The following is a 487,587-nucleotide window of genomic DNA, read 5'->3' on the forward strand; positions in this document are numbered from 1 at the left end:
TCAATCTTTTGACACTTTCATTCATATCTCTTGACCTGTAAGCCTCGTCGATGGATATAATATTATGTGTCTAAACATCCTACGTCAGTATTTCGAGAAAAATGGAGGATTTTATACAAATTACTCTTTCGATAAGATCCCGAGTCTCTCTGAGGAGTTGGTCTTCGATAGTCTTTCCAATCTTGTCGAACTTGAACAGAATCTTCTCCATGTCCTTGATCTGTTTGAGCTTTTTTCGTGGTTGTTGCGGATGCTGTTGCTCAGTTAATGTAGGAGGACTTAGAGAAGAGAAATCGGCTACAGTAAAATCTGTGGGTTTTCGCGATTGGTTTCCTTGTTGACTTCTGGGGGGGATAGGCTCTGTAGGAGGCCGACTGATGTCGAACCAAATTTCATTCTCTGAAAGGTTTGAAATCATATCATGCAATGCTTCCGATTGTTGTTGGTAGACGCGATGGAGCTGCTCAAAGGTTTTGGCATATTTAACCATTTTCCGAACTAGCTTTCTATCTTGAAATTTGTCATCCTCTAAGACCCCCCGATTCTTTATAAACCATTGTTAGCAACTCTTCGGTCCGGTTATTTTTAAAATAAACTTGTTGATCTCCAACTCACCAATCCTGACAAGATCCGCCTGCATTTACGGATGATCTCGTTCCAATTTGTATCTAACAACTTTACCTCCGACATCACGTAGGCCATTGGCGTTTGATGCACCTCGGGTTGTTTTGCTGGCCCAAAACGAAACGTTTCTAAGCGTCCAACCCCTTGTGAGTCTTGATAACACACCATCCGAAGATTTATCAAGGCCATTTCGAATTCCCCAGATCTTTAAAAGAGTGTTAATTGCAAACTAAATATAGAAGAACAGAGATTTCTGAGCCACTTACCCCGGAAAGTGGATTTTATCACCAGCAAATGAGAACTCTCTCTTGAGTGGTTTTATTGTTTTTGAACCCGACTCTGCGCTGGAAGTGTTCTCATCATCATAATCTAAATACCACCAACGTTAAAAATTCTCGCAATCTATCGGGGTCTTGATCAAACAAGGATCTCGTGCCTTATTCTAGTGTTGCGATTTCTGGACTTACCTGCCTTAGTGGGTTCCTGCACGAAGTAGCCCAAAGTAACGTCTAAAAGCACCCGCCCTTCACCATTGGTGTTTAGAAAATTATCCATTGAAGAATAGTAAGGAGTGACTCACCGCAAGGTGTAGGTACATCCTTGGAACATCTTAAACACTGGCAGTTATGTCTTCTGAAAACAGTCTCGTAATCGATGGTCGAACCAGATTTTAGATGATCAAAGATCTTAGGAAAATTGCCAAATCCATTAAAATCAAAACTTTTTGAAAGCACTAATTTTTGATCGTGTTCAAGGTCTGGACCGTATCTAACAGAAATTAATCAGAATGCGATATCAGCGAGTACGTGATAACATTTGGTGAAATATACGAGAACAGTCTTGAGCGAATATGTCTCTGTTCCCCAATGTTAGGAAAAAAGCTCCAAGAGATTTATGGTTAAAAACATACATCAAATGGCGGGAATCTATCAAGATGTTCCTCTAAAACATCCCTAACACCTTTGTTGTGTATCCAAGTGGTCTTCTCCTTTGCTTCAAACCCCTCGAAGCCTATCTCGACAAGAGTTCGACCCATAGTATGAGAGTCCATCCCTCATGGACTATTTAAGGGTTTGTTGAAACAGTAGGTGCAGAAGCTCTTTTCGTTGAAATTTTAAGTTTAAAATGGTACTTTGGGGGGGTGAATTCCCTTTGAAATACACCAGGACAATTACGCCTCTTTAAAAGACAGCTCGGATCTTCCCGGACATACCTAGTGGACTACTAAGGAGCTTCCATCGTCATGCGAAAGATCCAGTTATCGAACCATCCAATACTAGGGCGGTAAAGGCAACTTTGAATTCCTGCATGCGCTTCTCCCTCTTCTAACTTCATAACATGCTTTGCTCATCCAATTCTGCACATGTGTTGATACGTGATTCGGAAACAGGGACAAATAGGGATGCATGGGCCAAACGGACTGGTAGCGTGTGATAGGAGTAAAACATATTCCTACGTTAATCTTCAATACAGACAGGGATCGCCCCACTGGGATATCTTCTATGTAATATTTCGATGGCAGTGAGCGCTCGGGCATAGGGATTTTTGATGCCATATCTCCAATTAATTATCCAGATACCCGTCGAGGCACTTTGAAGCCCTGCGTCCCTTACTATTGTCAACCTTATCTCAAAATCAAGCACTGAGTGTAATCGACACGTGTGTGCGAATGTAACACGCGCAGCGTCCCCTCACGGTTTTACTTGACTAAAGCCAAGGAAATGCATCTCTATATACCATTCCTTGTTTGACTAGTTAGTCCAATACGCGATCGAACTCCCTGAATTATTATCTACATAGAGTCAGTATATTAATAGTGTTGTTTCCTGGTCATTTTGGTCAAACTCTCGCGTGACTTGCCGATTTTTCCTACTTCAATATTTTTTTCCGAGGTTTATCTAAACGTCGGGTAAGTGTAGTATTGGAAGAAGACTTACTTCGAAGTGAGACAAATCTCACACAAACCCGAAAATAAAACTCATGTATGTATGTAGGTGCTTTTCGAATAACCTGAATACTCTTGGAGTACACATGACAGCTCTTGGCCTTGTATGTACTACTGGCATCAAAAAGCATCATATATGTACTCTATTTACTTACTTGGTTTCCGCAACCTTTGGCTACATGTATCTGCGCTCAATTAACTGCCCCAATAATCTTGCAGATTTCTCTTCACTTTAGAGATCTTCCAGCTGATATGAAACAGATCTTCGATTCTAGCGAGCCCATCAAAATTAGCGATGATACAGAAAATTCGTGTGTTCGCTTTTACTCTCACGAAAAGTATGTAATGACAACAACTATCTGGCAATCCCTCCAGAAATCTCTACAGCGCCAAGATACAGGGTATCCGATATGTCTACTTTAGAGATTTTATAGGGCGGAGACAAATGTGTAACAGCCGACATAACATATTGCCAGCGGTAGGTGTCGATGTCCAAGTAGATCAATTTCCTTCTAAAGTAAACAATGCGTTTCAAGGTATTCGTTGGCCAAATATTATACGACTATGCCCGAACCGCAAGACATCATCGAAGGGGTTGGTTTTTGATGAGTTTTAAAATTTTGTGACTTGCTGCACTCTGGAGGAGGAATGATGAAGTGCGCGCGCCGAGAGTAGAGACATGTACCTACATGTAGAGTACATGTACCTACTCTACACATCCTCTAACTAGATCTGGCCTCGTTGTCCCAGACAAATGTAGCGCCACAAACCTTAACCTGATCGGCAATCACACATTCTCTTATGCCACGTTATTGAGAAAACTCACTATGTAAGGTAGCACAGAGCGTGAAACCTGGGGTTCCTTGATATCGAGTTCGGGACGGATATCGAGCCTATCCTGACGTTAGCGAGCATTGTGACTTGTAGAGACCATACCTTAGACATAGAGTACAATACTGTATGTAGAGTACATGTATAGATAGCTTACATGCTAGAGTAGAGTACCCTAGAGTACACATGATACGTGTAGGTACATCCTTCATTCATCGTTAAAGTTACATGTACGACTATCGCAAATTAAATTATGTTATTACTTTGGTTGTCTAGCAGATTGGGCTTCACCAGTACCTACATACATACATGTATGCAATCAAAAATACTGTACTGACATGGGAAGAGATGTTCTTATAGTCAGTCTAGAAGCAAACATCCTATCAAATTAGGAACGGAAAGATTCTCACGAATTAGGGTTGTAGATGTCTCAGCTTGCTCGATGAGGTGCCGCTTCGTGCATGGAAGAAAACCATATCTTGGCACTTGTCTACGTTCCCAGACTGCCACGACTTCTATCCCATGGAGCTGAAAAATCACAAGTTAAAAGAAGAGTGCAGTGCGGGGATATTACAAGGCGAAACAAGATTTAGCCTCGCTAAAACAGCCGACCCTGGCGCCCTGCTCCCCCCTCTTCAAATCCTAGTTATAGGATACTTGGTACTGATATATAGGTAGTTAAATATTTAAATCTCCAAGGACAAACGACATATATATCCTCAGGCACAGGTGAGGCTTATCTCATGTTTTAATCAGCCAAAATGCCTATTGATAGGACCCGGGTAATAGTAAGTCGAGCATATGGAGTAGGTAAGATAAAGTATATATTTGGCGGGTACTTGGTACGTAGGCCGACGCGACCTCATAAACGAGTGATAGATTGTGAGACCAATCCACCCACATAATAGAACTTAGGAAGAAAACCAATCTAGGTAGAAAAATCGGGCAGCATATCTTTCTAATGACTGGTTTATTCCCGGTTTCTGCGCAAATCCATGCAAGCGAATTAGAACCATGCAGGTACTTTTATAAGATGGGATTGAAAGTGGAGGACAACATATCAGAGGGTGTTAGATCTAGAATCTACCAGGAGAAGTCGAATATAATCAATGGACTCAAGGCAACCGATCAATAAAAACATCACACATTGTTACCGCCCGGAACCGGTCAGCGTTCAGTTTTGCTATCAAGGCCGATCAAACCCTTATAACTGGCCCGAGACGCATGTTAGAGTCTATCTGAAATTAAAGGAGGCGTATTATTTGTGCTCAATCATGATCATGAGTGACATTGTTTTCTCGGCCACCAGTCGTAAGCATCATTGCAATTAATATCTCCTATAATATAAAAGGCCATGACGGAATAATTTCGCAAATGACGGGTACTGATTGGCCAAAAACTTGCTGAAAGAAAGAATAAGTAAAGGAACTACGCCCCAGAGTTCGCTGAAGGGCAAGTTTCAATGGAGGTAGTAAATCCTCAAAAAGGAAAGTGGGAAGGCCCGAAGCTAGCACTAGCTACATGTAGTCAGCCTAGGTTGATTCAGTGTGCGTCCGGCAAAAACAAACATTACTCCCAGCATACTCTCTACTACAAATTAAATGAAGGGAAGGAACGTAAACTATATGATCTATAAATCTATAATCAAATTCTTTTCGAAATTATAAAGTTATGATCCATCATTGTTGCCAGTAACGTATTGTACTGCGTCAGACCTATGCCTAGGTAATCAAAACCAAATTAGTTCACAATTGAACCAAATTCGTTCACAGCAAAATTTTCGGCCCATTTCCCAAGCTGACACGGTACCAGGTTAAAAATGTTATATCTAGGTCGTCAATCACTCTTCGCGGTGGTAACACCGGGCCAATCCTAGTTAACTACATGTATATGCCTACGATAAACACGTGCACCAAATTACCCCACATATACTCCAGTTTCTTGATGACTGAACGCCATATTCTACTAGTCCACCAAAAACTCCGACTGACTTCAGTCTTTTTCACGTGCGTTGTACGAGACCGGACCCTTTGCGGCTCTTCGGCTCTCGGTGAACCCTTCGTGTTGCCCTGGCACGTGCAGTCAACAACAACCCAGAGTCCTGAAGTAAGAAGCACATGCAAATATTAAACCAAAGCAGCTCAGCCCTCGCAACGCACCCGTCACCTTCCCCACATTCCACAGCTTAAGTTTAGTATACGTATATATTCTCTTCACCCCCCTCCTCCCCCTCTCCCTTCATTTGTTGCTCCACAAACTCCACAAACAGGGAGAATCTCAAAATATGGTCACAGCTACTCCCACAACCTTCACCCGCGATGAGGTCGCAAGTAACAACACCGTCGACTCGCTCTTTATTATAATAGACTCGAAGGTCTACGACCTGACCTCCTTCGCGGACGCCCATCCCGGTGGTGCACATGTGCTTCTTCAAGTAGCTGGGAAAGATGCTACCGCTGAGTTCTTCCAGATGCATCGTCATGAGGTGCTCTTGAAATATGAGAAGTTATGCGTGGGTACTATTGCTGGGGAAACACCGCAGGTCTTAACCATGGGGCCGGGAGACTTGTCGCCTGTTCCTTATTCGGAACCTCAGGTATGTATTATGGTGGCCTTCCAGGGAACTTTCTTCTAGGGTTATCGCTAACTAGGACTCCAGTGGCTTGTGCCGGAATTCAGTAGTCCATACTACAAAGAGAGTCACCGCAAGCTTCGCAAAGCAGCCCGAATCTTTGTAGATGAGCATCTTCGGCCTGAAGCTCTTCGTATCGAAGAAGCCGGCGAGAGGCCCAGCAAAGAAATCATCAGATTGATGTGGTAAGGACACGCAAGATCTAGGTTCCATTCCATCAAGTCTAATAACAGTACTTAGGGAGAATGGAATGAATCCTATGCGTCTTGGGCCAGGAAAGCACCTTAAAGGCCACACTCTGATGGGCGGCATAGTCGCTCCAGAAGAGTTTGATTACTTTCACGAACTAGTCCTCACCCAGGAGCTCTCGAAAACTCATGGCCGTGCCTGTAACGACGGTTTCCTCGGCGGTATGGTTATCGGTCTTCCGCCTGTTCTTAACTTCTGTAACGACCCTGCTCTCCGCGAGAGAGTTGCTCGGGAATGTTTTTCGGGCGAGAAAGCTATTTGTTTAGCTATCTCTGAAGCTTTCGCTGGCTCGGATGTGGCTGGTATCAGAACCACGGCTGTAAAGTCGGATTGTGGAAAGTTCTATATCGTAAATGGAACCAAGAAATGGATTACGAATGGTGTTTGGGCGGATTACTTCACCACTGCTGTCAAAACCGAGAAGGGCTATAGTGTCTTACTCATCGAAAGAGGTGAGGGCGTCGAAACCGAGGTATGTTATCCATCATGACTACAAAAATTATGAAATGAAGCATTCAACTAAAATACACATCAGCAAATCAAAACATCATATTCCTCAGCCGCCGGAACTGCATTCATCACGTTTGATAATGTCCGTGTCCCGGTGAACCACCTGCTAGGGAAGGAACATCAAGGCTTCCCCGTCATAATGTCCAACTTCAACCACGAACGCTGGGTCATGTGCTGCGCCGTCATCCGCAGTTGCCGTGTTGTTGTAGAAGAATGTCTAAAATGGACAAATCAACGCACAGTTTTCAACAAACGCCTCATCGATCAGGCTGTCATCCGTAATAAGTAGGCAACGCCATCTTTCCCTCATGTTGTACTCAGCACTAACATTCCCTAGACTAGCAAAAATGATAGCTCTCGTTGAGTCCTCTCAATCATGGCTCGAGTCCCTCACTTTCCAAATGTGTAATATGAGCTACGCTCAACAATCCGTCTCCCTCGCCGGCCCCATTGCACTACTCAAAACATTTGCAACAAGAGCAGCACACGAGATTGCCGACGAGAGTGTACAAATCTTTGGAGGCAGAGGCATCACTAAAAGTGGTATGGGCAGAGTTATCGAGTCATTCAATAGAACCTACAAATTCGACGCGATATTGGGAGGGTCGGAGGAGATCTTGGGTGATCTGGCGGTCAGGCAGGCGATGAGGAAGTTTCCGAAGGCTATGCTTTGAGTTCTCAGCGGGGCTGGCTGGGTTTCGTAATTGTACTGTAGTTCTCATTTTTTTATATATATCCGGTTTGGGCTTTATTCAAATTTATACATCACACATAAGTACCTCTCCATCGTCATCATCATCATCATGATCATCATTATCCTAGTATGGTACCTAAGTTGCTTAACATCGTGGAGTAAAGACATACATGTGAATGACGTCTTCCTCTCACACCCTTCCTACAAGTCCATTCAATCCCGGAACACTCTAGCAAGGTCTCCTATGTAGTTAGTTATCCCCAATCAAGAAAAAACTTGACCAGCGACTCAAATCATTTCTTACGGTTCAACTAGTACAGTAGCACTCCATGCATGCATGGATCCAGAGCTCAAGCCCTACCAAAAAGCAAAACCGTGACCCAAGCTCCCCAATCCGGTACGTGGCAAAACCGACATATAGTGATCGACACTTGCTCTTGCTACTAGGTACAAACTAGAAGTTCCCTACTCCACACTCATACTATATGAAATCTACGCTATAAAAGAATAAGATGAGGTAGCTCGGGAAGTGGTGTAAGAACATCAAAGAGATATATAGGTAAACATATGGCAGCAATTATTTATATCCTTCGGTTCAGTGATTTTGAGATTGTGAATGAGCTTTTCTATAGGAGGAAAGATATTTTTTAAGCCAACTTTAGCCCGACAGAGCCTACCCTCAATAATTTGAAAATGGTAATGCAAAGTGATAATACATACATCATCAGTATACATGCGCTCTTTTTTCCTTACTCAAACCATCTATCTATTTCCTACTTCTCGCCGCAATTGCAAACTGTTGAATCCTCCTTATTAATATTAAGGAGTCCATCGCTTTCTGAACAGTTACATATGTATAGTTCGAAGATACATCCACCCTGAAAGTACATCTATATATCGTTCTGTGCTGCTTGCGATCCCAATATGCGTTTCTGCATGCCCGAGTGATATATTATGATCTTTGCCGTTCTCTCGGGGGTACATGTCATTATAGAAACTTCTGTCAATGAAAAAAAAAAAAAAAAAAAAAAAAAATATTATACGCCTCTGTTACTAGGGAAAATTATATAATCAATCTTATCTCACGTTTCTACTACTTTTGAACCCTTAGAACTCATCAGGCCGGGGACGAGAGCAGCTAGCAGCAGTCTAATAAAATGTCTGATCAACTAATCATATTGATGTAAGCACACTACACCACTTGCCAACCCAACAATCATTCAGAAAGCTGATCATGACCCTATAATAAAGGTTTTCAAGTAAAAGGAAGATTTTAAACAACCACAACTCGTTAATTAAAAGCTCTGTGTGTTGAAAATAAATAGTAGTGAAGAATAAATAATAATAAATGCGGAAGACTGTGACTTTCTTATTGACTTGCTTAACTATAATACAGGGGGCATTTCAAGCCTATATTTATACAACAATATTGTGCCTAGAACAGTCCATATATGACTTCATATTGACATATATACTAATACTCATATGAGTATTAGGACTTTGCTCCTGGGCTCGGAACACAATTCCAACACTGTGTGAAAGATTAGACCGAGTGATATGTTATGATCGTCTGTACTCAACCCGCGACAAATGTATATCGCTTTCTCAAAAGGCACAATCTGAGAGTAACGCGTACTGGATGGCTTAACTAAAAAATATTTCACTGTATATTATTCAGGAACATTTCCCCCTGTTATTAAAAGAGAAAATGAGGTATTGAGGACACGATCAGTGAAGGGACAAAAGAAATTCGTCGCGGGGGTCATGGTCCAATCCGATCATGATCATACAAATCTGCAGATTCACCACCTCTAGACAGCCTCATTGTATATATATATACACACTATCGGTCTAGATCTAGATCTATAGACCTTACTTGATCACTTCTAGAATTCCAATAAGTCTGACATAGATTAGACATAACAAGCTCCTCTAGCTATAGACACAACCACCTACCACATCACCTAAGCACTACTGCGCAACCCCAATGTCTTCTCCACGAACCTTGCGTCTCATCTCCTCAACTCTAGACCAAGCCGCCAAAGTCCCATCGTCGACTAGTATTCAGACAGCCCGCCCCAAATATCTCCAAGTTTGCCACAAAAGCCGTGCTCCATCCGGTGGCAAACCGCATTTACACTGCGGCCTCACCATGCCCGTGCCCTCAACTATAAATTCTGTGCATAGCCTTGAAGAAGGTGCAACGGTGGGCCACCAAGACACGGGTCGGGAAGATCAAAACACGTCCCCAAGTTAAAGCATGGACCTCATACGGGGAGATATCGGGGAGGCCGGGTACGGGTGCTGATGGCCCAAGATCTCCTTAACGGTAGAGGCTTTTGACTATCCGGGTACATGACATATCAAGACATCGATCATGTTTTAGAGGCTATAGTGGCGGGTATCGCGGTTATGGGTAGATATGGGTTTCAGAAGTGGTGAATAGGGGGAATGCTCTGATCGACTTGACCCTGAGTGGCAGCCGGAGGACCCGGGTTCCGAAGTTGCGTGATATTGAGATTTGTTGGAGTGATTAAAGCGCTATATACATCACATTACGCGCGTATGTTGGCTATTGTTGAACGGAATTTTTTTACGGACGTAGACTATAACTCTGGAACTGTGCGTTATAAGTAATTGCTGCAGACATGGAAAAAACGATTTTACGAGTGATAAATTATGATTTTAATAGAGCCACTCGACAATCGACTACCTATTGATCACTCACTTTGCGAAACGGTTTCCTAGCCCGTGGATAATTCAAATAATTGGTATTGCTTCCCCACTTCCACTTACATCGCCCCCAGGCCATGGGAATCGGATATCAAACTAGGAATTCAATATCCTAGTTAACTAACAAGAGCAAAAAAGAAAAAAACCAAACCCAAACCAGATACCCACCTTTCAAACCAGACCAGGTGATAATATAAATATAGAACTCCTTCCAGATTCCCAATCCCTAGTTGAGTGTGCCAGAAACAAAAGTAAATGATAGCAAAGTAGAGGTCAAGAAAGATAATGAAATTGAATGAAGGTGTATGAATCAAGTCCATGATAACAGTACGTAAAGAAAAGAGAGAAAATAGATAGCGCCTGACCCAACCAAACCCAGCCAAAACCAAAAAACCAGTGACAAAAGAAAAGAGCCGAAAGCAGTGACACCAAACCGTAAGTAACTGTAATTATATACCAGTGAATGTAAATAAGGATTGAAAAATATTGAGAGAATAAACGAATCAGAAAGAGAGATATTCTCTACTCCAATCCAAGCCACTTCAACGCCTTACTTCCGTTCTTCACCCTCTTTCGGAAGTTAGCCCTCTTCCCGTCATAGTTCTCCTCTTCATCTGTCTCTTCCTCAAGATAATAGCTAGTATCCTGCCTGCTGAGTTGTTGCGAGTCCGGCGACGGAGTCTTGATCCTAGTGAGGCCGGGCGTAGGGGGAGTATCTGCGTCTTGATTCCTTCCATGGCACCCAGTCATCTTCTCCCTGGCCTTTAGCGCAGTGTGAATTGCCTCAACAACATCAATAAACACAGCACTAGAAGTGGTCGTAAAAGGTGGGATGAGCATATCTGCGCCTGAGATAAGACTTTGCTTCGGTATATGAGGGCGCTTTCCCGTTGGCGTTGGCTTCCTCGGGACTTTGAGCGAACCATTGGGTGTGGTTGGGGTTCCCGGGCCGAGAGAGTAAGAAATTGTGGTAGCGTTTACCGAAGTCCTGATTCTGATACCGACTTTCGGGGATTTGGAGGATTTCATAGGTTTAGACGAGATCTGGGTGACTCCGTCGGCGACACATGCGACTTTGAGGAGATTTATTTCAGGTCCAAGAACACGCTTAAGTTCTAGAATAGCAGGGGAGCCGGTGTAGAAGTCGAATTCGATAACAAGGATTCGAATTTGGGGGTTGTGTGAAATGTAGTGTTCCAACTCCGGCAGCAAAAATTTACCCTTCACAACAAGGCTGTCCTTTGTGGACTTATGCTGGGCTCGTACCTTTGTGAGTGACGATGAGAGAAGGTATTTCAATCCAATCTTATTCCCGTAGTTCCACGAGGATCCCTTCTTACGTGTAATTTCTTCAATCTGCTCCACAAAACGTTTTCGAAGCTCAATCCCCTTCTTAGACTCTGTAAGATCACCGTCTTCTTCAACCCCGACGGCAACGATAAGATCAAGGCCAGAATAAGCAGACTCGTTATCCCGGGAACTCAGAACTGGACGCCAAATCTGCTCAATCTCTTCATCACCAGTGAGCCAACGTAGGTCCTCTTCATCCTCCTCATCCTCGTCCTCGGAGGTTGAAAGCTTGTCCTTATTGCTCACCGAAGGGGAAGGAGGTGGTGGGAAGTGATGCCTCATTATAGCACGCAGTTCATTTTGGATTTCCACTGGTGATTTCTCGGCGCTTGAAATGACAGTTGGGAGACTTGCTAGCGGAGGGTCCTGGTGTCCGTTTGCAAGCAATGACGAGCGCACCGAATATGGAGTCGTGTTTGTAGCGGTCGAACCACCTGACATTGAGGATTGGAATGATTCCCTTCCACGGGCATTTCCCAATTGACCGGATAATGCTGTCATGGGCGAGAGATAACGCTTCTGGGTCTCATTGTTGCGCTTAATCAAGAGCATCTGCGGGTTTGCTCGAAAAACCCCAGGGGTTTGGGGCGTGAAGGAGACGGCGAAGTCTCCAAGAACCTTTTCAAGGAACTGATCGCCATTCTCTTTTTTACCCTCCGGCGAGGGAAAATAGATTACTAGGTTTTCGTTGATAGGTGGGAACAGCGGGTCTACAGGATCTCTAGAAAGCTCTGGAAGCACATCGAAGCCACCGCTGAGGTATCTTGGTGAGGGGAGGATTGTAGCACCGCTGATATCAGCTGTTGAGCTGGGTGTGGGAGAAGAAGGACGTGCTGAATCACGGGACCCCGGTCTCTTCAAGTCTGGGGGTGATTGAAAGTCATCATCCGAGAACGCTGGGAATTGAGATACTTTAGGATTTGATGCGAGGGCCTTTGCGCTTGAAGGAGGGGTTGGAATCTCCATAGAGTACATGGACTCAATCGGTGGAAGGGTATAGTTCTCATCCCTATCCTTTCTCCTTGATCCCTTTGCCCTTAAGGATTCGGTCAGGGACTCGGATCGCTTCCTGATCGATTCGCTGTTTGCAAAGTTGCCCAAATGAAATTCTGCCCTAACAGTTGGCGGTGAAGGCGGCGGTGAGAGACCAGATGCATGAGTGGCAGCAGTATTACTCCTGCTCCGTACACGGACTGCCACTGAAGCCTTGCAAATCTCAATCCCGGCCTCTATTTCCTCAGGCGTCGGACTCCTCGGACCGGAACTAACAACCCTCGGCCTCGACATCTCGCGTGATCTTCCCATTTTTGAATTTTTGGGAGTAGCAACGGTTTCTAGTTGTTGGGGATACAATTCCCTTTCGAAATTATCCCGTTGTGCTGGTTTGACATGTTGCTCTTCAGGATCCCCATTAGAATATCCCTGCTGGTGCTCGAGCTCCTGTTCCTGCAGGCCCTGCACACCACCCTGCATGATGTCTTCAAACACCCACTCAGCCTCTCTGCTAGCATTTTCGATGTTTCCGTTTTCCTCCGACATGAGCGCGTCGCGCAGGGTCTTCAAGCACGCTGCCTGAGCGCCCGCAAACCCACCATTGAGAAAGACCATCCTGTCCCCACCATTACTGCTTTCCGCCAAGAAGGACCTTGCCTTCTCTAACCTCTCAATATGTGCATGGTGGAGTGAAAGGATATATGATCGTACGGCTGGATCTAACGGCGGTAGCCGCTCTTCCGGGTCATTTTTTTCCCGAATGGGCGGCGCTGGGGGAAGTGTAATTGGAGGCAGACATAGGATATTTGATGAGAATGGAAGCAATCGTAGCTGTTCTGAGATTGTGGGTTGGTGGCCTTCGAGGGTGACGATGAATCCCTCCTCATGATCTTGTTGTGAATCGTATTGCATTTTGTAATTTGTCGTAGATAATATTAAGGTTGTGAGACTAGTATTGCTGTAGTATGTAACACTTGCAGCTGTAAGATACAAGTCAGCTCAGTAACAATGCACAGCATGCGAGTATAGCAACAACAGAACGTACCATGAACTAGTAGTTATAGTTGAGTGGGGAAATTATAAAAAGTTGTTATAAGGCTGAGAATTACTGATGAAGATGAAACCAGCTGCGCAGGTAAGGAAAATCTTCCAGTACGGCGTAGTAATTAAGGGCAGGAAGATGAGCGTCTATTAGTAGTAGTAGCTGTGTGTGCGTATGTGGGGGCGGTTGTTCTATTATTGTAATAATGCAGCGGTGATATGGAACAGCAAAAGAAAAACGAATGTGGTGGTTTTAACAACGTGAGTCGGATTTGAGAGAGAGATCTGAGAGGTGGGCAGGAGGAGAGGATGGTTTGTTTATGAGTAGTAGAATAATCGGGGTCAGATCGTCATGACTTGGGTCTTAGTTTCTAATGATGGATGGGGATTGAGAGAACAGAGAACAAGGAAGTTTTGAATACAAGGTGAGGGAGGCATGAGGTGGTGCAGGTGCAGGTACCACCGATGCCTTCTGATAGGCATCATGCTACACACAACGGGCAGCGGCAGCTACTCGAGTTACAGGGCAGGGTACGAGGGGGTGGTAGAGTAACTACATGTAGACCAAACCAAATTCCCGACCGTCCCTCTTCAGCTTCATCCTTTCTCTAGCTCTGCCCCCTTCCATGTTTAGGGTTTTCTTGCTGGCGTCTATTCGCAATTAACATGTACACGGCACACACCTATAAGTGGTACCTCCAGGTTACTCTCCACTATTAACTACATGTAAATCTACATGTAGTTAAGTCCTCTAACTCGAAAGCAAAATAAATTATAAATAGAGCGTATTTGCCAACCGTCAATTTCAAGAATTTACAAATTGTGGGGCTCCGAAATGGCAACCGGGGCTGTTAATTTTGAATTTCGGTGGGGCGGCGTGCTGTGAGATATACCAGGAGGATCACAAGTACCCAGTTTTGTTACTACCGAAGCTAGTATCATGGGTATGAATTTTCAGTTCCAACAGCGTACTTCACAGGTAGCGTGATGGGTTGTCTGGTTTTCGTGGTTTATTCTGTCATACCGTTAACCAGATCGATTTTGGCCACTGCGGGGAACTGTCAATTTTGCCTCCCGAAACTGTCAAGTTTGAAGTGTCAATAGTTGAAATTGACGGTTGGCAAATACGCTCTAATACAACGCGATTTAAGATGATATAATTGCCGTAATCAGAATCACCTGTCGCTTCTCTAGCTAGTCTCTCACTGGAGAATGGTGTTTCAAAGGGCACTAAATCAAAGGCAAAGTTGACTCGGATGGGAATAGGAATGTTAATACGGGCGCTTGTGTATCTACTCTACTCTAGAGTACATACATGTAATTATAATACATGTATCTACTTTGCAGGATGCTACATACATGTAGGTTACACAGTGCACCTACTCTACATGTCCCTAGACCGACAGAGTAGACTCCATCGGAGGAAAGCCGATTGCCGATCTCTAGTATACCTTGATCAACTTCCTCCACCTCCACCTCCTCCACCACTACATACTATCACTACGTACAGATCCATGGAATAAGGTCCGAACTTCACAGGGCCCTCTTCTTAGCGTTGAGCTACTTCTCCTTCGGAGGTCTCAAATACTTTACTCCTAGAGGCTTATCCTCTACTGTTTAGAGGACCGTGAGTGTCAAGAAATCGGCCAAAAGGTTTGAACCGCTCTGACATTTTGATATCTCCTCTCCCCCCTCACTCTTGAAGGCGAAGACCAGTCGAGCCAGCTGTCCAGCCAACCAGGCACTTGGACCGAACAAATATTTGAGGTCTGAGCAGAGGAAAGGAAGAAAATAAGCGAGGACGACTGCAGAAAGATGTGTGCATCATTCCCCTGCACTCCCATCTAGCAGCAGACTTTCTTGATGGATCAACCTCAGCCTCAACCTCGAGTATGTACTCTGCATAGGCACTGCTCCCTCCTCACCTCTCTCACCCCACCTTCCCGAAACATCAGTGAAACTTCACATATCAACTCTGAGTTGATCAAGAACACGAATTGTGTGTTCAATAATGTAGGTAAGCATACCCGAGCTAGCCAAAACACTAATCATCATCATTCAACCAACAAACGCCAGTGTTGGGTGTAACCCAGTCGTACTTCCTCGCACCCTCCTAGTACTACAAGGTCTGGGGTATCTATGAGGGCATAGATGGCATCGCAAGCCATCTATACTTAGCTAATCTCTATCGTGATCCCTGCAAGATACTCCCAATATCATACGCCATAGAAGAGAGTTCACGATGCGTGATGGCAGCTAGTTGGATCGTACTCACCCAGAGAAGTCCTCTAAACAACGCCTATTCAAGCCCATTCCGCCCCCTGTGAAGGCTTAGCCTGGAATTTATCCTCAGATAGACAACGAGTACAAACAAAATGCACCAACCAGCCAGCCAAGCAAAGTCCAGCATCGGAGATACGTGTTCGTACTAGTCCTCCCCTTCCAGGATTCTCCTACCAAGCAATTACTCGAAAAATGAACCTGGGCCACTGGCATCCTACTAATAAACTCTCCATACTCGGTTTGTTTCTAGGGCAGCTAGGAACATACCGTTATCGTGTGCGTATCTAGGTAGCCCTACCCATCTTCATCGCTCCCGTCCACAACCCCAGAAACATAAAACGCCACTTCGCGTGGCAATTAAAGGGCACCCATCCTCAACCAATAATATGTAGAGCCGTACGCAGCCAACCGAAAAAACAAAACAAAATGTCGCCATGGCTATGGCCGCCTCCACAAAACGCTGTCATCTGAAACAAAACTAGACCAAATTTCCGTCTGAGACCGTGTCTTTCATTTATTCGGTTCTAATATGTACTCTTTCGTTTTCTCCAAATTCGTCATCGGCTGAGTCTCCCGAATCCTTGCAAGAAATTTCACCCCCGAAGTGGCTCCATTCCGAGCCGATCACGAGTACTATTGCGCTCTCTGTCGCTTTCCACTTCTTAAGGACCCCAGGATACACAAGAGGGGAACGGCGGTGTTCTGCTCCACATGGGGATACACAACCCGCAACCTCTCGGCTGATCCTCGCCGAATGCCATCTGTAAATCGAGAACCAGAACCAATAAGCACGTGTTCTGGAAACTTTCCATCAAAGAAACATAAAAATTTGTCAAAAGGAAAAATGGTTTAGGAATACGGTGTTACTATCGTACGTTTTGTTAATCGCTCATGTCTCCTATCTACAAGTACCCCTCAATTTATGCCTTGGCATCATTTACACAGGTAACTACATGTACTAAACGATCTATGCGACGTGCTACAGAGCAGATATATTACTCCGTACCAGTTTACGGCCTCTATATCAGGATCGCTGTAAGGATCCCGTATGAGTGCATCGCATTTAGTTTCAAGTTTTTCCGACGTGGTTGCTAAAATAGGTACATACACCAGTTCCTGGTTTAAGGGGTCGCTGCTGAGCGGGTAATATTTTTAGCCGAGACGTTTGCGAGCGTATGGCACTACCCCTCTATGCCTCGGATTGTCTTCAAAAAACGATTAATTCAGTATTTTGCAACACGGTTAATAGAGGTGGAGGGTGGAGTTTAAGGTTGCGGACCGAGTGATGGCTTATGAAATGGCTTTCTGGCTGACCGATCCCCCTCCGCATCTGTATCAACCACCGGCTCGACGGCCGGCGCTCCAATAGGAGAGCCTCCAGATTTCATCATTTACTATCGCTTCCTAATTAGAGGGAATTATGGCCCTAGGCATGGGACTATTTGGTGTGAAGGGCCTAGTCCACGTGCCGTTACCACAGTAAACGAGCCTTTGCTTAAACTAATAATGGGATTTACAAATAAGCAAATAAGCACGTAACTATGGGCAGATGGCAATACATACATACATACATGTATGGAGATGAGGAAAGATCTGGTTAACTAAACTAACCAACCAACGGGAGTGGCTCGCTAGGTAAGTAGCTGGCTAGGTTATTTCCATCTACTCAATCCGTTAGGGAACCCTTAGTACTCCACTCCACTCACTCTTCTCTGCTCTGCTCTACACCCCTCGACCTACCCTTCCTTATGGTAGACCTACCCTATAATATACTTATCTTATATCCAGGCCGGGCCGCATCGCACATGATATATCGGATAACCCATATAATATCATAACACAAAACTCCCAAGAATCTAGATGCACACTGCTTATACATATACATATGATAATCTAATCATAACTACATCACCTGCCGCACGTACTCTATTGTACATTTTGAGTAATCAAGTAGATCTCAAAGGTACCCACATAGGTCCAGGAGGCAGGGCCCTGACGCTGCTTCTAGAAAGCAAAAAGAAGAAAAAACGTGGTCGTGGCAAGAACAAGCTCCCGAAAAACACCAACACATCTTGGTGGGAGTGAGGGAGCGGGCAATGCTGATGATGTCGTCCAAAGGAATCAGACCCGGGTCCGGATAAGCGCAAATAATAATAATCAACCCGTGTGTCTGGAGCCAATACCTGAAGGTCAAGATTGGCGAAACAAAGGCTGGGACTGGCTGAGACCCTTGTGTCGGATTGTGTAAGGCCTTAGTCGTCCAGGTCCAGAGCATATGCCCATGCGGATGTAACTATAGTACGCAACTGGAGTACATACATGTACCTACATACTGCATATGCATGTGGACTAGGTACAATGTTCATACGCTATGGTTGCGCTTGGGCTTGGGCATGCACCGGAGATCAGGGTTGGCCGGCGTACAGCATTTATACGTACTTCCAATTATCATACCAACCGGTCAAGAACCTCTCTGGATGTCTCATTTCTAGAGAAATAACAAATATTTTCCAAAAAGTCAAATGGGTGGTAAATAAGATCATCTTGGCAGTGCTATCATAGCATTACATATGGATGCTCAAATACGGGTTTCAAGCCGTATTTGGAGGAGGAGGAAATCCGAATTCTAACGCGTGCTGCAATCTAAGGGATGCGGCGGGTAAACACCGCTTTCTTTTCTTCACTCCATTTACTTGTACGCAGCTGGAAAAAGCATGGTGCTCCATCTAACCAGTCAAAACTATGAAATCTGGTACGATACGATCGATCGAGCAAGTTGTTCTGGCATTTCCCAGAGACAGCCTGAAGAATGGTTCTTCTTCCTTTTTCCCCCTTCGAGTCAACATCATAAACTACGAGACGGTCAGACCAAATTGTATAGGTACTCTACGTATGTGTGCAAAGGTCGAGGTGTGGTTCGTTTCCGGCGACCTGGCTTTGGTTGCTCTGGAGGTTTAGTTTGTTGCTCCATGAATCGAATATTTCTGTCCCTGTCTCTGTTTCTTTTTTTATGTGGAGACTCTGGGGTGCCGTTTTCTTGTTCGGTTTTCCTTTTTCCTCTTTTTTTTTTTTTTTTTTTAATTTTTTTAGCCTTGCCTTGCCTTGCCTTGCGTTACGTTGCCTTGTTTTGTTTCTGCTTATGTGAGGCGTGTGTCGCAGTGAGCGAGTTTTCATCCTGACCTCAAGACATCTTTGCATCGCAGCAGTGCAGTGCAATGCAGTACAATTAATGATCTACTCTACGTACTCGTTTAGCATCAAAAAGAACCAAAAAATGTAGTTGCTCAAGGATACTTTGTATGGAATGTCGGTAATCTCTCATAGGTATGTCCGGATCATCCCTGTCTCCATCACTTGCGTTTTCTGGTTCGTGGTAAACGAGTATAAACTAACTACATGTACCTACATGTACTTTGTAACCATGTCCCTTAGAGTAGTATGTACTCGCGGCAGACAAGAAGAACCTGAACATCGTTTTTCTGGTAGCAACCACTTTGACCCCTGCTAGCGCGTTTTTATGTTCAGGTTCTTGTTATCTGTCGCGAGTAGCTCCCCCCGTCCCCCTTCTTCTCCTTCTCGGCCGCAACAACCACAACACCAGAGTAGTACGTACCAAGGACTTCCACTGCCCAAATCTCGGAATCTGTCGCCATCGATCCCACGTCCCAGCCCCATCGACCCATCCATGGCAAGCTCCGGCGATCTGCAGAGAGCGGTGTGTGTCTGTGCACGGAGAAAACGTTGGCGGCACATCCCGAAGCAGGCAGCGCAGGGGAAGGGAGAGGGGTCGGAGGGGGAGCTGGACTGGGGAAAACGGAACGAGCGTAGGTACTCTAAATGTAGTCTATCTACAAGTTGTTCAAGTCTGCTAGACTCCTCGGCGACCACACCTCCCTCCCTCCCTACCTCCATCCCTCCTGGGGCCGCTATCAATCCCATCAGACCGGTCATGGTCAAGAGTAGGTAATTTCAGCTACTCTAGCTGTCGTATGTACCTGCATATATTCCGTCCCAGCACCACGGGTAATGCTTGGCGCTGGGTGGGTGGGGGTACGGAGATGGTGATGGTGATGGTGATGCATTGAGTATTCGGTACTTACATAGGTACCAAGTACTCTAGATGGTGGATGGTATTCATATTAGACCTTTGAATCCACCCTTTGCACATCCCACCCCCACGTTTCGCAAGATGTACGTTCGGCGACTTGGGAGGGGACCTTTGTTAGTTTGGTACTTGACATGGAGTCAGGGACGACCCCGGGGCCAAGAGTACTTATATACTTAAAGTAGCGGGCCGCGGTGAGCAGAGGACATCACGCGCATGGCATGGGGGAAGCAAAGGATTCGATTGGCTACAAGACATATACAGATGACAGATGGAATACCTAGGGTTGGGTCTTGGTAGTCCGTCAACTACATGGAACTCTACATATGTAGCTATACTGCATGAGACGTGGTTTTGGCATTCTGGGCTGCGGTGAGGCCCGGATGGCAACATGACATGAAGGATGAGAGGCTGCTCCCGGAGACTAGACTGGAGGGCTAGGGGGAGACCCGGTTGTCGGCATGCATTGAGGACTTAATTCTTTGTATGGAGAATACCACGTACCACTCTCGGATCCGGCCATGGTCCACCGGCTACGCACCCGTCCACCCGCCCAGCCGGCTGCCTATCTGTCTGTCTGGTGATGCGGTACTATACAGCATTGTGGATAGATGAAGAATCCTGGATAGAGTAAATTCTTGCTTACAAGCGCCTCCTATATACGATACGGCTGCAGCCAGATCCAGCGCAGCGCTGTTTATGGATATACAAAATTGCCCCATCAAACCCAGATGGGTATATGGCAACTACCGGCGCGGCGCGGGTATGTACAGGCTGCACAGCTCCCTGAAGCGGGTGTGGGCTGGTGCTGGTTCTCGTAGACGGGTTCTAGAGGGTGGTCATGGGGTGTCACTCGGTTTTGGTCTGGGTGGGATTGCATGATGCGGAACATGGCTGGATCTTGTCATACAGATTTCTGAAAGGACCTTTTTAGGCTCTGTGGATTAAAAGTACGTGGAGATCGTACCGATATACGTGCATATTCATGTGAGGTTTTGATAATCGACGATGGCGTCCCGGTCCCAGCGACGGATGAGAAATGTGATTCCTTGTATATACTCTGCTCTATATACTTACATACATAGTAAGTCAGAGTTCCGGTGGCTCGTATCTTGAAACCGCCGGCTGAGTATCTTTCACGCATACCCCACATACATTCACGGTTCCAGGCCAAGGGATTCTCCCCCGTTCTTTGTATCACTGAGAGACCTACCGTTTGTAGTGTCGATTAGATCTGCGGCTTTATGTAGGTCTCATACATCCCACCGTAGCCGGGGTTTGTGTCGCAGTTGGCGTCGGGACCGGCACCGGGTAGGTTGCGGTACGGGTAGGTTGGTCACAACCCATCACTCGCACGTACCGGTAATCTACGAGGCTCGGCCGAGATCTGCGGCAGAGATCTGTGGTGCCGGTGCCGGTGCCGCAGATCTAGATATCACTTCTCCCGCTGGAATTGACTACGTACTTTAATTCATTATACGCACACTATGTTCCAGCACCACTAAAATATGCCAACTCGATTCCTCTGGCCGTTCACATCATATATATGAGCAGTCCCGGCCCCAGAGACCTCGCGATCACCTACGGGGGGCTGGCACTCTCGTAACAGCGGTTTTGGCGCTGGGTCACCCGCTATGTGTATAGTACGGTAATCGTACACACTCATGAGCGTAGCCGGGTACCTACTGTTAGTTATCTTAACGGCGAGAGCTTCGGTCGAGACAAGCCGCGGGGTCATCAGTCTGGTAGCTCGACTACCGCCGTCGCCGATACTGTGGATGAGAGGTGTCTATGCAGCTTGGTCCTTGGGTGAAGATCTAGAGTCCATGTTTGCGGACAATGCCTTATGCTTAAAAGAGGAATGGGGGTGTTCCTAGCTATGTTTTGTTCAAGCTACTGCCCGGGTTGTACTCCGCTTCGATACGCATATAGGGAGTCAGTGAGTGGAGCCGTCGAAATCCCTGGCTCGCTATGTCTTTGTTCTGCTGGTCGACATGGTTGAAGGTGCTGTTTGAATCTGGCTATGTGGTATACCTATATACAGGCTAAAACAATACTTCGCCACTCCAAGACTAGCATTCGAAAAGGAGCAGAACCAACTTAAAAGAGCAAAATCATCATTACGGAAGCCACAGCTCCCTCCACCCCGATATCAGTGGTGGATATGGTTCTCAATCCCTGCCTTTTATACGGATTTCCTACAGGGGATAGAAATGATACCGTCCGCCGAGCGAGTAGAGGTTTCATCTATACTGCCGGGGTACGTACGTGCATCTGCATGGTTGATTGATATTGTGTTTCTCGTGTTGGAGTAATATGTTAATAGTATCATTGACTGCTAGAATATACAGAGTCACATCACGATACAGAGATGAAGAATGGGCGATTGATGTATGGGTGTCTGTGCTAAACAAAACTATAGTTCAGGGCGTTTACACACTCAAACCTGCAAAGAGACCATATTCAGGGATATTGTGAGTAGTAGAAAGCTGAACCCCGTAATATCCGGTACGTACACAGTACTGCCTAGCTATGATATGTCCCCAAATCTGCTAACCGCAATGCTCCCGATATATACCTGAACGCTGAGTGCAAAAAGCTGAAGGGTTGCATAATTTTAGAGTGTGAGTTATATGACAGTAATTATAACCTGAGTGGAACACTAGCTAGCAATTCACCTGGCATTCGACATTCGATTCACTCTCTCGATCTCATCTATGCTAAGCCTATCGCAACTTGGCAATTTGTTAACTATATCTGCCATTTTCCCTTACTGCAACAGCGGCCAATTTTACCCTGGGCATGGTCTTCCTCCCACTATAAATCCAGCTCAAACTCCACCTCTCTCTTCTTCTTTTACAAATTACGCTTGCATGCTTTCGTGTCTTGCTCTGGCAAGGAGGAGAAGCTTTCTTAGTTGTCCTGTTTTCTAGTGTAAAAACAGCTGTAAGTTTAGCTGTGTGGCCCTCTGTTCACGAACACGGCTTTATTCTCCGTTTCCCCCCTTTTAAATCTTTGAAACGGGAACCGCGAAGCTACGGTTTCTGTAATCTTTGGTGGGTTAGGGTTTCTTTTAGATCCGTAGTTTTTTTTCTATATACTTGTAGCTACTTATAGCTTTTCTTTCCTTTGTATATAGTTTTATTCGTTTATTCTTTTGTATTTAGTTCATTTGTTTTTCTATATAATTGATTTCCCTTTTGCCAATGAACTACATGTATTTTCTTTCATGTGAATATCCCACTTGCCAGCTCTCTACTACCGGGGTATTGTCATAACCTCCGGGTTGCATACAATTAAATCAATCAATCAATCAATCTACTACCGGGGTAAATGCATCAATTGACACATTACCCACACAAACGAATGAAGTAAATTCATCAATTAATTCATTTACGGTCGAGACCTTTTGTAAATGAATCAATTGATGCATTTAATGCATTTACTCCTGTAGGTTTTTTGGAACACATTTCCAGATGCCTTTGACTGATACCTTTCCTGGCACGTTTCATATCACCTTTTCTTGACACCTTCCCTGACACCTTTCCTGATGTCTTTACTGATGCTTCCCCTTCATAGATGATATGTATATAGGATTAATAAGGTTTAAAACTGTACAAATACATGTATGATATGGTCAATGTGGTGGGATGTCAAACAGCTAACAAGAGACCATAGGTTCGATTCCTTTTGTAGCCACAGACTATAAAATTAAATATATGTACTTATATTTTATGCCACTTGTCCCCCTTTTATCTATTTACTGATTCCCTTCACGGTTCGTTTACTGGTTCGTTTGTTTGTTCATTTACCGATTCGTTTACTCGTTCGTTTCAAGGTTCATTAACCGATGTATTGTTGATGCATTTATTAATGCATTCACTATTACACTGGCAGCACTGATTCGTTTCTATAGGCTACATGTAGTAGAGGCTGCAGGGCATGTTGGGCGCCAAGACATGTAGTAAAGAACCCCGGGGAGGGGTGGTGACAGGCCCTTTTTTTTGGCACCCTCATCATATAACGAATTAGCACATTTGAGTTAAAATTGGTCCTCTCGTGGCCCAGCTATCGCCGAATATGAATCATTTCCTAATTCTACCATGTAAATGTAATATTCGTTGGCCTCGATCAAGTGTAAGCCGCCTCATAAACTACACTGCTACTGCTGTTGGAGAGAAATCAGTCAGGTATGTAGTTCTAGGCGTGTCAAAAGTTTGAGGCGTTGCCATTAAAGTCCAAATTAACAACGACGACGAAAACCTAAATTAAAACAGCCAAGTGTTTCCATTATAACAGCGTTATCGACCCTCAAGCTGCGCTCTTGCGACTATGAATATTTTCTCTATCATATCTATGTCGAACTATCTGTTAACAAGCATACCCGAACGCACTTGGCAAAGGGGACTTAAATAGGTTCATAGATTATCACTCGGGTTTGGATTACAGCGTCCCGAAGACGCCCTCATCCGCCAAGCTAGTGCCATCATGATAAAAGCCCGAACACAAATTCCACACAACTTACTGTACCTACATCTACCAATCTCTACCTTTAGCTTCGAGTCATGCGGCCCGCCATGACAGCGGCGCGAGTGATACTCTATGACAAAAAGCCAGGCCGCGCGCGGCTCTCGGTTATGCCGCCCTGGCAGTGCGTTGCCTCGGGTGCTCTACGTGGGGTGCGGAACCTCAAACACTGGTTGACTCAATTGATCAACCTCCCATGCCCGCAAGCCTCGGTCTTTCCAGCACCCAGCACTCAGCGCCATTCCCACCCAGCCTGCCCACACTATGGGCCCAGAGCGGACCAAAGTGAAAAAAAAAAAAGCGGCGAATACCGCATCTTAAGACACAAAGGCTGGTGATCGAGTCCCACAGAACCAATCCCCCCAACAGCGAGTTTCCTGTTATGTGATCTGTCGCCCACCAACTGCCGGCCGGCTGGTTGGCTGACATGATCCACGCGTTACAGATTTATGACGTCCGCACACATTCGGGCCCACAGCTAGCTAGCTGCTACTCTAGTCATGCTCTATATAATACCTACGTATGCCCTATCTGGGCCCGGTCCCAGCCTCGCCTCACTATATTGCAAACAATCGGTGAGGGGAGGGGAATGGCTCCCGACCTACCTCGAGTGTTCACTGCCCGCAGACACATGCACATACGGGAATGGGTGGCCGATGGAGGGAGGGAGGTTCTTTATAATATCGCGCACGCAGAAAGTCACGATACCGATCCCGGAGAATTAGCCGCATTCGCCATGCTCTAATCTCGGTGTACGTCTGGCTGGTCCCGATTAGGCCGGCCGCGGCCCCCACGGCATGTCAGACGGACAGCCTCGATGCGGAGTTGGGAGGGTAATAACTAATTGATATGATTGTAGATCAGGGCTTGATGGAAAGTGGGGGGGTTTCTGGACAGGGGTTCAACGACATTGGGCGGGTTGTGTCATTGGATATCACTCGGATGCAGGACCGTTGAGGTGCAGTTGCTGTTGAGCTCGGTGCTAAGCGCCGGAAATTACGAATTACGCAGCAAGAATGGCGGAGGTATTATGCCTAAAGTATGTTATCAGAGGATCTTTTTAATATCAGATGGCTCTTATGACGACTCCACGAGGTGTTGAGTATTTGCTAATTGGTCTAGGCATACCGGCGTTTCCATCTCACGTTCGGACAGCTAACGTAGAAAGGTAATCTACGCTACAAGAGGTTTTCTCATCATTTTTTCGCCAAAAAAATACATTTCCAAGTTAGGGAACCGTCCGAGTGAGAAACGGGAATGGCTGGTTCCGTTCTAGTTCTAGTCGAGCTTTCAAGAGTAACATCCAACAATAAGCTGCAATGTTGCTATGTGGTCTGGTTTTCTACTTAACTCTACAGAACTTGGTCATGTGATCCGCGAGGCTACTGGAGGGGAGCAAAGTTGGATTCCTTTAGAAGAAAAATAGGCACTAATTATAGTCCTATATTGAATTATCATGTAAGCTCCCCAGTTTCTGTGGCAATTTTTACGGGGTCAATTTTTCAGCTTCCTTCCTATTGTATACTGATATCCTAGCGCCAATAACAGTATTTTCGGAGTTGTTGAGGTTTGGTTGTCTTCTATAATAGGGAGCTCCGAAAACTACCTAGACACGGCTGTACCTACATTCACTTAGGCGTAAACACCTAAAGACTGTACCCGTCCTTTAAAGCGCCACAAGTTTGACATTTCTTGTAGGGGAAAAGAAGCCAAAAATATGCCTGATACTAACCAATTATTGACCGTTATCTGATCTAAATCAATCTCCTAATCGCCAACCTAGGCTTGACCGATTAGTTTATTATGGGAAAATGCCAACATTTAATAGACTGTTTAGGAATAGAGCTAGAAGAACGGGATACTAATACTGACGGACATCGATCCATTCTCCTTGCGGTGAACGCAGGTACGTGTTTTGTGACATCTGTTAGGTCGGTCTAGGATACTGGAATGTATGATCACATTCGACCAGTTATTATATTATGCTTACGTAAACCCGAGACAAGCTAGGAGACCCCCGTGAGCTTGATCAAGCATGCCCGTCCTATAGACACTACCTGGTTTACACACTCTCAAACAAAAACCTCTTGCACAATGCGCACTACTTAGGGAGGGAGTCCCGAGGATGACCGTGTACCGAGGAACACCCGAATTCCCGGATGTTAGAGCTCGAAACCTGGATGTAGGTATTCTGGTACATACCCGATGATATGATACTGGTGTGTAGTTACATGTAGTAAGCCTGTGTGTCTCTAGCTCTTCGTATAAATTGAAATCTCAGCTAGCTGCCTGCATGTTCCCTGAAGCCGACCTCGACAGGTATCAAAGGTTTCTTAAAAAGATCTAAGGTAAGAATAGCCTCGAGAAGAAAGGTCTAACTCCCCAGAAGGAAAAGCGGGCATGCATATATCTAATCCTGGAACCCAGGTCGGATATATACGTGAAATCAAGTTAGTTCGTTGAGAATAGTCTAAAGGGGCTTTCGTCGTTCTCTAAACTACGCGGTAATTATGAAACAATGCTATTGTGGTGGAATAATTGCCTAAATAATGTTAGGTATGGATCATGGATTCTGACTCGCATCCGGTGCCTACGTAATATTCCATTGTATTATAAATGAGCGTAATTGAGCTAACAATGAGAAAATAGATAAAAACTTTCAGAATCATTCTGTCAAGATTCTCTCTCTGGCACAATCTGTGAGGACTGTGAGGACTGCGTATTTGGTCAATGGGTTCAGTGCGCATGCCAATCGCAATCTGATCACTAACCCTTCGAGTCAATCATTTTTTATTTAAGGGTTTAATTTGCTATCCATTGAATATATTCTCTGGGAGAAAAGCCCCGTCCAACATTTCTATATTCTGACGTGTTTTGATAGGAAAAAGGAAGAAGAGTCGTCGACAGCATGTGCAGCATAGCATGGGTGCACAAAATCCATAAATATCATTAGCAGGAACCCACAACTGCCAAGCGAAGTCAGCAGACAACTACCGGAAACTTAACCCCGCTATTCTAAAGGCATTGCTTCCCGAGCCCGCTACATTGGGTGGTACTCTAATCAGACGGGGGACGGTGTTAAAACCAAGTTTCGCATTTTGGACTTGGAATGGTTTGAAGCCTGAAACCAGATATTTATCAAAGCGTATGACCTGATGACGGACAGACCGTCTGGTAATGTGTTTTACGCAGATCTCCGAATGAAAAGGATCGCCGTCTAGTGCATAAGGACTGACAACATGCATATCATGCTCATAATAGTTCCATCTATACCACATCAATATATAGACATGACTTGATAATCAGCTGTTCAACTGGGGCGAGCAACCTTGATATTATATGGTAATCCTCTCATCCCCCACTGACCATATCAACCCCCACTGACGAGCGCAAGGTAAACTCGAGCTTAGAGGGCTACTGTCAAATCGCACACGGATCCGCTGCCGGTAGACATAACTGGTTTAACCGGCCATACGTCCAGAAGTTCGGATCGTATCGTACACGTCAATTTGCAGCTGCATCTGGGTAGCGTAGCCGCTCAGTATGCGATCTCATTTTCGCTTTCTTTATATTCGATCTTCGGGAGGAAATTTCTTTTCTGAAATTTTCTTTTTACAACGACATATATGCCAAAGATGACAGGTCCAGCCGATTGAGGATCAATAACTACATGAAGGGTACATATAGTTGGTGCCAACATATGGAGATAATGAAACCTCTCCTCCCCCACTGTTTATAAACAGAGCTATTTCCATTATATATTGGAAATTTTATGATTGGCATTGTTTTAGGTTAGCTCGTTTGTTGGTTACTACTTGGCTAGCTTGATATCAAATCAAGCTTTCCATTGTTCGCCCGACGGGCCGGCAGGCAAGCATCAATTCGCAATTTGTGCACTTCGGTTGGTTGATAAAATATACCATGTCGTATTGGACTAGGCTCCAAGTCACGAGCTAGTTCATGCCTAGATTGGGCATAATTATATAACCCAATAATCCTATTACGGTCCTTTCTTTTGTGTTATTACGCACTCCGTCGGGGAGGTGCTGGTCCCACCTCATATCAATTCGCGATAGATTAGAACCCTACGATACAGTAAGATGGAGATGTTACTCGATGGCGGGGAAGAAATTTGGGGAATTCGGGAGGCAGCAGCTAGTAAGAAGGCGGGAACCCATGCGCGTATGACGCCTAAAGCAAGTTGATTGAGAGTCTATTTATCTTCTCCAACATTCCATATGACTAGCTGCGGCAATTCTAGTGAGCTCTTGTTCGTTGCGCCGGCGAAATGTGTGGTGCCATTGACGCTTGGTAAACTGTGCTGGTACGACTAGAACCATGACAAAGAACCAAGGTGGACAGTGATGGTTTCTCGTTTCTTGGTCTGAAGTGGTAATTTGCTACGATACGATGCCGGCGACTTTGATGTTTGGATAATAAATGGTTGTATCTCATGAGGATAGTTATAGTTATGGAAGGTAGTGGACTCATGAACGTCATTGTACATAGATATCTTCCACAATACCTTCCTTTCTGCGGAGACTCGTCCGCAATCTATGCCTGGCCCACGTTTTTCCATTTCCGACATACGAGTACTCTTTTCAGCTCCCCAGGTAATGGAATAATGGGGGTGTGTCGATCATGATGAGAAACTCTGGAATAACACTGTCGTATCATATCAGACTATGACTGCAGAAGCAGTATTGGGAACATGAATGCAAGGTCTCGACATGTCCAGAGAAAAACTGCTTCCCAGCGGCACTGTTATCTCTAATCCCTTTCGGTAATAACTTTAACCTCAACCCACCGCAAAAACCTGCGCCCTGTAAGCCCTTTTAACATGGTCTCACTTTCCCGATATCGTTATGGATTTCGGGAAACCTAAGAAATCTTCTACCAAAATTCGGGAGTTGATCCAAAGGGTAAGGTTGGGAGAATCCTCCAGACCAGTGTGTATTTTGAGGTATTTCCTGGTCCATTCACCGATGGCCGTGCATCTGGTACACTTGAGCAATACCTTGCAGACAGCGCGTTTAAGATCCATTCATACATGGTTATCCAGGAACATCGCCTGTCAAAAACATCCTGACTTAGCCTGCTGCCGATAAATCCCTAGTGTTAATACCCCAATAAAATATCCCTTGTAAATGGCCTTGACCGAGGCAGATTCCGAATATCCTTTCGTGTAGATATGTACGTATTGGGGAGGAGTGGGAGCAGGGATGATAGCTCAAACCGCGCGGGGCAAAAAAAAATCAGACCACAAATTTCAATAAACTGCACAAATCCAGAGCACCGGGCAAAAGAAATTTGGCTAAGGGGGGGTAAGAACGGAAAAAAGTCACGCCATAATCAGGTGGCCCTTTTTTTCTCTCTTTCCCTCAGATATGAAGGCTGGTACATATTAGATTCCATCCGGGGCACAGTGCACCTATACCAGATGCAGGGTCAGACCATAGCAATATCTTGATTTCTAAGATCTTCATTGGTGTTCTCTCGCGCCGGCACTCTGGATCCATAAAGACGACGGTGACAAAGGATGGTTCTGGTAGGGCTGCTGCGGGACGCTATGCGTCTACTCTATCTCGGTGTTCAAGTTTGCCGTACACAAGGGACGGATGAGATGTCAGTTAGAGTAGATGTGGATTAAACTGTAGTCATCCGTGGTTGTCACAACTGGGAAGTTATGTGTGGAACTTCTAGAGCCCGTTCCTTGAGGTTGGAAATATTGCTGGACGTGCTCTAGTGGGTCGTTTTTTGAGGGGACTTTGTTGCCTCGACGCCATACATTCACAGCTGAGGTTGTGTTTCTGCTTGTACAGCTGTCAAAAATCATCCGTTCGAATCCGGCTTCATTCAGCCTTCCCACCCCTCTGGTTTACTTTGCTTGTTCGTTTCCCGAGAACTCGTATCATAAACTCCTAATTCTGGTATTACGCATCGGCCGAGATTTTCCCCAGTCCATTACAAAGAATCAGTGTGTCTCTGAATGCGCGCTCGGGATCACGTCGCAAGCCTCTTTGAGAACGCCACCTGAGATCGATAAGCGTAAACGCAGTAGCGGTCAATGGAGGCGTTTGATTGTGGGAGAGATTTGTTAGATCAGTATCCAAAAACGCATGCAGAGTTTCTCACATCTCACGAGCCTCTGAGTGCTCCATGCATCAGGATCCTTCGGCATCAAAAGAGTTTGCAGCTAACCCCTTTCCTCTTGCAGGTGGATTTCGTGGCTGCTTGTCTGGCTGCCATTGAGTGAGTCGCACCATTTACCTCCGAGCCTCGAGACAAACATGAAGAAAGATAAAAGAAAGGAATAGCGAAAGAGAACGGGATTGGGATAGGAAAAGGCAAGGAAAAAAGGAAAGGAAAAAAAGAAAGGAAAAAAAAAAAAAAACTAAATAAAAAAAAACTCTCCCAGCTTCCGGGAAAACGGGCTTCCATTCCATCTCCGGGTTTCGCAATCTACCGAATCTCATAGATTTTCTTCCTTATTATTCTCCTCCTTCCACATCATCATACTTTTCATTTTTACCCACCCATCCCACTTTTTGCGGCAATCCTAAAAAATAAAAAATATATAAGAAGTTAGTGCGACAACCTGTACTCTACAAAAGTAGGTCAGGCAACTTGAGCCCATCAGCTCATTGCGCCTGTTGTAGAGCTAGAGGCCAAAAATTCAGGGTAATCAGGCGGCGCTAGCAGGAAAGCGGTGTGATCGGGTAACGTACATTGGGTGATTTCCCTCTCTAGTTTCCATATATACTACTTCAACTGCGTCCTTCCCACCCACCCCGCATATCATTGTGCACGCGGAGACCCGGTTACAATCTCCATTACAGACAGCTCTACCTATCCAAAGTTGTTATCGTTCTCAGCAGTTATCTATACAAACGGTTTCTAGCAGCTACGAACATCGCAAAACAGCACGGAAAATGACTGTCATGGAGGGTACCGACCGTCAGGAGATCGTCATAATAGGTGAGAAAAATTTCCTCTTAATTTCCCAATGTTGCTAAATTCTGGTTACATAGGCGGTGGCATTATTGGTTGTACGACAGCATATTACCTGACAAGACATCCTGCCTACGATCCATCAAAGCATTCAATCACGGTAATCGAGGCTACAAGAATAGCTGGTGGAGCATCTGGAAAGGCTGGAGGTCTTCTTGCAGTATGGGCATATCCAAACAATATTGTTCCCCTGAGCTTTAAGCTACATCAAGATTTGGCACAGGAACATGGTGGTGAAGAGAATTGGGGTTACAGAAAAGTGTCGTGCGGAAATCTGGAAGCAACGGGCCGAGGGAGGACTGAGTTGGAACGATTAGGTGGACAAACTGGAATGTCGTTGGGAAAGAGGAGCGGGGAGAAGGGGAGGAAGGTCACCAATGGAGGAAGGAGTGCGCTTCCCAAAGACCTAGACTGGATACTACCAGATCTTATTAAGGGATATGAAAAGATGGGAGGAAGTAAGGAAACAGCACAAGTGCACCCTTATCAGTTCACGATGGCTATGATTCATCTTGCGGAAGAACGAGGCGTCAAGGTCATAATCGGATCTGTTAAAGACATTAACTATGCTGAAGCCAGTCCATCGCCCACCCCAATTACTCCTCCATCAGAAGCCAATAGTTATTTATCGTGTCCACCATCCCCAGCGCTCTCGTCGGTATCTTTGGGTTCTTTTTCGTCAGGCCGTAGTACTCGTCGAAAGGTAAAATCAGTGACATATGAGGATCGTGAGACGAAAGAAATACATACAATTCCGTCTACAACAACCATTCTTGCAGCAGGACCATGGACTTCAAAACTTTATCCTTCTGCGCCGATATCTGGGTTACGAGCGCACAGTGTTACCATTACCCCGGCCTCACCTGTTTCGGCTTATGCTTTGTTCACCGAGATAACTATTCCTCCTACGCCACCATCTCCATCATACCGGTATCATTCATCACGGAATATACAGGCGGCACCGGTATCTCCAGAGATATATTCACGCCCAAATAATGAAATTTATGTTTGTGGCGAAGGGGATATGGAAGTGGAGGTTCCCGAGACGACCGCAGACGTGGAAGTTGATGAGGATCGATGTGATGACCTGATAGCTCAGGTCAGCTCTATATCGGACCATATTCGACTTGGACGGGTAACGAGAAAACAAGCTTGCTACCTACCAATTCTAAGTGTGGGTGGCCATGGAGGACCTTTGATCGGCGAAACGGGAACTGAAGGCCTCATGATGGCTACGGGCCATAGTTGCTGGGGTATTAACAATGCACCGGCCACTGGGAAGTTGATAAGTGAAATGGTTTTCGACGGAAAGGCCATTAGCGCAGATATCGGCCAACTGGATCCACGAAGGATACTGTGAGTTCGGTAAAAGAGAAAGAAGGGGTGTGCAAACCAATCGACACCCCACTCCACTCCGCTGTGCGCAAACATTATTTCAGTTTCTCTTATTACTTGTCTTCTTGGATTGTCGTAATTGAGCAAACCGACAACCAAACATGGAAGTTTCACTCGTGGATTTTTTCGGTAAGCAATCAGACGCGGAAGAGAGGCGTTCCCGGCTTCTGCATCTATACCATCTGAAAAAGCCGCGGCTCAAACGTCTCTCTGTCTACATCAAGGTGCTTAGTTTTTTTATTTAATTTCTCATACTACCCTGAACAAAAATTTCCTTTGTCGATGGAGTGGTGTGTATTGGGGATAGCATTATTAGCTAGGGTTCTCTATGCGTTTTCCCCACCTTTTTTTTATTTTAGCGATTTTCTTTTTCATTTAGTACACTGCTTTCCATCTGATTCTCGTTACGCGCATGGTTTACGGAGCAGGCTGGGTTATCTTTTTATTTTTCCTTATTTCGCTTACTACTTACTATCTTACCTCTATAACATTGACACGATTCACATCACTTCCATCTGTTAAATTTTTCATCAGGCCACTCCACCTTGGCTGGCCAGGAATGGTTTCTTCTTCTAGCTTGATATCTAGTTCTGCTTTTTTCTTGTTTCGTTTTCTGGGATAGGGAACGGACGGTGGTGCCTTTTCTGGGTTTTATGGCTATTGGTATTGGTTGGTACACTGTCAACAATTACATATGTAACTGTTTGCGGGCGCGAAATGACACGATGAATGGAACTATTCATGTAAATTATATAACCAATCACGTGCCGAGAAGTTTACAAACAGGGAAGTCCTAGTGATTTGGAAGTTGTGAATTGCGATCTCTCCGAACTGTGAAAACAAAAAGGGGTATTGAGCTTTGGCTCTTGAAATATTTGTTGGGGTCTCGTTGCAACGCAACATGATTGGTATCCAAGTCAGGATTGTGATTGATCATACACATCCGTTGATAAATGATCCAAGGCGGACCCAAATTTAAATGTAGCCTAATATCTACATTACTACACTTTGAATTCAGTTAAACCCTTACAATATATTCTTGGACCATAGACGTGTCTCTGTAGTTAATAATTAGTTGATGGTATATCAACATTGCTAATTCACCACTCCAAGGTGCATACCTTGCTGACATTCCACATCCCACAGGCCTAACCTTCTATCACCAGTGTATACCAATTACCTTTATTCAAAAGAAGCATCAAATATAGAGAATTGACGTATTCAGTAACATTAAGAACGTAAAAAGTATTGTAATGCCATAAATCCAGCGCTAAATCATTGTCTGGTCAGAATAAGGAGATTGGTTGTTAAAGTAGGTGCTGGACGATTATCAATTGATTGTCTTGGCGTTGTTTGGGTCGAGTGATAAGATGTGATTGAAGTGGGTGTCCAACCCTGGACTGTGCTGGGTGGACTAGTTGTAAGTTCCTTGGGATTGTAAATCGCACAAGTCCTATCAAAGATGCTGTATCAGTAACAGCTTATGTACTTGTAGGCTTATTTAATAGGCCACGCGAATCACATGTAATACAAGGGTTGTAGGGCTTTTATATAAATACTCAGCCAGAACATCCACATCATGCCGTTGCTGTTCCGAACTCATGCATGGTCTAATAGAGAGATGTCTTGAAATGAGCACTAGTCGAAGATATAGGGGCATATAGAGGTGTGGTAGACACTGACAGCTGAGTTTGACACCTAACCCTGGTGCCAAGCCGGCTCTTACTGAATTGTCTTGGAACAACTCACCATGTACTGTGCTGTAGTATTCGGAAAATATGTGATTTGGAAATATATAAAGAGTAATGTACACGAAGAAACAACCCCAAGTCCGCAAGCACTACTCGTCATGAACGTATTGCAAAGAATTAAGAGAATATACTTTCCTTAAAAACACCCAAACGAACCCAATCAACTCTAAACCATGACGAACCCACCCAAACCGTCCAATCCCCCCCTTATCCCTCCAACCTCTACAATCCCCTCTTCCCGCCCAAGCTCGTAACTGTTTATACTTCCGTCAACATAAACCATCATCAACCTCCATCTTTTTCTTCCCCATACACCCAGACCTCCACCTCTTCCCCTTCGTCTCTCTTGTACGGGGCTCACTGCAACTCCCAGTAACGCTACTGGTGGGCGTCTTTCGCTTCCGCGTTCATTCACTTCATCTTCACGGGGAAGAATAGTATCTAGACGCATACCGAATACGTCCCCGACACGGGTTAGTCGGAAGATTGCAGCACGTCCTTTCTGGGAGGCAGCGATGACAAGGGAAAGGTCAGGAATGCAATGAACCATATTGAGGCGATCGATTATATCACCAAGATATTGTACAGCCGGGAGTTGGTTTTGCTGATGAAGCGGAAAAAAGCAGACTACATTTGGTGTGAGGTATGGGGTAAGTGTAAGGAGTTGGCAATTCCGTTCTGTTGTTGAGAAGATGAAAGAGACCGGAGGCTAGGTTGGTTATTAGATTGCATGTTCCGTATTAGAATAAAAAAAGGTTCAGCACAAACCTGCGCAGGCTTCTCCTCCCCTTCGTCCTCATCTGCGTCATCATACTCATCATCTCTATCTCCATCGTGTGCTTTTCGTCTTTTTCCATTATCATGAGCTCTGCCAGTCTCACACGATTTGTCGCCTTCTCCTTCACTATCCTGGACAAACTCAACAACGCGCACAGGCCCAATTGTATCTAGAATATTATCGCGCTGTTCGCCATCGCCTTCAAGACCGGACCCAACATCTGTAGTGCCAACGACGGAAGCAGGAACAGAATGGTAAGTCGCTGCGGTTTCCTCCTGAGAGTCAGTTGCGGACGTAGATGCACTAGTATCGGTCTCGCTCCCTTCCTCAGTTAAAAGTTCAACCTGTCCTCCTCCAGGAACTATGAAAACCTGAACTTCATGGCTGTCTACATCCTCGCTACTTTGGTGTGACCCTTCATCCTCCTCCTCCTCCAAATAGTCATCATCATCATCAGAGCGTTCATCGGGCATAAGCATGCGAGAAGTGCTCTGATGGGCGGTGTGTGGTGATATGTCCCATGCACGAGCTTCATGGAAGCGTGGGTTCGTCGGCGGATCATAATAGTCTGTTGGGAGTGTCTGGATACCATGGATAGTATTCTTCTGGGGTTCTCGACCAACCTGCGAGGGAACAGATTTTCCAAGGGCTTCGTAGATGTTTGAGACTGGTTTAAAGGTTTGAGGCTTTAGGAACAGCACGGACCAGCCCATACTAGGAGAAAAAAAGGCAGTTTAGTGCGTGTACCTCGTAAACGAAGGAGCAAAGGGTATGATATATTGGCAAGCAGGTGTCCTTCAAGAGTATGGAATCTTACGAATGAAACCCCATTTGACACTTCTCTACAGCCCGCTCCGTGGTCACATCCCACAATATAACAGTCCCATCGATAGACGTCCCCACTAACCAACGCCCGCTTGGGTCGCCCAAGAATGAGATGTTTGGAATGTTATGACCGTGACCAATGAGTGTCTTAACAGTTCTATCCTTCAATGGGGACCTTTTCCTACGCCTGCGTTTACAGCATGCACATATAGAATCATCCTCCGATACATCACTATCATCCGGGGATCGAGACTCTACTCGTCTCCTCCGGCGACGTTTCCGATCTCCATTGTGCGACCTTCCGCAGTCTTCATCCCCGAGTACTGATTCCTCTTCTCCTTCCATATATTCGTCCTCATCGTCCCTTTCTCCTTCCTCGAGATTCCGGCCAATTGCCAATTCAAATACTGAGATTTGATGTGTGTTCGCGCTCACTGCTAAGAGTCGCCTCTCCTTGTGCAACGCAACGCCCCATGCACTCTGGCCGACACTCAACCGGAACGCGATCCTTCGTAGGTCGCGAGTATACCACGCACAGACATCTCCATCGTCATGAGCACTGACTAGAACCTCTTCAAAACCGAGCTCGCCAACGGTGAGAGAGTTGATGGCGTGTGGGTCTTGGGGGTCGATGAACCCCGCGGCAGTCGGCGAGGCCGCGGAGGTGAGGGTTGTGTAGGGTGTTGTCGTCGGAATGGTCTGATATGGATATTTTGGTGCATAAACACGGATTGTGGAACGCACTGCTATGAAAAGATAGTTATGGCGTTTGGATGCTGCAACCTAAATATGGGCGGGAAAATATTTCTTAGTTATAAAATTTGGTGAAGTTTGGGAGGGGAGGGAATTTACCACATTGTTGCGCCAGTAAGAAACGTCATCGAGCTCACTTTTTGTGGCGCCATGGTCAGTTTATCACACAATTGCTTATGTATGGGCGAGATTGGAATGCTTACATCTATGGAACGGATACATCATGTTAGTACCTGTGCTTTCTCTTGCAGAAATCTGGGAATTCGTGAATACAAAGTGGAAAGAGAGAGGCAGAAATACCTTCTGTTCCCCAAGAAACGAAACGTCGACCGGCTTGTATGGTTGTAAATTCTTATTTGCCATGATTTATTTGCTCCGCGGCCGGCAGAATCGCATAACAGATAACAGAATGTACCTTCTCTGGGGGAACCGGTTTATCCAGGAGCGAGTAGAGAAAGCTCCGAGACAAGCAAGACACACAGGGACAGAGTAGATAAAGATGCAGGTGCGATTATAATATAAGTACAAAGCGATCCTCCCGGATGGTTATGGGGTTAGCAGGAGTGGAGAAGACTAGGCGGATAGATATTTGGGTAGAGGGAAAGAGGAGTGAGCACAGGCAGACAGAGAGGTAGGGCCAAGCAGGGAGATAGGCTTCACAATGAGAAACCCTGTAAAAAAAAGTGAGGACCAACAGCTTTCTAGATCGAGATACAGGGAAGGTGAGGGGAGCTAGTGAGGTAGAGTAATGCTGGTTGATGATGGTGGGGGAATAACACATCAAATGCGTTCAAGTGGTTATAGCATTAATAAGGTTTAGGGTTCAATTTAGCCTCACAAGAGAACGGCGATAATTGCGAGAACGGAAAGTGATATCAATTGGCGATTGGGGAGAAGAGGTGGTCAGGTGCCCTTTCCGCATCAGACAATGTCCAATACGGCAGAACGGGTAACTAGGGGTGAAATCTGAGCTCGCAACGGCTCCCGTTTGTAGCTACTGATCTATGATGGTATGTGCATAATGTCCTAAGTTGTAGGTAGAAAATATATGCGGTTGTCCGTCTGTGTAATTCAATAAAGTGGAGACGTTGCTCAGAGTTAGAATTAGGTTGCTACATGGCATACATGCCCATGTACTTGTATCTAACTACTTATTCTGCTGTTTCATGTGCCTCTTGTATCAGTTCAGTGGCGCCCACCAGTTGCTATCTTCGCCATTTATGTAATAGATTAATGCTAGGGTACATATACATGCGTGCGTGGAAGATTCACTCATAAAAACAGACTCGCGGTAATCCGATTTGCTGCGTCTACATATATCGTTACGGTCTTCGATTCACGAACCAAGATCGAAGTCAATGAAGTCGGTACATGTAGTTTCGAGCCAAGTTTTTACATCGCCACATGCACATATGTACCTACATGATTTCGATATTACATGTAGTATTTACATACTGCAAAAGTACCTATGGTAGTTCCACTTCCACGGCGGCCGGGTTCCGCTGGAGATAACTACTGCAGTACGTCGTCTAGGTACGAAATTTAGAGGGTTTCTCTCCTCCGAACGTTGGAAGCTTTGTAAGGATGGAATTTTGCTAGGGTGGGATTATGACTCTGTATGTACTAAGGCGTTAATTCAGTAAAAGGTCGTGGGGGCAGGCATTGCAACGGGGCGATTTTTCACGACCTTTTACTGAACGCCTAAGAACATGTACCTACATATATTGGCCAGTCTCGATGCCACACACGGCTACATACAGAAGCTGGTTACCCGGAGGGTTTCTCAACGACTGACGTCGCCCTGCATATGGCATTGCAATTGAGTGCTAACACACTTTAGAGCTAATTAGCCGCTCTCAGCGCAACACTAGTACTCCAGGCAAACTTCGACATCCGCACGTAATATGTTGAAGCAGGTATCTAAACGTATATTCGTATGGCTATTCAGATAGTAACCATCACATGGGTCGGTTTTGTTAATAGGCCCTTATGGCTAATTAATCATACGTAGCTAGGTCTAGCTAGTAGTTTCGATATAATCACGCATCATGCAATTGCGTAAGGCGCCAGTGCGCCTCCGTCATGAGAATTGACAACCGTGGATAATTAATTCCAATCGGATCATGAGTTATTCCTGATTACAGACCTGACGGTATGACATTCAACCAAGAGTATGCCAGTTAGACTGCGTGTTGCTACCTAGCTAGATACAGTATCTGTCGCATCTCTCTTCTAATTTTTGGTTATTTGATTATTTAGTCTTTGTATCCCGATCCCGGTACAGTACCTTCATCTTAGTTCAGCTTTCACAGCTGATATAAAATTCGTCTTCAGCTACATCGCGCCCTGTATGGAGAACGGCTGGTAATTAAGATTTCCGTAGGTTTGCATGTAGAGTACATATGTATATGTGCGCATGAAGAGCCGGTGTCCTGCAGCACATGTAGAGTAGTCTACTGTAGGCATGCAGAGTACCTATGTAACTAGTACCTACGTACACTAGAGTGCGTCCTCTCCACGTTTTCTAGCAGGTAAGCACTGGATTAGAAGTCATGGCCGCATATACTTAATTGTAATCGATTATTAATCTAGGCAGCATGCACCCTGCAGAATTTTATGGATAAGCATGTAGAGTACCTATCAAATCTTTCATTTTGTCATGCAGCAGCTATACATAAATCCCGACCCAAGCATTTTGGGTCACAGAATTTCTGAAACCAAACGCTCCTAAGGGGAACCAAGCGATTAATATTGAACCCCGGAAACGTGGACTGGAAGAACATTTGGTCCTGATTGGAGTTCTCGATAGTCAGCCACGAATTGAGAACAATGAATGTTGAGGCTGATTTATGCACTTCTCTCTCGCTGTGCAAAAAACAAACCTTATCACATGCTTCCTGCTAGTATGTACCACACTCTTCAATAATCAAAAAGGTCTTCTTTTGTAAGTGTCAAATCTTCTTTCAGACTCGCTAATATAATCCCAACACTTTAGCCATTCATCCATACCATCCTCTATATGCCCTTCCAATCCCAGAACATCTCAACGCACAAAGCACTAATGCCACCGCCATATTTGACCCCGTGAAAATACAGACACACTCATATCTGCAGATCGGACCAATCTATTAGTATCGTGATCGGCTGTCGTTTGGTCGGAAGGATGGATTAATGTTATCGGCGCGGTAAACGACATACTGGAGTATCATTGCGATAGTAGCTAGTAGTATATTAAAATCAAAGTTTCATCCGTGAACTGTGATATGGTGGGTATATGTATCAGCACAAAGTTGATAGCTGGACAACATCAATGGCTTGAAAGGAATGTGAATGGAATTTGTTACCGGGTCCTAAATGTTTGCAGGTATGCTTAATTTCCCTTACATGAGGCATCATTCGATTTGTTCCGCGGGAGTAAAAGCGTCATTGTACTAGGAAATTATTTGGAAAGAAACCGAGAGGGAATTGTGGATCGATGATCGAAACTTGCAGTCTATAAAAGTTAGTACCCCGCGAACTGCGGATAACGTTCCAATTAGTGGGGGGTTCAAGATCCAGGGGCGAAAGCTCAGTTACCGATATCAATTTCATGAACTAGCCCCCAATGACTTATAGACACCCAAATATGTTCTCGATCGATCGACCCAGTGTCATCGTATTAATTGAATTCCTCTATTTTCATTACGGTCTGCATCCGCAATTCTTGCCACAAAATCTCGGCCCGTGAAATTCTTCAGTTTCATCGTGGGCCTAAAAAGCTATATACTGGCGAGGGTACACATTTTTTCAGCTGGAAGATGGATATATGCTTCAGTTGGTAGGTAGGAGAGAAACCTTCGGAGGGCTAGCTAGGTTCAAGTCTAAAAACAGCACGAATATATCTTCGTTTGCATACATGCACGTATACCATGCATAATATCGTTTTATAATTTGTTCTGTGTATGTACTTATCATCAAAAAGAATCACTCGACTAGTTGATCCAATTTACATTTAGGTGCCTCTTAATTGACCCCGTCTAAACTTGACGGAATTGGGTTGTGGATCTGAATTGTGACAATTGTAGGATAGACTTTACATGGCCGGAGTCCATGCATGAATATTATGTATTATCTAGCTAAGCTACAAGATTGAAAGGTTGTTCAGTAGGTTAGTACTGAGTACATTGTCGTATATATAGGCAGGCTAGGCCAGGCCACTTATATAGTATTCTCTAATCTACAATCTCCAGACGGGGATTCTATCTTGTTATGTAGCTGTACTTACTCCATTTGTGAAGGCATCCGTTTAGAGTATGGTACCTACATGTAGGTGATATGCACGCCAAGACAGCCCAGAAAAGCATTAAAACCACAAGCTTTTGGTAGCCCCACACGTGTGGTCTTTCAATGCTTCAATGACGGACCAGCTTCAGCAACCACAGCAGCCTGACGCAAGGCCGGAAACTCGCGTCTGGCTCATCAGCTCTGCGTTTGGCTCCCTTGGCTATGCGGTTGCCCAGGAGGCACTGAAACTAGGCGACTACGTTGTTGCTGGGTGTAAGCGTGAGGAGATTGAACTCGAGCGACGCACCAGTACAGCTCAAAACGACGGGTCCAGGGAAGATTCTGAGGATGAAAGTCGCAGTATACAGTATTTGAAGAGGATTGGGGGCGACTCGTGCATTATTGTGGAATTGGATACCCGGTACTTCCAAGTTATCCGCCTTTAGACTGACCTTCCTCGTTTCTTATCATCGGGACCTTAGGAACATATCATTATGCCAATCTGCCCTTGCTGAAGCGATCAATGTATGGGGTCGCATCGATGTGATCCTCAACTGCGACTCTAAAAGTGACGGCCCTCTATGATACCGCATACCATAGAGGTGCTAGCTAACATAATGATATCCGGATTTTCTACGCAGCTTACGCAGGCACTCTAGAAGAGCTTAACCCTACGCACATCCTCGACCAGTTTGAGTCCAACTTTTTCGGCCCGATTAATATGATGAAATCGGCATTGCCATTCCTGAGGAAACAACGTGGCGGACACATCGTGAATGTTACCGGATTGACTGGTCACATGGGGACTCCTGGATTGTCGGCTAGATGTGCCAGTGATCATGCATTAGAGGGGTTTACTGATGTCAGCTGTGCACCTTTTTTCTCACCCTTAGTATTTATCGGCTCTAATAAGTTGGTAATAGGCGTTGGCGTATGAGATTGCGCCCTTCAACATCAAAGTCAGCATAGTGCAACCGCCATTAGAAGTGAAGTAAGTACTCTTCCAGAGTGTTTAATACTCCTGCACGCCTCAATTAACCTCAATATTAGTGTTCTTCTATCACCTCTCCACCTACAACCTTCATCACAGCAAGCATACAATGACCCAACACACCCCTTCAGGAATATGGCCAATATTCTCTCCTTACCCCCACCCCCAGAACATATAATGTCGGAAACAGTATCGATAATTTTGCATATTGCGGCGCTGGAGAACCCACCGGGTAGGATTGTGGTTGGGAATGAGGGTATAGAACAGGTAAAGGACAGAGTAAAGACAGTATCGGAAGAACTAGAAGAATTTTTAGAGGCGAGTTTGGGGGCGGATATACCTAAGGAGTGATATACCATCGGATTAGAGCGGTAGACACTTATGAATATTATCGCGTTTGAATTACGGGGTCATTTGGGGAGGAAGTCTGGAGCTATGAAGGTGGTTCTTATTATATATCTTTGATGCTGCATAGCCTCAACTCAACCTCGAGGTTGCGGAGGTGCCAGGGTACGCAACTGGAATACTTTCAGCTGCAGAGTAGAAAATTAGCGGAGACTATGTACATGTATTTGCACTTCTAGTGTAGCTGCTAGCTGGCCTATCGCTGATGGGAAGTCGGATTTCAAATTCTTATCTCAATCTGAATTCTTTTTTTCCGTACACAGTTTCTTTGTAAATAGTACTAAGTTCAAGACGCGATATCAGTACTTGTACGTCCTTGTACTTGTGTATGTATGTTGCCGTTATTCAAATCCTTGCGTCAGCAGATTATGCATCAATCTGCACCAAACGGGCCGCTGCCGTTCTATTTTGGCGAATTGTCACCGTATCTGAGCACGGACCACGCCGCTTTGAAGCGGAGATTTATCCTTCTGGAATCCGAGCACTCGTGACCTTGAAAGTGGCTTCGCCTGCGCCTAATTGCACCAAAAGGATCACCAGCTAGACTCTTTTTATCCCCGGAACTGGGCTAAATGATCACGAGTGATGTTTCATGTCAAGAGCCACCAAGCTGGCTGCCAAGACCACCTGTATCAGAGACATTCTATTGGACCAAGAGCTACCACGAGGTACAAGTTCTGGTTCTTTGGAGTTGTCCTTTTCTTATCACGATACGTAATTGCTCGGGTCCGGAGTCGAAGTTGGCCTTTGTACCTCGCTCTTATATTACGCCAGTCTTGCTTTTTTGAACAGTGTATTTACTCCGACCTCAATCGGCCCCCTTTCTAACCCACAAACAACCCCTTTCTTGTCTAAGGATACAAGTCTCTTTAATTAAAAAATGCCGTCGATGACTGTGAGTACCGGGGAACCGGAATTGATTTCGGGTCAACAAACGTCAATGGGTTGTGTAGTTCACAGGTTTGATAGCATGTGTATCGGGAGGTTCGGTGCAGGGATTGTGGAGGACATCATCAAGTTCGTTATCCCCCAGATCAATAGTCGTACATCTTCCAGTAAGCTTACCAATTGGAATAGACCAGGAGTAATAGACAATCGACAGGTTGTTGTGTGTTCTGCGATGAAGATTGGGGGTGGCGCGGACAGAAACATGACTCGCCAGTACGGATACACTGAATCTATGTAGTCTATGACCAGGAGCTAACCATACACTGATCCAGGTTAAAATCCGCGGTCGAAGCTTCGTTAACTCACCAGTCCGAAGAGTACTTAGCACTATTTGAGACTATCGAAGAAGACCATATCCGGATGGCCAGCGAATTGATAAACTCGGTGGAGAGGTTAGAACATCTCAAGGAAGAGATCATAGACGAATGTAACCTGGTTACAAGATTGATAGGGGCTTCGCAGGTTGGGGACCAGGATCTTAGCTCTCTGAAAGTCTAATTGACGCCTATTATTACTGCAGATACTTGGCCAGATGAATCCTAGGGCAAAGGATATGATCCTTGGCGTCAGGGACCGATTAAGCTGCATATTGATGACCTCGATTCTGCAAGACCGAGTTAGTAGAGCCGTACAGGGTTTCGTGGAAACCTAGGCTGATTCAAGTGATATAGGGCATTTACTGCGAGTACATCAACCCGGAGGGGATTGTCAACAGTTCATACCCCGGGAAAAACGTACTAGATCAGAAGCTTTGTGATTTTGTTAGCGAGGAATTAACAAAGCAAGTACAAGAATGCGAGCATAAAACCATTGTGGTTACTGGTCAGTTTTCTCAAGATTTACACGCATGGGAATGAATAGTTGTCTGATGAAACCAGGGTACTTTGGTAATATACAAGGCGTATCCGCTGGAAGGGACTATGGCGACCTTGCTGCAGCAATGTTGGCAGTTGGATTAGGGGCAAATGAATTGAAAATATGGAAAGAGGTGGACGGGATTTTCACAGCCGATCCAAAAATATGCTCGACTGCTCAATTGATACCTGTCGTAACGTCAGACGAAGCCGCAGAGATGTTGCAGTATGGGATACAGGTTGACCACTTTCCTTGTGAATTAATCAAGTCCCAAGTATAGGAAAACTAAAAAAGAGGCAATGCTAGATGATACACCCATTTGCGATGGAATTGGTTGCTAAGGCCAGCATTCCAATCAACTTCAGGAATATTCACAACCTAAAGGGCAATGGAACTGTCGTTTCCGACGATGTCGCTGCCAGTTTTGGGAATCAGCTTCAAAAAGGTTTCCCAAAAGCACCGACAGCTATCACCATCAAGACCGGCATTGCTGTACTTAGCATCAACTCAAAGAAAAGGCACATATCATGTGGATTTTTCGCCGCTGTGTTCTCAACTTTGAACAAACACGGCCTCATGGTAGACCTTATTTCCACCTCAGAAACACATGTCTCGGTGGCTCTGGGTCCAAAGTTTACCGAAGACCGTTTGAGGGAGGCAATCAAAGAGCTCAAGCAACACGGTAGTGTCGAATTAACCAGGCACCTTGCGATTGTCTCCTTAATTGGCAGACAGATGAAGCGTCTCGTTGGCGTTGCTAGTTGCATGTTTTCCACGTTGGCAAAGGAGGGTGTGAATGTTGAGATGATTTCACAGGGTAAGTGAAATGATTGATTTGCTTTTTCCAATGATCTGAAAAAAAAGATTAACGTGTTCCCTCGTAATAGGAGCAAGCGAAATCAATATTTCCTGCGTGATCAAGTTGGAAGACGCTGTTCGTGCGATGAGCGTCTTACATACTAAGTTATTCTTGCATAAGATGGATTTCGGGCCAAGTGCAAGTCAGAAAAGCGCTATCAACTACGATTCTTAGTCATTTGTGATTGGCAATTGGTTTGGGTGTTTTATTGGGTAGTTTTTAATCGTGGCTATATCTTGCCTTTAACTAAGTAGTTGTTTAGTAATTGCCTCTGTTTTGTAACAGCTAGCTGTCATTTAGAGTAGTTCGGCGTACATAATTATATTAAACTATACATGCGCCTGATGCGAGGATGGCCGGTTGAGGGATGGTAATGATTTATTTACCAACTTTAGATAAGAAGCACAATACTACATGTACATGTATTAGTAGCTTAGGCTCTGTTCGGACGGACGTCAATACCATGGTATCCCCGAATAGGAAGGTGTGTAAGTCAGTGTAGTATTTGAGTGTTCGGATAGCCCAAATTATTGGTTTTGATACCATGGTTTTAACAAATACCTCTGGAGGTATTTATTTCCCGTTGTCTCGTATCGTCATGCCTCTACTCTACCCAACACTTTTGTCTTTGGTTTTATCCCAGAGAATGATACCAGGCAACCGAATTTACCACAGTATTGAATACCACGTCCGCAGTACTCGGGCGTTCATTAAATGGTCGGATATCGTTGCAACCAAATCCCTACCCATTTGATGAACGCATGAGTAGAAATATTGAAGTCGACTCTAGATTTTACTCTAATTTCGCAATATATAGGCGGATATTTCTACCATGTCTCTGTATGTATATGATGGGACAATACAAATACAAGATATGGGCTGGTTAGCATGATCGAGAAGCGTAACATGAGGGGATTATCCAATCATTAAAAACCACTCTACAGCTTAAACACCTCCACATTACCGCCCTTCCTCCTCAGAACCGACCCAACCATACCGCCCACGGGGCCCTGCTCCTCCCTCCCGTCCCTAAAACCCTTCGGCCCCGCAATCCAGCCAATAAACCCCTCAGGCCCGGACACAAACACCCTCGCCCCACCCCCTACCGCCGCCTCCACATCCCTTACCCCAATCCCCCCCTCCCCATCCACAAACACCCTCACCACCAGCCGCCCCACCCCCTCCGGATCCACCCGCCCCGCCAGCCGCGCAACCTCATCCGCCATCGCCCCACCCGTCTCCTCACGCCGCCGCACAGCCCACAGTATCTCCGCCCTCCCTTTGCCCTTCCCGCCCTCACCACCAAGCAGACTCGACGCAACCTGCAGCGCAGGCGCAATCCCGGTGCCCCCAGCAAAGAAAACGATCTTCCGCTCGCCGCTCAGGTCGCTGGGCGTGTAGACATAGTCCACCTGCGGCCCGCGCAGCTCGACCGCGGCGCCCTCGGGGAGGCTGTACAGGTAGCGCGACATCTCGCCGCCGGGCTCCCGCTTGATGAGGAGTCTGATGGTGCCGTCGTCCTTCTCGGGTGGTGGTGGCAGCGGGGTGTAGGGGCGCGCGATTTGCAGCTGGGGCTGCTTTATCTGCAGGGAGAGGATTCCGGTTGTGAATGGGAGCGGTGGGGACGGGGAGGTGGGCGTGAGGGTGAAGATGCTGGTGGGGGTGGGGCCGGCGGAGATGGGGGTCTTGGTGGTGAGGGTGTAGGGGGTGAAGGTGTGGGGGTTGAGCGTGGAGGTGGGGGTGCGGGTGGTGGTGTAGGTGTAGGTGCCGGCGGCGAGGGTGGTGAGGGTTGCGGCGGCGGCAGCGAGGGCGAGGTTTTTGCTGCGGCGGGGCGGCGGTGGTGGTGTGGTGCTGTAGGGGGATGCTTGGAGTGGGCGGAGGCGCAGAGGGCGGGTGTGGCGGAGGGTGTGGCGGAGGGTGCGTGGGAGGAGAAGGGACATTGCGTAGGTTCGAAACGCTGGAATGACAGGAGGGGTTGAGCGGATCTAGATGGCTGTTTTGTGGATTTTCGTCAGATATCGACCAGGCATGGGAATTAAATTAAAGCATTGAGGCTCAACACTTCTGGCCGGGATCTCGCGCTTGGCGACGCTGTGTAACCATGGGGGTTAGCTCTGTCTTGAGCCTCAACGCTCAAGTGCAAAGTGCAAGCTTGGTGCCAATATACTGCTATTACGTGGATTATCTCTACACCCGCACCTAAATACAGCCTACTACCAACTGATATAATACTCAAACACAATGCGCTTCAAAACAGACATCTCGAACATCACGACCTTCACAAGTCAGTCAAATACTCCAATCAATATATATGCTTGCTTAGCTACCGACTTGGCTAGCTCTAGATCTCTACTGACACTCAATTCCAGAGCTCGTATCATGCCTGAACTCGACATCCAAAGTCGCATGGCTCAAGCTTGACGAAGAGCAGGTCCACTTCACGCTGATGGAAGAAGCCACAGTCAAAGTCTTTGCGTACGCCCCTCCACCCCCCCCCCCCCCCCAACCTCCAAAATTAAAAGCCATCCGCTAACTACCCCCCCCCCCCCCCCCGCAGAACAATCTCCAAAGTATCTCTCCCCCTCCCCCCATTCCTCCTTCCCCAATAACCACAAACCACTAACCCCAGCAGGAAACCCTCTTCAGCACCTACCGCATCGCCTCCGCCTCCTCCAACACCATCAACCTCGAAGTGCCCCTCCCCATCCTCCTGCGCGCCCTCCGCTCCTGCGCCTCCTCCCCCGCCGCCACCCTGCGCCTGACCAAGCGCGCCGCCGACAACGTGCCCATCCTCTGCATCACCGTCAGCACCTCGTCGTCGTCGTCCACGCTCGTCACGCAGGAGATCCCCGTGCGCGTGCTGGCGCCGGCGGCCGTCGCGGGGCTGGGCGAGCCGGAGGTGCCGCCGCCGCAGGTGAGCGTTGTGCTGCCGGGGCTGGCGGCGGTGCGCGGCGTGGTGGAGAGGATGAATAGGTTGGATGTGAGGAGGGTGCGGTTGGAGGCGAGGCGGGTGGGCGCGGAGAGGGAGTTCCGGATGGGCGTGGAGGGGGAGGAGGTGAAGGTGGAGAGTGTGTGGAGGGGGCTGGGGACGGGGTTGGGGGTGGAGGAGGAGGAGGAGGAGGAGATGGAGGAGGGGGAGGGGTGGGCGGGGGTCACGGTGAATGGGAGGGAGTGGGCGAAGGTGTTGAAGTGTGTGGGGTTGGCGAAGAGTGTGGTTGCTTGTGAGTCTCTTTCGTTTTTTTTTTGAGTGTTTTTTTTTTTTTTGAGTTTGTTGCTGGTGGGATGTGGGCTGATGGTGAAAGTCTTTGTGAATGACTTTGCACTCGTCGTGTATGTCTACCTCACCGAGAACGAGAGCGACGCCGTGATCACGGTACGTACCCCCCCATTCGTGATCCCCAACTCCTACTTCTGCCATGACAGCACTGATAGGCCGCGGCAGTACTACATGAGCTCCCTCAGCGACTAAGCATTTTCATGTAGCATTATCACCAGTAGTAGTAGTAGTAGTAGTAGTAGTAGTAGTAGTAGTAGTAGTAGTAGTAGTAGTAGTAGTAGTAGTAATAACCAACCCAAAAGGAATAGTCTGGAACCCGTGACAGTAATGGTAATAACTAACTTGACCAGCAATATATACAGCAGCAATTAAAAAACAGTAACAACCCCAAAACGGCAGCGCAGCAGGACCCACTCATCCCACCGCGGCCAATGATAGACGTGGCACGTAGAGGTAAATAAAGCAGGTGAGACATTAATTATTGTCGTGGGCTATCAGTTACGTACGCCTGCCTAATTAAGGATACTACGAAGCATCTGGGTTGTTGGCCAGGCTAGCGTATGCAATAGTACATGTACTCTAGTACATGTAGTGTAGTCTTGGGTGTACTCTAGTCGGCTGGTTCACATGTGCAGATGTCTCACCCTCGGCTGGGAAACGGCGCTAGTATTGTAAATACTCATATTCTGGGTGTGGTTGTGGGTGGGGGTTCATAGAGTGTCACTCGGTTGGTATTGGTTTTGTGCGTGGTATATATGGCAGGATGGGAGAGGGAGGGGGAGGGGGAGGGGAAGGGGGGGGGTGTGTAGGGTGGGTGTTGGTATGGAATTTTTGTATGGATTTTTTTGATATTGGTATGGATACTTATATGGATATATTTATCTATTTACAGCCTCCACGCACCGTCCCCACCGGACCACCACACCACCATAAAAACAGAAAAGAAAAAAAAAAAAGAAAAGGCCCAACAACTACTCTATAACCACCAGCCCAATCCCAAGCCCAACTAAGCCCACCCCTCCTCCTCCTCCTCCCACTCCCCCACCCCCACCTCCCTCCCAAAAAAGTCCCTCTCCCCCCACCCCCCACCCACCTCCCCGCCCCCCGCGCCAGCCCCAACCCCCATCTCCCTCGGATACCGCCTCACGCAATAAAACCTCGCCAGCGCGCGCACCGCCATCTCCACCGGCATACTCTCCTCGACCTCGCCATCCACATCCCCGCCCGCCAGCCAGTCATCCCGCAGCTCCGGCCGGCAGTGCAAATAGATGTTGGTGATGACGCGCATATTGCTCTGCCGCCACTTGCGCCCGCAGTAGGGCACCTGGCCCTTGAACAGCTTGAGCGTGTACAGGCGCAGCAGCGGATGCGCGCACTTGAGCGGCTTGCGCAGGATGGCGGAGGACTTGTACTGCACGAGGGAGAGGTTGCGGTGCGACTTGTGCTTGACGGTTTTCTGCAGCGTGCGCAGGAGCGTGATGGAGGTGAAGAAGGGCCGCCAGGCGAAGAGGTTCGTGGGGTCGGGCGCGGTGGTGGGCGGCGGGGGCAGCGGCGAGTGCGGGAATTTGGGGATGGGTGGGGGGCAGGCGGAGTCCGGGGAGGAGTCGGGGGTGCGCAGGGTGGGTGGGTGGGTGGCGGGCGGGGGCGTGGGGGAGGTGGAGTGCAGGTTGCAGAGCGTCCAGTAGGACTTTTCGGGGCGGTCGGTGCGTGTGGTGACCATGACGACGGTGTCGTGCTGGTTGAAGAGCTTGAGCACGAGGGGGAGGTAGTTGGAGTCCAGCAGCAGCTGCGTTAGGTACTCGAACTTCAGCACATCTGTTGTCACCGTCAGTCTCCGTATTGCTTCATGGGTGCTCACTCGGCTCGTTTCTTGTACTTACGGGAGACTCGAAACCATTTCAGCAGCCCCAGCAGGATGGCACTAACAGCCTTGCTCGTGATCTCGCGCATGCGCTGCGCGTCGCGCCGCTTCTCCTCGGCCTCCTTCTCCTCCTCCCACAGCTTGTGGTTGGCGTTGAGGTCTGGCTGGCCGTCCTCGCCGGCGGGTTTGGCGTTGGGGTTGGTGCTCGAGAACTTGTTTTGCTCCTGCGTGTTGCGGCCAAAGATGTTCCAGGAGCCCTTGATGCTGGCGCCAAAGTCCATTTTTTCATCTGGCGGGTATTGTCAGCGCTGGTGGATAACGGGGAGAATTAAAACGAAATGGAACAAACCTCTTCCGTTCTCCTGGTCCGCGAACGATATCTGTTGGCCCTGAGGCGGCAGCGACGGAGGCGGAGCCTGAAGTGGCGGGGCGGTGACGGAGGCCAATATGACTTTCAGCATCACAATCACTAGTGACTGCAGCTGCGGCAATGCTACTTTCTGTGCCTCCAGTTAGTCCTCAACACACAGAAACCGGACAAAAAAAAAGGAAAAAATCCCACTTACAAACAGCTCCTCCACCGCATCCAACCTCTTCTCCTCCCACCTCTTCTCCCTCCCTCCCTCCTCCTCATCCACCTTCACCCCCTTCTTCTCATCCAGATCCACATCCCAGCCCCTCTCATACCGCTCATACGCCTCCTTCTCATTCCACAGCTGCCGCATTGCCAGCGTGCTCCTCACGCGGCCCGCAAACAGCTCCCCGGCCTCCTTGATACTCGCCGGCACGCCCAGCTCGCACTCCTCCTTCCACCAGCAGCCGCCCGTGCCCCCGTCGCCATCGCCCGCAGGGTACAGGAACGGGAAATTATTGTTCGTCTGGTAGTTCTGCTTCTTCCCGCCCTTTCCGCCTCCCGGGGACGGCGGCGGCGACGGCGCAGGCGTCGCAATGTGCACCGCCTTCTCCAGGATCGAACCTGCGGTGGCCAGCGCATCCACACCCGTCGGCTCGGAGCGCGGCGGCGTGGCGGCGACAGTAGGCAGGAATGACGCGGAGCTCGATGACAGGTCGAAGGGGAATGCGCAGCGCGGGGGGTCGTAGACGGGGTATTTTGCGATGATGTCGTTGCGGAAGCTCTGGTAGTCGAGCGGGGAAGCGGTGATCTCCTTCTTGTCGATTTCGGGGGAGAGGCCTGCGGCGACGCGGGCGAAGCGCTTGACGGCCGGGAGGTGGTGCTCGGACGAGCCGAAGGTGAGGAGGAGGGTCTTCCAGGTGAGGCTGAGCAGCGCGTGCAGCGGGAAGGTGGTGGTGTCGTCGTCGGTCCAGCGGAGGCGGGAGAGCGTCACTGCGAGGAAGCCGAGGAGGCTCCCGGGGACGGGCAGGTCGGTGCATTCGCTGCGGAGACTCTCCTGCTCGGCGTCTTCGCCGGGATGCACGCCCGGCGCCGTGTCACGCCGCCTTGTAACCTCTATGAGGAAGTACAGCACGCTCAGGGCCACCCTGAGCTCCTTCCCGGCCTGCTCCCTCGCCGCCAGCTCCGCCTCGTCGAGCTTCCCCGTCGCAACAACCTTCTCCACAAACCCCCACTCCCGGCCGACACTCCCGCGGACGCAATTAAACACCCTCTCGACGACGCCCGCCGCCCTCACGAGCGTTACATTCTTCTTGATCCGCCACAGCTGCTCCTCTTCCCCGCCACGGATCTCTCCGAAGCAGCCCTGGACCACATAGAACAGCCCCTCCAGTCCCACGAGCCGCTGCTCCGCGTCCGCGCTCTCCAGCAGGTCTGCACACCGCGCAATGAACCGCCGGCGCTTGACGTCCTTGCTGGTGTTCCATTTCGGCGGCGTCTTGGGGGGGGCGCTCTGGTGCGGCGGCTGCGAGAGCGTGGCGTACGTGCGCTCGAAGGTGTCGCGCGAGGAGAGGACCAGCGCGGTCGTGTCGGCGCTGTACGAGAACCACTCGGAGAGCTCGGCGGGCAGGCTGTCGGACGTGTCGTAGACGAAGGTGTAGTCGGGCTGCTTGAACTTGCCGGCGTCGACGACGACGCGGCGGAGCTGCTGGAGGCTGAGGGAGTCGGTGGGGTCTGGCTGTTGTTGTTGCTGCTGCTGCTGCTGTTGGGATGGCTGCGGGGGGGTGTCGCGCAGTTTGCTGGTGTCGAGGGAGAGGCGGGAGGTGAGGTCGGAGCTGCCGGGGTTGGGGGGGAGGGAGTTCATGGCGTAGGGTGGTGGGGGTTGTTGGGAGGTTGTGGCCACGGGTTTCATGGGGGGGGGGGGGGGGAGTGTAGGTGTAGCTGCAGATATGTAGATGGTCTGTCTGTGTCCGTGACTATCTCGAGTCCAGATGCAGAGCCGTTACTCCGTTATCAGGCAGGTATTGCAGATAGATGTCTGAGTGTTGACAGCTCTATAGATGGAGCAGAGAGGACGGACTCGGGCCAGAGCTAGCTCCAGATGACATGCGTGTGTGTGGGGTGAAGAAGACAGATTGAGAGCGAGTGAGTGGGTGAGACAGATTACGAGAGCACGGATAAGGGATACATGTAGTCATGAAGGGTTATCATCAGCACTGTATCCATAGCTGAAGAGAATAGCGATGTCAGACCAGCTGGTTATATATCGTCATGATCACGGCGAGAGAACTCTTCCTCGATCATCAGTAATTCAGTCATCTACATACATATTTTCCCCTTCGCCGCGCCTGTTACCCTCACGGACACCCTACCCTGGCTGGCTGCTGGCACTAGTTACAGGCTACTCTACAGGGCTCAACGGTTATCTCAATCAATCAACCAATCAATCAATCAATCAACCAACCAGTCCTCGATCACGGCCGGGTGCTCATTCTCGAACAAGCCCGCACACGCAACGCAACATGTCTTGCTGAGAGAAAAGTTGCGAGCCCCGTTACCCTCCCTGCTCGGGGTGGGGGTATATGGTAGCACAGACCATGCATCAGCCCTGCTGCCCGATGGTGACACAGGCACTGGCTATCACGGAAGTTAAGAGAGCGGATACTTTACTCTGGCTGCGACTCTACTTACATGTAAGTACTCGACATGTTACCCTACACACCTCGCTACAAGACTCGCTCGACCGCACAAGGCTCGGCGTCTGGGTTTTTTTCCACTTCCCGCCACACCGACCACTCACCACAATCACGATCATCTGATAAGCACCTCACCATGCACCGCCTCCGCCCCTTCGCCCGCCCCTTCGCCCGCCCCTTTGCCCGCCCCTTCGCCCGCCCCCTCCACACCACCCCACACCCCGCTGCCGCCCGCATATCCATCCCCACCACCACCACCACCACCACAGCCCCCACACCCACCCTCCAACAAAAGCTCCACTCCCCCCTCCCCATCACGCCCACCTGCCCACCCCCCACCTGCCCCTGCACCCCCACCCCCGACCTCCCCCCCGACCTCCCCATCGACACCGCCACCCCCCTCGCCGGCGCCCTCCCCCGCTACCACCGCCACCTCCTCATCTCCACCGCCCGCGCCCACTGGGCCCCCAAGATCGAACACGACCCCGCCCCCAACCTCGCCGCCGACCTCAAATCCGTCGCCGCAGCCCACAGCCTCCGCGACCCCTTCGCGCCAACACTCGTCACAAACTCGTCCTTCGCGAAAGACCCGACCGCCGGCGACGACGCAGACTCGGCATGGGTGCTGCCGGGGAACATCTACATCCCGCGCATCCCGCGCACCACGGACGCCGTCAAGGCGCTGCTGAAACAGTATCTGCTCCCTGGCGGCGATCCCGCTGCTGCTGCTGCGGCGGTGGCGGCGGCGGCGGCGTTCGAGGGCGCGCGGGTGGTGGATGAAGTGCTCGTGCTGATCTGCTCGCACATGTCGCGGGACGCGCGGTGCGGGATCCTTGCGCCGGCGCTGATGGCGCAGTTCCTTTCGGTGCTCCAGGCGCGAGGGCTGGCGGGGCGGGTGAGGGTGGGGTATACGAGCCATTTGAGCGGGCACAAGTGGGCGGGGAACGTTGTTGTTTACCTTCCGCCCGGGGAGGTGGCGGGGAGGGGGGGCCTGGGGGTGTGGTACGGGAGGGTGGGGACGGGGGAGGTGGAGGGGATTGTGGATGAGACGGTGGTGGGGGGGCGGGTGGTGGGGGAGTTGTGCAGAGGGGTTGTGGGCGGGGAGGTGGAGGGGGAGCGGGTTTGATGGGATAGAGGGCTTGAGGGGGAGTATAGATATTCCGTGAGGGTGTAGATGTTAGACGTCCATAGAAACTGGTGCAATGCCGTAGACTGTAGATTGCAGTTGAGGCTTTATAGAATCCATACCACTGAAGCCCAAGTATATTATGTAGAAAACTACCCCATTGATCATTGATCATTAACCCAAGATCAACTATAATACCCCCACACTCTCGCACCCACACACAAACATCACAGTCCATCACTCGCCCATCCACAGCTTCTGAGCCCCACCCCAATTAACACCGAGTAGAATATACGACCTCTACGCAGAACTAGCAAGCAAAACTCTACATGATAGTTGGACGAAGCTAACACTTTATGGTAACGAATGTCTCTAAGCATCTCTATGAGCTTTATGGTTGGAGTGATTACAGGACCGACATCACCAACTCAAGCTCCGCCCATAACAGGCAGGAACGATCTTTTCACAGCGAAAGGCGGGGATCAAAACATCAAACTAAGCACACGTACTCCAGTACCAAAGGCCACGCATTCATTGTCGCGCAACCTACAACTAACTACAGGTACACAAACACTCCCCAATCATAAGACTCATGGCCCATAAAACTCCGGATATAACCCCTCCTCCGCCCCCTCCCCCCACCTTCTATTAACCAAAAAATACGCTACACTACTTCCGCTTCTTCCCGCCCTTCGCCTTCTCGGCCCCTGTTGCGCCCCCCGAGCTAGAGGCCACAGCAACAGGCTCGGTCTCAGCCTTCAGGATCTCCTCGTCGAGCTTCTCCTTCGTCTTGTCGTCCACCTCGACGATCTCGTCGCCGCCCTGGCCAAACTCGTTGACGCGGCGGTAGTCGACGCGGTAGATCCAGGCCTGGTAGAGCGCGATGAAGTAGATGACGTCGTCGCGGAGGGTGGCGAGGCGGTGCAGTGTCGGCATTTTGATGGTGAAGGCGAAGAGGTCGTCGATGAACCTGTTTGGGGTGGTTAGCTTTTTCTTTTTTTTTTGGTTTAGAGTAGGGGACGAACGTGTTGAGGAGCTTGTAGACCATGGTCTTGCGCGGCATGTGTGCGACGCTCTTGAGGCGGTAGTTGATGTACAAGCTAGGCACCATCATGAGGAAGCCGTATGCGTAGACACTGCCCACGAGCGTCGTGATGATGAAGCTGTACCAGCTCTTGTGCGTATCGTACATAAGCGAGTACGCCGCATAAGCGGCCAGAAGCGGTACAGCGACCCAGTAGAGGTACTTGAACGCCTCCTCGTCGTACTCCTTCGTCTCCTTCTCGAGCGACGACAGTTTGTGCTTGTCCTCGAAGCGGATGCGGTATGGTATGATGGAGTCGACGGCCTGGATCTTGACGTCGACCATGCGCGTAATCTTCCACGCCTCGAGCACGATGCCCATGCCTTGGCCGAAGAGGATCATCCAGGAGGTGCCCTCGGAGTTGTCGAGCAGGTAGAGGAAGATGACGATCTGCATAAACACGTTGGCGAGGATTGTGCGCACGCTGATGCCGACGTTGTCTTTTTTGTTGCGCCAGTGGGAGATGTCGCTCTTGAAGGCGAGCATCTCGAAGACGGTGTGGAGGAGGGAAACGATGGCGGTGGTGCCGAGAAGGTAGATGTTGGTCTCGATGAGCACTCGCTTGAATTCCTCAAGCTCGGCACCAGTGTTGGCGCCGCCACCAAGGCCTGGCTGTGAAGCTTGTTGCTTGAAAGAGGCATCGAGGGAGGAGTAAATCTGGAATTTCCAGAAGGGTGTGGGGGCCAAGTTGATGTGCATTGGGAGAGATCTGAAAAATCATAATTAGTAAATAAGAAACAGCAAGATGCAAAACAAGGTACCTACTTGACGGTGCTGTTGATCTCAACCATGTGTTCTTTCAACAACCAAAAGTCGTTGATGTAGAAGATCGGATAATACCATCCATTTCTCCCAGTTTCGTCCCTGGCGCCAGTCGCTTCAAGAACCACATGCTGTCTCAATGGTGGCGGAAGCGTGTTATAACTCAAAACACCACCGTTGCTCACAACATCCAGTGTCAAGTTGGAGTGCCAGTAACTAGCAATGCTAGGACCAGCCTCGGGGACGGGAGGAAGCTCTTCGTCGGCTTCCTCCTCGTCATCGCCACGACCAATCAATTTCTTCGTCTTGACCACCTTCTTTTTCGGCGCATATCTAGTCAACAATTTAACAATTCGGAATGCCTTTGACGGGTCATATGCGGCATCGTAAGGGTCTGCGGCTGCGCCGGAACGAGAGACAAAGATATGCGCGAATAGCGAGCCATTGTTTTGGACCTGCTCGGAGAATGGGACATCGACGGTGACGCTTCGGGTATCTTGCGGATCATTGAGATGCCATTGCTTTTCGTTAAAAACGAGGGAGTTTTCCATTATGGGATCGGTGAAGGGTGGCAATGCGAGATGTTCATTGACGTAGATAGATACATCCATCGGCGCATCCGTTGGCCAAAGCGAGAAAGCTTTCTCGGGGACGTAGAGGTAGCTTGGATCATTCCGACCGACCGTATTCGCACCACCTTGATCGAACGTAGACGGAGGCGCGGTATTGACCTTTGCAGTTTGCTGGGGGGCGAAGTACTCTAATCACATTAGATACCAGTTATTAATGTAGAGATGGTGGAACCTACTGAACGCGCTCTGGACAGCTACAAATATGAGAATACCGTTGAGGGCAGATTTGAGTGTAGACTAGTAGGAGGCGCAAGTTAGAGTTGAAGCTCGTAATTTTGAGGGGAATGGGGATACTGACTTGAAAGCCGCCTTCTGCCTGGTCGCCAGCAGCTGCTGCTGCTTGTGGGGGAGCCATGTTTCCGATTAAAGTGATTGAGGTTTGGTGAAGACTTTTGCTTCTCGGGTCGGGACTCCGAGCATTAAGAGCTGGTTGCGGCTCTTTTTCATTGAGACGACGTCGCCGGATGGCAAATCTTGGCTTGGCTGATCCCAGATGTACGCAGAAATGATACATAATACACGCAGAAATGTTATCATTAGATTAGAAATAAATTAATTATAAATCTAACACTTCAGCTTCGAATCGATTATAGAATCTCCTAGATACTTCTATCCTTGGGGGTATTTAAATGCCAAGAATACTACCAAACTCTGAGCTATGCTTGGAGTGCGACGAGTGATCGTCTATGACTAAAATTAAAATTATTCGATCTCTAGCTAGCTTATATATATCATAGATATACTACACTAATGGCCGTAACTAGCTACATTTCACTTACAATATAGTTATACTCATTATGCAGAAGCCCTTCAAGTTTGAACATAATTCCAGTCCCTCATTGGGATCCAGCACACGGTTATAGGCCTCTTTCAACGCACCCCCAAAGAACCCGCCACTAGATGTACACAGGGCCTAGGGATAGTACTCGGACTTTATGGCCAATTATATAATTACCAAATCTTTGTACCTCAAGTGAATACACACAAGAAATCAACACCATAGACTAGCGGTTCTAACCTTGACGTTTGTCTGGCTTATCCAAATAGCGGCCAAAATTACACTCGACTAGCTTGGTAGATTCTGTTTGCCACAGATTTACAGTTTTTCCCGACCTGGTTTCCAGCAGGGGCGCCTCAGCAGCACACTCTTTCTAGTACCCTAGTTCTCGAGCCCATTTTTTTGAGCTGGTAATACGGCTCGTTCACCGCGGCTTTCCCCTTCTACTTTTTTAGGGACGGAGCCGGCCGGTGAAGCTACGGTTGGAGTTATGTATGGTGGGTTAGGGTTTATTCTTTTTGCAGGTAGTCTTTTTTCTTTATTTTTTGTATAGAGATGTAAATAGTTTCTTGTTCGATTTTATATATAGACAATAAATATTTTAGTCAAACTAACAAATACTAGTCTGAGCGCTGACTTAAAACTATCTCCAAAGATTGAAAATCAACATTTAGAACGGAGGCCGCGGGGGAACGACTCCCAACCCGGCCGACCATATCTTTGAAATAGAACATTACATACTCGATATATATGTCATTGTAGGATTTGTTCTATCGTCTGTAGTGGCTTATCAGTTTTGGTACGGGAGAGACAAGGATATAAAAAGGAACTTCTGTTGACTGCTTGACACAAACCGAGTGATAACTCATGACGTTAATTCATGACAACATGATATGGAACAGGAATGTCGTGATCAGCTTTGACCCTTCTTTCTTCTTTAAGAAACGCCTAAAGTTATGGTAGGTAGAGTAATAATTGCAACTTGAGGAGCGCTCTCGGATATTGTTGCTTAAGTAGCCACGATTCTGCCCACACATGCATATGAACCAGTTGGATAATCATATTGAGCAGGCTCATTATTATCTCAGGACCGGAACTCACAAGCAAATATTGGCTTCTATATCTATATTACACACATTGCACTTTATTTGCCTACACAGAATTTCTCAAACACAACACCCAGCACCTCTTCTACATCACCAGCGCCCTCGCCCCTCCCCGTAATTTTTGCCAGTGCCTCTGCAGCCATCCTCAATTCCTCTGCCGCAACAACCACATCCGTCTCTTCCTCAAGCTCCGCACTTGTATGAGCCAGGAATGAATCTAAAGACTCAATACACTCTTCCACCAGCAGACGCTGGCGCTCTGTTGCACCTATCGACTCATGCCAGTCATCTGACGAGGCCAAAGATGACGAGATTGGAGAAGTCATTTCCTTAAAGATGGCAATAAGGCCATTTAGGAATTCCTGGATCCCAGCTCCTGCTTCAGCGGTGCAGGAGATACCGAATACCCTACCGGGCGGTAAGCCAGGTATGGAAGTTGCAATTTTATCAAGGGCTTCATGGGGTAATGTGGCCCCGGGGAGGAGATCCATCTTATTGACGACGACAATGATCTCCTTGCCCGCTGCCTCGCGGACCACATCGCACACCTCCGGAGATATCTTGATCTGCGGGCCATCAGCGGTCTCTTCAACTGAGAGGACTACCACTACTAGGTCGCCCTCCATGACACGTTTCTTGGCTCTCTTAATGCCCTCCTTCTCGATCTCACCTACGCCCTCCGCCACATCGCCCACCCGTAGGCCCGCCGTGTCGCCCAGCACGACCATGAACCCGCCCAGGTCTACAGACAGGTCGACCACGTCCCTGGTGGTGCCCGCCTCTCCAGAGACAATGACCGCCTCCCTCCCCACAACCCGATTTAATAAGGAGCTCTTGCCCGCATTCGGCGCACCCACGAGCGCCAGACTGATGCCACTCCTGAGCATCTCTCCCTTCATCGCGTTGGCTACATGCCCCTTCAGCACACTCCGCAACCTCTCAACCGCCACAACGACATTCCTCAACAGCTCACTGGAGCTGGTCTCGAACTGCTGATCCTCCGAGAAGTCAATCAGCGCCTCCAACTCGCCCCTCGCAGCAATCAACGCAGCCCGCCATCCTTCATACCGCTGCGATAGCGCCGACGTTGAAGACCTCACAGACTGGATGCGCTGCTGCTCCGTCGCAGCAGAGAGTATGTCCCCCAGCGCCTCAATCTGCGGAAGCGTCAACCTCTCGTTCGCGAACGCCCTCCTCGTAAATTCGCCCGGCTCTGCATACACAATCCTATGTCTCGAGCGCGCCTGAGGAATTGCACCGAGAACAGCGCGGACGATCGCCGGCCCGCCGTGGAGGTGCAGCTCGAGTGTGTCTTCGCCCGTGACGGAGCGAGGGCCGGGGAAGTAGAGGACAATGCTCCCAGGGTCGAGGATCTCATTTGTATGGGGTTTGTAGAGGGTGCGCAGGGTTGCGCGGCGGGGTTTGGGGGGCAATGTGGAGGGGCAGAGCGAGGCGAAGATCTGCGGTCTCAGCGTCGTAATCGTGCGAGGTCGCAGGGTGGGAGGGGACGTACATCCATGCAGGCGGGCCCGGAAATCCGAACTACCGCGATTGCAGACTTTCCGGCCGCCGTGGAGAGCGCGAAGATGGTGCTGGGCGAGTCGTGGTGAGGGGCTGCTTCGTGAAGCGGTTTGGAGGGCCGCAAGGAGCTGGATGATCGTGTGCTTCTTCTGGAGGGTGCCAGAGGCCGTTGGGGGAGAAATCGCAGGGTGCCATGCCCGGTGGAACGCCTGCAGGCTGTCGCGCGCAGGGCATAAAGGGCTGGGCGCATACTCACGGACGATGATCCAGCTCGAGAGTATTGGGCGCCTTTGTTGAATAATCTTCAGTCGGGGGAGAGAGCTGTGGAATGGTTGAATTTTGGTGATCCGAGCTCGAGTAGGAAGGTTTGGTATTGGCCAAGACTTCTGGACTTGTGTTTTAGGGCCGAGTTCACGGTCCCAACTATTTGGAAATCCGCCAGGTGAAGGTGATGACTGATCATGCTTAAACCTTTTTACTGATATCCGCCCGCTTCATCTCATCTCATCTCATTTCCCGAGATCTGCATACCGCAAATCTTGGTCAATTGGGGCATATGATTGACCAGATCTTTCCATTGATAAAACTTGCTGTTACAAGCAGATGTGTCCATGATCCAATAATTATAAGACGGCAGTCGGGCCTGTCTAAATATGCGTTATACCTTGCTTGATACAGAGCTGGCCTTTGATAAACATGATACGTCGAATAGGTAGCAAGCAATCTTCCGAGAAAGCTAAATAAGTATCCAACCTGTAGGAACACTATATATATTATAGGTTACGATATAGGTAAAATTGGTGTAGAAAAGAGGGAACAATCTAGAAGTACCTAAACCTCTAGCTTTCTCAATCATACTCATTCAGTAGTCAGGCTCATTATTTACCAAAATGAGTACTAACGGTGGTGTATTGATTTGCCCGCTGCGAGTAAAACTGGACATGGGCATACATTAAAAAGTACATTATTACCAATTGTTTAGTCAAAGGTCGATATATCTGCCTACATACTTTTCACGGGCATCAAGAAGACCACAAGCGCGGTAAGCCTCAATCAAATAAACCTTCGAGCCCAGCGCGGCCGGAATACATACCTAGGTCCAGATGACATCAGACCACACAAACTATCTTCCTTCTTCTTCTTGACCTTTTGATTTTTTGATTTTTTCAGGTTTTAGAAATATTCTTTACCAAATGACGAAATACTTACACCACCGATCTTATTCTGAAACCTACGGTCCAGTACACTCCCACCCAGTACCCAGCCCCAAGGCATATCTGTTAATACGCATGCACGTACAGCCAATGGTTCCGAGTCTATCCACGCGAGCTACGATTAACCTGTTTATCTAAGGATCTATAGCTAGGAACAGCCTTGGAGAATGCATCACAGCCTACGTGCAAGGGATCCAAAAACGGCGTGCCATCAGGTGGAGAAACAAAAACCAACTACATACTTGTGCTTCGAAGTACTCTATTTCACACTACCGTTGGCATGACTAGTCTAGAGCATATGTAGTGTAAGTACCTACATACTGTAGGCAATTGCTTGTTTCTTTTGTTTTTTCACCATGTCCCGCATACGTCTAGAGACGAACAACGGAGCGAGTGACACAGAGAAACTGCGTGTGGAAAAATCTTCCGAGGATAGTTAGAAGAGGTGATTTTTTAGCGTAGTGGGCTGGTTTGAACTTTCTGCTGCACAAATGGCTACTTATCTGCAGCTGTTGTCACAGTTGCTGTGGCTCATGATCACGAGTGAGTTATCATGATGACCGTTGACGCTACCGCCATTTTGGCTGTCAATTGGCAGACCTGCTTTCATTTAGCTTGGCTATTTATTTTGATAATGCGTGAACATATTCTTTCACGGGAATCAACTTCTTATCCACCAGCTTATGTCTTAGAAGGACTTCAACAACGCGCGTGCATCACAAGCGAACCCGGCTCCGGCAAAACGCCCACAACCTGACTCAAGATGTGCACCCGCTACATAGGTAGTGCTTCAATGTGACGAGACCCGTTCCTGCATCTTGTTAAACGTCGAACGTTTCAAGAACCCCTAAGACACGTGGTGCAGGGATGGTTTTCGCGGGATTTAGGCTCTTTCTATGATGGGTGGGCGATCTGAGAGCTTGCGTTTTGGATAACTACATGTAATCAAGCGGAGCGGCTCGCTTGGTAGCTAGGGGGATACGACTGTAGGATGAACGAGCGGGTGAGCACATATGACTGAACATGTTGCCTGGATTGCTTGTTTCGCAGGTTTTTTCTTTGGCTTTTGTTTACTGCCACAATTTCAGAAACTAGGATGGGATTCAGACACCATAGGGACCTGTCCCAACAACCTGAACGGGCGTTGTGAATTCTTGGTTCTTGGATCCAGCGTGTTTGAGATGGATTTCCCTCTATATGTGTACTAGCCAGTATTTCTTTGACCGGAGCAACACAAGGTACTTTCGCGCGGCCTTCTTCTTTAGAGATTCGGGAATCGCGCTACATACCTTTCTTAATTAGCGGGCTATCATCCCCAGAGTTATCTGGATTGTATAAATATCTCTTGCTAATTAACACTAGATTCTCGTATCGTTCGAAAATATCCACGATCTTAGTGCTTAAGCTTATGTGCATGCAATCACAATATAGAGTGGAGTATATATCGCGAACTCGACTTACGGCACCGGGCGGATTATGGATGTATATTGCAGATTCCCTGTTCCTTGGCCGCGGAAGACTGGAATACACAAACTTCTTCTGGTGCCTCGTGGTAAGTCATGGTACCTTCCATAATTCTCCCTTAATATGCATATGCTACACTAGTGACGCCAATCTTGTCGTATTCTAGTTCTTATTCTGTCTCTGACTTTGGGGTCTTAGGGTAGTTACATGTTATCAGGCTGTTTAGTCGAACCAGAAGACGGGTCTCCCTTAATAAGTGTAGAGAGGTATGTAGTTGTGGAAGAGAAACCGACTAACGCAAGATTTTACATAACGATAGAAATATGGTGCCCCCAGTCTTAAAGGTAACATGATGAAGAAGAGTTTGTCTTTCCATATTTTTAATATCAATCGTGGTTGAAAAGTTATTCGAGACTTGGCGTTTTTCTCATGTTACCTTTAAGACTGGGGGAACCATACTGTAACCAGTTTTTCAGGTGCCCGAGGTGCCCGGTTTTGTTTTTCTCGTTATTATCGTTGCTTCTTCGGGTTGGGGGTGAAAACTGCTGTCTCCTTTACTTACTTAGTGCTAGGAGTTTATTTCCTCGCTTCCGCCGACCCGCCCTTCATGCGGACCCTTCCCGCGAAACCTAATCTCCAAGTGGAAACCGCGTTGAATCTTTATTTGGGCTCGGGAAAAAGCTGCACCGATGGTCCATCATCACATGTGCTAGATCCTGATACTCCACTAAGACTTCATGTGCGTAAGTGTGCTTGGACGTTAGTTCGGCGATCGTAAGGTTAGCCTGGAAGATAGCATACGAAGACTTTATACTCGCAGCAGGTAAAAAGTACCCGAAAATGCACGTCCTAATCTGCAATTTCCATTGGAGTAGAAGTCAAAAATACACCAAAAACTTGCAGCTGCATATTCGGGTACTTCATGCTTGTCGCGAGTACATATATATATATATAGGAATATTCTTATCCATACGGGGATAATGGCTTGATATATCGTTAATTGGCGTTGGAGTTAAATATTGGTTATTGTGGTATGGACTTGATAACCCTTCAACACCATTAATTCCTGTTACTTTGAATCTTTTATAAGTTCTACTCTAGCTAGGATTCCCAGTTTCTAGATGGGTTTTGTCGTCATTTATTGTTGCCAGGAGTCCGACCGAAGGGATGGGGTTACATAGCTGACACGCCTTGGCAGGGCAATATCGGACCCCTTTCGCCAAGAGAATAGCAACGGTTAAACTTTCAACTCATCCTCCTCTTCTTTTTTCTGATAATCCACCGGCCTCCTCATGGATTTTTGTTTCGCCGTAGATGCGCCACTGTACTTACTTACGTACTGGTCGTAGGAATGTAAGTGGGGTTGCAGAATGTAGTCATCGAAATGGCTGGATGGCTGGTATGCTGCCGGTACTCTACATGTACCCAAAGTACAGTTACGTGCATACTGCAAAGACAACCCAGGCTTTATTATAACACCATAAACAATTGTCGTTTATTAGTTTACTATATCCATCTGCTTACATGTATTTTCTGATCCTATCTACTCTAGCACTTGCATGCACATAGCCCTCTGCCCGCAGAGAGAGCCCCTGCTCCTAATAAACAGTAGTCAATCTACACACCAGCTCCTTAATATAAGGCTCATATAGGTCGATAGTACCGCCACCAACCTCCCCCTGGCCTCGCCTGGGACCCAAGTGATGCCTTTGCAGTTTTGGTCGAGGTTCCCGCTTGTCAGTGCGACAATAACGCATGCAAGGTGTATGCAGTCCTGTTTCCGGCTGGCGGTCATCCAAAATCTTGGAGGCGACACTTGCTAGTAAAACCTAGTGCGTTCCCGCCGCAACTTACTCTACTTGTATATACCAACCTTTCTTCTTGACTTTTTTGTTTTGCAATTTTTTCGTTGCGTTCCTTCGTCAGTTTTGGGGTGCTTTTTCCGGCTCTTCAGCTGCTGTTGGTTGGTTAGGCCGCTGTGCGGTGGTTGGGAATTGATAGCAACAAATACAGTTCCTCTCCTTTGCTATTAGTACTCTATTCTTTCTATTGCCTGTCTTTTTTGTTTCCTGCTAGGGCAAAAAACGAAACTCAGTTGGACCACAATAACACGCCAAAAAAGCGACCACGGACCATCAGCAATATATCAACCTAGCGGGAGAGAAAAAAAGATTGCGTTCATGTTCTCGTCTGCTCAGGACCCCTAAAGACAGAGTCTTTACCCTTTTATTCTTACAAAATTCCTTTATATTTCACATCTTCCTTATTGTTATTTTTATTTTGGTCAAAATGGATTCAAGAGCCGACAAAGGACCTCCACCGGATGGCCCGATGCCGGGCGGCCCAAATATTGCCAGCTTGCAGGTGCGGATTATAATATTGGTGTTGACGGGGATCAACATTGTTTCTGCGGCCGCGATGGCGATGAGGATATTATTGGACGCCAGGAATGCATGCAGCCGGAGAAGGATGAGGTGCAGCGGTGATTCAGCAGAGATGGGGCGGATAAGGGTGCACAGGTCGAATACGATAGACCAAAGGGCTAGTGGGAATCGGAGTGAGTCATCGAAGACAAAGCTCGTGGGAGGAGGACAGGATGGGAGTTCGGAGGCATGGTGGAAAATGATTCCGGCATTCGATGTGTTCCCGCTGGTGCTGGCAACGACAATAGTTATCCAGGGAACCATGTTTGCGGTGGTAGAGGGGGAAGGGTTGAAGATGAGTCCGTTTCAAGGGAACTGCAGGTATCTTTCGGAGGTTGCTTGGGTTGGTGAGTTGCTTTCTTTCTCTTGATTAATTGGGATCAATTTTATGGTATTTTGATCATTGGCTGATGCGATTGAAGCCCTATGGATAACGCCTTACATCATCTTATCGTTTACCATTGAAACCGCTATCCGTGCTCTCTCCCAGCCCCGCTTCCAGCCTCGCTCGGGGAAATCTATCATATACTGCGTTTTATCTGCGCTCCTTCTCACGATACTGACATGGATACCTTCCCGGGTGATGCCTGAGGATTCTGCTCAAGACTTCTGCGATGGAGAACTGATGGCATTCGTTGACCAGTTTTCTGCAGGCGGGTTGGGTATCATGGTTGCGCTTTTGCCCATTGCAGTGTTTATGGGCGGGGTGGTGCTCATGCACTTGAGCAAAGATATTGCAATTGATAGAGAAGAGAAGATGGCTTCCAGCAGAACGGTTTATTTTATGCTGATCAACGTTTTGCAATGGGTATGATATGACAATTGTTAGGTGGAAATGAGATATTTGGGCTAATGATAGATAAACCAGATTATGATGGTACCAAACTATGTTTTGACTGCTCAGGACAGCCCCGAGTATTCCACATCTGCACTAGCAACCGTTATAGCCAATATTGGAGGAATAATCTCCTGCGGTCTTTACATCTATTTAAGGACCAGAAACATGCCCGCTGAGCTCGACGACGAACCAACACCGACAATAAGGCCACTAGAGAGGGCCCCTAGTCGACACCCAACAGCTTTAGAAAAAGAGTTGAGTATTGTAGTCAGCGAGCCCCACGACAACCGCGATGACCGCTCCATGAGTAGCCGCCCCGCACTTGCCTCGATCATCAGCGAATACTACGACATGCATACCATCTCTGAGATCCCACGTAGCCCCACCATAAGTACGCACTCAGAGCGGGAAACAACATCCATACTCCGGATGCCACCCAGCCCCACTAGCCAGTACTCCAAGGACCGCCGCTCCTCCCGCGCACCCTCTATATTCTCCCAGTACACCACGCACAGCTTTCGACGGCTCGGAGATGAAATCAACCACATGATAGCCGGGCTCCGAAACCAAACCACCCCATCCGCCGAGAACACCTCAGTGACACCTCCTCCACCAGCAAGCACCAGAAAACAGTCAACAACCTACACCATCTTCCCGCCCAACCCCGACCGCCCACCCACCGCCGCGTCTAGCACCGCATCGGTATCAAAGCTGCCAGTACCACGTACGCTGCTGCGGGCACCAACTAGACCCTCGCGAGCAGCGGTCCCGACGATAAATCTCGACCGGCGGCAGTCGAACTTCAAGCAAGAGCGGGCGCAGTCGTCGCAGTCGTCGTCGCATTCGGGGTCACTAAGGATACCCCCAAAAGCGAGAGTGGGGGCGCCGTTCGAGGTGGCGATACCACCGAGACCTGATAATGGCGATGCGGAGTCGTTTATGGAAATCTTGATATGGAAGAAGGAGACTGGCGCGGATCCGGACAATCGTGTGTAAAACTGGTTTAGACTTGGAATATATATTAATTCTTTTTCTTCCTCTTCTTTTTTTCTTCTTTTTTATTCTTTTTTTTCTTTCTGGGTTGTGGGCTGGGTGGTTTGTTATTATTAATTCTTTTCTTCTCTCTCTCTCTCTCTCTCTCTCTGTTATTGTCGGTCGAGGTGGCCTGGCCGCGCCTGCGGCTTTATCGGGATCGTCGGATTCTTCCCTGTCTGGAGATGTTGACGGACATCGATATATCGCTCTCTTTACTCCACCATACCGTGCACCGGCTCCTTCATATTTCCGCACCCCGCTCTCCGATTCGCTTCATACCTGTATCTATTATCCAAAGCCACCGGCAACCACTTTTTTCTTTCATTTCACTTTACATAGGGTTTTCTTCTTTCCCCGCCTCGCACTGGTGTTTCTCTCCAAGAACCTCAGGGCTAGATTTTTGCGTTACTGTATATAGTCATATTTATAGAATTCCTGCCATTTCGGGATTGGGCCCTGCTTGTTGAAATTGTTACTGCGCGTCATGCATTGGTGGCATTGTGGGTCCGAGTATATTCCGAACGCCCGAGCAGAGTACAGAGGGTGTCTATACGACGGGTATTGGCGCATATATATATATTTTTGGCGCTACTATTAAGGTACCCCCCAGCAAAGCATCTAAAGGTATGTGGTGTTGGATCATAGAAGATCACTCGGACGAGGAGTCTTCATGTGTGGGCCGTACGTACGTTCTCAGTTTTTGAGAGTATATATGGGATTCTTGTTAGATTAAAAGGAAAGATCGAGTTATAGGTATCTCTGTTCATGGAATGTGTTGAAAATTTGGTCAGCAGGGAAATGACCGAGTGATAGCGTGTGACGCGTGCGGGATGAAACTTTCGCCAGCGATTGATGAATGTGCAGATGCTGGTGGTACTTGTAGTCAAAGAGGGTAGATTGAGACGTTTTGATTTGCGTATATCAATATTGCCTAAAATAGATTGTAACAATGTACAAAAGAAAAGATATTTATTGAAAAGAAATTCCTCCATGGATCTAGGCTCTATATATACTTGCACCCTTACACTCTTAGTACCAATTCAACCAACTAAATAAACTGTTGGTATCTCCAAGATATAACTATCTTTATTTGTTTTTCCAACGCCTTGCACGGTTCACTATTCCCATCGTTCTCCAGATTCTTTCTCTATCCGCTCTGAGAGGAGCTTTGCAACATTCCAATGACTACCATCATTTGCACGTCTTAGGGCTATCAAGGCCTCCCCCGCACCGGCGCCGCTATCCAACAAGAGCTTTACCATGTCCAAATAGCCTGCAGTAGATGCGTATGCCAGGGCTGTGTAGCCCCGATACATCCCATTCACATTGGTACCGTTGTCCAGCAAGAGCTTTAACATATCCAAATGCCCGCTGGCAGCCGCCAAACCCAGAGCTGTGGAGCCCCCAAGACGATTAAATCACTTCGACGTATCTGCGCCATTGTCCGACAATAGCTTTATAATGTCTAGATGACCGCCTTCAGCTGCGTAGGTTAGGCTTCCCCGACCGGCTAGAGAAATTGCGTTCACGTCAGCACCGCTGGCCAAAAATAGCTTTACAACGTCCACGTGACCGCCTTTAGCTGCGTAGCTCAGGCTTCCCCGATCGTAGTAATCACTTGCGTTTACACGAGCACCGCGGGCCAACAGTGCCTGTACAACGTCCAGATGGCCGCCTTCAGCTGCGTAGCTCAGGCTTCCCCGACCGTACAGATCACTTGCGTCCACAAAAGCACCGCGGTCCAACGATAGCTTCACAATCTCCACATGCCCGCCTTTAGCTGCGTAGCTCAGGCTTCTCCGGCGGTGTTGATCCCTTGCGTTCACATCAGCACCGCGGTCCAACAGGAGTTGTGCCACATCGAAGTCGCCGTTCTCAGCTGCCAGTTGCAAAGGCGTTCTACCACGATCATCCACTTGCTGATTGATGTCTGTTCTTCTTATAACTATTTCCAAAATATCAAGGTGTCTTGACCTGATAACACCAGGATATAGTTTCGCCCACGGAAAGGTAGTCTTATAGGGTATATCATGCAGCAGAAGCGTGTCGACCACCTCTACGCACCTGGCCTCGAAGGTTAAATAAAGAACTTCTTCCTCGTCTAGACCCTCTATAATACGGCCATTTCGTAACAATACACCGGCCGCTTCGAATTGTTTATTTTCCATCGCTAGTCGTAATGATTCTCTGATCTCAGAATCACTTATCGGCCCAGAATCCAGGAGCCTTTTAATGGCAAGACAATAACCATTTACTGCAGCTTGTGTGAGCAGAGAAGAGACTGATTTCTCCGCCGAATCCGAGAAAAATTGGCCGACGCATTTTTTCTGCGGTTCTTTCCCACCACTTAGATCTAAATCCACTCCAAGTAGCCGAAATTCCTTTTTCAAATTATCAACCTGGCAGTTGTACCCATCCAACCATGGTGTTTTTAAAGCGCAAGCCGCGGTCAATCGATCCTTTGGGGCCGCAACGAGGAGGGCTTTTAAAAAAGATATCCCTTCTTTATCTTTACACATGTTTGATGCTTCCAGGAGATCTACTGGAAACTCTGCATGGCCGGAGCAATATTTCCTCAGGAGTTCGTCGTCAAGTAATCTTATTACCGGGACCCATGTTGAAGAGGTAACGTAGCCAGCGCTCAACTCAGAGTCAGAGTAGGGATCGAGGTCAGATTCTGGTTCTGTATCGGTCGCGCGGCGGCAAAACGGCGCCTTACAAGTCGCGATCTCATGCAATAAAATTCCCAGCGACCACATATCCAAAGCATAAGCCAGATATCGAGCCTTTCCCTTGGAAAAATATCCTAGTAATTCAGGGGCCATATATCCATATGTTCCAACTTGAGATCGTATAGAGGAAGAGTTCTTTTCTCGTTTTGAAACCCCAAAATCAGAAATTTTGACCCAAATAGGGTCAAGACAAACCACAAGGATGTTCTAAAAGAGTGATAGATTTGTTATTCAGGGCGCTTAACGATATATAGTCGTAATCAATGCGAAAAGGTACAGGAGCTTTTACCTGTGGCTTTAAGTCGCGATGATAGATCTTTAGAGAGTGGAGAATTGCAAGCCCCTCTAGGATTTGTTTGGCAATATCTTTCACCTCTAATAAGGGTTTGGGGCCGCCTTCGGCAATATATTTGCTCAAGTCTCCCCCCTCGACATATTCCATCGAGAGAAATATATGTTCGTGGTTTTCATACCAGCCTATAAATGCCACAAAAAGGTGCGGATACTTTTTCTGTTAGTTTTATATCATATATTGGAGGATTGAAGGATTGAAGCTCGAATACTCACTGCTTCTAGTTTGACTAAAGCTAGAATCTCCTGTGAGTGGCATGGATCTATCAGTGGGTTTCGAGCTAGGATTTTAACAGCTCTCAGCTCTCCTGCCCCTTCTTTTTCTTGGAGCCAGACAGATCCACTAGCCCCTACACCGATCCTTTGCTTCTTTTTCCACACCCATTCCGAACTCCCTATTTTGTGTACCACCTTACGGTCATCTTGATGCGTAGTTTCCAACTTGTGTTCTTCGAAAGCCTTGATCAACTCTTCCGGGATTTTTCGGACTAACCGCGCAGGAGAGGCCATACTGTATATACAGCGAGCGGCACACTGCACAGGTGAATGTTTAACGCGGTGTCGCGGGTATCCGTTTGGTCTCACGATTAAGGTTGTGAACGGATACTTGCTGTGGAAATCACGATGAGGTATAAGTGGAGCAGAGCCTTGCTTTCCCCGCCTTTCGAGTATACATAGTAGAGTCAAGTGCATGTGCACGTACTCTACTCTAGGCAGAGTGTTCTACCTACGCACATGTATACACACCTACGCACATGTATACACGTGGTGAAACGGTCTGATTGGGCATGAATGGTGATTGGCCAGCCATGACTGAAGCCAATGAATGAACCTAGCTCCTCTCACTTAAGTATCAAGGTTCGCAATTTTTAGCATTGTATGGGTCTTGGTAGCTGGTTTATGTTTGCATGGACATTGCCGTATACCGATTTGTAACACCGGGGGATGCAGTGCCTCATCTCGGACCGAGTAATTGTTGGTGGTCATAGTATATAGTACTTGTCTCAATCCATGGCTGCTGCTCTGGATATTCATGTCTCGATCCTTCTCGATGAGCTGATGAGGTCGGGGTTAACCGTGAATATACCACTGCATGCCCTGAAGCGCCCTGAAGCTTACTTCAGGGTTAAGCGGGCACAAGACTCCAGGCATTGCTTAGTACATAACTACTTTAGTCATCATCGTGCTCGCTCATTCAAGGGTAGCTGCGTCTAAGCCAAAGGTGGGTTCGCGATTGGGTTTGGCATCTTACCCGTAGAGATCTTCCACCCTCCGTCCTATCAGTCATTGACCTTAATTTAGCTCCTATCCATGAGTTTTGTCAAGATGTGATTGTATAATATCGACTCTGTACTAGTTCATGGTAGAATTTACGAATTTACACACCAAATTGAGTATTGCAAAATTGATAAATTAGAACCGCGGAGCTAGCCGCAAAGCTGCAAGGCGAGAAAGGAGGGTTTGACAGCCGCGTAGCGGCTTGAGAGCCCGACTTCGAGCACTTGCAGAGTAAGCATTATTTTACTACATACATGTAGAGTCGACTGTATGCTTCAGGGCATTGCTTTATATAAGCGTAGCGCAGCTCCAGTATGGTACTGTGTTTCTGCGACCTATCCCGCGGCCGGTTGTCCCAATGAGTCATAGCCGCAACATGCTTCGAGTGATATTCCATGAATGTTTCCACATTCAAAACGGCACTAGCCCGAATCGAACGCACCGACCTCGACAATGAATGTCATACCCACCAAACCCGCACACCAAACCCACCAAACCAAAAAAAATTATTCAGAGCCAATAAACGAAGTCGGCCTTTGCTCCGATCCGTATATGCATACGCCCACCACAGCTTCGCACCCGCTATATATGCACCAGGCTCTCGACTATTCTCCGCTCTACTGTAGAGGAATCCAGTAGTCTGCGGCGAGAATATATACTCACATGCCTGACGGTACAAACCGCAGCTAGTGTTGGACACGAGCCGGATCAAGACGAACCTGGCCTGGAGCTCGATCGAGCTGGCTTGGATTGTGAGAATAAAGGCCCCCTGCAGGCGTTCGAACCCAGGTAGTTTAAGTAGGCTAGCTCGGGCTTGCATTATCATAGTTCAAAAATAGTCATCTCGATTGAGTTCTCATTCCTAAGGGCCCATTCTACATAGGGGTCTATCTTGATCGTATATCTCATTTGCCATTATGGTCTTGATATCAGCGCGGTCCAGAATCGGGCTTTTCCAATCGTGGGTCGAGCGCGTAGTAGGGGCGAGTGGGCGAGTTAAGAATATTCAACTGCCGTGGCCATATATGCCCGGATATAGTTGCAAGATAGCGGAATAAATAGCCAGTGGGACCTTCTAGTCACCCTGGAGGTTGGGGTAGTTTTTTGGATTACCGGGATGAATGGGATGGGGTAGTTCTTTTCATATCACTACAATCATGTCTATATCTACACCTCTATCTACACCCCCCCCCATCTCTACCCCCTACTTCCCCACCACAAAATTCACCACCCTCCCCCCTCCCGCCACCACACTCTTCACCACCCTCTTCCCCGCAACCCACCGTCCCCCCTCCCTAGTCTCCAAAAACCTCTCCAAAACATACTCCGCCGCCCCCTCCCCCGCCATCCTCGCCGCCTCCACCTCCATCACAAGCCTCACCTTCCCATCCACCTGCACCGCACACCTCACCCTCTCCTCCAGCACCCCATCCAACGCCGCAGCATCAACGACCGGCCACCCCCGCCGCAACACCGGCGCCGCCCCCGGCCGCAGCACCGCCCAGCACTCGCTCGCAAACGCCGGCGTGACGGGCGCCATCATGTGCAGCAGCACTTCGAGCGCCTTATACCGCACGCCCACACCAACCTCCCCGCCGGGCTTCAGCGCGTGTAGGGTATTCGTCAGCTTCGTCAGCGTACTGATGACCGTATTCAGCGCATACGTCTCTGCGAACGACGCCGTCACCTCCCGCAGCGCGCTCTGCACCTCCCTCCACAGCCGCTTCTCCGCCGCCATCTCTGCCACCACCGCCGCATCCGGATCACCCGGCACCCCGTCAGTAGCAGTAGCGCAGACGAGCCCCCACACGCGCCCAAACCACCGCTGGATGCCCACAATCCTGTGCTCGTCCCACTCCAGCACGTCCTCGACGGCCGCCTGGAAGAGCACATGCGCCCTCGTTGCGTCCGCGCCGTACCGCGCGATGGTGGCGGCGGGGTCGACGCCGTTGTGCTTGCTCTTCGACATCTTCTCGTAGGTTACGAGGGGCGACAGGTTGTCAGTGCCGGCGATGGTGCCGTCGGCGGCCAGGTCTGACGGCGTGAGGAATTTGCCCGTGGACGGGTGCGTGTAGGTGCGGCCGTGGACCATGCCCTGCGTGATGAGCTTGCGGAAGGGTTCGGCGGCGTTGGCGGCGCCGCCGCCGGTGGGCCAGTGGCCGGAGGCGTGCAGGAACTTGGCGATGAAGCGGGAGTAGAGGAGGTGCAGGATTGCGTGTTCGACGCCGCCGATGTAGAGGTCGACGGGGAGGAGGGAGGTGGATTCCTTAGAGAACAGTCTGCGGCGGGGGGGTTAGTAGGTGGGGTATGGGTGAGAGGGGGTGAGGGGGGGGTACTCTTTCTCGTTATGCGGGTCCACAAAGCGCATGTAATACCAGCTACTATCCACAAACGTATCCATCGTATCCGTATCCCTCTTCGCCTCCCCGCCACAGCTGGGACAACTAGTATTCACCCACTCCTCCACCGCCGCCAACGGACTCCCGCCCCTCCCCTTGACATCCACGCCCTCCGGCAGCCGCACGGGTAGGTCCTCCTCCCGCACTGGCACAACCCCGCACGCACCACAATGCACCATCGGGATCGGCGTCCCCCAGTACCGCTGCCGACTCACCAGCCAATCCCTCAGCCGCCACTGCGTCTTCTCATTCGCCCACTGCTCCCCTAACTTCTCCACAATGGCCTTCTGCGCCTCGTCCGAGGCCATACCAGCAAACTCACCGCAGTCCCCCGACAGGACGCCGTGCGCCGTAAACACCACCGCAGGCGCAGCAGCGCCCGCCGGCGGGAGGATAACAGTCTTGACCCCTTCCCCTGGACAATTCTGCGCCCAGAACGCCGCATCGCGGACATCGTGGCCGGGCACACCCATGACCGCGCCCTCGCCATACCCCTCAAGGACATACTCGGCCGCAAACACTGGCAGCGGCGGCGCCTGCGGGAGGAGCGGGTTCGTTGCCGTTACGCCGGGGAGGCGGAACCCATGCTTTGCTTTCCCGTCCGGCGAGGCGGCCTTGCTCTCCTCGGCGGCCTTCACGAACTGCGCCAGCGCCGCGTTGCCCGCGGCGAGGCGCTGCACGAGCGGGTGCGAGGTGGAGAGTGCCAGGTATTGCGCGCCGTGCAGCGTGTCCGCCCTCGTGGTAAACACCTGCACCGTCTCTGTCTGCGCTGCGCCGTCGACCGTGACCGGGAAGCGGATCTCTGCGCCGCGGCTGCGGCCGATCCAATTCTTCTGCTGCGCGCGGACCCTTTCTGGCCACAGATCCTTGAGGATCTCGAGGTCGTCCAGCAGCGCGTCTTGGTAGGCGGTGATCTTGAGGAACCACTGCTTCAGCAGCTTCTGCTCGACGAGGGCGCCGGAGCGCCACGAGTGGCCGCTGGCAGAGACTTGTTCGTTGGCCAGCACGGTCTGGTCGACGGGGTCCCAGTTGACGAGCGACTCGGCGCGGTAGGCGAGGCCTGCGGCGTGCAGCTTTAGGAAGAGGCGCTGCGTGTGCGTGTAGTAGTCTGGGCTGCACGTCGTGAGTTCCTACCACAATCACCGCCGTCAGCCCACCCACTCGTGAAGGGGGAAGGGGAGAAGGGGGGGGGGGGGGGGGAAAGGTAGGCATACATACTCTCCCCCAATCAAACGCCACGCCCATGCCCTCAAACTGCGTCTTCATGGCCGCAATGTTCTGCTCCGTCCAGCGGCGGGCGTCGACGCCGCGCTCGATGGCCGCGTTCTCGGCGGGCAGGCCGAAGGCGTCCCAGCCCATGGGGTGCAGCACGTGGCGGCCGCGCATGCGGTGGAAGCGCGAGAGCGTGTCGGAGATGGTGTAGACGCGCAGGTGGCCCATGTGCAGCGTGCCCGAGGGGTATGGGAACATGGAGAGGATGTAGAAGCTTTGCTTGTCCGAGGTGGTGGGGGGAGGTGGGGGAGGGTGCTGCAGGTGGGAGCGCCATTTGGCGTCGAGGGCGGGGAAGTCGAGTTTTGGTGTGTTGGCCCGGGTGGTGTTGGGGCGGTGGAGGAGCGGGGGGAGGGCTGTAAGTGTAGGAAGGCGGGCTCGGGGGTGTTGCAGGCAGCGCAGCGCTGGGCGCGGGGCCGCGAGGAGACTGAAGGGGAGGCGGCCGCCCATCTGTACTCTTTCTCTCTCAGTCCTGTATCGCAATTGCGCACTCGACAGACGTGGGCGGGCGTATCTCCACCGTTCTTCAGTGCCGGTGGTGCAATTGCAGTTGCGGTTCAAGTGTGTCTGTCTGTCTGTCTGTCTGTGTGTCTGTCTGTCTGTCTGTGGGTTAGGTGATCCGCATGCAGCACACCCCGCTGTCTTGGCGCTGCGGCTCTGCACCGGGCGAGTGACGGTCTGTGATGCCCCAGTCTCCAGTCTTCAGTCTACAAAGCACAACGCAGATAGGGGCATATCGATCTGATTGCAGTTGGATCTCCCCCTCTCTTCTCGTCCCAACATCCCCAGCATCCCATCCCATCCTGTGCACTGGTTAGGCGCGCGGCACACATCCCATCCCACCAGCCAACCAGCCAACCAGGCAGTGACAGTGACAGTGACAGTGACAGTGACAGTGACAGCTGGGTAATTGCGCAATTCCAGACTCCCTCCCTCGATCAGCCATGACCTGGGGTGTGAGGGTGTGTGCCTGCGCCTGTGCCTGTGCCTGTGCCTGTGCCTGTGAGTGCGAGATTTGTGATGCGAGATTTGTGATGCGAGATTTGTGTGATCTGAGATAGGGCAACACGCACGGGAAATGGGAAAAACTCGCTTATCGTGGTGCGACCGACCCGACCGGTGGCCTGCCAAGGACGATCTCCCTCTCGCCTTCAGGCACCGACCGAGCGACCTCTGACAAGGCCAGGCCAGGCAAGACAAGAATAGAGCATCTACATTCCCCGGGGACCGAAGCTATATACATAGAGTCTACCTAACCCCCCCCCCCTTTCAATTCGCCATGCCGCGCCTCCCCCCCCACCTCCTCCACCGCGCCCGCGCCCACAACCCCCTCCTCCCGCTCCTCCTCCCCGAGTGCCGCGACCCCGCCTCCGCCCTCTCCGAGCTCCGCTGGCTGCGCGCCCACGCCCACGCCACCGCCCAGCCCCTGCGCCCGCTGTGCGAGCGCCGCCGCCGCGGTGAGCCCCTCCAGTACATCCTCGGCACGCAGCCGTTCGGCGCCCTCGAGATCCTGTGTCGGCGGGGGGTGCTCATCCCACGGTCTGCCTCTTCCCCCCCAATTCCCCCCCCCCCCCCTCTCACTACCTTAGGCCTCTGTTGACACAGCACATGCAGACAAGAGACAGAAGACCTGATCCACCGCCTCGCCGCCCGCCTGACCCACACCCACACCCACACCCACACCCACACCCCCCCCGCGCACCGCCCCCTCCGCATCCTCGACCTCTGCACCGGCACCGGCTGCATCCCCCTCCTCCTCCACTCCCTCCTCCCCTCCTCCTCCATCCTAGCAATCGACATCTCCCCGGTCGCCGTGGCCCTGTCCCGCCGCAACCTCGCCCACAACATCGCCCTCGGCGCGCTCCCGCCCGCCGCCGCACACAGTGTTGCGTTCCGGGTCGGCGACGTGCTGGATGTGCCGGGTCTGCTGGGGGCTGTGAGGGCGCATTTCGGCGGGGAGGAGGGGGAGGGGAGGGGGGTGGTGGACGTGGTGGTCGCTAACCCGCCGTATGTTTCGGCGCGGGGGTTCGATGTGGAGACGGCGCGGTCGGTGAGGAGGTATGAGCCGCGGCTTGCGCTGGTGCCGCGGGGTGGTGAGTGGGAGGGGGATGGGGGTGGGGATGGGTTTTATCCGGTTGTGGGGAGGGTGGCGGGGGAGTTGGGGGCGGGGGTGGTGGCGGTGGAGGTGGGGGGGTGGGCGCAGGCGGGGAGGGTGAGGGGTGTCTGGGAGGGGGAGGGGGAGGGGTGGGAGGTGGAGGTGTGGGCGGATTATGCGGAGAGGGGACGGGGCGTGGTGGCGTGGAGAGGGGAGTGGGGGGGTGGGTGGGAGGCGGAGGTGCAGAGTGGGGAGGTGGAGAGGATGAATTGAGGTTTGTTTTGTGAGTGATATATGTGATTGTGAGTGATTGAGTGAGTGAGTGACTTGTACCTACAGCTGCGGACGTGAAGTGAATTGTGCACAAAGACCTTTGAGTGACATGCCTGACTAGACTGGGATATGACCGAAGAACAAGCAAGCAGAGTAAGCTGGAAATAGAACGGAAAAAGAAAAGAAAAGAAAAAGTATCATTCCGATCCCACTACTGTACACCCATCCAAGCATAAGAACTACATGTAGCTAGCTACCCCCTCCCCCGCCCTGCCACCACCTGCATAAAAGCTTGTTACTTCCCCATAGCTCCCACAATCATTGGCCCCCCACATCCCCCCCCCCCCCAAACCACCTCCCCCATCCCAAACACCCACACTACCTCCCCACCCTCACATCCCCCTCCCCCTCCTCATCACTATCGTCCCTAAACCCCTCCTCCAGCGCGCCCGCCTCCGCGCCATCGTCCGGCAGCATCACGCGCCCGCCGCTGCGGCCCGCGAACAGCGTCTGCAGCGGGATGCTCTGCAGGATGGGCCGCAGCGCGATGCGGTACGCGATGAAGAGGATGGTCGCGCAGGTTAGTGTGAGCAGCGAGGTCTGTTTTGTGTTAGTGGGCGGACAGTGGGGAGGGGGGAGGGGAGGGGGGAGGGGAGGGGGGGGGGGGGGGGTACGGTGATGAAGTTGGCGACGGTGCCGGCCATCTTGTTTATTTAGGTGGGCTGGGCGGTGGGGGTGTGGTAATTTAAGATCACGGTGCGGTAGCCTGGGAGTGAGTGAGTGTTTGGGTCTTGGGATTGTTTGTTTGTTTGTGTTCTTCACAGAGCAGAGTAGATTAGAGCTTCGGTGAGCTCGAAACAGGTAGGTAAGTAAGGTCGTCCGGCAGGTAGAGTAGATAGAATAGCACGTAAAGTCACATCATGCACCACCCTAACCTAAACTCAAACCCACGCGTCCCCCAGCTGAAACCTGAGACATGTGGCGATACCCTTGTGACGGACGGACAAGCCTGCCTTACAAAGCATCCAAGAAGATCCATATGCTACTCTAGTCGCTAAGCGCCCTGGGCCCAGGTAGTCCACAGTAGGGAAGGTAGGTAGAGTAGGTAGAGTAAAGAAAGGCACATGGAGGTAGGTGCATACCGTTACTTCTCGAGAAATCCACTATCCCCGCTTCGTTAAATCTTAATTCCGGGCGAGGAAAAGTGTGCATCTGCACGAGTCCGCGAAGTTTGATGCTTGGTCCGGACTTGCCACATACTAAATACGGGGATAGTGGATTATTCGAGAACTAACGGTGCTCTAGAGTACGGTGGTCTGTACTCAACACTCTCTCTAAGCGAGCGAGCGCGACCTTTCAATAGCTAGCTAGCTGCTTCTGGCGCAGATTAGGGGGGGGTAGTAGGGTGCTCTGCTCTCGGATCTATCGTTGTATTTTTAGGTCATGACTTTGATGTTCTTGTGTAGGTACGTCCGCACGGAAGGGGGTGTGAAAGATTTTTTTTTTTAACACCTTCATCTTGTGCCCGTCCAATCAGGCAGGCAGGCAGGCAAGTAAGTGTAATAAGTAGGCAGTCTTTTGTTGCTCGGTGGGTTGTGGTTGTGGTGCCTGCGGCAACGGATTTGCAGTCGAGACTGAAGACTGGTAGTGGATACATCCACATGTCCACTGGCCCCCCCCCCTACAGCAGCCAGCCAGCCAGCCAGCCAGTGAGGAGATCTACCTAGCTAGAGGATATCGAGAAACTTACGCTCGCTCATCAAAACCCGTTCGAGAAACGTTAGATACCTACCAGCTTGTTTTTGTATCGCCATCCAGCTAGCCAGCCGCCTATAGCCGCGTGCACCAATCACGACCACACCGACCGCTACCACCGCCGACCGACCGCTGACCGCTAGCGACTTTCTTTAATCGGAGGGGCTGTTTTTGTGGACAAGGTGGGGAGGTCTCAGGGGAAAAGGAAAAAAAAAAAAAAAAAGAACGGAAACCGAGAAATCAAGGTCAAAAACAAAGATCACACAGAGGGACGGTTCGAAATAAAGTGCTTGCAGGAGGGGCAACAAGCTGCTGCTAGCTGCTTACTCTAGCTACTGCCAATACTGACAGACAGCCCTGAGGCTTGGAAAACCCCATTAACGAACAAGGGTCCTCAACTCAACTCGGGTCAGGGAGGGGGCTTTTTTTGATTCTATCTGGTCTTGTCACCCACACAACGTGCAACCCCCAACATCACCACCCACAACCACCTCTTTCACCTACAACAACCACAACACTCCTTCATCCCCCCCCCCCCCCCCCCCGCGCCACTTACCCATCAACACAAACCCACGCACAAAGGTAAACAAAAAAAAAAAAAAAAACTCCGCTCAGGGCGCGGATGTTAGACCACCAACGATCACCACCTCGATCCCACAGCGCGACAGCACCATCGCCATCCCCGGAGTTTTCCCAAACACCGACGCCCCCGACCCATGTCCAACAACTCCCATGCCGCTCCCCGCTCGTCGGGAGGCGGGAAGTCATCCATCTTCTCGCGGAGTAAGCTTCCAAAGGTAGCAACCTTCTCCAGCTCCTCAAAGGGCGGAGACCCATACCCCCCCATAGATCCGGACAGCTTAAAGAGCTCATCACGGGGAAGCAAGGGACCTCATCATTCGCGCCTGAGCTCAAAGGGCGACAACAACATGCGGGAGAGCCACCACTACACCGGCGAGCCGTCGCCCACGCACACGAACGGCTACTCGGCCGGCAATGTTTCCTCGATCTCGTACGATAGTGTGTCGGCGGATCTCAAAAGGCAGCCCATACCGATTGATCATAGTTTGAGGCCGGTGTCAAGGGGCGATGAACAGGTAACCCCCCATGCGCTGGGTAAGTTTGGCGATTTTCATCAGTACCCACAGGTTCACCCGTCGGTCGAACAGCAGCAGCAGCAGCAGCAGCAGCAGCAGTACTCGCATGGTTCAGGGCAGAGGCCGCAGCCATCTCATTACGAGTCATCGTCGTCCACGGCTACGCTCAACTCACAGCACCATCAACACCAGCAGGGATATGTAGCTTACAACGGCAGTTATCAGCCGCCGAGCCCTTATTCGAATTCAACGTTTTCCTCTCGCCCCCAGGATCCTCACAGTCAACACCAGCACCAGCACCAGCCGCAGCAGCAGCAGCAGCACCACCACTACCAGCAGCCGCAGCAACAGCAACAACAGTACTACGGTTCAAACGCGTCGGAATCTACGTATTCGCGCCCAGGTTCCGACCAGGCTTCAATATATTCCTCAATCTCATCGGCGACCCGGAATTCTATTGTGTCCATCGCTCCGAGCGTAGTCGACCATCTTATCCCGTCTCCGATGAACTTTAGCTCTGCGGATGGATTTGCACTGGAGCGCCCCCGAGACGATCGGGAGGTGGAGCGGATGTTTCAAGAACTGATGGAGAAGAGAGGCTTTTCAGGACTTCCGAAAGAGGCGCAACGCGGAATTATGGCTTATCCGACAAGTAAAAAGTGGATTTTGATCCACCAGGATAAACTTGCAGACTTCCAGGCGGATCAGAAGAGGAGGGCGGCGGCGCAGGCACAAGAGAGAGATCCGGACGAGGGCGGTCCGGAGTGGTATGTGAAGAAGATTCTGGACGGCACGATCAGCGCGAAGCAGCTCGGGAGTTTGAGTGTGTCTCTTCGGACACAACCTATTAGGTACGCCACCCGCCGGGATTTCGTTTTTATTTTGGTAGAGAGTGGCTAATGTTGCGGTGCTCCCAGTTGGGTCAAGAAATTCATTGAGGCCCAGGGACAGGTCGCTCTCACGACTGTTCTCCGGAGCATAAATAATCACACTGGAAAGAACGCCGCCGGATCCGATGCTATTCTCGATCGAGAATATGACATTGTGAAATGTTTAAAGGCGATTATGAACAGCATGTATGGCGCCGAGGACGCATTTAAGCACCACCACTGTGTTTCTGCGCTCACGGCGTCTCTCACCTCGCCCCGAGTGACAACCCGAAAGCTTGTCTCGGAGGTTTTAACCTTCTTGTGTCATTGGGAACGACCAATCGGTCACACCAGTGTCATTGCTGCGCTGGACCAGCTGAAAACCTACCAAGGAGAACATGGCAGGTTCGACTCCTGGCTCAGGATCGTCGAGGTTACTATCGACGGCCGAGGAAAGCTCGGGAGTCTTGTGGGTGCTAGTGAAGAGGTTCGGTCTGGAGGTATTGGAATGGAAAGTTTGCTCATGGAATATGCGCTCGCGACACTATTCTTGATCAATATCATTGCCACCGGCTGTGATGATCTCCATGCTCGTATTCACATCAGGGCACAGCTGAAGGCATGCGGGTTCCAGAGGATCTCGACAAAGATGCAAGGGTTCCAGTACGAACTCATCGACAAGCAGATCCAGAAGTACGAAGATGACGCCGCAACGGACTACGACGAGCTTATGGAAAGGGATGGAGGTAGTATGACAGATAGCATAGAGGGGGATCCAAAGGATCTCAACGACCCAGCTGCCATCGTAGATGCTATCATGACCAAGGTTCAGGGTTCTCAAGCGCAGGACTACTTTCTGTCTTCGCTGCAACATCTATTACTCATGCGGGACAACAACCATGAGGACCGACTGCGCATGTTCCAGCTTGTTGATTCTATATTAGGTTATGTCGTTATGGACCGGCGCCTGCCGGATATGGAATTGAAAGCGAGTCTGAACTTTTCGGTTCAGGCGCTTATGGACAAGCTGCATACAGATGCAGAGGCCCGCCATGCGCTAGAGCAGGCATCCGAGTATCGGCAGATTGCAGAGAACGCGATTGCCGAGCGAGATGCCATGAAGGAGCAGATTGCCATGGGCGCGGATGGACTAATTGCAAAACTACAGCAGCAGTTGGAGGAACAGACGCAGGTAATTGAGATTGGTAGACGGCAAATCATGGGGCTTACCGGAGAGCTGGAGGAGATCAAGCTCGCTCATGCTATGCAGATGCAAAAGAGTGAGCTGGAAACCAGAGAGCTGTATCTCATGCTCCGAGACTCCCAGGATGTAGCAGATGCCGCACACGCGGAGAAGGTCAAAAAGGCGAAGAAGGAAGGAAAGCCTATTCCAGAAGAGCTGAGCGTTGCCCAGATGAAGGGTATCATGGATAGGGAGAAGCTTATGATGAGGCTCGAGACGCAATTGGAGCGCAAGAAGACTGAGTTCAAGCTCGAGGGTAAGGTCTGGCAACAAGAAGTAGCGCCGAGTGATAGGTTGAGGGAGCTCCGGGAACGTATGGACGCCGTTCAACGAGAGGCCAGACAACTAGAACAGGAGCACTTTGAGGAGGCGAAAAAACAACGAATCGCCTCTGATAACTTCGGAGGTATTAATAGCGATGGCGTTTACCACACACCACTCGGGAGGAGGACTTCGTCAGCGCCTAATCTTGCCGAGAGGGAGAGAATGTTGAGAAAGGATGTTGAGCGGGAAGATGGAATTACGGAGGAGAGCGAGGGTGAGGAGAAGGAAGGAACCATTGGAGTTGCAAGAGCAGGAAGAGCAGGAATCATCACCCTTGGGAAGAGAGGAAAGAGACCTATGAGAGGAGGAAGACCTAAGATGCCGGCCGACCAGGCTACTAGATTGTTGGGCGAACTTAAGACTAGGGTTCGTAGGGATTCCGAAAGCGGTAACGACGGGGAGGGTGAATATGAAGACCCGGATGAGGATCCGGTTGCTGGAGAGGATGGGGTCTCCACCGGACGCTCGCGCTCTAGCACCGAGTCCGATTCTCCGAAGACGCCTGTGGACCTTGGCACTGCTGCAACGGGTGAGGAAGCCAAACTTGATGGACCTGCGGCGCCTGTTGTACTTATCCCAGGATTTGACACGAGGGCTCCTCCCCCGCCCCCACCGCCGCCAGGTATGCCAGGAGCCTTCCCCCTTATGGATGGGTTCAAGAACATTGCTCCTCCGCCCCCTCCGCCACCTCCGGGCATGGCTGGATTACCTGGGTTCAAGACCGACTCTCCCGCAGCACATCCGCCACCTTTTGGTATGCCAGGTTTCGGTACTAGTGCCCCACCACCCCCAGCACCTCCTATGCCAGGTTTCGGTACTAATGCTCCCCCTCCTCCGCCGCCGCCCCCGGGCACGGCTGGATTTACTAATGGTGCCCCCCCCCCTCCACCTCCTCCACTGCCAGGCTTCTCAGTTGGTGGGCCTCCACCCCCTCCACCCCCACCACCAGGTCCTGGGGGGTTCAAGATAGGAGGACCCCCACCACCACCCGGAATGCCTGGCATGCCTCCGCCGCCGCCTACGCCCATGGGTATGCTCTATGGCGGAGCAGCTGGTGCGCTGTTCACCGGTATGAGGCCGAAAAAGAAGCTGAAGCCCATGCATTGGGAGAAGCTGGATGGCGTGGAGTACACCATTTGGGCGAGCCGATTCGATAAGGACGCAATGTACGACGAGCTGAGCAAGAAGGGTATCTTGGAGGAAATGGAGCGCCTGTTTGCGTTTAAGGAGGCCAAGATATTGAAGAAATCCGCTGGTGCGGCCGAGAAGAAGAAGGAGTTCCTGGACTCGTCGATCGTCAAGGCTTTCCAGATTTCTCTGTCCAAATATGCCAATATTCCTGTTGACCAGCTTGTCAAAAAGATCCTGTCTTGCGACAAGGATATGCTTGATAACTCGGCAATCATGGACTTCTTGCTGAAGGACGAGCTTTGCATTATCTCTGATAACCTGTCGAAGAACTTGACGCCTTACAGCATCGACTGGACAGAACCAGATGCTGAGAAGCAGAAGCGAGAAGCTGATCCCAACGAGCTACGTAGAGAAGATCATATCTTCTTGGAGACGGCCTACAATTTGCACCACTACTGGAAGGGTAGGATAAGAGCCTTGGCGTTGACAAGAAGCTTGGATCCGGACTACACAGAGTTGCAAGGCAAGCTGCACCAGATCGTCAAGGTTGCAGACAAGGTCCGGGGCTCGAAGGCGTTCCACGGGGTGCTCAATGTAAGTTACTCTTTTTACTAAGTTTAAGGTTTGGCGCTAGTACTAATCCGTGTTTACTAGGTTATTTTGACGATGGGTAATTTCATGAACGATACCAATAAGCAAGCTTCTGGTTTCAAGCTTGGAACACTCTCCCGATTGGTTAATCTGAAGGATGATAAGAACCAAAGGTCTCTCATGGACTATATCGAGATGTCGATCCGTAACAAGTTCCCTGAATGGCAATCTTTCATGGATGACTTGCACGAATGTATCGCGCTAGAGAAAGGTTTGTATACAGTTGTTGAACCCCCGTATGTGCAAGTAAAAGAAGCCGTGACTGACGAAGCTGTGTAATAATAGCCGATGTGGATAACTTGATGCAGCAAGCAAAGAGGTTCATCGACAATATCCATAACATCCAGGCCTCTGTCGACGCCGGAAATCTCAGTGATCCGAAGAAATTCCATCCTCAGGATCGTGTCTTGCAGGTCGTATTACCGCTCTTGCCCGAGGCGAGAAAGAAGGCGGGATATCTTAAGGATCACTTGGATGCCATGACGAAGACGTACAATGACCTTCTTACGTATTATGGCGAGGACCCGGCGGATGAACAGTCGAGGAAGAGGTTCTTCAAAATGATTGCGGACTTCTTGAAGAATTACAGGGTAAGTTTTTGCCCTTTTCGCGGGAGATTTTGAGCGGGGTATTGATTCTGTGCTAGGCGTCAAACAACAAGAATTTGGAACTTGAGGACGATGAGAAACGACGAGAGAGGAGGATTAAAAACCAGCCCACGGTGCCGGGGGTCGGCATATGTCAACTTCCTCCCAACAAATCTGGTGCTATGGATGCGCTGCTTGAGAAGCTTAAGAAAGCCGGTCCAGCGGTTCGACAAAGACGCCGTGATCAGTACAAGGGCCGCAACGGCCGAACAGCGTCAGGTACACGAACAGTGTCTAGCCAGAGTATCCCTGGGGAACCTACATCTGGTGGAGAATCAGCATCACCTGAGATGCCCCTTACACCGATGACACTCCCAGTTATTGAGGCGACAGAGGAAGAAAACTCCTTAACATCCAGGTCGCAGGAGATATTAATGCGGTTACGTGAAGAGAACAGTGGTGATGGTGCAGCCAGTGGAACAGCTGGAAGTCTTCGTGTGCGAAGAAGAAGGGCCAGCGGAGACGATGTAAGAAGGGAGAGGAGGAGAAGACAAGGGAGCAACGTGTCGGCATCTGGCACAGATGCTGCTCTGGAGGGAGAGGATACAGAGAATCAGGATGAAATGATCGCAAAGGCGAAGTTAGCGTTGATGAACATGCGAAGAGGATCAGAGGCGGATGTAGAGGAGGATGCTGCGGCTGGAATGCCAACACCCACAACGATTGTATCGCCGCCGTCACCAAAGCTAGAAAAGGCAGAGCCAGTCGTTGCGGCACCTGAGTAGTGTACTTTTTTGGTCAAGGGTTTTGTGGTTTGGTTTTCCTTTCTGTTTCCCCCCGCTGGGGTTTATTTCTTTATCAGCCCTCGCCTCAAAGTGGGGGTAATTAATGGGTTTCTCGTTCTCTACGGGTCTGTGGTTTCTTTATGTTTTTTTTTCTGTGGGGGTTTCCTAAAGTTGTTTTTATTATCCCTATTCTTTCTGGTTCTTTGTATATGGAAATTTTTCTTTCCGTTTTGCCTGCCCGATATCTTCCTTCTTTACTGGCATGGCATAGCCTGACACCGGCCGAACATTTTACCCACTTTCCTTTGTCTAATATCTTTTTCGTACTGGACTCTCTATACTTTGTCGGAATGTTCTGGGATGGTCGGTTTAGTCTGGTCCCGGCCTATACATAGTTCTTGTGTCACTTCTGTAATGACATATTTGTTTAGTTCCCATTACGGACACAGTACATATGCGCTCCTTCACTCCCTTCCCCCCCCCCCCCCCCCAAGCTCGGGTTTTATTTTTCCTTATTGTTCAATATCCTCTTTTTAGTCTGTTAATTTCCTTACTGCCAGGTGGATGGATGGGTTGGTTGGTTGGTGGGTCGGTGGGGTGGGTGGGGTTGTTTGGTAGCTTTTCTTCTTATTTCTTACCTATTCTTCTTCTGTGGATTACGCTGTATTTTAAGGGCCTACCATAGGAGGGTGATTTTTTTCTATTCCTTATCTAAGTCTATATAATTGTTTAGTTTACTGTTAGCTGTCGATACCAAAATTGAATGCAGTATGTAAAGAGTAAGGGGGGGTGCGTAGACTTTAGTTACGTATACGTTTCGGGCAAGTAAGGAAATGGTTTCGTTGGGCGAGTGATCTGCTGTGACTCGGTGGGAAGTTAACTAATCCGTTATTGGCCATCCTTCATCAGGCGTCACTCGAACCTTTGGCGAAACGAGTGATAGCAGATGAAGGTAGTTTGGGCTAGGAGGTATCTAATACCTGCAGGTAGCCTAGAGGGCTCTAGGTTTAAATTCTATCTTTCCCTTTCTTTCTTTCTTTTAATCACGATACGTAAGTTTGCCGCCGCGAGCTCTGTGAAAAAAAAAAAAATGCCCCTGCCCAGGAGCTTGTGTCTTGGCGCTAGCCAACCCGTCAAGTATTACTTCCAGCGAGTAGAGATTGTGTGGGCGAGTTTGTCTAGGGGTAGACGGCTCGTCATGGAGGAACACTGAGTATTTGAATCCCGTGACCATTAGTAGGTCATAGGTTTAATCCTGGGGTTGATTGATTGATGGATTGATGGATTGATCGCTGTAAAAAATACTCTACAGTACTATTTGTATTTCTCATATCATACTTCATGTACTCTTCGCTTAAAGATCTGATGAACCCCTCTGTCAATACATAATACTCCATCTTAGTACTGAGAAGGGTTCCACATACTCCAAAATGAGGCCTTATTTTGCTATTCAGTTGAACAAGGTATTAGTTCAAACAAAAAGTGTGAACTGCCGACTTGAGCGGTTTCGGAGTGCTACCTTAGACCATCTTTTTTGATAAGCCAATGGAAAGTTTGAAGGTTTTTCTCCACCGGGAGAGGAGTCTTTAGATAAAAGGGAATGTTTCGTGTCCCTCAATCTTGCCCTACTAAGTAACTCCTTCGAGCCTACTCTTTGCACATATACTCACGCATTGATTAAGTCGTGAAAATCATTGGTAGCAACGATCTCACAAAGTTTCTCGGGATTTAGTTAACGCGCGAGTAGATGTCTTAATTTGAGTTCTTTCAGAATGTTTTAAAAAAAAAAGAACTGAGACTATACCATGTATGCTAAACGAAAGATTCAGTCTGATCCTAGGTTCATGACACCATATCGCCCCAGTTTCTGCATACTACGTATGCATATAATTAAGAGTCATCAAATTCGTAATATTTGAACCATTCGAACCAATTTGGAGATTAGATAATATGTGGTGATTGAATTTCATAAGACAAAATGAACTGTTTGCTTGCCCAGACCTGTAGCGGTGATAGTATCATAGCTTTGTCTGTGATAAGGTTCACTAAGCAGATATAACGTTGTTCACTCTTATAAAGTCGACGGGGGGAGATGTCTCGTGCCTCGAGGCTCCCAGCCACTCCGAAGGAACCCCATAGCCCACAAGACGTATACGCCTAGGTTCAGTATAACCTCGCCTCGAGCGGGCTGGAGGTCCTTGAAAGTAGTCAGAACACTTGAGACAAGCATAAACGCTGCCTCGAATCGGTTCCCAACTCAGGCACGGGTGATCTTGATGTATTCGTAGTGTTGTTACAAGCTGCTACCCATCTAATTGTTAGGCGACGCTTTAATAGTCATATTCAGGGTCAAAGACAGAGGGAACATCGAGAAAATTCTAGGCATATACGTGTCTAACTCGGCACAGCTCGAATAAGAGGCTAGGCCCCCATCGAAGTAGATACAACTAGACACATCCCTCCTCCTTGCCTCGTGGTGCCTCGAGTTGCCTTGTGGATCATACCGCCGATTCGCCTTCACTGTACATTAATTGATATTTCGGTAGTTAGAACTTGGAACGTATAGATGATATCGATGAGCTCAAGGCTCCCCTGTGTATTTACTACCCTTGCATTATCTCAGCAGCAATGCGTTGTTTCTGCTGCTACATACATCCAGGATGATGATCATCCCAGTAAGAGTGATCAAGGACTCCGCAATGGCTCCAATAACCAGTGGAGTTAATTGGGGTAATGAATCTCGAGCGAAATCGTAAGTCCGACAGCTTGGAATTCTGTTGGCATGTTACCTAGGAATATTGTGAAGGCTATACTCCTCAGCTCGAAACGTAGGTATGTCCCAATCACCGATGAAGGGATAGGGCCTATTATACAGCTTTAGACTACATACATCGTGATGGGATCCTGAAATGTAGATGTAGTCTGAGATGATAACGTGTTGTTTTGAGCTAAGCTTCGAAGTACGTAACTCGAGTGAGATATTATGAAGTGGCCCAAAAATAAGGCCAGGTTACTAGCTGCATATATAGCGTAGTGTCAACCTCAATGTCTCAACTTAAACGCTCTGCCCCTGGTTTACGACATAGAGTTCATGTATGCATGCCTTAGTACATACAGGTAACATGGGACTTACTCCGGAGTCGGGACGGGCAATAAAGCTGCAGGCAGGGGCTCGATTTGGTATGGCCCCCCACTACACCCAGAGGTCGCTATATTTACCATCAAAAGTTATTTTCAGGCTCTTGCCTTCTTTGAGTACATGTATGCACTTGTAACTTGTTAGACCAGTACACATTTCCTACCTGAGTGTATCCTGATAGCGCACAGAGAACAGTACTACGTTAAGTATATTTTTGCCTTGATCTTCACGAGTATTTATCTTTCTTTTATTTTATTTTCTTTAAGCAAGCGATCATCATGATCAGATATAATTCACATCCGAGTTATTCCTCAGAAATTGAGGGGTTATGATTGCTTGCAATTGTAACCTGACATTTCGGGTCGTGAAAAGGTATCTACACAGAAATTGCTCACTGGGTATAGAGATAAGTAGACTACGATATCCGTCTATCAGTGTCATCACAACTAGACGAAAGGCAATCTGACGCTTCATTGCTCGTAATGTTAACAGTCCCCTGCTTGGCAAACGGCTAGCTCCCGAAGCCGCATGGATCCTTGGCAAACATAAACTGCACAGGCACACGGAACAGTCTAGCTAAGATTGTAGCAAGGTGTATCCTGCATATCAAGATTTACAGAACTGTTGTCATCGGAGTTTGATGGTGGGGATAGGCAATTACGGAGCTTGTTGCTCTTGTTCCTACTAATCAGACTCTAGCCTTACGATTCCGAAGTCCCCGAACACGCCTCCTTCGATAATTGTTCTTCATAGAGGAAATTTATCCAAGTTAGAGCTACCAGTGTAGCTAATAATTGATTCAATTATCGCAGGATACACTTAGAGCCCGAGTGTTTTTTGATTATGGCGCATTGCACTTTACGTGTTGCATGTTCGGTAGGAACGTCAACGCCGCCGCAAACCCGAAAACCCCCTTCCAATGGTGATTCCAAAGCAACGAACAGTCAATTTCAAGTCCAATTGCTATTTATGAGTGACTTGTCATGATCCTGAGCGATTTCTCGGCATATTTCGGTATCGTTGTCGTCACTGTGGGGAAGATCCCCTGGATCCCGCGCCCACATCGGGCGTAGCTTGCCGGAACGGAACAACCACGATTGCGATACCTGATTCCGAGGCTGCCGACGAAGCTAAAACCACAACCATCGGAACAACTGAGTGAAAGGGCAACTTTCAGTGCAATTTTCTTGAGCCGCGCTACTTGCCTAACTCCCCGACAACATCGTGAGGTCGACACGCGCGCTGGTGCTAGTGAATTGAAGATAGAAGAAGTAGCTCAATATGTTAGCTAATGTTATTGTTAACGTGCGACGGAAGACTTCCCAAAACTGTGTTAATTTTGAAGATGATAGGTAACTGGTTCTTTACAAGAGTATGGCGCGAGATGCTGAGACGATTGGTGTATCCACTATGTGAGGACATTTCTTTGCTGACGCTACAAGATGTGCCACCTTTGGGCTTCTCAAAGAGAGGTTCCGGTTTGTGCGCATCAATTGGTCGGTTTTCTCAAGCTCCTCACACCATACATTCGTGTATGGTGTCACTGAATTGGAGAGGGAAAGGACAGATAGTAAATTCAAGGCAAACTCCAAAGAGGGCATCGCCTTGTAGAAGTCCCAGACATTCCTTTAGTGGGGCGAGAGAGGGGATTGCCGCCAGATGTTTGTCTCCCGACGTGTACCCGGGAGTTTGTCCATCTTGTTCCGCTGGTAAGGGTTTCGTTGCGCCATTGCTGAACGGATAGCCGGTAAGGGTGCTGCAACTACTTCCGCCAACCCGTGCCAAGGTGTCAGGGCTGATGCACCTTATCGATAAAAAATGCGGGGGAGCCAGGGTGCAGTTTCACACCAGAGAGCTCACGAGCGCTAGACCATCTTGAGCTGACCCGACGTATCCCCGAGAGATATTTGCCGTACTGGCGTAGGTGGTGGGTTACGCTAGTTGAGGGGTCTTGCTAGTGATGATGACCTTAGAATTGCTTACAGAATTATTCTTGTAAGACGGTGTGAATAGCGGGAACGCACTTCTCCGTAGGATATAGCTGGTGTTTGTATGATATCGACAGGGTTTCTTTGGTAAAGTATTTAAAGTGCCCACAAGCCTGGATTCTTTTGAAATCACCATCAGCATCACTCATCACTTTCACACACTCATCTCATCAGCTCATCGATTCAATTTAGAATCGATCCTACTACGCATCAGATCATCCAGTCTTGAACAACCTGCCGGTCGTTCCCCGTTTCTATTACCGGTACGCATGCATTGCTTCTTCTGCCTATATTCCCATCGCTGAAAATCAGCATATAGCCGAACAGCTCCCCCGCTTCTTCATATAACTGTACTGACATTCCTCTCGCAACTCTCATAGCTACACACAGCTTCAAGTAGTCAACTACATCTAAATCTTTCAACATGGTATTTGCTGCTCCTCTACGCTCTTCATCCTCTCTTTTGAGACGACAATTCCTCCGTCCTTCAGTCCTTTCAGCGACAACCGCTAGAAAAACAGCTTTTGGAGCTATCTCTGGAGCTCGTACGCTAACAGCAACCTTCAATCCACAGGTCAAAGTTCTCGCAGTTCTCTACGACGTAAGTCATTCACCAAATTTTGTGTTCTGGTTCAGAAACTGATTGTAGCGCAGGGTGGTCAACACGCCAAGGACGTCCCTGAGCTTCTCGGAGCCAGTGAGAACGAGCTCGGTTTGAGGAAATGGCTTGAGGACCAGGGTCACACTCTCATTACCACTTCCGACAAGGAGGGTCCCAACTCTGTCTTCGAGCGTGAATTGGTCGATGCTGAGATCATCATCACAACTCCGTGAGTTTCCTTTATATGGCTAAGTTTGAGGTGAATAGGAACTGATATCTTTTGTAGTTTCCATCCTGGATACTTGACCGCCGACCGTCTTGCTAAGGCCAAGAACCTCAAGCTTGCCGTCACCGCCGGTATCGGGTCTGACCACGTCGACCTCAATGTTGCCAACAAGACCAACGGCGGTATCACCGTCGCTGAGGTTACTGGATCTAACGTTGTCTCCGTTGCTGAGCACGTTGTCATGACCATCCTCGCTCTTGTCCGCAACTTTGTTCCTGCACACGAGCAGATCCAGGCCGGTGAATGGGATGTTGCCGCTGTCGCCAAGGACGAGTATGACCTTGAGGACAAGGTTGTCGGAACTGTCGGTGTTGGCAGAATTGGAGAGCGTGTCTTGAGACGTCTTCAAGGATTTGAGTGCAAGGAGCTCTTGTACTACGATTACCAGGTTTGTATTTCTCGCTGATGTATAAAAACCTAGCTGACAATTTGGTAGCCTCTGTCTCCTGAGCTCGAGAAGGCTCTTGGTGCCCGCCGTGTAAACACCCTTGAGGAGCTCGTTGCCCAGTGCGACGTTGTCACCATCAACTGCCCTCTCCACGAGAGCACCAAGGGTCTCTTCAACAAGGAGCTCATCTCCAAGATGAAGAAGGGCTCATGGCTCGTTAACACCGCCCGTGGTGCTATCGTCGTCAAGGAGGACGTCGCTGATGCCCTCACCAGCGGACACCTCCGCGGATACGGTGGTGACGTTTGGTTCCCTCAGCCCGCCCCTAAGGACCACCCCCTGCGCTACGCCAAGAACCCCTTCGGTGGCGGAAACGCTATGGTTCCCCACATGTCTGGTACCTCCATCGATGCTCAGAAGAGATACGCTGCTGGTACCAAGGCCATCATCCAGAGCTACCTTTCTGGAAAGCACGACTACCGCCCCGAGGACTTGATCGTCTACAATGGTGACTACGCTACCAGGTCTTACGGACTGAGGGAGAAGAAATAAATCTTCGGTCTGTATCAGGGAGCATGAAATTATATCATTGATGTTTGTGTTCTGTTTCATATTGTTGATTTTTGTATGAAAGCTCAAGCCGGTGTTTTATTTTGTTTATGTTATGCTGGATTTGATGGGATTTATATGGGAAATTTTATGGATGTATATTAAGGTTGAATTGAGCTAAGCTAAAATCTGATAAAAAAATTTAACCGGGAATGAATCATAACCAATCACTCGAGTGGGCTTTGGGCCGCGAAATAAACAGTGAATAATTGGACCCATGCAAACGAACGTAATTCGGTTACAACTCACCACTTTCTAATCTGAAAGTGCAAAAAATCGCACTGAGTCAAGTTGCAGTTGCGAGTAATTAGCCGGTTCAGGTGATATAAACTTTTTGACAGACCCAGAAATCGGAGTCTTCCTTTTCATATTGGCACATACCAAGGGCAACGCTAACGAGGCTTTGGAGATTCAAGACAACGCTTTGTGAATTCATTTCTGTAAAACGGAAATCCGCATCCCCAAGTTAAGGTATCCTAGCCTTTCAATGACGAGTGATAGTATATGACGCAAACGGACGACGTAGTAACATGGCGCTAATAGTTCACGGTTAATCTTTCTGTAAGCTCGACGTGGTCATTGTAGATATAGACGTAAGTTACAGACGCGGCAGAACGTGTGGAAGTGCGGACCTCTCTGTATATGCAGTAATATATGTTTCGATTGGTAGACCGATTGATGAGATACTGTCTTGTGATAGTGGGTGGTATCGGGCCTGTCAATACCGTCGGGGAAGGTTGTATTATATAGAACTAAGAGCTCCTAATATATCTTCCCATGGTGTAACTAATTTGGCTAAATATTATTCCATTAGTAAATAGGAGCCTCCGAGACCTCCAGGAAATGAAAATACTCGCTCCATTATAAGGAAGCTAACTGAGCAACGCATTGCTAGTCATAGTAGTCCTCCGTACTATACTGGGGCAACCTTACCATGGCCAGGTTGAATTATGGGTTGCGTGGGCCTGGCTATCAAATTCTGAGTCTGGCCCATCCTGTGGAGCCAGATTCGGGCGAGGGTTGTATCCTGCCCATAAATTTAATTGAGTAAAAAGCGGACAATGCACTTGTCATTTGACATTCACCGCTCCGTCCCATCTATGCTGAGCCTATCGCAGCTTAGCAGTCTGTCTTATCTATGATAAGGCTATCGCAACTTGGCATTTATGTCTACCCTTTGCGCATACCCTAACGTACTCTAAGAGTGGCCAATTTACTCTTGGCAAAATCTTCCTCCAGCTATATATACAGCTCAAAGTTCGCCTCTTTCTCTCTCTCCTTTAGAAATTATGCTTGCATGCTTTCGTTCTTGCGCTGGCAAACGAGGGAAGTTTTCTTCTCCTCTTTTGCCGGCGTAAGAACAGCTGCAGCTTCAAACTCGTGGCCCTCTGTCCACCCAGTTCTCCTTTGAACTGGGAACATGGCCCTCTTACCGGTTTCCCCGTTTAAAACTTTTTTTAAACGGGAACCGCGAAGCTACGGTTGCAGCATTCTTTGGTGGGTTAGGGTTTCTTTTTTGTAGGTTTTTCTTTTTTTTCTTTCTTCCATTTTGTATATAGATCATTTGTTTTTCTTGTATGTAATTAATATCGTTTATATATAATTAATTCTCTTTATCTATTTATTATTTCAATCAACATGTATAATGTGCATGTTTTCTCTCGTAATATTAGGTTGTAAAAGAGTTCGTGAATCGTTGTTTGCGGAGAACGTACGGGCCCTCATCTGCATGACCTGGCGCCCTCACAATAAAATAGAGTCCAACTACATATGAATCTCTTAAGCTTGGCTCATAAATAACAAGATCGACGACTTACGCGGATTAAGTAGGCTCGGAAGTCTAATCTGAGCTAATCAGCTTGCCTTGCCTGTGCTTAGGTATAAGAGATTAACGATGGGCATTATAGGATAGAAATCAATTTCAAACCTCAGATTTCTTACATTCCAGACAGCATAGCTACACACCCTTGAGGCGGGGCAAATTAATGTCCCCGGAGGCACCCGTATTCACCCAAAATAACAAAAAAAAGCACAGTATCTCCTTGGGATCATGGGTACTTAAGGCACCTCATACCCTTCCCCATTCCCAAGAACCCCCGATAACGCCCAATATGTGTGAGCAATACGCACACCGACTGCACTGCTCTCTAACGTTAACGTCTAGCATCCTGAATTGATACTTAAGAAGACTGATGCTCGAACGCCAAGAGAACACCAACCCTAACCCTTCACATGAAAGATGAAAAGCAATCATTTCCATCACGGATTCAAATAGGACAAGTAAGTATGGTTCCCCCAGCCTTAAAGGTAACATGAGAAAAATGCCAAGTCTCTGATAACTTTTCAACCACGATTGATATTAAAAATCCGTAATGATAGAACTCTTCTTCATCACGGTATCCAGCCTTCTATCATTACGGATTTTTTAATAACAATCGTGGTTGAAAAGTTATCAGACTTGGCATTTTTCTCATGTTACCTTTAAGGCTGGGGGAACCATACATGCAGTTTGGCTCCCACTTGAAACTACGTACTTTATCTCCAACAGAGATACTTGTACCGCCATAAACCAGATCCTCGTATATAAAAAGAACACCTAACTACTGCAATAACAGCTATTCACTACCCGCGGGCCGCGGCTGCGTCTATACTAAAACACCCCAATCTCTCCTCCTCCAACTCACCTTAATAGCGGTCCGGGCCGGGTGTTTAGCCTAACATCAGCGAATCTTACTTTGCATACTATACTATCCACGGTATCCTTAATCGCAAGCAAGCACGTATTCTAAAGAGAACGGGCCATCTATAGACCTTTAGTCCTCCATCTTTTTCGATGCGGGCCATCGGTCTGCCCCCCATGATAATCCATCACCTAGCTTAATTAAGCTTAGTAGCTAATAGTAGGTACTTGCAATAGATATATAATTCATTCATTCATTCATACCAGTCGATCATATCATGCTATATAATGTACCCCAAAAGCCAATAAACAAACCACCCAGCCATTCACCCACCCCCCCCCCCCCCACCCATCCCACCGACCCCCAACGCACCCCTCCCAAAAAAAGCCACAACCAGAAAGAGAAAAAGAAGATATAAAAAAAGATAAAAGAGAAGAGAATAAAAATAAGAAACGATAAGCTACTCTACTACTAGTACTCTACTACTACTACACGCACTAATTTGCGGTTGTCGTCGGCGCCGCCTGAACATCAGGCCTAATCACCTCTCTGCTCAACAGCGCCCTCAACTCAGGACTAATGACCACTCCCGGCCCCTCATTCTTCACCTCCTTCCCCTTACCCGCCACCTGCGCCCCGCTCCCACTCCCACTGGCTCCAGCCGAACTAGACGCCCCCGCACCGCCAATCGTCCTCCTCCTCACGGCCGTCCCCGGCGCCGGCACCACCCCCGCCTTTCTATCCACGGCCTCCACCGTCCTCTGAAACCTCCTAAACAGGCTCTCCGCCCTCGCCCTCACTATATCCAACTCAATCGTGCCACTCAACTCATTCACATACTTCAGCACCTCATCAAAGTGCATCAAATGCTCCATAATCACCCCCCGATGCTTCTGCAGCACCGCCAGCGCCACAAACAGATGGAACTGGCTGCTCAGATAGCTCGTCCACAGCGTCTCCCACAGCCGCAGCACGTCGTCCCACGCAAACTCGCGCTTGTACCACACGAGCAGCATGCGGAAGAAGAAGAAGAAGTTCGTCGAGTCGGCGCTCTGCAGATGTGCGTACAGCGGCGGGTCCATGAGCTGCACGAGGTGGTCGAGGGTTACGAGCTGCGCGCGCATGCCACTTTGGTCGCGCAGGAAGTTGCGCTCCATGCGGGTCATGAAGCCGACGAAGGCCCAGAAGGCGGCGGCGTCGTCTTGTAGGACGGCGTAGATGGGCGCGAGGAGGTCCGACATGCCTTGCACGTAGCCGAGGGTGGTGTTGTACTCGTTGTAGGTGAGTAGCATGTCTTTCATCTGCTCCATGTGCACGTTTGTGCCGACCTCTGCGAAGGGCGAGTCGGGGTCTGGGTGCGGGATGTCTTCGCCGGCAAAGATGGGGGCGTTGCGGTCGGTGCGGTGAACGTCTTTTTCTACGGCTGTTGTTAGTGCCAATGATCCCGGGGACGGAAATGATAAAGGGGGAGGAAAGGGGTTACCAATACGATTCTTCTGGTCGCGCCAGTACTCGTCGCCGTTACGGCGGTCAATATCGTCCCACCACTTACCTTTGAGCCGAACGTACTCGTCGCGCTTGCTATTCATGATCGCGATCCTCTCGTCCCGCGTGCTGTCCCACGGATACACATCCAGCAGCCACAGCCAGATCTCCTTCCTGGCCGCGCCAGGCTCAATCCCGCCATGGAAGATGCGCTCCTTAACCTCCATCTCCGTGACCATGAGTCTCCCCGTGCTGTCCAGCCAGCGGTTCCACTCCTGCAGCGTGACCGGCTTCGAGTCCTGCCCCGACTCAATATCGAGGATCTCAAACTCGCCGACGGCCGAGTCCTCGAGCTCCGTGACGTCGCGGTTCGTCCACACAACCCGTCCCTGGTCGCGCTCGCTCTGCTCCGCAATGCCCATGGCCCACCTTGCGAGGTACAGCCGCGCAGAGTCAAACTCATCCTGCAGATTGACGACATCCGGGTTCTTCAGCAGCCTCTTCACCGCCGGCGGCACCGCCCCACTCTCCAGAATCTCCTCCGCCGTCCGCCGCGTGAACCTCGTTACCCTGGTAAACCTTTCCAAGAAGCTCCACCTTGCCTCCTTCCACACCTTCGTCAGCGGGTCCATCCCCGCACCGCCGCTGCTGCTGCCCCCCTCATTCGCACGATCCACCCCAATCGTGCCAATCGGCTTATGGATGAAGCTCGTCAGGTCCTCCTTACTCGGATCCACCAGATACACGCTCCTCTCCACCTCGCTGCGCTCCACCCTCACAAACCGCCTCAGCCACCGCAGCACCTCGTCGCCACCCCAGAACAGCCCGCCCTCCTCCCCAAACGGGTCAAAGTTCGCCTTTGCGCGCTTCTTGCTCTGCGCGATGGTGCTCGCACATTCACTGTCATGGAAGAACAGCGCAGGAAACGAGTCCCCGCCGCGCGTGTTCACCACCACGCTGCCCCACCACCACCCCAGGTTCGGCGGCCGGATGAGCAGGCTGTAGATCTGCGACACGGGCACGGCGAAGGCGTAGTTGGAGAGGGATGTGCCGGTGGGCGGCGGCGGGACCAGGTACGAGGTGCGCGGCGGGGACTCGTCGCCGATGAGGTCGACTTTGACGTATGTGTCGTAGGCGTCGCCGAGCGCGGACTCGGGCAGCCAGGTTAGAAGCAGGGATGAGGGGGTGGATTCGGGGCTGGTCTCGGAGTGGAGGGAGGGGGGCGGCTTTTGTTGCAGGAGGGCTATGAAGCCGGGGATGTTGTCGCGCTGGGAGGGGGTGGGGTGAACGTAGACCTGGGATGGTTAGCATAGCTCTAGCTAGATAGTAGTAGTAGTGATAGTAGATAGTGGACGAGGTGGTTATAGTGGTTGTAGATATGGCTGACTGACCTTTGACTTGCTATACAGAAGCTTCACACCCCTGCCCGAGCTCGTATGCGTGATCGTGCTATAATCCTCCTCATCATTATCGCTCAGGTCGTAGTAGCTCCCGCTGGGGCTCGCGGGCGGCGTGTATTCAGGCATCTTCTTCTTACTGGAACTCATACTGTCCTTTCCTTGTGGATATGGGGAAGGAAAGGGGGGGAGGAAGGGATGAAGTGGGTTTCGTGTTGAGTATGGAGGGGTGATGGCCGCCTTCGCTGGTGAAGGTAGTCAAGGTGGTGGTGGTGGTGGTGGTGGTGGTGGTGGTGGTGGGTGGCGGTACTTAGATCATCGGGTGTGGGATGACGACGCAGCGTGGCACGTGAACGTGGCTGGGCGGGGTGTTGAGGTGCGAGCTGCGTTGCTTGCAGGGATGCGCGTCAAGTGTGGGGATCTGGAGTCGGGGTGCAGATTTTCTATGGGGGCATCTTCACATTGACGGGTTTCATAATCGCGATACGTACTCCGCTCTGCGGAGTGGGGCGGAGGGGTAATGATAATAGATAGCTATGAGTATTATTTCGGCACTAGGACTTGCACTTGGGGGTAAGCCCGGTACTTCCTATTCCGTAAAATAATAGCCAGCCCGTAAGCTTACGGCTACTAGTATTTACTGTCACTGCTATCATTACCGCTTGATCTCGGCCGCCGATAAGACCGATAACGGGAGGTACCTGCGCCCTATATAGTCGCTCACATATATCCGGCCTTACTACTCTACTTACAGGTACATGTAGGTACCGTCCCCAACCCAGCACCTACACCCTACATCAACTAGGATCTCCCCCATCATGGGTACACCAGACAAGGCGACCCCCAGCACCACCATACCTGCCGCATCCCTCAAACGCGGGGTCCACTGCAAAACACCCCTCCAAGCACGTCCTTAATCTCATCGTCATCAATTGAGCATACACGTTCTAATGCACAGATGTTTATTCGTAAATACACCAACCAACGGCCCATTGTTATTAGAACACCGTATCGATCCCCCCCTCCCCAAAGATGAAAAGTTACAGATATGAAGGAGAATAAGAAAAAATGAAAAGAGAAAGAAGAAAAAAAAAGAACACAGCAATACAATAAGTCGCTCGAAGATGCAAACTTTTCCTCATAACCATCGTGGAGCCCTATCATGAATAGAACGCAAAAACAAACAAGAAGTAAGAAGTAACAAAGAAGAAAGAAAGTAAGAAAAGAAGAAAAGTAAAAAGAGCAAAAATTCATCAATCAATATGCATATTTAAAAGAAAAATCTATAGTAGTGGCAGTAGTAAAAGAAGTAGTAGTAATAATCGTGAACAGAAGTAAAGAAGAGAAGAGAGGTATGAGATCACGACTCAACCTAATATCCTCCGCCCCTCTGTCCCCTCAGAAACCCAGAACCACTAGGCATCCCTACCCTACCACCGCTACCTCCCTGCGGCGGCCTCCTCAAGTTGCCACCGCTCCCGCTGCTGCCACCGCCATAATACCCAGGCACCCCCGGTGCACCGTTGTACGACTCGGTGTCCTCCCATGGCATACCTCCACCCTGTCTCCTCGGTGGCGGCGCGCCCCCGCCAAACATATGCTCACCCGGCATCTGTACACTCTGTGGCGCCGGCGGCGGCGTGAACTGTCCCTGCGGCGGAGGGCTCGCCGTCCTACCACCCCACAACCTCTCCTTGATCCTCTGCTGGGCACTCGTCAACGCTTTTCCGGCCCCACCGGGTCCGTCCTGCACCGGCGTTGACGACTTCCTCTCATCGGGGAACAAACTCGGCTGCTGTGGGTGTCTCTGCGGGCCGCCGGGAGGCTGCTGCTGGAACCGTTGCGGCTGCGGGTTGTCCCAGATGTCGGAAAGGGACGCGTTGACACCCTGCCGATTGTGGCCGGGAGGCGGCATCTTGTTGGTCTGACGGAGGGATTGTGCGGGCGGGGGGCCACCGCCGAGCCAGTCGGGGATGGGCCTGTCGTTCTCCTGGTAGTAGGTGCGAAGGCAGCGGGCAAGGTGGGAATCATCCTCCGTGTCGCCGTCATCGGTGTCGCCGCGGATGGACTGGTAGCGGGACTTTGTCGCGGTGAGGATACCGGAGAAGTAATTAGCCATTGCTGTTGAAGGCCTAGCTAGGTTGTTTGTTGTTGGTGTTTATTTAGGGGGTTGTGAGGGAGGGTGGGTGGAGGTATGTATGTATGTGTACCTTCCCGTGCGTGCTGCTGTTGCTTTCTATGGGAGGCGAGGAGGGGGCACTAGCTTTGTCTCTCCTCTTCTCTTTATGTTGTCTTTTTTATTCTCGGTCCTCGCGGCTGATAAGATGTATGTATGTAGGTACAGTACGAGATCGATCTATTACGGGAGACGGGGATATTATTTTATTGCACGTCTCGCGGTACGTACTCCTGTGTAAACAGAAGCTGAGAAGAGAGAAAGCGAGCGGGAAGAGAGCTCCGATGGCTGGATGGAAGATGGATTGGATTGGATGGATGTGATGGATGGAGGGAGGGAGGGAGGGATTGAATTGGATGGGTGGATCGATGCGTGAGTTCTGGCCTTGCTTATGCTGCAGCCACGGCGTCTGTTTATTTTTGGCTAAACTTTGCGGGGTCACGTGATGCCCAGGCAAGGGCGCTGTTTATGCATAACAAAGGGAACGAAACGAGAGGATGGATGAGTAGTCGTCACGGAAAATCACTCGGCACATCACTCGGGGCGGTTTGGGATTGGGCTCTGCTGGATGGGCTAGAAACCGGGGTAGATTTGACACCCTTTGACCTGTCAAAACCGATCTTGATGAGCTCGAGGCGGGGGGTTTCTATGCTATTTCTGGTAAGTTCTGGTGGAGCCAATCATGCCATTGCGAGAGGAATAGAGTTGGGTAATATAACATGCAAATACAATATAGCTGGGTCAAATGGAAGCTTTACCCCGATATATTCTGTTAGAAAGGTATATAAATTGTACCTAGATACCAATCATTCAAAGGAGCTAGCAATATCTTTCGAGATCTTTCTGCCTTACAGAACTCTTCCGCATCGTAAGGCAAGTGCCAATTTTCCTTTCCACCTTTAGAAGCTTAGCTAAGCTGATCTTTTAGCGATTGAAACCGGCATACCCACAACGCTCAAGAACTAAAGTAAATGTAGTATTCTTACTACTCTCTAGCGCGAATACAGACATACCGGCCCCAGACGGGAATCTGACGATACTGCCGTATATACCAAACAGCTATATAGCCCACACAGAAGGTATCAATCCCCAACAACCACTGGCTATAAATATCAGATCAAAAATCTTGGCCACCACAGAAATCCCCGCTGCTATTCTCCAGACTGTCCAATCTAAGGTTGAGGCCTAGCTAGCCTAGTGAAAAATACTTGGGCTCACGCAGTACCCTAGGCAATGAGCGGAGGATACTAAGCTTTCTCGCGTTCCTGCGTAAAACGCCTCCAAGAAAATCATCAACGTCGGCTCAATTAAAACCCCGAGATCCAACTGCAGAGATAGAGCTAAATTCAGAGCACGATTAGGCTTATAGGACCCGGGCCCGAGTATTCCGCCCCCAGTGAGTCCTAGAAGTACGCACCCGGCCGCGCGGCACGGGTTGCTTCCGCCTGCAACCCAAGCCCGCGCACCGGCGGCCGGATCCGCGGACACCAGGCGACATACGCGCCTCCAAGCCGAGGAGCTAACGGGCCGAGGGAGTAGACTTACTTTAGTGCGGGGGTTGTCCGGATTATTAACGGACAATCCAGTCAGGACTAAGCTGAGAATTCCATTCACTACATGTACCTGCGGCGCGGCGCTTATAGAGCTAAGGTCTCTTGCTCAAGCTGGCCTAAAGTACGGGTAGAACCTACCTGGACGGTGAAGTTGCTAAGAGTACTGTTATCAGCTTTAAAAGGCACAGTTTTGTGGAGTCAATATATACATGTATACATTGACAGTAGAGATGATCTTCTCTCGCCACATGAAGGGATACCGCACAAGGCCGCCGGCCAGTCATCTTGGTAATGATCAATAAGGCCGTTTCTACAAAACAAAAAAAAGGGTTTCCAAACCTCCCCAGAACAAGCTTTACCGACTGGCCGACCTCGCGCGATTATACCGCTGATCTGTGGATCAGTATAAACCCCACAAATCCACACAGATAGATAACCAGGCCGGCTTCCGACATATCCAAATCACAACAACCCAACTCCTATAGAAGAGGGACGCATGCACTTCGAAGGCTAGTCTCAGACCCTCTTATAAGCCTTAACCTTAACCTGTACCACGAAATGGGCAAACCTGGGCCCAAAAAACACTTCGAACCGGCCGTTTGTGTTCCTAAAGCCAGACCTACATCCGTAAACCCAGACGAACCAGATATATATGCTAATGACGATAACTACCGTACCGCCACATGCATGGCCAATCACTCGGCCGTCGTTCATAACCCGTCACTCGCAAGCTAGGGAAAATATATCTAGAGCCCATCCATGCCGGTTTCTGTTTTATGTACATCTGGGAAGCTTCGATTGTAGAGGAGTTTAGAGGACTTGGGGGTCGGTGGGCGGAGTTGGAGGAGCCGGCCCACCAGTCTGAGGACCTGTGGTTTGGATCAGCGCCGGATCGGGCCTGTTGCAGGCTTTGGTATGGTCTATATGCGGAATCCACACTACAACGGTCGGAAACCGCGATTTAGGTGGGTCTGGGTATATTGCGATGGTGTATCGGCGATTTGAGTATAATCCGGAGTCGTTTATGGTCAGTGCTGGGGGGTTTGGTGCGTCATGGTTGGTCACTCGGCCGTGATAACTAACTATTCTACAATTAAAAGAAAGGATGGATGATGATGATTCTTTATTTAATGCTAGCTAGTTACATGCTTGCTCCTTTTCATAGATTACACCCGTTATAGACTATTAAGTTAGTCGTCGTCGTCGGGTCAGAACACGCCCTACTCCACGACCGTCCACCCCCCATACTCCACCACCTCCGGCGCCTCCTCCAAATACACCAACGCCGCCAGCCCCTTCGCCAACACCCTCCACGCCTTCCTACTTCTCCAACACATCCATGGCCCCCCCTCCACCCACGGCACAACCCTACACCTCCCCTCAGCACACCCCTGCATCCCCGCCGCCCCCCGATCCGCACTCACCGCCCCCACCACCACATCCTGCACATACTCCGCGCCCCGCGGCCTCCCCCCCGCAACCCACTCCCACTCCTTCCCCTCCACCCTCCCCACCCTCAACCCACCCTTCACCGCCGCCCCCTCCCCCTCCATAAACACCCATAGCACCCCCTGCCCTCCCCCCGCATACGCCAGCGCCAGCCCCAGATTCTCAGTCGTATACACGCCCCTCCCCAGATCCGTCGGCTCGACCGCCGCAGGCCCAAACGCCCCCACCGCTACATCCACATCTCGCCGCGTGGTGCCTCTAAACTGACAGCAATACCCGCGCAGCCCCACGCGCTCCAGGAACGCCTCGACGAGTCTTGCGGTCTCCGGGAAGTTGCGGCCGGGGGTGAGGCGCGTGGCCCAGATCTTGCGCGGCGGGAGGAGGGGGTCGGGGTGTTTGTGCGGGTAGAGCCACGGGAGGGGCATGCGGATGTCCCACGCCCGGACGCGCTCGGGCATGGGTGTTGCGGGCGTGTGCAAGCGGGTGAGGAAGGTGGGGAAGGGTAGGCCCAGGGGGATGTCCAGGCGCGGGGGGAGGGTGGAGGGGATGGGGAGGGAGAAGAGGGTTAGGAATTCGGTGATGGAGGGGCGACCGAGGAGGGTGGTTTGCAGGAAGAGGGGGCGGGCGTTGTTGAGGCCGTGGGCGGTCATGTCGGCGGGGGAGTCGGGGTCGGGGAGGGGACCCATTGTGAGAGGGTGTTTCTTTTTTGATGTAGCTAGATGTGTGCGGGTATAGTGCGGTCTATCTGGTGATAGTGGTCGATGTGGGGCGGGTGTTGTGGAGTTGAGATAGTGGGGATGGAGAGAGGTGAGTGGTCGAGTGACGTCCTGTGAATGCCGTAAACAGCAACTCGCAAAGCATAACCCTGTCGGGCTGGCAGCACGCGGGTATCATTATTACGATGTGCACCGAACGCCGTGGCTCGCTGGCGAAGTGTGTCTCAAAGAGGTTTAGTGGAGAAGACATAACTCTTAGATGTGCCTGTCATGATGAGATAAATCGACATTTAATAGTTTGGTCAAATACTGATAGAATCCTAAATCTCAACCCCGGGGTCCATTATTATCGTAAAAGCGCCAGGATCGAGTATATAATTCCCCCAAATTTCCCTGGATCACTCGATCCCGAGAGATACGATAAACATCATCCCATTCGAATCATCACAACTAAAAAAACATGACCTAACCCTGGAAACAACCCTAGCCCTGACAGCTTTGGTGCGAAATGCTGCTTCGAGGAGGAGTTAGTATTAATACCTACGAGCATTATAGTAACTCTAGCTAGACTGCAGTACTTTGCTTGATTCGTAAAAGCTACATTTAGACCAGTACTATGTATCCTGGCTCGTATCTAACTAGAAACCCTCTCGTTTTGGATGTCCTGGCTACATATTGTTCTACACGGAACTTTGGAGCCGACCTATCGAGTAAAGAGTGGTCAAAATGCGGTAGATAACGTGATATTTGGGACCTTTTTTTTAAAAGATTTTGTTCAAGTCAAGATATGGATACTAATGGCTTAAATATGTAGCCGAGTCTGCTGCTGCTGAGTATTAGACATCAAGACACGTACCGTGGGTTGTGGCCTTTTTAAAGCCCTAGAACGAATATTTCTGCCGTCTTGTGATAAATCATCCCCGAGCTAATCGTCCATTAATCTTTCAACTCCCTTATTACCGTAAGGTATCAATACTCTATGCCAGAATCATTCCAGCATTGGTCCATCATCCAAGAATATCCACGAGCTTCAATATCAATCTAGACCCCTAAAGCCACTGCTTACTGGAGTCAATATACACCCAACTCTACCCAGTTTCGTGATAACCACCATCTCCTATGGCGTTTTCCGTCTTTACCAACCGACTTTCTTCGCAAGAGATTGATCTCCGTAATTCAAGTACATATATTCCGGTGCAGATGCCAAAAGAAGGAAACGGGGTGTCTCTTTTCTCGGGGGGATTGGAAGACATACCTGTTATGGTATGACTATCATTACGTACATATATCGCCAACTGTTCCAGACCCTAGAAGATTCCGGTACAAGTTATTACAGACGTCCAGGTCTGTGACAATCGGCGTCGATCCTCCACCTACGGGATTCCTTCCCCCAAAAGAAAACGGGGTGAAATGACTACCATAGAACCACGGAATTTAGTGCAGAATACGGAATTGAACCGGTATTACGAGAAGAATACTACATCAATACTGCATTACTAGCGCGTTAACGGGAATAACGTTGTGAATCTATATTTCTCTAGCCGTTAGTCCAAGTCGAAAGTCGAAAGGTAAATATCAACATGGCAGATATGCTCTCCTGAATGCCGTAATGTTCGTTCTCGTTAAATCTGTTGATGTCTCTAGTACTGGGGCAGGCAATAAGAACCCGAAAGTTCAAGCTGCAATTATTAGGGGCTTAAATTGACCTACATGTACTAAGTATGTGTCTAGTAGCTCAATGATAGGACGGATACATGTATGTATATATGACTAGCGCTAAACTGAGCACAGCTTCCAAATGCAGTTGCATTTCGCGACGGCCTTAGCAGGGATAGGGTAATAGCGGCTCAGAGAACTGAAGTAAATCCTTCAGTTGATCCCTAGTTCCAATCTCCAAGAGAAAAAGAAATTCCTACAGCCAAGAGCCGGTCCTGAACGCATTGGGCTTCCTTGAAAAAGAAAGCATCCCACAGATGTAGACCGAGAAATACTTAAGGACTAAATCTTTAGCATCGAGTATATATCAGAAAGTGATACGTCAACTACAGCTATATAGGGGTAGAATGCATGACTTTCCCCTCCAATTTAGAAATTGGAATATGAGTCAACTGTAAGGCCTCTTGGCCCCCTGTAGTCAAGCTTTTGGGCTCCATGCTCGCCTATTTCTTCGCTCAGGACCCTGCATATACATATTGATCGAGTGACAGCCCATGAACTCGCTCGGCATACGATGCTTTCTGCCGCCAAGAAGAACCATAGGTCGGTTGAGGGGGAGAGGGAGACTGTCCGCGAGGCAGTGAAAAAGTGGCGTAACTATCGTGATATGAAGATTTCTTAGAATCGGCTCGCTGTGATCATGAGGGAAGGTGTTTGTACAGTCTTTTGAAAGTAATATGGCTTACAAGCGGGCAATTGCTAATTACCCGAGAGAGGGCGCTTTTGCCGCAATGTCCACTGCTACGTGGAGGAAACGTTTCGTGATGGTGGGGGAGGATGTTGATGAGGGGAGTGTTGGTCGATGTGTATTCAATTGATCAAGCTGGTTGATATGGTTGATCTGAGTGGATCCAGCTGCAGGAGGTTGTTCAATAGGACGTACGTTAGGAGCTTCAACCCGTTCCTAGGAGAGTTCAAGTGTTGAACCACACGTGACGTTAAAAAGGGAGCGAGCGAGTGATACGCTGTGCATGTTTCCAATCAGCCGTTCAAACCTTCATTGATGTCTTTCCCAAAAGCAAAGTTTACAATACCACTCACTTTTCTTACAATCGGTGCCCTTTGCCTACATTGTCTCCATAACACAAAGCGTTGACTCGATGCGTTTGCATACATGCATACATTTACGTAACTGCCAGAGGTAAATCAAGCTTAAAGGGCCGATTCGATATTCAGTTCTACTTTAACGCCCGAACTGGGTTTTTTTTTAAGTCTTATTTTAGGCTTAAATAAGCATGATATTTGCCTTTTTTGACGATTTTTTCTTATTTCTTTTTAAAGTCCTTATTAGACTATGGTTTCGATAATCTTAAAATAATTTAAGGCTTAACGGGCTTGATCAGTCTTATTTAAGGTATTTTTGAAAAATAAGGCTGAATAATGTTTATTCGTGAGATCAGCATGATAGCCTGATAGGTATACTTTTACACTTATTCGCCATAGTGAATTTCGGAAATGAAGTTTTTATTAATACTGAATTTAATATGTACATTGATTTAAGACAATCTATTTATCTCCCCGCCTACACCCCCTACCTGCCTACCTGCCTACCTGCCTACCTACCTATTGACCTAGTTCACTCAATTGGGTGCTCGACTAGGTGCTCGATTAGGTGTTCGATTAGGTGCTTGATTAGGTGCTCTATTTGATGCTCGATTTGCTGCTCTATTTGATGCTCTATTTAGTGCTCTATTCGGTGCTCGATTTGGTGCTTGGTTCGGCGCTGCTGCTGCTAGATTCGCTGATTAGCCTATGTTTTTGATGATTAGGAGATTGGGGGGGGGGGGGGGGGTGGTGCTAGGAGAGTAGAGGGGACGGAGGTGATAGAGAGGTAGAGGGGCCGAGGGTACGTATTAAAGAACAGATGGAAGAACACGGTTTAATATTTGCTAAGTGCCCAACCCTAACCCAGCTAAACCTGACGAATTTCCATAATGCTTATTTATTTGGTAATCATAATACTATTAAAGGTCTTAAAAGAGCCTTATTTGGTGGTAATATTAAGCAAATATCATGCTTTTACCCAAAACACGCTTATTTTTTGCTTTTTTGAGATATATGCCTTATTTAATTAAAGCTTTTCTACGTCTTAGAGCTCAAAATAAGGCTTATAAAAAAACCATATCGGGCGTTAATGTAGCTAGGCTATGCTCAAGACGTAAAAACTATAGAAAGGCACTTACAAGGCCGGTTTAGTTTATCGACAATATAGTTTCGATCGTGGTGACGAAGTGAAATACAGATATTCCCATGGTTTCCCAATGCCCATCCTCTCAACTCTCTTTTTTGAAGTTTCTCTTTCCCCCGCAAAAAAAATCAATGCTTTCATCGTCCCTTAAATGGCCCATTCAAGCGAGTTATAGTATCTATAAATAGAATAGTCAGGTATCTCTGTCATCACGAAAGTTCTATTGGCTGGTTACCTGTAGTTACCCCCCTTCTCTATAGTCCGGTGGGCTACAGCTGTCGATAGACAAGGAACTGATTCCACCAGGATCCGGGATCGAGTGTATTAAGGGAGACGACAGGCATGTTTTTCCAAATCATCAAACCACGAGTTCTGTCATGATATATAATAGCCCCTCCGACCATTAAGGTTATAAACCTTCATACTTTCCATCAATAGTTCTTCCGAAACTAACACTTCACGCGAGCAAGGAGGGGCCCAGCATGCCGCGCAGTGGCAGGCGGCCCGACTGCGTGCGAGGAATTGATATTTATTTCGAACCACTAAACAGAGCTGCGCTGTGAGTTTTCTGGATCTTTATATACTTTCCTTTATAAATTTAGATATCAGCGGTCCCTCGAACTGATGTTTAATTTTATATGCGGCCGGAGGCCGCTCCTCACTAGTATGTATATACATGTAACCTTAGGCCCAGGCTGGTCCTAGATCCTGAAAATAAGTATATATATAAAGCGGTGAAAGGTACGTACGACAATCTGCAATTTTCAAACACATGAGACTTGAGTGGTGCCGTAAAAAATTTCTTCTTTCCTAAAAATGTAACCCCTCCCTTAAACCCACTAGATGCCTTGGAAGTGTTCAAGATATTTAACTTTGGTTGGTGTTCTTCCGGGCCGAACGGCTAGCACGGCTATTCCGGGTAGGTGCAATTTTGAAGTTCCTTTCGCCCATTTGATAGGCAGTTACTGTAGGTGATTATTTTCATCTGATAAACCCTATCACTCATGATCTACCATTTAAGGTTGATTTCTAGCGAGAACGGGAACGGGAGCGGGCACGGGCACGGGAACTCGGCATGCAGCTTAGTGGCTTGGAAGGTGGTTGATGACGCGTTTCGTCTGAAAGGTATTCTTAGCCTTTACTTTTCCTCTCCTCTCTTCTCCTTATCCTTTTCATCTACTTCATCATCACCATGAATAGCCAACCTCCAGCGACCAGCATTTCAACATACCCATCAACCTCCAACGAATATTTCATCAAACCGGTGGTATCAACAGTCTTGGCTCTACAAATTCGGTGCATCGTAATCAGGAATAAAATTTCTGCTAATCCTTTATTCAGTCATCGACGTTTCAAACGACACATGTGTAGATCTTTCCGCTGCTTTTCCGCCTATTTGATACTAATATAAATTCTCCCCAAGAACTGTGTCATCGTCTTTTGTTCTGACTACTAGGGCCAAGGAACTGCAATGGGGTATCATCTCAAGGATTCCTGAATTGATTCACCGGCTGGATACTTAATTCGTTAAAACAGGTAGATGGAAAGCCTTTGAGCCCACATACCTGTTCGAGACTCGCCATCCTCCTATCAATAATTTCGAATAAACTTTGAGGAGCACAAAACAACAGTATAGTTAAGGTTTTTTTCCTGATGGCTCCCAATGGGCTTCGGTTTACTTATAATACCGGGACCCTGCATGATTCTATCGTGGGGCTCACCGATATTTGTGGGGGTGTCTCAACTCAACAAATCTGTCTTGCTTAAATTCCGTCGCAGTACAGGCTCAACGTGTTACCATGTATCGGTGAAGGTTAGATTAGTGCCAACTGCGCTACCAGGGGGTCATGACTCATGGGATAATTTCACGCCAGTGCACACTTACAAGGAAGATAGATTGTCTTGGATCCTGGACCCATGTCATGGAAGGCTTAATCCGCCATACACGGCCAAATGAGGTTCTTCATGAATGATCACTCTTCCATTCCCTGAAGTTCAACCTCGCCGAGGATTCAAGTTTTTAAGATCACTCCAACAGTTCGACATCAGATTGACAACTGTGTATGATGATCTAGGGCAATCCCCGAGTCGATACACGACTCCAAGGGAGGCGTTGCATCCCCCGGGCCCTATGAGATCATGATATCTCTTGATGAGAACTTGGCAGTAGTACATACTAGGTTTTCCTAGAACCACTACACAAATTTAAGTGCAAATGTGGCTTGAGAGGCTTTCGGGGATTGACCTTTCGGAAATTTGATATTTCAGGCCCTGCAGACTATTATTTAAGTGCCGCTCTACGTGGTTAATGTCTTAGTCACAGAAGTCAACCTCTAAGCTTGAATTCATCTTAAGCGTTGTGTATGAAACAACAGAGATAAGTCGCAGTAAGTAGAAAAAAAAAAAAGTCTATGTACTCATTATATGTAGCTTATGTTGCAAATTACAAAAGAACGAAGTTAACCATGATAGATAGGAAACAAATACTATTCGAGCCGAAACAAAAGAAACAATACAAAATAGACAAAAGATGCGTCCCCATTAAACAAGTCCCAGTCCCGAGCGCGTTAAGTTACCACTTATTTAGAAAACAACGGCGGCACCCGCTATCAAGGCCGCGGCACCGGCGCCAGCAAGATTGATCACGTTGTTGGGCGCGAAGTTTGCGGTCCCTGATGCACTTGCAGACTCAGTTGCAGTGGCTTTTGAAAAACAAATCTGTCAGTACTTATTAGATTTATTACATATCATGATAACATACCATCATCATCAGAATCTGAGCTACCACCTCTCCTGCGTGCAGGAGTAGGTGTACGGCGTTCAAGTTCACCAAACTTTTGGTCGTAGCCACGACGCTCGACGTAGTCGCCGAGGATTGGTGTCGCGAGAAGGGCGACGAGGAGGAGGAAGAAGGTAGTCATGGTGAAGGAGTGCATTTTTAGGGTTATGGGGTTATGAATCTTCGTTGACTGATTGAGAATTGGAGTGGAAGACCAAGAAATCGTATTTGGTGATGAATAGAGAAGTGTTGAAGGCTTGATGTCCAAGAATTTAACGGGCGAGGGGATCCAGTTTATATGGTGTGGTGCAACAAAATATGGCCAATAGCTGCATTCAATCGAATTAAGCCTAACGTCCGCGGAGGAGGGGAAGTACTTTGAGGCTTGGAACCCTATCATAGGGCTGCGCTCTGGACAAGGCGCATACACCATCCTAGGGGAGGTTGGTAAGGAGATATCCCTGCTCATACCGGGCTCAAGCTCCGCACTAGCCACATATTTATCCATCATACAAGGGACAATTGGCCTGCAGCTAATTTCAAGCTTATTCTGCATCATGTTTCTGAGGTCACTCTACCATCACACCATAGAGTTAGCGAGTCGCTTCAAGAAATTACTGATGCCTCAGAATACGAGTCTGGATACGAACAGGTTTTTACTTTTTCCTTGTTACTAAACTTAAGCTTAACTACATCTAGTTCGACATAGGAACATCAACACAGCCATTTCGGGGGAGCAGATCATGTTTGTAGTCTAGGTTTCTTTCTTGGGTAAGTTAATCTTCTCCATAAATCGACGGTATTATTACTGTATGCAGTTATCTCTTGGCATTTTCTCGTGTCACCAGCCTATTACAAATCGATGCCAGGGCATGTGATTCACAAGCGCTTGGGGGCCATGTTCTGTGTGGCGAAGTTGATGCTAACCTAACAGAATGTGGCTCTGCAGTGAGAATAAGCTTTCAGGAATGTATTTATACTGCAGGCCAAGTCACTACATACCAAGGAAATTACACGTTAGGGCTAGGTGTCAGTGGAGACGACCCCGGATGTGAATGCAATATTGCTTTTCAGCCGAATCACTAAATATATCATCGGCTGTACAAATACCGGATGAGTAATTGCGCAGCAATACTCGTTGGTTGGGCTTGCGCTTATTGGTAATACCTATTCGAGAATTTCGCGGCAGAACTCTCAGATCGATTTGGTAGGGCTGATCTTAGGTCTAGGCATACAGAGTTCAAGGATTGAGGCCGTTAGGTATCCTAGATCAGATATTACTCAGAATGGAATAACTCATCAAAATCGGTTTTTGATTAACTTTCGGTAAACCGCAAGACTTACATGGAAGAATACGTTGGACCTAATTGTCTTGTGGTTGGAGAATTGCTGAATTTTTATTAGCTAATATTTTCAGTCACCAGAGTGATAGTCCATGACGCGAGCGAATAGTCCCTGAGAAAATGTTGATTAGCCCGCATATCATATTAGCTTTTAGAATTCGGTTTATAGTCTCGAGAAACACATCAGATATAGAAAGATAGGTATACTTTCAGTCAACCGAATTTACATCCAACTCCGCAATATCCAATGGGTTCCGTCCTGAAGTCTTGGCTCTTACTAGTCCTTACGGTACAAAAGGATTCGCCTTGTGCGTTGTGGGAGGAGGGTTAGAGAATATTCAGTGATCACTCGAAGAAATTCAGTTGTAGGCTTTGATAATCCAGCGGTCCAATACACCTGTACACATAAGAGACATAGAGCTACCAGAAGCTAATGGACGGCCATAAACATAACAGCGAACAATTCCCAACGGCAATCGCAATCCAGATATATAGCAAATAGACAAAGACTTCAATTATTTGAAAGAAGAAGAAATAAATTTCCTAGGGATCATTGCAACGCCCAGCTGGATTTGTCTTATATTACATGCAGGGCTATAATGGGGTTTGAAACCAATACAAAGAGCTGCAAAGCGGATTCCCCCAGAGCTCCTGCGCAAGATCAATCGGATCCAGCGCCTCCTGTGGCTAAAAGATCATCGGTGAAGAAGGTTAACCGGCGATTCTATTAGAAAATGTCTCATGTTGAATGCAGACATCATGAGTTGATGAGCGTAGTCATCTTTGAAATTTAACACCTACTGCTTTTGAGTTATCTGCATCCACCCGAAACCCCACTCTAACAAGAACCTTTAAAGTGTCGTTTGGGATTTGGCGCGTTACTTTCAGGGGTGCGCAAAGGTACCTGCGTGAATTATTTATCGACTGACGCGGGCTAACCTTTCCTTCAATATCGAGCAAGTCAGGTGGAATGCTCGAATTATGTTACCGTGGCTACATATTTACATATCCTATAACATTAACGGAAATATTCGCCATCTTATAAGGCCTACTTTTTGGGTCTTTCTGGGGTAGGACATCGATGATGGTCATCTTCTATAGGTATTCATTATATGAAACTGTCACTTGATCAGCTACATGACGAGATCTCTTCAACAGCCAAGTTTTTTTTATAGATATTTGAGACCCACACGCATGCATTCCCGCCGGAGTGTGCCGAGAGCGAACCCTTGTTTTATGTTCAGTCACTTAGTATTCGGATGAACCACACTCAATATGCATCGATTTGGACCTGTGTCGTTGCTTTCGGAAATCTTGTGCATGTCATTTATGTCAGACTTGAGTACAAACATGAACCGAAGAAGTGCGATTTGAAACCAGAGTATGACGTGTTTACTGATCACGATCTCTCCACCTACTAGGCTCCGTGTGCGACTTTTCATGTCAGGGCCCACTGCTAGCATAGCTACATGTCCTGTATACATTTACCGCATACGAAGACAACGAACATCGAAAAACATAAGGCACCAATCGTCAATCCCACACCTGTCCGATCGTGTAGCTTTTACAAATCGGCTTTATCTTCTATATCACTGGTTAAGAAGTAGCCAAGACGATTACCGATAGCAAACATTATTAACTCATCTGCCCTGCATGAACGGTTTCTGACCCCTTCAATGACGAACTAGGCTATTTTCAAAGGCTTGTTGTAGATATAGTATAACCGCGAGTAATCTATCAAAACTGGACACGTTGTTAACATCCTAACACTAACTGAAACTAATATAAAAGATTCTCGCGAGTTACGAGCAACAAGGCGTGCGCAATTATGTGGTTATTTCGTTCCGTAACTTACAAAAAGGAACAAAATCAAAGCAGGCTTCCATGGCTACATGTAAGTTTAACGTATAACCTAACAAAGAATTTTGCAAGTCGTCAAATAGAAAAATTTATGCGCTACTTCCTTGGAAGTACTGACGTGTCGATCCACTATAGTTATCCGTAAAGGCCCAGTGGTATGGAAGAAAACCCAGTTTTCATCTGATGACCTCTCTTTATTCATCCAGCCATTCAGGGCATTGTCTTGGCCATGTACCCAAGATCCGGAAGAAGCATGTACCAGGTACATACTGCAGTTCAGGTAACCCTGAATATCGTTGGCCAATAGCTGAACATGGTCGATGTTCGATAATTATGTGGGGAAATGCAGCTACAATGCTTCGGATACAACGAGGCCTCGAGAGATACAATGAAATGGATGCTTACTTACGTGTCGAATCAAACTATCTCCTGGACCCGGGGAGTCAGAAAGCCACCGATGGAATATGATGAGTATCCCATTTGAAATATTCCAATAGAACAAAAGGAGAGAAAGTGTGGGTACTATTGTCTTGCACTTGGACATTTCCCATAGGTCTAATGCAGTTACTTAAACATCCTTTATTATTATTGGCGGAAAAATGTAGTGTTCCCCGAGAAAACCACTGATGACTAAATCAAATACCAGAAACATAACTTTACAAAACAAGGATACATAAGGTACATGAAATAGTACGCCTTGAAAGGCGGTTTAAGTAGAAGTTTCTGCAGTTGTTCCATACTTGCTTTACCTAACTCAGGAGGTGTTACACAACATCTCATGCCAGGGGCTACAACACACTGTGAGCCTTCAGACTCTAAACAACCGTACCACTTGGAGTTTCCTCTGCCTTTCAGTGGTGCATACATGTACTCTAGTATGGACCTAAAAAAAACTTCAAAAATCTGCGACACTTTGAGCCGCCCATATATCACGTGATACTCCACTAATCTCTACACAAATAGGTAGAACCTATTGCAACCAGGCACTGGTGATGAACCCGTGGGAAAAGGATCGAATTACAATCATGACTACTGATAAAGACTCGCTGTTATCTTATCGAATCAAGCACCAGAGAATCTCCATGTGCACATCCCGATTCAAGGCCAGCAGCAGCCTTGATGTACGCATATGTATCCATCCTTTTCAGATATTAGCATGGGCCATGTCTCTACGCACATATCCTTCCGTGTGGGTAATACGGATCGTACGATCGAAATCGTTCTGCAGAATCTCCATCCATCGACAGTCTGTCTCAATTGAAGCCGGTTCACCTTGTGTTCCCGTCCCGTTTTTTTTTCTCGGGAAAGATTTATAGAATAACTTGTCAACACTTTTCGCGATTATGCCGCACTGTGGGCTAACCAATGTGACTCTGAACATTGCAACAACTTGACTTACAAAGAGATGAGTTTGCAGCATGTGGGGAGATCCATCAACTTTGGGTATCCACAAATAATTTGCAGATTTATGTTTCATTTTTCTTGCAGGAATACAGCTCCCATGATCAAAGAGTAAAGTCATCGGCATATTATATATAACTCTTAAGTCTGGGGTTTTAGGATATGCATCATGAAACCTCACTCGATTTCATGACCGTTGTCGTTTACCCAAATTCAGCTAGCGCTTGTGTCAATTCTCACCGCACCTTGACTTGGCTTATGCTTCAGTGCTTAAAAAAACTGTTAAGTAAGTAAAGCCTAATTTATTCGCCCGATAATTAGATGGTTTCCTCGATTATCGAAGCTAACCTCTAAATTACACGTAGAATGTAGTTTCATGTACATAGATACATATGTAAGTAAGTACAATTAAGCTAGTTGGTCTCTGATATGATATAATTCACATGTGAAACTTTAGATGTACCCTTGCTAATTATTGAGGTGCAAACCAAGTAATCAGGGTTTAACAATCCTACCGGCACGGCTCCTCGGTAATCGAATCCAATAAGGAACCAACTAAATATTAGGAACCCACACGGCAACGCGGAAGATTTATCGGCGATGCTCCTATTCACAAAGGCTTCGATTCCGAGAATACAGCCTGCTAGCTCGGCACTCGGTCTGCTTTAGTATCTAGCTTCGAGGTGAGTGCGTTGAAACTAAATAACTCTATCCAATATTAAACGTCTTGAAAAACTTTAATCGATCGTGGAATCCTCGTTGCGTTAATTCGAACCGGTAGGGATATATATCCTAAGCTTGACCATCACAGTGATATACATGGATTGAACATCAAAAACTGAGTTTTAGTTCTATTTTTCACGGGGGGGGAGGATCCAGCTCCGATTAGAGAGGAGAGACACTCTGCAAATTGATTTCTTAACCTGTAACCTGCATATTGCAGTCCCACTGCATATCAACAAGCCTTCTTTTTCTTCAATTTTCCCGCAAAACTGTACCTACTTTTGGTAGAATATGGTACAAACTACGCAACTATTCTATCTCGAGCGACTCCATCACCTATTTCTCGCAAATTAAAAGCAACACCGTCTACCGTCGCCCCCTCACCATAATCATGACATCGCCATTTCGGCGATTAGCTAGAGGAGCAAGCGGCTTGCTTCTTAGGAGTCAGTTGCATATATTGGTCATTAACCTCCTACCCACATAACTTTACCTTTCTACTCTAAAATAAAATTGAAACGCACAATGCACATGCACGAGAAAGTTCCCTCCCTTGACAGGCGTTGGAAAGAAATATCCAGGTTACCGCAACCGACTTCTCCGGTACCGGATGGGTTTATCCGACAAAACAGGCAAAAAAGACGATAAACGAACAGCTTGCCTTATCGACCCCCCAATATTGTTAATATGCAAGACGGTTTCTCGCTTGGGAAGCCCACGTTACTTGTGCTGCGGGATATTATGCACGTTGAGTAGAGTAAATGATTTTCTCCACATGCACATAGAAATGATCTCCCTGCTGGCCCTGTTTCTGTTTTTTGTTCTGCGCATTGGCCACCAGATATATTTCGATCATATGTTTTCCTACTTATGTGGGCCTGATTAAGATCAACATACTCTACTCAGTCGTGATTCACATCACCGCATATAACTACTTAAACGTCTTTCTTTCTCATAAAGTATTGTATTGATGATCGTGACCGTGATCATGAAAAGCTATATATGTGGTTATCTATTGGGGGGGTAGCCTAGTATACCCTTTCTATAGTACAAGTGAAATAATTCTAAAGCCAACGAAGAAAGATCCCGCCCCGAACAAATGAAAGTATGGAAGCATACGTGTTAGTAACAAGTATCGGTCGATTAACGCCAAGCCCCTAATGCCTATACCCCCAAATCCTACCATATTCCTCTAATAATATAATTGAAAAAAGTCCCAAATAAGAAAACTAAAGAAAAACGTTTCCCAAATACATGTCTATCAAGTTCATTATCTCAAAGGATTAGCTAGCTCTTCCTTTGGTGTTGAAAGGGGTGTGGGTGGAAGTTCGATGTTATCAAACTTCTCGTCGCTTTCCCTGCCGGCCGCCAAACTCTTCCTCGGGATAACAGGACCCCCGGTCAGCTCGGCTACAACGCTGCCCCACATCCTCCTGACGAATCTCTCGCTGTCATGTTTAATCAGCCAATCCTCCCGAGGCATCCTGATGCTCTCAGGATTTAAATGGACGGTTTTGTAATCGCACTTGTGCCATTTGTCCCGGAGATCCTCGCCAGTCTTTTGTGCAGATTTCACACGCTCATATCTAAGTCGTTCATAAGCACGAAGAGCTCTGGGAATCTTCTCAGATGCGGGAATATTGGAGTCTTGATGCGATAGGGAGAGACATGTAGCAAGCACAGAGCCATCCTCGATTGCTTGAGAACAGCCCTGTACTGAGGTCGGAAGGAAAGGATGTGCTGCGTCCCCGAGGAGACAAGTATGACCAGTGGGAGAAACCCATGTTGGTAGAGGATCTCTGCACACAAGTTTCCAGTCCATACATGAAGGCGATTTTGATACCTGTAATTATGTATTAGAGAGATCCAATGATTGAAAGCTAAAGACTTAGTGGGGGTGTTATATTTACAATTGCGCGACATTTTGGGTCCCAGTCCTTTATGCGGTTGAGAACATCCTCTACTTTTCCTTTGCTTGACCAAGACTCTTCGAGATTCGAATCATCCTGTAAAATTTTGTTAGTGCTGTACTTCTCAAAAAAAATACCTGGAATACACTACTTACTTTTCTTGTGCAAACCCAGGAAATTTCCTTTCCGCCTTTGCAGCTCGCTACTAGCAAATGCATATCGTCCCCTAACCATCCGGTGTGTGTATCTCCATTCTCCACGAACTCTTTAGTCAAAGGATCTGTCGTGACACCGTTCTCCTCTGCATTGAACCAAGCTCTCCAGACAGAATATCCGCTACTCCTCGGTTTATCTTCGTATCCAAGAATCAGTTTTCTTGCCCTACTTCGAACTCCATCGGCACCAACTACAACATCGCCCTTGAAGATCTCGCCGGACTCGGTTTCAATCCAGGCTTTGCCGCTGGCTGCATCTTCTTTATATCCAGTGACTTTCTGTCCCATGTTAAACTCGACGCCGAGCGACTTGGCGTACTCGTAGAACACCTTGTGAATGTCTGCTCGATGTCCGTTGTACATCGGTCTCTCACGGTTTGGAGGCATGGCTGCCTGGAAAAATATTTGTTGGCCATCTTTGTTCTGGATCTTGAAACCGGAATGGCGCATGCATACAGGGCGCAGCTTCTCCTCTACGAGTGCTGGGTCCCATCGTGACATGATTCGGCCTGCATTTGTACCTTTAAGATAGAGAATAAGATGTTAGCATATATCTTTCTTTTGGAGGTGGTGAAAAGGTTGTTGCAAGGTTGGTGAATATATAGTAGTAACAACCAATTCCAAACTTTTTGTTTTTGTTTAATTCATTAATCGTAACAAATTCCAAACTGATAATACTCACTAATTGAAATAATATCACCCAGCTGTTCAAATGTTGGAGTTTTCTCGACTATGATAGCAGTGTGGCCTTTAAGTGTGCATTCGATTGCAGCTGTAAGACCCCCAAAGCCAGCACCGACTATGATAATTCGGATTCCAGTTTTGGGATATTGCGCTATAGGAGATGCCATTGTTTTTTGACGCTGTGAGGGTTTCTTGAAATGTGTGATATTGCTGGTTTGACAGTGCACTGGAGCTGGGATTGTTCTTATAAGAAATTTGGGAAATGGGTGGGTTGGAAAAAAAGAATTGTAGTACTAAGGACGCTCTAGCTGTCGAATAGTACGTCTGGATAATTGTTGTGTTCAAATAAGAAAAGCATCGGGGGAAGTGAAAATCTTATATACACGTTTGCTAGCCGTGTGAGGTTCAATGGGGGACATTAAAAGTAGTAATTGGTGCTGTAATGAAAGAGTATGTTAGTGGTTCTGAGAGTTTTGGGGGGGGGGGGGGGGTGGTGGGTATTCAATTCCAGTATTCTAGTTGCCACGTGAAATCAGACATAAGCCATAAGCCATAAGCCATAACCCCCCACCCTCTTCATTCTCCGCTGCTCCCTGAGTACTTTCGACAGTACTGGTTCTATTGATTAATTGATTAACTTGTTCGTTTAGGGTATGGTGGTGTAGGAATATCTATAGCGGCCATTGATTGATGATCCTTCCATACAAATGGGAAACAGCGTATACAGAATGGAACAGATATCGCTGTCAGCCCGGGGGTCGGATGGAGAGGGGAGGGGGGAGGGGGCAGGGGGGTGAAGATGGGCACGTACCATACCTACATGTATCCACCATACCCAGACAATAAAGTAGTTAGCTACTAAGCTAACCTTGCTACTCAGAGAAAAAGATATATGGGCATGCTGCACGGCGCCTTTGCCCATGCACTCAACTGACGGAACGATTTAGTTAGCCTCCCTCCTGCATGGCACGCGAGCAGCAACAGATACCATACCCTGGTTCCGGGCCGTTTTACTCACTGATTCACATGAGGGAAGGGGGTCGACTCGGGGAATTCTTTTTTGTGGTAGGCGGTTAGTTATATCAAATGGGTTATAGCGCCCCACTGAGGAAAGTGGCATGGCAATCGTGGTTACAATACGGATGGATTGCGTGTATGTACAGTATGTACCTACGGTGCGCAGCGCGAGGCCGAGGTAGCATTTATGTAACCTGCCCTCCTGCCTTACCTGTATGCAATTGCAAGTGGAGACAGGTTATGTGTACTCTACCTCTAGAGTATGTATGTATTGCAATCCCATCGGTGCAATATAGAGTATGTATACATGTATATACAGGCTGCAGCAATGTAGCTAAGGTGCTCCAATATGGGCCATGGGGTGTTGAGCGAGAGGAGATACAAACCCGGTAAGAAAATGAGAAAGAAAAAAAAAATCCGAAAAGTCAGCACAAATCACCTACCCGGAGATTCCTCGTTCTGCAAGCACATATGTATGATGGAGATGATGTTGGCCATTGGAAGGGCACAATCGAAGCAGAGCTGCAAGCAATGCAGTGCACGTCCACACACACCTACCCACATTCGTAAGCTATATCTAACTCGCCCATAACCGTTGGATGCATGGTCTCGACCTGGCAAGTCCCAGGGCCGAAACTTCGACATTTTCGACTTGAGGAGGAGAGACCCTGTTACACTAGAATCAGATAAGTAGACATCCAGAAACCGAAACAACCAAGATAAAATTGTCGCGGGATTCCCAATACACTCTCCCCGACGCAGCCTCATGTGGTTAGCTAAAGGCTCTATTACAGCTATGATCCCTGCAATAGCAATTTCTTTAGATCCAAAAATTGATTTTTTTCCGCAGCTCCATGGCTGCCCTTCGTTCTTTCCCTCCCTCCCCGGAGCTCCCGAGTGCAGGTGGAAACTTGAATGAAGCCAACTCAAGGAACATAAAACAAAAAGAAATAGATTGTTTTGATATCTGGCCCGAGTCGAGACGTCGTCGTTCGGCCATTGTGTGGAATCAAGGCGGTGACTAGGCCAGCTACGTAGGATAACCGCGACAGTCCCTTACTATCTCGGACTATGCACAATATCTAATGGGTATCTACCTACTCCAGATTTTGTACGGTACACTACGCCTCGGGCTCGAACCGGACCTTTTTCTTTTTCTTTCTCGCTCTTCTTGAATTGAGTAACAAGCTGCTGTATTCTAGGCAATCAAACCGCAGCGCCAGTCGCTCGCTAGTTTCCGATATGTCTGGTCCTAAAGAACATTGACACGTCGTGTCGGATCAGCGAACCCACCATTCATGAGCTCGTTACCTGAAATGATTATGGAACACCGACTTCAATCATTACTACATTACTATCAGAAGAACTTTTTAGCTACCTATTACATACATGTTTCATTCTATTAAAGCATTCAAACCTCGAGAGATCACTAGTTTTTTTTTTTTTTTTTGATCAGTATTCAAGTCACGGGTCCCTTACCCCCCAACTTCCCCCCCTCTCTGCCTCCCGCGCTGTCGCTATACTGGTTGGTTTGCGAGTCGCGACAGCTCCGCGCGGGGAATCACAGAGCTTCGCTATTTAAAGTTGATGGTCAAGCCACGCACACACGTGGTCAAGTGTGAATTGCTACTCCGTTTATTACGGGATGAATGCTTTCAGAGGAGTGCAACGCTCGAGCTCCTTCGAAGTGCTCGGACTGATACGTTACTCCCTTGTGAGCATGCTCAGATGTTCCCGGCGCGATACAAGGGAACTCTAGTACACATGTGTCTACGTACTACGATGGTATATTGAGCAAAATAAAATAAAAAAACGAAAAATCGTGTTTAGGGCTCCGGCAGAGGCGCAATAAATCAATGCACTGTCTGTGTTACGTAACAAGGAACTGGGAGAAAAAAACAATTAAGATAGGCACTGGTTTGAAGACCTTCCATACAGCATCAGCCCGAGTCATAATAGAAATGACTGTTTTGAGAGTCAACCAATTGAACAGCCAGGCGATCTCGCTCTGATGGTGGGAGGGACCTGCGCTACAGCTACTACATACAATATCAGATGCCTCTCTCATCGAACCACTAACATCCCACTGGTTAATTTGATTTGAGTAGGTACTTCTTTAGCGGGCATTGAGATTCAAGCTGCGTCATAGCTCCGCTCCTAGCAAATACTCTCTACTATGCAGCTAGGTGAATTTTTCTGCTCGCTTTCTATGCGCAGTCTGGATTGAAACACTGAGCATGAGAATGGTTTGTTAAACCCTGGCTGGAAATTGCGTGTAGTGTTCGAATGTTCATTTCCATAGTGCTCTGTTTATTAAACAGTACTATACTGTGGATAACTTCCAGAATAAGTAAAGAACATGGGGTACGGGGTAGTTCGAGTATGCTTCCCTCCCCACTTCCACCCCACCCCACCACACACCACAGTCTTTTTAACCGTTGCCAAGAGGATGAGCATCCGGGGTTGATTAACGAGAGGATACAGGTGAAACTCGAGCTTGGTCAGAATCTTATAACAACGCCTACCGAGAGTATTGATATATGCAGTGTGATGCGTGAAGTAAACTCGGTATACCGGCACCTTGTGCGTACGCATTCCACCGGGTGAATAGAATGGCGTGGAGATATAGAACTCGGGTTTGATCTGGTCTGTGCGCGGCCATAAATCAGATTTTTGAGAGTTTTTTTGTAATCGCGGATTGTAAATTGCTAGTACTATGTATACTATACTTATGCAGAGAGGTGGGTTCTTTGCAATTGTTAGGTTATAAATGAGTAGACCCCTAGGAGAAGTAGCTTGCTAGGATCGGAAGCGACGATGGTCATTTTAAGGAACGTTTAAAACGGAGGGTCCCGGAAACAACCCTTTAATAGGTCCGTATCAGAAGGTTTTTTAGTTGGAGAATCTGTGACAATAATGGTCCCACACGTAGTTAGTTTGGCCGGGCCTGAGATCCAACAATTTGGCAAGGATTGGTGATTCTAAAGTACTCTCTACTATACTGTTATGAATTGTCAAGAGTGATATGTGACTGAACTGGACAGATTAGTTGCCCAGACAACCCAGACAAATTTTAAAATTTCTAGCGATGTGCACGATTCATGTCCCAATTTAAGATAACAAAAAAATTGCCCTCCAGAAAGGGCTGCATAGCGTTGCTAACTGAGCCCTTAACTCCCAGGGACGAGGAGATAGGTTTGCTTTCCGAGATAACTGCTACCAGGGGTGTTGTATGTAAGCCTTGATCTTGGTCTGATTCAACGGCGAGTCACTTAGAGCACGGTCCCGACGACAGCCTCTTTCGGATGGGATAAACCCGGATTTGTGATGCATGTGCTGTCTCGTCCTTCCTTCTAGATGGTGCCAAGATGACTTTAGTTGCGCGCACACATTCCTTCCACGATCTTGCCGATGCATGCCTAGAAAATGTATGTAGGAGCATATCAGAAACTCAACACATTCCGCCTCGGATGACCGCCGTCGCCTGGATATTTCGTATAATTAAACTTACCTGTCACATCGTATAGGTGCTCAAAATTCGATTTATCGACGTAGAGCTGCCCGAGTATCTTTTTAATTTTCCAGCACCCGGTGAGAACTCCCGATATCCCGCTAGATGTCCAGTAACGCAAGTAGATCATTATGACCACCTTTCCGGGTTTGCCCTGAAGGAATAACCGTTACCGGGTTATGCCTGACAGTGATGTTGTACATATCTGTGCCCCTTGAAACATGTAGAGTGCATCCTACAGGCAACCCTCGATTAGAAACCATTGAACGTGAGAGTGAAACATTTCTAGAAGGTTTCAAGAGTACGCATAGAATGGCATGTAAAACATAACATCACGTCCCTAACCTATGATGTAGTTAATACTATAGTTGACGGAAATTATATGATGGATATATCGGCCATAAGTGCACATCGACGATTCCAAATGCTGTGGTTGTATGATCGCTCGACAACCGGGCCATTTTGAGCTGAGGACCCTGGCTTGGCCCGTGCCCTTGCATAGTGTACCAACATTTTGTGAGGAGATGGATATCGATATCGCCCAGATTCCCTTCGCTTTTTTCTTTTTTCCCGGCCTGCCGAGGAATGGGTAGAAAGATAGGGCTTATCTGTTAGAGTAAAGTCTGACGGTCAAATGGAAACCCGGATAGGATACTCTCCCGCTGCCCTGCATTTCCAGGGGCTCGACGTCCTGTATGTAGGTACTCTCGGGGATAGAGGGTCGGTTTTAGAGCCAGTTATGTAGTTGGCGCGATTTCAAACGTCAGCCACAGTGGTACAAGTGAAAGTGGAGGTCTATGTTAGTGGCTAGGCCGCGGTATACATCATAGAGTAAGTCAGGACGGTCTCCAGTGTCTTTGGCCGTATCCCGCCCGGGTTTATCTCTCAAACCGACCCGGTCCCTTCACTCATAGCCTTCGGCGAAGGTTTCTACCGATGTAGCGAAAGGGTATATCCCTGTTTCTCAACAGCCCTGACCGAAATCATCCCTCCGGAATCTTTTCCGTACTTCGGCCAAGCCCCGGAAGCAGCTGCGGTGTTGGGCCTGCATTACGGCATTGGTGGAGAGGTAGGGAAACAGCCTGTGAACATGGCTGTATTACAGCGCTGTTGGTGGGGGACCCTGAGTTATTTTACCAGGGCGGAGGGCTGATCGGCAGCGGGACGGTACGGTTGTTGACCTTGGAATCACGCCTGATCACTCGCGCAGTGGGACATCTCCGCGCATCGCTGTTGCGATTGTCACGATTGTTGTAATAGAATGCGTCTAGATACATCTGCGCTGGCCTAGGACTTCGGTTCCTGCTAACACGTACTATTTCGGGGAGTGGAAGTAGTATCTGTTTGTAAATTGCACACAGTTCCAGTAGAATTGTACTTGCGTGTACGTAAAGTAACCCCCGAGCCTTACGAGAAAGACTTTGTGTGCGAAACCAGGCACAGAACATCATGACCACGGCCACGACGTGTTTTATTTTCTCGTACCTGAAAAGAGGGGGTCGTGACGTTATTTGTTAGCTTTACTTTTTTGTTACGTTTTTTTTTTTCTTTTCCCGGACGAAGAGATCTGGTGTAGCGTAACCTAGCAGGAGTAATCTAGCTAGGTGCTTTTTTCTTTTCTGCCCTTTTTCATTTTCTATGGTACCACAAGACCCATCTAAAAAAGCAGATGAGGAACTTCTTTATGCAACCTCGCTGACGATAATGATGATGATGATGGTGATGATGTCCTTGTTTCAACATCCGTATGTACAATGTCATCTGTGGCTTCCATAATTATTTCTTTTTCACTGAGGTTGAACCTAGCATAAATGTGGTTACGTAATCAACCATGTCACTGCCATGCCCTCATGAGATGTAGAGCACGAACACAATGGTCGATACTTTTTATAATTACTTACACATTTTTCTGGCCGTGACTACTATGAATCATTCAACGTACCTGCACGGAGAGCGGGAGAAAAATTGAATCTTCTCTCAGCCGCTACATACTCTATTCCAAACTATATCACAAAATGTGTAGAGTACCTACATGTACTTGATAGCATACATGACATGTAAAACGTCCAAGCTACGTGGAACCCAGAATTTGGGATAATCTATTTCTGCATTTTCTTTTTCCAACAACATCTCTGGGACCTTACCAGAGAAGTAGCTCCTCCCCCTAGATTCTCATTTTTTTTTCCCTGCATACAGCACTTTGAGCTGAATGGAAAAAAATAGATGGAAAAAAAAATACATAGTATAACTGAAACAGGGTGTATTCCAAATGTGGATATGAATGGGCAGAAAAGAGAGAAGGGTTGCAGCGCAGGATATCTGATGGATCTACACGGCGGCAATCTGGCAGCGTGGGCAGGCGGCCAATAAATCGTGCAGGTTTGGATTCGGGCTGGTCTGGTTGTGTTGTGAATTTGCGAGGGGGCAAGGCTATGTGGTCTGTGGAGGAGCAGGGTCAGGGCGGGAGGAGGGGGAGGGGAAGACAATGACGAGTGATGGGGTGTGATCTGGGAATAAAGGTGATTGGAGGCGCGCAGGGATGGAGATGGCTGGGATGCATGGGGATGCGATATAAATACAATTAAATGGGGCTAGAGCTGCCTATTTAGAGTGGGACTTGCACTCCCGATTCTAATGAAGACTATAGCTTGATAGTCTGTCTGGTGAGTCGATTTGTTGTTCTACATCGCCAAAGGGTGTTAGTTGGGGATAAATGTGTAGAATTGCGGGACTAGGTCATTATCGCAAGATAAACCTTCGCTAACGAACTACATGTAGTTACTCAGTCAAGGGTACCTGTATTGTGTGCTTTACTACAAGGGTTTTTTTGTTTACTCAGCGGTATGTCGAAACGATGTGTTTTCGTTCTATCGAATACAATTCGGCCAACGTATCAATGTGCAAGGGCCACCAGTCGGTTGAGGAATGTTTAAGCATCCCGTCAATGCCGTGCACACGTACGGCCAGACGGGCATATAGAATAACACTGATCTTCAACAACAAGGACAGCGTATACAAGTGTAAGTACTACATACTACAAGCATAAATTTTTTGCATGTATATACAAGCATAAATAATTATCCACTTTTTCAAGCACAAGCACATATCATACAAGGTTTCCTTGACTCTCCCAACCCATGAACGGTGAAGAAACAAACCGAGTGATCATCAATGATCGTCTCCCCCGCGCGTTGATCATGGCGGTAAATGCGCAAAACAATCAAGCAAATTAGCGACGACGTTAACATGAAACGGTCGAATCAGCGCCCCTAGTCCATTATACCTTCTCCGGTGGCGCTTGCCACCGGGGAGAGATATATAGGTCTCTCATAAGTGGTCATATGAATCCTTATCAGAGCGCTATATAGACATATGTCACTAATATTTGTACTCTATCTGGGCGCTTGGCACATGAGTGATACTATAGTGGCACACCGGCATTGGTAATGATTGGAGATGCTAGGGCGAGAATCTTATAGAAATGGGACTTATAGAGTCACTAGAACTTTGTCAGTCTCGGACGCGAATCTGGCAAAACAGAGTATAGTAGATGTAGTTCAAAGAATCATACCACAGTTGACATTCAACGTATACAGGGCTTCGATCAAATTCTAATTGCAAACCTAAAATCATATTAATCCCTAGATTTTAGCGTTAACGGAGCTAGTACCGTAGCCAGGCTGTAGATCGGAAATTTAAATGTATATTAGTGCTGTATTAGTAGGACTTTAATTACGAAACAGCACACTCTAAATAAATGTACGTGTAGCACTTTTGAGGACACCGTGGAGGGTCGCGGGCCGTCTACTACATGTATACTATTCACTCAGTGGACCGAAAGACCATCATCACGCGTTCTTAAACCTCATTCAATAAGAAGGCAAGATAGATCGCCTAGCGTGACGTTTCTCGGAAGATCAAATTTCATTAAACGACCATCTTCCTTACACTCCTTAATCTGGAGAGACCCTCGCTTGTATCACTGAGTTAAGAGGCTAGATCTTTTTCTTGGGGGGCATCATAATCATACGTGAGTTTGGCGAACCTCAATATCGAAATCCGAAATACTAATCAGACTTCATTGGCGGGCCAAAGTTCAGAGTTTCAGCCCTTAGCCACTATTTTCAAATACAGGACAACCTGCCACTCTTTATATCACTTCGGGTTGCAGCTTTCCAGAACCGCCGAGACCGACGAGATAGACCGAGGGTTAGGGTTACCGCTCGCCCTCCCTTGCTACCCAGGTACTCACGATCGAGAACTCAGGAACCAAAAGGCTTACTTTAGGGTGCCGAGACCCGCAAATATAAATGGCGCAAGCGCCATGTCTTTCATTCGGGACAATTATTCCGAATTTTCCGAAGCCTAGGGGGGGCTAGATGAGTCTGATGGGTGATACTTCATGCTCACCGATGGGAGGCAGGCTGCCTTTTTTTTTTTTTTTACCTCCCCATCTCATCGCATCGTAGCTACCCGTTGCCTAACAAACCTCTCTAGAATCGGTTGTATTGTAGGCACTGTGTGGAGAGGCCTGCGAGTAACCGAATACTTAGGCTAAAGTGTAGGGTGGTTTGCTCGCAAGCTGGTTGTTCCTGAATGCTCATTCCTCCGAAGCTCTACCGACCCGCGGGGTATGCGATGACCCCGCATTAGGCAGTGAAGCTATAAAAATACAGTCCATTTACTTGAAGTTGTCGCGATAGTCGTCAATAGCATTTCTTACAATTGAGGGTTTATATTTTATACAACAGAAGCTACAGAACCGAACATAAGTCAGACAATATGGTCAAGATTGTAGCTTTCGAATCACGGGATGTTCGGTTCCCAGTATGTTTTGCCTTCCCAACTAGGATGAGAATATGATATAAGATACTGATGAGATGGAAATAGACATCACTCGATAAAACCGGATCAGATGCCATGAACGATGCTGGAGACTACTCTGCAGCATACTGTATCCTAAAAACCGATGGTCCTTTCGAAGGCCACGGTATGGTGCGTTATTTACCCTTTAAAGCTAAAATTAGCTATATAGCTAACATTTATTGTAAAAGACCTTCACTATCGGCCGCGGAAACGACGTAGTTTGCTCTGCGATCCACCACGTCGCTCAGCGCCTCGTCGGCCACGACTTGTCGGCGCTCACTGCTAACATGGGTCGCACATGGCGTCATCTGGTTGCCGACTCGCAATTGCGATGGATTGGCCCCGAGAAGGGAGTTATCCACCTGGCTCTCGGAGCTGTGGTTAATGCGTTGTGGGATCTGTGGGCTAAGACGGAGGATAAGCCGTTGTGGAAGCTGGTGGCCGATTTCACACCCGAGGAGTTTGTGAGGTGTATTGATTTCAGATATATTACGGATGCAATCACACCGGAGGAGGCAGTGAAGATGTTGACAGAGACACTGGAAGGCAAAGATAGGAGAATTGAAGAGGCGAGTGTGGATAGAGCCGTGCCCGCCTATACTACCAGTGCTGGTAAGTGCTATTTCCGCCTTGTATGTTCCCAAGGGAGTTGAGATCTAACGATCGTGTGTGGGTGAAATATAGGCTGGCTAGGCTACGGCGAAGACAAAATGCGTAGCCTCCTTCAAGAAACTCTCGAACAGGGCTACAAGCACTTCAAGATCAAAGTTGGTGGCTCCGTCGAGGAAGATCGCCGGCGCCTCCGCATTGCCCGTGACATCATTGGCTACGACAGCGGAAACATCCTCATGGTGGATGCAAACCAGGTCTGGTCGGTGCCAGAGGCAATTGAGTACATGAAGCAGCTCGCCGAGTTTCGTCCCTGGTTCATTGAGGAGCCAACTTCACCCGATGACATTCTTGGGCACGCAGCGATCCGCAAGGCCTTGAAACCTTTGGGCGTTGGCGTTGCGACAGGAGAGATGTGCCAGAACCGGGTCATATTTAAGCAGTTGCTGCAGGCACAGGCGATCGATGTATGTCAGATTGATGCATGCAGGATGGGCGGTGTGAATGAGGTGTTGGCAGTGCTGTTGATGGCGAAGAAGTAAGCAATCTACTCCCCTTGCCTCCTTGAGATAAGAAGGGTAAACTAACATAACTGAAGGTTCGGCGTACCAATTGTACCCCACTCCGGTGGTGTCGGGTTACCAGAGTACACCCAGCATCTGTCAACGATTGACTACGTGTGCGTATCAGGCAAGCTGTCACTGCTGGAGTATGTTGACCATCTACATGAGCACTTCTTGCACCCGTCTGTCATCAAGGACGGATACTACACTACACCTAAGGACCCAGGTTATTCGGTGGAGATGAAGAAGGAAAGTATGGAGGAGTTTGGATTCCCCAACGGGACATTCTGGAAGAGTGCGCAAGCAAAGGGTATCTTGAACCATTTGGATGGCGTCAAGATCTAAATCAGAATGTTATTGTAGTTGTAGTAGGGTTAGGGTATGGGTTTTGGGCGAATAATTTCACTTGGGTTCAATGATAGTTTTGAGTTTTTTTGATACAATGTTTTTGGTTGTTAAAATGCTTATAAACACCACAACATCAGCCCATTGAGAATAAAAATATTTATATAGGATCAGTGTCAGTAGTCGCTAGCTAATCCGAATCACTGTCACTGCCGCCATCCTGATCCTTCATCTCATCTTTACCAACATCACCGCCTTCTGCAGCGGCTTTTAGTGCCAACTTCTTAATTCTTTCCCTAGCCTTTTTCTTTGCCTTCTTCTCCCTATTCTTCCTGCTCTTGTCCTCCCTCTCCAATCTCGCCCTCTCCTCGGGCGGAAATCCTGCGAACTTCTTCGTCGCATCGATCTTCCGCTGTCGCTCCTCTTCCGTAGCCTTGATCTTCTGCTGCGCCTTCCTTATCGCGATCCGCGACTTCTTACTAGGCTTCCCGTGCTTCCCATCCGCCCTCGGTTCTGGCGGCTGCGCGCGCATCGTAATAGTTATAACCTTATGCGGGACTTTACAAGCTGGCTATCATTTCCCGCTCGCGCATTAGTAGACCGCCCACAACCACCACATGTCTCAGAAACATACCCAAACAGCCTTCGCGCCGACCCGCACCTCGTCGGCCTCAACAATCATACCACCAGCCAGCAGCACTTGCCGCCGCAGCGCCATGTCGGCTTCACTGAGAACATAGTGCGCGACGGGGCGCTTCTGTGAGTGAGCGAGCGCCTCCCAGAGGTCTTCTTCGCAAGGGGGGGTGGCCTCTTTGAGGGTTACGGTCTGGCGCGGGCCTGAGAAGAGACTGAATTCGAGGTCTGCGTCGGCGGGGTCGTCGGCGGGGTTGGCGGATGGGAGGGGCGCGACGGTGACGAAGTCGAGGTCGAGGTCGAGGGTGTGCGTGTCGGAGGTGGTGGGGGAGTCGGCGGCTGGAGTGAAGTCGTCGAAGAGCTCCGCGCGGCGGACGCTGAGGCCAATTCGTTAGTAGGAGTGCGCACGGGGTGGGCGGGAGTGGGGGCGCTTGGAGAGAGGGGTGGGCAGCAGTACCGTTTAGTTTCTGGGAGGTCAAACATTGCGCGCAGTGCTGTCGATGGCTGGAAGGAGACCGGGGGTGAGGTGCAAGTGTCTTGGGTTGTCTTGGCGCATGAAGTGTCACTCGAGTTTTCGGTGGTCTGGTTGAGGTCTGGACTGTTATGTATAATAGTGAGAGTTATTACTGCAGAAGTTCCAGGGAGCTCCACGGAGGAAGAAGAAGGATGCCTTCTCCCCACCTCCTCGCTCAACCCCGGATGCCCGCAAGGGGGATCTCACCCCGCGCATACGTTACGGCTCGGGGTGGCAGATCTGGGGACAGGCTGGTCGGGCCCGGGATAGATGCGTGCATATGGTGGGAGAAAATTAAGGCTGGAGAAAAGGGGACATAAGTATATAGGTTATGCGCTCTAGTGGGGTGGTGGTGCAATTGCATATCCACCTACTCTAGTTAGTGACCGGTGTGGTAGGTAGGCACTCCTTAAGCTTATTATATTAATTACCGTATGTGCTCTACCAAAGAAACCCAATTCCGCTCCGCTGCACTGCAGCAGGGGAAATAACATGCAGAATATGTACGCTACCTTTCCATGGCTTCAAACTGTTCCAACGTTAGTACTTTTCTTAGATCGATTGCATACATACGAAACATATGCATAATTCACCCTTGCTGCATGCAGCGGATGTGTGTGTATCGAGTAGAGCGCTCTTGGTATATACAAGTATGTATTGCTGATAGCCTGGCCTACATGCGAAATGTACCTGGGGTGGCATAAATTATTCTGATGTTGGTACTGTGCCTAATGAAGTATTGTCAGTTAGTACCTACATAAGTCTCTATCACCATTTGGTACCAGTATACTACTACACCCAGCTGAACTCACCTCGTATACCCCACTGATGTACTTCAATCGCTCTAGAGCGGGCACAGTAGTATTCGGCGACCACTGCTAGAGGCTTTAGCGGAGAGAGAAAAAATGATAGATGAGATGGAGGTAGTTCGATTGGCCACGGAGCTAGATGTCTAGAGTAGGCTACATGTAGGTACACATATGTAGAGTAGAGTACATGCTTCTCTAGTCTTCTTGAATAGATTTAGCTACATAAACATGAAGTCACATCTTCCACATCTCCGGTTACTCTAGCGTCTTTCTCGGATCCAGTTATGCAGACCCCATATCAACTTATTTTGTGTCAAAAACCTGGTTTCCCCCACTCTCTAGCTCACCAATCAAACGCCGCCTCTGCCTCTTCTCGAGAACAGAATGGGTGCATAAAAGCTGTGGAGGTTATTACATGTAGTATACATGTATGTTATGCAAGCGTCTACTCTCGACCAAGAAAGCGTTGACACCGTTGAGATAAACCCGTACCTACCTATAGTGATGAATCATAGAACAAGGCAAAACCTATGCATCCATCGCATAGAAAATTATAACAGCAAGGCAGAAAAAGGCAAAGAAAGCTAAATAACTTGTGTGTGCATCTAACTATCTCCAGAGTAGATATTCCGACCTACATATACATCCGCAACCACACCCATACAGAAAGATAATTCTGCACGCGAGGCTACGTGTTGAAAGTATGTAGGTCTCAGTCTCAGTCTCGGTTTCGGTCAGGTCTCAGTCAATCTAGCACCCCACGTGTTGCGGAAAAAGCAAAGTGGGAAATCCGTCGCTCTGGATGCGGAAAGTGAGAGAAGTCAATTGATCAACAGATGTCAAGGAACCAACCCCCACACGACGGTGAGATTAGGAAATGAAATGTATATCGCCGAAGGAGTACTACATGATGTGATGTGACCCCCAAATATGTTGGATTTTTTGTGTACTTCTATGTATGCAGTTTTTCACCCATAACACAATCGCAAAGCAAGGAGAGAAATAGATATAATGCAATCAACAAAAGGAAAAAACGATAATAAAACCCGCAAGAGAAAGGAAAAAAAAAAGATCCCAAAATCGCTCAAAGGTTGCTCCTGAAACCATATGTAGATAGGAAAGAAAAACCCCAATGAATAAGAAAATAAATAAAACACCCTTAATAAACACCTCCGTATTAACTATAACCAATATGCAAAAAAAAAAAAAAAAAAAAAAAAGGTACAAGTTCAAAATTCTATATCGCCCAAATCAAGTATTCTTCGGAAAAACTCTTCTCGTTCCTCCCTGCTTCCCCAAATCTCCCATCTCCAACCTAGGGGACCCAAACTGCAGCTGCTGCACCCCCGGCTGCACCTCAACTAACTCTCCCGGAATAACAAAGGGCTCATCTCCCAGCCCCATCTCACCGCTGACGCTGCCGCCCGTCAACCTGCGTTTTCGCGCGCTCACTTTTCGGACCTCGCCGATCATCCCGTCAACCCACGCTTGGTCCTGTGGGGAAATAACAGTGTTCTTGCCCTTCGGCCCAGCCAGACCCAACGGTTTGGGTGGTGGTGCCTCCGTTGAGCTGCCAGCTTCGGACGGGTCAAACGCTGACTCGCTAAATGACAAGCGGGACGCAGATCGCCGGAGAGCGCCGTGTGAAGATCCTGGTCGACTCACTGGCGGTGGTGCGCCCTGCCGACTGGGCGGTCGGATTGCTCCTTGCCCCCTGCTTGGTGGTCGAACTGCGGATTGCCCTCTGCTGGGCGGCCGGATTCCGCTGGGCGGTGACATGCCGTTTTGGGGACTAAATGCACACTGTCTTTGGTATGCTAGGGGCTGGAATGGCGTCAAAGTTGGGCGGTCCTTGGTTCCGTCATGACCACCTCGCATGGTAGGCGGGCTATTGACAGTTGCTGGTTGGACGAGAGATGAACTTCGTTCCCGTCCTCGAACACCCAATGATGACCCTGGACGGTTGTTGCCCATTGATGAACTCGGACGATTGCCTAATGATGAACCAGGGCGATTGCCCAATGACGAGCCGGGCCTGACACCCAGTGCCGAGTTTGAGCGGGATCTAAGACCCACCGCTGAAACGGAACGGGAGCGGCCTCCTGGCGGTGAGCCCGACCTGCTTTGGCCTGGAGCGGGACTGTTGCTTCGCAGGGATGATCTGGATCTGGCTGCGTGCAGTGAGTGATGCTGTGCACCACCGCCGAGGTCTTGAATCTCAATGCCACCTCCGGAAACAGTTCGTCTCTTTGATCCGTGGTGTGCGGCGTACTCTTTGAGATACTCAGCCAGGTCGGCCCATCCGCCACCAACACGGACCATAACCCTCTCGCCTCTCTCTCCTACAAGACGAATGTAAAGCTTGATAGGTGCCTGACCGTTATCACGGTGGAGATGGTAAAGTTCGATACCAGCTGAAGCATTAGACACGTGCCTTCTACCACCACGAGGGGCAAATCCGGTAGCATCAGAGACCACGGAGCTGCCGGCGACAGATTTTGGTGCTGGTATACTAGAAGGAGGGAGCTCAAACGGCCTCAAAGGACCTGATCGTTTCGACGCCTCTGTAAGCTTCTGGAGGTTCGAAGCCGTAAGACGAATCGGGGATTTAAGTGAGGTCAAAATATCATTGACCTTATCGTCCAGACTTGGTTGTGGGAACTCCAATTTTGGGGTCATGGTAAACGACTGAGAACCATCTTCATCATCTTGCGGGTTCTTCTGGTACAATTTCCTGCTCCTTTCTGGTGTGACAGTATCAATCTTCGCTGGCCGAGGAATTTGTCTCTTCTGAACGTTTAGCCTTGGCACGCCAATATCCGTAGGAGGAGATGAGTTGCGGTCGGGGGTGAGTTCGTTTGACCGTGCCCATCGCTGCTCGCTAATGACGGATCCCTCATCGTCACTGTCAATCTCCTTGTGTGGACGACGAATGGCCTTAAGTGCAGGCCCTGTCTTTGTTGGAGTTTTTGTCGGAGACCTGGATCCCGTCCTCACTGTGGAACCCGGGGAGATGTAGTGTCCAGTCGAAGAAAGAGATCTTGGCTTTGCCATGTCAAGTGGGGCCTTTCTGATCAGCTTTTGTGATCTTTCGACCTTTATAGGAGCCTTTGGTTCGGGGGTGGTGCTCCGCTTGGCAAACTTATCTGTGTCAATATAATTCTGTAAATCAGAACTCAGGTTACATACCCTATTTTGCGTAGAAGCTTCCCGGTTTCCAAGCCCCAAATCCAAACTGATAGGCCCCACCTTGAATTTGTCGTTGAAGGAGCGTCTTCTAGCGCTTGGGCTATCTTGCACACTCAGTCCTCCTTTCAACATCAGATCGCCTGATTTCCCTGACTTCTTTGAAGGTGTACCAAATGCATGAGTGTCTGACGGAAAACTTCCATCACGGGGCGAGTAAGGCGTCTGGACTTCCGTAATACTATCCAGTCCACCTAACGTCCCTGGCCGCCTCTTGGGCTTTGGTGTAGACGTTGCAACAGGCGCCACTTCAAAATCTGAGATGTCTTCTGCATCGTCATCCTCCGTAGGATAGCCGTTCGCGTCGATTCTCAGATTGGAGGGGGAAGATCCGCCGGCGTACGAACCTGATGGGCTGTCATCTTCGAAAACGGGAGAGTTTGCTACATTATCCCATGTCCCATTGGCAGTTTTGGGTGTGCCTGTATCTTCAAAATCGGACCTATCCCCAGGTGTTGAGGGAGCTATAAGGATACAAGGCAGGCCGTCAAAAGAACTATCCGATAGTTCTTGATCGGAGCTTTGCCTAGTCTGAGGAAGTTCATATTCTCCCGAATCATCTTAGAAAAGTCAGTATACTGCCAACAAGAGGATAAAAAACACTTACCATTGCCATTGAGTGCTTTTTGTAAAGAGAGGTGAGCGGCTAGGTTCTCGACTGCTACCAGATCTTCCTCCAGATCCGAGTATGACTCAGAGATATTTCCCTGTGATTTTGACATATCCGGGGAGATTTCTGGGCTTGTTGATTCTTGTGACCATGGTGTAGGTGGGACTTCCTTATTCGTTTCGGGAGTTTTGTATTTTGTCTGGTGCAGAACAGATGATGATCGTGAAGATATAGGTGTTAAGGTTATAGATGGAGGAACAGATGGCTGGTTTTTCCGTGCTTCCGCATATGCCATATTCTCACTCCCAAGACTCCCGGAGTCCTCATCGGACTCTTTGAAAGGAAGTTTAGTGAGCGAAAGATCTTGGTAATCCTCGGTAATATCATCTCCCGAGAGGAAATCTCTCTCTGAGTTGGGATTACGGTGGTTCGAGAACTGTGCCTGCCTCTGCCTTTCTTCCTCCTCCCTCAACCGCTCCGCCTCAAGCCTATCATTTTCAATTCGCTGCTCCATTGCAAGTCTTTCTGCTTCTTGGGCCGCGAATCGCTCCTGCTCCCGCTTCACCAAAGCCAAGTCTTCTAATCTTTGCCGCTCATCTTCAGCAAGACGTCTTTGGAGATCCATCTCTTCGAAAGTGAGGCCCGATTCATTTTCGGCATGTGCAAAACGCTTCTTTTCTATTTCTTCCTCGTGGGCCCATCTCCTCTCTTGAGCGGCGATCTGCCGGTGGATCTTCTCTTCCTCTTGCGTGGCCTGCTTGTATGCTGCTTCCTCGTTAATCTCCCAACGCCGTTCTTGCTCAAGGGCTTGGAGACGCTCTCGTTCTAGTTCTGCGGCGAGCTTTTTATCCTGCATCTCCTCCTCAGCCTTGAATCTTGCTTCAAACTCGGAAATCATTTTCCTCTGTTCTTTCTCGTCAATGGCTTGTTGTCTCTGGTATTCAGCTTCTGCCTCAAGGGCTACCCGTTTGATCTTAGAAATCAGCTGAAATTGCATTTCATCATCAGAGTCCATTGAATCGTTGAAAGTAGCAAGTTGTCGACGTATATTTTCGTCTTCCTTCTCCCTCTTCCTTTCTGCTTCAGCAATGGCCTCCCGAGCTTCCATCTGTAACTGGGCGTTGAGCTGGCGTTCCGTTTCTGCTTCTGCTTCAATTATTGCCTGCTGCTCAGCCATTTGTCGTTGAATCTGTTCATTGATCCTTCGCTCCTCCTCCTCTATGCGCTCCATATCTTTCTGTTCCTGCTCTCTGACCATTCTTTGAATTTCTTCGTCGCCTATAGCACGCTGCAATTGTCTCTCGAGTTCGGCTTGGATTTCAGTCTCTACTTCAGCCTCAGCAGCCAGACGGACGTCATCTAGGTCTGCGACTCGTTTGTTCTCGGATCTCTGAGCTTCGGCGATTATCTGTGCTTCTGATTTAGCTAATTTATTCTGCTTAGTTTCGGCGGCAAGTCTTACCTGCTCTTCCTGTTGACGCTCAGCCTCCTCAGCAGCTGCGATAGCGGCAATTTGTTCAGATTCGAGCTCAAGACGGGATGCTTCCAGAGCAGCGAGACGTTGAATCTCAGCTTCCTGTTCGACCTTCAATCGATCAAGCTCCAAAGTTATGAGTCGCTCGTTCTCGGCTTCCTGTTCAATGGCCCTGAGACGGTCAACTTCAAGCTTTACCATACGTTGATGTTCTTCCTCCTCTCGCTCAGCACGTTCGGCTTCGATCTTTGCTAGTCGCTCGAGTTCAATTTTGCGCTGATGCGCAACATCTTCCTCGGCAAGTCTGACTGCATCAGCGTGAAACTCGGCGTTCCGTCGAGCTTCTTCCTCAATAGCCTTGCGACGTTCATCTTCAAGTTTGAACACGCGTTGACGTTCTTCTTCCTCCCGTGCAGCGTTTTCGGCCTCGATAACGGCAAGGAGTTCAAGTTCGGCCTGACGTTGGCGCGCAGCTTCTTCTTCGGCAAGTCTTATTGCTTCGGCTTGAAGTGCAGCGTTGATCCGAGCCTCTTCTTGTATGGCCCTCCGGCGGTCATCTTCGAGGGTACGCTCTGCTTCTTGCATCAGGGCGTGGGCAGATGCTTCCTCTGCACGTCTAGCCTCCTCTACGGCTTCAGCTTCTAGGACAGCAAGACGTTGGATCTCAGTTTGTCGCTCCTCTTCAGCAATATGTGCAGCTTCAATCTCGGTGAGGCGCTCGAGCTCTTCTTGGCGCTGTTTTTCTGCTTCCTCTTCAGCCTTGAGGCGGGCAGATTCCTCTTCAAGGACCCGTAGACGCTCAGCCTTTTCCTCAGCTTCAGCCTCTAACCTTGCAATCTCAAGGGCTGCAGCTCTTTCCTCTTCTTGACGTTGACGTTCTGCTTCCTCTTCAGCCCTGATGCGCTCGGCCTCAATCGCAGCGAGTCTCTCAACCTCTGCTTGTCTCTCTCGCTCGGCTTCCTCCTCGGCGAGTCCTGCCTCGAGCCTGGCAGCTTCTTCGGCGGCAAGTTGCTCAATCTCCGCCTGTCGTCGCTGCTCTTCTTCGGCTGCCAGACGGGCCATTGCAACGGCCGCAACTCTCTGAACTTCTATTTGACGTTTTGCCTCTAATTCCTCCTTAGCGAGTCTCAGACGCTCTGCTGCGACATCGGCCTCGGCTTGACGTTTTCGCTCCTCTTCCTCGAAGTGGAGTCTTTGGCGCTCTTCTTCGGCAGCGAATCTTTCGGCCTCTACCTGTCGTTCGCGCTCCTCCTCCTCGAAGATTAGTCGTAGGCGTTCATCTTCGGCTTCTTCCTCTCCCTTGATACGGGTAGCTTCAATGGCGGCGAGTCTTTCGTCTTCTTCTTCAATGAGTCGTAGACGTTCAGCCTCAGCTTCCTCTTCAGCTTCAAGACAAGCAGCCTCAATGGAAGCGAGTCTTTCACGTTCCTCTTCCTCTTGAATCATTTTAAAGTGTTCGGCTTCTTCCTTGGCCTCGATACGTGCCGCTTCAAGAGCAGCAAGTCTCTCAGCTTCGGCTTCCTCTTGAATCATTCTAAAGCATTCGGCTTCTTCCTCGGCTTCGATACGTGCCGCTTCAGCAGCAGCTAGCCTCTCAGCTTCGGCTTGCTCTTCAGCTTCGACGTGAGCAGCTTCTTCAGCGGCCAGTCTGTCACGTTCTTTTTCTTCTGCAATCAATCGCAGGATCTTGGCTTCAGCGTCCTTCTCAGCCTGTAGTCGTGCAGCTTCTTCCACGGCAGCGAGTCTTTCAGACTCAGCTTGCCGTTCCAGCGCTGCCTCCTCTTCAGCGAGTCTTTGACGCTCAGCTTCGGCTTCGGCTTCAGCTGCGAGTCTATCCATCTCCGCGCGGCGTTCACGTTCTGCCTCTTCTTCGGCTTTAACTCGCATAGCTTCGGCGACAGCAAGCCTTTCAACCTCTGCTATACGTTCCTGCTCAAGTAGCGCTTGCTTTTCGGCTTCAAACAGTCTGCTTCGTTCCTCCTCTTCTTCCGCCATTTGTTGACGAGCTTGTTCTGCAATGATCGATGCCTCCTGAGCGAGGAGTCTCTGGTGCTCTGCATCGGTAGCGAGATTAACTGCCTCAAGTGCAGATACCCGTTCAATCGACGCCCGTCTTAGACGCTCTTCCTCCTCTTCCTCTTCAATCTTAAGACGGAGTTCTTCCTGTGCCAATCGCTCCTGTTCTTCTTCCCGTGCCTTCCTTTCCCGCGCTTCCTCTTCTATCATTCGCTTGCGCTCGGCTTCCGCAACCTTTTTCCTTTCCTCCACTTCTCTGGCCGCCCGCTCTACTTCTCTGAGTCGTTCTGCCTCCGCTAGCTTCATCTTGACCGCATTTATCTTCTCGGTGCGTTCCCTCTCTGCCTCTTCCAGCTTTGACAATCGTTCGGTTTCTGCGTTGACCGCCTCGATCATTTCCCGCTCTTCCTCCTCCTTCTTTCGCGCCTCCTCCTTCTTGGCCTGCTCCTCCTTCTTTGCGCGACTTTTCTTACTTTCTGCCTTTGGAGATTTGAAGAATGAGCGTGCAGCGGCAAGGATATTGACTTTGGGCTTGGGAGTGGTCTTTTTGACCTCCTTTGCCTCCTCCTGTGTATTCTCGGCTTCCGCGCGTTTTGGTGTTTCAGGAGACGGTGGTTCGCGGCGGGCAGTTGCTGCAAAAACTTGTGCTGTTGGCGGAAGTTTCGGGACCGGCATACACGGCATTGAGGGCTGTCTCCGGAGGAGTGGCGGGCCGTGTTGGAATGCGGCCATGAGAGCTGGTGTAGTCATTGGGGTATGGAAGGGAGTTGAAGATTGGCGCCGGAGTGGCGGTTGGTCTCCGAACATGAGAGATGCTGGGAACTGGATTGTAGGAGTTGCGGATCCTCGGCGCGAAGAGGAGGCCTCTGAATCCGGTTGTGGGGGGAATGGAACCCTCGGCGTCGGCATAGGTGTGTGGAATTGTGTGGGTGTTATGGAGCCATCAGAGTCTGAGGTTGTTGCCTGGTTTAGTGCGGTGATAATTCCAGGTGTGGGCATGGGAGTGTAGTAGTCTGTTGCTGTGGAGCCCTTTCGGAGCTGATCGTGATCCTGCATAATGCCCGGTGTGGGCATGGGTGTGTGGAAGGCTGTTGATGCCTCGGGTTGGGCGTTGTTTCCGAGTGATAGCTCGTGGTCTAGCGCTGGGAATGCATCGATAGAGCTACTTCCACCCCCATCTATCCGAAGGCCTCTCCTTGATCTCTCAAACACGTCGGCATGACGCACATCTTCCGCCTCACTATCAGAATTATCCCTAGAGAACAATCTATCCTTCTCTACGCCCTCGAGTCTCATTAATAACTCATCCATCTCTCTGGGCTCATAGTCGTTCTCGTCACCACTTGCGTCCTCATCGTAATTATCTCCGACAAGTTCGATATTCTCTGTGACATCCTCATTTGCCTCCATTGCTTCCCGGAGACCTCGCTCTGTCTCTTCGGCACGCTCCATGACGCTCTCTGCCACGCACTCGGCGCCCCTTGCTTCCTCCGCGTACCTCTCCTGCTCTTCAACGAGTCTATTTCTTTCCATCTCTCGTAACAGCTCTTCCCTCTTTGTTTCCCTCTGTCGCAGCTCTTCCAGCCTTAACTTCCCGGCAATGACAACCCGTTCACCGTCCATCTCCCACGCACCCACCCGTTCCTCAACGTCCTCTAACTCCGTGATCCACAGGTCCGGCAAAACGTCTTCGCGGCCCTCCAGTGCATCCAGCATAGTATCCATCAGTCTGCCGGCTGTCGCGACCTTTGCTGTAATAGTTTCCTGCATTAGTCCGAATGTCGATTCTTCCAGCCCGCGCCACTCGTCATCGGATGTGTCCTGAGAAGGCGCTATGCTAGGGTGGTTGATCGCCGCGTATCCAGCGTCGAGCGAGTCTTTTGCGATCTGGAGCCATCGCAGGAAAACAGGTACAAGTCGGAGGACCGCAAGTCGGACCGCCCAGACGGAGAGCAATTTTGTGAGGCGATGTAGAGGCGGGAGGAGTTGTAATGTTATGGCTGTGATGATGGCCGAGGAATCGGTAAGTGGGTTGGATATTCCGGTGCGATATGCTGACGCGATGGGTTAATTAATTAGATCAAGAGCGATATATGAGGGTTTACAGGGGTAATTTACCAAGGACTTTGCTCTTGAGGGCTTCAACGTCAAGCTCTTCGATCTCGGATTTGATTTGTTCAATCCTTTCGAGATACTGCTCGATCGTAGTTTTTTTCAGCGAGCCGCAGTACTCGCTCTCGTCAATTTCCTCCTCATCCTCCTCGTCCGTGGACTCTCCGTCGTACTCGTCATAAAGTGGCCTGTTACCCTTTGAGGGTGTCACAGCTGTACCCGCCCGTTGCTTCTGCAGATTCAACTGATATGGCGTGGGCGGTTTTGAGTTCCTCTTTTTTATCAACAGGTTCCTCGCTTCCTCCTCTTCCGAATCCTCGCCTTCCTCATCCTCCTCCGCAATGGATCCCATCTCGGTTCCGACACTTATTATACTGACTTTCCTTCGTTTCTTGGGCCGCGGCGGTAGATATCCATCGCCGGCGTCCCGACCCTTTGATCGTCTCCATTGCACATTCCAGCCCTCGACCTCGCGCAGCCATTCCCCGACTCTCACGATACCCTCCGCGGCGCGAATACTCCATTCTTTTTCTGCGGGTGTGAAGCCGAATTCTGGGTCATTTGAGAGCCGAGCGATCGTGGCCGGGGTTAGGCGAGATAGCAGCGGGTCGTTGGCGAGGAGGCTTTGTATCCGTGTCTGCCGGGATGTGCGGGTCGGCGATCCGGCGGGACTAGAGATGTTGCTACGGGCCGGCGATGTTAGGGTTGACCGAGGGGGGCGGTAGTAGTGGCTTTGGATAGGGAGAGTTTGAAGGATTGGGGTTTCTGGGGGCGACATAAGGGTTTGTGAAGTGAGTGGAGAGGGGTTGGAGGGGCGAAAGAGAGACGTCATTATGGAGGTAAGTGATAGTGAAACCGATAGTGATAGTGATAGGGACGAGCTGTGCACAGGTAGGGAATTGTTATCTCTCTCGGAGGTGACGGACGTTACGATGAAGACTGGTCTGGTCTGGGGGGAGAAGATTCAGATTATTGTAGAGTACACGGGCCTCTCAAGGAATGCTCAGTAGCACAATTCGTATTGTATAACTTGATTGAAAGACTGATTGGGCTGGACTGACTGACTGACTGAATGCTTGATGATGTATGTCTGTCTGTCTGCCTGTCCGCCTGCCTGTATGTATGTCCGTGATATCTGCCAGTGTATATGCAGCGGCTCGAACAAGGCAATAAAAATAAAATAAAAAACTATCGCAAATAGATAAATGAAAGAAAAAAAGACAGCCCTCCTTACTCCTGAAATAACACACGAACTTAACAAGTCAAGCAAGCAGGAAAGAAAGAAAGAAAGAGAGAGAGAAAGGAAGCCTACAACCCTCCCTCCCCCCCCACAAGCAAGCACAAGGGCAATTAGTTCGCGTGTCCGCCAGCGTGTGGGCTACCCGGTTCCCTCGATGACGACTGGCCGATCACTGGGCGAATCAGAGGAAATATGCGCGTTGTGGGTGTAGGTGTAGGGATCCTTAGTTGTGCTGATGGTTTTTGGGAAAGGACTGCATCATCATCGTACATGGCGGCTACAGCTGTGGGAGGAGGTGCGAGTTGAGATGTATATAAAGAACGAAACAGAGGCAGATGAGACGAACGAGAGACAGAGGGACACGACCGACGAGTCAAGGGAAATCGGGAGAGAATCGTTTATCCCAGCTTACCCGTCCGTATCCGGAGCGAGGCCGTGTAGATCGCTCATTTATTTCGCGCCCACAACCACCACCACCAGAAGCTCTACCTACGACTCGATCTCTCTACCAGTGCTCTGCGCCGAGAGAGAGCTAGTAGGCGCACTAGTAAGTGTAATGTAAATGTCATATCGGTATGGTGGTATGTAGGGGGAATTAAACAACCGTTTCTGCCTGTCGTGTCCCCGTATCCAATCTGCCAGCAATTGTTTCCCCCACCCTCCTCCGCCCACTTGATGAGCTGGAGCTGAGACCCCCCTCTCAGCTTCCACCATTCGTTGGCCACGGCTCACGACAGCGCGTTGTCATTGACAGGGGTTGCTTACCAGGGGTGCGGTGTGGTGTCTTGGTGGTCTTGGCCGATATGAGGTCTGGATCTAGACAAAAAAAACCCATCCCAAATTTAGGCGAACGAGAAGGTCCTCGCTAATATGGAGGTTCAGGCGATGGGGGATAAAGGTCATTTAGTTCATATGGGAACTCGGTGTACCAGGGCCGGGAGCTTCGTCTCCAAATCTCCGGCATTTGTTTGTTTTTGGGGGCGCACAGACTGATTGAATTGACTGATTGACCTGATGTGCTCGAGTTGGGGGGTTTCAGCCGAGAGCTCACGTGTGTGCGCTGGGATGCTCGAGTGAGGTTTCGTGATTGTAGTGAATGAGGCTGGGATTGTATAAATAACAAGACTGGTGGTAGAGTATCAAAAGTGTAGGCAGTATTTTTGAGATACGAGGCTGTGTGGCACGAAGGCGCAAAAATCTGGTTGAATGAGATGAGACATTTGGTCTAGCCTAGTTTTTGTATTCTAGAAGATGCCATATCGATCGTTGGCCTCATCCCGCGCTCTTAAAGCGAATGTACTCGTCATAGAGATATTCTTATGCAAGGCAACACCACAGAATTCCTTGAGCGTACATACATATCCCAAGCTAGCGGGATTCGCATAAATTCCGATAGGTTATAAATCGATAGCCGGTTTAGATCATTGCGCTGTGTGAAGATCATGGGGTGATCTGATATTTGGTAAACTTTGAAACAGTATCTTCACTAAAAACTGGTGCATCATTGTCTAGCACCGAACTTTGGTTTCATAGGTAGTAAAATCAAGATTAGAAGCCCCGGTTTGCGAGCTCTAGTCTGATTGGATTCATCCTTGATTATAAAATCTTCACAACGCCAACGTTTCTGTGCCAGTAATACGTCATCGCAATTGCGCAATGAGCATCAGAGGGCTTTCTGAGTAAGGCTGTTCGAGACTAAATCGGTCTGGCCAATAATAAACGATCAGTCCGAAAGAAAAAAAAATGGCCTATGAATTGAATTCCTTCAAGTTTCTGGATAAGGTTAGTATAGCTCTATTATCCAAACTGGTAGTTCCTGTGTGCTGAAGTAGGGTTGTCGTTCGGCGCTGTAACGCCATCTTTTATACGGTGAGTACCACGTCACTCAGTGCTAAGCCTTTGCTGAATATTGCCATGAACAGATAGTTGTCGGTCTAAATTTAAAACGGACCCGTTCAAAGCAGTGCTTAACCTCGTACGGCACACGAAAGAAATATAAAAGAGCGGCTATGGTCCACCGGCAAACATATATAAACCAGGAAGATGAACATCAAGTGCTATTGAGTTAGTTCCAGACCGTATGGGAGGATTGACACTTGAGGCATATTCCTCAACGGGCGAAACATTCCAGGAAGATCTTTCTATTGTGGATACTAAGAATTAAAGTCCTAATACCCGTCACCCAGTGTATAACCTCCGAGCTCCGATTGATCAGTCACTATCCATTTAGTATTGTTCTATTGAAATTTGAAACATAATCAGTATATTTTTGAAAGATTAGTACACTCTGTTGTGTATGTAACACTCGTCAGGGCCCAATATTATGCAAAGAGGTATAAATATACTCCCTGCCTAAAGGTATATTTCCCAATAGTGTTTTGTTTTAATTTGCTCTATTGCTTCTTTTCTTTCTTTGTTAATTCATCAGGAAGGGGAATTTCATGAGTTGATTTCCCTAAGCCATTTATAATTCTGGTGCTGGTGTCTAGTTAGTTGCGTCGAGAACGCCGAGACGATAGTCGATACTTGGTTGAGATATCCAAAGCTTCGAAGGAAGCACAGGGAGCCTGTTCCGCGAGGAATCTGATAGAATATCCAACAATCGCTACATTAATAGTGTAGGGAGTGCACTGACTACCCCATCCAGAAAGACTGCCTACGGCTGAGGCTAGACAGCAGCACTTTAGCTGAGCCTATCTATTGCCCGCACCGTAGATATATAGAGTTGTTCTCCGGTACATGGTAGCTACCCTTGAATTTTTAACGAATTGGCGAATATATCCTTATAGTTGATACTGCAACGAGAAGCCATTATCGTGCCTTTGTATTTGTTTCTACATCAGGGTAGTGCGTGCGAGTGTAGCCAGCTAGCTATCGAGAGCTCTAGACCTTTCCAACAAAGACTGCCCGGAGGGAGGGTCTCAGGAACCATATCTGAGGTCTAAATTATGAGGTGAATGGAGTATTGGAAGTCCTAAAGGTGGCCAAGTCCAGTTCACCGCCATCGACTTTGGACCGGCTTAAAAAATCATATCCTCTGGTAATATTTCGGAGAGGGAAAGTAATATACCTACCAGCAGAGAAAAGGCGCTTCCAGGAACCTTCTATATATACCTCAACTATTATAGGTACTAATTGGTAGTAAGCCTGGTCAAGTCAAACTGAACATCTGAATTAGTCCATGCGGATAGCTCGTTCATAACTTTTACCCTTGAGGACCATGGATGGACTCTTCCCTTTAAAGCTGTAATAGGTTTCATATCCGTGGTTTTAAAGACCATACAAGAAAAGTATCCTTGGCTAACTGGCTATTCTGTGTAGTTGTTATGGCCTATCCAGCAGTTTGGTTGGACGAGAAACTTCAGTTCCCCACCGCATGGAAAGTGAGCCGTCTTAGATACTCCACGGGCACAATATGAGCGGTGCGTGCCCCACCATCTCGAACGAACATATTTCACCCGGCAATGTTAGCAGAGCCAAAAGTACATGCACCCGCCCCGCTCCTTGGCGCAGTAGCGTGTGCTGCTCCGAGGCTGCATCTACCGGTTAACCGCCTAATGTCGTTCCTAAAAGGTCTCGAGAACAGGACAGTGTATGCGTTGACTTCATTTATTTGAGGCCATTGATACTGGGGATAAGAATTTTGATGATAGCGGCGGTTTTGACGGAGACGATGACTGCGCTGATGCGGACGGAGAAGAGGGCGATGAGGGGGGAAAAGATGGTGGTTGTGGTAGTGACGGTGTTGGGGGAACGGGGTGGCGGGGTAGCGGGGCAGCAGTGGTGGTGGTAGTGGTGGTGGTGGTAGTGGGAACAGGTGACGCTATAAATACCACCACAAGCTACCCAACCTTTCATCATGATGAGACAAGACAACTACACCAGGGCCAGATCTCGCCAGCCCTAAGATGTCCTGCCTAATCAGGTATTTTCTGTCTCTTACGCCCCGCCCTGTTACCCAGACGATGCAAACTTGCGCTCCGGCTGTGTTGAAGGGGGGCTCCCTTTCTATTGACTCCTACTTCACACTACCACTTGGTTTCGATATTGGAGATACCGGCGTTATGGCGTACGTTGGCACCTTCTGCCAAGTTTAACGTCTTCTTTTCAGCTCTTTATCAACACAGAATAAAGTCAAGCCCGGCATCAGCACAGACCGAGCTCATGGTACCGCGAGAGAGATGGTAGGCCCATCCTCAGCCCCCGACCCTACTCCTACTACTAGGTAGGCCTAGAAGATCGAGAGCTGGCTCTTCTGAGCCTTTCGCCATCTTGGTTACTTTTCGGCGAAACTGTCAGTGTCTTTAGGGCTCAATTATTCCGTTAACATCTGGAGGCAGTCGCTGGATTATAGTGTGTTGGTGGGATTGACGGCCTGCATGGTGACCATCTCGCCGTCTCCGGATTTTCCCCGCCCCCGTCACAATGCATTATGTTTCGCTAGACGCGCCCAAAGGTTGTATAGTCGCGAGCTCAAGCCGGCTTAACTAGCATTGAAACCATACTCGACCAGGATGCGACACTCTTTGTTTCAAAGACACCGCCTATCACTAAATAGAGCATGGCCCACAGGTTGAGCCAAGTCAATGTTTTAGCAGGCCAAACCCCCAAGTCGAGTCAATATTCGGAATGAATACTGGAGTACTGCGGAGCATGAACACCAAATAAAACTTTACTTGGATACTAACCGGGGGGATTCCAGGTCATTCGCTGATGGAGAAGCTTCAAAACTAGAAAGTTCGATGGGGCAGCTTAGTAAATATTCGATCTAGCGCAGTGCTAGAGATTGAGATGATTCGTGCTGCACCAGAATGCAAATATCAAGAGTCCAAGATTTTAGAAAAGCCTAAAGCTCTCCGAGCTGACTGGCGTCGGCATCCGGGCACAGTGAACATACTCGGGTCCTTGTTAGACAACAGGCGACCTATAAGTCAAATTTTCAGGCCGTTGATACTGTCCTGAGTAAGTTAAAAGAGAGTTATAACGGTGGTGATATATATGGGCTGAGCCGGTCTTTTTTTCCGTGGGGGCCGGAAGTGTGGATTTACTAACAACTTGACTCAAGAAATTCACCACTAACCACAGGCTTCAGTTTATTATGTCTTGTTAGCCACCACGAAAAAGGGTCGCGTCGATAGCTTAAGCCTTAAAAGATAGAGATGTCCTCTGGGACAAGACGTGCTGGGCTGAGATAGGAGTAAACATGGTTCCGTCCGGCCTAGTGTGGTACACGAGCGTTCTCAACCCTAACCAATCAACCGCTGACCATAGCCAAAAACTAAGCAACCACTCACCGTATCCCTAACCCTAACCAACCAGAGAAGAAGATTAAAAGCCTCCATTAAACGCTCGAGATTTCAAACAAAATAGTACATCTAACCATACTCTTGTTAAGAGGACAAACACCTAACATACACAGACTAGTTACGATTACCTTCGTGTATGAAGAAGTATTTACCACGATTACCTTCGTGTATGAAGAAGTATTTACCTAGAATTAGGCTCTCTCCCTCATACAACAATCACATCGGCGGAAAGCTCGAGCATGACAAGTCGAGCAAGGAAATAGGCTTTAGTAAGCCCAACTCACGATATACAAAGCTGCTCTAGGCTCAACTGGACGGAGCGGATTCGACCACATTTCGGTCAAATAATAAGCCTAAAGAGCTAAACATCGTTTTTTTTCCTTCAGGACCGAATAAGGATAGAAGGATGGGTTTTAGGCTGGACTGAGTGCACTACGGAAATTAACTCGATACGATTGACTAGACAAGAGATGTTCTAATTCACTACCAGTCTCGGGCCGCTGAGCGGAGAGTCACTGGGTAGAGGGCGTATTCTGAGCTGGTCGTCAGCGCCCTATTCGTCAGTATTGATACCTAGGACGCTAGATCTTTACACCAACGTTCATCACTGGCACGAAAAATTAGCCGCTGGGGTGGAATTCACCAGTTCCCCCAGTAGACAAAGTTAACGACAGGGACACTTTTTTAAACTAATTTGGTAAGTTAATTTATCTATCATGAGAGATGAAAAGGGCGCACACTCGGCCTTCATACAGAATTATCTCTTTCTTTTGTCGTTGCCATCATGCTTTGGCCTTTCCTTCTCTTTCCCGCGCTAGTCGTTGACACCATCCCATTGATCAATGGGTCGTCCCAGTCAAAAGCTGCGACGATTAGGGCGCATTAGAGAGTATTTACTAAGTGTCAAATTCGACAATTTACCCTTTAAAAATGACGGTTGCGGGAGGCAAAATTGACAGTTCCCCTCAGTGACCTAATTAACCACACAAGGAAGGTATGATAGGAGAAACTTTGTAGATAAATAATTCTTCACGCTTCCTGTAAAATACGCTGGCAGGATGTGAACTGCACGCACAACTACCCACGGTATAGTAAACGTCCCTAGGCGTATCCTACATCCCCACCCTAGCAAACCGGCAAGAATTAACGGTTCCGGCAACCACTTTTTAATGTGGCGAAGTGTAAATTGTTGGTTTTGACACTTGGTAAATCTCTCTATTGACCAGTAGGCTAGAACAGTGTAACCTGATGTCCGCTACTTGGCTGGAAATGATATTTATGACGCCAAGGCCAGATATGTGGAACCTAACCCTGTCGGGCGCACTCGGATTCGATCCCTCAAGCCCTCAGGCCAAATCAAAATCGGCTCTCGAATCTAAACTCGAGCGCGAGGAACAGAATCCTATCGATCACAACCTATTACGCATACTACGGACCACAACTCTCTGATTCACAATTTGAATCTAGGAGACGATTGCAATAAAGGGTTTGAGTGCTGCTAGCTACAATTCGGCATGACGGTTTAATTTTATCCCTTAGGCGGCCAGTCCGGATCGAAATCGTGACCGAACCAGATATAGTAGCTATGCTCTGCTGAGCGTAGTTTCTGTTTTTTTTTTTTCTCCGCGAGTTTCTTATCACACGCTAGAGAGCTCCGCCTGCTCCACTTGAGACAAGTAGAGAATGAACGGTAACTGCCGTTCAACTGAGCACACATTGCCATATCTGGTTCGGTCACGATTTCCATCTGGACTGACCATGACCGCCTAGGGAACAATAACTGTACTCTTGAGCACTGGAAACACTACACGCGCACTCTATCATGACGGACAAGGCGGTAGTCGAGATGGGTTTGGTGCATATGAAAGAGGACTAATCGCAAGTTGTCACAAAAATACCTGACCTGACGGTCCAGCTTGTTCAAAGCTTCAATGGGGCCTGAAGCGTCATGCTATTCATCTTAGGGAAAGCTTCCAGATAACCTGATAGCATCAATTGGTGCGCTTGAACGGGACGTATAATCCCCAAGGAAGTCTGTGGTTCAAGATATCACTTATTTTCCTTATCTGTTTCTATTCCCTTGTATTTCCACCTCTTTACTACATGTATATCGATCCTGTTGCGTGGATCGCTCGTGTCACTGAGGTTATTAATAAATCTAGTTAGAACTTACATGTAATTATACTTTAAGTTTACCTACCCACTGTCAGTTATAAAACGAAATCAACCGCTAGATGCAGCCCCCCAAGTGCGACATCTCTGCAGCTAGAAGCGGGCGTGCCCTGTTCATGGCACCCTATGTGTAGCAAGTGATGACTTTGGCAATCCCCTCAAGTCTGTGCGTGTACGTTCGTTCTCGCTTTCTACGAGCCCTGTACGGTCCTAAATGCCAGCATCCCGAGCCGGCCTAGTCCCGCTATCTTATCGCGCCTCCTTGGCCGGTACTAGCCAAGACTGCAAAATAGCAGGTTTGCACAATCATTGACACCTTGTTACGAGTTGCACAAAGCCAGGGTTAGGTGTGTCTCTAGGGTTAGGGTTACCGTCGATCAATAAATCCAAACAAGCACGATAGAATGCTAGTCTGCCTTTCTCCGGTCTGAGGCGGTCAGTATCGCAGAGATCGGGGGCCGCGGCGCCGTGTTGACTGTTCCGCTGCCACCAACTAATCATTGCCGTAGCCTCAGCTAGTAAGTACCACTTGCCAGATTGCCTGTGTTTGCATGCACGGCCAGCTGGTTGTGTGTGTAGCTGCATGTAGTATGGGGTTGTAGATGGATAGATGCCTTCCTTCCTTGCCTGGAGACACACCACACCCAGCTGCTGCTGTACTCAGTTCCTTCCCGTTGAAGGCCCGGGTTTGTCTCGTTGCACAGCGCTTGTGAACGCCCCCCCAAAGCGGCTAGGCCAGCCCCTTGCTGTTTCGCGTGCCCTTTCCCTTGAGCAGCTTTAAACTCGCCGACGTCAGTAGCGAGCGAGCGAGAGAGAGCACACAGCACACAGCACACAGTCACTCACCCCCGAATACACACCTCACATTATATAGAACACAAACACCCTCAACCCACCCCCCCCACACCCCCCCCACACCCCCCCACACACCCCCCCCCCCAATGGCGCACACCTACTCCGCAGCGCCCACCCGCGACTCCCTCGAGCTCGCCTCCCTCGCCTCCTCCTCCCCCGCCGACACCTCCCCGCGCTCCTCCACCTCCTCGCGCTCCGGCGCCGCCTCCTCCCGCCGCCTCTCAGCCTCATCCACAAACCCAAACTCCCCCACCGCCGAGCACCGCCCCCGCAACTTCCGCACGTACAGCGTCTCCTCCGCATTCGACTTCAACGCGCACCTCGTCCCCCTCACCACCTCCTCCTCCTCCGACGCCCGCGGCCTCGCCTCCACGTCCGCCGCTGCGCCGGGAACACTCGAGAAGCAGAAGACGCTGTCGTATCTGAATGGTCTATCATTGCTTATTGGCCTCCAGATCGGATCGGGCATCTTCTCGTCGCCCAGCCAGGTCAACAACCACGTACCCTCCCCAGGCGTCGCGCTCATCGTGTGGGCGGTGGCCGGCGTGCTGGCGTGGACGGGCGCCGCGAGCTATGCCGAGCTCGGCGGCGCGATCCCGCTGAACGGCGGAAGCGGGGTGTACTTGCGGCATTGCTTTGGCGAGCTGGCGGGGTTCCTGTACAGCTGGACGGCGGTGATAGTGCTCAAGCCCGGCAGCGCGGCGATCATTGCGATCATCTCGGGGGAGTATTTCAACAGTGTTGTGTTTGGACTACTGCCTGGAGGCGGGGGAGGGGAGGAGGGCGGGGAGAGGGGCCAGCCGAGTGAGGTGGCGAATAAGGTCACGGCGGGGGTGCTGCTGCTGCTGGTGACGGCGCTGAATATGTTTTCGACGCGGCTGACGACGAGGATCTCGGACTCGCTGCTGTTTCTGAAGGTGGGCAGTTTGTTGGCGATTACGGTCATTGGCATTGTGGTGGCGGCGACGGGGCTGAATGGCGATGGGAAGGGCGCGAGTCGGGAGTGGAGGGAGATGGGCTGGTTTGAGAGCCGGGAGAGCGCCGGGGGTGCGGGGGGTGCGGAGGGCGCGGGGGACACGGCGGTGGGCGGGTTGGGCGAGTATGCGATTGCGCTGTATGCCGGGCTGTGGGCGTTTGATGGCTGGGATAACGTGAGTTTTTCTTCGGGGGGGGGGGGGGGAAATGATATGAGGTGTGGTGGGGTGTTAACAGGGTGCCAATGATCACAGGTCAACTTTGTCACCGGCGAGATGAAGAACGCAAAGCGCGACCTCCCCCGCGTCATCCACAGCGCAATGCCCATCGTCATCACCTCCTACCTGCTCGCAAACGTTGCCTACTACCTCGTTCTCCCCGGCTCCACAATCAGTCAATCCAACACCATCGCCGTCGTACGTCCCCCTCCCCCTTCCCCCCTTCTTCACACCATCTAACACCGCATAGGCATTCGGCACCAAAGTCTTCGGCCCCATCGGCGGCCTCATCTTCGCCCTCGCCGTCTCCCTCTCCTGCTTCGGCGCCCTCAACGCCACCACCTTCACCTCCGGCCGCCTCGTCTACGCCGCCGGCAAAGAGGGCTACCTCCCCCCCATCTTCGGCACCCTCGGCCTCCGCCCCCCACCCACCGACATCCCGCGCCCCACACGCCTCCCCCCCTCCTCCTCCTCCACCCCGTCCCTCTGGTCACGCACGCTCTCGCGCATCCGCCCCCGCTCCAACTCCTCCGCCTCGTCGCACCCCCCGCCGTGGAGTAAAACGCCCATATACGCAATGCTGCTCAACGCCGCTATCACGGGCGTGTACATCGCTGCGGGCGAGTTCGGGACGCTGCTGACGTTTTATGGTGTCGCCGGGTACACGTTTTATTTCTTGACGGTGCTGGGGCTGGTGGTGTTGCGGGTGAAGGAGCCCGGGTTGGAGAGGAGTTATAGGACGTGGGTGAGTACGCCGATTGTGTTTTGCTGTGTTAGTTTGTTTTTGGTGAGTCGCAGTGTGTTTGGGAGGCCGCTGCAGACGCTGGTGGTGTGTGCGTTTGTGGCGGCGGGGGTGCCGGTGTATTGGTGGAGGGTGGGTGGCGGGATGGGGGCGGTGATGGGGGGGTGGTGGAAGGGACGGGGGTGGTGGGGGAGGGGACGGGGGTAGGGGTAGTGCGGTTTTATTGGGGGGCTGTTGGGATTTTTCTTTTTTTCTATTCTTTTATGGTTTTTCATATCGTTTTCCTGTGTTTATTATTTCCTTCCCCGCCCCCTACCCCCTCATCCATCATATCCACCCCGACCAGGAAACCCAACCGGCCAGGGCACCTCAACCCTTCCCTCCAACCTTCCCTTCAATTCAAAATTCAAGCTTCACGTAACACTCATGCACGAACACCGCAGAGAACCGTGGAGAAGCGTAGTAGTTAGTTAGTTAGTCCAGCCCTTCTTATCTCATCTTGTCTTTTCCGGCCTTGTCTTGTCACGTTAGAAACGCACGCAACGAAAAAAACTGTATGTTGGTGGTTTTAGTAGCAGTTAGTTAGTAGGTAGTTGGGGGGGGTGGTTGTAGAGTAGAGCTGATAATGATAGAATTGATGGCATTTTTTGTGGTTTTTGGTCTCGTGCGCCCGGGGGGGGGGGGGGGGGGTGCGTTTCCAGGCCAAAATATACATATCACCTGTTTTGGCCGGTACATACTAATAAATAACTTATCTGAGTGTGTGTGTATGTCTGGGTTGAGGTGAGTGAACCATGTTTTTAGGGTTGCTTAATTTACAGCACCTCGCCCGTTTAAAAAAATGAAGATAGAGGAGACTAGAAACTAGAGACAAAACCTAGATACTACAGCCCTTCAGAGTGCCGACACCTTGTCTTGCAGTTTCGACCTTCGTATCCTCGATGTAGAGTTTGATGGGGGCAGGTTTATGGCGCAGGTGTGGTGTCGCGTCATGGGGTATCACTCGACCATTTCCCGCGACGGTGTAAAAATTAAAAAGGTTTTTTTTTTTCTTTTGTTTGTTTAATTCATTAATCTTGAAAAAAGGTTTTTCTTGTATGTGTGCGGAAGACTTTTTGCTTGGGTTTTCTTTTCCTTTCTTTTAACTTTTGACGTGCCGTACTCTCGATCCCGTCATGCACACAGCTGTGAGCGGGAGGTTGGAGCTCTTTGGTTTTTTAAATTCTGTGCTTGCTTGTGTTTGAAAATCTGGGTGCTAAGGATTGACTGAACTGTGGGTGTGGCCTGGGCGGTTTTTTAATGGGGGTGTGTGTGTGCTGCTTAAGTGGAAGAGCTTGATGGGTGGAGGTGGCTATGGTGTAGGACTGTATCTTACCGTCTATATCAACAACCGTCGTCCATCCTTTCAACACTACATCCTTTCAACACCACATTCTTTCAACACCACAACCACAACCACAACCACAACCACAACCCTCCCCCCTCCATCTGCCGCAATACACTACACAACTACATGTATATAACAAAAGGAACGTAACCCCCCCCCCCCTCTCCCCACCTCCCCCTCCTCCTCCCCCCCCTCCCCTCCGCCCCTACAACCACAAGCACACCGTCCGCCGACCCCACGCTTGCCACCACAGCGGAACCGAACGGACGGGCCGGCTCGGCCCTCCGACCTCATCCTCGTGCACGTGGTGCCCATCTGCTCCAGCGGCCTGCTGGGTCCTCGTCTGGCTAGCAATGGGATCTGGTTTTTCCCCGCCACCCCTCGTCTGTTGGGATTGGTGTGGTGGGGGAGGTGGGAAAGGGGGGGGGGGGTGTGATGAGTGAGTGAGCGAGTGTTAATGATTTGGGGGTGGGGATAGGATCGTGGTATTGCGGTGGGCGCTGGTTTGGGCGTGGGTGTGGAGGCGGTGGAGGGTCGGGGGTGGTAGATGGCGATACTGCTGGCCGGCTGGATGGGTTGGATGGGTGGTGGGTTTTCTTTCATGGGTGTGAATGGTGGGTTGGTGGGTGGAGGCCTATAAATTCTTTCCTGCTCCCCTTCTCTCCCCGCTCCGCAACAATATCTAAGCTAAGGAAGGCGGCCTAGAGACTTCGCACGAAAGCCCAAGGGTGCAGCCACACCCACGAGGAACACCGAAGTTCTGTCTAGCTATGTAGCTTGGTGGCCGCATACTACTTGCAGTCAACAGCTATGGTAGATGGGTGTACCTACCTTCCTGCAGGTGTGCTTGAACTGCTAGATACTGCTAGTTGGGAGCTTCTCTGGGTTCTTTCCGTACCTACAAAATCACCTTGATACCTGCTGGGAGCTGCATGGGTTGTTGCTTAGAGCTGTCTTGTTTCTGTGTATAACATGGACATGGGAATGATCGGAGCACATCTGTGTAGCTACGTTACTGAGGGGGTGCATGCAGCTGCTGGTTAACCACCTATTTTGCTCTTTCGTGGGGTTTGCTGCGCTGGTGGGCGAGGCTTGCTTGGGGGAGAGATGGCAAGCTGGGTAGGCCGGAAAGTGGGTGGAATGCTGTGCGGTTAGGGATGGGTTCTCGTTGTTACTTAACTGGCTAGGCTGGGGCAAGGAATCGCTGGGGCGTGGTGATTTTGCCGTAACCGCTCCAATTACGGCGTTGTGGTATGTACGTCTGGGTGTGTGCCTTTGCTTACGAGGAAGATTCTACAGATAAAGGTCGAGATTGCAATGTCTGGCCCCTCCAACGTACTACATACACGCAGTTCTCTCCCACCGGCCGCAACAAACCATGCATGACGTCTTGAAATATAGAAATAACCCTTCACAACAAACTCATCCACCACAGAAATAAAATCATGTCCAAAGAAATCTTTCCAAACAGAGCCAACTCCACAGAAATACAAGCCGATCCTCTACCCCTCGAGTGAGTCATGAACCATCACTCGCCCCGCCGAAGTCCGAAGTCCCAATCCCGCCGCCCCGAATATATCCATGTCGAACGAGTGAGTTGTAGGTGGTCTCGTCTGCTTGGAGAATACCTTTTTAATGCAATTAGTGACAGATCTACGTGATATTTCTCGGAGCGAGTGTAATGTGCAGAGGGCCATCCATCTTCGTGTACTCACGTTATTTTTGCTCCTCGGGCTTCTCCAAGGCACCATTCTCTAAAAGGAGTTTTACGATGCCGTGATCTTCCTCACTCTTGGCTGCCTGCAAAGCGTTTCCGTAGTACCCTCCCTGGGCGTTGACGTCGGCACCATGCTCAATAAGAAGCTGCACATTCTTTTCGTTACCCCTATAAGCTGCTGCCTGCAAAGCGTTTCCGTACTTCCCTCCCTGGGCGTTGACATTGGCACCAAGTTTAATAAGAAGCTGCACGTTCTTTTCGTTACCCCTATAAGCTGCTGCCTGCAAAGCGTTTCCGTACTCCCCTCCCTGGGCGTTGACATCGGCACCACGTTCAATAAGAAGCTGCACGGTCTTTTCGTTACCCCTATGAGCTGCTGCCTGCAAAGCGTTTCCGTAGTGCCCTCCCTGGGCGTTGACATCGGCACCACGTTCAATAAGAAGCTGCACGGTCTTTTCGTTACCCCTATGAGCTGCTGCCTGCAAAGCGTTTCCGTAGTGCCCTCCCTGGGCGTTGACATCGGCACCACGTTCAATAAGAAGCTGCACGGTCTTTTCGTTGCCATGATAAGCTGCTGCCTGCAAAGCGTTTCCGTAGTGCCCTCCCTGGGCGTTGACATCGGCACCACGTTCAATAAGAAGCTGCACGTTCTTTTCGTTGCCATGATAAGCTGCTGCCTGCAAAGCGTTTCCGTAGGGCCCTCCCTGGGCGTTGACATCGGCACCACGTTCAATAAGAAGCTGCACGTTCTTTTCGTTGCCATGATAAGCTGCTACCTGCAAAGCGTTTCCGTAGTGCCCTCCCTGGGCGTTGACATTGGCACCATGTTCAATAAGAAGCTGCACGTTCTTTTTGTTACCCCTATAAGCTGCTGCCTGCAAAGCGTTTCCGTAGAGTCCTCCCTGGGCGTTGACGTCGGCACCTATCTCAATGAGCATCTTCACCAGTCCCTCGTGTTCCTTTCCCGCTGCTGATATCAACGCCTTATCGTAATCATTTGATACTGTCAAGCTCGAGTATAAATCAAGCCTTCTCATCTCTCGCATTATCTCCACCTTAAGCTTATCCGCCCTACTTGAAGTCTCGAGGTATAGCGGCTTCGTACTATCAGTAGAGTCTTTGACTCGCTCTGGTGGCGATTTTGCGGGGTCAGATTCCCCTATCTCAGCTGCAGCTATTTCTTCCTCTTCTTCTGAAATCTCGTTCTCGGCATCAAGGATATTGTCCGCACTTCCCTGAGATGGATCCGAGTCGAATTCTAGTTCGACCTCGTTCAAATCATCCTCCATTTCCTCTTCATCTGACCTTGAGGCTTGAGCTCCTAAAGATTCTCCATGGTCATCTGTTTCATCGAGCCTTTTTGGGAGCGTAAATAATGCCAATTGCTGCATATGACGTGCTAGGTGGCTCTTCAAACGTTTAGAATTATACTTCTCCCCGCACAACGGGCAAATTTGTTCCTGATCTATAGCTCTTTCGCATCTCTCAGCCATGGTAGGTATTTGTTCCTCAGTAAACAATGTGTGATGGCTCTGTCTAAGGTGGTCTTCGAAGAGTGTTTTATTGGTCAAAGCTTTGCGGCAGGTGTTGCAGAACCATTCTCTTCTATGTACTTCAACTTCATGGTTGTACCAATCGTGTCGAGTATCAAATATTTGATCGGGTTTAATGCAATTTTCGAATGTACAAACATAAGGTCGAAGATCCCGATATACATGTTTTCTCAATTTCGAATCTTAGCATGAGGCACAACGTGCACGTTGAAGGTTTTATGATCTTACATCCAAGGAATCTCACTGCTCACACTGATTATGGAGCAACAATATGGACATTCGAAAGGTTTGCCGTCAAGAGTTTCTGCGGCATCGGGAGGAAGAGGTACATGGATGGTACTCCCTGTCGCTGCTATGGATGGTGCATATGAGGTCTGCGATAGGCTATCATCGAGGTCGATTACTTCGATCTTCTGATTTGATGGGCTCTGGACATATGTTGAAATAGTTGTCAGTGTGTTTACTGTTTTGGCAATGGTACTGGGGCCTTTCTCAATCTGAGAATGACCTTCCAATAAGTTTTCATGGTCATTTTTTGTCATTTTCAATTCTTCCCCTCCGGCACTAGCCTCATTATTCTGGCCGTGTTGAATGACTGGAAAATTCACTGGCCGTGGAACGTTGATATTCTGAGATAATTTATCATGATGCTCTTTATGGTACCTAAAGAGTTGTCGACGCTTAGTATTCGCTTTTCCAAGGCGATCTCGCAGAAAATCCCGCACTCTGGGATATTTTTCACCAGCGTGTCGGATATCGAAAAACTCAAAATGTGAGATTTTGATAGATTCACACTTCTTAAGTCTGTCGCGCGGGGCTGGATTGCGTATGGTTATAGATAACTTGTACAAACAAGTGATAACGTGACAGATTTGGCCGAACTGTTCTTGGAGTTCGGTAAGTTCGATGGTCGGATTCGGTTGCTCTTCGGGATCCCCTGTGGGGTCATCCTGGAGTGAATATAAAGAAGAGCCTGGAGAAAGCGATTGATCGTCGAAGGGTTTTCTCTCATAAGAAACAATTGAGATGACTAAATGTTTGTTAGTATAATTTATCATAAATATAAGATCTCGTCGAAATGTAGGATCTGGAATCATACCCTCATTCAAAGCGTCGTCAAGGTCTCCCAGCAGGTCTCTTACCATTTTATGAACACGAGACGCTTCTCTTAGTTTATGGTCAAGGGAGACCCTTCCTTTCTGATGTGCTCCAGAATTTCCAGCCCAAACCCTAAAGCGCCCAAGTTCTTCTTCAAGGGCTGTTGCAGATAGCTGACTCAAAAAGTCGCAGTCGGGCTCCTGCAAGAGATCAAAGAGCTGGTTGAATGAGTTTACGCACACATCATATAAGGAAGCAATAAACGGAGGGCCAGTGTTGGATGTCATATTGAAGCGCTCTGTTTTATTGCGGTAGAGGTTTGGGAAACCCAAAATATGTAATTTTCTGTTCTAGGTCAATGCGCGCATCCCGAAATAATAACTATTGGTACAGGTTTAGGGTTTCGAAGCTGTCTGACTACCCCGCTTCGGAATGACCCGGACAACAAGCGTTATCCAAAAATCTATACAGAAGTTACGTCTTCAACCATGGTTACAGGAATTGAGGTTACGGGCATTGCGCTAGCAATATTCCCGCTCGTCATTGAAGGTCTCAAATCTTATTCCAATGGCGCCAGAACGATCAAGGATGTGTTGCGCCCTCAAATGGCCCTGAAGTCTCTGATAAGAGAGCTCGGAATGGAGCAATGCAAATTTGAGAACACTCTCACATCTCTTCTCGAAGGCATCGTCTCAGAGTCAGACCAGCTGTCTTTAATGAATGATCCGGGGGGTGAGCTCTGGTACACGGAAGACTTGCAAAACACGCTGGAGTCTAGACTTCGTACGACTAAGGCGGTACAAGTCTATGTAGACTCCATGAATGATCTTCTTTTTGTACTTAAAACCTTGGAGGATAAGTTTGTGCTTGGAAGTGAAGTATGTCCTTTACACTGCATTACAATTTCATTTATCTTGTTCATAAATTGTTTGTATGCTGATATCAAGTGTGATAGTGTGAATCCGATGCCAAAAGGGCTCTAAAAAGAAAGTGGAAGAATATTCGACTTGTTCTTTCGAAAGAAGAGTACAAAGAACAATTGAATCAAATTTCCAAAATTAACTCCGACCTTCAGACCCTTACTGGACAAACCAACTCTACCAACACTGCCATTGTCCAAACGACTGCATCTTTAAAGAACTACAAGCGTATACGTAATTATGCGATGAGCCTTGACAAGGTCCTCAAAGAAAAGCTCCAGCCTTTAAAACCGTTTTGTCAATGCTCAACCCCTCACAATGCGAGCCTGCAATTGGAAATGAGAAACGCGACATTTCGACAGAAGGGATTTGGAAAAAACATATCCATACGATTCCACGTCGTGATATCTTTTGAAAGAGCGGTCGGTGCAGGAATACCTCCGCTTAGTTCCTGGCGGGATATAGGGCTCGAACCTGTAGATACTAGAGAGGAGGGAAAATCCTTGGAGGACGAACAGACAGGAAATACTGATAGCTTTAGGTTTGGTGGGGCTGGAGATGTGGATTTGCACTCACATTTGATGCCCTCTCCTCCAGAGGTGGTTGTAAAGGAGAATACGAGACGTAAAATATCCTCCTTTATATCGAATATAGCTAAGAGCGGAGTAACCGGTTTTCTCCGAGAGGACAATACGTTGAGCAAAATATCCAGGTGAGATGAACCCAAAGTCTGGTCAAGATATATTTGCTAAAATATCTCAGCCTTGCTGAACCACACAACCACAACCCTATGCAACGCACCTCTGTAGAAGATCCATGGCCACTCAGGCCATCTTCGCAGGTACCAAGGCGTGAGAGCAGGCCCACCACGCCCAAAAATGTTTCCTTCACTGAGTCATCGACTCCTCAAGTACCTGTGGCGTCCGGAAAACCTACCAACCGAATTGAACATATGTGCTTGATCATGCAGCAAGAAGAAAGTGGCCAGTCTTGTCTTGGCGTCCTTGCCGACAAGAGCAGACAGTATCTTGTCTGGCCGCTTATACCATCTTCGTCACCTGAATCGACGGAGTTCAAATCTCTTGGTAGCCTTCTCGCTCAACGCCAAATGCCGAGAGTGAGAGATAGGTTAATCCTGGGAGTACAACTTGCTTCAACTGTTTTGCAATTGCACAAAACCGGATGGTTGAGCGAGAACTGGAATAACGAGGACATATACTTTCACGGGAGTACCTCTGAAGGGCAAGTACCAGATTTTAAAAGGCCTTTTGTTCGGCAATCGCCCGGCTTGAGTTTACCGGAAACACAAGAGACTAAAAGGTCTACCCTTATACCGCACGACCAGAGCCTCTTTTCCTTGGGCATTATTCTCGTGGAACTTTGGTACGCTCGTCCTTTAGAGGAGCTTCGAAAGGAGGAGGATGAGTCGGAGTCCAGAGACGATACAAATTTCAAGACTGCAAAGCGATTAGCTAGCCAAATATCGTCGGATGCTGATGCAAAATATGGTGATGCCGTCAGACGGTGTATTAAAGGCCTGGATCACAGGTCTGAAAGCTTGGACGTGGATGATTTCAAAAGCGAAGTGCACATGAAAGTGGTCGCCCCATTGGTAGAGAGTTTGGAGTATTTTTGCGACAAGGATATAAGTCAAATATTTCCAGAAAGGAGGAAGTTTTCGGTATCAAGATCTGCCTAGCTATGTAGCGGTTAGTTGGGTCTCCATTCACAGATAGTTATGATCTGGATAAAATAATCTGACTGGTACAGGAATCTATAGAATTTATTTAAGTTCAATTTCTTTAGCTGGAGTTCCAGTTTGCAAACCTTCGGGTATTTTCTTGTTGGGATTGTCGGTTTCATGACTGAATCTATTGCAGTGCTCTATTTGTCTGAAGATACTATATGAGGAATGATACAATAACACCAATAAATTGGTGAGAATGTTCGATTCATATCTTTATCTCCGAGCCTCCGCATATACTTTGAAAGTACTACGCGTATACGTCTCTGATAGCGAAGTCGGTCTCTCGCATCATGTACTATTAGATGAGTTGGCGGTAGGAATTTCTTTCTATGGAATCCTTGAATTCCTCGCACCACTTTATGATTTACGGGTACATTTATACCATTTATCTCATTACAAAGTATGCACACAATCAACACATTCATAGACTACTTGTAGGGCATGAAGTCTTTTGTATGTAATACAGTAACATGCAGCTTCGGGGTTATGAACGCTATCGCCAATTCAATTCTTGCGACATATTATAAGACGGCTCTAGCTCTGTAAATACATGTATATTATGTCCTCTACTACACTTGATATACTCCCCCGCCCAACCGCCCACAGACACATACACACATACACATACCGAGCTCTTATTCCCTATACGATTCGCCATGAAATACTTCCTTGCCACATCCATCCTCTCTTTCTGCATATTCCCCCACCTCACCACCGCCGTTAAACCTACACTCTGTGGAGGCATTGAATATGACACAACAAAAGTACGTCTCCAAGCTACCATATATACTTATAGTTCTCCACACCTACCTTCCTCATCTATACCTACCAAGTAACTAACCAAGGAACTTCCCTTCCTCCGCCAGTACGTCTGCATCAACGACCGGAAGCTATGCCCCACGGATGCTCCTGACCCCTGCGGACATGCATGTTTCAACGTCATGGGAGGGAAAGGACGCTACTTCTGCGATCCCCAGGGCTCAATTCTACGGGAGATGATAGCCGTACCCATATCCACATCAACTGTAACCAGCGAAACACCCCCGGTTACTGTCACTGTTACCATCTCTGTTAATAGGCGTGCCTCTACAACACCCAACCCTGAGGCAGCGCACGTGGGGGTTTAATTGTCCTGGAAAGGAGAGGGGTTACTTATAATTATGCGTGTCGCTGGGTAGATCTGCACGATATTTCTCATATTGGAGTGTACGTGGTCGTGGGTTCGGTCTGTATGTAGGCAAGCTTGTTTTTGTCTTTGGGTTTAGTGCATTCATGTAATTATGATCTTAATAATCGAGATTGGATATTGATCTTGAGATTGGATATCAAGTTTAAATGAAAACCCGATAAATTAGCCTGTAGGTTATAGCTAGCAATAGTATATGTCTAGTTGGGGCTTTTATAAACCCAGATATCTCGCGCTCCAAATTCTATCTAACCGCGGTCCTTCATGCCTTATCCATTGTAATCATTGCCATCTATAGCTCTCTAACTAGTCTGTCAATATATTCAAAGTATGTGGATGTACTTAGCGTAACCATTCAATAGTTCATGGTATTTGGATATGCAATTAATGAATTAAACAAAAAAAAAAAATGGTATTTGGATCACCACCCATCACTCGGTCGATACCTCCGCCCATGAACTTGACACGTACGCAGCTGGTCGGTGGAAATGTACATCTATTAACACAGTCCCACAAGAATCATCTCCTCTCTATCACCCTATAGATCCATTCTCCGCACTGAAACGAAGGCCTAGCACTTTGCTAGCTAGCCAGACCACATGTGCCAGTTACAGGCTCCCTAAACCGATCCGTACCTTCAAAAAAACACATATACTACTCCCCGTAGAACAACAACCCGCGAGCACGTGGAATTCAATCCTCCCACTATTTCCACAGACAGAAAATGCACCGTTTAGTTCTTAAGGCCGCATATAAATAAGTCTTGATACACCCACAGTCTTCCAGGACCATCTCTACAATCCCCCATGCAAGACGTATATATAGTTACCGCCCCAAATCAAGCACACCACAACGTCCATCGCCCTCTTCAGAAAACGCACCCCGCCGCGGCCGCCGCGGCCGCCGCCGCCGTCTTATCACGGGCAAATATAGGAAGCCGGCAACCGACAACCACAAACCCCGGGCGGTGCGGGACTCTGTTTATGGTGTGTGTATGTTTGTTAATGCTGGAAGGCCTACGTGGAGAGTGGGCTTATATATATCCTCAGTAACTATATTACGGTTCTACGTTTTGAGTACATGGGGCATACGTGAGGTGTTCGTTGTGGATGTATATATACATAGGTACTATATATTGCTATAGGTGCTACTTCCTTAGTTACGGAAAGAATTTGCGTTTAAGCATGGCCGGGTTGAGGATTAATTGGTGTAGTCCATATTTTGAACTACTCATAATGAATGTATATGGACTAGCCAGCCTGAAGTTCGAATGGAAGTTATCAAGAACACAACACGGTTTGACGGCCAGACGTCCAATGCATATGAGGAGCCTGTCTGATGAAGATACAACCCTGGATTGGGCCTCGGGGCTAGGCCCTAGATTCTCTTTTACTGCATGAGTATCCGGTCAACTAGTTGGCCCGCTACTGCAATACGGGGATGTACCAGCGAACCGCAGTGTCTCCCACTCAGGCTCAAGCAATTATAGACCGCACCTATATCTTCATGGCTTGTATACTAATTGAGCTCTTTCCCCTTCCAGCCTATATATAAACACCCGAACCGCTCTATTTACATGTACCCACATGATATAATATCTCCATGACTTCCGGGCGGCTTTTGCGGTCAAGTCAAACCGGAACTTGCGCATCAGCGTAGACCAAGGCAGGTTTTCTAGGCCTGTTATTCAGTGCCGTTGTTGTAGCAGGCCTTTTTCGGGATGGACTAATATCATGGCGGACATGCATAGTATTATATTAGCACTACAAGACCGAAGCGGGCCGTCATTTCGGTATTTGAGCTCGAGACTACATGTAGCCACCGGTACGCGAGTAGGTCGGGGCCGCTTAGGCCTAGCTAACTAGCTACATGTACTTATATACCGCGCGATGCTCCTCCGCCGGGCTCGCACCCCGGCTTTATAAACACAGTACCGGTGATCTCTACCGCACCGCACCCATCTTCCCCGCATCTCTATGCAACATATAATCGCATGCGATTCTCCGGCCGGACGAGCGCATCATTCCCCAACGTACGTACCAGTACGTAAAAGGTTTTATTTTACTTCGGACGCCTTCGAATCCCTTCCCGGAGCCCGGCGCAACCGTCCGGGAGCTCCATGGTGGTCCTATGTGGCGAAAGTGGGGTGTGTCCCAGCTGTGCGGTGTGCTGCATAAGCGTTTTAGCACCCGCTTCCACAAGCCACGCCACGCATCTTTGCACCAGAGAGATCGTGTTTCTCGATCCACAAGGTGCGCCCGACGAGTGATGCGCCGTGACTGCGGGTCGGTTTCAGGTGACTAATCCGAATCGCGAGCTCGGGCCACACTCAGGCCACTGCTCGTGGTATGTAAGGTACACATTTTATGTAATGTACAACTCCAGTCCCAGTAAATAGTAATTTCTACGCAGGCAGGCTCGCCTTCGAGCTCAGTGAAACAGCTGATCCGGGAGCCAAGAGATAGCTGACATCGTGAGTGGAGATTCAAGACATAGACAAGTGCCGTGTTCTAGCTACGCACAAGTCTAGCTCGCTACTCTACCCCCGCCTCTTGGCTAGCTGGCCCATACTGCGCCCCATAACAGCCCAGTTCTAGCTAATATCAGTGCATTTGCTTTTCCCGCCGTCGTTCGAATCACACGATGTCACTCGAACCTCGGTATCCATTAACCCGACACTACTAACAGTACTGGGTTACAGAAATATCAATCTCACGGGGCGCACAATCAAGCAAGCGCCCGTTTTATTTCCATGTCTATACCCTATTCTCGAAACCGTTCCAGTTGTTGGGGGGATGGGGGGGTTGCATTGCGTTGCGTACATGTACATGTAGTTACTTCTTTATATGCACGGAACGTCCCGACGTACTCGCGGCTGAAAGAACAAGAATAAAGGACGAACGTGATTGAGCATAGTAAGCTACTGGTGCGGAATAACTCCTCCTCGAACGCACGCGCCATGCTCGAGCCCAACATACATACACCCTACAAACGCACAGCCACGCAGCCCAATTCCAAAACAACCAAACAACCCCCTCGAGTGACAAGCCATGACGAATCCGCATTATCCGCCACCCTCCCCCCCAGGTCTAGAGTCCAGATGGACCCTTCCGCTGATTCAGGTATTATTGCCGCACACCTCGCCTCTCTCCTACCCTCCCTTCTCTCTTGTGTAACCCTAACCCTATCCATAAGTAGAGTAAAGGTAACAACTAGCCTGGCGGAAAAGATATATTCCGCGCCAGTATCACCAACTGGGTACTCCATGGCCTGCAGCAGCAGCAGTCGCTAATATTCCTCAAACGGGGTTTTTTCTCTCTCTTGCTTTCTCGGTTGACTTAAAATTAGGGTGGGGGATCCTCCCTCCAGCCCCGCCACCGCAGGTCAAAAAAAAAAAAGGGATCCCCAGTATGTAGCTAAGCACTGAATTGAGGATGGATGGATGGATGGATGGATGGATGGATGGATGCCCATGGGGCGAGGGGGAGATGACAAGAAGACCAAGCATTCCAATCCATCCGTCAGGTAGTCCGATCAGTTCAAGCGGAAAAGTAAGTGGCTACCTACATCCTAAGCGGGTACCCCTCATTTTCCTTATTCCTGACAGCCTCTAGAGTAGATACAGTACGGTACTCTAAAGTTAGTTTTCTTTTTCCTGTTTCCTGTTTTCCGGGAATGCCCTTTTTTCTCTTTTCTTTTTTTTGCAGTCTCAACGGCTTACATCCAGAGATGTAGCCGACGAGCCATATTTTTTTCGTCCTTTGCTATAGGGGCCTGGGGGGTTTATTCCTACTTGTTCCGATACTCCCCTATACGAATGTGCAAAAGAAGGCGAAGACGAGAGAAAAAAAAAGGACACCCTGGTGCAATATTTGTGTCTGTAAGTTATGTACTCCCCCAGGCACCCAGACAGACAGATAGACAGATAGATAGACAAGACTGAGAGACAGAGACAGGCACACGACACATTATTGATGCACAGGCCCTTTAGCGGGCCCCAACTTTGATCCCAGTAAGTGCTCACCGCATAGGTACGGCGTGGTGGTCCGCAGAGAGTATGTAGAGTATCTAGAGTAGGTAGCCCAAACAAACCCGGCGAAGAAAATTAATGGGGAACGTTTGGCTCGTCCACCACCCCCCCAAGCCCCCAAGGTATGGAGGTATGGATGTAGTTGATATGCGGAGTGTGGAGTAAACTAGGGACTCCGCTAGTATCTGGCGAAATACGAACGCGTATATACGGGGTGCATAAGAAAAAGGCTAGGTCACCGTCGTATGCAGCAAACTCAAACGGAACGTCCTGTTAGCACCCCCACCACCACTACCACCGCTGGGCCCCCCTACGTCGTCTTGGGGGAAATAAATCACGCATTTTTTTGAAACAAAAAGATCAAGACGAGAAAAAGAAGGGAGTGCAGTGTGGGATCAACCGGTATGGGGGGTGTTCGTGTATGTAGAGAGAAAGCTCGGGGACATACCGTCGATAAGAGTTGTTTTTTGTTTAATTTCAAAAAGTTCATTTCCACGATCGCAAGGTTCACGATAACGATTCAGTACATATAGAGAGAGATATGGGCGAGCAGACCCCCCTCCCCCCTCCATCGGTATTCGGTGCCTTATATAAACAATCTGGTGGGCCGGTATCTAAAGCTTAGGTATGTAGCTACGTATGTACCGCAGTCCTCTAGGTAAAGTAGAGGCTGTATGTCGACGAGAAGAGGGAGTGATGTTCATACTCCTGTAACTGTCACTTACTCGAAACAACTGATCCATGGCGGAAGAAATCGGACGTAACTGGTTTAATCCCTGGTGCGTGCAGCGAAAAATCACCTCGATGATATACCTCAAGGGTTCAACCAGTCCGAGTAAATATGCTGGCCCTACATACACGCACGCGGCTAGAGTTGAGTGTGCCCGTTGATGTATGTGCAGTGTTCCGCAAAAAGTGTTCTTCTTGGCCGATCAAGCGAGATACCTGAAACCTGGTTTACAATCGTGGTGCAAAGTAAATTTTGGGATAGAAGAGCTGCACAAGGAAAGATAGTCGCACCGGGCCCTCGTGTTATTTGCTACCGAGTGGTTAAAGAGATTTACGCCTCGCCATCTCTTCCTCTTCCAGGCGCCGCTTCGGAAGTCTTTTTGTTTTTTTCCCCTTTTTTCCGTGTTCTTTATTTCGTCTGCTTCACGATGAAGCTCAAAGATTTTTTCTTACTTGGGGCTCGCGTTCCAACAGCTTGTTGGTGTAACAGGTAAGCTAGCAAGGTGGTTGCCAAGAATGTGTTAGTTTCCCCTCATAAGGAAGGTTTCATAATTTGCAGCCCAGTGATGATCCCGGGAGAGTCTTTAAGCGGGTCAGTGAAGCGGATTAGGATTCGGATTATTCATGGCCAGCCCCCGGCCCCTCGCAGGTGGTGGGTGAGCAATAGGTGGTACCTTATTGGGGCGTTCGCACGATCGGAGAAACCGGGCGTTGATGGTGGGGAGTGCCGAAGTTTAGCAGACATCCGGCCTTTTGTCCGTTCGACCGTAGCCGGACAAACGGCGGGTGCCATTTAATGCTGCTGTGCGACTCGTGAGACTTGAAATGAACTGTTTTGATGGAGTAGAGAATGGAAGACTGAAGGACGAAAGGCAGTTGCGCAGAGTAGGTACAGATACCTATGAATACCTATCGGTATAGTTATACCTTTTGTTTGTCTGTTGTCGGGTGTTTGAATTCTATCTCTGAGCAGCGTTACCAACCAGGTCCCTGTTTATATCATGCCGGTCACTAATATTATGATGGTGATGCTGTGTTGTTGCTGCTGCTACTGCCTGTTGAGGCTGATGGGTAGTGCCGGATCAATCGGTGCACTGGTAAAGTAGGTACATGGTTGTTAACTAGGTTCTCAATTCAACCCCGAGATCTTTGGTCACGAGAGAGAAAGAAAAGAGCCTTTTTATTTCCGCCGTTGAGACCTACCAAACGCACCACCACGTACCCACGTCCAGGCCTCGCCGGCCTCCCAACATTCTTTCCAAGACCTCACGATGATTGGGAATCTGTGCTAATTACCACTCTCCCCCAGTCATTTATCCATTTCCATTTCCCTTTTTTTTTATTTTTTTTTTCCCTTGCTCACGAGCATTTTGATTTGTGGGGGCTTGCAGTTTGCCAACTTGGCGTTCTCGGTAAAGCAAGTCGTTAAAAGTCATTAGAAGCGATTTAAGTTGCCCCTTTGAAGTTTTGCGGGGCGGAAACGCAGGCCAAGGAAGGAGAGAGGAGGGCACGCGATCTGTCCTGCCATGTCTCTTTTTTCCTTTCCTTTCTTCCTTGCTATCTAAATTCGATGATGATGGATGAGATAAAAGAGAGGTTTTCTGCCAATCACATGCATGCGCCTAAGACTGGAACCTCTCTGCCCCAAATAAATCAACCTACTTCATTATTACCCTCATCCGTCCCATCCACATCGATTTCCCTTAAAACAGAACCCTTGCTTTCACATACCTGCCCTGTCTACCTCAGAGCTATGTATATGTGAAGTACTCGGGGCAGGCAATAAGAACCTGAAAATGCAAGCTGCAAGCCGCAAATCAGAGGTCGTTACCATAAAAAGTCATTTTCAGGTTCTTCTTGCCTGCCCCGAGTATCTACATGTACGCACCGTTCAGTAAGCTGAATTCGAGGTTGGGATTGTCATGGTGGGATAACCTGTTGTGGATACCTACCTACCTGGTGTAAGTAGGTGGAGACGTCGCAGAGCTCTCCGCCGAGAACTTTGATCGGCGGTGTAGCTGATTAATCCGGTGTCCTTTGCATCCCCCTCCTGTTCCTCCTCCTGTCTTTTGCCCCACAAAAGCCGTTTTGTGTGTGCCGTTTCTGGGGAATCCTGCTAGGCAATGGTGGTGAAACAAAGCATGAAGCTAGGTAGAATATATATGCCAGTGGCAGTAGTGGATTAATTGGGCGAAAGAAAAGTAATGGGCTTTAAAATCTATGCGAATTCTAAAGTAGTTCGAGGTTTAAGGGGACAGTCTCCAGGGCTCACGATGGAAGTTTTCCCTTAACGGTGGTTGGGCGGAAATGGAGGAGCTCATGTGGACTGGGCTGGCTGTCGAAGACGGAGCTAGGTTGATGGTGGTGGTGGATGGGAAATGCCTCGTGTAGTTTAGTTAGTCCTCTTTGGTGCGTACATCACGGATACGTAAGAGTGCTAGTTTTACCATTTATGTGCATGAAAATGTGCCATGAACCACCACCATGGCCACCACCACTACCAGAAGTCTTAGTATTTAGTTGCCTATAATTGTTCCGCTCGGCCGTCCCCCGTCGTCTGATGTATACATACCCGCCCTTCCCCAGATTTCCCTTTCGCCCCACCTGCCTGCTCATTCATGTTCTTTGTTCTTGTCTCTGCTTTTGGTTGTTGAGAACTTATTGAGAGTGGTAATTGATTAATTGATTGATTGATTGATTGCTTGGAAGGAGTTCTTCTATCGCCGCTGCTATTGCTACCTACTACTATCGCTACTGCTGCTTCTGTACTACTATACTACTACATCGTTATCTCGCCGTTCATAAAAGTCTTCAGCCATGGCTGTCACTGAATCCGCAACAACGACTACTGCAACGGAGGACTCATCAGCGGTCCCTGACTCTATCACATCTTCCAACCCCACAACTGGTCAAAAGAGATCTTCAACGGCTGCCGGAAACTCCTCAGGTACAAATTTTCGTCCCGTAAAACGAAGAGCATCGAAAGCCTGCCAATGCTGCCGGGCACGCAAAGTTAGATGCAATGTCGTGGAGCATGGAGCTCCCTGCACTAACTGTAGGCTGGACGAGGTCGAGTGTATCATTACTGAAAGCAAACGGAGAAAGTGAGTCACATTTACATTCATTCGACCCATTGTGTAGTACTGATGAATGATTGTTGCTGTAGGAAGTTATGGGGGACAAAGGTCGATTCTGTAGGGTCCGCATCAGATACCGCCTCTGCTCCCAAAACCGCACCGGCTGTCGCCACTGCTGCTCTTAGATCACCAAGCATCTCACATCACCCTGAACAACCGCATCACCACCATTCACCTTCAGCCATGTCTGTGGATGGTGGTTCAGATAGAGAAGGACATGTTCCTCATATGATTTGTATGCCCAAACTCCTCTACCATTGCCTATCAATAATGTAGTCACATTACAACATCATTCTTACAAGTCTATAAAGATCAAGCTCAGAGTATGCGAATGAGTATCACTGGCCAGGAACGTGAGCGCCGGGCGTCATATGCATCCTCTCACGGCTCTGTGCCATCGCTCACAAATTCCCTCTCTACACAAACCTCCATGACCTCAACCGGACCACACCGCGTCTTGCGTCCTCCCGGGGCCGTACCGCCATTCATAAAGCCCACCCCAACGAGAATACCCCCAGAGGACTTGGAGTACCTGACGAAGAAGGGGGCTCTGACATTGCCGGCGGAGCCGTTGAGGAGTGAGTTGTTGAAGAGCCATTTCGACTTTGTGCATCCGTACATGCCATTGTTGAATCGGAGGGAGTTTTTAGATATTGTAACTTCAGAAGATGGGAGTAAGGGGAAGGTCAGCTTGTTACTTTTTCAGGCAGTAATGTTTACTGGTAGTGCAGTATGTTCCTCCCAACCACTCCTCATCCCGATTAGTAGAGTTGAATTAGCAAGCTAAGTATGAGTCATAAAGTTCGTGGATATGGACAGTCTCAGAGTTGCCGGATTTACTACCCGAAAAGCTGCCCGTAAGGCTTTCTTCACAAAAGTCAGGGTACGTCAAAAATATAAAGCCAAAAAAGAAATTTCCCTCTCCTAACCGAGTAACTAACTCACAACTGAAACAGGCACTATATGATTTTGATCACGAGCAAGATCGCATGTCCCTTGTGCAAACTCTCCTTCTTATGACCTATTGGTACGAAACCCCAGACGACCAAAAAGACACTTGGCATTGGATGGGTGTCGCCATCTCGCTCTGTCACACCATTGGCCTCCACCGAAACCCCGAAAATTCGAATATGGACCCGAAGCGTAAGAAGCTATGGAAGCGGATTTGGTGGAGCTGTTTCATGCGGGACCGCTTGGTTGCGTTAGGGATGAGGAGGCCTACTCGGATAAAGTGCGAGGACTGTGATGTACCAATGCTCACACTTGATGATTTCTCGATCGACATGGCATTAGAGGGGGAGGAAGGTGAGGACTCAGTATTTTGGAGTTATGAGCAGAGGGAACAGAGGGAGAAGGAGGCGAGAAGGCAGAGAGAGTTGGCGATTATGTGCATTGAGAAAGCAAAGCTCTGTGTATGCATCAGTCAGGTCTTGTCGGCACAATATTCGGTGCTCAACACCAACCAAGGCAGCCTTGCAGCAGACGGAAGCACACGAACAACCATGATGTTGCTACCTAAAAAGCTAGATCCGGAATGCTGTCAAGTTGCTCGATGCGATAGCGAGTTGGCAAAGTGGATTCGGGAGCTACCGGAGGAGGCACGTTACTCACCAAATAGGGCCAACGACAACATGGATGACGTCCTCACCCTACATAGAAATTTGTTGCATATGGTGTACTGGTATGTTTTCTTCTTTCTTGATATTAATGATGTAGATCGCGGGGGAATATCGGCTGACATTGATCGTGTAGCACAACTGTAAGCGCTTTGCATCGGCCTCAGGTGCTCCCGTCTGCGCCCGCTCCCTGGCCGGCAAAGAACAATGCCGCCGAGTTACAAGAAGTTTCACGAAGGAAGGTGAGGCAAGCAGCATCAGAGATCACTCGTATGGCTGAGGAATTGATTGAGCTTGATCTTGTTAAATACTTGCCGACTACTGGGTATGTCCTACTTAAAGTGAATTATGATTTTAATTGTCGCTAATAAATAACAGAGTCACGGTCATGCTTCCTGCCGTGATTATTCACCTGCTAGATATCAAATCCTCGAATGCTCTCACCCGCGAACTTTCTCTCGAGGGCTTTGGACTCTGCATGCAAGTGATGCAAGGTCTCCGCCAATCTTACTCGGCTGCCGATTACGCTACTCACTTCCTCGAAGCCGCCATTAAGAAAGCCGATATTCAAGTTCACGGTCACCGCAAATTCGGTCACCGCAGACGCGCCCGCCATAGGAATGTTACACAACTTGGAACATCACCGGGAATATCTGGTGCGGCGGCCATCTCAATTCCCGCGTCTGCACCGCCAAGTAATGCAGCATTGACACCTCCACCAGACTTAGAAAGCCTGACGGCGATGGATATGGGTAAGGGGCTGGACGAGAATGAATTGCAGTTCAAGTTAGAGAGTTTTTTGCAGGCCCCCCCTTCGCCTTCACATGATGCTCCACTGCCCAGCGCTTTCAATGTTGGATCGAATGGGAACAGCACTCTCCAGGCACCTGTACCTGCTGGGGCAGAAGACCTCTTGTTCTCAGATTCGACGCCGCACCTGTCTATGCCTGCCGATGGCGGGGAGGGAACTAATGATTTGGATGCGCTCTTGAACATGAGAGAACAGGGTGATCCGTTCTTGGGGCACTACGATGATGCGGGGCTGTCGGGAATGAGCAGTAAGAATGCAACTGGTGGAAGAGCATTTGATTTGATGGGAGAGTCAAGTAGTTGGCTAGAGGAGGACATGTCAAAATTGCTAGATGGGGTCGATTTCGATATCGACGATGTTATTCAGGTGTTGGAAACGGAAATTAATTAAAGTTCTGGGACAAAAAGGGGGATTTCTTATTTCTTCTTGGGAGCTATTAATGCGGGAATAATATAATGGTTTTCATTCTGGGTCTTTTTGGAAAGGAGTTGTGGTGTTTTCTTCTTCCCTTTGTCTTTTGTGGACCTTTGGAGCTTTCTGGCTGGAATGACAGTTTTTTCTTTTTTCTTTATTCTTCTTTACTTTCAAAGTTACTTACTCTTCTGCGTGGGAGGATCAAATTGTTTTTTTTGTACGATATCAAACATGACGATGTAGATGCATATAATAGAAATGACTAAAAAGTTTAATTTTTCAGAGACTTCTGCTTTTCGAAGAATTTTTGCGCTGGCCTTTGCTGAAAAGCTAACCAAACCTGGCCGGGTTAGTGATCAAACCCGATAAATCACGTCGGCGACAACGCTCAGTCCGTCGTAACCCCTTAACTATGGTCTCGTTCCGTCAACCTACGGAAGCTTTCCCCCGTATAATTATCGTTCCAAAAACTCGAGGTTTTGGAGTTGTACAGCCAAGATACCGAGGCTGTTGCTGGGGGAGGCAGAGCGTCAATTTAGGTTTCAAAAAGACTGTACCATGGGTATATAAAAACTGAGTGCGATTATACCGGGAGACTCCCCGGAATGTAAAGAGGTATATGTATTTCCTACAAACGTACATGTAGGCACCAATTGTTACACAAATAGATATAGATATATACCTTTCGCCCAGCAGTTTGTTCCGGTGCAATAGGTATTGATGTCCAGGACATGAGATTAATTTCATTTCAGATTGGTGATTCCAATACACATCAGTGGGTTCCGTTTTGTTTCTACAATGAGGAATTATCCGTAGGTATGTACAATATATATGCACAACGGGGATTAATTTCGTGTGCATAACATTTATGTGACCGTTTTTTTTCTTCAAGTTGAGGCTTTTTTTTGCGTGCAGTTGCAATGAAAACGGAACTTGTCATGTGTCATGTACCAAAAAGATGGCCATTAGATCTACATGAGCTCTGCTAGGAGTTTGGCACCTACAACCCACCCTATTCAGTTAGGTACTGCAGGTAAAGATAGTTTGATGATGAAATCCCTGTGATTTCTGCTATGTGCTTCATTCTCGGTATGTGGGGCAGCCAAGAAAGTGAGAAAAATGTGGCGATTGGTAAAGTGCTGGCGCATGGCGGACTGCAGCTGTCTTCATCGATATCTAGCTATGTAGGTACTTGTGCCCACCTATCTGTGAAGGTAGGTCTGTAGAGTATCAATGATAAGGAGATCTCTATTGGTCGAGTTGCATACACTACGATCCAGTGCCAAGCTAGGATCATTGGCTCAGTTGTGCGCGATCGTGAGTGGTCTGTGCTCAGAGCGGAGTCGTAATTCCATATGGTCCTTTCATAAGAAACTAACTTAATTAAGTTCTTGATGGGCGCCGTGCCAGGTTGTGGGGATGCAGCCGGGAGGTTCAGGTTTTTCACATGCCCTGCTAATAGCGGCACATCCCGTGCCGCGGGGAACCCTTGATTTGTACTCTACTCCAGAGTCTGGAGTTGAGCTTAGCGTTTCGGATTTCATCCGTTCTATCAAAGCTGGTACTGGATGTTCAAATTTAGGTAGTTTTCTGTTAAACCAGAGAGCAATAGGAAACCTATCCGGGGCTCATACTGAGTGAGGCTGGGGATTTTGCGGGGAAGAGACACTTCTAACGTAGTTAAGTTAGCTAAGCAGTCTCGATAGATACATGTAGGTTTATGTTATGGCGCTATATACTCAACGTTATAAGCTTAACAGAAGCTGTAACTTACTCTACAATTGATAGTAGCCTGTTTATGGAGGTTTGTTCATTCGCCAGGCCATCCTTCGCCCGGGGTACTGGGAAGAATGGCCATGTGTAACACTGTTAACTTCCACGTGTATCAGCGGCCGCCGGAAAAACTAGCCCTTCAAATGAAAAGGATTTTGGTTATTTGCAATCTGCAACAACAGATTAGGAAGTGAGCTGATGACTACATGTAGCAAGATACTAGGGTAGATCTATCCCCATCCGCGGTTCGCATGTGCGATGGGATAGCAGGTGTCTGTAAAGACCTTGCCGTTTGATAAACGGCATTTTGATAATCACCTGCTGCCTGGTCCTGGCCCCGGTCCAGTAAGGTACGGGCCTCGACTATCGATATATCATCAACTCCAGGAAGTCGTGCACCACCATCTCCTATCGTTGATGTCAGTGGATGTAATAAACATTGTACAAATTGCTTTAGGCACATACATATGCTTGGTATGTGATCGGTATCCTCGTTTGTATGCTGTAGCCAACTGTAGATTTTGACCCATGTCTGATATTGTCGTTAGAGTATGATAGTCGCATGCATGAACCGAGGTTAGGGTTAGGGTTTTTTTTTACATGAGTGCAAATATTTGAAGTGCCTGTACAGCTGTGGAAAGATGCTCTCCTTATTCAGTAATCCCACAAACCATCCCGAGGCTTGATTTATATGTAACCGGTTGGTCGTAAGCCATTGATACGATGATGACAGGGTGCCCTATATATAGCTATGCACCTACACCTGGAGGAGAGTTATGGTTTCACGAGATCGGACCTGCAGCTTCGTCGATACCTGTCAAATCTCCCATCGGCTGAGCCAGCCATAACTAGATCACAAACATGTGCTTGAGGGTGGAAAGTCCAGTTTTGAGATCCCATGTGATAAAAAATATCAAGCTTTAGCTTTGCACGTGCCAGAACCCAGATCATAGTCAGATGAATCTGTGCTATCCGGGTATCATATCTGATGAGCATGAAAAGCTCCCTTTCAGTCCCAGAGTCTGTAGACGTGTCGTATATCTGGTGGTAGAGCTAGAGTAGATGCCATGTTACGTACGTAGGCTAAAGCATGCAAAGTTTTCAAGAGAAGGCTCTGAACGAAGGCGCAGTAACCGCGGGTTCATTAGCATTGCATCGTCATCTGCAGATTTACCCTCATTCCGAGACACAACATATGTAAAAAGCTGCTCGTTATAAATACGGTTCTGGATTGCTAGCTACAAGGGCCAGAATTTAGGTTGATCCTGTAGAGTACGTGCGGTGCGGTGTTATGTGATTTCAGTGCACAGGTACGTCGGGAGTTGAAGGCCATGTGGCATGGCTACCCACATTAACTGGTCCAGGCTACATGTAGTTAATGTCTAACCGCTGAATCAGACTACGTGGGTTGTGGATTAAGTACGTAAATACCTCCTAGTGACAGCCATCTGGTCACGCGCCATTCCTCTGCAATGCGTAAAAGCCCATTTGCATTCAAAACAAGCTAGTCAAATGAATTCTCAGATGCCTTTATATATGTGATCGATTTGGCACGGCACAGCCTACCACGAAATATATGTTATTATGTCTTCACTAGATATCACTCGCAGTCTCGCGCGCCAGAAGACCATCCCAGAATAAATCGAAGTTGATAAGCTTTCTTACTACAATTGATTGAATATAAAGAATTTAAACTTATATATCCAAGAATTAATAAATTACGAGGATGTCATACCTGTACTAATACATACATCGAAGACCAGAAGCCCCCAGACATGACCATGGCTTAGCCTGGCATATCTGTCATACAAGTTCTAGCTAAAGTCGTCTTCATATTCTCAAAAACCATACAATCAACACTCATCTACATATTCACAACCGATTTTGATCAAAATAGGACATTCATTAGTATGTAACTGGGAGATCACAGGTAATTTTAGAATAAGTCATTCTCACTTAAGCTAAACAGTGCCAATAGCACTCCCTGTTATATATTTCTAAACTAAGAGATAAATTATTACCAATATTAATAGAATAACTTATAGTACTCGCCACTTGATTGATAATCACCATCTACATTCCCAGGCTGTACTATCTATCTAGCCTGAAGCACTCTCCCGCAAACTTACATCTGCTCAAACGTCACCTTCCAGCATCACCTTAATCCCCATCATCTCCGGCACTATCAACAAGTGATTATCGGCCCTATAGCTTTTTGGCCAATATTAACTCCCGGACCCCTTGTACAGGATATCTGTTTAATTCTAATACTCCCCTTGTATTAGCTTCAATTGAGGTCTGCACTTATATTGATTTAGTTGACATAAAGACGAGTTTACTCATGATCTTTGGTACTAGATCACTTTGTATATCTTTACAGAATCTTCAGCGATTAAGTTGGTGAAGGTGCGGCAAATCATACTAGGGTAGGATAACCATAGAGGCGGTTTTAGTTAGATATTTAGCTTTAGTATGAATGGAAAGACAGAATTGATTGAATGTTCAATTAAGAATTAATCATGTCTTTTTATCCAAGTTTAAGGTACTAGTATACTACTTAACAGTATTTTGCGAAGTTTATCGCGAATGAGGTATTATTGCCTCTAGATCAGCTTAGCTGATCAACATGATGCTTTATAATTATGAATATCAACATATCAACACCACAAATTGGATACGTACACGTGTATACCTCATTCAATGCCTGGTTTTGGAGAACAAAATTTGAGAGAGGATGTCTCGGGCTTCAGTTACTTATCATGGCCTTACCAAGAACAATTGATATATTTGTCCATACATACTTACATGTAGTAACAACGTCAGGTCGTGGTCAGTGACATTAACATTTGGTTTATGCACCAATTTTACGCCCGGCTTCCCGAGCTTCCTCTATATAGTCTTTATTGTTGTTATAATGTCGAATATCCTGATCATGACAAAATCTATCAGATGATATTTCCCTGCACTTCACTCCAACTGAAAGCCACATGAAAATAACAAATGTAGTGGCGTAACGTAGAACAACTGCAGATCTGTACCGGATCTCTGGCGCCAATAATACACTGGGCCTCAGCAAATGAAAAAGATTGGATACATGTATGCAAGAATGATGCATGAGTGCGAAAATTGATCAGCGCGAAAAGCGAGTGCGAATGGCGAGCGCGAAAAATGTTTGTATTAGTCTGATGCCGAACTCCTTGCTACATGCGTCTGATCTAAGTGTAACAGAACTCTAAACCTCTATAGAATTTCCGTCCTCTCGGTACCTCTGTTGACCTTGTGCTCTGCATATCGGCAGGTCACACAGAATACGAGTAGTTGAAATACACATATGAATCACCAACTATCACTCGACGTACCACTTTATCCATGTAACATTTTGATTGAATTTTTTTTTTTTTTTTGTTTAATTCATACATTTTGATTGATTGATTGATCACATCTTCATTACATGTAATTTTATGCAATCCGGAGGTTATGACAATATCTGACAAATCCAAAAAACACAGAACAAAAAACAAAACAAGACAAAGTAAAGAAATAACCGAAACTGAGATGCGTAGCAAACTATTCCTTTCTTTTAACCCATTCTTTCCTTCTCCTTATGCAATTTGTCCTCTATTCTTCCCTTAAGTTGCCCCACCCCATTTCCAATTCCCTTGGTTCGCTTTGTATGTCGCTGTTCCCCCTCTCCAACCGGTGTTTTATCCATGTAACACATGTAAAATGAATATCGGGATCGAAAATCTAATCATCAAGATTCATTTATTCCATCCCTATATCTACTAAAAAGAAATACAAAACCCCAATTACTCCCTCATAAGCCCACATCACATCCATATCATCCATCCCATCCGTCCTATCCATAACCCAACTCACTCCACCATAATGCCTATTTACAACGCATCAAACCTCAACAACGTTCTTGTGAAACTATTCTCATTTCCGCTGGCGGGAACCACTGCTCCACCATTAACGTTCACCATACTGACCGCTGCGACTGTGTTAAGGTTGAGTAAACTGAACTTGCTGCTTGACTCGATATTGACAATGGCCGCCTGGCAAGTTTGTGGGGTTATACACTCCTGTGCATAGTTCTCGAAGAAGGAATATAGTCCAGCACCATAGACGACAATATCAGACGATGAGACAACACGCAGAGCCCAGGACTTGCGGCAGGAGGCTGTGGTGCATGAGGCGTATGTGGGGTCGTTCCATGCGCTATTGATGGGGAAAGGGACGGTAGCGTCAGGGTTGGATTGAAAGTATGGGGTTTCGGTCTGAATCATGGCCATGAACACGTTTTTTGTATTCTGGAGTTGATACTGGTAAAGAACATTGTGTTCGGCGGCAGTTCCGTACCTGTTCATGATATCAGTATATATTCACTACTAGTGCTCGCTATCCGCAGGGTGGAAGGGTAGATGAACTTACATCCACACCGGGCCATTAGTACTCTCGCTCAAGATACCTCTCCCGTTATAGATCGTAATTTGTCCAAAGTCGGGCCCGTCCAAAGCATGGTCGCTTGTCCATGCCCACACATTCTCGGCATATAAACTCGCAGTCTTGCCAATATGCAACAGCATGAATGCGCCAAAGCACGCAGAGTTTGGTGTACTGATAGTCGTGCTCGGATTCTTCGCGCACTGTGCTGCCTCCAGCTGTGTTCCTGCAGATCCACCAACACGGAAATGCACATCCCAGATACCATTGACACCCTGTTGGCCAGATGGATCTCTCGAGTTCCACTCCATAAGTACGGCCCCTGGCTGTGCACCTCGGGTCTCAAACAGCAATTCTGAAATCTCAACGTACCCACTATCACCAGCATTACCGACTTTGAAGACTGGCGTGGGATTTCCAACTTGCTTGAACGCGCTGCCGTCTGCCATAATGACACTCCATGCCTCGCCGACGATTTTTGTGTTTACGGGAACGGTGACGGTGTTAGAGACACGGTATACGCCATGCGGGAAAAATATGATTTTTCCAGTGCCGGCATAGGTGTTGAGAACTGTCTGGATTGCTGTTGTGTCGTCGGTGGTACCATCTCCTTTTGCGCCGTTGGATTTGACAGAGATAAAGTTTGATACGGCTTGGTCCTGGTACTGGGGACGAGAACGCTCGAAGATACTGCTGGCACCTGATGTAAGAATGGAAGAAGGTTTAGAGAAGCCACGTGTGAGAGTGCCTTGTACAAAAGAGCCCCCGGTGTTGGTGGTGCTATAGTCCTTCCCTTGACCCCAGAAGTCAATGGTCATTGTTCCACCAGTAAGGATCGTGGCCCCGGTGGTAGGGTTTGCAACCGCTTTGGGGACATTGACGAGCTGAACGTTATCGAGGAGGACTGTTGCACCTGTAGCAGGTGATGAAGAGGAGGACTTTACAGTGTACACGCCCACTGGAGTATCCGAAATCTTCGAATCCAAAAGAATGACCGAGCCCACGCCTTGCGCCGAAGCGCCTCCTGCACTGACGTCGATTCCGACACCACAGTTTGCAATTGTGACACTCTTGAAAGTCCAGGCCCAGTTCCAGTTCATATAGATCGCCGTCTGGCAATTGTTGAATTTGAGATTCCTGGTCATAAACTGCTGGTTCCCAAAAAATGCTCCATATCGTCCTCCGTTGAAAGTCAAATCACTCATAAATCCACCACTGCCGTTATCCATAAAAATACCTTGATGTAAGTTTCCGGCAGCCGTACTCATCTCAAAGGTCAAATTGATCAGTGATGTCGCCTGCGCAACCTGCCAATGCATCCCGGTTCCTGCACTCGCTGGCATCGCACGAGTGTCAATGATGAAGTTACGTACGGAGCGGAAGAAGTTGTTTTGATTGGTGTACCAGTTGGATCCGTCACTCTCATAGGGATCAGAGTCAATCAGACCCATTCCAGAGAAGCTGGCAGCACCCTTGATAGTGGGAATATTGTTGGGGTCACCAACGAGCTGCGAATAGTACATGGCGACGATAGGCTTGGTGATGAGATAGGTTCCGGCGGGGAAGTACACAACTGCTGGTGTAACTGTAGATGAATCGCAACCACGGCCGCAGCGGCCGCCGTCTTGGATGGCGGCGTTGATCGCCGTAGTATCATCAGTGACTCCGTCGCCTTTACAGATGTGTCAGTAAGATATAGGATGGGAAAAAGGTGGCGACACTGACCAACTGCGCCATAGTCTTTGACGTTACGGTAAAGCTTATAAGCAGAAGGGTTGGTGTTGAAGGCTGCTGTGCCTTGTTTGGTGATTGCCTCGTACCAGAACTGGGTTGCGCGTGGTTTGATACTGGGCTCTTCATGGCGGGGGGGAAGGACTGCTCCTGAGAGGACGAGTGACACGATGCATGAGAGGGTAAGAATGATTGCCCGCTAGAAAGACAATTATTGATTAGTATATGATGATAGATCAGTAAACAGTACTGGCTTATACTTACAATTGAGCCTATGCCGGAAGAGGCCACCATTGTCGATCGATCGAGGGAGTACTATATCCCAAATACTTGTACAAGTACTATCTGAATCCAATAATAGTAATAGTAGGGAGAAATAAAGAATTACTCTTATTCTGCGCACAACAACAAATGATAAAGGAAAGTATAGAGAGTGAGTATGTTTGTTGCTATGATCAAGCAGGAATGTAGATGAAGAATCCGAGAGGTTGGTGGGAGAAACTGGTGGAGCTATATAGTACTGCACTGGAATGACAGAGATGATTTAAGGACCCTGATCAAAGAGGTGGTGGGTGTGGTATACAGCAATCATTTGTTTGACCATGGTCATGAAGAAAAAATACCAAGCCCCTGCATAGAATAACTTTGTGGCTTAAACTAATAGCAGCCTGCCAGCCTGCGCGGACAACATTCACTAGTATCACCTAGGATCAGGGCTTTGGGTGTAACAAAGAAATTCAGCAGGACCTCTCCCCTTTCGTTGTGCTAGCCAGGGGACCAGGATTGTTGACATTTCTGTTGACAGCCAGGCCAGTCAGTCGGTCGTCTTCATTTCATGTTCAGGTTCCTGGCCCATGCAGGGGATCCCGGAATGCATAGCACCTACCAGCGATCAGTGAAACCTCCTTCTTCTTTCTTCTGCAGCTCCCCCAGTAATGTAGTACTACTCACTCGCTTCGTTCTCCCGTGAAAGCCGTTGACATCGATCGCCAGTCAGAAGAGAAGATAATCCCCGCATAGTAGATGGACGGTACTTGAGTGGTACTGTGTGATCATGGGTAAGAGGGAAGTCATCAACTGCCTGATCATGAAAAGTTCTAGTCGACATTTTTGTGCCTCTAGCTGGGTATTTACAAACAGTACATACATGTGGTTAGGAACATCCGTATCTAGTAACACTTCCTACTAGGATTCGATACAAGGCCAACTCCCCTAACCCCCTCCACTAAGGTCCTTCAACATCGCTTATTAATCACTACCACCCTTAATAACAACACCACACACAATCACTCGTTTCACCTAATCTGTGACTCGGCCCATGGAAATCACCGGTCCTGATTTTTGCGCCGGATCCTTCGGGCGGTTATACCCCCCTTTATCTCCCCATAATGCCCTAAAGAAGAGAAAAAGGTTCCAAAACACTGGTTATGGCAAGACCATAGTGCATTATTTCTTTAGGGTTATGTCAGAATCACGAGCGCGAACTTACCACAAGAACAACCCTCCAAACTCTTATGAGAGAACCCTGTCTAAGTAAGTGGTGATGGTGGTGCGGAGTTTGGGACAAATGTAGGGTTTTTCCCCGCACGCCGATCCTTTCCGTTACTTTATGCACACCCCGCAGCTGGATAGTAGTTCACAACCACCACCGCTCTATATTATAAAGGTACTCATAATTGATAATAGTGATATAATATAATAAAGCTTTGTGAGCATGTGTCCACTGGACCATAGCCTGACCAGTGAATCTTGAAGCTCTGTATCCTACGGTCCGGGTCTCATCTCATCTCATGATGACTTTCTGCACTTGCTCGGAGAAAACCTTGTATCGGTTGAGTTTATACCCCCTCTACCGAACGCCAAGAAATATTTAGTCAATATCATACTTGTTTTCAGGTGGTTAGCGTTTCGGTTTCAATCCTTGTGATTATTTACAGTTGGCTCTAGATCTTGTCTGCTTTGGAGGCGAGAGTGAATGACCATCAATGTGATGTTTGATAGGTTCGTAATGATATTTGTTTATTACGACCCGAGTGGTAAGCTCTGATGCCACGACACAGTGAAGCTTAAAGGAAACATATCGCATAGATACTTATATGGTAAATTATAAACCTTAGCCTAAGGCCAGATATTTGTGGGCAACCGATGACACACCTCCTGAGCGTATCATTCGCGACTCAGTGCATGATTTCACCAGGAAATTCGCTAGATCCTCACATAATCTTCCAGGCTTCATCAGATCAAACAAAGACTCAACATCCGATGTTAGTGGTCGGTCGTTGCTACCTACCGCGCCAAGCCAAGCCACTAAAGTTGGTACCAAAAAGCAAGTACATACATCAATACCAAGGTTGTACTACATCCATTCCGAACAACAGCTTACAATTTACAACTACATGCATATAGTAAACAAGTCAATTCCACAGATGGCGAAAAGCCCCTTGGTGTCTCGTGGCCGTGATGTAATTGAACCTAGCTATTTCGGGGCAATCATAAGACGGCTTATTGTAAACCATGACATGCCTGCCCAAAGTCACGTTTGACGAAACACTGCAGAGCTCCAATACCTACCTAAACTACATGTAAATATTACGCAAACCTAGACCTAAATGTAACTGTACACCTTGTACCTATTAAATGCCTCTCATATATTACCCCCTCTTTTCTCTCAACGTCCCTCCTCTGTGTGACGTTACAATGAACCCCCCCAACTCCCCTGTCAAATTGTGAATCGGTCAGGCTACCCGTAAAGTTTATCTCCATCTACTTCATGTGTATCTGCATGTATCTACCCCTGCAGCAGGCTTATCGGTGTATTCTCGGGTTAACCTTTATACTACTTTTGTTTCATCGTACAAGCAATGGTGTACTGCATTTAAGATCACAAATTTCACATGCCACAAATTTTATTGTTCCCAGGGAAAATCCCTCGTCCCTGAAGATATTACCCCACCAGTTCAACCAGCAGCACAGGGTCACGGCCCGTAGCGATCATGATCATCATCATGATCATCTTCTACTCCGGCTCAGTATCATGACTGTTCTTTCTTCGTGGAAGTGCAAAATTGCAGAACTATACTGGAGACTTTTCATACTGGCCTAGATCACGTTGGCTCAAAGATCTAGACGCAGGATCGATTATTACATGTACTAGTCACAACGCTGTCCTCGGTGATTTATGAGAATCAGGACTAGTTTGACCATGGAGGTTATAAGGTATATCGAGCGGGGTAAGGTGGGCCATGGGGCGAGAATAATAAGATCGGCTTTATTCATATAGAAGGCTTAGATATTCGCTTGTAGGACCCCGTGCCAGGTGATGTACATATATGTTGGTGTTTACTTTTCCGGGAAACTGTAATGTTGTCCCGCTACTCTATGCAGGGTAGGTGAGGGAAGACAGGGTAGGAAATCATGGCCATACGGTACGTACAGGTACGTAGGACAGGACATAGATGGAATAAAAAGTCTTGTTTCGTTGGAAATGATCGCTGTACTGAATTGTGCTTCCGAACAATCCGCCCTATCTGTGCGTGCCATACCTAGTACCTGCCCTATTCGTTCCGATGGTTATATCCCATGGGCCCACGCGTAGGTCTCGTACCATACAGGCCTTGTAATGTACTTCCCAATATTAGCACGCCACTATACTATTTCATAGAGCTGCAGTTGAATAACAAGGTACTGAGTTACCTAGCTATAGAGCTACAAGAATATACCCCCGAATTAACCCCGATATTGATCTGTGGTACCTACATGTACCTACCCTACCTGCTGTAATATATACACAAGCTGCTTATACAAGCTGCTTATACAGGATACAATTTTCGTACCCAATATATACCTTATCTTTAAATCCCTCTAGCTCTTCAAACCTCCTTCCATCTGAACTCCGGAGTCCGGCATCAATTCAAGACCTACTTCTAAGTACCTCAATCTCGGCCGAAAAATTTCTCTACCAAAAGATTCTTCCCTTCCTTCCTCCTTCCTTTCTTTCGTTCGTTCTGCAACGGAGCAGAGCCCGTCAATTCCAACCCGTGTGAAAATACATGTGCAAATCAGCTTCAAGAGCCAGTAAGCATAAGTTCCGGACGACATATTGATATATATATCGCTATTTAGGTAGGTAGAAATATTCACTCAAAAAAGGGGTTATCGTGTTAACTCCCAACCCCACGCGCATAGGATGAATTTAATTCGATGAAGCTACATATTCAAGTGGCGCCAGTTAGCTATAGTCGCAGAAAATCATAAATCTCAAAATCCCTAGATTGAGCTCTAGCTGGCGCCCGCTGACTTTTTAATGTCCTCCCATATATCCACTACCCAATCCCTAACCTTTCTCTGCAACATAATTATAATTATAAAGCGAGCGCATGAGTATACATAAGGTAATATATTGCCACATGCACCCACCGAGTGTCATCACGTTGATAGGTAGATGTTGTCAATTAACTCCCACTTTCATGGAGCTACCATCTAACCGCCTCCAAAGTGGCGGAATACCCCCAAACTATAACGTTAATTTAAGGACTCTCCCGACCCACCAGTCGTTTCGTTTCCAGCCCTACCCTGCAGGTACCCAACCCTGTTGACCCCTACCGAAATAATGACCGCAAGCGCTTTGACAGTACCCGCAAAACAAAGATACGCCACCTCAACTCGCGGACCAAGGATCTCCCCTCCATCCAGATATTCTCTTTGTACTCTAGCTTTGACAACAAGGACACATCTCCACCATAACCTCGACACCTACATGTAGACATTGTTCTTTGGACCTAGAACCCAATAGGTTGGATTAGGTTTTAGTTTGTAGTTTCAACACTACATGTAGTCAGCTATATACAGGGTACACTTGCTGAAAGAGAGTTAAATTATAAATCTGCCGATAGTAGCGCAATAACTTCCAAGTATATAGACAATGTCAAAACTCGTAAAATCTTTATCTTCAGGATTAATTACGTTTGGTGTGATTGGGGTTAGGGTTGATAGAATAAAACTTGAATACTTCCATGAATATGCGAGGAATATAGATCTATCTTATGAGTAGGGTATTTAAGTTTAGAAGTATCCAAAAGACAGTTTCATAAGTCCACCATCACTCGTGCCCATTATCATCCGCATATATAAACACCGTCACCTAAAACAACAACAAAGACAGGGCCAGGTAAAATAGCACCGTTTGCGAATGGAAATATAAAACAAAAATACAAAAGCGAACGAAAATAGGAAAGCCAGCCGTGGCACCCAGCTAGGGCGAGCACAAAAAGAAACAAAATACCAACCCAGTCACCGCAGTATAGCCACGAATTACCCTTTTTTACAAACCACCAAACCACAATCCCCGGCCCCAAATTACTGCTGTCCTGGAATAACTTCAACATACCGGTTTTTGCCTCTGGCCTTCCTACCCACTCCCGGTGTACTCTTTCTACTAACATTTGCTCCTGGTGGTCCTAATAAATCATCCATTGCATCTCCGCCTCTTACACTCATTGATGTCGCCGGCCTACTAGGCGGCCCCGCACCAGGTGGCTTCCCACCGGGCGGCCCGCCTGGTGGCCCTCCCGTTAATGCTCCCCTTGGCGATCCCCCCATTGGCGATCCCCCCATTGGCGGTCCTCCAATTGGTGGTCCTCCTGTTAATGGGGGCGATGAAAGAGATGGCGATGCTTGCCCAGCACTCATCGCAGGACTTTGGGTTCTTCCAAATGGAGCTGGCGGTGCAGACAAGGTGGTGGGCGTAGTTGGTGCAGTAGTAGGAGTAGGTGAAATTGGCGTCATCGCTGGAGTTGGTACTTGTGGAGACAAAGGTGGTGCAGCGGAGCCAGGCCTAGATGGCATACCAGTGCTACCTGGCGTTGATGTTCTTTTTGGAGGTGGTGCGGGTTTCGCAGCAGTAGGGGTCTGCTCCCCAGCCTTTTTGTTGACCCAGCGTTTCAAGTCTGGATCATAGACGAAGGAAGACTCGTCGCCAAGCTTAGCTTTAATTGGGCCCTGCGTATTCTGTTCCTTTTTACCACCAAACCAGCCAGTGAGCCAACCTTTCTTTGCGCTAGAGTCTAGAAACGGGGTCAGTGTCTGAGTCTCTGGTCTTTAATGCGAGCAATTGACTTACCAGCAGCCTGTTTCTTCTCCTCCTCGGCCTTTTTCTTCGCTTCCTCTTGCTTCATCTTCTCTGCTTGTTTCAACAGCTCGTCGTCATCGTCATCATCCATAAAACTTTTCTTCTTTGGCTTCGGTTTATCATGACTCTCATCGTCGTCAGTCTTTACAGGTTCAAATGGAACAAAACCGTCACTCGGAGGCTCGTAACCGCCGCTAGATAAAGGTTCATATCCTCCACCAGATGGCGGATTATATCCGCCACTCGACGGCGGCTCATAACCTCCATAGGAAGGCGTTTCTGGTGCGGCAGGTGAATCATAGCTCGCTGTGGGGGCTGTGGGGGTTTGTCCATCGAACGAGCTCGTGCGGTTATAAGTACTAGAGTTCCCGTAATCAGTTGTTGAATGGGAGGTTTCTTGTGGACTATCGTAGGGATTATTCTGTTGTAGGTTCGGCTGCGAGTATCCGCCCGATCCGTAGGGATTTCCACTAGGCACACTTGGTTCATAAGCCCCGCCATATCCCTCCCCATAACCCCCATACCCGCCTGAATTTCCATTCGACGAGCTAGGCCCATATCCAGTGCCAGGCGAGTCAGTCGACGATTTATACTGATGATTGGACATCGGAGTATAAGAATTGCTTGGGTTATCAAAGGAACCCCTAGATTGGGGAGCATATTTACTTCCGGCGCCACTTGTAGGCGCAGTGGGCTGGTACGGTTGCTGCTGCTGGAATCCATTTGTGGGAGCTGGTGGGCTCGCGCCGTAGTTTGGTGTGGGGTTGTACCCTCCATAAAGATCTGCACTAGATTGAACCCTACTAATTACTGGACTCTCACTTGAGATCCTCCCAAAGGGACCTGCAGTAGGATCAGTCCCGGATGGTTCCGCCCCATTACCATCTCCATCCTTCTCGCCGTTGACAAACGTGTGGAAGTGTTCCCATATAGATGTGGCGACAACCTCAGAGTTCAGCTTCGGAAGCCATTTTCCAGCGCCAGTTGTAGTACTCCCAGGTGTATTATCCTTAGGTGCAATTGATAATCTTGTTTTCATGTCTTCAAACCTGGCTATAAAACCTGCGTTAAAATATGGAGATGGCTTGCCCCAGCCTCTCATGGCAGCCTCGATGGCGTCAACGTATTTCTGCGCCTCGCTCTTGTTCCCATTTTCAGCACGGACCATAGCTCGTTGAAGTTTATATGGTAGTAGGTGGGGGAATGCAGGGTGCGGTGTAGCCGTAAGTGCCAGGGCTAGCTCGTAAACTTCGCTGAGCATAACAGCATCAACATCATTCGGTGTAAAATTTGCCGGATCAACACCTAATAATGAAAAATGAGATACTGGATCGTCATGTCCTCCAAAAATCGCCCCAACGCCTCCCATAGCTCCTTGGCGAGCAAATATGTAGCTATTACCACGAGATTAGTAATAGTTAAAGTAATCCAAATCAAGATGGAACGTTACCAAATATGACCAGCTTCAATTCTACCATAGGAAACGAGTAATCTCCCAAGTGCCAATATCGCCTCTGAATCTCCGGGGCTCCGGTTGTTCAATACCAACCCCAGAGTCTCCCTCCATCGGTCCAACTTATCCTCAACATCATCCGCTCCATTGGGCACACCGCCATACATAGGTACACCTATTCTAGTGCTAGCACTGACAAGTTCATCTACGCTCTCAGCCCAATTTCCAGCAAAAATCTCATATAGCACCGCTAAACTCTCCACCCCTTCGCCGAGAGTCTTGACCTCATGCTTAACAAATTCCTGTACCACTTGTTTCCATAGATCTTTTCCAACTGTACCGGCGATCAGAAGAGCATGTGACCAAAGCCGCTTATCTGCTGCGTGCCAGACAGCGGCTGTTCGATCGCCTTTGAGAAGATTGGTTTTAATACTCCGGACTGCCTCAGGATCGACTCGATCTGCACTTGGACCTTGCGTATTTGCTGAAATATCACCGACCATTGTAAAAGATCCGTATCCAACGTTGGCATCGCTTTCTCCCTCGGCGAGGACTTCGGGCGTGAGAACTACTCTGACAGCTTTCTCTACCTCGGAATTCCCTTCCAGGACACCGTCATACTCGAGTAGCAATCTTACAACTTTCCACAACAAGATTTTTTCTTCCGCGCGTTTCCCTTGCCCCCCCAATTCCGATTCCAAGGCTTCGATTTTACTTGTCATCCATGGCAGCATTTCCTTTTTCTTTCCTTTATTTTTGCTTCCACTCCAGGCAGGCCCCGGAAATTTGCCTTCTATTTCTTTGAGTGGAAGAATATCCTTGATATTTTTGACTTTGACTTCTCCAGGTGAACACTTAATCATCGGTTGCAGTCCATCAGATGAGTATCGTTGGGCACGTCGAGGAAACATCACGGCTACATTTCCGCCGAATCCCCAGCAAAATAACGGAGCACCTTGCCATCGCTTTAGCATGTCGCGTCCAGTCTCATCTGTTGGAGCCATGAAGTTGACTTCCAAGGATTGCGCTCGCTGGTGCAAATTAAGTGAAGAGTGAGAGTGTGTACTGGTGTGTGCGAACGCTGAGCTTGGTCGTTCATATGGCTCTCTGGATCGTTGTGCAGTTTTATGACTCCTCCCAAAAGCCATTCCTGGGGATTGTGTTTGAGCTCTTGGTGGAGGAGAAAATGCATCTACGGGAGAGCCGGCGATATATCTTGGCGATCCCGATGGAGGCGAGAAAGTACTTGAGCGCGAAGCCTGCCCGGGAGTAGGCGTCCCAGGGCCCCTCGGTGGGGCATAACGACTGTTAGGTGCCGTGGGCACAGAGACAGGACCTGTACTATTTTCCGCAGCGTTTGGCGCGTCTTCTACTATTTCCTCTTCTTCTCGTGGTATATCCATTGTAGTCGATAACGAGATAGACCTTGCTGTCCCTGGTCTTGATGAATGCATCACGTGATGGTCGCTCGGGAAGCGTCGTAGCGCGGGGAGTTGCGCATCATCGTGTCCAGGCGGTTGAGGGATGGAGGTCTGTAGAGGAACTGTAACCTGCTGACGAACTGAGGGCTGAAGAGAATGTGCGGCGGATGTGGCCTGTGGAGGTCCTGCAGGTCTGGGGGGGTATTTGGAAAGGGCAGCTGGCGGCGCACTCGGGGAAGCATATGGAACATTCGCACTCGGGCCAGCAACTGGCACTGGTGGAGGTTGATATCCTTGTGCTGCGGGGGCAGATGCTGGAGGTGCAACATACCCACCTGCCGCCCTTGGGGCAGGGGAGTACCTGCTGTTGACAGCATTGGCCGGTTGTGCTTGTACTTGTTGTGGTGATGGCATAGCTGGATGTGCAAATTGCTTTTGAGGACTCTGAGAATAAAAGCCCTGTGTACTACCTGACCTCTGGGGTCCAGTGAGTGGTACAAATCCCTCCGCACTCCTCGGCAGCATCTGAGTTGAAGAATATCCCATTGCTGATGTCGCTCTAGACTTTGGAGGTAGAGGAAGTTCTTCAAAGAATTGTTGCGGTTGAGGCTTTGGCTTCGGTGGTCCGGCAGCAGTGGCCGGGGAGAATGCACTTCCCATGCTAGTACTTCTTGAGGGCGGTGGAAACCCCTCAGGGCCTGAAGCAGCTTGTCCAAAATTAGATCTTTTCCTGATAACCTGGGGGATTACATCCATGGGGAGATCATAAGGGCTTTGATATCCCTCCTTCTTATTAACGAAACTTTGCGCTTTTGGAGGTTCGGGCACTTTTGGAGGCTGTCCAAAAGAGTTATACGGGCTAGAAGCCGAATATCCTTGCGTAGTAGAGGTGGGTACTGGCGGATGTGGTGAGTACGGATTTGGAAGGGCCTGCTGAGATTGCGGCACCTGTGGTTGCCATCCCGCCATTCCATAGACCTTTTGAGCGGGTGGTTGAGGTATCTGGGGAGCATATCTTCCAGCCGTAGTTGAAGGTACAGGACTTGGGGTTTGCGCCAATGCAGGATTTCCTGTTGATAAACTGGAGAAGCCTTGTAGTGACCCATCTGCATGGTGCACTGACGCCATTTCCTTTTCATCATCAGAATCGGGGAGGAAGCCCTCGTCGTCACTGGGCAGGAATCCTTCTTCGTCATCTAAGACATCCCCCGCCAATGCTGCTTTCCACCTAGCTACAAGGTCATCATCCTCATCCTCATCTTGCCCAGCTGGTGGCGGTTGGGAAGTAACTGGTTGAGGGTTTTGCCCAATTTTGCCAAAGAAATCATCTTCGAATTCTTCTGCAGTTGTGGCAAGAGTACTGAATAGCGAATCATTCTTAGGTTCCATATCATCGGCGCTCAGAACTTCACTGTTGACTGTAGCCATGCTTGCTGCTATGCCCGTCGCAGAGTGATAGGGGTGAGTAACGGCACCCACAACCTGTTCAGTTGATTTCCTCTGCAATCCCAGAGCAGGATCTTGTTCGACATCGCTATCTTCTTTAGTCACCTCGAAAATCTCATCCACTTTGACTTCTTCATCAAAAAACTGGGTTCCCCCTGTTTCCTTTCCGAATCATGATCAATCAACGGCATTCCCTCCTCAAAACGAGCTTCTTCATTCTGCACATTTTCAGTGGCCTCTAGAGCGGGGCCGCCAATTCCAGCAGCATCCAGCACTTGTCCCATCATTGCCGCAACGTTATCATTATCATCCATCATTTCACCCCGAGAAATATTATTAAAAAAACCGTCTTCTGCTGATTCCTCGGGCGCACCAAAAAACCCGCCGTGTTCAGCACTAGGTGAATCAAACATACCCCTATCCCCATCACCGGTGGCTACTTCAGAAGCCATCATATTGAATAGTGCCTTCTCGTTTTCATAGTGCGCCGTCGTTGAATTCTCGTCGTGTGGAGGTACCGGTGGAAAAGTAGATGATCTAGATGGCGCCTCCGCTACCAGTTGTTCGAAGGGATCGGGGCCAGTTATATGTGCCTGTAGCTCCGACATGTTGTCAAACTCCCAGTTTATATTCGTTGTGTCATCCGGACCTCCGGGGATTAGCGAAAGTGGTGTCGAATCGGTTTCCATAGCCTTTCCCTCTTCTATAGTGCTCGTTAGTGCCGGGGGATTAGATACTGTCAAAGCTCCCTCAGGCGTTATGGCTGCCGAAGGAGAGGAGCTGTGTTCTGACATCTCTGTCATTGAAAATCCTGCTACCTGAGCTGGGGATTCCAATTGAGGCGAAGATGGAGGATTATTCGCCTGCTTCTGAGTGGCTGTATCTATTTGAGTGGCGGCGACTATAGATGGGTCCAATTGGGCATTTTCTATGAGTGCCGAGTGAAGTAAGTCACGTGCACTTTCAAACAAGAAATTATGGAATTGTTTCAGATGGCGTACCCAGGCGGCCACGGCTATTGGGTAATTTCATCTCTAGCATACCATCGTCCTCATCTCCTTCTCCGACATTGTCGCCTTCATCCTCATCTCCCTCCGGCAAGCTGTTGCTATCATACAATTTTCCGCCCAGTCCAGAGCCATGGGTAACATCTACCTTTGATGCATTCCGAGAAATATTAGGGGTATGATTTGCGGAATGTAATATACTATGTTTCTGGTGTTCATGGCCACAACCAGAGTCAATATCCTCAATGTGACAAGCTTCTGGGGCAAACGAAGCCGTAGAAGAGATTCTCGGTAGCGCCGCAATGTTTCCCTCTTCTACTACTGACCCGGAAACCAGCGAATCCCCCAGAGACGGCGGAGGAAGCAAGCTAGCGGATACAGTAGTATCAGCAGAGACAAGTTGTGATTGAGGTGGTGATTCCGGTGAGTCGGCCATTATGAAATCACCGTCTTTAATATCAAGCCGGGGCCTGATTTGCAGGTGCGGGGAGAAAAGGCCTGCGTGGTTCAGTCAAGGGTTACTGGGGAAGATAATTTAGGGTGCTGGAAGCTGTAGATTGAGAGCACAGATAGAGAGAAGAGGCCAGATCAACGAAAAATTATTTGGCAGAGGAAGTGTGAGACGGGAAAAGAGGGGAATTCACTTCAGACAACAAAGGCTAAGAGATCTAGAGGGGTCCCTTTCTTCCTTGATAACATGAAATGATGTCGTCCAAGTTGGTGAACGAGGTGTTGGTTGGAAGCCGGAAGGTCCAGCAAGCGACTAACACTAAGGCCACGGAGGCGAAGGGGGCTTGTACCGGGTGCATACATGTACTTACCTGTGAGTGGTGGCTGGTGATGATGATGCTGTGGCTTTTCTGTGCCTCGGGTTAGGGTTGTTGTTACACCCGAATCTCACCACATCATCCTTATTGGGAATTCCATTAAATTAACGGCCAGGTAAGCCCTTTCATGCGGTCGCAAGTAATTTGCGCTGAACGCTACGTGACACCTGAGCAGATTATCATCGATCATAGCACATCACTCGACATTTTGTTTCCTATGTAGAATCTGATCGCGTCGACCAAAGCAACGCCATCTTTGAGCTATCCCTAGGTCTTTTTTTGTTTTTGTTTTTGTTTAATTAGCTATCCCTAGGTCCAAAACTACGAAATATGGAATTTATTTCACTAAGTCACAAATGAAGGGCATAATTTTATGCTTAAAAAAAATAGAGAAAAAAAGGAGAAGATTTGAATCACACTGCCCTAAGTCCGCTCTGATCATTTCTGTAGGGTTGGTTCGAGCTAGACCTTGATATCTTAGATAGGTACAAGTCAGCTTCTACCTAGAGAATTTTAAAGCTTGGTTAGGTGCAAACCTTGTCAAAATAAACCCTCCATACGTTTCTCCCACTCTAACAGCAATTTAACAATTCCATTTCGGTTAATCGTCATATTGGTTGCAATTGTTAATGAATATGATTCATTTGTTCTGGCCTGATCGAGTGGTGTTCTACCTCTCGAATCCTTAGAATCAGGGTCGGCTCCGTGTTCAAGGAGATAGGTAACAATAGATTCGTCATACAAGATGTTGCATCCTTCCATTGTTTCTGAGCCATAACGCTCTACGCCGTAGTGAAGAGGTGTTAGGCCATTGTAATTACAAGTCAAGATGTTGGCGCCATGATCCAGAAGAAGCGTAATTGTTGATAGATTCTTCACTCTAGATCTCACAGCACGGATGAGCGGTGTATCGCCAGTATCTGTCTGACTATTGACGTCGACGTCTGCTCCATTTGCTAACAGAATACTGACAGCCTCTGTGCAAGCGGTTGCCGCTGCATAATGGAGGGCTGTCGCCCCTTCACTATCAACTGCTGCGACATCGGCACCGTTCTGCAGAAGAATTTCCAAAAGGCTAGTGCTTCCATCCATGCCTGATGAGATAGCAGCGATGTGTAATGCAGTTTTATCATCACGAGCGCGAGCATTTATATTGGCACCATGGTCCAAGAATTGCCGCACTATTGACTCGCCTCGTTCTGGATATACCGCCTCCAATTCCCCCCACTTAGCAGGCTCCACATGAAACCATGCTCTCTGATCAAAACGATCTAAATACCGACGCTCGAATCGGTCGTATAAATAACTTCGGCGCCCATCATAATAATGCATCACAGCTGAATGAAGTGGTGTGTGCCCCAAAAAATCTACAGTGTTAACATCGGCGCCATGATCGAGAAGCATTGTGACTATTTTATCTCTTCTGCGATACGCTGTATAGTTAAGTGGGGTGTCCTCGTCCTCGTATTGTTTCTGCTCGATATCGGCACCCTTCTCGAGATAGATGCTGTAAAAATTCACCATATTCAATAAACTCCCGAAAAGCAAGGCACAAGATTCAAAAAGTTTATGTGAATTACGTAAAAATCCAATCACGAGAACACTCCGGGTACTGCTTGTCATATGGACCAATATCCCAATGGATAGTAGAATGAAGCGCATTTTCAGGCATTGGGAATCCATTGTCCAGTAAATACCCGAGAAGTTGCTCGTCACGGGTTTCAATCATTCCTGCCTATTTGAGCTCCTCCTGGGTCGGTATGCGCGCACCTTTCTCGACCAAAGTCTTGATAATTCCAAAATGGTGGTACCTCACAGCATAGCAAAGAAGAGATGTCGTGCAGTCGGCGATAGAGTCGAGCCATCTGGGTCGGGCTACTGGAAGATTTATGGGTAAGCCTTCCATATTAATATCGGCGTCAATTTGGTTCTTTAATATGTATTCGACCAATTTGTATTTACTCTGCATTGCTGCTTCAAAGAGCACCGAGTGCCCATTCTTTGGGGATAGGGCAATCTTATGTAGACATGGCCCTAGGAGAAGTGCTAAATGTCGATTGCACCGGAGGAATGAATTAAGACCCGCTGGGTCAAGATATCCTGCAATCTCATAAAGAACCTCGTTGGGGACATCGAGCAGTTCTGTCAGTGGCATTTTTGATCGTGCGTACGTGTGCGTGCGTGCGTGAGCGTTTTTGTCTTATTTTCTAGTAGAGGTTGGAGACTTGAAGGTGAAGTTATACGTTAAGAGCTTCTTTGGGAAGACGTAACAGATCGAAGATATGGGTAGAACATAGGATAAAGTAAATCCCTCTTTCTGGAGGTGCGAATCCCTATTTAAATGGATTTCCAGCCATGCCATCTATGCATGTCGAGTCGTGACGTTAGTGAGTCAGAAATGCTGGGGTACATGCACATGTAATTAAGACTATTCGGGAAATGGAATGTACCTACATGCTAAGCCCTAGGCCTTGTTAATGCCAACTTAGATATAAGTATACCGCCCATATATTAGTCTATGGTTCAATATTGAGATCCCAAATGGGAAATGTTATAGGATCTGTCCTTAAGATACACGTATTTACTTCCATGCATCATGTACGAGCGACTTAAATCACCGGTATTCATTATTTCCTTCAAATCTCGTGAATATATATAATATATACGTATAGATCTAAATCTCTTCAAATGTCGAGAGCATCCACTCCATGAACCCAGTACAACGGCCGGATGATCGGTCTCCTTCGGTGCATATAGTTGTAAAACTGGAGTCGGTACATGTACATATCTCAACTATTTTTAGAATTATGGCTGATCAGAGCTGATTAGTGCAATATATTATCCCTGTATTCTGGCACATACATGTAGTCTCGTGCGGGATTACTGCTATTCTACATGTCTAGGAGTACATGGATCTTGGAGGCTGGGATTTGGTTTTAGGGCTAGAAGTTTTGAGTTCTCCTAATTGGGTAATTGATCAACTCGAGAACCCATAAACTACATGTACTACGTGTACATGATGTAGCTACTCTATGTTGTAGGAACATGTAATTAAGCTACATGTAAGTATAAGTCAGTGTACTTCGAGAGGTAGAATTACATATTGTAGAAACCAGGGTGTAAAAACAGGGTTTAAGTGGCTGACTCGGCCAATAGGACTCTTCCCATACTTCTACAATAATTTTACCACACCCTTTGTAGGCCGTACGATACATACATGTTTGTAAATTTACTGCCAAGATCTATATCGTACCTACATAATATTATATTAGGCAGTTCGATAAAAAGGAGTTAGAACCCCCCCCCCCCCCCCAAACATCCCGATCTAAATCTGGTGCGATGCTCATTGCGCATCAATCCCGGGTTCTATCATCCTGGGAATGTGGGGTTTTTCCTGCCGGGGTACGTAGTGTGTACTTTAAATCTATTGAATAAAAGACCATTAGGCTCTATATGTAGGTACATGTATCTAGCTATATACATACATGTAGCTAACCATCCCATCATGCATTTCAGGCTACAAGTATATAACCCAGTTTCAGGCTGAAGAATTGGTATGTAACTGTTAGGTGTACATATTTCATACCGGCGGAAGGTGGTTAAAGTGGATATCTTTAATCAGATTTACAGCACGCAATTTCCCCGCAATTTTGACATGGAAATCCGTCTATATATGAAGCCTATTTCATCCGCCGCCTCGTCGCGACATGTTCGGTGTAGTACTTAGGCATCATCTTTCTGCGTATATATACGCGCGTTCGAAGTACTGATGCGGACGTTTATCAGGAACAGAGGGTTTTTAATTACTCTTACCACAATTATACTACGTATGTTACAATCTGTCACTCTTACATCTAGACTTGTTTTCTATAGGTGCACGTGCCTGCATACATGTGCTAATACATGGAGAATTACCTACAGGTATCTCACACGCCTTCCGGAACCCTATCATCCCCGGTTTTAATCCAGATCCTACAATCCAGAGAGTCGGAAAAGACTACTTCCTCGCAATTTCAACTTTTGAGTTCTTCCCGGGAGTTCCCATATACCATTCCATTGATTTGTGAAATATCCCCACCCGACAGCTAATTACTCCACCGGAGCAGTAGCTGACTATATATTCCGCGTGTAGAGTCAATTGGAAAATCATTGGTCATGCGTTGAACCGGCCTTCGCAATTGAATCTAAGAGGTACTGCCCCTAGTGGTGGTATCTTCGCACCCACTTTGAGGTATCACGAGCAGACAAGAACGTATTATATGATCACGACACTGTTTGATATTATCAGTCCACCAGATGTACGTTATCGAGGGTTCGCTTTTTTATTTCCCTACTCTCTCGATATCTTGCATTAAGGCCGAGCTTAATATGACTATGCGTGAAGAATGTAACACATACCCCTCGAAGTTTCTACGTCACGACTAAAAACATTTGGGATGAAACATCCTGGAGCGATCCAACTTATGTCGACCAGTAAGCATTTCTTACCCGCGCGCCCTGACCATAATGTATTTCCTAAACACCCAGCACCAACTAACAAACGTCTCAGATGGGGATTTGACCCTGACCTCTTCTTCGATACTGACGGCCGCACCTATCTCACCACTACCCTAGGTTCCCAATTCGCCGACCCCGACTCCGGTTACTTCGCAATCTGGATCTCTGAGATTGATATTAAAACCGGCAACGCGCTTAGCGAAGCCAGGCTCTTCCATGTCAGTGACTTGCCGCTGAATACGCCGAGGCTTGCGGAGGGGAGCCATTTGTTCAAGCAAGAAGGCTGGTATTATTTGCTAACAGCGGAGGCGGGTACCGAGGCGGGTCATAGGGCTATGATTTCCCGCGCAAGAAGCCTGAACGGGCCTTGGGAGGCAAATCCGCAGAATCCAATATTGTACAATGGTATGTGGTCCTTAATCATATTTATAATTCACTGTAAGTTAAACAGGCGTCCTCAGGGCACAATATGTCAAATCCGATTCTAGCCACTGGCCATGCCGATTTCGTTAGCACCCCCACCGGCGATTGGTACGCTGTCTTCCTAGGAACTCGTCCCCAAAATCCTGCCAACAGCACTGGCAAGAATCAGCTAGGCCGGGAGACGTTTATGGCCTCTATGAAGTGGGTAGATGGGTGGCCGGTGATTAATAATGGAAAAGATATCACGTTTGAGATGCCAGGATTGTACGATCTTGAGAGACCGAAGAAGTGGAGAGATGATTTCGGTGGAAAGTTGGGAGATAAGGGTTATTACACTCCGAGAACACCCTATAAAAAGTTTTATAGCCTGGATGAGAGACCGGGATGGCTTAGAATCAAAGGTGAGAAAAGAAAAGTATACAAAAGCGCTTTTAATTGTCAGAGATTGATTTGGTAACTTTAGGGAATCCATATACGCTGAGTGATAGGGAGACTCCGGCTACTCTGATGCGAAAACAGGTAGACTTGGGAACCGTTTGGAGTACTGAGGTACGTTACGAAAAACCTTCACCTACGATGCCAGTATTAATATATATATATACATGTTTATGTGTATGGGCGCAACTTATTAACGAACCTCCAGCTTGACTTTAAGCCTACCAATCCCCGCCATGAGGCAGGCGTCACAATATTTCTTTCTATTCATTACCACAATGAGATAGCCATCACACTCCACCCCGAGACTAAAAAGCGAGTTATTGCAGCAAAGACCCGCACGGGGGTAGATGCATCACTAAATACAACGTACGCAGAGATCCCAGAAACTGGGACAGTGAAGCTATATATCAAGGCAGAACCGTCCAAATACTCACTTGGATATGCCACGGGTAATGGACAGCCAACATATATCGCAGAAGTAGAAAACCAATGGTTACAGGCGTATTTGCCGGGGTGGCAGGTATTCACAGGGTCATTTTTCGGCGTGTATTCGACAGCTGGGTTAGGGTTGCCGATGCTTGTGCCTGCGGTATGATTTTTCCCCTTTAATTGCATAATTAAGTTAGCTAAGCTTAGAGGCATTGTCTTAGGACTTTAATTATGTCGAGACAGAATTGCTCTGAGGATCAGGACTTCGAAAATATAGTTACACCATACTTTTGTGGATGAATCTTAATGGGCTGAAAATCCCTTGCGTGCGTTGATTAATATTAGAACAAAAATTGATTACTAAACCCTCTGAAACCAAATGGGCAAATACACATAAAACCGAGTACCACTCGATCCAAGTGGAGTGATAGTACGTGATGCCGCGAGACATCTGCATGAAACAAGTAGATAAACCGTTTAAGCGCTAAGCGCAAGGATGGCTCTTTTCTTCGGCTCCTCGCAAAAGAGACTTTGATTGGCTAGGAGAAGTGCCGCGTATAACAAGGTGCTGTTTGCTGTTCAAATATAGTGCATACTGCACCAGAGCACGTACCAATCAATGCAATCGACCACCCCTAGCTAGTCTCCTGTAGAAATACACCACTGCTTCTGCTGTCTTGTTTGTTGTCGGTAACCAGCATGCAGCAAGCATCTCGCGTACCTTTCTTTTCTTTTTATCGTCTTCCTCTTGTTCTTCTGCTTTCTTTCCTGAAAAATCTGGACTCCAGTCTTTATGGTGCATGCAGAGACCCGGGAAATAGGCGGGAAAAGAAGGGTGCTCTACCTACGGTACGGGGAGCCGTCTGTATCTGGTATCACCACATCTTTGCATCTCAGCGCCAGGTTTCAAAATTAATCCCCCCCACCCATTCACAATATCATGGTATGTACCGTAGAGTACATGTATGTGCATGTACCCAATGTCCGCTACTCTACTCGTACTCTAGAGTACTCACCTACATATTGTGATATGTGCTCAATCATGCCTAGGTACATCTCTACTTCACTCTACCTAATCATCAACTGGATCCAACCCCGAATGTAGCCAGCACCAGTACCCCGAAGAATTTTCTAGTTCGATCTCATAATGGTTCCGACAGACAGAGAGACAGCAGATAGATTAGCTAGGCCCGTACCGTTCCCTTGAAATGTACCATGGGACAACCAAGGAGCCTACCACGCTGACTGCACCATGCATCTCGGGGCGTTGTTACTCGCAAAAGAACCATGGCACGGAAGCCTAGATTAAGCTACGGTTGATTTTACCGGGTTTACCCAAAACAACCTTACCTTCTTCCCTCCTCGGGAGATAAATCGTACGGGGCCGGGGCCGGGGGCCGATCGTTTACTTCTATCTACCGTTGCGGAGGGAGTGTGTGGTAGAGAGATCTCTAGCCAGTAGGATGCGGAGATGGATGTACCGCTCTATTGACGTTTAGTGGGGAAACGGGTAGATACTGTGCTCAACATAGGTGGGTTAGAATAGACGTGGCCGGTTGACTTGACCGCTGGAACTTACGCTGTTATCGTCTCGACTTCGATCTTGATAACCAGGAAGGAACCATTAGTCCTGCAATCCTAACATTCACGCAATTTCAGTCGAGAAACAAGGCTTTCGGTAAGTTTCAACGGCACTCCACCAGTGGTCTTACCTCACTCACCGACACCACCAATGTAACGTACCTACGGTAAATACACCTTTACGATTACTTGCAGTCTGAATGCGATGCAGGCGCACGGGCCAAAGAGTTATGATCATGAAAAGTCTCTGGTTATCTGAATAAAGATCTAAAAACAAAAGCCCGATGATTCCGTTAATCAAAAGTTAGTTTCGCAGTCGGCCATTTAGTTGATTAATAGTACGAATCCGACGCGATATAAACAATTTTAGCAAGTCCATTAATCAAGGCATTTAAGATAGCATTCTTATTAAGATACGTACGTTTACACATATTTGACCCATGCCTTTAATTACTATTAGGGAATACATGTACGTACAGCTACACCTCGCTATAAGAAACGCCAAGGTGCAGCCAATTTCGTTTCTTATAGCAAAAATACCCCTAATATTTCTTATAGCAAGTAAGATTTTGGTGTAGAGTCGTTAGCGTGTACCCTATGCGCTGTTTTTTACAGCAAGGTCTTTCTTATAGTAAGGTTTCTTATAGCAAGGTATAGCTGTACATATGTACATACATATGCCCTCTTATCCTGTGATGGTAACCGTACGTGTCTTGAAGACCATTTTGTTTGTGGGTTCACATTTGTTTCCAATTTAAACATGTATTTCCAGCAGAGGATGATGATCTAGACGCCTTCACGAGAGTATGGTGCTTTCCTTGATCGCGAGAAGCAGTCGACGAAATCAAGAAACTCAAGACAGCAGAAGCTTTTATTTGATACAGAGAATTACATCTATCCCTTGGACGGATGAAAGTGGTCAAATTCGCGACCTGGACCGTGCACCATTTAGTAAGGGAATTGCCTTGCTTTTTACGGTTTATAACAACAGAGCCAATCAAGAATGAGCAACATTTACCACAGAAAGCTAGTGATAGCTGAAAGAGGTAGGTCGCGAATTTGACCACTTTCATCCGTCCAAGGGATATGCTTTGTTTGGTGATATCCTTCATATATTCTGTCCTCATTTTTGACGTTATCAGTTGTTGCACCATACCCCCGTGAGCACCATACCCCAGTGAAGACGTCTAACCGGTTAAACGAATGGTTGTATTTCCATTATCTAAAATGATTTATAGAAATGGTTCACTGCATTAGTCTTTGGGGGCCGCATTATGGAAAAAGTGAAAGAAAAATTGTTTGGGGGCCGGGTCGATTACGGTGAAGCCAATCAACCAAGGTGCCAAGTACATGATAGTATTGCAATAGGTACTCACCTAAAGTTCTCATAGTGTTGTACATACTGTGAGCGACCGGTAGGACACATATCGGAGCGAGGATCTTCGGTGTGGATTCGACTTGGAGTGGTTGCGAAATCCTTGTCGTGTTACAAAGCTTTGGGTCGAGCTTAAGGCGGACTACGACTGATTGCATGAGCAGAGTAAAGGCGAACCACCTTCAATTGGCCAAATCGGGTACATAACACTAGCAGTTGGCCACCTCGCCAGGGCGAAGTGTGAGCTTGAATGTGATCAAATTTTGGGAAGGGCGGTTGGATGTGGTGAGTCCGGTTTTTACAGTACCGATGCCAGTGCCAGTGAGCTGAAAGTATGTGTAATTTAATGGAGTTTGCTTTCATATAAACTTCCAGAATTATATTGCATAGCTATTGCTACCTAGTGTAGTGGTTTAAATGTCTTACATATGTCGAAGTGCTTGATCTGGACGATCGACAGCTGTTTGACCTGGAAGTAACTCTGCAACGATTTCCGACCATTTAGGATTCGCTGTAAATGTGATGAAAAGTGAAGGTCTTCCGAAGTGTCTTACGATAGCCATTGAATCCTGGTATAATTATTGCATATAACGATCACCACCGCTATAGCTGCTAGGAAGTATTATTCTCCGTCCGGTTTGTTCTGGATTGAAGTCTTCTTGAAGCATAGCATCGGCCAGGCCATTATACAAATCGGATCGTAGTCTTGATTGATTCAAACGTATCCAATTTAGTTTGTTCTGATCACATACAGCCCATGCGTCAACCAAATATTGCTGAAAAAGGTTTTGAGATTGAAATAGTGTTAAAGGCTCGGTTGAATGTGAATGAATATGATAGCTTTGTAATAAGTTAGTAATGATTTCTATGATAATATATTAAACATACCGATAAAATTCACGTTGACCTAAACGCAATACTTTCCGATTATTCAATCGATCTCGAAGTTGTAAACTCCAATGCCAACCGGTATCCCCATTTGGAAAAAGCAATACGTAATGCAATGGCATATACGCAGCATGGTTAGGATTGATGATACTGAACATTTGATTTGGCAATGGATTTCTATGTGCCAATACGATATCACGGAATCCAGCTTCTTCATATTCATCAAAAATTATTACCGCCACCTCGTTACTTGTAGGAAAGTTGTTTCGTCGTTTGTCTGCTCCTGTTTCAACTATCAATTGAAGACGTGGATTAAGTATAATGCGTGCATTCCCATCTTGTGTTGAAGCATTATCCAATCTTTCTTTTGCTGTTTTATAAAATTCAATAAACGGATTTATTGAATTTAACTCCATGGTGAGACGTTGAAGTACCATAATATCTAAAGTTGGATGTGTTGCATGTTGTACTTGTGCTGAATATTCTGGATCGTAGAAATATAGTTGGGCGAAGGAAGGAGTTGCTCCGATTGTCTAACGGGGACTATGGGCGTAGGGACTATGAAGCCAAGGAATACAACCGAGGCGAAGACGTGGACGTAGGAAGTTCGTGGACTATGGACTATGGGGCCGAAGGGTACACCTAAGGCAAGAACGGAGACTGTGGACTATGGACTATGGATGGTTGTACCTGGTCTAGTATACCGGGTAAACCCTATGACGTAGCGCGAACCAAATAGTATTCGTGACTGTAAAGTACAGAGGTTGCATAAAGAGAAAAGAGAAAGAAAGAGAAACAAGAAATCACGAGACAACGCCCCCCTTATATATCCATACCCTATCCCAATGCTGACTCATACCCTCGCGTAACAGAAACAAATAGAACATAATAGAAACCCACTTCACTAAACCCAACCACACTGCATAATCCTTCTCCCTTGTACCCAGACAACTCACATAGCCAATCCGTCTAGCTGCCGTTACAGACCACTCCCCCCTCTACGGCCTACCTCCTGGTAGGCTTAGGCTTCCGTGGATATCGTTCGTGAAATCGTTTGACAATATCAGGCGAGTGTTCGACATCCGACAATGGCTGCCACGAAGCTTCGTCATAACCGGCATACTTAACCAAGTATTCAAATCTTCCTCGACGATCCCTGGAATCCAAAATATTCTCGACTTCCCACTCCTCCTGTCCTTCAACTTCGACCGGTGGTGGTGGTAACTGTTGTTGTCCTGGTAGGGGATCAATGGCTTCCGGCGACAGTAACGAAACATGAAATACAGGGTGGACCTTCATAGAACGAGGAAGTTCTAATTCATAGGCATAGGGATTGACAATTCGTTTAATAACATATGGCCCAATACGCTTCCAATCGAGTTTCTTCGAGGGTCGTTTGGTAAGGACATGGCGGGTGGATAGGAAAACCTTATCTCCCACACGATAGTGAGGAGCGGGAGCCCGACTGGTATTGGCCGACTCTTCTTGAATCCTTTGCGCTCGGAACAACTCATCTCGTAGAAAATCTAATACCTCCTTCATCTCCCGTGCGATACCATTAGCCTGATCCTCTGCTGTCGTCCTACCATGTTCCAAAGGACCGAACGTCATTCTTGGATTTCGTCCTGAATTGGCAAAGAAAGGAGATATCTTTGTTGTTTCTGAAGTGTGATTGTTGGTCGCAAATTCAGCCATTGGTAACCATCGAGTCCAGTCATCTTGTTGATAGGAAACATAACTCCGAAGGTACTGTTCCATCACGGCATTAATCCTTTCCGTCTGCCCATCCGTCTGAGGGTGGAACGCAGTAGAAAACTTTGGTGATATTTCCAGACGGTCGCAAAGAGACCTCCAGAATTCCGCAACGAATTGTGTCCCTCGATCGGATACCATAGTGTCGGGTAACCCATGTAATTTCCAAACATTGTCAATATACAGTCTCGCTACTTCCCTTGAATCCGCCTCCTTTGTTGTTGGTATTAGGTGTCGCATCTTAGTTAACCTATCCACCACGACCAAGATTGCATTGTATCCATCGCTCTCTGGGAGGTCGGTAACAAAATCCATTGACACATCTGTCCATGGTCCATCGGGTATTGGCATAGGTCGAAGTACCCCATAAGGTGCATTGCGTGGTGCCTTGCTCCGGGCACACACACTGCAATTCCTAACGTACTGGTCGACATATTTTCGCATCTGTGGCCAGTAGTACTCTCGATTCAGGAGTTCCAAAGTCTTCGCTCTACCTGGATGGCCTGCCGATGGTTTGTCATGATGTTCCTTTAGGAGTCTTAGCCGAAGGTCGTCGACATCCGGTACATAGAGTGCGCCACGGTAAAGTAGCCGACCGTTATTATCTTCCGTACATTCGGCAAGCGAGATCTTATTCGAGTGACGGACGCCGTTCCGAAGCATCGCGAGTACTTTGTTCGGGAAACTGTCAACTTGGTAAGCATTTAAAAACAACTCTTCTACAGTGGACATTCCTTCAGCGGATTCATTTGAAAAAGAACCCGCGAACAAACTTAGCTTTGCATCTAAATTTTTTCGCTTCAACACCACTTGACTCTGATGGGTCAACCGCTCATCCCCTTCTTTAGGCAGGTCACGCGACCTCCTAGTCAATGCATCTGGTTTCGCCCCTTGTTTTCCTGGTCTAAATTGAATGACGAAATCGAAACGTGAAAGAAATTCCGACCAACGGGCTTGTCGACGGTTTAATAACTTTGTTGACATGAAATATTCAAGGTTCCGATGGTCGCTCAGAACTTCAATTGGGAATTGTGCCCCCTCTAAATGATGTCGCCATTCCTCAAAACATCGTACGATCGCCAGGAGTTCTTTGTCATAGATCTCATAGTTACATTCCGCAGGGGAATGTTTCTTAGAGAAGAAAGCGACTGGATGTAGAATTCCTTCGTTGTCACGTTGGGACAGGATTCCAGCAGAAACATAGTCGGATGCATCGGTTTCTACCACGATTTTCCGATCCGGATCAAAATGCATTAGTATGGGTGCCGTTATGAACATCTTCTTCAATATCTGGAATGCCTCCTCCCTCTCATCCGTCCATTCAAATTTAATATTTTTCTTGGTCAAAGCCGTAAGCGGAGCAACAATCCTTGAATATCCTAAAATAAACCGTCGATAGAAATTCGCAAATCCCAAAAATACTTGAACATCATGAAGGTTCCTTGGTGTAGACCACTCCAAAACATCGACAACTTTCTTCGGATCCATTCGATTCCCATCCGGGGTGAGAATCAAACCAAGATACTTTGTTTCTTGAACCATAAACTCACACTTCTCAGGTTTAAGATGGACATGATTCTCATCAAGTACCTTCAAAACCTTTTGAATGTGTTCCTTGTGTTCCGGTAGAGTTTCGGAATAAATCAGGATATCGTCCAAATACGCCGTTACAAATTGGTCGAGGTAGGGGCGTAGAATATCATTAATCCAATGTTGAAAGGTGGCGGGGGCGTTGGCTAATCCAAACGGCATTACTGTATACTCGAAATGTCCATATCGAGTTCTAAATGCCGTTTTCCATTCGTCTCCCTCCGCTACCCTGATCTGATTGTATCCCCAACGTAGATCCAACTTGGTATAGTACTGTGCCTTCGAAAGTTTAGCCAAAGTTTCCTTTAACAGTGGTAACGGGTACCGATTTTTGACTGTGATCGCATTGAGACCTCGGTAATCCACACATAGCCGGAGAGTCCCATCACTTTTCTTTACGAATAGTATAGGTGCTCCTGCCGGTGATTCACTAGCTCTGATAAATCCCTTTGGTAGATTTTCATCGAGGTATTCCCGTAGCGCTTTTAATTCAATCTGGGACAGGCCGTATATTGGTCCATATGGAGGTCGTTTACCTTCCTCCAATACGATCTCAATATCATGGGACTGTCGATGTGGCGGCAGGACAGAAGCATCATATTCTTGGAACATGTGGAGACGATGGTGGAACTCCTTTGGTACTAGTTGCTTGACGTTGACGGTGGATTTCTCAACTGCTGAAACGACAATAGTATGATGTTCTGGTAGAGGGATCGATATTCCATGGACAGTGACTGCAGTTTCATTGAGTGAACAGTATTTAATACAGTCCCGAGAATCAAAAACAAGTAGATTATCCTTTGGCCGAATGGTGACATCGTGCCGTCGCATCCACGGTATTCCCATCACGATCGGATAATGTCCCAACTTTGTAACGAAACATGAAGCAATTTCTCGGTGGCCATGAATATCTAGTGAAACATCGACAATGTGGGTAATTTCTCCTGACTGGATAGGTCTTCCATCCATAACATCTACCTGGCGAGGTTTCCTAAGAGGGGTCATTGCAAGATTATTGTAACGTACGAAAGATTCATCGATAAAAGCATATCCTGATGCTCCAGTATCAATGAGAGCGTAGGTGGGAATGAAGGAGTCGGAATTCTGAGAGACCGAACAGGTAACAACAAGAGAGTCTTCGGACATCTTATCCTCAGACACAGCAGCAGCAGGGAGAACAGAAACAGATGGCGGGGCTGGCCCCTTTGGTTTGCCATTTTTTACCAAAGGGGCTGACCTTTTAGCGCCGGCTTTGGGGACACATTTTCAATTGGCCTTTCTCGCCAATTACTAATGGTACGGGGATCCTGAGAGCGAGGGGACAGATAGCGAGACTTGGAGACATGGCGAGGTTTAACTGTAGCGGCAGAGACGGAGATACGAGAACGAAGACCGGCAATAGTGGCATTGGCTTGGGCTTCCCAGGCTTTTGCAGCAGAGATGATGTGAAGAATTTCGTCTTCAGCATCGGCGAGGTTCTCGTCGGCAATGGCGAGACTTTCCTGGTGTAGGGCGAGACGATACCGAAGTTCTTCTTCTTCGGCCTTTGATTCTTCGAGCTCGCCCTTGAGAGCAACGATAACTTCATCGCGGCCCTGGATAGTCTCGGTAAAGTCTTCCTGGCATTCGGACAAGGTTTGCAATAGATCGGCAGCCTTTTCGTCAGCTGCTTCGAGTTCCTTGGTGAGATCGATAATGACCTCTTCTTGAGCCGTGTTGATAACGGGTTCGGGGATTTCGGAAGGCTTGGTGAAAGCCTCCAAACATTCAGCAATGAGATTATGGGCCTCGGTAAGTTCATCACCGAAGTCTATATCCGCTGGGAGAGGACCATATATGGTCAAAAATTCTGAAAGACGCTGCAACAACGTATCTTGAGTGATGTCGGACATGGTCGCGACCAGAGCTAAGCGAGGCGGTGTTGTATTGGTTGGCTGTAGAGGATGCAACCTAAGTCTAACGGGGACTATGGGCGTAGGGACTATGAAGCCAAGGAATACAACCGAGGCGAAGACGTGGACGTAGGAAGTTCGTGGACTATGGACTATGGGGCCGAAGGGTACACCTAAGGCAAGAACGGAGACTGTGGACTATGGACTATGGATGGTTGTACCTGGTCTAGTATACCGGGTAAACCCTATGACGTAGCGCGAACCAAATAGTATTCGTGACTGTAAAGTACAGAGGTTGCATAAAGAGAAAAGAGAAAGAAAGAGAAACAAGAAATCACGAGACAACGCCCCCCTTATATATCCATACCCTATCCCAATGCTGACTCATACCCTCGCGTAACAGAAACAAATAGAACATAATAGAAACCCACTTCACTAAACCCAACCACACTGCATAATCCTTCTCCCTTGTACCCAGACAACTCACATAGCCAATCCGTCTAGCTGCCGTTACAGATTGCTGGTATCAATGGTCCCTGAAGATGATATAATTCAACATGAATTTGGAAGCAACTTATACAACCGCCATTTGCGCCAACTCTTGTATCCGTATTGTATTTGACTGAGGTAAACGTAAGTGCTGAATTATATTCCCGTATATGTTTCCGGAAGTTTCTTGGGACAGTTTCTAAAGATTCCAACAGGTACTTCAGATAATCAGAAGGGGGTTTAAGAATTTCAAGTACAACGTCTCCCTTCTTGCAACAATTCTCAAAGATTGGTGTTTGAATTGAGCTCCCGGTGCAGCTTGAACGTTCATTTAGCCAATGCAAAGCTTTGCATGATTGGCAAACAATTGTCATACGCCCAAGTATTAATAGTGACCATTTTGTTCGGGAAGATAGAAATGCCATTGGAGAGGGGGCTACAACTGGTAAAACCAGACGGAGCTGGATTACTGTTAGAAACCATCCGAAAAAATATTCAATAACCAAAATCGTAATACCTCTATATTATTTTCTTCCTCCATTAATCTTGTAGTTCTACGTGCTGTTCTTCGTTCTCTCTCTAGTTGCTATACAATTTGTTAGAGCAAAATATAACTGTCACCCGGAAAGATTCAACACTACATACCAAACATGTACGACATGATTTACGTGGTTCTCCTTGATTATCCTGATCGTAATCTTCAAGAGGTTTCTTCCGTTTGTATTTACGGCATGTTATGGAATTCATTGTTGTTTTTTGTAACGGCAGCTATACGTTTCGGTTATGTGAAGTGTCAGAGTATGTAAAGGAAGGATTGTCCAGTGTGTGTGGGATTTGTTAAAGCGAGTTTCTATTATGTTCTTTCTGTTTCTGTTACGCGAGAAGATGAGTCATTGTGGGTTGAGGTCTGGATATATAAAGGGGTGTTGTCTCGGCTTTCTTCTGCTTTCTTTTCTTTCCTTTCCCCTTTACGCAACCTCTGTATTTATTCTACGAATACTATTCTTTGTTCGCACTACGTCATTGGGCTCCAACCGGTTTATCATACCAGGTAGAGTCACCCCATAGTCCATAGTCAAAGTATATCTTTACGTCTACGTCCACGTCTACGTCACTACCTAGGTTGTATTCCTTGGCACCACAGTCTATCGCCTACAGTCCCTGTGATATTTTTCGTTGATCAGAATTGTTTTAAAAGATGGTGGGATGGGGGGAGGTAGTACCTATTTTAATTGAATAGGCCCGGCTGTTGACTGGGTGTTGACCGGCCTGGATATTGATCCGGATGTTGACCGGCCTGGGTGGGGCGTATTGGTTGCCACACAGAGGTCAGGGTTAGGGTTATGGGCCGGCGTGTCAGCGGGGAACCGCACCAAAGATACATGTACCAAAGTACCCCTTAAAGTGTATTCCAGTAGGTACACTATAGAAGATAGTAGATAGCACATTTATTTATTAAGATATAATTTAATTATTAAGATATAATTTAATACTCCTACATTTTGTTTTGACTGGGCATTGGCCGCTGTTGGTTTTGATTGACTGGGCATTGGCCACTGTTGGTTGACCACGGGCGATTTGGTGGGGCGGATTGGTTGCCACGCAGATATCAGGGTCAGGGTTCAACCGAGCGCGAAACTGCTCTATCGTAGTACATATTAGATTGGGGTGCTTCTTTATAATCTCACGATATTGTGTGTTGTTTCGAATTCCTTATCTCGGCAAAATTAGATAGCACGTTTTATAGCGATAACATGTCAGCTCTCTAGATCTCCTTCGGGATTGATAAACAATTTCTCAACTCACGATATCGAATTTAATATGGCCATCTCTAGGATTGCTCATTTCTTAGGCTATAGGAAATGAAATATTTTTCACCTCGAAAAAATTGGATCACTGGGCAAACCAGACCGCCATGTCTGAACAAATAACTCACCTACCGGCAGCTCCGCGGCCGGTGCAAATTACTGCAGGCCTAGCTAGCTACATATACAGACACAGGTACATAGGAGCTAGAGTGCCTCTCTACTCTAGAAGAAGTTGGAACATTCTTACTTAAGATTGCTTCGTGATCATATCTTCCGGTCATTACCCCCCCAGCCCTCCTGCAGGTAAATACTCTAGACTCTAGGTTCTTACCGATGAGGGCTACAGGGTGCATCGTAGGGTACATACATACAATTATACATACAGACCGAGATGCTGAACGTGTCAAGTGCCCGGGCCAGGTACTATAGTACTCTAGAAGCTACGCGGTATATGTAACTAAAACCCAAAAACCACTACTCTGGGAGTCGTTGACAGTACGAACTAGTACAAAATAACTCCTGCCCCTGCATTAAGCGGGTAAATAGGATAAACCGGCTTTTACGCCGGTCATATCTATGTTTGATGGGAGAAAACTACATTTTGCTATCGGTCAATAATCACGATCTTCGTTAATTAAACTGTTCCAGAAAACGGAAGTTACGGCCAGCAGGGATCATATATTGAACTTGTACAGTTATTTATCTATAAGGGTTTAGGATAGACTTTTAATTCCTCAAGTATATATGTACCTATGTACATATGTGTTACATGGCCTCGGCGCTGAATAGTTCTGAAAAGGTTCGATACCGATACCCTAGTTTTCCGATAGTGTGCTGGCAACTGACGGTTATCGATCGGTCTGGTTCGCTATTAATATAATATTTCCAGAGGCGGCCAGGGGCAGGAGATCCCGAAAGTGAAAAAAACTTGGTGATCATGCAGGGTTATTCTATACACCAATAAGAAGCGGTATAGCCATAGTGAAGATCAATTAAAATATCTTGATATGTGTGCAAATATTGTGTGGAAATGTTTATTATGAACTACATGTAAGTGTACGTGATCCTGCGCATGTAGCTGGTTGCCTAGCCTTTGATTAACCTAAGGCTGGGTAACCCTATTGCGGATCTGATAAGATTAACGTATAACGTACTAACACATGTATGGCTCGAGAATCCAAGTCCCCTATTGTACCTACTAGCGATGCCGAAAATTCTATGGGTCATGTGACTCGCTCTTCTGCTTACTCCGAGAGCTTTGCACCAAATAAGAGTCACATGACCCATAGAATTGTCGGCATCGCTAGTACATACATGTACGTAAGTACAGTTTCCGGTAGAATTATTGCGAAAGTGGGTTCCCCGTGACCCGATAGTCCTATTGGCCCTTAAAAGATTTTTGCTACGAGCACAGACCAACAAAATCCACTCTTTTAGCTCTGACTTTCGCAATAATTCTACCGGAAACTGTACATACACTATAGCTATCTGTAACGGCTACATTAGTCTCGTTCCCAGACTGCTTTGTTGTCGCGCTGCGTACAGACAGCAGAATCAAAGACTACGGCTACATATACAAGTATATACGTATACAGTCGCCATACCGTACCCTCTGGCATGCTCTCTCGAGCACACCGAGGGCCGGGTAGCCATCAAACACAAAAGATCACTCGTTTGCATGCAGGGATAATGGGTTTCACAATCCCAGTTCGGCTGGCTCCTCCTGCATCGCTTGCGTGCGGATGTTTATTTATGGATATCTCACTGGGGGAAAGCACAAGCGACGATCAGGAGCATAGGCCCGGATCAGAAGATCATCTGAAGATGCGGCTTAAAAACTCTGCAGCTCATGTTTTCTGCTGATATATCAGTGGTTCGAGAGGGCTGAGACCGCGTAAAGAAACACGTCAAAAGACACCATGGTCTTGATGACATTGTGGAGATATGGGATACCACTCACTATCTGGAGGCGCCCAGCTAGCTAGTTGGGGGTCCGCTATGCCATCAAGAGAACCAGTCTCCGCCTTACTCAAGGCCCTTTCACTTTAAAGCTTTGAATTCTTGATTTTCAAACTACATATATGTATGATGAGTTCGTGTAGAGTAGATGCGTGCCCTACCACTCTAGAGGATTTGGGAACCACGAGGGTATGTACTATGCATGTCTTTCCTTCCTTCTTTCCTTCCTTCTTTCCATCACATGCAATGTTATCAAGGCATTTGTCAATGCCATCCCTAAAATTTTTTTTTTTTTGCCTTAAACATCACTCCCGAACCTGTGCTGATCCCGCCCATTATAGAGTGCATAGGCGAGTGTGCAGGCAGACTTAATTGAAAGTCGACTGACCGTCCGATTGGCCATAGGGTTAGGGTTGCCTCATTTGCGTTATTCAAGACTACATACTCTACTCGTAATTTCATAGCGTTTGTGAACATAGCTGGGTCTGCATACACCAAAATCTGGAGCCTCATGCAGGATTTTGCGGGTATGCAACCCAGTTGTGTTCACAAACGCTATGAAATTACGAGTACATATATCTAGGATCTGTGGATATCACAAGTTACGATATTGTATTTTGGAAAGTTGAGCCGCGGAGAAGTCACACGAGCCGCGATAAGCTTCAACACCCAGATGCCTGATAGACAGAATGCGCCTCGCAGTATATGCCTGCCCAGTATGGTACGTACGGTAAGGAAAGTTTAATTAATGTCCTGATCATGATCATGTCATTAATTCGACCCATGATGTCGTAAGTACTCAAATCATGGTTATCAATTATATGTATCTTAGCTAGTGCATACATGGTACGTATACTACATGTATGTATGTGGCCATCCTCTTACTCCTAACGACATACTGGGCCTGACTTCTTCTTCCTCTTCTTTAACCCATCTGCGCCCAGGCAGATAGTGTTCTTTCCGGTGATTGATATCTGTCTCATATCCTCATTACTTACTTGAGTAGTGAATTACATACAAGAGGCCACCGACGTTAACGTCAACACCAATTCTCGGGGAATCGGTAGATGTGGTATACGTATACGTAGGTTGATCAATAGCCCCACGACTGCGTGAAGGCTCTACATACTCATTTATCCCTATCGCCGATCAATCATCATCAATCAGCACATGGAATCAAAAAAACAAAAACAAAAAAACATGGCATCTAGCGAAGAAAGGAGGCACAAGAAATCTTAACGCCGAAAAAGGAGGCATAAAAGTGCGCGGAGAGAGGATCCCTGGCCATGCTGCGCGAGGTTTATTCGCCATATATGCATATCATGAGGCAGATTCCCATTCTCCCTCCACCACGGGTACGGGATTTTACTCTATCTCTTTGTACGCATGGATCACCAAACCAAAATGCACGCGTGAGATCTGTGGCTCAGGGAGGAGGAGGGTGGAGTGGGTCATGGCACATACATATGTACCCCGCAGGTGTCAGGGAGTTCCTGCTTCGGTTTCAGAGCAATGTGTCACAGCCAACGAGGGAAAGAAAGACATCAAGGTTCAGAAGAATACAAAGTTCCCAGGTAAGATTTATCAGGTGAAAGTGCACACGATTACCTTTCACCACTTGCCACATACAGGCGGCGGGGCCAATGGATATACATATGTACCTATCCCCTACTAGTCTTTGTTTTTCGTTTCTGAGCACGTATCCATTCTCCAGAATAGGTATGTTGATGGGAGGAAGTCTCTCTTGACAGGGAATAGTATTTATATCTAGCTACATGTATGTAGGCATCAGCTCTATTCTCCGCTTTCGTTTCTGATCACAAGTCCCCACATGCCATATCCCCCTACTAGTGGGGAACCTGGACAGAGAAATCATCAGTTAATTCTCGGCATACGGTTTGCAGAAACTAAAACAATGGCAGGGGCCCAAATAAAAGAAAACTCTAAAATTCTTCACGGACGGATGCAAAATATGGTTGCGTCTTTGACATACCCTGGAGATCGATATATGAGGTTGTTGTGGCTTGGTCACAATGTGGTCTGTGCGTCCTCATTCTGATAAGATGAACAAAGCAAACATATTTACTTACTTACACGCATCTCATGAAGAATTCAAGATAGCTATAATACATATATCTGTCATAGTGATGAAATAATTCCCCGCCGATCATGAGGCATGGATAGTATCATATTCTCCTTACATATCATATAGGATTACAAGCTCAAGGCATAGAAAACTGGTACTCCCTACACATACGAACCAAGATTAATTATCATCTCTTCATACTGCAGATTCCTCCTATGGTTATCCATCCAAAGTCAATAGCGGTACTCCACTTTATCTCATCACTGTCCGTCAGGAACAGGCCCCAGAGGTAGCTATTGGACCTCTACGTACGAACACCACACAGATACCTCTCTCCTCTACCGGCAGCGGGACCAGAGCCTATTTGATAACCTACCCCGAAAACGAACACCTACACTAGCTGTAAGACTCCATCCTCGAATCGCAAGGTATTCATTCGAAAGGTCCACCATCCAAAGTAGGGTTACGGCGCGGTTCCCGCGGTTAAAAAACTCCTCACGGGTATCATCCTACGCTACCACACCGTATGTATGCATATGCAAGCGCACCGGCATGGGGCATTAGACGAGTCGAATGAACTTTTGTGGAGGATGGTCAATCTCCCGGAGTATTAATCAGATACTCCTTTTTCTTTCTTTTTTGGGCCAGAAAGCGATGCATGAAAGTGGTTTCGCATATCCTCAGGTATTGTAGGAGCGTTGAGATAGATGGAATCGACAGTGCTTTTTCTCTCACGACGGCCCCATGTCCCGGCCGACAACGTCCATCTATCCTCCAAACGGAAAAAAAGTGGCAGTAAGAGAGGGAAGTATAAATAAAAATAAACAACTGAGCCGCTAAATGAAAGATGCACGTCTGTGGCCTGCCCCACTTGATTCGGGCACCCAGGCAGAGTAGTCGGTATCCCGGCGTTGCAAATGACAACCTGCCACGAAACCCGGCAGACAACTGCCTAGCTAAGGTGCAGTAATAATCCTAGGAAATTTTTTATGTTTCACTTTTGCTGGTGCCTTTTTGCCTCCAAACCCCAAGACCCCGGGTTTGGAATGCTATGTATGTATGTAGGGCATGTACCTACTCTACTCTACAGTAGGTATCTGATACTTTGCCCGGCCCTACTCACAACGACTAGGCATGTATTTTTTTTCCTGGGGAAATATCAATTCAGGTAGCCAAGACGCACCATGGAAGAGAAAAAACCGGGTTCTCTGAATCAGGTTATGCGGCATGGTGATGGGATCCCGATCACGTTATCGGAAGGGGGAGTAAACTTGCATGCATACGGGAGGGAGGGAGGGAGGGAGGGAGGGAGGAGTTGACGTTGATTGACACCGCCATTAGAGATCAGGTGTATTCTCCCTGAGCCCAGGGGATCGAGTGTGGCCTGGGGATCAACAACTCTGAACAATCTTCTGAGAAGTACAAGTAAATAGTTGCTAGATATTTAAGCACGCACATAACTATATGTACTAACTATTGCCACACACGCGCGCGAGTGCACACACACCTCTAGATGGGGAAAAAAGGGAAGAAGAAAAGAAAAAAAGAAGAAGAAGGTTGTTTCATTGAGATTCTGTTCCTTCGGATAAATTTCAGGAACTGTTGTCTGAACTGGCTGGTTCTGTAGCGGGTACATGTAAGCACGTTTTCTTGGCACGCGCTGCAGAGAAATTCGGTTAGCGTTACCTACGCTTACGGCGGCATTTTTACAAATAATTTGCATCTGTGCGACAGCGCCCCTAAATATTGGAAACTAACCTAGGTCTTCTTTCTATTCGGCGGCATGGCATGGCAGTTTGTGTGAAGATACAATTCCGGAATGGCTGGTTGGTTTTCGTCTATCCTACATTTTATCGAAGGCATCATACTTTTTTTTTTAGACCGAAAAAGCATTGAAAAAATACCAAAACCAGTCTCCTCTTCGGACCGGATCCACGGCAGAAGATATCGAAACATTCTCATTGGCCACCAACAACGACATGGCGCATCTAAATACCTTTTCAGAAAGGTATATCCAAGTGGTTTATTAGTCAAGTTAGACATTTTTCTCCATGTAGCCCGTCCAACCTCGTGATGGCTACACTGCTAAAATTTAGGGTGGTGGTGGACATGTATGAAATTCAAAATTCTGATATCCGCGCCCGGGAAAGGAAGTCTAGACCAGCAATGGTGGGGGAGGGATGAATGGGTTAGCGGCCTATCGTATCAATGATAGAATTAGGTGGTTACTCGGAGGCGGCAGGCAACAAGAGTAAATGGCTTGCAGGTTGACAGATCTTGCATCCTCGGTTTAGCGAGGGAGATTCGTTCAATTGTGCAGCTGTACAGGGAGAGAGAGCATGAACGACTGAGCCAATTCAATCGGCTTTTTTAAGTGGATATAGCCCATTGGCCATGGAACCTAGGGGATATTGGAGCTTGGCCGTGAGGTGAGGTACGCGTCCGGCCGAACAGGGAGGGAAAATACTGTGATGGGCACAATTGTTCCTGCCTATGGTTCAACATACCTGTTGGGTATGTACCGCTGCCTATGTATTCCATACATCTGAATACCCATCTACCTACATACACTGTAGAATAGTACTGATTCAGAGGAGAACAGAATGAATGCGGATGCTGCTGCCTACCTGACCCTGCGTATACTTCCTCTTTCCTCATTTAGGATATGCGTGTGCAAATGTAGGTACATACATGTATGTATGTACTCTAGAGTAGGTATGTGTGAGTACAAGTATGTCTGTATGTATGTATGTGGGTAGGTTCTCTGCTTAACTCAAGTTCTTATGTGTAGGTAGAGTACTGACACTCTAGTTACTCTAGAGTATTCTATGTACCTACATAACTACATGTACCTACTCTAGATACTCTACCAGTGTGCATCTTGTACTCTATGTCCCCATACGGTACCGTAGCTCAGCACGTACAAGGGTTCAGACCAGACATCCAATAATCACCAGCTAAGCATGAAAACGGTTCGTTACTCTACCATATTCATAACCACCCCTGCGGGCGCGTGCCTGGAGTACATACTGGGGGGTCTAATTTTTGTGGAGTCCCGGCGAATTAGTACCAGAAGAAGTTAGGTGATACAGCGGAAGTTAGATTGTAGGCAAATTCCGCCCCTGCGTGATGGGTTGCGAGCTAGAGTACTAATGGCTGATGATCACTAAAAAAAAACGATCGTCTACCCAGGGTGCACGGGCTTGTATTGTACATACGCCTTTAGACAAAATCACCAACTGACTGGCCCGCCTGCCTCGATCTTGGAACCACCGTACTTACTCTACGGTACACCATGGTAATTGAGCTATTAGCAAAAAGCGCGGTTTTTGCCGTACTGAACGATAGTCTGTTACAATTGCTTGCCTACTTAAATGGATTCCTGCTCCCTCCTCGGACGCTCCAACAAGCTCTAGATCTCCTCTGGTCTGATACCATTATCATTACTCCCCCCTCACTCGTTTTTTCAAGCTTCTACTTCTACCTGCAGCTCGTTACCTAGGATTGGAATAGAGAATTCTCCGAAAACATTGAATCAAATCACCAATATCTATCGTATCAGCCTTGACCCTTAGTTGATCTGAGCGTTTATTTTTCTTCTTTCTCAATTATATTTATTTTTATTTTTATCTTATCTGGTGGTCGGAGAGCTTTAAGGAAAGGATCTTCAATAGTCAGACCAGCTAGCTATTCATTCAACTACTCCCTGCCAATACCAATGGAGAAATCGGTTCAGCAAGACGTACCACTACCTCCTACGATACCATCTTCGGTTGTTGTAAGATCACAATCGCCGCCGGCATCGATCCATCATTCCATCGTCTCCGACTCTTCCGACTCAGATGATAGTAGATACACACTCAGTAAGGAAGAGATTGAGCGCTTGGGACGTGTTAGGCCGGAATGCTTCAAATCGGCTTGGTCAGAGATAGGATTCGTCCTATCAATCTGCATGAGCCAAATATTGACTGTAAGTTTTTCTCCCTTGTTTCTTTTCCCTATTTTTTTTTTTTTTTTTTTTTTTTACGCTGGGGCGCCAAACACATGCCATTGTAATTATGATATGTCCGGGATATATTCGTAAATACCCCATTAACCGACGGACGGAAGAGGGAGATATATCTCGCGCACAGCCCACCTATTATAATAGTAACCACCCTCAATGCGCAGGCCATCATTGGCTAACCTAGTCCCGCGCACCCATACAGGAATACTTCGTCTCTGGATTCAACCTCCTCGTGCCCTCAGTAGTGGAAGCCTTCAAAATTCCCGCAACCTCAGCAACCTGGCCGGCATCCGCCTTTTCACTAGTAATATCATGTTTCCTACTACCCTTCGGCAGGCTGTCGGATATGTACGGCGGGAAGATCATGTTTGTGCTGGGCGTGGGCTGGCTAGTTGTGTGGAGCGTAGTCGCGGGGGTGGCAAAGAATGAGTTGATGTTGGATCTGGCAAGAGCGCTGGCGGGGCTGGGGCCTGCGGCGTTTCTGCCGAGTAGCGTTATGCTGATGGGATGTGTTTATCGGCCGGGGCCTAGGAAGAATTTGGTATGTGCCTTTTCGTTTTGAGTTTTTTTGAGAGTCATGATCATTGTGCATCAGCTTGGTTGGAGTCATCCTTGAAGACGACGTGGACTCATTGGGAGAACCCAATATGTAAGACATTGTACTAATTCGAAACGCAAATATAGGTATTTTCCTTCTACGGCGCCTGCGCACCACTCGGATTCTTCTTTGGGATCTTCTTTGCCGGCATCTCTGCTCAATATTCTTTATGGCGCAGCTACTTCTTCATCGGGGCCCTATTCGCCGCAATCTCCTTTGTGCTCGCCTGGGTTTCCGTCCCCTCCGATAAGGAAGAGCGCAGCACCTTAAACATCAAGATGGACTGGCCCGGAACTATCCTCATCGTGTCGGGCCTCATCCTCGTCGTCTACGCCATCACCGACTCCTCGCGCGCTCCCCATGGTTGGAGATCACCAAACATCTGGGTCACCTTTGCAGCCGGAGTCTGCATGCTCCTCGGCGCCGTGTACGTTGAGGGTTGGGTTTCTCAACAGCCGCTCCTGCCGAGCGATATCTGGCAAGTGCCCATGTTCCCGGCCGTTGTGGCTGCAATGTTTATGCAGTATGGCGGTCTGGGAATCTTTCTCCTCTACTCCACATTCTAGTAAGCCAACTCTCCCCCGCCTCTCTTTCCACTCCCCCCCCCCCCATACTATAGCCTAGCGATGCAAAAAAAGAAAATTAAAGACTAACCACTACACCCTGCAGCGTGGACGGAGTCATGGGCGCTGGTCCCCTTCAAATCGTCGCCTGGTTCACCCCCCTCTTCGTTGGTGGCATGATCATTGCTACAGTCGGTGGCTTTGTCCTCCACATCATCTCCGGAACCATATTAATGATCACTGCCGGTGTCGCCTGGGTAATCGCGCCTCTCCTATTCGCCATTATGCCCGACGGTGCTAGCTACTGGGCTTTCGTCTTCCCCGCCATGATCATGGCGACCGTTGGTATCGATATCAGCTTCAACATCACAAACATCTTCATCACTACTGGTTTGCCGAAGCGACAGCAGGGCCTTGCTGGTGCCATGTACGTTACCACTCCCCTAACCCTATACAACCCTAACCCTGAGCGAAAAAAAATAACTAACGAGAATTGAAATATTATAGAATCAACTCGAATATGCATCTGAGTATCGCCTTTTTTCTCGGTTTTGCAGAGATCATCTCGGCGAAAACGCATCATCAGGGAATCAGAATCAGTTACAAGGCGGTGTTCTGGTTTGAGATTGCGCTGGCGCTTGTCGCGTTGATAATCATGGTGATGTGGGTTAGGGTTAGTAAGGCGAAATGTGATTTGACAGCGGATGAAAAGGAGATGGAGAGGGAGAGGAGCAGGTCGAGGGGATCTGAAAATTAGTTCTTTTTTTAATGTTAATAAGTTATGGGGACGAGTTAATGATAATGTTGTAGGCGGGAGTGGAGGAGGGGGTTAGGGTTAAAATAGGTTGGTCTTCAGAGGGTTTTATTCGGGGGGCATCGGGCTGGCGTTTATTATTGGTTGGAGTTTTTATTCGTTTTTTTTTCTTTCCTTTTCTTTGCCTTCGCTTCTCTTGTAATTAATATTTTGGGGAAAAGGTGTTGGGGAGAGAGAGAGAAACAAACAAAAAAACGTTATGGAAAAAAGAATTTAAAATCATAAATAAAGATATCGTCTCATCTCACTATCTCATCTGGACCGCATCTTGATACTAATGCAATTGGTACCAGATTAGGGAGCGGGCGTCCAAAGTGAAGGCACATGTACCTGATTGGAGTAGAGTACAACTGATCTGACCCGATGCTTTCTCTCTCTCTCTTTTTTTTCTGGCACTTTTTCTTTGTTCCTTGGCCGCGGCCGTGCAGTATGTAAGTACCCTTATCATAACGTGACAAGTGGTACAGGTAGGTATGTATAGCACCTCTGTTTTATACATACATGCCGGTACATGTCAGCTCTCAGTTCAGATGTAGGTTCCATATGTAGAGCACTGTATTAGATGTAGTCAACAGCTATACATGCCGTATCCATGGGCCAATTATACGGACACAAACTCATCAAGGCTCACCGATGAGGGCTTTGAAGACTTCGGTTTGGTTCTGAAGTATACCGATACCATGAACAACTATAATTCTGCGCGGTTCAGCAAGTAGCATTAGCCTATTATTGTCGACCGGGGCTCGAGCACGTACCATGGAAACTAAAATCAGGCATATCTAGAGTACCACTCGATGCGTCAAATATGATTACTTGGTGAGCTTACACGCAGTGATAGGTTTAAAAGACACATTGCCGCTCGAGTTCCAAACCAGCCAAACCCACCAATAACCTTCTATGTAACCATAGCGGACTCCATATGAACAGCCGACTACAACGGTGCCTCCAACCAGTAAGGAGCCAAGATACCATAATGGACTCCATATGAACAGCCGACTGCAACGGTGCCTTTAGCCAGTAAGAAGCCAAGGTTCCTCGATTTCACCTCCCGCTTCACTTGGGCGTCTATCTACCTCTGGCAGCTGGAGTAGAAGGGCAGGGGTCGAATCTTTGATCCAGGCATGTGCTGAAAAACGTAGTTTTTGTTTTTTCTCTCGCCAATTACTCGGGCCAATAAGACATTAGGGCTTGGCCTCTTGCCGTTCGAAACCATGCACCCTTCGTGCGTCTGCGTCTGGGGGGCCGTCGCACCTCGGGTCTTAAATGGGGGCCGGGGGTGTGGATGTTTAAGACACGAACAACGTTGCAACAACGCATGGCTTGTCTATCAAATTTTTTTTTTTTTTTTTTTTTTTTTTTGCCTTTTTGCCTTTTTGTACTTCAAGGGTTGGTTCTGGAATTCCAAAGTGGAGATGCGGTCTGTGCTTTTTGCCCGGATACATGGATGGATGGTGAGGAGGAATTGATGGGGGATGGGCATGGCCGGACGGATGCCTTCTTTCTTGGCATGCCGATCGATCGAGTGATGGCGGAAGATTCTGTCACATGTAGGCCAAGTGTCTCCCGGGGAGTCACTCGTAGGGATAGTATTGGCAACCCTAACCCTAGATGAGTATGAGTATGAGTATGAGTACAACGAGTCTAGAATGCCCTCCTCGTATTTTGATGGGCGTATATAACAGTTGACCTTTGAAATTGCAATCAAAGGCGTCCATATCCATATGGCCGGCCATCTCTGGAAAAGGCTTCAGAAGTTATATCCCTTCGTTCGTCAGAGCAAAAACGGAGACATATTAGGCGCACGACGGCGTGGTGATGTTCAGAAAATCTAGCTATCTACAGACTGTGGAGACACCAGAAAAAGGAAAGTATAGGAGGGGTCACAGAAGGCGACTTTACAGCAAAAGGTTCACGGAATAAGGGTTAGGTTTATTACCGAGTAAAAGTTGCCTACTAGCTCAGAGTCGTGAAAACACACGAAGGGATATATATGCTCGTCTGGGTTACTCTTTTAACCATTCCCTTTAATTTGCAGATCGGCCTCGGAAATTATATAACGGCCATACCAAATCTTTGAACTTCCTCATTTTGGCCTTTCTGTTTGGTTCCTAATCATGATCAACAAGCAATAGATATGGCATCCCCGATCTTAATTAGAGGTGTGTTGGCAATTTAAAGCCGATCGCTTATATATATAATTTTATCTCTAAAAAACACATAAAAAAAAACCAATATCAATCATGGAATGGTCGTGGAGACGTTACAAGAGATTACAATTGCAATAATATTTTATTGGCTGTTTTGTATGTGAAAGCGCGAAGGTTGAATAGTTTTGTACTTCCCATTTTTATTAATTTATTACCCATGATAGGCTTGCGGTGAAACACCGAAAAGAACTCTTTTGGCGACTTTCTTAATATTGCACTACAAGCTTCTATCCTCGGGTGAGATTTAGATAAATGAGAAATATAACACATAGCTAGATGTAAAGCTTAAGTACAGTACTGAAAAAGGGAAGTGTTATAGGTACTGTAGCAATACGGAATTGTGCAAAACTTCTGGATTGAATCGGAATCGTCACTACTATACTGTACAATATATACCGTATTATAGTGATGGGCACAAGACAAAAAGTCTCGAGCCTTTGTCCCGAGATACGAGACAAAACAAAACATAGAGAAAATGAGAGAAGGCAAAACAGGACAAAACAGAAAAAGCCTAGTCTCGAGACTTTTCGAAATATACGAGTGATTGTCTGTGACCTTAGTTTTGCTTGTTTTCCCCGCCAAAAATATCATGGTGTAAAAAAAAAATCCCATGCGGAAAAAATCCTGTTTTATAAAAAGTTCTCCGTGTGTAAGAAAACATCAACCTGATGACCTAACCCCTAACCCTAAGTCTCGAGACTTTTCACGATACATGGCCCAAGTATTGTCAATTCCGAGACCTCTCTCTGTAATCCACAAGAAAAGACGAAACATCCACAAGTATCGCCTTGTTTTGTATTGTGCCCATCACTACCGTATTAGCAATACCTCAGTTTCGTGGTATTCTGCCAGATAAGATGCTACTAGATATATATACCCTCTTTTTAGTACTGTATTACTGTAGTAGAATATACATTGTAGGAGTTTTTTGAGTGATTTTGTTTTTATATGTGTATCAATAGTCTGCGTACTGACTGGGGAAAACATATATGTTTACAATTCCGGCATTGTATTACATGTAATATAGTACTACAGTACCAAAAAAGCGGGTGGATCCAGTACCATATCTGGCAAAATACCGTAGGGTTACGGTATTGTTACGGTATTGCTACGGTATAATAGTTAGGATTCCGATTTAATTCGGAAGTTTTGCACAATTCTGTATTGGTACAGTACCTATTACAGCCTCTTTTTTCGTACTGTACTTACATGTAGTCACTTTGCGTCGTTCGTTGGTTTCACTATCGGAGAATGTAAAACACTCATATATAATCATTTCCCTTTAGCAATTCGCGCTCGTTTTGGCAGCCTTAATCCAAATAAGATCGTGATATTCTAGATAAAGGCACAAAAATATATCCGTTTCGCCGGTAAAACACCATTGTAATCTATCTTACATGTAATATGTACCTATTAGTAGCGTACTAATACCGAGCGTGCGTGACAGAGGATCTGCACTCCGGGATAGGTCTCTGGAACGCGTCGCGCGTTAAACTCCAGTTGCCAAATTTTATTTCTACCTTATCAACACGTGATTGCATTGATTGCACAATTCCGTTAAAGAAAGAGAGCCTCCAGACATTCTCATGATGCCACTGCAATTGCAACTTGAAGGAGTCGGGCCAGTCTTTGTTGGTGTGGGTTTGGGTGTGGCTGAAGCACTTCCATTTTGGGGCTAAAGTGCAAGGTTGGGACGGGAGGAGACACGCGCCAGGCCAGGGAAACAACTTCGCGTCCGGGCCAATGTCAACGATTCTATTCTGGAGGTAGCACAGACGACCAACGACCAACGACCAACGACCAACGACCAACGACCAACGACCAACGACCAACGACCAACGACCAACGACCAACGACCAACACTCAACACAGCACGACGACTTTCTCTACGTAGCTAACTCTACGACATAGATGTGCAAGCCTCATAGGTCTGCAGCGCACATCTCTACAGCACACAACTAAACCGCTACCCAGACACCCGCCCATCTCTGGCCAGTATGGATATCTGGTCTGGCTCGATCTCAGTCGAGTCCTCCTCGGCCTCAGCAAACATCGTGCCCCTTGAAGGTAGCCAATACACACAATCCAATACCCTCTAACCTACAAACACCAGATACTAACAACCCCCCAGATCTCCGCCTCTCCACGCCCTCCTCCACCACCACCCCCTCCTCCGTCCTCTCCCACCTCACCAGCAGCCTCTCCTCCGCCCGCCTCTCCGCCCTCTCCATCATCGACCCCACCCGCATCCCGCTCTACCTCGCCGCCGGCCCCTCCCTCGAGCTCACAACAACCTCCCCCGCAACCGCCTCCTACTTCCGCAAACTCTTCCTCTCCACCCTCCCCACAGACGACACCCTCCGCACCACAACCCAATCCCGCGCCGCCCTCCTCGTCCGCATTACTAACGATACCCCCGCTGCCCCGGGCTCCTGGAAACTAACAGAACTTGTAATCTACGCCGCCATCACACACCTGCCCCCCCAACAACCACTCCTAACAACCACAACAGCAGACCTAACACCCCCCAACTCCTCCCCGCCCGCCGACGCCACCGCCGCCGCACCAACAGTCCTTGTAACCGTCCACGCCCTCCCGCTCTCGTCGCACCATGCCTTCTTGATATACATGGCTGTGGTGAAGCCGCACGCCGAACCGCTCTTTATCGCCCCGAACCCGCAGGAGATACTAAACCCGTCGATCTCACAGTCCGCGAAGAAGCGCGGCGCGGCAGTGCTCGATGCCGCCGCGGACCCGCGGAAGCGCGCGAAGAGGAGTGTGCAGCCGCAGCCACCGCAGCCGCCGCCGCTGACGCTGCTGGGCGGCGCCGCGCTGAACCACCGGAAGATGAGTGTGGGTGGGGGTGCGGCGGGGGCGGGGGCGGGCGCGGGCGCGGGGGTGATGGTGAAGAGGGAGAGGACGCCGTCGCCGGCGCCGTCGCTGTCGGTGAATCGGTCGTTTGGCAGTGGTGGTGGGAGCGGGGGCGGGAGGGGGCTGAAGAGGAGTGAGTCGTCGGCGACGATGCGGTCGGCGGTGGGGGCGGTGGCGAGGAAGGAGGTGTATGGTGAGGTTGAGACGCGGAACCGTGCGGAGCTGGCGAAGGTTGTGGTGGCGGGGATGAGGGCGTGTGGGTTGAAGGACTATCGCGGTGGCAGGGGGAGGTCGATTGTGGGCGTGGAGGACGACGAGGAGGGCGAGAGGGAGAGGGAGAGGGAGAGGGAGAAGGAGGAGTATAAGCAGGTCTATTATCATACGGTCAAGGCGGCTGCGTTTGCGTTGGTAGGTTTTTTATCTTTATCCGCTGTTTTAGTTTTGTTTGGTGCGTGGGGGGCTAATTGGTCTGTGTGTGTGTAGAGGAACGTCATCGCCGCTGGCACCGTGGGCCAGGACAGGATGAGGGACGTGGTGGATAGGCTCCTGGCGGTCTTCTGTGAACCCAGGACTGGACAGCTGATGTTGGAGGCGGCGGCTGCGCAGGCGGCGGACGAGTAGCGTGCTGCGCTGCGCTGGGTTCGGTTATTTCGGTTTCTTCTTTTGTGTTTTTATAAAAATGACTTTTGGTAGTGGGCGTTTTTTCTTTTTTTCTTTTTGACGACTTCTTCTTTTTTGACTTGGCTTGATTGGATGAGGGGATGGGGGGTTAATTGGTGGCTGTAGATACATAGGATACCAGGGTGCTTTTGCGTATGTGTGCGTTGGAATAATAGCTGGCTTGCAATTGGAAAAGAGTGGAGTGAAGATAGTGGAATGGGGGTGGTTTGGTAATGTGCATGGATTATCACTCGTGTGGATGTACCATTCAGCAACTTGATAAACTTGGGGTATTACATTGCCCTTTAACTACTAGTTACTGTACTGTTGGGCGTTTTGTGTTCTTCGTCAGTGCTAGTGACGGTATGTCAGGCTTGCGTAAGATAAGAGGTGTTTACGTCGGTGATATGAGAACTACCCCAATCGGTCGTGGGATCCATATATTGGGTTAGTAGGAACATATATATAGATAGGACAGATATTTAATCGCAAAACGGCGGCCATGAGCCGGGTCTGCTATGTCGTTAGTAGCGGTGATCTAGATTTGATGTGGGGGCTTGGTCATGGGATATCACTCGGTGTTGGTACTAATGGGTAATGGCGGTTTTTTTTTTTTTTGTTTAAGTCATTAAGGGCGGTTTGGCCGGGCGCGTGTGCTGGTAGCGATGGGGCGGGGTGTGGTGAGGGCTGGTAATATTGGGTGTGATTACGTACATGCATGGGGCGGATTTGACCGATCTAGAAGGAATTTATAGCTAGGAAATGGAGGGCAGGATCAATGGGTGGTGTTGATTATGTGAATACTAGATAGTTGTGTATGGATGTGTGGATGTGTAGTGGTGTGTTAACACATGTGGAAATGGGCATTAGAGACATGCGGCAAGGTATGTAGTCTCTCTAGCTAGTAATTAGAGTACTATCTCCATGCCGCTAATGGGGCGAGAAAGACAGTGGTGGATCAAACCGCTGGGGATGTAAGGTAAGATATATGTGGGCCTGCTAGCTGGTAAATAACCCCAACTAACCCTAACTAATATTATCCCCCCAACCCCCACTCCGAAAGGTCAACTTTCTCCCGTCGATTAATTGGTTTCCTTCCTGTTTGCGCCCTTGCAGTCTTCATCCTCACAATATCCATGGCTCCGGTTGGCCTATTGTGTACCTGCGGTATATATTGCCTTAACGTTATCCCTTATACTTGGAGTTTATCAGACTCTATGGGGACTCCGCCGGGCGGTCTCGTGCCTTGAAAAGAGTATAGCAGAAAAACTGCGCGCGATCCAGCGAAGTTGGTTTCCCAAACCAGGTTCCTTTTTTGCTCTGGCTTTTGGCTGATGTGGTATAAGAGAAGGTTTCTTATTTTGGCAGCTGTACATCAAAATACTCGTACACATCCAGCCTGGTGATTGCTTGCTCTTGGTTGCGGGCATCTTGATTTTGTGGTATTGTAGACGCTCAATGTAGTCGCGCATTAAGTCCCGGACGCTAGGAACATTGATTAGGAAGCAATAGCGGCGGGGCCTCTGAACGAACTTCTAGTTGATTCTAAAGCTCTACGCCCTGTCCCTGGACAGATAGATACCGCTTGCGCTTAAATGCTGGTTATGTGGCGATCACTGTGTAAGATTTGTTCTGATACCGGATATTGCAATTACCGATCTTGGGAGGCTTCGAGGATTATTTCATGTATATAGTAATGATCAATGCTTCCCAATGACGATGGGTAAGACATATATCAGCGGGTGACACTCGAGGACCCCCGGAAAATAATAACTCCAATGAATATAAAGTACTTGGGTAGTTAATTATCTGTGTATGGCGTGCATGAACTGAAGCCTTTAACTTGATCACTTACAGGTACGTACCCTAACCTGGACCGCCCATCCGCCTTGGCCTGAAACTGAAGGCGGGCTCAATCGTGCTTCAATAGTTCTCTTGCATGTGTTCATTCTACCATGTCCAACGGCTTATGGCGCCCTAAACTAGCAGATCGGTTGAAGAAGGTACGTTTTGTGGTTTTGGGTCGTCTGCCAAGACAGTTAGCATATCTGGAATGGAGACTCTTCCTGGTGCCATCTTCCTTCGAGATAGATTTCTATACGATGATAGTAATTCGCTTTTGGATTCGGGAGAATAGCTATAGCCAGAGTATGTGTATTGGCCATGGATCTTGGTGTGGTGCGGGGGATAGAACATAGTTTGCTCATAAAAGGTTTAGACACGAGTATGTCTTGGCACTATGGCTCCGAGTGATTGGTCATGATTATAAGAAGGATGTTCACTAGAGCCACAAACCCGAGAAACGGACGGGTGGCTATCCCCACGTAGTATATATACGAGGAGTCGGGAGTGTGCGGATGACAGCGGGAGAGTTTAACTTGCTTTCGCTTGTGGGTGTGTAATGAGTACTTACTAACTGGTTCTGATACTGCGCGTGCATGCAATGTCGGACAGAGCAGTGGCGCCACGGCTGCACAGCGCTATCGATAAATCACCACGGTGCATCTGCTCATACATTCTAGCTTGGCACCGGGCGAGGCCGCGTGTTAGATACGTCGTCCGGATGGGGGTGTAAGGTTTGAGAGGTGTGTAGGTGTATCACATGGGGATCCTATGAATAATACCGCTCATCATACGCCTTGCATGCACGTGGCCTTTCGCTGTCTATCTTCACAGGTTATCACGCGGAGTATAGCATCTTACAACTCGTGTACGTAGGAGGCGAGAGTTGCGGGCCACGTCAACTATGTCGATAGCAGGTATAATCGTTATATATGAGGTGAAATCTGATTTGACAAAAGAATCTGATAACGCTCAACCCATCTATAAACCCCCCAACGACCAGTGGAGTCTGTGAGTGTAACGCGTGCTGTCGCAGTACTTGCATTGGTGATTGAATTCATGCTCATATATGTCTTCACGCAGGTTGTGCACATTGGCTATGGTGTGAAATTGCTAATTCATACTCGGCATATCTATCCGACCTTGAATGTGTAACTAGGGAATGGTAAATGATTAAGGACCGAATGTTATATAAATGAACGTAGAACATAAGATATGGAACCATGCTTTTTAAAGGATATATGTACCCCGGGATGAAGAATGAAGTAAATTAAAGGAATCTGAATATAAGAAAAGGATATGTGGATAACATAGTGAGAAACCCCATCAAACAGAAAAAGCCAGCTGGAACACAAGAAATCGGTAATACGGCAACAACAAAAATGGACTTGGGCGCTTACAGACAAACTTAACGCAACAAGGAGAGAAAATTTGCGTCTATGGCTTGCTTAAGAAGGGGGGTCACCGTATTATGGTTATTCTGTGCTGCTAAGTCTAAAGGAGTGCGGCCAGTACTTGTCTCAGCAAGTGGGTCAGCGCCCTTCTCGAGCAGCAGGCGGGCCACCGCTTCGTGACCGTTTTGTGCCGCCAAATGTAGGGGAGTCCATGATTCAACATCAAGAGCAGAGACATCCGCGCCCTTCTCGAGCAACAGGCGGGCCACCGCTTCGTGCCCATCTTGTGCCGCTATATGTAGGGGAGACCATGAGTACCCTTTCGTAAGAGCAGAGACATCCGCGCCCTTCTCGAGCAACAGGCGGGCCACCGCTTCGTGACCGTTTTGTGCCGCCAAATGTAGGGGAGTCCATGATTCAACAACAAGAGCAGAGACACCCGCGCCCTTCTCGAGCAGCAGGCGGGCCACCGCTTCGTGACCGTTTTGTGCCGCCAAATGTAGGGGAGTCCATGATTCAACATCAAGAGCAGAGACATCCGCGCCCTTCTCGAGCAACAGGCGGGCCACCGCTTCGTGCCCATCTTGTGCCGCTATATGTAGGGGAGTCCATGAGTACCCTTTCGTAAGAGCAGAGACATCCGCGCCCTTCTCGAGCAGCAGGCGGGCCACCGCTTCGTGACCGCTTTGCGCCGCCAGATGTAGGGGAGTCCATGATTTAACATTAAGAGCAGAGACATCCGCGCCCTTCTCGAGCAGCAGGCGGGCCACCGCTTCGTGACCGTTGTATGCCGCTACATGTAGGGGAGTCCATGATTCAACATCAAGAGCAGAGACACCCGCGCCCTTCTCGAGCAGCAGGCGGGCCACCGCTTCGTGCCCATTTTGTGCCGCTACATGTAGGGGAGTCCATGAGTCTTCTTTCCCAAGAGCAGAGACATCCGCACCCTCCTCCAGCAGCAGGCGGGCCACCGCTTCGTGCCCATTTTGTGCCGCTATATGTAGAGGGGTGTCTGAGCAACAACTACACTGAATACATAAGTCTACACCATTCCCAATCAGAGGAAGGATCTCTAGCTCTGAGAAATATTTGCGGTGCAGCAGCTGGCATAACCTTTGTATATTGTCTTCCCCCGCGCTGTTATGAGTGTTTCCAGGGGATCGCTCTGTACCTTTTTCCTCCAGGTCCTGGGAAATGTTCAAATAGCGACGAGACTCCGACGATCTATCTAAAATACCTAGATATTTCTCCGCTCCCATGGTAATAGTAGATATCATGGTGCTGTCGATATATTGGGAGCGGGGTGGAGAGGAAATGAGGGTGTGGTTTTCTTCGTGCTGGCTTTCAATGATCGAATTGACAGGAAAAACCAATTCGGGCCCGGGAGGGATGCTCTCCACATCAACCATCTCGGTATCTTCACTATTGATATAAAGAGGGTTGATGTATGTGCCTAGTGGAGACTGCATATCATGATTGAGTGAATTTACAGGCTGATAATGCGTGAGGTAAGGGCGAGGCGTCTCTGGATTTTGCTCCATTGGTGTACTATCGTTATCGATTCTTGGGGTTCCATATGATTCGCTGGGCGTCCCAGGATCAGGATTCCGGGGAGTCCAATATTGAACGTAGTCCGGAGTAGCTTAAGATACTACAGTCAGAGAAACTCTATTCTCGGGAGATTTGAAGTTTTACTTACCTGCCGAGGGGGAATCGCCTGGTTGATATCCGGGAGCGTGCCGCTGCAGTTTCTCCATAGTTATTGGCAACTTGTTGAATGTAAACTTAGTCTGTTTTCTCTCAGACATGAGTCTTTCATTTTGTTTTTTTAGCATTGCAATCGCATCCTTCCTCTTAAGGTTTTTGTTGAGTCCCCAATGTTTTATTTTTCTATCGAACTGTCTCTTGCTGATGAGTTCATGATCGAATGTTAGCTATGCGCGTATTACAATATATTGCTGGTCGATCGCACGCGCAGTACTAGTATATATCTATATTCTGGGGCCGGCCATATTGTTGTGCGCCTGGAAATTGTACTTACTTTGCATAGAAACCATGGTTTTGCGCCATGATTTTCCTTATCTCTGGAAGCTTGAGATTTTCCTGGAGGTATAATTTCTGGAATTCTGGACGTTGAGCTTCCCACTCGGCTACTGTGTGCTCACAGAGTTTAAAATCCTTCTCCCAATCCGTACGCGTACGTGCCGGGCGGGGGGGTGGTTCCATCGGGTGATCGGTGGCTTTATTTAGCGAGGCTGTGGGGGTAGAAATTGGGTATATTTATTATAATGTAAGGTGAGAGTACTAGTGTGTTGTACTACGAAGGTTGAACCGCAAGGTGATAATGAGGGAGGAATATCAAGATCGACTAGATAGAGGGCACACGTTGAGGTTTAAGTACCAATTTTTCGGAGTCGAGATGATATTAACAAAATCACTAGTAGTACCAGTGAGCTCATCCAGCTAATCGGTAGCTTCTGATACATAGCCTCACATTATTATGCACGGTGCTTTTGATATGACCCAATCAACACGGTCTACAAAAGCACCCCGCAGCAAGGCTCGGATGTGCCAACACAAGAAACGACCAATCCGTCAAAAGCACCTTGCAGGTATTGGTAACCGACACATAGGTCAAAAGCACGTTACACAGAGATATCTGAGATTCATTCAAGAACCAACTAATCCGTCAAAAGCACCTTGCAGGTATTGGTTTTAAGATACAACCGACTAATAAGTCAAAAGCACCTTACACAGAGAGTCGAGAGTCGAGATTTATTTAAGAACCGGCCAATCAGTCAAAAGCACCGTGCTGCAAAATTATTTATATATACTCCATTTTCTTGCCCCTTCTCACCCTATTCTCGATATATTTTCTCTAATTTCTTCTACGTTCATAGCTGCAGACGGCCTATCCCCGCTATATCCTGCCCAGTACTGCAGTCCCGCCACATTTTCTACAAATAAAAACATTCAACATACGAAATGGAAGCCATTCCTAAAAACGCTGCACGAAACTTCTGCTGTAACTGCAAGAGCTTACAAGAAGATACATGCGGCCCCTCTAACACCCCAAAAGATCTCATTCAAAAGGATGATTCGATTAAAAGACTACCCGAGTCTACACATCCAACATTTTCGTCATTCAACACATCTACACCTATTCTTTCTCGGTCCTCTTCAACGACCAAAGAAGAAAACCAACCTGTTACTAACGATACGGCACAAGATAATACCATAAATTGTCAGTTATATTACAGTTCCACTTTTAGTTCGCGACTGCATTACTAACTCCCGGACCCCTACTGTGATGGCCTTAGCCTTCGAAGGTTATAACCAGGATACTTCGTTGGCTACTTTAGAGGCAGGGCCAGCTTCCACAGGTGATAGTCGATTCCGACGCATTTCACCGGAAATACAACGATTTATTCTCTTCATTCTTATGGGAATCATGTTCATCCCCTTTTCATTCGTTGTTCGGGCCTGGGGAAATCTTGACACGAGTCAGACCGTCGGGGTCCTCCAGGTATCTGTGGTTTTCTTTGTGGAGTTGGCCAAGCTGTTTCCTTGGATCTGAGGTGTGTAAGCGTTTTTTCTTGTTATTTCACGGCATCTAATGTATCATGCATCGTTAGTATAAGGAGTACTGGGTTGTGATTAGCTTGGGCGGGATTATTGATATACAAAACATACATGTATCTCATGTCGTTGGATAGATTTTCTTTTTCATTTTGTCTTCTATCTTCCTCTCACTTTCTCTACACATTCTTTTCATTTGTAAAAATAATAAAAATTGTTGTAATACCCTTTGGAAAAAGATTTTATTTGAAGCGTTTTAATTTGCCTACTACTGGGTCGTTAGAAATTCAAGTTAGGGCTCATGATCAACTATGGTAGTTTCTCTGTACTGGTTTGCTGGAATTGTTTCAATGAGTGTAATCTGAATCTCTAAAGACCGAGGCCCCTGTATACTATATTATGGATATATGCATATGCATGTACCGCCGATCTTACAAGAACTAGAAAGGATTGACCCCGGGCCTAGTAAATACCTCCAAGAAGATGGTAGTTGCTAATATATAAGGCCGGCCCCTAGAAATGATTGAATGTGTTGCATGAATCAAAAACGTTCCCGACTACAAGCTTTTCCAGCCTGGATATTATAACATGCAGCAGGCCTAGGGTTTTCAGATTCATGAACCTCGAATTATATATCCTATTGTATGCTCCGCCCTGTAGAGAAACAGTTATCTGGTGGGCATTCTCTTTACTGAACTCAATACCCGCAACGTCACGTCCTCAGATGGTAAACAGTTCTTCGGAGTCAGTAGAAAAATTGGGGGAAATGTAGTCATATGTATCCAAGTATAATCTGCGTGGATATTGTACGCGCTGAATGGGACTGAACTGCCTCGCCTTCTAGAGGCGTTTGAACGGACGGTCAGGAAGCGCAGCTCAAACTTGTTCTCCTCGGCACGCTTGAAGGCCTGGAGCATTACTCCGATCAAGGTCTGAAACCGTTCAGTAAATGCCTTTCATAGCTGCCGGCCTTCCTCGATCGAACAGTAAATGCCTCCAATGGCTGCATTACTTGATTCTTTTAGAATCACGGAGACCAATCAAGTCATTATAGTGCTGTTCTTACATGTAGTTAGCTATCTGTGTGAAGATGATGCGCCATGCACATAGGGAAGTTATGGGATCCGGAGGTAGGTGTGTAAATGTTGACTTTTAAAGAATCAACTACATGTAATTAGTTGGTAGAAACTGAAAATATGTAGCTGGTGGTCGATGGTTCGGCTGGTTCTAAGTTTGACTTATGTCTAGTTCATTAATGCTATTTGGAAACCCTTCCTTACTTTAAGATAGCTCTTCTGGATTTAAGATTTAACCACGTACCCATAACTACATGTAGAATTGTAGATGAGGGTTTGGTATAAACCCTACATGGTACGTATTTGGTCTAGTGTGGCCGATCCAAATAACTTCCCAATCAAAACTGGCAACTTGAGGGTCGGCATCTGTCATCTATCAAAGGGTACGTCAAGCCGATCCATCTACAATAGTATCCTTGAGTTCCTAGAAATTATTTAGGAGACATGTATGTTAAACCTGACCCTGCCTTTCTTGAATGTAATCGTTAGTCTTTTGTCAGTTTAAGGTTTCCCGAGAGAGAGGGGTCGATCGAGATTAAGGTTAAATACATGTAGCCAATCAGAAATTCGGTTTAATCTACTAGTCCCAGGCTTGTTCCCGAATCCTACATAAAGTACATGTATGTACATGATAGAGTACCACTTGAAGTACAAGTGCTTTACAGCAGGTTTCATAATACTATGCCTAGGCGATTTTCTCACTCACAGTATGATTCTCGAAAGATAGCCTCTAGCTCCAGGCAATTGATCATAAGGTTACCTTTCTGGACAATCACTTGAAAATCTTAAACTCGGATTTCCTAAGCAGGATATCGTTTTAAGGTTTGAAGAATCGCACTGTATATGTGTAGAGTAAATTATAAAAGTTAGTGTCGAGCCTAGTATATATTATGAAACCTGCTTTTCCAGAACTCCGTTACAACACCAAAATTCCGTTTAAAAAGTGGCTTGCCAAACACTCATCACTTTTTGCTAACGGGATTTTGGGGAAAGCCGTTGCTTAGTGGAGTTTTGGCCCTTTAACCTTGTTGCCAAACGCGCCCTCAGAACTTTAAACCTAACCCTAGTATCGTCCTAGGTATCCGTGTTATGCGTCTAGTCTCGTACTCATGTCTACAGCCAGCTCGCTGCTCTCCGTAAGATGTGGAGTAGCTAGATACGCTCGAATTATAACTTTGTAATTCAAATACTTAATCAAAAAGACGAAATCGGCCTGCGAAGAGCGGAGAGAAGTAAAACGATGACTGTCAGTCTAGTCTCCAATCAGACTCTGTGAGAAAATGAACAATATCGGCGTTTAGTACATCATACCTTCCTAATACGGTTAGTGAGCATTTTGGCAATCGATGTGCAGAGGTCTTGTGAGATTCCAAAAATCATGAAGCTCCAGTTGTAAACACAACAAACACGTCCTCTTCGGAGTTTGCCCCTCTTCCCGTGTTACATACAGCACTTTTATCCATCACCATCCTCTCCTTAACTCCTACGGTAGCTCTATCGGTCAGCTTTCTCAGCTTTGCCCTACCTTGATCAAGCAGCCTTATTTTGTTCCATCGTCAGAAGCTCGGTTGCGGCCTGTGAGCTCAACATCTGAGCTTTTGAAATGACCGACTACAGCGCTCTCCGGGCGCAGACTATTGGGTCCACACAGGAAGAGGAAGCTGTCACTGTTAATACTAGAGCTTTGGTGCGTATCTATCCATGTATACTACATGTATTTGCTGCTCCGAAAACTGACAGTCAGATATAGATCGATAAAGTTTTAGCTAGATATTCAAGCGAAAATACAACGTATGTTACTCACCTAAAGCTGTTCTCGGCATGCTGTAGCTAACAGATATGCTTGGACAGTCTTCGAGAGCTACTCCAGAATGCCGCTGATGCAAATGCCACCTCCGTAGAAGTCCGTTATGATAGTGTCAATAGCTCATTGCAACCAAGCCATCAAGAACTTGACATCCAAGATCTCACTAAACAGAAAATGCGGCGGATGCTGGTAAAGAACAACGGTCACTCATTTAGGGAAGAAGATTGGCAACGTTTGAAAAGAATAGCAGAAGGAAATCCAGATGAAACAAAGATCGGAGCTTTCGGGGTGGGATTTTATAGTGTATTTGCCGACTGCGAGGAACCTTTCGTATCTTCTGGAAACGAAACCATGATATTTTACTGGAAAGAGAATACCCTCGTTACCCGCCGACACAAGTTGAAAGAAAGTGATCCATATACTACCTTCCTACTGGAGTACAGAGAGCCTACAGAGTTACCTGACTTGAAAGAGCTTTGTAAATTTTTCGCAACATCTCTTACATTTGTCAAACTCAACGAAATATCATTATACGTCAATGATCGGTGCCTGTTGCAATTAAAGAAGAAAACATCACCGTCGGAACCTTTGGCGATTCCCAGTTCCATAAATCCAGTTACGACTGAACGGCTTATGAAGATCGCAGCGGTAGAAACCGAGCGGCTGCAGATTGATGCAAAGTATATGAATATCACTCACCATCGGGCACCTATGGTTGATATCGCAAACGGTCTGCGTTCCATCTTTTCTCGATTTAGCGCAGCAGCTCAACCACCTAGCACATCTAAGGAAACGAGCTCCTCAAATTTAACAGAATATACACAAGCAACTATATTCTTGCGAATAGCGACCGCGACTGTGACAACCTCAGTCAGTACAGCGTTCGCTCGAGAACTCGAGAGGGCCACTAAAAAGCCTCCCCCCAAAACCACGAAAATTGCCATGCTTTCCATGTCAAAAGACGAGCTGGATGCTTCTGAGCATAAAGCGGAAATCTTTTCAAACGTCCTCCCAAGTAAAAGTGGAAAAATATTCATTGGGTTTCCCACACACCAGACCACAAGTATCAGCGCTCATATATCGGCACCTTCGGTAATTCCTACAGTCGAGCGGGAAAATATCGATTTAAATGCAAGAGTAGTCAAAGAATGGAATATTGAGATGCTGCGGATATCCGGTATCCTTTCGAGAATTATTTTTACCGATGAGATGTTGATGCTTGGCCAGAGGGCAGCCGGTCTAAAGCCGGAGAATCTGGTGAATCTCTACGATCATGCGATACACATCATGCGGCAGTTCACATTTGCCCAATCAACACCGTCTTCAGCTGTGGGGAGGTATATTGAGTCGGAATTTTGGAATTGCTCGAAGAAAGATTCCATTGAGCTTTTATCAACGAAAGGGGTTTTGTCAAGCGATAGAGTTCGAGTGGCGAGTGACGTTAACTTTTTGGAAGGAATGCCTTTGTTGCCAGAGAAGCTTGAAAAGGAAGCGTCAGTTCTTGTGGCACAACTGAAGGAAATGGGGATGTTGACGGAGATTACCATCAGCGATATCCGCCGGGAGCTCGGTGATAAGGCACTAAGTGGTGAGCAGTTGGGGTTCTTTCTAAAGTGGTTAGCAGGAAAGCGTCTCAAGGATGAGCTAGATGTTGTGGGAGTCAAAAGCTTGTTAGAAGTAGCTGTTGCGACCACAGCGGTTGCAGACTCCGAAGGCGAAAGTTTCGGGATCCCTATATCCCTCGGCGCCATCAAATTCTACATCAATGCCCAAAAACTCTCTGCCGATATCCCCGTGCCACCAGACTGTCTCCCATTCAATGTTACAAAAAACTTGACGAAGCCACAGTTAGACGCTCTTGGATGGGAAGAATTGGGAGTTACATATTGGCTGCAGTATATCTGCGTTAAAACCTCAGCACTACCTGTTGAACAAAATATACAACTTTCCGCAAAGTTTGCTCAAACTGTTCTAGCAATCATTTCGAAAGGGTGGGAGCAATTACCTCCCAATAGTAAAGAAAATATCGTCATCCTCCTCAAAGACAAAACTTGCATTCCAACCCGACAGGGTATGAAAGTTCCTCGAGAAGCCTATTTCAATACCGTCAAGTTATTTTCAGATCTACCACTGGTGGAGAGTATGCACGGCGTTAGGGACAAACTTCTTGTGGCATTGGGGGTTCGAAAAACGGTGGATCTTAAGCTCGTATTTGAGAGGTTGATGAATGGGTCGCAAGCTGGTGTTGTCAAATGGAGCCACGTCGATCTCATAAGGTACCTTACCAGTGTGAGAGAAGACATACCTAGGGAGGATATCACAAAGCTCAAAAATACAGCTATTTGTAAGGCTGAAGGTGTTGGCTCGACGGGTCTATACAAAGTTTCAGAACTCTACGAGCCCAACGATGGCTTAAGGAAGTTACAGTTGCCGATTTTACAATGGCCTGGAATCTGGAGAGAAGGAAGCCATGAAGCGAAGTTCTTGTCAAGCTTGGGTTTGAAGCGGTATCCAGGTGTACAGGAAGTTCTACAGATTGCGGGAAACAAGGAAGACGCAGCGTTGAGGGAGGCAGCCTTGTCTTATTTTATTATCAACTACCACCTGAATTCATATCATACTTTCAACACCGCCGGAGTCACCATTCCGTTTTTACCACTCAATGATAGTAAAGGAGAGAAAGGGCCCCGTCTTGTTACTCCATGGCAGTGCTTCTCGAATCCCAAGGCTGCAATCATGGGATTTGATGTCTTGAGGCAAGACCTTCAACAGCACGGATCTAAATTCGGTGTGAAACCGGATCCCGATATGAAAGATTGTGTGGATGCTCTCATCAACTCTCCGCCATCCACAACTCGTGCTGCACGAGAAAAGTTTGGATACTTTTCGACTAGATTGGCCGATATCATGCCGCATCTAGTAGAAAGATTAAGCCAAGCAAGAATCATTCCTGTACCCTTGAAAGATCGCGAGAGGATACCATCTTCGGATCTAAAGATCAAATTTATCACCCCAAGGACATGCTTTCTGGGTGGAGTAGGAAGTCAGTATTTTGAAATATTTGATTTCGTGGATTTTGGACAAGAGGCCAACTCATTTCTGTTGAAATGTGGGAGTAAACACGAACCTACCGTTGCGGAAGTAGCCTATATGATGGTTCGCGAACCACAAAGATTATACGGAGTATTCAATAGCTCTGATAAGTATCTCAGTGTACTGAGAAGCATCGCAGAGAGTTGGACGCACCTGAAAAAAGATAAAATACTCGTCAGGGAGATGAGGAGGAGCCCCTTTTTGGGGTCTTTTAGATGGCGTTCATACACGAACGAGAAATCTGACCAGATCGATTCAGCGTCTATAGACGAGGATGATTCTGGTGGTATCAGGGAATTTGTGCTTGCAAGGGTAGACGAAGTCTTGATTTCCGATGATTACGTCTTGTTTCTTCTGTTCAGGGGGGAGATCTTGGCCGCTCCTCAGGAAGATGCTTTAGAAGGGTTTTATCAGGTTCGTCAAACATCTCTCGTTTATCTTGATCTGTTACTAATATATTCTAGTCGCTGGGGGTGCAACGACTTTCGAGCAAAGTCTCAACTGACTGGAACATTGGTCACGTGAAGCCCATGCCTGAAAAGACAGAAAAATTGAGAAAGCTGGTTCTTGAAAGATCGAGGTTGTTTTTGCACAATAATACCGAAGAGGTGTTGCATGATGCGCGATGGCTCGAAAACAATTTGAGAGTGGAAATAGTGGAATCCATTAGATTGAGAAGAACCTTGAGAAATGAAGGGTCCAAGAATTTGACCCACCAGAATACTAAAACTGCTACAGTCACAATGGATACAAGGACAAAATGGTGGGTACTGTATTTGACGCCAAAGTTCGAGTATTACGATGTCTCACAGGCACTTGTGACTTTGATCCTCAGAAAGCCAAGGCCACATTCAAGCTTGCTACTGGATAGTTTGCTCCACAATGGTAAGCTCTCTGTCGAAATTGATGTGTATACAAGGCTGACTCGTTTTTCTAAAGACTTGATGACCCTAAAATCAAGAGGTTATAATGTTGACCGTATCTTGCGGGCAAAAGCCGCCGAGGCAAGAATGGCAGAAGAGCAGCGGTTGAAGCAAGCCGAGATTGAAAGGAAAGCGATTGAGGAACAAGAGAAGCGGTATCAACAATCACAAATGCAGCTACAACAGGGAGAAATTGCAAGGCAAATAGAGCAGAAGAAGGCCGAGGAAGAGAAATTGAATATGCCTGGAGCATTTGGTGAATCTCCACAGAGTAAAGCTCTTAATCCTCCGGCACACCATCATCATCATGTTCCAGAGAAGCCCAAGAATAATTTCTTTGGAAGGCTTAGCAAGCACCTGGGATTCGAGGCGAATAATGGGCAAATGGAACAAATGCAAAACTTATTAAATAATAATAGCCCACAGCAAACAGCGAAGTCTCCGGGACAACTTGAGCCAGCTCCAATTCTGGGCGAGAGCAAGCCCGATATTGGAAAAGCTACGGAGCCGCACAGGATCCAGGCCAACCTCCAGAGAGCTATCGGGGCTAGCAGGGGACATAACTCTGATAGTGTTTTCAGTCCTCCACAAACATTCGAGGTCAAAGAAGCTCCGAGTTATTGTGATAACCAGTATGAATATCTACTCAGTTTTTTCTTCTTTTTTTTTTATTATCGCGCGTGCTAATATTGACAACTATCATGTAGTTCGGGTCAAGATATCCTCTATTTTGCAGAGACACCAAATGGGATCAAAGTTTTCGTTGACCGTAAAATTGCGGACAAAGCCGCCTTTGCTCAAAAATACGTCAAGGAGATGAATGAGTTCTCAAACGTGTTAAAGGATCTTTCTGGAATTTTCGGGCTATCCATTACTACACTACATATCTTTTATGACGAAGTTGGTGAGTTCTAAACTCAACCCCTGACTCAAAAACGGTTTACTGACATACAACGTTTAGGAAACACCATTGCCTTCAACACTAACGGCTCACTGTTTTGCAACCTAAGGTATTACTTCTATGCTATCATAAAACATTCAGCTACATTTTCTAACTTGATTCTTAGATTCTATCTACAACTTCATGCTAAAGATGTTACAATGGGGGATTCATCTCAAGCACTTATCTACTGGTTCGTTGTGCTTTGTCACGAGTTGGCGCATAACCTTGTCCAAGTTCACGATGAGAAACATTCTTTTTACACGTGTGTGCCCTGCCCGCCTCTATTTTTTAAGAGTTTTCTAATAATTGTTCAATAGTGAGACATTTGTCCAAGAGTACTTTGTAAAAATCATGACCAAGCTGAAGAGCATTCCTGGTGCCAAACCATGGGACATCAACATTTGATCATAGAGGACGTACAATAGACATAGAGTCAGACTTCTCCCCTCTCTCTCGGCCCTACTTGTACCTTGATTGGTACCTGAAGATGAGCGGGACCGCTTTTCTTTTCTTGTCTTTGTTTTCATATTTTTTTTTGACGGGGTATCTTGCATGGTGTTTTCAAACTTCCATGAGGCGTTCCTTTCTCATTGCGTTTCTGTGGGTTTCAACATATACATCTATTTACGTATAGATTCATTTGCAAATTTGGTTGGGAATTTCTTTCGGTGCATGAATGTAGTTTCATCATATATTATCACAGGCCGGATCTAAGGGATGTTTTTTTTTTCTTCTCTATTGCTTTTTTCTAGATGTTACGTGAAGATTTGAATGTAGTAATTACATGCACTAGGTACTTGAGACGCTGTTTTTTAATGAGCTTCATGATACAGTATATCCTCTACTTCATTCTCGGTGCCTGATCAAGCCTATCGGAAAGCTTGTGATCTATCCATAAGTTAACATCTAGAACGGTAGCGGGTGTAGTACTAAGATCCTGTGCCGAGTCTATGTGCCTTATACCCAGAACCTAAGCCTGAAAATCAATGCTACGTACAAGGCTGGTGTATAAATCACGGATCAGGAACCATTACCAGGGCTGGTCTCGTACACCTCTCCACGAAAGCTTGGTGCGAGGATAGACACTGTTTAGACAATTTCCGCTGTAGCCGGTACAGACAGTCCAACATAGAACTCAAATAATCTCAACCTTTCATATGTATGTAGAAGTGCTCGTCGGAAATGATATAAAAGCCATTTCATCAATAACGAGTTCCAGAAAAATGACCTTGATGAACAGGCCCGGTCCAGAAAGGCTTTAAATGAATTCCTAAATTCACTGCAGGTGTGCAGTGCGAGGAATCGAAGTTTACATGTACATGCATGAATAAATATATAGACACTAGAACTTTGGAAGAGAAACTATGATATTACGTTCTGGATGCTATTCACATTCACTGGATCGAGGCAAGTAAAGATAAGCTGAATTTGAAGGAAAACGATTCTTGTTATTTCCTTCAACAAAAACGGATGGACGGACGGCCAAAAGCGTCCACTAACTAAAACAAAAAAAATGAAACAAGAAATTAGAAAAGAAACGAAAGATACTCCACCACTCACACAAACGCAGCCTTTGCGTTACCTGCACACACAGACACAGAGAGAGACACCCGGCGACAGCAGAAGCAGCAGAGGAGCCGAGAGACATACAGCTCTCTAGATGGGCTGGACATAAATGTACCAATGCCCATCCTCTACCCACCCCACCGGGCACCTCATCACCATCCCGCTGTTAATCTGACGGCACCTCTCAGCGCGAACAAGGCCTACCAGGGTAGCCCTGTTCACCTTCTTGCGGCTGACGCCATCCTGGCGCAGAAGCACTTCGCGAAGGTAATCGAGGTGAAGGCCACCCTGGACATGCTCGAACTCGAGGGACCCCACGGTCCAGACGTTCCATTCGGCGGAGGCCGCGGGAGGCGGGATGCTGCGCCCTTGGCGGAGCTGCTTGGTTTCCGGCCGCTTGGCAATGTGCTCTTCGCAGATGAGATGCCAGGTGTTGCCGTTCTCGGCTTTGCGGATGGTTTGTAAGGTGGTGAAGATGGAGGCGGTGGGGATGGAGGCGGCGGGCATGGGTGCCATCGGTGCCATTGGTGCAACGGGGGCGGGTCCGGGGGCGGGAAGACCAGCAGGGATAGCGGATCTAGCTTCTGGTGCACCGGCACTATATATGGAGTTAGAGACTGGAATGGCAACCATGGGAGACGATAAAGAGGTCGCTAGAAAAGGACAGATATTATCAAGGACCAAGGAAGAAACGTACTTCTGAGCTACACCTCTGCGGCGGGCGGCCTGGCTGGAACCATTGCTTCCATGCACATTGCTGTCCGGGAAGGTTAGACCTCCTCCTCTAACGTGGGCTCTGCAGATCAGGGTGTCAGCTCTATATTTCAAGCAGGGAGATATATCTTCTCCTAGACATGTGGGAGATGTTTAAACTTACCCTTGCGCCTGGTTCCAAATACGGGCCATGTCCTCGGCATTAGAATGTCCCCTAACAGCTCTTCCAGCTAGCTCGAATCTATAACAATGTTAGTTATTCGACAGGCTCAGATAATACTGGCCCGGAGGTTAAGAGAACTTACGCTTGATTGTTATGGCCTCTTTGGGCAGCAGTTGCACTGGTACTAGCAGTGTTATTGTTATTTCCAGCGCGAGTCGGGCTGCAAGAGGAATCATCAGTTGGGCTCAAATAATAATGGAGATATATATATCCTGGGGGCTGGGGAGAACATACTCTTGGTTCCAAATACGGGAATGGCCATCGGCAACACTGCTAGCAGCTCTTCCAGCAGGGTCAAAACTGTAGAAATGTTAGTCAAGCAGCCAATACTGGGAGACCTATGACCCTGAAGGCCAAGAAAAAACTTACTTAAAAGTACTATAACCACCGGCACGAACAGGAGCCTCGGGAGCAATGTTTCCATCGGCACGAACACCCATGGGAGCCTCGGGGGCAATGTTTCCACCTCGAGTCATGCTACAGAAGTGTTAGTTAATGGGGCTCCAGATGATGTTATACTAGGAGATGTTTCATGGAGGGAGTGAAAAACTTACAGTGCATCGCTCCACTGGCCATGAGCAAATCTTTGGCGTTCGGCGGAACTGTTGTAGCCGTTAGTGCGGGATTTTAACAGAGAACCACTGGGAAGATAAGGCCTTACATAGCTTCTTGGGCTTGGGTACGACGACCGACAGCACTGGCAGTAGAGTGTGAGTTGAGTTTTTTTCTTCTTTTTTTTTTTTTTTTTTTTTTTTTCAAGATATCGCTGGCCTAGGCTAGGCACGAAGGAAGGGGAAAAACATACAACATTTCTTCAGGACCACTATCAGTCTTGAAGTATCTTTCGTCTTGACTAAAAAAAACCAAAAATACATTAGTTGGCTGAGTCTCCAAAAATATTTTCTGGGATATTTTTTTTTTGCTTGAAGCCAGCAAGGGAGAGATAGAGGGAGGAAGGGAAGACCTACTCGACATCACCGCCATTATCTGCTGTGTGAGGGCGGACATTTGTTGGGCTGGTGGTTCGAAGCAAAATTTGTAAGTTGAACTTCTTCAAATAACAGTGGATAGATGGCTACGAAAAAAGGTGAGTAGAAATTGAATGCGAAACTTACAGATCTTCGTCTTCCTGCACGAAGGGATTATTACTGCCGGTAGGCTGTCTGTTATCATCGTCGTCGTTCCCGTCCATCTTGGGAAAGTAGCTGAAGTTCTTGTCAGTTCCAGACGTTAATAGGAAAGAAAGTATCTACGGTAACAAGAAAAACCATACCTTAAGAATAGTTTGATTGCTTTTCGTCTGTATAACAGTAGGTGTGTGAATCGTCGACGTTGTGGTGTTGTACAATGAAGAAGAAAAATGTATGAAGAAGTGGAAGATGGAGGAAAGGAAAAAAAAAAAAAAAAAGGTGAAAGAGTCGTGCGGTGGTAGGTGATCTTATCACCCAACGTCTGCAATTTCAATGCGGTGCGCCAACTTCTAAAGCACTCGTGCCCTCTTGCTTCTTCTGGTGGTCCCCGATTAAAAGCCCGGAAATGGTCGACGTCGGTGAATGGAACAAGAGCCCAGAAAAATCGGAGCAGCGCTCGGAGCGGACGCTGCGATGCGCTTTCTATAGATGCAACGGCGCTCCTTCTTGTTTTGCTTCTGACTTTTTTTACACGGCTTTTTGAATGGGAGGGAGTCTTTAAGATATGGGGGAATGGGTGGTATCGATATATCTTGTATCTGAGGAGGGGGTTGGGGGGGGGGGTAGGGGTGTGACCTCTGTACGGTGTATACAGCGTTGGGCTCTGTGTTCGTTTTTTCTCTCTTGCTCCTTCTCTTGACACTCGTGACCCTTCTTCTTCTTGATCTCTCCCTCTCATCCTTCTTCCTCCCCCTCGAGTCCACTCGTCCCTCGAATCTTCCAGTCTCGTCGCAGCACAAAAGACACATATACTTCACCTACTCACCTTCTCTTACCCCGCGCCCTCCTCTCACATGTCTTGTCTCCCCTTCTTCGTCTTACATACCACGATACACCACATTTCGTTCACCACGTGCACATCAGTCTACAAGCTCTCCCTCCCCGAGGAAACTGCTCCCTTCGCACCTCGCTGGCCCAGCTTAGCCACCAACAGTGATAAGATTGCAATTGAGCCACAACAGAAAGTATCTACAGAGCCATCCACCACGCCACACAATGCACAAACCCACTTTTCACGTCTTGTCTTCTCGTTGCACCGCTGCGATCATGGGCCATCACTCGATGAGGTTGCAAATAATAGGCTTGAGACAAGGATCAGTGAAGGTTGGTTACACACGGTTACGTCAGGAGGAGCTAGGCCACTTTTAGTTTTTAAATATTTAGATTTAGTGTTTTTGTTTACGCTCCCGCCCGCGGCCCGCTCTTCTGTTCTTTTCGGCAGTAGAATTAAGTGCATGCGCCGCCGAGCCTTTCCCGCCAGACAGACTCGTCGTTAACTGTACGCGATGGTGAAGGGGGGCCGGAAGAGGGCCCGCGATGCATGCTGTGGGGCGCTGTGGTATTTCCTTAATTCTCTGCCACGAGGTATCTGTGGTGGTGGGGGATGGGGGTACGGAGCTGGGCTGGGGGTTTGCGCCGCGTAAAGAACGGCTTGGAGTCGGCGCTGGGCGTGGGCGTGGGCGCCGCAGGGGTAGATGTGCAATTGTTTCTTTTCACTGGGAGGAGCTGCAGGTACGAGCTGAGAATGGGCGAGGAAGGCGTTGCCACCATAGAGCTACATCACAAGTACATGGGGAAAAGCTTTCGGCTCCCTGCTGCCGTAGAGAATGAACAAACTGCTACATTTTCTCTGATCGAGTGAGATTCCATAATATAACGCCACTTTCCCGCGGGGGGGGGGGGGGGGGGGGCTAGCAACATCGGGCATACTATCATACTCAAACCTAGCCTTATAATACCTGCGTTCTACACACTAATTCTCTTCTTCGCTTCAGACGAGATATACACCCAGCCCGGCCGGGTGTGCTGCTGATTCAATCAGGACACAGCACTGAACTGCTGCTGCACTGGCGAAGGCGAGGGGAAGGCTGGGGGGTTGTTCCGGCTTCTACGCACGCCGCACCCGGCCGGATAGCTAACCTACATGTAACTAATATGGGTGGGTGGTAGACGCATGTACTGTGGTGCAGTTATATAGACGGACGGCCCGGATTTGTGTGGGTAGTAGTTACATGTGGTCTCTAGTATATAGCTACATATAAGATGTAGCTTTCGTTCTTAAGCTTGTCTACATGTATTTCTTTCTTCTTACTTTCTTTTTCATCATCATCAAACCAGCACACTCACATTCGAGCTAGCTTTCTATTTACGAACCGACGTACACCCATGCACGTCATCTAACTGTACCCAAATCCTGTTTCGCTAGTACAAAATGTGAACTTCGGCTCTGGATCTGGCGGCAACTTTGGCATACTATGTATTACTACCTGAGACTTAGACATCTCAATTCGGCTGGGTCTTTATATCCTGCGGCCACCAGGAGGGGCGGAGAATGGTGGTGGCTACCTAGTGTTCTCCACGACACCGTTCGAGACGTACGTGACCAAGGCCCAGTCTTGTCAAATGAGGAGTGCCGGTCTCGTCTCGAGTCGTCTTAGCTTGCCCCGTCCCGAGAAAATCGAGTGAGTAGTTGTGATCAAGCCAAGGCCGTAACGTTAACAAGAAGCTTTGATTTGTATAGTAATGTCTTTATGTCTTCTGTTGAGATCTTACCTATATGTACTTCCTGATTTAGCTGCCCAAATTCTGCGTACCCGATAAACGTGTAGCAAACAGTTGAAGTTTATGTGTTGCCCGGGAGCGGCCGGCCCGCATGGTGCATGCAGGATCGATCAGGGGAGAAGTATACCATCTTGTCCCTAACAGCTATGTCACTAGTATATCCTGGTAGATTTCAAGCCGGGCTAGTCGAGGCCGGAAGTATTTGGTATCGAGCTCTTCGAGATAAGAGTCTCGAGACGTCTCGTCTCATGGGGAACACTAGTGCTGCTTTTTTACTAAGCTGCTAGACGTACGGAGATCGATCGTTAGTGCCGTGCCCGCCAGCGCTATAGATGGTGTCTGTACACAGAGCCGTTGCTCCCAGTGCGTGCAGCTAACTCTAGAAATAGATACCTATTCCCCCCGATTCGTCACTTTCACGAGTAATCTTTTTTGCTACGCACTTGATTCAATCTAGCTCTGGAATCGCTATTGTGAATATCACTCTGTACCGCCGATCTCGAGTGACAATCCATGAACCGCGCGCTGTGTAACAATTTCCTTTCCTTGCTCCTGCGGCAACCAATGATCATATGCCCCCCTATCTCACTCAAGACCCCACATCCCCACTCTATTGTTCCTGCATTTTTCTATATATACTGATCTACGCTACCTATTTAGCTACTACTAGTTATGTTGAAAAAACTATACACCTCCCGACGTACGCACCCTTTGCGCTGAATGCAAAATAATAAACTCCTGGTATAGCCACCACCCACGCAAGAAAATAAAAAACAAAAAACCGAAAACAGGACAAAAACCGAAGCCTGGCTTGTAACCCAACTAGCTGTCTATGTTGAAAAAGACGACCTCCCTATAACTATCCAAGACAAGACACAAAAAGCCCACCATGCAAGAAAAGAAAACCTAACAAAAAAAAAAAAAGAAAACTCAACCCACAAAAGCCCTCAACGCGCTCTCCGCCTTCACCACCATCTCCTCCCACTCCTCCCCCGGCACACTCAACGCCGTGATCGCCCCCCCCGCCCCAACCCTCCACACATCGCACCCCGCCTCCACCTCCTCATCCACCCTCACCGCACTCCGAATCACCACGCTCCAATCCCCCGCCCCACACACACTCCAGTACCCCACAACGCCACTATACAGCCCCCGCTCCCCGCCCTCAATGCCGCGCAGCAACTGCACGCTCCGCCGCTTCGGCGCCCCCGTCATGCTCCCCGGCGGCAGCGACGCCGCCAACACATCGAAGCCCGTGCGCCCGCCCTCCAGCCGGCCCTCAATCACCGAGACCAGCTGGTACACGTGCGCGTACTCCTCGACATGCATCAGCTTTGTCACGGCCACGCTGTCGCCCGCATGGCGGTGCAGGTCGTGCCGGATCAGGTCCACAATCATCAGGTTCTCGGCCGTCTCCTTGGGCGAGCGCAGGACGCGCTCGGCGGCCGCGCGCGTCGTGGCGGCGGACTTGCGCACGGTGCCCTTGATGGGGCGCAGCTGGCAGGCGTGGCTGCGGCTCCACGAGAGGAAGCGCTCGGGGGAGGAGGAGAGCAGCGTTGCGCCGGACAGCCGCAGGTAGGCGCCGTAGGGGGCCGGGTTGCGCGCCCGCAGCCTGGTGTACAGCGTCCAGGGGTGGGGCGCGGGGCGCGGGTGCAGGACCTTGGTGCTGGACGTCAGGCAGAGCTCGTAGGAGTTTCCGGCGGCGAGGTGGTCCTGCGCGGCGGCGATGGCGGCGAGGTAGCACGGCTGCGAGGGCCGGATGACGGTGGGGAAGTGCGTGGTGGGCGTGGGCGCGGGCGTGGGCGCGGCGGCGGCGGCGGCGGCGGCGAGTGTGAGGCGCTGCGCGGTGGCCGCCAGCCAGTCGTCGTCGCGGGGGAGCAGCGTCTGGACGTAGGCGCGCCCCGTGTCGGCGTCGAGCACGATGCTCCGCTGCGCGAACGCCAGGCTCACGTCGGGGACTCTGGGCCTCTCGTCGCCGCGGGCCACGGGCATGTCCAGCGAGGCCACGCCGGCCTCGTAGCTGAAGTAGCCCACGAGCCCGCCCCAGAAGGGCGACTCTGCGCACCCGCCCGTGGCGGTGCGGGCGTGCATGTATTTGGCCAGGAAGCGCCAGATGCAGCCCTCGTAGTCGGCCAGCGGCACCTCGGTGCGCGCGCTGGACCCGACGCGCGACAGCACGGCAGCCGCGTCGCCGACGCTGTAGGTAATCACTCTCGTCACGCCCGGCGCCAGCACAGCAAAGATGCACCACCGCCCCGGCGCCGCCGCCGAGTCCAGCACGACAAACTCGTCGGCGCTCTGCACGCCCAGCAGCTCCGCGACCCTCGTCGCCTGCAGCCCCCGCGCGGCCACAGCCCGCGTCGCCACCCGCCGCCCGACCCTCTCCCCCTTCTCCACAACCAGCGCCCGCGCACCGCTCGCCCGCTCCCACTCCGCCTGCCGCGCTGCCAGCCCCCGCTCAGCAGCTGCGCCGCCGCCGCCCCCCCCCAACCCCGGACGCAGCCCCACGCTCCGCCGCCCGCGCGCGCAGTTCCACGCGCGCGCCAGCGCCCACCAGTTGGCCACCACCTCCGCGCCGCCGCCCGCCGTGCAAATGCTCTCGGGGTGGTACTGGACGCCCCAGAACGGCCTTTCGCGGTGGCGCACCGCCATCAGCACCTGGCCGTTCTCGGCGTCGTGCGCCCAGGCCAGCGCTTCGAGCGGGGCGCCGTGGTCCGGCGGCGGCGGCGGCGGCAGCACGGCATGCAGGCTGTGGTAGCGCACGGCGCGCACGCTGCCGACGCCGGCAAAGAGGTCCGTGGCGGTGTGGGTGACGGGCGAGACGAGGCCGTGCTTGGGGGTTGCGAGGCGCCGGACGGCGGCGCCGAAGGCGAGGCAGAGGCTTTGGTGGCCGAGGCAGACGCCGAGGATGGGCAGGGTGTGCTGGCCGGGGAGGTGCCAGAGGGAGGAGGCGACGCCGATGTCGGTGGGCTTTGCGGGGTGGCCGGGGCCCGGCCCGACGACGACGGCGTCGAAGGAGGGGAGGTGCTGGAGGAGGGTGGGCAGGGGGAGGGCGTCGATGGGGAGGGTGTGCACTGTTGCGTGCGTGGTGGTGCGCAGGAGGGAGGCGAGGTTGGCGGTGAAGGAGTCGTAGGCGTCGAGGAGGAGGATGCGCGGCGGGGGGGGGGTTGCGGACGGCATTCTGTCTGTCTGGGGGCAGGAGTGTGTTTGCTGTATTGGGGGTGAGTATGGATGGAGGAGTGACTCGATGGGCTGGCTGGGCGAGTGGGGGTCTTTGGAATATTAATCAGACTGACAGATCCAAGCCAGAGAGAGTGTAGATATCTCACCTATCCAAGCTTTAATCCCGACTGTTTAAATCTTAATTTCCCAAAGACAGGACCTATCCTCTCTACCGAGGACCGCTCAACGTTTTGCAAAAGCACCGACCGGGCCCTAGCTATGGTATGTAGCTATGTAGGTATGTATGTCGTATCAATGATCGGCCCTGTCTCTTCCCCTAAGACAGATTTTTTTTTTCCTGGGCACCCACCCCCTGCGTCGATTTCGCTTAGCAACGGCATCTGACACCTCCCCCCTACATGCATTACCCTATTTCAACCTCATCTCATGGTCAACTGTCTATGGAGGTCGTGAAGAGGGCTGTATATAGTAGTACATCGGCACAATTGTTTTCAGAGAATGGGTGTTTGGGGTGTTTGTTTTTCTGTTTGGTACTCTATTTGCTAATAGGGTTAGGGTTGAAGTACTTGCAGAATTAAACAGATATTAACTTGTTGCTTAATCTGGTTGTATGTAGCTTTAATATAATCGCAAGGCATAATACTGCATTCTGTACTCTATCAAACATAAAATTGGAGCATTCAGTTGTTGGGATCTGTAAAAACACGGTTAGGAATTCTTGCTGGGGCCAGATGGGAATGTCGAAATATGTAGTATGTACGGGATTTTAAGCACGAGTTAATTTGCTGAGGCTGAATACATGAAATGTAGGCTGTTGAAGTTGAATAGGCTACAAATATCCGCACCTTCTGCGCACCCAACCGCCACCGCGCAGCTTACAAAGCCTCTCCCCCCCACCAACCAAAGCTCACCTGCCACAACTGCTCTTCCTCTCCCACTCCGCCCAACCCCCCAAAAAACATCCCCTCCCCTCCCCTCCCCTCCCCTCCCCTCCCCTTCCACTTCCTCCCTCCATCAACCTCCATCGTGGACGGACCGAACCATGCCCCCCCACCTCACAATCGACGACCTCCTCTCCTCGCCCGACGAACGCTCCCAAGAGCTCGCCACCGTCGCAGCAATCTACCCCGAGCTGCTCCCGCTCACGCCCACCTCGGCCACCATCCAGCTGCCCGTGAGCCCCGTCGCGCCCGTGCCCGTGCTCTTCAAAGACGAAAACAGCAAGAGCAAGAACCAAGCATTGCTCCCCATCTCGCACTTCCCGCCGCTGACGCTCGTGTGCACCCTCCCCAGCGGCTACCCCACGACGTCGCCGCCGGCCATCGAGCTGAGCACCTCGCCGCCCTGGCTACCCGAGGCGGTCATCGCGCGCCTGCAGGCCGAGATCGCCGCGCTGTGGGAGGACTATGGGCGCGAGCAGACGGTGTACACGGCCATCGACCACGTGCAGACGTGCGCCGAGCGGGCGTTCGATCTCGCCGCGCCGCTGGCGCTGCCGGCGCGCATGAGGGCGCAGATGGCGGAGTACAACGAGACCACGGCGAGGGCCGTGTTTGCGGCCGGCACATACGAGTGCGGCATCTGCCTGGAGCCCAAGAAGGGGGGCGTGTGCCACCGCCTGAGGTCCTGCACGCATGTCTTCTGTAGGGCGTGCTTGCAGGAATACTTTTCGGCGTGCATCAAGGAGGGGCATGTGTCGTCCGTCACCTGCTCGGACCCGGCGTGCGTCAAGAAGGCCGCGAAGGCGGTGGTCGCTGCTGCCCCGCCGCCGCCGTCGTCGCAAGCGGACGGCGCCGATGCTGCGCCGAAGAGCACAAAGAGCATGCCGCCGACGCTCCCGCCGGACGAGCTGCTAGACATCGGCATCTCAAAGGAGCTCGTGAAGCGCTATGTCGACTTCAAGCAGAAGTCGGCGCTGGACGCAGACCCGGGCACGGTCTACTGCCCGCGCAGCTGGTGCCAGGCGCCGAGCCGCGAGAGCATCGCCGCGCTGGAAAAGGCCATGCTGCAGAACCACACGACGTACTATCTCCCCCCGCACGGCCTGGCCCCGGCCGCCACCGCCGCCCCAAACACCACCACCACCACCACCACCACCACCGTGGCGGCACCGCCGCACCAGAGGCTGCAGGTGTGCTCGCGCTGCGCGCTCGCGTTCTGCCGTGTGTGTGAGCGCAGCTGGCACGGCGATGGCACGATCTGCAGGGCGCCCAACGCGCCGCTGACGGCAGAGGAGATTGCGAACGAGGAGTACATCAAGAAGAACACCACGTCGTGCCCGGAGTGCAGCACGCCGATCCTAAAGAGCCATGGGTGCAACCACATGATCTGCAAATGCCAGGCGCACTTCTGCTTCCTGTGCTCGGCGTATCTGTCGCCGAGCCAGCCGTTTAAGCATTTCAACACGGAGGGCATGCAGTGCTATCAGCGGCTTTGGGAGGGCGAGGAGGGCGATGGCGGCAGGGATAGGGTCGTGGATGGGTTTGATGGGTTTGTGGTTGTCCAGGAGGTCGGGGGGTGATGTGCCGCTGCGGAATAAGGCCGCTCGTGGGAGTGTGGGTTCTGGCGGAGGCTGTGGGAGGAGTGGTCATGGATTGGAGGTTATGAGGACGATTGAGATAGCGGCCCACGCACGACGATATCGGTCGATTTAAAATTTCCTTTTCTTTTTTTTTTTTTTTTTTGCGTTTCCCATTCCCTTTAATATTCCCATATTCCTTCTTCTTTTTTTTCTTTCTTTACATTGCTATGGAGTTTTTCCCTTTTTTATTTTTTGTTGGTCAAAAATACGGGGGAGCTCGGTGGGACTCTTGGGTTTTTTTTTGTTTTTGTTTTTGTTTGGCAATCGAGGGGTTTGGATCGGGGGGAGCTTTTCTTCGTGTATATAGTTTATACCGTGCTGTGCTGGCTGTGTGCTGGTGTAATCGTATTAGAGTGAGGCAGATAAGAAAAAAATAGATGCTTCTTTCATGCTGAGTGTGTGGTTCCGCTGGTTGGCTTTGAATCCGTACTGTGCGGTTTGACAGCTGGAAAATGGGGGCTATTAGGCGTAGTTCTTGGTCTGTTAGAGGTGGGAGAGAAGTATCTGATATATATGATATTGGCGTCGTGAGTGAATATGGATTGTAGCTTCATGGACTAGCACTCGGTCTGAGCTAGTTCTTGGCGCCAAGGAAAAGAAGAAGCACAAGTGTCAATTTTGGGTGGGATTACTTGCCAGGCTGCGAAATACGTCAAAAGGATACCAAACACACTCACCGGACACCTCAATAGTTATAATCCTGTTGTTCTAACCTGCGTATTTCATCATATCCCTATGGAGGAGAAATGTCATTTTTGCCTCTCGCAACTGTCAATCTTAAAGTGCCAATTCCCCGAATTGACACTTAGTAAACACGCTCTTACAGTGAGCGTTTTCAGGCAGCTGTGGTTGGTGATTGAGACCTCTCTATCTGAGGCCTGGAAGCTTCTCAAGCTTCAAGAAAGATGGCCCAGTGACTGTTGCTCTATTTCTCGAATGAAAGGAGGATGGAGTGATAGAGATTGGACTAAGTGCGTTGCCGCAGCTTAACTTTATAGGGCCTTAAAACTAACACATATGCTTGACCGATTATAACCACGTAGCTGTTGTAACGTGTCTTAACACCTATGAATTCACCACGTGCACAGTGTGTACAATAATCGGAATAGAGATGTCGTAGTTGATTGATATACATATATGTAGGGCAACAATCTTAAGATCAAGCTTTGAAGAATGCGAATTAGGGCTTCTTTCCGCCTGCTAAATGGATAACTTCCATTTCCCGGGCTTCACTTCCTTTACGGGCTTTTCTATACCCTCTACTAGAAACGGAGAGTCGATCGGGGAAGTAAGTGATATATATGATGGAAATTGAAGAGAGTGCATTACAAATTGACTGAGAACACTAGCCGAGTGCTGGTATATGTATCGACTAATTCAGAATTATATGATTTCCTCTTAAACAATATTGTATGTTCATGAATATACGTACTGGCGGTTATTGAAGTTAAGCAAAAATTCACAACTGTCCATCATCTCAAAATAAATTTAAACAGAGTAAAATCCCCTTTCGACATGCATGCCTAGACACCAAATCCGCACTAATCCAGAGGTTTTTTTGTTGTCAATCCATCGATTATATGTGCTGGAGGTTCATGCATATGAAGGAGAAAAAAACGAAGATTGGGTGGAAGCTTTACTCCCCTAGCTCGGGCCTAGGACATAATACCGCTTTTTCAGCAGCAAAAAGGAAAATATCAGCCCATCAGGTCCGCCCAATCATAATATTTTCAATATCAGATCACTTATAAACCTTCAGAACCTCCGGTAATACTACAGCAATAGCTGCAAACGCGGCCGCATAGGTTGCTGGTACAAAGGCGTTTTGAAAGTCGTTCGGGTGCTTAACCAGCCACCAGATTGCAAACGCCAGTGTTCCGAGCCAAACAATAACCAGCAAGGAGATGAACTTCCACATCGAAAGACCTTCCATAGGCTGTAGACCCCAGCCTTCTACTCTCCTCCCCCTTCCCAGCGGCCCAACTACTCGTTTAGGCATGAGAGCTAGACAGTCGGAGGTTGTACCGGCACAGTCAGGCCTTTCAAAATAATGCATAAACTCGGCTACCGGGAAAACGGGGGGGTTCTCGGGTGGCTTGGGGATATATTTGTAATCGCTGTTTGTATGAGGAGGCAATTCCTCAGAATCCTGACAGTCGACATAATCCTGATAGTATCGAATGAACTTGAAGATGTTAGCATATTAAACCTTAGCCATACGAGAGAGCTCTTAAGTCGTCAGTCCAGATCCAATCTAATGATGTAACCTTGCTCGCATATAACAGCTCCCATAGGAGGTCTGGCTACGTATCATTGGGATCCGGATCGACCGCTCAAGGGAAAGCAGAGAATTTACCCTGACAAACTTAATCCGCGCCACAAATGACAAGCTAAGCCACCGTTTCCAGCCTCGCGCACGGCGGTACTCTGCTTTTAATTTCCGGAAGAACTCTCTGTCATTTGAAAAGGTTTTCATATCCATCTGTATAAGGACTGTTCGATGCTGCCGCTTCCTTACGCAGCAAAGTACGAAGGTGCCAAGATTAGCAACAATGTTTCCGGCTGAGCTAATTACCGAGATCCCTGAGGTTGTTTGTTGTGGCGTTGAAGATAAACGGCCGGTCGTTGCTAGTACTGCAGATGGGCGAGTTGGAGGTTGACCCGACACCTGCGAAGTCCCCACTGTCCTGACGCTGCCAGAAGTAATACCAGCTGGAGATGAAGGAGAGTGATATCTCCCAATGGTTTCATTGCTAATCACGGTAGATATAGTAGATCCACACCCCTAAAAAACGTATTTAGTAGGATATCACCTGCAAAACTGAGGGGATCCGGAGGCTTTACGCATTTCCAAGACATTTGAGTCAAACCAGATTCTTGTGGGGGAACAGGTGATCTCAACGGCCACCAGAAAATTTCGCTTTTTATCCTGTTCTCCACCCAGATCCCTATTACGTCAAACCAATTTCTATGGTAAGGCCTAAACTCTATCTCATTTCCAAATAAGCTGTCGGGTTGTGATCTAGAGCTGTCCATTTCATCATCTACATATATCTCTGAGGATCCAACCAAAGGTACGCGCTTGACAACTCCAGCGGACTTGGAACCTGAGTTCGACGGATCTTGGCGTTCAAGACTGGGCATATTTTCAGAGACCAGTGAGGTTTTCATATCTTCAAGCGCACCAGATATCCGTGATGAACTCTGGACTTGAGAAGAGCTAATCAGGCTTAGCAAGGTCGCACCAAACCGCGTTCTTATGACATTGGGACTTACTCTGTCTCGATTGATATATCCTTGAGGGTATCAGGGCTGCATCGCTCCGAAATTGGTTCTTCAACTTTGTTCAATGGTTCTGGGTGTTGAGTGAATGGCTTCTCAGGTGCCACAGAAGTTTCCATATCCTCAAACATCCCAGATATCCGTGATGAACTCTGGACTTGAGAAGAGCTGGTCAGGTTAGCAAGATCGCATAAAATTATGTTGCTACTACATTGGGACTTACTCTGTCTCAATTAATACATCCTTGAGAGTATCAGGGCTGGATCGCTCCAAAATGGTTGGTTCTTTAACTTTGTTTAATGGTGCTGGGTGTTGAGTGAGTGGCTTCTCAGGTGCCACAGAAGTCCCCATATCCTCAAACATCCCAGGTATCGGTGAGGAACTCAGGACTTGAGGAGAACTGGTCAGGGTTAGCAAGATCGCATAAAATGATGTTGTTACTACATTGGGACTTACTCTGTCTCAATTAATACATCCTTGAGAGTACCAGGGCTTTGTTGCTCCGAAAGGGCTCGTTCTTTATCCTTATTTAATCGTGTTGGGTATTTGGTTGGTGGCTTCTCAGGTACTACATAAGTTTCCATATCCTCAAACACCCTGGATATCGGTGATGAACTCTGGACTTGAGGAGAGCTGATCAGGGTTAGCAAGATCGCATAAAATGATGTTGTTACTCCATTGGGACTGTACTTACTCCGTCTCGATTGGTACTCCACTGAGAGTTTCAAAGCTGGGTTGCTCTAAGAGGGCTGGCTCTTCCAATTGTATTGGGGAAATATGGGGTAGTGGCATTTTAGGGACCAAAGAGGTTTCCTCATCTCCAAGCACCCCGGGTGTATGTGATGAGCTCTGGACTCCAGGAGAGCTATTCAGGCTTAGCAATGCATATGCCGCATAAAACCACGCCGCCATGCCATTTGGACTTACTCTGTCCCGATTGATACTCCCCTGAGAGTATAATCGGTGCTTTGTTTCTCTGAAAGATCTCGTTCTTTACCCTTATTTAATCGTGAGGGGGATTGGTCGGTGGGTGGTTTTTTAGGAACTAGAGATGAAAAGGGATCCTCGTCGTCGATATATTCCACTCTATTACCTATGTTTATTAGGGGAGAGCTAATCAGGGTTAGCAAGGCCGCATCAAATCATGCTATTACGTCATTGGGACTTACTGTGCCTCCATTGGTACTCCCCCGAGATTATGAGGGCTGGGTTTAACTTTCCCCGAAAGGGCTTGCAAATATCGTTTGTTAATTATAAGATTGCGATTATCTAACCACGTTGTGTATTTGGTGGTTAAAGCACTGGTTATACTTCCGGATCCGCTTTTATCTATCCTATATATTACAGCCCTTTTACCACTGCTGCTACTCTCCCCAAAGGGTCCCATAAGGGTTCGCAAATATCGTTTGTTTGTAGCCAGGGTGAATGCACTGAACATACGTTCGATTTTAACCATTCTAGTTAGCATATCCATTATGGCCCTCGCCTCTCTTCTTCTACTCTCTCTAATATATTCCAGAAGTTTCAAATATTGATGTTGTTTAACCTTGTCCGGCCGCGTTGGGTATTTGGTGGTGGTTAAAGCACAGCTGGTTATACTTCGACCGGGTTTGCTTTCATCTATCCTATCCACTCCAGCCTTTTCACCACTGCTGATACTCTCTCCGAGGGATTCTTGAACTGTCTCCGCAAATGGTTCTATGGTTATGGATGTTAAGGGACTCGGGGTTATGGATGTTAAGGGAGGTAATGCTGATAGAACATTAACCGGCTTGGACCTAGTCCAACGCTTAACCCATTCTTTCCCCTTTTTCACCGAAACCATTTTACTTATGTCCAGGGGATTTTGACGCGCAGACTCTCCCGTCTTCGGTTGTCCCGTTTTGCTCTTATGCCCTTCCGTTTTACTAAATTCATAGAAATGTAAGCTTTTCAGAACAATTGTAAGACCATTTTCATCCCTTGTTTCAATGACTACCAACACGATTCTCATCACAATACTCAAATCGATGTTTTTGTCTTTGGAGTCATGCATCCCTACCCCAGAAAAGGAAATAAAAAAGATTACATCGCGTGTAGATCATGATTAATAGATATATGAAAACAGAAGAGCTTAGGCTTACTGACTCGTCTAAAATGGGCGGCCATCCATTTCGAATACGAGCATCAAGTATACGTAACTTTAGCTTATTTATAGTTTCCAAGCGCTTCGTGCGTAGAGTTTCCGGCCCCGTGTTGTCTGGGGTGTCGGCAAGGTGTGGTAATATAGTGTCGTTACCCAAAGGCATAGGCTTTATAGGCTTTATGTCTTTCTCTTGATCTGGTTCAGCTGTAATTGGGAGCTTACTCGCGGGTACGAAGCTACTCCATAATCGAGAACTGGCGTTCATGATTAAAATTAGCTTAAACTGAGTGTTTGAATTTTATATAATTAAGTAAAAAATGGAATATAGTCTACATACCGTAGAGATTCTCGTCCACTACGGGATTCGTCCGACCTATCATAACCAGCTGGTCTTAGCAATCGAGTAACTTTAATTCTGCGACCACATACGCAGCGATGGGGACAATCCGCGACGATTAATTACAAATGTAATCAACCCCCATATATTCAAGAATAAGTGATTCATATATATAATGTATACATGCATGTATATCAAAAGACTTACAGCGCTCCAGGCCTCCACAACGTTCTTCGCCTAGCCGGCGCCCTCTCCGCCGGCGGATCCTTAGAATCCTTAGAATCAGACTTTGACATGATCGATTGTCGACAATATATAATATAATACTAGCTTAATCCCCGATCGGCCGACCGAATTCGTGTAATCGTTGTAGTTATAGCTGCCGTGGGAAATCGATCTAAGAGATCATGAGCTGTGACTGAAAGCTATCCCCATGAGCTCGAGCTAGCTACATGTATGTACTGAGGATGCACCGAAACGCACGTACGCTAATTTCAGCCTTGTCTCTCACAGAAAGCAGCCGGGTAACATTCATCCCATATGATCTGGCAGCCAAGTAGCTATAAATTCATGACCTAATAAGGGAATTATAACAACAATTAAACAGAGCCAATCAAGAACTCATAACAGTTACCACATAGGGTTGGTGATAGCTGAAATCGAATTTGACTAGTTTTAGCCATATTTACATACAGCCACCCCGCAAAAGTGTTCGTGATTCCGATTTCGGAGTGAGACATTTATCTATATGTAATCGTGGCGGACCATCAAACAATCCCAAGAGAAAACCCCCCAGCGACCAATAGCGCCCAGAATCAATGAAGAATATGATCAATTACCTACCTTCTTTTATATACAGCCACGAACTATATTATATATTTTTTTCGTTGTTTTGAATCTCAACATTGATAACATCAAAATTACGGGTGCGCCACACTGCGCACTGATATTAAAACTAAATCGCGAACACTGTATCACCATAAACATGGCGAGTGAGAATTCATGATCCAAATTAAGCACCATTTAATATGCACCCCCTCTGCTACATACTCCGGAAAAGGTATATTATTTCTCCGTAACGCGATCCTAAACTGTAGTTGTAGCTATAGCTTCTAGTATATACGTATGCCTGTTGGTGCGTTTGTTTAGTTTGTCTGATTTGGCGGACTTAGGGGATCTTTGGGTAGTGTAGTGTATGTATTTGTTATGTGTGTGGTAGTATGTATTACCATGGGATTAGATAGGTGGGACGGAATGGAATGACGGTTACAGTGAGGGCTTGAGACTCTCTGTATATGCTGTTTTTGCTAGGAAACAGCGAGGGCACGGAAGTCTGGTGTGGTGATCTACTGGTCTCTAATGGGTTGGATGGAAGTGGGAGAGGTTTTTTTTCTTTTATTTTTTTTCTATCTTTTATTTTACTGTAATTACCAGGGCGCTATAACTAGATGTATGGACTAATTAAACTAATTGCTAAGCTACAAACCCCATATATCCCCCCAATTCCCTCCCGCCGCCTCCTCCCCGACCAACATACAGTCCCCGCACCCTATTCTCCACACCACATCCACACCCAAAACCAAAACCAAAACCACAACTCCATTACCCCAAACCCCCTCCCATCCCATATCCCGCCAAGCACCCCGCCCTACTTAACCCACACAACCCTCATCTCCGGCAACACCACCCCCACCGCCACCACGGCCACCACATACCCGGCAGGCACAAACGCGCCCTGCAAATCCGCCCTCCCCACCAGCCACCACACCGCAAACACCATCGTGGCGACCCACACGGCCAGTAGTAACATCAGCAACCTCCACAGCGACAGCCCCTCCCCCGGCTGCAGCCCCCACCCCTCTGCGCGCGCCCCGCGCTCCAGCCGGCCCGCGACGCGCTTCGGCAGCAGGTCGAGACAGTAGGTGGCGGTACCCGCGCACTCCGGGGAGTCGAAGTAGTGCATCAGCTCTGTGACGGGCAGGGTGGGCGGGCTGCGCGGCGGCTTGGGGTGGTAGTCGTAGTCGGGGTTTTCGGGCGGGGGGAGGACGCCGGATTCGTGGCAGTCGACGAAGTCGAGGTAGTATTGGGTGAACTATATATGTCAGATGTCAGCATTTACCGTCTACTGTACTACTTTGGGATAAGGAAAGATGGGGAAGACATACTCTGACGAATCTGATCTGGACCACGACCGAGAGGCTGCACCAGTGCCACCAGCCACGAACCCGCCTATGCTCGCCGCGGAGGTTACGGAAGAATTCCTGGTCGTTCTTGAAGGTACCGCCGCCCAGGTGGATGAGCACCGTTCTATGCCAGCTCTTGCGCATACAGCAGAGGATATAGGTGCCGATGCCAAGGCTAGGCCTACCAGCCAGTGCGGGTTCTGGCAATTCCGTGTCTTGCCGCATCGGGGGCGTGTTAGGTGGGCTGGGTGGGCATACTAGGCGTTCCGAGGGAGGCTGTCTGGGGGGTGTCTGGGGGCCCTTTGCAGTTTGAGGACGGCCGGGGTCATGGCTAGGTGGCGGGGTTGCGGGTGATTTCGGGGGTGGCTTGGTGTGTACCTGCTGGCCGACCTGTGCACCTGCTGGAGGTGGAGGGGCGGTAGTGGTTTGGGGAGGCGGTTGGGGAGGTCCGGGTTTTTTGAAATTGTTGAAACCTGTACCGCCCCGCCCGCCCCTGCCCCCGTATGAAGACTGGGGACGCTGGTAGCTCCCAACGGTGTCGTTGGGGATCACGCTTGATAGTGTGGATCCGCATTTCTAGAGAGTTGTTAGCACAGTGCTGTTGATCCCAGAACCCGGCAGAGGGGACCTACGCATTTCCAGGACATCCGTGTCAGACCAGATATGTGGGGATGGACCGGCGGTCTCAGAGGCCACCAGTCTAGTTGTGTTCCCATCTTCCGCTCCAGCCAGACCCCGAACAGATCGAAATGAGACAGGTGATATGGGTCAAACTGTATCTCGTCCTCAGGCAAATCATGATATTCATGTTCGATCTCTTCACCTCTATCAATATCATCAGGAGGATCCTGCTCCAAGACGGCTTCCTTCTCGGCGTTTTGTAGTGGACACCTGTTTACAGTTTAGTAAGTACGTGCACAGACACCAATTCACAGGCCAGGGTCATAAAACTCACTCCTTAGTCTCCAGCTCTACTCTAGAATCTCTCCGGATCCAGAACTGAATCGGCGGCTCCAGCAGCCCGTCCGACTCCATCCCATAATCCGTATCCTCCCCCGTGCGGCCCCCCGCATCCACGCCCGGCCCCTCCGCCATCTCGCCAATATCCTTCATCGTCTGTTTCCTCTGCCCCTTCCAACTACGGGCGCCTCTCCGGTCGTGGTTGCCGATGTCCTGCCCATGGATCTCGCGCAGATGCACCAGGAAGTTGCGCCGCTTCTTGAACCCGCCATACCCATAACTCTTATTGTCGCAGTCCGCAAAGCAGTCGATCAGCCCGTATGCGTTCCGCTGCCACTGGAACCCGGGGAGCGCACGGAATGCATGTTGATCGCTGAAGTCCGTTGTGCTGGTGAGGGAAGTGGTGGAGCTGGTTGGCGTCAATGGCGGGAGTTTTGAGCCGGCCTCGTGGGGGAGCTTGAATAGCCCGGTGAGTGAGCTACTCAAATGTTAACACGTGTAGCTATAGCAGCACCAAGAAAGAATGGACAAACGTACTCTGGACGTATCAGTTTTGTAGATGTAGATGTCGTTTTCGCAGATGGTGATTTCGATCTTGATTTCGCCGGCCGTGCAGGCAATTTGAGGTCTGATGATGTACTACTTTCTCTGCTCTGTTTGCGCGACTTTATGGTGATGCCCATGACGATTCTGAGCAGCGAAGTTATATGGATTTCAACAGTACTAGGGATGAGTACAATTCTTTGGAGGTACAGGGAGGACGCCCCTACCTGGAACCGCCTATATGGATTAAATTCCTCTTGCCTTACTCACAGGCCGGTCTGGCCGACCAGGATGGGCCAAGAAATGTCAATGGGGCTTAGCGAGCTGATAGCACTCCTCAGGCAACGGTTCCCAGAAGCACCATTGGGAGCAGCAGTCTACCCGCCCAGATGACATCTCGAAACAGGTAATGGCGTGTGGGATCATGTTGGTTCCCCTGATTTCTCAGCACTGCCCAATGACTCTGAAGAGGCTGAGGAGGTGCTGCAGTTATTGCTCATCGGTCGATAACTTATAAGCGACCCAGTGAAAATGCATGATCCGCAGGGCAATGCATGGGTGGCGGTTGAATGCCGATATGTGGTATTGTATGCAGTCCCTGGCACTGTGTGGAGGAGATGAAGAATAGTTTTGTATGTATTGTATGTAGGTACGAGGAGGGGGATTGATTGACTGTTTTAATACAGCGTGTGGTAAAATTAGATATTGTAGAAGTATGAGAAGAGTCCTAAATTGGCCGAGTCAGCCACTTAAACCCTAATTCTTGTACCTCTCGCTGTATCGCTATTACTGGTGACGTATGTACATACGTTTTTCTAGATCTTCCATGCTGCCATGTCTTTCGTCTACAGCGCCCAAAGTAGAGCAGTCCCGTCTCCACACTCTGCTCTCCTCTCACACACTTACTAACCCGCAGCAACAGCAATAGCGCGCGGAGTAGCCAGATGCGCGCAGTCTACTAATTACACCCAGACCCGTTGGGACAGATTGTTGGGCCAGCTGTTAAAACACGCTGCCAAACCTAGCCATAGGTTTTAACCAACATCCTTACATCCCATCCTCGAACAAGATCAAAGGCCGGAGACAGAGACAGAGACAGAAACAAGCCTCGACGAAACCGCCTGCAGAGCGCATGCCCCGGCAGAGCCTCCGGGAATCATTGACCTACCGCCAAGGAGCTCGCTCCCTTGCACACTCCCGCGCCGCTCAAGACATCTCTACACACTCAAACCAGCGCAACCCGACGTCAAGTCTCGCAGAAACATGTACGGCGTCCTCGTCATCTTGAACCGGAGGGGGCCCAGCTATCACAACGGCTACTTCTTCCTTGTCTCGGTGAATGAGCGCTGGTATACGAATGGCTAGATAGGCCGCTCTCGTGATCGGGTATTACAATGGACCAAAGGCTTTACGGCGTTAAATGGGCCGGGCGTATTGTCTCCTCGTCCGGTCTGTGCCGGAGGGAATGGGCACCAAACGTCCCGGGTAGGGTCTTACTTATCATCTCGATACCCCCGGGCCAACCGATATCTAACTCGGCCCCCCGGGCGCGGGAAAGAAAGAGAAACACGAACAGCGCATACAACTGGCAACCAGAAACCAGTCTCTACCGGCAAGCCCTGAGAACATCGGCGAATGAGCTACCCCGGGTTGAATGCACTCCGGAGAGTGTTTAAAAACTACGTGTCAAAAAACTAAAAACCAAGATCACAGGCAACATCGCCGAATAAACCACCACAATAGCAAGAACCAACCAGATCTACCGCAGAAAGTGGTTAAGAAAATTATACTAGACTATAGGCTGGTCTATCCTAGCCAGAGCTAATATTTAACTGGCCTTGGCACTCTTGGGTCCGGCCCGCGGGCATGCACACAAAAACCAGCACAGCGATCATTGGCTCGGGAGTCACAAGTGGGATTACAACGGAACGGCAGAGTACCAGCACACCCAGCCATGTGTACCGTGTGCTACAGTTATACATATAAGAGCCATAGAGATAACATTGGGGCAGACTAACTGTATTGGAGGAATTCCCGGGGAAAGAGAGGGTCCACGCCCTTTAATTACAAAACTAACTATTCCTAAACGCCTGGTATCTATTTACAAATCCCGCTACGCAGGCCCAAATCAAAAACGCTAACAAACACAGGAACACTCAATTGCCGCTCCCCACAGCTACAGCCGCAGCCACCGGCACATCCTCATCCTCCCCACTTCCATCCTCACTCTCACTCCCACTCACCTCCGCGCCCGGCCTCCTCGGCTCCTCCCCAACACGCCCACCCTCCTTCCACCGCCTTCTCTCCACCTCCCACGCCTTCCACGCCTCCACCTCATTCCCCCTCCTTTGCCGCCCCACCGCCTTCTTGTGCCTATTGCTCCTCACATGCACCCTCCACTGCTCCTCCCCCACGCACACCGTCTCACACACCTTACACTCCCTCGACTCCGACCACCCACCCCTCCCTTTCCTCTCCGCGCCCAGCACCTCCTCCGCCAGCGCCCCCAACCCCCGTGGATCCGGCAACCCCTCCCCCGCCAGAAACGCCCTCGCAATCCCGACGCCCGTCGGGCACACCGTCGCCGCAAACTCCTCCGGCGACGTCGAGTCCAGCAGGAACAACGCATCGTCGCCGCCCAGCGCAGGGATAAGCTTCTGCCGTATCCACCGCACCTGCGACTTCGCATACTGCCTCGTCGCCGTCTTCATCCCCTCCAGCGCCGCGTCCAACAGCGTCCCCAGCTCCCTCCTCACCGCCGGTTCCAGGTCTTGCGTCTCTTCCTCCCCGCCACCAATCCCATACTCCACCCCCAGCTCCGCCCTGCGCCGCATAAACGGCAGGAACTCCTTGAAGCCGATACTCTGCCATATGCCCGCGGTTGCATCGACGGCGTCGCCCGCCTCGTCCCACAGTGCCTTCATCTGCTCGATCTCGTGCGCCATGCCGCGGCTCAGCATGGCGTCGACGCGGTTATCGAGGCGGGCGCGGAGGGCGGGTGTCGACGCGTGGACCCAGAGGAGGAGGGCGCGGTAGGGGGAGTGTGGGGTTGGTTGCGCGGCGTAGAGGCTGCTGGGGGGTTGACCGGTGGTGTAGTAGATTGTGAGGGAGCGGAGGATCTTGCGGCGGTCGTTGGGGTGCCAGTGGGAGGCGATGGTGGGGTCGATGGTGGTGAGGTGGGCGTGGAGGGTTGCGGTGGGGGTGGTGGGGTCGCTGATGAGGGGTGGGAGGGCGGAGGGGGTGGAAGGGGTGGCGGGAGTCTCGGGGGTAGAGGTAGAAGTGGAGGTGGAGGTGGAGGTAGAGGTGGAGGTGATGGTTGTTGGGTGCAGGAGGGATTGGATGTAGTAGTGTGTTCCGCCGACCAGTATCGGGACCTTATTCCGCGCGTGGATCTCAGCTATCTACTCACCCCAGCCCAGCCCGGTCAGCCAATCCAATCACACCCCGGAAAACAGCCAATGTGAGACAAACGATTCTCCCCGCCTCACTAACAAACCTCCCCACCTGCCATGCATCACGCACACCCAACACACCCAGCAAATGATGCGGCACCCCGCGCGCCTCCTCCGGCGTGATCTTGTTCGTGATGATGGGCAGCCCCGCGTACATCTGCATCGCGTCGGCATTGATGATCTCGCCGTTGAGCGCTAGAGCAAGATCTACCGCAAGCTGTGGTGTGCATTTTAGTACCCAGTTCTCTGGGGTGTGAGACGGGGAGGGAGTGGTACGTTTGACTTTCCGGTGCCCGTGGCGCCGATGACGGTGATGAGCGGCGGGCGGGTGTCGGTTGCGGAGGTCATTCTGCGTACGGGGGTGAGGGTGGGTGTGAATGTGAGTGGTTTAGAGGAGAGGCGGAGTAGCTGTAGCTGAATCTGTAGGAGTGTTTTTGTTTGTGGTTGTGAAAAGAGGCGGCGGAGATGCATAAGAAGGTTCTCTCCTCTCATGTAAATAGCAGTGAAAATAAAAAGCAATTGACGCAAAGGCTTTTCCGGGGCTCGTGTAACGTGCGCGGGGTCAATGACCGTCCGGGTAAGTAACGCAATGCAACGCGGTGTCAGTGTGACGTGGGAACCTTGGGAGCTTTGAGCCTCACTCGCACATACACCTCACCACAATTTCATAACTCCGCGACTCACGACATCTCAACTATCACGGCTCGCAATTCTCACAACCACAACTCCTAATATTATACAAGCGCAATGGCAAACATCGACCGCCCCAAAACACCCCTCGACGAAACCCTCTGGCGCGACCAAGCCTGGTACCGCACCTGGGGCCCCCTCACCCCATTCACCGGTACCATCCCCCACTAACCCCCCCCCCCCCCAAACCCTTCACCCTCCCTCCTCCCTCCTCCCTCTTCCCCCTCACCACCCCACTAACCCCCCACCCACACACAGTAATGGACTACTTCCGCCTCTCCACCTTCTTCGACAACACCTCCAACAACGGCACCCTCTTCCAACAGATGCAATTCCGCCCGGAGATCCGGCAAGAGCTCGCAACCCCCGACCTGTTCAACGCGCGGCTGCGCCGCATGACGGGCGTCGAATACATGCTGGCCACAGGCTCGTCCGACACCGGTGTATGGGTGATCCGGAAGCAGCTGCGGCGCGGCGTGGTGCGGGCCGAGGATGGGCAGGAGGTCGAGGATGTGAGCGTGCTCGCGACGTATTATGTCGTCGGCGAGAACGTGTTTATGGCGCCCGCCGTGGGGGCGGTGTTGATGAACCGCATGGTAGGCTTTTTCTGTCTGCTTCTGGGAGGGGGGTGTGGGAAGGGGGCTAATGAAGGGGGGTGTGGGGGAGGATAGTTAACCGCCATCACGGCCCTCCGCAGCGCCCAATCCATCGCCGCCGGCATCGCCGAATACCGCCCCGCCGGCTCCTCTGCCTCTGCCACCGCCGCAGACAAAAAACCACAAGACAGCAGCACCAACAACAATAGCGGCGCTGTGGGCGGCAGCAGCGCGAAAGAGCTGCCGAGGGCGCTGGCGCTGCATCTGAAGTACCAGGGCGAGTACATGGACGACCATGCGCCGCTGCTTGGGGACCCGGGGAGCTTTCTGCAGAGCGGGCCGGCGGCTGGGGGAAGTGGGGGGGCGGCGGGAGGAGGAGGGGCGGGAGGGGGTGCAGTGGGGGTGGGGGGCATGGGGAGGGGGAGTAGGAGTGGGACGCCGGCGGGGGAGAAGAAGGAGGTGGGGACGCCGAGGCGGAAGTAGTGCGTGGGGTTTATGGGGTGGTTTGGGGGGTTTGTGTTTTTAGGAGTTTTTAGGTTTTTTCTCTTGTGTTCTGGGGTTTTGTTTTGTTTGATGTGATCTAGCTACATGTAGTGAGTAATTCTTAGGCGCTAAACACAGCGCGGCTGTCTACAGTATCGTACAGTATAGCGAGTGCCATACCATATCCCAAAGCTCTAGCTAGCTATACACCATCTCCTCCCGCCAGAGTGAGGATAAAATAACAGGTAATTAACGCATTAATAAACCTCCCATTATACCCAAACGAAACACATTCCTCACAACCCATTAAAGCTCCCCATATGCCCCCATCTCGGCGAAACCCGCTAGACACCCCATCCAGATGCACCACAATCGGTGGGTGGCGGTAAATCAAGCATATCCAACCCCCTATCCTACTCTACTTTATACTACCCTACCCTGCTCTATATACCCTGTGATGTTCAGCCCTGTAGCTACGTTACGCGGCCCTCATATATGCGCAATATGCTTCAATAAATGAGGAAGTCAATCAATCACGAGAGGAAGAATGGAGAATGAAGAAAAAAGCAGAATGGGTTTGTATAAGGTGGAGCGGAGTGATAACAGACCAATCAAGAACTATTCGTTACCAAGAGTCGAGAATCCGAGTGATATTTCATGACTGGCTAATACAGAGCATACAAAGCTCTCTGAACTCCCAGCGCGATTGAGAATCTACACCCCCCCAGGAAAGAGTACTTAGAAATCCGCTCTCTATTTCCCAGTGTTCCTCATCATTCAGGCGCTTTTTTGAAGTCCACAATATTACTATAGCATAGTATCCAGCACCAAAAAGTGAATTTTTTTAAAAATAATATTCTGCCGCAAAAGAGATTCGAACTAGCAACACCTCGTTTCGATCGAGGGACCTCCGGGTTATGAGCCCGGCGCGCTTCCGCTGCGCCATGTTGCTATAGCAGCATTTGTCTTTTGGGCAACTTTCAGGCCCGTCCTAACCCTTGGAAGGATAGCACAAGACGGAAGATGCGACAACAGTATTGAAATCTGTTATGAGCAACAGTGGCTGGCAACGTACCCAGCCGGTTAAATATTTTTCCAGCACTGTTCATCTCTACTCCCACATAGACTCTCTATACAAAAAAAAGAAAGAATCCAGGTAACGAGCGGTTTCGGTCACCACTTCCCCGACTGCAAACAAAAAGACACGCTGCCTCTGACTCTCTCTACGTGCCAGAGCAATTGATCCGGCGGTGTCAGGGGGGAAGTTGCTGCTTTTGGAAAGGCACAGTCACGATCGTATGTTCAAGAGACGGGGGGATGCGAAACACAATTCATACTTTAAAACACAATATATGGATTTTTTTTTCAAATTGAAGCACCTGCGGGTGTATTCACAAGCACACAATATACGTGTAAATGTAGAAATCAAGGGATCGAAGGCCAGCGAATAGAGAGAGTATGAAGTCGGCCGACCATATTGTGAAACAAACCAGCAGACGGCGGTGAGCGCTCTCCGCCGGCCGCGCATCAAAAAAAATTATTTTTCCACCATGACGTCTGCCACGGCGCTCTGCCCCCAACGCGTTCGTTTCCCCTGATCGGCTCCATCTGCTAAGAGATCCCACCCGCAAAACAAGCTCTTAACTGCCGTCCCTGTGGCTGGATCCAGGGGAATGCCGAGGTGCTGTGAAATACGCGCGTTCTCCGTTGAGAAGTTGAACTCGAGGCTGGCAGGGCTAAGCGATCTCGGTTTCCTTTCCGCACTTGGGAGGTTATTCGAGTTAAACTCTTGGGCTTTTTACTGCTTCCGACCGATGGCACCCCTGACAGGGCAGCTAGCCAGGGTGCGATAGAGTGCCCAGAGTTTATTCCAACCTCTTGGCGGATCCTACTTACATGTAGCTGCTCAGTTACAATTTGCTTGCTGCGTCAGAAGCATCGGTTTCAAAAGTCCATGTCATGTCGGCCCCGAGGTACCCTCCCTCCGTCCTCCCCTAATAATGAAATCTCCTTCTAGTAGCTACATGTAGCTACGTACTCCACCTCCACCACCGCCGCCGCCAGGAATGGGGGATGAAACTCGTCTATTCTATCTTAATGCCTATATGCATTTTTCTAGATACCGTGGAGATGGGAACTTGTTGATTCGATCAGGTCCCCTAGCTATTTAGAAGGACCAGGCATGTCGGAATACATGGGAGCTACTTCCAACGCATGTTGGGAATATATTATAGGGGAACAGCAATTCAACAATTCGGATTCAACCCATGGCGCACATATTGTAGGGCGCTGCATACATCATATCGTGAAAGAGATACCTACACGTAAGTATGGAGGCTTTTCTTCAGCCAGCCACCAAAAGCTTGATTACGAGTTCATGATATATCAAGTACTCAACCAGTTAGGCAGCGATAAACAAGCCTCTAGAACTTCCACGGGAAGTTCCTATCGCCTGGGTGGATACCTACCTCTCCCCAAAGACTAGATCAAGAGGTCGCGGCTTCAGAGTACTAGGCTTCCCGGGTTCCTAGAGTAAAGGGGATCGATCTAGGTATTGACCAAGCGACCAGCCAATCCAGAGCTCGACATTTCCCACCATGATACTCCGAGTCTACAAGTATTGACGGGGTGGCCAATCGGGTTTATTGCATATCGATTTGACAGCCGTTGCTATGCATATTAAGAACGACGTCGAACACTGCAACGCGTACGCACTCTACCTGCAGCAGGTGTTGTTAGAAATTATAGGGTTTGAAAGCCTTGGCAAGAACGGTGTATACGTACACCACCACGGCGATACTTTACAGATACTCCACAGCGCCTACTAAGCTGTACAAACCGAACTAGCACTTTAGGCCCGGAACGCGCAAGTGTGCAAAACCCGGGCCTAGCTAACGTCAAAATGGGGCAAGGGTTCGAACTGCTTCAACCAACAACAACATTACAAACAAGAGTGCCTTAGTAATAGCGTTTAGCGTTTAGCATTTGCAGTGCTTGGATAATCCTTAATCGGAACTTACAAGTCCCGACATCGCTGATGAGGATGATTCAGACTCTGGAGTTTGCTACGTTCTCTCCGAGATCTATCTTCGCTTTGCGCTAGGTTTTGGGATCTGGAGTCGAGGAGACTGTACTCCCAGTGTACATAGCTGGCAAGAGTGGGTCCGGATCAGAGTACTACGTGGGCTCGTGATCTGCTCCCTGGATTTCGCAACTGTTGTCAACGATTCGTAAATGCTGAGCTGTTATACGTCGGCCCTATATTGGATAACCCCAGATTGGCCTATGTCCGAAGGAACAACAAGGGAAGCATGGATTCCGAGCGTGGGCGTGGGCACGAATTCATGCAACCCCCCTTGCCAGAGTTGAAAATCCGGAGCTATGGTCCATTATCGCAATCTAGAATACCACTAATACCCATGCTGGGGGTTCGAGATCATCATCTACATCCTTGAGGACTCCACAGAATACTTACGACGACAATTGACAGCTCAGGAATTGGCTGTGGGAGTTGTACAAAGGAGATAAAGTATATAACCAGCTTTGGATGTCCCGATCTTGGTGAAAAAAAAAAATCATCATCAAGCAGTTCTACAGTCTCATCCTCACTCACTACAAATCAAAAACCTCGCTCTTTGCCAAATACTACTACCAAAAACCACTCCAACTTTTTATATCGATATCCAAAATGGTCCAATTCACCAACTTCGTCTATGCAGTTGCCGCTGCCTCCATCATAGGAGCAGTCACTGCCCACCCCGGATCCCATGACGGTGCCAGCGCCGCCGAGCTCGCCAGACGCTCCAACTTCATCGCCAGCTCCAAGCGCTCTCTCGCTGGCTGCGCCAGCAAGATGAAGGCCCGTGGCTTCGAGGAGAAGGCCATTGCCCGCCGTGCGGCCCTCGCTGACAGCATCAGGGCCAAGAGGTCCATCCAGGGTGGTCGTCAATACCTCAAGGCCCGTGACTTGGCCTCCGTCTTGGCCACCGACCACGCCTCCGACTTGGAGGGTGTTACCCTTAACACCGATTACAGTACCCTCTTCAGTGGTAACGTTTCTTGCGTCCTCCAGCCTGAGGTGACCCAGGGACCGTACTACGTCGACGGCGAGTTGGTCCGCCAGGACATCAGAGACTCCCAGGGCGGTGTCGACCTCTACGCCGATGTCCAGATTGTCGATGTCGCGACTTGCGAGCCCGTCCCCAACCTCTACCTCGACTGGTGGCACGCAAATGCCACTGGAGTCTACTCCGGAATCGTTGCCAGCGGTAACGGCGACTCCTCCGATGCTACTAACATCGACAAAACCTTTCTCCGTGGCGTCCAGCCCACCGATGAGGATGGTGTCGCCCAATTCCTCACCGTCTTCCCCGGCCACTACACCTCGCGTGCCACCCACGTGCACATTCTCGGGCACCTCAACCCCACCGTTCTCGCCAACAACACCATCACCGGCGGCACCGTCTCCCACGTCGGCCAGGTCTTCTTCGACCAGGACCTCATCAGCACCGTCGAGACCACCTCCCCCTACTCCACCAACACCCAGGAGCTCACCACCAACACCGATGACCAGATCCTCTCTGAGGAGGCCGCCGATATGGACCCCTTCATGGAGTACGTCCTCCTTGGCGACTCCGTCTCGGATGGTATCTTGGCTTGGATCTCCATCGGTATTGACACCTCTGCTTCGTACTCTGTTAGCTCTGCCGCTACCTGGACTGAGCATGGTGGTGTTGCCAACTCGAACTCTGGCGCTGGCGGAATGGGTGGTGGCTCTGCGCCCTCTGGTACTGGTGCTCCCGGCGGTGGAATGACTGCTCCTACTGGTGCTCCCCCTTCCTAAGTGGTGACTGAGTGATGTGGAATGACTTGTCTGGTTACGGGGCATTCTTGTATTAGTACGGATTGGATATGTATGAATAGCAGGAGGATAGATGAGGTCCAGAGATTACTGGCTCTAGTTCTTTGTAGTATTTAAAAGGGTTTTCTTTTTGTTGTGGTAGTATTAAGTAGTTTATATAAAAGCACTTTTTTTCTCGAGAAAATTATGTTCTAGTTCGAATATCGAGTGATAAGCTGTGATTATGAAGATAATATCAATTGGTTACTAGGCCGACCGAACGCTTCTTATAAGATTGTTTGAGACGATATTAGGCTAGTACCTTTTCGGGGAGAGGATCGCTCTCGTCACGCCTTGTGACTCGTGACGGGCTTGGAAGCCGAGTGAGTAACTGTGCGCCAAGCCCTACCGATAATCCCGGCAGGAACAGGTACAAGTCCTTAGCGATAGAGTGTTTCAATACTTAATCTAGAAATCAGTCAACTCAGATGGTGATCGAAATGCGCATAGGCCTAAGAATAAGACGCCGTCGAGAACCATCCACTGCTATAAGCCCGGCGATAGCGAAGTTGGGTTAACGATTAGTAATATTACATGTAATTTCATTACCTACATGTATGTATGTATGTCACTAGCCAAGCATGGCATTGGTATCTAGGAAAGAATTGATATATATATGACACAAGCTTCAGGTTTTTCAATAAGTTTCCACTAGAAGCCCAGGATCCTTTCCATTCTTACTACCAAGTTATGACGGAGGATGTGTTACAAAGCGCTCTTAGAACATAGGGTATCACTCGGTTTCGATACATAGCGCTAAGCTATGCATTGGTTGATTGATTGATCGATTCAGCGCTAATCTACATGTATGTAAGCACAAGCATCGATGAAATAACTTGAGTCAGCCCCATTTCTACTTGCCGAGCAGAAGGGATTAATCCTCACTGATTCAAAACTCAATGGTCTGACATGGCAGATCATGGCCATATGGGCCACGCTAGTGTCCTGAAAAGTAACAAATCGATTTAGCCAGACCAAGTAAAAACTCAAAGTTTCCGGGCTTATATTTTGAATCCTACGTAGTCAAGGGTATTTAGAGTTTCACGGCATCTCTTTTTGTATGTATAAACTTTAAATACCGAGGCCGGTGATGCATGAACTTGCCGTGCTGTATGTAAGATGATGCCGTTGGATTGTGGTATTACAAAAGTACCGATAAGTTTGATTTCAAATTCATTCAGTACACTTTTAGATTATCATTTCATGATGAGGCTAATTGTTTCTCTTATTCCCCTACTCAACAAAAAGGTCGGCATTATTGAAGTAATCAATCAATCAAACAAAAAGGTCGGCCTACCAGTTCCACCGAGTGATAATCCATGACTATAATTTCAAATACGGCCTAATACTCCCACCACGCCTAAAGACCACTTACAACAGTCTTTAAGCTTACACAACTCGGTGGCATGCATCCAGTCTACTATGGCTACCACAAACCAGAATTCGTATAATTCAAGATCCGCGTAGGGTTAGGGTTTTATGAAGCTTGGCTAGCCCTGCCTACCTGATTAGTCGGCCAAATTCTGATAGCGGCGAACCGGCGAACCACGCAGCTAGGGATGATAAGCATTAGACACTGGCCACTGATGTGTAGAGTATGGTAGAAATAATGCCCCTAGAGCTGTCTGATAGGTGCACTTGCTAAAGCCTTACTGGCTGGGAGGTAAACCTAATCAAGTGCAATTCATATTAAGCCCAGTCTATCACGCGAAAGATTGCAGGAAACTAGACGGATACTGTACCGAGTCAGAGAGGGCATCATTGGAGCCGTGCCCAAGTAGATTGATGCGATAGGTAGACTAATGCATGCGCATCAATCAAACTTCCTTGATCTCATCTCGTCGATCATGAAAAAAAAATATAAAGCTATAGAGAGAGCTAGAGAGACCAAGTAGATTAGGCCTTGGCCTCGACGTAAGCTAGATTTCCTATGACGTCTATCGCAGTAGTCGGCGAAGTTCAGATCTGGCCATGTCACGGGGGAGGTAAATTACCCACCGGCGTACTGTAATAGGTATCTATATGTAGGTATAACATATATCTAATCTCCCGGTGGATTATATGTATACCTAGTCTAGATCTCGTGCCCAGACGGTTTTAATTTGTAGATATATGTGCAGCGATTGAGCTGCACGTAAAATTTAAAAGTCCGAGATTGAGAACTCCACATGTAGTATACCGGTTCTCTTGCCTTTCAATTTAAACTAACTAGATGTAACTAGCTTCCAACCAGCCAGAAAGCTACAGATATCTCTCGGTCAGGTTTGAATTCAATCCGTGTTTTGCGGCTTATGAAAAGATCACGAACGAGCTAGCTAGCGAGTAACACAGGGTGGAGATCAATAACTGTTTTTTGCATGCTATATGCCGTTTTCTGTCCCTCGTTACAGATCTTCCCGTAAATTCTAGATTAATTCCGCATTTAAGTATTACTATTCCGCATGACTCGAGCTATTGGTAACGTTTGTAATTTTATATGTGGTACTGCATGCCATGCAGCACTACTGATCAATAACACTTGATATACTCTAGCTCAAAAGTACGTGTAATGGAACCTAGCTGCTACATGGGTTTCATCACACTTCACGAAGATCGTGCACATTCAAAGCCTTTAGCCCATGTAGTGTTAAAGCCTCGAAGAAGTGCACTAGTGATGATGATGTATGTGTATTAGTTTGTTAACCCATTTAAGCTGACCGGCCAGCAAAGAAAAATAACCCCATAATATGTAATTAATTATTTCTATTTAGATATCGGCCCTAAGCGCTCGCTGTGTTTGGATCACTGCAGACAGTACATATGAAGAGAGAGAAAAAACTACAGGGATTATGTATGTACTTTAACTGCGCGGGACGGATATCGAAGCCATCTAGCTTCCGCAGCGGCGGGAGCAACGATGGGATGAACCTTACGCTCAATACTAAAAAAAAAAAAAAAAAAACCATTGGCTCGGTTTCGTGGAACCTAGGCCTGATAATGTGCATTTATATTTATTTAATTCCTGAGCTCTCAAACAAACATCCATTCCGAGTGTTAATCCATGTCATCAGCAGTGCAGATGCATGCCTTCATTACTTATCTCGCCTGTGCTGCATCTCACTTATTATTTACTCAGACGCCCTAACACACGCACCCACACACACCTGTAATTCGCCGGCACAAATATCTCAAAACCACTACCGTATTCCTTTCTCTTTTCTGTTCCTGAGCCGTGGGTGAGATCTGCACGTGCTTTGAATACCTTGGGTCTGGAGAGGCATGTTTCTTAAATATATAAAAGTCCGTGATAAGCCCAGGGCTAGGAAGGTAGCACACAGCAGGGACGCCCTCCCGGACAACCAAGCTAGATGTGATAGAAAAAGAGTTTAGTTTGAAACCTATCGCCACCGGTAGTGGTTCCGCGCTTGCCAGCTTGAAAAGATTCAATTTTATTATCGACCGCAAACTCTATCCCCAGCTACAGAGGGCAAAACAGAGAAGAAAAGGGCGTATCGTTTCCTGGTATTTCAAGGCTTACGATATTGTAAATTGTCTTCAGCTCTAGGATTTGACTTATATCGCAACAAGCATTGTCCTTGTTCGGACATCCGGAAAATTTTCCATCAATTAAATACATAGGCATGTAGATGATAATAAGAGTCCCGGTATTTACGGAGTAGATGACTTCCTATCCACGTCAAATTTCGGTGAGAATGAGTGGTGAATAGAATCTATTCATCTTACCTTAATCACGACGAGTCACTCGTCCGTTCCAAGACGCGTTCAATCCTAAATAACTCCCATCAGCTGGTTACTGAGACACTATCTATTCCCAACAATTGGATCAGGTTCTGTCTCATCGGCCCTGTAAGCACTACAAAGTGATCCGGAGGTCGCCAATTAACACCATACATTCCCGTGAGGTTAAACGCCTCACAAATTCCCTTCCCGGCGGACGGTCGAAATAGAGATAATCCATTTACCCCCTAGATATGCGTGTGCCCCCCACACTTACGCCGACAGATTTCAGCCCTTCATTTTGATCGGCCAGAAGAAATATGTATGTCTGGTTACGCGCGCTTTGGGCTTAAAGATTCGCCAAGTCCCGCGGTCATGCAGTGCGGTATATTCTCAAACAGGAGTATCTTCAAGACTTCTGTTAGAGCAGACTTCTAGGGCTAAAGGTAGGCTAAACGAGGGACTTCAAAGTAAGCGGCGCTACAATTACACCGGGGCCAAGAAGAAAAAAAATGCATGGAATAGACTTTTACCGACAGCAGTGCCTCCAGTAGAATGTGAAAGTACCGCACTGAAGCCACCTAGCTCTCTATAGGCGGAGATCGCCCCTATTTCGTTATTATTAAAACTTAAGATATAAGATATAACAAGAACAGAAGAGAAATGTTGGCTTGGGAACAAGCCGGGAGCCGGTGGCGGTAAATACATGTATGCGCATACCCAGCTAGGTAGATGGGCATAAAAACGAGTACAAAGGCGCCATACCGTGGCTTAAATAGGCATGTATGCAGTGATCTGTCCCTGCGGAAAAATGGGCTGAGGTGGAAATGATCAACTCAAAGTGAGAATAATTGCTATCCTCTCATTCTCCACCCATATAAGAAGCTTCTGGCTTAGCTGAATACATGTAGTCGCTAGTTTGGGGGTTCATCAATTGTCAATATCCTAATCACTACTTTAATTGTTAGAAATTCGTGTAGGATACCTTATGTTTTTAAGGAAATACAATTGCAACGAGCTCTATCGACCCGGTGTACTTGAGGTTTTTGTCCCTGGTGCGAACCAAATATTCCGGGGGTTTGGAAGATTAAGAAGATTGGCAGTGATAAAAGTTCAAAATAGAGGCTAGAGCTGGAGAGATGTGTCTGTACACAAGAATCCAGTGACGTTCCTGTAAAGTGCCTGCATGTTAAGTGCATACTAGCACAAACTTTATTTCTCTTTCTGTGCACGTGTGTGCTTTCCGTCATCATACGTTCCGTGGAATCGATTCTTGGCTAAGTACATGTACATTACATGTATGTATAAATACAAGATGTACGTAGAGAATACCAGCTTACATGTATTGACCTAATCAATCAATCAAAACTTAGAGAATAATAAAGACCAACGTATCGAGTGATAATAAGTGATCAAAGATTATATTACTGAGTTGACTTTTTGTAAGAAATATCGGAAAGGCTTTTTGTGGGTTACAGACATATATACACTAGTCGATCACATATTTTTTCATTTGTTGCAATTTTGTCGCTCACTCTTAGCCTGCGATTTTCTTATCACCAAGCTGGCGTTCGTGTACTACCCCGGCTCATGAAACAACACACTACACTGTCTGTATCACTACATAACTTCTATGATTTTCTTTCTACCACATAGCTCTATAACTATACATATCATATGCTATTACTAAATGCTTATTCTGCTATAGAAAGTCTCACATTCCAACAGGCCTCGGCGCGACACCCTGAATGGTTCACACGAAACAGTCCAAATCAGACCAGGGCAGTAGTATGTAGCTACCAGGTAGCTGCAGATCCAGTCAAATGAGACATGCAGTTATGTAGTATTTTCTTCTTCCCCACACTGCGTGACAGAAGTTGGGGGCGGGAAGCAGGTTGACACAGTGACTGGAAACCCGGGAGTGCAGACAGGTATTCCCTACCTCCCCCCTCACAGAGGCATGCAGCTAACAAGGCGTTAGATTCAACATCGAATGGTGGTCCAAACCAAATGGTAGTGACCCAGCTACTAAATAATATCCCAACGAACAAATAACGGTGGCCAACCTTCGTTTGTGAGATCACCCCATACCAACCAGGCAATAATCCACCGGACATGTACATACCTATGACGGTTTCTCGGACAAACCGAGAACACATCCTTCGATGATAGGCAGAAGATTTGATAATTCATGCGAGTACTCCGCGAATATTCACTTCTTGCTCATCTCACAAATTTCAATGATCTCTTCCTAGATCTCTGCTGATTGATCATAAAAAGTGCGTTGTGAAAGGCATACATACCGGGAAGTCATCCTAGATGTCAGAAACATACCTAGCTTTACTTTTGAGAGTATAGTAGGTACTAGCACTATAATAATCTTTATATGCAATCATTGAAACCCGTGCTATCTATTGCGCGTTTATTTTCAAGATATAGCCAAATGCAGCGAATATTAGTGGAAAAGCTGGTCTCAATTTCGCTGAACGTGGGATCTTGTGGGTATTTTTCTATGGAGAAGTTTGATCTTAATTTAGGGACTTGATTCGAACCCATATATAGAAGTTATGCGGAGAGCATCAAAGGAAAAAGAAAGGAAATGCACGCGATTTTTTCAGAGCAAGATTTTTTTGTTGATACGTGTTCTCGATCAACAAGCATAGTGGTCAGTCAACATCTGACTCACATCACTGTATAATAATGTCACTTAGCGAAGTATTTCGATCTCAGTGTGTGCGTCTTGCCTTCTCAACACGTAGGGCACATATTTGGTAGTTAAAAATTAGACCTGTAACTAACGCGAATATTTTCAGGTTCAATTCGATCTCTTAACAACTATATTCACCCCGGTCTCGAAAGTTGTGTACTCTGGGTGCATAGCCAAGCCTTGACCTGTACTACATATACATTCGCCTCATGCTCAGCTTTGAATTGTCACTAGGGAATCACCCACAAATTCAGTCCCTTTCCAAAAGACACAAATTATGCACATATAGTTCTCAGTTATACTATCAATTCCAAATATTTCTACCCCAATTAATGTAGAGATACCTACTCGACTACTTATATGTAGTTGTAGTTATATACATGTAGATGCATGGCATATGGTCTTATATTCAGAAGATAGTACCTCATCCAGAATTGCCCCTTTTCAACCGGATAAATTCATTGCTGCATATTATTAAGAAGTTAATTATATATATAGGCTTATCTGAATAGCGCACGAAGAATCGAACTAGAGTCCTGGGACCAGAAGTATGTTGTGAAGAGCAGGTATTTTAGTAAATTAGTACTTCTGCTCTGATTAGGTGTGTGTATATAATGTAAGACCATCGATAGGACAGGATCTATAATGACGTATCTTGTATAGTTTCCACCAGAGCCATTAGTTTCTTAGGTTTATAGGTATTATAAATAGTCACTTGACCGGTTTTCTAGAGGCAAATAATTAATTTACTGAAGTGATGAAGAATCAGCCGAGGGCGCGCGGCAAATGGAATACGAATCTGGGTAGCTCCCGAGGATCTCTGAGAACCTCCAATATATTGATATCAAACCTGAAGCAATCAAAATCCCAGAAGAAGAAAGCTATTTACCGGAAATTATCTCTTCCCTATCGGGCGTACAATGATACATGACACGTATAAGGGCTTCTATTTGTGGTAAGTCCAACCCAGCTGCTTGGTAGTGTGATTTGATAATAATACTGTTTATTTATAGATCACCTCCAGTTCTGAGCCCTTCGAGAATCTGACTGCATACTTATACTTATATACTATTGCTTGCCCCTTGTCACGCTATTATAACAATAGACGGCTGTCACTGCATTTCCACCTTCGCCTTGAGGGCTTAGTTAGAGGCTTCTTTTGTGAAACCGTGCTTTTTCTTCTTTCTCAATGACAAGATATGTAGTACCACCGCTGTGTCATAGCTAAGTAGCTAGTAATTATTCCAAATGAGAAACTGTGCACATGCATTTAAAAATCCGTGATCGATGATATCGGTGCGATTGTGATAGGTCGATGGTCGGTTCCGGTCTCCGAAGGAACTGTGGGCACAACCTGTACCAAGCCATAGAAAATAATATTATCTCACAGAGTATAAGATAAACCGGACATATAATCCGAACCCGGCTCGGGACAAAATTCAAGATTTTGCGGGGAAGAAAACTTGTATATGTACCACGACCGGCCAATAAATGACTAGTCTGAATAATGAGGAGGTACCAACGTACGGAAGGTAATACACACCGGGATTCGGATGTTGAACCTTTCTTTGACGGCATTGGGGTTTAAAGTGCAATTAAAACTGCAAGGTTTATGAGAGCGCTAGTGATCTTGCGCCACAGGATCTTCGAGTTGCGTGAGAATAAGCAAGGGTTAGTTTAATAGAGCCGGAGAAACCCAATCTAAAAACGTCCAGTGACTGGAGTAAAGTTATACCGTGCTATGGTAATTTCCGTACGAATTAGTGGTAGGAAACCCCCTAGCCCAGCTTGAATCGCCCCTCCTTATTGTAATGAGAAGTGCACATCTGTACAAAACTAGCATCGTCTTCTTTTCGATAAAACCTCAATTAGACCACATACATGTACATGTATGTGGTCTATATATCATTGGAACTGTGCCCGTGCCCCCGAGTCATTTAATTCCTAACGGCTCTCTTGCCGGACGTTGTATTTTGGGTTGATACGGCATCGTCGAACATCTGAATTGTTAAATCGACAAACCACTTATATAATTATGTACGCGCCACAGCGCACACACCCGGGTTCAAATAATAAAGTAGCCAAAGAGCATGCACGCCAAAACAACCAAGCTTTGTACCGAGGCTAAGGACTCAAGCCATTTCGATGACGCCAATGAGGGGAAAACGCTGGTAACCATTGATCTGGTTAGATGTAAATCACTGATCTTCCAATCACTGGGGTTGCCATGCCTGTGCCATGTGGTCTCGCGAATGCATGCACAGTTCCTGCGGGGCACCCTGTCTCGGCCAATTTGCTCGGAATTGCCGAAGCACCGTTCCTGCCGCTATCCTCAATACCTACATAGCGAAATACATTTCTTGATGACTGACAGGTTTCGAAGTTGTCCCTAGTTTCTTTTGGTTTTTTTTTTGCCGGGACGTTATGAATCTTTGAATTTACCCGCTAGTAAGTTTCTGTTTTGTGGAGGCGTTGACCTTAATTAAACAGAAGTGGTAAGTAAACCATAGGTACACAGACAAACAGCCTCACACCGTGAATTCCCACAGTTCCTTGCGAGCACATTTAAGGATCCGCTATTCAGTGCCGACACTCCCCATTACGCAATTTTTGAAAAGAAGTCGTCGGAATGTATCTCCAAGTGAGTTACTACTTATGACAAGGCCAAAACCGCTATAGCCGCGCCCTTGTGTGTACAGGTCAGGACATTAGTAGGCGTATTGAAAGGTCTTTGCTACACAAGTGCCGGTAGGAATTATCAAATTTATCCCAAGGCAAGCCAGCCAGGTTTATGCACCGAGATTTGAGAGCATAAATCGAGACCCGGTTTCAACTTCCGATGCTGAATGCTAGTCGTCAGCCAGCTGATCAAACTTGGAGATAACAAACACTACATGTACATACATATTATAATTATGTATCAAGGTCTTCTGTGACTTGCTCGCGTAAACTGCGCCCCAAATTTCAACAGGGCATCCAGGATCATTATTTCTTCATGAGAACTCTCTACTAGAGTGGGGGAGTAAAAAAAAACCTGAGTTCTTGAAAGGATCTGGCCTTTGTATAAACACCCATGACTCGAGGTCATGAGATTAAACACCCCAAGCCATACTCGGTTAGACGTTATGAACCAGGTTGGTTATCTTTGATAAGTCCGGGGTCGGTAGCACGATCGTATGTACGGGTATAATTGACGGTCCGTATAATATATAATTACATGTAAGTACATGTAAGCAGAGGCCTTTGATGGGTTCGGCTAACAAAACTAACAATACCTGGGGTAAACGCGAGTAGGACGCACAGTTCCCACGTATCATCAGTAATAGTTAACGTTACCCCCCGTACTCTACATGTGTAGCACGTACCTACATAGCATGATGCGTACATGTAGCCGCATATGGCATTTATTATCAGTATACTTCATATCCGCTTATGGATAGATTATTATTCTATAGCCAAGTACATATTATGACTTTACAGTCGTTCGTCATCCGCTTTGCAGGCCCCAAGCGAAAGGCGGCTCCGTCGGTTCTCGTAAGCAAGCCTCAAGTGGACAGAAATACACATCTGCGCTGCCCACCAGCCTCCTCGAGACGTTCTGGGGTGCGTTCCGGCAGCATGTTTCCTGGACTTGAAGATCGTAATTGGAGTGCAGGGCTCGCAAGCGAATCAAAGGATCCCTACAGGTTTGACATCCCAGCAGAGTCGGTTTATGAACATGGCCTCGCCCCCGCAATTAAAGGAGGGAAAGAGGTGTTGATAGTGCCCATGTAAGTGTATATTCATGTGCGAGTCCAGCTAGGTAGGTACATAGGTACTCTAGGTAGGTCGAGTAAGTGCCTGGGTATCTATGTAGGCTGAAGACTGTAGAGTAGAGGTGTACATATTTAGAAACACGTGGTAAATAACTCTGAAATGGGTACTGACATACATGTACTTACCTACAGTCGGCCTTGTGCGGAGCATATGTACCGTACCTACCTGAGACTACACATGCAATATACCCTGCTGCATCTAGTCATCCAATGTACACGTTCTGGCATGCATCTGGAGATCAAAGCAGCTGAAGGTAGACTTATCGGCACCTACATGCAGCGTCCTCATCAATGAAGGCTGGCACAATACTAGCTGATTCTTGATGCCTGGAACTCTATCGGAAAACTGCTGTAGACCTCCGATTGCGCCTTCTGTGGATGATTATCGTACAGTAGATTTAGTTGCCGAGTTTCATATCCGACCTGTCAATATCAGCTCTATTCCGTCTTCGGCATGTCAAATATGGGACTTTCATACAGGCTATAATTTCTTCTTCCTGAGTGAGATATGTGATATCTTCAGAGCAGCGAATTGTCTTTCAGAGGATGGTGAGGCGTTAATATGTCGTGACGTTGTGTTCGTCCTACCGTCAACATAGGGAGCTCACTACTTTGCTCTATGTGCAGTGTACCGCCACCGTGCACCACCTGAGGATCAAAAAAAACTTTCTAAAGTTGTTGTTACGTACCCCGCCCCCTTTATTTTCTTTTTGATCGCTGCCGTATCGTGAATCGCAAGCGCATAATACGTCACTAAACACCCTGTTTAGTGAAGTTACTTGCTGACAATAAACGGAGCTAACCAAAACGGGACAACATGCTAGTAATGTCACTCTGTAATGAAAAATCACAGCAACTAGATCGGCATCAAATATCAAAGTTTGCCTAACATTTGACAAGCTTCATGTGTATCAATCGATTTGGCCTGCTCAGCCATCGGAGTAAGTATTTTCTGGTGCCTTTCCCCGGAGACTAAAGATGGGACGAACATGTTCACCTGAATACTACATAGTAAAGATGCCCACATCCCTCTAGGTACGCATATACGGTAACACTGCATAAATGTAGATATTTGTCATCAATTATCATTGATATCACAGGATACATGAGACGAAAGGTCAAAAGGTCAATAAAAAAATTAAAAAAAATAGCGCCAGTTGCCTAAACCCAGATCAGATAACCATCCATAAAAACAAAAACCCGTTCCTTAAATGCAGAATATTGTGGGGGAAATCCAAACAAAAAGCAAAAAAACAAAACAAAAAACAAAAAACAACCCCGATCGCCTTTATATGCCATGATAAATAAGAAAAAACCATTAGAGTAATAAAAAGTAAATAAACCAAAATCAGATCGCGCCTCCCATTTAACCGAATACTCCCAAAATAATGATCAACGGGACTTGTATTTCTCCAAAAACTGCTCCCCTAATAATGATTCCTGTTCGATCACCTCGAGGACGCGGGGGCAGCGAGGCTCGATACGGCATTGAAATGGCTGTGGCTTTGAGTTGAATCCATCCGTATATGCAAAGATATCAGGAACTATCTCTTCTCCAGTGATTTGATCATGGGCCTTTGATATATCGAACCCCCATAGAATGCGAGTGATTGTGATAAAAAGAGAATTTTCGGCAAGTTTCTGTCCGGGGCAAATACGTCGTCCCTGCAAAAAAAATATAGATTAGCATAAGAACAAAAACAAAACAGTAGGCACACTGCAAGGATCAGATCGGCTTACCCAGCCAAAAGCAGAATGTCCATCACGGTGAGGATATGGCAAAGTGCCATCTTCACGCGGACTCAGATATCGCTCAGGAATGAAGTCATGGGAATCTTTGAAATATTTCTCATTATGATGAATCGCCCAGAGATTTCCCAGGATGGTTGTTCCTTTTGGAATGAAATGTCCATTGTAGTGATCATCAGCGATGCTGGCATGGGGAGTGCCGCCCATCACGGCAACTGGCCTCCATCTGAGTGTTTCTTTGATGATAGCAGAGCAATAGGGGAGATTTGGCGCGTCACACCAAGTAGGAGAACGATCACGGCCGACTACGCGATCGAGCTCTTCTTGTGCCTTCGCGGCTACTCTCGGAAAACAGGTCATTGCGAGGATAAAGCTCGTCAAGGTCGAGGACGAAGTATCGCTTCCCGCGCCAAACAGAGAACCAGTCGCATATGCAATCTCCCGTTCGGAAAGAGCTTCTGGGCTCTCTTCTCGCTTCTCCCACAAGGTCTTCGTAAAACATGCCGGTGCATCTCCCGTTTCCATTCGATCCCGAACATCAAACGCGAGCTCAGAAAGCAATTGGGTGGACTCTTCAGCCCGACGCTTGACTTCCCGCTTCCAGGGGGCAAGACAATCAGGGATGAGCTTGAGTACAGGGAACGACTCCGCCCAAAATGCACCCGGTCTAAAGTCAAAGCTCAGTTAGGATTATTCTTTAATTTATGGGCTGACAGGACAGGTATACTCACACATTAAGTGTTGCCATATAGGCCATTCTCTCATAAATCCTCTTGATTACAGGATCCTCCAGGTTATCCACTCTCTGCCCATACGCGACACAGACCATCAATGAGGCAGCATATCTTTCCAGGTGTTTGCCAAAATTCTCTGGGCTTCTAACAAAGTCCATAACAAGTCTTTGTGATTCGGCTACCTGTATAGGCTTGTAGCTGTTGCAGGCCTTTGTGAGAAGTCCACTATGGAAAATCTTGCGGGTCTTGCGCCATTTCTCGCCGTGCGGCATAGTGAGGAGGGAATCGTTGTTTGTAAAAAGTTCTCCTGTGAAATCTCTTTAGCATTATATTTTTGAGACCGTGTGGGAAAGATACTCACCCATGATCACAAACCGTGGGCGAGACGAATATATTGCTGAACGGCGATCCAAAAGGTCGCAAGCTACTTGCGGGTCTCCGATAACAATAGTAGCACGGCGTCCAGCCCAAACCGTAACTAGCTCACCATACTTGTCTGTCCATTGCTTAAACTTGTACCATGGCTTCTGAGGTGGTAGATGCCATTTATTTCCTAAGAATGGAACAGGTGATGGTCCCGGGGGCCTATGGAGCTGTTAGTTTGGTGTATTAAAAGACGAAGTGGATAAAAGAGACATACATGATAGAATGTCGTCTGTAGTCCTGAAGGACGATAAGAAGGAATATCATGACAACTGCATAAATTCCCGCTGTCAAACTGGCAATTCCGTGAAAGTGTGTTCCCGCCTGGTCTAATGGGACAATAACATTCTCAAGGCCATATTCAGGAAGCTTGCTTCCAGCTAGATGAAAACTTGATATAAGTGATGCTAGAGGAGCTTCAACAGTCGAAGTGAACGGTGAACTTTGGGGTATTGGTAGTTGGGAAATCATGGTTTCCTTCATATTGAATGAACGAAGCACTGTTCACGACAATATTCGTTGATGAAGTATATTTGTTATTATTATGGTGTATTCGTCATATATACCAAAGTTCTGAGGACTGGCGGGGTCAGTCTTTATACTCATTATTTCGAACGCCTCCTACCGGGGCGCCGCAAACTGCGGGCACAGAATTATTCCCATGTTCTTCCGATGCATATGTGCACGGAACAAGAGGGAGAGACACGAGGACTCAGTGCTCAGCCAGGGGTTATTTGAGACCCCACTTGAACTCTCGGGATAGGCATCGCGAGGCTGGCTTACGCAGGGTGTATTACAGACTGTGCAGGTAATCTTGCGCTACCTGTACATGTATGCAATGTATCTCACCACGTTATACAGGTGGAGGGTTCACGTTATAATACTAATGCTTGTTCATGAGGAGGCTTTTGAGATGACCTCCGACAACACCCACCTGCCATTTTCCTCTTGTCTTACACCAGGACCTTTCTTTTTTTCTTTGGGGAAGAGAAAAGTTGCCAGTTCCAGATCTTTTTTCGATTTGCGGCTTGAATTTCCACCCAATGACTATTCTTGCAAGTAGAAAAAGGATATTCTTTTTACACGCACGGTATGCCGGAAACACAGTGCAAGTCATCTTTATTGCTTCCTTTTCTTTTCTTGGGTAAAGAAAATCGAGATATAAGCACCGAATCCGATCTCTAATTCATTGGCGTTGATCAAGGGTGACCCTGCGCACTTCTTGACCCCATCATACTAGGTGTGCTACGTATTTGTTTAATTGTAGTAACTATATTGTTTCCCCGCGTGGCATCCCACGCGTGCACGCCCCGCCGGCAGTTCAAGACACTTATGAAGGGAATCCGATGGCTTGGAACGACGATGTCGGTAATTGGTGGGTTCCAAGTTCCTAAAACGTGGTACGGCTACTCCCAAAAGAGCCTTACTCTACTACTATTCGAAGGGCTTTTATATCCTCCCAATTCATGGACTTCCAAAATTCCCTGTCCATATGAAGTAGTGATGATGACAAAAAATCAAGGACGCACTCTTGTTGACTTTCTATCGCAGCTGATCACTGCCGTAATATGATAGAAGATTCCCCTATACTTCCAAACCTGTTTCATTACCCAAAGAGGATCTTCTCTATTTGCCGCACCCGCTTGCCGTTTACACAAGAAGAGAAACTGATCCCTTGAGTCAATCGAACAGCTAACGCTCAGCTCGCAAAGTGGCTGTTATTACTGACTGCCGGTGCTAGCACTAGGTACTCTTTGTGTCGGCAGTCAGGACCCACGACCGTGAATAGCGTGCGTTGCCCCAGTTTATACACCCAATTAAAAGTCAACTGGAACCAAAGGGGTTACGCCTGCCACTGTACTCTTCTTACCTTACAGTGCTCTGGTCCCCACGGCACAGGCCATGCAAAGATCTGTTTTCTTGCAGTGAGCCGTCTCATGGTCTAGTGTCCGAGCGTCTGCAGGAATATCAAAAAAATTGGCTCAACCGATCACCCAATCACTCCTGACACTATCATTTCAGTTTCAGATGTACGTATCTTGACGTTTTCGAGGAGATCATTGTCTGACAACTCCGATTATCAACACTTGGAATACCGAGTGAGAAAGGGGGGGAAGAATGTCTTTGAATTATGGATAAAAAGCAAATAGACATCGGGGAAAGACATCGCACTCGCATCACCATGTACCCAACATAAACAGTATTTCTCCAATGTAGATAAGGAATTCCCCAGTTTATTGGTTTACACATGTAGTTGGAGAAATTTCCACTGCAATGACAGCATTCCATCTGCCGTGTGATTGTTGATGGCTGTGTTGAAAACAATTAAATTTTCATCAACCAGCAAAAAAAAGTCCGAGCAGCATCGTCAACAACAATTGTTGCTTCGTGGGCTCCTCGTCAGTCTCGCATGTCCGGATTATTTCCCCATCGCATCATCAGTAGCAGAATCCTCGTGGAAATCGATCTATCTGCATTTAAACATCACAAGGACAACTCTAGGGCCTGCGTGATACTGGTGGCAGCAGCCGATTTGATTGTAGCCCATGTAGTAAGATATCATTGTATTGGCCCAAAAGAATCGTAATGCTCAATTCGACCAGTAATCGCTGTTTATGAAAGCCAAAGGTGTGTTGTAGTATGTATGGCTACAATAGTTCTTGCTTGAGCCACTCATGATCCAGAATTAGGCAACACCTGGAAGAAACCCGATTTCCTAGAAGAGCTTGTACCAGTTTATCAAAAAAGATTGGCAGGGGTCATTCCCTTTAGTGACTCGGGTAAGTCACTTTTTGTTTCCTTCAGAAGAAAACCCTTGTTTCCGATCGTAAGCCTCTTCTCCCAGGTAAATGGTGCGTCAATCGCGCCTGGTAACTGGTTCCCTTCGCCGGTACGATCGAGCACAGTCTTACCGTCATGTCAGTGGGGGTCTAAAACCTCATTTATAATGTAGATCGGGTCTGTCTTCCCATTCCAGAATTTTCGGGACTGCTTTTCCAAAATAAAAACAAAATCAGCACAAATATCTGCCACGGCGGAAGAGCTCGATGTGTTGTGGTTTGCTGAAAGGCAGGGATTTCGAATTTTTCGCAACGATTATATTAAATATAGTAAGCATTAAATCTCCACACTCCAGATCTAGCGGCTTGCAGGAATGTACAAACAATTTCTCTGTATTACTTCTAGAATATTAGTGGACGAAGAACGGGCTCGTCACTATTGCTAGAGTACGTGGGTACGCTTGAGTTCGAACACAACTCTAAGACATCTTATGTGCCTTATTCCCGAAAACAGTGCGTATGTAGTACTTTGCTGATAAACTCACTCTGTATCATAACTTCCCCTGGCATCCCGATATTCAGAGTGTTGTGAATTTTTCGTCATGCAGGTGCCGTCAGGAAGGTTGATTAAAACGGAAGGACGAGGCGCTGTGAGCGACGTTGATAACATGAATGCTTGGGGGCCTTGAGTTGACGAAGTGCAGACGACAACGGGTCAGTCCAGTTCATCTGGTTTTGCCTCTTTTCTATCTTTATAAGAGCTCTTGACGGTGATAAGTGTGAGGAATCGGATGTCGTTGACGTGAAGTTGCCCTGTGATGCAGCTGCCTAAAACGAATATTTCAGGTACAGAATAGTCATCAGGATCACGTTGAAGATCCCACTCCTACCCAGGGATCCAAACCAGTAGATGTTACTTCTTGTCAGCAACGTTGGCTTGTGAAAAAAATAAATCCTGACGCAAGGTGACGGTAGAGAAGATAGAGGAGCCCAGCCGCCTGGTGAGTGGTGTGGACCCTGTCTGATCTTCGCCCACGATTCCCCACAACCAAAGTCTTGGTGCCTCTTAACCAGCCCGGCACTTGAGGTCCAACGTATCTAACCGAGCCAGGCTCTCTCAGGCACTGCCGTGTAAGCTTATCCAGGCCTATTTGCGATATTTCGGGGGGCTGAGAGCTCAATAATTAAAGATTTCTGAAAAAAATTCTTCCGCGGAGGCGCCTGCTGGAGAAACCATCTTTTTTTTCCCTCTCTTTCCTCATTTCTTTTTCCCCCACTCACGCTGCGCGTTGCGACCTAACATCGACCTCACCTCGCCATGACACGAGTAAAGAAGCCGAAACGGACCGGATCGATCCTTCTGTCTCGACATCGTAACGCCGGGACTAAGGACAGCGTGCTTCCCGTGCCTCACGCTCACCCCGTTACCACGTCAGCCTTATCGTCCAAGACCGGAAGGACTGTTATACGAAAACACCATACTCTACATAAAAGGCTTTCCCAAGCTTTGAAAAAAAATGACGTCGATACAGCGGCGGCAATACAAGCAGAGATCGAAGCAAACGGCGGATTAGAAAAATACCAGCAAGCAAGTGTAAGTTCACGATCTCACGATACCCAGCGATGGCGGTTGAAAAAGAAAATGTTGCTTAAAACGCGTCATTGCAGGTTTGTGGTCAGTCGAGCCAGCGGGGAGGTGATTCATCGAAAATTTTTATCGAGTGGATCGGGGAAACTCGGCGATCATCAAAGTTAAAGTCGGACAAAGCCAACAATACGACTGGCCATGTCGGAGGGCAAAGATTCAGACTCCTTGAGGTGGGAGCTTTGAGTCCGGATAATGCTTGCTCCAAGTCGTCCATATTTGATGTGAAGCGGATTGACCTTAACTCTCGACATCCGAGTATTGAGACACAAGACTTCATGGAACGTCCTCTTCCTAAGGACGATAGCGAGAAGTTCGATATCATCTCACTGTCACTGGTTCTGAACTACGTGCCTTTGCCGGCTGCAAGAGGAGAAATGCTTCGACGGACGACAAAATTTCTTCGAGACGTATCTTTAGCCCAGGATGATTCTCCGATTTCAGAGTTATTTCCATCTCTTTTCCTAGTACTTCCAGCCCCTTGCATCACAAACTCGAGGTATCTTGACGAGGACCTCCTCGTAGAAATTATGAATAGCCTTGGTTACACTCTCGTGCGTTCGAAACTAAGCGCTAAACTGAGTTATCAGCTGTGGCGTTTGATTAGGAGAGAGTTAACGCAAGTCTCAGGGTTAGAGAAAAAGAAAGAAGTGAATCCTGGCAAAACACGAAATAACTTCGCAATCTTGTTAGATTAGCCATGTACTTGGAAGTTTGGTAGAATAGATACATGTAGGCTGCATGTATTAGTGAAATGGAAAGATCACAAATTGGTTTGATACCTTCACGTCGTACACAGACTTAGACTGTATCTTAACGGTCTCCATTATTGCTTGGAGGTGCAACTATATGTGACGTCCGCAGTGCCCCGGAACCCGGATGGATCTGAGACTCATGGCAACCACTCCAGATGTCACGAGTTACAAAAACTTGAACATATCATATCACGTTTTCATCTTATGGCATTTCTAAATGGGTAAGTTCTGATATTGTGCATGAAGATATCACCCACCGAGGTCATGCACTTAGTGAGGGCTTTTTGCTTGCACATGCTTGTTAGATTTACATACTAAATTTAATAGATCAGTCTCGTGGTTCAGAATCTTGAGGTTCAGGCACCAATTATCACTTACCGTCACGTTGAGAAAGATTAGTCACCAGAGTTTAGGGTCTAGGGTTAAACTACTCGCGGTAGGTATCACCAATAAATCAACCTGCTCCACCGTATCCATTAACACCTTTGGCTGCTTGTGTTTGGCGAGAAGAAATGGTTCTCATTGAATGGAGCAGCCTCCCGGGAGTAAAATTTAGCAAGTCGGCGAGTTCCCTAAGAACGATAGGTAATTAAATGGCCCTGAAAGCCACGATTTCCCTCGGATGAACGGACCACATATTCGCCTTCAAAGTGCAAAACTTAGGTAATAAAGGGGCATATGCTGGTCATGGGAGATTTGAGGTCAGTAGAGTAAGCAGCCCCCCTTCTCTTCCATGCATGGTTCCCTCGCGAATATATCTCATTCATCCATTCGTAAAGCTTTTGGTTATCGGAGTAGTCTGTGAGGCTGTCTGGGTGAGTGATTAGTGGTGACACAGTAAAGATAGAAGGATTTAGGGCCGTTCTTAAGCCTAAGACATTGAATTAGAATTGACGGGTTTGAAACAGCGGAGCCGCTCCGAAAAAAAAGCTAGATTTGGTATCGTTCGGGAGAAATATTCGTAACGGGTGTTCTAGTGGTGGCGTCCTTCCGCTGTCGAGAGCTTTGTTTTTCTTGTTCAAGACATGCCTTTGAGTAGTTCCGGAGATCTGTCCGGCTCTGCATTTATTCGCCCTGCTTTGAACCGAGTGCCGATCTTCATTCCTGGCTCCGACGGCATTTTGTTTCACATACTGAAATTTACACACGCGTGGCTTTGGCCTTTAATCTTATGTTGGTTCACAGGATATCACTCGGCTTTTATAAATGTGTTCAACGCACTCCAAATGATTTAACTTAGACTTTTCCAAACTAAGTAAACGCCAATTTAAGATTAACTAAGGCCTTTCTCATCCGTTACAATTCATCCCTGATGTTGGAATCATGAGTAGCATCTCTACTATCATCTAGAGTAACCTCAGGATCAGCATCAGAGGTATCCTCAAGATCAGCATGGGCAATGGCACCCGGGGTTTCCTCAGGATCAGCACCAGAAGTGGCATCAGAAGGTCCCTCAGAGGAAGTTTTCTCGGAGGAAGCGCTCTCAGGATCTGCATCTGCATCTGCAGTGACATCTGGAGTGATGTCTGGAGTAACACCTGGAGTGGGCGTAATTGCAACGTGCTCGGGCATGCTCATGATTTTGACCACAAGCGATGTCCAACCCAAGAAATGTGCAGTTCTCTGGCCCTTTCCAGTTTCCGAGTCGTACTGCTCCCACGCATATCCCGTGGTTTCCCATTCGCGATAAACGTTTTCAACCACATTCTTCCTTAGGCGGGTATAAATTCTCGCTGCCTGTGCTTGGTGCGGGCCGGAAACAGAGCCGTACTCCTAAAGTTCCAAATTGATCATCCGTTAGCGTGTGTCCCGCCAATATGCATACCGAGGCAATGAAAAGTGTCGCACAGATAAAAGCGCAACGATTGGGATGGGTGATTTACCTGTAATCTCTGAATAGCAAGGTAGTTGATATTTATCCACACAGGCCCTTTCCAGTAATTTTCTCCTGCTCCAAAATATTCATCACTTTTGCTCAAACTTCTCAACCCGTACTCACTCCATATATGCTCAGGGTCCTCAATCAAGTCTAAGACTTTTCCCAATTTCTCCGAGTCCTTGTCCACAAGACCGACTAGAAACGGGAAGATTGAAATGTATCCCTTGTGGCACACATGCACACTCTCGTCGTAGTCGTCAATGGTGGCGTCGCAATATGTGCCGTGCTTGTCTGACCAGTGTAGATCATCCACATTTCTTGTAATAGCGTAGTCGAACTCGTCGAATTCCGCGGCATCTTCCGCCTCGCCAATTTTCACCGCTATGCGCTTGATACAGCGCGTCATCATGCCGACCCACGATAGTAGATCAACATGGAGTTCTCCTGTGTGGGGGGGACGAGCACGGGGATAATCATCCAGTCCCGATGTCAAGCAATGTTCCGGAGTACGGCCTCTCCACCGGTAACCCTCTTTCATAGAGTATGCCTCCCTGTCCCAGGTTCTTATGTCACCCGATTGGGTTTTACGGTACCAGAAGTAGTGGCGACGTAATTGTGGATAAATCGACCGAAGATACTGCAATGCGGCCTCCGGATTTTTCAAATGTGCCGTGGGAAGGTCAGCCGATGAGAACATATTCCCAAAGGATTCTTGGCTAAGCATTTCATCTATTATCGGTCAACACTCTGTTGGGTCCCACGGACTGAACTTGAACTTACCCGGGCTCTGAAATCCTTCCAATTTATCAATAAATTTTGTTAGTATGAAGAAAAGTGTTGGTGGGTTTGCATAATGCGGGTATTGAGTTTGAAACTCTACCGGCACCTTGGTTCTAGCTTCATCTCCTAGGATTTGTTCTCGCCCAATCCAACCATCATCATCTACCAGGGAAAGCCAGCTCTTCACAATTTCCAGGGTTAAATCCATATCCCAATCGCTGATCGGAATCAAGTGAAATCCTTCGTCCCACAGGAATCCTCTTGGGAAAAATGGGCGAGAGGGAATGCTTGAGAAGAGCTCTGTTGGCCCTTCTAATTTCGCTGCACCAGGGCGTCTCTGTGCTTCTGCAGCCTCCTCCCAGAATCCCTCATTTTCTTCCACATATTCGTTTGCGTATGTGCGGTCTACGACAGAGGTGCCGTGAAAGTACCCAATACCGCCCAAAAGATTAGAAAATAAAGAATGTGCAAATTTGGTATATTTTGATTTATCAAAAGGTGCCTCGCGCGGGAAGACCTTTTCGAAACGTTCAGGAAATGATGAGCTCACAGACTTGATTGTCTCGGTGAGTATTTCGGCTATCGAGATGTCAGCAATCGAAAATTTCTTAAAAATAAAAAACTCAGGTAATTGAGGCCGTACAGCTCATTGGCTCCAATGCAGATGCTGATGTATAAAGAACGTCGAACTATAAGGCCAATTAGCTCCAAATCCTCCGCATATATAGGATAATGAGTGTACTTACCTCAAAAGCGCCTTCGAAGACTTTCTGGACGTAATGCAAATTTCCCGGCCCAAATTTGTTCTTGACAGTGAAGGTCTGACATGGAGGTGGATGATTTTCTTTGCCGTATCTTTCTTGCAAATCCACAATATTATCTCGAAGGGCCACAAATAAGAATTCTAGGAGGTAGTAGTTAGAGTTTGTCTCGTCTTAGAATAATAAAGGCAAACCAACCTTTCGCGTTCCAGACCTGATCCTCGGGGACTTGAACAGAATGGTATAAAGTCCTATCGAGTGGTTTTTCAGCCCAATAAGTTGGGTGAATCACTCTAGGAGCTTTATTTCTTTCCGGACCAGAAGTGACATCAATTCTGAAATCTCCAAGGCGCGGGATAGAGCCTTCTAGCTGCACTGTACCCTCAAGTCCACTTTCATTAGGCTCATTAACTAGAGAGACGCTTCCAAATCCCTCAAGGCCAACATAGAACCAAAGGGCAGTTTTGAGATCAGCGGGCGCTATAATTGAGGGTAAGTTAGCTGAGGTCTCATATCGGTAGTATCGGACCAAGCCACTTACCATCTTCTCTTGGTGTTCCACTGATACGAACACCCCAATGACCACCTAAGATAAAGCCGCCTGTGTAAGTTTCTTCGTTCACAAGTCAAATAAATTACTGGTAGATATGGCTAACCGTGCTCTCCGCCTTCAACTTTGACAAACTGAGTCTGGATATCGATCATGTTCCCCTGATCGCGGATAATCTGATTTCCACCAGTTCGGACATCATACTCCTCCCACCCGTATCCGGCCATATTATCACCTTGTTCGCAGGCATGCCTAAAACCTGAAAAAGAATTGAGTCAGCTTTGCCTACCCTATTCCATATGCGTGAGAAAGCATGGCTCAGCAAAGGGTAGATGCGGCTATCCAAGCTAGTACTGACTGTTCTGGATACTCTTAAAATCATCCACTCTGCTCCACATCAAACCAGCAATCAAGCTATTCGGTATTCTTGGTTTGACCCCAAAATAAAGATTCGGCCTATATGGGCCCCATAACAAGCTCTGGTTTGAAGCTCTCGAAATTTCATTAACAAGAATCCATCCCCCATCCTCACTCGACGACGTTGTATCTCTGGCGTTCGTAGTAGTAGTAAATAGTGCAGAAAGCACTGCAAAAAGGAAGAATCGTAGCATCGCTAAACGAGGGGATAGTATCGCCATCGTGTGCGATTTTTTGAAAGAGAGATGCCAATTGCTGGCGGGTTCCTTCTTTCCTAGGAGACGACACGTTTCGTGAAGCTCAGCAAAGTCAGCAGTACTTACTGCAAGGACCCCTGACGGTTCCACCGCGCTTCTTGGCAACTGATGACGAGTACATGGTCTAAGCGCGTGCCGCGATCGTAAATAAGCGCTGCGCTTAGAAAAACCAGATCATGATTCGAAAATCAATTTTTAATCGTCACTCCTCCAGAGGTTGCTTTAGTCTCGATAAGCTCAGATGCCGAGAGGATTCTTCGCTAATTGATCAATAGCTGGATCATCCTGTGTGAGGCTAAGGCTGCTTGTGTATAGAGTAACACACCTCGCTATGGCGGAACTCATGTAGCTCAATAGCGATTAATACGCGTATGCATTGCGTATTGGACAATCAAAACCAGAGAAATCTCATTGGCCCATTTGCAAGCCAGAAAGAGATGTAGTGGGATTATAATTATATATATCCCCACTAGGTACATGTATTATATCGAAAAAAAACTCGTAAATAGAAAAACCAGCAAGTATATCAAAAACATCAAAGCAGAATATGACTTCTAGAGCAACTTTTGATAAGAACAAATACCAAATATTAAAGAAGGTGTCTGAACAAAACTAGAAAATGACTTGTAATTACATGACCCGGCTGGTTTGGCCATTCGGCATTCATCTGCTAGTAGTTTCGCTAGCCATTGATCTATGTACAGCCGCATTCGAAAAGTACTGGCACCCTACTATATTGAGTCGTTCATGGATTCTAGCCCGCCAACAACCATGGCACTCGCGCATACTCAACTTATTGACAGGTATGACCGCAATAGAGACATTGCAGCTCTCTCTGGCAACGGTCTCGAATATGAGAATTGCAAAGCAGAAAGGACTGCCTCGTGAGTTTGGCCCGGAGGTGCCAAAACTTTTCGAATGCGGCTGTACAGCTTTGGTGGTGTCGCAGGGTTAGGGCTAAAGTCAACTGCCCGCTGGGGCCAAATAATTAAACGTGCCAAACTAGCCATGACAATTGTACATGTACGTATACATGTATGTATACGAAGCCCTTGTGATATGTTTCGCGCGCCGGCGGATGCAAGCAGGATTTTCTTTACAGCCTCAACAGTCTCTACTTTCATATTTACGATAAATTCTCAGAAGCACGGATGCAACCCACTGCAATCCACATAATGGTTGATGAGACCCGTGTGGATATGTATGTATATGATTCGAAAGCTTATTGTAGTACTGACAGCCCAGAGAATTAGTGGAGGATCTGGCTTGGAGCTAGTGCTTTATCCGGCCTCAGTTGGTTCTGGAATTGGGCCAAGGGTCGCTTTTGCATTCCTTCTCTTCTCTTTGAGGAGTTCCCAGGTCGGAACAAAGAACAAGGCACTGACTGCCTATTGCAAAGCCTACAAAAAAAGCCAAAAGCAACCATCCTTTAGAACGGGGAGTATCGACAAAGAAAATATATACTTTCTCTGGACCAATGTTGATGTATGCTGGTCCAATTTAGGTCTTCAAATAGAGACCCATAGGTCCTGGTGGTCAAATTGAGTTATTCTTATTTTCAAGACAGAACTTTACATCTCACATATTAATACATATTTCTAAAAATTGACAATATGCAACACCAAGAAAGCAGACCCACGGCGGAAGAAGATGAAGAAGTCATCTACTCCTCTTCGCCAGCTCCCCCTCTCGATAACGAGTTCGAAAAGGACATGGACGAGAATGAAGACCATGAAAAGGCGCGGGATACAAGTCTCCCATTATCAGAGGTGAATAGGAAACTCTCAAACACATATTTTGGACGGAATGGTACCTAGGTTGTGAAACCAGAAGAGTAAAGAGAGAAGACCTTAACCATAGAGGAGGAGGATACCCATTATGTCATATCAACAAAAAGAAGATCAACAGAGCTAACCAAAGACCATTAATACCCAGCGTGGCGATTCACTGACGCGCATATGTTCGTTTGTCTCTCGTGGAAAACATAAAATAGACGCAAAGACCTCTCTAGAGATAGTATTCCAACACTTTAACGAACTGGGGAGTCCACAAGCTGCAAGCATCCTGACCGATATTCTATTCGATGCATCACCTGAGGTAATAATATAAGTCTCAACGCACAAGTATCAAGGAGAATCATCGAGATTGACTGGTAGCATCCATGATCCAGGTTAGTGGACTGGTAATGACCAACATTGGCATATTCGTTGCCCGAACCAATGACAAAGATTTCGAGGCCATAATATACTCTGTCGCCGAGGACCTTGACCTACGTGGCGAAAAACACGAAGCCATCCACATTGCCGCGAAGCACCTGATGAAACACTACTTCTCACAATTTATACCGGCCATTTTCGCCCCTGGGAGCATTGCGAAGGGGTCCCTAAAGTGGTTGACTGGAAATTACCGCGCCCTCAAACTAGAGTTATTCGGCAACGATTCTGAAGCCGGCGCGAACGCAGATCGGACGCTAATGACGGCCTTGAAATCGGCTTCATCACATCTCACAGATACTATTGATAAGACAATGATTTCAATGGATGCATTGACTACAGTTGTCAAGTCTGTACAGTCCGTGTTGGGAATCTACTCAGATCTTCTCCGTACTTCGGGAGAGTCGGGGGTCGTGATTATAAGTACCGCATTAACCTCCTCTCCAGGAATTCAACCCCAAACCCCTGGGAAAGAGATATTTGTCTCTACCACCAGGCGCCGTGGCCGTGATAGCACATGCTCGCGGGTATCACCGACAACGTTAATACCAACAGCTCACTACGCTCATGAGAGTGATACTTCGAGTCGTCAACATTCAAAGAATAGTTTTCGTGATAGCACACTCTCCGCTCGTGAGCGCGGCACGTCTTCTGCGGCAGGTGCTTCCACTTCAACCTCAACTCCGGATCCAGAAGGACATACCCGCTCTAGTTCGGCCCCACCAACGCCAATGACTTCAAAGCGTACTTGTGGCAATCCTAGTACAAATGAAGAAGAAAGCGTATCACCGAAGCGCCCCAAAAAAGATGGCCACAGCCCGGCTACCCCAAGTCCTCCGAGTCAGAGTAGCCAAGCGGGGGCTAACGCATTGCACCGGGGGAGTAGTAGCGGTGGGAGAGGCTATCAAGGCAAAAACTTTATTCCAGGGTACCGAGGGAGCTTCCGTAGTAGACACGAATCGTTCAGATCTAGTTCATGGCGTGGTAGGCAGTACTGGAACGGCGGTAGGAGCGACCATGGATATTCTCGTGGCGGATCGGATTACCCTCCTAGGATGAACTACGATTAATATCAGTGACACTCTTTATAATATGTCGGTTTCTTACGGGAGGCCGTTTTTGGCGTGTTACTGGAATTTCTATTTCTTTTCTTTTCTCGGGAGGCAGTTCTGTAATCGAGTGAGGGGTTATGATGCGGATGTTGTGTTTCATTGTGGGAACGTTCTAAAATAATACATGTCTTATAAAATAATACATGTCTTATAAAATAATACATGTCTTATAAAATAATACATGTCTTATATACAAGACCGTTCCAAATGGGCCGCCTATGTGCGCATGTGTGCGTAGCATTTAAGGCGGTAAATGTCCACCAATGTCCACGAGCACGGGTCGGTAAGCATAATGGACGGCGTCTAGATTGCAGTCACAGCGTCACACCATTTGTAAATTCAATAATTACAGTATGCAATACATATATGTAGAGCGTGTATGTGCTTGTACACTAAGATATACCACTGCAATGATTGCTTTTGGGCAATGTTGCAGTAGTTTAATCCGTGCGAGTACCTACATGTGGGAGGTAAGTACAGCGGTGGGTAATAAGTCATCAGACGGAACGCCACCAAAATACGCGTTTGCAGGCAAAATTGTGGCTAGGTCGTCCGATGACTTATTACCCACCGCTGTACAATATGCTGCTATATTTGAATCAGAGAGTTTCTGTCCTGGTCTGTCACGTGACAAATGAGGGGCGGAGTCACTCGTGTTACAACACTCACATAATAGATTAACAAGTGCGTCATTCTACCTCCGGGGGAAGCAGAAAATGTTTCTAACAGATGTCAACATATGTTACACAGGAACAGACCCCTCGCCTTGTTTTTGTGTCTCGGGGATCTGTACTCAGAAGCACATGTAGGTACTCGCAACAGGCCTGAAGTACCCGAAAATGCAGCTGCAAGGTTTTGGTGTATTTTTGACTTCTACTCCAATGGCAATTGCAGATTAGGGCTTGCATTTTCGGGTACTTGTTACCTGCTGCGAGTATGTACATGATGTATTTACTTTTAGCAGAGTACCTACTTGTGGTCTGCGGATTTGGGAATGCAGGGCGGAGCCTTGGATGTATCCACATGTAAGTACATAATCTATGCGCACACATATACATACTCGGGGCAGGCATGAAGAACCTGAACATCGTTTTTCTGGTAGCAACCACTTTGACCCCTGCTAGCGCGTTTTTATGTTCAGGTTCTTGTTACCTGCCCCGAGTACATACCAATTAATGCATTGATCGGCAGATTATTTATGATGATATCGATACCTGCATGTTGCCTAATTATAAGCTTAAGCCATATATGTACAAGTAGGTATATATGTACTTTTACCGGTACGTACATCTATGAGGATAGTTGCTTTATCTTACAAGATAAAGTAGCTACACAAGGACTATTGGATCAACATTATTATCATGTAGCTGTAAGACGGAGTTACTACATTTATTCTTACTATAGGCCCTGTATCACTATACACATAAGAGGACTTTAGGCGCGTATTATATTATAGAGCTATCGATTACTATACGTACCTGTTTCTATAGATCTAACATACACCTGAAATCTTCAGGGCGCACATATATACACTCTGAAATTCGACCTCTTTGACTGCTTGATTATATATATACTTCTCTCACTATCACTCGTGATTCAAGAATTATTTACCTTAATGTTTTGTACTCATAAACTGCCCTCGTAATAAACACGTACAGATACTTGCAATTGATGGGATTGGTATAAAATCATCTGCCTTTAATAAGAGGACAGGAAAGAAACCCCACATATTATACTTAATGTACATATACCCCGATCAAGTGAGTTATTTCCTATAAAATCAACCCCCCGGTCGATTGAGTTAAGTTCTCAATCATCCAAGCGTCGATCCAGAAACAAACAGACTAAGACACATTATTCAAATACCCTAGAAACAATAAAAAATGACCGGCGCACGCGTAGAAATCCTTCTAGGCGTCGCCGGACCTCTAACACCTTTACTAGCCGCTCCTATCGGATCCACACTTCATAACCACTTCCATAAACCGCTTTATGACTATTACCCCGATCAAGAACAAGTCTGCGACCATGATCGTCGCATTGTGTTGAAAGAACTTGAGATAGCAACAAGGATGTTCCAAGACATCAACTCTCGATTGATCGCGTGCAAACTTATTGGAACCGCGCTCAAGGGCCAGGAGAAGACGGGGGTGTTTCTAGATGCTGTAGAAAGGAAGATTGGAAATGCAAAGGAGGATATAGTGGAGATGTTGGGTTCGGTTGTAACGGCGAAGCTACCACAAAACTCGGCCAATACGTTCGGTAGCCGGGATAATTCGAAGTATTGTGTCAAAAGGGGCGTTTCGAAGGTCAAAAGTCAGTTAGTTATGCACATAACGGCAGACAGGGCATAAAACAGTCTCGCAGTACATCTCATTTTGAATCCGAAGGCCTATCAAACCAGTATTGTCACCGAAAACGATCACATTACTGCAGCTGTTCTACCGGTCGGCTTATATCGCCAGATCACCATAGTAGTGGTTCAGAGGTCAATCTTCGACTTCTTGAACTGAGACATTAATGATTCTGAGTGGTAACGGTAAATGCAAATATGTCTCTCTAAGTTAATTGAGATTCCCTTGCACTAGTACTTCTCTATCCTTTTCCTTGGCAATTGGGCTATCTGTTCGATGTCTTGTCTCGAGGGTTCTTTGGTTAAATCCGTCATCATTTCCTTTCCCTCGATTGTGCAATGGGTTTTTACTCGTGCAATTCTAATTCTCTCTTATAAACTTTATTGAACGTACAAGCAATTCCTGAATACTCTCCTCAGTAGTGATGAGCAGCATTGATCAACCTGAACGTTGTAATTGATCGATCTTGGCAGCCGAAGTACAATGCACTGAGAAACTTGATTTTTGTATGCACATCATGTGATAGAATGAAAATTAAGAGATGAAAAATTAGCTCTAGAAAAAATTTAGGGAGTGTAACCTATCCGATCTAACCGCGGGGTTTTCTATACGGGCCTAGCGCCTATGGCTTTCGAAAACTAGACAAAAGCCTCATTTGCAGTTTCAGTTGTCGTACCCCCCCTCCCGCCTGGAGACCTTCCGCCTGGAGACCTTCCGCTTGAGATCTTGTCGGATTCATCACCTAGATGATTTGTTTTTTTTACTTATTCCGCCAGCTACGCGCCAGCACTACCTTCCAGGCAAAGCCGATAGCCCCATTGAAGCTAAAAGTCTCGGCATCGAGTGATATCATATGAAGGCGAGTTACATGTTGACATGTAGGGGTGGGTTCTGCTAGGAATTTACTAAATGATGTATCGGCCAATTGAGAACAGTGGTTTGCACGATAAGCATGTACTGTATATCTGTACCAATCATTGTAACCCCCCCCCCCCCCCCCCCCCCCCACAATTGAGCTTTGACGTGATTTGAAAGAGTACTGCCTGTCTTAGATGAAGATATGTGCATTCACGTACATATACTAGTGAGAGGGTTAAGACTATTAATAGGTAGCTCCAGAGTATTGGGACTGGGGTTTAGCCAAACTCTATGTTAGATGTGATCCTAGACGAAATTATGGAGTATCACTCGTACACAGTCCTATAGTAATGTTAAAATACAGCTTTTGGCTCGTGCAAGGTTATAATGCTATTGACCGTGTTGAATCTAAACTCGAGCATGTACGTAATCATATATAAGTCTTGATGATGTACATAAGTATACATATGCGTAAGGTTTTCGGTTGTTACATTGTAACCAATCAAATCACTTGACTCCATGGATCCAGGTCTCGCTCCTATATAAGTATGTATACTTAACTGCGCGATCGAGAGAGAAAGCTCGAGAAAGAAAACTCGAGATCCCTTCGCGGGCTATATTCTTGAAACACTCCCTAGAATGTAAAGCGGGAGGTAACTAATGCTATGCTGGTGGGATTTCAAGTTGGGCGGCAGGTTGCAGATTCGAATGATTACATGTAGGTAGTATCGCCTGGTCGGCCGAGACCTGCTCAGAATCTGGTGCTCTGCAGCCTTGGCAACTTTGGGACTAAAAATTACTGTTTGTGGGAGTTGCTTGTTGAAATCTGAACTCTATCGTTACCTATATGGCAAGGTGGGTACTGGGTTTGTACAATATGCAGAGCACCAGATTCTGAGCAGGTCTCGGCCGACCAGGCGATACTTATGTTGCTTTATTAATAATAATATGGGGGTTCTATCTATCTGTACCCCCCACTCCATCGATAGTGTACTACGGCACCCCTCCAGTTAGACTTGAGTATTTTAGGCATTATACACCCCGCAGCAAGTAGATGAGTTCAATACTTAGTTTATTGGTCATACCTAATTAGCAGCAAATTGGAAGGCTTCGTATTGCTCTCCATACTACATGCATGCCCCAGTCCTTCGCGCATAAATTAACTTTTTAACTCGCAGGACCAACCAGCATCATATGTGCTGAAAATATCGCCAGATAATAGTGGCAAATCAAAATGTTCTTCATATTCGCTTCAGCATACCTTCACTTCTTCGTTCATGACAGGTTCCAGTCATCATCTCAAACACCGCTTTTGTGAAAGAAATGAAACAGTAATATCTGAGAACAATTTGAAGCACAACTCCTATAGCTATAGATTCTAACAATTTCCTGGAGATCCCCAAAATCTAAACACGCCGGATACCCACCTGGGCCAAAAATGGAAAGAGAAAAAAAAATGAGAAACACAAACAATTTAAACATATAAAGAGAAACCAAAATCAAGACCAGCTTGACCAAAGCAAAACGCCCTAAATTTTCCTCTATTCATCCTCGCACGTTTCTGATTCATCATCCTGGTCCTCAAAAAGTCCATCCAGGGCATTAACAACTGCCTGCCCAACACCCCAATGCTCCATATCCATGAAAAGACTCCTCATCCACCTAAGAAACCTCCACTCCAAGCTCTCTAACCCCTCTGACTCTTCATTTCTCAACTCCCAGCGCATAAGAAGCCCCAGGAGCTCGTGTCGAAAGTTCTCCACAGGTGGTAATGATCTCGGGGGCTCTTGATGGCCGCTCCCAAGAAGGTCATCCCAATTGACATCGTCGACCATCAACATCCAAGTCTCGTTCGTTTGTGGCGGGTCATACGCCCAGTTATACATAGCCACGTTTTCCATCATGTTGTACCCGACAGACCCGCTGCTTCCCTCCCCGATTCGTACAAGAACCTCCCATACTACCATCAGTGCTTTAAAAATCATCACAGTGACCACGGGAAACTCTGTACTTCTAGCACTATCTTGATATGCTCCTAAAAATCTTATAAGTCCGAGTAAATGCGACAGTAAATCGGTCTCTTCCAAAACCCGAGTGAAGGATGTGTGTGTTGAAGCGTTGGCTGTGACTGAATAACATCGCTCCTTTGCTGCGTCCACGATGTTCGATAAAGCTGTGTCCAGGTCCATCGGAACATCTTTCTGATAGATTGTCACACGATCCGGAAGGATGATCTGGATCAAAGCCAATTGCATCGATATGTAAAACGCTCTCTCGCAACCCTTGAGCCTCCTAGACGATTGTAATTCCTTATCAGCGTCCGGACTCAACGCAAATGCACTAGGTGTTTCATGTGCCGTAATCCCATGCCCGGAATCGAAAACGAACATATTTGCAATTCCAGAAACCTGCCCAACGGTGTTTAAGGCATGCCGCAACCTTTGTAGCTCGACGCGGCTTTCTTCAGGAAAAATTTCAGGTAGTCTTCCATTCTCATAATCGGCTTGGCTCAAATTGGCCGGTTCTTCAGCGCCGACATCAAAATCCTCTTCTGGTAACCTGCTCGTAATATCAAGAATCTCCATCTGGGTGGCTGCAGCCAATATTAATGCCGAGAAGTTACTTCCCAGACCCCCAGCCTGTAGGAGTTCGCTATGACCACGGCCCTTGAGCAGGATACGGAGTGTCTTCCCAAATAGCGGCGGTGAAACATTTACGGAGCCGTGGAGTTGGCTTGTTTGCCACAGATGGTTCCAGGCCTGACAAGTTGGTGCCTCAAAGAGTTGAGCATCGCACGGCAATGGGAGGTTTCGAAGTTCCATTGAACGAAGAAGGCGCGGGGTATCAAAAAGGAGAGCCATGTAGCAATCAACTAGAAATAACGTAAACGCAACCCTAATACCGTTTTAGTAAATATTTGCAAAGTCGAAGATATTATGTTATATTTACCTCTTTCGGGACTCTCTGTAAACAAAAAGTTCCCATTGGTGCTGTACGGAGGACCCCGTAGGAATAGGTTTTTCAACCTCATGGAAATATCTATATTCCCTTGCGATCTGAAAATTATGGTGTTAATCTAAGTCCGGAGGTATTGGTCATGTGATGCGAGTGATAAATTATGAGTATCTAGAAGTGCAACAATTTGATTTACCTCAACACATCGAGCAAGTAGATTCCTTCCTTTCTTATGTTTTTCTTTCTCGCCTGAGAAAAGAGCATAGATTGAAAACAACAGGAGACCTTGTAAGACACAGAGTCTTTCTTCGCGTTCTCTACGCTCCGCGTGTTTCTTCAAAACCTGTTTGGCTGGGTCCATGGGCTCATCATCGCTGATTGTTTCACAGGGCTTGACCATTCCCTCAGGGATTGCATAACTGCTATCTCTTCGTACTTTCATCCTGTAGATCCCTTCTTCGCCTATAGAGTTTCGCTTTGGTCTTTCAAGGTCGACTTCGTCAGTATCCCCAGGTCCTCTTTCGATCCATCTTTCCATAACCCTACGTGTTATACGAGTTAGTATAATCACTCAAAGAAACGTTCAACATTTTGGTAAATTTACTTAACCCCACTCTCCCAGAGTTGTGGACTTAATGTCTTATTGGTAGGATCATATTGGCCTCCTAGAGCACAAACCGCTCTGAGGAAGCTTGCTAGGACTGAGCTAGGCTTGAAGGTCGCCTTATGAAGTAAAGGGAAATATGGATGAAAAGCCTTTGAAGAAAAGTAATAGTCCGAGTAATGGGACAGTAACTGTGGAGGTAAACTAAGAGATCCGGCAGGGGTATTTATTAGTAAGAGAACACTTAATCATGGCACGGGTAAGTTACAATGGCAATTTATCTGGTGTATAATAAGGCCTAAGTTCAGGTACTGATTTTGCGGGGAGCTATTTAGCCAGAATTTGTCAGCCTCATGATGGTTGGTAGTTATCTCTCGAACCCGAACCGATCAGGAAGTGGACAAATAGACAAATTTACGTCAGGGGCAGTTGGAAGAACGAGCTGAAAGCGAGCAATCATTTCCTCCATTTCTGTACTTGGTGAACTGTTACGATCTTCATCTGGCTGCTCCATCTCAGGATGGTGCTTTTTTTGGTGCTTGACCAAGTTATCACTGAAAAGAAAGAAAGGGAAAACAATCAGCCTTTGCAAGAACAAAACGAAAAGGGGAAGGCAGCATCCAAAGAAAGAATTTACCCTCGGGAAAAGGCCAGTTTACATCCTGGAAATGGACACCGTGTGATCTTCTTGATGGAATGCTCTATAGTGGGACGTTTCAGTGCTATGCTATTTATATAATACATCCTATTCGAGACATACTATTCAACTTGTGGCGATTGTTGTTGTACTACAATATGATATAAAATTTAGTACCGACCCACCCATAGATATCAAGGAAGAATTGATTAACTTACTCTTGTGCTAGATCTCTCTTTGCACTCATCGCATTGATATGGTTTTGTGGCCTGCCACAACCTTTCATCTTCCTCTGTCCAATTTCCTCGAGCGGACTCCTCTAGAACGTCTTTAAGTTGTATATCAATATAGCGTCTCAACTTGAGAGCTTGTGAGATCGCCTTGGTGCCAGGCTTAGCCACCGATGAAGCTGGAAAACTAAGTCCCGAAATGGAGTTTTTACGGTTGCTCTTTCGCGCCATGAGATTCTCGCCCGGAGAAACCTCACGGTATTTGGAATTGCTGATTCAACTTGGGATATCCGGATTATTCTGACTTGAGAACTATTCTGTCCGGTGCAAATAACACCATCTTTATACCCAGCAGGTTCCACATTTTTACAATTGAATCGAGACTCTTATCACGGATTGTCTAGCCCCTAGATCTTAGATAGCTCCTCTGGAGGATATAGCTCTAGGAGCTAGTTGGCAACTGCAGAATCCGTGATAAGAGTCTCGATTCAATTGTGAAAATGTTGTGGTTCTTTGGTATGCATAACAGGTTCGGCTGTCAGGCGGATTTGTCAGGTCAGTCGTTAACCTCGCGAGCAGAGGCTCAACTGCGGGGATGAGCCGGGATACGCTCCTCCACTTAAAATGCAGTGAGAGGGTCTGCCGGTTCAGAAACAGTTTTCTGCGAGATAAGCCTTCGCCAACCAACCTAGTCGACGTCAGAGATCCTTTTGAAACTTGACGTGCTACGCTTTGCTGGCGCGTTATTCAAGCCCCGAACACGGCCGCGGTGAAAGGGTTCTTATCTATCGACTTCGATCGATCAAAAAGTCTTGGGGTCTTGGGAGGAACGGCTCTGAGATTCGGACAGAACGTGTAAATCGAGGGAAGCAAGCAAACAAGCAGGGGGTGAGGGATAGAGCCAGATCCCAGGGCTTAAGGTACCGTTCGAGAAAAGCTTTCCCTGGTAGTACATATTCAATCGCAGGCTGAGTCGGAGTGTGAATTAGGCTGGCACGCGACACCATTTATAGAAAGAAAGAAAAGAAAGAGATCATAAAAGTACTGAATCTCTCTAGATATTGATTGCATACATAGCAAGCAGTACTAGTATATCCCACGTCTTCCATTTAAGTAAGAAATTCGAATCTAAATTTCAAAAATATGAATAGCGACTTCAATCAGCTACAACAGCAGCAGAAGCTGGGCTCTTCCAGTACGTCGGCTGAAATGCCGTCCGGCGCCCGGCCTGCTCTCCCGAAGCCCAAGAAGGCAGCAGGAAGAGAGCGCGGCAACTCACTGCTGCAGCAGCATTTCGTTAAGGCGGATATCTCGATTGAAGACCAGCTAAAATATTGCCGGCACTTGTAAGCAAAACTCTCCTGGCGATGTCTCATGCCTATGCCTGAACCTATGCACATCTTGATATCTTCACTTTCCTTTCTTTTCTTTTTCCATTCTGCTTCGAAATCTCAAGAAGCAGGTTTATATCGGAGTAGTCCCAACTCCCCCACCCCCCCCCCCCCCCCCCCCAAACCCCAACCCCATGTTCAATGTCGAGATAACTCTACCATCCCCTTCACTGGAGAATACATTTGTGGGTTTCCTAGGTCTTGATCTCCTGACCTCATATCAAACTCCTATCCTGGGTCAGTAAAGCTGATATATCCCTCAAAAGGCACACAGCCAGTCAGAATTTCGTTGGTTTCAACAAGGACAATCTACATATCATCGCGACATCTTTCGAACACTTGTGCTTGACCGAGTCAGAAAACAAGGTATTGATTGATATTCTCAATTCGAGGGTCTCCTCCTAATCGTGATCTGTCCTCAAGAGGGAATACAAGGCAAAGATCCGCGCAAAGTTGCGTGAATGGAATTACGAGGATTTCTCTGAAGACGAGGAAGCCGATGCTTTAGCTTATCAGTTACAAACAGCTCTGGAGAGGTGATAACTCCCACTCGGTCGCACATATGTCTAGGAACCAGGAGAGAGACATGCTTACACTAAAACCATATAGCTCTGAACCTATGCAAACAACTACTCTTATCACAGGCGAGAACCTCAGCTCCCTTCCGAGCTCTTCAGCATCTGGAAGCCATGTTCACCGCGCCCCGTCTGAACGAAACCCAACTCCTCACAGCACTGGATCCACTGCTTCCAAAAACTCTTCAAAGTTAGGGAGATCATCCTCCTCGCGCCCACGATTACCCTCCCCCCAGCAATCTTTCCCATATGGATCCTTATCATCAGCTTCAACCCTCTTTGATCCCGTCTTTCTCGATAAGACCAATCTCAATGACCCAGCTGTACGCGCAAACTGGGTTGAGGCAGTTTGGCACTATTTCAACAGCGGTGGTTGTCCTCCACCCCCATCAGTGAATACAGGCAGAGTTAGGAGCTCTAGCTTTGCTTCTATGCCCTCGCCAGCAAGCCCCACTACTCCTACGAATGGCCGTTTCAGGTCCTTAGCAGTTTCAGACCATCATCACCACCACCACCACCACCATCACCCTAATCAACCACAACCACAACAAGAGCAGCATATAGAGAGTGAATACGAGGTTATGGAAGGTGTAGAGACATATTATCAGCAAGGACCAAATCAACAACATAATATCGGTAATCTAGGACAAATAGTTGATCTTGGAGCTCTAGCTCCGGATCCAGAAGCTTTATCATACGTTCAGCTGGAGCAGTGGCAGAAGATACAAGATCAGAACATCGGCAACCCCTAAAGGGACAATATGTCCTTAATTGTTTTTCTCGCTTCAAAGGAGACTGTCGTCGATTCAGCTATAATTTAGTGCTTGTTTCTCATATTCACGTTTATTTAACCCAGTGAAGTATGCTTTCTTTTTTCGAACGGCGTCTCTTAGAATTTCGGCACATTTTCTTAAAAAGATATTTTATTATCTTAGCTAGTTGATGGTCAAAAAGAAATGTTCCAAGTTGTAATCATAGATTGTTACTCTCGTCACCTATTATCACTCGTAAATCGGTTAGATAAGCCCACAATCAACATAATCAATGAGCTCGCGAGGCATGGCATTCATAAGCAGCCGGTGAAATTCAGAGCACAACTCACGGGTATTGACAGAGGTAGTTGTGGTATCTGAGGGAAAATATTCTGTTCAATACTGAGATCGCTAAACTGGGCTAATCCCATTCCCACCACGGGGTACGTAGACAAAAATCCGTACAAAGACAAAGAAACATGCCCAAATTTTGCTGTTTGTAACTAAACTAACATGAAGATCTCAATCGTTATGAAACGCCTAAACGCACCTAAACTTGGAAAGAACTAACAGAAACAGGAACAAATCAGACAACTCCCTTTAAGCTCAATTTGCGTTCCCTCCACCCATAGTCCCCGTTGACACTAGGCCTAGGGACTGAGATACTTGGAATGGAACTCCATCCGGACATCAAACAATGAGCCGATATCCTGCTCGTTGCGCTTGATGCGGAATGTCTTGAAGGCGTTTCCATTCGGGAGCTTAGCCGGAGGTCGACCATCCTCCCTACATAGAAGGGTTTCGAGCGCGGTTATTGAGAGAACGCCAGATATGATTTTATCGGGCTTGCCATCAACAGAAACCTGTAGTCTTCCAGGCGGATAGGAGAATGTGAGGGAGAAATCTTCAGGGTCGATTGCTATAAGCTATTTGATATTAGCAAGGATATTAATATATATTAACACGTAATACAAGAAATGGGAAGCGTACCTTTGCGTCTTTCTCAACTAAAATCGAAGCCGCCTTTTTCCCCTTTTTGCTTGCGCCTCCAGTGGCAGTCTGAAACGACCGACGCAAGCTAAAAACATCACCGACTCGCAGAGCAGAGTGTTTAGCGAGCGTTTCGAGCTTAACATTTGTTGTATCGCCTGCGACAGCGCTGTAATCGACGCGCTGTTTTTGTCCCCAAAAGGCCTCGAACTTGTTTTCCTTAAATGTGTCAAACTCCGCGGACTGGGCCAATTTACGTGCTTCCTCGACGGTCTTTTGTGTTTTGGCAGTGTACTTCGCCTCAGAGATATCGTATTCGACTTGATTGATTCGAGCAATGAGTTGACTATTATTCCAGAAGCCATCGACAAGTTGGGCTTTTGGTGGAGTGGGGTCAGTGACATCCCCAGAAGCCTCGTATACTTTATCGCACTCAGGTAGATGCTTCATGAGGTATTTTTTATCTTCATCAGATATTTTATCCCAGGCAGCAGAGTTGAAAATTTGCTATCATGAAAATTAGCAATGTAACCTAAAGAACAGCAACACACATGGGAGGTGAAGGCATATATACACGTAGGCTGATAGCATAGATACTATTAGGGTTCGTCATGAGAAACTCCTCTTCCCAATCACTATCGTCATCGATAATATCATTTGGGACAGTACTTTGGATCGTGGCTCTCTTGGCGATTTTCCCTTTGGGAACAGGCACTTCCGCTGCGCTCTCTTCTGGAAACACTTGGGCACAAGCCCACCCCATTAGTTCGGAAGCCAAACGTCGTGAAAACCCTTCAGAGATCATTTTACGACCATGGCTGCCACTACCTCTGCTCGGTTCAGGGGATCGAGAGGAGTCTTCTTCAGCGATTGACCCACCTCCGTTGTTCACGTCATGCATAGAGTCATCAACATCATTTTGGAGAGTTTTCGAATCCACATGATCATCGGCATCAACGGTCGCTTTACTGCCTTCGTCAGCTTCAACCTTTACAGCTCCCGGATCTAGGTCCCGATAGCGTCAGCTTAACTTCAGAAGCAAGAGCGCAACCGCAACACCCACCTGCTTTTATTCCAGAAGAGCTGGCGATCTGTAGATTCTCCAAGTCCTCTTCATTTACGTCAAGGTCCTCCTGTTTGGTCGGGGCCAGAGTCTCATCATCCGACATGAGATCAATCACACGGCGCTTTTCCCCAACACGAGCCTTAGACTTCCTTTTCGGCGGTGGAAGCCTAGCAAGAGGCTCATCATCGGCAGAGGGCCTACCGCGGGTTCTTCGTGTACCGGCCATTATAGCAGGAGTTAATGTGGGCTGGAGATTAGTCCAAGGTTTGCGAGAATTAGTCAACTAGAGGTTGTTCCATGGGGAAACGCGCCAGCACGCGTGGGGTGTTATTAGCCGCGTTTAGATTTACAGGGATAGCCACACTCTATCTCTATTGTGGCAGTGCGCTCTATAACGAGGCTCTGTGTCGCATGGGAAAGCCGCAAGGACGGTAGCTCACGGGACAAAGATAAGCACCTCTACAATCAATATGTCACTATCAAAATGAAGTTATTCGGCGGCTACAGCGGTAGTAACTGATATCCCGATCCGTTGGCCTTCAAAAAAGAAAATAAGGTACATTTAAATACAATGTAGGTACATACATGTACTGTTACATGATACTAGTTCAGTGTCAGTAACAGAAAGACAGGTTTGCAACGCTGCTGCGCATGCGACTGCTGCAAACAACTGCTTTGTGAGCTCCCAGAAAGATCGGTGCGGCAAATATATTGTCTCGGCTCGATTGTTAGATAACCATTTTTGTTCTGGGGTGATAGGCCTCGCATATATCACTTTTCGTTTCGTTTCGTTTCAATCATACTCTTTTCCCGTTTGGTGAGTTCTGCAAGGGGAATTGAATACCCGGCGAGGATAGAGATGGGTGGTGTCTTCTGGCTGGGCTTATACATGTAATGTAAATCACGACCCCGCGTTGATCAATTTACCGGTACAAGATCATGACGCGTTTAGACATGAAGTAATTAACATCTTGTTGGTTCTGGGGAGGTATGGGGGGACATTCTACCGGGGCATCATACATGTAGACATGGGGTGAGGAGGTATGTAGGTGGTATGCTTCTAAATGGGTATTCATTTCGTGTACCACACGGATCCCAATTAAAAAAAAAATGTCATCGATTTTCCGTCGGTTTTTCGATTGCGAGATGAATTTCATCTTCCCTTGGGTGCAATTAGTTGGACCATGGAACTTGCACTTGCGGCTGCTTCATGTATCGATACGCCAACGTCGGATTATTTGGTAAGATTTTCGTCGCAGGAACCAGGTTAATACCTCCCGGCGCCAGTTTTTCGGATTATTTCGTAAGATTTTCCACTACAACACCAGGTTAACGAAGCCCCATCGGCAATGACAGCTCCCTGTACTAGTACATACCCATCCTAGTGCAACACTGCTGAGACCTCTTCTCATCATGGTAATATAAGACGACGGTGATATGATTTATTATTTAGCCTGTGGTCTGAAATAAAAGTCTCCATCGGAACCGCATATATCTTGTTGGATTCTTGTCAGTTTGTGTGAGTACCACCGGTAAACATTCTCTAAACGGCCGATACCACGATCGCTAAGTTGCTGATGTGCATAAACACTGCATCCAAGACATCCACACTGCTGAAAAATGAGATTAAAAAAAAAAAAAAAAGTGATAATTCATGCAGTGCAGTAATGATCTCCAGAGCCTAAGGCCAACTTTACAACGCCAAAATAAAAGACGTGCTTAGCTACATGTATTCACGTCGTACACTTTACATGTAATGCTCAAGGGCTCCTCCTTAAATTATCGAACAGGAACAGGGCTTCTACTTCTTCTCCTCCTTTTCTCACCCCCCTCCCTGTCATCCTGAGCCCTATCACGCTCCCCGCGTTCCCTGTCATTACCCCTGTCACCCCGCCTTTCTCTGTCCCTTCTGCCGCCCTTCTCATTTCCCCTGTCGTCATGATCCCGCCGGTCTCTGCGTCGACTTACCGAACGTCTTCGCTCACGGTCCCGTCTGTGCCTGTGCCTTTCCCTTTCTCTATTCTTATCCGGGCTCCGGGACCTGCTCCTGTGTCGTCGTGATCGATGACCATCGCGGTCTCGATCTTTTCTCTCTCCCCTCTCCCCTCTACCACCTCTTTCACGTTTCTCATCTGCCGGTCTATACGACCCCTCTAATCTCCCCTCATCTTCCTTTTTATCTGGTGCAGCTTCTCGTTTCCCGCCTCTTCCAAAGCCCACACCTTGTGCTTCTCCCTTTGCCTCTTCGCTGTCTGGTTGGCCACCTGCACCGGCTTCCTTGATTGCACGCTTGATATCATCTTGGTTGACAGCATCTGTGTGCCGCCGTACAACCTTGAATCCAAGGGCTTCAGAAAGGGCATCGTTCTCGGCTTCTTTGATGCGACGAATCTCTTCGAGGCGTTGCTGTTCGGCCGTGAGGGTGCTATCGGAGTCGCCTTTGGCATACCAAGTCAAATCTCTGCCTTTCTGCCAACGGCCGACAGCTGTGGGGGGTCAGTTAATAATCAGACTCGTGGTACTCTAATAATGGAGAGGCTGGGGGATCTGCCGGAGAATAAGAGAGTGGGGGGAGGCTAGAAGCTCTAGACATACGAGCCATTAAAGAGTGCCCGAGATAGTTCTCGCGGTCCTTATCCTCTTTCACATCCTCCCATTTGAACTCAGCGCGCCCACCGCGGGAGCTATCGCCTTTACGGAGTCCAGACAGAAGATCCATTTTGCGTGGGGTTCCTTTACGACTATTCTAACGTTCGTTTGCAGGGCTTCGTGGAATTGAAGATCGTGCGTAGATGTCGTGTCAATGATAGTCAATTCGTGTCTGTCAATTTGCCGTGAACTAGTATACGCAGGGCTGGCTGTTCGTGTCAGGCGTGGTGTGTGATGTATCAAGTACTAGAAAAGCAACAGCGAAAGAAGAAAAATAAAATCACGAAGAACAGATCTGTCGCGTATCAGAGCAAAGCAGACACGAGAACGTAAAGGCAAAAAAAGGCGCCAATGCAGTCAACAACAAGCTAGGTGAGCGCGCCGACGGCCAAAGTGCGAGACGTGAAGTTGATTCAATACCCTGTAAACCTAACCTTTAGCTCCTTGGTATCCACAGAGCCGCAACAGAAAAGGTTGGTTCCGATTGCAAACTCAAGTCCATGCCGGCTGAAGGTCGACTCCTACTCGCTCGTTCGTTCGTCAAGCCAACCTCCAACCTACCTTCCCTGCAAACCATACTTGGAGCGCTTGCCTCCCCGGGCTTTTCTTCCCCTCCAGCCAGAGCAGGGAGGGTAGGCCAAAGTACGTACATACATGAGTCGACGTTAACCTCTCAGGACTTGTGATGTGCTTCTCTTCCCTGCGGCCTTGGTACTAGCGGCTACAGTTCAACGAAGGGAAGAGTAACGTATTTCGTCTGATCTCGCTCCTCCTTTTGTGATCTCAGACAGGAATGAACAATGAGGAAAGAAAAAAAGAATTTTTAACAAAGTAACTGCTTTCTTTTTCGCCACCTATGACCTCCCTCTGATCGCCCATTTCTACCTACTCTACCTGGCTGGCAGTACTCGGCCGGGTACTCAAAAGAATTTAAATTTTTTTTCCTTACCTTACCTTGTCAGAATGAAGTGAAAATAGTAATTGGGAATATCAGAAATCTGAAAATTTTTCCTCTCGGCCCCCTCCATCCATGGCTACCGACCCCATGCAATTAATATAAGCGACAAGAAATCAGAACATGGTATCCACATGCGATCCATCGGTAGGAGGAAATTATCGAACAGCTACGAAGAAAACAAATAAACTTTTCAGCTCGGTGGATCACGAAGCAAGTGGAGCTCTGTGAAAAAAAAATATAATCAATGTATGAGCTCACCGCCGCTCAGTGGATGAGCCCACCTTGTGACCACACCAACCATGTTACCCATGTGTTTACCGGCGGCGACGCATCTTATGCAGGACGCGGGACTTGCTTGACTTGGGGCGACGAGTGCTAGTTGCCGGGTGCATTTGTACAGGGTGAGCTTTTCAAGTTTTTTTTTCATTCCTTTTTTCCCTTGCCCTACCTCCTTTCCCCATCGCTTTTTCTGAATTGACCTACATTGAATTGAGCATCCCTGCGTTCTGCGGTTGTGCACCTGCGGCCTACCGTACCCCAGCTTTTGCCAGCTTGAGGTTCTACAGAAAGGCGACTATCGTCACATTCTGGGATGATTGATACACCCAGACGAGTTTATGTTGCTGGAAAGGGCCAACAATGTAATACCCTACCTACCGTAGGTGCATATTCGTCATTTCGTGGCCAACCCTGGGGGGGAATTTAAAAAGAAAAGAATAGGGAAAAACGAATTCTCAAATCGAAACAAATGAAAAAATGAAAATATAATATCACAACCTTAGCTCCAATACGAGAGTCGCGTTGATACACTGGGGGGTTGAACACTGTACTGCCCGATTCCAGACAGCTAACAATGGAGGAGCAGCAGGAGGAGGAGGAGGAGGAGGAGGAGGAGGAGGAGGAGGAGGAGGAGAAGGAAGGGGGGGGTACGTTAGACGAAGGAGGCTTGTTGATGTCATTACTTTTCGAGCATTGTCAAATGAGTATGCTGGAATGGAGGAGAAGCATCTGTCCTCGAGACCCCCTCTCTCCACACCCGGACTCAAAGCTCTGGACCTTCTTTCTATTCCCTTTTCTTGGCGCATCACAGACACAAGATCAGCATACAGCTACGATTCCTGGCTGCCTCTCCGCAAAGATTCGTGGAATAGGCAGGGCTGGAAACAGGCGATGTCAGTGACAGCAACGGAGCCAAGCAGTGTACCGGTACTCGAGGCGAACTGTGGTTGAGCTCTGTTACCCAGGCTAGTGTTATTCCAACTGCTCCCCTGTAGACAACGGCCTGACGACAAGTGATAGTCCCCCACCTGCAGCATGGGTGCAAGAAATCCAGAGCAAAAGCAGAAAGCAAAGCGAGGAATGGGGAACCCCTCACTAGTCTCAGATGGTTATGAGATCCCGTGCTAATGCCGGAAAGCGTCGGCCTTCCGCAGCAAGCTTTTTTTCTTTTACTGGCTTGCTAGCATACGTGCGCGCTTGCTTGGTGGAGTGCACGGAGAGGAAGAATGAGAAAGGTGGATGTACCTATCTATTCGCCTCCGACATTCTCGTGGCTACTCCTCCCCAGGGACATATATTTCAAGCCAGGGGGCCTTCTTCCTCTGGCTTTTTTCCCTCTCGTGTTGATTTGCTCTTCGACAGCTATCCTCTGCTATATTCTGCTTTTTTTTTTGTTTGCTTTGTCCTGCATTGCTTTCTTCATTGCTTGTTCGTTTGTTTTCCTTCAGGCCCTTCGGCAGTCGATTGGGGATCGTGAGATTCTTATTACGAATTGTTGTTTCTCCTTCGTGGTAGAAACAATCCGAGACGCAATATATCATGACTTCTCCTGCTGGTGGTAGAAGAGACAACTTCGAAGGCTATGCTTCAGACAGCCCAGGACCTACTCCGAGCCCTACGTACAGAGCTTCCTATTTCCAGGACGTAAGGAAGCAATCTGACGACCCGAGCATTTCTCCTTCTTCAAGTTCTCCGAATGTCACCATTCCCGCTTTACGCCCACGACGGTAAGCAATCTCCCAGTTTTCCCGAGTTTTCCCTATCAACTTTATTTTCCCTATTATCTTATTATCCCTCTTCCCTTTCCCCATTCGTTACTCGCCCCCACTTTTGTTTTCGCTTTAGAGCGCAATTCCGAATGATGAGTTCCTTTCTTTCTTTTCTTTCTCCCGGAATCAAAAACAAAGTCTCCGGTTGAGTTGCGGATGTGTTCGTTATCATCCTATCATAGCTTGTTCTGGGCGAATCTACATCGTGACCACTTTGGTGATGTCAACCAACCAAGACAAACTTATCGACCTACCAACCAGAGTAAGAAATTAAAGGAAGCTAACGATGCGCCACCGGGCCACAACAGATCTTCCCTTTCACTAGGCCTGGACGCAATCCGCTACGCCGGCGGTGTAAATTCGCTAGATAATTTCGCCCGCTCTTGGACCCGTGCCGCCGGCTACTTTGAGATCGCACCATCTCGCCAGCCAGTCGTCGCTGTACCTGGCTCAAGCCGCGACGAAGAATCCCCGGAAGATAGCTCTGCCATTGACGATGATTACGAGGAGTACCATTCTGATGCGACAACTACACGCGGACGCGGGCGCATTGATGGCGCAGCGAGTAGTTTTGGCTCTTACGGGAGCTTTACAAGCCCATTGAGTCGGTATGGGACAATGGACTCGTTACCGCAGACGGGATTGCCGATAGGACGTCTAGGCGGTGCAGTCAGGCATGTGCCAGAAGTGCAGGATTTGCCGGCGAGTAACATTGGAGTTGTTCCGGCGGATAAAGAGAGGGAGCCCTTGTTGGTGAAGGCAGTAGTGACGGAAGAAGGGAAGGTAGAGCATGTTATCGTGGGGCAGAGCACACTTCCGCAGACGGTATTTAATAGCGTTAACGTGCTTATTGGGATTGGGCTATTGAGCTTGCCGCTTGGATTGCGCTATAGTGGATGGTATGTTGCAAGGTGTCCTGAGATCAATTCATTGGCCCATAGCTAATAAATCTGCGCACGAAGGTTGATTGGAATAATCTTCATTCTCTTCTCCGCCGGCGTGACAAAGTACACCGCTAAGCTTCTTGCACGCTGCCTCGATAAATCAACCAACCCCCATCTTGTCACATACTCCGACATTGCCTACATCGCGTTCGGTCACAAGTCGCGGGTATGCGTATCGGTCCTGTTCTCGCTTGAGCTCATGGCGGCCTGCGTTGCGCTTGTCGTCCTGTTCGCGGATTCACTCCATGGGTTGTTCCCGCAGATTGACAAGTTGCAATGGAAGATAATTGCAGGGGTTGTTTTGACACCGTTGAGCTTTCTACCTCTTCGGGTGTTGAGCTTTAGCTCCATCCTGGGGATTGTTAGCACGTTTAGTAGTGAGTAGTCCTGCTCCCGTTCCCCTTTGCCGAGGCATGGCTTGGCAAACACAATTGGGTGCTAATGCGATCATTACCATTGCCAGTTGCGATGATTGTCTTTATCGACGGTTGGATCAAGCCTGAAGCACCGGGATCTTTGCGCGACCCTATGCCAACATACCTCTTCCCTCAATCATGGTGGACTGTGCCGCTGTCGTTTGGACTGCTCATGTCGCCCTGGGGAGGTCACTCTGTGTTTCCGAACATCTACAAGGACATGCGACACCCCAAGAAGTACAACAAGGCAGTGGACATCACCTACGGGTTTACTGTAAGCTCTCTCTCTCGCCATATTTAACTGTGCGACTTCTAATAAGATATCTACAATCTAGTTCTTCCTTGACATGGCACTCGCGATCACCGGAATCCTCATGTTCGGCGATGGCGCAGCGGACGAAATCACGTACAACATCCTCGCGCTCGACGGGTACCCCAAGGGACTGAGCGTGGCCATGGTAGTCTTCATTGCCATGATCCCGCTCACAAAAACACCGCTGAACTCTCGCCCGATCATCACGACGATTGAGATCATGCTCGGTGTTGATCCCCGTGCCCTGCCTGAAGGTCAGAGGATGACCCCGTTCAACGAGGGTATCATGAAGATTGTCATCAGAAGTATTACCCCCCTCTACTCTCCTCTTACCCCCGTGGCTTCTGTTTTTCTAACAGGGGAAATAGTTATGGTCAATATTGTGTTTGTCATCGTTGCGATACAGTTCCCGTCGTTCGACAGGATCATGGCGTTCTTGGGAAGCTTCCTGTGCTTCACCATCTGCGTGATTCTGCCGCTCCTCTTCTACCTCAAGATCTGCGCCGCCGAGATCTCGCGCAAGGAGAGGATCTCGTGCTGGGTGTTGCTGGTCGTGAGTACTATATTTGCGGCGATTGGAACCGTCGCAGCGTTTGTGCCGAAGGAGAGCCTCGGGCTGGGTGTTGCTGTATGAGGAGAGAAGCCATAGCTAGGGGGGATTGGTAAGTATTTGTACGACGTTACAAGAGAAAAATCGGCATAAAAAAGGTTAAAACGGAGCTTTAGAAAAAAAACAGGGACAGTTTTTCTGGAATTGGCGAATGGGTTTAATCTTGATTTTTTTTTCCATTTTATTACTCCTCTCTTACTATCATTTCCTTTCCTTTTCTCCCTTTTGTTTTATTTTGGGTTTTTCTTTCTTTCTTATACCTCCTTCAAAAGTTTTTGGTTTTTTTTTCATCTCTTTTTTTATTATTATCTCTTTTATCCCTTCCCTTTGTCTGGGCAACAGTGGGCTGCTGATTTTATTTCTTATTCTTATTTTTCTTTTCATTTTGGCCGGGGGAAGGGGGGGGTGCTCAAAAACTGGATATGATATTGGTGTTGGGTGGGCAGCGAGCGGAAATGACGCCAACCACCACGTTTACAAATAATTGAGTTTGAAGAAAGAAATATTGTGGGATTCTTCTCGTGAAGCTAGCTGGAGTCGATGAAGAAAACTGCGTTGTAAAGGTAGCGAGATAAAAAAACACGGGGTGCTATGATATGATTGTGGAGAAAAAAGCGTCTTGACTTTTTGTTGTATATTATTTATAAACGGGGCTTCTTCACAAGGTACATACTGCGAACGAATAAATATAATGGTGAACTCCTCTGTCTATCTGTAAGCTGGTACACCTACATAGCTAGCTGTTGAGCTGCTGTTCAGCATCACAACCTGCTTATCAATCCCATGCGCAGCCTCGGCTGTTGCCATGATGAGTGTTGTTGCTGTGCTACTGGCACGTTGCCTGCATGGAACTTGCCGAAGTCCGGGGTAACCGTTCAGCAGCCGAGGGAAGCCCGCCCCTCCCAGCTCTCGCTCACAGCAAAGCACAGCACAGCGCATGAGACAAGACATCGGTGCTGATTAACGGCACTGCAACGGGGCAGCGCCCGTTGGGATATAAAGTGTAGAGTCCTCCCCCCACAATTGGACACCGTTAACTGTCCAATCTACCTATCATCAATCAACTCTTGTCCCCTCCCAACCCTAGATTCTTTTTTCTGTGAGAACTTGAAAAGCTTGGATAGTTAGCTGTATATCTTCGATCATTCGCAATGGCTCAGGAAAGACTTAGCAACATCCTCAACCACATCAGGACTCCAACGGGGTTGGCGGCTATGTAAGTTTGACAATATATATTTTGCTGTAGAAAAAAAGGAAAGGAGCTCGAGATGCTGATTATGTGGATTGGGGGTAGCACGTCGAAAAATCCGGATGATATCGTGATCACATACTGTGCCCGCACGCCGCTCACAAAGGCGTTCAAGGGCGGGCTCAAAGACACCCAGATCGACTACCTCCTTCTACAGCTCTTCAAGGTACCCCCCATTCCCTTTCCCACGTCGCTTTCAAACCTAATATAGCTAACACACCCCCTAGCACACCATCTCGGGCTCCAACATCAACCCCACCCTCGTCGAAGACATCTGCTGCGGCAACGTCAACGACGGCTTCGCGCCCTACAAGGTGCGCGCCGCGGCCCTCGCCGCCGGCTTCCCCAACACCGCCGCCGTCTCCACCGCCAACCGCTTCTGCTCCTCGGGCCTGCTCGCCGTGCAGAACATCGCAAACCAGATCACCTGCGGCTCCATCGAGGTCGGGCTCGCCGTCGGCATCGAGCAGATGTCGCTGTCGCCCAAGGCCGTGCCAGACTTCAACGAGACCGTCATGGCCGCGTCGCAGGAGGCCGCCGACTGCCAGCAGCCCATGGGGCAGACGTCGGAGAACGTGGGCAAGGACTTTGGCATCACGCGCGAGGCGCAGGACCGCTATGCGGCGGAGTCGTATCGGCGTGCAGAGCACGCGCAGAAGGCCGGCTGGTTCGATGAGGAGATTGTGCCCATTGCGACGAAGGTGGTGGATCCGAAGACGGGCACGGCGGTCGAGGTGACGGTGAATAAGGATGATGGCATCCGCTACGGGACGACGTTTGAGTCGCTGTCGAAGATTCGGCCGGCGTTTACGCAGTGGGGCGATCGCTCGACGGGGGGGAACTCGTCGCAGGTGACGGATGGCGCGGCGTCTGTGCTGTTGATGAAGCGGTCGACGGCGGAGAGGCTGGGGCAGACGGTCATGGGGAAGTTCTGTGGGGCGACGGTGGCGGGGGTGGCGCCCAGGATTATGGGCATTGGGCCGACTGTGGCGATCCCGAAGTTGCTGGCCAAGTTCAGGCTCACGAAGGACGAGATTGATGTCATTGAGATCAATGAGGCGTTTGCGAGTATGGCGGTGTACTGTGTCAAAGAGCTGGGCCTCGACCACCAGAAGGTTAATCCGAGAGGCGGTGCGATTGCCTTGGGACATCCGCTGGGTGCGACAGGTGCTAGGCAGATTGTGACGGGGCTGGCGGAGGCGAGGAGACAGAAGAAGAAGATCTTGCTTACAAGCAGTATGTTCCACCCTTTCTTTCCCCTCTATTCCCTTCTTTAGCCATGGCGGTAGTGTAGTTCGTATACTGACTGACTGTGTGAATAGTGTGCATCGGAACTGGTGCCGGCATGGCTGGTCTGTTTGTGAATGAACAGGTTTAGACGAGTTTCTTTTTCCTTTCTTTCTTTCTTTTTGAGCGGGGTGTAGATCGATGGTGGTGTGGTGTGCGCGTGTGTACTGATATATGACATTTGTATTCCTTTTCTTTTTACTTTTTTCTGCTTTGTTCTTCTTGTAAAGGCACGGTTGGGCATGCATACCATACATACATATCTTACTTAGCTTCGGGACACTATCGAAATCAAAAAAAGCTCGTTCTCTGTCGGATTATATTCGGATAGCGTGTTCTTCTGTGCTGTGTTTCTGTGCTGTGTCTCTGTCAACAATAAAGGTAAATGGCTCAGCGATCTGCTAAGCTAGGGACGTAGCTACCCATCAAGGTTGATATGACCCAATACTTAAACCACCCCAGAGCAGAAAGTACACTCGGCTCGGAGCCATTCCATTATTAGAACCAGACCCTTAATTCCCCCCCCCCCTCCCCCCCAGTCATAGAGTAGCCTTAACACGAATTAAGCATTTACTTGTGAAACATCCCCATCAGGGTCTGCGTCCGCGGGGTTATCATGCTGCGTAATGGTGCCACCGCGTGGACGTATATTTGTCTGCGGGTCTGCGCGGGGAATGCGCGTTATTGAAACTTAATAGGTTGTGGTTTCTATGGGTAGTTGGTAGTTCAGCCGCTGCGGATATAGACGGGAGGAATATATAGCGCCGCGGGATATCGGTGCTGTGGTATGTTCCTTGTGGGAGGTGCTGGTGGATGTGAATGTGTGTGTTGGGTTTGGGTGTTGGGTTTGGTTGGAGTTGCGTAGCTTCCCGATTCATTGGTGGGTGGTGTGAGGGGCGAGTGATAGTGTGTGATCTGGTGCGTGTTGTGTTTCTTTGCTTCTGTGTGGGGGTTTGTGGGATGATGTGGGTAAGCCGGGAGAGTGTAGGCGTGGCCTGGGAGTAGGCGTGGCCTGGGAGTAGGCATGGTATTCTTGAGCCCGTAAAGAGAGGTTGTGATCTAATCTAATCTTGATTTCTTACGTCTAGGTGGTAAAGTGCCACATATATGACGACTGGTGGTAATAGATTTATCAGTAGTATACAGTGGGTTTCTGTATACCGGGGATGGTGGGCTTGGCTGGTTGACAAGAGGAGTAGGCCGTCTTGCCCTATATGCTAGCTGGTGTGTTCTTGTCCTCTTAATAGAGTTGCGTTGTCTAGTAAGTTACCTGTCTTCAACTCGACCCTAAGTCCCTACTTGTATGTGTACATATGTACATGTATCTACTTGTACTAGCTAGCCTACGTATACGACTACTATTAAAACACGTTCGTGACTTGTGGACTTTGATACCTGGCTTACTATTCGAGCTTAAGGCTCCTTGGGACTTGTGGCATTGTTTGGATTTCTTTACGAAAGGTACAGCTTTATTAGCCGTGCTGTATGAGACAGTAGGTATAAGGTGGTCTTAGTAACAGTGCCTACAGTCTAGCTAGCCTAATTCTAGACGTGTCAACTTTATATGTATAAGTAGACAGGCTTGCATGCTCCTTCGTAATAGAACCATCCATTCTACTATATTGCCTATTGAGTCTTCCTACAGTATGATGCTGGAAATTGGAATTGATTGATACCACTGGAGGACATTCTGCTCAGAACCTAGCTACGTCTCATCGAATCCCTACGGTATCTACCTAAATACTCTACGTACGCCCAGCAGCCTCCCTCTCCCTCATCAACCTCTTCAGTGCCATCCTCGTCCCATTCACAATCTCCACATGCTCGACCCTATGTATCCTCTCCTCCAACTCCGCCAACTCTTCCCCCGCCACCATCTCCACCTCCCTCACCACGATCGGCTCTCCCCGATCCACCTCGCAAATCACCCAGTGTATCATGATGCCCGTGCCCCCAATCTCACCCCTCTGGAAAGCCTTATACGCCCTCTCTATCGCATCCGCCCCATCAAACTGCCCCGGTAGCGCCGGGTGCAGGTTGATAATACCCACCCCCGCCTCCACCAGCGGCTGCAGCGCCGCCTCAGAGAAAATGTGCATCCACCCTGCACACACCACCATGTCGGGCTTCTGCTCCAGTATCAGCCGCACGAGCTCGGCATCGTAGGCCTGCCGCGCAGAGGCGATGTCGGCATGCTGCTTCTTGTACGGCACCAGGTTGTGGTAGGTTGTGGGGATGTTGGCATTGGCGGCGCGGGTGAGCCCGAAGGCGGCCTTTTTGTTGGAGATGACATGGATGATGTGGGCAGGGAGGGTGGGCGGGGTGGAGGTAGTGGCGGAGATGAGGGCTTGCAGATTGGACCCGTTGCCGGAGATTAGGACGAGGAGTCGGGGGCTGGCGGGGGTGCTGGGGGTGCTGGTGGCCATGTTGGGTTTGTGACTGGGTAAGGAGGGTCAATGATTGTTGTGTCAGTTATTGGGCGTAAGGTCAATGATGGGTTTGAGAAAAATAGGCCCCCCGCAGTTAGGGCTGCCCTAACCCTAGGTGGAGTGCTGTCAAGAGCCTCAAAGGATGCCAAGAAGATGGGGTTGTGATCATTGACAGCCTGCCTCATCGTCACCATGACGATCAACTGATCAGAGCATACAACATCACTCGTAAACCTAATCCGCAAGCTATGCCTTTTGTTGTATGCGCAGCTGACTTATCTGACATTATTGAATCAAGTAGAACCCTTTTTCAGAAATACTTGCAAATCCCCACATCTAATCACAGTCCATCACTCGAAAGCCCCACTCCCGCTCCCGCAGTATATCGAATATGCACAGCCAACCTCGAAACAATCCGCATCCTGCGCAGCTGCCTTAATTTCGTTGATGCAGAAAACCAAGGTCAGACAAAACACACAAGCATAGTATGCACCATCACCCCTGCACTCTCAGGGTAAGGGTTACACGCGCGCCCCAACAGGCCAGCTTTCGACGAAGATGTCAAGCTCCCACAGCACGTACCTGCAAGCTTTCCCAGTACAGAACCCCAAACACAGACCACCGACAACAATGGACCAACTACAGACCGTTATTGATGGCTTCATCGTGAGTGCCCCCCATTCCCCTCCTGTAATTAAACGCTAGCTAACAAGTGTGTGCGCCCGCGCAGGACTTTGAGGTAAACTATTGAGCGACCCAAGAAGCTGCTAGCTAGCTACAGCCGGGAGTAACGAGTTAACGTTTTGCGCGCGCATAGGGACAACGACTAGCTGAGCAGCTCACTACCGTGCTACTGGGCCTTTCCGGGGTAGGTCCTCTTCCTTGGCTGGTTAGGTGTTGGGCGTCGCTAACATCGTTGATGTGTGAACAGATCGTGGCGTTCATAGTAGGCTTCGTCGTGAAGGATCTCAAGTACACGGTGTGGATCGGGCTGGGCGGGACCGCGCTGACGGCGCTGGCGGTGGTGCCGCCGTGGCCAATGTACAATCGTAATGGGCTTAAGTGGTTACCCGTCGAGGGGGGACAGGGGAAGAAGACGCAGTGATGGACTGGCCATGGGGATGTAGGGTCTCTTTTCTTTGTTGTTTTTTGGTTGTTGTGGGGAGAGATCGGCTGATTGTTGTGGTTTGGATAGTTTCAATTTCAATGATAGGCTTTTTCTTTCCTTCGAATTTCGCGATTGGGTCTTGTTATGGATTGGCAGGATTTCGGTAATAAAATTTGGTACCTATGGCCATGAGTTGAGGTTTGTGGGAATCGGACTGAGCGAACCAAAAAAACGTGGATAATTCGAAGACTGGTGCTTTGTTTGTGTGAATGGGATATTTGAGTATTTTGAGGCCTTCACTACGACAATAAAGATAGTAGCAAACTAGATATGTTGCATACTAGAGGTACCTCTAGTAGACAACATGTAGATTTCAAGCAATATCAATTCCTCTTTCCTTTCTGCCTTATCTTAACACAAAGCCAAAGAAATCTCTATCACAAGAACCTCTCGCCACCGCCCTTCATTCCCATAAACCCTAATCTAAGTACTGTTGATTGTGGTCAGTCATTGCGGCGGTGGATGTTGTTAACGATTGCACTGTTAAACGTTTCCTTATGTTGTCCCAAACTATCTGTACTTTTGTATTAGAGGTAGTTTGGCCTCTAAATTGTAACTATAAAGTCTTTCTCTCTCTCTTTTGTTTCTTCTCATCAGTTTATACAATACATTCTCTACGTTCTCGGTTCTTCACTTTGCTTCACAAAGATCCTCTCTGAAAACAAGTATGTACCTCTCTATTATCGATCCATCAACACCAAGTAAACACCCCAAGCACCAAGTAAACACCCCAAGCACCCCCCCCCCCCCCCCAAGCCAAACTCACCAGCACAACCGCCTGCATGCGGCTCTGCGGCATCCTCCGCCCACACGATCTCGCGAATCGTCGCAGCGCAACACAACCCCTCGTCATACCAATTCCCTGGGTCCCACCACCACCATCCGTCCCTCACGTCCCACCACCATCTATTTTGAAAAGTTCCACACACGCATATAAATTTTTTTAGACACATAACCCCCCCTCTTCAAATCACCCCCATATAGAAATTAGAAAGAATGGTCGCCGAAGCGCCCTCGATCCATGTCAAGGACCTGACCTACAACTTCCCCGACGGCAGTGCGGGGCTGAAGGATATCAATGTCGACCTCCCGCCGGGATCGCGGACGCTGTTGATTGGCGGTATGGGGTTTCCTTCTTTTTGGTATTTTAGCGGGGGGAGTGGGGGGGGATAAAGAAATATGGATATGCGCGATAGAGAGAGATATACTGACATTATCGCCTAGCGAACGGGGCTGGAAAAACGACGCTGCTGCGACTTGCTTCTGGTGAGTTTTGGTATCGGTATGATGCGTGCTGTGTTTAAAATATGTACTGATGGAGTGCAGGCAAGAAGCTCACCACAAATGGAACGCTCCTGATCGGCGGTGTGGACCCGTTCAAAATGGGTCTTGAGGGCGTGACTTATCTTGGGCTTGGTATCATTACCCCTCCTCTCCCTTCTCTCCCTCTCCCGCATCCCCTATCCTCCATGATCTTGTTCCATATATATATACTCTATCTATCAATGTGAAATTACATAACCGGCTCACTCCGCGGAAACCACCCGCAGAATGGGTCCTCAACCCCATCGTCCGAAACGACATCTACGTGCACGAGCTCCTCGCCAGCGTCGGCGGAAACGCCTACCCCACGCGCCGCGACGAGCTGATCCGCATCCTCGACATTGACGTCGACTGGCGCATGCACCAAGTCTCCGACGGTACCTCTCCCTCCTCCCCTTCCCCCTCCCCCTCATCCACTAACACCCCCCTAGGCGAGCGCCGCCGCGTCCAACTAACCATGGGGCTCCTCCGCCCGTGGTCAATCCTCCTCCTCGACGAGGTGACCGTCGACCTGGACGTGCTAGCACGCAGCCGCTTCCTCTCCTTCCTCGCGCAGGAGACCATGACGCGCGCGTGCACGATCGTGTACGCCACGCACATCATGGACGGGCTCGCCGGGTGGCCCACACACCTGGTGCGCATGACGCTGGGGACGATCCGCAAGTATGGGCCGGTCGGGGCGTTTGAGCTGCCGCCGCTGCCGACAGGCAGGGAGACCGGGGGGCTGTTGAGGAATTCGGCGCTGCTGGAGTTGGTGTTGGGGTGGTTGAGGGAGGATCTGGAGGAGAGGGGCCCCAGGGGGAGGAAGTCGGAGTTGAGGTCGTATGAGGGGGTGCAGGAGATGGGGTCGTGGTAGTCGGGGCCTGGGGGGAGGGAGGGAGGTAAGTGTGTGTGTGCGTGTGTGTGTGTGAATGCTTTTGTGCGCCTGGCTTAACCCAGGGTCGAGGTAAGAGTGCGTCTTTTCTGTGTTTTCTTGGAGGGCTTTTTGTTTTTTTGTTTCTTGGAGTGCGTGCATGGTACAGCTAAGGGGGGGGGGGTTTGGACTCCCGGAAACTCTTGATGGACAGAGGTACGTATTGCTACTATAATACCACTACCACTACCACAACCACCACTCCTATCCTCACTAGATAGCGGTACTACTATTAGATAGGTTCAGCAGCAGCAGGCAGACAGGCAGGCAGACAGGCGCAACGGTGATTCAACAGCACCTTTCCCATATTTCCCCACGTAGTTAGTTTGAGAATGAGATGAAATTTTCAGTTCTGGTACTATCAGTGCACTTGTAGCTGTATGGGATCGATGGAGTGATATGTTGTGAAAGTAATGACAGAGTAAAGTACCCGGGTGAGAGACCATGACACAAACCCAGCAAGCAACCAGAGTGACACGCCATGACCGCCACGCCCAACCTCACCACAACCACACCGCAACCAACCTCATCCCATCCCATCCCATCCCATCCCATCCCATCCCATCTCAACCACAATGCAAGACCCCCGCGGTACACCCCCCTCCCCCCCAAACCCCAATTGCACCCCCTCATACTCACACTAACCCACACAGAAATCGCACTCCAAGCACAACACGACCACCACTCCCACAACAACGCGATCCACGTCGCCTTCGCCCGCCTCTACCAGCGCGCCGTACCCAACGCGCGCGTCGCGGCCTACTACGACGCCCGCCTGCCGGCCGTGCAGGCGTGGGCTGCGGGCAGGATTGCGAGGGAGAACGAGGGATATAGGCAGCAGGACGAGGTGCAGGGGGAGGGGTATGGTGATGGCGGTGGAGGGGAGGATGGCGGTGGAGGGGAGCAGGAGGAGCCACAGGTGCAGGGGAAAGTAAAAGAGAAGGAGAAGGAGAAGACAAAGGGGGGTTCGAAGGAGAAAGCGAAGCCCGTCCTCGGGAAGCGCAAAGCCGCATCAACCAAGACCGCCGCCCTAAGGACCGCCACCGCTACAACTACAACTACAACCACCACCACCGCGCCCACCTCCACCGCACCCACCACAACGACAATCCCCACCGCCGCGCGCACAACGCGCTCCAAGCAGCGCCGCACCGAAGTCGAGCGCCTCCTCATCAGCAGCGGCAAACCCACCCTCCCTTCCTCCACCTCCACCTCCACCACCGCCGCCCCGGCGCCCGCGCCCCTGCGCGCAATCACAATCTCCTCCTCCCCCCCGCCCCCTCCCCCACCACCACCACCACCACCTCCTCCTCCTCCCCCGCGCACAACCACCGCCGCCACCACCCCCCGAGAACCAAAGAAGCCGCGCCACCCCCCGGCAAACACCAAGAGCAAGCGCGCGCCCAAGACACCCTCCACCACCACCACCACCATCACCACCGCAGCGACGGCCAAGGAGGCCGCAGCGAAGCAGGAGGACTACGAGATCCTCCCGTATGTGGCGGGCATGACGGAGGTTATCGTGAACCGGTATCCGCTGCCGCGACGGCGGCGCGGGGGCGACGGCGGCGCGGGGGCAAGACTGGATGTCGCGAGGCTGGGGATGATGTGTATGAAGGCTGCGGCTGCGGGGAAGAAGTGTGGCGTGAGGGCGGGGGTGGAGAATGGTGTTGTGGGTGGTGGGGGGGCGTTGGTGTTTTTGAGGAGGAATCAGAGGAGGGTGAAGAGGCGGTTGGGGGCGGGGGCGGGGGTGGGGGGGAGGAAGTAGGTGGGTTTAGATTGGGGGGATAGTAATGTTTGATATGGACTTTGGAGTTTGGGGTTTTCGGTTTTGGGATTGCTGATATTTTAGAAAGGGTAGGGCTGTAATTATACTTGGCCTGGGGCATAATGCATAAGCCCGGGGGAGAAAGCATTCATCCGGAGATAATACCATCGTTCAGGAAGCGATTTACCGAGAGGAGCATCAAACAACAGAGCCTTGCATCTGTAATTTTTAGAGGACCCAGGTTTATAAACATCGACGAAGTACTAGATACCGAGCAACAGTGTCGAGCAATTATTGATGGGTTCCATCCAGCTTAGTTATACCAAAGCTCTCAAGGCATCCAAGTCTGCGCACTCGACTTCACGCTAGATGGGATAATAATTCATAGCTGGAATAATAATATATTTAACCCGATAATCATGTTATTCGCATAGAGCAGCCCCCCATTCAATATCAATACCTAAAAAATACAACACGCCGGTTAACATAACAGGCAGACAACGTCCCTTCACCCACAATCCCATGACTTGAAACCCTTGATACATGAACCAACTTTTACATGAATTGAGTAAAGCCATTAAAAATGCAAGAATCCTCCAATGATATTGGATTGTCCCACTTCGCGCATCAACCGTAAACCTTGGAAATCTTTTTAAAAGAATTGTGTCCCTTCAGCACGAGATACTGGCAATAAAGATGTCGTTGTCTTCCGTAATCTCTTTCCGTTAAACCGCTCCTCGAATCCCTCGGAAACTTTCTTGCGTTTATCAACCTGGTAAGTCGTTTCCTTAGCAAAGTATAGGGGGGGCAACTGTAAAGCCATCCTACATTTGAATAAACCAGTCTGATCCCAATCGATACTGACAGGCGATTCGTCTCTACAGAATCCGCATGTGGGCTGTCTAAGACTGATAAAGAACTGGTTACACTCCAGACAAATCAATACTGTACTTAAATCGCGAAGTCGTACCCATTCAGGGTGTCTATTAGGTAAAAATATGTGTTGTTCCTCATACTCCTCAGGAATCCCCATGCAACTGGATATCTTGATTTTTCTTTCCTTGGATAGGCCTAAATTGGAGAAGAGCCCTGAAAGCAATTTCCCCAATTTCTCATCGGGACAATAAAGTGATAAAGGCGCAAATCCTCTCTCGGTATTAAACTTTTCACCTACTATCCTATGGGCGAAGAAATCAAAAAGTTGCCATGCTATCAAGTCCAGCGGAAATTGAAAGGGAGCGCCTTCTGGAAAAGATATCGGCCTGGAATCTTCGGCGATGACCATGTCGATAAAGTACCTGAGGCTAGTTCCTGGTAGATATATGAAAATGCCCAAGCCGTAGGCTGGGCACTTTGTAAGCATAAAGTGCCATTCGTTTGAAACTGCAGTCATATTGCGGACACTGTAGGTAGTAGAAACCCGGGGCGGGGCTGGAAAAGTCGTTTCCGTCGCGTAACGAAAGTCCAGAACCAAAAAAGAATCCTCCTTCTTGTGGTCAATCTTCTTCCCTTTTCCTCGTAGTCGAGTGGGGCGCCTTAGATACTGTCTAATAGAAGTAGGGTCGAGCTCTGAAACTGGAGCATCCTGGACTTCAATTACCACAGAAGACTCCAGCTCGACAGTGATTGTTGAGGGAGTCGGAAGATTTTTATATTCCCTCACAAGTCCCTGAAATCCACTTCTAAAGGACACCATTAGCAATTTAGCCTCCAATTAGAGAGGTAAACTAACGTAAATTGTTGCAATTTTTTATCCTGTAGATCACTCTCTGTAAGGCCAACTGTGATAGCCATGCTAATTCCATGGTTATGGGTTTTGTAGGATGAGTGGTAGGGTACAGACGACATAATCGACACGCTCTTACTTAAGAGATAGACGTAGTAGGATGATGATGATACTGTGGCTATTTGGTACTCGATCGAAGTACAACTGGATAATCTGTATGAAGGCCAACAGAACAACCAAAACCGGCACCCGAAAGGATAATTGACGATATTACAATAAGATGGGGTAAAGGGTGTTTGGTCGGGGTTTGAGAAGAGAGAGAGAGCCTCGAGAAGGTATATATATAGTTTGGGAGATCACACCTCACTACTAATCTTCCATTAGGTGGCTCTAAAACTATCTTATTTATCTGTTACTTTGGATGATATACGTGACATTTACCTGTCCTTTGCAACTCAGCTTGACACGTATGGGAGCATTACGCTTTGAATCATGATATATCACTCGATGGATCGAAGGGTTGATTTCAGAGCGGCGCTGCGTCGTAATCGAGCACGGAAGCACGCTACAGAAGGCTCAAAGATCGACGGGTGTTCATTGCTGCTCGTTGTTACAACGTGCAATAAGCTTAGATCACTTTCAATCCCTCGGACTGCGCCCAGGGATCAATAGTGACCTTTGCTCACAGAGCAAAATCAGGGACAGAGGAACAGAGCCTAAAGACTGCAATGGGCTTCTATTTATTCTCCCCGAAAGGGAGAGCCAAAGGATGAGGAGGAGATCACTCTCAATCCCTCGGACTGCGCCCAGAGACTGATAGTGATCCCTACCCCCTCCGTGAGAGTGCAGAAGCGGGGACGGGGAGGAACAGCCAACAGACCTAACGCAACTCAGGCCCCTCCTAGCTCCTAGGACAGAGCCCAAGAACCAGGAGAGGCCAAAGAAGGATCCCAACGTAACTCAGGCCCCTCCTAGCTCCCGGGCAGAGAGCCCAGGAACTAGGAGAGGCCGAAGCACGGTCCTAACGTAACTTAGGCCCCTTCCGATCCCTGGGATAAACCCAAGGACCAGAAGAGGCCAAAAGAAACGCTCCCCCACTCGGGGGCCAGCGCAAGTCAAGCTCCCCCCAACCCCTAAGCAACAGTGCGGGGTGGGTGCCAAGGGAGGGGGGACTTACGCCGGCCCACAAGGGGAGCCAGACGCCGGGGCAGGAGCCGCAGGGGCAGGAGCAGGAGCAGGAGCAGGAGCAGGAGCCGCAGGAGCAGGAGCAGGAGCCGCAGGAGCAGGAGCAGGAGCCGCCGGGGCAGGAGCCGCCGGGGCAGGAGCAGGCGGGGCAGGAGCCGCAGGGGCAGGAGCAGGCGGGGCAGGAGCAGGCGGGGCAGGAGCCGCAGGGGCAGGAGCCCCCCCTCCTACCACTGCTTCTGGCCCCCTCGCGACGGAGGGCCAGGGCAGAATGCCAGTGGCATTGGAGGGGGGGAGGGAGCCAGAGCACACAGCCATGCTGCTTGACTCTTAGTGGCCAGCACAGGACCACTGAAGAGCTGCTTGCTCCCTGAGGAAAGATGTTTGGTGGGGGGAAGAGCAGCGTTATATACCACTGCGTGATGGTGGCAAGCCTGGATTTTGGCCGACTTATTCTGGCTAAGAGTAATCTTGACCGACGAGATTTGGCCGACAGTAGGGTTGTTACTCGGTGGTTCACGGGCACCCTGGTGTATACTCAGCCATAGGATCTGGAAGTAGTTGTGCGAAGGGGTTATTGTGGGTTAATGACATAACGTATATGTACATGTAGCTATGTAGCCATGTACGGCTGTACGTGCTAGTTTATCCCTAATATAACTCCCCTCTAGCTCCTTTTGTTTTCATTACGGAGGGAGTACAGTTATCCTCCTATGTATGGCTAAGCAGCTAGATCCTTGGGTTCTGTCTGAAGGGTTGTACTAATGTCACCGCTATGTCGGCACTTGTCCGATCCATGACTATATAGCTAGTTGAACTATTTACCGAGATAATAATCAAGTTGCTTAACCATCCCGTCATACTCTCTTCCACTCAATCGGTCCTGCTTTCTCAACAGTTATTCCTAAGATTTCGTCGAGTGATACTTCATGATGCTGATCATTCCGAATAACAGTCCGCTACCCACTCACCCCACTTCTTCTTCCATGATACTATCCTCTGTGCCTATATCACTGATATTCATGGAGCTACAGATATCACAAGCCGTGTTTGGTATTGATCGGGAAGTTCCCCGAGGAATGAGATGAGAGGAGAAGCACAGACAAAGAACTCAAGTAAATAGCAGAACATGTATATATTATTTTACACATTTAAAAAACAACACGCCTGGATATCCGCGCAACAACAAAGCCCCCACGCTCCCCGCTAATAATCCGTCTTCAGCATCTTCTTCAACCCCGCCATCTTCTTCTCCGCTTCCGCCACCTTCGCCTGCGCAACCGCCACCTTCTCCAACAAGTACTCCATCCTCCCCTTCGGCTGCTTTGGTAACGGCCCTAACGCCTCCATCTCCTTCTCGGCCTTCTCAATGACCACCTCTTCCCCCTTCACGATCGCCTTCAAGCTCACCAGGTCCATCTTCGCCGTCAGCACTTTATCCTCCAGCAGTCGCTGGAACGCCGCCTGATATACTGGTCTCCCCGGCTTGATCGAGTACGGTCTGCCATTGTTGATCACAATCTGTATCATCTCCGCCTGCTCCAAGTTCTGGATCGGCTCCTCATCCAAACGGAACAGGTCGTGGATCACAACCTGATTAAACGGGATCTCCCCCTCCTGCGCAAGCGCCTTCACCAAGAACCACGCCTGCTCTGGTGCCCACGTGCGCTTCTTGCGGTATCCCGCCTCCTCGAGGAAGTAGAGCTTCAGGATCTCTGCGGCCGAGGTTTCGATGATCTCCTGTACGGCCTTCTTGGGGGACTCGCCGGTCTTGATGCGGCGGGCGAGGGACTCGAGGTCTGTTAGGCGGCCGCCGAGGGCTTGGATAGAGCTCTCGAGCTCGGAGAGGGCCTTCTCGTTGCCGTCGCCTGAGAGCTCGTCGTTGATGTGTTTTAGGACGAAGCGTTTTGCGGATTCGGGGGCGGCGTCTCCGAGGAGGATAGAGCGGAAGACGCGGTCGGGGAGGGACTTGGAGAGCGATTTGGAGAAGGTGGTGTCGTTGGTGAGGAAGATTACGTGGGCTACGTTTGCGGAGACGAGGAGGGCGGCCCTGCAAGTATTGGTATGTCTTTAGCTTATATTCATCACTGATTTAGTATGAGTAGAGTAGGAAGTGTGAGTATTTTACCAGTCAGCTAGTTTCTCATAGATGATACTGTTCCCCTCCATGTGCAGGAAGTTGTCAATGACAACTACAGGCCGCTTCTCGGGGTGAGTGCTGAGATACTCATCATCGCTCAACCCCATATCCTTCTCCGAGTCGCCCTTATCCTTCAGCGCAATCCTCTTCAGCGCCGTCCCCGTGTTCTGCAGGATCTTGTTAAACTGCGTTTCCAGCGTCTGGCTGAAACCCGCGGAGCCCCCCAGCGTTCCCTGTGCCGCAAGATCAAGGAGACTACTGATCGTGTTCAGCCATGAGAACACCGGCCAATATCCCACCTGTGCTGCGGCAGCAGCGATAGTTGCACTGTCGCCATGTGCCTCGTCAATGGGCTCACAGTCAATTACAAGTACGTTTTTACGACCTTTGAGGACTGTGTCGACGACTAGGTCTTTCTTTCCTGATCCGCGGGGGCCTTGGACTACGATGAAGGTTTCAACAGTCTCGCGCAGCCAGGCTTGCAGCTGGTTAACAGACTCTATCCGCTCATCCCAGACCGCCCACAGGTCGTTCATCGTCTCATGCTTCCGCCCGATCGGTAGCTGCCCAACCGTATACTTCTTCATCGCCACCCAATACGACGACTCCGTAAAGTTCAATGCCCGTGTGATCTTGGCCTCAATAAACCACGTCCTCACCGGGTCAAAGATCGCGACCGTCACCGCCGCCAATATCGCCGCCACAATCGGTATCACAATCCTTGGATGCGAGAACAGCCAGTCGCGGATCCAGTGCGCCTTCATCGTGCGCTCATACAGTATGCGCAACGTGACATCCAACTCCTTCCCCGTGGCCGTCTGCGTCCCCTTCGCCACAAACCCATGCAAGCAATTCCTCGCCGCCGTGGCCGAGCGGATCATCGAGTACTGTATCGTGGCGTAGTGCGGCAGGTCCTTCGATACCGGCGGCTGCGGGTGGATATCCACGATCTTGCCATAGCGGCGGAACAGCGCATAGAGCTGCTCCTGCGAGAGGGTGCCGTCGCCGCCCGTGAACTCGACCTTGATCTTTGTGGTGGGGAAGATGCGGAGGTCTTCGAGCCAGGGCTTGCCCTGCACGGCGTAGGCCTTGATGCGCGCGAACGGGGAGTACCAGGGCTTGATGGCCTGGTCCTTGAGGTGCTGGGAGATGGCGGCTTCGACGGCGATGGGGGATGTAGAGGTGTATTTGACGAAGGCGCCGCCGTCCTTGATGCGCGGGATGATGGCGGTGATCTTGAAGTTGTGGGGCGAGTCGGGGGAGGTGAGGGATGGGGGGATGTAGTGGTTGCGGATGCGGGACTCGAAGGAGACTTTGTCGAGGCGGGTGATGAGGTAGCGGATGTCGAATACGGCGGTCTTGAGCGGGAAGATGTCTGTGCGCTGCTAGTTAATACAATATAGCCATTGAGGGTGTAGAGTATAGCAGGTAATAATTAATCAACTAACTATCGAAAAACAACAGCCCTTCACCCGGCTCCAGGTCAATATACCCCGTCTTATTATACCCCACCGTACTCGTCTCCCTCACCCACGTCTTTGTCGCCGAACACTTGTTAAACTGCGCCCTCGCGGCCCCAGTACCCACTCCCTTTAGAATATCACATTGCTTCCCAGTTCCACGAGGCCTCTCGATGTGGATTGCCCGCGAGAGGATCGGGCTGCATTTTGTACTGGCAGTGACGGACTGCCGCAGGTACTGCTGGCGCAGGTGTGGCGTGAGTCGCCGGTACATTGTTGGTGATGGAGTCGGGCGAGGTCAATGATGGTTGTTGTTGCCCTTCAGGGACGGACGCCGGGGACGAGTGCTGGCTTGTGGTGTGGGTTGGGTTGGGTTGGGTTGGGTTGGGTTGGGTTGGGTTGGAGGATGACGTCGGCGGGGATGGGGCGCCAAGGATTGGTGGGTTGGCGTGCATGGGGAACAAGCTTTGGGGGAGGTGTTGGGGGTGTCTGGAGAACAAACAGTTTGTAGAGAGGGATATGTGCTTTATATGTAGTTGTAGATAAGTAAAGATTTGAGTGGGAAGCTTGACTCTTAATCTTGCCGTGAGCTCAAATGTCTACTTCCACTTCAGCATTGGCAATTAACTGTAGCTATATAGACACTCCTCTCACTGGTCCTTACCAAGGCCAATCTAGTACAAAAGCCCATTCTACCCTAAACATAAAGTAGATGCAATGGCCTTCAGGTACTGTTTAATATGAGCGCTACTAATTACGATAGCTGAGAGGGTAATGATCAGGATGCCCTATTTCCAAGTCGGCTCACAGATCCATGCTAGCTGGTCATTGACACCCAACTACCTCGATACTCACGTTAGAGGACAGCACCTACACATTCATGGCGACAACAACTCGATTTTTCAACTCTTGCCACAGCCCCACCACTTCCCCCCACCCCCCAAATACACCAAAGCAAACCAAAGCAAGCGAAACGAAAAGCCAAGAAAAAAAAACCCACATGTAAACCCATTCATTCCATTCCATTTTCCATACACGCACATCCTCACAAACCGAAAGCCAACGAACCCAAATACAAAACACACCGAACAAAAAAAGCACGAGCGAAAAAAAAAGAAAGAAAAAAGTCCATGGATGCTAATGCCTGTTGTTACAACGACGACGACGCCGGGCCTAGACGAAAAAATTGGCTCTGGTCATTACCCTTCCCCCCCTTCCCCTCTTCCCCCCTTCATTACCCTTCCCCCCCGGACATAACCTAATCTGACCAGCCCTCTGCCTACAAGGACAAGCTATAGGTGTATTCCTCCTCGATATTCTGCGACAGCCACAGCGAGACGCAACTATACACATCACCAGTCAGCAACCAAACCAAACCAACAGCACAGAGCAGGGCAAGAGCTCATACCTCAGCGCAATGAGCGAGTTCGCGAGCACATTCGCGACGCCAAAGTACAGCGTCGGCCACGGGTAATCAGGGACGATATAGCCCAGTATCAAGAAGCACTACAGCCCCATTCCATTAGCGACCACCCAACCCAAGCGACCAACCATCCACCACACCACCCCCAGGATCCAGAAAGAAGAAGAAACACAAAACATACCACCGACCCCGCCAGCCCGCCAGACACCAGCGCAAGGCCCATGAACAGCACCAGCTTCGCTTTCCACACCACGTCGCCGTCGCCGACGCTGTATGAGAATCTGTCTCCCGTGAGGCGCGACTTCTCAATCGAGTTGATTCTGCGCGCACACATTCATTAGCCCCTTTCTCTCCCCCAACTAACTCATCCAGCAACCACGAGTGAGCCCCCGGGGGGGGGGGGGGGCAGCAACATACATAAGCATTCCCAGCACGCTACAAATCAGCGGGATCCACTCCGGGAAGTGTATGTGTACATCGCTAGGGTTGTGAACCTTGCTACAGACGGCCGCGTCCACAAAGAACCAGAAGCCGAGCGAGAACTGCGTCTGTTAGCTAGCTCCCATCTAGGGGGAGGGGTGAGGGGACTGACGAGAGCTCCGGAGGTGTAGATGCCGGCGGAGCGGCATGTGGCAGAGGAGGGGAGCTTGGGGAAGGGGATGCGAAAGGGGTGCGACATTGTTGGTGTGGTCGGTGGTGGGTGTAGATGTGGTGGTTGTGGTGGTGGTGGTGGTGGTGGTGGTCGTGGTGGTCGTGGGTGGTGGGTTGATGGCGGGTTGGTATGAGGTCGTAATCGTGAGCTGAGGCTGGATGATGATGGGCGCCGCGTTGTGGTGGGTGCATAATGGTATTGTATTGTTGTGGGAGCCCTAACTTTTCTTGGCTCATGGGCTCTCACTCGGGGCTTGGGTCTGGGTGGTTCGTTGGTGGAGTGGTTCGTTGGCACGGGTTGGATCCTGATTTGTTACACAGCTTATAATTAGAGCCTGGCGAAGGAATAAGCATTGTAGACCCGTTTGGCATGTTACATAACACATGTAGTAAATGTGACGCTTGTATCGTTCAAAATACCAAAGGACTTCTGTTCATAATATCGTCCCGAGGCGGGCGTGGGTCCGAGTATTTTGGACACGGGTGGTCGAAATAAGGTTAGCGAGCAAAGAACAACGTGTTATTGGTTGTTTAAAACGTCACTGTACCTACATGTTGGCCAGCCCTAAATAAACCGTCATCCCCCCGAGTCCGTTCAACGTCCGAACTTCCCACCACGGAGATGGATTCTTTAGGCTTTGAATTTTCTACGTTACCAACGGCTTTAACGCGTCTTGAAACCTCTTTAGAAATACCTACGGAATCCTACTAGTAATTCAATCACGGGTTGGGACTATTGTTACCTGGGCATCGGCGATGTTTCCACCGTAGTGATAAGACGGACTAGAAATCACAGGCCAGACCGTTCTCGTCACAGTCGAGTCCGCTTGACAAAGGATGTGTCTTTGACACTATCTACTAATACTTGGTTAATTGGGTGAAAATCCGGGCCTAGTGAGTTGGTCGGCTCGAGGAGATCCCGAGGCCGCAGCCACCGTTATTCACGATTGGTCACTCGACTATTTTACACCGCCACAACTAACGGTTTCACTTGCATCGGGAAAAGCTCATATCTACCAACGAAGTGTGCCCACTTTGGGCATTGGGTTCAATGACGCTATAAATACATGGTTTCGCGGCAAAAGCCTTCCATGACCCTTGCAAATTCGTAGCCACGTCGCAAGCATGGATGATGGATAAAGCTTTGAGGTCTATTGCGGCAGGAGCATACGGGCGAGAGATTGAAGTTTGGATATACTACTCTGGAGGATTACTGTGTTCGTCCTCGGTAATCCCAAGATCTCTCATGGCCAGACTTTTCCCCGATATGCTTAATCTATCCTGGGAATTAGGAATACATTATATACATATACAGAGCTTCAGAATGCTGTTCAAACAAGCTTTTTCTTGGCACTTGTCTGCGTCTCTAGATACCTTGGTCACTCATGTTTGGCGTTCCCTCCATGCATGGCCCTTGATCCTGCAACGGGCATGAAATGTGGGAATATAATCGCTCAGCATCTTGAGCAACCACTGAGACAGAGCTCCAGAGAGACGATGGTCGCAAAAGGACATCCGGTACCACCACCATTCCTATTCTCGCTTAGACTTTATCCACTGATAGTGCTTTAGTGTAACCAAGTCATTTCCTCCCCACGCTTCTGCTGCTGGTATGCTGCTGTGCTGCTGTGCTGCTCCTACCTCTGTGATTGTTGTTGTACACACATGAGACGTCGGTCCCGAGGGCCATGCCAGAGACGGTTATTAGTAGTTGTTACACCGTTCCATAGTGTCCCACAGCTTTAAGAGGCGCCTCTGCTGCTGCTCTTGCCGGCCGTTGGAAATTATTTTCGACCATCAATCTTGGTAAACCTTTGTCCTATATCTCTGTACGACACTACTCAGTTTCAGGATGCATCTTCTCGCCGTCTCTAGAAAGTCACTGCTTGTACTCAGTGGCGTTGTTGTACTGGGAATCATTGATGTCTGTCATGCCGCAAATGCAACAGAAATCTCCTCAACTGGCTGCGTCGACAAAGCCGGATTCGAGAAATGTCTCTCAGACGCCGTTGATGCAGAGGCAGCTTGCATCAAGACCACCTCCAGCGATCCTAGTCTCATCGTGAGCTGTGGATATGGGAACCAAATCAACCAGATGAACTGCTACATGTCGAGTTGCTGGAACAAGGTATACCTTCCATCCCCATAATAACTAGTTACCTAGTAGCATAATTAACGCAACTCTCCGCAGATTTACTCCTGCGAATACTCCGCCTTAGCAGCCCAATATACTGCTGATCGCGGCCTCGTGACTCCAGAACCAATCCCCTTCTGGCCCGCCCCCGCAAATGCCCCCGGCGCCTGCTCCTGCAACATCGGGGAGGCCGTAGTCAACTCCACCCAGGTCTACCTAGAAAGCATCGGCTGTATGTCAACCTACTTGAACGTCCCCGACCTCTTTGGCTGCACCTGCTGCTCCTTCGACGGTGCTCTTTCAGCGTATGCATTTTTACCCCCCTTTATTCTCCCTAGTCCTACCTACTTAACTAACAGACGAAAAGCCTATACGCAATCTGCCCCAACAATAACCCCGACTTCCTAGGCTACGCAGACTACTACAAGGCACTGAAGGACTACGAGAGCCAGCTCAACCTCGGCACCTGCACCGAAGCCATCGCCGGCAACAACTGCGTCTCAAAATGGGGCATCGACCCTCCTGCGGGCGGGAAGTTCCTAGACCCCGACTCACTATCAAAGTCATTCGGCAACGACGCATTGTCGACCGTGAGCGGGACATTAACGGCGCCGCCGGGCGGGCCCACAATTACGTGGTCAATCCTCGGTGTAGAGTGGACAGTCACGGCCGCGAGCGCTGTGGCGGGGAGTAACACGGCAGCGGCGCAGACGACGGTGGTTACGACTACGAATAGCAAGGGAGAAACTGTCGTGAGTACGGGGACAGTGGCGGCGGCTACAGGGTCGGGGTCGGGATCGTCGAATTCGGCGGTTGGGAGGGGGGTGGTGAGCGGGTGGGTTGGTGTTGTTGTGGTTGTGGGGTGGGTGATGTGGGTGGTTTGAGAGTTGTGCTCTCTTTTACCAATACTAGCTCCGGCAGACCTTTATGTAGCTAAGATAGTTAAAAACTTAATTTTTCGACGAGAATAGCTTTCTTACGGACGATAATTAAAACGGCGAACCTGTTATGAGGCTTATGTCAAAATACAAACTATTCACCTGTAGCGTAGAAAGTCGAGTGATAATCCATGAAAAAGCCACTCCTTTTATCTCCACAACCCCGCTCCCGATACTCCCCGTGTAACTCTGGTTCCACAACAAAAATGAGCGACAATGTCTTTACTTGGAAGTTGATGAGATAAGACAAGTAACCCAGGGTAAGAAGGTCATATCCACGCCCCAGGACAGAAAGAGCAAAACCATACGCACCCAAACTCGCGTTGATATTTCAATCACATTTTTGGTATTCTTTTTTCCAGAATATTACAACTTGTTCTAAACTGGATTTAGTCACCAGTGTGTTGTATTGTTGTTGTGTTTTGTGAATCACAAATTATCACTCGGATTTCATCCGCTTTTGAACAGGTCGTAGTTTGAACTTTGGGTTAGGCCAACACTCACCTTTAAACCAGACGAGCGAGTAAGCAACCGTCCTGGTAGTCTTCAAGGAAAATAAGACTGTAGCAGATGATGGGAAATCACAGCGCCTGGACTGTTTTCGGCGGCAGGTATGGCTCGTTGAGGGGTGGGGGGGGGCTTCTGTATGGCTTCTCTTGGCATATTGGGACGCTGAATCCCATAGCTTCTATCACGAATGCATCATTTCCCAATCGTTCCTACATGCGCCTTGAAAGTCTCGAGCACCCATTCCCACCCGAACATTATAATACCGCCAATGCTAGGAACCACAATAGGAACAAGCTGCTTCATTCTCCAACGACTGCCTACATGTATATTGCTGTTATTAACTCCGTGGGCAAACTAGGCACTGGAAGATATTATTGAGATTCATGACAATGACAATAACGGAGCTATATATAGCGCGAGCTGGCAAAGAGATGACCGGTAACGTCACTAGCTACACTCAATCCAAGCACTACAACGCATAAGTTCTTCCACGATGAGCCTCGGTGTCAAGACGAAGCCACGGCCATTACCATTACCATTACCATTACCTCCCTCATGCTGATAGATACACATGTCTGGATCTCAACAAACACGCCTCTTCCAAGCACCATAAAGCACCACCATTCAACACCATTCACCGCCAATCACTCGCCAGCCAGCATCCCCGCCGCCAAGAACCCAAAAGCTTAACCTCACCTCCAACCCCCCAGTCCAATGCCCAGCCCCCCAATCAGCCTCATCCCCACATGTTCACCGCCCACCCTGGGTATCCCGCGCAAAAACAAAAACAAAAAGGCATAGCATATATTATTCCATTTACTTCTTATCACCCATGCACATGAAAAAGACCAAACCACCTTTCACCCCACAGCTACTATAAAAAACAAAAATAAGAATATAAAAAAAAAATGATACAAAAAGTTATAATTGTTTATGATGACGCCCGAACAGAAACAAAAAACACCGACAACCATCTTTTTTTTTTGTGCCCCTTCCCCTCCCCCTTCCCATCTTTGCCTCTTCTACTCTATCCCAGTTTCACCCGAAACCCACAACGCACAATACCTTCTATTGTATGTATGTTTATTCTTTTGTCAGATTTATGATCTGGAGGCATCCCTCATGCTCTGCGAACTTGCGCTCGTGATTGGGTTGCTGACTGGCAAGACGCCGGCCTTAGCCTGGGTCTGCTTGACCTTTGCGAGCGCATAGACAATTCCACTCAAGAAACCGATACCGATAGCCTATAAGGATCTTATTAGCCCAGCTCAATTAAAGCCATATGAAGGGGAAGAAAGAACATACAGTAACACCGGCGAAAGTAACTGGAGCGTCAAAGAACACCAGCCCAGACAAAGCAATGGGGAGCTTGTTGAGCGCTCCAACCATGGAGTAAGTGGTCGACGAAGTAACACGGACACACCACGCAGAGGTGTACGAGATGAATACCGACGAGAGACCAGAGAAGATCATGGCGAGGATGAGGCTGTTGCGGCGGTCCTCGGGGAAGTTTGCGTTGATGTTTGTGTATGACCAGTCCTCAAGGAAGAGGGAGCAGACAAGAAGGACAGGGATGGAGAGGAGGTTGTTGTAGAACATAGCTATGGGAGGTTAGTTTGGTTACGGATTCCTGCATTTGCAATGTGGGAGATGACATACTATCGAAATCCTTGAAGTTGGTGAGCTTGATCCTCTTGCGCATTCCGAGCACGTAACTGGCAGAGGACAGGCAGTTGACGAGAACCCAGATGTATCCAGCGTTCAAAGTGCTCAACTGCTCCGCGGCCTGGGCACTGCCACCGTATGAGCCCAACGCAGCGCTGATATCGGCCCACGCAGCGACGATACTGGACACAACCATGAGTCCGAAGGAGAACAGAGCCATTCCGCTGACGGAACCGCCGAACCACAAGACCTCACCATAGGCGATCAAGATGATGGTAAGGTTCTTGAAGATGGTGTACACGGGAATGCTGAGGAACTGAAGAGCCTTCGAGGAGGTGTAGATCATAGTGATAAGGAGAAGAGAGATAGGGAACCATTTGCGGGCCTCGTCGGCATTGAAGTCGCGGTATGTGATTATCTTTGCGGATTTACAGAATTGGATCGCGACTACGCATACTACGTTCTGTAATGAGGATACTTGTTAACATCCTGATATTTTGATATTGTACGCAGATACGGGGAAGGGGGTATAACTACTAACCTGGATACATAGCAGGAAGAAGTTCAGATTAAAATCGACTCCTCCAAGGACATACTTGTTCGTCACGGTCATGAGAATACTCGCCGCGCAATAGGCCAAGATGGGGATCAGAGGGTTCGAGGGAGCCGCTGGGGCCGCGTGGTTGGCCGCGTTTGGTCGTGTTGGGATAAAGGGTTTATCGGAATCATCCCCCATATCGACGCGGAAGGAATCTTGTTTCTCCTTTTCAGCCATTGTTGCGGTAGTGCTGGTGTATCGTTAAGCTGATGGGTCGAGGAGAGTGTTAGAGCACAGGTGAACGAAGGACTGTGTTCAGAGGGGAAGGAAGGAATGAATGCCTTTTGGTTGTTGGTGAGAAAGGTTGTAGTAGGATAGGGCGATAGGATAGCTAGATATGTATGTAGGGGGGTGTTGGCAGTTTTTAGGGTAGGGCTCAAGTTGCTGGGGGGGAGCGGTGGTAGGTTGGAATAGGAGGTCAGAATAAGCCAACCAAGATAGGAGAGAACAACTGGTTGTATGGAGATTTACTGGTTTATCTACGCTAGGTGTGTAGATACTCTACTCTTTACCTAGAAGGGCCAGATGAAAATAGCAGAAAGACGAAGATCAGGGAGAAGAGAAAAAAGAATATTCCCTCTCTCAAACTGGGACGGAGATTTGTTACTGCCGTTACACTGTTACAAACATACAGGGGAGGGGTGGATACGACTCGGAGGAGGGAAAGCTGACGCGGAAGGGAAATTTCGTGCTGGCAGCCCACCACCCGAGACCGAAAAACGGAAAGGGATAGATAAAGGGGGGCGCTGTGGCGTGCATATCCAATCGGCAGGGGGCTGTGGTCGACAATCTACGAATACATGTGGCTTGACAGGCACCTACAGATAACCGCCTGTGGCTGCTTCCTCTAGCTGGTGTGGCTGTGAATGGTTGTGCCCCACGCTGCAACAGAGCCTCACCCCGCCAATGTAATCATTTCCCACCAGAGAAACAAGCAAGCACCTGCTAAGAAGTATCTCTCCCCCACACACAGACCATGGCGCACGTCGACACGGAATTTATAGCAATCGGGGCCAACCGAAACCCCACAGCCGCAGACTGGTCCCCGTCTGGCCTGCTCGCATTCGGTGCAGGACGTTGCATTGCGCTCTGGAACCCTTTGGTAAGCGAAGCAAGCACCGCGCGTCCTGTCCTGATATATTACAAGCTCGATGATCAATGCACTCACTCACATATTCAACCCCCCTCCCCCTAAACACGCCAGCGTACCTGAATCCCTAACAAGAGACCGAACTGCAGGACCTATCCCACCGTGGTGTCCACGCAACCCTCAAAGGCCATGCAGACCGCGTGAACGTCGTCCGTTTCCTCCCGTCTCAGCCACAAGATGCCGATATCCTCCTCACGGGATCTGTTGATAAGTCTGTCCGTGTGTGGACGTCTACCCCGGACGGTTTCAAGTGTGCATGGACCAGTACCGACGTTCACAAGGGCTCCATAAACGCCATTGCGACATGCGCCGCCAACCCCAACATATTTGCTTCTGCTGACGCCTCGGGAACTATTGCAGTCTTCTCGATCTCTATCTCAGGAGAGGGGGTGCAAGTAATACATCTGCAGTCCTTTAGTACAGCGCCGAAATTCTACCCCTTGACCCTGGCTCTATCAACACTTCCCTCGTCGCCAACAGCTCTACTCCTCGCTGTCGCTGGGTCTGCGTCGACAATATCGCTCTACATAGCACCTTCTTCCTCAGAGAAGTTCACACCACAAGCTACTCTCTCAGGCCATGAGAACTGGATCCGTTCTCTCACCTTCACTCCAGAGTCGCCCGAGGGCGAAGGGGACCTTATTCTTGCATCTGCGTCGCAAGATAAATATATCCGACTCTGGCGAGTCCATGCTGGCGAGGCACTCCCGCCGGCCACGGCAAACGACGAGACAAAAACGTACGGACTCTCAAACAGACTTTCAAACAAAGCGCACAAGCTGCGAACCGATGGCGGTGATGTGTGGAGTGTGACGTTTGAGGCCCTACTCATGGGACACGAGGATTGGATTTACACCACCTCTTGGAGGCCAGCTGGTAATGGCCTGCAACTTCTAAGTGCTTCCGCGGACTCATCGTTGTCAATATGGACACCTGAGCCCGAGAGTGGGATCTGGTTGACGACGAGCCGGCTCGGAGAGATCAGTGACACAAAGGGTGCTAGTACGGCAACGGGAAGTGTTGGAGGTCTATGGACAGGGCTATGGTCACCTTCAGGGAATACTGTTGCCGCGTTTGGTAAGACTGGTAGTTGGAGACTGTGGCACCATGATGAGAACTCCGACAGATGGCTCCAGGGTGTCGGTATCAGTGGGCATGTTAAGGAAGCAATGGGTGTATCGTGGGGTAAAGGAGGTGGTTACTTACTAAGCACTGGACTAGACCAGACCACAAGACTGTTCTCGAAATGGGCTCGTGACAACCAGACAAGTTGGCATGAATTCGCGAGGCCCCAGATCCACGGATACGATATCAACGCAGTTGTAGATTTGGGCAAGGGGAGGTTTATTAGTGGGGCTGAAGAGAAGTTATTGCGGGTCTTCAATGAGCCAAAGGGAGTTGCTGGAATGCTAGAGCGGATGTGCGGATTAAAGGAAGAGTCCTTGGTGGGTTCCGTTCCTCTCTGTCTTATACCGGCCGAGTGATATTATGTGACGCCGAGTGATACTACGTGATTGGCCATATTTCTTTTATCCGTACTAATGCCCTTGAAGGACTCAATGCCCGACGCAGCAAACATGCCTGTTCTTGGTCTCTCGAACAAGGCCATTGACGATGACGCACCCCCAACAGACCTTTCAACTACTGATCCAGATGCCCTCCCCACCTCTGTTCCCGAAGAACTCGGGGCAGCCCCATCTTCCAGCCTCCTGGACCGTCTCACTCATCCGCCGCTTGAGGACCATCTCTGCCGTCACACCCTCTGGCCCGAACACGAGAAACTCTATGGTCACGGTTACGAGATCTCCGCCGTCGCTGCTTCTGATGACGGCACTGTTGTGGCAACAGCTTGTAAGGCCAGCACAGGTGAACACGCCGTAATCCGCCTTTACGAAACAGCACAATGGCGAGAAGTGAAGCCATCATTGGCTGCTCACGTACTCACTGTCACTTCACTTGCATTCGCGCCCGGTGGACGTAAGCTGTTGAGCGTAGGCAGAGACCGCACATGGGCTGTATTTGAAAACACCGGTGGCAGCGGATTTGACGGCGACTGGAAACTAGTAGAAAGAAAGGAAAAGGGACATGCGAGGATGATACTGGATGGCAAATGGGCACCTACGGAGGATATATTTGCCACTGGCGGACGTGATAAGATGGTGCGTGTTTGGTGCCGCCATGATGGAGGATGGGAGTGCACAGCCACCCTTAAATTCGAGGTTCCTGTTACTGCGGTTGATTTCTATGGCACTGTGGTGGGTAGCAAATGTGTTCTAGCTGTAGGTCTAGAATATGGGGGGTTGGAGGTCTATAAAGTTGGTACCGGAGGAGAGTGCACAGAAGCAGACAGAGTGCTATTCGACCGGAGGTTAGTTTATTTTAAGTACTCATGGGAATGCGAATAGGGCTGATAGTTGAGTTAGGATTACTCCGGATAAGGCGGTAACACAGATTACATGGTGTCCCAGTGAGGTTGAGAATGGGAAGTTGCAGATGGCCGTGACGAGCGAAGATGGAAGTGTTAGAATTTACGGACTCATATTAGTGGCATGAGCGCGGTTGATTGTTAGGCTCCCGGCGTAATAAAAATGTACCCAAATTCACATTAAAAATATATCTTTGTAGTAGCCGAGATAGAAGCTCACTTACTCTATTATATAGCATGGTGCATGAGTTTGAAGTGAACGTGGGGGATTTTCTCTTGCTTAGAGCTTCGTGTGTGAGCAGATGGAGGTTTAACCCTTGCTCCAGACTTTCCACTGCTAGATACCTAATAAGGAGACGCAGACACCGCGGGGTTCTCATTCCAACAGGCACCACTATAAAGTCCAGATCTCTCGGGAGAGAACGAACCAATTGTAAACATCCATTCATATATTGTGAAGTATGATTCATAACTGCTGACATGCATGATCCACACGTATGGAAACCAAATAGAGGCCATTATCAATGTTTCCCGTATATATGTTCGCTGTCTAGATTCTGAGCTTTCGAAGGGCCAAAACTTAAAGTCATAAGCTCGGCGATGAAAGTCGATCCTGCATTAGTATAGGTCGACAAAATTAATTAGATTACTTTAAGTATCATTGCGTACGCTACGCCGAATAAAGACTCGCAGTAAAAATTGTTCATGGTATATTACCTATTTTAACTGGGCACATATAACCTGGCATGTCATCTTCCAGCCCCCAGAAATATATTCCCTGGAAAAATCCCTGCTTGCTTGAGAGCAAGCACACAGGGCAGCGCAGGGGAGAAGTGCAGATACATACATAGAGTATAGATCTGGGCTGGGACCTGTACATGTCTGATTTGATGTAGAACTGATAGGTGTCCAATGATTCAGGTCATGCGGATTTTGAATCGAAAAGTCACATTCTTCATGACAAACCACTCGCTACCCACTGGCTTGCAGACAAAATATCGAGACTCAGCACTACCAAGACCAGTACGAGTGGAGTAGTGACAGTAAAGTCGGCGGTAGAAATCTAGAGAAGGGAGAGAAAAGAAAGTCGGTTCCTAGATACACTAAGAGTTCTAGGAAGTTTAGAGCCTCATAGTAGAGTGCGTCTTCCATAAAAAAGAAATTTCCTTTTTTTTTTCCTCTACCAAAGTTAATGGAGGCTCTCCCGAGAAAATTCCGTCAACCTCTCACTAATCTAGGGAGCTTTGCTGTCAAATTTGTGAACCGGCGTTAAAGAAGGGCCCACGAAACTACCTGAGACGAGTTCTGTAATCCCCTTGCTTAAGATGTCTTGGATAAAAGTTTTAAGCAGCGTTACCTTGTGGACCACACGTATTTTTACAAGGAAGTTTGACGTTGCAGTGAGTATACGAATCGCACCGAATACATCTCACATGCTCGACTTCACCGCATTCTTAGGTATGTTTAAATCTTTGATAAAGTAGATATCCGGCCGAGTGATTTTCTGTGCATACAAGGATTCCAAGAAGTCGTCGATGCAACCAGCAAACCCCTGAAATAGATTAACCCACGGCTCTTCCATCAATCACTCTAGAATAGTGCAGTCGATAGACCCATGGCAATGGGTAAACTCAGGAGTTATAACTACATATATGTAGGTACGGATTGGACTTGTAGATGTTACCCGTGCTCGAGCCCGCAAAAGCGAAGACGACACGTGCGTTTAATAATTCAATATTCTCAGCTGCTGCAGCAGAGTTGTGTACGGATGTACCTTCTCAAATATGCCCAGGCAGCCCCTGATGCTGACTAACCAAACCATGAATGCGCGCCTTTTGGCTAAAAATCACTTCATGCCCGGCGTCGCAGTTTCGTTGACTACTATTGCAAACTTAGAATTCATGATTTTTCGGGAAAGCAAAAAATAGATTTGCCCAGTCGCCGAGGAGCAGAATCTTTCAGCTCCAAGAAAGGGAACTTTAGCCTAGATAAGAGATTACCCCCCCAAAGTCCGTAAGATTATCAGGGATTGCCAAGCTATAATTGTGCCCGTGCGACGTTCAACCCGGTAAACATTTATATTGATAGAGAATAAAAAACGTAAAAAGGATATCGAGACTCAACTCTGAGCAGCATGATGTTTACAATGAAGGGAGGGTGTGCACCTAAGCCTTTCAATTACAGACTATGACTGTGTTAGGACATCTTTGTAATAACCCTGCATTCAAACATCGTTATATGAATGTAGTAATGTTGCGGGGTAGGTGTGCAATTATAAGTGCTATGTAAGAAAGGGAGACCTTCATATAAATACTCTGCGTTGCTCGAGTGCTCTGGCAGTGCGTGAAACAAAATCAGATGAGGCTGAAGAAAAAAGGCGTCTGAGTGATAGAGCACGACTAATCCAAAATGCTCGCCATCACTGTCTCTCATTGCTCAAAGAATAAGCCTCAAAAGAGTACCAAGAACGACTCGGCAGTGTCAGCGCTTGCGCTTGGGATTTGTATGATGGAGTAAGAACATCCTGCGGTGTACTTAGGCAACAGTACAGAATGATGAACTCCTTCCCATATCTTGGTCATATTCCTGTCTTTATGGTTGATCCCGCAAAAATATGACAGAAATAGACTGAAGTGTGTATCAAGTGAAGGGCAACACCAAAAAATTCTCTATCATAAGCTAAATGCCTGTAATTTTGCAAAGTGTATATCCACTGCATCACTGCAGCTATTCGCAACAAAGTTCTTTCCCGTACTTTACCAGTATAGATAGAGGGAAAATGTTGATCCGCGCGCTTCAACCTCCAGCTTTAATTATCGTGTAAGTGTATGTATGCATACTCTGGAAGCGAGATTCACTTGCTCTAGAGTAGAAATTACACCAATTGTGCAGCTCTTGGCAACACAGCATAGTTATCGCCTACTTGTCGGACGTCTCCCGGAAAGAAGACAGGTGGTGATAGTGTCAAGAAGCTGGCACGCTAAGTGATTCAGCGGGTCGGTATTGGGGATACAGATAGGGTTCGGCGACGCCTTACGATCTTCAAATCATGTCAGTATTTATACGTATCTTCTGTACTCAAGGCAGGCAAGAAGAACCTGAAAATGGCTTTTTATGGTAACGACCTCTGATTCGCAGCTGGCGAAAAGCTACACCAAATTGAGCCCCTGCTTGCAGCTTGCATTTTCAGGTTCTTATTGCCTGCCCCGAGTAGATATGATTGTGCAGGAGAAACAGAGCCCAATCGTTGGAATATCTGCCACCGATGCGCTGGTACACCCGATTTTCCCTAGCTGGCAATCATGATACTCGCCTTCCTTGTAAGCCCGGTGTAAACACGGGTGTAAATCAGTCTGCATACCAAATCTTCGTCAGGTTTAAGTTCAATTTATTACAACGGAAGTCCCCAGCCTCATAGATAAGTGTAGTGTTTATGGCGGCGATGAGTCTATATTATTGAGGTTGTCAGGGGCAATGCCTAAAAAGGAGTTCTTATGGTGTCAAGGTGGGGATGTAGCTCTTGAGGTTGCAGGGAAACTGGAGGAGGAGGCGGGTATGGTAGTTGAGGTGTGGCTGCGGGCCTGCGGAGGTGGGTACATATTCGTTGGTCAGGAAGAGGTAGAGTAGCTTTTACTTACCCCTGTCGGCTTGTTCCTCCACCTAGCCATTCTGCTCTTTTTTTTTTCCCCCATTCCTTCCCTAAGCCCTTCCATTCTCGAAGGCTCCGTGGGAGTTACTTTATTCATTGAGGTCTGTTAAAGTAGGTAGGGTGCCTGCCTTAGCACATCTAAATTTCCAAAAGGGATTGAATTCACAAGGGCCTGGCAGTAATAAGTAAGCAAAAGGAAAGAAGAACTGACCTCTTCATTTTTTGCTTCTTATCCCTTTAGCTGCAGCTGCTTCCCGTCTCCTGTCTTTTTCTATGTACTTGCTGTCTCTGCCAGCCAGTCCTTAGTCCGTTCCTCATCCACACCTCCTACTTTATCCTCAACTTCGCCCGTCCTTTCTCCTTCCTCCTTACTTGCTTTTCAAAGGCCCCTCTTGTTTTTAACATCTTTCACATCTGTGGTTCTGCACTCACTGCCAACACGATAATCGATTCTCGTTGCTTTGCTTCGGTGCTTGGCTGTGCACGTCGAGTGTAACTTTACGCGCCGCTGTGCTTGTCCCCTATTTGGATCTTTCAAATCTGGAAACCTTGTTTGCGACGCTGCTACCCACGTGTTTTTGACGTTCCCTCCCTTTCCCACTGGCATCATAGAACCCCTTTTTCTACAACAAGAACAAATTTGAAAGTTTTTCACATCGTTCATCTTCATTCACTACCATGGCTTCCAATTCAGGGTACGTTCTACCTGCAGTTCGCATTCGCTATTTGTGAGCTCTACCTGACATCATGAAATTTATAGGCTTGGCTCTGGGCTTAAGAGCTTTTGGCATGCCATGACTTCAAACGACAGGCACGCAAATCACGATTCCCCTTATCGTGTGCTGTCGACCAATACCCATCAACCCCTGAATGGCGGTGGAGGAGTTGGTCGTAATCCCCCGCTACAAGGAGTCTCATCACCAGGAATGGAAACGGGCCTCAACTCGAGCTACCACGAAGAGAACCGTTCTACAGCTTCTCTTGCCGGAACACCAGGAGTTTATTCACCTCGCTCCCCCGGGGGATCCATCAATGGCCCGAATTCCCCCTATACCCCTGGAATGAGGTCCTCCGTGATTGCAAATGAAGCACCCCCCGGTGGCGGAATCGCAATGCAAGATTTCGGTGCCGACGGGATGCCTCCTCCCCCTCCAATCAGCCACACCTGGAGCCGGATTGATAGATGGTGCGAGGACAACTACCCCGAGCTCTTTGATCAGATCTGCACACCCGCTACCGTGAACGACATCAACGAACTTGAATACAGCTTGGACTGCTCGCTTCCACAGGACTTACGGGAATCATTGCTGATTCACGATGGCCAAGAGCGCGGTGGAACACCTACAGGTCTTATTTTCGGGGCAATGTTGCTCGACTGCGAGGAAATGTTGGATGAATGGAAGAACTGGAGGGTAGTCGAAAGTGAATATCTGACTCAGCCACCATCGGGACAAAAACCTCCGGTTGGAGAAGCTGGCTCGTCTAAGGCCGAAAGTGCTGCCCTTGGGCGTCAGGAACTCCTTGGCCGCCAGACCTCCCAACCAGAGGGCTCCATTCAGAAAGCATATGCCCACCCAGGTTGGATCCCTGTAGCAAGAGATTGGGGTGGCAACAACATTGCGGTTGATGTGGCTCCAGGTCCTAACGGAACTTGGGGTCAGGTGATTCTATTTGGCCGAGATTATGACTGCAAATACGTTGTCTCAAAATCATGGGCACACTTTATGGCCATGGTAGCAGATGACATGCAGAGTCCCCATTGGTACGTTGACGAGGAGACTCAGGAATTGAAACTTAAGGATCCCAGAGCTCCAAGGTCAGAGCCAGGTTACATGGATATCCTCCGAGTACGTAATGAGCGCAAGTACGGAAGACGTCGCTTCTCGCGAGGACCACCTCCAAGGCCCAATTCCCTTCCCGGATCGCCAAGAGGCACAATGTCACCAACCTCCTTCAGTCCAACCAACGGAGCCCGGGGTGGTTTGACGCGACCAGCAAAGGAAGAAAACTCATTATCAGACAATCACCTCAAGCCACCTTCGAAAAAGACTTCCAAACCTCTACGAAGCGTTGCCGAGGAGATCCCCGCACCGGTCGCTGTACACACAAAGCTTGAGGGCGAGCTGCTTAGAAACAACTCTAGCAGCAACCTACTCGGTGATTTGGTTGAAGAGAAGACATCCGCTACAGTCAAAGCACTCGAAGAGATTGCTTTAAGTGACGAGAAAGCTTCTGCAGGAGATGAGATTTCTCAGCCTCCAACTGCAGTCAAGAAAGTTGAGGCCTGATTTGAATGAGCATGAAATTGGAGTCGTGGAATTTTCCTTATAGAGCTTACGAATTTTTCCTTTTTTTTCCCCCTTTACTCCTTGACTTTTCTATGTTGATCAGATACCAAGCGGGAATTGCATATGGGCGAGTGATTAAGGTGGAATTATTCGATAATCTGGTTAGGACTTATGGTCTTTTAATTTCTCCCTCATGTCTCTTTCTTTTGTCGGGTGGTATAGTACAAATCACAAGGTTGCATCGTTAGTTTAACTCTTCTTTTTTTTTTTTTCATTTTAGCACCATTACATTACCCCTTGGTGGTGTCAACTTTTCTCTAACTCGAAGGCTGTGGAGCTGGCTACTGTTTGATATGAGAAAGCTTAGCACCTCTTTATACCCCTCTCTTTTCATAAATACTTTTGTATACATCAGTTTTTTGATTTTTGTTTTACCTGCTTCTCTTCTTTTTCTCGTGCTGGTCGGTGAGCCCTTCAGGTGGTGGTGGGTGTTCTTCATATAACTTCAAAAAGGTCCTTTTCTTTTTTTCTCTTAAGGAGAGGGGGTATTTGGCAGGGAAAGAAAGAAGACTTTACAGCATAGCGTGGAAGTCAATCGATTCTTGTGTAGTGGAGTTTCTCTGATCGTAATTTATTGTATGAATGATTAGTGAATGATTGATTACTCACGATTTATGTCTCTTTTCATGTGTCTTTGAATGCCTTTTTCTTCTTACTAGGATCTTTGGCCAAGGGAAGTGAAGTTGAGTTGGTTGTCTGTGTATAATAAGCGGTTATATATCGGCCCGATGTCGGTAATGTTAGGGCGAGTGATGCTGTATGAACGACTTTCTCCCCAGATGTCAGCTCTCTCTCCCCACAGAACTATTCCGACTCGGTGTTGGCCGTGTGCGGCTCATACATAAGCTTTCTGCCAAGTTCAACACGCTCACGCTCACCACCACAACCACCACCAACGTCTACAATATTATACTGATCCACTATATATCAAGCTCTTCACCATACCCCACTCCCTCTTCAGAAGCAGAAATACTGCCCAAGATGTTCAAATCATTCCTCCGTCCCCTCAACAGATACCCAGTCCGAATGGTGACTCGTAGTCATCATTTATACTCCCGTTCCTTCCCGCTCATCCACGAATTCATATCCCCCCAACCCTCATACCTCCTCAATCTCACCCTCGCCCCCCACCTCAGCACCCCACCACCCCCCGCGCAACTCCCCACGTCCGGCGAGCTCCCACCTGGCCACCACATGGTCTACTTCCCCCCGCAGCTCCCCGAATCCGAACTCCTCCCCGACGGCTCTGACGCCTCTCAAAACCCCGGCCCCGAATGGGTACGCCGCATGTGGGCTGGCGGGTCCGTCCACTTCCACCCCACCAAGAAAATGGAACTAATGGACCACGCCGTGCTGCAAGAGAAAGTCGTCGACGTCCAAACACGCGGCAAGCCCGGCAGCAAGGACGAGCGCATGTTCGTCTACTTTGAGCGCACCATGTGGTCAGGCAAGCAACCACTACAGCCGTCAGATCTAATTGAAGGCGAAGCGGCTGTGGTTGAGAACCGATGTCTCGTGTTCTTTCGGGGAGCGAAGGATGAGAGTGCAGTTGCACGAGTTGTGAAACGTACCATTACCTCCGCGCCCGCACCCGCACTTATCCTAGGCTGACGGTCAGAGCGCAGCACCGCATGAGGCGGACTTCTCATTGAGCTTCATGCCGACGCAACACCTGCTATTCCGCTTCTCGGCGCTGACGTTCAATGCGCACAAGATCCACTTCGACCCGCTGTTCACGCAGCACAAGGAAAAGTACCCGGGGCTGCTGTGCCATGGGCCGATGTCGCTTGTGCTGCTGCTGGAGCTGTTGCGTGTTAATGTGCTGGACACGGGGAAGGACAGGACATGGCGGGTGAGGCAGTTTGATTACCGCTGTTTGGCTCCTATGTATGTCGACCAGGTGCGTACACATCATTTCCTTGCTCTTATCTACATCCGGCACAACAGCGTTCATTGGTTACCTGAGGATGTCGTTGACAAACATGGCCGCCGGCTGGCTGCGGCTATCGACAGCCGTATAAAATCTGTGGCCGCAAGATCAGCGACAAGACGTATGAGCTGTGGGCAGAGACGCCGCAGGGCGGGTATAGTGTCAAGGGCATGGCCATGCTGGAAGAGGAAACCTCTTGAGCAGCTCCCCAAAGAGCTCCGGCATGGGTTTGTCCCAAATATCGACGACTCCTCTCTATCATTACTTCTCCCGGATATTGCCAATATGAAATATAAGCTATCTACTATATCTGAAGCTCCAATAACAGAGCTCCTAGTTGCTACATCGACCCAGCGATCCAATATAAATCAGGAATACTATATTCTATCTCATAAATCAAGGTACTCAAAAATCAGTAAAGTAAAGTAGTAGTTAGACCGAGTGAGCTTCTGAACAGAACACCGGTAATTGAGGCGGCCTATAACCGCCCATCACGCAACTAGAGTACGAGTACATAAGACGTCAACCAGAGAATCTAGACTAAAAACTACCGTCCAGGCCGCCCTAGTTCTAGTTCTAGTTCCAGCGCGGGCCTCATATGCTATACCGTGCACACCTGGCCGCCTCGAGACAGCCCATAAAATACATGGCAATCTAAAATGCTATACCCGAAATTGGCACATCCTAGGAAATGAGGATCATATCGCTTAGTGAGCTGGGGGGTGCTTGACCTCCCACTCCCAATTAGGCATCCCAGTAAAACAAGAAAATGAGGTAGAAAGAAAAACGTAACACTCTCAATGCAAAACTCGTGGGCGTTTTACATTGGTCGAGGGCGGGTATGAGATTGGCGATAGGGCAGGTGTTGATTCCTTTCTAAATTTTTACCGCCGAGGAATATTTGTGGTAGCGGCGGTGCGGTATGGCTTTGTTGGTGCTGTAGGTCGATCTTATAGTTGCAGATAAGTGAGTATATCGAGGCCTTAGGACACACGCAACATTTCATGCAATACCGCTCATTGACACCTAATAAAATAGTAGTGAGGCCTTACCAAAGCAACTCCCAAACGGGCATATATTTCTGAAAGCGGTGTGCGTGATATTAAAACGCAAATCTACACAACCAATGACGGAATCATCACGTAATTGTACCACGAACTACAATGTTAAAGAGAGAGAAATGCCTCTATTGCACAGCCATCCCTGCAGCGATGATGGAGTACTAGGCCTGTACAAATAAGCTGTAGGTACCGAGAACTGTTGTAACTACGGCCACTGCCAACTAACTTACACGGACGCAATGCATATGTGCTGTGTGTCGATCTTATAGTTGAAATATATACCAAGACGGTGAGGCCTTATGAAACTTGCAATATTCCATGCAACATTACTCGTTGACACTTGACAGAACAGTAGTATTACCTTACCGATTTCAAAACGGGTGCACAGTTCTGGAAGCCGTGTGCGTGATATGAGATACACATATAATACAACCAATGACGGAAGCATGGCGTAGTTGGGTTGCACCACGAGAGCTTCCAAACTCTCGCTGATATCAACATTTCATGCAAAACGCTCATTGACACCTAATCGAGCAGATTGGGAAGTACAAAGTATCTAATGCCTTCACAAAACAATCACCACTATAAAAACCATGGCGTGATATAAGATACACATACGTGGCAGATGACGGAGACACCATCCACCTCACGAACTTATGAATGCGGGGAATGTAGGGGAATAGCACCTCTGTTGCATAGGTACAAGTAGGTCGCCTCCACTCTGTAGATAGGACTTGGCTCCGTGTCTTCATGGGTTTGTAATTGTAGAGCTGTTGTAGTTTAGAGCTTTATGGTAAATAAGTTCTAGATAATTTTTCGGTAAAGTGAAGCTCCTTAGCTACACACGCGTACTTCCGATTCCTCAGGGTTGCGAGAATTTGGGGAAACGCCCACTCCCAAACACATTACGCGACTGGCGACTCAGAGGAACCTGTGCCGCACAGTATCGTTTCTAGACTTGCTGGAATCGCTCTATCTCGTTGAGTACATATATGGCGAGTACCTAATAGTAACTATACTGCTGGTGATGGCGACGCCGCTGACGGTGTTGCTGGCAGGTTTCATCAAGAGAGAAATGATGGTGGTGGTGTTGCTGGTCGAGTCGAGTTTTACCATTGGCCCGAGCGCTCGCCCATTTGGGAGGGCTACTCTGTTCAACTCATGGGATCATCTCTGCTCGTGGAGAAACTTGAGCTTTCCAATAAATATGTTTGATACCCTAATAAGGCAAAAGTATTGAAAATATTCTTTCTGAAAAATAGCCCAGTTGGGCCAAGTGGCCTTTTATCTGACTGAAACCTCGAGCAACTCGGGCTGATTTTTATAAATTGCTCGGGGAAGCTCGACTCGTCGACTACACTAGTTGGTGGTGGTAGTGACGGCGCCTGGCAGGAAGATACCTTTGTCTTCCGCTCCAGCGCTCATTCTGCTCTGAGGTTTCGCTAGAATAGTCGAGAATGCGCCTGGGTATCAGTAGAAGATTTGCCAAATAGGGGAGGAGGTTCGTATTCCCACGGATTTCTCTTTTTTCCTCCCTCTGTTTTTATTTTTTATTTTTTATTTTTTTTCCTGCGGGGATATAGATAAAGCAAGAGAGTTATGGATGATAATACGTAACTGTAGTAAGATGTGATGAATATAGGGAGAGGGGAAGAGCATGTGGAGGCAAATCATAGAGGAAGACTAAGAACGAAAAATTACAAGATGGCGCTCAGAAGGTTTATAAAAGAGTTAGGAGTACGCTAGGCTATCACAATTAAGGGTGGTTTAAGTAGCAGGTTGGTAGGTTTAGCCCTAGGAGACGTTGCCTAAAGAAGAAAGAGTGCTTGAGTTGAACAATTAGTAGCCTACGTCACCCAGCTCACCCGAATCCGGTTGTTGTAAAGTTTAAATAGTTGGAAATACTACACTTGATCTGGCAGCGAGTGATTATTCGTGACGTGCCCACTTAACTGATGTATTTCGGGGTTGGCACGACATCTTCTCCGCTAGGAGGGGAGCTATCGCGGAAATAAATATTGCTTTTTTGTTAAATTGCGATGAAAGCTTGCTTAGGAGGTAGGTTGGGTTGGTTGAAGATGTCGCTATCTGTTTTTACTTTTGATTTTATTATTCTCGCAATACACCGATTCTAGGGGAAAGGGTGATTTATTTATGAGCAAAGGACGTTATGAAGTCTATTAGTAACAATTTACAATGCTTTCGGTCCCTAAAAGAAGGAATTTCCTTAACACATTATGGGCTAATGAAATTTACCGAGTGATTATCCATGACCGGCATACTGTCAATCCCAATCTTCGGCTAGCGCCAATCTCACAAACACCACGATCCACCACAGCCGCCACAGGCCCAGACGCAACACTTGGCCCCCTCATAAACAGCGTAGCGAGTACGTAGCGAGATAAGCAATTTCAATTTATGCGGGGCGGAGGGGTAGGCATAGGAGGGGATTAGATTTTCAGATAGGCGTTAAACTTTAAATTTGATCAAACACCAATCACCGCCAGCAGGCAACCGGAGAGTGAGGGCAAAAAATTGCCCGCCGCCGCGGATGACTCGGGATGTCGGAACAAGCCGTATCACGAGGTGGCCGCAGCCAGCGATCGTTGATAAACGGTCCGCTGTGATTGATGTTTCTAATTGCACCTGTGACCAGGCAGTTAGGCAGGCAGGACAATTGCAACCATCTCGAAGGCACTGTTGCCCCCCGCCCCCTCCCACATTAGTGATCAGGTATGTATGTTTCTTTGTTGTATGTGTGTGTGTGGTGTGGATGGCCTTAAAGTTGAACCGAGTTTGGATTGCCTGCACAGGCGTCGGTTGCCTGAACAACCGGCAAGAATGAAATAACGAGACATCCCTCCCCCCTATCATCCTTTTATTGCGAGGATAAAATACATGATGTAACCAGGCCTCCGATTGAAGCTCGTTTTTATCCCTTTATCATAAACCTGGACAGGTATGTACTTGGGATAGTATCAGGTATCAATCACCAGGCCGATATCCCGTGAAGCCCCGATAATTAAATGAATTCATACCGAGGGACTTGTCTATGTCCCTGTCATGTCATGGCCAGGGATCATCCACGGAATGCTCTGAAACGAATTATGGTGGTTGAAACAAGGAATTCATCATTGAGTTACAATTCGTCAGCGGGTAAGTTAATGACATTTCCCCATGGGGTTTGTTGATTTACACACTGCACTGGGCTGGAGAAACCACATTTTTAAGAATGCAAACAACATTATGCAAAGTTACAAGATAAGATGATTAGGGCCAATAATGTCAGCACAAGCATCACAAGAGCGACAATGATACCGAGTGAAAACAAGAGCTAGGATTGCTTTTATTCCAACAAATAGATTTAGACAGAGAAACAGGAAAAAGTGTATATACTTAAAAGTATAATCCTCTCCAATGTCTTACCAAGTAATTCTATAGGCAGTGTATTATCACGACTCCGCACTCCTAGACCATCTCCCCAATCAACCTCCAAACCATACGTCCATCCAAACGATACGTTCATCCTTCCAAACACCCAACCACCCATCCGTCCATCCGCAAACCTATTCACTACTTCCACCGCCTCGTCACCTCGTCACCACCCATCATCCTGCCGACCCTTAGTTGAAAAAGGTCCCCAGCCACAAACATAAGAAAATGATATCAGTCAACGTGCCAGTGCGTCAGATGTCAAACCATCAGGCCAGTCATCTCGCAAGAATAGAGAAACAAGAAAGGAAGAAAAATGATAGTAGAACAAACACAGAATCGAAATACCTATAATATAGGTTACATGAAGGTATAGAACAACATGATAAAGTAAGGGGGGAATATAACAAGAAGCTATTTATCAGAAAAGAGACAGGTATCGATATATCAAAGACATCAATAAATACTTACCATGTGTAATGAAGTTTTCGGGAATTTTTTTTTGAAGCCAAAATTGTAGAGGGGACTGAAAGGGGAAGGGAATAAGGAAAGGAAAGGCCTGCCATCGATAAAGAAGGGTATTCGCAAGAAATAAAATACCCTCTTTGTGCCAGACACAAGACAAAACGGAAACAAAAACCAACCCAATCCGAGCACCATTTCCCAAACATATCCGCAGAGATGCGCAAGAGAAAAACATGAAATCCAATAAGGCCCACCATCCCCGAAAAAAGAAAAAGAAAAAAGAAACATAGAACATGAAGACATTCCCCAAGCAAGACCGAACAGACCCCAAGAGAAAGGACCCCCAAAAAGTATGAATGCAAAAATCGATGCCGGAACCCAAATGCAAAGTGCACCTGCCGAAACACAAACAGATCGCCAAAGAGAGAGAGGGTAGAGGATATAATGAAGGGTATGGTGCAAAAAGAAAAATGAAACCAGATATAAGAACCTACAGGAGTTTGCCCAAACCAAAACTTCCTAAAACCCGCCATGAATAAAAATGAAAAAGAAACAAACACCGAAAAAATAGATCCACGAAACCCGAAGCTATACATTATTCACCCATAACTCGCCAGTGTCCCAAGTAGAAAGAGATAGGAACCAAGGAAACCCAAGAAACCAACCCATTCTCCAAAAATAAAAACACCTAGAAATCAAGAAGGAAAAACACCCTTTAGTCCGGAAATCAGATCATCAAAACTTTCCTCAAATCATTTTCCAGCTCAATCACGCTCTGCTGAATGACTGGCGAAGCAACAGCTTCAAGCTTACTGGCAAGAATAGAATTAGGGTTGTGATGGAAGAAAGGCACCATTGTGGAAGGCTTGTTCATGTAAGTGGGGATGTTATTAGCAGGGCTAAGGCGGGGCCGAGTAGGAGCCTGATTGGCGGGTGAAGTTCGAGGGGGATAGCCCGGCACATATGAAGCGTTCTGCTGCTCAAGATGCGAAGGTCCTGAATATGGAAACATTGCCATGGGGAAATATCCAGGGCCTGCAGGTGAGCGAGGGGATTGTGGTTGATATGCACTTGGATTGAAAGCCATAGGTGGTCCAGCCTTGGAGGAAGGCGAGGCAGCTCGGTTCGGATTCTGAGCTCGTTGAGCTCGACTCTGGGTTGACACAGGTGACATGGGAGATGCTTGCACCTTGTTTGTCGGGGACAGTGGCGAAAGGAGGTATTGCCTCAGAGCCTTAGCCGTTTCTTTACGTTTGTCTTCCTCCAAGGTCGATTGTGTTGGAAGGTTGGACGGAGCAGTAATGGAACGAGACTGATTCATGCGTTCTTTGAAAGTAGGGGCCATAGGCGACGTGGGCTTGTCGAGCTCATCCATAGAGAAAAACAATGAATCTTGCGGAATATTACGAGTGACCTTGCGATTATTACGGGTAGGGGACTCCGGGTCCACATTGGCGCTGATTGTTCAACATACAAGTAAGTCCCAAATACTTTCCGTGTAACAACATGGCATTTGTAACATACCCAAAAACTCCAGAAAAAGAATCAATCGCTGCATCGCTAGATGGGGGAGAACCTGAATCCTGACGCTTCATACTCATGTTTTCTGCCCTAGCTGCGTTGAAAAGCAATTCAAGGTGTGACTGTTCCTGCTCTGTAGAGGTCGATTCCGCAGTATTACTATTCGTATCACTTGCGTCACTTTCCATCATTGCCTGCAGGCTGGTACCAGCGGGAGTACCAGGTACAGATTTTGAAAAAAACTTCGGCATAGGGAGAGCAGATGGTGCCGGCGAATGGTGAAAAGTAGGGCCTGCATATGCCTTCATTGATGGCGGAGTAGATGAAGAGGAGAGCTTGCTTGGTGTAATTTGGCCACTTGGAAACTCGTCCGACGACATTGGAGGCGACTCAAGATCAACTGGAATAGCTTCTGGGGTAAATCCGGCTTGAATTTTCGTTGCAACATTTTTAGGTTTTGGTTTTTCCTGCTTTGGCTTGTCCTGCTTCTTGTTTTTCCTTTTCTTTCCAGATGTATCAGTGCCCGCGTTAGGAAAGTGTTGAGCCTTAGGTGTTGTTGGAGGAGTCATAATAGCTGAACGGGTCGAGCCTCGGTAATTGGTTGCAGAAGCAATATGAGTAGTACTAATGGTAGTTTGATTATTGTAGATTGGCTGGGCGTGGTGCTTCGGGTTAAACTGATTTGGAGCAGCTATAAAGGAACTGCTTTTCGTTTGCCGATGGTTATTTCGCCCTGATCTGGGCTTAGGAGAAGGTGAAGATCCAGCGATGCTAGTCATTTTGTATTATAGGCGAAAAAATACGACGCCGATAAATGGTATACAATCGATCAACCGAAAGGAGAAGTAAAATATAACCAGATCCCGAAAGAGGGAAGAAAAGAATAATATACAGCAAGCGCTGAATAAACTGGAGGCGCCGTACTACTAAAGGAAAAAATCGATTTCTTCAAAAGGAAGACAATAGAGGCGCAGATATCGGATGCGCAGTAAGATACAGAGGTATAGTGCTGGTAGGAAATATTGGAATAGGAAGAAGGCGTGTTTGTGTTCGAAGGCGATGCCGATTAGTTATGAAACCGAAGGATAAAGTCGATAGTGTATTGGCAGAAGAAATGTGGTGGGGATAATGGTCATTCTCAAGATAGGAGAAAATGAGGGGAAGTGGTCAAAGTTGAGGGAGAAGGCAGGTTGATATCGTGTGTGAGAAGGGGGGGTGAGAAAGAAGAAGAGTGGATAGAAGGGGAACTGGGGGAACAAGCGAGTTTTGAGGAAAAGGCTTCAAGAACGAGGAGAAGTGGGAAGGGGGGATCAAGAGGGTGTGAAAAAAAGGCTGGCAGCAGGCACACACCGGGAGCAACGTGGTGGCCCCCAGGATGGCGCGAATCCTAGGACGCAAGTCACTCTTTCGTCTGCTTGCCAAGGACAATCCAGATAATCTTGCCACAGAGCTCTTGAGACCCCAGAAGGGGGGCGTGTCCATGCTCCCCGCCGGAAGGAGACTGTTTGGTGGATCGTTTTGGAGGGTTGATATCCGCGCCTATTGGCTAGTTCTGCTTGTTGATATTTGGGCAGGGCTGTGGAACTGTGGAACAGTCAGTGGCAACCTGCTTCTGCCTGGAATTCTATGGCAGTCAAAGAGGTGGATAGCTGATGTCCATGGCGGCCGTGCTGTTTGGCGGCGTTCTATGGTACATAGGTAGTTGGATAAAATGTTTGAGTACTTTCCGTAGCTTGTTGTATATACAGTTACATATGTTGTTTTCAGAACCCTACTCTCAAAATCTATTTCCGTACTGTTGCACCGCTGTCTCAGCATCTCCGAAGAGAGCAGGAAGAGAGCAGAAAGAGATTGAAACAACGTCCAAGCATCGCCTCTATTTTCCCACCATCGATACCTAGTAATTTATTTAGTGGAGAAAACTAAATTTGTGCTTCATTTTTTTTCTTCTTTTCATTCCGTTCTAGAAGCTATGACGAAGATTGTTGATGACTAGCGGGAATTCATAATATTAGATTGCACACACGATTCACCTGAGAAGAAGACTTGATAAAATCTATAGTTTTGAATTAATTATTGTAGTTGACTTATATAGTTATTCCAACGATGCTGAGAATTAGAATCACGTAGATACTGTGATGCTGTAGAGCAGACCCTAGAGCGCGAAGCCTAAGAGCATGGTTCCCGACTAGGCTAGGTAATGCTTCTCGTGGCAGGTGCTTGCGGGAAAATACCTACACTCCCAATATTTCGCCCTCCATCTTTTTTACCCACTAACCATCAACCTCCCCGCATAACCGTGAAGATGTCAACCATCAACGTCGAGGTATCCTGTTGATTTACGCATCACCAGTAACCTTGGCGATGGCGGGTTCATCTACCTCCGCTACTTACTCAAACGGTTTTATGACACCGGCTCCTCATCAGGGACCATCGAGAGGTCTCCAACTTCCCTCGAAAAATCTCCAACTTCCCTCGAGAAATCTCCAACTTCCCTCGAAAAATCTTCAACTTCCCTCAAAAAATCTTCAACTTCCAACTACTCAGAGGCTCATTACTCCGCCGCCGCCGCCGCCGGCGGTAACAACAACAACAACAACAACAGCAGCAGCAACAATAACACCAACCCCCGCTGCGGGACCAGTTAATGCTCATGCCCCTAAAAGTAGAAGTGGAAGTAGAAAAAGACCGCGCAGTATCGCTTGTGGTAAGTTTCTATTATGTTCTAATGAATATCACGAGTATTGAAACAAAATTAACTTTGTTGTTTAGTCACCTGTAATAAGCAGAAAAAAACATGTGGACCTGCTCGACCTTGCCCTCGCTGCCTTCATCTAAATATCCCTTGTCGACAACCCGTCAAACCCGAAGGATTTCTCTATAATACAAAAAAACAAAAGATTGCCGATCCCCCACCATCGCCCCCAGTATCGCCCAATGACCACAATGACCTCATGGTGGCCCTAAAGAAGGCAGCTGAAATACACCGTCAATTGCCAAGGCCTTGTCTGGTTCAAGGTCTACCACCGTCTCCATCGCCCTCGACTTCAACGGTGGGTACGCCCCAAGACTCCTATACTTCGACAAGTTCTTACGATGATCCAGCAACTGGTAAGAATGGCGACACAATTGAACTCAACTCGTGCATGAGCTCTCACTCGGTGTCTCCCATCAATGAAACCCCAAAGTCATTGCCAATACCGGATATGTCACGCTGGTCTCTGCCCGCTCTGCCCGCCCCTGCCGAAGAAGTGCCATACGATATCGCAAAAAATTCGCTATTCAACGGCGCACCTATTTTCGGGTTGGAGAAATTGACATATGACCCTGATATTTTAGGGGATGATATATTTGCGGGATTTGGCGAGCCAATAGATTTGGCTGATGTATACGCAGATGTGATGGGCAACATGGGAATCCAGGGGATAAAGGAACGGGAGGAGGAGTGTGGTGATGAGGAAGGGAAGCATGGCGCTGAGGTTGAGCATGTTGAGCATGTCGTCGCTCAGGGAGAGCACGTTGTTGCTGCAGGTTCTACTACGTCTGGGATAGCGTCAGAAACTGGTTGTGTTAGTGGAATTGCCTGGTTGGGTGAGGCGGATCTGTTGGCCGACAGTTTAGCTCTGGATGACGTGGACCTCTCAAATCTCGACATTCCCGGCTTAGACGATATCGTGATAGACTCGGACATGGAACAGCTGTTCGAATCTATCTCGAAAGCAACACCACCAACACTATCAGGATCACTTCCGCCGCGGCCTTAAGCGGAGTTCAAATACGATATCCATTTATCGCCGCCAGGCCCGAAGTCCGTTGAAAGAAAGAAAAGGAATAAGGCTGAATTCGCAGCACTTTACGAAGAGTTGGTAATATTAGTATGGAGTAATTCTGGGTTTGTATTTCCTTTGTGGGTATAGCGGGTTAACAATTAAAACGCGGGATATATGTCCTTCTCGTTCATTGATGTTCTTCCTACGGGGGAACATTGGATGACGATGAGTGATGATATGAACTACAGTACAGAAGAAGAAGTAATGCTATCGTGAAGAAAGACGCCAGTACGCCGACACTGGGCGACCTGGTTATGAAAAAAAAAAACCAAAAAAAAAAATCCAGGTAGCTATTACCACAATTCCCTTCTCGGTCCGAGACGTCGCTTCTCTGCTGCGGGGAACATAGGATACAAACCATACCACATCATCCACACTTCAGTGATGCATACCGGTTGCAATAGTCCGATTGCGATTCCATCGGTATCTTTCTCTCGGTACGTACGATTATTCCACCACTCCTTACTCGCCAGTTTTTTTTTCTCGGCGTGCATAGATATCGGTTGATTGGGGCGTTGTTCTCCGCTTTTTCTTTTTCGAATCTCTACCACAGGACTATCACGAAGAAGATCCCGCACCCGCCCAATCATCGCATGATGCAACTCGCTATTATTACCTGGTCCCGATTTTGGGGCTGTCCAAGTGAAATTATTCCTATCTCGCCCCTTCGTAGTTAGATGATAGCTCTGATACCCACTTTACATGCCTAAGTGATTCGTAAGTGACCAAAAGCCACCATTAGGGCTAGGGTTGTGACGTAGGATCTAAGCAAGCCAACCCATTGAAATACCTCACGAGACCTTGCTGGCAATTCACTTCTCCTCCTGCTGCTCCTCGTGAGTGAGGGAGTTTCAATTCCAAGGAAGCTACATGTCGATTCCCATCATTCAATCGATGCACAGTTATCGGCTAGATCTGTCTGGGCCGATATAGGATAGGTATGAGACCCGCTACTGCTGTCTCGATGACCTGTCAAGTGAAAGTCCATCATCATTTCTGGGTGGCTGGCTGGCTGGCATGGCAAATGAACAACAGGCACTCTCCCTCTCCGCGGGGCCTGTCACCCATTCTTCCACCATATCTGTGGGGGTTGAGAGACAGAGGAAGAGAGGGGGGGGGGGAAGGTGAACTCAGCAGAGAAGGAAGGAGTTTTGACTCGCCACGGTGTCGATGGTCATTCGCTCGCATCCTGGCAACATTACCAAACCAAACCAAACGGCCCTTTGTTTTACTTTGTTCCCAGGAAAAAGCAAGGAGTGGATGTGAGAAATGCGGTTTTAAATCAGGCTCAATGCTTCCACCATAACGTCAAACGAATTGGGCATATTCGGGGGGGTGGATCAGTTGAGACCAGTTTGGTTTGTGAGGCTTGATTTGATTGATGCCTCTGGCCTTGCATTGTTTTGGGGGGTTGATGGTCAATGATCATTGGCGCCCGGGCCGAATCGCTAGGTATGACGGCGGAGGCGGGGGATGCATGGTTTGGTTTCCAAATACTCTACTGGGGTTCTCGGGTTTCAACTGTCAATGGAACCTCAGAGGACGTTTTGTTTCTTCTTCTCTGCGCTGCTGCGAGATATGGGGACGGGGAGGCTGGAATGCAGCATGATGTTCTAGGCAGTGACTGCAGCTGCTCTACTGGGTACAGCCGTACTCGGGTTTCAGCTTTTCGGGCTTTCTTTTTAACGCCGCGATGTTTGTAGGGACGCCGGTATCGGCGTTGAAAAACACTAACCTTGTCTACCATTTTGGTATTACATACTTATTGCACGTTGCAGAAGAGTACAGGAAGGCGCTACCCTAGAAGCATACTGCGCATCTCGAGTTGAGCTGAGGCGGAGCCCATCCCGCCATGACGTTGCCGTATAGCTCAAATCTAATAAGCTTAAATAGAATAACCACTCTGATGCAGATATAGAGACAGCAGGTACTGCCGATGGTCCCTACTATGAAAAAAAGGCTGCGCTGGTTACTGGGTGCCTGATCCCAAAAGAAGGAAATGATCATTTCCGCCTTTCCGCCTTGTCTCGTCTTAATGCATAGTAGTCTAAATACTGTAACTTAGCATGCTAGGCCATAACTTGAATTAAGTCACCAGTACTCTGAGTACCTGAGGATACTGTCTCGGCTTTCATAATCTTTCCATCACCTCGTTCAATCCAACCCAGTTCAGTCCATGCACTACGCACTCCGTAGAGCCCAAGGGGAATATATTACATCCCACTACTCCAACCCGCCAATCTCAAGCTATTTGCCCAAATTCTGCCATTATTCGCCCTTACTCTACCTGGCAGTAAAGTCCTGTACTAGATATCATTGTCATGCTAAAAAAGGAAAGCGAAAAAAGTAAATCCTCAAAAAAAGAAGCTCGTTCCAAACGCCAATAATTGGAGCCAATATTTTGAAAAGAAAAGCACAAAAAAAAGCAAACTTAAGGAGGGGCAATGAACTCGGAAAGGGCAAAGACATGAAAAAGAAAGGTAGGCAGATACTAATACAGTGCGCCCACCTGAAGCATTTCCACATCATTTCCCCTCTCCATTCCGACTCATGGCCGATGATACGATAACAACCGTCCACGGCCATAACGCTATGCCGCCTAAAGTCGCATAATACCCTTCCTAAGCTGCTACATCCCGCGCACTAAACAACCTCCTCCAGACCTCCGGGCTTCTCAATGGCCTCTGCCCATTCCTTATCCTCGGATAAATATCCTCGAAGAAATAGTATATGTGGCCAACCACAATTCCCAACAGATCATCTTTCGGGAGTGTGTTGTGGAGCAGCAATGAAAAGCCGAGTAGGACCCAGGGCAGGTACGGCGCCGTGAATACAAATAGCCCCAGGAAGGATAGTCGTACGGCGGGGTTGCGGCGGGCCCAGATGTAGACTAAGCTGAATGATAGCGGGGAGCCAAGAAATGGCATGGAGGCTATTGGGGAGAGGATCTATGTAGAACGGTGTTAGTGGTACTGCTAGAAGGAGGCTGCGCATGGCGAAAAGTCGAAACTTTATATTGCACCCGAGGGAAGGAGTTGTATGTACCAGTAGGGAGACGGAAGAGTAAAGTATCAGCCACGCAAACTCCCCGGTCTGTCCGCGGAACGATGATTCCTCAAGATTGCGAGAGTAGCGGGACATGAAGAATATGTGGAACATAAAGTCAAGACTTAACGGACCGAAGTAGAGGAAAGTTGTGATTAATCGCCAATACTGCATTAAAGCGCCCTATACATTAGAATCATCGCAAGGCTAGAAAACATGTAGAAAGCAGACTAACCTGGCTCTTCCCCCAAACACTGACAGAGCTATAGAATAGCTGATATGGCGTGACAATCTGGCATTGAACGAGTATTGATGTGACAACAGCAGCGGTTGTCCATACGCGCGTTACGGGAGGTACCTCATAGTACCATTGTTCAAGCATGTTCAGTTCGGCCATGGCGGGGGAGGGGCGGATGAGATCGCCGCAAGGTACGGGAAAGTAGCTATCGATGATATATTGAGTTGTTCAAGCACCTGCAGTCTGGACAATACTGTGGAGTATTAACCGTAGATGTATGTATGTCTTGGTGCGGCGATTGATCTTCGTGAGTTACAGAAAAAGATTTTAGCAGATGAAGGTTTGTGGGAGATTAGATGTAGTTAGCAGTGGTAAGGTAGTGCTGCGATGATGTAGAGTCGCATAATGACATTTGGCCTTTCGGTTTGGCCCGCCCATTCATGGCGGCTGAAAGGGGGATGTTGGTTGCATAGCGAGACATGGGGGAAGCGTTAGGTAAGCCCTGGGCAGGGCAGGGTCCTCGGCCTGCAGGGAGCGGGTTGAATGACGTCCAGTTAAGGGTCTATGTATGGAACAGGCACGGAGTAGTAAAACTGCTAATCGTGCTAATCGATAGAGATTTACCCATGAGCAGTATCTACATCTCATATCTCATCTCATACTATATAAGAAACCATGTGGCCTTGGCTTCATAGTAGAGTTACATGTAGGTACATACATGTATTGTATTTACCTACAGAAGCTTAAGGTGCTGATACACACTTTGTCCAAGGTACAGGAAGCTTTGTTTGAGAGACAACCGTTTGTATTAGTCGGAGGGTTTGATACACACAAGTTCTTTAACCTACTCTATGTAGGATTAAGACATCCAGAGTATGTAGGTGCAAAGACCATTGTCTGGCAAGTTTCACATTTGTTATTGTGCCATCATTCCCATCTCAACTCCAGTGCGTGTAGACTCTCGAGATCTCTTATAACCACGTTCCAGTGCTCAGGACGGTAAGAAATCTACCAATCCTCGCGGTCCGTTTCCGGAGAATTAACCACCGTGTCCGTCAACGCGTAGGATTCCTTGGCGGCAACACACCCAACGCGACACAACAACGCCTTTCCCCAACCCAACCTCTCCCCTTTGAACAAGCGTGTTGGCCTCCAATCTCCAATTCTTCAATTCTCAGCCAGCCAGAGTCAGACCGTCTACACCCTTCCCTTCCCTTCCCTCCCCCTCCCCCTCCCCCCTCCACTCCCCCCCCCCCAACCGAGTCAAAATACCCCACTGGCCCATAAATAAAAATTAAAACCACTACCGCCTACCACCACCATCTAGCTTCTGCTACCCGCCCGCGCGCCCTATAATGCCGCCAAAGCCCGCCCCCAGGCTGCGAAAGACGATCGCCAAAACCCCCGTCCGCACAAAGCCCTTGAAATCCACCGCTAATTCTGCATCGGCCCGCTCTCTCCGACGGGGTTCAAGTACGTACTCATCCTCCAGGCGAAGAGGAAGAGGGAGAATAGAAATTGACTGAATTAAAAAAAAAACTAGTTCGTGCTGGTGATCCTGTCCCCGCCAACATCCGTGGTGGTGCACCTCGCCGTTGGCGCCCTGGAACAAAGGCGCTACGCGAGATTCGTCAATACCAGAAAAGCACCGACCTCCTGTTGAGAAAGCTCCCATTTGCCCGCCTCGTACGTCTTCATCTCTGCATAGTACTGAGTTGATCGAGCAGACTGCTAAACCAGATGGGATAGGTTCGTGAGATTGCTCAAGATTACACCAACGCGGCACATCTCGGGGGTCTCGGCGGTGGAGGAGTCGATTACCTCCGTTGGCAAAGCACCGCGATACAGGCGCTTCAAGAGGCCGCTGAAGCATACCTCGTGCATTTGTTTGAAGACACCAACCTACTTGCAATCCATGCCAAGAGGGTCACCATAATGCAAAAAGACATTCAGCTGGCGCGAAGGATCAGGGGCGCGTGGGGCGGGTTAGGTTAGAAAGAGAAGGGTGAAATATCCTGATTCTGGCGAGCTGGGGGGAATACATATCGTTCTTTGGTGTTTGGTTCTTTTTTTTCCTTCTCTCTCTTTCTCTCTCTTCTTGATTCCTTTTTTTCCAATGCAATCTCTGTAAGAAGAGTAGTTTTTTTGGGCGGAGATGTAAATTACATGTATGTCCTTTTTTAGTATGTGTTTTGCCCATGATCGACTTGACTTGACTCGATGATCTCTCTCCTTTGAAACTCCATGGAAAATGCCTCCTGTTGATTTGTTTATTTCCTCGTATGTGTGTTGTGTGTGGTATATGGACTATTTTTTCAAGAAGATTTGAGTTGGTTTATATATGTGTAAGAAGGTCCGAATTTCTTATTATAACCAATATATTGTTTGCAGTGCTTTTCCTGCTTCGTAGAAATATGTAATCTGTATCATTGACCTTCGAGTGATGGTGCGTGATTGAATCTTGAATGCTGTATAGCACTTACCACTATTGCTGGGTGTAGACTATTATGACTGTAGTCTAGCGATACGTCATCTTGGTGACTCCTATGTAGCCGAAAAATCTTCATTAAGCCCGTCACTATAAATATCCCTAGCCTAGCACGCACAAATTAGCGATTGATTAAGCTTGACAAAGATACATGTACCTAAGGACAAAGAAAACAGCTTTTATTTTCGCGTGGAATAGTCAGTGATGTCAAAGACTATTGGAATAAAGATCCTTAGGCCGATGGGGTGATAGGTATATATATATACTGTGTACATTTCTCGGGCGAACCCCAACATGGTCGGAAATGTCACTACAAAATACAAAGTTCCGCCCCTCTTGACTGTCCGCCTCTCTCCCTGATAATCCATTATTAGATAGCGGTTTCTAATGTTTACCTTAGCTAGACCAGGGGAGATGAAAGAAAGACCTCAAATCATAGTTATGTATAAGGTTGACCGAAGCCATGGAGGTATCGATATGAGAATACATTTTCTTGTGTAATTAAAGTTCTGCATGAAACCGTGTAAGCGGCGATAAACAAAAGGTAATTCATCTCAAACTCTATACATGTGCTCAAACGTGTTGAGCTTATGATAAAATCCGAGCCTATTCTAGTCTTCATCGGGCCGGGAAGTCTGTGTCCAATATAGATAAGTCAAGAGGCGGTTTTAGATTTCGAGAAGGTAGCTCAAGCTCCCAGGCTCGGATATATCGAGTCTCTCTTCTTCAAAGTGGCTGAACGAAAGCTTGAGCTCTAAGATTAGGTGAGCCAAATATTTGGGTCATATTTTAGGCCATTTGAACTTGTCCTAAACCAAAATTCCGTCTGGATATGTAAAGTTAATATTCTTTATAGGGCAGAAAACTCAGGACCCGACACGCTGTTTTTTTTTTTTTTTTTTTTGGTTGTGTTTGTTCCCTCTTATTCCTTAGATTGGTATTTAGATATATTTCTAATAAGGATACAAAAATTTTGGTCTTGGCCGTATATTCTTATAACGGATGTCGTCTATACAATGTCATGAGTTTTGGCGTCGGTAGATGGCTTTTCTTTGAATTTCCCCAATTAGCCCACGTACACATGTATATATGAGGTTCCTATGATATATCAACAGCTGCCAAGTATCATATCACAGCGGATGGATTTCACCAACCTTGTCTCCTTGAAGGATCATAATTATATTTTGCGAGGGTTAGCCATCGATTAATTAAATCTGGCTTACATATACACCTACGTCCGATACTTTGAGAAGCCCCCACCTTCTCCCCTCCTCCACCCCCCACCCCTCTTCTCTTCAACCAACCATACCACCCGTCTATCACCAGATACAATGCGAAGAGGCTGGATTATTAGAGAGCTTTAGCTACTCGAGGTTGAGCACTCGGTCAAAAGCCCTGCATTTCTTATTGACTACATCCTTGCAAGTCCTCTGTCCAACCTTTCCGACTTATTATTCAACTCGCGCAACACAAACTCACAAATTGAACTCTTTGCGGTATTGATGGGACAGAAGATGATCTTCACGTCGCCTCATATGCTTTAATCACCTCGCGACTTGTTCCGGGGATTACTGATTCCCCATCAACAGCTCATCATGGACAGGTCAATCCACAGCGTCTCCACTTCCTGCTAGAAGTACATGTCAGAGTCCAATAGGGCATTTAAGAAGAGTCTAATTACTTACAGTGTAGCTGCTAATTGGTCTTAAGACTCTCAAACTCGCGCCCTGGTCAGTGCACACACCTCACCTGGTTGGATAATTTTATTGCCTTAAAGAGGCAGTCTACGAATTCGAGAGCCACATCCGTCCAAAACAGCTTATTATCTATATTCAGACATTAGCTGGTTAGCTTTTGAAATACAGAGCTAATGCTGCTTATGAGTACTCTACATGTAGAGAATACGGGTAACGGTTTCACTAGCAGAATCTTCTTTGAGGAAGGTCAAGATCTACTAGACGTACAGCACTAGCAGCAGTGGGCCATACATTTTCTCTCGCTTTAAATACACATTTAAGCTTAGCCCGGCCAGGGAAAATCGTAGGCCAAATTCTCGAGTTTACATGGACAATGTTATCTAATTTCCTTTCTCGGCCCGAGATTTAAACCATTGAGTAGGAATCGGCACCACAAATTCTCCTTTGCTTCCTAAGTCTAGACATTCACCTATGAGCTGGACCGCACCGACCCAAATCAACTGAACCAGTGGTGGGTGCAGGGAGAGACTACAATAAAAGCAATCATAAGTCCCTCAACTGATGAGACAAGCTTTAGCGAGATCAAAGGTCTTATATCTCGTGGTCCCGAAAACCAGACTCGCTTGAAAGCTTGGCTCTAAACCGGTTTATGAAAAATCTACAAGTCATGATTTTACGCTAAAGTATGAAGCCGCCTTAACTACCCAATCTTGTCCGATATATTCTAGTATTATAAAATAATATATGGTAGGGGTTTGAAACCAGACGATGTTCTACTAAACTTAGAATAAGATTGGATTGGATCAGAGCTTTACCTTCCTTTACGTTACATTGACTGGGCTGAACCAGGCTGGTTGGCAAAAAGGTTGCTTCTTACCCAGCTGGCCGGTCGAGATACCGGTGCCAGATCTGACTGATATGCATATGAGCAACCATACCTGATCCTACGCAGCACAGGTAGAACTCTACTGGTTCGATGCCTCGGATGATATTTGATGAGCAATGATTTTCAAATCTTTATTCACGGAAGATACTTCCTTTACCTGTTGAGTGAGTTCCCTACATATCCACCGAGAATATCGCCTACAAATAATTCTTGGCTGCAGAGTTGGCGCCAGTTTGTACGTGTTATAAGACGCCAATACTCGATGCGTAGATATGTCGGGGACGCTTATGCCATGATCGACAAAATGGTCTCCAGGGAGACTTTGCTTTTCTATCTTTGCCAGCAGGTCTCCCTTGGACATGGATACGATACAAAACAGTAAACTCTTTTGTTAAACAAGAGACAGCATATTTGTTTTCAGTCTAATGAAAGGAGCGTTTCAGCTGAACCCTTCTGCTACAAGATTCATGGCAGCTGAATTCACTTCACGATATATCACTCGGCCCACAAAGCTCTCACCAAAAAAAGAGCCGGCGCCAGTACCGAGATTTCACATGTGGATCTGGTTCGGGCAAAAAGAACTGTCACGCGTTAACAAGAACACATACGTCATATTCATAGCTACGCGGCACAGTTAACACTAAAACTGCACTGTTGATCAGTACATGTAGGCGGTCCTCATGACTTCTGCCTTGAGGGGCCACATACAGTATTACTAAATCACATCACCGAGGGCCCGTAATCCACATTACACACAGCCAAACAGATATAGCATTTACTATCGGTGACCTGTCAGTTTGTGGATCTGGCGCGTGTGCCTCAATTCGGCACCCTTCTAATCACTGTACAGACTGGTAGAGTAGATAACCAGATCTACGTAGCAGTGGTTCAGACACGGGCTTTCAACAATAATAACAGAGCACATACTTATGGTAGAGTCTATCAATCATGAAGTAAAGATGCTTGCGTACTCCTCTACTCTATGTGACATGCTTAATTAAGAAGGCTATCTACGGGTACTCTAGACCCCACGTCAACCACGTAAGTTCCCCGTATGTAGGGAGTCATAATTGCTTGGTTTCAGTTGCAATTACTTGGTCAACGTATTTGAGGTATCCAAAATGTGAGGACATAGATTGGCTCAGCTGGCCTGGAACTCACGCACAGTTCATTCCATTTTGAGTACTCATTTTTGTAGGCACGTAGGGAAGCATTGATTATTTAACATTCTAATCAACTTCGAATCAAACCACAAAATATTTCTTTCTTCTAAGCCAAGAACGACGTGTATCTCCATATAAGCTCTTTGATTGGTTCTTGCCAGTAGAAGAAACTCTCAAGACCCGCGCCACATTATGTGTCACACCAATTAGGCGACCAGGATATATTCCATAGCAAAGCGATGTGAGAGCTCATAAACAGATATCCGGTTGAAATGCTTACAGACTCGAGCTCGATTACTCCTTTTATCCCTTGCCAAGTTGCCTGACTTAAAGGCAACCCTTTAATTAACCAAATTGCAAACCCGAAATTGTTAGAGTATTAAGAGCCCATGCTTATGATTGTGCTATACTTCTCCCATGTATCATGTAAACTTTACGGCGTTTGTAAATACAGCTTCTATAGCGGAAACATGGTAAGAATGCTGCAGAATTAACTACAACTACATAGATTTTGCTTCATTCACTTGGATAGCGTTTGCATACTTTTGTAGGTTTATAAAGTATCCCCCAAAACATATATATCCAGGCGCCCTTTACCCGTCACGCATAACGGTCATATGGCGACGTCTTCGAGGTAGAGTATTTTAACGCATACATGTAGTATTTTTCCTGCAAGTCGTTCCACATAATAGCCCGTCCGGCTTTGAGATATGTTTATATGCAACATATTCCATTAAACTCAATTTTTGCTTAAACTGTAACGCCCCTCCCGTTTCGAGCCCGTGTGTTCGTGCAGCCGTATTACATGTAACTTTTCCTCGATACTCCTGAATTAAGGAGAAAATGGCCCACATGTTAACAGTAAGATCACACTAGTAGGTACATGCCGTCATTCATAAAGGGAATCCACCGCTGAGTGTATACACCTCTCCAGGCTTTTTTTTAAAGATCTCGCAGCCCAGACCCAGCAGACCGGTAAATTCTCCGCGGGCCCCTGCCGCCTCTGCTACCCTCCCTGGTTGAAGCATCTTTAACAGAGGATGCAACACCGCATAGCCGTTGCCGCTCCCACCCCTCCTCTTCCCTCTCCCACCCACCCACCCTTCCTTACTCCCGGAGTGCAGTAGGCACCTTTCCTGCAATATCAACGACTTTGTCCACGAGGGCATTAATTGCGTATGAGAGTACAAACATGGGGACTACTGGTATGTAGATACTGTTTCGAGTCTTGAATTGGACTAAACGGGGGATGGGAGGGGGCGCAAAAGATGAGGGACACTGTCGTGCTCTATATCCGGTACCTACACGTTGTAGATAGAGGATAGTGTTTGATAAAAACGTTGGTACATGTAGGTGAGGGGGTGGGCCGTGAGTAACCCAGGAAACTATTCCCAGGTCTTCGACTAAAATCCCCCCGAATAGTCAATTGATAGGAATTGTGCATATGTAAAGGTTTACTCCATAATAGACAAGAGTTAAAGGTTATCAACTCCAGTTATAGGATGCTGTATACGGTAGAAACATTGCTATAGCATAGACTTGTTTATTACAATAGTTACATAGTTACAGTCTTGCATGCATCATCATTACCACAACGGTACGTACATGTAACTAAAGGGCTTGATAAAGGCGAAACAAAATTTAATACAGTCTTTAACCAGATGATGACGGGCACTAAGTAGGCGTTGGCGGACTAAACCAAAAAGAGGGAAAGAGAGCAGTGCAGCCAAGCTCTTTTCATTGGCTTAAACTCACTGTCCGCCAACACCCAGTGTCCACCAACACCCCATAAACGGCAGTACATTCTAGCCGTCTCATCCACTGATCTATAACAATGTTACAACCGAATCGAGCCCGTACGATCCTTCAAGCGTGGTTTGTTATTGTTCAATAGTAACTAGAGTACATGCACATACGTATCATTGGTGTCGAGGAAGATAGCCGAAATTCGTACAAACATCTTGTGTCAATTTAGGTATATGTATACTCACGATACCACACTCAAAGATAAAGAACCCCTCGCCCCCCCAGAAGCTAAGAATATTTGTTTTATTGCACTAGTATCTACTCTAGTAAATTCGAGGAAAACTCCATGCCACAAATTATTAATGCCGTGAACTCCCTCCGTCATCAAACTCAACCGATAGTCCAAAGTACAAACCTAGTATAACACCTGTATTTATCCACCCTCGCCCAGCAGAAGAGTCCAGAGATTTACTGGGTACGGGCAAGATATAAATTATGTATTCCAGAAATAACAATTGAAAGCCCTAAGGGACATAAACTCCCTTTGGGTTAGTGTGGGGGACTGGAATTCTCTTGGATCTATTGTTATAACTCTCGGGGATGATCTATTTTATTATATCAGCAGCCATTTCCTTACCTTTAGAAAATATCAGGCATCGTGACTCACCTCAACAATCTCATTCCTCGGGAATCTCAAAGTAGGGATGTCAGAGGTTGAACAGGCCATAAGGTATCCGTAGAGAACTCTCAATACGCTCTCATGAGCAATAATAAGGAGATCATTCTTTTCCCTTTCAAGTTCGAGGATGATGGGTTCCATACGAACGGCAAGATCGTGATAACTCTACAAGGTTTATAGTAAGTGTCATGAAGGTAATTTCATAGCAGCATAAGACCATACCTCGCCCCTAGGGAATCTGTGATGATAAGGGTCCACCTGATGTCTCTCCCATTCATCAGGATACTTCGCCCGAATCTGCCTCTCTGTCATTCTTTCAACATCTCCTGGGTTAAGTTGACTCATTTGCGGTCGCTGTTTGACCTTGAACCCACTCTCCTGCAAGTACGTTGCAGTCGCAACGGTCCTACGTCTAGTGCTAGTCCAAACCGTGAGTGGTTTAAGCTCCTCTGGACTTCCTCCATTGGCAATAAAGGCCTCCCTCTCTTTGTTTCTATTTTCTAGTAATGCTTCGCCAAGGCGCTTAGCATACCCGACGCCCTCTTCACAGAGATCGCCATCAGCTTTATAAGAGTCATCCTGTGAAGAAATTCCTGCCCTGGCAAAGTAAGTCTGGCGAGATTTGATATGCAGGTTCATCAAATAAAAGACAATCCTGTTTGGAAGATATCCAAAACGGCAGTTGTTGACAATTATTTGTTCCCCTGCATTGATCATCTAATATCACTCGGTATTAAGCTCTGGGCAATATATCAGGCCAACCGAGACTACGACGAACCTTGATATAATTCAACTCCTTTTCCTCCATCGTTTCGAAATGGGGAATCTTTGCGTTCATTCGAGTTATATAGTCCTTGACAGCATCTTTTTGGTCCCAACCTTGGTACTATTACAGATAAGTATCGTTCTACACTATCTTACTCTTGTAACGGAAGGGTATACTAACATCAGGTGAAGATATCTTGACACTTCGAACATTTTCCTCGATAATTTTTGGATTATCGACGTATGATTCAATAAAGATTGTCTTGAAAACACGAGTTCGTCAATATGGATATATGGAATAGCGGGATAGTACTAGTTATATCGCAAAGCCCACATACCTGGATATCATGTTTCATGAACTCTTTTGCGAGCTGCTTACGCCCCATAGAAGTAGGGTTGACTGCATCATAGATTGCCACTTGGCCCATCTCGTGGTCCAGGAAATGGTACAAGTCAAGTCTACATTTCTGGAGGATAGTTTGCCGCAGTTTGACCGAAGAGGGCATCGCTACAGAAAAACATTTGTTAGTATAATGAGGTATTAATCTAAATTCGTCGTCGGCAGTTGAAACAAAATGGAGAGGGTGTCATTGTTGTGCTAATGCATCGAGTATGTGCAGATATCAAAAAGTGACGACACATAGCAGTGTCCTGCGTATAGTCGGCATACCCTAGCGAATAGGCACAAAGAAAATAATCAGGGATTCTGCATGTGGAGCCTCACCGTCAATGAAAAAGTAGTCATGTGGGACATCAACTCCTGGGCCCATGTGCGCACGACGATAATCACCAAGATGGAATGCACGGGTTTTCACACCCAACCTGCAATGCACACCTTTAAGCACAAATACACAAAATCCAGAGCTTTCGGTCGGACTTACCACCGTAGATATCTAGAAAGGGCCACAGAGACATGGCTGAATATAACTTCAATTGTCAACCTTCACTTTGCCCTTTTCCACTTGCACGTCGGTCCTCGATGGATTGGGAATGACAAGAACGCACGTTTTTCCTCTAGCCGGTAAACCAACAGTTACTATTGCAATCTTTCCGGAGTGAAATAACCTTCCAGACTCTGTTGAATATAACTGAGCCGGGGCCATCTCGCTGTCGAGCGGAATATTGTGTATCGCATCGACGTCGATATTGGATTTGCGACGCAGAAGGGAGTTTCCAGTACCATCACTGGCACTATAGTCGTAATCAGACGCAAAATCAAACCAATCTACAGTTAGAGTCATGATTCAAGGGAGTATCATTCGGTGGATAATAATACAAGGGGACAAGGACGGCTACGGGAGGATGTGGAAACATTGTGAAAGAACCTCCAGAGAGCGAGAAGGGGGATACAAAAGGAAAAGGGAGCGGTACGAGAGATATGATTTAGTTGCAGCAGCCATAATTTTTTGTATTCAGTGGACGAATGAAGATGTCAATATCCACCACGAGGTGGGTGAGCGGGTCGCGAGAATGAGAAAGATAGCGATAAACGGGATGACAACGATGAAGCGAGGTGTTTTAACTATGTGCTATGTGCACCCGAAAGAAAGAAAGAATCACCTCAATCCTTTGCCCAAAAATATGGATAAAGGCAAAGAGCTATGTAATGTGGTAGGGGGTAGTAAGTATTGAATGAGTGCACGAGAGAGAAGACAGAACGGAATATCTGTGATAAGGGAGAATCGACAGAATTGCTTTTTTGTAGGCGGAAACGTAGCATGTATCTATATAGCTCTTTACATACGTATTGTTTTGATAGCTGTACCTATCTGAACTCATATTCTAGAGGTGTCTGGGCACGGGGTTGCTTGCTACGAATCCCAGGTTATCTCTGGCTGCTACTGCCGTAGAGTTCGTAACTTTATTCACTTTACTCTTCCCCGCGCACCCGGGCCGAACATCAAAATGTGGCCCCGCTGCGGCTCTTGTTACGTAATTTCGCTGTGCCATTTGTGAACGTCGTCGGACAAGCCAACGACGTCAAGAGTTCCCCTCCCCGTGCCCAGTAATTCTCCCGTCGACCGGAAACTGCAGCACTGGAAAACGAGGATTCACTGAGCAAAGCAAAGGAAACGACTAAAAAATAACAAGCCGTCGCAAAAAAAGTTACGTCGACATACGGCTCGCTTCGTCAACCACCTCATTACCAACCTCCATTAGTGTCCTACGACGACCTTTTGCTTCGATATCCGTTCCATCAATCCAATCCTTTAGAATTATCGACCTCGGAGGGCTGTTCTCTGAGGAAACCGATTCGCTCCCCTTCTCGTTCAACCCCGCAATTTTTTTCTTCAAACACCCCTCCGCGATGTCATTCATCATGGATAAAACTATGCTCCCTTCGTTTGTGACTGAAAACCCGATTACACACGCAATTTCTACGCTCTCTGAGAATTTCCACGAACGAAGAGCAACTCTCGGTTTGACGAACCCGGGAACTATCGAAAATATCTCACGTGAGGCTCTGAAAGATGTATTCTTGAACAACTTTCTTTTTTCGGGCATGCGTGCCGATCTTTCAAAGAGTTTCAGCATGGACCCAATATTCCAGACCTCGCATTCGTTTGCCATGGGCGCCCAGGGAATTCCGCCATACACCTTTGCTGCACTATTTGGAAACAGTAAGGTTAGTCGTTTCTATCATCACCCATGACTTATTTGGGATTATTCCGGTCTCGGTACATGTAGTGGAGAGAGAACATCAAAGCTATTAGTATCATGGGAAAATGCATTAATACTTTGCTTGGATTTTTTTTTTTTTTTTTTTTTTTTTTTTTGGTTTTGCTTCATCGGGAACTCCATGTGGATAGGAGCCTATCTTGAAAAGTTTTCGTGTCACAAAGAACCTTTTACTGATAGAATACCCTCAAACCAGACTTTCCTTCAGGCCAATATTGACAATGAGGGTCAACTTTCTGGACGTGCCAATTACCGTTGGACCCCAGCTCTCGTTTCTAAACTTAACGTACAGCTTGCTCCTCCGTCGATGTCTAGCCAATCTGTCTTTACCATGGACACAGAGTATACCGGTGCCGACTTTTCTGCAGGCATCAAGTCTTTCAACCCTTCTCTTCTCGAAGGGACCCTTACTGGAATTTTCATCGGCTCCTACCTCCAATCTGTTACCCCAAATCTTTCACTCGGCCTCGAGTCGGTTTGGCAGCGCCAAGCTGCTTCAGTAGGCCCTGAAACCGCCCTTTCATATGTTGCACGATACGCCACCAAAGATTGGGTTGCATCTGCGCAATTGCAGGCACAAGGTGCGCTCCAGGCCACGTACTGGCGCAGAATCGCGGAGCGGGTTGAAGCTGGTGTGGACTGCCAACTTACTGTTGCTGGAGGGATGGCTAGAAGCGGGGGTGGAATGATGGGTGGTGGTATGAGGAAGGAAGGAGTTACAACAGTCGGTGCCAAATATGAATTCCGGATGTCGACATTTAGGGCACAAGTTGATACTACCGGGAGGCTCTGTTGTATGCTCGAAAAGAGAATCGCACCCACGGTATCATTGACTTTTGTGGGTGATGTGGATCACTTTAAGGTATGTTTATTAAGATCTCTTTGGTTTCCGAATTACAGCCACCATCATACCCATCATTACCCTGGTGGGTTATGAACACACCACTTCCCCTACGTAACAATGTCCCGATTTCCTGCATGTGTTGGACTTAATCGGGTCCAACGTTGTCATCATTCTACCAGGGACTCGATGTCTTACCCCCTTCTATTTTGGTTGAAGATCACCTGCCCTTGCCCTACAAAGCTCTTTGTGCAGAGCTTCCCTTGGATTTGTCCACTGGGAATACACAATCTCCCTCCTGTCTCTTGTTCTGTTAGAGTTTCCTTTCGCGTCGCACCTTTGAGCCATCCTCTTTATCACAAGCGATCACTCCCATGTGTTTTCTACATTGCGGTTCAGTACGCAAGGGTCTCTCAGCCTTCCTACACCGGGTCTTCATTTTGAAGGTCAAGTGATTTTGTAGGAAGACGCTTGGACCAGTTACCATGACGGTGGGTACGGAAGCTAACTTGGTTTTGAACCCCTGCAGAACCAGGCGAAACTTGGATTCTCAGTGTCCATTGAGGCTGCTTCCGAGGGTTTGCAGGAATTGCAGGAACAGGCAGCCGCAGCCGGTACCGGGCCTTCGTCTCCCTCAGTACCATTTTAGTCATTTTCAATATCGAGAAAGTCACGACACCCTCGCATTGTTACTTCTAGCTTCCTAATAATGGATTTTTCTGGGCGCATAGTCAAAAAAGAATTGGACGACCAAGTCAAACTTTTGGACCCGATATACATCCATTTTTCTGTACCATTTTACGCTTTAAACTTTTTGCGCTCATTCATATCTCTCTTTTCAATGTCCATGGTAGAATTTTGCACGTCATAGATGCGGAAATTTCTGTTTGTGGGCCGGCACGTGCGCAAAAGCACTTTATAAGGTCGCGCTCAACTTTTTCTTTCTTTCTAGCTTGTGTCTATGTACGTGCCTGCAGCGTGAGTTTTTGGCGCGGCGAAGGGACGATTATGTGCATGTATATATACGATTGTATGTTTTCCTTTCGTGCCTTGTGGTAAAAGAAATCGGTGTTGTGTCCTGTATTGGTGAGTAAGTCTGTTGGTAAAATCAAAAATGAAATATCATCGAAATAGGGCCTCTGATAATCCAGTGGAACAGGTCACGTTCGGTCTAAATTTTTTCTCCCCATCTTTATCTTCGGTAACAAGATTCTGTCCAGGCACCGAGAGATATTTCGGGATACTGGAGAATAGTACGATATTAGGGCAAACCTTAGCACGGCAGCATTGACCCTATATTTTACATTCCTTCATTTCTTTTTCGTCTTTACCTTTTCGCTTGCTTGGTTGGCACTCAGGGAGGATATTCCGATGGCCTTGCATCATGTACAAATGGGGCTTGTTACGGGATCAAGATGGAGCGGCAGCGATTGCAGCCCCCTTGGGTTTATTTCTTTGGGGCCCCGGCGAGACAGGTGGGCAGGTGATCACTCTGATCACCCTTCGCAATCTGCAGCCGGGAAAATTACCATTGGCAAGAAAAGGCGGTTCATGCAGGACACAGTTATGCAATCCTTGCCTACTGACGACGAACGACCACCAACCTACACATGTGGGGTTTCTTCGTTTGATTGATTTTTTTACTCTATCCACAACAGCGAGAGTTCTGGTACTGCTACAGAGGGCCCGTCCTTTTGCATACACTTATACGTATCGCTATTCCTCTTCCTTTTTCCCCTTCCTAATTCACGCTTTCTTTCTTTCTCTTTCTTTCTCTTTTTTTTTTTTTCGGTGTGTGGTGCCTCCCCCCCTCCCGCTTGCTTCGTCCTTCTGCTTAGGGGATGAGAAGGTAGGGAGGGAGGGTCTGCTGAGTTTTTGTGGGCGCCTTTTTCATTTTTCAGAGACAGTTGGCTGCGCGGCGCATACCCTATGTCCGTCCTGCGAGATTTCATTGTGGTATGCGTTTGTTACTGTGTGCATCGTCGGTCGGCGGGGTATGTTTCTTTCTGTTTCTTTTGCTGCTGCTGGATAGATAGATAGGTACATGTGTAGGTATAGATAAGTAGGAAGTAGGTAGAGGATCCGGTCGGACCGGATCGGTAGATTAGCTCCTTTTTGCTGCTGTCGGACGACCGGTCATGATGGGCGGTCAGTGGGTTTTGTACATATGTAATAGAGGTGGGTGCTGTAAAAGAAGCAGCAAGCAGCAAGCAGGAAGCAGGAAGCAGTGTAGAAAGAGGACGATATGATACGTTGTTGCCCCATTGCCCCTCTCCCTCTCTTCTTGCTCTCTCTCTCGCTCTCTCCCCCTCGTGCACCGTACATGACTTGGCAGGCAGGCGTGAGAGTGTGTGGGAAAAAAGCAATCATGTGGCCCACGGGGAGAAGTGCCCTAGTTGTTTTTCTTGTACCTCTCTCAGTTCGGTCCAAACGTACGTGCGTGGTACGTCCACTTTAAATTGCGCGTCTTCGGGAAGGAACCGCGATTAGCGAGGTAAAGGGTCCTACGAGTTATCAGCTAAGCGACGGTGGTTGATCGCCGCTGCACTGATGAGGTGGTGTTGGTTGTGTTGAGTAGCTTTTTCTGGGATCAAGGTACGTCGTTCCGATAAGTAAATGTTTCTTTTTTCCCTTTTTCCCCGTTTCTCGTTCGCTCATTCGTGTATATGTAAGTATGTGTGTGTGTGTATGTGTGTTCTGGACGGAACGTTTGGAGAATCTCGGGGTACCAATGGTGGTGCAAGCAAGATCTCTTTTGTCTTTTGGCAGCGGGGATCTGCAACAACATGATACGTTTGTAAACAAACGACTGATTGACTGTCGACTGACGGGCGGGCAAAATCAAAGAAAAGAGACTTGTTTCCTTTATTTCATGTGGGACTACCTACCTATAACACACCTTATGAGACATCATTTGTGCCGGTCGAGGCTCTCTCTCAGCTATGTATTGGGTTGACGTGCAGCTGGAATTACAGGCACCAGTTGGCGGGTGGAGCTTGGTTGGTTGGCGACGATCAAGGGCACGCAACCCAAACGCAACCAAGCAATAACCGGGAGAGGACTGTGTGGACGATTTACCTCGATATGAGATGAACTCGTGCAGGGGAACGTCCTTGATTGGCCTGTACAGGAATGATACCTACTCGGAACCACGGCCGGCTCTGACTGTTATTCATCATTTAAAGGCATCTTTCGACTACCGTTGAAGAAGGAAGCCTAATGGGGGGAGGCGGAAAGTAAAGCAAAACAGAGAAATATAACCAGTCATCAGTTTTGATCTATCTTATATCGCATGGTCTTTATCAAAGTTACACCTCCAGGGTTCTATTACCTTGAGTGAGATGCATTTGAACGCTCGCACCACGCCTGTATGTGGGCATATGACTTGACATTTGGTGATGGTAAGTACATGAGGTATGCAGAGTTAGATGTAGTAGGGTAAAGATAGGTCGGCATGCATTTGAGAGACTGTCACTGTACGAGTATGTAGCACATACTAAGAATAACTTATTCAGACGGGAATCGAACATTCTCGCGGCTTTTTCAAATCGAATCAATGAAATACCTGGCCGTTTCCACGAAAGAAAAAAGGGACAATTTTGATTGCCGCTGCTGCCACTCGGAGTGAGTCGGTCGGTTGGCCTTAGCGGGAGCCATGGGAGCCATGGGAGGGGGACAGCGTGACGACTTTTGCGCTTTCTCGCGCGGTTGGAATAAAGCTAGCGTGGTCCTGGTTGGTCCCGTGCGGGGTCTGGCGTTAGTTTAATCCCCGTCGCTGTAGAGTATGGAGGACCTGTGTGTCGTCATGCTCAGACATCCAGCCGGGACCCCTGAAAACGGCCAAGCGTTCAAAGAAGCTGACTTGACAGGCGGACACCAGACAGAGACAGAGTGCACGAGGGGAGGGGACCCGGTACGTAGGGACAGTCCAGCCACACGGCCGGGAACGAGATTTCGATGTCTGTGGCATCATGGTTCTGGGACGACTCAATTGATGTATGGTGGATCGACATACCGACGACGGGGAGAGGGCCAGGGAAGAAGAAAAAAAAAAGTGAATGGGTGATAGCAAATAATCTGGTTATGCTTTTTTGATTTTCCTTCCCCGGAACCCACTCGCGGAGGACGATAACCGTGCTACGAGCGAACCGTTGAAAATCCGCGCGGACGCAGAAAGGCAGGCAGGTAGACAGACAGACAGATAGACGGACAGACGTGTGTGAAGTCGAGAAGTGAGATTTTATGCAAATCCCTTTCAAGGATAGGGATGATTGTTTTTGCAGTTCAGAGACGGGCTGGTGCAGGTAAAGAAATGCGTGTATCTATTTTCATGTCGCAGGGTAGATTAGGAGTCCGAAGGGAATGGTTTTGAGACGTTCAATATTACTTACACCTCTTGCTCTGCTCTAGTGCCATCCAGCTCTTAAATGTCTATCGAGAGAGGAACAGAGGCTCCTCTTCTGCGTCTACTATGGCCGTGAATATCATAAAATCCTTTGATTTGATGACGGCATTGAGGCTGGGTGCACTGGTAAGGTAAATAATGTATTCTACTCTAAAAGAGGAGGGCGAAGGCGTTGTTCGATTCAAGATAGAATCTTGATGGATGGGTACGCTAAAACGGGCGCGTGACACTCCACGAATACACATCCAACTTTGTCTCCGTGGACCGTGTCCCCCCCCCCCCCCTTCTTCCAAAACAGCGTCAGAAGATTATTTGAAAATGACGGTCCATTTGAAGAAATTTCCCAGCTCCCCACTGGTACCGACTGGATGTGGGCCTGTATCTCTCGTGATTGGTTACAAGGAAACGTTTGAGCCTGTTTGGGCTGTGTGATCTCGTCTTGTGTATGCAGACTCTGGTTTCCTCGAGTCGTCCCTCTGATTTAACGGTGATATCTCTTGACGCATATGGATTTTGAGCAAGCTGATGCTTGTATCAGTAGAGCAGCGATCTCTCAATAGATACCCTGGGCTTGTTTTGTCTTGTCTGGGTCAGTCAACTTCTTGCTTATTTTTATTTTATTTTTTTTAAACTTCGCCTGTTTTGGATCTCTTTGCTTAGGCTCCGTTTGGAGGCACTGTCTCGTAGCAACCACGGTCCCCGCAAAATTCGATTTGGAGGTTGCAAAATACAATCCGCTCAAAGTGTGATTTGGTAAGCCAAACGGTCAGTGCAACCCCATCCACCATCACCATCATCCGTCACCATCACCACTTATCTGTCACAATCACCACTTATCATCCATCACAATCACCACTTATCATCCATCACAATCACCACTTATCATCCGTCATACTTTATCTCAAGTGAGATACAATCCTACCTGATTAATATATCAAGCTAATAAAACTACTAGAGTTATAGTATTGCGACCCGCGACCTCGCGACCTCGCGACCTCGACCCACGATCCTCGCGACCCTAGCAACTTCGACCCACGACCCCGCGACCTCGACCCGTTCGACCTATACAATCTGCGTCCTCAGCATTAGCCTGCAACCTCTGAGTGTCTGGCTCTCCTACTCCCCTACTGTCTGGCCCTGCTGTCTGGCTCTGCTACTCGCCTACTGTCTGGCCTTGCTGTCTGACCCCGCTACTCTCCTACTGTCTGGCCCTGCTGTCTGGCCCTGCTACTCGCCTACTGTCTGGCCCTGCTGTCTGGCCCTCAGGCTGCTACTCGCCTACTGTCTGGCCCCGCTACTAGTACCCTCTTGTGCTACCCTCTGTCTCACTAGTCCCGAGTTCACTACCTATTCTTATCAACCTCCAGCTATTCGGCCCTGCAACCTGTTGTACCTGCAATCTGTTGTACCAGACCTTGAGAATTAGAGGCTCCGATACTTTTTGGAATGAATTCAGATGATTCCGATTCCGAGCAAAACCTTCTCTTGTTGTTAGGAGGAATTTACGGCACGACAGTTTTGGCTCCTTTAGTAAGAGAGCCGTTCAATACCTCTAAGCTTTCTGGAGAGCAGTGGACCCAAGAAGTTTTGGATTGCAATAACCCCAGATTTTTCCGGGAGGAGATGAGAATGGAACGACCTGTTTTTGATTCACTGTGCCAGGCTTTTAGGAAAGGTGGTTACTTGAGCGATTCCCGCTTTGTATCTGTTGAGCAGCAGGTTCATATGTTTACCTATATGGTAACGAACTCCGCTGTTACTCGCGTTACAGCAAGTCGTTTCCAGCACTCAGGAGAAACAGTAAATAGGTATTTCAACAAAGTTTTGAATGCGCTTGATGATATGAGTTCAAAATACATAATGCTACCTACCGAAACTGAACCATCTCGCGACGTATCAACTCCAATCGAGATTACCAGCAATCCTAAATTCTATCCGTATTTTAAAGATTGCATAGGTGCAATTGACGGGTCTTTGATTCCCGTTCGCATTACTGGAGATAATGTTCCAGCAGCAGCATATAGATGCCGTAAGGGTTTTATGGCTCAAAATATTCTCGCTGTCTGCTCTTTTGATCTCACTTTCCAATATGTTCTTGCTGGATGGGAGGGATCAGCGAATGACAGCAAAGTCCTTGAAGACGCATTGACGAAAGGTTTTACTATGCCGACCACTGGCAATAAATATTATTTGGCTGACGCTGGCTACGGTTTGACTCCGCACTTTCTCACTCCTTATAGAGGTGTTCGCTACCACTTGAAGGAGTTTGCACAAGGTAAACAAAGACCAGAGAATGCGAAAGAGCTGTTCAATTTAAGACACGCTTCCCTGCGCAATGCGGTAGAAAGAATTTTTGGTGTATTAAAGAAACGCTTTCCAGTTTTGAAGACTCAATGTGAGTACAAGCTTGAGACACAGGTGCGGTTGGTGAAAGCGCTTTGCTGTTTACACAACTTTATACGAATGCATAGCCTTGATGGTTTGGATCAGTTTTTTGATTTAGCATTGGATGAGATGGATTTGGAGAATGAAAGACTTGATTATGGGTCCAACGGTTTGAGTGATCAAGGAAGAACGATCTGGCCAGCTACAAGATCTGAACGTGATCTAGCAAGCAAAGCAAGAGACAAAATTGCCGATCAAATTTGGCGCGATTATGTTAGGTACATCTGCAACAGGGACGGATAGGTATATTTATACGCCCTCTGCAGTGTTTTCTACCCTATCTATTGTATCCGACACTGATTTCTTCTTTTTGACCCAGCCCAATTTGATATGTTCCGGTGCACTACAGAAAAAGATTGCGTGCCTGTCATCCTTCAACATTATTTCATATGCCAACATATAATCCTCTTCTGACCATTTCCCTTCTTCAACAAATTCGGTCATTTTGTCTAATGCTTGTTCGAGTTTGGTAATAGGCGGTGGGGCACGGATTTGTTTGGCCTCTTTGAAAGCTTTTGCAAGCTCATTCAAGCCCTCCGCTGCAGCATGTGTAGCAGTCCGTGGTTTCTTTACAGTTGTATTGTATGTTTGGGCTGAAATTGATGGTGGGCTTTCCGTTTCAGTTCTCAAACGTTTCCGGCTGAACATAGGAATAGGTGTACTATGCCGTGACTCGGATATGTGTAGAGGATCGTCGTAATCTGATTTTTCACCGTCTATATCCGTGTATTGGTTTTCAAAATCTTCGGTAGAAACTGGTTGTGTAGATGAAGAAGCACTAGATTGAGATTGTGTAGTAGCAGAAGCAAATAGCCCAGTCGCAACCGATTTTGAGAATATTTCGTATAACATATCATGGTGCTGTAAAGTTCTGTGTCGGAATTGCTTTGCGTCTTTATGATACTATTGTATGCTACACGTTAGCATCTGTAAATAGTACTGTTTAGAATATAAGAAAAACACCTGAATATATGTATCCCAGACATCGTCAGGAGCGGTCGGGATTTTTCTTTCAGAATCCCAACCGAAACCCGAATTCTCGCAAAGCTTTTGGAAAACATCCAATTTTTTTTTCAACTATGACTCTTATTAAATCTATGACTGAAATAATATATATGCCCATATCCACTTACTGCAAAAACACGGGTTTTAACCTGCTCTCTTTCACAACCGGGCGAAAAAACAGAGTTGAAATCTGCAGTTATCTGCACCCATGCCTCCTTCTTAAAACCATTATCTGACCGCTTGCCAGCTTTTATTTGCTTCAATAAAAGCTTTAACAATAGCTTGTCTTTTTCATCGTCCCAAACCGCTTTGGATTTTGGAGGCATTGGTTGTTGGGTAGTGCGCGCAGGATCAGATTCTCAGGCTGTTTGAGGGGTTGTGTCGGGTGCGGAGATGGAAGGCTCTCACAGAATTGAATTGGGTTGCAACAGGAAAAAAAAAGAATTGCAGGAATCATGATTCCCCGGATCCTGAAAGTGCGGATCCAAACAACAAAAAATTCCGGAACTCACATTTCTTCCGGGATCATAATTTGACCCGTTGCAACCACGATTTGGACGGCTTCCAAAAGCAGCCTTAGTTGCTTGATTGATTGAACAGCGACGCAGTCAGTCAGTCAGTAGGCTAGACGAATCAATCAGATCATCTGGGTCACCGCCGCCCAATCCATTATCAGACAGCCCCAATTTGCCTCCTGGCGCCCATTTTCTCTCTCTTCTTTCTTTCTTTGCCTATTCTCGTGCACTTTGAATTCACCCTGGTAATCTTTTTTGATCGTAGTTATTTATTATTCAACTGTCGTGAGATTTGAGATTCGACGCACGATACTTTCGGAAGCTTTCCTCAGTCGAAAAAACCCTTGCAGTCGAGTCCAGGTCCCCACTATCCGCAACAAGAAGCAAGCAAGCAACGTTGTTGACCCCTCTCTGCTGCCCACCAATACATCACAACCACATCCGGCGCTCAAGAAGCCCAAACTCTATCCGACACTAAAAGTCCTCCAAAATCCACCCACCTTTCTCCTCTCTTGCACTCGCCTGCGCAGAGCCCTGATCCACCTGCCAACCCCCCCTCCTTCTCTTCCTTCTTCTCCTGCTCTCCTTCTTCATCCATTATCGTCAATTCATCACTATCGTCGCTACCTCTTACTCACCTTCTCTCTTGCACCGTTCTCTTCTCTCTTTCTTCCCAACCCAATCCCCTTCCGTCAACCCCGCCAAACACCCTCCTCTTCACCCCACCACCACAAAACTCATTACCACAGGTCATCATCACAACCCATTATCAAGATAACCCATCCCCTTCTGTCAACAAATCCCTTTCGCTCTCACGTCCCTGTCGTCGCTGCTGTCGACTAAAGTTACCTCGCTTGCTCATCTCGGTACTTGGACGTGTTGCATAACTTTCCACCCTCTGTCTCGACCATCTCGGTATGTCCCCTTGATTTATCTATCCATCCCCCCCCCCCCAATTCAAGATCATCCCCTGTGTTTTCAGGGTCTTCTCTCCTCTTAACCGTCCTAATCATCTATTGTTAACGTAACCCGCTAATCTGCCAAACTAGCCAGCACATTCCTTGCGCCACCTAACCCTCACACTATCAGTGTTCGTGTGCAAATCATCAACCTTAGTTCTTAACCTCAACAGCTCATCACCTCCATCCTCTTCCGTCCCTTACTTCAATCGTACGCTAGATTTCGAGATTCACTCTCAGTTATAAAGCTTTTGAGGTTGGAACTGCTGGTCGTTGGAGTACTCGCTGCTCATCGACTCGGTGTTGGATCACTGTCTGGTTTTCCGTCTTTGTTGAGCGTCTTTCTTTCGTGGTTTTGCTGGTGTTCGCTGGCTGTTTAGCCCTGTCTATTTCACCCATCATCTTAATCGTTCCCATCAGTACGGCCGTTTCTTCAATTATTATATCCTTCAACCTTCATCCTCGGCATTTTCCTTTTTCACGGCAGCTGTCATAATGTCACAAAACAGACCTGCTGCCTTCTCTGGCCTGCGAATGGGAGGCAAGTCAATCAATTCTTATCCATTCTCACATATCCTTCGTGGCATATGTGTATTATATTCTTACTAACCTTCATGCACAGAGGTTATTCGAGAAAAAGTGCAGGATGGTTTGACAGGGGAGACAAGGGAGATGCAGTATACACAATGCAAGATTGTGGGGAACGGTTCTTTTGGAGTGGTTTTTCAAACGAAACTATCACCTAACGGCGATGATGCCGCAATCAAGCGTGTATTGCAGGATAAACGGTTCAAGGTTGGTATTTCAATGAAGCAAAGCAGTGTATTCGATACCCTCTAACATATACGACACTACAGAACCGTGAGTTGCAAATCATGCGGATCGTGCGGCACCCAAATATTGTTGAGCTCAAAGCCTTCTATTATTCGAATGGCGAGCGGGTGAGTGCGAGTGCTCTCATAACTCCCTTCTTTAATGGTTCCTGGTGATAGCTAACTGTTTTGTAGAAAGACGAGGTCTACCTCAACCTTGTCTTGGAGTTTGTTCCAGAGACAGTTTACCGGGCCTCAAGATACTTCAACAAGATGAAGACTACGATGCCCATATTAGAAGTAAAGCTTTACATCTACCAGCTTTTCCGATCTCTTGCATACATTCACTCGCAGGGAATCTGCCATCGAGACATCAAGCCCCAGAATCTCCTGCTCGACCCTGCATCAGGTGTTTTGAAGCTGTGTGACTTCGGTAGTGCGAAGATCTTGGTCGAGAACGAGCCCAATGTCTCGTACATTTGCTCGCGGTATTATCGTGCTCCTGAGTTGATATTCGGTGCTACGAACTATACTCCCAAAATCGGTACGGATAACCCTTTTACACTGGTTTGTGAAACGTTTCTAACTTAAGGTTTAGACGTATGGTCCACGGGTTGTGTGATGGCGGAACTGATGCTGGGACAGCCGCTTTTCCCTGGAGAGTCGGGAATAGATCAGCTAGTCGAGATCATTAAGGTCCTTGGAACCCCAACACGGGAGCAGATCAGGACTATGAACCCGAACTATATGGAGCACAAGTTCCCACAGATCAAGCCACACCCCTTCTCGAAGGTATATAATTTATTTCTTGTATTGGTGGTATTTATGGACAAAGCTCTAATGCTGCTTTAGGTTTTCCGTAAAGCTTCAACGGAGGCCATTGATCTTATCTCAAGACTCCTAGAGTACACACCGACACAGCGTCTCTCAGCAATCGAGGCTATGTGCCATCCATTCTTCGATGACTTGCGTGACCCAGCGACCAAATTGCCCGACTCCCGCGGCAGTGGTGGTGTGAAGGATTTGCCCCGTCTATTCGATTTTACTAGGCACGGTATGTTTTGTCCTTCGCTGGTTTGCATGGAAGATTTTCAATGCTGATAACTTTACAGAGCTCTCTATCTCGCCTGAGCTTAACGAGCGGCTGGTACCGCGTCATGCTCGCCCGGCATTGCTAGCACGTGGCATCGATATTGACAACCTGGTTCCGATGACTAGAGAGGAGATGATGGCCAAGCTGGATTGAGAGCGTTTATTCCCAACACATATTTCCATTCGTTCAGTTTTTTTCTTCAAAAGGCATAACGACGCCAGATGCGACAGCACAAAGGATGGTTTACGATACGATACGGCACATTGGAAATTGGGTGGCATCTTAATTTTCCGTTAAATGGCTGCTGTGGGCAAAGGTGTAGGAAATGCAAGGCTGTGTTTGCACGGTTGGGATGGCTCTTGGGTGGTGTGTGGTGACGACTACCTTTTTTTCGTTTTCTTTTGTATACGGTTTCTCTTCTCAAGCAAGCAAGCCCTTTGGCTTTATAAACCACCCAATGTTTAACTACTAGTTCAGAGGTTGTTTTTTTTTCTTTCTGAGCTGGCGAGCGAATTCATTAAAAGGTGGATTGCTTTGGTGTTGAGATAGGGTTTCTGGGCGAAAGAGAAGGTCATGGATTACCCACGTGTTCGCCAAACGAAAAAAAATTCTTAAAAATGGCGTCTTCGTTTTCGTTGTTTCATTTTTCATTTTTATTTCTCTTTCTCTTTGGCTCAAAAAAAGGTGCTGGTTATTGCTGGTGGAAGAAAGCATTATGAAGGGGTTAGGGCTAGTATCGCGCTCGATCGATGGCGTGGATCGTTGCTAAGCATCATAGCCAGCTTTCATCTGATGTATCAAGTCAGGCACCTTTGAATGGAACGGGTAACAGAGTAACGTTGGAGAGAGGGGTATTAAATGTTTTTCTATTTTTTTTCTATTTTATTATTACGGGGGGTGTATGGGTATTCCGCCTGAATTATATTTTGCTCTGTTTTCCTCTTAAGTTTCCTTTTCTCCTGGTTTCCTTTCCCTGTATTCTAATGAGCTGTCCCTTTTCTCTTGTATTTCTCCGGAAAAGAACGCAACCCATAAATTGCTCATTTATTTTTTAAACAAAAAAGTAGATGGTGGTGCTAGCGAGAGTTGTTTCATCGGGCATATAACTACATTACAGGCACGCTCCCCTCACTCACAGCTCTCCTCCATCTACCTACATACCCCCCTCGTTTCTCCTCAGCTACTATTTCCCGGGTCCCTGATTCTACACCACACTTGTGATCTCCGCTAAGAGCCCGCTTCTCTTTGCTGCAGCAAACCTCGAGGTTACTCAAGTGTTTGGAATCGATAATCATACGTATCCAGCCAGTCGATCTCCTAGTTAAATGTCGCACCAGCAGCGGAGATCGACAATCTGGAGCTGATGGAATGTTCGATTATGTTCGGGCCTCCATCCGTCTGCTCCTCCAACTTGCACAATCTTGACAAAAAAAACATGATATCCCAGAGAAGAGTGCAAAAGAGCCGCCGCCGAGGAGGGAGGAGGGGTGGAAGGGGCGGCGGCGGCGCGGGGAGGAAAAGGGAGAGGGGGGGGGGGGGTAAGATAGATAGATCTTGGAGTAACTACTAACTAAGCTACTGATAAGTACCTACATGTATCGACTAGGGTTTGAAAGGGGTCAATTATTGTAGATTGACTAACCCCAAAACCTACATGCTGGGAAATTCGCTTGAAACAGTAGACCAGAGCAAGCAACAAACTGCAGGGCTAGTATGCGGTTTTACGTATTGGTCACTGTCGATCCTTGCTTACATACAACAACAATACAACAACTTATCCGGGGAGGGAGGGAGCCCGGGGGGGGGGGTATTATCATCGATTAGGAATCTCGGTAGTATGATAACCCGTACGAGTAGGAAAACACAGTACATACACACCCGTAGACGGTCTGAGACACAGCGCATGGAAAACGAAACACCGGCTTCGATCGAGAGACTTGATAGAAAAACAATGTGCATATGTAGACCAGAGGGAGAGAGAGAGAGCAAAAGAATACGGTTCAAATCACCGCCCCGCCCCACCCCCCTCCCCTTCAACCCCAAAATCCCCTCCCCCGGGGCAAATTCAATTCATTGGTCACACGCAGCAGGGCCTCTGGCTAGACAGACATAGCTGAGGAAATCTGGATTGTTGGTTTTGGCAAACTGCTGCCATCTGGGAGTGATTATCAAATGAGAACAGTTGGATTCATGACACCCAGTTGATATGCTGTATCTGGTGGGCTCTAATAACCAATGCAACCTATTATATGATAAGTATTCATGTCAGACCCATGTCCATGGAAATTTGATCCCTCCCTGTAAGCACAGCATCAGCTCAGCAGCAAGAAAAAAAAAAGGGTTTCCACACCGAGGCGCAGGCGGCGGCTCGCGCAGTTCGAGTGAGTGGCTGGATACCCTAACGAGCATCATTCCCCCTTCAAGGGGGAGGGGGCGAGACGTTGCAACATGACTTTCTTCAGTAAGCCCAAGCGAACATCTCATCATTGCACAGGACGGGAAGGAGAACTACACACATTCCCGGTGGTAATCATTCTGTACAAATTTAAAAAAAACAAATAAGGTGTAAAAAAAAAAGAGAAAAATAAAAATTCTGCAGCCGGTCACGAATTGACTTGTTCGTTTCTCGGTCCTCAGGAAAATAAATCCAGCCACATGGTTCATCCATTTACAGGATCCAGGTTTTTCTGATGCAGAATTTCCCGACTGACTCTCTTATGCTTGGGGAATCCTTAATTCCAACAAGCGTTTTTTAAGGTAAGGAGTGCTCCCCTCCTTCCTTAAGACGTCACCGGTGATCCCACTGAGTTATACCGAAGCCTTAAATGTTCGCTCTGGAAGGTCCTGAGGACAATTTTTGTGTTGGAACTATGCGGTAAATTAAAGTAATCAATTATTGCGGGCCCCCAACCACCGAGTGATTAGATATGAACCTCTGGCAATCACGTGGGGGAGGAAAGAGGGAGGGGGGTCCTAAATTATAAACCTCGGCCGGAAAAGGGATAGCGGAACTTAAGCAGGGGAAGTTACACGTTGTAAGAGGAATACCAGGAAACACAATGAAATGATCTTCTCTGCGCATGCATTACATGGGGTCAATATAACTGCCGCTGTAATTTTTTTTTTATTTATTTCTGGGGACCACAGGGGGTGTGTTATGCAAAATCATTCGTGACCGGCACTTAATAACTGCACGCGCGATATCCCCAAAGGCTTTTAGCTAGGGAAAATAAAGCCACGATCCTTGCGATGGTCTCCTCCTACCAAGATGGTGTTGAGGTAATTGGTGAAGCATTAAAGGGATACCCCTGCTGTTATTGACTCTGTGAAATCACTGGTTTCACAGGAAGGACTAACTACTTAAGCTTCAATGTCGTTCCTGAGCAATCATAGGTTTGTGTATTAGTCATACAGGGTCACTCGCACAGATGCTTAGCTTATCGGGCGTACATACGTGCAAGTGCGACTATAGATGAAGCTTCTACCACTTTATGGCCCTAGTTATGGGCGTTTTGTATGCGCACTAGATCTAGAACTTTAGTGAAGCTAGAAAGACCACTTCAAGTCAAAACCGAAGAAGGCGAGCCGATCCGAAATGGCACATAATAGACGTCTTCTCAGCTGGGGTATGCCCTAAGAATACCGTATATGAAGGTTCGATTGTTTGACCAGTCTGCTCATACGAGAGAGTATGCAATTTGTTTGTATCGACTGGCAATATCAGGCTTTCCTTGGCGTTTCTTGTACTGGTCTGCGCAAGGGGTGGAATCTAGCCCCAGGGGTTTTCTCGTTCAAGATTGTGTATTATCCCGAATCGAAAAAATTGGTTTCTGCGACAACAGCGCCCTTATCGATGCAAAATTGAGCATGAAAAAATAACCCGCAATTTTTGAAAGAAAAAAAAAAAGTAAGACGAGTGAGAGCATGTGACTGCCGCCAGTATTTTGTAAATTGATACCTATCAGGAAAATGGCCCATAACACACATGGAGTGCAATTTTTCCCTCTAGTCAGTAACGCCCAACAGTTGTTGCACCATGTGCGTAGCAAGTAGAAACCATCGATGATCGTGCGTCGACATCTGTAAGAACGGTCGAAATCGCATATAGGTTTTTTACGCCATACTTGATCAATAATCAACCAAACCCTTGACTTGGAAACAGTCCGCAAGGGAAATAGTCCAGTCAATAAAACCACCTGCACCCACTAGGATGTTTCAGCCCAACGATGAGGTCGAGGACGACCCTATCTCATCCGCCCAGTCCAATGATGTCTTGTCTAGACATCAGGCAAGACGCCATTTCCCATCCCGCTGTTGCATATCGCTGAGCAGACATTCCAAATCAGCCTTTTTTTTTCCGCTGAACAGGCCCAGCGGCAGATGTGGACGCAGCCCCTCCCCTCCCTCCCTCCATCAATAACACCGTGGGGATTGCCAACCGTATCGAGCTGGACATTACCGAATCGGTGATGGAGAATGTCTCAGTCTCTCAGCAGCTGGTAGAGATCACACGATTCCTTCGAGAAGTTCTTTTTTTTTAAAACCTTCCAGCTGGATAACAAAATCGAGTTTGAGACCCGGACCCTTCGATGGGGGCGGGCGCAGCGGCCTTGTGAGGCATGCCGACGTCATGTATGTAATGTGCGGGACATACATGGTGGGGGAAAAGCAAATAACGGTAGCAAATATAAGGAGATTGTGATTGTGCACTGCATCCACTGGTGCTGCTGTGCTGCTGTGCTGCGCTGCTGGTTGGGTTTTCATAAGGCCTGGACAAAACAGCCCGGAGAACCGCGATATGATCTGGTGTGTGTGTGTGTGCAGACTGTGCAGCAGCAGCAGTGTGTATGTGTGTATGTGTGGAGAATGTGATCGGCTACCGAGTTGCGTCGGGATAAGGGGTGTCATCCGTCCGTGGAATGATCTCGTGAAACCATGGGGCTTGTTAACTACATGATGGATGGCCACTGTACCACAACCCCTACACGCCTTGTTTTTAGTCTTGTACCCAAACCCATGGCACGCAGCTTGGTAGTAGGTACTTGGCGTAAGATCATGAAACTTCTACTTTAAAAGAAACAAAAAGTACTAGAGTACCTGGCCCGTCCCCATACATGTAGTTAGTCTATCGCTGTAAAAGAACGATTCTATTTCCCCGATATTTTCCCCCTCCAGACCTATACCCATACCAATACCCATACCCACAGAGCAAAGGATACAGACAGGCACGGAGATGAGACAGCGCTTGATTCGGATCTTGGACAGCCGATCTCTGATTGGTATCGTCATAGCGATCAATCGAGGCAAGTTATAGAAAAAGTCCATAGTGGGAGTGCGCCCCGGTGTCCAATTTAGATACAAAACCCTGTACTGCAAAATCCGTCAGCCGAATACACCTTGTAAGGGCAAACATCCTCATAAAGATTCTCGGAGATTTGCGCTTGAAGATCGCAGGTCGCAGGGCGCAAAAGACAAAGAGGAAGGACGTTCTTACATGGCGGTGGTAGGTACTTTTCGTTATCAGTTGATAAGACCTTATATATGCCTGATGATCATGTTGATGAGTAAACAAACGCAAACGGGAACCGATTTACTCTAGCGCAAGGTTAGATTAATTAAGTAAGACAGGCATAGTAGTATTGTTACTTTGTAGTACCTGATGAGCTCATCAGGAAAAAATAAATATATGAAAAAAAGAAACCCAAGTGCAGGCACTCGGGATTGAACTTGATAGCAACACCTCGTTTCGATCGAGGGACCTCCGGGTTATGAGCCCGGCGCGCTTCCGCTGCGCCATGTTGCTGTGAGAACAATAGTCAACGTTTGCTACTTGAGCCCTCCTCGGACTCGTGACTCATTCAAAAGTTTTTCTCAACGTCCTCTGTTCCGGAACGAGCCGAAAATAGTTAAGGGCCCCAGGGGGAAACAAAGAAGCTAGAGCCTCATGGCGCTCATGCTGTGCACATGTCCTACAGAGAAAAAAGATTTCCCTGAACACAAACTCGAAAGTTTCGATAACCGGACAATAAAGTTTTCCTGAAAGCCCTGGTCCGCCGAGAAGTCAAAATAGTCTTCTGTGACATCTTTCTTCCGTCACATAGTGAATCCTGTGACATGTCTCTGGGGGGACGTACAGAAGTGCCTAGAAACACTCTTTTATCCGTGAAAGAAAAACCGCCCACCCCCCCTGTCACAAACCCTCCCAAGCACCGAGTGACGCCTGATGAGCGCACCCCCTTCTCCGGGTAACCTAGAAACCCTAACCCATCCAACCCACGACGGTAACACAAGCAAACTTTAAGCCTCACGAAACTTTTCTCCAAGCTCACCACCGACTATTACCCCCACCACCCACCACCCACCCAGTTAACACCACCCCCCTACAGCAAATTCAACAATGGGAACCACACGCGGCGCCTCCAAACCTGCCGGCAGCAACTCCAAAACCCTCTCCAAAAAGCCCGGCGCCGCCAAGAAACCGGGCGCCGCAGGCAACAAGAACAAAAAGCAGGACCTGTCGACGCCGGCGCCGAAGCAGAAGCGCAAGTTCGTCAAGAAGACACACACGACCGCGGGTGTAGCGCAGATTGGGAAGAAGAAGGACCCGAAGAAGAGGCGTGAGGCGGACCTGGCGAAGCTGGAGAAGGAGCTGCCGAAGCTGAATATGATCACGCCTGCGGGCGTGGTCCAGCCGAAGGGGAAGAAGAAGGGGAAGGTGTTTGTGGAAGACAAGGTATGTGGGAATTGAGGGGATAGGTGGGGAAGAGGGGAAGAGGGCTAATTGGTAGTGCGTGTGTAGGACAAGATGATGTCGATTTTGTTGAGAGTCAATGATTCGAAGGATGGACAGATCCAGTCTAAGCTTGAGCGCTCGGTACGCCTCTTCGTATTGTTACACATTGGTTTAATTGCGCTAACACAGTATCACAGCGCAAACTCGAAGAGATCCGCGAAGCCCGCCGCAAAGAAGAGGAGGCGCGCAACGAGCAGAGGAAATCCAAGATGGAGACCGCCAAAGACGCCATCCGCAACAAGCGCAAACGGAAGAGCGATGAAGACGGCGACAAGGTCAAATCGGCAGCAAAGGCCTACATCCAGAAGAAGTCTGGAGCGAAAAAAGTCGCATTCGCTTGAGACTAAAAAAAAAAGTATTTATTGTTTTGGGTCCTTTGTGTTTGCTTCTCGTTTTCTTCTTCTCTTTGTAAAATTGCGTACCTTTACTTTGTATCATATATATCATATGCTTAATGACGTCCTGTGCGGGAGGGAATTATGGGAGATCAAATCAAAAATAAAAGGCGTTAGGTATCGACAGCACTGAAAAGTTGAAACTAATATGGCAGCACCGCAGAATATAACCCATAAAGTGAATCAAAAGCGTATTTGGAACGAAGCAGTGTACTCACAGTGCCAGAATTAAATTGCCGCTTATTAAGGAAAACCTGGTAGGAAACTGCTCTAAAACTGCGTGAAAATATTAGGTAAGCGGCAATTTAATGCTGGCGAGGTGAGTATTACTTCCGCATCTTGTGGAACTACTAGTGGGATAGTAAAAGGTGGTCAAACGATCATTGACCTCGACACAGCAACAACCGGAACCATGTTTATGGCCACAAAGCACTGTACTCTCTTCTGGAAAGGCCCTTCATTCTCTGCTTTGTTTTCAGAAACCAAGCCTCAAACATAAGCCGATCAACGATCAGCTGTCACTGATGTTGGTTTACATATGCGTGGTAGTGTTCGATACAACCCTAGCCCTAACCAAACCTGGGAACGGTGGCTGTCGAGAGACGTTCTCCACCGAGCTGAACAACCGAGAAACATTTTGATATTGCAGGAGAGATTGACAGCCTCCCATTCCCTCTGGAATTGGAGGCCAGTGGTTGTATAATGGATCTTCCACTACTGTGGGGCCAAAGAAGACTGAAGGATGTTGGTGGTTCTGCAGTCGAATCTTACTATTGTAAAGATGTCGCGTCGGTCCATTAGAGTTACATATCTGTAGACAGAGTTTTACAGACAGGTATCCCCACAGACAAAGCTCAAGGTAGCTAGTTTGGATTAGGTTTTGGTCATTTCCTCGCCCGATCCTGACAGATCACCTCCCCCATCGCTTCTCAACACCGCACCGCCGTTAGTAGTTACAGAGATCTGTTCAAAATGTGTTGAAGATGTCGTGGCGGACACGTGGTATTAGCATGGCATAGGGGTCAGTTAGCAGAGTATTTAGCGAGACTTCCTCCGAACCTCTTAATAGAACCATCGTCTATGATGTTACTTCTGCCGAGAAACCTCCCATACATACAATATTCCTACCAGAAACTCTAACACATGATGCCGAACCTGGTGGGCAGTCTTCTACGCCCATATTTTACAATTATACTTGCAGAGCCGACACTAACCACTTACATGTATGTAATGAAGAACTCGATTACAGACTGGGCCGCCAATCGGGAACTAGGTGACATAACCCATCAAATTATTCCTCTCCAGCATCTAACTAATTCATTACGCACTATAACCATGGATACATGTTACGCTTTAGACCTTATATCGAAACCGACGTCTGCACGCGGCATTCCAAGCCGCAAACGACAATCCACTCCCATGAATGGAACGTGAGATCAAGAACCGGGGAGCAATTCTCGCCCAACTCTTCGATCTGTTCAGGGCCTCTCTTGGATAACTTCGTGGCTTAATTGGGAAACCGGGTGACCGATTGGCATGCTTCTTCACAGCCGCTCACTCGGACCATCCATCCACACACACCACAGCAAATAACGGTATATATCCCCTTCTTTTATCATTACTATCTCTTTCTACGCCTCTAGCCGGGAACTGACATTCAGTAGAAGCCGCTCCTGAAACCACAGGCGGGGTTTGTTGTAGGTGGGGCTAACTACATACCGCCCCGGAGATCTAGCCAGACCAATGATAGATGATTCTCCAGGGTAACGTATAGCAGGCTAGCCTACAATCACCAGGGCCTATATATATATTCGGCTTTACAAAATCCAACAACCAAACCCATAACCTCTATCTACGACTTGGGCACCGTCGAGGATCCGGCCAGTCAGCCGAGTGACAGCACATGAACGGGTTTAAACCCAGCTCCACGCAACAAAACCAACCAACCAAGCAACCGCATGGCCATTCGCCCCCATAGGACGCCGTTTAAAACACGCCAAGAAAGGAAGGGGGAAAAGGAGAAAAAGAAAAAAAAGAAAGAAAAACAAAGAAGGGCGCAATCCCGGTCTATCTAATCTGGTATCATAACAATAATTCATCTTGACCCAATACTTCATGTTAGTTATATAACTGCAGTGGGTGGGGGGGGAGGGTCAGCAAGACTGCATATATACCCACAATACAGTCCACTACAGTTCTTTGGAGGCATCGGACGCCGCTGCGTCCGACTGCATAACTACATCAAAGTCCTCGCCATCATGATCCGGCTCCGCAGCTTCGGCCACTCCCGCAACCTCATTCTCAAACTTCTTCAAGAAGTCCACAATCTACCCCACAAGCACACCACATCAGTAACCATCCTACACTCTCCAAAGGTACACACACAACAACAACAAAAAAACTCACCACACCGGCGAACCACCGCCCTCCACCAAGCTCAAACCAACTAAGATGCCCGCCGACCCCCGTCGTGACCATGACGCACCATGGCGTCGCCTGCACCTCCTCGTACGGCGCCGCCTCGTCACACGCAATCGGATCGTCCCGGGCGTGGATGATGAACGTCGGCACCCGCACCTTGAGCAAGTTGTCGACCGACGAGGCGTCGCGGTAGTAGGCGCCGACCGTCGCGTAGCCGAAGACCTTGCTGGTGAGGGCGCGGTCAAAGTCGTCCATGAGGACGCCGGCGCGCACGGCGGCGACCTGCGCGGCGGGGAGGTCGAGGTTGTGGACGTGCTGCTCGAAGAGACGTTTGAGGTTTCTGTGGACATGTTAGAGATTTGAGTAATTTGGGGGGAGGGGAGGGGTGGACGCACTCGCCCATGACTCGGGAGTACATCTGGCCGAGATAGGTGCGGTGGAGGTTCTTGCAGCAGAGCTCGAGGTTCCATGGATTTGAGCAGACAATCGCGGCCTTGAACACACACTTGTCCCCCTCCTCTGCCAGATACTGCGTTTGTTCGTTAGCCCCCCAGCTGCATTTACTTAACAATTGGGAGTGGGGGAAATGATCGCAGCACCCACATTCGTCAAGATGTTTGCGCCGAGCGAGAAGCCCATGACATACAACGGCCTATTGGGAAACGTCTTCTTCAGATACCCCACCGTGACCCTAAGGTCCTCCGTGAACCTCGCATTGAACAGCTGCTTCGTCGTGATCTTGCTCTTCGCGCACCCACGCGCATTGACCACGCACGCCGCCCAGCCGCCGGCGGTCATCAGCGGCGCCAGCACGGCGCGGAGATAGACCTCGTGGCTGCCGCCGCTGAGGCCGTGGAGGGCGACGAGCATGGGCGTGTCGTCGTCGCTGGCCAGCTGTGTTTCGGGCGGCATGTGGCGCGTGCGCTCGGGGAGGTCGTCGGCGGGCGGGAGGGGGTCGAAGGGGTCGACGGCAAAGTCGACGGCGAAGTGGCCGCCGTCGTTGGGGTTTATGAGGTGGCGGCGGGCATAGTGGACGGCGTAGGGGTCGGTGCCCTTGATGGCGGTGTAGCAGGTCTGCAGGTGGCCGTTGAAGAGGAGGGGGTTGGCGTAGAAGGTGGGGACCAGCGGGGGGATGAAGGCGGAGAGTGGGGTGGGAGCGGCGGTGGCGGTGGTGGTGGACTTGGAGTGGAGGAGGATGGTTTTTAGGGCGTGGTGGAAGGAGGGGGGGGAGGGGAGGCCGAAGGGCATTGTGGAGGGTGAGCGAGTGGGGTGATTAATGAGTGGATGTATAATAATTGTTCTATATGTATATAAAGAATAGTCAATAGCTTCTCCGGGTGGAGAGAGCAATGCAGTTATATATCTGCTCTTGCTGTGATGTTGCAATAAAATCTACAGGGGGAACCCGGAGCATCTCCAAGGGACCTCCGGGCCGATGTCAGAACATGTGACAAAAGGGAAGGTACGAGTACGAAGGAATGCTAAACCACACTAGCACGATCGGGGTCCGGCAGCGGAGAGTTTTGGGGCACCATCGGAGACTTGAATCGAAGCTCTGTGGATTGATATTTGTTGGGAATCTATCTATGTATAGTTGCGCTGTACCTCTGTGCATATCTCAGACATCGTGGGCTATACTGCAATTGAAGCGCAGCCGCAGATAAGTGGATATATGCAGACATCTGCACGCGCCGCTGGGAAACATCGGGGGTGGGGGGGGGGGGGGGGGTCGATAACTTGTGGGAGATAGGAGATGTATACGGTTCATGGTCTGTGGATGCCCGGCAGGCACCTGTTTGTGCTAGAGAAGTAAAGTACATGGATGGCGGGCGGAGAGCAGCTGTTCCTGTCCAGATCTGTCTAGTAAAGGACAACCCGGAGGTGCCATTCCTCACTCGCTCACTCACTCGAAGATCTATCAAGATCCAAGGGGACATCGACTCGAGATCTACTGATAAAAGCTACCATCTACTCGAGATCTACTGATAAAAGCTACCATCATATCAGCGCCCGCTGCAGTGCGGCGCCACCAAAAGCTTGAATTTCTACAATTGCCTTTTCCCCCACGCTGCTGCTTCTTTTAGAGCCCCGGTCGATCTGGTGGGCGCATTAGTCATCCCCACGTTACCTCTACGCGGCTTCAGACATCAATCCGCACCACACGAACTCTCGACACCCACGCTCTCTCTCTTCTCTCTCTCTCTCTCTCTCACACTCACACTCCACATACACACCCACCGCCATCCATCCACTCCGCTCCACACACACACACACACACACACACAGACAGACAGCCAGCAAGCCAGCCCGCCCCCATCATATGCACCGGCCATGACAGCCCCAAACGCCGGCGGATGGTACCCCGTCGACCCCGGCAGCAGCAGCAACCACAGCACCCACAGCACCCACAGCACCCACAGCACCCACAGCACCAGCTACACCCCCCCCTCCCACCCGCACCCGCAGCACCCCTACGCCCAGCCCACAACCCCCGTCCAGCAGCAGTGGCCAACAACATACACCAACTTCGACATCAGCGCGCCGCAGGCCTCGCCGCGCTGGCCCACCCCGACCCCCACCGCGCCGGCGAGCGCAGACCTGCTGCTGGTGTCGCTCGCAGAGTCGTATCTTGAGGCTGCGCATGCGGGGGGGTACCGCGCCGCTGGTGGGGGCGAGGAGGAGAGGGAGTATTATGCGCTTGTTGCGACGGGGCTGCGGTGTTTTGAGGCGGCGCTGGGAGGCGGGGGACGGCTGCAGCCGAGGATGGAGGCGCTGGTGAGGTTGAGGTATGCCGGGGTGCTGCATGAGGAGACGGAGAATGGCGATGAGGCGGAGGGCGCGCTGAATAAGGGGGTGAGTTTTTCTCTTTCTCTGTGTGTGCTGGGGGGGGATTGGGGGGTGAAGGGGGATGAAGGGGATTTGGGGGTGGACTGGGCTAATGGGTGTGCTGTGGCGCGGGTAGATTATGTTGGCGCAGAGAGTAGGGTTTCCTGTTCTGATCATTGACGTTGGCGTTGGCCTTGAGCTGCTTCGATGAGCTCCCTCCCCGGCAGACACACACAGAGAGAGAGAGGCGGACAGAGACAGAGACTGACCCCGCGCGCACAGAACAGCCTTACAGACCTCAAGCACCGCATGCAGCACCTGCTCGCCCGCATCATGCTCCGCACCACGCCCAAGGCCTCCCTCAAAATGCTCAACACCTGCATCACCGAGTCCGAAACCCTCGACATGCCGCACCACACCTACAGCTTCCGCTTCCTGCGCGTCAGCATGCTCACCGACCCCTCCTCCCCCATCCACGACATCGCCTCAGCCATCACCACCCTCCAGAAGATCTCCAACACGGCCCACGGCCGCCGCGACCTCGCCATCTTCGCGCTCGCAAACCTCATGGAGGCCATGATCTCCATCCAGGCGGGCACGGACGGCGTCGAGGCGGCCCAGCGCGCGCTCGCAAAGGCGAACAGCATCCAGACGGAGGCCGACGAGACGGTGGCGCAGCTGGCCGTGCTGCGCCAGGTGATGGACATCGTGTGCTCGCTGATGCTCGGCCGCACGGCCGAGAGCGAGGGCAAGATGAAGGTGCTGCACCACATGCTCGACTCGAAGGAGCGCTGGGCGGCCTGGGCCGAGAGCGGCGAGTTTGTGATCCCCGTGAACCCGCCGCGGCTGGGGAGGCCCGTGGAGACGCTGAGCTTCACGTGGCTGACGAAGGACGACGTCTTCATCGTCGGGTACTTCATCAGCGGCCTGTGCAAGTTCCAGAAGAACGTCGACGAGGCCGGCAAGGCCGAGCGCTTCCTGCAGGAGGGCCTCCGCAGCATCGACCGCCTGCTGCAGCAGCAGCCGGACTCCACCTCCACCACAACACCCGCCGGGCCGTCGACGCTCGTGGCGGCAACGGAAAAGACCGTCTGGCGCCAGACCCTCCGCTGCTACATCCAGCTCTACCACACCTTCCTGCTGTGCGTGCGCACCGAGTGGGACGGCGCCATCAAGGGCTTCAACGCGCTGCGCGACGCCTTCTCGGCCCTCCCCACACAACCGCCGCCGCTCGGCGCCCTCATCCTGTACCTGCAGGCCACCATCTACCAGGGCACCAACGCGCTGCCGCTCGCGCTCTCGTGCTACACGGCCATCACAGCCTCGCACGCGCCCGACGCCGAGCTCGCGCTCATCAGCACGCTCAACAGCGTGCTGATCCTGCGGCCCGTGGACCCCGTGAGGGCCGAGGCGCTGCTGGCGGGGGTGGAGAAGGCGTGCGGCGCGACGAAGAATGGGCTGTTGAGGGCCGCGTATACGTGTGTGAAGGCCACGGAGAGGGGCGAGCTGGTCAAGACGAAGAATTGGCTGAGCGTGGCGCTGCAGCTGGCGACGCAGTGCGCGAATCAGCAGATGACGTATATTGTGCTCAACTTTATGTGTCAGCGGTTCTTTACGGGCGTGGTGAGTGAGCAGGCGGAGAAGAGTGCGAGGGCGGCGCTGCAGAATGCGATGAAGGGGCGGGATGGGTTGTGGAGTTTGATGGGGGGGGAGATGTATGCTGGTGAGTCTTTCTTTCTTTCTGTCGTCCTATCCTTCTGGTGGGCGCGGCGGAGCAGGTGGCTGATAAGACTGGGGGAGCGCAGATTGTCTAGCACGCAAAGGCAACGAATTCGACGCCATGCGGCAGCGGCACGTCAATGAAGAGATGCGCGGCGCGGTGCTGGCGAATCTCACGAGGCACCAGCAGATGCTGGGCGAGGAGCAGCAGCAGCAGCAGCGCGCGAGTGATTTTGGGTGAATATTGCTTTTTTTCTTCTTTTTTTTTTGCTTTTGTCCCTTTGTGTGCTTTGGTGCTTGTAGGGTGGACAGGAAGGCTGAACTGTGCTTTGGATTGCAAGGGCTTAGGCTGGAAGAACAGCGGTATTAGGCGCCGCGGCGGCGGTGAGGGGGAGGGGTGGTGCTGGGTGGTATATGTATTCTTTCTGCCTGCCTGCCTGCTCTCGCTGTTGGTAGCTAGTTAGGAACGTGTTTTCTTGCTTCTGTCTCTTTTATCTTGCTCTGTATTCATTTCTCGTTAATTTTCCTCTTGCTGTTATAATCCCCTTCTTCTCTACTTCTTTCTCAGATAGGGCTTGCTTGTAGGGCGTATCGGGCTGTTTTTTTCTCTCTCTCCTTTTTTTTTTTTTTCCGTTTTAAATTTCTCTTGCTCATTCTTGTGGTATTATTATTGTTGTTGTTGTTGCTATGTAGTGGCATTGGCATTGGCATTGGCATTGGCATGGTTAGGTATTGCTTCTGTTTCTGTGCTTGTGGTTGTGGTTGTGGTTCGGTATTCTTTCTGTGGGTGTGGGTGTGGTTTCTGTGGTTGTGGTGTGTTCGTCGTTGGTCGTTGGTGGTGCTAGAGTATCGGATCAGTCAGTCAGGCAGTCAGTAATCGATATGGTGTGCTGTGTGGACTGCCGATGGAAGGTATAGCGGCAGGTTTCGGTGATTATTGGGCGTGCTGGGCAAGGGTGGACGTGGTGGGGTGTGGCGGGTATGTGGAAGTGGGTGGGAGGGGGTGAAGGTATTGGGTTTGTGAGGGTGGTAGAGGTGGGGGTGGTGGGGGGTGTGCTGGTTAAGAGCAGGAGCGGAGGTGGAGGTGGAGGTGGAGGTGGAGGTGGGTTGACGTATGGGTTGGAATATCATTACCACCCTGTACCCCGCCCCTATTCCCAATATCTCAGAACCCATTCATCACACATAAATTTAAAAGCGTGCACATCCGCCACAGACCACGAGCCATTCATACTTGTAGCACCAGCTTGAATAGCTGGGATGGGTGGGTGGAGTAATTCTATGGCTGAACTCAAGACTCGATGGTAGTCATGGCCACTAGTACTGCGTTTCTTGGCCAAGACCGAGTGATGGCTTGTGAAGGTAGCTGTGACGGGGTTTCACTCTTCTTCGTACATGTAGTCCTGATGTATAATATATTACGGTTCTATGTAGGTACATGTATCTAAGACGAGACGCGAGCTCGGATTGTGGGGGGGGGGGGGGGGGGGGGTGAAGCTTCATTCATGGTGTGGGCCGACCCCTCTTACCCTGTTGACCCAGCCAAGTGTGGTTTCCAAGGCTGGAATACCAGCCCGTGTATGGTATCAGGTCTACATAGAGATAGAGTGCTTGATCTGAAGTCTGTGAGTGGGTAGGCCTAGGGTGCGGCGTTGATGCGGGGTGAAGAGTACGAAGGGTGCTGGTAATTGAATGGATGGGGTACTGAAAGTTACCTGGTGATGCGTGTGTGCCCGTTCGCCAGCTTTGTGAATAGAGTTGATCTGTTGGCCAGTGGGGTGATTCGAGTAATGGCGCAAAAGATCAGGAGTTTATTTCCCGGGACGACCCGTACAAGGTGTTGGTTGATGTTTGAGGGGATGTTTGTTTTCGGATCACAGGAAATCACTCGCCACACTAGGTCGGTCAAGGATTCTGGAAATAGGTCCCCAAGAAGGCTTGTTATTCTAACTATGGGATATTACAAACATGTAGACAAGGTATAGTAAGAAAGAAAAGCCCCGGACCCCCAACCTCGAACCGATAACTACCCCCCGTGCAGAGTTGAGACAAAGAGGATGTTATCTCCCTTCTCAAGAACATACTCATCCTCACCTTCCAGCTCCCAATCGGAGTCATTAATCAGTACCAGGATTCCATTTCGACTAGGTAGGTTAGTCACAACAACACAGACAAAGAACACAAAAAGACAAAAAAAAACCTACACAGTGCCATCCATAACAAACATATCCTTCCGCTTATCCACCATCAGGTTATCGCACAACCAGCCCACCAAGAACCCCACATTGGCGGGCTTCCCCGAGGGGTCGCTGGCCGGGATTTGCACCTGATGAGTCTTCTGCTTTGAGAATAGTAGCTCCAGCCCACCGCTGCAACAAGAAGGATGTAGCTTAAATTAGCCCTGGCTAGTCTAGTGTGGGAAAATTAATCGGTCGTCGAACCTGAACTCGACCGTTATCGGCAGCGTAGCTTCCTCCTGCACAGTGCCCATTGATGTGATTATGTTTACTGCACCGTCTCGATATTGTAAAAGGGAAAGGGGTGGGGATGAGGGTTTCCCAGAGGGTAGAAGATCTAGTGAAACATTTAAATTTGTTGCTTCGTGAGGGAAGAAAAAACGGTTTCCTTGCTGCTGACTCAGCATGCAGTGCCAAGGGAATGCGCGAATACCATTCGAAACGCGGTTCCCTGGTCAAAAACGCCCTTCTAACACAGCGAAGGACAGCAGCGTAACCATCACAGCCGGAGAAAATCAACAACACAATCCTCCTCAAAAAAGGGTCAATTACGAATCAGAAATGGGCGACTACTACCGTGGAGGAGAAGGCGGCGGCGGAGGCGGTGGAGGTGGTGGTGGTGGAGGTAGTGGAGGAGGAGGTGGTGGTGGTGGAGGAGGCGGCGGCGGTGGTGGTGGGAGACGCGGTGGGAGAGGACCCGGGCAGAGGAAGCGGTACAGAGGTTCGTCTGGATTCTTGGGGGATAATGACGTGCTGTGGCTTACTGACAGCTCCGTGAAGACGATGACGACCAGCAAGGGGAATACCGGCGCTCGAACCGTTACGAGAGGGAGGATGCGTTCTCGAAGCTCCGGAGGGAGCTCACGACCATCGCAGAGTCTGTATGTTACTCCAAAACCCCCGAAGAAGGGAAGGGCATATTCAATACAAAATCTAACACGCGAATAGCCCTTGGCCCGTATTGGCGACGTTGTGAAAAACATCGCAACCACGTTTACGAGTCACTTTGAGAACGAAGACCTCAGGAACGGTTTCTTGGGCACTCTTCTCGCGCTGTGAGTTCTAGAATTTTCGTATTTGATCCCGGCTACAAAGTCCTGACGCGTTCTCTAGTGTAATCGAGCAGCCTTTCAAGATCCCTTTTGTCGGCGCGGTGGCTCTTGTTGCCAATTCCCAGAATCCAGAGGCCGGAAAGCTCATTGTCGAGGAAGCCGGAAAGGCTGTCCAGCAATTCCTCATTGATGGTCAATTCACAAAGTTGAAGCTGACCCTACGATTTCTGGGATGTGTTCATGGCATGCTAGAGGGAGAGGGTGTATTCCCATTGCTTCACAGTGTCCTCAACAAGGCTGAGTCCGTGATGGCCGATGGCGATGTGGGATTGGCGCTCGAGCTCACAAAGTCGGCGTTATTCTCGGTCCCATATATTCTGGCGTCGTCAAGAGCGGATATTGAGCCGATTAATAAGCTATTGGACAAGACCCGTCCTCTTACTGAGGTTAGGCATAAAATGCAGTCATTACTAAACCCATTTACTGGAGATGCAGCACCATACGATGACCGGGCAAAGGGAACACATGTAAGGGTTCCCCCGCAATTTCTTTTCAGGGATATGTTAAGAGTCTAACTTTTGCGAAAAAAGATGGTGCGAATGCTCCAAATAAACATAGAGACACATCTCAAGGGAGTGCCGGGCGGAGAACACACAGGTTTGGGCTCTCTGCCACGACCATGGGAAACATTTGAGGAGGTACTCAAGGAGGCGGCGCAGCACGCTTTGCCAGAAATAACCATCCCAGAAGAGTTCCCCGTCGACAAAAACGCAATCCTCCCAGACGTATACCTCTCCGTCTTTGCGGATCCAAAAGTCGAGGTAAGCATTAGAGAGTCTCTTCTGGTATTTGAATTGTTTCTAATCACCCTTTAAGACTGTTCCAACTCCTCTGGATCTTGCCTCTACAATCTTCCGAGATAACATCGTAGACACTATCAACATTCTAGACTGCAACCGTCTTTCAGTTTCTCGTTTCTTGATTGAAATCGACTGCTTCTTTTCACCAAAAGCATTCATCAAGAGGGCAACTCCTTTCGACAGGGTCAACGAAACCGCAGGTGAAACCGGGTCCTCATGGAAACCCGAAGATGTAGCTGTAGATGCGATTTTCAGCCAGCTTTTCAAGCTTCCTGCCCCTAACCACAAACTAGTATATTACCACTCGATTCTAACAGAATTGTGTAAACTTGCGCCGGCCGCTGTAGCTCCTTCATTGGGAAGAGCCATCCGTTTTATGCACAGGAATCTGGAGTCCATGGACACCGAGCTGATCTACCGGTTTATTGACTGGTTCTCGCACCATTTGAGTAATTTCGGATTCACCTGGAAATGGGCGGAATGGAATGAGAACCTCACCCTCCCGGATGTGCACCCCAAAAAGGCATTCATCTTGGGTGCTTTGGAGAAGGAAATCCGACTTTCGTTCGCAACACGAATCAAGGGAACTGTTCCGGAAGCTTACAAGGAGCTCATCTCAGAGGCCAAGGAGATGGAACAGCCAAACTTCAAATATGACTCTCCCGGTACGTAACCTTTACCCAATTTTTTTCGCCTCTTAACAGTCGAACTAACAGTCCCAAAGATGAGCCCTTTGCTGCAGAGGCCAAGGAGGTGATGCACGCCGTAGCAGACCGCAAAGAAATTGAAGAGGTCGATGAGATTCTTGGCCGCATCCGCTCTCTCGCCGCTGAGAGTGGTGTTGCAGATCCAGATTCTGTCACTCGTGATGCCTATGTAACCGCCATCTGTCACGTTGGAGCCAAATCTCTCTCCCATGTCCTCTCCTGCATAGAGCGCTGCAAAGAAAAGCTCGTCGCCATCGGCCTCGAATCCCCCGATGCCCGCCGGCAAATCGTCGGCTCCGTTCTATCTTACTGGGAAGACCAGCCGGGTATTGGAGCAAACGTCGTTGATAAGCTGTTGAACTACTCTATCGTGACTCCCCTCTCAGTTGTAGAGTGGGTCCTTCACGACGCTGGGAACAACGCCCTCAGCCATACACATGCCTGGGAGATGGTCAGCACCACTATCAACAAGGTGAACAACCGTGTCCGACAAATTGCTGCCGCTAGACCGGCAATGCTTGGCAGTGGAAGCGGGTTCACAGAGGAGCAGTTGGCAGTGTACGACGAGACACTGAAAGGCGCTGAGGAGGAGCAAGGCGTCATACTTAAGGTGGTCACAGAGTCTCTTAGCGCCATGGCCGAGAGCTCAGAGGAGATGGATGGCATTGATGTAGAGAGCAAGGCATGGATGCAGTGGTGGGCAAAGGGGTGGCTTAGAGCTTTCAACAGGAAGTTCGGTGTTCCTGATGAGGAAGTGCCAACAGACACTACAGGGCGCGTAGTGAAGGATGAAGAAAGTATGGACACCTTGTAGGACGCTCGGGGGACAGAGGGCCAGTGTAGTTTTAGGATACGATAGGTTAGGATAGCACCGCTGGTATGTTCCAGTAGTTGGCGATGGTAGTAATGCCTTTACGTCTCTTGTAATATTTCGTATTTTCAACCAGGTACGAGCAGGGGAGGCAGGAGAAAATTTGGGTGATCTGCTTTTAGCATGTGTTAAATTTCATTTTTTTTTTATATTTATTTCTTTTCTGGCATTTATTTCTTCTTGTTTTGTTTTTTTCCTTGGCTCGATGTAAAGGGGAAGATAGTGAGGTGTCTTTGTGCAGCGTGCGAAGGTGCGAAGATTCATATCATCATCCAATTGCAATGACCGTGAGCGATCCTAGTGATACCACACTAGCGCGGCAGCACGTGAACAAACGAGTGATACCTCGTGCGACAGTTTCACGCTTTTTGGTTTGACACAAACCCTTCCCCTCATTTTTGGCCACGTACACTTTAAAATGTTTACTGTTTATATATTTGATGGGAATCGTACTCTATATTCATCCTGGATGCTACCGCTATGGAATTCAAAACAAGGAAAATGAAGGGGGAAAAAAGAAAATAACTGATACAAATTAAACTTTTTAAAGGTCCACCGACGACGTTGGCCTTCGCCTGATACCCTCGGTTCCGCTTTCTTCGCCTACATCACCAGCTCGACCCTGTTCCCTTGTGGTCCGTTTTCTAGGCCACAATGAGGGCAGCACTATCTGCTGAAACTTTGGTTCAACACATCTCTCATCAATCCAGCTATGCAGCCTGCTCTCTACCAACTGAGCAATTTTTGGAACGTCCTGCAATCTCGACCTGGACCCCACCAAACTACGCACAGAGATCTCAAGCCGGTAGTCGTCAAGGAAACTAAATGTCAGGGTGGTGTTCCCTGTAGAATTCTCAGGAGATGGGACGAAAGATATCGACAGTGTTCCGGAAAACCGGACTATGGACACAGCAAGCGCCACTGGGAGTACGGCAACCATGGGCTTCGGCCAGTTGAGTAGTAGTTTGGTTTCAACACCTAGCGTGATAAGGTCGCTCAGGTCTACGTCCATCTTCGCCTGAAGCTTCCCGGGATCTTCCTCGCTGGGGGTAATTCTGCAATTGGAGAATATGGGGAAGTCTTCACCAAGGGATACTTCCGTTACACGAATTGAGTCCAAGAAATCGGGCTTTTGGGGCCCGTTCAGGATTTTGTCTAGGGATTTCAGAATTGCGTCGTCGGTTCGTGCATCTTCACGGAATTGAGCGAATGTTTGCGCGAGGAGTACATTGAACCAATCGAGCGATTCTGGCTGGTGGGAGTGCACATTGTAGTATGTCTTTGAGAGGATGGTAGAAGTTGTTTGCGGTGGCGGATTCCGGAGAACTGAGGATCGTTTCTTGCGGAGGTTTGAGGATCTCCGGGAGCGTTTGGGGGAGTATGCCGAGGCGTACTTTGAATGAGAAGGAGAATCTGGAGTTTCACCAAATATGAAGAATTTGATGAAGCACCCTATTATGAAGATGACTGATATTTGCCCAAGAAGTAGACCCTGGGTGAATGACCAACTAGGTGGGAGGATGTTAGCTGAAATTTGAACAGGTGTTCAAACGAATGGAAAGAGAGCCTCACTTTGAGCATTGCTTGGTCGTTATCGCAAGGTATTCTTTTAGCGGAATCTGTATCTGTCCTTCTCGAATGGCAGTCAGCAGCTATTATTGCTTTGCAAGAATTGATATTGCAAACACACCTTGAGACATTTCTCTTGCCGGACAAATGTTTATGGGGAGCTGAGGAAGTTGGTGATGGTCACAAGTAGACTCCATCTGACGTCGGCGTGGTGTTGGCTGGCTTTCATCCCGCAGAGCCCCAAACGAGGGATAGCTTGGCGAAACATATCTTAGTCATTGGTCCCCTTATCGGTCTATCGTCTCACGAGGCGGGGCCAAGCTTTTTTTTCTCGGGCTTTCTTGACTTTAGCGACATCATCACCATAACGACACCATCACGACCTCGGAAATTCAAGATACGCGATCTTACTACCCCCCGTCAGTTGCCCCTCCTCCTCCACCACCCTTCTGAAACTACTATCTTAATCTCATCCATACCCCCTCGAACTACCTGAGGTTTCGCTTGATATTCGACCTGCTGACAGACAATGGATAACAGTCAAGCGAAAAGCCAGCGTCTCAATCGACTGATTCCAAGCATCATGCAGCTCTCAGAAGAATCCAAGGTATTCCCATAGCTTCCCCCAACATACGAGCGCCTTTCCGTATCCCCTCTGCACTCTCTTGTCTATCTGTCTCATGACATCTCATGATAATTACCCCTCCGCTGACGATGTAAATCAACAGGAGCGTATCTCCAAGGTCCTTGAAATCTCCCGCGTGGCTATCCACTAGTCAGTCATTCCTCTTCCGCAGACAAGCAAATATTTTTGGTTGTATAAGTTACAAATTTATACTTACATATATGGACGGCAACAGTGGATATCTTCCGCTTGTCCTCTACATCGGTATATCTATCTCTACCATCCAATCCCTCTATATTGCACATCGCTGCATATCGACGGATATGATTTCGTATGGAGGGACTCGCTTGCTGACCCTGTTCTTTAACGCAGGATACACCTGCAGCACCCCGAGACCTTCGTTGATCCGGTAATAACTGCACCCTCCTGTCCTCTCGATAATCATGAGTTGCAACTAATCGGGCCATTACATAGCTTGATCTCACCATTGGCGTAGAAGATGTATGTACATTTGTTACGTGCTGAGTTCCGAATGGATGATTAGGAATATGGTAGGGCGTTATTGCACAACTGTGTTGCTTTCTTTTTTTTCAGGTTTTTGTAAAAAATTAAAGATATTTCAAGAAAAGCAAGCACCCGGTAAAAAATAAAACATTCATCTCCCTTCTTCTTCCCAGTTGCTTTTTTATCGCATTTTGTGGGCTTTATTGGTAAGGCAGGATACATTTTTTCTAGGCGGTGATGTCACTTTGCGGCTCTCTCTCATGCTAGAACACATCATTCCGAAAAAAAAAATTATTTCCGACGAAAACCCTCCCACCCCGCAATTCCCCCTCGCATCGCACCTTGCACTTTATTCCAACATCCTCTCCTAGGAAAACTTCTCCCCCGTCGCATATTCTCACGCCTCAAACCTCACCGGACCGCAAATTGCCACGTGCACTCAGGGAAAGAGACAGATAGACCGAAAGCACCACGCGACCTTAACAACCCTTCATGAGCGCACCCCAGAATGGGATCCCCCCCGTTCTGGTGGAGACCATTTCCGGCCTGACTGCTGGCCTGCTTTCGACACTCGTAGCGCACCCTCTTGATCTCATCAAGGTCCGGCTGCAAGGTCCCTCCCCCAAACCCTTCATTCTTTACCCCCACCCCCGGCCAACCACGAGCGAACCAGGACGCTGAGATATAAGGGGACTTCGAGGTCAACAGTGAACAGGGACTACAAAGCTCCACGGCTCGGGGCCTCCTGGAGAATCGCCCGAGATGTGGCAATGAATGAAGGGCGTGGGGCCCTCTATAGAGGTCTGTCACCGAACCTGGTTGGGAATATGGCGAGCTGGAGTATGTATTTCATGCTGTACGTCTACCACTACTCCTTCTGGCTTTGCATCCTCCATTATTTCACCCTCGCCCCCCAAAAATACAAAGAGGTTTATACGTAATAAATATGTATAAAAACAATTACCTATTGTTACTCCCCATTGAAAATATCTTTGATGCAGAAGTCCAGTTCCTAATTAATATGTTGTGACACAACAAATCACACATATAGTTACGGCGAGTTCAAAAATATCATAGCCGGCTATCGCGGGATAGCAAGAGATGAAGGACTGGACTCTCTCGATTACCTTCTCTCCTCCGGGGCCGCGGGGGTCTGTACAGCTGTATTATCAAATCCTCTCTGGGTCATCAAGACTCGTATGCTCTCCACGGGTCGGTCATCTCCGGGAGCGTACTCATCCATGACCAACGGGCTTCGCATCATAATCCGGGACGAGGGGACCAGAGGTCTGTTCCGGGGATTGGTGCCGGCCCTTTTCGGCGTTACGCATGGAGCGCTGCAGTTCATGTTTTACGAAAGGCTGAAGATCTGGCGAAAAAACGCTAAAGAGAACATTGACCCACCTTCTACTGGCAGCGGAGGAGGAGCTCCGGTATCAGAAGAAAATACGAAAAAGGGACTGAGTAATCTCGACTTCCTTACACTTTCTGCAACGTCAAAGATTATGGCCGGATCAATCACATATCCATACCGTGTCGTGCAGACGCGGATGCAGACTTATGACGCCGATGCCGTGTACTCGTCCGCTCGGGACGCCGTGATAAAGATATGGAGAAATGAGGGTGTTGGGGGATTTTACAAAGGGTGAGTTTCGATCCTTTTCTATCACTCTCTTTTTCGCCTTCCGTTTCACGATTCCATCCAATTCCACCTATCATCGCCTCTTCGGAAGACAAGCCGAACGGATGAGCAAATGGGCTTTCGCCAATATCCAACCGCAATCGCTTGTTTCAAAAAGCGGAGAGCGTCGCTTCACAAGAAAAAGAAAAGGGAGGAACCCACAGACATAGACAGGCAACAAGCAGGGTCCACCCAACAAGCAACCGAAAAAGAAAGCTCCCTTAAACATACGGATAGGAGATAGAGAGAATCCGGGTCAGGTCCGAAATAAAGACTTAAAACAGTTTCTCGCTGACAATTCGTGACCTGGGAATTTTTAATTCCTTCATGGGTCTTGGGAATGTAAATAAATAGGTTGGCGCCAAACCTGGCACGGGTCTTACCGTCCACTTGCATCACCTTCCTCGTGTACGAGAATACCCGGTATTACCTCCAGTGAGGCGAATCGAGACACACACATTTCACACCGGTCACACACACACCACGATTGAGAGACACAACAGGTAGACAGACGCACGTACGAGCGCGGAAACCTCGGCCAGGGCTGTGTTGCGTTTTCTGGGCGAATTGCTAGAGAAGACCGAGAGAAAAAAATTAAAAGCGACATGGATGAGTTTATGGTGACCACAGACGTGTCACCATGCTTGCGACTAGGATGTTGAAGATCTCCTGACCGGGGGGGGGGGGGGGGGGGGGGGGAGAGAAGAAGTTTAGCTGAATCCAGGGGTGCTTGGAGTGCGAATGTTTGGGGGGGGGGGGGGCCAGATTATTCATCTCTCGTGTAAAATATCCTTGAATCTTGGAACCTCCTGTAAGACCCTGTATGTGTCTTTGGTTCCCCATAGGCTGCGAAACGAAACCTCTCATGATGCTTGATTCATGCCTCCAGCCTCGTGGAGACGAAGCGGACCCAAATTAGTGCAGCAAGTGTCCTAGGACACGCAGCAGCAAGAAAAATAAAACAAAAGGTGGTGCGGGTAAATCTCACGTACCAGTACTTCAGATAGCTGTAACAGTTATAAAAATCTATTTCCAGGACGAAGGATTCCCAATGTTCCGATCCGATCCATTACGTTTTTCTTTTGAAATTTCTTCTTGTCTCTTTTTTTCAGTTTCATCATGATGGAGATCGCCCTCGAACGTAGATTCCTCTGGTATATTTTGAATACTCCCGTCCATCCCACACGTTGATCAGACAACGAGCAGCCATATCCCACGGTTCACCCACCACCATCAGACCTGCCACTGCGTCAATCAGTCAGTTACAGCACAACATTTACGCCCGCACGGTACTTCTTTAAAATCCCACCGGAACGGTCGAAATGAAAATTTCACCAGGGACGGAAGGGAAAGAAAATTTCCAGGGAGAGAGAGTAAGAGCTAGGACTAGGACTAGGACTAGGAGGTAGGTAGGCAACGAAAAGCTCGGAGCCTCCAAAACGTAACAGCAACAATAACCCCTCCCTCATCAACACCACCACCCCCCTCCACCCCCATATATGTGGTGAGTTATATGTGGTGTGTGTGTGGTGTCGTGTGTGTCGTTGCTTGCTTGACTCTTGTTAATGTCGGGGGGGGAGGGGTGAGGGAGGGGGAGTGGTTGTGGCCGCCCGCGCGGTCCTTGTTGGAATTATATTTCTATCGCCATTTCCGCTCTTGTCCGTTCCCAGGGTCGTTGTTCAAGTTTTACTTACACCTTGGATCATACTACCATATCATGTGTCTGTTATGGGGGGAGGGGCCAGGCAGCAGCAGCAGTCAAGGTATATAAGGTAGAGAGTACTGTAAGTAGTAGTAGTTTGTATGTAGTTCAGTGTCAATTTGTTAGTTATCGAAATTTCAATGTCCCACGTGATGCATAACAATATGTATGTGGAGGTTACCGTGCGTTCAAGAAGCTCCCTCCACTCTCCTCCTCTATCCCTTCTAATCTACTGTGCTTGCATGTGTCTACTAATCTATCTACTCTGAGTAAAAGAAATAAAGCGAGATGAGAGCCGATGCAGAATCATGATCAAATGGAGCATATATACTTGTACATCAAAAAACTAAGTGTATCCTGGGGTTGGGTTAGGTTGGGGTTGGGGTTGGGGTTGGGGTTGGGAGGGAGGGGGTTAGTGCGTTAACGGAACGCCCAAAACGGGTGTAAGGCTGGGAAGGAGGAGCTAGCTGTGATGTTCTGTTGTCTCGCCCGACTCAGGCACTTTTATTTGCTTTTTTTAGTTCTTATGAACAAGAACATGATGCTCCAGTACCCGCAGGCTTGGGTTTCTTGAATGTCATATCATATCATGATCAGTGGAGTTAGATATAGCCCTGCGGCAACACCCCGTGACTAGGCAGGCAGTGAGTGTCTCTCCCCAGCTCTAAAACAGTTCACTGCTTGCTGCTCCCCAAGAAAGAAAAAAAAAAAACGCGGTTCTTCTTGCTGTTTATTGTTTTTTCTTAATCATAATGGTTGTTTTGTTTTTCTTTTCCTTTACTGATCTTTCCAATAGTAGAGTAGTATTACGTCTTGACTTGTGTGGTGTAACTACATGTACCAAGATATTAAGGTACAGGTTTCCTAAAGATACGAAGCTAAGGAGAAACTTAAGCTAGGGAGAAACTTTTGGTAAGAAAAAGGAAAAAAAAGAGATAAAAATGGTAGTCAAACGCCCCCCCGCTGCCGCCGCCGCGGAACCCCCCCGCCCCTTTCCCAAAAGAAATGCTAAACCCCACCCATACATCCCACGTGCTGTGCAGAACAAAATAGATAAGATCTGGAAAAAACCGAAAAGTAAAAAACAAAAGACATCAGAAAAATAAAAATAAGAGAAAAAAGAAGGTAACCAAATGTAGAGCAATGACCTCATCAAAGGGAAATGGGACAAATAGAAAAAAGAGAGGGAAGAAAGTATGGAGTAACGGCAGATGTAGAATAGAAATACAGATATGTGATAGAGCGCGTGCGGCGAGCCTGTGGCCGCCCCACTGCGCATGCCCCCTTCTTTTCTCTGACTCCCACACAGAGACAGGCCGGAGGACCCCCACGACCCAATCAACGAACCCGAGAGAGGGATGCCGTGGGAAACGTTATCAGCAAGCAGGGAAGATCAGCAACAGGGAAAGCGTACTTCTTCCCCGCCCATACAGATTGGGAGACACCCACACCACACCCCAACCACACACACACCTGGATAGACATCCATCACACCCACCACCACCACCGCCAGGATCAACCACCACACCCACAGACTGTCCCACACCCTTCCCCCCCCCCCTTCCTTCCTCTTCCCTCTCCCTCCCTCCCTTCCCAGCTGCCTAGCTGCCTGAACGAGAAAATGAAAGCAAATCAAATCGAGTAAAAATCAAGCTCTGCGGAAACTCCCCCGTCCGAACCAACAAGCGAACCAGTACCCAAGTACCGGTGCTCCGGTATTTTCCCCATTTAAGAAAAATGATGGGAAAAGAAAAGAAATGCCGCCCCCAAATGCGCACTCACACGCGATAGAAAAAATAAAAAATAAGAAATTTTTGGAAAAATAAAATAAAATAAAAAAATAAAAAATAAATGCAAGATTCTGTAAATCATTGAGCCATGGGCCAACGCCTTTTTTCTTTTTTGCCTAAAAGATTTTTACCCCGGATCCGAGCCACAAAACGGGGACCAAAAAGAAAATAATAACAGGAAACCAAGGGAATAGGTAAGGGGTAAAAAGTTGACCTGACCGTAAGGAAACAAAAAAAGGAAACACCAAACCATGTCGCGCAGGTAGATCCAATAAAGTGATATGATGCAATCAATATTACAGAGCGACGCCATACAACCCCAGGTATAAAAAATCAAAATCAAAATCAAATCAAGTAATCGCTATGAAGATGAAGGTAAAAAAAAATTTGTTACAGCTGGAATTTGCGATCCAGGCTGTACTTTGCCATATCGGTGTGTATCGCCATTGTGTCCTCTGCATATCCGCCCATAGCTACCATTCCGACGTTTCCTCCAGGCCTCATGGGAGGCAGCTGCTGTTCGTAAGAAGAATCCACAGAGCTTTCCTCATCTTCATCCATGTGTCCACCTGCAAAATCAAATCCCCCATCCGGGTTCGAGTTGCTGCCGCAGGAACCGTTTGGCGATCCTAAACTGTGCATATCGCCACCTGCACCTCCCTGGTGATGACGTCCATTTTGATGGTCGTTTCCGCCAACTTCTCCATCATTCGGGCGGGCCTTCTTGGTTCCTGTAATTTTTCGGTCCTTGCCACGGCCCTTGATGCCACGGTTGGAGTTCTTGTATAGCTCTGCAAAGTACTCAAAGAGTTCCCTGTCGGCCGGCGACATTTCATCGGGTTCCCGAACGCCCGCGAACTTGTCAGTCAACGTGCGCAAGGTTACAGCGTGAAACTTGTTTTGGTGCGACTACAAAGAAATCAAGCGAGTTAATAAACATTAAAATTTCATCAGGGGGAGGAGTTCAAAGCTAGAAACTTTAAATTAAAATGATCGGGGGGTAATTTTGAGCGCGCCTACCTTGAGATTCCCTAGCTGGGTAAATTGTTTCTCGCAGTTATCCAGCCGGCAAGTAAATGGTTTGGCACCGTCATGCACAATCTTGTGAGCGCGAACATTGCCTCTTTGGGCGAATCGCTTGCCGCAGAAGTCGCAAGAGTACGGCTTTTCGCCAGTATGTCTACGTTCATGCGTCTATAAAAAAGTATAAAATAAGTTTCATGTTGATAGCCGCAAATAATCGAATGAGGGGGTCGCATGGGTAGGCAAGGTAATATGGGAGGCACTAAAGAGAGAAAAACGGACCTTGAGATTACCCAACTGGGAGAAACGTTGGCCACAACCAGGCTCACTGCATTGCTAATGGAAACGATCAGCGCTACGAACAATGGAAAGGTTTCTATATTTCAAGAGATCGGAGAGAAGGGAGATAGCGGGAAGACCAACAAATGGCTTGTCTCCAGTGTGAGCACGAGAGTGAATATCGAGATGTGTCTTTTGGAAAAAACTCTTGTTACATCCTGGCACATCGCACTCATATCTCTTCTTCGCCTTCTGCGACCCCTTCTTTTCTTCCTTCCCTGCCCTCTGGACCTCCTCTGTTTCTGCCAGCAGTTTGTTGACACCGAGTCCCGAACCCTGCATATTACTGCCTAGTTGGTGTCCCGAATATCCAGCTTGCACATAACCACTGAAAGGCGATCTTTGAGCGAATCCACCGGGATGTATCGGGGTCACTGGTGAAGATTTTAGTTGCTGAGCGGGATACCCTGGGGATGGTGAGTTTGGTTCAGATTTTAGTGTCACAGAATGCTTGGACTGGATAGCCTTCATCAAAGTATCCACGTCTGTCTGGAAATCCACCTCATTATTCGGGTTTGCAACCTTGGTGGTTCCTGGACTACCGCGGGGCGGTGAAGACTGTGGGTATGGGTAGCTCAAAGATCTCGCAGCTTGCTTCTGAGTTGGTACTGAAGGGTTCTGCAATGTCGGTCTAGTTAGTGTTGCTCTCCGCTGACCATTAATGCCCCTGTTTTCCTGTGGTATCTGCTGTTGCTGTTGTTGCTGCTGTTGCTGCTGCTGCTGATGTTGCTGCTGCTGTTGCTGCTGCTGCTGCTGTTGTTGTTGCTGGTGCTGCTGCTGCTGCTGCTGCTGCTGCTGCTGTTGGTGCTGTTGTTGTTGGGGAGCACGCTGGGAAATGATTGCTGGTGTAGGTTGTTGAATACCCTGGTGATGGGCGTGAGAATGAGGATTATGCTGCGGATGCTGGTGATGCGGTTGAGGATGCGGTTGAGGATGTTGATGATGCTGATTTGCATGGGGATGCGGATGCGGATGCGGTTGATGGTGAGCATGGTGAGGGTGCGCTTGATGATGAGCAGCATATGATTGTGGAAACCCGTTCGGAGGGTGTCCTACAACGCCCACGCCCTGATAGTGAGGAACTTGGGACGTATCGAACCCAAATTGTCCTTGATACGCGTCAAAGTTTCCCATCTGATCCTGAACAAACGGCTGCGAGTTTAAGGGCATGTGAGGAGCCATGATTCCCCGTGACGACGCCGAAGTCGAAACTGAATGGTCTGTACGATATACCAGGCCAGAGATGTCCATTGCCCCAGGTACAGGACCGCTGAACCGATGCTGCGTCTTGTCACGATGCCAGACACGAGCTGGATTTGATGCTACTGCTGCTGCCAGAATTGCGGTTGTAACTTGTGACTGTGAGAGGCGTACCTAGCTAGGGGTTTTTGAGGATTTAAAAAAAGGTGAGACTGTGGGAAACCTTTGCCGGGTTATGATCTGTAGTATCCAGGAGGCCGGGGCTAGGCGTCTCGGACCGTCGGGCTTGCTTTTCAATGGGATTGACTAGGTGTAGCTACGCCTTGCTTGCTGGTAGTGGTGGGCGAGCTGATGCTCAACACCTTATAATAACCTTTTCCCCCACGAGAGAGAGAGAGAGAGGCTTGAAGAAGAAGAGAGTATGTAAAAAACTTTTGTTCAGTTTTTTTGAGACTCTGTCACCCGCGCGGCATTGGTATTGGTCCACTAGAAGGGTGTCCTATACCTGCAAGGCGAAATGCGGGTTCGAGAGGGTGTGTGGGTTTTGTGACCTGGGCAGGCAAGTAAGAGTAGAGACCAGGTGACGACTCGAGCGCGGCGTGGGAGATCCCTGGTCAAAACAGGAAAAAGGAATATCAAAAAGAAGTTACTACCGCTGCTGCATGCATCGCAGGTCGGCGAATCTTCGATCGAATATTTGCGGGATGATGTATAATCCTGTGTTGAGGTAAGGAAGGGGGGGGGGGGGAGTGTTGACCGGGTGTGTGGTGATTGATTATGATGGAGGATGTGGTGGTATGGATTATGGGGAGTAGCAAATGAGTTCGTTCAATAGGCCCGTAGTGATATTTCATGTGGGATCAGAATTTAATGTTTGACGGATCCCCTACCCATTTTTTTTTTCAACCTTGAAACCGCTATTTGGGGTCTTCGGCAGAAGGTGGGGGGATCGGAGTGGGGATGGGGGGTTATGTTCAAGGGGGGGGTTAGGTTAGAGGGAATCACCGCACATCATCCGCAAGAGAGAAAGGCCATTCAATTGTAGCCCAGTACTACTACTTGTAGATATCAAGTACATGGACTGTACCTAAAGGGGGGGGGGAGGGAGGTGGTTGGTAGGGCAGGGAGGGCCCACAAGAGTCGGGATGGAGGGTGGATGTATCCAGGCATTCGGGATACAGGACAGGCAGGAAGACAGACAGTGTTCCGTCTGTATTCCATCAATCAATCTCCCCGTTAAACTCCTACTATCGAGTACGGCGTTACGGTGTACGGGGACGCCCAATATTCATACATGCTACACTAGGTAGCACCGTAAGGTAGTCCAAAGAACAAGCCCGTTCTCTCGTTCTTCCCTTTCCCTTGCCTTGCCTTCCCGGGTGCGTTCTCCCTCCCGACCTCCCGTCATGTATGTAGTATGTATCGCCAATCCAGGCTTCGTTCACTAACCTTCAGCCCCTCCGTTGGGATCTGCTAGGGCACGAATGAGGTGTCCGTGCCCGCAGAGACTTCGTAATCCGTAATCTATGGGACAGCAAGAAAGAAAAAACGGGGCTGTCCGGGCACATCCAGTGGCCTACGGCAGGGCCCATCATTGGCAGGTTGAGTCGTGCTCAAACACGCAATACCACTTTATTTCCTCTCACGGAATGTATATACCAGCACATCTGGGCTAGATATGATTCTAAGACGACTACATATGAGCTGGTTTAGCATATGATGATGCTGCTGCTGCTGCTGTTGGCGATGATGATGATGATGATGCTGATGGGTAATGATGAGGGTTGTCGCTTTTGTTGATTGCACGGACTTTTGCTACTCCTTGTCGTGATATGTATGGATGGATGGGTTAGGTTGACAGCTAGACAGAGATACCTAGACAGCTAGGTAGGCAGACAGATAGGTATTCCTCCGTCTTCGCATCTGCTATCTGTATCTCTCTCTCGCTCGCTCATTCATTTATTCATTGATTGATTAATGACCACCACCACCACCACCACCACCACTAGCTAGCTGCCCATGCTGTTTCTTCTATCGCTCCTTACGCGCGAGTGTGTGTGAGTGCGTGGGTGTGAGTGAGCTGTGTGTGCGGAGAAGCTGAACGAACGAGCAGCAGGAGCGGGCAGTTAGGCAGGGTGTCTCTGGACTATCTAAGCTAGCATCGTTGGATTGGGGGGGACAAATATTAATGGACAGAATTGGACAGGATAGGTAGTGGTGACCTACCAGTACGGTCTAGAGTAGGCACCTGTACTGGTACTAACCTTCCTACTAGTTGCTGCCCACCTCTTCATTCCTACTGTTGGCTGTTGGTTGTGCATGTGTTGGGCCCGAATGGGACGTAGCCAGGGGAGAGTATGTAAGAGGATGGGGGTGGAGTAGAAGAGAGGGGGGTCAAGGCCTGCGCGACACTCACTGCACACCAAGCGAGAGGATGAGATGCGCACACATATCCAACAAATTTTTTTGTAGATCTGCGCCGGGCCTTGAACGCATCCTTCACTCTCCTCAGATTTACTGGTACCTGCTCTGGGTAAGGTAAGCCATGTTATGTATCTTTGACCAGGATAGTAGTAGGAGTACCGACAACGACCGTGTTGGATGGATGGAAATGGATGGATGGACGTGTTACTGGGGTCAATGCGAATCCTCATTATCTAAGTCCATGACGATGGAACACCCATGCTACAGTGACAACACAGGTAATAATCTACTTCACTTTACCTAGATTGCCTGGTAGAGGAAGTTCCCTGTTGTAGCTCTTCTCTGGCGTCAGCAACTGAGTACCAATCTGTGAGCACTCTATCTCCAGTACCGTATCTGTGTGCTGCTAGCTGCCTACATCTGCTACATAATTTTACACTCTCGGTAACTCTACCTGACCATCCACATCATGGCTGACTGACTTTGACTATCATCTTATGGCTGACTGTCTGTCTGTCTGACACTGAACTGTCTCTGTATGTCTTGTCCGCGGCCCTACTACTACCACCAAGCGATAGGGAAATGGTCCTTGTTGGGACACAACGCACGGAGCAGCACAGGTCAGGAACAGGATTATCAGGCAATAAATGTCTCGGTTCGTTTTTTCTTACTTACGCTTCTTACTTTCACGTCGACCACTACCACAACTACCACAACTACCACCACCAGTATCCACCACTACCATCACTACCACCACCACCATCATCACCACACATCACTCCCCCCCCGCTCCACCACCGGGACAACCCCCCCATCCATCTACAACTATCTGGCATCCATCTCACACTCCCCTACATACATATATGCATACATACTTCATACATGCCTGTTATCATTACTCCTGTCTGTCAGTTCTGTCTGCCGGTACTGTATGCCCTTCCTCGGTAGTCAGAGTGCCGTCGAGCATTATTTTTAGAGGGTGGGCAACCTTTCCCGCCTACCATACATGTATATACACACACCTCCATGATCCAAAAAAACAACATTTCTCTGAACGTTGAGATTGAATATCTCTGGGTCCCCCCCAATAACTCCCCCCTCCCCCCTTTGTGTTCCTGCTCCACAACATTATTACGCATCGAGATGAGATAAAGCAACACGTACATATACCTACATGAGTAGAGTACATATACCCTACATAACAGACCCTCACTCGGTCCTAAGGTAACTCACCACAGAGATATTATAATGTAGTGACTTGACCACACACACTACACCCCATACGTCCGTCACAACTCACACCCCCCCCACCCCCCCCAATACCACACGCAGCCCTTTCCCCTTCCAAGTTGCGCGCCGCTTATTCAACACACATAAAGTTATCTGCATGGGTGGCCGACCAGGCTCCTCGACTCGCGACCGCGGACACGGGTCGCAGCATCGGGACCAATAAAACTCTGCCCCGGCCGTCATGCAGCAGTAGTAGAGGAATTGAAGGAGGTAAATCTCGTTGATTACATATGTAGGTATGTTGTATGTATGTATAATGTACCCCAGCCAGCTGTATGTGGGTAGGTACAGTAACTCTAGGTAGGTACATGTACTCCATGTACCATGTATGGTATGGTATGTAATGTAGGTAGTAGGGACGAGTGTTCGACCACATGTAGTTAGAGAGTTAGTTGACATTGAAATAGCTCTACACATAGATACACACGACACACCGGGTAGACACAAAAAAAGGCGCGCCAGAGTCGCGAGTGAGAAAGAAAAAAGGCCGCCGCCTCTTCTGTCTGTCAGTGTCAGTGTAACCCAAACCCACCAACGCACATTCCCAGGAGTTTATTTGCGGAGGAGCACCCAACGGCGCTCCTTCAATTACGAGCTTTCCCCACCCCCAATAATATTACTCCCCCCCTCCACCCTTCTACCCCCAATTTGGTTATGCTCGGGCGGTTCCAAGCGAGTCTTCGGCACATGAGGTTCGTCGCAAGCAGTGTCCGAGAATGCTCATATAAGAGTAATATCGAAAAGCTATTGACAAATCTTGCCTTTTCCATGAGGATCCCCCACAATGGAGATCATTATGAAATGCACGGAGAGGAACACGCATTGCATTCTTTTAACGCAATAGATTTTCCGCCCAACCAACTGGTAAAAATAATGTAGACAATGAAGACAAAAAAGCTAGGTAGGCAGGCAAAACGGATGCAGGAGAAGGAAGGCCCCGAAAAATAAAATAGCAAGACAAAAAACGTAGATACTTGTAGGATGCACTGAATTCCAAGAATAGTTTGTGTCCTCCTCAAGCCTTTCTCATTAACATATCGAGGGTTTCGTCTAGTGGCTTGCATGTTGCGGGTTCATCCCATAATTCCCGCCATGGTGGGAAAAAGATTGCCTCATCGACATCCTTCCCGCAATGCCCCGCATCCGCCACACATCAAGAGAGGGAAAAAGGAAAAGCTCAAGGAAAAGCAAAAATACAAACGATTTGCCCAAAAACCGGGTACCAAACAGGGAAAAATTGGAAGCTTCCAAACAAACAAGGAGGTGAGAAAAACGAACACGATGAAAGAAAACGGTAAAAAGTAAATAAGCATCAGAATTTTCGATCGTTTTATCCCTTAAACGGTCCTTTATTTTTCAATATGTCGATTTTACTTCACACTAGTATCCCCGAATTTGTCTCCATTATCATAGGGGAGGATGGTGATAGGGTTCGTAACTGCAGCAACCGCCCACGTCAGTAAACCATCCAGAGGAAAATTTTCATGCCACATCAAAATCGGATACGTGGAAAGCCATGCGTGGGGGCTCAAGTCCAGGGACCCCCGTTTTGTGGGGTAAAGTAGGGCGGGAAAAAAGAAATTAAAAAAAATAAGAAATAACGAGACAAAAATAAAATAATCCGATCAGGGCCCGGAGGCGAAAAAAGAAAGGAAATTGTGGGGAGATGTAAACAACAAAAGGTACTGACCTCCAAATTCTTGCTCTCATGTCGCCGCTCCCAGTTGCAAATAGACCCCCTGAAGGACTTGGGGCAACAGAGATAACTGTTACGATGACAAACAGAAACTCATCAGCCGCAAGCTCCATTGAGAACAAAACTGGAATCAAAGAGCCCGGAACCACCCGCCAATCCTGTCCTAGGTCTCGAAACAAAATTTCTAGGACGACTAGAGGCGGGGGACCGGTTCGGGTGTAATTGGAGGGGGGACTAACCTGAATTCTTGTGACCCTGAAGCATAAGTTGCGCGTTTGCAGTTCGGGGGTCCCAGAATTGTACTCCACGGTCCTTGGAACCACTAAGAACCCAGTTGCCGTCAGGTGTCAAAGCGACACTGAGTACAAAGTCCTGTATAATTGTACATCAGCTGATCTGTCCGTTTGGTCGACTTTCAAATAGGCCGACAGTCATGAAAAATTTGTACGTAGGAGTCTCCCGCGTGGGGAAGTATTATGGAGACTTACCTTGTGTCCCTCGAATGTTTTGACGCATTTTCCGCGATTCGTACCGCCACCCGGCATCAAACCCCTTGCTGCTGACAACTCCCACATCTTGATTGTTTTATCCAAACTTCCGGAGACTAGATCCCTTCCGTTCGGTGCAAATGCGACACTGTACACGCTGTCCTTGTGTCCCTCGGCGCCTTCGAGTCTTTCAACAAGATAACCTGTCTGGGCATCCCACACACGCACACTCTTGTCAAGAGATCCAGCGGCCACGTATCTACCATCAGGAGATATAGCGACAGTGGTAACCCCATCCTCGATACTAAGTGTGAGAACATTCTGACCAGTTTCGATATCCCAGACACGAACGGTGCGATCACCACTTCCTGAAGCGATATGTCTTCCATTCCTGGCAAAATCAAGAGAGTAGATATCTTGCTCATGCCCGTGGAAAGTGTGCTTAATCACACGACCTTGAATGTCCCACACCTACAAAATGTAAGTTAATCTGCATCACCAACGTGGGAATATCTGGAATATCTGAATATAAGCTTACCCGAATTTGCTTATCTTCAGCACCAGTAGCAAGATATCTTCCATCAGGACTGAAGCAGACACTTCGGATGTACAAGTCACCATCCCTGTCCACACTCTCATCTTGTAGATGCGAAACCTTGTTTCCAGTCTTCACATCGAAAATCTGAGCGCTGCGATTGCAGCCCGTGGCAACATATTTACCGTCTTGGCTGAATCTCACACAGCAGACAACACTGTTATGTTCAAGGGTGTGGACAAGGTCTACGTCTAGCAGACGAGGAACCTTGGGGTTGAACAGAGCAAACCAATCTGCGCCCTCCTTCTTCTGACTAGCTGGCACACGGTCCGGGTCTATGCCTGAAAAATCATTGCCGTTCATTTGCGCCGTGTTCAACGGCTGCGGAGACCTCGGACGCGTAATTCGGGGCGATCCACGCTCGGGGGGGAATGTACACATGTTCTGCTGAGGTGTACCCGGGCCGCCGCCGACTGGACCAGCTCTTCCCCCCCTTACACCCTTACCAGGGCCAGGGCCTGGAGAGGCAACTGGTTGTGGAGTACCACCGCCGTAACCTATTATAGTTCAATACATCCAATTAGCTTCAAAGGCTTCTGACCAATGAATCAAAGGCAAAATCAAGTGACCAATAAGTATAGTTCAATCATGTCACCCAATATAAAGTGACTTACCATTTACAAATCCGGTGGGTGGCTGGTACGCCTGTTGTGCCTGTGGCTGCTGCGGCGGTTGGTTTGAGGGGCCTTGCGGGATGACTGCTGGTGGTGGCGGGGGTATTTGGGGGTGATGCTGCTGCTGCTGTGGATCTTGCTGTTGTGGCGGTGCTAGCGGTGGCCCATTAGGACCCCCGCCTGCCATGATCGTTCCAAACAAATCTCTTGGTCCGTGCCCAATAGCTGGAGGGGGAGGCTGCGAGGGACCAGCATTTTGAGAACCATGTTGAGGGGCATGTGCTCCTCCGCGTGCCTCCAGCTCCCGTGTGAGACGAGTGATCTCCTCTTCATACCTAAGGCAAAAGAGTAAATCATCAGAATCTTGATTCCATAAAAAGCTCTGAAGAATAGACACACAGCGCAAAAGCCCTAGTGATGGGCAACAGTTATATGGATAAAGAAACGTACTTTTGTTTCATCGTGGCATGCGCAGCTTCTAGTTGAAAAACAGTCTGCCTTACTAGATCCATCTCCTGAGTCTGGGCATTGACTATCTTCGAGTCAGCAAATCTTGTGAACTTTGTTAGAGCTAGCTTCATTTGCTAAGAAGCAAATTGGCTAGTTTTCACAAGTGATAATTTATAGACGTACTCTTGTGTTCGTACTCGCTGGATCTAGCCTGCTGCTGATCAAACTCGGCGCGGACCTGATCCAGCAGCTCATTCAAGCGGCTGTTTGGAGCAGGCCCCATTCCACGGTGTGAGTTGTACATCGTACTCATTCAGCGACACGCAATATAAGTTTTTTTTTATTGTATTGAATGATTTTGTTGTGGTGAAGATCGCAACGGGTACAGTCGCGGGGGAGCAGGTTCGCTGTATTATGTAGGGACGGTCAGTGGACACGCTTTGCTTTTTATTTCAACTACCAAACACTAGTGGTGACTAGGTTGCGCACAGCTGGGCGCGACAATGTAGGGTTGGACAAGGATGGTGCAGCAGATGAAAACAAAAATTGTGAAACCAACTTTCAGGGGCCTAGTCAGGACTTGGATAGCAACGGTGGGGATGAAGATGATGAAACTATGGGTTGATGGCGGACGGAAGTGGTCAAGTATACGGTGGTGATAGTTGTGTGGGGAAGGAGATTGTTGTTGTGTGATGATGAATGATGATGGTTGTGATGATGGATGATGATGATGGAGGATGGGATGGATACGCGATTAAGGGGATCGGTAGCAATAGTGGTAGTGGTAGTCTTGATGGCTATGTATTTTTGGGTTTTTTTTTTTTAGTTTCAATGGGGGGAGGGGGGCCAAGGATAAAATGGACGCGAACGTGAACACAAATACGCAGGGCTCAGGAGAGAGCGATGTGTTGTGTTGTGTATGGTGCGAAGGGAGTGAGAGTGAAAGGAAGAGCAGAGTGTAAAGAGAAGGAGGGAAGAGGAAGAGGGTGAGGGTGAGAGAGTGTGCGAGAGAGGAGAACGAGGGTTAGGAAATATGTTAGAGTGTAGGTAGCGGCTACCCAAGTACGCGAGAGGCGGCGAGACGATCGAACAGCAGAACGGTGGACGGGGTGTAGTTGAGACAGGAAGCCTATCTTCACACGAGCCTTTGCCTACATGTAAGTATGCCTATGAGCAGGGCTGCCGCTTTCTGGCCCGCTAAAATGGTTTTCGCAACGACCCGGAAGAAGCTGCGGGTGTGGGTGTAATGGGTGGGGAGCTGCATATGCTCTAAGGGTTAGGTGTGCACTAGAAGCTCAGGTGCAACCGCAACAATTTTGGCAGCGGCCGCGCTTTCGATGTTGCTTGGCAGTGTTGGAAAACGTGTGTGTGGCTAGTGCTCCATCAAACCTTGCTTAAACCTCAGCCCAGCGCAGCATCTCTTCCGCCAACGCATCCTATCTCTCGCCCCTCTCTATATAACACAAAGGAAGGATCAGAATAATCGGAACCGCTTGTACTTTCGGAATTATTCTCAAACAAATGCAGTATGTAACTAGTAGGGTCAGCATCAACAGAGCTCTCATTTCATAGCGGACAGCATGCGCATTATTACTACATGCATTCTAGATACAAGCATGTATGGGGAACTGTGGGGTGCACGGTTATCGCGACAATAATTGTTTACCCGCCACCTGTTTTGCAATGCAGGTGCATGGCGTTTGTCAACCCCCAGTGATAATAACACAAGGCATGACTGTCGGTACATGCTCCGTCACTAGCCACAGCCAACCACACCACCCCCCAAACTGGAGTTCCCGTTCCTTACGGCAAAAAAACAAATACATTATGCGGTACACTCTACACCCTCGAACTGGTGGTCAACTCTACATCCACGATCGCACACAACTGACGCTCCACCAACCGTGGGGTCATGTCGAAAGAAAAGAAAAGAAAATCGGGAAACAAAAAAGAAAATACCAACATCAGCAACGAAAGAAACGCGCAGAAGAAAATCAAGAGAGATCATGTCTTAATGTTGCTTTTCTCTTCACACTCGAGCAAAACAAAGCAATGCAGGGAAGACGAAGATGTGGTGGATCTTGCAGTTTGTATGGAAGGAATGTGTGTGAGCTTTTCTCTCACGGCTGCACGCATCCGATATTTCTTTCCCTGCTGAGAACTGCATGCATCCCGTTACACCACCAAAGATATTCAGATCACGGGCCGACGTCTGTTTTCCAGGCTTCTTGGTAGTAGTCTAGTAGGATGACTCTGCTTATCGACATGTGCTGCGATGCCTCAGGGTCACATATCTAAACCAAAAAAAAAAGAAAAAGGAAGAAAAAGGAATAATTGGTAGAGAAGATCGAGGCCAGATATCCACACATCAAGAAGAAAAAAATGGATATCAGAGCTTAAGCACCCCTAATACTACACGATGGATGAGATTACCAAAAAGCGCAAGAGGTTGGACAGACAGTGCGATCCAGTCTGTGGGAAAAAAGCAAAGAAATGACGCAAACAAATAGCCGAGAAACCTTCTTCTCGTTGCTGCCGAGAAACAGCAAAACCGTTGGTACAGCAGAGCCTCAATTACATAATTTCTCCGTACTTGCCGGGGAAATGTTTTTCCGAATACCAAGATACCTCACTCCAGAATCTGGCCTCTCGATCAAAATACTTTGTAACTGCATAAATAATTACCCTCTATTCCCTCGAATGAAGATCTTGCAATCTACACCGAATACCTGCATAACTATCCTAGATATATACATGTAGGTTACTGTATCTGCCGCAGAAACCCAAAGGGACTACATGTACTTTACTTACCATGCCATCGAAGACCCTGGCCAACTTGCCAACCAAGTTAGGGCTTGTCGCGATGTTACTGCTCACTAAGCTTTGTTGGCCGGTTTGTCAACATCAATATTCTAACGTCTTTTAGAGTCGCGGCTTGAACCAAGCATCCAGGAACTTCAGGGCTCGTTACTCGGCCAAATCCGTCGATCAATCGGGAGGTGAACCGAGTGGCTTCCACCAAGTGGCTTCCACATTATGTAATCAATTATTGTGTTGGTCTGGTCACATGACCGGTTTTGATTCTGCCGATAGGAGTCAATTCAATTAATCTTTTTGGCCTTATCTTGTTATCTGTAGTATCCGTAGTCTTGGGCGGGCCTGATTGCCTTCCGTGGAGCGCACCATTCACATTATTATCTATTTAACGTAGCCCTATCGTTCAAAATCATAGCTGGATGTGTTTGCCAGGTGTCAGTTACAAATTCAACACAAAACTGATGCGTTCGCTAGACCACGCAAAGAGTGTTTGGTTACCAAGAATTGTTCTCACCCCAAAGTCTTCGCTTGATAACCAAACTAATCGAGAAGCGAGTCACGCCTACCCCGACATTGAAATAACTTTTCATTGCGTGGACTCATCAGGTCAAGCCCATGTTTGACTCCTTTGGACTCAGCCTGAGTGTCTGTTTCATTGTTTGATAAAGTTTTCAAACGGGCTGATGAATCTGGAGTAGGGTCTTTACTTAGACGCCGTCCTCTTTACCAATACCAGGGCTATTTACAATAATCGAATTTGACGATGTTCTTCAAAGTAAACAATTATGAAACGCTACGACATCTTTCGCCTTGATCATTGGATAAAACTTTAACTGTTATCATAAGAGACGCAAGGTCAATCGGGTGCACAGCCCGGCATTGAGAAGCGGGGTTTTGATAATCGGTCAGATCGAACTTCTAAAGACTTCACAGCGCCTTGTTGTAAGAGTTTGCGATCTCAACTGTTTCTTGTGTGCTTTTACGCCTGACAGTGCCGTGATCGAGTTGTTCATAAACTGAGTTTTGAATTCCCCGAGGAAATATTCAAGTAGGCAGTGAAATAACGGCATAGCCATCAACAAGTTTCAGCTAGAGATATACCCAATCAAACGTTGGGTTTCGGCCCGTGTCAGGTATGTACTCGAAAAGCGTACGCACAATCTTGCCAGTGGTACTTATACATCGACCTCTAGGAAGACCCTTTGATAGGGTAGGGTGCTCATAACGCAATTGAACACCATATCTCATGAGGTCAAAAATCATTTCCTAATCATCTACTCGGGTTCCTATCGACTTATAGTCACTGTGTTGTATATGTGACACCCGCTATAGGCTTTAAACTATTGAATCGGCTATTGTATTGAGGCATCTGAGTTTTATTCAGATTATATCCGTGGGTGTCTTCATTAACTTTGTCTTTAGTTCTCCTCATTATTCTTGTAGTACGCGGCAAGAATATTCTTTAACATATGAGGCCCGTGCGATTGTTGTTTAGGCAATGATATTCACTCGACGATATGGACATGGAGAGGTTAGAAGCAGGCGGTTATCGGTGGTTCCGGTTAAAGAGATTCTATATTCAAAGTTTGTTAACGGCCCCTATATATCACTTAGATGAGTTCTTTGTACTCCATAACATCGAGAATTATTTGAATGTATGAATTCAAACAAGCGTTGGAGAATATTTCTAACGGTTTGTAGCTAAAGGCAGGTATATGGATTGCCTTCTTGGCAGTAAAAACTGGCTACATTTCTTGTGTTTTGTGGCACATTAGTCCTCAAATTTGTGGAAAGCGGTTGAATCTCTCGAATTCAACGTCCTTTGAGCTATTCCCAGTCGGAAACCTTCCGAATCTATCATACTACATGCACAATGGAGCTTTGCCACTCCCCTTGCGTTAGTTAGAGGCCAAGACGGATCTGTCAGTATGGGGTTCAAAGGGCATATATACAGCACCATATGCAGGAGATCTAAAGGATCTTATCCCCGTCTACTCCGGCCGATCAGGATACAAAGAACGTATTAGGAAATTGATTTGTGCTAACCGGATTGACTGCTGGATTCGTGCTGGTATCACGTGATTAATATAGAGGAGTTTATTAGCAATTTGGTAGGACTTGAGCTCTTATTATTTTGAAAGTCCTTGGAGGGACTTGTGATGATGTTCTCTGTTTAAACATAAGACCTGTTCAAACGTTCAAACGTTGAAATAACCCTGGGTGTAATCCATAACCTGTGTTTGACTTGTCACTAACTCTCACCCTCGATTTCGTATCCGTAAAAAATATAATCTGCAGATTGCGATTTTTGCAGGCTGTACCTGCTGACCAGAGCAGGTAACACCAGGGTAACAAGCGTTTAGTTGCGTCAGAACTTTAAGTACTTGTGCCTCTTTTACTGCTTGTATCACAGAAGAAAATGTGCTCGCAGTAATTAACAAAAATGCTAGCTAACGCTGCCTCCCTTGGCATGTAATATGACGTACATATGTACTTCTAAAGTGCGTACATAAGTCAAAAGCCATATTGGCTTAGTAGACACACCACTGCTATCGATACATATCACTATCACACTGTTGTGCGACAGGCCTGAGTCTGGACAGAAGCTCTCCTTTGAGAAATAGCTCCTGTGTAACTACATACATAGCCACATCGAATAAGAGATGAAAACTATGTTTGTGGCAAAGACTTAGACACCCCAGATCTTCCAGCCCCAGTTTGTGGGTTGGGCAAAACCGTTAAAGTTTGTTTACTCACACTCCAAGTTCCATGCATAAACACAGCTGCTGCAGTGCAGTGATTATGTTTATCAACCAAAATAACCTCTTGCGTTCACTATTCCAAATTTTTCCAACCGAGTGATACTACCCGAGGAAAAGGAAGGATGAAGCGAAGATGATATAGCGTATTCTAAGGCTGAAGTCTTTGTTCACATATCCTATATCTACTACGTCGAGGAACCAATGGTTCGATCGACATCCTGCGCAGAAATGGATTGCACAGCAGCCAGCAGCCAACAAACTCATATCAGTCTGCAATGTGGTTATGTAATCTACAGCATTCTCGGATTTTGTCATGCAGCGATAGATTGAAGGTATATTGCATCTTGGGGGTCTAGGATTTCAGATTTGAGTGCTGATAGGATCTCAAGGCCAGAAACCTCGCCGTTCGGTATTCGGAATGCGGGGTCAGGCAAACACCCCGCGAAATGTCTCATCGCCTTTCGAGGTCTACATCCTCTGCTCAATGGCATTAGTACTGGTAACGGGCTAGATCTCCTATGTAGTCCTAGGGAGTAGTAGTTACATAGAGCGTTCAATGAGATGGATCATGGATGAACCAGCGCACTAACTGACTATATAGCACCCTTCGATTTACAAGATGGCAAGCCTTTATCATCGCGTTTATCCGCCGCGTTCCCACAGACCCTGCAACTACCCGCATGCTTAAAGTTAGCTGGAAATGATGTACATATTATCCGCTGTAGGCAGAAGGCTATTGCGCGTTGCTCTTTACTATATTTCTCGGTGGTTGTCGCACACACACACGCACACACGACTCAGACCAGCCAGACACACACAGAAAAGATGCAGAAGCAAGAGAGAAGGATGTGGAAACCGATCAGTATCGGGACTTTTCTCTCAGCGGTTCCCTAAGCGATCGTATCGTGTATGTATGGACGGATATGTATGCGTGCTCGGTGTGTGTGAATGCGTGTGTGTGCTACAGAGGTAGAGCACGTACGTACACCCTGTATCGAGGGGAATTAAATATTAGCATGACCTAGAGATTCTGACTTGATTCGGCTAAGTTTTCCCCTCGTGGTGGAAAGAGAGGTGAAAAAAGGCACCGCCGGTGGGTGTGTATGTAAGGGTATGCCATGGGTTAATCCTACAATCTTTTTTTTCTTTCTGTCTTTGCTCGACGGTCGAAGAAAACGAAGGCTTAGAAGACCCCCCGCCGAGATAAAAGAGCATAATAAACTATGATGCCACCTCTTTCATTTTCGAAAACTTATTTCATGGAGACCCCCCGGGATCGTACGATATCTTTTTTTTCCTGTCTAAATATCAACTCTTCTCCGTAGCTCATGCTCATGCTTGCGCTGCATCAGTTACACCGAACTGTACAACCCAGCTAGGTTCAGATGGTCCCCTGTTTCTCATTCTAGTCTCTCTTTCTTCCAGATCAGTGTTCACTCACCTCTTTGAGTTTCTCGGTCCCCTGTTCGAGGTCTCGGCTCGTCTCTTTTCAGGCGTTATCACACACCCTTTTTGCTATTTACCCCAGGACAAATTCCACAGGAACCACATTATACCCCTGCAGGTCGAATCCTATCTAGGTTTGGCCGCCAATCGGCTGTTGACTCTGATTTGCCGAGTATCGAGAAGATTAACGCAGAAAGCTTTGTCCTGCATATGCCCTCAAAGCGGAATTCAGGAAGGGCTTATTTATACACTACTCATATATCATTATGAGCATCGCCCCCCTCATTTGATCAACCACATGTAAGCTGTCACTCAAGAAGCCCTTCTTAACTGCCCTCTTATACTCGTCGATGGGGGTGAATTTCCGCAGAGTCGACAAAAAAACGTGTTTCTTTCTCTGTACTGCCACTGTGTACTCACAATAACCCCCCCCCCCCCCCCCCCCCTCTCCAGTGAGAAGACTTATTTCCGGATACTTTTAATGAGAAGATAACAGTAAGTTAGTCCGTTATATTCCATCACCCCACACACCCATAACTCTTCTTTTTATTTTTTTATTTTAATCCATTATCTCTTTTATAGATTCCCAGGTACCAAACCCAAGTGTTACGGAAACATCATGGCAACACTCGAAGGAAGACAATTGAAGAGGGACTTCATCTCGGAACTTCCCCTAGAACTTTCGAGACTTGTTCTCTCGCTGCTTGATATCAAAGACATCTTCACATGTTCAGCAGTGAGTCGTACATGGCGTTCACACACGCTCATTGACGACTCATTATACATTCCTCATCTCCTAAGGAAGTACAACAACGTCACACATGGCCGGGATCCTATACCTCCCAAGGCAAATACTGCCCAGGAGCTTCTTCGGAGATTTCCGCGTCTATCGGCATCCTCATACTTTTCGGACCTATCGACACTCCGTGACTTGGCACTTCGAGATCTCTACCTCTTGAAGCAATGGAACAGCGGGAAGCCTTGGCGGAAAACCAACTTGAATGTGTCCTTTGAGCATGCGGACGTGCTTCTCTCGGCCTTGATTGATCCGGTGTGCAGTCTGGTCATAAGTGGGGACCGCTCGGGGAAAGTGGTGTTTTGGAGTACCCAGACGGAAAAGGCGGTTAGCAGCTTCTGCTTGGGCGACGATCGTAGGGAAGGAGACACCCGGGGTCCACGTCCAGCGGCTTCTGCTATGGCGTTAGCAGGCGGTCATCTGGTTATTGGAACATGGGTATTAAACCACAAATTCCTGGGGGTAGTGTAGTGTGTGTGTGGGAAGGAGACAACGTATGCTAATATCGGGGGATATTGCAGCACATGATGGTGCACATCGCTCGTCGAGATGAGGAGGATGTACCTGTCGAGAGTCGGGCCTTCTCGTTAGTCGCAAGTTTCCCGGTCCCGTCACCTGTCGTCAGCATACTGTTAGAGGGCACGATATGTATTGTGGGCTGCCATAGTGGCGAGATCTCATTCTGGGACATAGGTGTCCCTAAAGCCAGCGACCTTTCGTCGGAGGAGGCCCCCAAAGTGGAATACTGCCCTAAATGGCTCCTTAACATCCAGATACCAAATAATGGCCCCTTCCAGCAAAAGAACCTTTCCATGCACTACCGAAAACCCTTCCTCTTCACATCGTCCAATCTCGTCTCCCAGGTGACACCAAGTTCACGAAAGATGGATCGGAATAACAAGCGTGATTTGTGGGAATACGGCGAGCGGGAAATAACCATAAAGTCCTTCTGCGGCTCCACACTGGACCTACCACCGGAGCACCTTTGCCTCTTGCATCCATCACGTGACGAGGGTGACCTTTTTGTGGCATGGCCAGACTTCTCAGTCTACAGTGTGGGCGGCTTCAATGCGAGGATAGTTTGGGACCCAAAGTCGGACTTGCTGGTGGGAAAGGCCCACGAGCTGCCTGTGAGATGTCTTGGCGCCACGGACGGTTTCCTTCTTACGGGCTCCTTTGATCATGTGTGTATACCATTTCCTGTGCAACGTGCATTTTCTTTCGGTATTCTAATAATAGGTAGACTGTCCGGTTGTTTGGGGAAGATGGAACTCCTATATGTGGACCCTTTGAGCACAGGGGTGATGTTAATGCTTTAGCCGTAAGTTGATGTTTTATACTCTGGGTTTTGTGGCATGCTGAGTTTTCTGTGATCCAGGTGGACCCGTGTTTTTTCGCTAGTGTGTCGGACGATAAGACGGTGATGCTGTGGGATTTCACGTCCCCTGCTTATGCGGCGAACTTTGGTGCTTCGCCGGCTGCTATATCGGATTCGGAGTCGGAGTCGGATACTTCGTCTCCAAGTTCTCATGTTACGAGCCCTCCTTCGAGCCCGGAGATTTAGGTATTCGTAACACATATCGGGCTCTTATTCAGGTTCTTCTTGGAACTAAAATATGGAGAACACAAAGATTTGGTTATATTATTTTATTTAATAGGGCAAAGATACAAATTGGTTGACAGGAACAACTCCCTCCCCGCCCTATACTATTTACCGGCATATCGATATGCAGGTTTCTAGTCATATATTCTCACTCTGACAGTTTTTTATATTTTCTTTTTCCTCTCTCTCTCTCAATATATGCATGCATGCCGTTACTCGGCATCGTTTTCTTTTTCCCGTAGGGTTGCATTTCTTGGTAGGGGGCATATATAAACTTTCGTATACATGTAGTGATAGGTGTTTTCTGGCATAAAAAAAACCATTATTTTACTTGACCACTGCAAAAAAAAACCTCCCATCTTATAAGAAACGTGCATTATAGCTATAGGTAAGGAGGCAGGTATGTAGATAATCGGCACAGGTCCCTATAAGACAGGCTCTTATAACGCAGCCCAGCCTAGCCGATCACCCACCACGCCTTCGGGCTGTGCTGCCGGCCATGGAGCCAGCTAGGGCATGGTAACATGATCTGGCGAACCGCGGCCAGGAGCCACCCTGTTTCCCGTCCGCAGGCCCCCCCAAAAATAAAAAATCAACGGCTCGCTAGTTTTGAAATAATACATACATGTACCTATACCTGGTAGATCTAGAAGATTTAGGTACATATTATATTGAGATTGAGATTAAGCAGCAGCAGTCGTGCGGCGGCGTGGTATGCGCTAGTGACATGTAGGTACCTGTTAAACGAGATTGCCTTGTGTACCTGAGTTACCTAGCTACCACACTAGACTGCATGTAGAACCGGTTGCTAGCTAGTGGCGATTTCAATTCGTCTGACAGTGGAGTGGAATGTAGTACCTAGTGTAGTGTGGTAAGGCAAGGCAAGGCAAGGCAAGGCAAACAAGGCAACGAGCGGGGATGGGAGATGGGGGACGATGGAGGTGGAAGTAGAGGGGAGGGGGAGTAATTATATGTAATTAGATAAGCATTAGGCGGCACAGCTAGATACATGTATGTATGCAGGACTGTGGCCGAATTGGGATGACGTTAATAGTACATGTAGTAGGTACATAGATGGGGGGTTTGGTAAGTTGGGGTGAGTTGGTAGATGGGGGTTAGTTGATACTTGTAGTCTAGTGCAGTCTACTATTCCCCGCACTTGGCCGCTTACGGAGTCTTAATCTAATATGTACTGGAATACACTTCTTCTGAACTCTCTGCAATATGATTGGTCGAGAGCGACAGGGGTGTGTAGTAAGCACGACACATCAAATTTCGTGCGGTTACCCTGCCTAATTCGGTGCAGTTACCCTGCCTAATTCGGTGCAGTTACCCTGCCTAATTCGGTGCAGTTACCCTGCCTAATTCGGTGCAGTTACCCTGCCTGCAGGTAGCGGGTGCACTCTGAATTTGAGGTGTCGCGCCCGTTGCACCCTTGGGGTACGGATTCTGAGTGTGGGTTGCGGAGTTGCGGAAATGCACCAAAAAAAACCCGTTTTCGACCCTGAAAATAACCCCCGGTGCGTCAAGTGGCCGGAACCCCCCTATTTTGCACCGGTGGGTCTATGGGAGCTGGGTGATAACATACACAACTCCTTGGGACCGGACTCTTTGCCAAAAATTCAATCTACTGAATACAATCTACTGAACAAAATCTACTGAATAAAATACCATCAACTCTTTAACAATCAATATCTTCGATTGAATTATCTGCTCTCTAGCCAAACAAATTCCATTATATACCATTCCATAGTGTTCTCACCCAGCTCTCTCGACAAGATGTCGACGGTTAAATGCACAACGAGCAAACACAATAAAAATATTACGGATTATGATTCCGATAGAAATGGCCGGCCCCGTAAATCATGTCGGTCATGCTTGGTGAGTTTTGAATTGAATACTTTAAATTGAATTCTACTGATTAGAACGTATTATAAGGCTCGCGCGCTACAAAGTAGGCATCGTCGGGCCGAAGCCAGACGGCAACAAATTTCGAACAATGAAGAGGTGAGTTATAGCATAGCTCTTAATACCACTACTCGGGGCGGTTATTCTAATAGATACTATGGCAGCTATTTCGGCCGCCAATTCAACCTGCAGTACCATTAGCATTCCAGTCGGCACGAACCCGTTGGACGCCATTGGAGTTAGGCAGAATGACAGTGATTTGTCCATCATGTCAAGCTTTACATTGGCTTAACGAGCGCGTGCATGGGAGCTCAATTACGCTACCGCGGTTTGAAAATTGTTGCAAGAAAGGCGATGTTCAATTGCTGGCATTGGAACAAGCCCCCGAGTACCTACGGTAGCTCCTCGAATCAACTGATACAATTGCTAGACAGTTCCGTAGCCGTATTAGGGAGTACAACTCCGCTTTGACCTTTACTTCCGTTTAATATACTTCAGATGAACGCATCGACCGTCAAGCTGGGGGGGTTACATGCTTCCAAATTCATGGGGAGCTATACCACCTTCAGGGGCCTCTCACTGCAGCAGCAAACGATACGCCCGCTTTTGCTCAGTTATATTTCTATGACCCACTCTATGCCGCACAATTGAGGCACCATGGACATCCAACTCTAGATATTGCGGTTTTGGAACGGTTGACGCAAGAGATACAAATAGTCAATCCATTCATTCCACTATATAAGACGGCAAAAGAGAGATTGGAAGCTGCGTCCTCACAAGATGGGGATGTACGTGTCTTACTCAATCCGCAATTGCGGTTGATAGTGGAGAGTGGAGCGGACAAGCGGAGACACAATTTGTCTACAAGCAATGAAGTCGCTGCGATTATCCCGGATGAATATGGTGAAGCAGGATTCCGGGATATTGTCTTAGCACATAGAAATCCAGATGCCAATAGGCAGTTTAGTATAATTGATCCTAATCATGCCGCTTATATGCCCTTACATTATGTTCTGCTATTTCCAAATGGTGAGAGGGGTTGGCATTGGGACTTACGGTTGCGGGATGAGTTGAACCGACGGAAGAATTTAAGGTTACAGCAACGCGAATTTTACAGGTTAGTTATAAACACCAATAGCTCAAAGACTTTTTGATATGGCTAACTTTTTGATTACTATACATGGTGTGCAGGTACCGACTGCATACCAGGACGACTGAACCCATGACTTTGTTCCTCTCGCAACGCCTATTTCAGCAGTATTTGGTAGATGCTTGGGCTGTTTGTGATCAGAATAAGTTGAATTGGCTTCGACTGAATCAGGCAAATATTCGGGCTGATCTGTATAATGGGTTGGCGGATAATATGCGGCAAGAGGACTTCAACCCGGAACAAACCGGGAAGCGTATCATTCTACCATGAAGCTATACAGGAGGCGACTGATACATGCTGCAGTTGTTCCAGGATTCCATGGCTATAGTCCGTCATTTTGGGCGTCCCTCACTATTTGTTACCTTTACCGCGAATCCAAAGTGGGAAGAGATTACTGCGGAGTTACTACCGGGGCAAACTGCTGTTGATAGGCTAGATTTAGTTGCAAGGGTGTTCCATCTCAAGCAACAATAATTCCTCCAAGAAATAAAGCGTAAACACATCTTTGGTCGCTATCTTGGGTCTGTATGGACCATTGAGTACCAGAAGAGAGGGCTGCCACACATGCATCTACTGATATTCCTTCATCCGGATGATCGCTTTCTGACAGCAGAGAGGATCGACGAAATTGTGTGTCCAGAGTTACCGGACCCCGCGACTGATCCTACGGGGGAACTAAATGCAATCATTAGAAGTTGTATGGTACACGGTCCATGTGGAGAGGCCAATATGCGATCGCCCTGCATGGCTTCAAAGGAGAATGGGGGACCAACTGCATGTTCCAAACGGTACCCTAAGGCCTATCAATCAGAGACAGTTGTACAGGAGGATGGCTATCCACTGTATAGAAGACGTAATGATGGCAGAACCTTTTCAGTGGCAGTAAGGGGCTCAGGATTTAATCAAGAGTATCAGATGGACAACAGATGGGTGGTTCCATATAATCCTTATCTTTCTTTACGGTATAAAGCTCATATCAATGTCGAGATCTGTGGTTCTATCCACGCGATAAAATATATACACAAATATATATATAAAGGTTCAGATCGAACAACACTTCAAGTAGGGAGTGACTCGGATGAAATTACTAGATACCTCCAAGGGCATTATATAGGACCCACTGAGGCTGTATGGCGTTTGTTCGAATACGGAATGCACGAAGAATACCCATCAGTCATTCACTTGGCTGTTCACTTGCCCGGCGAGCAACCGGTATACTATGGAGATAACTCCAACCGGGAGGAGTTGATACAGAGGATGCAAAACTCGAGAACTACACTGATGACTTATTTTGAGTACAATACAGAGCACGAGGATGGTACCCGGTATCTCTATCAAGATTTCCCGGTGTACTTTACCTATGACGCTAAATCGCGGAAGTGGGCATCCAGGAAGAGAGGTGTGGCTATTGGACGTATGTGGCATTGCAATCCTATGATGGGAGAGAAATACTATATGCATCTACTGTTAACCGTTATCCCTGGCGCAAAATCTTTTGATTATCTGAAAACTGTCAATAATGTGCTGTATCCTACATTCAAGGCTGCATGCATTGCCCTTGGCTTATTGGACGATGATCAAGAGTGGGTGCAGTGCTTTACCGAAGCAAGAATATTCTCGAGCGGATATTCCCTCCGTACACTCTTCACCACTGCCTTGCTATTTGGCAACGTGACTGAACCTCTGCAATTATGGGATAAATTCAAGTCAAATATCTGCGATGACTTGCCCCGAGCTATGGAAAGAAACACAGGTCTCATTATCCCCCCTGAGCTTCCGGATGCCCATCTGGACTATGGTCTCTACCTGATATCACAGATTCTTGCCGACTCCAACAGAACGCTTAACGACTTTGGGTTGCCCCTCTATATAGTGGATTGGAACCGAACAGTTGGGAACGAGATGATTGCATCAGAACTACGATATGATATGGTTGCGGAAGCGGCAAGTCTACAGTTGAGGATCACACAACTCAATTCAGATCAGTTGGAATGCTTTAATACTATTACACACAGTATTGAAGAAGCTGCGTCCGCCCTATTCTTCATTCAAGGGCCTGCAGGTACTGGAAAAACGTTCCTATACAACGTTATCTGTAACCATTTCCGCTCCCAGGGTAAGATTGTGCTTTGTGTTGCCTCTTCTGGCATTGCGGCTGTAACGGGGGTCCTTTCTAAGAGGAATAGATTTGTATAGAATAGAGACGGCCGTGCAAGATAGACAATCAGGTTGCAGATTATTCAAAGATACTATCGCTAGAACTCAATAATCTTTAAGGGCTCTGCTACCGATAAGAACTTGTTTTTTCTTTCTGATCAAGACTTGAGAGAACAGGACTGAAGGGCGAGAATGAACCTGAGTACTTATACTCCGAAGGCCTCTATTCTCTGCTCCTAACTCCTTTATTAAGTTCCAGTGGGCCTTCCCTCAGTACCGGAAACAATACCACCGCTACCCCGCTTTTCTCTAAGCGTCAGCAGGTGTTTCCGATACCCAAGGCAACCACCCTTAGTCAAAGCCTTTGTAACACCTGCAGCCTTGGTTGCCACACAACCGAGGACCTGCATGAATGAGCTGCCGCTCAGGTGTAAGCTTAATTATTGCTGTAGAGCTTTCGCTTATTGTAGACTTCCCTAGCATAGTCCCTGCCGCTTCGGCGGACAAACAATGCTCCGAGGATACAGAGGATCACCGGGCAATCAGAGCTTCACTCTGGCCGGTCTTCTAGACACTGGCGAGGCATAGACTCGTCAGTCATTGCTCCCATGAATAGATCCTCTTCCTAGCGCCCGGAATGTAGTTACTCTAACAGCTGGTAGCTAACCACACTGCCGGTACTTGCATATCACCGTGCAACTGGCTTCTAACAATAACTCTCAGCATGTAACCGGGCCCTGTGTGCACTCATACACCAGGCAGTTGAAATGGCTCCGTTACAGCGGCACAGTTGCTCCCTGGAGGCAGAACATCCCATTCCAGATTCAAAATTCCGATTGCTATCCATGAGGGCTCAACATGTGACATCAAACGGGGCAGCCTGTTGGTCGGTTTGATTCAAAAGACCGCACTGATCATCTGGGATGAGGTACCTATGCAGAACAAGTATTGCTTTGAAGCGGTCAGCCAGACCCTGAATGATATATGTAGTGTGGGGGATGATTGCCTGTTCGGAAATATTCCGGTCGTACTCGCAGGGGATTTTGCACAGATTTTACCAGTTGTGCAACGCGGTAATAGGGCTCAGATAGTGCAGGCATGCCTACAACGGTCTTCTTTATGGCAGCACTTCAAGATATTGAGACTCAAGATCAATATGAGGGTCCACAATAGCGTTGAGAATGAGGCGTTTGCGGCTTGGCTTGGGCAGATGAGCCATGATTCCCGATGGTATGGTAGAATAACTCTACCACCATACATCCAGAGCTGTAAGACAATTGAGGACCTTTGTATGCATGTATTCCCACAGCATATAATTGAATCAGCCCAACAAATTACACCGCATTCTCGAAGCGGGCGATTCTAGCGATGAGAAACGATACAGTCGCTGAGTTTAATGATAGAGTTCTACAGCAAATTCAAGGTGAAGTGCACACGTACTATTCGGTAGACACTGTTGACAGTGGTAATTCAGAAGAGAATGCAAATCTGCTACCTCCAGAATATCTGCAGGGTCTCAATCCGTCTGGCCTCCCACCGTCTATCATCAAACTAAAGGTGGGAGCACCAATAACTCTTCTACGCAATCGATTTCCAAAGCAAGGTCTCTGCAATGGAACACGAATGACAGTAACTAAGCTGGGTGTACGGTGCATTGAAGCCAAGATTCTGGGTGGTGAGTTTGATGGGGAGCCAAAGGTTATACCACGTATACAACTTTCGTCCACTGAGGGAGATCTACCTTTCACATTAATGAGAAGGCAGTTGCCTATTCGGCTATGCTTTGCGATGACTGTCAATAAATCGCAGGGTCAATCACTGGATGTCGTTGGGGTTGACTTGAGGTCTGATCCCTTCACTCACGGGCAGCTCTATGTAGCGCTCTCGAGAGTCACAGATGTAGCTGGCTTGATAGTGCTGCAACGAGATGAGACGCCGCCGCAAACGGACAACATTGTATACCGTGAAGTGCTGCTGTAAAGAAGTAAGTCCCCTTAATCCATATTTTTATTGATACTGACTGTCGGTTAGGGTAGAAAGGACTTATGCTGGAGCCGGTTGGAGGACTTGAGGGTATATGGTTGGAGGTGGTAGAAGGTGGATTTCTGTGTGGATGGTATGTATATGCCGCAAGGTGACAGTTTGGTATATGACACTAACGTTTATTATAGGTTTTCGGTAAGGAAGGGAAAGAGGGGTCGGTTACGGTATTGGATATAGGATGGGGGGAATGCAAGAAGTCGGGGGACTGGGTATCGAATGGTAAGTATATATACCGATCATGTACCACCCGGAAGTGCTTACCAAATCATTAGCTAGAATGACTTACGGAAATGGTGGGGAGGATCCAGGCATGGAGGAAATGGGAGAGAAGGATAGAGTTGGATACGGGATGGTGGGTGAAATTGCATAGTAGGTGGGAGGAAATGTGGAGGAAGCGGGAAGGAATTGAGTGGTGGACTGTATTTAGTTAGCAATCTGTATTTTCTTTAGCGTGTATGTTTCTTAGCGTTTATCTGTCTTATTCCCTGTCTTATCGTTGTTTTGTAGCATGGTTTCTTTGTAATAGAGTGATAAAAAGTTGTTAAAAAGATATGCGATTAGTAGAAAAAAACTGCATCGAGTTACCCCAGTTATTTACACCATTCCCCGTCTATGATCGTGTGAATTTATTAATTTTATCACAGACTGCCGGATGGAGTAAATAACCGGAGCATTACACTCTTGGATCGTTGACTGTTCCCAGCCTCACCAAGCGGACAACCCTCTTCCCTATAGGAGGCATAAATACCAACGTCTATAGGGTTATCAATGACACATCCTCTAACTAACGTCTGAATTTCACAGCTCGCGCTCCCGCCATGAGTTGAACCCATAACATTGAGGACATGTATCAGATATTTACCACTAAGCTAAGTACCTTTGTTGCACCAACAACTCTTTTGGACCCTAAATACCTTGCAAGTATTTTTTTTTATCTTTTAATTTTTTTATTTTTTATTATTATTATTTTTTATATCTAATTTAATATAATATTTCCGCTGCCTAAATTGCGCACACAACTCGCGGTCGCGAGGTGGCCCACCCCTAGTACTACATGTACTACTACTATTTTTTTGCTGGTGGGCTTACTATTTTTTTTTATAGTCGCTACTAATACTGGCTGCCGTAAAGAGACTAGCCTGCTTTGGTGCGAGTGATGGTGTGTGATCCGAGTCGGAATGTCACTCACTCACTCGTTGGTTGGTTTGTTCATTTGGAATATCACTGCATGATTTACGTTACGAAAAGACACCAGATTCTGCCCTGGTCAGATACATTGGCTACAACAAAAAAAAAAGCCACAGCTCTAATAGTGATGGGGGTGAGACTGCTCGAGACCGCACTCGCCAAGTCTGAGAATTCTCAGCAATAATGAGCCTGTTCTAGCTCATGGGTTCATGAGAACGTTGCAACCACATTAATCCAGTCTGGTATTGAATATACGCTGCTATAAAAACTCGAGTGGAAAGAACAACAGGCAGGTCTAGTTGTAGACACTACGAAAATTTATATGAAAAGGGTTGATACTTGAGGTCAACATTCTGCTGGGTTCTCTTCCTTTTCTGACAATTTATTGGATTATAACAGACGATTTTATGAGAGTGCTCTCATCAGAATTACCCACTTATTTCCTTAAATATACTAGTATTACCTCGCTTATGCTAATTCACGCTGTCTCGAGATGCCTCGAGACTTTTCTCTCAATTCTCGAGACCAAAAGTCTCACGGGTTTCCCGACTCACCCCCATCATTAAGTTCTAAGTCTATACGTGTCGCTACTCTGCGCCCTCGCCCATGTTCCCATCGCCGTCTTCGTCTCTATTGGCGTAATTGAGGTGTTTCCAGTCCTCAATCTACTCCAATCACATCAGCACACGCGAACTCTAGCCCCCCGATATACTCCAAGATGAAAAAGGAGAACAAACCTCCTCAATTGTAGACCTCAGTCGGTCCCTAATCGCCTCGACCGCATGATTCCCAATAAACAGCCTCAACGGCGGATGCACACAATGCGCCAACTACCCCTCCGCGTCAGCGCCCGCCCTCCCCTCACCCCCATTCTAGAACCAAACTCACCTCCCACACAATCTCCGCACACCTCACCGCGCTCGTCGGCTCCCTATACTTCAACCAGTCAATCATCCTCGTCGCATGCTGCGCCGGGCTACTCGTCGCTCTATACGCGTCCTCGGGCGGCTTGAGCAGAAAGTGGCCCCACATGGGCGCGGGCCCATGGAGCGCCTCGTCCGGCTCGTCCCTGCGTGACACCCCCGGGATCACGATGGTGACCTTGATTCCGAGCGGCTCGACCTCGTACATGAGCGACTCGGCGAGGCCCTCGATGGCCCATTTGGTGGCGCAGTAGGGGCCGAGGCCGGGGATACCGAGGGTGCCGGCCGTGGAAGAGAAGAGGAGGTAGTGGCCGCCGCCGCCGGGGCGCGATCGCAGGTAGGGGAGCGTGCTTTGGAGGATGTGCAGGGTGCCGAGCGTGTTTGTGGTGAATTGGGCGCGAATTTCATGGGTGTCTTGGTCTTCGCAGGCGCCGATTATTCCTATGCGGCGTGGGGGGGTTAGTGGTGGCGGGTAATGTTGGGCGGGATTGTATTGATTGGACGGAGTAGAGTAGAATGGGATAGAACAGAAGAGCTAGTCTTCAGACGCAAACAAACATATAGGCAGGTCACATCATAGCACAGAATCACCTACCATATCCCGTACAACTGCTCCCTCAGAAAAAAAACCTTGCATCAATCATTACCCGCACCTCGATCATTACCCCCTCCAACCCCCACGGAGGAGGTGCAAACTTACTTAACAACCCTATCCACCCTCCCCCAGCACTCCAAACTCTTCTCAAACACCTCCTTGACCGTTGACGCAACTCTCACATCACACACAAGCCCCTGACAGTTCTTGTGCCACCCCTCCATGCTCGCCTCTTCACCGGGTACGCTGCGGTTCCCGACCGCCGTCACGAGATCGCCGCGCTTGAGCGCTACACGGCAGATGGAGCGGCCGAGGTGCCCAGTTGCGCCGAAGACCTGTGTTCGTTGTGAGTACTGTTAAAAGCAGGGGAGGGGAGGGAAACTTACAAGCCATACTAACTGCTGTGGCGGGGAGCTGGCGGTCGGGGGCATGCATGAGGGTGGGAGATAGGTGCGGGGGGTTGGCGCGGCTAGGGGGGAGGAGGGCGTGTGCGACATATTGGCGTGGTGATATAAATGTGTGGGGGGTTTTACATGAGATACTTGGAGATAGGGGTTTATTTGTTTACCTTTTTAGTTGCATGTTGTCGACTTGCTCCATGTGGGGACGATGGCCGAGCGTATGACGTGGTGGGTGGGGGCCAGCCCGCCAAGAGGGCTAAGCTTTTGGGAGCCGCAGGGCATGCAGGGGTATCCTTGCCCACGGCCGGTGCTTACCGTGGTAATCGTGAGTGGAGCAGAACGTTCATGAGATGTTTTTTGGCGTGCCCTATAGACCACCACAGATGACTCAATGTTGCTCTGCCCTCCGCCCCTGCTGTGCGTTAATTTTCTGAATACTAGATAGGTTAGGAAAGAGAGAGGAACACTGACACTGACACTGTGAATAAAATCAACTTAGCTGGGTATGCAATGGGACTCGAGAGCTAGAAAGTGTTCTAGGGGCAGTGGGAATTTCACGGCTTCCAACCTTCCAGAAACACACACGTCTATAACATGCCACCCTACCAAGTCTCCTGCCGTAAGACGAAGCTGTGGAGAGCTTGATACTAGATAACGTTTTCCCCCGTAGAAAGCCATACAGGAGGTGTTTTGGATTAGGAGGTTCGTAACGAACTTCGCTAAATAAATACTCCACTGGTGACCACGTTTCGGCCACGACATCCTTAACCTCCATTGTACACATTCCTCGTATGACTACCAACGGCTCTCTACAAGACACCTTCAGTCTATTGAATTTGGCCACTTGCTTACTTTCTTAGAGTGCCCGCTGCTTTGAGGGAACTTTCACCTACATATATGCACCGGCTTCACTATCTAAGTGTATGTATTGGGTCTCGTGATGCTGGACTTGGAGCTTAACAAGGACCCAGCGGTGAGGCTTTCAACCCCCCAGCCTCGCAGTTGGCGCCTCCTGCAAAGTAGAATATGGGCCTCGTTGACCGATCCTCTGTGTTTAGACTTATGGCTTTAATCTTGGGGTACTCCCTCACGCCCCAAGCAGAGCTCTTTACTCCGACTCCAATGAAAGCCAAACAGGCAGACGCCCAAGCTAGCTAGAGCAATACCCACCCCACTACCCACCCTTCCGGCAGAGCCACCGCTCCCCGCAAGCCAACCTAAAGCAACAAGACCCACGAGCCCCGACGAGCCAGAGAAACCTGCCGATAAACCCAGCAATTCATCACCGCCAGAATTCCACAGCGGAATGTGCCGAGGGTCAATGATCGTAGTGCCATGTTTTCGTGCGCACACACAAACTGGTCATGTTCGACACGTATAGTGATATTGGTGCGAGTCCCAGTAGTACGGGCGCTGAGAGTCCATCTGCAGATTGCCTGTCCCCGAGTCTTCTACTGCGTCTGCCCGCGCAGTCAATGGTCGACACTCCAGGCCAGGTACCACCAGCCAATTGAGGACTCTACCCATCCATCAAACTCAGTGGTCTCTATCCTGTAGTTCAAGGTATCAGTGTATTATTAGACTGCCCATGTCCGGACGCTTGACGTGCCAGTTTCAGGAGCCCAACGACACCCTCCGCAGTCGATGTACTCCTGCTCATATTCGAGCTATCCTACAAACTCTTGCAGCCAAGCAGAGATTCCATAGATAGCGCAAAGCTCCCTTACAAGGTAAGCATGTACCTAGATACAGGGAGTTATACGCCGCCTTGAGTAAAGTGGGTTTACCCCAGTGTCTAAATTGCCGGTTGGACCGAGGACCGAGGCCAGTGTCAATGATCATGTCAGGGTTAGGGTTGTATACCAACTGACTAAAAAAAAAAAGAAGTGGGTAGCTCTACAACTGGTTGGTGCAACTGGACCACCTTAAAGGTTAAGCTCAAATCTACGAAGCTCACATTGAATTATCTCGGACCAGTTACTGTAGGCCAAACTCTTATTTCAGGAAACCATAATATTGATATTCAATTGGTATAATGTTAAACCAGTCTTCAGTGCAGTCTAAAAGATATATTCCCATAAACAATACCACCATATTCAACTCAGATACCAAAATCCCAATATTGGTTCTATAAGAAGGAAGAGAGATAGAAAGGATTGGGGGGGGGGGGGGGGGTAAAAGATATAAAATACAAGTATGTAAGGAACTAAACTAATTGCATGGCCACTAAAACGCCCCTAACCCATTTCACCTCGGTCTTTTACTAACCACCCATATATCCCCCCATATAAAATACTGATACAAATACAGCTGTGTAATTCACAGCCCACAGAGGAGAAAAAAGGGCAAAAAAAGAAGACTCCCGCTGCACCTGATATAGGAACCCACCACCGAGTATAAACGCCACACCTAACTAGGGGTGATAGACCTCCTACCTCTCTTAAACCACTCCTTCGGCGGCCATGCCTCCTTTGGCCGATAATCCGGGTCCCGGCTTTGACGCCCTGCCCTTCTCTCCAAGCTCACGTCGCGCGCCTGCCTCTTCGCCATTCTCTGCTGATCCTTTATATCTTTCCTCCTGAGTGCATGAATCTCCGCGAAGAACCACGGTTTGCGGTCATCACCCAGTGGCTCTGCTGGCGTAACCATGGGGACCGGGACGGTTTTCTCGAACACCTCTAGGCCTAGTGGTTCGGTGCGTCCGGGGACTGGTTCGCCGGAGAGGGTTTGGCCGTTGGATTGGTCTGGGCGGGCAAAGATGGGGATTACGACACCGCATTCCCAATTCTTGCATTTGATCTTGATCTTTGGCACGGCGATTGCGCGGTTAAGGATCAGTTTGCCCCTGTTGTGTGTTAGTCCTGGCCGGTTCAAGCTTCTTTTTGTATCCTTGGAGTCACTTACCAGGCGCTCTCACTGAGGTTGGCAGAGCCTACATAGGCCCATGCATCCAGCTTCCCACCGGCCGTCTCTAGCTGCACTGGGGGTCTCACAAACATGATCTTGCTGTGCATGATCAGACCCGTTCTGACACTGTCACAGTCCCTGACAATACTCTGCGGGTATGTCGGTGCCTCCCACTGATCCCGAACAAAGGTGATGGTCCCTGCGCCATTCAAGCCACCAAAGCTCCTCCGCACCGTTTCGCGACTGGGGAAATATATACGGAAGCGCTCTTTGACGCGCGCCCACGAGGTCTCCTCCTCATCGGTCTCCAGAGATTCTTCTTCGGATGCTGTTTCATCCAAATCCTGCGCCGACTTACTCCTCCGGGGCGGCGGAGTCTTCTTCCTCTTTTTTCCCTTCTTCTTCTTCGGTTCTGGGGTCGGTGGGCGTCGTGCAAGTTCTAAGGTCCCGTCACAGCCCATGGCTGCGTTGTACATATTCATAATGAAGTCACTATGGGTCGCCCCGAGGGAAGATGTGACGAAGTCAATCTCGTGGCCCTTCGGGGAGGCGTATCCAAGCTCCTTGATTGCCTTTCCGAGGCCTGGGTATCCGGTGTTGAGCCGGATATTTTCATCGTAATGGGCGCCACCGATGGTGTGGATGAAAGCCATGTGGGCGGTTGCCGAGAAATCGTACTGAGAGAAACGTCCAAGAACGTCTTGCGGTATGTTCTGTGCTTGGCAAAAACGAAGGAGCTCCTTGGGGAACTGCAGATGCGATATCTTTGGGGTAGGCAGGCGTGGTAGGTCAATGATGAAGACCATATTCTCCATGGTGCCGGTTTCGCCCCAGTCATAGCTTGTCAGATTCGCCGTGGGGATTACAATGCGCAGCCAATCGTCGCCCGTATCTGCGCGCTTGTGGAAGAGAAGTTGCAACTTGCTGTGCATGGAGTTGATTTCCTCCATAGGCGGGAAGACAGCATCAGCCCGCGGGAATTCTTTGAACATTGAAATATACTGCTCCTTGTCCTCCTCGCGCTTTGCCTGCACGACCATGACAAATCGCTGCAGCTTCTTTGGCGGTATCTTGGAGAATACCCACTCAAAGTCCCACTGGTAGGCAGATAGGACAGCGCCGTAGATGGTTTTTGGGTCAAAGATCTCCTCAAACTTGATATCATCTCCATTGCGCGGCTGGCCAAGTACCCAAGTTTTCTTAACAACACCCCCAGGGAATGGAAGATTCATCGGGTTTGGTCTAGTCCATTTGGGACCCTCGCCCTTCACCACGGAACTACTGGCATCGGAACTGGTTGCCTCGGTTCCCTGGGGAGATTTCACTGCTGCCGCCGCTGCGCTGCCGTTGATGGATGAGCTTAGGTTACGATCCTCCCGCTTCTCCCGCTCCCCAAAGCTCTTCTGCTGCCCTCCTGTTGCAGATACCAGGTAGCCCCGTCCCAAGCGTTCAAGCCTTTCACGTTCCATCTGGGCTCTATCCATACCCATCGACGACATGCCACCACCACCTTCACTCGCGGGCCCTGCCTTGCTTCCTTTCGCCACCTTCCTACTCGATGTCTGTCCGTCCGACTCATCATCCGAGATCACGATAGCCTCCGATTTTCTCTTACCCGAACTCTTCCCTGGTGACTTTTCTAGCGACAGCTTGGTCGCATGCGCCAGCATACCTTCACCATCCGAGTCGGATATAACGTAAGGATCCTCGTTTCCCGGATTCTCCATTTTCTCCATTTTCTGCCGAAGAACGTCCCAAAACGTCTGCTTCCTGACCTTACGCCTGTAGTATTCTGGTGATTTGCTGGTCTTGTTATTTATTGGCGAGGCGCCGGTATTTGCGTTGAGGATGGTGGTGGTGGTGGAGAGGTACAGGGCGTTGTGTGTTGGGAAGACGCGTTGAGTTGTGCTGCAGAGCACATGCCGTGGGGCCAGTCGTGATAGCAATGATGACAGCATCGCTAAACCCTCTTCTTTTTCTTCTCCTCCTACTGCCCTCTACTGGAAGGTTCGATTGAAAGTATCCAAGCGATTGTGATAGCAGCTTCCCCGCCATGTACGGAAGAGAAGTGATCTGAAAGGTGTGGACTTTTTTTTCTAGGTCTTGGAGGGGTCACACTAGTTTGGATAAAGATTTTTTTTTTCTCCTTCCCCGATTGCGACCTGCAGATTGTTACTAATATTGGTAGCCACACCACACTACAAATATCACGAACATACAACCATGGAATAGCGACGGGAAAGGTATCCTATTTTCTAGACAACTCGGCATCTATAAAACAGTAGATACTTGATTCTAATCGATCACTACCCATAGAGAATTTTTTTTTTTTTATTACACCTTAATCTTTAATTGTACGCCCCTGCTTAGAAGAAATGATACGAGCATACTCTACTCTCGGATCCTTATAATCATGCTCCAGATGAATCTGCAAACCCCGAAAGGAAAGTTCCTTATCCCTTTTTCCCACAGTGACGATTGACGGCTAGATTATTCCAGAGCTGCCACTAGACAGGCCAGTAGACTGAAAGCCTAGGGTCAATGATCAAAAAGCCAGATGGCAAATATTTGACCTGCACTTACATACGATTTAGCGCGCAACATAACGAGTGATAAATCGTGATTTCAGCATCAATCAACTAATAAAAGTCGTAACAGTTGGAGTTGGCTATGGTTCGGTGGGGCACAACGAGAGTAACCCTAACCAGCCCTAACTGAATTTTCTAACCGGGAGTATTATAAGTAAACACGTTTGGGTATCAAGAATATCTACATATTTACACAATTACAGAAAGCGTCTATACAGTGCCAGGCGCTGAGGGCAAGTTCCAGAGCCTAGCAAACGATAGGAAAGTATCCAAGGAAAAAATTGAAATAGGAAAAACCCGAAAACCCCTTATCCCCACAAAAAGAAAGAAAGAAAAAAACGCCGCTTTTTAAATCAAAGATTGGGTCTATGTGCACCTTATTGGGCACATATCCCGTCAAATGCGCCGGTTCCATGCTCCTTTTCTTCTCCTCTTTTAATCTGTCATATGCCCACTCCATGCAAAAAATAAAAACGGAAAGAAATATATATTAGTTGAAATCATGCAACGTTCCGCCAAATCTCCCTGTACTTTCCCCACTGGGCAAACCCTATACAGAAACTCGTATCAGTAAAGTTCAAAAACTTGGGAGCTGAAATGGAATATACCAAGTTGTTCGTAGGTTCCTTGAAGGTCGACCCAGTCTACAAAGCATGCACGCATGCCCCTTTGTTTCAACTCCAAAATTGCCGCACAAATCAAACCCAACCCAACGCCCTGTCCTCGATATTCAGCTATAGAAAAACAAAGATTAGTGACGACCTAGAACCTTTCAGAACAGCCATTACTTACGCCCAACACCTAAACAAGCCAACCCTCCAACCCTCTCCCCTATTACCTTCGGCCAAGGTACATCTCTAGACATCTGGTTGTTCCCTACAGGACTAAAAATAAATGCAGCCCCGACAATCCCTTCGCTTGTGTAGGCGATCATAGCGTCTGCAATATCATCCGTTGCTTTTAACGAGTGGTATTTCTCCACCCATCCAGTGTAGGTGCTGAAATTCTTCTCTTCAAAGTCAAGCAGCGCATCGAACTGGTTTGCATTACAGCAGCTGAAAGAAACACCTTTTTCTTGTAGTGGACCAAAGATACCTTCAGGAACCGTCCAATTATCAATCTTCATCATTAAATCATAGATAAATTTGTCTCCCAATTTCCAGCCTCGGTGGGAAAACCAAGACAGGTCCTCAGCAGGCAAGTCTACAGGTAGACCTGGAAATATACGAGGAAATATACTTCCAAGCTGAAGTGATGTCATTCCTGGCTGCTTTGATAGATGCCGAAGCGCAACGTCATGTAAAGATCTTCCAATGCCAGAGTTCCTGTTTTCGATGCTTAGCTGGGATGGCCTGAATTTATCATATCTAGAAAGTAAATAAATTACTTACCTATGTGTAGGCCGAACAATAAGCAGGGCCAAACTCCCAATTAACTCATCCCTTCCTGACTGAATAGTGTACGTAACAGCGAGTCCCAATAGCTCCTTTGTCATTGTGTGACGCACAACAAAATGTTTCGATTGTCCGGGACGGTCTAGCAGAGCACTGAGCGTGCTTGCGTCCAACGGCCATTTTCGCCCTAAGCAATCTCGCCATAAGTCCGCTGAGGCAAAAAGGTCTCGTCTTTTTTCCCATACCTCAACGAACCACTGCTTTTGTTGCCTCAGAGCAGATGTGCCTGGTATACTGACAGGAAGAACACCTGTTGCATGGCGTCCACCAATTATTACTTCAGCTGCCGTTTCCAGAGCTGTTTGCGAATATTCGTATGTGCAGATGTACGTCCCAACTGCGGATGATGATTAGCAATAATATAAATGAAATGTACTTCGAAGCTCTGCTTACATGTTCTATCAATCAAAAGATCATAAGGGTCGCATGCAGCAAGAGTTACTAAAGGCTTGTTAAGACACAGACGATGAACCGCTCCAGCAGTCTCTAGTTGGTAGCTAGTGTTTGGCCTATTTGCATTTACAGTAACAAATATGACTGCTGAGGCTCTCTTAATGAGGGCAACGTGAGTTGATGTGATTCCATGCACAGTGTAGGGAGCGTGCCTAATTTTGGGGTGTTTTCGAGCAAGCGCCTTGCCAAAGCACTCAAATGGATCTATTGGGGGGTCTCCAGGTGCCCTCTGGTGAAGAGGTCTCACAACTGGTGTAAGAAGTAGAACATTTTCTGAAGACCTTATGCGTGCAGATAATGGAATAAGGTTCTTTTCATCCCGAACCAGCGTTGTCGAGTTTTCGTAAATCTTTCGTGCGAGAGATTGATGTTCCTGCATCAATGAAGGTAGGCGATTTGAATCCAGAGTAGCAAGAGCTGTCCGCCAGTTCAAGTAGTGTTGCTTAAACCGCATGACCCTCCCTGATGATCGGTAGATCTCGCTTCTGATTATATTTCCATTTCGAATGGCTTCGTAAATAGCCTCAATTGCCTGCTTCTGTGTCTCAGGTTTGGCCAAAATCTGCAACATGTCACACCCTACTCTAATTGCCATAACAGCGGCTTCTCCAATATTTGAGCGTTTGGTGAAGGATGGCATGTCGGTAGTATCACATATAGTGAGGCAATCATATCCTAATTGTCTTCGCAATACGTCATGAATAACGTGTTTAGCATCTGCCATGCCGCCATCCCCACTCTCTTCCCACACAGACGAGGTCAACATTACACTGTCCAATCCTGCCGCAACAGCTTTTCTAAATGGGACTAGTTCTGTCATCTCCAGGTCATCTCGAGCTTTGAAGTTAAAGGTTGAACTCCGACTGCCATCCTTGTTTGTCGTTCTGCCTGTGCTCGGGAAATGCTTTACACAATGACCCATTCCTCCAGCCCTAAGACCTTCAGCAAATGCAACCCCGTGACCACCTACTAGTTGAGGATCATCCCCAAAGGCTCTCACGCCAACATTAGCAGAATTATGTTCATTGATCACATCCAAAACTGGCGCAAAGTTCCAGTTAATTCCAACCGCGACCAGTTCTTTGGCAGTCGCTTTCGCGATATCAAAAGCTTGACTTTGTGATCGTGTTGCCCCCAGAGCCATCGCGCCTGGGAACTGAGTGGCCCGTTTTCCGTCGCCTAATCGACTGATCTGTGTGTCACATTAGTACGACTCTTGTTACATGGCGGGATGAAAGAGGGCTTTGTCTGCCGTATCTGCATACCATTCCATTCTCTTGATCGATTCCAATGATGAGCGGCCTATCGAATCCTACAGATTGTGCAATATTTTGTAGCTCCTGTGTGAGGCTTGCCAATTGAACCCCATCTACAGACTGTCAAAATTGCATCATGTAGAAAAGCATTTCACCTGGGACTGAGAAACCTACCTTGAATATTTCTTCGTGTCAAGATTATGTTTCCCACATAGTACTTTTCTATCATCATACGGATTTCTGGAGTAACGCTAAGTCCATCAAATCCCACCATGATCATTTGACCAACAAGCCTACAATGGCATTCCTTTAATTTAGCTACCGCTCAAAACCTGGGCGGCCAGCGAACTCTCAACCTACCGTGCTGCTTCTTCATCATCGCGCTGCGCAATGGGCTCGGAGGGACTTCTACGAGGCTGCGCATATTCACCGTTCGTCTGGCTAAGAATTAGCTCAATTCTAAACAGGTCGTTAAAATGTATGAAGGAGGGCTAACTGTCGCCATAATACTGTTGCGATTCCTGCTACTGGCGCTACAAGGCTTAGGTTCTGTCGGTTACTTAAGTCTGCTTACAGATATTTTGATAGCTTGGGAGGTTTATGTGCTGCTCGTGAAGAATATAGTGCGACACAGATGGCGTCGAAATTTAGTCTGGCAGATTGTAGGGGGAGGAGTAGCAAGGACTGCTCTGGAGCTGAGTATACTCAACCTTATGTTGAGAATATGCGAGTGAGGAGAGTAGAGGGGATAGCTCAGCTCGGAAGTCCGCTGTAAATAACCAAGTTGCGTGCGAAATAATGTAGGACGCTGTAGGCGAGTGAGGCTCAGGAAATGAGGCTGTTACGCACTTACCAACTTACCAGCGGGTGCCCGGCAGCCGAATTCGACGCAACGACAGAAACACAAACAGCGGACGAAGATCCGATAAACCCCCGCAACAGGGAAGAACAGAGACAAGGGCAAAAATAACTACAACTGTAGCCCTCGCACAAGGAAGGAAAGATTCGAATCACCAAAGAAAGTAAACAGAGGTAGAAAGGGATGAAGAAGGGAAAGTGGGAGGGGGAAGGAGTTCAAGTACAACAGAAGCAGCAGCACAAGCACAGTTCATATTGGTATTACTGATTGTGTGCAAGGTAACACAAAGACGGCGACGCGTGTACAATAAGAACGAATAAGGCTCTCGGGCTACAAGCTTCCCCGAGAAGGATCCACCTTGCTTTGCCGTTCACAGGTGGGTAAAGTGACAGTCTACACACATACAGAGGGCTTGGAGGTTGCTATGAGCCACTGTAATTGAGCGGAACTATGGGTTTAGGAATCTATTGGGTTATCCCTATCTCGCCCGACATGTATGTACCTACACATTCCTAGAATGTTGTTAACTACATGTACAGCGATTCACAGGCATTTGGCGAATACACCCATTTGACGAACAGGGGTTAGGCCAATAAGAATCAGGATATCTTAGTCAAACTCGCAGTTTGACTGGTTGCTGGCTGGTTGCTACATACAAATTCGCCAAATGGGTGTATTCGCCAAATGCCTGTGAATCGCTGTACATGTATGTACTGTGAGTGGTAATTAGGTAGAAAGACAGCGGCTCAGTTGTGCACTAAGGCCGTCGTACTTACGTTGCACCGCATACACACATATCGAACGCAGGTAACACAACATAAGGTGTGCACGGAGTGTGACACAGAATGAGAAGGGAGTCGCCTTCTCAACAGCCGCGTTGCCGACCTTAACGTCTTGACTGGCTTGATGATTGTTTTTTAGGATAGATGAGGGCCCCGAGTAAGACCTCGCGGAACAGCCAGCGTTCGTTCTATGCAAGTGGGGTGTTGAGGAATCCTAATATGTAGTAAAATATACAAATTGGGGGCAAGAAGCAACCATGAGATGATGAGACTCTCGGTCGATGTGCCCAGATTAGGCTCTGGGCATCTCGTCATTTTCTGCTCCACTTATAACTCAAGGTGCGTATATTGACGTCGATCGCCGTTGCAGACCTAGGTGCCTTTGCCTTCTCTTCCTAAACACGTACAGGTTTCCTTTATCAGTCCCGAAACTCTGGAACTTGTCGCGTATTCACGCATCCCCGAATGCTTGCCATGGATAGTAGGTACTCTGCTGACCTTGGTGCCAGTTAAAGTGGTACTAGGCCTAGGGCTTACCTCATCCTTTGTAAAAAAAAATAAACACGAAATAAAGAGCGGAGACCTTGACATCTGTACAATACTTTACCAATTTCTCCCTTTCTCGTATTTCGTCCCACTCGAAAGTTCCAAGATATGGCTTGTGGCGACGTTACTAGTAGTAAAAGTTCTCTAGAACGAGGCAAATCAAGCGGGGCGGTGTCACGAGAGTAGGCATTTGTCCGATGACTCGGGTGGAAACCCAACGCAAGATACAAGGCTTTTGTTGAAATTGGGTTTAAAGGTCCACTGTACAGTATGCACCGACCTCACACCACAGGTACTGGGGCAGACTTCCAGGTATCTACCTGTATGTACGCTGAAGCTGAGCGTGTTGTGATATGATATGATAAAAGCCGCATGAACGGTTATCCTGGGGTCAACAACCCGGCACAAAATATGCTGTGTAACGTTGTAATTGTCTTTATGAGTACTCGCAGCAGGTAAAAAGTACCCGAAAATGCACGTCCTAATCTGCAATTTCCATTGGAGTAGAAGTCAAAAATACACCAAAAACTTGCAGCTGCATATTCGGGTACTTCATGCTTGTCGCGAGTACTACTAGCTGTAAACACAACTGCCCGGTTGTGCGCACAATTGCGGAAATTGCCATGTTGAATGATTTCTCCGTTTGGATCTTGGGAACTTTCTGCAAGGGAAATTCCTTGGATTCGACTTCATCGTAGTAATAATATGAACAGCGTTTGGTACATAATGGGATTGAAGGGGTTGTTTGGGCTTGCAGTATTCTATCCCTTACGTTAATGTGATTCCCAGATTCCAAAAATTATTACTTTAGTCTTGGAGAGCACAGGGACATAGTGAATCGTTTCATGGATGCAAACCAATGTAACACTGGGTGGGGGCAGGCATTATAGAACCTCGTAGTCGTGATGCAGGGGATAATGTGGTACCAGTGAATCGCGGTTACATCTGACGGCGAGTCAGTTGTGTTTCAGATGTCGACAGTGACGACTGTAATCGATGCGAGACAGCGCAAAAACGCGGAGCTGGGGTTACAAGGCGGTAAAGCTGTCTAACTTCAAGCGGGAAATCATATCTAGACGAGCATCGCGTCAAAACAACTGACACCAACGACACATCCCCAATTCTGTTGTCCGACTTCCCCGCTGGTGGCTACCCCGCTAGATCTCCAGACCCGTAGTCCCCGTTTCTAGGAGTGGGTTTCGACTAACCCACAAGGATTTACCAATGCCTTCAGCAGCTACAAGCCACGGTACGCGTCCTCCAATTGACTGAAATGCCACCAGCTGATCACCCAAGGTATTCTAGAATTCGGTGGCGGTTTAATTTACGAGAACGATATAGAGGAGTTGGTCAATCAACTGCGAGAAGGTTTGTGGGATGTTCTGTTCGAATTCAGAATCAGATCAGATTGTTGATTCAATACAGCTGCCTCAACTCGCAATTCTCTTTCCAAAAGTGACATTACGGACGCGATTGAAAAGCTCTCTCAGCACGCGTCAGTACGTGGCTTAGCCGATGATGTATTGGAGAGTCTTATCGGCATATTGACTGAAACGCCCTGCTACCTTGACCAATCAGCCATTAGCAATATCGTTAAGATTCTCTTTCCACAGAGGAAGGTATCAGAGGATGTCGTGATAAAGATAGTTGGGTGCTTCGGTCAAGGACAAAGCAAACCATCTCTAGCAACGCAGGTACAACTGGCCGATGCCTGATAGTGGAGGTCTTGAATAAGAGGCTGACTATTCAAGGCACTTTTGCTTCGTTGGTTGGTTATGGTATATGACATACTGGAAAGCTATACTGCGCTTTCACAGCTGTATGGAGTTCTCTTTAACTTATTGGACATGATCACCTTGAGGTACACAGCTCGACAGGCACAAACCAAAATAAATTCTAACATAATTCAGGAGTCATTTGTGTCATCTTCTTTCTCTCTTGACAAGACGAAAGCACGTGAAGCCTTTCCGCATCCAAGCATTGTAAGTATTCCTTGGATATAATTATCTTCGTCGTTTAGGCTATCGTTTACACAATAATAGGCTGGAATTTAAGCGGAACCTGGGGAACGAACAGCCTCTAAATGGTCTCCTCCAGGTATTCAAAGATTATTACCCGGATGTGATTGTGGGCGACATCACCCCCACGAAAGTTGGATTGTTCTCGGTGAGTCACGTGAAGTTCAGCCTCAATTATGCCGTCTTCTCGTATTTGTGTAACATTCCTAATCGAGTCTCCAGCATCCGAATCCTGAATGGATGCAGAAGCTACTTTTGATACAAGAGTCAAGCGCAGCAGATTATTCTGGCCCTTCGGAGGCTTCTTCCTTTAGGATAGTTAGGAAAGTAGGCGGACAAGGCACAAAACGGCAAAAAACTAATCATTTAGCACTTCCGGAAGTGCATACATTTCACGCCACTGAGGTGAGTGTTCTAGGTTCCAGCAACTTTTAAAACAGTATTTACTGATTTGCTGCAAAGGCTTCGGTTACTCTCGAAGAAGTGGAAAATGTAGATGACTTTGTGAATAAGTTGGATAAACTAGAGCTTCCGAATCAGTTAGTGGCGGCTTTAGAAGACCCACTTCTCCGAAAGCTACTACAATTGAAGCCTTCAGGTAAATAATGTCCGATGAATCGAAATCAGAAAGGCACAGATAAACCTGACTCAAACAGATGCGGCAATTTTACGAATCAACAATTGGCTAGCAGCATGTTTATCAGACGAGCTTCGATCATCTCAGACACCTACTCCTAGAAGCGCCGATCGAACAGCAAAACTCCTATCAAAGATTCTAGAATATACACGTTCCACAAAAGTAAAATTCCAAAGAAACCAATAATGGATCTAAACTAATGCATTCACCATTTAGAAATTGTTGCCAGCAGTCGAGGGGTTTTTGTATCAATATCTTCAGTCCTGGGATGGGAAAAGTCACAAAGAATATATTTTGGGACTGCTGAGTTTTCTGCCCCTTCGCGGGTTTGAAGGTATGCATCAGATATTCGAACTGCTTATAGGGCTAACCTTTTATAGAATTATATGATAGGTTTTTCAAGCCGGTCGACCTAAGTTTGAGCACTATAGATTCCTCAACCGCTTCCTTGATTAATTTTTACACCGAACTTCTTCACCAATGGAGGGTTACGTATAGAAATAGCGAGATGCTTGAGGTAGAAGGGCTAGCCCTACGCAAGTACATGGCCCATGTTAGTCAGATATGTTTGGCAGGACAAGTGGTAAGTTTTGATTGCTCAGAGGAAATGCATAATATGCTAATATGAAACATAGGCTTTCCCTGGGTCATCTTTAATACCTAATGCGATACTCTGCTTTTACGAATGTGCATCCTCGCTGCCCTGGCAGAATGGGTTGTTTCGTATTTCATTGCCGCCAGACCAATTGGTTTACATCTTTTTATTTGCCGGAGACGTTATGATGCTCTCCAGGATAGCTGGCATCCTTTCAAAGTCTGTATGCCCCACACCAATGATCTCAGAACGTCCGTTAACATGTTCGTGTAGATACAAACGTGCATTCGAGCTTACTCTCAAAAAGTCCTCCTCGGATTCTGGGCCAGAAGAATACCCCCGAGAATATGTGAATCACTTTAACGGATTTTTAATGGATATCTGCAATCTTGTGTGGAGGAATCGTGCGTTCAAAGCAGGCGGACCAGAATCAAAACAGGATCAAAATGCACATGGATGCACCCTTCCCGAGTAAGAAGCTCCCACTATACTGCACTTTCTTTTCGGAGGAAAAATAAGAATATTCCTGCACTCACGTGGACGTTACAGGATGAAACTAATTTGAAACATAGAAATGTTATATCGTTACTCAACAAAGCTGCAGATTCACGTGAAGAGTCCCTCATGACGCTTTTTTCGCTTTCGCATTCTGCAGTGTTGGCACAGCTTTCTGCAGAATGTTTACGCGGAATGGAAAATGCACAACCAAATATCAAGGCTCGCCATTCAGGGCCTGTAACACAGAAGTCACTGGCTCTACTAGCTTCGGTAATATATGACTACCCTATTTACTATATTAAATGCTGATTTCTTTGTAGAACGGTGGTTTGGTAATAAGTTGGCCAGATTTCCGAGTTGCAGTCCTAAATAGTTTAGGTAGAGGGGGTTTGATCGGGATATCAAACTTCATGCATAGCACGATGATATCCTTGATACAATCCTCAGCAGCTAGGTAGTGGTTCAACAATGTCTCATATCTAACTATTTGACTATTCCCGATATAATAATGTGTACATACTATGCTTTTGTACGACAATGCGGTTTGAAAATCCTGAAAGTAAAGAGTGGGGGAGGGTACATAGAAGTACAAACCTTGGTAGTTTTAAGGCACAGTAGGTACTCTCAACTACAGCTGAAGTTATGTACCTACCTGTAGTTAGAGTAGGTACTTTCCTGTGGGTGTGAACAGGCCTATGATATGGCCAAACCCGATCTATTCGTTCTGTTGCACAAATATGCACCCACTAAGAGCTGTTGTGACACAATTCTTCCCTTGTCTTGCCCTATGGATACATTCCTTTCCTTGGCCTTAGGTATGCTCGGTGCTGCCGACATGTCACAAGGTTTCACTAAAAGAAAGAAAAAAACGCCATGTTTTTCTGACTCCTTTGATGAGCCGGATACACATTGCAATGAGCCTCATTTGCTCGCCCAGATTCGCTTATAATTCCAACCACGGGTCGTCGATCCAGCCGTGGAGCATATGTAGGAATCGGTAAATGTATCTCGATGGCTGTGATCCTCTCGGAGGTCTCGGTCATGCTATGAGGGTAAGTATTACCATCAACCGCAATTACCGACTCCTTACTTAATCGAAAGAACATGATGGAACAGGAAAAAAAGAAAAAAGGAAACGCAAGAAGAAAAGTTCATGTAGCACAACTCCATAATTCATGTATCCATGAAGATCCAATCCCGATATCAACACTGCAAATCCTATAAATAAACCCGGAGGAACGAATAGTAATAAATATAAGCATATTTTGAAGTAAGGCAGTGTATAATAGGTAGATCCCCCGTCACATAAATCCCATCCATCCATTAATCTATATAGCCCGCATTAAATCCAAACGAAAAAAAATTTAACCCATTAAACCCGCTCCACATATATATGTCACATTCCATTCTCCTCGGGCCCCCACGTCTTGAAAACATAACGCCTTTAGCTCCCCGTCATAGCTCTGAATGGGCCGTTCCTTGTTGTGTAGCGAGCATATCCTCGTCACCGGCATAGTAGAACCAAGCCCTTGAGGCGATGGTGTGGACGTGATGAGGAAGGTATAGTGATGCAGCGAGGATAAGCATCGAGAGGAAGATAAAGAGGAACGAGTCTACAAGGCGGTTTGTTAGCACAGCGATAAGGGGGTTTGGCAATGGGGGAATAACACGTACTAAATATGATCTTCTCTGTGGGCGTCAGCATGTACAGCGAGAATGTAACCTCGTACTGGTACCGCTTGCGCTGGAGAAGCTTGATGAGTGATGAGGCCATTATAGAAATTGTGTGGAATTAATCTCTGGAGCTCTCTGAGCCTGAGTTCAAGCAAAGTGCGAAAAGGGGGTGAGTTTCCGAACGAACAACAGCTGCAAAAAAGGAATTCTGTCTAGCTAGAGGTAACCAACAAACAAGCGAATGTGAGGCGAGATAGGAGATAGGGATAACGACTGGGGTGGAAAGTGAGTGAGAGGTTTCTGGTTGTTGTCGAGTGATTGCTAGACAAAAGGAGGTTAAGAAAAGAAAGCTTCAGGCCCGAAACCTTTTTTTCTGGGTGGCCCGGAATTCGGAGCTTGCCTTGCTATTTCGGTAGCCGTTCCCGCAGGTAGGGTAACGCAGTCAGTTCCAAAGCAACTATCAGCTATGGTGGAATGTATCACGAAGGACAAATCATTTCCTTACTCTACTCATGTAGTAGCGCAATGTAACCGTAACCTTCGACGTGCATCCGAACTTTCCCAGGTGTTGGTGTGTTTCGACTTACAAAGTGCATTCGTATCACCTGGCACAACATTGATGGGTAGGTGCTGCTCAAACTTACACCTCTCCTTCCTTGGTGTTGCTTGCCGGCCGGTTGTTACATCGAATTACCTATTGCAATATGGCACGCCGATACATCGTGTGCGTCGGCCCGTGCTATGCGCAGAACCCAATTGCTTGAGGAGATATAATGAATAAAGCTCTGAGGACGCCTTGAGAACGCAAGGGGGATTGTCTGGGCAAATCGACTTCTCCGCTTGAATAAATTCAGCGTCCACGAGGCGCTGCGCATGTTTCAGTTTTGGCCTGGCTGCATTGTGGAACATATCACGTTTTCAAAGTGCAATTCTCTGAACTTAAAGTTCACTAAAATCTAGTCTTAGACAACAGCAGCAAACTGGGCTTTCACAAGCACAAGGCGACGTTATTTGGGGGGCTTGAGACGACTAGTAAAGATATCTTGGAACCGAGTCATTGATCATGATCTTCAGCGTCCCAACCCCTCACCCCACCAACACTGGCCAACCAAACCGCGTTCGTTATCGCTAGTCATTATCAGTACTCCGTACGTACATTGTACTTTACTCTGCACTCATGCGCTCATTTCCTTTAGAGTACAGTAACTCGAGCTTTAGCCTTGGTAATAACCCCACAACAGGTGAGACAATGCATTCGTCATCACTCTGCTTGTACTCTCTGCGGTGTGACATGACAGTAGGCTCTAGGATCTGAAGCTCAGCCTCCACCACATGCAACAGCGACGTATGTTAAAGCTGATATATTGCGGGGGTTGTATCCGTACTATTTAGCACCCGCAGTTGAAGGGCGATCCTTTGGCATCTGGGAAATACAGTAGGCATATCTCGAGGTAGAAAGCTCCACGGCTGTTACTAAATCATGCAGGAACCAGTCAGAGCGTCGACTTCATTCCTCAGGACGTCTCCGAGAAATAGTACCTGATGAGGTGGCGTACATCCGCTTCGCGTCTGCACGGATGTGTGACTTGACTTTTTATCATAGTAGGTACACACGACAGCCCTGCGAGGCATTAAGTTATGGGCTTGTTGCAAGGCGGCTTATGGATTCATAAAAACATAAGAAATGCTGGTATATCGAATACCCCATAAAGCAATTTCTCCCGGAAGGCGGCACTGAAATCCTCGCCATGAGCTTCTGTGGCGAGGCTCGAAAACCACAAAATGATCTAGTCATCAGTCAGGTGATATCTAGCATACGTTCATACCACGCTTATCTCGATCTAGCATGAGCACATAGTTAGAAGCATCACAAGGTGTGGATTACAGGGAGATATCGAATCTCAGATGCCCTATAAGCACATAGTCACGTAACAAGGGAAGACTGGAATTAATGCAACCACCACCAGCATCGAGTATGTACTTAATGGTCGGCTGAGGACGAGCACGCGTGGGGATTATTCCGGACAGCTTCCCGCTCAAAGTGCCATACAAAGTACATCCGCAAAACGATAAATTGGCTATCTCCAGGCAGTGATTATCTCTTTAATGATTGGTCGAAGGCTATTGATCAGTTTCAGAAGTGTATTAGTAGTAATCTTGATCTTGCATGTATAGCCGATACTTCGAGTTGAAACGGTATGTGCAACTGTTTGGTAGGTGGCACTAAGTTTAACGTGCATTTGTGCCAATACTCTGCCGATTGGTGTGTCACAGCCCTAACCCAGCCATATTATTCGACCTCATAATATGACAACAAATTCGTACGAAGCCTTGATCAATTGATCTTACTATGAAAAAAAGCGGCTCGAAAAACAAAAACCCTCACCTGTGGGTCATCCTGTCATGCCATTTATTTCATGAATCATTACGCTAAAGTTCAATAAAGTTCTCGTTGTATCATGATGGAAGGTTACCAATTTGACACATATTCTTTACCCACAGGATTAAGTCTATCGACATATAATGGTTTTTAAACCTGTCAATTATGATAGTGATTGATTCGTGTCTTCTCGTGTCACAAACTAGGCCCTCGAAGAGGGTTTGTATCGTCACTATTCAAGAATATTCATAATCTGGAGCGCAACACTGTACTGGATATGGAACTGCCCAAAACGGTGCTTATCCAGGGGGCACGCAAGTAAAAAGACTATCTCCGATAGTTGATCTTGACCACCCCTTCTCGGAGTATTAGGTTGCCGCCACACTACGAAAGTTCCTGTAGATAGATATTATAAATAACAAGACAGCGACGGTGCCTGTTTCTATAATATTTTGAACAAACCACATAAAAGCCTTATCGCAAATTCCCGTCATGAAATATCACTCGCAATTACTCGGCCTCGCAGATGTTAGTTATGGCCTCCAGTTCAAGGGCACCAGTTCTATAGACAGTACCGAAACATGTCTTGAAGATTGAGGGATGTATGCAGCACTATTCCACAAAGACTGCCTGTTGTTTTAGAAGTCTGACCTCAATCTTCCTACACAGTCTACTTGTAATTACCGTTAACTGCGAAACTCTTGACCTTTTTTTGTGACTTTTCCCGGAACTGTTTTTATTTCCTTTTTTCTCAGTGAGTATTACTATCCCTTGGACGGATGAAATTTGCCAAATTCGCGACTTCCCTCTTTCAGCCATCACTAGCCTTGTGCGGTAATTGTTACTAATTTTTGATTGGCTCTGTTGTTGCTATTTACCGTAAAAAGCAAGGCAATTTCTTTTATGAGTGGTACACTGACCAGGTCGCGAATTTAACAACTTTCATCCGTCCAAGGGATAGGTATAAGAAGTAAGGAGGGGTAGGTAAAACAGCATTTTGGGACCACCGATTACTATCCTCATAGCGAGAGTATCACTATACACAGTATCACAATAACGGGAGTCGACTGTACTGGCTTCTCCTGATAGCGGAGCGGCCAAAACCATCCCCTCTTTGCATGTCCTTATCACTATAAATATGCACTTTCCACCCCACCTCTTTAAAACCCCATAGTGCTGCTACCCCTCAGCAGCACGCCCCCATCTTTCCCGAGCCCTTTTATTCTCCCAACTCAAAATCATTTTGAGCTGCAAACATGGTTCTATCACCGGTTTCCCCGCTCCCATTTTTGAGGGTGGGGGCCGGCGAAACTACAGTTGGAGTGATTCTTAGTGGGTTAGGGTTTCTTTTCATAGGTAATACCGCAAAAACCCAGGATTCATAACGAATCGAACTGGACTGGGAATATTGGGCTTCGGATTGGTCAAATGCTTGTTGAGCTTCAATCCTGCAGACCGAAAGCGTAACCTTTGGTCGTCTTTACCAATGGGTAAATGGTATTCTAGCCTACTCCGATTCGCTATTCCCCGCGGCAAGCAGCTTGCCTCCTCCTTCCTCTTTTTTTGTAGATAGTTTTTTTTTTAATTTATTCATTTTCTCATTGTTTTATTTTGCCCTACGTTAACCTTTTCGAAGAGTGGGGGGTGGGGGTGGGTTTCCCTGAAGGCCAATCTTTTAGGTAATTCAGCTGCAGATGATCAGAGTAGTCTCGTTCCTAGACCCATCCGGTATTCCCGCTGGCGGTGGCCTGGCTGACCACCCTTATGCTGTGTGATTTCCAACCACACACCAAAAGTAGGGCATGATAACGAGACTAAGATGAGAGGGGACATCAACCCAGCCAATATGTACCGAGTGATAATTCATGATTAGTAAACCCAGGTATGCACACACATATAGCCTTAGTGCAGTTTTTTTTTTAGAGCCAAAGTAGCCGTATTTAGGAATAAGTTACCCAACGGTTGTTCTAGTACTATACATAGCCTTTTGCAAGCGATTGAGTGATATGTGTTGATAGTAGTCGTAGTTATGTGTACAATAGAGGTTGGGGATGTCGTGGCGGAGACATGATAACAGCATGACACTGAAGGAAACTAGTGGAGGCTCTCTCCGAACCTCCGAATAGAATCATCATCAATGATACTTCTCTCGAATTACCTTCTACACTCGGAACAGATAGTCCCCTCGAGGCCCCTTATCCTTTTGAACCACTGTCCTTGTGTATCATGGAGGATATGTCCTCGAGGCCAGGGCACAAGGACGCCCGTCCTCGTGGACCACACTAACCACCTCTACAGACACATCCATTCCAGCACGCAACATACTCCAACTACAAGAAGTCCCAGAACACATCACTACCACTCGCACACCCGAAGGCACGTATAACACGTCTCTCCTACCCCCAGAAATACCCGCAATACGCCCGGCCGGGCTCTATGCCGTCAATTACCCAGAGACCCAGAGACGTAAAGTCTCATCGCTGGCCGGACTACATACTCGCTCCCAATCGAACGACACCGAAGCATCACTCGAGATCATGATCACATACTCGTCTAAGCTTTCTAGCTAGCCAGCGGCCCTAGATACAACTACATATACATTCGGGTACTCCATCCGATAGAGCACTCCAAGAGGGGGCTTTTATCTTTTTAATGACATCGGGATACATACTCTTATATTAAATACTTGGTTGGCGCTGTGTGGGGTCCCTGCACGTAAGGAAAAAACGTGTTTGTGAGGAAATGTTGAGAATCCATCATGGTTACTCACCCGAAGTAATGTACTGGGAAGGTGGGTGGATAGGTTGGGAGGTTCAATTCTAGGACTTCAAGACAATGGTACCTTTGTGTGATTGGAATCATGAAATATCACTCGATTTATTCTATTACCCCCTGGGAGCAGCGGAGCACACGGGATCACCCGGCGCGAGATATCTGGGCACTCGTTCCCCCCTCCCCACCACCTCCCTCCCAGTCCGCCAGCCGTCTAATTCCACCTTCTCCATCTACAACTTATGTCTCTTCTCCCCACTCGCCAACCTCGCAAACTCCTTCTGCGGCGCGCCCTGCACAAACCTATCCAACCCTGCAAACGCCTCCCTAACCCCCGCCTTCTCTATCTCATCCCTCCATGGCTCCCTCATAAGCGCCTTCACGCCCAGCATACTCTCATGGTTAAGGTGCGCACCCATCACGTCGTCCACAAACTCGAGCACGCGCTCGCGGAAGCCCTCGGCGGGGAAGAGCTTGTTGATGAAGCCGCAGGCCACGAGCTCGGGGGCGCTGATGCGCTTGGACAGGAGGAGGGCCTCGCTGGCTTTTGCGAAGCCGAGACGGCGGACGAACATTGTTGAGGCGATACCTTCAGCGACGAGGCCGAGGGAGGTGAAGGGGGTGAGGATGAAGGTGTTTTCTGTGGCGCTGTAAGGAGGGGGGGGGTTAGTATGTTATGGCGGAAGAGAAGAAGGGGGAGCCCCCGCGGGGGGGGGGGGGGGTGGTACTAGATGAAGTCACAGGCGCCCAGGAGGGCGGCAGAGAGACCGACGGCGGGGCCGTTAAGTGCGCCGACGAGGATCTTTGGGTGCTCGTAGAAGGCCTTGGCCACCTCCAAGTTATTCGCGGCGACTATCCACGCTGGTCAGCAAATACACCCAATCTAGAACACCCGGGAGTGCGGGAATAGCCTACAACGTCGCAGATAGTACTTCCGCTCGTCCTCATCCTTCGCCGGCGCTCCATCCGCCACATTCACCGCAACATCGGCACCGCTACACCGCACCAATTAGCCTCCAACCAACCCAACCCCAACCGCAGTGCAGAAGAAGCAGAAGAAGAAGACATACGCCGAGAAGTATCTCCCCGTCCCCGTCAGCACCGTCACCGTGACGTCGGGCATGTCGGCGACTTTACGCATGAGCTGGGCGAGCTCGTAGTAGAGGGTGCCCGAGAGGGCGTTGAGCTTCTTGGGCTGGTTGAGGGTTATGAGCGCGACATTCTGCGGGGAAGACTAATTGTTAGCTAGCTATCTCGGGGGTGATGTGGAATGTGGAGAGGGCACCTTCTTGACTTCGAGGAGGATTGGGTCTGACATTGTGTGATGAGGTGTGTGGTGTTGGTGTTGTCTGTGTCGATTAACAAACGATTGCTTGATACCCCAATTCACGTCTAGCTGGAGCTGTCTCGTTCTGTAGATATGTCGTAGGGAGAGAGCTAGACAGACAGAAGACGGGGTATATATCTAAGATAGTGTACGAGGGACAGGGACAGAGAGATATAGAATAGACACAGACACACAGCTATCCTATTCTCCCCCACGCCCGATAACACCTCGGCCCAGCAAATATTGTAATCACAAATCCGGGGAAAGCTCTCTTCTTGTTGGCCCCGTTGTGTTGTCCGCACGAGCAACCGAGGCTCACGCACGCTGATCCGCTGTGCGACTTTGTCAACGCGCGCGCGCGGCATCAAGCACGTGCGTTACTGTGGCACAGTCTCTGTGGCTTAAGGTTTGTGGCGTGTGTATGTGGGGGAGTGGGGAGTGGGGAGTGGGGAGTGGGGAGTGGGCGGTGTGATCTTGGTCTAGAGTAAAGTGGGTGGTTTGATCATTGACAAGTAGTTTTGTTTAGATGCTGGGAAAGTGGGGTGCGGCCATTGACACCGGCCGGGCGCGGGAATCGTGATTATTGACACCGGATTTGGGCGAGGTAGTTACTGTCTGGTACACACCGTATATCACTCTACTCTGGGTATGTAGTAATTCCAGTCCTTACCCTATAAGCCTTCCCTCCCGCTAGTTCCAATAAATCCAGCCCAGACTATTATTACGCCAGGCCCCTACCAACCAGCCAAACCAAGCCAAATCAATAAACTACAGCAACAAAAAGGCAATTTACACAGATAAGTAGAGTATCATCTCAAACCCAAAGAAACCAAACACAAAGAACCAGAACGCAAGGGGGAAAAAAAAGAGAAAAAAAAACCACTACTAGCTAGCCATCATGCCTGCCTCCTGCTCCCCCGTAACTCAACCTAACGAGACAAAGCTGGCCCCCGACGAAGACCGCGAGCCCCCAGGGTTCGCAAGACTCTCGGTCAGTAAGTCTGCATGGCCCAACCTGCTATCAAAGTCGTGGGTGTCGCCTTCGTTCGTGTGCTTCTCGCCGCTGCTGGTGCTGCTTTTCTTCTTGTCCTTCTTGGCGCTGTCTTTGCTCATGCGGATTGACGTGACGACGAAAGCTGTTGTTCAGCGTCAGCACTCCCCAAAATCCTCCATACCGAGAGGGGAAAAAAAAAAAAAAAAAAAGGCTATATGTATATAAAAACCAAAAGAAGAGAGCAGAGCACATACCCGCCAACGCCGCAATCGCAATCAAGCCCCTCCTCGTCGTCGTCCACCTCAACTTCTCAATCTCACTCCTCAACTCCGAATTAAACAGCACCGTAATCTTATAATTCAGCTCCTGTATCTTATTCTCCATGGCCCTCTGCTCGGCCCTAGTCACCATCTTCCTGTCCCCAAACAGGCCATTCAGCTCATCCTTCAGGGCCATCACGTCCTCCAGGAACTTCTGGTTCAGCAGGTCATAGCTCGTGCGGATCGCGGCGCCCTCCGCGCGCAGCGCATCAATCTGCGTCTTGCGCGTCTGCACCACCTCGTTGCGCAGCTCGGCGCACGCGGCGTGGAAGAGGTACGACTCGTTCTCGACGTTGCTCTTGGAGACGAGGTTGGTGTGTGCGATCTCGAGGTTGGTGGAGAGGAGGCTGCGGATGGATTTCATTATTGTGACGCTCTGGGCGGGGCGGAAGTCGCCGCGGGTGAGGGATGCGGCGAGGTTGTAGGTGTCGAAGTGGTGCGTCCATTCGCCCGGGGCCAGGGTGGTGGTAGTTGTGGTGGTGGTGGTGGTGGTGCTGCTGGAGGCGGGTGATGGTGATGCTGGGGCTGCATTATCAGATGTTTTGGAGGAGGAGGAGGAGGAGGAGGAGGAGGAGGCGGGTGCAGTAGTGTTGGGGGAGGTGGTGGTGGGCGGGTTGGGAGCTTGTGCGTCGTCTTTTGGGGCGGCGGTGGAGCCGTCCGCGGGGGTGGGGGTGGGCTCGACGGCGGTGCCGTGGCGGCAGCGGCGGAGGGGGATGCCGGCGGGGCGGGGGAGGCGGAGGGCCGGGTAGAGGAAGGGGAGGCGGAAGGGCGAGAGCGGCATTGTGGTGTTGTGCGTGGTGGGGGCGGTGCGGTGCGGTGTGCGGTGTGCGGTGTGGGGGGGTCGAGCTCTTTGTGGGAGCCCCCGGAGCCAAGCTTTTGGATCGCCCGGGCATGGGATATCACTCGGTTACAGCTCAGCGGTGAAATGGCCTCCGAGGCTGGGATAAAGTACATACTGTGGCTGTCACTATGATGAATCACTATATAATGTCAGTATGGTGTCCATAGTATTTGCAGAGATGATCTTTGCAGAGCAAAGTAAAGAGCCGAGAATGTAGAGAACGTATTGTATGAACTAACGAGTGGAAAGAAGGAGAGAGCTCTCTCTCTCTCTCTCTTTCTAGTTACAGTTTAGAGGCCATACCACCGGCTCTAGTATAAAAGTATAGACAGGCCGGAATAACGCCCATAATGAGACGTTTAACAATGCAATTGTTAATGTACAACATCCACCACCGTAATGACTTACCACGATCAACAAATAGTAGATGATGTAAACAGCTGGAGAGTCTGGTATATCAAGCGTTATATGGATATATGTATATAAGAACTCTCATTTGTACTGTGGTCAAGTATGTACCTCAATACAAGTTTATGCCTCTCACTCCCGTCCATATTTCCAACAGCAAGTAAGGAGTGTATGTTTTATTTGATTACTGATTACTGCCAGAGTACTAAAACCCGGCAAAACATCGTTCATGAGAATAACATCATGCATCGCTGGGGTATATATATGCATGGCAAAAAGATCCGATGAAAGGAGGCAAACAGGCTTTAATTTTAGTTCATTCTATAAAACATTTGCCTCGTCCTGATATCAACCTGACATTGTCGTGCTTCAAAACGACCTACACCTTGTTTAAATCTACTGCATATAGTTCCGCAACATGTTCTTAGCCTCCTCTGGCAGTTCAGCCTTGATCCATTCCTCAACCTGTAACAGCACACCGAGACGTCAGTACTCTGCAAAACTGGCAGGGAGGAAGAAGACGAGAAACATACCTTTCCACCCTTGGCTGCGCTCCCCTCTCTGATCCTCGCTCCGCACCATTTTTTCAGGTCACCGGTCACCTGCGGGAACATATCTACAACCCTCGTCTTACAAGTGTTCAGTCTAGTGTAGGTGCTTCCAAAGTTCAAATCGTCAATGTCTGCGTCAACAAGCTCCGCCGCATTGTCACCCTCCTGGACAGGCAACGGCGGCATTTCAAGCAGTTTCAACAGCGCCATGACAGTGCTAGGCCAAGTCTTGTGATAACGGTTTTCAAGTTCACTGCTAAACGCCACAAACTTGGTTAAACCGACAACAGCGATTTTTCGGTCCACGGGCCTCTGAAGCTTCTGGGTATCCGGGAGAACGACGGCTTGATATAGTTGCCCAAAGATTCCGTCCTGCACGGTATCAATTGCCTTCACGACAAAGTCGGGTCCGCAACCTTCCGCATCGCGAGAGGCCAGGAAGTAAAAAAGTCTTACAAACTTCTGGGAAAGAGCTTCGGTTTTTGAGCCGTTGAGACGCGTGAGCAGAATAATGAAAATATCCTTCAGGAAGGGCTCTAGAGATTTGAGGGGAAAGTAAATGAAGCAAGCTTCGAGCAGCTCGAATGCGTGGATTTCAGTCAATTTGGATGAGACAAGCTTCTGGAATATTCCCAGAATCGGGGAGATCTGGTTGTTTTGGACAAAGTGATCCGCGCCCCGCGCCATGATGGCTTGGAGAAGACGGACAAGAGCTGGTACATTTCCGCGGGACTCGCAGAGAGCTGGAGCGAGGAGATGAGGGATGAGATCCTTATACCGTTGGGGGATTGGTGCCGAAGGGTGGCTTTCAAGAAGGAGGGAGAGGAGCTGGAAGACGTAGGGAATGAACTCGGTGATGTATAGGCCAAGAATACTCATAAACGGATCATGAAGGGCGGTTTCAAGACCTTCTGGATGATGAGGGGCCACGAACCTAAGCGCTGTCAGAAAGAGCCCTTTGAAACTCTGAACATCGAACCATACCTAATGATGGCACCCAGACTCTCAAAGTGGTAGTGGATAAATCTCGGATTACTGGGGTTCTTTGCAATCTCTCCAGTAATCTTGATCAACTCGCCCAAGACAAACCCTACAAGAGGACCCATCGAATCCTTTGCTACAATTAAACATCTCATCACGCAACGCATCAGGAACTCGTTCTCTTGAATCTTCTCGGGGGTAACTCCGGCTTCTATCAGTCTAAAAAGGTGCTGCAAAAGATCGTTGGAATAAGGCTTCAGATCTTCGGGGTGGAACACCGGTTGCCCATCCGCAGTCATCGCAAGCAGCCTCTCCACGGTGATAGCGGTGTATGTGTAAACAACGTAGTTAGGCGAGGCAAGATGTTTTGCAAGAAGCGGGAATGCACCCGACAGTTGTTCCTTGGTCAACTGGCTTCGGAAGGTATACAAGTACTTGATTGCGTCAACCTTGAGGATTGGCTCCACATCATCAAATGGAGCAATAAGGTCTGCTGCGACATTACTTTGGAAAAATTCGACTACATCAACCAGGAGGTTAGTATGAACAACACCCTTACGCTCCGTTGAACCCTTGGCAGCGATGGACGAGAAAAGGTACAGAGCTGTATCTTTCGACCTCCAGTTCACCTTGGGGTTCTTGTTATAATCTTGGAGGTAGTGGGTAATGTATTTCCAGACAACTTGAGTAACGTTTTGATCGAACTGTTCAAGGAGTTGCCGGAGGAAGTCGGTGGCTGCTCTTCGGCGAGTATCGCTATCGGAGCCCTCGAGATCTCGTCGAATAAATTCAATTGGGTCGTCTTCAAATAACTCTTCGTCTGAAGTTCGTAGGGCCATGTTTGGAAGAATAATCTTTTCCACAACCTGCTCCAAAACCTCCGTTTGACTGAAATTCTGCGCATGTTTACTTGATCCCGCAACAGACGTCAAGAATTGCAACGCTTTGCTAACCAGCTGTTCGTTTTTTTTTTTTTTTTACAATCAGCACATATTCCCCCGTGGTTCAAATCAAATTCTGATCTTATACTCACGATATCGTATTTTGGCTGGGGGCCAAGATTTGTCAGTAGCTCCCAAGTTGAATTTACAAAATTCTGGAGCATCTCTTCAAACACATCTTCATATTTGTGTGTAAACAGCTGTAACAATTCACAAATACCAGCTTTCACCTTTTCTAGTGGACCAGCCTCGTCATCATCATCAGTCGTAAGAAGATCGTTGGAGTACGTGAGGTACTTGTGGAATAGTCCCATGATGGCAGTAAGACTTTCCTCAAAACCGGGTGCCAAGTCTTGGCAGTTGAGATCGAAAGAGATCTTAACAATGAGATTGAGAGTTTGGTAGAGGCCTTGTAACGTTACTTTATCGTTGACATTTTGTTCGATGAGCGAATCCGTGGACTATATCCGTAGGTCAGTCGTTCGTACGGTTTGATAAGTTTATATGTGAGCGTACTATGAAGAGTTTAAGAAGAGGCTCTGTGAACTTTCCGAGAACGTGGTTGATCTCTTCAAATAGGTCGTCAGAGCGGAACAGCGGCCTCCAACGTTTGAAGATTGCGTGTGCAACTTGGAGAACACCGTTGTTGACTTGCGGGTTGTCGGGGGTGAGCCGAGAGACAAGATCCTAAAAACAAGCGCCGAATGTTACTTCTCGAACTATACACAGTTTAGATGTCTGGAGGTATGCACATCAATCAAGGTATCCCATCGTCGCCAAAAGTCACTTTCAGCGATAATACTGATCGCTTCTCCCAACTGCACCTGGAGCGCTGGTGGGGAGGTGATCATGAGTCCGATTATTTCCTGTTTGACGGCGACAACATCATCGTTGTTCATCTTGTAACGCCCTTCCTCATCCTGAATACAAAAACATGATTAGTAGAGATATTCAACTTCATAATGTCATCCGCGGGAGCTCACAGTCCAGTTCCTCCCTATCAAGTTCTTGAAATACAAAGCAGCAGCCAATCGTGTGTTCAAGCCGAACGTATTGAACGCCACGATTTGCAGCAATAACAATGGAAATCCTGGAGCATTCTCAGAGGCTCTCAGAGATTGCTCAGCTGTTCCGAAAAGCGACAGTCAGTTACTATTGGTGAATTTATGGGCTGTATTTAGACCAAAGGAAAACACATGCTCCACAATTTGGATCGCGCGGGGAAATTGATGTAGAAAGATCAGGAAGCACCGGAAACCCAGGAAAAATAAACACAAAAAACATTGATGTGGAGTTGCTGGTTTACCTTGTTTGTTCTGCTGAGGTATCAATGATGTGTCCAGAAGCTGGGCGATAGTTTGAATGTTTGAGGCCATGGTTGGTTGCGGTGACAATGGTACAGTGCAGGATGTGGGTAGCTTATGGTGATCGTGGCCGGGAGAGTATTGATAGTGGTCCTGGTTGTGGGGGGTTCGATGTAGAGAATTAGTGGGGGTATAAGTGATCAACCCAGGAGCTAGATGTGCCGGATTGAAATTGTCTTTCAATCTGCCTAGGGAGCTAGAGAAAATGAAATCGGTGTTGTCCCTAAGTTCGAAAAAAAGAAGAATGTGGGACGACGTGAAGGAAAACAATGATGCAACTAAGACAACCGTCCACAAACAGAAGAAAAGAAAGATATCCCCGCTACTGAGCTCAAAAAAAGGCCTGGCCTGCTTGGCGGGTTGGGAGTCGGGACGTGACTGTACACTCTTTGTCTGGCGAGTACTCAATTTAGCGTAAAACGAAGCACGCGGAGCACATGCCAGTACGGCAACTTAGCCGGCATTAACCCGACAATCATCATGCTGTTTAAACTAGTCAGTGACGATTGACATCGAGTGACAGACCCCACGCCCACGTCCAACCTCACCTGCCAAGTGCTGCTCCCGTCCTCGTGCCTGCGGTGGTGGTGGAGGCGCACTAAAGTGGCTCTGTCATTGATTCTGGAAATTGTTTTTTGTCCGTTTCCTTTAGATGATTACAGGCGTCCATAGCATATCCCTCCCAGTCATCCGTCTTTGACCTGTCTAACTGTTCATTCATCCGTTCGTCATCCCCATTCACGTCAACAACTCGCCCAAAAGAGAAAGTGAAGACAATAAGAACGTCGGAAGGAAAAAAGATCGGGAAAATCTTCCACTCTTCCGAGTCAGCACCCAACACCCCACGAGCCATCCCTAGTCCACTAGTACTCTGCACGGTGTTTCTGCACCTCAGTGGTCCCTGCTTTCCCTCCCATCTCCCGTTTCGCTGAACCCCATCGAAGATAAAACTTCAGACAACGATAACAGCAGCAGCAGAAGCCTCGTAAATTCAACTTTAAACACCTATTAGACTCGCTCCTGGTTGTACGCCCTCCGCATAGTCTAGCCACAAAGCAAAAAATATAAAATATATAACCCCATATCTGTCAGACTGATTCCGTAGTATCATCCCGACTGGTTGGTTTTCTGGCCTCACCCCTCCTCACCCCTCCACCTCTTTCTCCTTATCCCTCCACCTTATCTTCGCCTCTCCCTCCCCTCGCCTTCAGTTCCCTCCCCATGCTGTTTATATGACCGACTTCATACTTCAATTATCATACTCGCTCGCCAACTTTCGGATTGCTCCTACCTCTACGCAAACCCCTCCATCCGCTCTCTCCCGCGAGTGGTGTTCTCATCCTTCCGCGCTTCGTTCGGCGCAGGACTCGCTCACCCGAGTGTTTTGGGCGATAGGTTCGTTACCATACTATCATTGGTTCTTTGTCATTTTGTTTCGATCAGGTGACCTGATTGGGCGTTGTCACTGCACACCCTTTTTTTTCTCCGATCCAATAAGCTTTCGGCCCTGAATGACGCCAATTAAATTGTTTCCTCTGAAAACTTTGTTCTCCTTCATGTCACCGGCATTTACGCTGACTTCATATCGTCTCATAGTTACTTAATTAAATGCCTTCATCTTCTCAGAGTAACGTCGATCCGCCACAGCTACATGACTCGAACAAGCCATCTTCCAGTATCGCGAATGTATTCCGGAGTTTCGGTGGACGTCTGAATCGTACTGGTTTCTCCATCCCTCCATCACCAGCTGCACCAATAACTAGTAATGGACACCGTTCGAGCTTGTACGGGGAATACTTCGGGGAAGATGCTGTCACTAGCGGGCAGGTTCTGGTTGACAGACTGAAGGCTAGCAATCCCCTGAGTGATCGTGTAGCAGCGGCAGAGGCGTTAAGAACGATAATTGCGGATTACCCGGTTTCAACTGTAACGGAAATCTGGGCAAATGCCCAGGACCTACTAGACGCCGATAATCCACCTGAGGTTCGGCAAGCAGCTTTCAAACTCCTCTCGGCATGTATCCAGCAGCATGAACCTTCACCACTAGATCGACTCAAGATTTACCGTACCATAGCACTCCATGTTTGCATGGATGACTTCTATCATCAGTTACAGGCACTGACTGCGCTCACCAATGGAGGAAGGGATGTGTCTACGTTTCACAAGGACCTGGTTTCTCTGTTGTCCAAATGGTTGAAGAACTGGTTCAAGGAAGCTACTGGGGAACGATCGATCCGCAAGCGGGACGGAGGTAATCCAGAGAATATGTCAGGTGCGGAATTTAACTTGAGGGAATTGTTTCAATTCACCACTCAAGTCATCAAATTCAACTTTAAATCGTTTGAGGAGCGTGAAATAAACCAGCTACTCTTGGACGTCCTTCAAATATGCAAAAAGACAACGCATAAAAAGGACATCGAATGTTCTATTGGCGTTATCGAGGCTCTCATCACTTATGGCTACGTCCCACGTGCTGCACTCAAATCTTGTATAGAGGTACTGTGTGGTGCTTATGCCACACTAAGAGATCTTGCCGATGCTACCTGGAATGCCGTCAGTAACCTCTGCAAGAGTTATATGGCTCATAATTCAGTTCTGGTTCTGCTTGAAATTCTCGAGACGCCCGCCAAAAATCTTGTTACCAGCTCTGCTAATGCAAACACGAACACTCTCAAAGGTGCTGTCTGGTTTCTAGAGAAACTTTTAATAGCGGACGAGCAAGATGGGCTTCCTCCAGTGCAATTTCCTATTGTCATGTCAGCATTCCGATCAGCGCTTGCCGCTGATAGCGCACGCTTGGAGTTAGAAATCTGCAGAGCCATTAGTGCTATTCTTGCTAGTAAAGACGTCGTTTCGCAAATCTCCTTCGACGAATGGGCAGTGCCTTTGGATATATTAGTGGCCTGCTCAAACAGAACGACAGAACGAGCAGACGGGACGGTGATAGAAGCCCGTGCAGGTGCAGATGAGACCTCTTCGCGCCCACAGAAAACCGAGCACGGCGGATTGAACGCCGCTATAGCACATGCCATCTTACAGGTCATAACTCAGTTGGAGATTGCGTGCCGCAACCCCGAGTTCGAACAGACAGATGAAGTAGTTGATTTTTTCGTTCGTGTTCACGAACACCTACCAAACTCGGCAGCGGAGTACGTTATCAATCACTATGCCACAGAACACCTTTGCTATCCATCGTGTGGTGAATGGATAGAAAACTGCAGAAAATTGCTTGATATATTCTTCAAGGCCCGATCAAGACCAACAGCAATGCGGATTAGTGTTCTATCTTTGATCAAGGATGTTTATGAGACTACAAGAGAGTTATGCGAGGAAGACATTTTACGGTCATTGGTTCTTTCTATTTTTGAAGATTTCCGGAATGAGGGTGATTTGAAGGTCTTGGAAGCATTAGTTAAGTTGGCAGTAGATGTTGCAGGGGATAGCAACATAGATCTATTCAATGTATGTCTCGATATATTGGTGGATTATATTGGACCGGAGGAGCCCGTGAATGATCAGTCTATACCAGAGGAGGACGAGGAAAATGAAAATCAGACAGCACCGAAGAACTCCTCCGATCGACCCAAGCCTGCGGTGATTCCACACTCCCAGCAACATCACCACCACCTTACTTCCCCGGTCAACATCGTCACTCGAGGATTAGTAAGGATATTTATGAGAAGCATGAATGTCGATGCTCTAAAGACGGCTCGGACATACGAGGAAATTATTCAGATCGTAGGATCTAAAACGATAGATGCCGATGCACGATTAACAGCTATGAAGCTTTTATTCAGAATCAGATCTGACTCAGAGAATGCTATCTTCTTAGTCGAATCAACGGAGTCAGAAAACTTAGCAGCGGTATTTCACAGAATCACAAAGATCCCGGACGAAACGCCGGCTCCTTCGAAGCCTGAGGAGGACTCATCGTCGACATCTTCGAGATCAAACAGAAGTAACTCGATATCCCAAACATCGCAACAGACATTTCTATTTAGAAGTCCGAGCCGACCGGTTGTGGAAAAGTATGACCGCGCCAAACGAAAGTCACCGATCTGGGCATACCCTGAGACGAAGGCGCTTCCAGAGAAGCCTTCGTATGAAGCAAGCCCAATTCTATGCACATTTTACGACCCACCGAAGGACTATCCAGTACAAGAAGGGCCGTCACTGGATCCAAAGACTTGCATCAGAATGTCGTTATGGATGGAGCAAGTGATTCCGATTATGCAGCAAGGTTGTGACTGGGAAATATACAGCTACGTCTTGGTTCACCTAAGCTCCCAGCTTGCCAATAAGACAGCATTCCGAAACTGTAAAGCGCATATCAACATGCTGAGAAGTTATATTTGTCATCAGTTACATACAGATAAAATTCCTAACACGGACCTTCCGGAAGAGGTTAAGAAGGCCGATATTGCTATAGCTCTCATCAACATACTCACGACTTTGGTCAGCTACAAGCAACACTTTGCCAAAAATGAGACTGAAGGAATTGTTAAGGCTTTTCAATTGGGGCTCTACAAATGGCAAAGAACCGCCAAACCATGTATCCACGCTCTATCGATATGCTGCTATGAACTACCAGGATCAACAAGCAAGTTCCTACCAGGTATCCTAACAAAGCTCTCCCAGATTATCACCTCCTCCGCCGTCAGTGTACATATCTTGGAGTTTCTGTTGGCATTGGCGAAGCTACCTACTCTGTATAGTAATTTTACAGAACCCGACTTCCGGAATATCTTTGGTATTGCTTTCCGTTACATCCAACATACAAAAGAGAGTACTGCCTCAGGGCCAACGAGGGTAGGTTACCCCTAACCACTTGGGCTAATGAAATTTCTAAAACTAATTTTCTACAGGCGATGCAATCCCAGCCCGAGACTGAACCAAGTCTACCTCAATACGTCCTCACGCTTGCTTACAACGTATTGACAACATGGTTTTTATCGTTGAGGTTGAGTGAGCGGCCAAAGTACGTGTCCTGGATCACCAGGGGGCTGGTCTTGCATGCCGAGAGCAATACAGTCGACGAGCAAAGCCAAGCGTGTATGGATATGTTGCAAAGGTTCACCTTTAGCGATTTTGACTTGAAACCCCCTGCAAAAATTGGCAAGGATGCAGCGATAGTTACGAAGAATTGGTTGGTCGGAGGAAGTATCATAACTGTGCATATGACGACGGAGACTGGTGTAGCAAGGCTCGTTGTTAGAAGACCAGTAAGTTCTTTCTCTCACAATCTTCCTCCCTTACCGCCCCCCTCCCCCCATATAGAAGGGCAATGTTGGTTGATTGTAGAAATAGTCTGGTACAAGCTACTACAGTATGAAGCCGGAATCAAGGGATTTACACAGTACTCTACAATCGAAATGGGTCAACATTCTTGACACGAAGCCAAGCTCTCCAAGCGAAAATAATCCTCTGGAAACAAACACGCAACCGGATAAAATTCTACCTAGTCATGTATTGTTGCAGCTGGCTGGAGGTATAGGAACAACCGAGATGACTAGGCCAGTACTGCTCCCGGAGGACGATAAAACCACTAGAGCGTTGGACGTTTTTGATAGGATACCAGTTGTCGATTTTCATAAGATTGGTGTGGTTTACGCCGGCCCTGGACAGTCTACGGAACTTGATATCCTGACAAACCAAATGGGATCACCCGATTATACTGACTTTGTAGACGGACTGGGAGAACTCATTACCCTCAAGGGCACAGACCGAAATACCGGGGGTCTTGATCGCGAAAATGATTTAGACGGCCAATTTGCATATTTCTGGAGCGACAGAATCACGGAGATTGTGTTTCATGTAACTACCATGATGCCAACATTGGCAGAAGATCCCCAGTGTACCATGAAGAAACGTCACATCGGTAATGATTTCGTCAACATCGTTTTTAACAACTCTGGTCTTCCCTGGCGCTTTGGAACAATACCCTCCCAGTTCAATTTTGTCAGTATTGTAATCACACCGGAAGCTAGGACAGGGTTTATTTCGTCGCGTTTGACGAAAAAGGGACTACAGGATAAAAAATATTACAGAGTCCAGGTCTGCCGCAAAGAAGGATTCTCGGATATCAGCCCGGCACAAGAGACGAAAATTGTCTCAGATCTGTCACTCCCGGCTTTTGTAAGGAATCTGGCGTTGAGTGCGAGCGTCTATTCGCATGTTTACAATGAGGGTGGCGGAGAACATATCTCCAACTGGAGACATCGGCTGCGGAATATTAGTCGGTTGCGTGAGAGGACTGCTACGGGCGGTTTGAGTAATGGGGGAAGTGTCGGGGGCGGGGGAGTTGGTGGAAGCGGCGGAAACGGTGCCATAGGTGGAGCAGCCAGTCCTCCTACCATGCCAAGCTCCAGGAGAGTCTCAACTATGAGTGGACAAACAAGTTTGGCGGATCATGGTTACAGCAGAAACTCTGTACAGCTAAATGGTGCTGATCTGGAAAAGGATCTGGAGACAGAGGATCTTTTGATGAGTTTGGACTTTAGTAGGTTCACATGATGTGGGTTTGGGATACTTTCAAAAGCGTTTGATTTTTTTCTTATTCCTTTCCAGGTTTTTATTATTGGCGAACTCCATCTTCCATTCCTCAGAGCCATGCACGTTTCACTTTTAATCAATCTCTGGGTTGTCATTCTGACAGCAACTTGACGGACTTTCGCCAGCCGTCCTTTTTGTTTTCGCTTGCTTCTTATCTTTCTTTTTTCTTCATTTAGGGGGTCTTTTGCTTATTCTCTCTTTAAACGTTGCTTATAAAACCAAAAGTTTAGCGGGTATTGGAGTGATTGATTTGGTGCATGTGTGTGGGATGGATAAGGTGGGAACTTAATCCCTTATTTTGTGGTTTCTTTTTTTGCTTCTTCATATACAACTACCTCTTCTTGTAATATTACTATTCTTTGTTTGCTCAATGTGTTGTGGAGGTGGGATGATCCGGTCTTTTCTCTCTTTTGTTGCATGCCTCGGGATCAGTGTGTGGTTGTTTAGGACAGTGTCTGTCCTAGTACAGTGGGAATGCAAGTTTATGATCGACTGGACATGAGGGGAACAGGGATTTATCGGATAGGAGGGCTTGGTGAAG

The 487,587-nt window shown here is 48.0% G+C and overlaps 111 protein-coding genes across 111 annotated transcripts in view; 53 read left to right on the forward strand and 58 right to left on the reverse strand.

Annotated features, from left to right (window-relative positions):
* H6S33_012275 (uncharacterized protein) overlaps positions 1-1,675 on the reverse strand; it is a gene marked incomplete at both ends in the record, with an annotated part of 5,107 nt that extends 3,432 nt beyond the window's left edge. The window contains 8 exons of the mRNA XM_044843937.1: positions 1-70; positions 125-544; positions 616-829; positions 891-993; positions 1,092-1,148; positions 1,205-1,392; positions 1,455-1,480; positions 1,535-1,675. The exon at positions 1-70 is cut by the window's left edge and continues 11 nt beyond it. Of these exons, the coding sequence (XP_044694924.1) occupies positions 1-70; positions 125-544; positions 616-829; positions 891-993; positions 1,092-1,148; positions 1,205-1,392; positions 1,455-1,480; positions 1,535-1,675 (1,219 nt within the window). The remainder of the gene's footprint in view (positions 71-124; positions 545-615; positions 830-890; positions 994-1,091; positions 1,149-1,204; positions 1,393-1,454; positions 1,481-1,534) is intronic.
* Positions 1,676-5,684: 4,009 nt separating this feature from the next.
* On the forward strand, positions 5,685-7,465 carry H6S33_012276 (uncharacterized protein; the record flags this gene model as incomplete). The annotated part of the gene is made up of 5 exons (XM_044843948.1): positions 5,685-5,996; positions 6,060-6,217; positions 6,273-6,753; positions 6,817-7,076; positions 7,129-7,465. 5 exons carry the CDS (start codon positions 5,685-5,687, stop codon positions 7,463-7,465), a joined length of 1,548 nt encoding a protein of 515 aa, XP_044694925.1.
* A 3,275-nt stretch (positions 7,466-10,740) lies between these two features.
* Positions 10,741-13,473, reverse strand: H6S33_012277 (uncharacterized protein; the record flags this gene model as incomplete). Its single annotated transcript, XM_044843959.1, has 1 exon — positions 10,741-13,473. One exon carries the CDS (start codon positions 13,471-13,473, stop codon positions 10,741-10,743), a length of 2,733 nt encoding a protein of 910 aa, XP_044694926.1.
* Positions 13,474-21,491: 8,018 nt separating this feature from the next.
* H6S33_012278 (uncharacterized protein) lies at positions 21,492-21,656 on the reverse strand (the record flags this gene model as incomplete). The annotated part of the gene is made up of 1 exon (XM_044843970.1): positions 21,492-21,656. The coding sequence occupies one exon, from the start codon at positions 21,654-21,656 to the stop codon at positions 21,492-21,494; it is 165 nt and encodes a 54-aa protein (XP_044694927.1).
* Positions 21,657-31,449: 9,793 nt separating this feature from the next.
* H6S33_012279 (uncharacterized protein) lies at positions 31,450-32,888 on the forward strand (the record flags this gene model as incomplete). Its single annotated transcript, XM_044843981.1, has 3 exons — positions 31,450-31,495; positions 31,549-32,106; positions 32,212-32,888. 3 exons carry the CDS (start codon positions 31,450-31,452, stop codon positions 32,886-32,888), a joined length of 1,281 nt encoding a protein of 426 aa, XP_044694928.1.
* Positions 32,889-34,840: 1,952 nt separating this feature from the next.
* Positions 34,841-37,393, reverse strand: H6S33_012280 (uncharacterized protein; the record flags this gene model as incomplete). Its single annotated transcript, XM_044843992.1, has 5 exons — positions 34,841-35,383; positions 35,443-36,166; positions 36,270-37,060; positions 37,133-37,162; positions 37,331-37,393. 5 exons carry the CDS (start codon positions 37,391-37,393, stop codon positions 34,841-34,843), a joined length of 2,151 nt encoding a protein of 716 aa, XP_044694929.1.
* Positions 37,394-41,424: 4,031 nt separating this feature from the next.
* On the forward strand, positions 41,425-42,635 carry H6S33_012281 (uncharacterized protein; the record flags this gene model as incomplete). Its single annotated transcript, XM_044844003.1, has 5 exons — positions 41,425-41,714; positions 41,776-41,861; positions 41,944-42,155; positions 42,217-42,284; positions 42,344-42,635. The coding sequence occupies 5 exons, from the start codon at positions 41,425-41,427 to the stop codon at positions 42,633-42,635; spliced, it is 948 nt and encodes a 315-aa protein (XP_044694930.1).
* A 934-nt stretch (positions 42,636-43,569) lies between these two features.
* On the forward strand, positions 43,570-45,525 carry H6S33_012282 (uncharacterized protein; the record flags this gene model as incomplete). Its single annotated transcript, XM_044844015.1, has 8 exons — positions 43,570-43,706; positions 43,767-43,850; positions 43,910-44,099; positions 44,158-44,253; positions 44,309-44,459; positions 44,516-44,730; positions 44,799-45,309; positions 45,380-45,525. The coding sequence occupies 8 exons, from the start codon at positions 43,570-43,572 to the stop codon at positions 45,523-45,525; spliced, it is 1,530 nt and encodes a 509-aa protein (XP_044694931.1).
* Positions 45,526-46,289: 764 nt separating this feature from the next.
* On the reverse strand, positions 46,290-47,291 carry H6S33_012283 (uncharacterized protein; the record flags this gene model as incomplete). Its single annotated transcript, XM_044844026.1, has 1 exon — positions 46,290-47,291. One exon carries the CDS (start codon positions 47,289-47,291, stop codon positions 46,290-46,292), a length of 1,002 nt encoding a protein of 333 aa, XP_044694932.1.
* Positions 47,292-47,592: 301 nt separating this feature from the next.
* On the forward strand, positions 47,593-48,820 carry H6S33_012284 (uncharacterized protein; the record flags this gene model as incomplete). Its single annotated transcript, XM_044844037.1, has 5 exons — positions 47,593-47,635; positions 47,721-47,818; positions 47,984-48,572; positions 48,654-48,724; positions 48,794-48,820. The coding sequence occupies 5 exons, from the start codon at positions 47,593-47,595 to the stop codon at positions 48,818-48,820; spliced, it is 828 nt and encodes a 275-aa protein (XP_044694933.1).
* Positions 48,821-49,634: 814 nt separating this feature from the next.
* On the reverse strand, positions 49,635-52,753 carry H6S33_012285 (uncharacterized protein; the record flags this gene model as incomplete). Its single annotated transcript, XM_044844048.1, has 4 exons — positions 49,635-50,443; positions 50,509-50,778; positions 50,839-50,989; positions 51,056-52,753. 4 exons carry the CDS (start codon positions 52,751-52,753, stop codon positions 49,635-49,637), a joined length of 2,928 nt encoding a protein of 975 aa, XP_044694934.1.
* Positions 52,754-53,673: 920 nt separating this feature from the next.
* Positions 53,674-54,663, forward strand: H6S33_012286 (uncharacterized protein; the record flags this gene model as incomplete). Its single annotated transcript, XM_044844059.1, has 1 exon — positions 53,674-54,663. One exon carries the CDS (start codon positions 53,674-53,676, stop codon positions 54,661-54,663), a length of 990 nt encoding a protein of 329 aa, XP_044694935.1.
* Positions 54,664-55,332: 669 nt separating this feature from the next.
* On the reverse strand, positions 55,333-57,496 carry H6S33_012287 (uncharacterized protein; the record flags this gene model as incomplete). The annotated part of the gene is made up of 5 exons (XM_044844070.1): positions 55,333-55,633; positions 55,689-56,456; positions 56,513-57,269; positions 57,318-57,378; positions 57,440-57,496. 5 exons carry the CDS (start codon positions 57,494-57,496, stop codon positions 55,333-55,335), a joined length of 1,944 nt encoding a protein of 647 aa, XP_044694936.1.
* Positions 57,497-59,063: 1,567 nt separating this feature from the next.
* On the reverse strand, positions 59,064-60,796 carry H6S33_012288 (uncharacterized protein; the record flags this gene model as incomplete). Its single annotated transcript, XM_044844081.1, has 2 exons — positions 59,064-60,485; positions 60,539-60,796. 2 exons carry the CDS (start codon positions 60,794-60,796, stop codon positions 59,064-59,066), a joined length of 1,680 nt encoding a protein of 559 aa, XP_044694937.1.
* A 4,717-nt stretch (positions 60,797-65,513) lies between these two features.
* Positions 65,514-67,481, forward strand: H6S33_012289 (uncharacterized protein; the record flags this gene model as incomplete). Its single annotated transcript, XM_044844090.1, has 3 exons — positions 65,514-65,994; positions 66,070-66,455; positions 66,516-67,481. 3 exons carry the CDS (start codon positions 65,514-65,516, stop codon positions 67,479-67,481), a joined length of 1,833 nt encoding a protein of 610 aa, XP_044694938.1.
* Positions 67,482-68,638: 1,157 nt separating this feature from the next.
* Positions 68,639-71,113, reverse strand: H6S33_012290 (uncharacterized protein; the record flags this gene model as incomplete). Its single annotated transcript, XM_044844091.1, has 4 exons — positions 68,639-68,891; positions 68,943-70,459; positions 70,542-70,757; positions 70,820-71,113. 4 exons carry the CDS (start codon positions 71,111-71,113, stop codon positions 68,639-68,641), a joined length of 2,280 nt encoding a protein of 759 aa, XP_044694939.1.
* Positions 71,114-73,085: 1,972 nt separating this feature from the next.
* Positions 73,086-75,999, reverse strand: H6S33_012291 (uncharacterized protein; the record flags this gene model as incomplete). The annotated part of the gene is made up of 3 exons (XM_044844092.1): positions 73,086-74,160; positions 74,218-75,410; positions 75,499-75,999. 3 exons carry the CDS (start codon positions 75,997-75,999, stop codon positions 73,086-73,088), a joined length of 2,769 nt encoding a protein of 922 aa, XP_044694940.1.
* Positions 76,000-76,828: 829 nt separating this feature from the next.
* H6S33_012292 (uncharacterized protein) lies at positions 76,829-77,917 on the forward strand (the record flags this gene model as incomplete). Its single annotated transcript, XM_044844094.1, has 2 exons — positions 76,829-77,088; positions 77,164-77,917. The coding sequence occupies 2 exons, from the start codon at positions 76,829-76,831 to the stop codon at positions 77,915-77,917; spliced, it is 1,014 nt and encodes a 337-aa protein (XP_044694941.1).
* Positions 77,918-78,295: 378 nt separating this feature from the next.
* Positions 78,296-78,621, reverse strand: H6S33_012293 (uncharacterized protein; the record flags this gene model as incomplete). The annotated part of the gene is made up of 2 exons (XM_044844095.1): positions 78,296-78,517; positions 78,592-78,621. The coding sequence occupies 2 exons, from the start codon at positions 78,619-78,621 to the stop codon at positions 78,296-78,298; spliced, it is 252 nt and encodes an 83-aa protein (XP_044694942.1).
* A 1,767-nt stretch (positions 78,622-80,388) lies between these two features.
* Positions 80,389-86,359, forward strand: H6S33_012294 (uncharacterized protein; the record flags this gene model as incomplete). Its single annotated transcript, XM_044844096.1, has 7 exons — positions 80,389-80,469; positions 80,560-80,769; positions 80,842-81,620; positions 81,687-84,930; positions 84,991-85,198; positions 85,273-85,577; positions 85,634-86,359. 7 exons carry the CDS (start codon positions 80,389-80,391, stop codon positions 86,357-86,359), a joined length of 5,553 nt encoding a protein of 1,850 aa, XP_044694943.1.
* Positions 86,360-90,779: 4,420 nt separating this feature from the next.
* Positions 90,780-91,109, forward strand: H6S33_012295 (uncharacterized protein; the record flags this gene model as incomplete). The annotated part of the gene is made up of 2 exons (XM_044844097.1): positions 90,780-90,850; positions 90,941-91,109. The coding sequence occupies 2 exons, from the start codon at positions 90,780-90,782 to the stop codon at positions 91,107-91,109; spliced, it is 240 nt and encodes a 79-aa protein (XP_044694944.1).
* An 801-nt stretch (positions 91,110-91,910) lies between these two features.
* H6S33_012296 (uncharacterized protein) lies at positions 91,911-93,313 on the forward strand (the record flags this gene model as incomplete). Its single annotated transcript, XM_044844098.1, has 5 exons — positions 91,911-91,913; positions 92,061-92,087; positions 92,141-92,316; positions 92,374-92,761; positions 92,810-93,313. 5 exons carry the CDS (start codon positions 91,911-91,913, stop codon positions 93,311-93,313), a joined length of 1,098 nt encoding a protein of 365 aa, XP_044694945.1.
* Positions 93,314-96,548: 3,235 nt separating this feature from the next.
* H6S33_012297 (uncharacterized protein) lies at positions 96,549-99,083 on the reverse strand (the record flags this gene model as incomplete). The annotated part of the gene is made up of 3 exons (XM_044844099.1): positions 96,549-97,468; positions 97,535-98,831; positions 98,928-99,083. The coding sequence occupies 3 exons, from the start codon at positions 99,081-99,083 to the stop codon at positions 96,549-96,551; spliced, it is 2,373 nt and encodes a 790-aa protein (XP_044694946.1).
* Positions 99,084-99,165: 82 nt separating this feature from the next.
* On the forward strand, positions 99,166-99,399 carry H6S33_012298 (uncharacterized protein; the record flags this gene model as incomplete). Its single annotated transcript, XM_044844100.1, has 1 exon — positions 99,166-99,399. One exon carries the CDS (start codon positions 99,166-99,168, stop codon positions 99,397-99,399), a length of 234 nt encoding a protein of 77 aa, XP_044694947.1.
* Positions 99,400-100,305: 906 nt separating this feature from the next.
* On the reverse strand, positions 100,306-101,052 carry H6S33_012299 (uncharacterized protein; the record flags this gene model as incomplete). Its single annotated transcript, XM_044844101.1, has 1 exon — positions 100,306-101,052. One exon carries the CDS (start codon positions 101,050-101,052, stop codon positions 100,306-100,308), a length of 747 nt encoding a protein of 248 aa, XP_044694948.1.
* Positions 101,053-103,882: 2,830 nt separating this feature from the next.
* Positions 103,883-104,797, reverse strand: H6S33_012300 (uncharacterized protein; the record flags this gene model as incomplete). Its single annotated transcript, XM_044844102.1, has 1 exon — positions 103,883-104,797. One exon carries the CDS (start codon positions 104,795-104,797, stop codon positions 103,883-103,885), a length of 915 nt encoding a protein of 304 aa, XP_044694949.1.
* A 6,517-nt stretch (positions 104,798-111,314) lies between these two features.
* Positions 111,315-111,667, reverse strand: H6S33_012301 (uncharacterized protein; the record flags this gene model as incomplete). Its single annotated transcript, XM_044844103.1, has 2 exons — positions 111,315-111,433; positions 111,493-111,667. 2 exons carry the CDS (start codon positions 111,665-111,667, stop codon positions 111,315-111,317), a joined length of 294 nt encoding a protein of 97 aa, XP_044694950.1.
* Positions 111,668-118,107: 6,440 nt separating this feature from the next.
* H6S33_012302 (uncharacterized protein) lies at positions 118,108-119,813 on the reverse strand (the record flags this gene model as incomplete). The annotated part of the gene is made up of 4 exons (XM_044844105.1): positions 118,108-118,680; positions 118,748-118,843; positions 118,903-119,483; positions 119,645-119,813. The coding sequence occupies 4 exons, from the start codon at positions 119,811-119,813 to the stop codon at positions 118,108-118,110; spliced, it is 1,419 nt and encodes a 472-aa protein (XP_044694951.1).
* Positions 119,814-128,956: 9,143 nt separating this feature from the next.
* On the forward strand, positions 128,957-130,557 carry H6S33_012303 (uncharacterized protein; the record flags this gene model as incomplete). The annotated part of the gene is made up of 5 exons (XM_044844106.1): positions 128,957-129,001; positions 129,065-129,169; positions 129,229-129,652; positions 129,725-130,187; positions 130,248-130,557. The coding sequence occupies 5 exons, from the start codon at positions 128,957-128,959 to the stop codon at positions 130,555-130,557; spliced, it is 1,347 nt and encodes a 448-aa protein (XP_044694952.1).
* A 190-nt stretch (positions 130,558-130,747) lies between these two features.
* H6S33_012304 (uncharacterized protein) lies at positions 130,748-132,907 on the reverse strand (the record flags this gene model as incomplete). Its single annotated transcript, XM_044844107.1, has 9 exons — positions 130,748-131,128; positions 131,192-131,567; positions 131,648-131,788; positions 131,923-132,074; positions 132,136-132,145; positions 132,217-132,233; positions 132,298-132,432; positions 132,517-132,529; positions 132,861-132,907. 9 exons carry the CDS (start codon positions 132,905-132,907, stop codon positions 130,748-130,750), a joined length of 1,272 nt encoding a protein of 423 aa, XP_044694953.1.
* Positions 132,908-133,764: 857 nt separating this feature from the next.
* On the reverse strand, positions 133,765-142,803 carry H6S33_012305 (uncharacterized protein; the record flags this gene model as incomplete). The annotated part of the gene is made up of 4 exons (XM_044844108.1): positions 133,765-135,654; positions 135,703-136,319; positions 136,367-141,913; positions 141,978-142,803. The coding sequence occupies 4 exons, from the start codon at positions 142,801-142,803 to the stop codon at positions 133,765-133,767; spliced, it is 8,880 nt and encodes a 2,959-aa protein (XP_044694954.1).
* An 8,827-nt stretch (positions 142,804-151,630) lies between these two features.
* Positions 151,631-153,686, forward strand: H6S33_012306 (uncharacterized protein; the record flags this gene model as incomplete). Its single annotated transcript, XM_044844109.1, has 4 exons — positions 151,631-152,695; positions 152,774-152,935; positions 152,988-153,217; positions 153,296-153,686. 4 exons carry the CDS (start codon positions 151,631-151,633, stop codon positions 153,684-153,686), a joined length of 1,848 nt encoding a protein of 615 aa, XP_044694955.1.
* Positions 153,687-156,582: 2,896 nt separating this feature from the next.
* On the reverse strand, positions 156,583-159,521 carry H6S33_012307 (uncharacterized protein; the record flags this gene model as incomplete). Its single annotated transcript, XM_044844110.1, has 3 exons — positions 156,583-158,305; positions 158,365-159,166; positions 159,236-159,521. 3 exons carry the CDS (start codon positions 159,519-159,521, stop codon positions 156,583-156,585), a joined length of 2,811 nt encoding a protein of 936 aa, XP_044694956.1.
* A 201-nt stretch (positions 159,522-159,722) lies between these two features.
* Positions 159,723-161,853, forward strand: H6S33_012308 (uncharacterized protein; the record flags this gene model as incomplete). The annotated part of the gene is made up of 3 exons (XM_044844111.1): positions 159,723-160,112; positions 160,190-160,866; positions 160,917-161,853. The coding sequence occupies 3 exons, from the start codon at positions 159,723-159,725 to the stop codon at positions 161,851-161,853; spliced, it is 2,004 nt and encodes a 667-aa protein (XP_044694957.1).
* Positions 161,854-166,137: 4,284 nt separating this feature from the next.
* H6S33_012309 (uncharacterized protein) lies at positions 166,138-167,030 on the forward strand (the record flags this gene model as incomplete). Its single annotated transcript, XM_044844112.1, has 5 exons — positions 166,138-166,209; positions 166,613-166,638; positions 166,702-166,726; positions 166,823-166,967; positions 167,026-167,030. The coding sequence occupies 5 exons, from the start codon at positions 166,138-166,140 to the stop codon at positions 167,028-167,030; spliced, it is 273 nt and encodes a 90-aa protein (XP_044694958.1).
* Positions 167,031-168,274: 1,244 nt separating this feature from the next.
* Positions 168,275-168,952, forward strand: H6S33_012310 (uncharacterized protein; the record flags this gene model as incomplete). Its single annotated transcript, XM_044844113.1, has 4 exons — positions 168,275-168,336; positions 168,406-168,438; positions 168,665-168,761; positions 168,833-168,952. The coding sequence occupies 4 exons, from the start codon at positions 168,275-168,277 to the stop codon at positions 168,950-168,952; spliced, it is 312 nt and encodes a 103-aa protein (XP_044694959.1).
* Positions 168,953-170,663: 1,711 nt separating this feature from the next.
* Positions 170,664-173,800, forward strand: H6S33_012311 (uncharacterized protein; the record flags this gene model as incomplete). The annotated part of the gene is made up of 7 exons (XM_044844114.1): positions 170,664-170,950; positions 171,013-171,218; positions 171,295-171,713; positions 171,786-171,866; positions 171,940-172,664; positions 172,736-172,924; positions 172,978-173,800. 7 exons carry the CDS (start codon positions 170,664-170,666, stop codon positions 173,798-173,800), a joined length of 2,730 nt encoding a protein of 909 aa, XP_044694960.1.
* A 5,693-nt stretch (positions 173,801-179,493) lies between these two features.
* On the reverse strand, positions 179,494-182,068 carry H6S33_012312 (uncharacterized protein; the record flags this gene model as incomplete). The annotated part of the gene is made up of 4 exons (XM_044844116.1): positions 179,494-179,959; positions 180,032-181,715; positions 181,769-181,973; positions 182,039-182,068. 4 exons carry the CDS (start codon positions 182,066-182,068, stop codon positions 179,494-179,496), a joined length of 2,385 nt encoding a protein of 794 aa, XP_044694961.1.
* Positions 182,069-187,129: 5,061 nt separating this feature from the next.
* H6S33_012313 (uncharacterized protein) lies at positions 187,130-193,664 on the reverse strand (the record flags this gene model as incomplete). Its single annotated transcript, XM_044844117.1, has 5 exons — positions 187,130-187,836; positions 187,893-189,295; positions 189,352-192,376; positions 192,427-193,149; positions 193,223-193,664. 5 exons carry the CDS (start codon positions 193,662-193,664, stop codon positions 187,130-187,132), a joined length of 6,300 nt encoding a protein of 2,099 aa, XP_044694962.1.
* A 931-nt stretch (positions 193,665-194,595) lies between these two features.
* H6S33_012314 (uncharacterized protein) lies at positions 194,596-195,579 on the reverse strand (the record flags this gene model as incomplete). The annotated part of the gene is made up of 1 exon (XM_044844118.1): positions 194,596-195,579. The coding sequence occupies one exon, from the start codon at positions 195,577-195,579 to the stop codon at positions 194,596-194,598; it is 984 nt and encodes a 327-aa protein (XP_044694963.1).
* A 211-nt stretch (positions 195,580-195,790) lies between these two features.
* On the reverse strand, positions 195,791-196,210 carry H6S33_012315 (uncharacterized protein; the record flags this gene model as incomplete). Its single annotated transcript, XM_044844119.1, has 1 exon — positions 195,791-196,210. The coding sequence occupies one exon, from the start codon at positions 196,208-196,210 to the stop codon at positions 195,791-195,793; it is 420 nt and encodes a 139-aa protein (XP_044694964.1).
* A 2,308-nt stretch (positions 196,211-198,518) lies between these two features.
* Positions 198,519-200,008, forward strand: H6S33_012316 (uncharacterized protein; the record flags this gene model as incomplete). Its single annotated transcript, XM_044844120.1, has 4 exons — positions 198,519-198,957; positions 199,014-199,376; positions 199,439-199,524; positions 199,619-200,008. The coding sequence occupies 4 exons, from the start codon at positions 198,519-198,521 to the stop codon at positions 200,006-200,008; spliced, it is 1,278 nt and encodes a 425-aa protein (XP_044694965.1).
* An 18,972-nt stretch (positions 200,009-218,980) lies between these two features.
* Positions 218,981-221,186, forward strand: H6S33_012317 (uncharacterized protein; the record flags this gene model as incomplete). Its single annotated transcript, XM_044844121.1, has 5 exons — positions 218,981-219,232; positions 219,453-219,809; positions 219,953-220,431; positions 220,536-220,856; positions 220,937-221,186. 5 exons carry the CDS (start codon positions 218,981-218,983, stop codon positions 221,184-221,186), a joined length of 1,659 nt encoding a protein of 552 aa, XP_044694966.1.
* Positions 221,187-225,447: 4,261 nt separating this feature from the next.
* Positions 225,448-226,942, forward strand: H6S33_012318 (uncharacterized protein; the record flags this gene model as incomplete). The annotated part of the gene is made up of 3 exons (XM_044844122.1): positions 225,448-225,517; positions 225,582-226,729; positions 226,805-226,942. 3 exons carry the CDS (start codon positions 225,448-225,450, stop codon positions 226,940-226,942), a joined length of 1,356 nt encoding a protein of 451 aa, XP_044694967.1.
* Positions 226,943-230,231: 3,289 nt separating this feature from the next.
* Positions 230,232-232,443, reverse strand: H6S33_012319 (uncharacterized protein; the record flags this gene model as incomplete). Its single annotated transcript, XM_044844123.1, has 3 exons — positions 230,232-231,859; positions 231,917-232,125; positions 232,259-232,443. The coding sequence occupies 3 exons, from the start codon at positions 232,441-232,443 to the stop codon at positions 230,232-230,234; spliced, it is 2,022 nt and encodes a 673-aa protein (XP_044694968.1).
* Positions 232,444-236,475: 4,032 nt separating this feature from the next.
* H6S33_012320 (uncharacterized protein) lies at positions 236,476-242,043 on the forward strand (the record flags this gene model as incomplete). Its single annotated transcript, XM_044844124.1, has 9 exons — positions 236,476-236,559; positions 236,623-236,663; positions 236,724-240,186; positions 240,237-240,657; positions 240,712-241,327; positions 241,403-241,599; positions 241,657-241,705; positions 241,763-241,900; positions 241,956-242,043. The coding sequence occupies 9 exons, from the start codon at positions 236,476-236,478 to the stop codon at positions 242,041-242,043; spliced, it is 5,097 nt and encodes a 1,698-aa protein (XP_044694969.1).
* A 1,251-nt stretch (positions 242,044-243,294) lies between these two features.
* On the reverse strand, positions 243,295-245,333 carry H6S33_012321 (uncharacterized protein; the record flags this gene model as incomplete). Its single annotated transcript, XM_044844125.1, has 11 exons — positions 243,295-243,802; positions 243,902-244,000; positions 244,082-244,159; positions 244,224-244,301; positions 244,376-244,441; positions 244,511-244,618; positions 244,696-244,743; positions 244,803-244,838; positions 244,947-244,994; positions 245,110-245,157; positions 245,257-245,333. 11 exons carry the CDS (start codon positions 245,331-245,333, stop codon positions 243,295-243,297), a joined length of 1,194 nt encoding a protein of 397 aa, XP_044694970.1.
* A 792-nt stretch (positions 245,334-246,125) lies between these two features.
* On the forward strand, positions 246,126-246,608 carry H6S33_012322 (uncharacterized protein; the record flags this gene model as incomplete). Its single annotated transcript, XM_044844127.1, has 2 exons — positions 246,126-246,435; positions 246,502-246,608. The coding sequence occupies 2 exons, from the start codon at positions 246,126-246,128 to the stop codon at positions 246,606-246,608; spliced, it is 417 nt and encodes a 138-aa protein (XP_044694971.1).
* A 2,215-nt stretch (positions 246,609-248,823) lies between these two features.
* Positions 248,824-251,073, reverse strand: H6S33_012323 (uncharacterized protein; the record flags this gene model as incomplete). Its single annotated transcript, XM_044844128.1, has 1 exon — positions 248,824-251,073. One exon carries the CDS (start codon positions 251,071-251,073, stop codon positions 248,824-248,826), a length of 2,250 nt encoding a protein of 749 aa, XP_044694972.1.
* A 1,045-nt stretch (positions 251,074-252,118) lies between these two features.
* H6S33_012324 (uncharacterized protein) lies at positions 252,119-253,597 on the forward strand (the record flags this gene model as incomplete). Its single annotated transcript, XM_044844129.1, has 1 exon — positions 252,119-253,597. One exon carries the CDS (start codon positions 252,119-252,121, stop codon positions 253,595-253,597), a length of 1,479 nt encoding a protein of 492 aa, XP_044694973.1.
* A 1,801-nt stretch (positions 253,598-255,398) lies between these two features.
* On the reverse strand, positions 255,399-258,119 carry H6S33_012325 (uncharacterized protein; the record flags this gene model as incomplete). The annotated part of the gene is made up of 9 exons (XM_044844130.1): positions 255,399-255,842; positions 256,014-256,442; positions 256,502-256,877; positions 256,934-257,107; positions 257,163-257,339; positions 257,396-257,572; positions 257,634-257,804; positions 257,867-258,052; positions 258,109-258,119. 9 exons carry the CDS (start codon positions 258,117-258,119, stop codon positions 255,399-255,401), a joined length of 2,145 nt encoding a protein of 714 aa, XP_044694974.1.
* A 2,930-nt stretch (positions 258,120-261,049) lies between these two features.
* On the reverse strand, positions 261,050-263,227 carry H6S33_012326 (uncharacterized protein; the record flags this gene model as incomplete). Its single annotated transcript, XM_044844131.1, has 5 exons — positions 261,050-261,493; positions 261,567-262,160; positions 262,217-262,475; positions 262,540-263,022; positions 263,082-263,227. 5 exons carry the CDS (start codon positions 263,225-263,227, stop codon positions 261,050-261,052), a joined length of 1,926 nt encoding a protein of 641 aa, XP_044694975.1.
* A 2,016-nt stretch (positions 263,228-265,243) lies between these two features.
* Positions 265,244-267,010, reverse strand: H6S33_012327 (uncharacterized protein; the record flags this gene model as incomplete). Its single annotated transcript, XM_044844132.1, has 3 exons — positions 265,244-266,488; positions 266,559-266,756; positions 266,816-267,010. The coding sequence occupies 3 exons, from the start codon at positions 267,008-267,010 to the stop codon at positions 265,244-265,246; spliced, it is 1,638 nt and encodes a 545-aa protein (XP_044694976.1).
* Positions 267,011-267,286: 276 nt separating this feature from the next.
* H6S33_012328 (uncharacterized protein) lies at positions 267,287-268,308 on the forward strand (the record flags this gene model as incomplete). The annotated part of the gene is made up of 3 exons (XM_044844133.1): positions 267,287-267,383; positions 267,488-267,825; positions 267,901-268,308. 3 exons carry the CDS (start codon positions 267,287-267,289, stop codon positions 268,306-268,308), a joined length of 843 nt encoding a protein of 280 aa, XP_044694977.1.
* A 3,688-nt stretch (positions 268,309-271,996) lies between these two features.
* On the forward strand, positions 271,997-273,151 carry H6S33_012329 (uncharacterized protein; the record flags this gene model as incomplete). The annotated part of the gene is made up of 1 exon (XM_044844134.1): positions 271,997-273,151. The coding sequence occupies one exon, from the start codon at positions 271,997-271,999 to the stop codon at positions 273,149-273,151; it is 1,155 nt and encodes a 384-aa protein (XP_044694978.1).
* Positions 273,152-277,346: 4,195 nt separating this feature from the next.
* Positions 277,347-278,178, reverse strand: H6S33_012330 (uncharacterized protein; the record flags this gene model as incomplete). Its single annotated transcript, XM_044844135.1, has 6 exons — positions 277,347-277,376; positions 277,463-277,533; positions 277,691-277,779; positions 277,831-277,839; positions 277,911-277,945; positions 278,137-278,178. 6 exons carry the CDS (start codon positions 278,176-278,178, stop codon positions 277,347-277,349), a joined length of 276 nt encoding a protein of 91 aa, XP_044694979.1.
* Positions 278,179-283,100: 4,922 nt separating this feature from the next.
* H6S33_012331 (uncharacterized protein) lies at positions 283,101-283,406 on the forward strand (the record flags this gene model as incomplete). Its single annotated transcript, XM_044844136.1, has 1 exon — positions 283,101-283,406. One exon carries the CDS (start codon positions 283,101-283,103, stop codon positions 283,404-283,406), a length of 306 nt encoding a protein of 101 aa, XP_044694980.1.
* Positions 283,407-284,839: 1,433 nt separating this feature from the next.
* Positions 284,840-286,836, reverse strand: H6S33_012332 (uncharacterized protein; the record flags this gene model as incomplete). Its single annotated transcript, XM_044844138.1, has 5 exons — positions 284,840-285,112; positions 285,188-285,863; positions 285,928-286,237; positions 286,292-286,515; positions 286,571-286,836. 5 exons carry the CDS (start codon positions 286,834-286,836, stop codon positions 284,840-284,842), a joined length of 1,749 nt encoding a protein of 582 aa, XP_044694981.1.
* A 5,993-nt stretch (positions 286,837-292,829) lies between these two features.
* H6S33_012333 (uncharacterized protein) lies at positions 292,830-296,141 on the reverse strand (the record flags this gene model as incomplete). The annotated part of the gene is made up of 9 exons (XM_044844139.1): positions 292,830-293,306; positions 293,417-294,141; positions 294,193-294,771; positions 294,836-294,881; positions 294,939-295,096; positions 295,152-295,433; positions 295,495-295,539; positions 295,610-295,762; positions 295,862-296,141. The coding sequence occupies 9 exons, from the start codon at positions 296,139-296,141 to the stop codon at positions 292,830-292,832; spliced, it is 2,745 nt and encodes a 914-aa protein (XP_044694982.1).
* Positions 296,142-297,790: 1,649 nt separating this feature from the next.
* H6S33_012334 (uncharacterized protein) lies at positions 297,791-299,460 on the forward strand (the record flags this gene model as incomplete). The annotated part of the gene is made up of 3 exons (XM_044844140.1): positions 297,791-297,946; positions 298,113-298,274; positions 298,348-299,460. 3 exons carry the CDS (start codon positions 297,791-297,793, stop codon positions 299,458-299,460), a joined length of 1,431 nt encoding a protein of 476 aa, XP_044694983.1.
* Positions 299,461-301,385: 1,925 nt separating this feature from the next.
* Positions 301,386-301,856, forward strand: H6S33_012335 (uncharacterized protein; the record flags this gene model as incomplete). The annotated part of the gene is made up of 1 exon (XM_044844141.1): positions 301,386-301,856. The coding sequence occupies one exon, from the start codon at positions 301,386-301,388 to the stop codon at positions 301,854-301,856; it is 471 nt and encodes a 156-aa protein (XP_044694984.1).
* A 2,399-nt stretch (positions 301,857-304,255) lies between these two features.
* Positions 304,256-307,371, reverse strand: H6S33_012336 (uncharacterized protein; the record flags this gene model as incomplete). The annotated part of the gene is made up of 9 exons (XM_044844142.1): positions 304,256-305,609; positions 305,664-305,770; positions 305,866-306,211; positions 306,274-306,477; positions 306,542-306,600; positions 306,692-306,827; positions 306,911-306,974; positions 307,034-307,061; positions 307,129-307,371. 9 exons carry the CDS (start codon positions 307,369-307,371, stop codon positions 304,256-304,258), a joined length of 2,541 nt encoding a protein of 846 aa, XP_044694985.1.
* Positions 307,372-308,283: 912 nt separating this feature from the next.
* On the forward strand, positions 308,284-309,858 carry H6S33_012337 (uncharacterized protein; the record flags this gene model as incomplete). The annotated part of the gene is made up of 4 exons (XM_044844143.1): positions 308,284-308,486; positions 308,798-308,897; positions 308,955-309,067; positions 309,141-309,858. 4 exons carry the CDS (start codon positions 308,284-308,286, stop codon positions 309,856-309,858), a joined length of 1,134 nt encoding a protein of 377 aa, XP_044694986.1.
* A 650-nt stretch (positions 309,859-310,508) lies between these two features.
* Positions 310,509-312,140, reverse strand: H6S33_012338 (uncharacterized protein; the record flags this gene model as incomplete). Its single annotated transcript, XM_044844144.1, has 4 exons — positions 310,509-310,784; positions 310,849-311,355; positions 311,423-311,853; positions 311,912-312,140. The coding sequence occupies 4 exons, from the start codon at positions 312,138-312,140 to the stop codon at positions 310,509-310,511; spliced, it is 1,443 nt and encodes a 480-aa protein (XP_044694987.1).
* Positions 312,141-313,693: 1,553 nt separating this feature from the next.
* H6S33_012339 (uncharacterized protein) lies at positions 313,694-314,633 on the reverse strand (the record flags this gene model as incomplete). The annotated part of the gene is made up of 2 exons (XM_044844145.1): positions 313,694-314,400; positions 314,510-314,633. 2 exons carry the CDS (start codon positions 314,631-314,633, stop codon positions 313,694-313,696), a joined length of 831 nt encoding a protein of 276 aa, XP_044694988.1.
* Positions 314,634-316,374: 1,741 nt separating this feature from the next.
* On the forward strand, positions 316,375-319,876 carry H6S33_012340 (uncharacterized protein; the record flags this gene model as incomplete). Its single annotated transcript, XM_044844146.1, has 6 exons — positions 316,375-316,447; positions 317,895-318,468; positions 318,532-318,890; positions 318,977-319,203; positions 319,265-319,547; positions 319,611-319,876. The coding sequence occupies 6 exons, from the start codon at positions 316,375-316,377 to the stop codon at positions 319,874-319,876; spliced, it is 1,782 nt and encodes a 593-aa protein (XP_044694989.1).
* Positions 319,877-321,003: 1,127 nt separating this feature from the next.
* On the forward strand, positions 321,004-322,479 carry H6S33_012341 (uncharacterized protein; the record flags this gene model as incomplete). Its single annotated transcript, XM_044844147.1, has 4 exons — positions 321,004-321,068; positions 321,147-321,267; positions 321,329-322,337; positions 322,424-322,479. 4 exons carry the CDS (start codon positions 321,004-321,006, stop codon positions 322,477-322,479), a joined length of 1,251 nt encoding a protein of 416 aa, XP_044694990.1.
* Positions 322,480-324,133: 1,654 nt separating this feature from the next.
* H6S33_012342 (uncharacterized protein) lies at positions 324,134-324,814 on the reverse strand (the record flags this gene model as incomplete). Its single annotated transcript, XM_044843683.1, has 1 exon — positions 324,134-324,814. The coding sequence occupies one exon, from the start codon at positions 324,812-324,814 to the stop codon at positions 324,134-324,136; it is 681 nt and encodes a 226-aa protein (XP_044694991.1).
* Positions 324,815-325,447: 633 nt separating this feature from the next.
* Positions 325,448-325,922, forward strand: H6S33_012343 (uncharacterized protein; the record flags this gene model as incomplete). The annotated part of the gene is made up of 4 exons (XM_044843684.1): positions 325,448-325,483; positions 325,548-325,556; positions 325,635-325,685; positions 325,749-325,922. The coding sequence occupies 4 exons, from the start codon at positions 325,448-325,450 to the stop codon at positions 325,920-325,922; spliced, it is 270 nt and encodes an 89-aa protein (XP_044694992.1).
* A 1,059-nt stretch (positions 325,923-326,981) lies between these two features.
* Positions 326,982-328,164, forward strand: H6S33_012344 (uncharacterized protein; the record flags this gene model as incomplete). The annotated part of the gene is made up of 5 exons (XM_044843685.1): positions 326,982-327,105; positions 327,210-327,251; positions 327,312-327,401; positions 327,536-327,685; positions 327,740-328,164. 5 exons carry the CDS (start codon positions 326,982-326,984, stop codon positions 328,162-328,164), a joined length of 831 nt encoding a protein of 276 aa, XP_044694993.1.
* A 2,477-nt stretch (positions 328,165-330,641) lies between these two features.
* On the reverse strand, positions 330,642-330,963 carry H6S33_012345 (uncharacterized protein; the record flags this gene model as incomplete). The annotated part of the gene is made up of 3 exons (XM_044843686.1): positions 330,642-330,761; positions 330,818-330,897; positions 330,960-330,963. The coding sequence occupies 3 exons, from the start codon at positions 330,961-330,963 to the stop codon at positions 330,642-330,644; spliced, it is 204 nt and encodes a 67-aa protein (XP_044694994.1).
* Positions 330,964-331,060: 97 nt separating this feature from the next.
* Positions 331,061-331,837, reverse strand: H6S33_012346 (uncharacterized protein; the record flags this gene model as incomplete). The annotated part of the gene is made up of 3 exons (XM_044843687.1): positions 331,061-331,078; positions 331,164-331,671; positions 331,722-331,837. 3 exons carry the CDS (start codon positions 331,835-331,837, stop codon positions 331,061-331,063), a joined length of 642 nt encoding a protein of 213 aa, XP_044694995.1.
* Positions 331,838-332,888: 1,051 nt separating this feature from the next.
* H6S33_012347 (uncharacterized protein) lies at positions 332,889-333,215 on the reverse strand (the record flags this gene model as incomplete). Its single annotated transcript, XM_044843688.1, has 1 exon — positions 332,889-333,215. One exon carries the CDS (start codon positions 333,213-333,215, stop codon positions 332,889-332,891), a length of 327 nt encoding a protein of 108 aa, XP_044694996.1.
* An 888-nt stretch (positions 333,216-334,103) lies between these two features.
* On the reverse strand, positions 334,104-336,771 carry H6S33_012348 (uncharacterized protein; the record flags this gene model as incomplete). The annotated part of the gene is made up of 3 exons (XM_044843689.1): positions 334,104-334,947; positions 335,026-336,412; positions 336,486-336,771. The coding sequence occupies 3 exons, from the start codon at positions 336,769-336,771 to the stop codon at positions 334,104-334,106; spliced, it is 2,517 nt and encodes an 838-aa protein (XP_044694997.1).
* A 1,005-nt stretch (positions 336,772-337,776) lies between these two features.
* H6S33_012349 (uncharacterized protein) lies at positions 337,777-338,599 on the reverse strand (the record flags this gene model as incomplete). The annotated part of the gene is made up of 5 exons (XM_044843690.1): positions 337,777-337,840; positions 337,906-338,003; positions 338,102-338,240; positions 338,338-338,462; positions 338,513-338,599. The coding sequence occupies 5 exons, from the start codon at positions 338,597-338,599 to the stop codon at positions 337,777-337,779; spliced, it is 513 nt and encodes a 170-aa protein (XP_044694998.1).
* Positions 338,600-340,423: 1,824 nt separating this feature from the next.
* Positions 340,424-341,589, forward strand: H6S33_012350 (uncharacterized protein; the record flags this gene model as incomplete). The annotated part of the gene is made up of 3 exons (XM_044843691.1): positions 340,424-340,699; positions 340,763-341,010; positions 341,073-341,589. 3 exons carry the CDS (start codon positions 340,424-340,426, stop codon positions 341,587-341,589), a joined length of 1,041 nt encoding a protein of 346 aa, XP_044694999.1.
* Positions 341,590-343,253: 1,664 nt separating this feature from the next.
* On the reverse strand, positions 343,254-344,593 carry H6S33_012351 (uncharacterized protein; the record flags this gene model as incomplete). Its single annotated transcript, XM_044843692.1, has 4 exons — positions 343,254-343,397; positions 343,459-343,754; positions 343,813-344,281; positions 344,360-344,593. The coding sequence occupies 4 exons, from the start codon at positions 344,591-344,593 to the stop codon at positions 343,254-343,256; spliced, it is 1,143 nt and encodes a 380-aa protein (XP_044695000.1).
* A 799-nt stretch (positions 344,594-345,392) lies between these two features.
* Positions 345,393-348,119, forward strand: H6S33_012352 (uncharacterized protein; the record flags this gene model as incomplete). Its single annotated transcript, XM_044843694.1, has 4 exons — positions 345,393-345,518; positions 345,656-347,011; positions 347,120-347,934; positions 347,990-348,119. 4 exons carry the CDS (start codon positions 345,393-345,395, stop codon positions 348,117-348,119), a joined length of 2,427 nt encoding a protein of 808 aa, XP_044695001.1.
* Positions 348,120-352,318: 4,199 nt separating this feature from the next.
* Positions 352,319-353,928, forward strand: H6S33_012353 (uncharacterized protein; the record flags this gene model as incomplete). The annotated part of the gene is made up of 2 exons (XM_044843695.1): positions 352,319-352,335; positions 352,401-353,928. 2 exons carry the CDS (start codon positions 352,319-352,321, stop codon positions 353,926-353,928), a joined length of 1,545 nt encoding a protein of 514 aa, XP_044695002.1.
* A 1,041-nt stretch (positions 353,929-354,969) lies between these two features.
* On the forward strand, positions 354,970-356,118 carry H6S33_012354 (uncharacterized protein; the record flags this gene model as incomplete). The annotated part of the gene is made up of 3 exons (XM_044843696.1): positions 354,970-355,555; positions 355,614-355,888; positions 356,002-356,118. 3 exons carry the CDS (start codon positions 354,970-354,972, stop codon positions 356,116-356,118), a joined length of 978 nt encoding a protein of 325 aa, XP_044695003.1.
* Positions 356,119-356,718: 600 nt separating this feature from the next.
* On the forward strand, positions 356,719-357,434 carry H6S33_012355 (uncharacterized protein; the record flags this gene model as incomplete). The annotated part of the gene is made up of 5 exons (XM_044843697.1): positions 356,719-356,757; positions 356,862-356,884; positions 356,960-357,060; positions 357,249-357,268; positions 357,327-357,434. 5 exons carry the CDS (start codon positions 356,719-356,721, stop codon positions 357,432-357,434), a joined length of 291 nt encoding a protein of 96 aa, XP_044695004.1.
* Positions 357,435-361,603: 4,169 nt separating this feature from the next.
* On the reverse strand, positions 361,604-363,176 carry H6S33_012356 (uncharacterized protein; the record flags this gene model as incomplete). Its single annotated transcript, XM_044843698.1, has 2 exons — positions 361,604-362,333; positions 362,401-363,176. The coding sequence occupies 2 exons, from the start codon at positions 363,174-363,176 to the stop codon at positions 361,604-361,606; spliced, it is 1,506 nt and encodes a 501-aa protein (XP_044695005.1).
* A 2,175-nt stretch (positions 363,177-365,351) lies between these two features.
* H6S33_012357 (uncharacterized protein) lies at positions 365,352-366,161 on the forward strand (the record flags this gene model as incomplete). Its single annotated transcript, XM_044843699.1, has 1 exon — positions 365,352-366,161. The coding sequence occupies one exon, from the start codon at positions 365,352-365,354 to the stop codon at positions 366,159-366,161; it is 810 nt and encodes a 269-aa protein (XP_044695006.1).
* Positions 366,162-368,848: 2,687 nt separating this feature from the next.
* Positions 368,849-369,669, reverse strand: H6S33_012358 (uncharacterized protein; the record flags this gene model as incomplete). The annotated part of the gene is made up of 3 exons (XM_044843700.1): positions 368,849-369,175; positions 369,273-369,455; positions 369,508-369,669. The coding sequence occupies 3 exons, from the start codon at positions 369,667-369,669 to the stop codon at positions 368,849-368,851; spliced, it is 672 nt and encodes a 223-aa protein (XP_044695007.1).
* Positions 369,670-370,865: 1,196 nt separating this feature from the next.
* Positions 370,866-371,505, forward strand: H6S33_012359 (uncharacterized protein; the record flags this gene model as incomplete). Its single annotated transcript, XM_044843701.1, has 3 exons — positions 370,866-370,983; positions 371,054-371,196; positions 371,260-371,505. 3 exons carry the CDS (start codon positions 370,866-370,868, stop codon positions 371,503-371,505), a joined length of 507 nt encoding a protein of 168 aa, XP_044695008.1.
* A 6,509-nt stretch (positions 371,506-378,014) lies between these two features.
* Positions 378,015-380,248, reverse strand: H6S33_012360 (uncharacterized protein; the record flags this gene model as incomplete). Its single annotated transcript, XM_044843702.1, has 10 exons — positions 378,015-378,095; positions 378,158-378,334; positions 378,392-378,886; positions 378,948-379,055; positions 379,116-379,196; positions 379,273-379,442; positions 379,659-379,756; positions 379,816-379,851; positions 379,940-380,125; positions 380,211-380,248. 10 exons carry the CDS (start codon positions 380,246-380,248, stop codon positions 378,015-378,017), a joined length of 1,470 nt encoding a protein of 489 aa, XP_044695009.1.
* A 994-nt stretch (positions 380,249-381,242) lies between these two features.
* On the forward strand, positions 381,243-383,103 carry H6S33_012361 (uncharacterized protein; the record flags this gene model as incomplete). The annotated part of the gene is made up of 3 exons (XM_044843703.1): positions 381,243-381,560; positions 381,810-382,475; positions 382,984-383,103. The coding sequence occupies 3 exons, from the start codon at positions 381,243-381,245 to the stop codon at positions 383,101-383,103; spliced, it is 1,104 nt and encodes a 367-aa protein (XP_044695010.1).
* Positions 383,104-389,553: 6,450 nt separating this feature from the next.
* H6S33_012362 (uncharacterized protein) lies at positions 389,554-390,635 on the reverse strand (the record flags this gene model as incomplete). The annotated part of the gene is made up of 3 exons (XM_044843705.1): positions 389,554-390,207; positions 390,268-390,381; positions 390,438-390,635. 3 exons carry the CDS (start codon positions 390,633-390,635, stop codon positions 389,554-389,556), a joined length of 966 nt encoding a protein of 321 aa, XP_044695011.1.
* A 1,643-nt stretch (positions 390,636-392,278) lies between these two features.
* Positions 392,279-393,841, forward strand: H6S33_012363 (uncharacterized protein; the record flags this gene model as incomplete). Its single annotated transcript, XM_044843706.1, has 7 exons — positions 392,279-392,324; positions 392,406-392,578; positions 392,641-392,724; positions 392,791-393,139; positions 393,194-393,387; positions 393,448-393,649; positions 393,708-393,841. 7 exons carry the CDS (start codon positions 392,279-392,281, stop codon positions 393,839-393,841), a joined length of 1,182 nt encoding a protein of 393 aa, XP_044695012.1.
* A 6,244-nt stretch (positions 393,842-400,085) lies between these two features.
* Positions 400,086-400,822, forward strand: H6S33_012364 (uncharacterized protein; the record flags this gene model as incomplete). Its single annotated transcript, XM_044843707.1, has 3 exons — positions 400,086-400,421; positions 400,488-400,562; positions 400,619-400,822. 3 exons carry the CDS (start codon positions 400,086-400,088, stop codon positions 400,820-400,822), a joined length of 615 nt encoding a protein of 204 aa, XP_044695013.1.
* Positions 400,823-403,054: 2,232 nt separating this feature from the next.
* H6S33_012365 (uncharacterized protein) lies at positions 403,055-404,545 on the reverse strand (the record flags this gene model as incomplete). The annotated part of the gene is made up of 5 exons (XM_044843708.1): positions 403,055-403,065; positions 403,117-403,203; positions 403,283-403,637; positions 403,693-403,826; positions 403,901-404,545. Coding segments are annotated over 5 exons (1,232 nt in total), but the record flags the coding sequence as incomplete, so codon positions are not given.
* A 1,083-nt stretch (positions 404,546-405,628) lies between these two features.
* On the forward strand, positions 405,629-408,083 carry H6S33_012366 (uncharacterized protein; the record flags this gene model as incomplete). Its single annotated transcript, XM_044843709.1, has 4 exons — positions 405,629-406,150; positions 406,260-406,277; positions 406,406-407,846; positions 407,929-408,083. The coding sequence occupies 4 exons, from the start codon at positions 405,629-405,631 to the stop codon at positions 408,081-408,083; spliced, it is 2,136 nt and encodes a 711-aa protein (XP_044695015.1).
* A 1,785-nt stretch (positions 408,084-409,868) lies between these two features.
* On the reverse strand, positions 409,869-410,333 carry H6S33_012367 (uncharacterized protein; the record flags this gene model as incomplete). The annotated part of the gene is made up of 3 exons (XM_044843710.1): positions 409,869-409,986; positions 410,047-410,211; positions 410,284-410,333. The coding sequence occupies 3 exons, from the start codon at positions 410,331-410,333 to the stop codon at positions 409,869-409,871; spliced, it is 333 nt and encodes a 110-aa protein (XP_044695016.1).
* A 307-nt stretch (positions 410,334-410,640) lies between these two features.
* On the forward strand, positions 410,641-413,512 carry H6S33_012368 (uncharacterized protein; the record flags this gene model as incomplete). The annotated part of the gene is made up of 8 exons (XM_044843711.1): positions 410,641-410,704; positions 410,774-410,800; positions 410,860-410,960; positions 411,028-411,134; positions 411,193-411,658; positions 411,722-411,952; positions 412,008-412,656; positions 412,716-413,512. 8 exons carry the CDS (start codon positions 410,641-410,643, stop codon positions 413,510-413,512), a joined length of 2,442 nt encoding a protein of 813 aa, XP_044695017.1.
* A 601-nt stretch (positions 413,513-414,113) lies between these two features.
* H6S33_012369 (uncharacterized protein) lies at positions 414,114-415,335 on the reverse strand (the record flags this gene model as incomplete). Its single annotated transcript, XM_044843712.1, has 3 exons — positions 414,114-415,077; positions 415,142-415,199; positions 415,260-415,335. 3 exons carry the CDS (start codon positions 415,333-415,335, stop codon positions 414,114-414,116), a joined length of 1,098 nt encoding a protein of 365 aa, XP_044695018.1.
* A 2,173-nt stretch (positions 415,336-417,508) lies between these two features.
* On the forward strand, positions 417,509-417,916 carry H6S33_012370 (uncharacterized protein; the record flags this gene model as incomplete). Its single annotated transcript, XM_044843713.1, has 1 exon — positions 417,509-417,916. The coding sequence occupies one exon, from the start codon at positions 417,509-417,511 to the stop codon at positions 417,914-417,916; it is 408 nt and encodes a 135-aa protein (XP_044695019.1).
* A 3,914-nt stretch (positions 417,917-421,830) lies between these two features.
* On the reverse strand, positions 421,831-423,984 carry H6S33_012371 (uncharacterized protein; the record flags this gene model as incomplete). The annotated part of the gene is made up of 6 exons (XM_044843714.1): positions 421,831-422,349; positions 422,461-422,634; positions 422,746-422,799; positions 422,827-423,630; positions 423,666-423,806; positions 423,859-423,984. 6 exons carry the CDS (start codon positions 423,982-423,984, stop codon positions 421,831-421,833), a joined length of 1,818 nt encoding a protein of 605 aa, XP_044695020.1.
* Positions 423,985-429,123: 5,139 nt separating this feature from the next.
* Positions 429,124-431,872, reverse strand: H6S33_012372 (uncharacterized protein; the record flags this gene model as incomplete). Its single annotated transcript, XM_044843716.1, has 8 exons — positions 429,124-429,154; positions 429,407-429,482; positions 429,652-429,784; positions 429,901-430,371; positions 430,439-430,992; positions 431,110-431,444; positions 431,560-431,641; positions 431,743-431,872. 8 exons carry the CDS (start codon positions 431,870-431,872, stop codon positions 429,124-429,126), a joined length of 1,812 nt encoding a protein of 603 aa, XP_044695021.1.
* Positions 431,873-439,203: 7,331 nt separating this feature from the next.
* H6S33_012373 (uncharacterized protein) lies at positions 439,204-440,944 on the forward strand (the record flags this gene model as incomplete). Its single annotated transcript, XM_044843717.1, has 4 exons — positions 439,204-439,818; positions 439,902-440,564; positions 440,624-440,701; positions 440,759-440,944. The coding sequence occupies 4 exons, from the start codon at positions 439,204-439,206 to the stop codon at positions 440,942-440,944; spliced, it is 1,542 nt and encodes a 513-aa protein (XP_044695022.1).
* Positions 440,945-442,829: 1,885 nt separating this feature from the next.
* On the forward strand, positions 442,830-444,311 carry H6S33_012374 (uncharacterized protein; the record flags this gene model as incomplete). The annotated part of the gene is made up of 6 exons (XM_044843718.1): positions 442,830-442,864; positions 442,942-442,990; positions 443,056-443,288; positions 443,322-443,335; positions 443,390-444,008; positions 444,083-444,311. The coding sequence occupies 6 exons, from the start codon at positions 442,830-442,832 to the stop codon at positions 444,309-444,311; spliced, it is 1,179 nt and encodes a 392-aa protein (XP_044695023.1).
* An 882-nt stretch (positions 444,312-445,193) lies between these two features.
* Positions 445,194-446,237, forward strand: H6S33_012375 (uncharacterized protein; the record flags this gene model as incomplete). The annotated part of the gene is made up of 1 exon (XM_044843719.1): positions 445,194-446,237. The coding sequence occupies one exon, from the start codon at positions 445,194-445,196 to the stop codon at positions 446,235-446,237; it is 1,044 nt and encodes a 347-aa protein (XP_044695024.1).
* A 1,117-nt stretch (positions 446,238-447,354) lies between these two features.
* Positions 447,355-448,611, forward strand: H6S33_012376 (uncharacterized protein; the record flags this gene model as incomplete). Its single annotated transcript, XM_044843720.1, has 5 exons — positions 447,355-447,428; positions 447,524-448,154; positions 448,235-448,318; positions 448,370-448,460; positions 448,514-448,611. The coding sequence occupies 5 exons, from the start codon at positions 447,355-447,357 to the stop codon at positions 448,609-448,611; spliced, it is 978 nt and encodes a 325-aa protein (XP_044695025.1).
* Positions 448,612-450,016: 1,405 nt separating this feature from the next.
* Positions 450,017-451,444, reverse strand: H6S33_012377 (uncharacterized protein; the record flags this gene model as incomplete). The annotated part of the gene is made up of 6 exons (XM_044843721.1): positions 450,017-450,094; positions 450,167-450,259; positions 450,318-450,793; positions 450,948-450,961; positions 451,053-451,282; positions 451,334-451,444. The coding sequence occupies 6 exons, from the start codon at positions 451,442-451,444 to the stop codon at positions 450,017-450,019; spliced, it is 1,002 nt and encodes a 333-aa protein (XP_044695026.1).
* A 2,313-nt stretch (positions 451,445-453,757) lies between these two features.
* H6S33_012378 (uncharacterized protein) lies at positions 453,758-456,213 on the reverse strand (the record flags this gene model as incomplete). The annotated part of the gene is made up of 2 exons (XM_044843722.1): positions 453,758-454,193; positions 454,253-456,213. 2 exons carry the CDS (start codon positions 456,211-456,213, stop codon positions 453,758-453,760), a joined length of 2,397 nt encoding a protein of 798 aa, XP_044695027.1.
* Positions 456,214-457,343: 1,130 nt separating this feature from the next.
* Positions 457,344-460,511, reverse strand: H6S33_012379 (uncharacterized protein; the record flags this gene model as incomplete). The annotated part of the gene is made up of 9 exons (XM_044843723.1): positions 457,344-457,393; positions 457,452-457,577; positions 457,636-458,168; positions 458,235-458,634; positions 458,691-459,942; positions 460,016-460,119; positions 460,181-460,299; positions 460,367-460,443; positions 460,503-460,511. 9 exons carry the CDS (start codon positions 460,509-460,511, stop codon positions 457,344-457,346), a joined length of 2,670 nt encoding a protein of 889 aa, XP_044695028.1.
* Positions 460,512-463,417: 2,906 nt separating this feature from the next.
* H6S33_012380 (uncharacterized protein) lies at positions 463,418-465,918 on the forward strand (the record flags this gene model as incomplete). The annotated part of the gene is made up of 13 exons (XM_044843724.1): positions 463,418-463,442; positions 463,499-463,561; positions 463,619-463,887; positions 463,945-464,054; positions 464,104-464,175; positions 464,236-464,359; positions 464,434-464,616; positions 464,674-464,809; positions 464,868-465,010; positions 465,065-465,182; positions 465,229-465,431; positions 465,484-465,662; positions 465,717-465,918. 13 exons carry the CDS (start codon positions 463,418-463,420, stop codon positions 465,916-465,918), a joined length of 1,827 nt encoding a protein of 608 aa, XP_044695029.1.
* A 1,478-nt stretch (positions 465,919-467,396) lies between these two features.
* H6S33_012381 (uncharacterized protein) lies at positions 467,397-467,715 on the reverse strand (the record flags this gene model as incomplete). The annotated part of the gene is made up of 2 exons (XM_044843725.1): positions 467,397-467,554; positions 467,616-467,715. 2 exons carry the CDS (start codon positions 467,713-467,715, stop codon positions 467,397-467,399), a joined length of 258 nt encoding a protein of 85 aa, XP_044695030.1.
* A 5,285-nt stretch (positions 467,716-473,000) lies between these two features.
* On the reverse strand, positions 473,001-474,085 carry H6S33_012382 (uncharacterized protein; the record flags this gene model as incomplete). Its single annotated transcript, XM_044843727.1, has 5 exons — positions 473,001-473,407; positions 473,536-473,619; positions 473,683-473,762; positions 473,838-473,989; positions 474,053-474,085. 5 exons carry the CDS (start codon positions 474,083-474,085, stop codon positions 473,001-473,003), a joined length of 756 nt encoding a protein of 251 aa, XP_044695031.1.
* Positions 474,086-475,018: 933 nt separating this feature from the next.
* Positions 475,019-476,189, reverse strand: H6S33_012383 (uncharacterized protein; the record flags this gene model as incomplete). The annotated part of the gene is made up of 2 exons (XM_044843728.1): positions 475,019-475,230; positions 475,343-476,189. The coding sequence occupies 2 exons, from the start codon at positions 476,187-476,189 to the stop codon at positions 475,019-475,021; spliced, it is 1,059 nt and encodes a 352-aa protein (XP_044695032.1).
* An 864-nt stretch (positions 476,190-477,053) lies between these two features.
* On the reverse strand, positions 477,054-480,506 carry H6S33_012384 (uncharacterized protein; the record flags this gene model as incomplete). The annotated part of the gene is made up of 8 exons (XM_044843729.1): positions 477,054-477,122; positions 477,191-478,142; positions 478,193-479,145; positions 479,223-479,591; positions 479,647-479,817; positions 479,883-480,050; positions 480,114-480,256; positions 480,437-480,506. 8 exons carry the CDS (start codon positions 480,504-480,506, stop codon positions 477,054-477,056), a joined length of 2,895 nt encoding a protein of 964 aa, XP_044695033.1.
* Positions 480,507-482,102: 1,596 nt separating this feature from the next.
* On the forward strand, positions 482,103-487,007 carry H6S33_012385 (uncharacterized protein; the record flags this gene model as incomplete). Its single annotated transcript, XM_044843730.1, has 4 exons — positions 482,103-485,303; positions 485,360-485,716; positions 485,802-486,461; positions 486,525-487,007. The coding sequence occupies 4 exons, from the start codon at positions 482,103-482,105 to the stop codon at positions 487,005-487,007; spliced, it is 4,701 nt and encodes a 1,566-aa protein (XP_044695034.1).
* Between the last annotated feature and the right edge of the window lie 580 nt (positions 487,008-487,587).

This window comes from Morchella sextelata (assembly GCF_020137385.1).
Source record: "Morchella sextelata strain SCLS chromosome Unknown scls_8, whole genome shotgun sequence".
NCBI classification, from domain to species: Eukaryota; Fungi; Ascomycota; class Pezizomycetes; order Pezizales; family Morchellaceae; genus Morchella; species Morchella sextelata.